The sequence below is a fragment of the Pseudonaja textilis genome, chromosome 3, assembly GCF_049901715.1.
Source record: "Pseudonaja textilis isolate UNSWEBS1 chromosome 3, rPseTex1.2, whole genome shotgun sequence".
In the NCBI taxonomy this organism is placed as follows: Eukaryota; Metazoa; Chordata; class Lepidosauria; order Squamata; family Elapidae; genus Pseudonaja; species Pseudonaja textilis.
Window position 1 is genome coordinate 94,690,998 of NC_141992.1, and position 435,399 is coordinate 95,126,396.

Consider the following 435,399-nt stretch of genomic DNA (forward strand, 5'->3'; position numbering starts at 1 on the left):
GCTGTCCCCATCATGCTTCTGAGTATGTGTTAACTCCTAGTGATTGTGAGGAGACAAGTTACTCCATTTTTCTTGTCAAGATTTCAGAAGTGGTTTGCCATTGCCTCTTTCCTAGTGAGTGGCTGGCTCAAGGTAACCCTGGTGGCTTCATCTCTGAGGCAGGACTAGAATTCACAGGCACTTGCCTTCTAGTGCTTTATAGCCTATGGTTTGCCTTAATCTCTACACCAAACTGACTTTGTACATTATTGCCTAAAATGTGATAAAGTATACAAAAATTGCTAAGAAAACTGTATCATTTTTATTTTGAGGGAACATTTCAAGAAGATTTTGGTTTTTTTCTTTTCTCTCTCTTTTTTGTTCCTTATATTCATTATTTAGAGTGAGTCTCAGGTTGCAGACAGCAAGTAAAATAAATGCTAGAATAATTATTTATTTAGAAACCTGTCTCACTTTTGAAATACTTGAATTTTTTTAAAGTCTAGCATAAGGAAAGAGCTGCCCAGCTCAGACCCAACATTTACTTTGATAAAGGGAGAGGTTCACAGACAGAAACATTGATTCATAACTTTCCTGAAAAAAGAAATATTTACAGTCCTGCATGAAATCAGAATGCATTTGAGTCAAATACCACAGTCAGATGATCAAATGCATTCCATCTAAACCAGATAATAGAAGTCAATTTGAAATTAGGTTTTAGCTTCTAAATCTTTATTGCTTGGAAGCTCCATTTCACATATAATGTAATAATCTGCATCTTTTGTTTAGCTACAACAACCGTATTTCAGTTTTTGAAGATTCTGTGGAGATAAGATTGCTTTTGCTGCTTCATTCAATTCCTTTATTCTAATTAGAGAAAAAAAATGTGAAAGAAAAAGGGAAATACTTATTTGGTCATTAGGGCATTTATATATTTGCTGGACTTTCATGAAATAAGGTTGACTGCTGACTTGCTTAAGAGACATTACCTCATTGTAAATGGATTGGCCCATAATTTATTTCCATCCACTACAACATGAGTACCATACACATCAGAAAACCACCCCAAATCCTGTCATTTCCCAGCTTTCTTCCCAAATTCCACATCAGACAAAAATCAGTTTGGCACTTTGAATGGAGAATCTTAATGATACAACTTCACTATAAAATAAGGAAGCCTCTCTCCTCAAGAATCATTTCTTTGACTCTCATCCCACAATGTTTTCTCTTTCTGTGGCAAAAATACAGAAATACAAGTGTTTGTTTCTTTTTTACACTTTTTAAAATTGTCCAATAGACAAATTTCTCAGTACAGTAAAAACTCTATCAGAAATGATCTTCTGCTACACAAATTTTCATGAATGGAGGCAAATATATGTTTCACATCCTCAGGGAATTTCTCTCTAGCAGAGTATGTCTCCAAGGATGGGCTCCAGCATGAGTCCAAAAGCTCGGAAAACAAAACCTCTGGTCCTGGTGACCAACCCAGATTAGATCAACCCATTTTATTTAAATCAGCCTACACAGGTCTAAACATCTTGGAATAGGCAGAAAAACAGACATATTCATACCCATATATTGAGACAAACTTTTTTTTATGATTGAAACTCATAAGAATATTTTTTTTTTAAAAAAAATCAATGCTTCAATATTACATTCAATTCAAAGCCTAAAATAAGGACTAATTATTGGACATTGTAAAAGTGCCCCTTCTGCATATAATTTTAAGAATGATTACAATATCACCATCACCCCTACCATGACTGTCGCCGTCATTATTATCATCTCTTTCAATCTGAAATAGCTTCACATTGCCACACAGTAAAACATAGCAAGCTTTGATTATATGGGGACACTTATTTTTCATTGTTTATCTGTATACATGAACCTGATTTTTAAAAGATGTATGTAACCTCTAATAGAAACATGTATTCTCAAAAGTACTTGTATACTGCTATCTTTTGAAAAGCATATCTCTTTGTAAATTTCCTGGTATGTACATGTTTAGGATGCCTGTGTAGATATTAATATCAAAACACTGTGCAAGAGTCATTCATTATTCAGGAAATTGTTCAAAATTACTTCTAGAGTGAAAAGAAGTTGAGTGCATTTACAGATGTCCTTGAAAGTCCTCATGACCAATGGTTTTAGGTCCTTTAAAATGGGAATTATATTTTGAGTACTTTAAAAAAAAAACCACCTTCTTATTCAGCACCAATCAGTGAGTGAGCTGCTTAACTAAACACGCCAATTTCATCCACAAAAGTCTTTTTGATGAATGTGTAATCAATTTTTGTGACTAATGAAAAAATATATATGGCAAAGCAAATTTGAAGGGAAGTACATGGATGAATCTCTTCTGAATATAAATACAGAAGGAAGATGGTCATGCATTTTTTTTCCCAAGAGGAGCAGACAGATTTATTTTTTCAGTCCTTCTGATTCTTCCTCAGTTGGTATCCATATGCAGGATGCTGGCATCCACACTTCATAGACTTTCAAATGTCAGAATATATGACATATATGACAGAATATATATGCTTGGAAGCTTCTACCTCCAAAAATGATGCACCATGAAAAGCTATGTTACAGGATCAAAGGAATTCTACTTGGTTAAGGCACCAGGCTAAAAAGCAGGAAACTGTGCGTTTAAGTCCTGTCTTAGCCACGAAAGCCAGCTCTGGGCCAGTCACTCTCTCTCAGACCAAGCCACCTCATAGGGTTGTTGTTGAGGGAAAAATAGGAGGGAGATGTTTTGGCCATATTCACTGCCTTGGATTGTTTGTTTAAAAAAAAGAATAAAGCAGGATATACATACATACATACATACATACATACATACATACATACATACATACATAGATTTAGTCATCTTAAGACATATTACTTCACCAATAAATTGTAGAACCCTCAGGACAAAATGGCTGCCCCTGGACAGTAACCAGATCCTGGAAGGTAGGGAATATGCAGGGGTTGGATGCTACCCAGTTCGGCCTGGTTCTATAGAACCAGTAGCTCTGAAGAGCAGCTGACTCTGAACAGGTTTGCTGTGACGACCTTCTGGTTGACTGTTTGGCTCACCTGCCTGCCTGGGCTCTTGGGTATCCTTTATTACCTGCTTTTTCAACCTCAGCTGCTTTATGCAGCACAGCTGGGGTTGAACAAGCAGGAAAGAAGAGGATTTTCAAATGCTGTGCACCCATGCACAGCTGTCTGGGTGGCACAGCTGATTTTTTTGGGAAGTGTTTTGTGTGTGCGCAAAACGCACTCTCACCGAACCGGTATTAACACTTGTTGAATCCCACCCATGGGGACATGCCTGACAATACAACCAAGCAAAGTTGGAGCTGCCACTAAAACAGGTTGAAGCTCTTGGCAGTGAAGGACTTAGAAATTTGAATCAAAGCTGGAAAATTTGGACACAGGTGCATTTGCAATGAGTTACAAGTTAGAGAAGGATTATGTAATTCATTTTTCCCCTCAGGAAGCAGAAAATGGCCATCCTGGTGATGGACCAAAAGAAAGTGTGGGTCTGTGCTTAGCTGCTCTTTATATCCACAAATAAAGGAAGCATGGTGTCTGTGTGAGTATTACTAAAAATAATTATTATGCTTGGGACTACCTTGGAACTACCTTGGAATTATTCCATAAATTTATGGAGTAATTAACCTTAATGTGTTGCACTTGCAGCTTGAGCACTGATCAACTGAAAGGAATGTTGGGCAATCAGGCATATTGTGATAATGTAATAAGATCTCCAAGAAAACACTTTTGACCACTACGAAAATATTGTGCCAAATTAAAAGTAGCTGGGCAATTTATTGAAGTAAATAAAAGAGTCATTGAAGGAAGTAGAGTTCAACCTGACCTAATGTTTTCATCACAATGTTTTTCTTTTTCATCTAAAGCCAGGATGGTTATTTAAGAATAACCTCACATTTTCCTCTTCAGATTGGGCTATTTACTTATTGCCTACCACCTTCTCAGTCCTAGTGCTTAGAGCACTATATTTTGGCAATAAAATCCATTTTGGACTTACAAAAATGCCCTATGCTAACTTCTATTCAAGACAACAGAGAGCTCTACACTCTACAGTAGCAGAGAGCTCTACAATCTTTCCCATTTAATGTAGACAATATGTTTTAAAATATATACATCAACAGCTGGAGAAACAAAGAAAAATAAAGTAATACACTGTTGTAGGATTTATTCAAAATATATCTTATAAAATTTCCAGGTGGCACTGTGGAATTTTGAGAGAACTTTCACAAAATAGCTATGATGGACCATCAGATCAACCTGAAAATATCAATTTCCCAAAAGACAAACTGAAAAATCATTTCCAATAACTTTTTTTAATTTCTCAGGATGCCCAATTCCAGCCCCTGAAAACATCTACAAGAGAAAAATTAAAAGGTTTAGAGTTTCTGTAATTCAGCCCAAATTCAAGATTTGGAAAAGCAACATATGAGCTTCTCTGGAGACTATTTTGTTACCGATGCCATAGCTGTGCTATAAAAATATGCATGGTTTGATAATAATCTTTTGCTACCATTTAGGAGTAGTATAGATTTTTTCAGCCAAATATGTTACCGAGTGGTGGGATTAATTTTTTTTTACTACTGGTTCTGTGGGCATGGCTTGGTGGGCATGACAGGGGAAGGATACTGTAAAATCTCCAGTCAGAGATGGTATTTGCTGGTTCTCCAAATTACTCAAAATTTCTGCTACCGGTTTTCCAGAACTGCTCAGAACCTGCTGAATCCCACCTCTGATGTTATCTAATATCTAATAAAAGCAATTATTCCTCCTTCCCTCATCCTTAAAAAAGAAAAAGTAGCTATCTATTAGTCCTGGGCATCACAAATGATTTATTGCATGTATACCCCCTGCATTTCAACAGACACCCAATACTTCATAATACACTATTAAAATACAAACTAACACCTGCAGAACAGAAATTAAATAAAAATCTATAAAGCAATCCAACATATGCTACACAATAAATTATGGCATTGTACAATTTGGAAAGTTAAAGAGAATGGATCTTAAAACAAAAAACAGAAGGATTAAAAAAAAATCAATACAGTCAGCAAAGTGTTTTGCCTAATATCTAAACATGAATGCTGTAACAAAGGCCATAAGAAAATATGAGGAACTGAGATTTGTATTCAGTGGTGAAGACAAGGGCTTTTTAGTTCAAAAGTAGGTACCCTCAGCAAGATAAGTTCATCGCATGTTTATTTTGCTGAGTATTTTTCACCAGGAGTACTCAATGACCTAACTGTACCCAATGTATAGATATGGCAGAAGTAGATACTCACACTAGAATCTAACAGAGAAAGATCCAAGAGTGTATGTACTGTGTTGTGTCATAATTCATATGTAGGATTGGAACTGAAGATAACCTTTCAAACGAGAAAATCAACATTCTCTGACAGTCACCATTCCTCCAAAATCTCCCCAACCTCCTCTTTAGTTGGATGAGAAATTTGTCCAGTCACTAATACTGAAGTCAAATGCAATCATGAGTCTGTTTTGTTTCTGTGCATGAAAACCAATGGATGAAGAAAGCATTCTTTTTGTCCAGTGTCTCAGACAAGCTAATATCATTGGTCATGGAAATGTTCATTCTCACCCTCCAAGAAAGGGATGTGATAGAAGGGAAAATAGGAAAGGGAGATGTGGATTGAAAAACCTAGGTGAGCTAACTCAGGTTTCTTAGAAGAAATGTAGGATTTACATACAGTAAATCATGGCTTTCATGGCTGGGTTTTTTTAGCTAAGAGTTTCTTTTCCTGTGACATGCAAACACTTTTCTGATAGCATACTAGCGTGCCCTAGTGCACATTTTGGTAAATGCTATCTGGCAGAAAAGCGAACTCTTAATAGGTACTGACATGTATGCAGGCACACGTATGTGTACAATTCTGAGCTATGAGATGTTTCAAGAGCAGAGTTATAAGTTTTAATTTTAAGCTTTGGGACCTATTTAAAAACTGCTCCACTCTCAAGTATGCTGTAGATCAAGGATGTCAAATTCACATTATCATGGCGGTTTCACTTGATGTATTTGGACTACCCCCCCTTCACTAAACCAGGCATGGGTGTGGCCAGCACATGATGCATCCAGCCTGTGGGCCGGGAGTTTGACAGCCCTGCTGTAGACAGAAACAAGGTTGTTTCAGTTCCAAAGGTCCTATTGCAGTTCACAAGTTGAAATTTTTTCACAAACTCAGAGCATCTAGCTGCCTCTCTGTCCTGAAGATCAGCAACCCATCCACCAATAATGAAATCTATTAACATTATTGTTTCATTGGAGCCCTCATCAGTATCACAGTACAACATTCAGCACAGAAGTCATTTAATGCAGTGGCTCAGTGGCTAAGACGCTGAGCTTGTTGATCAGAAAGGTCAGCAGTTTGACAATTCGAATCCCTAGCACTGCATTATGGAGTGAGCTCCCATTACTTGACCCAGCTTCTGCCAACCTAGTAGTTAGAAAGCATGTAAAAATGAAAGTAGAAAAATAGGGACCACTTTAGTGGGAAAGTAACAGCATTCTGTGAACCTTCGGCATTTAGTCATGCCAGCCACATGACCACAAAGATGTCTTCAGACAGCGCTGGCTCTTCAACTTTGTAACAGAAATGAGCACTGCCCCCTAGAGCCAGAAATGATTAGCAGGTATGTGCGAGGGGAACCTTTATCTTTACCTTAACTATAGTTTAATTATTACAGACAGAACTAGTTTAAGAGTCATCTTAAACTCAAAGCTATTGCTCAGTGAATAAGCAGTTGTGATTAGAAGTTCTTTGCACAGTTCCATCTTGTACACTAGTTACAATCTCTCCTGGAATAGTTCTCATTAGTCATACTCACCTTAGTAAACTAAGTGCAATCCATTCTACATGAGATTGCCAGTGAAGAACATGTGAAAGTTACAGATAACCTAGAATGTAGCAGCTCTGGTAGAAGCAGGCAGTGTTTCACAGTAGATCAACTAACTGTTGATCTAGTTAGAACTGGTAATGTGGTCTTCCTCTATGTCCCTTCAATAAGGGAATGTAAGTGTTTTCCATTGCTATTCTCCTTCTGTAGAAATGCATTCCTTCAAAAATTTAAGTGACTTCGACCTTATTGGTTTTCAGAAAACTTAAATACGGCAATTGCAATAAGCCTTGAGGGTTGGATTGCTCCCTATGGGTGAGTTTGAGTTTGGGTAACTTAATTGATAATCCTGATTCAGAGATATTTTGATCTTTTAGACATTCTGTTTTTAACCTGATTTGCAAATGTAGGTTGCTCAGAGTCATTAGAAACCGGAATAGTGAGTAAACTCAGTAAGTTCAATTCAAGGAACATGAAATATGAGTGTTGTTGCAGAGCACATGCTCCCCAGAGGAGTAGTGGCATTACTCCAAAACCTAATTTTGACTGGATTTTATTTGTATTATATCTTAATTTATAGTTCAATTTTAATTCAATGTAATAATTATAATAACTCAATATTATTACAAATATATAAGTTTATAATGATATCATTAGTGCAATATCTTGCACAAGAAAAAATAATCACAATTTGGTAACCATTTTTTGGTAGCACTAATCTAGAAAATGAAACAGACTCAGGAAACATTGGATAATAAACAATTTATAACAACCTTGCTATATTTAATAGTAAAAAAGAGAAAGTGAAGTTTTGTTTGGTTAGCACCACTGCGTAAACAAAATTCTTTGGTAAAACACTTGTTTTTCTTTTCTTTTTTGAGGAGAAAAAAAGGCCTTTACATTGTATAGAGAACACATACAAGTAAACTTATATACACATATACTTTCATAAAAATAGAATACATCTTTGCAAAAATCACTTCCAGAGTTTATTACCACCTTATACAGTGTTTTGACATCTAAACACTTTTAAACCAAACTTGATATTTGGGGTAAGCAAGTTTTAATATAATTTTAAGTTCTTTAATCAACACTTGAAGAAGAAAATTGAATTCTCTTCTTTGCACACTTCACCAGATTTCCCATTCTAAATAACTACTGCAAAAGCTAGCTGTTGTTCCTAGCTTGTACACCATATAAAGTACCAATAAACTGCAAGGGCAAATATGTTTCCTGAATTAGGGTTTTATTGCAACTTTATTTTTTAATCGTGTGATAGATGTATCACCTCTGGAGGACAAATTGGCTACTATTTGTTTGCACTAAGGAGACTTGCCAGCTTGGGCAATCAACCAGTGGAACGACTTGCCTTCAGAAGTTGTAGGTGCCCCATCACTGGATGGAGGCGTTTAAGAAGAGACTGGATGGCCAATTGTATAGAAATGGTATAGCATGAGCAGGAACTAGAAGACCTTTACGGTCCTTTCCAATTCTGTTATTGCTGCTGTGTATTATGTCCAACCAACTGTCTGGGTTTCTCACAACCTGTCTTGCCTTTCTTAAAACTATATTTCAATTATTACCAATTACTATCTTGTCATTGTGTCATGTTCAGGAAAGTTACTCTTTCCACCAAGTGTTAAATAAAAACTATTGTGATTATGCAAACATTTGTAATTTTGTAAAAACAACAACAACAACTACACCATATTTATTTTCATACTGTATCATGAACATTATTTTGTTTTCATGTTTGGGGAAGAAATAAAAACATCCTTACATGTCATTCTTTTAGCACTAAATTATTGCCTAATTACTATCGCTAACTAGTTCCAAAGAGTCAGCAGAACAATCTTTGGGAGGTGATTGCTCCAGTGTAATAAATAAAGCATGTGTAAAGATTCCAATGATAATCATAGACTACAGGTATTTTTGTCAAGATGGCATTATTGCAACAAGATTGGCAGTCAGAATTAAGAAACGTAGCACCATTTTCTCCTAAGTTGCACAGTCTACAATTTTTTATTCATGAGGCAGTCATTCTGGACACCCAGTGGGATGTATGTAAGTGGTTAACATACTTCGATTATTTTGGGCAATGCTTCTGCTAGTAAGGATAAGCAGACACAGCTATATAGACTATAAAAGTGGTCTGATATTCAATGGCTCCATCACTTCTGTAAGAAAGAGCTCTGACTCTCATCCGATATGTCTCTGGCTCTCGCAGAGGCCTCGTGGTATACACCACCCCTTTCAAGTTCTCATCTCTGAGTGAAAAGGGGATGCTCATGTCCTCATTCACCATAAGGAAACTGGTCCTTGGGTGCATGACTCCCTCTTCAGTGTAGGCAACTAATCGGATTAGATCCTGATTGGCAGCAATCCCAAATGGGAGAGAGACAAGTTTGTATTCCAAGGCATAAGGGCTCAAAGCACATTCCAAGTCATTGGCTGGACAGTTCTTGAGGCACGATCTGAAAAGAAATAGTTGTGTGTATTAGTGTAGAAGTAATCTAATCAATTTCTACTATTCTTTACCTTACTTCATCAAATCTTATCCACGGTTGTAAAATTCAGATCATCCCTGGATTGATTGGACCCATAATATAGTTAGGTGATTCTGTTGATTCTTTATATAGAAATAAATGAACAAAAATGTTGGCAAGTAAGTATCAGCTTTAAACAGTTTTGCCTGTTTCAAAACATGGCTTAAATAAAAATGTATGCAAATATACATGTGGAAAAGCAATGGAGATACATTGCCTCTAGTAAGTCTGATTTGTGATGAAATTGAAGTGAGAACATTTTGGAAGAAGAAGCATTATTGTGTTGTACTCAGTTTACTCTTTCTTATTCCATTTTGCACTACATGTTTATCTGGAAATGGAACAATGTGATAGGAATGTATATGTGTAAATTAAAATAAATGTATATTTTAAGTCATCACATTCAGCTTACCCAAACTGAGAGACTTTTTAAGTAGATTGTTAAATTAACATTAAACAGCACTTAATACAGTTGGCATTTCAAGGTTACCAGTATCCCTTGCTTAGTTGTTACTTCTTTAACCAACCCTTCACAGTAACAACAGTGATTTTTTTTAAAAAAGTAACTTGTAAATCCTTGCATTTGTGATCTTTTCAGGTCTGTAAAGCAATGGCAAGTTGAATATAAGCACTGTTGCAGTATCCCTTATTGACCATTTTGTTTAAAGATCGAGTTGTTGGTTCCAATTGTGCATGATAGATGAGGACAGTGTGTAACTCTGTGTGTGTGTGTGTGTGTGTGTGTGTGTGTGTGTGTGTGTGTGTGTGATGCTCTACTGAATTACCAAATGCAAAGAACACCTGGGAAAAACAGAGAGATGATGATAAAGCATACCCAGAAAGACGATCTCGTTGGTAGTTTGGAGGGCAAGGAGTTTCTGTACACTGATAGCTTCCTTTCATGTTAAAACACATGTGGTTTGGTCCACAGTAGATGTTCTGTTCAAGGCATTCATCTACATCTGATATGATTCAAAAGGGATAGCAATTTCAGATAGACCATTCATTGATTTCAATTTTTTTTTTTTACTTTGCATCCCAGATAAATAGCACCAATAGGGAATAACACAGAACCATCATTGTCATGCATACTAAGGAATATTTTATAAAATATGCATATGAATAAATAAAATAAAATAAATATCTTCTTTCCATTGGAGCGATTTGCTTTCCACCAAATATATTAAAACATAAGATTAAAAGAAGAGAGAGAGAGAGAAAGCTAACTGTTACAAATTTTAATTCCAAGTGGACACTCATTTCCTTTTCCCCTTGTCTTGCTATGATTTTGTGACAGACTCTACTGGAGATCCCAAAGAGTTATACATTTTTAAAAAAATGAAAACACTTTGTCCCAAAATTGCGATTCATTGCAGTCATCTTATTCATGCTCCTATAAGGAGTTGTTCCCTTTCCTTATTAACTATATTCTTAAAGATAAAGATAAAGCTTTCCCTTGCCCAGTTGTGCCCGACACTAGGGAGCAGTGCTCATCTCTTTCTCTTAGCCAGCATTGTCTGAAAACATTTCTATGATCATGTGGCTAGCATGATATACCAATGTGCACAGAAAGTTGTGACCTTCTCACCAAAGTGGTACCTATTTATCTACTAGCATTTGCCTGCTTTCAAATGCTAGGTGGGCAGGAGCTGAGGCAAGTAACAGGAGCTCACTCTGTCATGCAGGGCTCGGGTCTCAGAATTCAGGCTGCCAACTTTAGAGTTGATAAGCTCAGCATCTTTAACTACTGACCCATCGTGCCCCCTACATCTATATTCTTAGTGACTAATTAGCTTAATACTCTTCAGTATGAGCTGATAAGAGCCCTGCCCTACATTAAAGACAACTCTTGGTAAACTCTCACATGAATGAAGGCCATTATTGAAACAATTAATGCATTAAGATATTTGCTATCTATCATAATATCAACTGAAACATATTTCTAAGGCACTGATGAACTATATTGATGAATTTAAATTCTTGTGCTTTAATTCTTCCCCTCTGTCAAAACATTTTCTTACCTTGACATGTTTTTCCATTGGGCATGATTCGGTAACCTGATGGGCAAAAACACTGGTAACTCCCTAAGGTATTCCTGCATTCATGCTGACATACACCTCTGTTCTCACATTCATCAATGTCTGCAAAAATGTTAAAGAAAAAAGCCCAAACATGAAGATGTTATGTAAAGTGACAGGCTAAGAGAGGAAAGCTCACTTAAGGCAGGATTCCAAATGTTAAATTCCAACACACAGACACAGACATATACAACTAGATTATTGCTGTATTTAGACTATTTTTTTCTTAGAAAATGCAGTTTAGCAAGTCTGAAGAATCCTGCCACAATTAAAGTTTCTGAGGTTGACATATAAAGCTATTTTTGAAGTCCTTTCAACTATTAGACAAGGAGCCTCTTGTCCAGTCCTTCAAAACAGAAAGAAAAGAGAATGTAAAGTTGATAACTGCTAGTTGTAAAAATGTCTGTCAGCACCATAGTATGTCTGAAGAAGTGAGAAGACTCAAAGCCTGAGATTCAGTCAACACCGATCTGAAGGCTGGCACAGGAGGACAGAATCATTACCACCCAACTTACTTCTGTCTTTTAGGAGCCAGGAGTGTAAAATATAACTCCCTAGGGGAAATCCCTCACTGAGTAAAAAGGCCTCCTTCACAGTCTCAATAAGCTTAGCATCTTTCACTCAGAAGATCAGACCACACTATTCATCATAGATTTGGGAACTTTGGGGAAGAAACAAAACTGCTATAAAACAGAAGAATATGACCTGAAGCATCAGGGTAATCCAGCTTGCTTTTATTTAGTCTTTCATGAAGGACAGTGGTTCACAACCATTTCTTCAGCAAGGACCTCCTTTAAGAGCCTTTTGTGGCCAAATGGACCATAACCATGGATTCCCCAAGATTTAACTCAAAATTTAAATCATAACATTTCTTCAAGATTGTGACAACATTGCGCCTTCTCCCAGGGATCCGTGGATCACAGGTTAAGATCCAATAGTCCAGGATATGGGTGCTCTGGCACCTACACATTTTAAATATTGGGCAAATGTGCTTTTACTCACATGAAAAAGTACCAATCAGCTCATGCCCTTAGTGTTTTTTAAACTTCTTTTAAGGACTGCATGGGTTCCAATCCAATGAACCAAAAAAAAAATCCTGGCATGTTGAGCGGAAATGGATCCCTTCATCTTCCTTTGAATAAGGGGGAAAAGATGCAACTGCTAGGAATATCTTAAAATATCTTTTAATTTGATCATAAAATGTTACTTTGACATGTTTTAAAAACTCTTAATGAGATGGAAGAAAGAGTTATCAGCCTAATTTTTACATTTGTTTGTGGCAATTGTACCACATGTTAAAATCATTGTTCTTAATGGCTGCATTGAAAATGAACAAATCCCATGTTTGAATCTCTTGGTGCATTTGCTTTTTTTAAGCAACTCCTCCTTCCATTTCCTCCTTCTTTTTTCATTCTCACTATAGTAAAGAGTCTTCAGAATCAGTTATAGATACAAAACTAACAGAGCAAAACCATGCAGATTTCACCTAACAATTGTACTGTTTAGCAGCTGTTCAAAGTTACAACGCACCAGAAAAGTAACTTTGTGAGCAGTCCTCACACTTAACATGGCAACCCTGTGGTCACATGACTGAGATTCAAGTGCTTCACAACTGGCAAGTGTTTACAACCATCTCCATGCCCTGTGGTCATGTGATCATTATTCTCACACACTTTATAGCTGGATTCTAATTAGTAGAATCAAGGGAAAAGCCAAGAATGAAATTGCAAGTCATGGTCATGTGACATTTCACTTAATGACCATGTTTGACTTCTTTAATGACCACAGCAGAAGAAGTGATGTCCTAAGTCATTGTGGTGATATGATGTTTCACTTAGCAACCATGTTGCTTACCTTAAGAGTTTCCAGAACCCAGCTGCAGTTAAGAGATTACTTTTACTTTCTTAAGCTAACATATACATTTTAAAATTCTCCAATAATAGTATTTTGAAAGAAGAAGCTCTTAGTTTTGGGTATAATTTTAAGCAATGAAGATCCTGGATGTATCAACAGCATTGCACAGTTTGGAGAAAATAATCAGCTTCTTGTTGTATTCATTTTTGGCCACTGCATCCAATGAAGAACCTTTGAAAGTATCTTTCTAATTGGGCAGGAATAAATGAAGAAATACATTCATTCATCTAGACAGGCCTTTAAGGCTTTAAAGATGAACTCTAACAATGAAAAAACAACCTGCCTTTGTTGGTGGAATGAGCAGCAAAAAAGAAAGAATATGCATCATATGTACAGACATATACAGTACATACATATACACACATATACAGGTGTGACATTTACCTATACATTTGTTATTTCTTGCCTCATAGCCTTCAGGGCAAGGCACTCTAACATTTCTTCTACTCCTGGCGATGGGAATTCTGCTGTTCCTATACTCTGAGTAGGAGCTGTAGAGATTGGAGGAGTGCCTGATATATTGTTGAGGTCGATAGTTGTCTCTCATGGGGGAGAACTGAACATAATTATAGCTATTGTAATAGGTGCCATAATTTGGGAACCTCTCCAATCCAGCGCAAGATTTGCCATCGCCTAATAAATGTTGTCCAGGAGGACAGATACACTTGAAGCTGCCGGGGATGTTGGCACACTGATACGCACAAGGTTTAGGCACTTGTTCACATTCATTAATGTCTGCTCATGGGACATGATTCCAAAGCAACACACCATGTGACAAGGGGAAGGAGAAAAACACACATAAACAAAAACAAAACATAAAAACTCATCAGTCTGAGGAAAATGCTGAAATTACAACTGTGATTCTAAAACCACTAAACATAGACAGTACATGCATTAATCTTCTTGTGCAACATTTGATGAAAACCATGTGATCACCCTAGCTAAACATGCACACTTTTATGGCAAATTAAGTGATCTCTGCATACAATGAACAAAATAGAGGCCTTGCTTTTTCTTGAACTTGAATTTTTCAGTATTATCTTAATCTTTAAATAGTTGCAAGGCTCCTGCAATGATATTCAAGTGTTCTCTCATGCAAGACAAGGATTATGATCCTGTCTAAATTTACCTGGGCACAACATCAAAGGAAATTTGGACCAATATGCATTCTAAAATATAGAATCTTTTGAATGACAATGAATTGAAATATATAAATGTACCACACTTGAATCTGTAGAGAACTTTAAAGAAAGCATTTCACTTTTCTGTTAAAGATGTCTCATGCTTAAATTATTTTCTGTTTATTTTCTTACTAAGATTGCAATATAGGTCACTGACAATGTTTAAAGCACATGAGCTTTAAAGGGAGTATTAAAGTCAGCTTTTTCCTATACAGACAGGAAATATGAATGCCTGTTAAAAGTAGGGACCATTTATAGGACAGAGAATCCCATTTCTGCTCCATTATGCCCATTTGTGGGGAGGAATATGACCCAGGTAAATGTGAATAGTTACATTTCCTTGGATTTTTCTGCAACCATGCATGAAATTAGAAGTTGATGGGCTTTTTTCCCACAGTAAAAGTCTTAAAAACCCAATCCTCTGGAAACTATGGTATTAATTTCAAGAAGAATAGCACCTTGAGCTTCATAGGCAGCTACCAATAGCAGATGATATGCAAAAGAATATTATTCATATTTATTAGGGTTCTGAAAATAATTCAAATTCAAATAGCATAATTTGAATTTGAATAGGTTATCTGAAGGACCATCTCTTGCCGGTCACATCTACCCGACCCTCAGAGCGGGGCAGCAGAGAATGTTGCAGGTCCCATCCCCGAGGGAGATACACCTGGTGGAACCCAGAAGAAGGGCCTTCTCCATGGAGCAGGATGGAGCCCATTAAATGGCTCATGTGATCTCCTGTCACTGGGGCAGGGGGTGGGAGGTGGGGGGTGATTTTGTTATACTGTACTATATTAATTTATTTGATTATTTTGTTAGTTTTTATTGTTTTAAATGTGGTTTTATAGTCTGCAAGGCACCTTGAGTCGCCATGTGTAAATAGGCGGCAATATAAATTCAATCAATCAGTCAATCAATCAATAAATAATGTAATCTGGAGCACAAGAGGACAACACACATCATATGAACTTATTAAAGGCTTTCCCAGGTTCACATGCTCCAAATCATGATTTGCCATTCAAATTCTTATCTATAGATAGCCTTAAAGTTTATACAATTCCAGATTCTGACTTACCCACACAGGGTCTTCCAACTCCCTGGTATCGGTAGCCTCTTGGGCACACACACCGATAACTTCCTTTTGAGTTTTCACATATCTGGTTGTATCGGCATTGGTGAGTACCATCTCTGCATTCATCAACATCTGATGAGGAAGACAACATCTTGCATTAGGAAAAAGAAAATGTGTCCTTTTCTTGATAAGAATAAATACCTACAGGGTTGTAAACCTTCCTTGACTGCTTTTTTCATCATACTTCAGTTTTGAAATATTTACGTGTTAGTTAAAAATATTTATTTATTAATCACATTTATATGGCTTCCCATTTCATGGAAAAGGACTTTATATGTTAGTCAAATTAGTACCAGATGCCTTCTAAGGAAAGTGTGAATTATCTTGAATCTGCTCGTTTTCTTAAAACTGCTTATATTCTTAAAAAGTAATGTCAGAATATTTTTTACCAGCAGGAAATGAGGAATAACATGGAAGAGAGCCTATGACAGCTAAAAGTCAGAAAACTGATTTTTTTTTCCTGGTTAACACATTTTATTTAAAGGCTTTGATTTTTGTGAGCTGCAGATCACTTCATCAGATATATAGAGAGTGGCTATACTGATATGATGAAGTAAGCTGCAACACATGAAGGCTAAGGTCTTTCAATTAAATGTGTTAGTTGAAAAAGGTATTAGAGAATCTAGATTTTTTTTGTGACCATTACAGGTTCATGTAATATTCATGATTATATTTGGTAATATCAATGATCCATGACTATCATTCACAAATTTGAGAGAAAGAGGGAGAGATAACCGAAATAGCTTGTTCTCTGTTATACCCTAAAAATAATATGATAAATAAATGTACAAACCTATACATGTTCCATTTTCTGCTTTGGTCATTCCACTTGGACACAAATCAATGCATTTATAGCCACCTCGTGTATTCTTGCATAATTGGTCAGGTCTGCATACATTTTGTCTGCATTCATTCACATCTTTTTAAAACAAAAACAGAAAAGCAAGATGAAATCAAATAATTAAATTTCACTGTTGCCTCATTTGTTCAAAGGACAATCTTTCCATCTCCTCCAAAACAGGAGAGAGAGAGATAGCATCTAATCTGCAAGCAGTGGACAATGCTATTGGAACGAGCCACATTAGGAGAATAGAGATTTTTCCCCTTATTGTGGAAAAGGGAATGGAGAATCACATCAGCTGACATTCTCAATATCTGAATGGAGCAGAATAACTGGAAAGTTCAAGGCTGCTAGTAGGACATCTCTCAGGGCTTCTATGTCTAAAATGACCCATTCATCACTGAATCACATCTACTGTTTTATAGGTAAACTGATCTTGAAGAGAAAAGGAAATAGGTATATGTACGTCATGAATTTTCCGAAATACTTATTTTATTTAAGACATGCAGACTGCAAGCTCAGGAATAATGACTACATCAACGCACTGAAAAACTACACTACAAAAAGCATGGAAATAAATTGCTCAGAATCCACTGTATACAAGTATATTTGGTTATGTTGGGTAAAGTATTCACACACAAGTGAAAAGCCATTCCAGTCCCACTTTGGATTATGTAAAATTTGTACCCATGCATTTTCTGCCTTTCAGCTGATAGCCTGGATCACATCCACAGTGGAAGCTTCCAATGGTGTTGAAGCAATGTTGATGACAACGGTGAGACTCTTGGCATTCATTTACATCTGTTGAATAATAATAAAAACATTTTGACCCATTTCTTTGCATCAAACTTTACAATGCTAGAAAACTACTTGGCAGTTTTCCAGTTTTCCAAAACCCAGAAGGAAGGAAAGATGACTTCTACTCTGCCTCTAGGTTTATTACATCATAAAAAGTATATATCTTTGTATTTCTTTGTGGTTGCACAGGTTTGCCATTTTTTTTACTCCTCTATGTATATTGCAGGAAAACTCCTTATCCAAGGAGTCAATGACCCCGTGTCTCTGGACACACAAAAGCAACTGAGCATCTGCTTCTCCAGTGCCTGTATTACAGACAGATATGTATAATCCCCAGCTTATCATTATTGCACAAATATCAGGGCTTCAAAATTCTATGCCTCCCTCCTACTTTCAGATTCCAAACCCCTCTAGAACATGTAATATTTCCAGGCTCTGTGCAACAGCTCTTAAAACCCATCAGAAAATGGACTGGGCCGTAAACAAGAAGTTCATCACACTACAACAGGAGTGTCAAACTGGATCTCTTCAAGGGTTGGATCAGAATTGTAGTTCTCCCCCACGAAGACAGAATGGACACCTCCTACAGCACCCTTCTGGCTAAAACAAGGTATGGGAGAGGACGTGTGCCCCCCTCACCCTATTTTTGGTCTAAGCAGACTCCTGCAACACTTTGCTGGCTTTGTTTTGGCTGGCAAAGAGCTGCAGGAGGCCCTCAAGGCCAAAAACAGGCCATGTGGGGGCCACACACCACCCATATGCCCCATATTGGCTGCGAGAGGCACTGTGGGCCAGTTCTTTGCTATTTCCCAGCTGGCCCCATGGGCCAGATTTAAGCACCCACAGTCCACAACCAGCCCACAGGCCTTGAGTTTGACACCACTGCACTAGAGTGTTCTGTAATTTGATAGATATAATCGGTCACATACAACTTTATACTCTTCTACATCTCTTTAATGCTCCTACTCCTCCTATTAGATTTTTTAGACTTTTGTTATATATCCTTTGTATTTAATTTTTTAGCTTTTTAAAAATTATCATTGTTTTAGATTTTGATATACCTTTTATCTTTTAATTGACTATATCCTACCTTTCTTATAATGGTCTTATAATGGTCAAGCATGGATGAGTTAAAATGTTATTAGTAAAAATGAATATAAAGAATAAGAAAATTATTAAAGTCAACTTTGAATAGTGAAAACACCATCAAAGTCATCAATGCTTGGCCCATACCTGTTATATAATACATTATATGTTAGAAGAAGGCAGGGGGGAACTGATGAATGATCTTTGGTAACCAAAGGAAACCAATTTGAAGGTGGCAAAACTTTCTTTTCAGATTAATTGTCAGGTAAGAAGAATTAGGACCATATGCTAAGTTGCAGTTAATAAGATTTATTCCTTAAAGTTATAGACAAGATCTAGCCAACTGATGATCTGTATTAAATGGGTACTAGATTATAATCAATAAAATTCAAGGGGGAGACTGGACTGGGATCACTTGTAGGAACATAATGACTTCAGTCTGATTCCTCTTTTGACTCCAACCCCAGGCTCTGCTCCTTCTCATAATTAATAGGATTAGCACACTCATGCATTAAATCTGGGGATGGAAGTAGTAATCCACTTCAAACAGTGCTAGTTAGGCCATAGAAGACATTAGATGTCTAGTCTGTCCTCTGGCTGAGGCCAAAATCCATCTCTGAATGGAGGGTAGAGGGCAGACTCACAACAGTCTAAAGCAGCGGTGGGATTCAATTTTTTTTACTACTGGTTCTGTGGGTGTAACTTGGTGGGTGTGGCAGGGGAAGGATACTGTACAATCTCCAGTCAGAGGTGGCATTTGCCGGTTTTCTAAACTACTCAAAATTTCCGCTACCAGTTCTCCAGAACCTGCCTCTCGTCTAAAGTGGCCAACAGAAGCTGTGCAGATCCTGTTCCCTGGCCTCATCAGCAACCACATTATTGTTGGAATATGCTAGATGATGTCCATAGCCAAACTTTTAGTGGAAAAAGAGAAAAAATACTATTTTTCTAAAAACAACCTTAAACCCCCTCAGCTGTGAGTTGGAAATGAGACAATGCTATGAATGGTATAAAATTCAATTACTGAATCATGTTTGTGCCTCAGGGACATAATCATTAGCCTAAAACTTTTCCTAAGTAGTAGCTTATTCATGGATGGCAGCCCCAACAGTAAATGCTTTGAAATTGAAGGCCAGAAATGTCCCATGGGAATGATGCTATGTAATGTAATGATTGCTGAAAGATCAGTTCAATGCAGTTAATAAGGCACAAGTTGAAGACGCGTGATTGAAATCAGAAAGTTACCTGCATATATTATCCCTAGCTCATCTGAATGGAAGACTATTAATAATATTGGTTACTTGGAAATTATAAAAAAATACCTTACTATTCTAGGGAACAATTTATCCCCATGAAAGTATTATTTAATGAAGCATTACACTTTAATGAAAGTGCTTGGTGTATATAGTCATTTCCATACCTTGGCAGTTCAATCCATCTGGTGTTCTTCTAAAACCAATCCCACATTGAACCACACAGTGATATGAGCCAATAATGTTCTCACAATCTTGGCCAGCCAAGCATGAATGCCTCCCTAAGGTACACTCATCAATATCTGCATTAAATAGCAATACAAAAGTATAATATAGTTCAAATGGCAATACAGGCTCGGTTGAAGCATAGACATATTTCAATATATCATCATGGAAGAAGCAGCATTCATTTTCTCAGGAAAAGATAGTATACAGAAGAAGCCCAAAAGGGCATAATCCAAAAAATATATTGCAGCTTATCAGCTATTGTGCTACCCTCTGGGCTTAGAGATAAGCCATTTTATTCTTTTTCAATCTATGGCTCCTTTAATCTTCATTGTTGTTTGAGTCCCCAATTCCCTAATTAAGAAAAACTGCCAGCCACAAATAATTGCTCATGAGGTAGAACTGGACTAGTGAAGTTATGGTCTCACCCTCCTTGGTCTCTCCTAGGGAGAGATTTCAGGGACACTGATTGCCTTCCAAGAGATTTTCAGAAAATGATGCTTACCTTGACATGCTCTTCCATCTGCTGATATAGTAAGACCCTTGGGACAGGAGCAGTAATAGGTTCCTACAACATTGTGACATATATGGGAACATGGTTTCTGAGTTGTACACTCATCTTCATCTAATAGGGAAAAACAGAATAATTAACAGATAGCTAAGTACTTAAGAGTACAATCTGTAGCCCAACAGCTGCATGGAGTCTGCTAAAGGCTTTATCTTTCACATCCCCAGATTCTATTCCCCACAAGAAGAAATCCCCACAATGCTAGCAGCCTTACAATAATAGTAAGGAAAAGAAGCCAGGAACTATTATATGCTGTTTGAATTCACTCATTACCAAGCAGAAAAGACAAAAACCTTAAATTCGGTTTTATTTAAAATAACATGTTATATTCTAAAGCACATCATAAAAGCTAGTTTCAGAATTTCAGGTATACCTGCCAGTTTATTTCCTCAGGCAATTTTGGATTTTTCCACCACTGAAAATAACCCTTAAAAAAAAGTAAATAAACATCTGGAAGGACATTTATACCAACAGTACTTTACTATCTTTTTGTTTTGATAACTGAAAGGGGGAAAAACAGTCCATGAAAGAGGAAGGAGAATATATGGTGTACTGCAATTTTGGCAATGGTCAGATTCGTGGATTCTCTCACCTGAACAGTAAGGACCAGAAGAATCCAAACTAAACCCATTAGGGCACTGGTTGCTGTGATCTCCTGTGGAAGAAGGGAATGGCTAATCAGATTGATACAAGTTATTACTCTTATCTTTCAGAAGACAGCCACTTCAAAGATGGAAGGCACTTTTTTTATTATTCCTGGGGTAAGAAATAGAACTGATGGATGAAATGGCTTGGAAACAGATTTTAACTACTGTAATCATAATGACAAAACAGTTCTTGACAATGGAGCAGATTGCAGTGAAAAATGACAGGTTCTTCTTTACTGGAGGTATTTCATTAGAGGCTAAACTGCTGTCTATCAAGGTTACCAAATTTATGTTGTAAATTCTCTGTTGAGAAGTCAGTTGGGCTAGTGGAATTTCATTTTTTTTCTATTATGGGAGCCCTTAATAGACTTGCTGTGCATCTTAGTTCAAAAAGTTTCTATTCAGAACTAAAATATTTACCCAAAAAGTACATGATGTATCTCTATGAATCACACTTTAAAAAATAAGTCCAAAATAACATTTGTATTCAAGGTGACTATAAGAAAAGAACATCACCCCATCACATCATGTTGGTACTCAATTGCTCAGATGTAACCAAAATTGCCAGGATGGATTAGGTCATAACTTCTCAAAGGATGGTTGTATCTTGAAAAAAAATTATTTACAAAATAAGCAAAAGGTAAGATAATAAAACTTTTATGAGTGCATGATTACTGACAAACATTTCTAAGTCTGTGTGCAACCATTACAAAGGTTTTTTTATTTGACTTGGTCCTTATTTAGATAAATATAATTATATTAAACTTTAGCATATAGATGCCTTCATTTTACTGACTTTTTTACATGTGATCTGACCTAAATTATAAAGAAGGAAAAGGACAAAACATATTTTTTAAAAATAAATATAAAGTGTGTAACTACCTTCCTCAAAATTCATACCTTTTATAATGGAGGCAGCTATTTTAAAAGTCAGAGCTTCTTCATGTGTGTTGTATTCTGTTTTAATAGAAGAGGCTTGAAGTGTTTCAACCAGGAAAGGCATTTTCCCAAGATTTTGATCGTAAGTAATAGTATGGTTCCAAGTGTATGGTAAACTGACGCCATCTACGCTAAAAAGCCGAGTGGAGTAAGCATACAGATGACCAGGGCCTGTTTGAATGTAATCTTCTGTATAATCCTAGAATGAACATCACAGCTTTAAACTGAAGAAACTGCAAACAGAATTCTCCTTATTCAGCATGCAAAAATTCACAATCATTTACAGTTAAAGAAGAATTGCTATCTAAAATTTCAAATGATACTTATGTAGATATATGGTTTAATAAATTGGTGAAATTGGTCTTGATACCAATTACTTGTTTTCCAAAGGAATGACATCAGTGCTTTATGCTTAGTGCAGGAATTAATGGCAAAAGCCAAAGTTCCATGTTTACTTCTGGCTTTTGGAATAAACTAGAAATGAACTTTAAGGCACCAGGCTAAAAATTGGGAGGCTGTGGGTTTTAGCCCTTTCTTACGCACAAAGCCAGCTGGGTGACTTTGGGCCAGCCACATTCTCGCCTTCTGAGGAAGTAGGCAAGGGCAAAACCACTTGTGTGTGTGTGTGGGGCGGGGGATAACTTGCCAAGAAAGCAGGGATTAGTCCAGATAGTCACCAAATTTGTCTTTACATTTGAAAATATCCAGTTTCTTTGCTCTTATTGTCCTGCGATGGAACATTGACAAAAAGATAAACTAAGGAAAAAGAATCAGCACCACCTTGAGGGAAATCAATAAGCAGAAGATGACCTACAATAAGGAACATGTATATTTTCTTTAAAAAGAAGAAAGAACACTATCTGGTGCTTTGACACCCAAGCCCCAAAACAATTCTCGAAGATTTATTTATCGTTTCACAGGAGCCAGTGTTCCAGCAACATAATATGACACCAGTGATTTATTTATTCCCACTGGTTGGTTCTTGTTTGGACAGTAACCAGTTCTTTGTGCTAGACCAGTGGTAGTCAACCTGGTCCCTACCATCCACTAGTGGGCGTTCCAGCTTTCATGGTGGGTGATAGGGGTTTTGTCCCCTACTTTATAAATCACCATTACCGTGGAACCGGTGGGCGGTTAGAGAAAATTTTACTACTAACAGATACAAAAGTGGGCGGTAGGTATAAAAAGCTTGACTACCCCTGTGCTAGACTATTAAACCACATCTCCAGAAGGCAGAAATGTTCTTGGTCACATGAGGAGTCAGATACTTCAGCACCTCCCTCTGCTGGAAATAAAGAAGTATAGGTAATTTTAAAAAATTAAGAACAGAACTTGGAAGAAACCTAAGGAAAGAGAATGGCAAAGGGCTTTTATCATCCACACAACATCCACAAAACTTCTGATTAATGCAGGATCTCTTCAAGGCTAAAAAGAGCCATATAATTGAAGTAGATGAACATTTGATTCAGGAGGTTACTATTTCTATAGAAATAGGCATAAGGTTCAGAGAGAAATATTGTACTAGTGTACTAGATGTACTAGAAATCCATAAGCTTGGAGAATGAACCTTCACCCTAACTAGATTTCATTTCTGATTTTTGAGACTTTAGCACTACACTCTATCTCATGTTCTTATTTATCTGTGCAAATTACAGAAGTGTACTTCAGGCTGTGTTCATGATTTTTAGAATGCATACATCAATGTTTTTCATTACAATTTCTTGAATGTTTTCTTTTTAAATAAGTTATGTGTTGTATCATTGTGATGTACAGAACTAGATAATTTATTTCTTCAACACTCAGTGTTTGGGTTTTAATATTTGAAATTAAAAACAATTCTGAATCCTCAAGCGTAAGAAAGGGCTAAAACCCACAGCCTCCCAATAATGCAATACTGAAGGTGTCACCATGGAAACTAGGTCCAATTTTTCAGTTTTATTTTTTTTAATTGCCAAAAAAGCAGCCCTAGGAATGACTACTGTATCTCTCATACACATCAGAATTAGGGAAGGGATGCCAAGTGAGATGTCCCATTCCCCAAAAGGATTGGTGGTAACAGAAGGAATTATCAAGTTTGCTATTCAAAGGAAAAGGTGGGGCCCAGAGGGGCCCAGTATGAAGGCCCAGGGGGATTCTGGGAGAAGAAGTTTTGAACCCACTACTCTGCAGGTTCAGAGTTTTAATACAGTACCTATTTTAGAATAATATCTAAAATAAAAGTTATGTGCACCAAAATCCATTCATGCATAACCTCTGAAACATCTTTTTCTCTAGAAGTAAACTTCATCAGTAAATAAGAAACAAATAGACTTTATAGGATGAGAGAGACTCAATGGCTGCTAGATAAAGCAACTGATAAAGAGAAGCACCAATGTAGGCATATCTTTAGAATGGAAGCAATCCACCATATAAAAGAATGTTTATTATGCATTATATTCATTAAATAATTTTCATTAAATGCATGATTTGGCATTTCTAAACACAATATTTTGTTGCCTGATCAGTTTTTGGCAGTGATTCTAAGACATTTTAGACAATTATCTGAATGTGTGTGTGTGTGTGGTGTGTGTGTGTGTGTGTGTGATGGTTGAATATGGCTGAATACTATATATAGCAAAGAATCTTAATTTATACTTATGATTGCAGTGATGTCTTGACTTACTTTTACATGAACATCATCTGTTGACTGTAGCTGTGGTATATGGCCACTGATGACAACATCCAAGAGTAAAGAACCATCTGAATCCAAACCACGGGCAACATGATTCATTCGTACTAGCTCCCCTATGAATTTCAACAATAGTACTGATGAGTGAATGATGTGAGCCTGGGGTATATTTTCATAAGACACCTTAAGTGTGAAATGAATTGACATGAACTATTTAGTCTAGAACTAAATATCTGTAAAAATGAATTTCTTTAGATACGTATTTGCTAATGATTACAGAATGGCTTCTACCCAAAACTACCACCATCATATTTATTAAAACATTAAACAAATGAGAGGCAGCTATTAATGTCTTTCTGCCTCTTGACAATTTGCACAAATCTAACAATTTCCACTTTATTGTAATTGTTTCATACTTTTCATACTAGTTTGTGGATTCTTTTTTAAAACCATGAATTAAAAGCTGCACACATTTTATTGTACATTTTAATATGCATATTTTAAAACATAGTTTCTCTTAGTGTACAGATTTTGTATACATTTGTTGTTTGGAAACTACAAAGCCACATTGGGCTATCAAGGTGTTACTGCCATTGGGTTCATTCTGTAAGTTCACTTCTTCATGGACTCATACAAATTAATTACAAACACTTCTAAAAGAAAATGTTTTGGATCTTATGCAAAAGAAATACCTGTATCCTAGTTTTACTAACCAGTCGCAAATTCTACTTGTGTTTCCCGCTTGAAAATTGCACTGGTGAGTGAAAAGCCATTCACAGCTGCTCCAATTTCCTTGGCTGTTATCCAATAAATAGGACTCAGAATAGAAACCAGCACTCTCATTACAGGACCTTTAGGAGGAAAAACATATTTTTAGATGTTTAGAAGCATAGCATCTTTTTGATATTTGTAATTTTTGGGAAACATTTTTCTTAATCACATCCTAGAAGCAATTGCCTCTCACATTTAGCTGACAAAACCTGAAGATCATGGATATTTTTTTCTTTGTTCTTGACAGCCATAAATAATTTATGAAAAAGCATAGAACAAGTCAACATTATAAAGAATATAAGCACAAGGATCTCAATGTGTTTGCCTGCTTTCTGATTTTCCCATACTGCTATCGAATGTCCTGATGGCCTTCTACATAGACAGAATGCCGTTTGAAACCTACATAGGCCCTCAAGGGTCTGAACTAGTCTTGTGCTATGCCATTTTCTTAAATGCTTCTATGCTCCTGGAAAAAATAAGATGTGCTCTGTACTTGTGAAACCTTGATGATATCTAATGTTGTAGCCATGATAAACATAAACCTTTCATGTTGATTTATAATATTACAACTAAAACAAATGGTGTATATCTGATACGTTAAATAAAATAATTAATGCATAAAAGAAACAGCTGTACCAAGATTCCAAGGGATATTTGTAATTTTGGCTTCTAGGCTTGTAATATCCTCATCTGGACCATCTGTTACGGTAGCATTCAGGAAAGCGATTCCGAATTCAACATCATTAATATGTCCAATGACACTTCCTCTTGCATGTGAGGGTCCACCTGTGCGGGAAAGAAAAGGAAAGCAAAGAAAGCAGTTTTCTCTAAAACATATAACTAAATTCTAGAATTCATACTGATGATGGTAAAACAAAACAGCAACTAGACAAATGGAGAGAATTGCTATCATTGGTTAAGAAAATAATGTCAAGAAGCATACGCATCTCAGTGGCTTGATGTTAGTGCAGTGTTTCCCAAACTTGGCAACTTTAAGATATCTGGACTTCAAGTCCCAGAATTCCCCAGCCAGCTTGAGGTTGAGAAACACTGTATTAGTCCATTTATGGATTTCCCATACATATCACAAATGCTGGATAAGAGAACCATTTTTTTAACTGTATGTCTCCTTGTGTTTGATAATATGCCTGTCTGGGAAAACTCTTATACTGAAATAGAATATTTTTAAAAAATAAAATCATATATGGGTTTGGGTGTCAAGTGCTGGTGTGAGCCCACAGTCCTTTCTTTGTTAGAGAACCATAAAATTAAATTGCACATCTATCAGACTTAATCATTCTACCCGATCGGGTGCCCGGAGTGGGATATCATTTTATGAGGTGCAAAGTCCTGTAGGTGAAAAATTATTCTTGTTTAACACTGCTTGTTAGTTCCAACATAACAAAATGTGGCAGGAAGGAAAGTAGAGTAAGCTCCTAAAGGAATTCAGACAGGGTTTATGCCATTATTTGAGTAGGAAATTAGCCAAACCACCAGAGTATATTAATCATTCTGACAAGTGAAACCACTTTGTGTTCTTCTGTTGCATTTGAGGAAAAAACATTCCAAGTATTGGCCACAAAAGAGACATCTCTGTTTTTTCAAACCTCATCAGATTTTTGTAAATTTGTGTTTACAAATTTACAAGTTTCAGGGGGATCAACAAGCAACTTCACTTGGATTACACAGCATTTTAATAACTTTCTAACACTTAAGAAACTTTCTGTATGGCTCTAATAAAAAAGAAATAATAAATAACTTTTAGTTTGCAAAAATTTTCCAGGAACCTTGAATACTTTCCAAATTCTTCTTTGAGTTTAGCTGAACATATTAACCTCAAAAATTGGTTTTTTAGTGAAGCAAAAGATAGCAAATCTGCAGTGAAATAACTAATTCTAAGATTCACTATATCTCTGCTGTCTCTGCTGTAATGCTGCTGCAAATAGTACAAATGGTTATAATACCAGAAAATATCAAGGATTTGCTGCAGTATCAGAAGTCAAGTGCTTTATTGACCTTCTGTTCAGAAGCATAATAAATATCCTGAGTAAATCTATCTGAGTCAGCAATATAACACAGGAAGCCCTCATTTAATAACCACAATCAGGACTAGCAACTTAATTGAAAATCAAAATGAAAAGGTCATGAATATTGGTCACAAAATTACTTTTAAATGGTCGCTAAATGATACAGTAGCTAAATAAGGACTACTTGCATTTGCTGCTGGTTATCAAGTAACCATAGTTAGCCAGATTAAAAGAAAGCCTCAGAATTTGGGCCTCCAACAACCTTGCTTTCCTTGCCTCTTCAGCATGCTTTGGTGCAAGCTGAAAACTGAAGAAAAAAAGAGGAAAGAATTGGAGCCAGTAAAGATGTTAAGAAAGATAGAAGCTATTTGTATGTGGAATTCATTAGGAGAGAGAAAAAGAGCAACCCAGAATGAGATATATTACATAGAGGAGAAATAATCTAAAATAATCTAAAGAAAAATGGACGGCGGATGAGTCAATCATATTTTCTGGAAATGTGTGTGAGAGGGAGGGGATTTACTGATCCTGAACAAGAAAAAACATACACTTGATCCTCATTATTCACAGATTCCATGTTTGTGAATTCACCTCCTCGCTAAAATTTATTTGTAATCCCCAGGAGCAATCACACATGATTTGCTAATTCGATGTTTGTGGCAATTTTGTAGAACATATGTGAGAAGTGAGACTCAAATGTGCACTGAAAGTTTGTGTTTGGGGCATCAGATTTTATATATAAAATACATTATCTGCAAAACTCTTTCCGTTGTTGGCTTTGCCCACTATGGCAGCTTTATATGAATCTTTATTTTTCTATTTATCTTTCTATTTTTCAGAATTCTTAAGGTGTCAATGGTTCAACATTTTGGCAGCTTTGACAAAACTTAATACTTTCTACCCTATTTGTCTTCAGATAAAGGATGCTAGCTGTGTGCTTTTCTTAGCTATAGTCGCTAGCTGTGGACTTTTCTTAGCTATTCTCATTCCCTTTTTATGTTGTCATTTGAACATCAAATTCAAGAAACAGTAAGTATGGCTGATGCTGTATTCTTTCTTCCCTCGGCATCTAAAAGAGGAACACACTAAGTGTTTTCCAATCTGTATTAATGTGCAAGATGATTTTTTGGGGTGGGGTGGGGGGGTGGTTAGAAAATATTACAAGAAAGATAATGGAAATAAACAATGCAGTTGCACCAGCTCTGCATTATTTAGAATCTAGTTCAGCTCTTAAAGACCTAAATAGCAAAGGATTTACATTACAAATGTCAACATGTATCATTATACCATTATAATAGTGTTAAATTCATTCAGTGGATAGACAGGATCAGCATTCATTAGAATAAAAGACAAAAATTGGACAATAGTATCTTGCATCTTAAGTTATTGCCTTAGGAGAAACTTTTACATTTCCTTTTAAAACTGTTGCAATTCCAGTAATCATTAACCTCTCTACCTTATGCTGTTTAAATCCAAGAGTAAAGATTCATTAAAGCAGATTAGGATTCGGAATATGCTTTCTTCCTGTTTGGAAAGTAATACCAATAACGAGTTGTGAGTTGCCCGTAACATAAAATGCTTCTCCTTCCCTCTAGCATTTGAGACATAAACTTGGGTATGCACAGGTACCTGGACAAGCCTGAATGTTACACCTGGATATTTGAGTTTTATCTCCAGGACAAGGACGTCCATTGTTAGAGACAGGTGGATTGCTGCACAATCGTGATCGGATCTTTTCCCCTGCTCCACAAGTTGCTGAGCATGTACTCCAAGGCTGCCATGGACCCCAGTTTCCATCCACTGCAAACCAATACAGAAGTAACATAAAAAAATAACAATGTTTCATTAATGCTTCTCAAGAGTTTGGGAGGGTTTTTTGCGTAATGACAAATGCAACTATTATAATACAATTATTATATAAAAACTGAAAATATTACTGTTACTGCTAATCATGCATAAATGAATGAAAGGTCTATCAATAGTTAAAAGGGAGATGAAGGGAGATCACATAAAATCTGTGATTGAAATAGAGCAGGCTAGAGCAAGAATAGGCAAGGAGAGGAAGTTGGGGAATGGAATAGAGATCCCTCACTTATACTGTATATAGTTCAGGACCTCTACTCACAATCTTTAATATCTATTTCACAACATACTAAAATTGCATGCGCATTCACACATCTATTTTGTGTAGTAAAATAGCAATAAAGAAGATGGATGATGGATGTTTGCAAGTTAAGAAATAGGTACAGCAGGTCAGTCTCTTCAAAAATGTGTTGATCTCATTCATTCCCAAAGTAGATCAACTGAGTGGATTTTATACATCCCTTAATTTTTTTCTTCAATCAGAGTCTGGGATGCAAAATGCCTCCATGCTATATAAAGCAAAATAGTCAATTCAAAGAGGGCTTAGCACCTCAGTCTCTGTTCCTCTTTGCACCATTATTTTGGTTGGGAACAGAGCTACACTGCAGTAATATGTAGATTGGTACAAAAGAAGTAACAACCAATAGCTCATTCACAGATATCCATCATAACTTGTGATGAATTTTTATCCCTATGAATGTGCAGAGTCATTGACCTAGGTCTTCAGTTCCAGTATGTTTCTATTGTTATTGTTAGAAATAACCTCATTGTTTTGCATACATCTAGAATATTATGTTTCCAGTCCAGCTGTCTATCTCAACAAAACTCACCAGGACATAACTCTGCATGACATCTCTGAGTCTGTGTATCAGCCCCTGCACAGGCTCTTCCTCCATTAAGCGGGTGAGGATTGTCACAAGTCCGATATCTTCTCATATGGCCACCATTACATGTTCGACTGCAAATCCCCCAGCTGCTCCATGAGCCCCAGTTTCCATGTCCTTTGGGAACAGGACATTTTTCAAATCAGTATTTTTTCTTTATACCGAAAGGCACAGGAATTAATAACAATAAAAAGAATGTATCAATGGTATGCCTATTGTCAGCCTATTGTTAAAATAAAGACAAGGGAACACTTTGGGAAATAACTATATTGAAATAACTCCTCTGCCCTCCTACCTGGAATGTAATAGGATAGCTCTTCTGGCCAGACTCCGATCTAATGTTTAATCACCCACAAGATGAAATCTTTCTCAGTATATATCAAATTGGTCCAATGCACTTACTGGGGCAGAGGTCAGTGTTGCAAAAGTCAACCTGGAGATCGTTCCCTTCACATCTGAGTCCACCATTCTCTGGGGGTGGGTTTGAGCAATCTCTTGTTCTCTGTTGGGTACCACCTCCACAAGACATAGTGCAGGCACTCCAGCTAGACCAGGAAGTCCATTTTCCATTCACTAGTAAAAGGAAAAGACGTAGCTTTTACATACACACATTCGGATCAGATAATTGCTGTGCAAATTCTGTGTAACTAAATCTGATGTCTAAGAAAGCTACAAATTAGAGCAATTGATTAAGGAGCCAACACAGTATTGCAGACTAACTCATTGCTCACTGCCAGGAGTTCCATTCTCACCAGCTGAAGGTTGACTCAGCCTTCCATCCTTCTGAGGTTGGTAAAATGAGGACCCAACCCAAATTATTGGGGGCAGTATGCTGGCTCTGTAAACCACTTTTGTAAAGCACTATGAAGCAGTATGTAAGTGCTATTGCTATTAAGTTCCAAGCAGTATTTAAGAATATGAATATTCTCTATATGAAGGAAGGCTCACCCTCTTTCATCTTACAAAACCAAACTTTGTATTTGTCATAGACTGCCTGCTACTACTTTGGTTGACTTCATCATCTACAGGAAGAACTGTTAACTGAGAGCCAAGTACTGCTATTAAAGAATAGGGAGGAGAGAGATTAGAACTCTCTTTGTTCAGTAATTTGTTACCCGAGCACATCCCCAGAGGTTTCTTTAAAGAGTTTGCATGCTAAATTTTTCCTTTCCCTTTCCTCGTTCCTTCATCATAAATTCAGTTTAGCCAAACATCTCTTCATTTCTGCCTCACCCTATATTTAAAACTCACCACATTTAAATGAGAACTGGTTCAGTTTAATGTTTAAAGCATCAGGCTAAAAAACGGAAGATCATGAATTCTAGCCCCACCTGTCAGGTTCCAAGTAATGCAATCATCATAAAACAAACTCAGCCTGAATTTAATTTGGTGGTGGGATCATGTAAATTCACTTTGACACCACCTTAAGTACAAAGCCATCTGGGTTACTTTGGTCTAGTAATCTCTTTCCCTCATTTCTAGGAAGGAATCAATGGCAAACCGCTTCCAAAAAGTCCTTGCCAAGAAAACTGCCAGAATCGGATCCAATTGTACAGAATGAAGAAAAAATCAAGTACTTTCTATAAACTCAGATTAAAAGCAAAATATATTTGTAACTTACCCGGACAATTTCTCTCATTGCAAACCTGCATCTGTACGTCAGGCCCATCACAGTTAGAACCATCAAATGATGGAGGAGGATTATTGCATAGCCTTATTCTGTTCTGAGTACCTTTGCCACATGTCTCACTGCAAGGTCCCCATGATAACCAGGAACTCCAGGCACCATTAACTAGAAGCAAACAAAGTTAGTTCAAAAATAAACTGTCAAAACAGAAAACAAAAATACAAATTGGAATGGATCATAGTGGCATATGTGGGAAGGCCATTTGCACAATCAGAGGTGGTATTCAGCTGGTTCGGACAAGTTGTGGCGTATCAGTATCAGAAATTTTGAGTAGTTCAGAGAACTGGCAAATCCCACCTCTGGCTGGCCCCACCCACCCACCTCCGCATTACCTTTCCTATATTACCTTGATTTTTAGCTCAGCTGATTCACGTGGCAGAGTGGATTGCCACGCCCCAGCTGAGCTAAAAAACAGCTCAGCTCACCAGCCTTGTCACAGAGGATGATCCTTGAGCCCTGAGCATGCATGCTCTCATAGAACTGATAGGAAAAAAATTTAGAAACCCACCACTGGGCACAATGGAATTTTGTCCTCTGATTCTCTCCAGAAGCCTAACAGGGGATTCCAAGAATTTTGGAACATACTGTATTAGAAAAGGAAAACTGCCTAAAACTAAACAAGGGCATTTTGAGCTACCACGCCTATTATTGCTTGTACAATTTTAGAGGGAATCAAAGGTCTCATTAAGATGGAAAAGAGAAAAAACTTATAAAGGCAGATGTGTGTTTATTTTTTTAATGATCACAAACTTTGGATCCAACCATTTCACTTTTGGTTTTCTAATAGGAAGTTTTTAATATTATGAATGCATTAACTGCATATAACACTTTTCAGAAAAGAAGTGCTCATGGCAGTTTATAATCTAGTATCTGAAAAATGTAAATTAAGAACAGCAATCCAAAATGAATCAAAAAACAGATTATGGAAACATTGTAGCAGATTAGAGTAAAATCTTCTTAAAACCTTCCTAATTTTCCATTTCCTTAAAACCAATTCCAGGGTTTACTCTGGAACAGACAAGTAGATATTTTTTTACAAATGATTCATTGAGGAAGAAAATGAAATTTTATGTCAAGCATACCACTAAATCAGGGGTGTCAAACTCACGTCTCACGGCATCATCACATGACGTATCGGAACTTTTTTCCCCTTCGCTAAACTGGGCGTGGCCATGGCCAGAGTGTGATGCATCCGGCCCATGGGCTGGGAGTTTGACAGCCCTGCACTAAATCATTTCTCACCTGGGCAGGGTCTTATGTTGCACACCATCAACTCCAGTGCATTGCCTTCACAAGGTCTTCCTCTGTGTTGAGCTGGAGGGTTGCTGCAACTTCTGGTTCTGGTTTTGTTGCCTTGTCCACAGGTTTTAGAGCATTCTTCCCAAGACCCCCATTCTGACCAGCTTCCATCCACTAAACAGCACCCAAAATTTATTTGCAGTTACTCATATGCACTAAAATGATTGATAACTTCATAATTGCAATACTAAAATATTCAATGGATTGGTGGTATAGATTAAATAGCAACACTGGCCATTATTCAGTATTTCTTTAGTACGTCCTCTTGATCAAATCAAAGAAACTAACATAGTTGTGGTTGCTAAGATTGTGAATTTGGAAGAAAGTTCCAAGGACACAAGTGAAATTTCGTTTAAATAACTTCAGCATCAAGAGTGAATACTAGGGGATAACGTAATGTATCAATTATTCATGAGTAATAAAGGAATAATTGCACTGAATCATGGTAGAAGTATCACTTAAGTATTCATGGTGTCAGTTTCAGATTTATAAGATAATCAATGTAAATAAACCAAAGATGAGCATTTACCTGGACACAACCTGCTCTGACAGCTGTGTATTTCATAATCAGGCTCCATACAGCTTCGTCCACCATTAGCAGGAAAGGGATTGTTGCATAGACGAATCCTCCTTTGGACACCTGGGCCACATGTTACACTACACGGTTGCCAGTCAAGCCATTGAGAAAACCCGCCATGAACTGCAATGGAACAAATTGCATTATTTTAGTCAATACTCTTTTTGGTATTCATGCTATTGTCTGCAGTATTTAAAAAATCAAAAGGTTGACCTGCCATTAGTCTACAACAAGGCTCTTCAAATTTGGCAAGTTTAAGACTTGTGGACTTCAATTCCCAGAATTCCTGAGCTAACATGACTGGAGGAAGCATTCTGGGAATTGAAGTCCACAAGTCTTAAAGTTGTCAAGTTTGAAGACCCCTGGTCTACAAGAATGTTGTTGTAAAGTATAACAACTAAATATTGAATAAAGACTTGGCTGGAAGTGATTCAGAAAATATAGAAATTGTTGTTCTTGGCTTTTCTTTTTTAAGAAGAGAAATCAGAAAAAAATCTCCTTTTCATTATCTTATCACAAACTAAAAATGGCCTACAGGCTTGCCTCCAATCTCTGAAGTTATTATTCCAGCTACATAATTAAAGTAGTTGGATAGATCTTTATAGAAATGGCTAGTTTATATTACTATGAAAAAACAAAAAATTGAGGTTTAATGTTAATGCTTTAATTTACTGCAACAGAGGGAGTCGGAAGTCAATGCTTCTTTTTCTCTTTCCCAATCCTTCCCCACTTTTATTCCCTCCTCTTTCCCGCCACTGCTTCCTTATTTACTTTTGTATTTTTTGTCTTATCTTATAACTCAATAAAAGGAAAAAAATTATAATAGTTTGACCTAATGGATGGATTAAAGTATGCCTACTAACTTCTTTTTTATGGATGTTTTGAACAGGCTGATAAGATAGGAAGGAAGATAAAAATGGTCATAAATAATACTGGGGCCTTTACATATCAAGAACAACAAAAACTAAAAGAGAAAATAATGGCATAACTAATTTTTTTGTATTCATTTACTGTACTTATTATGGAATTCATTCCATAGATTCTGACCAGTTCACAATATGACTTCTACTTCTTTACTTCCTCTTTTATCACTTCGAGTGTTAAGGGATAACAATATGATAGAGAAATAATTTAAAATGTCCCCCCAAAACTGGCATTCTAGTTCAACCTTATCTTTAAAAGGCCAGAATATCTGCAAATGTGTTCTACAGCATTGGAGCAACCATACCAAAAGCCTGCCTCCAAGTCCAGGTTTTTCTTACTTCTAGGGAAAGCATTGGGACCTTAAGTATTCCCTGTCTCAATGTCAAGGAAGGATCGTTTTGAAGGATTCAGCCCTTAATCCAACATTATCCTGTTTCCCAAGCCTCTGATAATTGAGGTACATTTAGCCTGAATTAAAATTGGTGGCACTGTTCACTCTTATTCTTCACTCTTCACTCTTACACTTTATTGTCTCTAGAGCATGCACAAGGAAGAATGGCATGTCCTTAGAAACCATACCTTATGAATGACTGAGGGCAGCTTGTAGAACCTCTGCATCTAGCATACATTCAGATATATCAAAAAGCATTTGCCTTCCTGTACTTCCCATGTAAGTTGAATTTAAAGAGTGATGCAGAGATGTAAAATTAATCTTTTCCAGTAAGTACAAATTTAGATCTTATAGGAGACTTTCAGGTTTCAATTAATGTTATTTCTAAAAGCACAGCAACACTTCCCTCTACCGACAAGAGCATGTCTCAGTAGACAACTTTTCTGAGTAAGAGATATAAATATAGTGACATCTTTTTATTGCTTTTTTACTTAAAATGAAGGTTGATTAACTACAAAGAGCTTCTCATTACCCTAATCCAAGCCTCAACACTAACCCTGGACAATGAATGGCACTTTGACAAGGACAGAACCCATAAGGTTCCTAGCGACGCATTCATATTCAGAAGTATCCTCTTTATGAGCAACTGAAATACGCAAGGAGCCATTCGTCAAAACAGTCATTCGGTCTTGATTCAGAAGAGGCCAGCCTTGACGAGACCATTCAATAGTTGGACGAGGTTCTCCTTCTGCTTGGCAGTTCAGCACTGCTGTAGTTCCAGCATCAACGATGATTTCTACTGGTTCGGTTTTAATAACAGGTGCACCTAAGAGAAATAAAATATTCCTGGGTTGGCTGGGATTCTGTGATAAATCGGTAAAAGCAGAGCTCTCTCCTTTTTAACACTTCTCCGTAGTCTGTTCAATACTATAATGCAGCACTATTTCAATTTGTCTTATTTAAATAGTTCCATAGTTTACGCATTTTCATTTACTGTCCTATTTCCATTTTTTTTAATGGTTGTAAGTGGCAGGCATTTTTGCTATTGCACCAAATCCAGCCTGAAGTAAGTAAGGGACTGTGAGTAAGGGGTGGGCAATCCACTGCTGGCATCTGCAACCTTTTTATGCCTCAGGGATAAAAAGCCTCCAGAGGTTACTTTGCAAAATGTTCAGTAGCAAATTTCTGAATGTTGGAATCTATTTTCTGCTTTTACCAATGGGAAACAAATGAAATCTATACTTCAGGCCCATCACAGTAAGAACCATCAAATGATGGAGGAGGATTATTGCATAGCCTTAAATTCTTTTTTTAAATCAATAACTAGGTTGCAGTATTTAGTAAACTGAAAAGTAATAATATTCTGAACCACAGAACTGGGTCACTTCCAATTCCAGATGCCAAAAGGAATGAATTCTTCAAATATGCTAAGTGAAAATTTTCTCATTTGCGAACACTCTACTGTACCCAAATTCAATTTGATGCCATCCATGTATTTGGCTAAGAATTCCAAACCTCCAGACCCATTTGAAGGCCCCGAGGCTATGGAAACCTACTCCTTGACAAGGAAAAGATGAAGGAAGTAAAATCTGAAACCAAATTCATGTTAGAAAATATATTATTTGAGATTAATTTATGAAGTTGACTATGGGTCACTGACATGATACTAGATCATTAATTCATCTCTTGTTCAGATTATAAAACTGAAGGGAAAGGAGTTGAAGAGAGTATGTATTAAATAAAGAATTTAGTTTGTTTGGAAGCTACCAACATTTACAAGCACATACATTTGGGTACACATTTTATAACTCTTAGGAAATTGTAGGAATATGGGTCTCTAACTTACTATGTAATGTAAGAGTGACACGATGTTCAACCACACCAGCATCATTTGTAGCTATACATATATATTCTGCAGCATCTTCATTCTGAAAAAAACAACAACCCACAGGTTCAGTCTGGGACTGACTATATTAAACAATATCTTCTACATTTGCAGATGTACCCTGTTTCCCCCCCAAATTAAGGCCTATATTAAAACATGCGAAATGGGGGGGAATGGTGCAGGGACTTGCTGTTAGGAAGTACTTTTGTTGCACACCCGGATATGGTGCTGCCTGCATTGACCCTGATATGAAGTGCCCCACCAATGCTGAGGTCAACATCCAAGCCATCGCCGCCCGCCCGCTCGCCTGAAGATGCAAGGGGGGAGGGAAATTAAGTCACCCCCGAAAAGACAGCCTAGCCATTTTTTCGAGGCTCAAAAAAAAAATAAGACCCGGCCTTATTATATGAGAAACACGGTAGGATTTAAGTGAAATTATTCATTGTAGGCAAATATTGTTAATTTCATGATGTAACTTATCTAAAAGGAAACTTCATGTTTACATATGATTCAATTTCCACTGGCTATGTTGACTGAAACTTTTAGTAATCTGGAGTTCAGGCAAGATTGTTTTATAGTGTGCCAATATGGAAGGATAGTCTGACAGGTCAGAAATAAAATAAAGATATTTGTAATACTATGCTACTTGGGAATTCTCTCCACATGTGTTGCAAATATGACTCCCATAATTCCCACCCATAATTCCCATCTTATGCCTTGCATTGGCTGTTGTAATTCTGTTGTATCTAGAAAAGTTTAGGAAAATCTGGCATCATACATGAATACATACATGCACAAATATTTTAGAATATATAGAAAAAGAGCAGTAGTTACAAAAAGGAAAAAGTTCGAGTTGGATTTATATCCCTTAACAGTATCCTAAAGATAAGCGGGATAATCATAGCAAGACATCTTGCTAGTAGGAGATGGGTACTATTATGTTTAATTAAATCCAATTGTTGTATTAGTTCAGTGCTAACTCACTACAGTGCCATGGATGGAAAGGGATCCATTGCTAAGTTGCCTGATTCGATTGCTGATCAAAGTGCCAACTCCTTTTCTGCTCCACTGAATAGTTGGAGGAGGGTCTCCTCTGACTTCACAATTGAGAATGGCATTGCCACCCAAAGGTTCGATCCGACTGGAATGATAATCTCCCATGAATACCGGAGGTTCTGAATTTCAAAATAATAAGTATAAGCAACTAAGTAGAAAACCAAAGTCTGAAGAAACTTGAAGCCCTCAATACTGAGGAAATACTATGTGGATCTGAAACATGATCCATACACACATGTAATAACACATGAGATTTAGCAATCATATTTTTCTAGGCATTTCTGCTATTTTTTCATTGAATCATTTGCACTGTAAGACAATTTGTTGGTTACAATATGTACCCGATTTTATTTTAACCCAAATTAGAAACAGGAATTTTCATTCTACCTATCGATCATAATTAAATACTTTATTTTTGCAAGCTGAATATTTTGTATTGCCATTATTCCTCCTTGCCATACATAATATTGTAGTTAGATGCAATATGAAAGCAGAAATCTTTCAAGGCCAAAATTTATCAGTAATACACACCTTTAACATAAACAGATCCAAAAGCCTTGATAGAACCAACCAGATTTTCTGCCATACACACATAGGTTCCTGAATCTTCCTTAGACACTCTTTCAATAACAAGTTTACTCAGTCCATTTACTCCATCATATTGTGCTAGCCGAACAAGAGAAGTTGAAAAAAATAGACCAACATAAATTAAACATATCTGTAAACTTATTTTACTCATTAAAACATGTTTTAAAGACAAATTGGCTATTTTCTGTTATTGACTTTGTTTCACAGCAAAAAAAGCAAAAACGAAATTTGGAGACAAACAGGAAGCCATATTGCCTTTTTGTCTCGTATTGTGCTCACAATGCTGCTAGTCCTCAACTTACAACCACAATGGAGCCCCAAATGTCTGTTGCTAAGCAGGACAGTTTTAAGTGAGTTTTGCCCCATTTTATGACCTTTCTTACCTGTGATGTTAAGGGAATCACTGCAGTTGTTAAGTTAGGAACGTGGTTATTAAGATAATCTGGCTTCCCCACTGACTTTGCTTGTCAGAAGGTGACGAAAGGTAACCACATAACCCTCGGCTATTTGCCGAGCATCTGAATTTTGATCATGTGACTCTGAGAATGTTGCAAGAGTTGTAAGTGTGAAAAATGGTCACAAGTCGCTTTTTTCAGTGATGTCATAATTTCAAACGGTCACTAAACAAATAGTTGTGAGTTGAGGACTACTTTCCAGTGGTGGTATTCAGCAAGTTCTGACCAGTTCTGGAGAACTGGTAGAGGAAAATTTGAATAGTTTGGAGAACTGGCAAATACCACTTCTGACTGGAGATTTTACAATATACATCCCTTGCCACGCCCACAAAGCCATGGCCACAGAACCGGTAGTAAGAAAATTTTAATCCCACCACTGCTACCTTCCTGTAAATGTTTTATTATGGAACTTTCTGCTGATTGTTTTTCAGCTATTGAACTCCTTCGAGATAATTGTGTCTCTAAACAGAACAGATTGAGGAAACTGAGGCATTTGATAGCTAGAATTAAGGTGCTATTAATTTAATGGCTTTAAGAGTTTGGGTATTTGATGTTTTAGTAATACTTTTTTATGGCTGGGGAGTAAAGGAAAAGAAATGTGTTTCTCTAGTCCCAAAGCTACAGGTTAAACCTAAAAAATAATATACACAAATAAGGCATAGGACCCAGTACCAATGCACTGATGATATTAGCAAGTTTGGCAATAAAACTTATGCAACAAAACCACCAAGCTCAGAGACATCAAGGACAAATATTCTCTGTAAATGTTTTTTATGGGCACGAGGGATTCCTCATGGCCTCTCTCCGTAGCTCACCAGGACAACTTATTTGGCAAATCACACTGCTCACCCGATCAAAAAGAAAGAAAGAAGGAAGGAAGGGAGGGAGGGAGGGTCAGAGTAGAAATAAAACTGATTTGCTTCTCACATCCTTTGTACTCTGTTATTGACTGAGCTGAGCTGAGTTGGTTGAATTTAATTAGTTGAATGTGCTCTCATGCAATTACGTGTGCATTCTATACAGTATACTTCAGATTTGCAGATGGAGAAAAGAAAACCAAAGGCTATCTTGACAATGTGTGTGGGAGGGGATGCTTTTCAATCTGAAAGACTATGGCTCTACATCTAATTTTACAGCCTCCCATTTACTATAGTTTCCTGGATGAACTCACCTGGGATAATATTATTGTTAAATGTCCATCTAATGTTGGGTACAGGAACTCCTGTCGCTTTACAAGTTAATTGCAATTGTTCTCCTTTGTTTAAAGCTACATCTCCAGGGAGTTCAGTAAAAGCTGGGAGCATGTAAACCGTTAAACTGACAGTGTGGGTGTCCTCACCAGCCACATTGCTAGCAATACAGGTGTAGCTCCCAGAATCTTCCAGCTAAACAGAGAAGGAAAACAATTCCATATTCATATGAAACAAAAGGCAAAATCCCAAAAACATAATAGCTATTTGTACTAAGGGGAGAACCTCAGAAGATATTTTAATAATATTGGTAGGTGGATTTGAATCAGCCAATTGAACATTAGCAGCAACATGTGTCATTATGATTTTTAGCACTTCCCCATTCCCACCCCCCCACCCCAATAATTGCATCCAAGTAGTAGAGCATTATAAAGAATTTAGGTATTCAACATGGCATATGTTGGGGGGAAATGCAACAGAATATTGTACTCCTTTCTCACCAAATTTCCACTTCTTATCATTATGTAATGATATTATGTAAGTTGTGGTTATTTTCGATAAATACTTTTTATTTAGTTTTTTAAAATTATTTTATTGTGTTAAAATGTTTTTATTATTTTAATTGCAGTATATTGTTTTTCAGTTATAAGTTGCAGGAATCATTGATTGAGATGGGCAGCTGTACAAAATTGAATAAATAAGTATTTGCATAAAATGTTGGATAACAAATATATGGCTGTGGTGTTTGCATGATTACATCACTATAGGTATCATTTGGGCATCACTGTAGATTACTATTCACAGTGGTGCTACTGCAGTGAGTGCATTCCTACTCCCACACCATTCAAAGGGTGTTTGTCCCAAATTGTATAGCTAAAGGACAATTTGGGATGAACACCTTGTGAATGCAGTGGGAGTAGGGATGGATTCCCAGAGAGAGAATTGCAGACTATAGGAACCAGGAGCACTACTCAGGTGACCCCGAGGACACGGATAAATCTCCAAGTGCTTCAACGACCCTCTAAAAGGATGCAAATGTCCAGCTGTCTGCAAGGAATATAAATCCTTCCATTCCCCACTATCTTGTCAGGGCTGAAGAAGCTTCTTGGATAAGAAGTGAAACATATTCAAAGAAAAAGAACAAGAAAGTCCAGTCCAGTTGCCTCCTGAAAAAACACTTTTGGGACAATCATGATCTGGATGACTGAGAATCTCTACAGACTTGCAGGAAGTGCAGTTCTTGCATGAAAAGAAAATTGGATCAGATTATTTTTATACCATAAAGCTGAACAGACTGGAAATGTCAGTTGAAAGGATAATTAGGTGTACATAGATAAATAAACTGTTAACCATTTGCATTCAATTATCTGTTTTTCAGTGCATGTTTATTTCCCCCCTGCTATTTTCCCCCCTGCTTCCCACCTTCTGCCTTATAAAAAGTTATCCATTGGAAAAGGGAAATATATAGTACTGTACATCTTTGATGACCAAGACAATAAAGGCAGTCCTGATGCTCACTCCCATCCTTCCTAAGCATGCTGTTTAACTGAGACTTACCTTAGCATTCTCTATAATGAAGTCTTTGTATGGTTCAGATCTTTGCTCAGCTGAAAGGCTTGCATCATCTTTCCTCCAGATCACTGAGGGTGCTGGCATTCCATCAGCAATACAAGATAGAACTGCTTGTGAATTTTCAACAACCGTATAGTGGTTCTCAGCTGCATGGATCTTTGGTGGGACTGGGAGAAGTATTTTATTTAACAAACAAAATATTTAATTTTGATTAAAATTAGACATTTTGTATATGGATGTGAACATGCATCATCACAAAAGAGTCTTCAATATCTTTTAATAGATATTTGTACAGATGGTGACTGGGAATGATTTGTCTAATTTGAAGAAAGCAAAACTATTGGAAATGCTGTCTAAACATTCTAGGCGTTTTAATCCAACTCATCTGGATGGCTAAAGAAGGCTGAAATATAGCCCAGTATTCTACAGAAATATGAGAGAAGTTATCACAACACTGGAAAAAATGTAATTTGGACAGGGAAATTTGGGAACTAGCAAACATTTGCCAATAAACCCTTAAATTATGTAGGCAATAAGATTAGCTTGAGTTCATCAGTATGCAGTGTTAAGAGATCACACCTAGTATTCTGCCACAAATAAAGAATTCCACGCTTTTATAATATACCAAAATATAGGTTTTAATTTTAACATTATTGTGTTCAGGAGAAATATCCTAGAGTGCTTTATATTAATTATATAAATTTATTTTCTTAAGTTTTCGTGGGTACTTACATGTATGGCATTCAGCTTTGTTCGGGTATTTTCCCACGTCATTGTAGTTGTGCTTTTAAAGTTGTAGCAACGTTTCGGCAGAATCTCATCTGCCATCATCAGGCTTCTGTAGAGGCCTTGATGATGGCAGATGAGATTCTGCCAAAACGTTGCTACAACTTTAAAAGCACAACTACAATGACGTGGGAAAATACCTGAACAAAGCTGAATGCCATATATATAAATTTTAATCTAGTATAATATTATTTTTCTACTGTTCCTACACTTTTTTAGGGGAATGGGGAGAAACGTGCAGATGATCAAGATGGGATGGGATGTTAGCCAACAAAGCAGGCCTAGCCAACCCATAAGATAAAGCATCTTGGCTCTTGTAAGGAGATTGATGGAATCTAAGGACTAATTGATTTGCATAAATATTCAAACTTTTGGTCTAAATATTGCATGTTTTTATTGATGTAGGATCCCAAGGTAGCAGTCTCTTTCTCATCCTTTTCAGAATTAGACTGAAATCTGGATTCAGTGCAGGAAATCAACTAATACATCATTGTGTATTTTCTATCCTACTGGCATAAGATTAGGTATAATGTCTAGAATGAAGCTGCTCTAAGGTGAACATTGGTTTTATTTATTTTTTTAATCTCCAGATAGAAAAATTGAGCAGGATCCATTCCTCTCTTTGTTGCTTCTCCCATGTCTCCACTTTGGGTTTCCTTCTAGTAGGCCTACACCTCAGGTCTGCAATCTTGCAGCTCTATGACTTACAGAATGGTCCACAATGGATGCTGGGCTACATTGTGTACCCGTGAGCATACTGTGCCACTGGTTAAATCATTGAATTCTAATTGAACATCTTCATATTTCACGTGACTGTCACTGCAGGTTCATTAGACATCAGTGGCGTGGATTACTGCCATTGCTCATTGTTGCTGGTGGTTTTAAGGCAGGAATATTCTGATCTTTCTTTTCTTAGCTATGTAAGCACAAAATATGTTAAAGGTTCAGCCAGCTCTAACTGATCCTATCCTCTTTTTTTGTAGATTTTTTTTTTTTTAGGGTGATTTGGTTCCATACAGATCACACTAGAGTTCCACTCGTTATTTTCAGGGTAAGTTTAATACTCTGCAATAATAGCCTGTTCATTAAACTGCTAATTATATGTTTACCTGTGGAATGAAAAATTAAAAGCTGGCCAGTATTTTGGCTTCCTCAAGGTTGAAAAAATAAATTCAAGTTTCCCAGGTTTTAATTTTACTTACCAAGGACAGTGAGTTCTATACTGGAACTGCTGGATCCAGCCACATTAGTAGCATTGCAAATATAATGTCCAGTATCTGTAGGCTGAACAAAGGCAATATGCAAACCTCCTGTGTTGAGAACCCGTCGCCGCACGGACTCTGTGATTATCTGTCCATTTTTTTGCCAGGCAATCACAGGAAACGGGTAGCCTTCGGCTTCACACAACAGGGTGACAGGATTATCCACAACAACCACATATTCTGTGGGGTGTGCTTTGATCACTGGAAGGACTGAAAAGTCATTGCTCAATTGAATTTTTGGCAAAAAAAAGACCCCACCCTAAGTAACTTTACATATATATACTGCATGCACTTTTATGTATACATTTCCCCTCATTATTGACTTATTTGAAATATCATTTTATGAAATATCATTTATCATTTTATTCCTGGCAAACCATTTTAAATATCTGATGTTTTCAAGGAATGAATTAGACATCCTGTAGACCAAAAGATTCCACTTTTAAAGATTTCCTTGGCCTGGTATCCATCTGAGAGTCAATATTGGATTGGTAGCCTATTCTGTGTGATAATTGTTTATTTCCCAGTATGATGAGCTCAGCCATACATTTTCCCCCTTTCCTTCATTAGCTTCTAAAATGATACATCTCTTTGGAACAGTTTCTAACCAAGGTTCAGTGAAAAGCACTTTCACTTCGTGTCTAGTGTTTTCTATAGTGGCATCAAATAACAAAGTTGTGGGCTAGGTATAAAACTTACCTTGAACTTTTAATTTGATCTTCCCAAGAGCAGTGCCTGCTGGATTCTGAGCAACACACATGTAAGTTCCAGCATCTTCAACAGCAGCTTTAGAAATATGAAGGCTGCCATTGGGAAGCATTGTATGCCTATTTCCTAAAATATATATAGGGTGTTTTAGAAAAGTCAGAAAGAAGGAGCAAGTTAAATCCTAAACAAGATATATGAGGAATCAGAAAACGAAATAAAGTTTGAATAAGAAGACATATTGACAATTTTCAGATTTTTTTTTTAAAAAAGACCAAAAATAGGGAAGAGTTTAAACTGCACATCAATATCCTTGGAAAGATTAATAGAGAACATTCTGATGCTTTGTCTGCTATGGCAGCCAGATAGTGAAGGAACTCAAAACATGTCCATAATTTACAGAAATGCCTCTGGCTCATCAAAGTTACCTATCCCATGTTGTAGAATACAGAATGTAACACAGATTCCCTTTCAATTACATGTTGCTCATTGCTCTGAAGGGAATTGAAAATTATGATCAAAACAAAATACCTGTTGTAATAACACTGACCCCTTCCTTCTGCCATGATAGTACAGGATGAGGTGTGCCGAATGCTTCACAGGGCAGGAGAACTGGGTTGTTCAGAATAACATCTAATGCTCCCGTTTGCACTCGTATGGTTGGTGGTTCTAACAGGAGCACACAAAAAAGAGATAGTTAATGACCTAAGAACTCCTTATTGCTTCCTCTATATAAATCATTTTCAGGGTATAATTTTTTTCTGAGTGCTTCTACCAGACTAAAACCATGAAACTATAAATTGCAGAACTTAACTACCCAACATCCCACAACTATCAACATAAAACTTTTTTTATTATTTTCAAGATTTCAAGGATTTAATAATAAATTAAAATTATAAACTAAGAGCAAATCTGAAACATTTAATCACAGGATTTTAGGTGGAAGAATTTTCCTCTGCAATATAGAAAGCTGGAAATCAGGGGACAGGTTTAATTAAGAATTATGTCTTTGATATGTTTATTTATAAATCTTGTTGGGATTTACATGGAAAGAATAAAGAATACCCATGCAGTTTGGTAATACAGATCTGCTAGGGTCATTCAATTTTCTGTTCTGAATGTGTTGAAAGTTATTAGATTTATAGTTGTGTGGGGGAAAAAATCTACAAAGAAGGTAAGAAACATACAAGTTCCCACCTCACCCTGAACATGAAGGGTGATGTGTTTATAAGCAGATCCAGCAGCATTCCATGCAGTGCAAGCATATTTTCCTGCATGGTCTAATTGAGCAGCACTTATATCAATAGCACCTAAAAAGAAGAAATGAGAAACTTCCATTGATTATATTAAACAGTGATTAGTGACCATTGGCAATTCTCAGGCAGTTCTGATACAATTCCAGGAAAAATAAAACCAGTGTAAGCTTTCTAAATCAGTGCTTGGAGCCTGGACTAGAAGATTGATGTTTTTTAATCTTCTCTATTCTGCATTACATCTAAATTGAAAGATTTTATACTATATCACATCTGAATTGGACAGCATAAGTTATCATAATTCCAAGATGAGGATCATCATAGACTGGCAATGATTGAAGGGATATATCAAGAGTTTAGCTATTGCAGCAGAACTTGAGTGAAATATATTTCTGACAAAACATCCTATTTTATGCAGCAGGAAGAGTTGCAAAGCTATAATTCTCCACTTTCTTTGACATTTTTTTTCCCACTGCAACACTTCCACCATCTCAACATATCTCTGTTCTGCTATATACTGTTTTCATGGCATGCACAACCTGAAGACAGAATTCTGAAGCCATTTCCTCGAGAAGGAAGCTTCATTCCATTCTTGGTCCAAAGGATTGAAGGCACTGGAACACCTGATGCTGTGCAGGGGATTATTATGGGGGATGACTTGGTTACTAATAGATCTGTAACTTCATCGGCTATGGATGGTGGCACTAAAGTAAATAAAGACAAATGTCAATATTAATCATCTGTATTGTGATGATGTCTCCTTGGTTGACCTACAATTGCCAGAACACTAAAGAATATACCATATTACAATACTAACATATTTGTGTTTGAATAAATTTATAGTTTAAGAAAAACATACGGATCTCCTTGTTTTTTTTAAAAAAAATGCAAAATGATTAATAACATTTTATGGAATGCATTAATTAGTGACTAAAATATGTGATATGAACAAAGCCAATATTAAAATAATATAAAGATCTACAATACAATACAATACAATGTTCATAATGGAATTATATTGATTGGATGGATTTTTGTAAAAGAAAAGATTTGCAACAGAATGGATTCGCAAATCCCAGAGTCCAGCATCGACAGCTTTCCATTTAGCAATCCATTCAGCTTTCCATATTTTTTATTTTTTTAGATCTGATTTTCTTCATTAAAATAAAGTTCTCCTACTGAAACTTCCTGGTAGATCAGCTTTAAATTTTACAAGAACATTTTCCAACATTAGTATTATACCTTCTACCATGAGGCTAATGGTCCTTTGATCTTTGCCTGCTTCATTGGTTACTACACACTCATAGAGTCCAGTGTCTTCTACAGTAGGAGAAAGGATTACTAGTGAACCTGAAGACAAAAGCCTGGAAGAAAGCACAAAAATAATTATTACACTTCACCACAGTGTTCGTCCCAGGAGATATAATTCAGATATTGAGATTAACAAAAGAGCAGTAGAAACATAGATTTCAGGCATTATCTTCTTATAGATTTTTTTGCTTGAGGGAAACAAAGATTCCCACTAATTTATTTTTGTGTGTGTGAATCAAATTGAGATGATAGGCTTGGATATTTGACTTCCAGAGAGTCTCTTCAGAATACATAGTTAATGAGAGTTTTGTTCTTCTAAGAAAGCATGAAAAACAAGAAGCAAAAAAGGGTTTCTGATCCTAATTCTGTTTTTCAACCTGGTTCCAGCAACTGGCAAAACCCTGCATAGTTTCTTTTGATAAGGTAGAAATAAAAGAATTGTCATCATCACACTGAAGTAGATGAAGGCTTTCCTTCTCTCCTCCCTCAATGGCTGCTACAGGGTTAGAGCCTTTATTGACGATCTGCTGTGTTTGCTGCCAAAGCCAGTTCTTTGGCAGCCCTGGATTTGATGGGGGCAGTTAGGAATGACCGAAGATAACTTTTGGATACTTGTGGACCCACCTGGAAGGGGAAATCTTGAAGACTGCAACTATTTGAGAGGGGGCAGCTGTAAAATCAAGGACCTTTTCTCCTGACTTGCAGATGTCTTGGTAAGCAAGCCCAGGACTTTTAACTTTCACTTTTTGAACTTTTGCTTTCCCTTTTTATTTTTAAAATGTTAATTGGCTGGCTGAATGCTGCTTTATTTCAACCCCCTGCTGGACTCTGTCTGCTCTTTCACAAGGCTTTCCTTTCTGAAGGACATCCTATTCCACCTAAACTATGTCCAACAAATACTTTCTAAATATTTTCTGCAAGAAGAAAGGAAGATTCCATACTCTTCTCAACTACATCAATTTATCCAGACAAGACCTGCTTGCTTGGGATTCAAACAGGGAAACAGAAGCAGGATCTGTTAATTTATAGTATTTGATTTTGGCATCCAAGGAGAGAGATGTTAACACACACATTCATAATCCTTTTTTTAAAGGAGTAAGACTGTTGGCTGTTTAACAAGACAGTTAATGAGAATATTGCTAAAATCTTAGACAGGCCTATGGTAGCAAAGTAATATTTATGAAACGTTCATTGCAATTGCATGACCTAAGTGACAGGTGATTTAATTCCTACATAAAATCTGTGGAAACTATAAGTCTCCATTCTCCAAAAATTAAGGCAATAGGCAATTCTGCCTCTTTTTCCCCTTAAGACACCATTATAGTTCTGATGCTGCCATAAGCAAAGAAAAAAGGAATAGTTCTCTAGTCTCCATGGGAATTTTGCAGCCAGGAAAAATTGATAATCCAGGAAAGAAAGAAAGAAAGAAAGAAAGAAAGAAAGAAAGAAAGAAAGAAAGAAAGAAAGAAAGAAAGAAAGAAAGAAAGGAAAGAAATTTTTATAGTGAGATAGATAGATAGATAGATAGATAGATAGATAGATAGATAGATAGATAGATAGATAGACAGACAGACAGACAGACATATTGCAATACTATGGATGTGATGAACAACAAGGAGAGTATTTTTCAAAGTGGCTAAGAAGAAGCCCCTACTGAGTGAACCAAATAAAAAGTACAGATTTGCCCTCTGTGTCTCTGAAAAATAGGTTCCCCCACAACTTATGGGATGGAAGAGTAGGTTTTTATTCTTTTTAAAGCACAACATGCAATCAGTGCTCTGTATTCATACAAACAAATAAAACCCCCTTTTTTTGTACCTGAATGAGTTCTGATCCAAATTGAGAACATGCCCATTCTTCTTCCAGGTTATGGCTGGCTTAGGAATCCCTGTAGTTTCACAGGCTAGTGTGGTTTGTATATTTACAGATACTGTGACATTGACAGGTCCTGGAGCAATATATGGAGGAACTAGGGGGAGGGGGAAGAAGACCATTGGTCTTTAGCAAACGAGGGATGGAAAATAGAGCACAGTTTCTCATAGCAGATATAGATCAAATAAAACTCCCCCAACTCACTCCTTAGTGATCCAGTGTAAGTTCATGTATCTTCAGGGACAGTGCAGGTTTCATATAGACATCACCCATTCTAATCAATGGTGGGATTCAGCCAGTTCACGCCACTTTGGGAGAATCAGTTGTTAACTCTCTGAGCAGTTTGGTGAACTGGTTGTTGGAAGAAATCCTTAGGGCAGAGAACCGGTTGTTAAATTATTTGAATCCCACCACTGATTCTAATCCAACCCTTACTAATGTCCAATTAATTAACTAACTAGACAAAAGAGGATATTTTATGTATGTGTTTCTTTGTTTACTTATTTAAATTTTATGCCACCCATAAAATAATAAAATAATTTTATAATTTTAATAATTTTATGGCTTATAGGTAATAAAACAAATAGAAAAATAATTAAAATATTAAAACTAATTAAATATTAGTTTTAATAATTAAATATTTAATTAAATATTAATTACATATTTAAATATTAATTAATCAATATTTAATTCAATATTAAAACAGATTAACTTTTTTTAAAAAATAGATAAAAACCAAAACTAAGAGAGGAATGGCATGGGGAGGAGGTTTACTTATCCTTTCAGTAAGTAGTAATTACTGCATTATGGTCCAGCATGGAAGAGAAAATAGGATTATATGGGTCCTGTTTAGCATTCTTAGTTTAAGCCTATTCCATTTCTCCAGTGGTACTTTTTTGTCTGAAAAAAGGCATATTTACCGTGGACCTGAAGATCAATTCGCTTACGCTCAGTGCCAGCCACATTGGTTGCCATACAAAGGTATCTCCCAGTGTCAGTAACTTGGGTTGAATGTATATGAAGGGATCCATTTCCTAATAGGGAATATCTAAAGTAAAACACAAGGAATTTAACACATTCTCAGTGCAGACACAAATATTTTTTTTCTTATTCACACAACCATTTTTCCTCTGTCCTGTGTTTTATTAGAGACTCCATTAAAGAATTAATAGTAAAAACATGTAAATGAAAGAAGCAGAAAACATATATTTGTGGTTGATTCTCTGGTTCACAACAAGACTCTGCTTTTACACTAACCCAAACCTTAATCTACAGAATTTTGAATGTATAAATATAATGACAGGGATAGTTTTTTTATGTGCAGCCATCTCTACAAAGTTGTGCTTAGATGTGAGTTGGCAATATTGTGAATCCACAGAAATGTCTTATTTACTGGTCAAAGCAAATAGAATATCTAAGTCATTTTGCGGGATTTTAGAAAAAGAAGCTAATAGTCAGATCTAAATCAATTATCTCTATATTCTTACTAAGGTACCTGTACATGGACAAATTTATAGTCATTAACAGACACACTTGCCAGGCTGTCGAGTAAAATCCATCAAATCCAATTGTTTTAAAACTCTGTTCTATCCACTTGAACATAGCAAGTTCAGTCAATGAAATCAATTTTCCCAACATAATATATACATTAAAATAAATATGCAGAAGGTACCACACAGAGGTGGTATTCTGCAGGTTCTGACCAGTTCTGGAGAACTGGTAGCAGAAATTTAGAGTAGTTTGAAGAACTGGCAAATACCACTTCTGACTGGAGATTTTACAGTATCCTTCTCCTGCCACGCCCACCAAGCCACGCTTACAGAACCAGTAGTAAAAAAAATTGAATCCCCCCCACTGGTACCACAGAATGACTATTCAGGAAATCAGTGTTTACCTGACATTGTTTCCAGCTAAAAGGACTCCATCTTTTCTCCATGAAAGTCTTGGGGCTGGAACACCTTCCACAACACACTCCAAGATAGCAGACATATTAATATTCACAATCATAGTCTGAGAACCATTTTTGATTGAAGGAGGAACTATGCAAAAGAAGATTCCCAGAAAAAATTAGGATCAGGCAAAAATCAGGAAATTAATTTAAAATTGAATGAACTCTTGCCTTTCACTTGAAGTGAGATTTTGTTTCATCCCAAAATATGGTCCGTAGATTTTAACTGTATAAAATTGACCTTTAGGCTGTAAAAAGCTGGAGAACCACTAAATGCACTAGAGCAATACAGAAACCATAATTCTTGTTGCCAGTGGTAAATATTTGCAATGCAGGTACAGCAATGACAAATATTTCTGTGTTTGTTTTATTTAAAACAAAAATGCATGTCATAAAATGTAAATTCCTGTTTAGCTTTCTTGTGAACAACCTACTGAAAATGTACAATTATGTTTTTACTGTGCTAATTTTAAATCAGTTTTTTATTCAATAAGGCTGATTTCTAGATAAGCCTGTATTGGATAAAAAAAACACAAATCCATATTATTTTAAATTTTTCTAAGTGTTCTCTTACCAAAGGACACACCACTATGTAAAATTTAAAAATGAAAATTGGAGAACATCCTTTTTGAACAGCAAGCATATCTTTACAATTTATAAAAACTGCTTTAACTATCAAAATTAAAATAATGCATTTTTAATCAAAATAGAAAAAAAACTTAGGGAACTTTCTTCCACCAAGAAATAAACAGACGAAAGATCACAAAACTTGTTTCTTTGAGAAGTCTAATATTTTGAACACTCACTCATGGAAATATCCCACAAAGATTATATAGATTTATCTTCTTTTCTTACCATTGACAGCCAACACAAACTTTCTTGTGGTTCGGCCTGCAACATTACTTGCAACACAGGTGTAGCTTGCTGCATCGTTTAAGTCTGCATTGTTGATTTGCAAATATCTTCCACTGGATAAAATGCGAATTCGGGGTGTGGCCTGAGAATAAGATTTTCAAAACTGAATCTCTTTTCAATAACAGACAAAAATATTTTATTTTATTTACACTAGAAAGCAATAGTGTTTAGAAATGGGAGACAATATTGGTAAAGATTACTACTTATTTGTTTGTTGGTTTGCTTAATTTATAATCCATGTTTCTTCTAAAAGCTCAAGATTACTTTCAAAGCAATCTCTATTTTATACTTTATACCCAGTATACAGAGTATATACAATACTGAGTTTACACAACTAAGAGAGGATTTGAACCTGGGTTCTTCTAGTCGTACTTCAGCATCTTAATGGAAGGATAGTAAACCTGAATTCAATGAGTTGAATGTTAGAAACATAGAAACCTGATCACAGAAAAAAATCTAGTAGTCCATCAAATTTGCCCTTTGATTTTATTTGTTGTTTTCTTTTAAATTAATTAATTATTAATTATTATTAATTATTATTTTTATATATTATTTTATTTTAAAATTGTTGTTGGATGAATTTTGAATGTTGACAGTATGCCATCAGCAGCACCACAAATGGCTACAATTAGTGTTGAGAACCTATGCATAAAATGGATATCAAGGTACAAATATCCATTCAATGTTCATGTGAATTTCCCACCATGTTCTTTTGCTGTATTATGCTATTTTTTCCTTGATAGGTGAGCATATTTCCCAGAAAAGAATGGATCCTCCATTAAACTATTTCAATATTCCTGCAAAGAGCACATTATAAACTTATGCACAGGTGCAATGCTAAAGAATACATACTAAGGGGTCAAGTGGCTCCAGCCTACAAACATTGAGCTAGCTGTGTGTACACTCTTATGGAAACATGTCACATGTGCCTTACAAGCTAAATCTTCCACTCTATGTACAATTTCAGTACCTAAACAAAGTCTACTTCACCAATTAAGATAAATCACAGACAAAAGACGTAGAGAATATACCTCCAAAATTTCTCCATCTTTGAGCCATATAAGCACAGGAGGAGGGACTGCATCTGATTTGCACTCCAGTATAACCTGCTGGTTCTGTAGCACACTAAAATTTTGAGAATTGCTTGTGCCAGCAATATTTGGGGGAACTGCCAAAGGAAAATATAAATAGCATAATAAGTGTAAACATTTCCCTTACATAGAGGGGCACTGACATAATTTGATTAGCTCTGGACATAACCATTTGTCAGTCTCAAAACAAATAACATTTCTTAGGCAGTCATTAAAACATAGATGATTTCTGGGAATGAAGTCCACACATCTTAGAGAGATAAATTATCTGAAACCAATCAGTTTGATTCTTATTTGCTGCATACTGTATGCTGAAGCCAGCACTATGGTGATTACTCCCTTTAGTAAAAATTAATCATCCCTATATTTTTAAATATTTTCTACCATATAATCCTTATTAACTTTAAGATAGCTACCTCTCTTGAATTACTATTTCCTTTGTCAGAAAACTGTCTTCCAAAATATTTGTGCTTAATATTTTCTGATTTATAAATTTCCTGTAACATAGGAAAAAGACTGATTAAAAAGTATTTATAATGCTTACTGATTTTGTTACTTTTATTGGTTTATCTACCCACTAACTTTTACTGAAATTATTTTACATTATTCACTATTGCCATATTAGTTCTGTTTCTGTCTTGTTTACAGTTCTACATTAAATTAATACAATATTAAACATTTTTATAACAATCATATAATTCCCAAGTTCAAAAAATTGCTTTACGTGCAACGTCCTCTTCTAGAGATAAATAAATCATTTAAGCAACAAAAGTTGTTTCTATTAGTCCTTCATACAATGCTCTTTAGAAATGTTAAAAATGGTATAAAAATTGTTTCTCTTCCTTGTGGTTGAAACAAAATAAGCTTTCTATGAAACCCCCATGCAATATGTATTCAGTTTTTTCATAGTTCCTCAATTATAGTCTTGAAAGCTTTAGGTGAACTAATGCTGAAAAATATCTTGAACCATACATTCTACATCTTTGTCTGAAAGCTTTAAATCTGGAAAAGTACATCAATAAATTATGATATATGATATCCAATACATCTAATCCTGTAGTCCTCAAATTAGTCTATTCTAGTCTGTAAATATCTGTATATCTTAAAAATTTCTGATATCAAGCTCAATTTTCAGAGCAGGATCATATGCTGCCAGCGATCTGACTGATGTCTGAGACTTAGCACAGATATTAGTCAAATATAAACAAGAAAATTATTGGAAAATTTGGATTTGGAAATAGCCAGTTGTACACTATTTACTGTTAATCTACATTTTGATTTTGCTGCCATTACTGAAACAGATTAACACAGCAGCTTTCACAAACAGGTAAAGCTCTTTCTGACAGTGTCTTCCAGTCTCAAAAGCTGATTGCTACTCCATTATTTTTCTAATTTTTACAAGTTCAAGAGTGTATGTTCTATATAAGTCTTTCTTCTATAACCAATGACAAAATGACACTCTGTGATCATTAACTAGCAAATGCCATATATCCATCAATTTATAATAAAAAACAGGTATACTTTAGTACAAGTAACAATGTACTGCTGAATCAAAAATATACACATGCACGCATACATATACAGAAGCATGAGGCTGGATATAAGTTTGTCTCTGCTCACATTCATTTTCAGTGAGGAATGAAACCATTGGGAAGCTCTCTTTAGTTTCCCTATGTCCCACTTCCATGCTGTCCAAGATATCTTAATCTTCATGGACAATGTGAAAGGAATGGCAGATAGTTCTGAAATCTATGAATCAAGTCCAATTACTTTGACATATGCCTAGTAATATTCAGAACTTCAGTGAGGTGTGGAGGTGAGTCCAGGCTGGCCAAGTCGACCCACAAAACCTCCGCTCACAAGATGTCCTTCTGCAGAACCTTGCAAAGGGCCAGCAGCTTCCTAACATGAACAGGAGTTGCAGTGCATGGGCCAGAAGTACCCCCTGAGAAATGGTCCCTGGGTTTCAACCAACTGGAAGCTGCTGAATAGACCAAGATCTGAAATGGTGTGGACCATCAATACTAGTCCTACTTGTTTTAAATCTGGAGGCGGGGAATCATGGCTGAACCTAAGAAGAAGGTTTGGGACTTAGATATTCAGGAAGACCTGAACTTCCACATCTCTCATACAAAAGTTGTTCTGTCGTCCTGGATACCCAATTATTATATAGCATTTTGTATGTTCCACATAGAAGGCACTTCTCTCTAACATAGATCTAATATAGATCTCTCCCTACTAGCATGCATAGATACTGTCCCTGCTAGGGTGATATCTGATCAATATGCTAATCTCCCATATGAAGATGAATTATGTATTTGTTTAAATATAGAGGTTGTGTTTGTTTCACACATCCTTTGAAAGTGCCCACTGTACTCACACTGGAGATCAGAACTCATACTCTCCTACTTCAGTCTGATATACTCCATTCATGATGAGAAAAGTGAGATGTGACAATATTCAGGAGTTTCAAAGCAGTAACAACATTTTTTAAGAGCTTTAACTTGTAGAAACTGTTTAGTCCCTTCAATAAATGTTAATTTTATAGGGTTTCCTCTTTTTATAAATGGAGGTATTTTTATATATGCTTGTATTAATGGTCTGCTGTAGTTTACATTGTACGACTTGATCTGGGACTGTAAATAAATCAATAATCTAATCCTGTAACATTAGATATTAAGCAGAAAAGGTAATGTCAGCCTACACAGTGAGTGAACTTACAGTTGATGCTGTATAAGTGAAAGTGGTAAATAGTTGTATTTTCTTGAGCCCAAGAATAGATAGAGGTGGGCAGTATGCTAGAGAAACAAAGAGATTAATCATAGAGAGAAAATAGTTACTTAAGAATAAGAATATTGCAATGACAATGAGGACCGCAATAGTTAAAGCATTGTGAAATTTATAGTTGTGAAAGCTTGTCATTAAGAAAAAAACAAAACAAAAACCTTTTGATTATGGATTTTGATTGTGGTTATGAGGAGTTTTTTGGACTGTAAGAGCAGTCAGCCAACCAACCAATCATTCAATCAATCCCACATCAAGTAAAGACTGATTGCTGCCTTGGGATAATAATCAGCAAGCAGAAACTCATATATTGTGCTTGTGCAATGTGGAGGCAAGAAGAAGAAATGGAAGGAAGTGGATAAGATGGATAGATGGGGTCAAGGAGATTATTGGAATGCCTTTGAAAAAGATACTAGCTTGTTGTCAAAGACGTGTTGAGATGGTAAGAATTGAGAATAAGAATGAACCTGATTTGATGAACCTAACTTTGAAAAAAAATGGAGATAAAGCCAAGCATAAAAATCTATGTGAAAGTGAACTTAAACATTTAATTCTCCATGTCTATTTTACAGTGTGCTATATATGAAACAGGTATATAAAGGCAGCATAATTAAAAATATGTGATAGAACAACTTTCCTCAACTTGGGCACAGATCTATAGAATTTTTACCAATGATCATGCTGATTAGGGAATTCTGGGAATTCAGATTCACACATATGGAGCTTCCTTGGGTTAGAAAGCCTGTATAGGAAAATTTGGCAATTCTTCATATTTATCCAAATTAATATTACCATGTACTCTCACTAAATATTCTTTGTCATCATCTCCTGCAGGGCTAGAAGCCAAACATGTATATCTTCCAGTATCTTCTACCTAAAAGATAACCAATCTTAGTTAGAAATAAAACTGAACTAAGTTGAAACAGTTGAAATGGCTGTAAAAAAATTAAATAGCTATCTTTCAGCTACCTGAGCACTGGATATTCTGAAGACCTGTCCTCCCCTTAGGACATGAACAGACTCTGTTTGAGGCAGTGGGCGTCCATCCTTCATCCACGTTAGCTTGGGGATTGGAATCCCATCGGAGATACAGAGGAGCTCAAGAGGATTATTAATCACTGTAGAAATTTCTTCTGGGTTATCTGATTTATTAATATGAGGGGGTTCTGCAAAAAGATACCCATAATGTCATCCTCAAAAAAGAAAACAAAACACCACACCCTGACAATTTACAAGAGAGTTATGAGAGAAAACAGAAAATAAATATCCCTTAGATATTACCTACCTTTTGCATCCAGATGATGGCATTTTAAACAATCAACAAAAAGATAATAATTTAGTACACGATAACCATTCTAAACAGTCATTATGGTAGCTTTAGTTATATAGCAGGCTGACAAACAATAGATTCAAATCAAAGTTTACCAGGACCAAATCACTAATATCGTACAGTTCCTATTCTTGGTTTAGTAAAACATTATGATAGTTTCTGGATGATCTGACCATTAATTAGTTGTAAATAGATAATTCTTACCTAGCACTTTCAGAGTAAAGTGTTGGTTATCTTCCCCAGCTTCATTAGATGCTATACAGGTATATCTACCTGAATCATTAATCTCTGAGTTTAATATACGAAGACCCATTTTTTGATTTTCAAAAGCCACATGAAGGTTTCTGCTTAAAGTCTGACCATCTTTCAGCCATGATATTGTCGGTGTTGGTATTCCATTAGCCAAACACATCAAAGATACGGGATTGCCTTTTAGTACAGTTAGTTCTGTTTCTCCACCATTGTCGATGCTTGGGGGTACTGGAAGGAAGCAAACCCATGGAGGATGTAAAAAATATTTTTAGTTTATGAAACAACAAACTAATTTCATATCAGAAAATGTATTAATATATTTCAATATTATAACTCCAGGTGGTTAAGAATAAAATTGTCAGCTGAGATATAAAAAAAAAACCCAAACACCATAACCATCAGTAGAAACATTCCATAGGCTCTGCTATACTTCTGCTATACTTCTTAAACTCATGTCCAATGAAAGAACTAAGTCTTCAAGGTCTTTCAAAAGTATTGCATTGTGGAGAATCTGGGCAAAGATGTTCCAAAGAACAGGTGCTAAGACAAAATAGGCTTTCTCCTGGATGCTGCAAGCTGCCACTGTTTAATTTTGGACCCATAGCAGGCCTCTCTTGCCAGATCTGATAGGACACAATCAAGGAGAAGCAGTCCTCCAAAGAATCCAGCCCCATGCCATGAAGGGCTTTATAGCATTTAGAATTGAATCTGGAAGCACAGTGGCAACCAATGCATCTAGTAGACCAAACATATAGTAAGCTCTGGGTGCATATAACTCCCCACCCCTCTGCATTTTGAACCAGCTGCAGTTTCCAGATGCTCTTCAATGGAAGCTCCATATAAAGTACACTGCTCAAAAAACTAAAGGGAACACAAAAATAAGACATCCTAGATCTGAATGAATGAAATATTCTTATTAAATACTTTGTTCATTACATAGTTGAATGTGCTGACAACAAAATCACACAAAAATTATCAATGGAAATCAAATTTAAGAACCCATGGAGGTCTGGATTTGGACTTACACTCAAAATTAAAGTGGAAAAAACACTACAGGCTGATCCAACTTTGATGTAATGTTCTTAAAATAAGTCAAAATGAGGCTCAGTAGTGTGTGTGGCCTCCACGTGCTTGTATGACCTCCCTACAACGCCTGGGCATGTTCCTGATGAGGTGGCAGATGGTCTCCCAAGGGATCTCCTCCCACACCTGCACTAAAGCAAGGGGTCTGAGAACCTCATCTCGGTACCTAATGGCAGTCAGGCTACCTCTGGCGAGCACATGGAGAGCTGTGCAGTCCCCTAAAGAAATGCCACCAGTTGCAGTGCTGCAGCGGGGTGGGGAGAGAAGAGCAAGCTCTGCTATCTCATCCCCAATCTGCGTGTTTGGAGGCCCCGGTAGGGGCACGTAGACCCTGGAGGGGAAGACGAAGGTGTGAGGAAGCCCGAGAAGAAGTTTGACAGCGGCGGCTGTTGACAGCTTCGAGGGAGACCTCATTTGCTCCGATGTGTGAGTGATTGGCCATCTCAATGGCAGACTGAAGTTGCAGCACTTTAGCCCAATGAGGAAGATACCAGAGCACGAACAGCGCTTTTGTCATCAATTGATGGATTGAACTTGGAGTGAAGGAGGTGGAAAGTGAAAGTCAAGGAGAGAAATGGCAGAGAGAGACGGCAGAACTGTGAGTCTTAAATAAGAGAACGGAAGTCTGAAGGGAAATGGCGATCCAGCGGTGAAAGCAAGAAACTCTTAAGACAGAGATCAAAGCCGATTTAGTTGATTAAAGATTGACTGGTGTCTTGGACCTGTTCTGAAAAATTCGGAGTTGATTTAGACTGATTATCTAGGAATTTGGAGCTTAATCTGATGGATTTGTGACTTGTAAAAGAACAGTGGGGAAAAAAGTAAGAGACAGGACTAAACCCAAGAACGGAAGTGACACTTTGAGATTATACAGAGAGAAGAGAAGCTGATGTAACAGACTGTGACTAAACAAAACGTGAACAGACAAGGTGATTGAATATTACTGGACTTCTTTTTATAGAGTATAATTAACGAAATAACATTTTGATTAAGGTTTGATTGAATGCATTAAGAATTTAAAAGTTTAAATGATATGAAACTGTGAAAACTGGTGAAATACTATTTTGATGATTATTGATTGATTGATTGATTACTAACAGCTAATTAAATAAGTCAGGTCATATATATAAGAAATGGAATATAGAATTGTTTAAAGGAAACTGAACTTTACAGTTAAAGATAAAGAATATAGTTGATATACCATAATATAGTAATATAAAATAGTTGTATAAGAACAAGTTACAGCAAGTATATTTTAGGATATTATAATATACTCTTTTTCCCTTTTTTCTTTCATTTTGATATTATCCTTCCTGCCATCTCTTTAGCTCTCTCCCTTCTTTATCTTCTTTAATTTTGGTGGTTCAGTTAGTTTCAGATTCTATAAAAGATTGAATCAAAACTGAATAATTTAGAATATAAAGATATTTATATTCTAAGGGAAACTACTGAATAGAACTAATAACAAAAGAAAAATTAAACAGTGAATGGTAAAGTGGGAAGATATCTACAATAAAGTTAGGAATATGACCAGTACTACAACAGTGAACCTGAAAGGGGAAAAAACGATGTCTGGTTCATCAATGTCCATTGCATCTCCAGCGGACCAAAAAACAATAGAAGGAATGTTGAATATGGAAAAGATGAGCAACTCGGCCAACATGCAGACGATGCAAGCAACATTAACAGCTATTCAGGAAACAATGCTTAAAATGCAGGAGAAAATGGTTAATAATGAAACAGATATGAAGACGGAAATGGGAGAAATGAAGGGTAAGATTCAAAATTTAGAGGAGAAGATGGGAACAATCCAACAGACACTGGAGAAGAATGAACAAAGAATAAAGAATATAGAAACTAAAGCTGAACAAACAGATAAGAGATTGAAAGGGATGGATAGGAAAGTAATAGAGATGAACAGAGACTTAGAAGACTCGATTATCCATCTCGAAATGGAACGTGCAGCATTCTATTTGAGGTTCCAAAATGTATTGGAATCCAGAGATGAAGACCTGGGAGACATAATGTCCCACTTAATAGCAGAGGCATTGCAAAGGGACCAGCAGGAAATAGTGAAAGAATTTGATGTGGTCTACTGAATCCATACAAACTATGCCAGATGAAACAAGCTGCCTAGAGAGGTCCACATCAGGTTCGCTAGAAAAAATGTAAGAGACATTGTATATAGAATCACAAAGGATGAGCCGATGGTGTATAAAGAAAAAGAGATTACAACCTTGAAACAAATTCCGAAGCGGGTAAAAGAGTTGAGGAAGGACTACAGAACTCTGGTGATACTACTGAATAAACAAAACTTCTGGTTCTGATGGCTGGTCCCTGAAGGAATGCTGGCGACGTGGCAAGAAAGAAGAGTAAAAATTGATAGTATTGAAAAGGTGCAAGAACTTTATGATCAGTTGATGGAAACAGAGGAAGAGGAGAGCAGTAAAGAAGAGTCAGAAAGCAAGAGTCAGGAGGACCAGCAAGAAGATCAGCAACAGGGAATACACAAAATGGACCAAGAAGAGAGAGGTAAAGAAAAGAGAGAATACCCAAGGAGAGAAGACTAAGAACAAGACTCCAAAGAGAAGCAAGAACAAACAGAAGATTTAGGTAGACTCAGAATAAACAATGGAAGAAGAGATTAAATTACTCTCAATAAACATCAAAGGATTAAACTCCCAGATCAAGAGGAAACAAATATTAACCAAATTAACTAAACAAAACCTTGATATTATATGCCTACAGGAGGTACATATCCAAAAACAGTATAAAAAATATCTAGAATATCCCAAGTTGCGTGTATTATTTACAGCATTGGCAGATCAAAAGAAAAGTGGGCTAGCAATTTACATAAAAAAGGGATAAATGCAAAAAAATCTATGCAGATGAACAAGGCAGAATTTTAATGATACAAATTAATTTACATCAAAAAGAATTACTATTAGTGGGGATATATGCCCCTAATGATAACCAGAAGTTTTATAAGGGACTGTATAATAAAATAATTAGTGTAGGTGAAGAAAATATTTGCTTGATAGGGGACTTTAATGTCATTGTTGATATTAAAAAAGACTATATTAGTATGGAAGGGACTAGGAAGAAAAAAAAGAGAATTTTACTAAAAAAACATTTTTATTTAACACGAGACCAATTTGGAAGATATATGGAGGAAGAGGAATCCAAATGAGAAGAAATATATGTTTTATTCTAGTCCACAGAAATCATGGTCCAGAATCAATATGGTATGGGTTAATGGGGCAATCGAGAATGACATTAGTGAAGTAGAGATAATGCCTAATATATTGGCTGACCATAGCCCAGTTAAAATTACATGGAAAGGACATAGTAAAAGGAAAAGGAGATGGATATTAAATTCACAAGTAATAAAGGAAAAAGAATATATCTCAAGAATGAAAAATGAGTTAGAAACATTATTTAAGGTTAATCTAAAACAACATACTAGTTTACAAAATTTATGGGACACTACAAAGGCCTTCATGAGAGGCATATCAATAGCCTATATAGCTAAGAAATTTTTTTAAAAAATGGAAGAAACAGAACGAATTTCAAGAAAGGATTAAAAAATTTGAATATGAGCTCCAAAAAGACTCAAAGAATATGGAAGTTAAAAAAGAAATAGGGATGATTAGACATGAACTAAATTTGATAGATATTGAGGAAAATGCATGTAACTTAAAAACTCTTAAATATAATTTCTTTGAATCAGCAAATAAACCAGGAAGGTGGTTGTCCCATAAATTAAAAATAGAGAAAGAGAAAGTTTCTCTATTCAGCAACTCAAAAATGAGGAAGGGACAGTGTATTATCAGATGGAGGAGAAAAAGAGAATTGCGCAAAGATATTTTGGCGAGCTTTATAAGCAAGAAGATGTTAGGGAAGAAAACATTAGATACTACTTGGAGGGAAATGGTCTGAGCCCAATTTCAGAAGAAAATAGAGAAGTACTTAATAAAGAAATAACATTAACAGAGTTACAAAAGGCAATACAAAAACAAAAAAATAATAAAACACCAGGCCTGGATGGTCTACCAGGTGAATTATATAAAATTTTATCTGAAATATTTGAACCAATATTACTGGAACTATATAATGAGGCATTAAAACAAGCTAGACTTCCGAGGTCCTGGTCCGAGGCATACATCTCCTTAATTGCAAAAGATGGCACTGATCAACAACTAATTGTGAACTATAGGCCAATCTCATTGCTAAATACGGATTATAAGATATTTATGACAATATTAGCAGAAAGAATGAAACCAATCTTGAGTGAACTTATACACACAGACCAGAATGGTTTCCTGCCGAATAGACAAGTTAAAAACAATATTAGGACAGTACTAAATTCAACTGAATACTATGAAGTTCACCCAGAAAAATGGGAAGCTTTAATTTTTTTTAGATGCACAAAAAGCATTTGACAATCTTAATTGGAAATTCATGCTATATCAAATTAAAAAGCTGAATTTTGGCACTAATATAGAAAAAACACTACAAGAAATATACTCAAATCAAAAAGAAAGTGTATTATTAAATGGATATCGTACTGAAGATTTTGAAATTGCAAAAGGAGTGAGACAAGGGTGTCCATTATTGCCTCTGTTTTTTATCTTGTCTTTAGAAGTGTTACTAGCTGCAACCAGACAAAACCCAGAGATTTATGGAATTAAGATTAGAAATGAGGAATATAAAGTTCAAGCATTTGCTGATGATTTGGTATTTATAGTGGAAGATCCAATGAATTCAGGACCAATATTGTTGCAACAAATAATAAAATTTGGGGAAGCAGCAGGATTTAAAATAAATAAAAATAAAACTAAGATGATAGTCAAAAACTGTACAACAAACAGAAAGTAGAATTAGAAAATACAATAGGACTCCAAATAGTAAAAAAGATGAAATAGCTGGGAATTTGGATATCACCCAGATGTTCATCATTAAAAGAGGACAATTATGTCAAACTGATTAAGCAAATCAGAAAAGAATTGGAATTATGGGCCAAATTGAAACTGTCTATATTAAGAAGAATAGCAACGTTGAAAATGAATACTTTACCAAAACTAATATATCTATTCCAAATGATTCCAATTAAATTAGGGAAATCTTTTTTTATAGAACTAAATAAAATGACATCCAAGTTTGTCTGGTTGGGCAAAATGAAAATATTAAAATGAAACTATTACAAGATAATAGGAGCAGAGGTGGTCTCGGACTACCAGAATGGGAGCTTTATTATCAGGCAGCAGTGTTGAGTTGGATTAAGGATTTGATTAAATTAAAAGACAAGAGAATCTTAACATTAGAAGGACATGACCTCTTGATAGGTTGGCATGCATTTTTGTGGGAAAATAAAAGTAATATACATACCTATTTCAATGAACACCTAATAAGAGATTCATTGATTACAATTTGGAAAAAAATCAAAGGTAAACACTATACAGAAATCCCACGATGGCTGTCAACCATGGAAGCCATAATACATCCAAATAGATTAGACCTACGGAAAACGGTAAGCTACGAAGAACTATTATATAGTCAAGGGAAATTAAAATCAAACCAAGAACTGAAAGAAAATGGAATTATAATCGATTGGTGGCCATATTTGCAAATTCAAAATAAATATAAAAAAGACTCAAAAGACTTTGGATTTGACAAAGGGCAGAACCAACTAGATAAAATATTAATGAGACCAGAACAAAAACTTATAACTAAAATATATAAATATTTATTAGATTTTAAAATGGAAGAGGAAATAGTTAAAAGTACAATGATTGCATGGGCACAGAATAGTTAACACTATAAAATTAGAGGAATGGGAAAAAATATGGAATATAAATTATAAATTAACGGTATCTGCTGCATACAAAGAAAACATATGTAAAATGTTTTATAGATGGTATTTAGCCCCAGTAAGATTGGCAAAAATCTACTCCAATATGGGTCCTAACTGTTGGAAGTGCAAAAAAGTTGATGGTACATTTTATCACATGTGGTGGATGTGCCCCAAGACCAGGACATACTGGATTCAAATTAAAAATTGGTTAAAAGAGATTACTGGCTATTAGATTGAGCTCAGACCGGAATCCTTCCTATTAGGAATCATTAAAGAAAGACTACCGAAAGAAGTAAAATACATAGTGTTACATATTATAACAGCCACCAGAATAGCCTTTGCGCAGGTATGGAAAACACCAAATACCCCTGATGAAGAACTAATAATACACAAAGTAACAGAAAGTACTGAGATGAATAAGCTACCAATGAAATTGAAAGAAAAAGATGACTGAATTCTTTACAATTTGGAACAATTGGTATAAATGGCTAACAAACAGAACCAAGAAGTGAGACAAAAATGTTAATTGAAATAACCCTTAAGAAAGTAAAATAAAATTTTGTAAACTATATAAAGATGTAAGAATAGGAATTATATCTAAAGATATTATTTAATAGTAGATAAACGCAATATAATGCAATATGATATTTAAATCAAAATCTTGTATAGATGCCAAGAACGTTGTTGATACCATGATGTTTTATGATGTAAAAGAAAAGGAAAATTAATAAAAAATATTTTTTAAAAAAGAAAAAATAATAAATGCCACCCCCCTCCATTACTGACCCACTGCCAAACCAGTCATGCTGGAGGATGTTGCAGGTAGCAGAACACTCTCCACAGTGTCTCCAGACCCTGTCACGTCTGTCACAGGTGCTCAGTGTGAAACCTGCTTTCATCTGTGAAGAGCACCGGGCGCCAGTGGTGAATTTGCCAATCTTGGTGTTCTCTGGCAAATGCCAAACGTCCTGCACCTGTGGACGTTGGGCCCTCGTACCACCCTCATGGAGTCTGTTGCTGACCATTTGAGCAGCCACATGCACATTTGTGACCCGCTGGAGGTCATTTTGCAGGGCTCTGGCAGTGCTCCTCCTGTCCCTCCTTGAACAAAGGCAGAGGTAGCGGTCCTGATGCTGGGTTGTTGCCCTCCTATGGCTTCCTTCACATCTCCTGATGTACTGGCCTGTCTCCTGGTAGCGCCTCCATGCTCTGGATACAACACTGACAGACACAGCAAACCTTCTTGCCACAGCTCGCATTGATGTGCCATCCTGGATGAGCTGCACTACCTGAGCCACTTGTGTGGGTTGTAGACTCCGTCTCATGCTACCACTAGAGTGACAGCACCGCCAGCATTCAAAAGTGACCAAACCATCAGCCAGAAAGCATAAGAACTGAGAAGTCATCTGTGGTCACCACCTGCAGAACCACTCCTTTATTGGGGATGTCTTGCTAACTGCCTATGCTTTCCACCTGTTGTCTATTCCATTTGCACAAGAGCATGTGAAATTGATTGTCAATCAGTGTTGCTACCTAAGTGGACAGTTTGATTTCACAGAAGAGTGATTGACTTGGAGTTATATTGTGTTGTTTAAGTGTTCCCTTTATTTTTTTGAGCAGTGTATATTGCAGTAGTCCACAATCAAAATTATGAGACTGTGGGAATGCTGCAATGGTCAAAAGGTTGAGATCCAGTCATAAGTCTCCTTTTTTAGCACAATTGTAATTTTGAACAGTCACTATGTAATAAATAAGCAAGGGCCACCTGTATTTATGAATACACCAGGGGGTTACCATTTCACTCTATATTGCTTTAAAAAGGCTTACCATAAACCTGAAGACTGTAATGTTTATTGTCAACACCAGCTCTGTTGGAGGCTACACATGTGTACATGCCAGTGTCAGCTACCTGTGCTTTAACAATTCTGGAAGGAAGAAAACCAGAAATCATTTTGAAATTTAAAAATTCCTTATTCTGCTTTATACAGAGTAGATAACCGTTTATAAAATGAAAGACCAGGATGCTCTCAAATTAAGTTCAGTTCTTGGTGACTACTGCCATTTGATTGGCACTGTTATGGAAATAATTTGTAACTGCCTTCTTCTGGAATGCTTTTTGATTTCCTAACTAAGTCAACAGATATAAGCACTCCTTCATCCCTATACTAACCAGGAATTTACCATGAAACAAGAAGTTTCTTGTTATCACGGTAACAAGAAGTTGCCATACGTAACTTCAGAGATCTGCCAAGGTGCACCAGATATAGGAATGTTCTGAGGCATTTATAAAATGGGCATGTGCAAATCTTGAATTCAGAGTTGAAGTTCAAGGTTGGCTGGATTAAGTGACATTCTGAAAGTTGAATTGATTTCTCAGATGAAGCTGAATCCTTCGAAGTCGTTCAGATGTTCCTATTCATGCTGATGACTTTCCACATGCAATTAAATCTTTGGATCAGCTAATTTTATTGAGTGATGTCAATGAACCCCTGGGTTCCCTAGACCCTAGGCCTATTAGTAAATAAGGATGCTTCCCTGATATTTCAGGAACCTTTCAAAAACTCAATATAAATCGAACTTTCTCTAATTACTGTGTAATTGCATTGATACTTTTAATAATAAAATTTAGAAATCTTTGCAGAGAAGAACATACGTTCTTGGGATCCCTTGTTTCTAAAGAAAAATCCTTCTAGCGTGTTTTGCAAAAGATATAATCTTTTGGGAAAAAAAGATCAAGTTAGGCTTGTCAGATGGGAACATATAGTGATTATGATGGACTCCTTTTATATAGATGACTAATTCATTGGATCTTTGCTATTAAGAAGCGGATAGCATACAGGTGAAACTCAAAAAATTAGATTATCATGCAAAAGTTCATTTATTTCAGGAATGCAACTTAAAAGGTGAGACTAATACATGGGATAGACTCATTACATGCAAACCAAGATAGTTCAAGCTGCGATGTGTCATAATTACGATGATTATGGCTTACAGCTCATGAAAAGCCCAAATCCACATTCTCATAAAATTAGAATATTACATGCAATCAATAAAACAAGGATTGTACATAGAACAATATCGGATCTCTGAAAAGTATAAGCATGCATATGTACTCAGTACTTGGTTTGGCAGTACTCAGTACTTTTGCAGCAATTACTGCCTCAATGCGGCATGGCATGGAAGCTATCAGCCTGTGGCACTGCTGAGGTGTTAAGACCAGGATGCTTCAATAGCGGCCTTCAGCTCTTCTGCATTGTTCAGTCTCATGTCTCTCATCTTTCTCTTGGCAATGCCTCATAGATTCTCTATGGGGTTCAGGTCAGGCGAGTTTGCTGGCCAATCAAGCACAGTAATCCCACGGTCATTGAACCAGGTTTTGGTCTTTTGGCAGTGTGGGCAGGTGCCAAGTCCTGCTGGAAAATGTAGTCAACATCCCCATAAAGCTTGTCTGCAGGAGACATGCTCTAAAATCTCCTGGTAGACGGCTGCGTTGACCCTGGACTTAATGAAGTACAGTGGACCAACACCAGCAGATGACATGGCTCCCCAAATCAACCCAGACCGTGGAAACTTCACACTGGACTTCAAGCATCTTGCAGTGTGTGCCTCTCCATTCTTCCTCCAGACTCTGGGTCCTTGGTTTCCAAATGAGATGCAAAAGTTGCTCTGATCAGAAAAGAGAACTTTGGGCCACTGAGCAACAAACCAGTTCTGTTTTTCTTTAGCCCAGGTAAGACACTTCTGACATAGTTGTTCAGGAGTGGCTTGATGAGGAATACGACATTTGAAGCCCATGTCCAGGATCCGTCTGTGTGTGGTGGCTCTTGATGCACTGACTCCAGCCTCAGTGCCCTCCTTGTGAAAGTCCCCAACACTTTTGAAGGGCCTTTTCCTGACAATCCTCTCCAGGCTGCGGTCATCCCTGCTGCTTGTACACCTTTTTCTTCCACACTTTTCCCTTCCACATAACTTTCTATTAATGTGCTTTGATACAGCACTTTGAGAACATCCAACTTCTTTTGCAATTACCTTTTGAGGCTTTCCCTCCTTGTGGAGGGCATCAATGATGGTTTTCTGCACAACTGCAGGTCAGCAGTCTTTCCCATGATTGTGATTCCTACTGAACCAGACTGAGAGACCATTTAAAAGCTCGGGAACCCTTAGCAGGTGTTATGGCTTAATTAGCTGATTAGAGTGGGACACTTTGAGCCTAGAATATTGAACCTTTTCGCAATATTCTAATTTTCTGAGATTGTGGATTTAATGTTTTCATGAACTGTAAGCCAGTAATTGCTGCAAAAGTACTGAGTACTGCCAAACCAAGTACTGAGTACATATGCATGCTTATACTTTTCAGAGATCCGATATTGTTCTATGTACAATCCTTGTTTTATTGATTGCATGTAATATTCTAATTTTATGAGAATGTGGATTTGGGCTTTTCATGAGCTGTAAGCCATAATCATCGTAATTATGACACATCGCAGCTTGAACTATCTTGGTTTGCATGTAATGAGTCTATCCCATGTATTAGTTTCACCTTTTAAGTTGCATTCCTGAAATAAATGAACTTTTGCATGATATTCTAATTTTTTGAGTTTCACCTGTATATTATACATTATGTTAAAATTAAGTCTAAAGGAAACTCAGATGACTTAGTGAGAGAGCCAGTTAAAAGTTAAATTCAGATTTTGTCCCTGACCTGAGAATGTGAAATTATTTTCTGAAATAAATGACAATGAGGTCATTTGACACAGGCAAAAAAACCCAGCTTTTTTTAATTAATGTAATGTTAATTGATTTATTTCCAAGCAAATTCTGCAACTTATTTTGGCACTCATAAGAAAAAAGAGACAAGACTAAGAATAGAGACTGAAGGCAAATAAAAGCTCCCTATATAAGAATTTAGAGAGCAAGACCTAATTGTTAGGAAAAAATGGCACTTGTTCTTCAAAATGCTAAAACTGCAGTGAAGTTATAATACTTATTGATAATTAACGCCAATATCAAGTAGTCTTGGGAGTCTCAATATGGTGCTTAGGGAGGCAATGTGCCTGTGGATACTTTCCTTGACATCCTCCAGACTCTATTCTCATCTGATTTTCTACATTGTAAAATGCTTTTTCAATTCAGTAAACTCGAAGCTCATATGCTACAAAGCAAAGTGGCAGCTCCAACATAATCTTGACTTCAAAAAACACCCAAATAGGCCTTGGTACAATCCTACATTTTGTTTGGGAGCCCCATCTGCCCATTCAGAAAGAGGGCAAAGATAATGACAGATAGTAAAGAGACCATAGTAACCAGCTTTCTGATCAATTGATAGTGGGCAGTTTGTAAATGAGCAAGACTTCCTAATGAATACTTTACAAACATGTTCATAGTATGTTCCAGATGTGTTGTGTCTCAAAACAACATAGGGGAGAGGGACCTACTTCTTGAAATTATGAAACCATCATAATTAGCAGTGAACTATTTTCATTTGGTATAACCTAAATTAATGAAACCTTACCTGAGTACTTGTCCAGCTGAAAGTAACCTGATGTGGGAAGATGTAGAGAGGGGAAGACCATTCTTCAGCCAATTTATTTGGGCAGGTGGAGTGCCCATTGCTTGACATTCAATGTTTATTGAAGTGTCTAATATCACAGTTAGGGCCTCAGGTTCCTCTTTATTTTTATTGATAGTGGGTGGCACTAAAATTTGTAACCAAATAAGAAAAAAAAAACAAGTTACATGTATCAGAATTTATACTCCTCTTTTAAAATGAGTTGAAATCATCTCAAAATCAAGGTGGAGAACTTATAGCCATCTAACTAATTTTCAGTTTTGACTACCAATAACCCCAGTCAATATGGCCAGTAAGCATTAGTTCAATGAGAGTACAACCACTCGTCTACTATGTCTATTTAGAATAAGAGCAATTATAAAACACAGTAATCACAAAAATCACAAAAAATCTGAAAAAGATTAAAGTCATGAAATAGAATAGAGTAAAATTTTACTGTCACTTTAAATGTACACTCAACTCTCAAAAGATAACCATTATGCATATATTCCCATACGCACACATATATGACACAGAGAAACCTCACAGTCTAGTTTGAATGTATAATATACATGGGGCGGAGGAAGAATCCTGTGAGTTTACAAGATGGATGGCATAAGGAACAAAGTTGTTACAGAATTTAGTAGGTACCTATAGCAGGACCACTAAACCTCCTCCCGGGGGGGACCACTTCACACACTGTGAAATGGATGTGTGGGGTTTCTAACAATACTTTGAGCTCTAAGCATGTAGTGCTTATAAGCAGTATCCTGAATAACAGGAATTGGGCTTCCTATAATCTTTTCAGCTGTCCTTAGCACTCTTTGTATGGACTTTCTATCTGAGGCACCGCTACCACCATGATGCAGTTTATTAAAATGCTCTCAATCATGTCTCTGTAAAAAGTGATCAGTCAGAAGGAGAAATTTGTGCTCTCCTCATCCAACACAGTAAAGGCTTGCACACTTCACTAAGGATAACGTATGAAGAGACCAAGTCAGATTATTAGTTATCTGCACCCCCAGATACTTAATACTATTGACTCCTCTACAGCTGCAGCCTTGACACAAAGTGGAATATAACTATGCTGGCTCTTTCTAAATCTTCCTAAACTGTCTCTTCAAATTTATGAATTGCATTTTGTCCTTGTATGGCAACATTTTCTGCTTCTCTTTTTTTAAACAGAATTCTTATTAAGTCATTTTCTAATGTAACTCAAAAATATTTTAAAAAATGAGGCGGAGTAGGAGTGGGCTACAAGCAGAAATATAACTGGGGCTGCTCTGCATTTGGAACAGAGCTATAGGATCAATATGCTGTGGCTCCGGGCTTGGATTCAGCTCCTGTGACTGATATGAGTTCAAGTGAGGAGGTCATGGCAGAAAAATATGAGCCGGCCTGGCTTAGTGATTGGACTGATAACCAGGATGAGGAGATGGACGTGACAAAGGACGACAGACCTGATGTATTAGAATTGTCAGAACCTTTGACCACCTCTGGTTCCTTATCTGATCAACAACCGGGAATGGCTGACAGGGAAGTTTTGGGAGAGTCTTCTAGTGGAGATGAGAACTTGGAAAATTTGTGGTTAAATGTAAAAAATAGAAGACGGTTGAGAAGGCAAAATCAGCTGGAGCGAATGAGGAGAGCGAGTCAGTAAATTAGCACGTTGCCTCAATGAGTATAAAAGGACACAGCTGGGCTGGTACAATTTGCCAGGAACAAAGTGATTTATTGAGTGAGGACGTTACAGCAAGAAGCTCTGAGACTGGAGATTTATTGCCAGGACTGGTTTGCCGGACAGAGTAAAGATTTATGCTGTGGTTTCTGCCAGCCGTTATCTTGTAAGACTTCTTTCCTTTTGATTTAATTGTGAAACGGCTGCTTTCTGTTTTGTTCGTTTGAATTTTGAAGGGGAGTCATAACATCAATATATGTACTTATTTACAGGTACAATTATATGCAATGTCCATCATCAAAAAATGATAAAACACATGATTCTAAATACAGTACAAGTCCCAGAATACTGAACATCTGTGACTGGTAGAGGCAACTCAAATTGCTATGTTAATTATATTTCTTGTTCTTCAATAATGTTTTCTGAGAAGCTGTATTCTTATGTGGCTGACTCAGATAATTGAATCAGTCATGCGCTAGAGATTTCTTAAAATTCTCTTAGCCACAGCAAGGGAGGCTTCCTTCCTTCCTTCCTTCCTTCCTTCCTTCCTTCCTTCCTTCCTTCCTTCCTTCCTTCCTTCCTCCCTCCCTCCCTCCCTCCCTCCCTCCCTCCCTCCCTCCCTCCCTTCTTTCTTTCTTTCTTTCTTTCTTTCTTTCTTTCTTTCTTTCTTTCTTTCTTTCTTTCTTGAAAAAAATCCACAGTGCTTTGAGTAGAATTGGGACTATCACAGACAAAGTGGGAAGGGTTACCCATTGCTACAGCTTCCTACTTCCTCTCACCCCATTAGATGGACTAAGAAATTTACAAGTTAAAAAGGCAATGTGAGGTGCCACAAAGCTGTACTTTTTTTAGGACTCTAGGAGACATTCAGACAAAGCTAAATTTAGAAATCCCAAGATTCTTTATTCTGATGCAACCTCTTTAGGGTAAGATGGTTTGATTAGTTGTTTTGACTTTGCATATATTCTAACCAGCTTCCCCATGATCCAGGTAAGACCACCATACCTACAAAATTATAATCAAATCTGGTTAGCTGTCTGAACTACATAGAAAATTAAGAAAAAAAATTAAGAAAAAAAAATTAAGAAAAGTAGTAAACCAATGCCGAAAGGAAAGGAAAGGAAAGGAAAGGAAAGGAAAGGAAAGGAAAGGAAAGGAAAGGAAAGGAAAGGAAAGGAAAGGAAAGGAAAAAGACTGAATATTTGGGGGAAAACTTTTCATAAATACCTTTCCCTGAAAAACATGTAGTTTCAAAGTCAATTAATTTCAGTGCTCAGGACCACATGATTTGGTAGCTCAGAAACAGTTAGACTGGCTAGACAGACAGAATATTACAGAATTATTACAGAAAACTGTATTCACTATGTAGTGTTAGTGACTTTATCTTGTATAACTGGAGTACACCTAAGATCTTAAGGATACATTCAGTCTCACAAAGTATTTTTTTATAAACAAAATTTTATTTTTTAGACAAACATACACAAACACAACATAAAAACATCAAGCCATCTTCCACTTACGTACATATAGCGTGTCAGTTGGTTACAAATTGTTTTGTGCATCCTCTCCATAGTCCTCACTTACAATTACTTGTATATATTCTCATATTATCAATCAAATATTCCTAAATACATTATTACCATTGTTAATCAATCATTTGACTATACTATTATTCATTCATGTTATGCGAGATATTTATCTTATAACAATTCATATTATCATCCTAAGTCCATCCCATAATTATAATATGATAATACATCTTTATATATTCTATATAGTTCTATACTCATTATATTGTAAAGTTCTATGTATTTCATTACCATATTTTATTTTCTTACCATTGATAAAATAAATCCCAAATCTTATAAAATTGTTTATCTTCTTGTTCTCTAATTTCAAATGTCAATTTACTCATTTCAGCACATTCCATTATTTTCTTAATAACTTCCTTCTGCGTTGGTATTTTCTCATTTTTTCAATTTTTAGCAAATACAATCCTAGCCGCTGTTAATACATTTACAATCAAATATTTCAATTCCCTACTGTATATTTCAGGTAAAATTCCCAATAAAAATATCTCTGGTTTCAAGTCTATGTGTTTTTTTGTCATTTTTTCCAACCACGTGTGGATTTTAGTCCAATATCTTTTAGCCTCTGCGCACGTCCACCACATATGGTAATATGAACCAGGTATCTGATGTCATTTCCAACATTTTTCAGATTTGTTCTTGAACATTCTTGCTATTCTTGTTGGGGGTAAGTGCCATCTTAAAACATCTTATACAAGTTTTCTTTATATGCTGTTGACTTTGTCAATTTATAATTTTGAGACCACAATTTTTGCCATTTCTCTAAGTCAATCCCATATCCAAAATTTCCCCCCAAGCAATCATTGTTTCTTTAACTTGTTCTTCTTCTAGCTTAATTTCTAATAAATATCCATATAGTTTTTTAATCACCTTTTCATCAATACCTGTCAAAATCTTATCTAAGTCAGTCAGTTTATCATAAAAACCTGCTGTTTTGGAATCTTTATCATATCTAGAGCATGTATGAAAACCAATTCATCTTTATACCTTGTTCTTCTAGCTTCTGCAAAGATTTAAGTTCACCCTTTTCATTCAATATTTCACCACATCTGTTTGTTCCTTTTTATATGTTATAGGATAAGAAAATGCTTCAATAGTCGATAACCAGACTGGAATTTTCAAATAACATTGCTTTTTAGTCTTCTCCCAGTTTAGTAACAAAGCCTCACATATATAACGTCTTCTAAAATACCCCTGTGTTTTAGTTCCCTTGTACCATAGGAAGGCATGCCATCCCAACAACAAATCATGTCCTTCTAATGTCAACAGTCTAGTATTTCTTAGTGTTATTCATTCCTTAACCCACATCAGGTTTGTAGCTTGATAGTATAACTCCCAATTAGGCAGGCCAAATCCTCCTCTTATTCTAGCTTCTTGCAACAGTTTTAATTTTATTCTCGCTTTCTTTCCCTACCATATATACTTCAACACTATTTTATTTAAATCTTCAAAGTGGTCTTTCCCTAGCCTAATTGGAATTGTTTGAAAGATTGTAGGTAATATATTCATCTTAATTGTTGATATTCTCCCTATTAATGATAATTGTAAATTTTCCCATTTCGCCAGATCTGTCGCAATCTGTTGTTTGAGTTTAATATAGTTATTCTCTTTAAGTGTACTGCATCTTGCTGTCAAATGTATCCCCAAGTACTTAACCTTATTTGTGACCTGGATTTTCAAAACATCTGCCAAATCTTCCTTTTGTCTTAATAACATATTCTTTGTCAAGATCTTCATTTTATCTTTATTTATTTTCAGACCAGATACTTTTCCATATGCCTCTATCTTTTCTATCAGTTTAAATGCTGTTTCTAATGGATCCTCTAAAATGAAAACTTGTCGTTTAAATTCTTCCTTTTTAATTTTCATCCCTTTTATATCTTTTTCTTCTCTAATGTTTCTATTTAACACTTCCAAAGTTAATGCAAACAACAGAGGTGACAGTGGGCAGCCTTGTCTTGTCCCTTTTCATATATCAATGGAATCCATCAATTCTCCCTCTATCATTACCTTTGCTGTTTGTTTATGATATATATGGCTTGAATAAATTTCTTACCCAAACCCATCTGTCCCAGCTGTAATAACATGAATCAACAGTTCACATTGTTGAAGGCTTTCTGTGCATCTAAGAATATCAAAGCCATTTGTTTTTTGGGATATGCCTCATAGTATTCCAAAGTGTCCAAAATTATTCTCATATTATCTTTAATTTGTCTCTTTGGCAGAAACCCATTTTGATCAGGATGAAGAAAATTGTTCAAATATCTTTTAAGTATTTCTGCCGATATTGAAGCTATTGAAGATATTGTAAAATTCTGCTGGAAGTCCATCCAGACCTGGTGCCTTTCCATTATTTTGTTTCTTAAGTGCTTCAGTTAACTCCATCATTGTCATGTTACTTTCTAGCATTATTTCAGTCTCTTTAGGTATTTGGGATAGATTGGCATTCTGCAGGTATTGTTTAACTCTTTCATCGTCTATATTCTCTTGTTCATACAATTTCTCATAGTAGTCTCATATAATTTTTTTTCTTTTCTTTACTTCCATAACAAGCTTGGCCTTGATCATCTATTAATTGTGAGATTTTTCTTGATTCTCTCTCCTTTCTCAATTTATATGCTAACCATCTACCTGGTTTGTTTGCATCTTCAAAATAGTACTGCTTCGCACCCCTAATTTTTTGTGCTAATTCTTTTTCCATTAATCCCATTTTATGTTTAATTGTATCCATTTTTAACTTAATGTCCTTTTTTTGTAGCAGTTTCTGTAACTCTTTTTCAAGTCTTTTATATTTATCCTCTAATGCCTTAGTGGCTTGTCTTTTCATCATATTTCTTTTCCTTGTATAGTCTATTATCAAGCCTCTGGCATAAGCCTTCATTGTGTCCCATAGATTCTGCATTGATGTATCTTCTTTTTTATTTTCTTTAAAAAAAAACCAAATCTTTCTCCATTTTCTGTATAAAGTCTTTTTCTTTTAATATAGTATTATTTAAAGTCCATCTGGATCTTCTTTGTCCTTTCCATTTAATTGTCATTGGATTATGATCTGTCCAGGTACTTGTTTCTATGTCAATTTCTTGTAGGTTAGAAATCAATTCTGTTGACATCCATATTATATCTATTCTAGATCATGATGAGTGTCTGTTTGAGTAAAAAGTGTATTGTTTGGTCTTAGCGTTTCTTTCTCTCCATGCATCTTTTAAGTTTATTTCATCTATCATTTCAAAAAAGGATTTAGGGAGAGTCTTTCTACTTTGCTTTGTTGTTTTCTGTGTTGTATAGTCCAGTTTATCATCTACTATTCCATTGAAATCTCCCATCATACAAATATTAACATAATCCAATTCAATTATTTTCATATGTAATTTTCTAAATAATTCTTCTTGATTATCATTTGGAGCGTAGATTGCTATCAGGAGTGTTTTCATATTATTGTCCATTATTTCCACCATTAAGATTCTTCCATCATCATCTGTATATTAAAGATAGTATCTTTAATATATAAAACCCCTCCTCTTTTCTTACATTGTGTCAAAGCGGTAAATATTTTCCCTAGCTTTGGCTGTGTCAATATTTGTTCATGTTGCTTTTAAATATGTACTTCTTGTAGGCAGATTATATCAAATTTTAATTTCTCTAATTTATGGAAAGTTTTCTTTCTTTTAACAGCTAAGTCCATTTATATTAATCGTAATCAGTTTTTTCTCTTCCATGATTATACTTTATAAGTAGGTTTTGCAGCCCTAGTAGATATTGGTTCTCGTTGTTCTCTAACTTCCACTTTTCCTTCTACTGCACCTTCTTCTTTTTCAATCACTGCTTGACAGTTCTCTTGGAATTCAATTAGTGACACTTCTTTTTCTGTCTCCTTCTCTTTCCCTCCGAAGTATTCTGTATAAAATAATTCTGCTTTCTCAATTGAATCAATTCTGTGTCTTGGTTCCTGTCATGTAAACATTAAGCCTTCTGGTATCAGCCATCTGTAATTCACCTCTTTTTTGAGTAGTATTTTAGTCAAGAATTGATACTCTCTTCTCATCTCTCTCATTCTTCTGGGTACTTGTTTCAGAACTACAATCTCCTTATCTTTGTATTTCAATGTTTTCTCTCTTGCCACATGTAATATTTGCGTTTTAATAACTTTCTTTGTAAATCTAATGTGAACTTCTCTTGGCAATTTATTTCTCATTGCATATCTTGTGAAAACTCAAAAGACCTCATCTATTCAATCCATCATCTTCTCTTGGGTTATTTCCAATGCAAATTTTGTCCCTTTTCTTCCTCTATATTTGGAATCTAAGATAAAATTCTGATCTGTCAATCTCCCATCTTGGCATCCCGCTCTTATCTTGTTTGACCACGCTTAATCTGCCATCAATATCTTCAATCTTCTTATCTCTTTGTTTATCTTCTTTTTCAATTTTTTGGAATCTCTCTTCATACTTCATCATCATTTGTTGAATGTTCTCCACCTTTTCATCTGTTTTTCCTGTTCTTTGTTCAATGTTCTCTGTTCTCTTTCAATATTCTCTGTTCTTGCTTGTATGTTTTGAATTCCTTGCATAATCATCTGCAGCGTCATGTTTTCATGTTCTTTTTCTTGCTGTAACATCGGCTGTATTGATTGTTGTCCTCCAGATGGTGAAGAGGAAGAAGTAGGAATTGAAGAACCAGCCACTGTTAGTTTCCTGCTCATTTCACAAAAAATTATAAGGTTGCAAACAATCCAAAATCTTCAGGTTCAGCCTCACAAAGTTTTATGACTAGTCAAAAAAATTGTCATTAATATGTATTGTGAACTCATGAATTAATTAGGCCCATGAATTAATTAGGGCATCTGTCAGAACCCTGACATGTATGCTTGATGTGATAAAAGAGAAGTTTTTAAATATAAGGTTGTGGTGGTATTGATTGTATTTTACATCCAATTTTATATTTGCATTCCCTTTTCTCCACTTGTGCAGTTCCTATTAATAGCCAAAAATAGTTTGCTGTCCAAAATAAGTGTTTACCTTACTATATGGGTAGACTGTGACCTATGAAGCTTCTTTAGCCACAAGATTGCTGAGCATCTCCCTTCAAGCATATGCTCCATTTGACCCATATTGAAAGCAGTATTTATAAATAGTTTACATAACTTTTTTTTAATTAAAAGGATTGCCCTTTAAAACAAAATCTTGATGTGAAAAACTGAAAGTTGTATTCAATTAGTTTAACTCTAATTTATTACAATTCTACTTGGATGTTTAAAAATTAATGCCTTTATAGTCAGTTCATTTGCAGATTGGGTCAATATATTATTGAAATGTCATCTACACTCTTAACTTCTTACTTTGGTAATAACAGCCAAAATCTATATTTTGTAAAATGCAAACAGAATTTTAATAACTTCTTTTGATAATACAAAAATTAACCAATCTAGTATTTCATAAATAAATCCATAGGATTATTTTATTTTAGGTACTTTGAGCTATACAACATTAAACAGGAACATCTTAATTTAGTAATGATTAAATTCATTAGCATCTTAGCATGAGCTGTGGTGATGCAGTGGTTAGAATGCAGTATTGCACATTAATTCTGTCGACAACCAGGAGTTTGATTCTGACCGGCTCAAGGTTGACTCAGCCTTCCATCCTTTCAAGGTTGGTAAAATGAGGACCAGGATTGTTGGGGGCAATACACTGACTCTGTAAACTGCTTAGAAAGAGCTGTAAAGCACTATGAAGTGATATATAAGTTTAAGTGCTATTGCTACTGCTATCTTTTTGGCCCCTTAAAATTAGGAAAGATTATGAGAAAGATAACTTACATTTTCTAAGGATGAAGAACAACAAACAAAACCAAAGCTCACCATATATATTCACACTGAATATCCGGTCCTCTTCCCCTGCAGGATTGGTAGCAACACAGGTATATTTTCCCCCATCACTTGTAAGAGCTCCAAAAATGTGCAGTAAGCTCCCATTTGGAGCCAGGCTGAAGAAAGAAAGAAAATCAAATACTGAATTTTTGGAAACATGTCTGTAGATCCTTCCTTCCTTCCTTTCCTCCCTCCCTTCTTCCTTCCTTCCTTCCTTCCTTCCTTCCTTCCTTCCTTCCTTCCTTCCTTCCTTCCTTCCTTCCTTTTCTTTCTTTCTAGACTCTGACTTATATGGCCACCTATCTCATATAATTATTCTAGGCAGCTCACAACAATCCATAAAAACAAAAGTGCCATTCTCACAAGAACAAACATCCCCTGATATCAACCCTTTCCTACTTTGGGACAATCTTGACCTGGATGACTGACAATCTCTGTAGACACTTCCCTTTTCTGACTGTTCTTTTGTTTGGGCTCTGCTTCACTACCCAAAAAGAGAGTTCAACACTTAACCTGATCTGCTGAGATTCATCACTGGTGATTAGTTTCCCATCTTTTAGCCACTGAATGGCAGGTGTAGGGGTTCCACTGGCCTCACAGGAAAGCTGGATGTTTTCTCCAAGGATGCCACTAACTTCACTTGGCATTTCAGAACCAACAATATCTGGAGGAACTTTAGAATAAGAATATATCTATCAGTAATGATTGCATAAGGCAGAGAATAAAATACAATAAAAGCACAATTTATTGAAACACTGAGCCTTATTGGAAAAGAAAAGCTCCTGAGCACTTCTACATTTCCATCTCCAATCATACCTAACCCCATACAAATTAACTCAAGGATTTCAGAAATTTAATTTAGGAGATAACAAACATTTAGTAAGAATAGATAGTGGCACATGAAGCTGTTGAATTAACTGTCCTGAAAATATTTGTTGTAATATTTGATACTGATTTGTAAGTAGCTCTGGAACAACAGGAGTTATGTTACATATATTTCTCAGTTTTTAAAAAAACATAAAATCATGCATACATACTTTCAACAGAAAGAACATAAAATTTCTTAGCTTTGCCTTCTACATTTGAAGCAATGCAAGAGTAATTTCCATTATCAGAATAGTGAGGCCTGGCAATTTGCAGCTTGTTTCCTCCTGGCAAAATAAGCAACTCATGGGTGGCAGAATTTTCTAAATATAAACAAATATGAAGAAATCAGAATATTGAAGTCTCAACAGGCTGGTTAATTTTCATTTTAGCTCTATGTCCATGCTTTGAGATCAGTTGCTATCTCTGACAGCTTAAAAAATTGTGCAGTCCTTGGTGCTCCCCGAGCTTACAAACATTTCATTACCCAACTGGATAATATCATCAGCATGAATGTGCTGTGAGCCATGCTGGCACAGTGGTTAGAATGCAGTACTGCAGGCTATTTCTGCTGGCTGCTGGCTGCCAGCAATTCAGTAGTTCGAGTCTCACCGGCTCAAGGTTCACTCAGCCTTCCATCCTTCTGAAATGAGACCCAGGTTGTTGGGGGCAATATGCTGACACTGTAAAGCACTTACAGGGGGCTGTAAAGCACTGTGAAGTGGTATAGACAGTCTAAGTGCTATTGCTATTGCTATCTTCATTGGGTAATGAAACATCTGCAAGAAAACCACCAAGCTCAGAGAGCATCAAGGTCCCCCTCACTTCAGCCCTGAGCTACAAATATTCTATTCTGTCAACTTAAAGCATATGAGAAGGAAGGAATATAAGACATGTCTTGGCTAGGTCCCAGAATTCCAAAATTATAGGAAAAGTGTAAGAGAAGGTACAGGCTGTTCCTTTGAGAAAGGAATGCATTACCATGATTCAAAGCATCCATCAGCGGGATAAATGATGAAAGCTTCATTGCCTGTAAACTCTTTCTTTTTTGTATGGCACTGTGGCATTGTAATGGATATAGAGTATTTATAGTGCAATGTTCCTTTCATCCTTATGATAAAAGCAAACATTTTTGCAGATATCTTTGATCACCACTAACCCTCACCCCAAAGCACTTCTAACTTTGAAAAAATCATTGTGAATCAGAAGAAAAATACCTTAAAAAAATATGTCCAGCAGTTCAAGAAAGGTAGGCTTATCTTACAGAGAATTTATATACCAATTTTGCATTGAACTCCATACTCAATGGGTGTTTTAAAGGCTGTAAAGGTAGTGCTGGGGGCTGCATGCAGCAGTGATATTTCCAGATTTGGCTGAGAGAGAATTCATTTCATACAACTTAAATCCATTTTGTTCAGCTTAGAAGAAATATTCCCTTCCAGAAAGCTGGAAAGGTTTACACATTTTTTCTTCCCACTCAGTACAACATAAACCCTGATCACACATAACAAGCTATTCTTTCACTTCACTGAGTCTTATATTTTAAGCTCCATTTTTCCATCTTCAGTATTACCAACATTAACTTAATACTTGCCTTCTTGGGTATTAGCTGTCTAGATTCTTTGGGGGTGGGAGGGACAGAAATGCCTTTCTGAAAACAGAACTTACAGCAATTTTATCTGAACCTATTCCCCATTTTGGATCTTAGAAAATCCAACAAGTAACCAATGTTACTTGAGCAAACATTACCAAGTGGTTTTCCATTCTTAAGCCAAGTTATTGATGGTGGAGGAATTCCAGTAGCATCACAGGTAAGAGTTATGGGATTTCTGATGGTTTCATTGATCCACTCTTGCTGAGGGCCTTCAATGGTAGGTGGTACTGTGAATGAAGACAGCAGGTTGATACATGCACCAAATTACCAATAATGGATTCTGGAAAAAAACAAATGGTCTTGATAGAGTCTGTACCTCATTCCTTCCGCCTATCTGCCACCACAGCTTCCTGTTGTGCAACAGGAAGTATTAAGAAATCAAGGTTTGAACATACATAACTGTCTATCCTGTCTTATGTTCAATTTGATTCAGTAACTCTAACAAGGATCACTTTAATTGGTCTACCAAAAGCTTACCATGAACATTAAGATGGAAAGTTTTGTCATCACGTCCTACAATATTTATGGCTTTGCATACATACTGGCCTGTATCAGATACCTGTGAATATAAACAAAAGGTGATATGCAATTATCTTTTTACTAATTTTAAAAAGTATCAATGCTAGCAGAGTGCCATTATAATATACAATTCAAGAGAGAATACAATAAAATTAAAATGTCAGTAAATATTGGAGTAGGTTTCTTTGTAGTTCAATTGTTGAAATATTATATGAATAAGAAACCCTTTACAGGTAATCTCTGCTTACCAGCTATTTTGTTTAACCACCATTTGAAGTTACAATGGTTATAAAAAACAGCTTTATGACCAAACCTCACATTTATGGCCATTGCAGAATCCTATAATCACATGATCTCCATTTGTCACAACTGATGTATTTATAACCATTGCAGCATCCTGAGGTCACGTGATTGCAATTTGTGAGCTTTACAACCAGTTTCCAACAAACAGAAGTAATGAAGGATATGAATGTGAAACCTTGTGGTCATGTGATGTCTTGCTTAAGAACCGCAGTGATTTGCTTAACAATGGAAACAGAAGTGACATCCTAAGTCTGACATAGTCACGTGATTTTTCACTTAACCTCAGTGCTTAGCAACAGAGTTGCCAATCCAATTGTGGTTGACAAGTGAGGCTTGCCTGTATAATAATTAGTTTTTTTGAATACAAAGCAGTAATAAACCTAAAATGAACTGTTTACATTTTTCCAGCTTCATCTATCTATCCATGGTGGTTTTATATATGATGTATAACATTTTGAAGACCACAATTATGTGAAGTTTGGGCTAGATTTTTAAAAGTAAAAAACAAGACATATTTGTATACCTCAGACATCTTGATATGGAGTGTCTGACCATCTGCTACTATCTCCACATTGGATGAAACTGAGATCATACGGTTATTTTTGTACCAGGTGATGCTGGGAGGTGGAACAGCATTGGACTCACACTCTAATGTCACTGGCATTCCCACTCTCACATTGATTATTGCAGGAGGTATGCTGCTCTGGCCTTTAATACTTGGAGGAACTTTAAAGTAGGGGAACAAAAGAAAAAATATTTTTCTTTGACTTTTCCCAAAGAAGTGCTATGTTATTACTGACAATGAAAAAAAATTTCTCTTTAAAAGGGTGCAGAAACACACCATGAATAGTAAGGAAAGTTCTCTTAATGCTTTCTCCAGCACTATTTCTGACTATGCAGACATATTCACCACCATCAGATAAACGTGCCTTAGGAATCTGCAGTTTGCGACCACCTAAAATCAAGAAAACAAAACAGTTCAAGTGAACTACTGGACCAACATCACATCATTCACTGAATTTGTATGGGATTCTAACAGAAGCTACAGAAATAAAAATAGGGACATGAATGTTCACTGAATGCTCACTGAATGTTCACTGCTTAGAATGAATTAAGAACACCACTGGAGACAGCTACCAGCCATCAGTCATTTGTATCTTTAAGACTAAATTTAGAATTATATTAGGAGAACAGTCTAAAATTTAATAATAAATCTTAACTAAACAAATCACAGTTAACTATTCTGCTTTAAGTGGCTAAGGAATATATAACTGATCATTCCAAATGATTGCAACATTCTATGAAAAAAACAACTCCATGAAATTCTTTTTATATACACACACACGCGTGCATTTTGCTGTATTTTTTTTCTATCACCCTTGTTGAAATATTGAGAAAAGAAAAGAACTCGATAAAAACAACACACCCAGAGATCGCTCACCAGGAATAATGAGAATATTTGTGTTCAAGCTGAGAGGTTTTCCATCCTTGAGCCAACTGAGTTCAGGAGGTGGGAAGCCAGTGACCTCACATGTCAATGAGATGAAGTTATTCACCACAACAGTTAGGTTCTCAGGATTAATTCCAATAATATTGGGAGGAACTGTTAAAAGATAACCATGTCCACATTTTGCAGTCTCATTTATTAAAGGTTCCTTCAGCTCTAGTTGCAAATTAAAACATTACAGCATCACTTTCCCAAACTTCAGCTGATTCTTCTACTGGGGAGATGAAAAGAGTTAAGGGAGAATACGGAGCAAGATTTCTATCACTGCCACATTTTCTCTCCACACACACCCCCTCTTTCTTTTTTCAAAGATTTTTTTTCTTAATCAATGACCAAAATAAAATGACTATATCTTTCTTTTCAATCTAGGTGGAACAGAATAGGGTGCCAACATATTCAAATACTCTTTTAAGGTAATTAAATTAGTTAGGTTTTGTATCTTTGCCTAGTACTTTTTTAATTTGGAATTGGTGGTTTTCTGAAAAAAAATATTTGTACAATACATTATTTGGATAATTTGTTGTCAATCAAATTCATTTTAGATTTAAAGATCACTGCTACCTATATTCAAAGAAGATATTAACTAAAATTTTGCCCTAATTTATGCTGTGTAACCTGCATCTTTCTTGCCTTTATCCTTAACTATTTTCCTTCTGTCAGCTTAGCAGCTCAAATTCAAGCTTGCTGCTATTTTAACTTCTAAATAAATCACAGGTCCTGGCCTGATGTTTTCAAATAAATCAGGAAACATAAGCCAAAAATTAAGCCATGTTGCAGTTCTGACTTACAAGGAATGCAGCAACTATCAATTTAAACACACTAACACAACACTACAGATGTATTTCTCTGTTCCAAAAAAGGAGCTAACAGGCTTCTTATTGTTTAATGCAAACTAGTCCAATGTTTCTGGCCAAGTGATAAAATTGGACATCACTCAACTGCTTTTAAGCATCTCTTTCTCTCTCAGTGACTAAACCATGAGATGGGAAATGTACTGAATAGAAGAGTAAAAATGCTGTTCATGTTTATGATTCTAATCCAACGAAGATCAGACCAACAAACAAGAACTAAACAATACCTAGTCAAGGAGCTGCCGAATAAGCTAACAGTAAATAGCCCAACCAAAGAACTTCCAAGATCACTTCCACCAACACTGACAAGTCAAACTACTAGTATATAAATTGAAAACAACCCAGCACTGATAATCTTGCCTAGTTTGTGTAATGAAATGTCTGCCAGTAAACGATCAAGCTCAGACAGCACTATTTGAACCCCAAGTTACGAATATTCTCCTTTATTGGTCAATGTAGATCAGAGAAAATTTTTCTTGTTCTTATCACAGAAACAAATTCTAAAAGCCCTCTCAAATGTTGCATTTGACATTATTTTTCAATGCCACCCTTTAGGAATTAATTCCAAATAATAATCCAGAATAATTCTGCATTCTTGGTTTTCATTTCTAGATTTATCTTTCCTAATCTTTTCTATTCAGACTTTATAATTTCTGTATCAAATCATACTGTATTGTTTTCCCTGAAACTTGCTCCAGTGCTTTTTATGTTTACTGTATGATTTTAATTCTCCTAATTTAGTAACATTCTCAGTTTATGTGTTATTTTAATTCCTCTGATGTCTATTTTGAGTTAGCATACTAGTTCTTTTGTAATAAACAAACAGCTCTCTTTCAGAGGTCTGTGGTTTATGCTATCAGATTTTTCTTAAACATATATGTTCAATTTATACATACACACACATACATATAAAATATGGACTCATGTATGCAAATCAGCATAAACAAAAATATAGTCTAAGCCAACAAAAATGAAGATAGTATGTTACTGCTATTGTATTGGCTAGGCTAAAAAGTTTAAAAATAAAATAAACATCATAAACTAGAAAATGAAATCATAGTCTTGAGGCAATACTTGAAAGAACATTGTTTGAAAGAATCAAGATTTGTTGATCTAAATGTGGAATAAGCAGGCTTTCTTCCAAGCTTGAGACAATTGGAACAGAAGCATTTTGTTCTCAATATGGAATACTTGGAACAACCATATCAAGCTATGACCAGGAGCTTTATTGATCATTTATTCCATTGGCCACCTCTCTAAATTAACCAGCATCATCACTTTGGGGAACTACTTTGTGTTCAGACAACAAATTCATTACCATTAAAAGTAGTCTTATATCTCAATAGTCCAGTTTGAGATTCTTCAGCAACAGACCGAAATCTGCGATCATGCGCAGTTTTAATCTGTGCTAGCCGCTGGATAGCCCCGAGCCGGCTGGTTTCAGGGCTAAGCCACCCTGTAGAGGTGGTGAAGAGGGGGAAGACTGCCAGCAGGGTCAAGGAGAGTCGCATCTCTCATCCCCAGCTGGCCATTACTCCCTTTCCTGAAGGCGGTTGCAGCAGTGGTCTGAAATGGCCACCTCAAAGAAGAACTCAATCGTAAAAGAATGTGCAGGAGGAAGATAAGAAGAGAAAGTTTTTGGCTGACCAGGTTGAATTGAAAAAGCAACAATATAAGATATCCTGGAATTTGAATTATAAAGAACAACATTGTTCCCAATGAAGACTTTGAAGTGGCGAATGAGAGAGGGAAGGGAAAGGATTTGGGTTTTTTTCTTTTCTTCCCTATATTGACAATTAAGAGATTTAAGCAAGAAACCGGCAAAAATCCACTTTGACATCAACAGGTATTTAAGCTGAAAATAAAATGTCATATGGGATAATAAAGATTTCTGGATTCTCAAAAACTTTTAAAAGAAGGAAAAAAACAAAAGGGTGGGATCTGGAAAAATGGAGGAGACCACCTGGAAGTGAAAGGAATTAACAATGAAACTTTAACAAGATTCCTAAAAGATACATTATAACTGAAACTTTGTAACAAGATAAGAGAACCCCAGGAAGAGAAAGTGGAAAAAAGAAACAAAAAAGAAACAGCTTTGGATTATTTAGATTACTTGGTGATTTTTGGATTTTTGGCTATTGGATCTAAAGGACTAAAATTAATCGGGTGGTTGTTTAAAAGTTTTTAAAATGGTAATACTCTTGGAAGAATTGAGAATGGAACTTAAAAAACAGAAAGAAGATGCATAAGAAGGAAAAGGTTATTTTGGCTTCGTATTTCAATTTTTAGAAATGGAGATCCTGAACTAAGAGAAACAATAAAAAATGCCTGTAGAACAAGAAGGGCGGGACAAAGAAGCCATTTTCAATGACCAAGTATTCCTATGTGGGAAAAAGAAAGGAAAGGGGGGGGAGTGAAAAATTTAAGATTTGAAAAAACAACCCCCAAAAAGAATAGTTTGAAAAGTAATTACAACATTAGGAAGAAACAGAAGAGAGGATTACAGAAGAGAGAATCAGAATTAGAGAGAGGAGGGGTCAAAAAGGGAAGGGAAAAGAAGAGCGGGAAGAGGGAAAGGAAAAGAAATTATATAGGACAGAAACAGAACATAGAGAAACAGGGAAAACATACAAGGATTAAGCGTGTAACCCTATTTAGAAGACACAAAGATAATGGGTGAAAACTTAATTGAAAGAGGATTCTGCAAGGGTATACAAGATAGTATTGTTATATTAGAAATAGAAATGAACTTTGAAAATATGAAACAAGTGTGATTAAAATGATAGATAAAATACTCATTGTAATGTAATGGAATGTTTAATAAATAAATGAAATAAAGAGAATGAGAGAATGAAATTAGGAAAGGAGGGGAACATTTTAATTATTATAAATGTGTTATAAAAATTTAAATGAAGATGAATATGAAAGAGACATGAAAAAATTATGGAAATATTATAAGTGTTCCTAGAAGTATGATACCCTATTGAAAAGAAATGTTAAAGATGTCAAAGATTATAACTAACATTAATGATAGAGCTGACCTGGAATAGAATAAGTATTTTATTTATTATTGTTATATATATATTTTCTCTTTAAGAACTTAGTGCATATTTTAAGAATGTACCAAGCAGAATTCGACTGGAAGTTATGTGTTATATTGAATGTTATAATTGTAAAGGCATAAATTGAAGTTTAAATAAGAGTTGAATGGATAAAACTTAAAAGATACAAAGGTATCATACTCCAATTAGTAACTACAGGGAAAAAATGTTGTTTAATGAGAAAAGAAAATATGAAATTGAAACAGGGCAGACAAAAGTATAAATATAATGACTAGAAAGGTATTGAAAAATATATATAATTCAATTTAGAAAGGAATAAGATAATTAAAAGTAAGATTGAGAAAACTAAGGGAAGGGAAAAATTATTGAGAAAATGTTAAAATAGTAATAAGATATGGAATAGAACACAAAGATGAATATGAAATTGAATTTGTGTCTGTATGGAGAAGTGGTACCCGGGACCATGCTATTCTCAAAAAAAAGAAATTTTACTTGTATTATGTTTTGTGAAAAACCAGATAAATTTTTTATATATATAAAAAAGTAGTCTTATATCTCTGCAGCATTTGGTGGAGCAACATCTGAGCTAGTAATATCGGAGTAGCCAAAACATCCATATCAGCTACAACATTTTTTCCATATGTCCTGTTCTGTACATTTTTCAATAGCAACAGTAAGGTAGAATTGGTTCACCATGAAATTACTTTTTGTTGTTATGAATAGAGCATGCAGAATCAACTCACATATCTATCTTTTTAGAAATGTTTTCTTAAACATCACAAATCATAAAAACCACAAATAAGACTCTGTTTGCCATTCTTCTGCTTGTAATTTATATTTTCTGACAGTTGTTAGGTTTATGCATTATTTCTCCAATGGAATTTCTCTCTCTCAAGCTTAAATTAGACAACAAATTGGTATAGTTTGTCAAATCACTTCTCGTCACTTGACTCTGGTGAGGATGATAAAGCTCATCCAAATGGCCTAACACCAAAAAAAGCAGCCTTCATGGTAAGAATGAAGATCCATAATTGCAAAATTTCTTATACGTGGAGAACAAGAAAAGTCAAAATGAATACTAACTCTTTAAAAAGATAAACAAGATGAAGAATTTGGGGGGAAATGACTATTTCACTATTAAGGGCACTGATTTGAGATAGTGAGTAGACAATAATCTATCAGAAGTAAAGCAGAAATATAAGGGTAAGTGCAAAAGGGATAGCTAAATTTATTATTTGATTAAAGGTACATTATTTATTTGATTCAGGGGCTTTCACAATGTCATCTAGGATCAGAGGAAAGTGATAGAGCAGTAGAAATAATTTTCTCATTGTTGGTGTTATTTTTTAAGGACAATTGGATATTTTTAAATTAAAAAAAACAAATTGAGCAGAAAAAAATGGCAAGAATGTTTCAGTTTTTTTGGCATTGTAGGGAAATAATTCATATCTGTGAATGATTTTTTTTCCACAGCCACAAGTTGGGTGGTCCTTCCCATGATTTTCTCAATCATTTTTTTCAGAGAAATTCTAACCAAATATTAATTTTCTATAAAAATAATTTTTAAGAGTGAGATGGGGCTCAGCTAAAAATACTGGTAAAAGTACAGATGGTAATCATTACTTTAGAAAATAGCAATCTTACCATGGACGTTAAGATTAAAATATCTTTTGGCACGTCCTGCTATGTTCTCCACAAGACAGACATACCTGCCTGTATTTGCTATTTGGGTATTGTGAACCTATTAAAAAAAGATATACTGTAAGTATCAAATATCTTAGTTTTTAATTGACTTCATATACACATTGTTAAATTTTCACTTGTCAAATAAGTAAATATATTAATTTATAATATGCTTTACTCTGCAATTCATTTGACTATAAGCTCTATTCTGTGTCTTTCGTGGCATAACTCTTCCATATATTTTGGGTGCTCCCAAGATTTTTAAACAGATCACATAGTTGCAGCACAAAGAGTAACAGGAATAATGAAACAGGAGTAATCAATATCCAGATATTGTCTTTTCAGGGAAAAATACTAACAAAAGATACTAGAAAAACTACAGTGAATGGTAAGATAAACTGGCTAGAAAATAACATGTTTAACAATTAAAAACTGTTTTATTATAGACTCACTCAATATTTTGCATGTTGCCTCTTCCCTAGCAAAAAAATAAAAAAAGAAGAAATACACTCTACAAGGGTACGTATTCTTCCATAATTGGAATTGTGGAGGTTTTTATGGCTTCACAATTGTCTCAGCTTCTTTGACAGGATGTGGGAGTGAAACTGAGATATATAGCATCTAATCTGAAAAAGCTAGTGCACTTCACAGACTTACCTGAAGAATTTTTCCATCTAGTAGGAATTTGTGATGAGAATCTTCAACTATTAGCTGTCCATCTTTCTCCCAGATTATGTTTGGAGGAGGACTGCCCTCTGCTGTACATTCCATCATTGCCATCTTGTCCAGAAGTACGGTCAGCTCCTCAGTCACATCACTGCTGGCACCATTAAAGTATGGTGGCACTAGACAGAAAGATTGACAACAGTTTTGTACCCTTTGACTTCTTCATCACATTGCTGAGAAGATGCAAAATGTACATTAGAAAGCTACCGAACAATTTTCATTCATAACATTTTTTCAGGTACTATCAGAGATACATTAGCCATTATCACAAATGACTCTTCAAGGAACAGCACGATAGATTTTTATTACAAGGGGAAAATATTAGATATTGTCTTACTCAGAAGGGAATCTAATACTATATATCACATTAGTAGAATTTTCTACTTGCCATGTCTCTTATTGTAGCTTTAGTATCTTACTATTTATATTTTTATTTATTAGACATTTATACTATTAGCACACAGTGAATTATATAGAATCAAACTAAGTGAGGCCTGCCATTTAAAAGAAGAATATATATTATTTGCAAACTCAAAAAACATCAAGTAAGCTCACAAAGCACGCGGACATCATATTGGATAGAATCTTCTCCGGCTTCATTAATGGCCACACAGGTATATCGTCCAGCATCTTCACTCTGAGCTCTAGGAATCTGCAACACACGACCTCCTAGAGTAAAATAAGAATGAACTTGCCATCCTTCTAAACACAGATCATGGGGTGCTCTAAGATAGATAGATAGATCCACTTGATTCATGATTAGAAAGAAGGACTTTGATAGACCTCATATTTTCAACCTATTTCTGAAGTTTTAGGGTAGGTAAAAAGGTTTAAGGCGTAAATATCAGGAAGATGGTATCTTATCACCATTATGTCAAGAGTCAGAAAGCTTCATCTCAAAGTATTTTATTATATCCATAAATATTAATTTGCTTAATACACACCTGGAAGTATGAGTACTTTATCATTGGAATTCAATGGAAAATCCTCTTTATACCATGTAAGTACTGGAGGAGGCACAGCATTAGTTTCACAATATAAAGACAGAGGATTGTTTACAATCACATCTTTGGCTCTTCCACTTTGACTTCTACTTAGCACATTTCCATCTTCCCAGAATCCAAATGGTTTTTGAAAACTTGGAGGAACTGTAATATATAGGCTTCAGATTAAAAGTGAAGAATAAGTATGAGGCCTTTCCAACCTTCATCACAAGAAGTAGTAACACATTTAGTGAGTCTTCATTCTCTCAAGTTACAAACATTTATCTCTTCATCCTATGTACCATCTCTTATAACAAATCTGTAAAGTTATCATTCTTTCAGTCTTGTTATCTGTAGAAAGTCCATGGCCAAAAGTAATAACATATCTTATCTTAACCTTGTTCAAACCAACCAACTTTGCTTTCCTTGTTTCTACTTCTAACGTTCTTACTCTTTAATTTATTCAAATATTATTGTAGGATTTTATTTCTCTTCATTTTTTCTTTGCCTCATTGCACAGAGCTCTTCAAAGCTTTAGTAGACCTTTTTCATAAATCCAGTAAGAAAAAAAATTATCCAGTGACTATTTTGGTTTGTCTCTTTTAAATTTTAAAACTTCAGCCATTTTTTTTTTTTTTTTGGGTAGATTCAGTGAAACAATATTTTCTCTTGGCCAATTAGTTAGAATCCTTCTAGGATCAAAATCTTATTTTCCTTTTCCTTTTTATTTCAGATTCTTTGCAGTAATCTTTGTAGTAATCTTTGATTACTATTTTCCTTTATTCAGAATTAAAGGCAGACCCACCTGGCATTTTCATTTCATTATGAATGTCTTCAATAGCATAGAAATAGTTAATGAGCGATTTCCAAAAGTGCTTGGAAATTGAGGTTTGCAAACTTTAAAAGTCTACTGCAATTGCAAGCAAAATGGCTAGTCCTGTTGTTACTCAATGATCAATTCCACAAAAACTACTGTCCTATAGTCTCCAGAGAGTGGCTCCTCCAGAGAGTGAAGCCACTCTCCAGAGCATATGTGGATAATCTTCCATCCTCTCCTTATCCAAAAAGTTTGCAAGAAACCAATCTATTCACCAGTTCCTTGGTCTTTGTTAAAGTCATCAGTTCTGCTTTAGCAGAGACATCTTCAATTTGCCATGCCTCTCTCAAAAGCCCAGAATAACTTGGATTCATATTTAGATAGCTGGCCTATTAAAACAGTTGGAAAGTTATTCTTGAACATACTTTTCAAACTCAACTCCCTAAGAAATCATAACTGCATGCGGTTCATACTACCAATATCCCAAGGTAGATTAACAATAGGTTTTACTTGATATTCTCACAAATTTTACTAGGGGTAAATTTGGGGAGACAACAGGCTCAACAAAATGACAATATGTTCATTTGCACTTTAAAAACAATTTTCATAGTGTCTTCTTTTTCTCCCAATGTATCATGTTAGCAATCCATTTTACTAACTAATGGTCTAAGTAACTATTTGTAAATTTATAGTAACTACACAGAAGTTGTGATTATCTAGAGATCACCAGATAGGAGAAGACTGATCTTTATGAATACACCCATAAATAGTCAAAGCAATACCTTGTATACTGACATCAAACTCCAGCTCATCCTCACCAGCTATGTTTGAAGCAACACAACTGTATCGGCCAGTGTCAGATATCTCAGTTGCCTTAATTTGAAGGATGCGTCCACCACCTTGGATTGTTAGATGATCATCTGATGTAAGTGGCTGTGATGGAATTATCCAAAAGGATACATGAGCATTTTCTACAATGTACAAATAAAGTGTACATAGGCATGCATAGTTTATGGCTAATTAAGCCAAAGTCAGCAATGCATTGTGGACTGTCTGCTTTGGCAAGAGATTTGAAGCCCCCCCCCCAAAAAAAAAGTCAAATTATATTTTATATAATTATAAAGCAAGATCAGATATGAAATACTATATCTATTCCTGAATACTTGGAGCCTTTTTCTGAGACATGTTTGAAATAGATCTATTTCCTTTATTTTATTCCAGTATTACAGAAAGAAGGGTTCACCTGACTGGTAAGCTACGCATGGACTAGAAATTATGCAATAAAAATAGATTTAAAGGGTTTTCTTTCCCATTGCTTTCATTCCACAATTGAGAACATTGCTAAGATATACATTTTTGCTAAGTTAAAAGTATTCAAGAATGTAAAATTTAAAGAAAATTGTATTATACTTTCCTTTACTTTGACAAAAGAATTAAGACTAGTATCTCTATTAATGTTCTTGTTATTCATAGTTAGTCTAACAATTAGCAAAGGGCAAGTTTTTGGGAAGAGGAAATTACATTACTTAAAATTTCTTTTAAAAATTACTTTTGTTTATTTATTTAGTGTCTAAACTGCCCGAAGTCACTTGGTCTGAGATGATGAATGAATGAATGAATGAATGAATGAATGAGAGATGTTCTCGTGTTAGTTTGAATAAAATATTGTCAGCCAAAAATAATATTCCACATATGAAAAGATTCAAGGAGAGCAAAAATATGAAAAGTGTATGAAGTATAAGTACTAGGTAATAAATAATATGGAAAATATTTTTCAAGTATTAAAATGCTCATAGGGAAGTGCAAAAAGAAGAAATTAATTCAGAACTGGAAAGAATGAAATCTAGAAAAGCAGTCCAAAATTGCAAGTGACAAAGCAGAATGCAATTGACACATCCTTCAACATTCTCCAATTCTTTTCTTGTGTAACAGATTATTGTGTAACCCCACAACAAGATAGATGGTAAATAAATTTAACAAATAATAATAATAATAATTGCTGAGACAGAACAGGACTTCCTATAGCTTTGGAACATTGTGTTTTGGAAAATTTGATGAAAGGAAGAAGAGACATTGCTATAAAGAAGTTTCCTGGTTTTTCTAAAACAAATATTTGCTGTAAGAAATTATCTTTATGACTGGCCTGTCTATCCTTGTACCATCTGATGGCAGCAGCAGGAATTGCATGGACTTCACATTCCAGGATAAGACTGTTGTTCATTCTGATCTTCACCTCCTTAGGGGACAAGCCCAATCCTGACAAATCCCCTCTGCTTATCATAGGAGGAACTGCCAAATAAAGGTAAATATAAAAATAAAGCCACCAAACTGAAATGAGGTTTCTCATTTTGACACTCACAATGTTGTCAGGGAAAAAAGACATATGTAAGTAGCAGTAATTACATATCTCTCTAGGAATAGATATGTCTCTAGGGGTATTTACCTTTAAAATCTGTGCCAATTAGAATACTTACCTAATGAATAATGCTCCTTGCTAAATGTTGTCAAGGGATGACTCAAAAGAGCTGTAACTCTTTAACAACTAATAATAATGCACTCAACTATACTTGATTTTTCTAATATTATCTTTAATTTAAATGTTATCTAGCTGAACATTACATCCCTGTATTTACTCAATGCAATTAATTAAAATCAGTTAATTAATTACACTTAATATTGGATCCTGTAGTTCAATATTTTATGAACATTAGCTCTAAGATTTAATCTTTTGCACCTTCCTTTAAAGCATAGGTGTCAAACTCGCCGTGTCATGTTGCCATCACATGATGTTTTGTGACTTTTTCCCCCTTCGTGGGGTGGGCATAGCCTGCATATGATGCATCTGGCCAGCAGGCCACCAGTTTGACACCCCCTGCTTTAAAGCGTCAGTTTCAGATATTATTATTGTGGTTCATCGCACAGTTAGTCAGATGTTTAGGTTGGATTGGCATTTTGTCCACCTATCAAGTCCTTCCAAAGGACCTGAGATAGGGCCCTGAGACACGAGGTGTTCCTGCCATTCCAATCAGCCGTCAATGGGCCATTATCCTGTCTACAAATCAGTCAGTGGTTTTTCATGTATGTCTTGATTTAATTCAGCTAGGAAGTCTGTTACTATGGGACGGATTTATAATTTCAGGAGGATAGCCTTTCAAAACTAGCCTCTCTTATACATCTTTTTGTAGCAGGCCCTGGGATTAAAGACAAAAGAAAAAAAGAACACAGCTTCAAAAATGCTTACTCCACATCCTGCTGAAAATCTCGAACAGTAACCCCGATTACTGTGAAGAAATAAATGTTTTTTTTTTTGATGTGTAGCTATGCAGCCACTTTTCTTAAAATTATTCAGAAGACTTTCATATACAGTGAAACATCTAATTTGGCATTACCATCCTGATGTAAATGCAACAAAATGAACAATGGAATGTATATATACTTAAAAATATGCAACTAAGGTAGGAATTGTACAAAATATAAAGAGATGGTAGAGAATCGAACAATACATATGAATTTCAGCAAGAAACAATGCTTTAAAACTTACTATAAACTTTCACCTCATAATGTTTTAATGTTTCCCCCGCTTCATTTGTAGCTATACAAGTATATCTACCAGTATTGTCCTCCTGGGCATTCAGAATCTGTAAAGTTCGACCACCTATTAAAAAGGACAAAAGTCAAATTACATTTTCCCCGTCCCCTTTGTATATTTTCTTCTGAATTGAACAGGAACTGTATGAACTTAGGCATTGTTCCATTGAAGGAAGGAACTACAGATATTCCAATTTCAGAACATGTTAAAACTGGAGTTTAGGGAAGAACTCTAGAAAGAAGCAGAAATGAAATGCCTTTTAACACAGTAGTGCATCAACATTCTAATTATGTCAAACACTGAAAGAAATTGAAAGGCCCTGCCATGTTACATATTCCTTGTTCCCTGCCTGTGATATGCAAGTGAACTCTACCACATCACACAGAAAAGTAAGTTTTTCAAGCCATTGATACTCTGGTTAGTAGGAAGAGACAAAACCTAAGCTTTGGTACATTGTTAAGTTCCACAAGTTGGAAGTCAAAATATGCAAATGTTTCCTAACAATTATTATAATAATTCTAATAGTCAATCTCTATTCAGACATTTTCAGAAAATATACCAAAGTGAATTTATAAATGTAAAAAAATAGGATAGAATTTCATTCATTCATTCATTCATTCAATTTCTATCACAATAGCAGTAGGACTCTTAGACATATACTGCTTCATAGTGTTCTACAGTCCTCTCTAAGCAGTTTACAGAGCCAGCATATTTTACCAAGCTTGGATGGCTGGAAGGCTGAATCAACTTTGAGCTGGTCAGAGTCAAACTCCTGACAGAGAGCAGTGAGCCTGCACGCAATACTGCATTCTAACCACTGCTCCATCACAATGTTATAGCCATCCATCTCAATCCAACTGATTCCAAATTTATTTTAATAATAGAGGCATTCAAATAATTACCTGGCAAAACCCGGATGTTCTTATTTGACTCTATGGGAGCTCCATCTTTTAACCAGGTGATTGTGGCTGATGGATATGAGTAAGCCTCACAAACTAAGGAGGTTGGGTTATTTAAGATAACTGTGGCTTCTTCTGCACCCCCGTCATTATCTGAACCCACAATGGATGGAGACACTGAGCAAGTTCAGAAAAAAAAGAGCATTGTTTTAAAATAATCCTGATAATTGTGAGCATCATTTGTACTTCTGAAGGAACTACTTATGGGGAAAATATTTGGCCACCTGCTATACCTGCAACTTAATCCAAGAGCACAGGTTGAGCAATTTAAGAGCCAAAATACATATGACACTTGTTTCCCAGAGACTGAGCTTCATGCAGAAATATTGCTTTGATTCAAACCACTGAAGCACTGATATTGCACCTGAACTAAAAAGCCAATCTATCTTGAAGCTTCAGATTAAATTTGACCATTAGAAAACTTTTTTTTTCCTTATTTTATTTTTAAAAATGATTTCTTGTGTTTATAATTCTTTTTTTTTCTTTATACATTCATTTTGAAGTTGGTTTTTTTTTTAACACATTCCTTAATAGAACAATTTAACAATGACTTTTTAAAACAAGCTCCCTGATAGAATAATGATAGCATAGTCATGCTCCCTGATTGCATATTTGGTATTGTCTATGCCAAATAAGAGGAAAAATGGGGATTCCTTAGAGTTTTATTCATTTATTTTCTTTTTTTCAGAAGGCCGGGGGTTTAAAAAAGGGGGGAGATTCCACCAATCAAGAAATACTGTATAAGAAATACAATCCAGATAGAATATTAAGTTATCACTATCGCTGAAGTAAAGGAGGGAATTGAAATCTGAAAGAGGACTTCCTAAGCCTGTTTTTTAAAGAACTATTGACAAGCAGCTGAGAATCTTTTGGTGCAGGGCATTTTAGGTGCTTGGAAGGGGTTTAAGTAACCCATTTGTTTCTTCATTTTTGTAGAGGGAGAGAGACAATATCATATGAAATGCTGTATTTCTATGTATACGAAATTTTGGGAAGTTTCTTGGAAGTTGTATATAACCCTTAGGCCTTCAGTGACTTGGAGACAACACTTTTGGTACTTGCCACAATGATATCATTGACACAACTTCCAGTGTCTTAGCACCAACCCTCCAAAGTTTTATCAATAACTTTGCAACTTCAGATATATATGTATACACAGTATATTTACTAAAAAAAAATTTCCAATCCAGATAGATCTATCTTCTTCAAAGGAACCCAAACATGTCTATTACTCAATAAATCTTACCAAGTACATTAACACTGAAGCTTTTTCTTTTATCTCCGGCTGTATTGGAGGCAACACAGGTATATCTCCCTGTGTCAGCAACTTGAGCATTTGTAATTTGAAGAAAACGTCCACTAGACATTAACTGATAGCCATCATCCTGTAGAATAGTTTGCCCATCTTTTAGCCAAGTGATCTCTGGAATAGGGTTCCCTTTTTGAGAACAAATGCAAATATTAATAATTGATTTGTGAAAATTGCCCTTTTAAATTGTGTTCTTTGTTAAGTCTTTAAAAGTAAAATGAAAAATGATATTCTACCTCAGAATACATGATACTCCTTGGTGATTTATTTATTTTATTTATTTGTTAAGCATGTATTAGAAAACAGATATAATTAGAACATGATTATGATTACATGAAATAGGTACGAATAAAAGGCGACATTAGGCCAAGGTAGGCATGTTGGTGCACTTATGTGCGCTCCTTACAGACCTTTTAGGAATGGGGTAAGATCAACAGTAGACAGTCTAAGGTTAAAGTTTTGGAGGTTTGGGGAAGAAACCACAGAGTCAGGTAGTGCATTCCAGGCACTGACAACTCTGTTACTGAAGTCGTATTTTCTGCAATCAAGTTTTGAGCGGTTTTCCTTAAGTTAGTATCTATTGTTTGCTTGTGTATTGTAGTTGAAGTTGAAGTAGTCATTGACAGGTAGAGCATTGTAGCAAATAATTTTATGTACTATATGTATGTGTGTGCGTGCGCACTATATATAAATCATAAATACATGCTTGTTGCCAATCATATGAATTTTGATCATGTGACCACAGGAACAAGGAGATAGTTGTGAGAATTGGTTGTAAATCGCTTTTTCAGTGCTGTCATAACTTTTTATTTCAATGAATGGACATAAATTGAGAACTACCTATAGTAGCATCATCCAGGAAGAGAGAGAGAGAGAGAATGAATGTTTACTTGCTTAATACCATAGCCATTGATTGTTGCAGCCAAACCAGCTCTAACCAAGAATCATCAGAAGCTTACCTGTGACTTCACATGTCAGTGTAATGCCATGCCCTTCTTTTACTTTTACATCTTCCAGTTTATTTTCTCCTACAATGCTTGGGGATACTTTTACATTGTCAAAATAAAGAAAGAAAGAAAATAATTATGTAAGAATACAGGAATACAAAAAGATTGCATTTTTATTTGCATTAGTCATCACAAAATATGTTGTTCCATTTTCAGGAGACATGTCTTCAATATATATTCGTATGGATGTTGTGTTGTGATGGCCCTGTGAAAAATGTCATAACTTTGATAAAAGTATATGAAATCTGAAGCACATTCATTTAAAATATGAAGTTGAATTCAGATAAGACTTTTTCAAGTGGTTTCAGATAAAATGAAGGAACATAATTTACATATGTTTTCCCTTATTGTCTTGGTCCCTAGAATGAATAGTGTTGCTTCTTCTTTTGAAAAAGTCACAAAAGTAATTATTTAAACCAAGGCACTTATATATTCTTAGTTGATCTAAGATATTGCAAGACTATGTCTTTTTCTTTCTTTTTTCTACTAGAATAACATGGCTGCTTCTATGGAAACTAAATTTTACTATTTTCCAAATTTATCCTGGCATACTTGGACTGTATAAGATGCAGTGGAATTACAATATTATGTCCATTATATTATCAAATAACATTGTGTGGAGCACTAGGGTGTTTTCTTTTAAAGAATAGTTATTAAAATTTGAAGAACTTGCAGGGAAGAAGGAAGGAAAAAACACAACTACATTCTCCTGTTTTTGATATTTTACAAGACGCATAAAGCATCTTTCTGTTTTACACTGGAACAACTGCCAACTTATACTAACCAATTAAGAAAGCTACCCATTGCCTATATTATTTTTTCAGTCATCTCTTCAATTTCTAAACACAGGGACTATAAACTAGGAAGAAAAATCTGACACTTTGGCTTTTTAAAGATAGGTTTGATATACTCACCTAAAACTGAAAGTTCAAAGTTTTTCTTGACTTCTCCTGCAATGTTAGTTACTACACAGATATAATGACCAGCATCTTCTATTTTCACCTGCATCAAACGTAACATCCTGCCACCTAAACAGAAAAGCCATAAAGCTTATTATAATAAAACCTAATTCTCAATTTTGAGTTGTTAATATAGAACCAGAACAAAATGAAAGTTCAAAATAACTGGCAGCCTACTGAAATCTCAGTCCTCTGTGGAATATACAGTTGTCTGAGTGACAATGATAATTTTGCTTTGGAAAATTCACTTCACTCTTAGTATTTGCTTCAGCTCAAGGCTATTCAGCAACATCTCTAATACATATGTATGAAAGCTAAAAGTGAATACCAAGACATTACTAGGAATTTACTATTGGAACTTATTATGATGATCGTTCTACTGAGGAAGCATGTTTCTTCATTATCATTATGGGAAATATGTCAAATAACCTTTTTTTTCCCCAAACCCTCTTTAAATTAAAAAAAACTAGCAGTGGTTCAGTGCTACAGTGGTTCGTTGGGCCATCCTTCCATCTTCTGGAAAGTAACTGAACTATGGTAGAAACAAAGTTGGTTTGCAAGGACAGAAATACATGGAAACATGGTAGATTAAATCTAGTCAGGGTTTTTTTTCTTTTTGTCTTCTATTTTTAATTTCTTTGCTAATCTCACTGTTTTGAGGAGTTTTAGGGAAGGGGGTATTTTGGCTAATTTTTGCTTTATATAACACTGCTTACCCAAAAGAGGATTTATGATAATTATATATGTTTTAAAGGAAAATTCCTTTTGTATTAGTGTAGGCTTTTATTTTTTGAGATTTTTTTACTCTACTTGATGTAAATCAATTCATGAAAGTATCCAGAACACTATCTGAATCAACATTATTAAATGAAGTTCTGCTTTGTGAGCAAGACGGTTGCATTAAAGATATCATCACCTTCTTAAGAGAAGGCATGGGACCAGCCTGCTTAAAGAAAAAGTCATGCTTCCAGTCCTCAAGAAACTTCCAAAATCGTAACAATCATAAGCCAATATTTCCTTCCTGAGCATGCTGCTGAAATATGTTGTACCAGGCTAATATGGTTTTGCTGAATGAAAACTATTTTCTGGTTTGGGATCATTTCTGCATTTAAGCCTAGTTCCATCAGATATTTGTCCTGGAATAAATCTGTTCATTCATATAATTTTTGACTGCTTGTGTTTGATTTTCTTAGTCATTTCTATTTAGGGAGGAAGAGCAGGGGTGGGATTCAAAAATTTTAACAACCGGTTCTGTGGGCATGGCTTAGGTGGTGGGCATGGCTTGGTGGTCATGTGACTGGGTGGACATGGCTTGGTGGTCATGTTATTGGCTGGGCATGGCCAACTCAACATCACTCACATCGAGGCATGCATCTCCTCGCCTGGCCTCTCATGACTGTGGGGATGCTGCAACAGTCATAAGTGTGAAAAATGCTCATAAGTAACTTTTTTCAGTGCCATTGTAACTTTGAATGGTCACTCCACACAAGCAAAGTGCCAGCAAAGGACGGGAAAAAACCTCCAGAGTAGTTCCAGAGACAGGAAGTCTAGTCCTGCCAAGAATGTAATAAGGGTTAACGGAGAGGCAGTTTCTGTAAGCATCACCAGAATGTTTCCTTCCTGCCTTTCTTTCAGGATTAGGCCAGTAATTTCTTCTAACAACCGGTCTCCGAACTGCTTAGAATGTTAACAACCGGATCTAGTGAATAGGTGCGAACCTGTAGAATCCGACCCCTGAGGGAGAGTACACATTAACAATGTATAAATGTATTACCTTTATGGGCCATGAAATATTTTGCCTTTTAAGACAAAACTCCAGACCCTATGATGATCAGGTTATGCATTTTGGTAAAAAGACTGCCTTCAGTCCACAAGTATAGTATATGTCAATGAGGATTTCTGGACCAGAGTGATTAGCTATTGCCTTATTCTGGGTTGTTGGTTTATTGTTTTGTGTTGTTTTTCAATCTCCCCAAATCAAATCTGCAACCCTGGTGTGGTATTAACCAAGCCTGATCCAACTTAGCATTTTTCCAAAATCAGGTCATTTAGTACTGGTAATAGGTCACTGAAAATTAAATAAAATTTGCAGTAAATGAGCAAGACAGGCCCATTATCCAAAAATGTTTTTCTTTTAACCTCTCAATAATTTGGAAAACTGTGCAATTGAGATATGACTAAGAGACAATCATTTACAAAATGGTAACCAAGTTAAACTATGATCTAAGATTTAAATAGTTCTCAGCATCATGTTCTAATGCTCTCCACAACAACAGCAAAATAATTCTCTGCAGCAAGAAAATATATAAATCATGCCTGAACAGCTTAAGAGAGTAACATTTTACATGCAGAGTAATTACTTCTTTTAACTAACTGTATCTGATATCACATATGAAATCCTAAATATTTCAGCTTGAGGTGGGTAGAAAAGCCATATGTTAGGTTTAACAGAGACTTTCCATGTGTTTGTTTTAGTCAAGTAAACTATATAACATTTTCTATGTTTAATATTAAAAAATAACATATTTTCATGTTCCCTCTTACCTGATAGGATTCTCACAGAGTTACTTAAAGTGACTGGCTGTCCATTCTTCAACCACATTATTGATGGCTGGGGAATTCCAGAAGATTCACAAATCAGGGTGACAGGGCTTTTCTCCACAGCACTTACATTTTCTGGTTGCACCAGATTACCCATAATTCTTGGGGGGACTACCAAAAAAGAGTAGCAGGACAGATTAAACATCATTCAATGATGAAGGAAGGTCAGCTATATTTATTTAAAAGAATTTAAAAACAATCATATGCAATACTGAGGTTCTTTGCTTCTATTAAAATGTTCTCCCTCCCTCTTTATGATTTAAAAGATAACTATAATTTCTCTTTTTAGTGGTAATGCGGCCTCTTTGACACAAAGAAATTGGAATTTAGTGGACTAAACTCCTTCTAAGCTCTTGCTGTAGAGATCTCTTAAATGTCTTCACAAAGTTGCAATATAAACATCAAGTGTGTTTTTGCTGTTGAAATAATTAAGCATCCCTAAGTCAAACTCTGAATAAATTACTAGTTGGGGTTGAGAAAACCTTTTTTGTGTGTGTTATTTGGAAAAAATACACTTTCTATCTCTTGTGCCACAATAAGTTGAATTATTTAATTAAAGACTCTATTATAATTCTGCACACAGTTGCTTATCTGATTTAAATTGAAACCTATGTGCAGAATTGCAGCTCTTTTCTGTATTAGTATTAATTTTATCTGCTCCTTCAATCATTCTCATAAAGCAAGAGGCAAAATAAATTGTTTTGCAATACTTCAGAATGCCTAGCATAGGTAACAGAACATTATGTTATCTATACACCGTATAAGCTTCTCCAATGTTATGGAATTACTTATTGGGTTGATTCATTGCTTTTGCTTTTGTTTTTAATCAACAAAATGATCCAACTACTTTCTTGGGAGCTGAAAGAGCTTATGAAAATTTACATTCAATATTTCACAAAACCCTGTATCTTTGCTAGGTTTTAGACAAGATCAGAGGCTTTCTGAATTAATTAAAACACTTTCTTTTGAAATGTATCAAGAAAATGATGTGACTCAAGGACAAACACAACGAAAGGAAAAAGTAAAATACACCTTGGGAAGATAGTAAAGTATTTTCTCTTACATTTTGCTTCAGTAACTATGTATTGTAAGCCACCCAGAATTGGGTGTCTTGAACATTGAGATGGGTGGCATAATAAATAAATAAAGTTATACTTTTTTCCTTTCTGTTGTCTCCATAGTACATATATAACTACATATTAATCCCTAGCTTTTGTCCTACTTCAACTAAATCAAATTATACAGCTATTCCATGGCTAGCAGAACAGTCCACTGCTTTCTTACTCTGGGCATGCCCCTTTGTGTATTTTCTCTGACACAGATTTCCTTTACTTACCATGAACACTTAAGTCATATTTCTTGTCGGTCAGTCCTGCCACATTCACAGCAATGCATACATAGCGACCAGTGTCCGACACCTGTGCACTTTTCAGTCGAAGACCATGCCCCTCCTTTAGTATTTCAACTCGTCTTTCATTGGCTAACAGTTGACCATCTTTCATCCAGGTGACAGTTGGCTGTGGAATGCCATCTGCTTGGCATTCAAGTGAAATATCATTCCCTTGAGTTACAATGACATCCGACTGTATATTTCCATTGTCCAGAATAGTTGGATGAACTGTTCAAAGAAACATTTCAGGTTCAACACTTTAGCCCCAAACTCCAATGGACACAGCATTAAGTGAACAGAATTCCTGACTACATATACTTTTGTTCACCAAGAATCTAATAATTCTACTGACAGTCTTGAGGGAGCATATGTGCAGATGGCACCATTGCCTCAGCAGGCCTTCAAGGTCATGGAAAGTTCCTCTAGAAATACCCAAAGTCCCTGAGGTACAACCCAATGTCCTTGGAAAACCTCCAAGAGAGGTAAATAACTACTGTATTTTGTTACCTAGAGTGTGCCAGTCCTTTGGGGTGATGAAGTAGACAATGTAGCAAACATATAAATATGAGTGTCAAAGTATGTTCAGGATTCCTCCTTGCCTTGAGGAGCCTGTCTTTATTCAGCTGAATAAACATGTAAAGCTTATTGAGGCAAATACCTGGATTCTGGAGCCACACCTGAAACCGGCAAAACGCTTTTGAAAAAATCCAGCTCTTTAGAAGTGGGGTAGAGGGTGGATTTATATTTTAACAGTAAGGTTAACTCAAATCAAACTCATGCCCTGGTAACTATCTATAGTTCCTCAGCAATGATATAGTAGTTGCCACAGTCATCTTCCTGTTCTACTTCTGAGACTTTCTTTTTTCAAATTACCAGTCTGGTTTACTCTCCTGAAAGTTAATGGTGGCTGTTCTTCTGAGCTTTAATTGGTTCCTAGCCAGCTTAGCTTTAGAAGGCCAACAGGGTAGTAAGATGCCATCACCAAGAGGGACATCTCTATTGGGGACATAAGCATTACAAGTAGTGCAAATCTACTTTCTATATTTCTGTTAAAAGCAATGCCAAAAATATATGTGTACTTGCACTGTGCCTGCATAGTCCCCTCTCAAAACTAATACTGGGTTCAGAGTATCAAGAAAAGGCTTTTAGAAATCCCTTCAACTGCCATTTGAAGAAAATGAGAGATCCCATTATTGCTTTTCTGTGATTTGTGTTTGTTCCAAAGCTCATTTGTGAAGGTTTTATATAGTATTTGTTTCCAAACTGAGAAACATGGCCCACGACTTACCATACACTAACAACTTATATTCTTTTTTTGTTGTTCCAGCTACATTTGAAGCTATGCATGTATAGGAGGCTGAATCTGAATTTTCAGCAATAGAAATTTGCAGTTGTCTTCCTCCAGATAAGATTCTGACTCTTCCTGAAGGGTCAACTAGCAGTGGAGAACCTACAAAAGAAACACTCTCAGATAAATATATATATATATAAAATATATGTACACATTCTTCAGAGTCTTTGAAACCAGGTTATGCATTATGTGGATAATCAACTTAGTTGAATAACCCAAGGAATGAATTAACTTCAACTTCATACACAAACAGTTATTGTGTTCCTCTCTTTGCACAGTTGAAAGGCAATAAAAGGCACACTTAATCACAGCTTCCTATTATGTCTGAACTGGGAAATTGGATTAATGACAATTATTAGTCTATCTATGAAAATCAGCTGTAACTTCATTGTTTTTATAACATTTATGTACCATTTCCTATTAAAACATCTCAAACCAATGTAAACTAAAGCAAACCATCATTTCCTAGTTTGATACAATGACACACTAAACTATGTTAAAACTAGGTTAAGTTTAGCATCTCACCTGAACCAGTCCAACACTGTACTTAAGGTGCTGTGTCTATTCCACAATCTCAACAGGTTGCTCTAGAAATATTATTTATGTCAGTAAAGGCCATTGTGCCCTCTGAATAAAGAATTAAATAAATTAACTTCTCCCTCTGTTCTATAAACAGAGATAGGTGGTATTTTGGCAAGCAATTATTCTCACAATAGAATCTCTTCATCTTGCCCTGGTTCCCTCATAAGACATCCAGAGGTTTCCTTAAGATAATAAAAAATAACTAAGATAATAATTAGTCTCCTTTCTTTCATACAAATCTACAACTTGTTTTGGGCTGTCATGTGTTTCTATTAAGTTTTTATGTAGGGGAAACTAGTAGCTGCCAAGTCCTACTGGTACAATGGTCAAGGAAGATGGGGCTCAGCAAATAGCAGTTTCTTTGATTACCTCTTACCCATGGCTAAACTTAATAGATAAACCAGTGGACTGTGCATATGCACCATATGATTAATCACAGCTTTGTTGCATATTTACTACATGGGGAAAGGGAAGAACAATTTGGCTGCAGGCAAATGCAAGGGACCCATTCACACTGGAATTTTTTAATGTATTCTTTCTATTCCAGACATATTTCCTGTTGGCTAGGTAAACTAAAATGCAACAAAGTCCCATAAGCATCAAATGTTACTTCCATTACACTTTGGACAATGAGAGATTGGCACAAATTCAAGGTGATACATTCTATAAATTCTGCCTGAATCATGGCATTTTTATTTTTTTTTGCAAGGAACATCTGGTTTCTCTGGTTGTCTCCAGGTACGTGTGCTTGCACAAACAGCATTATTGTCAGCAAAGGGAAACACGTGTGCATGTGTATGTGAAGAGAGCAGCAAAAGCCCTTGTAAAAGATGCAGCTGCTTTAATGCTTCAGAAAAATCATTAATTTACAACTATGTGCAGAAAGCATCTTTTCTCAATGCATTTAATATTCGTAAATATTAGTATGTAACCCCTAATTTCTGTAACCTGGAATTTTCCAGATGTGTTGGGACTGCTAATTCCAGAATGACTAACCACAATGCAAACTGGGAATTCACACAGGCAAGGAAACATTAATTTGCATTCTGGTTAAATCAAATAAGGCATAAGAAGGAGGGGGAAAATTAGATGGAAGCAGAAAGCAATTTTGGGTAAATATGGTTTAAACACTCTATCTCATCATATTCCTTCATCTAAGCCAGTGACACCCTCCATCTAACCTTTTGGGCATCAGGGACCTGTTCTGTGGAGAAAGATTTTTCTGTGGATTGTGTGGTTTTGTAATGTTGCCTGCATCCCATGGAAGGGTTCCACTTGTTTGTGCAGTACGGTTGCTGGCATGCCACAGCCTGGTACCAATCCACAGGGATTGGGGATCCCCGATCTAAGCATTTCAAGCCACTGCCACAGTAAGCTTAAATCAAAGAGAATCTAGAGTATTTGAAAGCCTTTCTACTGAAACAAAAGACAATTTCAGAATAAAATGTTGAAATCAGCAGTAGGTACTGCTGATCAACCCAATTATATTGATTTCTAGAAATCTAGCAGAATGGTTAATTTAGGTTCTGTTCTGTAACCTATTGAGATAAACAGGGCTCAACACAAAACTAACAGGACTAACAGGGATTGTGATTAGTCCTCACAAAGTCCAGCTGCTTACCATTCTTCCTCCAAGCAAGAATGGGTGGTGGAATTCCACTGGATTCACACATCATGCTGATGAGGTTCCCTTCAATCACAGTCAGCTGAGTCACTGTGTCTGAGCTGTAAATACTTGATGGCACTAGAGAAGACAAATATCAGAAACAAATAATCACTTCCTATAGGTTAATACAACCTATAAAGAAATTAAATGTATCAAGATCAGCAGAGAAAGAAGAAAATGTAAGTAAAATTCTCAACGCAAATCTTTGTTTCAAGCATTAATATTCTCATAGGTTAAACAACAGAATGCAAATGCATTTCTTAGTTTATTTAAAATATTTTGACAGTCTGCAAATTAGGTGTTTTAAATACCTAAGAGATCCCTACATTTAACTGTTGAATTTTTTTATAGTGCATGGTATTATTTCCAACCCTTATTTCATATTTTTTTCTCACTGAATTAGTAAGATCACTAGAATTTGCCCAAAAAATAAAGCCCTCAGGATTGCTGAATATTTCCAGTTTTTTTTTAATTCTAGGTACTCTGAGGAACAGAGTGACATTAAATCAGGTAGACAGCTTTTTTAAATGTCCAACACAGCTTCTGATTCCAGGGCCAAAGAAAGAATATATTTCTTAACAATCACTCCCATATGATTTTCACAGGCAAATCAGTAGTGACATGCATTTCTAGGATTACAGATGCTTTAATCTTATACTTACCCCATACATTGACATTGTAGTTTTTTTTCATTTTCCCAGCAATGTTTGTTGCTTCACAAGTATAGCGTCCAGTGTCTTGCACCTGTGCTTGTTCAATCTAGCAAGAAACAAATCGACAAACTTATTTTTGGCAATAGCTTTGGTACTCATCACTGTGTATTATTACTTGTTGATCCAGTACATTATTTTGATTTCGGTAAAGGAAGTCATTCCCTGTGGGAGAAAGATTTATTTCAAGTATGATTTTTCTACTTGACAGGCTCTAAGATATCTTCTTTAATACTGAATGCCTTAGTGCAAGGATGGGAACATTTTTGGGTATTGTATATTCTGGCCCAATTAAAACTTGTAAAGTTACACCAGTCTTGTTATATCTTTTAGAAAATCAAGTACAAAACCACCTTTTCTACCCCAAGAGTTCTTCTCCCACCCCCTCCACTTGGGGAAATACCAACACTAATCAGATTTTGTTCCTGCTCACATTTGTCCAAATTTGTTTCCCAGCAAGATCTATGCCAGAGTTCTTTTTAATCCCTAATCATTAGTACTCATTGCCCACAATATAAACTCTAACTATCCTGCAATGTTCAGGCAGGACCTATTCACCAATTCTGGATATGCTTTTGGATAAGTAACTCAATAGCTTTTGGGAGAATACTTCAAAAGCGGCACAGCTTTTCTTTCCTCCATCAGAAGAAAGAAGTTGTTTCAATGTCATTCAGAAATGCAAGGGGATAGTCTTTAAGCTATTAATGTCAGGAACCCTAAACATGAGGAGGAAATCTGAGTCATTCTAATATTTACCTTCAGTACACTCTGATCTTCAGTAATGGTGAGACCCAGCTTCTTCTGCAGGAGCTGACCATCCTTCAGCCACTGAAGCATAGGTGGAGGGATAGCATCACTTTGGCAGCGGAGTTCCAAATGCTCCCCCATGGCCACAGAGACATTCTGTTCCTCTCCCATAATATTAGGTGGAACTGAAAAAACATCACTTTAGTAATTAGTTTCATCTCTTTTCACTAAGGTATTCTGTATTCAGAAGCCTGATGATGGCAGATGAGATTCTGCTGAAACGTTGCTATAACTTTAAAAGCACAACTACAATGACGTGGGAAAATACCCGAACAAAGCTGAATACCATACATGTAAGTACCCACGAAAACTTAAGAAAACAAATATATATATAGACACACACACATACATACATACATACATACATACATACATAGGGGGCATGCATAAGCACATCAATCATGCCTACCATCCCTGTCCTATTGTTTCTTTTTATTTTTCTTATAAGTATCCATCTCATGTATTCAAAACTATGTTTATTCTTATACCAGTATCTTATAAGTGATTGACAAATCAAATCAAATCAAATAAATAAATAAATATTACTTAATACATTAATTTCATCCTAACAGCATTTTCAAAGGTCAGTTATCATTCCTGTTCTTTAGTTATTGACTTTTTAAAATACTTAGGACTTTTCTGCTTTTTAGTTGTACTGTAACCTGATATTATCAGCCCTAAATTCTTCCATTAAAATTAGTTTAGAGTTATGAAGGGGGCATTCTGTAGATCTTAGAATGTGTTTACAATTATAAGAGTGTAAAATATTTCAAATGCAAAACATTTAGAGTTTTGAGCCCCATTCTGAGCTCTTGTGTGTTGTTTTAAGATGCAATGGCTTGTTCTAAACTTATTGAAAAGATTTTAGCATTGTTCCAATCATTCTGGAAGTATTCCAAAATCGAAATGTCCCTGGTTGTTTGGAATTTGGAACAGTTCCAGAATAGTTGGAGTAGCATTAGAACACTTGTAAAGTTGGAACACTGTCTCAAATTCAAAACAGAGTGTTTCAAATTTCATGTATTGCATGCCACTATTTTTACAACCATGTATGCATTAACAAGATACTGCAGCCAATTAGAGTTCTCTGATTAATCTAGCTATACCATTGTTTGTAAATCTTTATTTTTCATGCATTGTAGTTGTAGTTTCATAGTTTTTTTTTTTGAAGAAATCAGGCATGTATTATAAAGGTTCTGTTAAAATGTCTCAAGACCATATGCGAATCCTCATCATCATTTTAAGCAAACATCTAAAGATTTGTTGCTCTTACATAGTTTTTAAGTGAAATTTTTCAGTAATTGAAGAAAATGATTAACATCTAAATTATTATCTAGTTGTCCCAAAGAAACGTAGTTTTCATTTGAAAATGACTTCCCATGAAAGGGCATGTTAGATTCCTATGAAACCTATAAAGACCATTCTATTAAAATAAACACAGGATATCACTTCCAGATTGAAAGGAAGTGAGAAGATCAATCTATAATCTGTAGTATAATAAAAATGCCATGGGTCATTTTAGAAATCTAATCAAGCATTACAACCAGGGGCCATCAAGATACGTTAGGACAACAGTTCTACAAAATTCCAAGATAGCTTGTTGGGGAAAGCTATTGTAATCCCTCAAGATCTCAAGAATGCTAATGCAGTTCTTATATTCTTACCATAAACTCTGAGATCAATATCCCTTTGTTTTTCTCCTGCTGCATTTACTGCTACACATGTGTACCTTCCAATATCACTAATCTGAGCACTCATCAGTGCCAGGATACGACCTCCAGAACGAATCTAAAAAGAGGGTGGAATTACTTTTTTAAAAAATGGCAGATAGGTTGAATCAGACAGCATTAGAGTATTAACTTTCCTTATTCACATAATACAATTTTTCTGATATGAAATGTTTTTGTATCACCCAAGAAATCTCTAACATTATTTTCACTCCTTACATTTTTCTTGTTTCTGCTCTGTTCCATTATTTTTTTAATGTCTTGCCTAATGAATAATTCTAGAGAATTCTGATTTTAATTCTAGCAATAATTATAATGCTGGTTTTGTTATTGATCCTAATCAAAATATGGATTTTTTTATTTATTTATAACATTTATAGACTGCCCCTATTACAGTACCTCAAGGTAACTCTGGGCTTAGATTTTGTATTTTTATTTATGAATTAACACAGATAAACTTGTTTCCACATTATAGGTGAATTTGAAGCATTAATTAATATAATTTATTATCCAAAATTTAAAGAGACAGATTCCATGGAGAAATCCCATCTCTAAATTGTGGGTCTTTCACACTTTAATGGAGCTAAGAAATTACCTGGAGTCCACTTGAAACACTAGAAACAGGACTTCCATCCTTCAACCAGGTTATAATAGGAGCAGGAATTCCACGAGCTTCACACTCCAATCTCACCTGATCATTAACTACAACAGTTACAATTTCATTATTTCCGGAAATCAAAGGTGGGACTATAAAAAAAGAAAAAAGAGAGAGAAATATTGTTCGAGCAGATGTGCTGATTGATAGTTCTGATCTATAATTTTGCAAATAATATCGCCTGCAAACATACAGTAGATGTATATTTGGATCTTTGCAGCTCTTTGTCTACATCAATTACATTGTAGTGCTAGCAGTAATAAATATTTTTGTACCATAAAGCAATAAACATGAGAGGAATTGAGTTTTGGTCGTAAGAGAAAAAAACAGAAGTTAATTTATAGCTGTCAACCATCCCTTTAGCATGCAAAAGAAACTCTGGGGACATTTTTGTTACCAAGAGTAAAACTTTATTGACAGATCCATGCAGGCAAAGAAGAAGCAAAGCTAGTTCTAAGGTTTTGGTGTGAAGTGCAGCATAGTAAAATGCCCTTTTCCTTCCCCTGGGCCACCTTGTGTTCACTGTCCACTAACCCAGGTCAAACATTTTATTTTGGGAAAACAGCCTGCACTTTCAAAAGTCTTCAGTGTCTGACTTCGGAGATGCAAGATCTTCTCAAGCTGCCAATGGATCACATAAATTTATTTTCTTCCTCCCAGATTGATTCCCACATATTGCAATCATACACATCCCACCTCCTCTAGTTTCTTTGTCAAGTTGCAAGAGGAAAGAAGTGCTTTGCAAGTCAACATTGACAATAACATTATTGTCCCCATTCCAATCATATACAGAGGAATCAGCTTTGGTCAACAAAACTGGGAGGTACAACATAAATTTGAAGAGTTTCTTGTTCTGCCTGACAAAAGATTTGATCTGGTCAAGTCTGTAATTGATAAGCCATATCCAGTCACAGAGCCAAATTTAAAAGAAAATGATTGGAATCTAAAAATGTTGTGGTTTAGATTTACACCATTTTCTTAAAACCTGGCTCTGTGAGTTGGTCTGAAATTATTTTTTTTTTAAAAAACAAACTTTATTAATTTTTTAAAGACAAACAAAACATAGGACATAAAAGCATAAAACCTCCTTTCTAAAAATTACTTATAAGTTTTAACAAGGCAAATAAAACATTATTTTTTAAGGCATAGTTCCACATTATCACATTTCCATTTAAGCACATATATATCTTTTCCAAATTTCTCATTATTTCTCCCTTCACTTTTATTCAATTATATTTCTTTCTATCAAAGTTTTCATTTCTATTTAAAAACCTATATATCTTTTCCAAATTTCTCATTGTTTCTCCCTTCACTTTTATTCAATTATATTTCTTTCTATCAAGGTTTTATTAATTCTCAATCAAACATAAACACACAAAATACAAAACATAAAACAAGACATAAAAAGATAAAACCTCCTTAATTATCATTTGTACATGTCTTTTCCAAATTTCTCTCCCTTTAATTTTATTCCTCCAAGGTTTTATTAATTCTCAGTCAAACATAGCTAACCAAAACACAAAACATAAAGCTTCTTTTGAAAAGTGGCTTAGCCCCGGGTTACATCCTTTTTTACAGACCTAAATCAAATTCATGCTCGCCTTATATACCATTCATATCTTATTAACCATTCTATATTTTCTATATAACTTCTCCCTTCTTTTCACTCTCTTAATTATATTTTGTTTATTTCATCTTATTTTAAAATCATTATACTTGTATCTTTTGTCCATTCTTTTCCAAATGTCTATTTATCTCTTCTCTTTAACCAAAAATTTCCCCTGTAATCACTTTTAAAGTGTGAGGCCTTTCTATCTTTCGCCTAAATTAACACATAAAATAATACACAATTTCCATCCTGATTCTGCTTAGTACATTCTACATGTTGCATTTTAAAATAAAAGAATAATAAATTTATAATATAGTTAAATATATCATTTCCATTCTAATTCTAATTCTAATTAATACATTATTTTAGAATAAGAAAATGAATTTATAATAAGATTAAGACAATAACAAATTAAACTATAACTAAACATTAATCATTTTACACATTCTCTTTAATATTTTATTAAATATTAAGATCTATCATTATTAACCATTTTAATATTTTAATATTCCAATAGACTATTTCAAATGCAAATACTACAATACTATCTTATGTACTCTTGCAGAATCTTTCTTTAATTATACTCTGTCCTTTATCCTTTATCTCTAAAAAAAATCTGCTTTTTGGCATCTTGTTTCAGAATGTGGCTTCCCCCCCCCCTTTTTTTTTCCCCTTTCTTCTCCACTCTGGTCTTTTTGCCCCCCCCCCCCCCAACCTCCACTTTTTTAACCTCCCCTCTCTGTTGTATTTCTCTTTTCAGTTGCTTTCTAACATTGTACCTTTTTTCACCTTATTTTTCTTTTTCTTGGTTGTTTTATTGAATCTTAAATTTTCATTTTTCCTTCCTCTCTTCCTATTTTCTTTCTTAATTGAACTTTTTTGTCCATTAAAGATGGCTGCTTCTTCTTCTTCTTCTTCTTCTTCTTCTTCTTCTTCTTCTTCTTCTTCTTCTTCTTCTTCTTCTTCTTCTTCTTCTTCTTCTTCTTCTTCTTCTTCTCCTTCTTCTTCTCCTTCTCCTTCTCCTTCTCCTTCTCCTTCTCCTTCTCCTTCTCCTTCTCCTTCTTCCTCAAGTATTTTCTGGTATGTGGAAACCGCCATTTCTAAAAAGTGGAAGACAGCTCCCAAAGAATCCTTGCCTTTTTGTTCTTTTTCTTTTGATTTTTCATATTCCACTTTTAATTCATCCACAGATAGTGCCATTGTAAATTTTTAAGAACAACCCAGATGTTTTTAGTCTTAGAGTAATTTCCAAATGTCAAAGTTATCAAACAATCCAAACAGACAGAAATTATTTCCTCTTCTTCTCTTTGCAGTTTTTCCTCCTGGGGCAAAATCCCAAATATATTTTAAAGCCGTATTACAGTTAGTTGCTGGTCTTATAATCTTCCAGGCATCTCCTCCAACATATTTTTAAAGATTTTTTTTAGTCCTCTCCTTCCCACTTATAACAAAGAGCTTATTTTTTACCTTAAAGAAGCAGGTTTTTCTGTGCTCATTTGCTTTCTCTGTAAGGAAGGGGAGTGAACTTTCCTTTTAGCACTTTTGCCGCTATAAACTTCTTTTGGAAACAAATGTATCAATCCAAAAGTCAGGTTTCCAGGGTGTTAAAAGTAACTTAATGTCCCGGTTCAGCCAAGAAAACTTCTCCTTCTGGATCTTCCTCCTGCACAGTCTTATCCGGTTGAAGATTTCTTTGTGGCTGCCATTTCTGACAGCCGCTCCACTGCCTCAGGAAAAAGGAGTCTAGCCGGCTGGGGAAACGGGGTGCGATATCCCCAGATCCCTGCCCGGATCTCCTCTATCTTCCGCTATCTCTTCAGGGTAGCGACAACCCCCAAATCCAGTTGGATCGGGGGTACCTCAGCGGCGAGCGCAGCAGGGACCCGCAGAGAAGCGGATTCCTGCCGCTGCCGAAACCTTGCAACCACCTCTCGAGTTGGTCTGAAATTATTGTGGACTTTGTGATTTCTACAATAGCAACACTTAAATACTTCTGTCAGTTTGCTGAAATAGAGATAGTGAGACCTGCCTTCCAAATCTAATTGCATGAGAGCCCCATCAAGCAAATACTTCAAAATTAAAAGCTTTCCCATTGTTGAATTATTCAAATACTGCAAACAACCACTCTCCACTCAAATCAGTATGGAAACGTGACCTTAAAAAGTACTAAGTACATGTAATAAACCTGAAACATACAGTTGAAAGTCAGATAAATCTTATCTGCCCAAACTGACTTTGTTATGAGAAGCAGGATTTACCATGGACCTGAAGATTGTAGAATAATTCAGCTACTCCTGCTGCATTTGTCACTGCACATTTATAAATCCCAGCATCAGAGATCTGGGCTGCATCTATTTGGACAATTTGCCCTCTGTTCAAGAAAGTGATGCCAGCAATATTGATGAGAGGAAGGTTATCTTTGTACCATGTGACAACTGTGAAATAAAATAAGAGATATTTAGTACTATAAAAGAATTTATTGGAAGGAAACATTCAAGTTACAGTACTTTTTATTCCAAGACCACTTACATTGTTGACAGATGCCCAGATAAAGTACAGAAACTTCATAATTTAGAGCAGGAGGAATATTAGGAAAAGTGAGGGATTAAAAAGTATTTTTTGCTTACTCCACTCCAAATGTGGGGACGGTGAGGAAGACAAAATTAAAGAGGAATTCTTTTTCACTCTCAAGTTGCCAACAGTTTCAGGGTACATACTAATTATCTACAAAATGGCCTATTAAAGCATTGTTCATGGTCCACCTATTCTTGCTCTCTTCTTCAGTACCTTCGTATTTCATTTGGATATTGTGGAGTCATATTTATAGGACTGCCCACATAAGCTGCTACCATAGCACTCAAGGTTGTTTCAAGACACCTAACATCCAAAACATCATCAAAAAAGCACAACAAAGAATGTTCTTTCTGCGCCAACTCAGAAAGCTCAAACTGCCCAAGGAGCTGCTGATCTAGTTCTACAGAGGAATTATTGAGTCTGTCATCTGCACCTCCATAACTGTCTGGTTTGGTTCTGCAACCCAACAGGACAGACAAAGACTTCAGAGGATAATTAGGACTGCAGAAACAACAATTACTACCAACCTGCCTTCCATCAAGGATCTGTATACTGCACAAGTCAAAAAGAGGGCTGTGAAAATATTTATAGACCCCTCACATCCCAGACATAAATTGTTTCAACTCCTACCCTCAAAACGATGCTATAGAGCACTGCACATCAGAACAACTAGACACAAGAACAGTTTTCACTCTGCTAAACAAATAATTCCCTCAACACTGTTCAACTATTTACAAAGTGTACACTACTATTTCTGTTAAACTTCTCATCACTCCTTATCACCCATCCCCTCCCACTTGTGACTGTAACTTTGTTGCTTGTATCCTTATGATTTATATTGACTGTTTCCTAGTATGATTTGATTGTTGATTGTACCCTATATCATTAAGTGTTGTACTTTATGATTCTTGATTCTTAACGAAGGTACCTTTTCTTTATGTATACTGAGAGTATTTACACCAAGACAAATTCCTTGTGTATTCAATCACACTTGGCCAATAAAGTATTCTATTCTATTCTATTCTATTCTAAATTTCAGGTGAAATACAGATTTCCCTCCTCTGTCACAGGAAAGGTGTGGAGTTGAAGACATATTTAAAGGGAGCACACAAGCTTTTTTTAGCATGAAATAATAACTTGCATGTGAAGATGTGTCATTACAGATCAAATCCCACAGACAATAGAATTCTCTAGCTGTATTAATGGATTTAGTTCACAAACTGAAATATTAGATATTCATCTTTGTTACTGCTTTCTCCAAAGCAGTATCAAAATCAATCAGCACAACCAATATCCTTCTTTCAAACTCATTCCTGAACTTCATTAGATTGCACACAATAAAAAAAAAAGATGAGGTCATACCACATACTGAGTAATAATTCTATTTTGAAAGTTTCCTTGCCATAGAATTAAACTAAGTCCCAGGCTTAAGCAATAAATTAAGGTAGTTTCTGCATGAATGCATGAGGCCAACATGCCAGTCGGTAATATATCTCAAGAGAGCCCAGGTGTTAACTCATGATTTAAATGGGGTTAAGTGTCGGAATCCTGACACCAGTTTTTTCTCCTAATCAGCTTCTTTCAGTTAACATGCTCTTTCACATGCTTCAGCTTCCTTTGCAAAAAGGCTTTGTCTATGGATTTTTAAAATCATTGTTAAACCTACAACAAACTATATTCCAAACAAACTTAGCACCTTTACTTAACAAGAAAAACATGCATATTCACAACAGTTCAGTGAAACATCAAACTTAAGATCCTTTGTAAGAAAGAGGTGTGCTATTCTATGTGGAATTCAGTGAAAAGACAATAGGTGGAAAATTTCTGCATAACCGATTTTCATTATGAGAGAAGATAAATTGCTATGAGTATATATATATACCTGGCAAAGGATTTCCAGACACCTTGCATTCTAGTTGAATTGGATTGTTCACAATTACAGTCTCATTTCTTACCATTCCTGCATCCTTCAGACTAGGTGGCTCTGGAAAAAAAAGAGGAGAAAATTATGGTTACTTTTATTTAGATGTATTGTACCCAGACTTTCTCTGTACTTAGTTTACAAGTTTCCAACATAGATGTATGTTCATACAATCTACAGTAAATGATTAGTATGACTCAAAAAATAGCCTAGCTATGCCCTACAGATAAAGCAATATGTTTCTAATTACAGAGTAGCCATAATAATGCAGTGATTTCTCCTATCTTATCCAGGATCTTTCTAAAATTGTGGTACCTTATATCTCCCAATGTACTTCAGAATCAGAACACTCTGATGGATGGCAAAACTCAACTTTGACTTTATTTATTGGATTTGGGAATTACTGAGCTGAGAGACAAGATTCCTGGCATGATTTGTTCAAGTCTAAACAAAAGTAGATATTGCTAAGTAACTGGTGGAACTTACTAAGGCTTAGCTGACAAATGTTTAAAAGTAAAATTGAAAGATATGAGTGATCTAGAAAAATAAAATATAAATAAATAAAATTATCTTCTACTTAAGATTAGCACATTCTACTTCAGTGGATTACCCAATAACAACTGACTTCATGGAATATCAGCAATACTAAAGAATCAAAAACTATATACTAACCAATTTATTTACATCTTATACTTTTAATCATAACTTCTTGAACAATCAATATACTGATTCTTTACATCCTTGGCACTTTAAAAGTTTTCAGGTACCTGTCTTTCCCGAAAAGGTTCCTGAATACCATGATGCAATTTGTTTACTTTCTTATACCAGGTCTCCTAAATTCTAAGATCAAAACCTCAAGCTAGGGTTCTTAACTGGACTTGCTCTTCACAGGGCTTTAACTTCTAATTATCAGGTTTTACAGAAAGGGTGTATACATATAAAATACAGTTTATACAGTTTTGAATGTTAAGATAGGGCTTAAATTATATACATCAATAATAAATGTAATACATCTCAACAAATTTATTGGGTTGTACTTGAAACATTGAAAATACTCTGATCTTTGATGCTCTTGAGACATTTCAAGGCATTGTTTTATAATTGATTAAGGAAAGACCCCAGCTATCAGATAAATTATTCTATGGCATCGGATGTCCAAATAAGTTTCCTGCTCTGGATACTTACAGAATACTAAAATTGAGCATGAAATTGGGCACACAGCATGATGGGTATAACTAGCAATCAATGGGCAATACTAAACTGCTAATGAGAAGTCATTACCATATACATTCAGATAAATGGATTGCTGGGCTTCACCAGCTGCATTTGTTGCTGTACAGGTATATTTGCCGGCATCTTCTTTTAAGGTCTTGGCAATCTGCAAAATGCGCCCTAAAGATTCCAGCTGCTCCAGAACAAAACAAAAAGAAAGATTCCTCTATTATGATGAACAAACCAATGAGATTTCTATCATAATATAAGCAAAAACAATAAACACTGGTATCTCCTTTCAAATTATATGGGCATTCATAGCAATTACATGTACAGTTGTTGGATATACAATCCAGTAGCACTGACTCTACAGCATCTCATGACCTTTTGGCCACAAGGGGCAGTAGGATGTAAATAAAGATTAAGAATTTCCTTTGTGCGCCTTCTTTGTCTATTAATCTGACTGCCAGTCCGAAGTCATTTCCTTCACAAGCATGCATGCATAAAATACTTGCTCTTGGCCTCTCTTCCTGAAAGAATGCCCTCAGCCAATTGACCCATCCCTCCGTCCTTCCAGCCACCCAGTGGGGCCAAAGGCTTGCTGGAATAAAACAGATTTATAATTGATCCTATAAGAGGTGCACATACTGGTCAGGAGAGGGAAAATGTATTAGTCAACTGGGGTCTTGCCACAAAGAATTCTGAAAGGCTGTTTTTCTTTTTATGTTTTTAGAAAAAAGATAGGGAAGAACCCCTACTTCAGAAGAGTTTTGATCATGTCGAATCAAATATCTGCTCAAAAGATGAACACAGGAAATGTTTCCCTTTACAATATTATTTAACACTGAAATGATTTCAGTCTTTTTTACTTACTCCAATGTTGTCTCTAGCAGTATTTACAGGCTGATTATCTTTTAGCCATGTGATAGAAGGGATTGGTATGCCATTAACAATACACTGCAGGGTTACTGGTTTGTGCATCACCACAAATCTTTCAGAAGGACCACTCATTTTGATTGTTGGAGAGACTGTGCAAAAGAATCAAGACAGAATTTTATGCAGAAGATAGTAATGAGGCTTCTCCATATGTTCATAAGTTTGTAAGTCAAGAAGCTTATGCAATACACTTTATTTCTCTGAATGAATTATTACGAATTATCCAACTATCTATACAGGAACCAGTGAAAGCTATCTTTTTCTAATTAGCAAACAATAATGCAAGACAAAATATTCACTAAATATGCAGCAATTACTGAAAAATAGCAACTGGGTATTTATTTTCCTTTGTCACATCCAGAACATATTCTTTCCCTGCCCCATAACAGCATGATACTGATGGGGAAAATGACAGCTATGACAATGGAACATTGTACAGAGTTTCTCAATTTTGGCTACTTTCAGATGTGTGGATTTCAGCTCCCAGAATTCCCCAGTCAGATGACTGGAGAATTCTGGAAATCTCACACCTTAAACTTGCCACAGTTAAGAAACATGGCATATTGGATAAATCCACGGAGCAGCGGCAGAAAGAAATAATAGCAAGAAGGAAAGACTAGAAAGATATCTGAGTTTTGTTCAACATCCAAATACCTAATAAAAGTTTTATGAAAAGATTAATAAAATTAATGCAGGAATGGGTTTAATATTTGTGTACTAAAGTAACCTAGAACAATTAGCATATACTTGAATAACTTGTATTCAATTTTTTTTCATAAATAACACAAAGCTTCTAAGTCCATTTCAAAGCCTGAAATTCTTTTGCTATGTCCTCAGCAAACCATAACATATTTAAACTGTTTCATAGAAAGGTATAACCCGAACATTCCCCCTTTTTTCCTTTCCTACAGAAATAACACACCATGCACAATCACATCAAATTCTTTCTTGCTTTCGCCCGCCTTGTTGGTGGCTATACACTGATAATGGCCTGCATCAGATACTTCAGCCCGAGAGATGAGAAGCCTGCGTCCATTGAGCAAAATTTTATATCCAACTCCTCCTTCAATAGGTTGGCCATTTTTGAACCATCTGATGGGAGAAAAACAGATCTTTAAAATGTTTATTTTGTATAAAGAAGAGATTGTGAGGCATAAATTGGAATGCTTACAGTTCCAGGTGTCAAGATTACAGTTACAGTTCCACGATTAAGAGATTGGACTGTCATCTATTAAATGATACTGATTCATGGGTGCTGCCATATATCCCCTAGGACTATCATTAAAAAAGCATCCTACTATAATTCTACTTTAACCTATTTTTTTTCTGAAAAGATATATGCTGGCAGTGATAATGGGAAAAGACAGAAATCTGAACCAGGCAAAGATATTACAATAAAATCTTATTGGAAAGTACTAGCTCATCTTTTGACCATACAACCTCTTTGTAGTATAGAAGGAAGTGGGGTGGCAGCTGTTTGAACCCCTGAAATGACCAGGTCTATGGAAATTAACTTCCATTCGTCTTTGCTAGTGAGTTGAGCAGTTCATTCTGCATGCTTTACATTGAATCCATTTTACCCAGGGACTCATGTCATTACTTCTCCAAAAATAATCTCTTTCACTTAATGCTTTTCTAGACATTAAAGAAGAGCAGGAAGGAGAAACAGGAAGAATTCATTAGACAGTAAAGGCATAACACCGAAAGTATTTTCATCATCTATAGTAACACTGTATAATTGCGGCAGAGAAACAAAAACTGAACAACTACCAAAAATTGAATATTCAAGATTAACTGGAAGGCTTAAAGGCACTTCTAGATGATAATACTTTCAGTTGCCCAATTTTTTCTTCTTTTTACTTTTGAAACAGAGCAGAATATAGCTGCATTGCTAAGACTACTGAAGTTACCAGGGGACTGCAGACAATTGTGCATTGAGAATCTATAGTATTTGCAGAGAAACAACAGACAATCACAGCATAGCCTTCTTGGGCAATATATAACTGATTGTCTCTCAAGGGATTAGGAGATTAGCATTGTGGGATAAATTGTTCTCCTGTTTCCCAGGTTAAGGAAAACAAATAATAGATTCCTCAGGACTGCTTTGCCCTTCCATGAAATGTCACCAGCCATGAATACTACCCATCAGGAAGTAACTCTACATGTGACAATTAAATCTCCTATAGCAATTTTTTTATTTTAAAAATCTTTTATGAAATATCATGGGGTTTCTTGGTAACTTTACTTTCATCCAAATTTCCGGTGTGAACTTTTTTTTTAATTGAGTTATAATCTCTTACGTGATGATCGGCAGGGGTGTTCCTATTGCTGGACATTCCAACTCTAGGTGGCTGTGGAAAATCACAATGTGGTCTGAAGATTCATTTCCTCCTTCCAAACTTGGTGGAACTGGGAGTAAGAGGGGGGGGGCAGAGAGAGGGAAAGTGAATCCTAGGTAGAAATATTTTCAAAATATATTTACAGGTTTTAAAATAATCTTCAAATATCTCTTCTATTATCCTCGCTCTTTCTGGTGTGTTACAATGTTTCTTTGAACAAATTGTGCATTCAGATTTAGAGCACCTACATCCAATCCTCATTATCTGCAGGGGTCATTTTTTATAAGCATTACAGAATGGCATGGAGGCTTGTTAACATGCCAAACACTGTAAGAACAAGAACACAGTTTCCCTTGTTGTGGCTCACATCAATGTTGATCCCACCCCTCCATCCCTCTGGGAGGTACAGTAGACCAGGCAAGAAATAACAACGGTGGATAAAAACATTACCTTTATTACAAGGTTACAGTAACAAAATTTTGAAAGTCTGAAAGTACTTTTAGTCTCCTAAAAACTAGGGAAGGTCTTTTCTGAGATGCTTTATCCACCTGCATCCCTCCTTCACACTCAGATTTTATTTATCTGACCACTGTCTAGCCTGTGACTCTTCCCCCTGTCACTCAAGGTCATCCCTACATACCATTACACCTTCCCTAATAAAAATGTTCCTGATAATTAAAAAATATTACAAGATTGTAACTGCAGCTGGAGGGAAAAATCCAAAACTCACGTTGCAACTGTGTCAGTCTAACAGTATAATACTATTCTTTTTTTATATAATAATCAACATATTTATAGGTAAAATTTGAATCAATTTCAAGATAATATCAGATCACCACTTAATAATATTTTTTTATTCCTTTTCTAAATTCCAAACAAATTACCCTTTAACTTTTGTTATGTACAGATTTTGCACTAACTTGAACTGAAAATACCAACTGCAATATTTCTACAAAGTTTGCATTCCAGTGGTGCTTTAGATAAATGTAGAGAAGGAACAGAAGTATCAGTCGCTAAGAAATTGTCATCTCAAGTGTCATATGGACTGGAAATGCAGAAATTGTGTACAAAGAGCTATGGTGGTACAGTGGTTAGAATGCAGTATTAAAGGCTAATTCTGCTCACTGCCAGCAGTCTGATTCTCACCGGCTCAAGATTGACCGATCCTTCCATCCTTCCAAGATCAGTAAAATAAGGACCCAGATTGTTGGGAGCAATATGCTGACTCTGTAAACTGCTTATAGGGGTTATAAAGCATTATGAAGCTGTGTATATGTCTAAGTGCTGTTGCTTATATAAATATGTAACTTCCACATTCTTTGAAAACACAAAGAAAACCAAATAGCAATAGTGCTTAGACTTATATGCCACCCCATAGTGCTTTACAACACTCTCTGGGTGGTTATAATGTCAGTCTATTGTTCCCAACAATCTGGGTCCTTGGAAGATGGAAGGCTGAGTCAACTTCAAGCCCTGTCAGGATCAAATTCCTGTTAATGGGCAGAGTAAGCTTGCAATACTGCATTCTAACCACTGCACTACCAGAGCTTCTAAAATAAAATACAATGCTTAATTCCATGGTTTCTACCCACCTAGGATTTCCACATTATATTTGATCTCCTGTTCCCCAGCTATGCTGGTAGCCACACACACGTATTGGCCTTGGTCAGTCACAACAGCATTCAGGATCTCCAGCTTCTTTCCACCAGACACAACATGGAGGTTGTCACTTGCTGTTACAGGAACTCCATCCTTCAGCCAGGTTAAGAGGGGAGGAGGATTGCCAGCTGCATTACATTCCAATATAAGTGAACTTCCAACAACCACTTGCTTGTTTTGGATGGTTTCACTGATACCCTCAATAACTGGGGGTACTGGAAGAAAAAAAAGAGGGTTTTTTTCCCCCACAAGGAAAAAAAATAAGCATTGTTACAATTGATTTTCTTCTTTCCTCAGCTTAAGGTGTTTTCTTTTATGCTAAAAATGATATATGTTCTCCATGGATCCATCCACTGCAGTGTGGGTATCTTCTTTTAGTTAAACTAGTTTACATTGTTTAAAGATAATTTAGATATATAGATAATAGCCATAGAAGAAAAACCAGGCTGACAAAGTCATCAGCATCTTCAATAAATCTTCTGATTCCTTCAAAAAGGATGACACAAGAGCAACGATGTCATTAATATGAAGTATGAAAGTCACAAATTATACGTCACGATGTACATTAAATCAGTTTTCCCCCCTTCACCTCTCATGTGGATGCCTATGATCACCTCTTGAGAAAGAAGGATGGAAAGTATAACATGGATGACCAAGCAAGAGAAAAGATCTCAATGGCACATTTTTACAGGAATGCTCACCAATGATGGAATTCATTCTCCAGGTGAGAAAAAATGATACAGAACTAGTTTCTTTCTCCTCTTTCTCACCCATGTTATGCTGTGACTACTGCTCTCACTTAAATATGGATCAACCCTGCTGATAGCTTAAGGCAAAAAGAAGGTGCAAAATAGTTACCAGCCAAGAGGAGACTAGAACATTTAAAGACCAGAAATCACCAAGTTTCACAAATCAACCTCCAGCACTGCAACAGTACTGGAAAAAGTGGCAAATAGTAAATAGTGATATCACTTCTCACCGTAGACATCCACCTGGAATATTTTTTCAGCCATTCCAGCTTCATTGGTTGCCTGGCAGATATATTGAGCCGAAGCAGAGACTTGAGCATGAGGAATCTGGAGAAATTGTCCATGTTCCAAATAAAGGGCTTGGGGACCAGAAATAATTGGGCTTCCATCTTTATACCATGTTATTGTAGGAACTGGAATTCCTCTTGCTTCACACTCCAGCTTTAAGATGCTATATTGCAATGCTGACACCTCAGTGGTAATATTTTCTCCTTTAATTGTAGGTGGAACTTTGTAGAAAAAGAGTGGAAAAACAAACAGTAAGATGCAAAAAAACCAAATATACAAAATACCCTATTAGCAAAGAAAACAAGCAAATGGAACATTAAACAAATCAGCTCAGAATTCTCACTTGAAACCAGACTTAAATTATCCTACTTCAGACACATTATGAGAAGTCCACATCCTGGAGAGGGCTCCAGTGTTTGGAAAGTTAGTTAGCATGTTAACGGGAGATCTAAGAAAGAAAGAAACTCTCTATAATGTGATAGATAAATAGATAGATGTGGGGGGGAGGGAGGGAAGCAGAGAGGGAGAGACATTTTATTTGACAGTTAGTGCCAATCCTTTGCATTTTAACTTTAGATATTGATTTTCTCTTAAAATACATGGTTACTGTGTTTTATGTAGTTTTAACATTTTGTGAGCTAGACTCACAAAAGACTCTGAGACTCCCTTCTTCAAGGGAAAGTAGGACATCCATTTCCTTAAAAATAATAAAATATTGAAAGCTAAGGACTGAAAAATAACTTTATCCTTGAAACACAATTTAGATTCTAGGTCTCTGCACATTTTCAAATTGAACTGTAAGAAGCACTTCAGTCGTTGTGCCAGCACAACACTTTTCCTGCTAATAATAAGAGCTAATAATGAATTCTCTTTTTGAGAATTCAATTGGAACAGAGATGCTGCAGATGCTACCCTTACATAAGGCCCAAAATGCTTCTTTCCAATCAGTTTCATCCTGCATAGTCCTATAACACATGCAAGTATGGGAATTCCAGAATATTCATATTTATTTATATTTAGAGCTGTCTATATAGATTGCAAAAATCTGGACAACCATTAGATTAAATGGTAATAATAGAAGGTATCCCTATTCACGATGGGTTTTATGTTCAAAATATTTTAGAGTCCATCTAACAAAGGGCAACCAACTTAGCTGCAAAAATCTATAGGGCTACCAGGTCACAGCTAAGAATTAGAATTTGGATTATTGCCATATAGTGGTCATTTAGATTTCTGCAGTCCTAAACTATAACAATTTGTTTACTGGTGGGGCTCGAGCTGCAAAACAAGAACTAGAGGTGCTTATAGTGTATAAGCAATGGCAGTTCGTTCCTCTGTCCAGCTAGATCTTAATGGGGATCCCAGAGTTTTATTCAATTATCTCCAATTCTTAGTAAATCAATTGAAATAAACACAGTTCTTTTAAGATTAAGGCATGATGAATGGAAAGGAAACCATGTTATGGAAAAAAGACACCAGGCATCTTTAAAGATTTTCACTTTCAGCATTCCCATTTGGGGGGTTCCGTTTTGGCCATGCTTGCTTTTAACTTTACCCCATCAACATGAAATGCCCAATTTGGAAGGGTTGCAAATCCATGTCCTCCTTAAACTGTATGTATGTGTAATTGAGTGAGAGCAATGATACAAAAATATGGCACACACAGTCCCAGAGAAGTCATATATCCAAGGGTCTTTATAAAATTTAGGGTACAGATTTGAGATCTTTTGATCTCAGTTGGCCAAGCATGATATCTTTCCAATTATAAGGGCCAGGGACTGTAAAAACATATACACATGTAAAAGCAGTTTAAATTAAAAGAAAGAAGTTGTCTTGATAGTCACTACATTTGCTAGCCAATTCAGTACCTTTAAAACAACAGCTTTACTAAAAACTTTAAATTTCACCCAAGAAACCTCCTATGATTTTAAAAACCAGATGTATCACTTCAGCACCCTGATGATTTCAATATGTTTAGAAACCCAGAACTAGAAACCCTTGTTCTTTAGGCAAATATGTACTCTTCAAGCCTATAATAATGATTGTATACTAATCATTTGCAGATGCTTATAAATGACACAGCACACTCATATGATGTAATAAACAAGTGCTTAAATGTGATTGCTGGTGGTGGAAATGTATTCATGCTAACACAACCTATGCTGCCAGAATGAATAAAAATAAATAAAACCTAACCTGTGATGAGTTTCAAAGATAACATACACTAAAAATATAATTTCAGGCACATTAAATGGCAAAGAAACCATAAATGTACTCAAATGTATGGCATATGTAGGTAAGGGGATACTTTAGCCTACTAATCTAAACAACTTCCATACCCGATTTGAACAGTCATTTATTCCGATGCGGAAAGGAAAAGATTTAAGAAAAATATGAATGAAAAAGAGCTTGAAGTTGAGCACTTTCTGATATCTTTTATTAATTCACATGTATTCAGAATGCTGCATTTTGTAGATATTATTTGGAAGGAAATTAAATGGTTTAAAAGTAGCCCCATCTATTATATTATGTATAAATGTAACAGCAGAGTTACTTGCTATTTAGTATTGAAAATTCTTCTTCTTTTATTTTTCTTGTTTGTATCTGGCCTCAGGGATGTAATAAATACATTTGAATATGAATTTTGAAGGCAGTCAACAAAACAAAGATAACATTTATCTGGGTCTCAGATAATTTCTGAATGACTGTATTTGAAGTTGAAGACACTGGGCAAAGTAATTGGAAATACAACCTCATCCAAGTTTACTTCTATTTTTAAGTGCTATAACATATGATCAGCTTGCATTAGATACACTTTCTCCCCTACAGATTATTTCCCATTTTGTCCTCTGTCTTTCATTTATATCTCCATACTTCCATAAAGCCTTCATGCATAATGTCAGTTATGGCCTATCATTCACTATTCTGGCAGCCCATTACTGGTCTCTTGTTTCAATGACTATACAAGATTCAAATTGTTCTACTTAGGTTATATTATAGCCAAACAACAGGTATGGTGCATTTCTGTTATTCTTTTCTGCCAGCCTTTCTTTCTCAGGTTATTCCTCACGAATCATGTCCTGGGGATCTACCAATCCACTTTAATCCTTCATTAATCATAAAAGGAAGATAAAGTTTTGCTTTCAGTAAAATTCAACATCGAAAAGGACACATGAAGTGGGGATTCAGACTAAGAGAAATAGATTCAGTTAAAAGAATCACCATAATGATTTAGGCATTCTTCATGTGCTTTTACCCAGTTGTTTCTAAACATTGTCTATCCCTACCAAAAATTATCTTCATCAGTGTGAGTGGCATCACTGGAACCAAGTTTTTTTTTTAAATCTGCATGGAAACATTTCAGATTGTAGTGAAGTATTAAATATTCTTCTCAATATCATTGGTTCAATTCATATCCACAGTTCTTATGGCTGCATTGCATGATCAATCAATCAAATGAGATTTTGCCCAAATGATATTAGATTCCATATCTAGTCGCTCTATACGTATGTAATATTTACTGAAGTCTAGGAAAAGTGAGTCTGTTTGACAAAATGGGAAAGTGAAATGTTGCTGGTGATAACTTGTCAAATTTCAACTAAATTCCTCTCTAGCTCCAACATATTTGTGTTTTTTTTAATTTTTCAAAAATATTTGCAAAGGAAATAGCTCTAGTCAAATAAGAAATTAATATTTGGGATTGAAGCTGTGTTTGACACAGTGAGGGCATTATTTCCTAGATTCAAATAAAGAAATATATATCTAAATGTTTAATTTAATTTTATTAATGTCAATAAAATGTCAAAAATGTCAATAAAAAGTAAACAAGAAAATATAAATAAAAAAGAAGACAGATTCTTATTTTAAAATCAACAATAGTCTATGCTATTTCTATAATTCCATATAATCTAATTATTAATCCTTCTTTCTGATATAAAGTCCAAAAGTAGCTTCATTAACAACTCATTACTGTCTCTTAAAATAGGACATTTTCATTTGATACTTTCCCCCATGTTCTCTAAACCCATCTCTAAATCCTCAATTCTCCTTATTAATCAACAAAGATCCAGTAAATTGCAAAAAATACTCATTAACATAAATATATAATTTCCTTTTCCATTAGGTCTACAATATATTAATCCCTATCTTTAAACAGCAAAAAAGAAATTAAAAACGATCAAAAATTACCAAAAATAACCACTCCTTATTTAGATATCCAAAAACTAATCAATTACTCCATGAGACATTTCCAAAAGAAACACTATCCAATCTAGATAACATTCAACATTACCAGAAATAGAAATTTAACCATACTTAGGTATTATTTAACTATACTTAGGTAAATCAATTTTATATTTTTGCTTCTTCCTCCCAACCATCCTTAAGTCCCACAAATAATCCTGTTTTCTTCTAGTGTCTCCCGCTTATCATCTGTTAAATCCACTTGTAGTTTCTGTGAAGTAACTCCAACAAAACTCTTCTATTTCGATTTGAACAGGTAATCTACTTTTTTCAACTTTTGATTTGTTATTGTATTTATAAATTGTATTTATAAATCCAGTGAATCAATCTCAATTGTCTCCACAGGGATTTATTCATCTTCAGAAATAGCTTCTGGTTCCAGTAAAGAGTTAAAAAGTTCAAGCATTTCACAGGTCCATAAATCAAATATTTAACAGATGACAGATAACTTATAATCAGAGTTGGAAGGGACCTTGTAGATCCCCTAGTCCAACCCCCACCCAAGTGGGAGACCCTACACCATTTCTGACAAATGGCAGTCCAATCTCTTCTTGAAAGTCTCAAGTGATGGCGCTCCCACAACTTCCGAGGGCAAGCTGTTCCATTGGTTGATTGTTCTCACTGTCAGAAAGTTTCTCCTTATTTCCAGGTTAAATCTCTCCTTATTCAGTTTCCATCCATTATTCCTTGTCTGGCCTACAGGCGCTTTAGAAAATAGCTTGACCCCTTCCTCCCTGTGACAGCCCCTCAAATATTGGAAGACTGCTATCATGTCTCCCCTGATCCTTCTCTTTACTAGACTAGGCAAGCCCAGTTCCTGCAACCATTCATTATATGTTTTAGCCTCCAGTCCCCTAATAATCCTGGTTGCTCTTCCCTGTACTTTTTCTAGAGTCTCAACATCTTTTTTATAATGTGGTGAACAAAACTGGATGCAGTACTCTAGGTATGGTCTTACTAAAAAAGAGTACTGGGCCTAAGACAGAACCTTGTGGCACCCCACTGCTTACTTCCCTCCATGTAGACTTAGACCCATTAAGGACTACTCGTTGAGTATGGTTTGCCAGCCAGTTGCAAGTCCATCTAGTGGTGGTGCTATCTATTCCACCTTTTTCTAGCTTACTAAGAAGTAGGTTGTGGTCTACTTTGTCGAATGCCTTGCTGAAATCTAAATATATTATGTCCACAGTATTTTGCTGGTCTACTAATTTAGTCACTGTGTTGAAGAATGAAATAAGATTGGTTTGGCATGATCTGTTCTTAACAAACCCATGCTGACTGCTAGTTATTACTTTACTTGTTTCTAGATGTTGGCAGATCTGTTTTTTTATTATCTTTTCCAGTATCTTCCCAGGTATTAATGTTAGGCTGATTGGTCTATATAGTTTCCTGGGTCTGTTTTTTTTTTCCTTTTTTGAAGATGGGAACCACATCAGCTCTTTTCCAATCCCCTGGTAGTTCCCCGGTGCTCCAGGATTTTTGAAAAATATGGTGCAATGCTTCTGAGATGACCTCTGCCAGCTCCTTTAAAACTTTTCTTTTAAAGTATCCCTCTTGTGCTCTGATAATCCACCCTCAAGATTTTGTTTTATAATTATTATGTAAACAGGACAACTTTCCTATACAATGATCTTTCTATTCTCTCTTTCAAAAAGAAAAGCTATTTCTTTCCATTTAAAGATTTTAATCTCTTTAGATTTAAAAACCTTTTGCAAGGTAAACAAAAATCAGTAAAATGCTCAAACGTTTCTAAATATTATAATTCCAGAAATAACTTAAATCACCAAAAAGAAACACTTATCTGTATCTGAAGAAAGTCCCTGTTTAACTGAAGAAGAAATTGTAATCCAAAAAGTGTTTTGGAAGTTAGAAAGAACAGTACTAATGTCCATAAATTTACACTACACACAGTTGCAAATGAAAACACACCCCTTCTGGACACAACTGATCTGAGAAACCTTCATTTCTGCAGCTTGATCATGAAGAGGACTGTCCAGAGGACAAATTGGTTAATTTCAAATTTCCACCTTAAATCCAGAGGAAGAAAAAGGCCACCTTCCAGTAACTGGGAGTGAAACAAATCACCAAAGAACAGATAAAATCAGCTCTGAGAAGTCCATTTTTGAAGTTCCAACTCCAAATTTTCCCAATGAAAAAAATACAATGGATTTTTAGACTAAAGATCTATTATAGCAATAGAACCTCTGGTATAACAATTAGCATTTTTATTGATAACTGTGTTTTTGTTTTAAGCATTATTTCTTATAGTGATCAATTTTATAGTTTATACCAGTGGTTCCCAAAGTGAGTGGTACCACCCCCTGGGGAGCGGTGGGATGACTTAGGGGAGTGCTAAGAGGCAAGGGGGCTGGCAGGAGGGTGCTAAGAGGCATCAGGGAGCCATTCGAGGTGCCAGCCCTGCAGGTTCACTCATTGACTGTAGCACCGCTCCAGAGCCGGTGCCTCTAATATGGAAGCGGTGGCATGTTACGTGTCACTATGGCCGCGTTTGATGCGCTGCCCCACTGCCGCCTCCTAGCACCCCTCTGCTGGCCCCCTTGGGGACACTAAGAGGTGGCAGGGGGGTATTCGAGGCACCGATCCTGTAGGTTCACCCATTGACTGTAGCACTGCTCCGGAGCTGGCGCCTCCAATGCGGAAGCGGTGGCATGTTTTATGTGCCACCGTGGCAGCGTTCAATGCACCGTCCCCCTGCCACCTCTTAGTGTCCCCAAGGGGGGCAGCAGAGGGGTGCTAAGAGGTGGCAGGGGGGCGTTCGAGGCGCCAGCCGGCCCTGCAGGTTCACCCATTGAGGCGCTGGCTCCAGAGAGGTGCTATTAAATGGGTGAACCTTCAGGGCTGGTGCCTCGAATGCCCCCCTGCCACCCCTTAGCATCCTCAAGGGGGCCAGCAGAAGGGCGCTAAGAGGCAGCAGGGAGGCAGCATGTCAAATGCGGCCGTGGCAGCATGTAACGTGCCACCGCTTCCGCATTGGAGGCACTGGCTCCAGAGCGGTGCTAGTCAATGGGTGAAACTGCAGGGCCGGCACCTCGAATGCCCCTCTGCTGCCTCTTAGCCCCCCTCTGCCACCCCCCTTGGGGACACTAAGAGGTGGCAGGAGGGCGTTCGAGGTGCCGGCCCTGCAGGTTCACCCATTGTCTGTAGTAATGCTCCAGAACTGGTGCCTCAAATGTGGCAGCACGTTGGGAAAAGCCGCTGCCACTGCTTTCCCAAAGTGCTGCCTCTGTTGCATTCTTTCTGTCCGTCCATCCATCCATCCATCCATCCATCCATCCATCCATCCATCCAAAAGGTCTGTCTGTTTGCCTGCTTGCCTGCCTGCCTGCCTGCCTGCCTTCCCGCCTACCTACCTACCTGCCTCTCTCTCTCTCTCTCTCTCTCTCTCTCTCTCTCTCTCCATCCATGTTTGAAGCGCCGGCCCCGCAGGCACATCGGGAAAGTAGAGCAAAGCCAGTCTGAGAGGGAGGGAAGGAGGGAGAGAGAGAGAGAGAGATGCATCAGATTGAATGAGGCCTAGTTTAGACTGAGGCCCTTTTGCACATTGAAACATCTTTGCCAGCACATTGAAACCTCTTTGGCTTCTATTAAAGGTTTTATGGTCAGGACTATCAGGAAGCTCTCACATTTTGTTGAGGTTTTAAACAGGATCCGTTGGACCAGATCTCCACCCTAAAAATTATTTTTCCCCAATGTATTACAGTGCCAATTCTGAAGAAGGCAAAACCAAAATGTACTGGTAAATTACAAGGAGAACACACACTCACACTCCCTTCTAACCCTGCTGGAGCAGGTGATTGGACTAGAATAGATATCTCATTATCTCTCTCCTCCCTCCCTCCCTCCTTCTTTATCTCTTTTTCTTTCTGTCCCTTCCTTCCATCCCCCCCCCTCTTTCTTTGTCCCTTTTTCTTTCTTTCACTTTTCTCTTTCTTTTCTCTCTCTCTTTCTCTCTTTCTTTTCTCTCTCTTTTTCCCTCTCTCAGGCTCATCCCTTTGGATCAGGGGTCTCCAAACTTTTGGACCTCAGGGACCAACAAACTCATAATTTTAAATCCCAGAGACCACTAATATGAATTTTGACTGATGGTGGCTTTCTGGCATTGGTGTGTGTGTGTGTGTGTGTGTGTGAGAGAGAGAGAGAGAGAGAGAGAGAGAGAGAGAGAGAGAGAGAGAGAGAGATCTGATCCAACCTCTCTCTCTCCCTCTCTCTCTCACACACAGGCAGGTGTGGGATTTAGACCCCTGATCTAAAGCTGTCAAAACTCCAAAAACTGGTCAAGTAGCTCTGGGGAGGCCAGTCATAAATTAGAACACTTGCTAAACAACCGGTCATTAAGTGAGGACCACTTGTATTTGGTTTGCCAGTCACCTGGCCAAACCCACCCAGTCAAGTGACCAGCAAACCACACCCTCAAATTAGGCCACACCCACAGAAATTTGAATCCCACCCCTGGATGGGGGGCACCGAAGATTAGTTTGTATCACCAAGGGGGCAGTGGACTGAAAAAGTTTGGGAACCACTGGTTTATACAATAAAAAGAATCTAAAGGCACACATGAATGAATAAATAAATGCTGTAAATGGAAGGAACATTTTGATTTATTTTTTATGAGAACACAATAAATTGGGAGACAAGGGCCTCTGTCATATTTATCATCAACACAACCTTAAACAGATATGCAATGTATTTTTGTAATAACTTACTGTGGATTATGAGTTTGAGTTCCTTAAACTGTTTGCCTGCAGAATTGGTTGCGCTGCATTGGTAGTGTCCTTTGTCCACACTTCGAGCACTCTTTATTTGAAGAATCTGCCCTTTGTCCAAAACCTCAATATTAGGGTCACCTAAAAAGAGGGGCCTGGGAGGGGGGGGAACACCTTAAAATGGCATCAATTTAATAAAAGTTTGTAAATAAAGCTTTGGAAATATAGTGTACTGACAGGTACACTACAAAGAAAAATAATATCAAATTTTACATTGTGGGAAATCCTGAGGAATGCATTTTTTGGAACTATAGAACAGGATATACAAGATTCTTTCAATTTCATTAACATTTCATCTAGAAAATGATAATGTGAGGAAAATACCCTATGCATAGAAGCTAACGGGGTTCCAAGACTTGTGATCTTCATATGAATTTTTGGCTTAAATTAATTCTTAAGACAAGAAAAGGACACTGACTTTACTATATTGAGAGGAAGCAAGCTTCTTATTTTTTTTGTCTATAAGTCATGTTAGAAAAGTTTAAGAATTAGCCCTTACTTGCCATCTTTGAACCACTGCACGGTAGGAAAAGGAGACCCACTGACTTTGCATTCTAAAGTTGCCTGTTGGCTGAGGATAACTGAAAATTCATTGGGTCCAGCATCTCTTATAATAGGTGGGACTAGAGGAAATGGACAACAAGAGACAACAACAAGGGATAATAATTAAATAGGAAACCCTATTAAAATACTGCAAAATGCTTTTAGGAAACGAAAAGTAGAAGCTAATCCTGAAAATAAGCTTTCTTTTCACACCCCAAATACATATTAAATACCAGTTTATAGTATCCATATTAGCATTTCACTGTGAGAAGCTATTTTCATTCTCGGTTGACATTTGAATGATGATAATTTTGGGATTAACTGCAACACATGATTTGTACTGGTTGTTATAAGTGAGATATACAGCATCATTAATAAAAGGAATGAATTGGACCAGTGAACCGGAAAAAGTGGTTCATAGAACTGGCTAGTTTTAGAGTTTTAGGAATGATTAATAGAGTATTTAAATAATTTAAAAGCCTAAATAATGCTACTTCAAGGTTCATATCAATTCAAATATTCAGGGTTAAAAACTATACAAAGGAAGTACAATTAATCTGCATTAATTCTCTTAGATTTAAGTGTGCTGTTTCGTTGCTCTCTTGTCCTTTTAACAGGTTCATATCACCTCAAAATAATAATGCAAGATAATAAGATTAGTTGGTTATTTGTAATATATTTTAAAGACTGAGAGTTAATTTACTACTGAGTACTTCATGCTTGTAAGCATATATTTCTGAACAGCCAAGGACACTTCATATTTAATTTCATATCATAATCATATTCAAGAGTACCAACCTTGCACATCTACAGTGAAAAATTTCTCCGAACTCCCAGCTATAGTGGTGGCTTTACATGAATACTGGCCAGCATCATGAGTTGCAACTTTAAGAAGTTTCAACAACTTTCCATTTTCCAGAACTTGCAAACTGCTGCCCTCTAGAACCTGAAAAGGTTCAGTAATAATTGAGGTTATAGCTGCTAAGTATCCCAAATAATTGTGCTTAATTAGACAAGTTTTATAGCATACCTTGCTACCAGGAGTAATAACAGAAGCTAAATAACTTAATTCCTACTTTGGAAAATACCTTAAACTTCTGGCTTTGACAGGATAGATTCTTCCAGGGAAGCAGCAGTGAACAAAGAAGAATGTTGTCTAATTCAGTGTCTCTTGTATTACTCTTTTAATGGGATAAATATGAAGGCAGCAGTCTTGAAGAGACTATTACTCTTTGGAGTTACAACAACCCCTCTAATCCCTTCAACCTATTCTTGAGATACCAAAATGAATTTAGGAAAAAGTCCATTAATATAGGTTAGCAGAAGTTGGAATCAAGATGCACACTTTATGTACTTAAATTTTATCTTGCCTTGATCTATTTTTGGGGGTGGGGTGGGGTGGGGAATCCTTTTTTAGATGGAAAGCCTACAACTCTGACAGGAATGTATTTTTATACTATGTAGAGGTGGTATTCAGCAGGTTCTGACCAGTTCTGGAGAATCAGTAGCAGAAATTTTGAGTAGTTCGGAAAATTGGCAGATACCACCTCTGACTGGAGATTTTACAGTATCCTTCCCCTGCCACGCCCACCAAGCTACGCCCCAGAACTGGTAGTAATAAAAATTGAATCCCACACTGGGTTAAATATTATTTTCAGTATTATTCCTATGTGAGATTGCATCAAAATAATAATCCACTCATGTGAAACTCGGTTTTTGTTCATAAATGTTTGAAATGCAGCCAGCCTCATAACATATCAAAGACTAACAAAATGTTTATCATTTTCATTTTGAAAATCAAGCTTTCAGCTTGATTATATTTTTAATCTAAGAAACAAATGGATAACATCTTAGTGTACCTGCACATCATCTTTATACCAAGTGATGACTGGAAAAGGATCACCAGATACCTCACAGAGCAGACTTATAGGCTTGTTAATGGCCACAGATGTGTTGGTCACTTTGTCCTGATCTTTGATTTCAGGTGGAACTGCAATCAAATAAGTAAATATTTAAACAAAGTCATTGATTTTGTTTCAATATTCTCAGCCCTTGTAGTTATTTGGCTTTTACATGTTCAAGTTCAAATTAGTACATTTCTAACTTTTTATTGTTACACAGCTAATGTCAATATTTTAATTATGCCTCAATTACCCCTTTCTAAAACTTAGAATGAAATAACACTAACTCCTAGCAAAAGGGTTACTTTACCATAAACTTTCAGCTTGTAGTTTATTTCTGTGTTTCCAGCTTCATTGATTGCGGTGCAGATATATTCTCCACTGTTGTACGGTGTGGCAGAGGCAATGACCAGCAAAGTTCCATCTTCCAAAATTGAAAGCCCAGGTTCATTGCCTGTAAGCTCCCTATTGTTATGTAGCCATTTTATCACAGGCTTTGGGGTACCTATATATATTATAAAACAAAGGGTTCTAAATATTCCACTTAATTTGAAGTTCAAAAAAATAGATTGCATTTCAGAACAAAGTATTTGGTAGCTTTTAACAACATGGGCACCCTATTCAAGAGCTTCTGAACTGGCACAGACCTTCCTCCCCCCAAAAACCTCCTCAAAAAAGTAGCAGATACAACTGTCTGCAAATTGTCTCTCTACCTTCTCCATTATATCTGCTTTTAAACAAGTGGCGCTCAACATTAGCAGATGTCTTTCTTTATCCTGCTATCACCACAAAGGGTCCATAGTATCCTAGTGAATGTTTGAATACTCTGCAATAGGCAGTCAAATCAAGACCAGCAGACCTTATAGGTTCACTTATTACCTATGTACGCCTAAACATGAGCATGCATCCAAACAAATTTTCTTCTCTATGTATACCTTCCCACACTCATATATACAACCTTCCCCTTAGTCACAAAGAAAGCTCCAAGAAGCCACAAACTTACATACTAACACACACATGCAGACATACAGATGAGATGTGTTCAAGAGGCTCCAAAGAACTGGCTTTTGACTTTATTTATCCTTATTTAATTGAGACCTGCCATTCTGCTCAGTAAGCAGATTGGCTGGCAAGCCGTATAACTCCCTATCACCTCCCATGAAATATGTTTTTTAAAAAATTCTGAAAATTCTTTTCAGAAAAGGAAACTGTTTAACCCATCTACCTGGAGGCAAAAAGAAAATTCTAAAATGTCATTTTCCCTAAGCAAAGGAAGGCAAAAAATAATAATAATACTTCTTACAGCCTGCTAGCCAAATAAAACAAACAATTCCAACATTATAGGAAGGACTGATATCATTTATACATAAGCTGCTTATTTCAAGTAGCACCATATGGGAAACATTTTCAAGAAGACAATAGCACAGATGCTACATATACTCAAGGGTACATTTTTCCACTATAGCAAACTGGCTATTAATACAGCAAATCAGCATTAAAATACTGGAAAAATACCAAACATTGGTGGTGTGATTCAAAGTTTGACTTCTGCCTGCAGGGTAGTATTAATTTTCTATTTAAATAATAATAATAATAACACCACCATCACAGCCAAGCCTAATTCTCCCATCCCAGAGACTGAAGAATGCTGGTTATTCAATTCAAAGTGCTGGTTATTACCTATCAAACCCTGTATGGCATAGGACCTGAATATCCAAGAGACCATTTATTTCCAACTATTTCTGCCTGTTTGGCCACCTAATGAGAAGGAAGGACTCACTGGAGAAGAGCCTAATGCTGGAAAAGATTGAGAGTAATAGAAGAATGGAACAACAGAGAATGATGTGGCTGCATGGAGTCACTGAAGCAGTAGGCGTGAGCTTAAATGGACTTCAGAAGATGGTAGAGGACAGGAAGGCCTGGAGGAACATTGTCCATGGGATTGCAAAGGATCAGACATGACTTTGCAACTAACAACAACAACAAAGTATGTTACAACAGCATGAGTGCACTCCATTGTCATCGTGTAGGATCTTGGAAGCATGCTTTCTTTATTATGGCCTCACCATCTACAACAGTATGTACCCAGCAATAAGGATGCCCTCTCTGCTGGGGTTCCAGAAAGCTTTGAAAACCTGATTTTAAAGTTTTGAAGTTGACCTTTATATTTGTTCAATAGCCCCTGTTTATTAGTTGTTGTTTATGCTGTCTATTAGATTACTTTTTTCTGGATGATTTTAGTCTGGGCTACCTTTCTATTGCAACCTACTGATTAGCAAATCAGAGAAGCACTGATAGCCCTCTGTTATTCCTATCAATTAGGAATGTTTTCAATTGTTTTTATGTTTCCTTTCTTTGTATGCCATCTATAGTCCATTAAAGTTGGGTAGCTAATAAATTCAATTAAACAAGAAATAATAGAATCATCAGGTTACAAAAGTCAACATCCCCCAAAATGGAAAGCCTCCAGTTCAGCAATTTATGATGCTCTGTACCTTTGATTGGACATGGGAAGGCAATTTGTTCTTTTGCTATTCTTTCTTGAAATGGAGAGTTGTATGGCGGATCAAGTGTTCCAACAGTTGGAGGTTCTAATACAAAATGAACATAATATCAACTTTATTTATACTTATTGGGTAGGTTTCCCAAATTCCTTCAAAATTTTAAAAATCGCATACATTTACACACACACACACACACACACACACACACACACACATTTAATTTTAACTATTAAAATTTCATTTTATATTATATATAATGTATTACATTTTTGGTTTACTTGGTTCAGAGGCTTCAGCCTTCATGGTATGACAAGGAAACTCTGAGAAAAAAACTTTTCTATGTACATCAAGAAAAAACAGAAATAACACCAGGTAAGTCATAATTAAATGTTATATTCCTCCGTATATTTGGAGATAAATTAAGAATTTCCTGACAAACTGGATTTGTACCTTTCTATTGCAACCTACTGATTAGCAAATCAGAGAAGCACTGATAGCCCTCTGTTATTCCTATCAATTAGTCAGATTTAGATACCTGAACTTCCTTTCCTGCTAAAGTGAAAAAAATGTTACACATTTTTAATATCCTTTACACTTACTGACATCAAAAATAAAATATTTTTTTCAATAAAACGTATCTAACTTTATATATGATGATGGCCTTCTCTTCTTTCATAACTATCCACACAATTTGCTTCAGGGTGTAATAAAAACTTCCACTGAAACTTGGGAATTTGGAGAAAGCAACTAAGGATAGATAAAGTCAGCAGTAGTCTAACTGTATGAAATTGTCTGTGACCGATATAATTCCTAATATCAACAGTTCATCTTCCAAGAAAGATACCTCTCATTTACTAGTTCAGTTCTGCTTTAACACAGAACTGTTCTTATATTCTACAAACAATTGCACTGAATTCTAGGAAACATGAACTCCTATTAGTTTTAACTTTATGTTGTCAATTTTTTTTAACTTTATTTATGTTTTATGAATGTTTTTTAGAATACAGAATGGATGAAAAATCAACATAAAAAATTAAATAAAGTTACTTCAGGGGTAGTTGGTGGTTTAAAAATTATAATTCAATTGCCATAACTAAAAAAATCAAATCAGAGTTAACCTATCTAATTTTGCATTTTTGAACCAATGGAAAAAGTGAATTCCATGTCATTTAAAGTTTCCCATGAGATTCACCATAATAAAAAATATATTGGGAAAATATAGTAAAGAAAAGCATTTTTATACACACATATGTATACAAAGACAGAGACAGAGATAGAGATAGAGAGATATCTCTGCTTTATCTGATTGTATATACATGCGCAATAGGATATTCTCCCTTAAGGTTATATGTATGTGTTTGAATATTCTTAGTGAAAACAAAAAACCCTTATAATCCAATTATTTGGTGTAAACATAACCTCTTTTTAAAAATGATAATTCTTCTTATGTACTTTTCACTATAATGTTAACATACCTTGAACTTGGATCATTATCTCAGCTTCATCATGGCCAGCAATATTACTTGCCACACATTTATAGATTCCAGCATCTGAAAGCACAACTTTGATGATACTCAGTTTTCCATCTAGAGATGAAGCGTATTGTTCGTTGTATATCAAAAGGGGTTGTTGATCTTTAAGCCAAGTAATTCTTGGAGATGGGATTCCTTGAGCACTACAATATATATCAACTCTATTACCAGCCTTTGCTTTAATCACTCGAGGTCCATGTTGTATCTTTGGAGGAACTAAGATAATAATAATAATAATAATAATAATAATAATAATAATAATAATAATAATAATAATAATAATAATAATAGCAATAACAACAATAATAAATTACATACAGAAAGATTTTAGAATATCATGCAGTGAAACATGAAGAACACAACATAGCATTTGAGCCCTACATATTTTAAAAATATTTACATACTCAATGCAATCATTCAGAATAACCTACATAATTCTTTTATCAATACAATACAAGCCAGTCAGAGCCATTTGATAGTGAGGTGGGCAGCATATAAATTTAATTAATAAATAATTATCATTTCTAACCACTTCCAGAAATATTTACAAGACATGAACTTATAAGACTTGAGGAATGGTTAAAAATCATTAAAGAAATTACCCACGTCATGTCTGACTCTAGAGCACAGTGTTCATTTCTGTTTCTTGGCCAAGGGAGCCAGTGTTGACCAAATATATTTTCCATGGTCATGTGGCCAGCATGGCTATATGCTAAAAGATAAATTATGTTACCTTCCCATTAAAGTGATACCTATTAACCTATTCACATTTGCATGTTTTCAAACTGCTATGTGGGCAGAAACTGGGACAAGGAATGAGACCTCACCCCATTGTGCAGAGCTCAGGTCTCAAGCCCCGGCTATCATCTTTCCAGCATCTTTAACCATTGAGACATGGCACCCCCATTTTAAATGATTATCTTTTGAAAAATAACATATTATTATAAAGATCCTTTTAATTTAATGAGCATAGATTGTTCCAGTAAATTGTGGCCAAGCAGCAAGTCTTATTTAGGCTGTTGAGATCTATGAGAAGCTATTATGTTACACAAGAAGATGTAGGATGTCAGCAAATAGGAACAATGGGTAGTTTCTGAAGCCTTGTGGAAGGGGAAAATTAAGAAAGGTAATGGTTCCAGGGAATGGATTGCAGGTGTCAATGGTGCAGGCGGCGGGGGGCAGGGTAGTGTATAGCATAGAAAAATGTTTAAAAAATTAACTCTTCACTGCATAATTTTGTGTTGCAAACAGACTCTAAATAGCTTTACTGGGCCAAAAGACAGATTGAAAACATATTTAAAAATAAAGTTCTGATACTATTACTAAACTTCTCCCCCGAGCACATGCATAATATATAAAGTACAGCTTTGGGACTCCCTCATGCCCCAATCCAATTTGAATCTGATGCCAGTAACCTTAGTCATATTTAATTAAGCTAATATTATTTGAGTTACTAATTCACTGAATGCCCATTATTAATTTAATTCAATATTTATTATTGAAAGCAGAGGATTCTTACCGTGTACATTTAGTTTTACTTTTTGGGTTGCATTTCCCGCAATATTTGTAGCCACACAGATGTACAAGCCACTGTCTGATACAAATGTCTCAGCAATCTTCATTGAGCCTGAAGAGAGTAAGGTATGTCTGGGGGTGGGAGAGGTGGAAAAAAAACCCACAGGAAATACAGATGACTATAAATATTTATACGAACACGAAAGTCTCTTATAGGAGCATTAATAATAAGCGTTGCACATCAAAGAGCATCTGTTCAGTATTACTTTTTTATAGACTGATCTTCCATTTTTTCCCTTAATTGCTCTTGCCCTCTGACTTCTTCATTCTGCATAGCTGAGGAATGAAGTAAAAGTCAACAGTCCACAGACTTCCATTTCAAATCCAGTTAACCACCAAGTTGGAGGCATTTTCCATCCTCTTGTACATTTTTTTTTAAATGCATCCCTCAAAGATATCAAAGCAGTATATCTGCTAGGGATTCAAAAGTTGCTCTGATAGTCTCTATCAAAAAGCAGAAATGGTGCCTTTCGGATAGTCTCTGACCTGCAGAATTCACTCCAAAAAATTATTTATTCTATTTTATTTTTATCGTGGTTTTTAATTTTATTTTTGACAATTTTAAAATAGTTTACTGTATCATCTTACTTTTAATCATTGAATGCTGTGGTGATACTCCAAGTGCCCACTCTAGTCTGTGCATATTTCTGCTAACCAATAATAGCAACCCCCCAAAAATCTAATGACAAATAAATTTAATGGATCCTCATGTATTCTCAAATCAATGCCTATTTTATTAAATCTAAAGATAATAAAGGGAAGAACTGGGGCAAAACCTGTGTGGACTCACGTAGAGAATAGAATGGAATGGAATGGAATGGAATGGAATGGAATGGAACGGAACGGAACAGAACAGAACAGAACAGAACAGAACAGAATAGAATTATTTATTGGCCAAGTGTGATTGGACACACAAGGAATTTTCTTGGTGCAAATGCTCTCAGTGTACATAAAAGAAAAGATATATTCATCCTGAGTCAAGAATCATAAGGTACAACGCTTAATAGTCATGGGGTACAGTAAGCAATCAAATCATACTAGGAAATAGTCAATTTAAATCATAAGGATACAAGGTTCAAAGTTACAGTCATACAGTCACAAGTGGGAGGGGATGGGTGATCAGGAGTGATGAGAAGATTAATAGTAATATTAATGCAGACTTTGTAAATAGCTGGACAGTATTCAGGGAATTATTTGTTAAGCAGAGTGATGACATTCGGGAAAAAATGTCCTTGTGTCTAGTTGTTCTGGTGTGCAGTGTTCTATAGCATCATTTTGAGGGTAGGAGTTGAAACACTTTATGTCTGGGATGTGAGGGGTCTGTAAATATTTTCACAGCCCTCTTTTTGACTCATACAGTATACAGGTCCTCGATGGAAGGGAGGTTGGTAGTAATTGTTTTTTTCTGCAGTCCTAATTACTCTCTGAAGTGTGTATCTGTCTTGTTGGGTTGCAGAACCAGACAAATGAAGACTATCATGTTTCTGTCAACTGCAATGCTACTTTTATCATAAAGAGGTGTATAAAAGTGGTGTATAAAAGAGGTGTATAAGTCAATAAATGCAGATTACACTCTCACTGTGGCAAATTTGAGTTGATGAAGAAAGACCAGAAAGCTTTCTAGTTTTGTCAGAAAAGGAGGATTGGCAGAGTCTGGGGCAGAAGTGAAAAGAGGAATCAGTCTAGATTCTCACAAATAATCTAAATCCAATCTCTCTTGAATTTTGTTAACTCTTATCCAGTGCTAAAAAGGAACAGCATGAGACAAAAACTCCCATCTATCCTGTAAAACAGAATATATTGTGATCCAATTCTTTAATCCATTAATTCCTTAATCAAAGACCACACCTGGAATACTGCAACCAATTTTGGTTACCATGCTACAACAAAGATTTTGAGACCTTGGGAAAAGTTCACAGAAGAGCAAATAAGATGATCAAAGGCCTGAAGACTAAAACATAAGAAGAACAGCTGCAGGATTTGGGTTTGGCTAGTCTAGAGAAAAGAAGGACTAGGGAGGACATGACAGCAGTATTCCAGTATTTGAGGGGCTGCTGCAAAGAAGAGATCAAATTATTCTGCAAAGCACCGAAGAGAAGGACAAGAAATAATAGTTGGAAACTAACCAAAGATAGAAGCAACCTGGAATTAAGGATACATTTCTAACAGTGAAGACAATTCCAGTGGAATAGCTTGCTTCAAAAATCATGGATGCTCAATCACTGGAGGTTTATAAGAAGAGATTAGACAGCCACTTATCTGAAATAGTATAACTTCTCTTGCTTGAGCAAGGGGCTGGACTAGAAGACCTCCAAGGTCCCTTCCAGCTCTATTCTATTCTACATTAATTGCCTATCAGTGACTACCACCATTCAAGCTGCCAAACTCAGTCCTCTCTAATTTCCAGACTGAACTCTTTCTTATAGGATTCAAGATAAGAAAGTGGGGGAAGTATGAAATAGCAATGATAGAGGTAACTTCTCATCCCTTCAGTGACCCAGTTCTTACAATGGATGTGTTGTTTAAAGACTCAACAGGCACGATGCCAGCAAGATACATGGCTTCGTTATAGATTTCTGAGATAAGCCAAAGGCCTTTTGATGTTTCCTCACAAAGATATTCTTTACCAGAAAAAAGTATTTTCAAAGGGCAGTGTTTGAGGGAGTCATACAGAGGATTTAGATCTGAAAGCAGCATTCTTGATGAATGTTTCTGGTATCTTTATTTAGTATTCATCTTATAATGTGTTGGACTACAAGGATGATGGAAATTACATGGAAACTACAATCTAGCACACCTGGAGAACATCATGTTGTGAAAAGACTCCAAATGATTGCATAGGATACTGACAATATACTGCACATATCACATTTCCATTATCTTTAAATAGGCAGGGACTGAATCAAAGTATAATATGAATATTCAATTATTGGTGTATATTAATAATCCATACAAATGCCAGAGTTTATCTAGCAGCCTCTGATCACGTCATTGAGACAACTTGTACTGAAATTCAAACAAAGTAAACTAAGAAATGATATAAAAGTTACCTTGGAGAAAATGGAGAGATAAGTTGCATTTCTTTAGCCCATGTGATTATTGGGGGTGGCAAACTTTTCACTTCACAGGGCAGTGTCACTTCTTCCCCAGCTGTCACTGACATCTCAATTGGGTTATCTGGTGAACTTCCTTGCTGATTTCCAGGTCTGGAAACTCTTGGTTTTACTAAAAAAAAATGCACATTATATTATTATCCCGTTCTTGCAATAATATTCCAGGTTAGTGGGTTAACTTCAATTGTTCTGTAAGCAAAACAGCTCACTCTCTCCATTCTTCTGTCCCTTCTTCTACTTATACGAGATAGACTACCTAAAGGGTCAAGGCCTCTTTTAATAGAGGAGGATATGTTGTATACTGTTCCAGTACAAGAGGAGAGGGGATATTTGCCTGAAATCACAGTTCCTATGCCAACAGAACATTCCTGACAAATGTGGACACTATTACAGAAAGCAGTTGCAGTCAGACACAACACATGGGAAGATAAGGTTAAATACTATTTATTGTTCCAAAGTCACCTCAATGAGTCTAATCCCCAACCTCGACTCCAGTCATAACTTCCTGTTAGTATGGACACTTGCTCTCAAAGAGTAGGAAGGAAGGAGGGTAAACCACACAGTTATCCTACAGAATGGTCTTCTGAAAAGGATCCTGTTTATGCAGGGATAACCTATAAAAGGTTTTTATCATAATAAACATTATAGGGAGAGCTGTAATATTCAACAAAAACGTATAGCAGAATAGTAGGGAAAGAGGCCCATGCCAGTGGTGGGATTCAAAGATTTTTTACCACCGGTTCAGTGGACATGGCTTGGTGGGTGCACTTTACATGCGTGCACGCGCCAAATGTGCACTTTGTGCAGGCACAGAGCTAGTCCAACTCACCTCCTGCAATCCTGTACTCTCCCTGTTGCTTTAGTAGCTGCCGCATGGCACTCTGCTGTGCCATGCAAAGCAGCTGCGCTTCAAAAGGTGAGTGTAGGAGCCCGGGTGTGCAGGTGGCCCAACAGCAAAGCGGCAGAGAGAACCGGTTTGGTCTCCGCTGCTCATCACCGTTACCACCACAGGCCCATATCCATTGCAGCTAAATCACATCAACTGGTTGAATGAACAGGAGGCAGAGTTATCATGAAATGGTTCTTGTGACATATTTTACCTCCAAATTAGCAGTTCTGTATAGAATAGGGATGCAGAATCTTTTTAGTCTGAGAGTCATACTTAGCTTTTGCCTGGCATAAATAACAAGTAATGAAGTAATAATTAGAAGGGGCTTAACTTACATTTAAATTTAACAATATAATTTGATTGCAAACTATAATACATTCTGCACTGCCTCATGTTAATTACAGTTGGTTGACAACTTCTACATGGTTCTGGGCACTTCTCTCCAAGTTTCAAAAGGTACTTGCAGACTTGAAATTTTAGACTGAGCCCCACTACTTCATTTTTAGAGAGGTTTACAGTTTCATTTTTATTTACCATAGACTGTCAACTGTACTTTCCGTGTGGCATAACCTGCTGCATTGGTTGCAGTGCAGATGTATTCCCCAGACTCTTCACCTCCCGGAGAAACTACATAAAGACTTCCATCAGATCCAGAAGAAAACATTAAACTACTGGGAGGAATCACTTCTCCTTTCTGTAAAAAGACAGTAAAATAAAGATGAACTTATTCATATGGAACATGAAGTAAAAAGAGCCTACAGAGTATGTTTAATAATGGTCTGTGTAACTCAGCATCTTCACAGCTGGCTTCAAAGTCATAGTGTCATTGCTGTTTTCTTTTAAAATTTACAGAGTTTGCTGTCATTATTGACTCAGTTTACATTAAGTGTTAGTTCCTTTGAGTATTGTCTTTTCCTCTTACATTGTTTTAAATCTATAGATTACAGGAAATACGACTTCAGCAACAGAGTGGTCAATGTCTGGAATACTCTACCTGACTCTGTGGTTTCTTCCCCAAACCCCAAAAACTTTAACCTTAGACTGTGTACTATTGATCTCACTCCTTTCCTAAGAGGTCTGTAAGGGGCGTGCATATGCGCACCAACGTGCCTACCGTCCCTGTCCTATTGTTTCTTTTTATTTTTCTTATATGTATCCATTTCATGTATTCATAAATACGTTTATACTTTTACCTATTATCTTATAATCGCTTGACAAAAATAAATAAAATAAAAAATAAAAAAAATAAAAAATACCTGCTAAACTACATTTAACAATTAGATAAGCTTAATCCGAAAGATTTTCTACTGTAACTATAATAACTTAAGCAGTGAGTAATGCCAGATAATGTGTAGGTCTATTTTGCATAGAAAGTACCTTCTTCTTCTCTTTCTCCCTCATGGCCAGTCAAATATAGACATAATATATATCTGAAAGCTACTTTAAATACATGACAGCTTGCACTGTTGTCCTAACTCGCAGCCTAAGTGGAGGCAGAAAACTTAATGAATGCTTACGATAGCATTCTTGAGCATTATGCCTTCTCAATGTGTTGGAACTATTAAATGGTGGCATATGCTGTCTAGACAAAGTGTAGACTATCAATATTTTAAGTACATAAATATAAATATACCTAACTCATTAAAGTTCCAAATTCAGTTGATCAAAACATTGCAATTACCTTGGACCATACTATGGATGGCCTAGGAGCACCACTGGCTTTGCAAGGTAACGTAACTGGAACATCTTCTATAGTACTAAAGATTTGTTGTCCGTGCTGAATTATGGGTGGAACTGAAAACACAAATATGCAAGTATTTTACCAACTATTTCTTATTACATGTTATGTGTGATGTTGCTGTTTATTATGAGGCATAAGCTATTAACACAGATATTCCATCATAGTTTTTAAGTTTCAGTCTAATTTAGATGTAATGGCAGGTATAGGCAATATAGGGTACACAGTTAACAATGTGATGAAAAATATTCCTTTGGTACCCATCAGATTCTCTGTCCCACTTGACTTTTTAAAAAGATTATTTTAATTAAAAATATTAAATAAGAAGCTGGCATGCTGCTAAGTAGAAACTTCTTGCACCATATTTTTATATCAATGCAAAATTGATTTCCACAGAGACAATGTGAGTAGATCTGATAGTTACCCTTCTGATAAAGGGTTTTTGTGAGTGGCTGTGTCCACTATGGCAATCATTTCACAGCCAAACATATCTCCCATGTGGCCACTTCATAAGTGTACTTGTAACACCTTCTCAAATATGTCCTCAGGCTCCAAAGATGGCCATTCCTGCATTATGCCTTATATTTAGATTAGGTAACAAGGAATGTCTTCCTTTGTCTTGCACACAAAACATAACACATTTATTGGTTTAGGTTTCCTGATTCCCTAAGCCAGGGGTCCCCAATCCGAGGACTGGCATTGGTCAGTGGCATGTGACCAGGCCACACAAATCAGTGAACCCCCATCCATGAGATGCAGGCAGCACACAAAACCACACCCACTCCAGTCTGTGGAAAACCCTCTCCTTGAAACTAGTCCCTGGTGCCCAAAAGGTTGGGGCCCATTGCCCTAAGCCATAACCAATAAAATGAACAAGCAGATGGTATTATGTTACAAAATTGGCATTCCTATACAACATCTGCATTCTTTGGACTTAATCCATGACTAGCTTCTCATGGATCTTGCCTATCTCCCACATGATTATTCTCTTTCATCTCTACATCTTGTGAAAACCCTCACACTTTCAAAGGAAAGTATCATGCCCAAAATAGATTTGGAAGATTCTGATGCTGAAAAACCTGCTTTAGGTACGTCAGACAAATGTTAGCCCCAGGAATTAGCAAACAATTGAGCACCTGAGAAGGCAACCTGGAATCATTCAGAGTAGCTTGCTGGTGGTGGAACAAGGAGGGTCCAAATACAATCATTCAGTGCCTGCATGTACCACACAGACACAAACCGCAAAACAGAAGTGTTCCACACACCTCCTTATCAGGCAAGAGAGGCACCAATCTTAAGTGAACCCCGTCCCCAGTAGTAGTCTATATCAAGGCTCCTAGTAACCAGTAACCAGACTCTTTGCATTCAAGCTTTGAAATCTAAGTATTCAGAAATTCTGTCACTTTGACCTTCATTGACCAACATTCCTGTGAAGACCCTGAGCCTTCACCAGGCTTCTTATTTACTGATCTGGACTTATTGCAAGCAAACTCTTTTCTTGCAAAGTGTGTATACAACTGTGCACATGCTGGTGCTGCTGATCACTGCTTATAACTCAATGCAATATGCAGTAAACTTCTGAAAGCTCATTAATATCACTCAATCCAGAGGGTCATAAAGAACATGAAGGTTGTAGGGAGAACAAAGGACAAATAAAGACTAGACTGGGAATGAGTGTGGGAGCGTTGCAACTCTACCATCAATCATCAACAATCATTGTTGATCATCAACCCATCGTCAACAAATCATCAACAATTTGAATTGGGATTTGTAATCTTCAAAGGAGGCTTTAAATTAGAAGCACCAAAATGTGTGTATGTGTAATAAAATACTAATAAGTATAATAATAAATAAATAAAATAAAATCTTCAATAAGACTTATAGCATGAATTCTTTATAGATATGATTTTCATATCTATACAAATGTATTCACAATTGTAAGATTTCTGTGGCAAGTTTTCTCATGAAGAAGCATGACATACATAACTTCCAAAGCATGACAAGTATTTGAGGAAAAATACAAACATCTAGAGTGTTTCCAAATGGCTATGTTAATCAGTTCACTGTGCTGACACCAAAACCATTTCAGATCAGTCTATCTTGATATGTTCCCAGCCTTCCCTTGTCTGATTCCCTGCTGAATAAAAGTCTGCTTTTCCCTTGAGCACTGTAAGATCACCAACATTGTTCTAACACTGAGAACTTTTGCAAAAAATTTATGCAATCCGAGAGGACCATCTGTCTCTCATTGAAAGGTTCTTGTCTTCTCTTCCCAGGGACCTGCATTCAGCTTCAGCCTTACCTTTACATCTGAAACCAAGTGATACAGCATTTGAAACTAATCTTCTCTTCATCTTCCATTAGATGTTTAGCATCTTTCTGGTTCATAAAGTTGCCCTAGGCTGGTTTGTACATGTATTATTTCATCCTCGCCACACTATTCAGATGGTTTTTTTTGTGGACACCTTGTGCCATTGATATCATTAAGCTTATAACTACCAGAAATCCTTTTCTTTGCATGTTTGCCCCATATGATTTGCATACAAGCATCAAAAAGAATTCTACATGCAGATTTATTTATATACTACCTTAATCATCAGCCTACTGTATGTTTACAGCAATCTTCCTTCACCATTGATCTACATACAAAATATGTATACTAGTTGTTTCTTTAAGCCACACACCCCATTCACTGGCTTCTTTTTAATCCTCTATCAAACCTTTTAAACCGCATTTGGAGAATTCTTTCATTTGCCTCTGTTTTATTAAAAAAGAAATATGTCTGCAGAAACCATTATTATTTCAAAACATTCATACAGAGAGACCTATTTCTGGATGGGATTTTATTCACATGTTCTGTTTATCCAGATGATCAGAACATCTTACATACTGGGTGAGACATAGATGTCTTCTTCCATTTTGAAGCAATTCATGCTTTGAAGCAATTTCAATGGGAAAAATCAAAATTGGGTTCAGAAGACCTTTTCTGGATACAAAGAACTTTTCTTTTACATAGCTGTTTAGCACATTCTGCATGCATTAGAACACATACACATCTCATCTGCCTTTCATGAGCAGCTGGAACCAATTTATTACCTTCAACATTCCAACAAAACTCCTTAGCTATGCTTACCCTATGAAATAAGAAATTTACGTAATATATGTTGTGTTGTATCTATTTGTAATTGAAAACACAAGACGTATTGAAGATTTTATTTCTTTACTTCACAAACTACCCTTTACTGATCAGATTAAATCGTTTTTATAGTCAAAGACCAGCAGAACACTACTTATTATGATGATGAATATGAGAAAAAGACATGATCATAGACTGTAGTTCTCATGAATGATGTTTAATGTTCAGGGGTGGGCTTCAAACATTTTAGCAATGGGTTCTCTGCCCAGTTGCTAGGTGGGTGTGGCCATAGTGAGATTGGCCTGGTCAGGCTCCTGCACTATGGGGGGGGGGGTATTTTTTTCTTCCCCAGGTTCTGGAGGCTTTCCTTGAGCCTCTGGGAGGGCAAAAACTGTCTCCCCAGGCTCCTGAGGCTCTCTGGAGTCCAGGAACAGATCCATTTCCAGCCCATTTTTCACCCTCCCTGAGCCTCCACGCGTGCCCTGCACTTACCTGCATACAAACAGGCCGTGTGGGGACTCCTGGGAGGGGAGGGGTGGGTGGGGCCAGCCAGGAATGGAATTTGGGGGTTCCCTGAACTGCACAGATTCTTAGCTAGGGGCTCTCCTGAACCCCTGGGAACTCCCAGCAGCCTAGCCCTGTTAATGTATTTCTTTTGCTCTTTGAGGGCAAAAGAATAAAGTGGAAAGATAGCAAACAGGGAACCAGCTGAAGGAGACAAAATTGCAGAATGCAGGAGCGGAAATTTTGCTTTCCATTTCAACTGATTGTTTATCTCTTTTGTTATCTTATGAACTCTGTAGGAAGCATCAAGAAGAGGATGGTTTGAGTAAAAACACGCACTTCAATGCACTGCATGATGGCAATTCCATTCTTTTCTGCGTTCACTTGAAAGCAATCTCTCAAGAATTAAACTAGCAGGATACTGGGAACTGGCAGATGATGGGAACAGGCCATTGCTCGGTCATCTGAACTGATCATTTGCAGAGTTTTTAAACTTAGTGTGCGATTTCAGTGATAATCTACCAATCATCATGGGATGAATACTGGTGAATTCTTAACACTGAAAAGTAATGAAAACACTAAATGATTCACTCACCAAAAACATTGACAGTGGTTGTTTTGTTGTCTGTCCCAGCAACATTGCTGGCCATGCAAGTGTAGCCTCCAGCATCCTGTAGTCGAACCCTTTCAAGGTGAAGACTTCCATCACTCCGGAGGCTGATATAGGGAGTCTGAACCACCTGGAGTTGAAATGGGGAAGGCAGATAAGACCATTCTTCATTTAGTCTGGTCATTTACACCAGGAATATTCTGAGTTTTTTAAAAAATTAACCAATGTTTTCCAGCAAGGCAACTTAAATGAGAGCATTCTTGCAGATTTTGATTTTGCTTGGGTATTTTTTGCCATTTTTAAAGACAAAGAAGCCCATATGACTACCTCTTTCTTGCATCTAGACCTATTTTGCATCATTTAGGTACAGGAACATCCAGAGTTCATGAAGTGCTTTTTACTTCAGAGTTCCTCTTTCTCCTTTAAATTAAAGACATGAGGGCTTGGGAAAGTGAAGGAAGCAATACCTGGCTTCAAATCATATGCAAAGCTTGATTTTTTTCAAAGCGAATATAGCAAAAATTCTACGCTTTTCATGGCTTCCATAATAGAATACAAAAGGACATCAAAACAGTGATTCAATCTAAGGGCTACTTATGGAATTATCTCCCTTTGAAGTCTGTAGACTTTCCTGGAGCATATGGTTCAGATTTTCTTGTTTCTGGTTATAGCAGAGTTTCACTGAATTAATTATCAGTACATATTTAAAATGAGTTTTCCTCTCTTTGTCAGGGCAATTGGAATGTGTAGCTTCTTTTCTCCACAACTTTCCATTCTTTATGCTATAAATTATATACATAACTACGCTTTGCAATGTTCGTGCATTGTAATAAAACCTCTGGTTATCTGCACAAGCCTATAACAAACCATTCTATCGGAGATAAAATTAAGTTATATTTTGACACAAATCTATCTACACAAATGACTCTCCTGAAAGGAAAACATGATTATTGTGTACAGATTAAGTCAAACTACCTCTATATGAAATTTAACATTGATCAGAAATCCCCCATTACAACTGCAGCTGAAAGGAAGCTTAATGAAACAATATATTTCTGTTTATCTTTACCTCCAACTGGTGAAGTTACTCACTTGGAGACAAATTTAAACCAAAGCCTAGTTCAGTTATTTATAATGTCTTCACTGCAGCATTAAAAAACAATGATACAGAGAGAGAGAGGTATGGTAAAGGTAAAAGTTTCCCCTGTTCAGTTGTGTCTGCCTCTAGGGAGCAGTGCTCATTTCTGTTACTTAGCCAAGGGAGTCAGTGTTGTCAGAAGATGCTTACGCAGTCATGTGGTTAGCATGGCATCACACTGCAGCACAGAGTGTGCTGTGAAACACAAAACGTTGTTACCTTCCCACTGAAGTGGGACCTATTTATCTACTTGCATTTTCATGCTTTTGAATTGCTAAGTGATCAGGAGCTGGGAGAAGAACGGGAGGTTGCCCCATCATGCCGTGCTTGGGTCTCAAACTGGAGGTGTCAGCTTTCCAGCTGACAAGCTCAACTTCTTAACTGCTGAGTCATTACACCTCCATATATAAATGAGAAATCACAACTCCTTCTCCTGAAACAGAATTTTGTACAATTCAAATGAAATAATTTCCAGATGGAGTTAATTTATGGGTGTCAAATAGCAAATTAGCAAACACAAAAATGCAGGTATCACATTACAATTACAGGAAACCAATGGATCTCATGATCATTTATTATATAAGATTTTTCCAAATTTGCAATTGAGGAGTCCCTTAAGACTTATTACTTTCCTGCTTCCCAAGACATCTGCCCTTGCCAAATGTACTTGGACAAATATCTAGTGCTTAGCCTAAACTGACTTTCCCAAGTCACCTAGCATAACTTACAGTATTGGACCAAGACTGTTTTCTGACTCAGTGAAGTCACCTAGCAGGTAATTTCACTGAGTCAGAAAACAGTCTTGGTGCAATACTATAAGTTATGCTCCATCTGCATACGAAACAAAATGAAATGAAATGCTGTAAATCATAAGACTTCATGTTTCTGGTACTGTTTCACCATCAGGCAGTGGTGGTATTTAAACTTAAGTAAGTTTAAGTAGAAAACTTTAAAGGATATTCAAAATTATCTTACCACCATGCTACTTTTAATCCATTTTCGCTCTGGGATTGGGTTCCCTGCCAGCAGTACACATGACAGAGTCAGTTGCTGTCCTTCAATGACATTAGCTGTTGCAGGACTCATTGCAATTAGAGGTGCAACTATATCAAAGAGAAACAGGAAAAGAAAAAAAATTATAATACAAGGATGGTTTATGTTCCTATAAAACCGCACAAAAAAATCCATCTTCTCAAGGAACTTAAGAAAAATCCTAGACTGCGAAACTTTTCTCAAAAGTGGTTTACTTTAACCTTGAATTATAAATAAATCTACTGAACCACTGATTATGTTCATACTGTATGGAGACCATGAATCCCAGAATAATCTGTTATCTATTACAGCGCGCTACTTCCATTTTTAATTTGGGTTGTTTATTATGATTGGTCACACAGTCAGCCAGATGTTTTGATTGGATTTGGCATTTACCCATCTATCAAGTCCTTCCCAAGGATCTGGTTCATTATTATTAAATCCACACAACGTGAAATTACAGCTGCCAGTTCTTCAGCTGATGTTGGCCTTCATAGACATTGAATTCTTCCCGAGAACCTAGATATTGTAATGTATTAGCACAGTGCATGTGCAGATCCAAACAGAGTAGAAAGATGGAAATGTTGCCAATGTACAGATTTTCTAAGTACAGTCCAAGACTTTTGGTATGGCACCCAGTGTACTGATAAGTGCTGAGACCACAATGACTGATTTATGCCATAATCTTTCAATTTTGATTTTCATAATTTGATACTTTATCATTTTCTCCAATGCTTTAGTTTTCAATTCTATTATATCTAGGTATTGCCACATCAATTATCCACACTTCCTTCTTTTCAACTACACACTTTATTATTTTTGATAAAATTATTAACCAACTTTTCATACAGGAAGGAAGGGAGGGAGGAAGGAAGGAAGGAAGGAAGGGCAATTGCTCTGTATTCATGAAAAGGTTACAAGTTCATATACGTTATATTTAAAATTAAATATATAAGTATTCCAATGCTCAGCAAAAAGAAATCTAATGTGGATTTATTTATTATTTATTTGTTCAATTATTGCTCTGATTTGTCAAAGAAATAAAATTCTGTTTGGATTTAACATAAATGTGATTTTAAACATAATATCACAGCGTGCTGTTGTTTCACACACTATAAGCTCTAAAGCCAGTGGAGAACACTTTATTTCTATGCTAAATATTGTCAAAAATCTCATATTATCAATTTATTACCAAGTCCCGTCACAGTAACTGTAGCTGGGCTTGAGATAATCTTTCCAAACTGGTTTTCAGCTTCACAGACATATGTTCCTTCATCGTTAACCCATAAATCTAAAATTGTATCGAAGTTTTAAAAGGAAAAAAAACAAGCAATAAGCATTTTGTATTAAAACATTATCCTTAAAAAAATAGATCTGCAAATATACATTCCCTTTGAATATTATTTTTCCAGCTATGTTAAGCTAAACCTAAACATAGGTCACATCATTTTTAACAGCCTGAAAGCAATTACAAAGTTGTTCCAGAGTTGTGTCCTAGTTGCTGGGCTATGAAGATGTGGCTTTAACCATCTACTAAGGACAAGCCCTTGCATTATTAGTTGATTGTCAGGCAGATGCTAAGTCAGGCTGTGGCTGATTTAACGTGTTTCATTCTTAAAGTAGCTTTTTTCCTGCTAATTCAGCAGGTGACTTCCAGTGGAGAATTCTGAGGAGAAGTCTTTGGAGATTAGCAATTTGCTAAGTTCCAATTGTTTAGTGCAAATCTATTTCTAGCTGGAAGATTTTACATCTCCATGGCCATTTTTGCTGTTGCTGCTACAATTGGAACAACAGTCTGTTGTTGTTTTTCATGTATTGGAAGGGTTTCGACATAAGAATATCTGTCTTATGAACATCAATCACAGGAGATCAACTTGCCTATCAATAAGCACAACTAAAAAGGCAGATTTTAATAGCAATAGCACTTAGACTGATATACCGCTTCATAGTCCTTTACAGCACTCTCTAAATGGTTTACAAAGTCAGCATATTGCCCCTAACAATCTGGGTTCCTCATTTTACCGACCATAGAAGGATGGAAGGCTGAGTCAACCTTGAACTGGCCTGAACTGAACTCCTGGCTATGGGCAGAGTTAACCCTCAATACTACCTTTTAACCACTGTGCGGTGCCATCACAGCTTCTTAATCTTTTCCCCCTTTTTGAATAAAAAGAGAACATAGACAGATGTAGACAAACTATCTTTATCATTTTTGGCCCAGATTTCAGAGTAAGTCAAGGTGAATTCAAGGAAGTTTAGTTTGGGAATATATGCATATTGAAATGAGGCTTGTGCAATTTCCTGACCTCAGAGATTTAGCAGGTAATTCTATGTGGAAGTATAAAATATTCTTCCTCTCTCCACCTGATTAACACAAACTGAATCGTTCTATTATTCCACCAGTTGTATTTCTTGAGATTTAAATGGCCCCTCAATAGAGAAGCAGCACAGATATGGACATATCTAGTCTAAAGTAAATGCTATATATTTAGTAGCACCATAGGATAAACAGCAAGAATAAGAAGGAACAGGCTCAAGCAGTATTCACAAGAAGACTAATTTCAATTGGAGGGAGAGGAATCATGGGACTCCACCCTATCCCAGGGGAGCCATTGATGATTTAGTTTTTCCTCAGTAATTAGTACTTGATTGAAGGGAAAAGGCTAGGTATGGATTCGACCAATTACTGCCCTGCATCTGCACCATATTGTAGGCAGCAACAGTAACTAGCAGAGGTAGGCTTTGGAGGGAGTGCTTTCCACACCAATAAGCTTTCCTCTACACTCAGGGATGGGAGGAAAGTACACTATCACAGATGTCTGAATGAGCCCACAAATAGTCTTATGCATTTCTTAATACCTAAGATGGTGTCTACATACTGTGAATGGAAAGAGCTCCTGTTCTGAGTTGACTGACAGAGCTAACTGCAAAATGTCTTGAGAAAAGTGGGGTGCCGTCCAACCGCTGCCACTTCATCTTCGGTTCTGGATAACCCTGAACATAGCAAGCCAATGTTATGTTTGAACCAATATCCATAGATACATCACTAGGTTCTTGTGTGAAAACTGGAGGAGCTATAAAAGGAATACAGAGGAAGACAAAAATCGTAGAATTGTCAATACAATTTTAATGTATTTTTAATTAAAATCAGATAACGGAACCAAATCTTCAAGACTGACTCAGAGCCCATTCATATAAATTATTTGCCTTTGTCTAGATTTATTGGCACAATATTACCATGTTCTCGTGATATGATAGATTGTTTGTCTGTAGCTGATTACTTCTAACTTAATTTGAGGGCTGGCTAAAATGCTTTGAGAATAGATCTGCAGCATTACTGCTAGAGTTGTGAGATGGGTAGTTTCCCATTTGCATGAACTCTGGCCTCATCCTATCTCTCCACCATTACCCCTGACCGTGTTGAAGATACTATTGGTTCCAGAATTATTCTGAAGGAACATTTGAGAATTCATTGCACTTTCAAACATGCTGATAAACAATGTGTACTCCTCCAATATACACTGCATTTGGAGAAAGTGGGGTACCATACAGACATACATGTTGTATGGTCATACACATTGTTTCTGAACATTATCTGCTTTACTTTGTAGAATGCACTTCCTTTCTCAAAGATGACCATGTAAGTTAGCAAATCCTCTGAAGCAGCACAGAAGGATGCAAGAAAACCAGAAATCATTCCCTCCCAGCAGTGGGGAATCACTTTCCATCTACACAAAGTAAATTAATATAATATCAAATAATATTAATACAATAATTAGTAATATCTAATAATATAAAATTGATACCAAGGACTATCAATTAATATAATAATAATAGCAAATAATATTCACGTAACGTTATCCTTCACTGAATAAGTTACACTAATAGAATGGGTGGATCACATCTGTACAAAATATCTAATCTGCATGCTTTGTTCTAGTATCATACTTACAACCAACATCCAGTGTTATTTTACCAGATGCAGATCCTGCAACATTTGTGGCAACACACATATAATCACCAGCATCCAGATCTTGTGTTTCCTGAATTCTCAGGGTGCCCCGAGAGAAGTCAATAATAAGAAATTCTGTTGCCCTCAGCTCTAAATCCCCTAGACCCAGGGAAAGAATAATGAAATTTTTGTTTAAATCATAATAATAAACACCTACTCAGGAAATTAAATAGCTTCCTTAGAGGCAGCATAATGGTTCTATTGTTTTATAAATGTTCAGGAGACTTTACTATCTGCCAATCTGTTGAAAACAAGCACTCATAAAGTACAGTGATATTATCTCTGTAAAGTTTACAATGGAGTTTATATCAAACTTCGCCTGAGAAAAAAAAATTGAACATTAGCCAATGCATAGTCTGTAGAAGTGGTGGCTTATAAAGCTTTTCTTCCCAGCATATATGCTCATTTCCTCTTCCCTAGATATTTAAGAAGGCCTCTCCCGTGTTAGCTAATTTATGATGTCCATTTCAAGCTGTCCATAGGTATTGTAATTTTAATTTATGGGAAATAGGTAAATGCATTTAAACAACAAAACAAGATATGGAGTCATCACATTGACGATAGATACATTTTCAAATTAGTTCAGTTTCATTTAGGTACCTTTAAACCATCTAATCAATGGAGGTGGGACTCCAGTGCTTTTGCATTCCATTATAGAGGTGTCTCCAAGGGCAATCAAAAGTTCATTTTGTACTACAGTCACCCTAGGGACTTCTGCAAGGAAGAAAAGAAGCATTAGAAATGTGGATGCATGACTCATTTTTTTCCAATTTTTTAAAATTGTACAATCTATATTCTCATTTGATGCTCTTTTGGTGCTCATTTGGTGCTCTTTGAGCTTTTTTGTGACACCGATGATGTTACCTAGTTAGGCTGATGAAAAATCTGCAAGAAAACAAGCAAGCTCAGGAAGCACCAGGGACCCTTCATTTAAACCCCAAAACTGCAAATATTCTCCTTTATTGATATTCTAATTTAGCTTTGCTGGTTCAGGATATAATAATTAAAATCTACCTATGTAGATCTACCTGAGATAGCTAAATTAATGGATATCCACTCTTTTTTATGAACAGTTTGAAGCTATCCTATGCACAGTATATTCTACTTTACTTCCAGGAAGCTGGAAGCAAGATATAAATAAATTGATATTTTATAATACTCCTAAGAAGCAGGTTTGGCTGACAGTGGCTGACCAAAGGTTAACTAATGGAGGATGAAACCAACTCTCTTGAGTCAAAACTTTTTTCATCTAAACTTTCTCATTCATACATTGTATGTATGAATTGCCATCACCTGGCAACAGTGATTCCAGATCAGATTTCCAGTTTTCTTAGAATTAAAAAAGTTTAACCAGGAAGTAAAGTAATGCAACATATTTTTAAAATGTCCTATGGCCTATTCTTACACTTAGTCCCTTGTGGAATAATTTCAGAATACCTAGGTAGATAGTTGCCAGTGCTCCCTTGAAAATAAACAAATCTTGAATCCAATTTTTTAATGTAATATTTTCATCTTTTAGTCTTTCAGGCTGATAAAAAAAAACCCCACTCAATAACAGAGCTGCTGTTTTGTAGACCTTCGTGAATATTCCTGCCTTAGTGTTCAAATAATCATACATTGATCACCAGCATCCACAAACATTCTGATCCGTTGAAATTTGCAATAAATAAAGGAAGTAATCAACTACACTCTGTGATTTATTTATTTATTTTGTTCCTTATACTTACCAATGTATGTGAGGCCAGCTGTTCCTTTGACTGTTCCAGCTGCATTGCTAGCCAAACAACCATAGACCCCTTCATCCTTGGGTACTGTGTTTTTTATAATTAAAGTACCTCCAGGAGTTAATCTGTACCTGTTAATAAGAAATCAGTAGGTCAGTCTGATACTCTTATTATTATTTTTTTAAAAGAAAGAATAATACTACCATAACAGTTTGAAACAGTGCAATTTTCATTGCTGCAAACCCCATTCTGAGTGTGCCTATTTCATACTATATGAAATAATTTACAGAGCAATTTTTAGAAAGTGACTATTGCTTATGTTTGAAAAAGTCTCAAGACTTCTTACTGTTTAGATTGCCAATCATCACAGCAAAAGAAAAAGGTAAATGTGTAACTCCAATTACATAGCCTATACTAGGGGTGTCAAATTGGATCTCTTTGAGGGCTGGAGCATTGTACTTGTCCTCTGCAGGCCAGCCAGGGGGACAGATAGGATGGATGGCCTCTTGCAGCACTTTGCTGTCTAGGCCAAAAATGCAGAGTGTGTCCCCCTACCCCACCCCCATTTTTGGCTACCAGAAGCACCGGTCCTTTGCTATTTCCAGGCTAGCCCCATGGGCCAGATTTAAGCACTGCACAGGCCGGATCTGGCCTGCAGGCCTTGAGTTTGACACCCCTGGCCTAGACCTTTGAAATATTTCAGACATAATTCCCTATGGCCTTATCAGAGGTGGTATTCAGCAGGTTCTGACCAGTTCTGGAGAACGGGTAGCAGAAATGTTGAGTAGTTCAGAGAACTGGCAAATACCACCTCTGACCGGAGATTTTACAGTATCCTTCCCCTGCCACGCCCACCAAGCCACGCCCACAGAACCAGTAGTAAAATAAAATTGAATCCCACCACTGGCCCTTATCACTGGCTATGCTGATTAAGGCTGAAGAGAAAAAAGATAAAAGAATACTTAGGACATCAGACTGTCTACTCTGCTCTCATGCTTTGCCCCTGTTTTAACATTGCCACTTGTTAGTGTTCATTCTGGTTCATTGTAACACCATCCTATTCCCTTATTGTCTACTGTTTTAGCCATACAACTTGAGAGCCATTTACATGACATTCCTGCTTAGGGGTCCTTCCCATGTTTGCTTAGATAGGCTTTGCAGGTGTGAAAGACATATGAATTCGGACAATGCAAATTATCAGGTAGCACCTTCCACGATCTTAAAAAAAATCACATACTTAGAAGTGCTTATGTATTTTCTGGCAGGCCAGCAAAGTTTTGAAATTGTGCAATAAAGGCACAAGATTTGAGTCATCTCGGAGGGCAGAGCTGGCGTCGCGATGATACGGCATGCAATCTTGGAGGTCTGAAATCGCTGCCAATATCTTTGCTCCTGGACGGTCCTATTGGATCTAAACTGTCCCGAAGAGATGGTGAAAGTGAAGAGCGCATCCTGTCGATCCCAGGGATACCACAAAGTCCCTGGTAGATCCAGGAGAAGCTCTTCTTGCCAGCGGCAAAGAGGCAGCCATTAGAGCTGCTGAAGTTGGGACAGCTCCGAAATGGAAGAGAATAGAAAGAGAAAGTGTGTCAGTTTGGTGAGAACTTTTTTTTTCTAAGATCTGAAAAAACACCCTAAGGAAAAGAAAGAATCTGTAAAAGTTTTGACAGAAGTGATTAAGTGGCGATTTTAAACAGGAATGTCAAAGTAATGTTTTGTTTTTCTTTCTCATTGCTGGATTTTATATATATGATCTTGTATTTTGAAATTGGACTTTTTTTTTTGTTTATATCTATTTTTTTCTTCTCCTTTTTGATTTTGTAATATTTTAGGCTAGAGGCTCCCTTTAGTTATTTCATTTTTAAAAAAATATCTTTTTTTTAATTAACTCTTATTATATCCTACTTGGAAAAGGAGGCAGAAAGTGAGAGCAAATAAACTTTGTAACACTGCCAACTAGAGGCTTGAAAATATTCTATTTCCCTGTAACCAGACAAAGCTGAGAAAGAAAGAACTGAGACTCTTTTTCAAGGACATTGCTATTTGATAAGATAGAGGGAAGAGCATGGGAGAGTATTATTGCAGGTGCTCTTCTGGGTTTCTATCAACAGCTGGAGTCTGGTGTTGAAATGTAGGGGGGGAAAGGTGATAAGTTTTTGGAGAAGAGAGTTATAATAAGAGCCTTGGATAATTAAACAAAGTGCAGTGTGCCCTTTTTACTTTTCCTAAGTTGTGCTATCCCTCCACCAGCTTTACTGTATTTTTTTAAATCTTTTTTTTTGTAATAACTATTTGTATTTTTGGCTTTGTTGGAGCTTGTCTTTGTTTTTCTTTCTTTCTTTCTTTTTTGGAAGTCCAATCTCTATGTTTGCTTTTATTTTAAAGGGAAAGCCTTAAAGGCCTTTTTTTTTCCTTTCCTGGTATTTTTGTTTTTTCATCTACCTTTCTGGTTTATTCTTATGCACTTTTTTCTATTTGAGACCTTTCAATTGGATTAAGGTGTTGGAGAACCTGAAGAATTTTTCCTTTTCCTTTTTTTCCTTTTTTTTGCTTAACTCTTTTTTAAATCTAACTATTGATTGGATTAAGGTATACAAGAACCTGAAGAAATTTTGTCCTCCCCCTTCCCCCCCCTTTTTTATTATTATTATTGGGCTTCTTTTTTCTACTATTTTTATTTTTGAATTATAATTGGTTACTTCACAATTGGATTAAGGTTTAGAAGAACCTGAAGATTTTGAATTGCTTAAAATGAGTAGAAAATTTACAGCTCCTGGTTCTTCAACTTCTACTTCTTCCTCTCCACCATCTGGAGGACAACACTCAATACAGACAATGTTAAAGCAAGAAAAAGAACAAGAAAAAGTGACTCTGCATATGATTATGCAAGGAATTCAAAATATTCAAGCAAGATCAGAGAATATTGAAAAGAGAATAGAGAACATTGAACAAAGAACAGAGAATATTGAACAAAGAAAAGGGAAAACCGATGAAAAAGTGGAGAACATCCCAAAAATGATGTTGAAGTATGATGAGAGATTCCAAAAAATTGAAGAAGAAGATAAACAAAGAGACAAGAAGATTGGAGATATTAATAATAGATTAACGGTGGTTGAACAAGTTAAAAGTGATATGTTGAGATGGGAGATGGATAGATCAGAATTCTATCTTAGATTCCAAAATGTAGAGGAAGAAAAAGGACAAAACCTAGCTGAGATAATGATAGAAATACTGGCTGAAGCTTTGGAAATAACTCAAGAAAAGATGATGGATGGAATAGATGAGGCTTATCGAGTTTTCACAAGATATGCAATGAGAAATAGCTTACCAAGAGAAGTTCACATTAGATTTACAAAGAAAACCATTAAAATGCAAATATTGCAAGTGGCAAAAGAGAAAACATTGAAATACAAAGACAAGGAGATTGTGGTCTTGAAACAAATACCCAGAAGAGTGAGAGTGATGAGAAGAGAATACCGATTCCTGACTAAAATGCTACTTTAAAAAGAGGTGAATTATAGATGGCTGATTCCAGAAGGTTTAATGTTCACATGGCAAGAACAGAGACATAGAATTGACTCAATTGAGAAGCGGAATTATTTTATACAGATTTTTTTGGAAGGAAAGAGGAAGAGGCAGAAAAAGAGATCTCACTAATTGAATTCCAAGAGGACTGCCTAATGGTGACTGAGAAAGAAGAAGGCGCAGTAGGTGGAAAGGTGGAAGCCAAAGAACAATGTGAACTAAGATTTACGAGAGCTGCTAAACCTAACTACAAAATATAACCATGGAAGGGAAAAAATTGATTACAATTAATATAAATGGACTTAACTCAGCCATTAAAAGAAGGAAAACCTTTCATAAATTAGAGAAATTAAAATTTGATATAATTTGTCTACAAGAAGTACATATTAAAAAACAATATGAACAATTGTTGGTACAGCCAAAATTAGGGAAAATATTTACTTCTTTGACCCAATGTAAGAAAAGAGGAGTGGTTTTATATATTAAAGAGACCACCCCAGCAAAATTGATCTATACCGATGATGTTGGAAGAATACTAATGGTGGAAATAATGGACAATAATATGAAAACACTCCTGATTGCAATTTATGCTCCGAATGACAAACAAAAAGAATTCTACAAAAAATTATATATGAAAATAATTGAACTGGACTATGCTAATATAGTTATGATGGTAGATTTTAATGGAATTGTAGACAATAAATTGGGCTATACAGCACAGAAAACAATAAAGCAAAACAGAAAGACTCTCACTAAATCTTTTTTTTAAATGGTAGATGAAATAAACTTAAACGATACATGGAGGGAAAGAAATGCTAAAACTAAACAATACACCTTCTATTCAAATAGACACTTATCATGGTCCAGAATAGATATGATATGGATGTCAACAGAATTAATATCTAACATTCAAGAAATAAATATTGAAACAAGTACTTGGGCAGATCACAATCCAGTGACAATTAAATGGAAAGGACAAAAAAGAAGATCTAGATGGACGTTAAATAATACTATTTTAAAGGAAAAAGACTTCACACAGTGGATGGAGAAAGAATTGGCTTTTTTCTTTAGAGAAAACAAAAAAGAAGATACATCAATTCAGAATGTATGGGATACAATGAAGGCATATGTTAGAGGCTTGATAATAGACTATACAAGGAAAAGGAATACTATGAAAAGGCTAGCCTCTAAGGCCTTAGAGGATGAGCATAAAAGACTTGAAAAAGAGCTACAGAAAATGCTACAGAAAAAGGACATCAAGCTTAAAATGGATATAATTAAACACAAAATGGGTCAAATAGAAAAAGAAGAATTAGCACAGAAAATTAGAGGTGCTAAACAGAACTGCTTTGAAGATGCAAACAAACCAGGTAGATGGTTAGCATACAAATTGAGAAAGGAGAAAGAATCAAGGAAAATATTGCAATTAATAGACGACCAAGGCCAAGTCTGCCATGGTAGCAAAGAGAAAAAGGAAATCATTCGAAACTTCTATGGGAAATTATATATGCAAGAGAATATTGATGAACAAAGAGTTAAGCAGTACTTACAGAATGCTAATTTACCTCAGATACCTAAAGAGACTGAAACAATGTTAAAAAGCAATATAACAATGATGGAGTTAACTAAAGCACTCAAGAAGCAAAATAATGGAAAGGCACCAGGCCCAGATGGACTTCTGGAAGAATTTTACAAAACATTACAAGGATCGTTGAATCTTCCATTGCTAGAAGTTATGAATGAAGTTATGTTAAAGAAGAAGATACCTAAATCATGGTCAGAAGCCTATATTACACTTATTCCAAAAGCGGAGGCCGATCCATTACAAATTAAGAACTATAGACCCATTTCTCTACTAAATGCAGATTATAAAATCTTTGCTTCAATATTGGCAGAAAGACTTAAAAAATATTTAAATAATTTTATTCATCCTGATCAAAATGGATTTCTGCCAAAGAGGCAAATTAAAGACAATATGAGAGTAATCTTGGACACCTTGGAATATTACGAGGCACATCCTGAAAAACAAATGGCTCTGATATTTCTAGAGGCACAGAAGGCATTTGATAATGTGAATTGTGAAATAATGTGAAATGTTATTACTGTTGGAACAGATGAGTTTTGCTAGAAAATTTATTCAAGCAATAGAAGCTATATACTATAAGCAAATGGCAAAAGTAATGATAGAGGGAGAACTGACAGACTCTATCAATATAAGAAAAGGAACAAGACAAGGGTGCCCACTATCACCTTTGTTGTTTGTGTTAACAACACAAAGTGCTAAACAGAAATATTAGAGATGAAAAGAATATAAAAGGAATGAAAATCAAAAAGGAAGAATTTAAGCTGCAAGCATTTGCAGATGATCTGGTTTTCATCTTAGAAGACCCTTTAGAAACAGCATCAAAACTGATAGAAAAGATAGAGACATATGGAAAGGTGGCTGGTTTGAAAATAAATAAAGATAAGACAAAGTTCTTGACAAAGAATATGCTATTAAGACAAAAGGAAGAACTGGCAGATCTATTGAAAATTCAGGTCACAAATAAGATCAAGTACTTCGGGATATATTTGGCAGCAAGATGTAGTACATTAAAAGAGAATAATTATATCAAACTTAAACAGCAGATAGCGCTAGATCTGGCGAAATGGGAAAATGTACAACTGACACTAATAGGGAGAATTTCAACAATCAAGATGAATATATTACCCAGAATTTTATATTTGTTTCAAACAATTCCAATTAGGCTTGGAAAAGATTAGTTTGAAGATTTAAATAAAATTGTGTTGAAATATGTATGGCAAGGTAAGAAAGCGAGAATAAAGTTAAAACTTTTGCAAGATGCTAGAATTAGAGGAAGATTTGGTGTGCCTAATTGGGAGTTGTACTATCAAGCTACAAATCTGATGTGGGTTAAGGAATGGATAACACTAAGAAATACTGGATTGTTGGCATTAGAAGGACATGATTTGTTGTTGGGGTGGCATGCTTTTTATGGTATAAAGGAACTAAAACACAGGGGTATTTTAGAAGACATTATATACGGGAGTCTCTGTGGTTAAACTGGGAGAAGATTAAAAGACAATGTTGTTTGAAAATTCCAGTCTGGTTATTGACTATTGAAGCATTTTCTTATCCTATAATATACAAAAAGGAACAAACAAATATGGTGAAATATTGAATGAAAAGGGTGAACTCAAATCTATACAAAAACTAGAGGAACAAGGTATAAAGATGAATTGGTTTTCATATGTCGCAAATACATTCAACGTATGATAAAGATTCTAAAACGGAAGATTTCTATGATAAATTGACTGACTTAGATATGATTTTGACAGGTACTGATGAAAAGGTGATTTAAAAAATTATATGGGTATCTATTAGAAATTAAACTAGAAGAAGAACAAGTTAAAGAAACTATGATAGCTTGGGGGAAGAATTTTGGATATGGGATTGATTTAGAGAAATGGCAAAAATTGTGGTCTCAAAATTCTAAAATGACAATGTCAACAGCGTATAAAGAAAATTTGTATAAGATGTTTTACAGGTGGCATTTTCCCCTGACAAGAATAGCAAGAATGTTCAAGAATAAATCAGAAAAATGTTGAAAATTTCATCAGACACCTGGCTCATATTACTATATGTGGTGGACTTGTGCGGATGCTAAAAAATACTGGACTAAAATTCACATGTGATTGGAAAAAAATGACAAAAAATCATATAGACTTGAAACCAGAGATATTTTTATTGGGAATTTTACCTGAAATATATAGTAAACACTTGAAATACCTGATTGTAAATGTATTAACAACGGCTAGGATTGTATTTGCTAAAAACTGGAAAAATGAGAAAATACTATCACAAGAGGAAATCATTAAGAAAATATTGGAATGTGCTGAAATGAGTAGATTGACATTTGAAATTAGAGAACAAGAGGATAAACAATTTTATAAAATTTGGGATCTTTTCTATCAATGGTTAGACAATAAAGTACAGTAATGAAATATGTAGACTTTTAGAAAATAATAAAGATGTAAAGATGTACTTCTTTCTTATTATATCTACAAAATGATTTTAGGATAGATTTGGGATAGATTTGGGATGATAATATGAACTGTTATAAAATAAACTAAATAAATTATGGTTATCTTGTAAAACATGAATGAATAAAAGCGTAATCAAATGGTTGATTAATAATGATACTAAGGTACTAAGTACTAAGTACTTTAGTACTAAGATACTAAATTTTTGATTGACAATATGAGATTATATGTAATGTAATTGTAATTGAAGACTACAAAATGGAAGCACAAAACAATTTGTAAAGCAACCGGCACACTGTATGTACACTTATGGAAGATAGCTTGATGTTTTTATGTTTTGTTTGTTTATATTTGTTTTTAAAAACCAATAAAATTTATTTTTTTAAAAAAATGTGCAATAAGGACCTCTCCTTATTAAATTTCATAATAGACATAAATTGTTGATAAAACAGAGGAAAATAATTCATTTTTTCTCTCAGTGAAGGCAACATTTTTGGTGGGTAGGGGAAGAAAGCCCCTGAACATACCTGTTGGATACCATAAGGAACATATCGTTATGTGTCCACGCCACAGTTGGCTTTGGATAACCTGTTGCAGAGCAACTGATAGATACTTCAGACCCTTCAGTAAATGACTGGTTCTTGGGTGACACAATAACTTTGGGGGGTTCTGTTAAATAAAATAGAACAAAGATTGATGATTGATGATTTTTAAGCCATTCTGCCTTGCATCCATTGTTCTGCATACATGAAAATTTTATTTAATTCTCATAATACACCTGAAATCCAGAAACAATTTTATCACATTAATGTATCTGTATAAGACCGGTAATCCCTACCACCTACTCTATTTTTTTTAAGACTCACCTGTGCCATCAGAAGGAATTGAACCCTATATCTTAGACAGTCTAAAAGGAACCTATAGCTCTTTTGGAAGGCACCAAGACAACTGTTTTAAATTCATCCTATATTAATCTAACACAGTAAGAATATTCTATTTCATATCTCAAAGCATTTTTTTCATCTTGAGATTCACTTAAGAGTTCCATCTGCACTCATTTGTGCCAGTGCCAAAAGAAAATAAGTTACAGGAAGAATTTTTTTCACTAAGTTCCTAATGGCTTTTCTTTAAGGACTTTCACTAAAGTTCTGGGAGTATTAATTTCCTACCGTTCATCTTCACATTTCCAGAAATGTGTCTTTTTTTTTTTTTTTTTGCTAACAGGGCCATTGGAATGGTGAACAATGGTAAAAAGTTTGATTCTAGTATATTTTATGTAATAGTAGATTCAATTCATTGTTCAGCACATCTTAATCCATGAACTAACTTGGAAATAATAATGATTTCCTGAGAAAACATCACTAATCTCCCCATTTCACAGACAGAGAATGAGTAAATAAATCTACAAATTGATGGTTTATATTAAAAATTAGCAGTCAATCTGTGTTGTTCCATTGTTAACATATGGTACACAAATGAGTTATTAATCTAGAATACTTCAGTGTCCAGAGACCCAACTCTTTGGTTTACATTTTGTTTAAAAAGGATTAAAAAACAATGAAGTTTCATAGGGACTGAATTTATTTATCATAAGCCATAACATGATTTGTTCAATTTTGGCATAGCTGCTGTGGTATATTCACCATGCTTTATGAATTAGGACTGTTCCCTAAGCCCACTACACCAGCATTGTTTGTTCCTCAAAGCATGCTTAAAGCAAACAATGGCTTAGTATGACGTGTGATTTCATGTGGCAATTATATTTGCAATGGATTAATAGGGCGTTTTTATGTGACAAAACGAAGGAAAAACAAGCATATGAGCATAATAAGCCCAGAATTCTGCTATCAGTTTACATATATCCAGTGTTCTCCATACTTTACTATTTTACTTCAGGAAATATTAATGAAACCTGAAGGTGACTTGCACTGCTTTAAAAGCATGGGCAGACAGATATATCTGATAGGCTAAGCAGTTCTAGAATGAAAGACTGGGACCAAATCCAAATAGATCTATATATTTTTTCATTGTATCTGACAGAATTGTTCCGAAGTGATCTGCCATGTGGAATGTTGCCTGAGCTATTTTAATTCCTTTTTAAACATTGCCAGAAACAGACTACGAGATGCTTTAAATGCTTTGTGGGTTGAAGGAAGATCAACTCTTTTACTGACATTTGGAAACAAATTAGTTCATGTGAAAGTACACACTGTGCTTTAACATCACCTCTTCTGACAATATAGTGTTATTTTATTACACAATACATGAAATATTCAGAAATAGGGTTCTTTGATTAAGAAATAGGTTTGTATATTATTTTGGTTTGGCTTGCAAAAAGTCGACAAAATATACTGCAACTCCAGCACATCAACATCTGGAGCAATTCCTGGCTTTGTTTTTTTATCCCAGCAGTAGCCAAATGACAAGGATAGGGAAAAAAAACACAAATATACCATTATTCTCCCATGTGGCTTGTTTCCTTTTTAATGGTGAAAGAGAAAAAAAATTATGTACAATGTTACAACACTGTGATCTTTCCCAGATCATTCTTTTGTCTCCTACTTTGATTTAAGACATTTTCTCAAGCATTTTCTCTTCCTTGGATTGGAATTTCCTGCTCAGAGTCACTCACACCTTGATCACTGCTGGTCTGGATGATTGCAATGCATTGTATATAGGGCTGTCTTCAAAAACTATTCAGAATTTGCAATTGGTCCAGAGTGCAGAGATGCAAATATGCCTGTATTTCAATATGGACGTGTAACACCAGTGACACAACATGAGATACAGTGGCTCCCTATAAGCTTCTGGGTACAATCCAATGTAATTATAATCTATAATACCATTCAAGGAACAAGGATGAGTTATTGAATGCAGCTCAGTTCATATCTTGTTCTCTACTTCTCTTAGGATTGTGTGTGTGTGTGTTTAAAAAGAATTTTTTCAAGAATTCACAAGTTGAACTGCAATAAATTCCAAGATCTTGATTTTGCTGATTGAAAAGAACTTTTATTTCTTTGCCTGATGAATATATTTTCAGCTTGATTTTGATGTTGTCCATATGGTTTTATTCAAGTATTCAAATAAGGGATTTACAATATATACTGTATTTAAATTTTATTAGCAAAATTCTATTGCTCTTTCTCCTGATTTGTTTTGTACACTGATTTTCCCATTATTCTAGTTTTGTATACCAATTTTCTCATTTTTCCAGCTGCTATTATAATTTTACTACACAAACACACATATATACACATACAATGTAGTCACAAGTTGAGGACTACCTGTATCAAGTTAATATGGTCCTGGTGATCCATATGGGATCGAAGTTATATTTGTAGCTTGATTTTTTTTTAATATATTCAAGTTTAAATTGTAGCAAGGAACTACATTTACCATCAATGTTAATGCTAATGTTATTCTTTCACAGTTCCAAACAAAAATAATGTTCTGTTCTGAATTTTTTTTATTTATTCTTATTATTAAACTTAAAATATATTTGTTATAAAAACAGAATTGATAAAGATTAAAGTGGCATTAACAGAAAAAGAACAATGTTGCATTATTATTATTTTTTTTAAAAAACTATCCTTTTTTATGTTACCTTGCACTGTAAGGAATACAGAAGCCCTGGTGAAACCACCTTCATTAGAAGCCACACAGTTGTACTCTCCGGCATCTGAGGTTTTGACTGTTTTGATTTCAAGTGAGAGATTACTCATCATTCGCATCCTCAAGGGTTCCAGGAGTTTCACATTCCTGTTATCTCTGTGCCAGGTGAGATTGTAACGCACTGTACTCATAGTTAAGCATGTAAGAATGGCTCTGTCACCAGGAGGGACAGTAACATTGTTAGGAACCTGTACGACTGGTGGGGGTTCTGTGCAGAAAAACAAGAAAAACAATATTCGTTTGATCAAAAAATCAATGAAAGAGAAGATGAAGTCTCAATTAATCAAGCAAGAGTTCCTTCTTGTTTGAGTCCCAAATGTGCTTTTTTCAAGAGGCAACTGGACTTTCTGGTTTTTCTCTGAAGACATTTCGCTTCTCATCCAAGAAGCTTCTTCAGCTCTGACTCCAGTTGCCTCTGGAAAAAAAAGCACCTTTGGGACCACCATGACCTGGATGACTGATAACAGATAACAGATAATCAGAGTTGGAAGGGACCTTGTAGGTCATCTAGTCCAACCCCCCCCCCCCCAAGCGGGAGACCCTACACCATTTCTGACAAATGGCAGTCCAATTTCTTCTTGAACTGAGAATCTCCATAGACATTCTTGTTTGAGTGTCTCACCATTTGTTTACTCATTGCTACTTCTTCTTCTCACTTGCTTCCTTGCTATGAGTCTAATGTCATCTCATCTGCTGTTACTTAGCTACAGAAGCATGTCTACCTCTTCCGCTGCTGGATCCTCTTTCTTGCTTCAAAGCTCTTCTCATCCAGTCACCTGATAGCCTACCAGTAGTTATATCATTTCTAACATGGAAGAATGCATCTCCTCTTCCTCCACCATTAAGAGTTTCACATTAGGTGTTTTATTAAAGGAACTCTTTCCTTTTAAAAAAAACACCTAATGTGAAACTTTAATGGTGGAAGAAGAGGAAAAGAGGAGATGGCTCCTTCCATGCAGCTGAACCAATCAAATGATGCCTTGGGAAACATATCACTATTAAGAGCACCAGAGAAGCAAGAATATGTTCTAGTGGCCACAAGAATGCACAAAAGCAGTTTCTGATGGGTTAAGCTCCTCCAATTTATATTCCTAGAAGGCTTTTTTTCTCTTTTAAAAATAACATTAAAAAATACCTTCTCTTGAGCAATAAAATCTATTACTAGTCTTTCAATATCAAAGTTTTTATAGTCTCCCCAACCTATGGAGACTGTCGGAAAATACGCTCTGTTAACAAAATAGCACCATAAAATATTCAATTCAATCATTTGTCTGAATTATTATAAACACTCTGTTATTGGCATTCATTCATTCTCCCTTACTAATTGTTTTTAGGAAGATTTACAGTTCAAAACTAAACAAACTCTATACTTTGCCTACTTTTATTTAAAAGTTTCCATTTATCTTCCTTAATAGATGTCTATGGAGATTCTCAATCATCCAGCTTATGATTGTCCTAAAGGTGGTTTTTCCAAAGGACAGCTGGACTTTCTTGGGAACTGAAGAAGCTTCTTGGATACAAAGCAAAATATTTTCAAAGCAAAAACCAGGAAATTCTAGTTGCTTTTGCGAAAAAGCACCTTTGGGACTACCTTAATAGGATTTATTTTATTTTTGAAGGCATGTTAATATAATGTGTGTGTATGTTAAACTCTTGCTGTTGTGATGACTGTCTCTTTCTTAAACTGTGTAATTTTTAAATATTTAGAGATTAATTTGTGTTAGCTGAGTTATCATATCATATGATACAGATTATAAAATACGATAAATATAGTAATATTTGTCATATTTTATAATCTGTATCATATGATATGAAATTTTCAGTTTTACTTGGGTTTTTTTTCATTAGGGAAAATAGGTGGGTAATCTTTCCTGCATCCCCCTGAAGGAAATTTATTGGTTACTATACATTAATGATGCCTATAGTATAAGTAAACATATATGAAATAGATTGAACATGCTAAACATAGGAACTAATTGATTGCAGGCTATTTCTGAAATTTGTTGATTTTTTACGGAAGAGTAATCTAAGAGCTATGTATAGCTTTAGGATTATAGATTACTCACCTCTGAGGACAATTTATTTATGGTTATATTATGAGAAATGATCACTCCAAATGAGACAAAGAAAAATTATAGAAACCCCAGATACTTTAAAAATTTGTTCTTTGAAAATGTCAAAATAAACTAATTTGATCCATACCTCCTATCCTCCCTACACTGAACTAAGAAATGGTTTCTTAATCTGTCATCACATTATAAATAGTCATAGTAGTACTGTTACTATTACCATTAAATTTATTACAACTACCCACTTAGGTGGACTCTAGATGCTTACAAAATATAGTTTAATTAAACCACTTAAAATATAGAATAGTCACTGATTAAGCCCCTTTCCTGCATAAATATCTTAATTTACATGGAAAACATCGAAGACATATTTATAGTAGGCCTCAGAAATTCAAGTAAAAAACGCATTATAATCTGACTTGTTTTATAACATTGCACCACAATAAATATGTGTGAGAAGCAATAGTAAATGGCGCTAACCTGATACATCCAAAAATGTCTCTGCTTGTCCTGTACCCGCAGTACTGCTAGCAATACATTCATAATAGCCCTCATCCAAAAGAGATACTTTGGCAATCTCCCAATTTACAGTAGCAGATTCTCTGCAACACAATAACAGCAAGAAAATATTCAGAAATACAGAAAAATTCTATAACCTTGGCTACAGAATCCCATGTGCAAAATCTGCATTGCTTCCCTGCATTGCATCTCCATAATTCATACCAAAAACAAGAAAGTGGAACTGGAACAGAAGATCGAGTGAAGGATACTTGTTGTTGAACCAAGTTTAAGCAAAAGGAATTTCTACTATTTCTATGTAGCTTGGACTACTCAGCAATCTCATGTGTTACTTAGCCCTATCTTCTTTCACACTTAAACTAGCTCTTGTGGACTGACCATTCACAGACCTATTCTAATTAAAGATTAAAAACAAATTCCAACACAGCCGAGTTATGTCACTGAAAATACAGAACATTATGAATGCAACGTAGCTTCGTGTTTTTAAAAGCATACAATACATGCTCTAATTATTATTTTAATGAATTGTACTATCTTTCCCATATGAAAATGTTTCCCCAAAATTTAGTTTGATGGGTGCTAAAAAAAAACAACTGCTTCAAAATGCATTCCTCATAAATGTTGAATGAGTCAATATATCAGATTTGTAGACTGAAGAAATAAATCTGATGAAGTGTTTTCCAGGTCTCACACCACTTTTTTCTCCAATTTGATATTTGCCAGATATGTCTAACTTCAATTCCCATAATCCAAAATGTCATGGCAGTTGAAGAACTGAAGTCCAGTATATCTGGAAACTACCAGATTGGAAAAGACTGTCCTATATAACACTGATGTAAAACTTGCTGCATCACATTGCCACATTGTAATGTTTCATGATGTTTTTCCCATTTGTGGAGCTGGGGTGGGCGTGGCCTGTGCATGATGCATCCAGCCCACGGGCTGTCAGTTTGACACCTCTGCTATATAATGTTCTATTATTGGGCCTGAATCACTGAAAATAATAATTTTTGTGAAGGAACTATTATGATCAGACTATTAAAATATTATCTCTGCTTTCATTTGATCAGGAAAAACTGGCATAATATAGAACTTGAACTGTTTTAAAAATTATTTATTGATTTATTTTTTAAGAAATTTTAAATACTTTTTTTAGTTTAACATGTATTCAATTAAGTAAATATTTTTAATTCATTCAAAGTACAGGCTTTTGAGACAACAACTTTTGGAACAACCATGTAAATCTCATTACTTCAGATTGAACTCTCAGTCAGGCAATCTTATTATTTAAAGTAATCATGTAACAAGACATTTTAAAAAATCAAAAGTAAAAAATCCAAGCAATTGAATCACTGGAGTTTTAAAGCATCATTCCACACCCAAGGAAGTATGTCTCTAAAATGACTTAATGCAGTTTCATAAAAAGATTATGTAATACATTGGCAGCAATTTATATAGTTGGATTACAACATCCATATTGTTAATTGATTAATTAAACAAATAGATATAATAGAAATTAATCACACTATTGCTTATTTTGGAAGTACATAGGAAATCCTTCAAACTGTTTCTGCTTCCTTTTTGTGTTTGAGTATCATGAAATGCAGTTAAAAGATTCTTTGCATAGGGTTTTAAAGAATAATTATTGCTATTGTTTTGAAATATGTAACATCTACAAAAAAAATGTAAACTGAATCCAGACTGAAATCTGTGGGTCAAATTAGTTATGACTTAATCCCATTAAGCATGATTGACTTAATACAGTTTGGAACATAATATAATTAGGTCACTGTTTTCAAAATACCTAAGAAATCTTTTCCATACTTATTTTTGGAGTATCCTGTTTATTGAGGATTGAGAATACCTGTGGTGGCTCGAGTACTCTGCCAGCGAAAATGGGCTCCAGGGCTCCATTTTCGACTGCTACAGCTTCCTGAAACCCTCTGCCAGTGAAAACAGAGATCAGTAGGGCCACACATGGCTCTCCCAATGTCCATTTTCCCTGGCAGAGGCACTGCAGGCTGGTCCTTCACTATTTCCAGAGTGGCCCCGCGGGCCAGATCTAAGCACCTGCGGCCCAGATCTAAGCACCCCACAGGCCGGATCTGGCCCACAGGCCTTAAGTTTGACACCTCTGTGTTATTAACTATCCACACAATCTGTATGCATTCCAGTGCAAAACCTAACTTCTGTGCTGTTATATTCTAAGGAGAGAGAGGAAGCAATGGTTAATGGTTGTTTCAGGACATCCCATTATTAGCCGAGTCTGATGGCTATCACAGAGAGCAGAATTCAGATATTGTGAATAAACAGCAAACTGAATAATTTGCCAATATTTAATTTTTACTGCGTGGAAAAGAAAGAGTGGGCTCTGGGATTTTATTCATCCTGAATTAAACCACACAGATCATTACTTCATATCTTTGTTTTGATGGATAGTAGGGCTTTTGATAGTCTACCTGATAAACAAAATGATTTCAGCCGGCCTTAGGTTGCAAACAAAGCAGATCCAACCTTATTCTTTTCAATGATCCTCCCGAAAAACTTGAGTTTTTTCCCAAAACTAATATGAAAATAACAGCATTAATTTCAAGATTCCTACTCTGATTATTTTCAACAAAGAGCAGACTACAAAATTCTACAAAATTCCCAGAAGTACATAGAATACTGAAAAAGCCCCTCCTTTTGCTGATATATAGCAATATATAAGAACTTATACATTTAAGTCATGTTTTACATATTTTTCTAATTACATCAATCTTACTGTATTAATTAGGCTAATAATATATGACAAAATTATTTATTCAATATATCTTTACTATATTACTCTGAGAATAATTCTCATTCTCTAATGCCTTAAATTTCTCTAATGCCTTAGAAATATATTTTCTTCCTGCATGCCTTTCACTTCATATTATTCCTACTCCAATCATTCTTCACAATAAGAGCACCAAAGTTTCACCATAATTTTACCCTTGCAGAATGAAGGCAACTGTGTCTTCTATTCAATTTAGGAAAAATTACTTACTTGGAAAACTGATCCATTCCCAGTTTAATTCCATTTCTTCTAAAGTGAACAGCAAAAGGTATGAGGCTGGTTATGTGACAAGAAATATGACCTGGCTGCAAATAATATCCTGGTGTTTTCTTGGGCATGCTGACTTTTGGAGCATCTAGTGAAAAAAAATGTCAAAGTGCTTATTTTTATAAAGGCTTGCCTTGTATGTATATATTTAACATGCATACAGTATACATACATATTCTGTATCTATATTTCTGTCTGCCTTTCTGTTTTCTGTCATCTATAATCCATTCATCTATGTCTGTCGATCTGGCTATTATCTATCCATTTATCCATTTATCTATCTATCTATCTATCTATCTATCTATCTATCTATCTATCTATCTATCTATCTACCATCTATCTATTCACCTATCTATCTCTCTATCTCTATCTTTCTATAAAGATATTTATTTTCTGTCATCTATAATCCATCCATCTATGTCTGTCAATCTGGCTATTATCTATCCATTTATCTATCTATCTATCTATCTATCTATCTATCTATCTATCTATCTATCTATCTATCTATCATTATCATCTATCTATATCTATCAGTCTATTTATCATTATAGATTTATCATCTATATATATCATCTATCATCTATCTACCATCTATCTATCTACCTACCTATCTCTCTAACTCTATCTTCCTATAAAGATATTTATTTTCTGTCATCTATAATCCATCGATCTATGTCTGTCAATCTGGCTATTATCTATCTATCTATCTATCTATCTATCTATCTATCTATCTATCTATCTATCTATCATTATCATCTATCTATATCTATCAATCTAGTTATCATTATCGATTTATCATCTATATCTATCATCTATCTACCATCTAGCTATATCCATCATCTATCTATCGATCTCTATCTTCCTATAAAGTTAAAGATTAAGATAAATGCAAACAGGACTAAAGAACCCCAAATCATATACAGAAATAACTTAAAATAGTTACCAGGAATAATATTAGAAAATGAAACACTTGAAACTCTCTGAAAGAGGTAATCGTCTTTGTCATAGCCAGTTATTTTAAGGAAGAAGGCTTCATTTGGTGGAATAAATTCAGAGATATTCCAGATTCCATAAGGATTCCTTTCAGGAAAGGGTTTTATAGGAATAGTCTTGAGAGGGTCTCCAGCAATGCTTAGCAGTTCTAAACGATCTAGTCTAGCTTGAAGATGGATTCCTGTAGTATTGAGTAGAATGTAGGTAGGTATCCCTGTGGACCAAATGCAAATTAAAAATTACCCCAATCATTCCTTTTCCATTTTTCTTAGGCAGCTTAATCGTCTATTTTGTCCCTGGAAGAACCTGGTATATTTTAGTTTCTCTAAAACAGTGTGGGAAATCTGGAACGTCTGTCCTAAATTTCTATTTTGCCTCACAAAACCTATTCTGACTATATTGCTGAATGTTAGTGGCAGGTCTGCTAAAAAGCAACCACAATACATTCTGGGTTGTTGTTGTTGTTGTTGTTGTTGTTGTTTTGAGACAGGAATAACACAAAAAACTGAATAGACTTAAATTCAGTTAAACAAAAGAATATTCTTAACCACCCTTCTAAAATTTAAATGGGTAAGTACAAGCTCATCAAGCTGCATTTAATAATATTGTCCATTTTGTGTTACAAGCCTATCCTTTTAGTCCTTATTCCCCCAACACAAAAACATAGACTTTCAGCCATTTAGTAAAGGAAATAAGATAAATAAAAAGACAGCCATATGGCAAAACATAGCTCTCTTGATTTGGGAGGAAACGTGTCCATGCAGTCAACAAAAGTTGATCTTAACTCAAATGAGACTTTACTTTTATATTTCATGAAATCCCTTAACCTTCATTCCTATAGTTTAGGAAACTTTCAAAAGGCTCAGTAGTACTATTTAAGCTGATTTCTCTAGGAAAAGTCTGTCTGTCTATCTATTATCTATATATCATTTCTGGCTATCCTTTACGTTTGTATTTATTTATTATAAAAAAAAGTATCTAACTTTCTATTTGTTTGGCTAATTTTTATAGCATTAAACCATGCTGGGAAATATGATTCCATTATCAGAAGAACACAATTCAATGTAACTTCAAGGTCTTAGAAAAGACATAATGAAGTCAACATTTGAACTCTAAAGCCACAATATTCAACTGGACTGAGTTCTAATAAGCATTATTAGAACTATTCACCATTAGTTACAACCAAATGAAATAGGTAATAGTCATAGACATTTTAAAGCAGAAAAATTATCGATAGCCATTTATGAGATCAAGTCAAGATTGTTCTCAAAATTGAACCTATTTCATTGCAGAAAATAAAACAAAGCATTTATTTGTATGGTCTACTGAATAAGAAAATTAGGCCTTTCAGTAATAAACAACAAGCAACAGTTCTGTAAGGTAAATACTACTCAAATGCAAGCTAAAATAGCAACTAACCTTGTACTGGTCTGGTAGAAGTCATTTTGAAGTCTAGTGTAGGCTTCCTGGAAAATCCAGCTCTGAAGTCAATATTGCTAAGTCCAGTGATACGAACAGAGTGTCGTCCACTACTTGATGTCTACAAAATATTGATGAAGCTATTCCAGTGTCATAGTATGAAGGTTTGTGTTCTACAAAATCTTATTTATAAATTTAGTTTATAGTTCTAGCATATACGGAAATTCCACTAAAATAATGGACTTTCTTTTTCCTGCACATCCCATATTCACTTATTTATAAGCCATTCATTGCCAACACATACCATATTTAAATCTTAGGATAACTGGAAGCTGTTAAGGGAGCATTGGGTGAGCTTCTATATGTTGATTGAATTGAATTGGATTGGATTGTGTTTAGATGCTTATTTTTCTTTAGTTAATGTAGTCATTTTTCATTAATCTTTTCATTCACTTTATTTTTGGTGCTCTTACTTGGCTCTTTTGTTATACTGTTTTACTAATGTTAATCTTCTTTCCAAAAGTTCAGAATTCCTTGAGACTGGAATAGTACATATACCCCAATAAGTAAATAGATAGCCAGATGCATATCGATATATGTATTGGATTTATGACATTTCCTGGTTCATTAAGCAATATAACTAGTCAATAAAGTTTTTGGATGAGGCCATATATCACTCAAATAAATAGAAAACCTGCAGAAACCATTTATGAAGAATTTTAATTGCAAGCCACCAACCCATAAAGTTCTAAAAGCTCAACATCATTGAAATAAAAGCAAACAAGACAGAAGCCACCACATAGTCAAAATAAATCCCACAATGATCATATGAATCATAGTTTCTGAGAGTTAGCAAATTGCTACGTGACCCCACCCCTACTTTAAGAAACTAACTTTTTGAAAGAGCCCCAGTTTTGCTTACTTATTCCAGATTTGCAGAATTTGCATCAACTTTAGTGCTACATCAAGAAGATGCAATATAAGACACATAACCCCACCACCACCAAAAAAGAAAAATTGCTTCCTTTAGCCATCATTATATTAAAAACAAAGAAACTGAAAGCAGTTAAAATTAATAAAATGAATGGAGAATCTACAAACCCCTCTATAGTCTTCATAAGCAGAGGAAAAAATTAAATCATATCAAATTTGAAAGTATACATGGATTCACAGCTGCCAAATCTATTTTGTCTAACAAAGTGGTACGTAGCAAAAATATTGAAAGAAATAGTTATTTTCTGTAAAGTTAATCTTTAGACAATCCAGTCAGACAAATCTGTCTCTTTATTGGAAAGGCTGCTATTTAATTCTGTTACTTAACTTTTCACCTCTGTGAAATCATTACACCAACAGTTTTTTTGGCAAAGGCAAATCCCTGTCAAGATCAATGGATTAGCAAAAATGATTTCTTTCTTTTTTGACTGCCAAAATAACTCCTGCTATCAAGTGATAATTAGCTGCTAAGAGTCAGCTGGGCAAATATGCAACAACTGATCTCTTTTACAGGTTGACACAATATATGCACGGGCAATTTATAACAGGATTAAAGTACTCAAACAACGTTCTTTTTTAAATCAGGGCATGCCATTTAATTACCAGCAAACCAAAAGGAAAATAAAGTTGTATTTAGTAGTGAAAACAGTTCAAGGTAAAGAAATTGAATGCTTGTTTCTTCTTGGCCAAGGGAGCTTTTGAAATTGTCATTCTCAAATTCTAAGCCAGCTGCCGGTTTTGAGAAGGGACATCATTCTGGCAACTGCAAATTGCAAATTGTTCACCGAGGCCAGCCAGAATCTTTGGGCTAGTAATCCTGGCAAACAGATCATGCAAAACCATACTGGGCAGATTTGTGTAACAGATTAAGCCAAAACTAAACAAACCACAGTATGGCTTTGTAATATTTGTGAATCAGTCCACAGACAGACACAGCTCAATTATTTTGGAAAATCTGATTTACTACCCTAAATTTTAGTTGTCAACCTTGTAACAGGAAAACCAAATCAATAGTTTTGGTAATCTGATTCAGAGAGATGAAGGCTAATCCTTTCATAAATGTTTTCCTCTCTCTGTAACACAACAGCTTGTAAACATAGAATACCAATTCTCTTCACAGGCATACCCACAATTATTTTTAGGATATTCCTTTCCTGTGCTAATGCTGGCTTGATTCTGTCAGTACTGAGATATTTCATCAATAATTTGCAAAGTATACAGTCCAAACAGAAGATTACTATACCCTTCCCTTAGACAATTCCATTCTCTCCCACTTTTTGGTCCCAAGAAAGTAACTGTCAATCATTTCCTTCTTGTAGGGTGAGATGCCTTGGAAATAGAAATATATATAACAGAATAACCAAGTTGAAAGGGACCTTGGAGGTCTTCTATTCCAACCCCCTGCTCAAGCAGAAACCCCCTACCAGGGGTGGGATTCTACCAGTTCGCACCTATTTTCTAGAACCGTTGTTAACATTCTAAACAGTTTGGAGAACCAGTTGTTAGAAGAAATTACTGGCCTAATCCTGTAAGGAAGGCAGGAAGGAAACATTCTGGTGTTGCTTACAGAAACTGCCTCTCCAGTAACCCTTATTACGTTCTTGGCAGGACTAGACTTCCTGTCTCAGGAACTTCTCTGGAGTTTTTTCCCCTCCTTTGCTGGTACTTTTGCTTGTGTTGTGATCATTCAAAGTTACAATGGCACTGAAAAAAGTGATATGACCATTTTTCACACTTACGACTGTTGCAGCATCCCCACAGTCATGAGAGGCCAGGCGAGGAGATGTGTGCCTCGATGTGAGTGATAATGAGTTGGCCATGCCCAGCCAATAACATGGCCACCAAGCCATGTCCATCAGCTAAGCCATGCCCACAGAACCGGTTGTTAAAAAATTTGAATCCCACCCGTGGCCTCTACCATTTCAGACAAATGGTTGTCCAATCTCTTTTTAAAAACCTCCAGTATTGGAGGGCCCACAATTTCTAAAGGCAAGTCATTCCACTGATTAATTGTTCTAACTGCCAGTAAATTTCTCCTTAGTTCTAGGTTGGTTCTCTCCTTGATTAATTTCTATCCATTAGTCTTGTACTGCCTTCAGGTGCTTTGGAAAATAGTTGACCCCCCCTCTTCTCTATAACAGTCCCTCAAATATCAGAACACTGCTATCACTCCTAGTCCTTCTTTTCATACATAGAGAGAAAATTAAATAATTTATATAAACAAAATACACATACATGCAACACAATAAGTAGTTTTAAAAATGTTTTCTTGATGCCCTGTTTTATTTTTGTGTCTTTTGTAGTTATCCTTACCCTGACTGTTGCAGAAGTACAGTGGTTATAACTCTTGCCATGTTTGCTGGCTTAAAACATAGCAGAAAAGAATATTTTATGGGTGTTTCTCATTTTGGGAGCAATGCAATGTACAGGCAGAGAGGCATAGCTCAGCAACATTACCATTTATATATACGGTAATTACAGTGTACAGACATTGGCTTAGAAAGCCAAATGTTTCAACAGGAACAGACAGCAGTGAAGTGTGGAATAAGTTTATCATGCCTGCACTACACTTTTGGATTATCAACACCAACTACAATTATCCTCTGGAGGGGCCTGTGCACTGCAGCAGTGCAAAGCTGAGAATATCTCATTTGCAAAACATACATTAGTGGTATGTTCAATGCACATATTTTGGACATTTATTTCACTTCATTGGTTGGTGACAGACCACATGTATGTTTTACTTTGTCCAAAAAACCCAAAGAGGCTTGGAATCAAGAAGGAATATAAAAAGCATGGAATCAAAAAAAAATTGTTTGCTTAAGATGAATATCTTAATCTTCTTACCAAACACATAAATTTGACAATTAACTTGATTGTTTATTGTTTATGCCCTTGGCATACCAAAAGCATCTAAACTGTGAAGCCACCACTTTTCAGAACCATGATATCTTGCTTTTAACTCTATTGGGCCATGAAAATCAAGATTTAAAAAATGGAGTTTACTGAAGACATTTGTCAAGATAGTCATTTGCACCAGAGCAATGGATAGATTCAAATATCAATTCATAAAACCAACTATGTTTAGCACTAAGCCTGAAAAAAAATCCTTTAGCTTCAGTAACAAGAAACATGGGAAATGAATAAACAATTGACATACATTTTCTATAAAACTTCAGGTAGTGGAAAGTAAACTGCAGCATTATTTCATTAGGGTTACCTGAATAGTCCATGTTCCTGGTACTGGATCTTTTATGTTCACTACTTTAGCAGAATTTTCAATATTTAGTAATTCATTCAAGCCAAATCCATTTTTTACAAGTTTACCTACAGCACAGGCAAAGAATGAGTATTTTTATTAGTTATTTCAATAATTCTTCACATCTGGACTATGTTCTATACAACAAAAAATAATTTTGTCTTTCGGCAACTTTACCACAAACTGTGTTATGTTACAAACATATATATTCCATTTGAATTGTGCATTCATTCATATATGGAGTGCATTTAACTTGCATTAAGTTAAATTGCTGTAATAAGTGTGTTCTCAGAAAACCATGGATTTGTAGAGATTTGTCTAAGGCTCTGTCTGTATTTTAATCAAGTGAGCCAGTGTCATTGAAGTCTGCAAGCAGAAACAATAGATTTAAATTTAATCATGATAAATTAGAGGTATAATTAATGGGCTAATCCCAGGATAAGCAATTAGGAAAACAGTGGTCCCAACTTTTTGGGAACCAAGGACCAGTTTCATGGAAGACAATTTTTCCATAGACTGAGAGGAGAAATGTTTCAGTTTTGCTCACTCACCCACCCTTCATATCCAGTTATGAGGCCTGGTTCCTAACACACCGGGGATTAGGAATCATTGTAGGAAAACTAACTATGTTAGATAGATTTCTGATCCTTTGAAAAGGGAAATTTGTAAATTGAGGATAGTTTAGATCCAATTTCTCACTGGACAATACTTCTACTTTCAGCTCTGGCTGGTTTGTCTTCTGTCCCAAATTTACCATAGTGATTCATTTCTTAGTAAATTCATATCTAATAAGATCTTCATTGGCCTATCTTTGGAGATTTCAGAAAGGCTTCAACTGCTACAGAATGCTGCTACTCTGTTTCTGAGCAATATGTTTGATTGCTGAATCATTACTGTTCTGTTTCTTCATTAGCTACCTATTTCCCTATTTTGAGATATACTTGATAACATGTAAGATCTTCAATGGCTTGAAGTGCAGATACTTTTTGGAATATCTGTTCCACCATGTAAGATCTCAGATATATCTGTGTTTTACTGAAGGCTAACCTCTTTTTTTTTTCATCCTTTAGACTACTAGCAGTCATTCCTCAGTTATCCAAATATTTATAGGTAATGCAATTTGCTGACTTTATTATTTGCCAGTAGATTGTCAAATGCAGGAAATGTGTACTCTATATGGGCAATGAGAAGAAAACTCAATGGATACATAGTGTGGTATACTTTTACTGGTGTTGGGTTTGTTCATGGGTTGCAGCAGAAGTGAATTTATTGTTGTTGTTTTCCTGCTAACCTAAATTCTGGAACTAAATTCAAATATAAAAATCATTCCCTTGGTCAATATTTATATAAATTGGATAGACAGTAACACTAAATACCACTAAAATCAATTTTGTGATCTTCAGATGAAAAATAAGATAGCAAGTCACCAATCTTCTTCTGTGGTTCCAATGCTACCTATCGTAGAAAACTCAAAATGCCTAAAATATGTCTTGTCATCTTTAAACTATTGGGAATGTTTACCCACCTTTTTGTCATTTCTACTTTTGAATATTCTTGATTTCCCATCTAATTTTCTAATCTTTATTAATGTTGGATTTGCCATTCTGGTCTCCTGTGCTTTAATCTCAATGACTTTTTTTTAAAGTAGGAGAGGCATAATTAGAAAAAAGGTAGCACTCCTCAACTGCCATCCCATAAAATACTTCAAGAAGTTAGAGTTATCCAATGGTCGAGGGTAATCATATGTCCTCCATAAACTTGTACTACTTGCATAATAAACACAGGAAGGTACTGAAAATAAGGCATACCTGGCTTTGTTCATAAAAATAGAGTAATATCTCACCCAAAGGGTTATGAATTTCAATTTCTGGAGAAGGACCACTTAGTGACACTGTAACTTCTTTCAGGCTAGGATCAAAAGGGATCTGCCAAAAGCTTCTTCCTGAAGTTAAATGGTCTGTAGACAAGAGGTGAACTTTGGAAGCTTGCACTGCTTCTTCTACCCATTTCAGTACCTGGAAAAGGAAATAGATCCATAACTTATTCCATAATAAAAATATATTAGATGCATGACAAATAATGGTTCTTTTGAATCATGAATGCACTCTTTAACAATCATCCAACAGCTAGCTTCAACATACATGCCCACATGTCAAAAAAGAGCCAGTTTAGTGTAATAAAATAAGACCAGGGAGACCCAGATTTAAGTCCATCAAAGCTCACTGACTTTTTCCAAGAGATGGTGCTCAAAAAAAGGATTGAGAAAGAAATATTATATGTGCTGACTTATGATGATGGATATAAAGCAGAATATAAATCCAAATGAATGAATACTTAATAAAATGTCATTATAAGGGGGTGATTTAAATACCTTAAATTAATGAAAGTAACATAAATATTAATTTAATATTTACGTCCCACCTTTGTTGCTAAGATTTTAATAGAGTGGGTGTGCTGTCCCAGCCAGTCTATGGGAATTGGATAGTTACTCAGGAATTATGAGCTGTCCCCTTAAGGGAATGCATCATGGTAAATGTAGTTAAAGGTATCCTGGGAAATGTAGTTCATGTCACATGGCCACATCTGTAATCCTGATTGGTCACTACATTGACCCTCGAGGGGATGGGGAAGGTTTCCCTCCATTCTTTGTCTGAACTCTCTAACTCATGGCACCTTCTTTCTATCACTATGAGATGAGTTAGAAGATAACCATCTTTTACTTTTCTGTATCTTGTACAGAGATGGATTCATAAACTATACAGATGCAGATAGATAACTCAACAAGACGTCCATAACAAAGAACATTTATTGGTTCATCAGGTATCCTCATAACTCACCTTTGTGACAAAGTTCTTCTTTAATGACCAATCCTTTGTATATCAGTCTTGCAGGTAAAAGATGGTTATCTCCTAACCCATCTCGTAGCAATAGAAAAAGCTACTATCAGTACATGAATCCAGGCAAGAATGGAGGGAAACCTCCCCCAACCCATTGAGTGTCAATTTAGTGACCAATCAGGATTACGGATGTGGCCACATGACATGAACTACATTTCTCAAGATACCTTTAACTACATTTACCATGATGCATTCCCTTAAGGGGACAGCTCATAATTCCTAAGTGACTATCCAATTCCCATAGACTGGCTGGCACAGTGGGCTTCATCTTCTCTTCAAAGATGGTGACAACCCTTAAGCCAACAAAAAAGGTACATGTTCTTTTTTTAGTTTACAACTCTCAGAATCTGTTGAATTTTACTGTCAGCATCCCAAATTAAATTGAAGACAGGTCTAAGCTTGGTACAAGAGACCAATATTTTTGTAGATCCAGCTATAGATTTCCTGCATCTGTCTACTCTCATTACTCAACATCTGTAGGGGAGCTAGCAGATCCTAGTCTGAATATGTTTATGGAAATTAGAGACTTTTTGGAAGGAAGTGTTGGTTTAATTTTGGTTCATAGCTAAAGATTTATCATTGAGATAAACCAGACCAGGCCAGAGCATGAAAGCTAAAGTCATTCTCAAATACTGACAAACTTATGCAAATAAACTGGAATTTAAATTCATAAACATGGATATATAGTTATACCATATATTTTTCAGTTTTTATTTATTGCACACTTGTTTTGGTGACAGCACAGCACAAATAGTGGAAAACAAAGAGGACAACTTTCTGATTTCTTACCACAGTTTGTGAGGGAGCCTTACATGCAAAGTGGAAAATAGTCACACCTTGAAGTAATTACTTTTCTATCCTCAGTCAACATCTTTCATTGATATTTGAATCAATATCTTATCAACAAGTTCTTCCCATGTGCAGTGTTATGAATGAGAGAATCCTCATTTGCAAATATACTCTGATTTTCTCTTACTAATAGACTGCTGAAGGATAATTCGAAGCAATATTAAAGAATATGTTTATTTTTCTTAGGACATTTCATACTCAGCATTTTCCTCAAGATTTTATAAAATATATTTCAACTTTTTAAAACAAAGTGATTTTTCTGAGTTTTTAACATTCAAGTTAACACAGTTTTCTTGCATAAAGTCTGAATAAAGTGTAAAGTATGAAATAATAGAGAAACACCATCTTTGGATTTTGTTTCCAAAACGTGTTTTGCAGTTCTGAAAAATGGCAGGGCTACTTTAAAACCTTGCATATATGTTGTTACATTGGCACTCTTTTGTTTGCAGTGTATGCTGCAGGAGTGTTCATAGAGTATGATTTTATAAAAAGTTGAAACAGTGGTTGCCATGATGCGATCAAAATTCTGCCTGTTTTTTTTTTAAATACTCTATGGCTACCCCAGCACTCTGCATTGTTTTATTAGATATATATTGCTAAAAGTAGGGTGGTTACTAGAAACAGAATTACACAAGATAACCCATTATTTGTTATGCCCATGAAATAATACAGTGTTTCTATTTTCCATAGTGTACATTCCATGTGTGTGTGTGTGTGTGTGTGTGTGTGTGTGTGTGAGAGAGAGAGAGAGACAGAGATAGAGAGAAATTCACTATAGTAATAATGCAATTTACTAAAAACTAAGGTGAGCTTCTGTGTGTCCCATAAACAGCAGAATGTAGAGGTGAATTGCAACTTCCAATAATGACATTACATATTTGAAGAAAACCAAAAAAATATTAATGCATTCATTCATTCACTCACTTACTCACTAAATTTGCTTTATATACTCTCTCCAACATGGAGACCAAGTCTTTTTTTTTTTCAATTAGCCATGCAACAAGAGTAAATTTACATTTCTAAAACCTTTGTGTAAACTTATTTTTACCCTTCTTCAACATAAAAACCTGAGGTTTCAAGCAGAAACCACAGACATATAAACAGTGGTGGGATTCAAATAATTTAACAACCGGTTCTCTGCCCTAACAACCAGCTCAACAAACTGCTCAGAAATTTAACAACCGGTTCTCCCAAACTGGTGCGAACTGGCTGAATCCCACCACTGCATACAAAATATATGGGATGGCGATGGTTTACACCTGAAAGTAATTTCAAGAACTTTTTGTGTGTATATCTGAAACTAAAATAATCTGTCCAGGAAAACTCAATACTTCCAAAGCTGCTAGAAACTATTGGAAGAGGAAACATATTATGTACAATTGTACCATCCGTCCAAGTTTACTTTGCTACTTTAAGATCCAAAGCAAAGGAAGTGCAACCAGAGTCAATACTAGTGCTACTCATTTTGATTCAAGCTAATATATCAGGCAATGTGAAACATGGATTCATGTATAAGTTACATTAACTGATCAGAATCCAGAAATGTGATGCCATTGCTAGTGAACAGCAAATTCCTTCCATCAGCAGTTGCTGCTCTTAAAAATGACAAATAAGTTGGTCAAAAAAAGAGTTTTCTCATTAAGCTTCTATCACTTTTTTTTTTTTTTTTACAAAAAAGGCATTAGGAAAAGCATAATAGGCTGGGGGAAGTGTGGAAGGAGCAATTCTTCACTCTTGGAAATGCAGGAAGCATTTGTATGATGTTCAATCTGCAGCAAGACAGGGAATGAGGTAATAAGGAGCTGGAGAAGGGAATTTTAATGAAAAACAAGACAGAAAGCCTAAAATCTAAGTGGTCTGTGATCAATTATTGCTTTAGACAAATCTGCAATACAAAATTATGACATTTGAATATAATTTGACATATGCTTTCAATTTAAAACTCTGTGGCAAGTTTTGCAGATTTCCCCCCACTCTCATATTTAGACTACATTTACAGTGTATTTAATATACAGAGTGCAGGGCAGAAATAAGAATGCATTGTATTAGTAATACAAGAGAACACATTTCATCAAATTTAATCAAATGACAAATTTAAGGCTGTTTATACCTAATTGGTAAATCAGCTAAACAGCAATGAGTCAAGAAACAACCCTAACTGCTGCTTGCTTTTTCAATTTTCTATTTTAATGGAAAAGATTTAACTTTTATTCCTAAATCTAAAGGACCAGGACACACAGCAAAATTATGTGTTTCAAATTTAGAACCCTTCGTGATGGTCTAACCTGCTTTTGAATCCTTGCATAGTATAAATACTTTAATTATTCAAATGGATGTCATGAGCACATCTTTCTTAGGTTATTCTCTTCCTCTTGATTGACAATAATACTTACACAACAAGGCAAATGAACACAGTTGGAATATGTTTTTGAAGAAAAAAAGAAACCATTTTAATAGTAATAATAATGATACTGACACTTAAAATGATCCAAATAAATATATGTAATAATGTCTAAAGCACAGTATAAAAATATCTTAGCAATAAGCACAATTTTTAACAATATTTTAATGTCAGTTTGTTTTAATCTTTTAACTATTTTTCATTTGTTTCTATAATTTATAAGCTGCCCACAGTCACCTTATAGGGGAGATGGGTGGCATAAATGTTTACTAAATAAATAAATAAATAAGTGGTTGGACAGAGAGCTGAAGAGACATGTAAAGAAAGGGGATTACCATTTTTATATTTTTAAAAAATTTCTTTTATTGTTTTGCTTTTCAAACTTTGCTTTTATTTAACTCATTCAAAAAGACCTAAATTTTTCATTAGATTTTAAATCACATTCTTTTCAACTATTATTTTAGAAAAGACTTTACAGTATTGCATTTAATGTTGTTGGAGATGCATCAAACATGTTTTATTTAAATATATTGTTTTATTTTGATAGGAAGCCACCCTAAACTTGCATTCAGCTTTGGCACATTTAATTAAGTCATCAGAAACAAATGTTGGAAGAAAATCCTGGGTTCGAATCTAGATGTTTCCCCATAGAACATACAAGACAAGTTGCTTGAAGCAGAGACAGAGTTTATTTCAATAGCGTAACATGTAATCAAAAGGTAGGTTACAAGCTAAGAACACTGACAGTAGTAATATTTATAGTAAAAATGGGCTTTGATTGTGAGATATGTTAGAGGTGTAAATTGAGGTGTGTGAAATCTGGAAATTTGTTTCTCACCCTATAGGGTCTGTTGATCTTAGATATGTAAATCTCTTCTTTGATGTGGAATTTTATGAAAGATCTGGTGTTGGGATTTTAGATGAGACATCTGGTGTAAGAAAGCAAGATTTAGGAGATTTCCACATCTTTCAGAGCATCTTGCTTCCTGATTGATATGCCAGTAACACCCGGATGCAGTTTGTTCAATTTCAGCTTACTGTGCATAGGATGAAAAGGTTAAGCACTTTTTTAATAACCTTGAAAGCAGATTTGGGGAGCTTTTTATTTATTTATTGATTTGATTTGATTTGATTTGTCAATTGCTTACAAGATAATAAGTATAAGTATATACATAATTATGAATACATGAAATGAGTACATATAAGAAAAATAAAAGAAAGGAGACTTCCGGTTTGCCAGGCTTCGGTGACAGCAGGGATTCACGTTTCTCCACGATCCCTGCTGTGCTAGCCGTCCTGATGCCTCCGATCCTGACGGATCTGGAGGATAAGACTGCCCTGTTGGGGTAGCTGAAGATAGGGGGGATCCGGACAGGGGTTGAGGGGTACCGCAGACCCCATCCCCAGCCGGCAATAACCCCCTTTTCTCAAGGCGGTGGAGCGGCAGTCTTAATGGCCGCCACGAAGAAGCCGGCAACTGGATTAAGAATGTGCAGGAGGAAGAAGAAGGAAGTTTTAAAATGAAAGTTTTTCTTGGCTGAACCGGGACTTTAAGGACATATCTAATACCTGGAAAATTACTATTCTTTTTGGACGCTACAATGTTCCCAATGGAGGTTTTTAGCGGCGAAGGAAAGTGTTAAAAGGGAAAGTTACTCTCCCTCCCTTATGGAATTAACAAATGGACATGGAAAATCTGCTCTCTAACAGAAGGTAAAAACTTAAAGCCCTTTGTTACAAGTGGGAAGGGAAAGGCTTGGGGGAAAAAATTATTTTAAGACTTTGTTGGAGATGCTTTGAAGATAAAGAGATTAGAAGCTAACTGCAAAAAAAGATTTAAAATACAGATTGGGTTTTTTTTCCCTAACTGACTTTACCCCAGGAAGAGAAACTGTAAAAGGAAGAAGTTTGTGCTTTGCCTGGACTGTTTGATGACTTTGGGACTTTGGGACTTTGGGGAATTGTTTTAAATTTGGAAATATTTGATTGGCTTAATAACAAGAAGAGGATACAGAAAAAGAAGAAGAAAAAGTTTATAATGGCTCTATCTCTCGATGAACTAAAAAAACAATATCTAAAAATAAGGAAAGAAGGCAAGGACGCTATGGGAGAAGCCCTTTGTTTTCTAGATATGGCGCTTGCTATGTGTCAGCAAATTAAACAACAGTTGGAAGAAGCGGAAGAAGAAGAAGCCATTTTTAATGAATTAAATAGTGTGATTAAGAAAGAAAGGAGAAAGAGAGGAGGGAAAAGGAAGGACTTAAGACATAAAAAAATATCCATGAAAGAGAAAAATAAGATGCAAAAACAATATAATGACAGAAAGCAAAAGGAAAGAAGAATGCAACAGAAAGGGGAAGCCAAGAAGGCAGAGGTTTGGAGAGGAGTGGGTAAAAAGTCTAGGTGGGCCAAGAAAGAAAGGGAAAAGGGGGAAAAAAGTTATAAAGGTATAAAACAAGATGGGAAAAAGAAAAAAAATTTTAGGGACAAAGGGTAATGTATGTGTTTTTTTTTAAAAAAAGGGATTCTGCAAAGTACACATGATAGTATGGTAGCACTTGTATTTGTATTAAAAATAGAAAATTAGAATTCTATAAGATTTAATAAAAGATTAAAATATTAAGGTACAATGTTAAAATGTTTAATAATTAATGATTTTAAATTTTAATAAAATATTAAAGGAAATGTTTAAAATATTAGTTTAATTATAGAGTTTAATGGGCTAATGTGTTGATTATTATAGATTTATTATTGTAGTATTTGTTTTTGAAATAGTAGAATGTACTAAGCAGAATCAGATTGGGACTTAGGTGTTATTTCAAACTTCATTTTAGGGGAATGATAGAAAAGCATCATACTCTGATTAGTGATTTCAGGAGAAATTATCCTTTTTTTATATTGGGAATGAGATAGATGTAAATGGAAAAGTGGACAAAAGATATAAAAATATTGTCTTAAAGCAAGATGAAATATATAAACTAGAATTAAGAAGAGGGAAAAGTGGGGAGGAGTTATATAGAAGATATAGAATGGTAAACAAGATAGGTAATGGTATATAAGAAGAGCATGAATTTAATTGAAGTCCATACAAAAAGAGGTAATCTGGGGCCAAGTTACTTTCTAAAAGGAAGTTTTATGTTTTTGTGATTTATGTGTGTGTGTTTAATTGAGAATTAATAAAATCTCAGAGGAAGGCCAGATGAGAACAATTGTAAACAAGCCAGAGGAAAATATAAATGTGATGATTGAATAGCAGATAAATTAGAAAAGAAATGTGATTGAATAAGAGTAAAGAGAAATAATGTGAAATTTGTTAAAGGGAATTTACGTGTCTACATGGAAATGGGATAAATTAGAAATATGTGATATAAAATAATGTGTTACCCACCTTGTAAAGATTTATAATGGAAAGAGGTTTTATGTTTTTAATGTCTAATGATGTTTTGTTTTGTCTGTTTGTTTTTAAAATCAATAAAATTTGCTTAAAAAAAAGAAAAATAAAAGAAACAATAGGACAGGGACGGTAGGCACATTGGTGCGTTTATGCACGCCCCCCACAGACCTCTTAGGAAAGGGGTGAGGTCAATAGTAGACAGTCTAAGGTTAAAGTTTTTGGGGTTTGGGAAAGAAACTACAGAGTCAGGTAGAGTATTCCAGACATTGACCACTCTGTTGCTGAAGTCGTATTTCCTGCGATCAAGTTTGGTGCGATTAACCTTGAGTTTGTATCTATTGTGTGCTCTTGTATTGTTATGGTTGAAGCTAAAGTATTCATTGACAGGTAGGACATTGCAATGTATGATTTTATATACCATACTTAGATCAGACCGAAGACGGTGTAATTCAAGGTTTTCTAGGTCTAGAATTTCAAGTCTGGTGGCATAAGGTATTCTACAACGAGTAGAGGAGTGGAGAACTCTTCTTGTGAAATATTTCTGGACTTTCTCAACTGTGCTAATATCAGATATGTAATGTGGGTTCCAGACTGATGAACTGTATTCAAGTAATGGTCTAGCAAATGTTTTGTATGCTCTAGTTAGTAGTGTGCTATTACTAGAGAAAAAGCTACATAGGATTTGGTTAACAACTCTTAATGCCTTTTTGGCTATGTAGTTACAGTGGACTCTAGCACTTAGATCATTAGAGATGAGTATTCCAAGGTCCTTTACAGAGCTTGGATCATCAACAAGATCTTGACGTTGCTTTGAAGTTGCCATTTGTTTGACCATTCTGATACCTAGTCAAGATCTTTTTGAAGAGTAGCAATATTGTCTGTGGTATTGAACAGCTTTACATCCTCAGCGAAAAGAACGCAGTTGCTCTTAATATGATCACAGAGGTCATTTATGTAGAGTATGAAGAGAGTTGGTCCTAGAACACTGCCTTGCGGGACACCACTGTTGATAGGTACAGAATTTGATAGGACACTCCCAATTTTGACCATTTGTTGTCTTTTTGACAGGAATGCTTCTATCCAGTTATGCAGTTGTCCAGAGATACCATAAGATTTTATTTTTAGGAATAGTTTGTCATGTACCACTGAATCAAAGGCTTTACAGAAGTCTATGTAGATTGCGTCTATTGCTTTGCCCTGATCGAGTTGTGTAGTCCATATGTTTTTGCAGTGTAAGAGTTGCAGAGTACAGGATAGTTTTTTCCTGAAACCATATTGTTTATTGGAGAGTAGGCTGTTTGTCTCTAAGTGGAGGATAATGGATTGGTTAATAATTGATTATGATCCATTGCTGTTTACAAATACTGAGCCGAAGAATTTGTTAAAGATGTTGGCTTTGATGGTGTTGTCGTTGCAGTCTTTACCATTAGGTCCTATCAGGAGTGGGATGGACCTTGAGTCTTTTAGTTTGTTGTTTACAAAATTGTAAAAAGTGTGGGTGGAATTGGTGCATAGAAGGTTTCCCTCTTGTTTAATGTGATAATTGGTGCATTCAGTCTTTATCTGGTGGCATAAATTTTTGTATCGGCTTTTGAAATTGGCAACGTGACCAGATTTGTTTTTCCGCCAGAGTGATCTCTTTTTGGATTATAGTTTCCTTATTGTTATGGGTAATCTGGGGTTTTTTTTGGTTTGGGAGTTGTTGTTCGTACATATAGTTTGATGACCCTTTTGACTTCAAGTAAAAATATGTTGTAATGGTCTTCAACAGTATTGCATCCAGTGAATAGAGATTACCAATCAAGGGATGAGAGATCGTTGTCTATAAGATCATACTTGCCTTTTTTAAAGTTATAATTGGGGATTAAGTCATTGTGATGATTTTTATGTGGGCGTATGTTGAGACAAAAGTCAATCATATTATGGTCACTGCTGGAAAAGGGTTCTTTAGTTTGTATTCCCTAAATTAAATTCAAACTATTGCAGAAGATGAGATTGAGGCAGTTGTTTAGTCTAGTGTTGTTGGTTACTAGTTGTTCCAGACTCAGATTTGTAACAGCATTGTAGAAGGTTGCGTGTATGGGTTCAGTTGTACATTCATTTAGGGACCAGTCAATATGAGGTAGATTGAAGTCACCAAGAAAGATAAAAGCATGTGGGCAGGATGCTGCCCGTGTTAGTAGTGTATTTAGCTTGTTTACATGTTGATGTCATAATCAGGGGCTCTGTTACATGGTAAGAATTGAAATGTGATATTTAAGGATAGTTCACAGATGATGGTCTCAGGAAGAGCAAGCTCCTGGGTAACTTGGATGTTTTTTAGATGTAAGGACTTTTTATATAAGATAGCAACACCACCTCCTCTACGGATTTCATGATCTGATCGGTAAACATGATAGTCTCTTATTGTGGTAATAGAGTCAGGGAAAGATGTGTTGAGCCATGTTTCACAGACAAATATGATGTCGAATTTAGCCATATTTAGTAAGAGGAGAAATTCAGGTATTTTATATTCCCCACAGTAATATTAGTTGATTTCATTGGTCAGAATACAACAACCTTGATGCAACAACCTGCATAAACCAATTATCTGGATCAGGATTGATCCAAAAAAGCTTTGAATTTGATTGAGTAATGTAGTATCTTCTAATGCAAGGGAGAATATTTTTATACTTATGTTTTTCACTGTCTTCTGTATCATTCACATAGCTGCAGCAAATTCCGTTTCTTCCCCACAGAACTCTAACTTGAGAAGGAGTGCTGTACTGAATCTTCCTGTTTCCTAGTGATACTACTGTTGATGTCTAACAGGCAGAGGGTGATTTTCCTCCTTGTCTTTGTGAATCCTCCACAAAGTAATGTTGTCTATAACCAGGTGAAATTTTGCTTCAACTTGTTGAATCTGATAAGCATTTCTCCAATCTGCATCCCATTCTGTGAAAGATAGTGTGGGAGCTAGTGTGATAGCCCACAGTGACCCAGAGGTTTCCCAAGAAAAAGGTGGATGAGACAAGAGGCAGCATAGCCTGAACCGGGATAGGAGACTGAAGAAGAGAATTAGAATAGCCACAAAAATATCCCTATCCATTATGGTGAATATTTAATCTAGCAAGATTCTGTCTACTGTGTGCAACCAAATAAATACCTGAACTCTGCTTAAATTGTTCTATGTCCTTTTTAGGCTAAGCCTAACACTATTTCAAATACCAGAAAGCTACAGAGCAGAAAAAAAATGTCCTAACAAAAGTGAAGCATTTCCAAGTAAATAATCAACAATATTTACATTTAATCTAAATCTAAGATTGGAGATAAGACTATATGTTTTACAATTCCTCACACTGGCAGAATAACCCATAGAGGACAGGAAAAAAACATTATCCTTAACTGACATATTTTGAGAAAAGTTTTTCCGTGTTCAAGTATCATTGATTTCATCACTGCTAAGAATCTTCTCCCTGGGCTTCTGGTTTGAGATTCTTCGGCGACAGACCAAAATCTGCGATAGTGCACAGTTTCGATCTATATTCACTGCTGAAGTGCCCAGAGCTGGCTGGTTTCAGGGCTAAGCCACCCTGTAGAGGTGGTGAAGAGGGGGGAGACTGCCAGCAGGGTTGAGGAGAATCGCATCTTTCCTCCCCAGCTGGCTATTACTCCCTTTCCCAAAGGCAGTTGCAGCAGTGGTCAGAAATGGCCACCTCAAAGAAGAACTTAACTGGAAAAGAATGTGTAGGAGGAAGATAAGAAGAGAAAGTTTTGGCTGACCAGGTCAGACTGAAAAAGCAACAATACTAGGTACCCTAGAATTTGAATTATAAAGAACAACATTGTTCCCAAAGAAGACTTTGAAGCAGTGAATGAGAGAGGGAAGGGAAAGGATTTGGTTTTTTTTTCTTTTCTTCCCTATATTGACAACTAAGAGATTTAAGCAAGAAACCGGCAAAAATCCACTTTGACAACAACAAATATTTAAGCTGAAAATAAAATGTCAAAGAGATAATAAAGATTTCTGGATTCTCAAAAACTTTTAAAAGAAGGAAAAAAAACAAAAGGGTGGGATCTGGAAAAATGAAGGAGACCACCTCGAAGTGAAAGGAATTAACAGTGCAACTTTAACAAGATTCTTAAAAGATACATTTTAACTGAAACTTTGTAACAAGATAAGAGAACCCCAGGAAGAGAAAGTGGAAAAAAGAAGCAAGAAGAAACAGCTTTGGATTATTTGGATTACTTGGTGATTGTGGGATTTTTGGCTATTGGATCTAAAGGACTAAAATTAATCAGGTGGTTGTTTAAAAGTTTTTAAAATGGTATCACTCCTGGAAGAATTGAGAATGGAACTTAAAAAACAGAAAGAAGATGCACAAGAAGGAAGAGGTTCTTTTGGCTTCATATTTCAATTTTTAGAAATGGAGTTCCTGAACTATGAGAAACAACAAGAAATGCCTGTAGAACAAGAAGGGCAGGACAAAGAATAAGCCATCTTCAATGACCAAGTATTTCTATATGGGGAAAAGAAAGAAAAGGGGGGAAAGAGAGTGGAAAATTTAAGATCTGAAAAAACAACCCCAAAAAAGAATAGTTTGAAAAGTAATTACAACATTAGGAAGAAACAGAAGAGAGGATTACAGAAGAGAGAATCAGAATTAGAGAGAGAAGGGATCAAAAAGAGAAGGGAAAAGAAGAGGGGGAAGAGGGAAAGGAAAAGAAATTATAAAGGACAGAAACAGGACATAGAGAAACACAGAAAACGTACAAGGATTAAGAGCCTATTTAGAAGACACAGAAATAATTGGTGAAAACTTAATTGAAAGGGGGATTCTGCAGGGGTACATAAGATAGTATTGTTATATTAGATATAGAAATGAACTTTGAAAATATGAAACAAGTGTGATTAAAATGATAGATAAAATACTCATTGTAATGGAATGGAATGTTTAATAAATAAATGAAATAAAGAGAATGAGAGAATGAAATTAGGAAAGAAGGGGAACATTTTAATTAGTATAAATGTGTTATAAAAATTTAAGTGAAGAGGAATATGAAAGAAACATGAAAAAATTATGGAAATATTATAAGTGTTCCTAGAAGTATGATACCCTATTGAAAAGAAATGTTAAAGATGTCAAAGATTATAACTAGCATTAATGATAGAGCTGAATTGGAATAGAATAAGTATTTTATTTATTATTGTTGTTGGGTATATGAATACTCCAACTGGTTTGGGTGAATAAATATATGAACCTAGGATTAAGTGCTATGTAGCTTTAAGCACAAGAAACTGCAATGTCATTGTGGGTGCGGTTGTAGGCAGCCATATAGGTAGGAGGGAAACGTAATAGCCCCGGCTTCTGGATGCAACTGTCTGAGTCCGGCTTCTGGATGCACCTGGTTACTGTTCCTGGTCTGCTGTCTGCTGTGTATTGGAACGTCTATCTGCTTACCTTGGAGGCTACTGTGCCAGATACCAAATTCAACTGAACACAAGGACTGTTTACTGGTGAGCTGAGGATTCAGCATAGTACTTGAGAGAAAGGTATCTTAAGAAGAAGATTAACAAGCAGATAAAGACATTGTATTTACTGTTTAATGGACTTGATAACTGGATAGATAAACTGGATACTGACATATGGACTGAATGACTATTCTTAATCTCTGTGTGAATTAAATATCTATTTACAACCACAAACAGTGTTTTTGTCTCAAGTGTGTGTATACTCTAGGGCCCAGCCTCTCTCTCATTTGGCTGCCTGGCTTGACTGCTGCTGCACACTCTGCTTGGGGGTTTATCCCCAAACACTAACATTGGTTATGGGCCCAGCAGTGTGCACAGTCTAGCTAACCAGGATATACCAGTGAGAGTTTGGTCAAGAGTTACACATTACTGTAAAGACAAACTGTTTGTTGAATAGTTATTTTTCTGCAGAGCAATGGCACAAGTAAATTTGCCAAGTCTGTCCATGATATCCAGACTAGATGGAACAAACTATGTTTCATGGTCAATGAACTGTAGTTTACTGCTACGAAGAGAAGGTTTGTGGGACATAATTACAAACCCACCAGATGTATCTAACTTAAATCCCAACGATGAAGAGGATTATAAACTGATACAGGACTATGAAAGAAAAAATGAGCAGGCTTTGTGCATCATAGGTCTCACCCTGTCTGACCAGCAACTCATTCATATCCGTGGAGTGGAAAATGCTGCAGACTGCTGGGATAGTCTTAAAAGGATTTATGTTCGAGACAGTGTAGGAGCTCATATTAATCTTACACGGAAGCTGTTTAGAACACATCTTGAGATAAATGGAGACATGTTGACTCATTTAAACTGTATGAAAAGCATTTTTCAAGAACTGCAAGAAAAAGAGCTTGTATTTAATGAGTTGCAACAAGTATACATCATATTGTCTTCTCTGGATCGAAGCTATGATGATTTTGTGACTGCATTAGAGGTATTGCCAAAAGACAGTTTATCAGTAACTGAGATAACTGGCAGGCTATTAGAGGAAGCCAGGAGAAGGAGCGAACGTGAACAGCTGAGGGAAGATAAGAATAAGGAAGAGAAATTATCTTCAAAGCCTGAGAGAAACCAGCTGTGTAAAGGAAAGCACCCGGAAGAAGAGAAGTTATCTTCAACGGCATACACAATTAAAAAGTGTTTTAATTGTGGAGGCAGAGGACATTTGGCAAGATTCTGCAGAAAAGGAAAAAGCCAGAATGTAAAGAAGCCAAAGAAATCCTTTGAACTGGCCATGTTTGGCAATTGTGATATGAAAAATAATAAGTGCATACTGGAAAGAGATGGCAAAAAGGTAACTGCAGCTTTAAATGGAGCATTATGTGTCTTACATGATGGTAAGAAAGGGGAGGCACAGACTGTATTTAATAATGACAAGCCTCATGATGAATGTATCCATTTATTGCATAGGCGTTTGGGGCATGTAAATTTTAAAATGCTAAAACGCACAGTAGAGTTATCTGAAGGGATAAGGTTAAAGCCCTGTGATAAGTATTTGCGTTGTAATGTCTGTTGTGAAGATAAGAGTAAAATATTGCCTGCAAATAGGCTAAATGGTTTTAAAACTAAAGAACCTTTAGAAGTTGTATTTGCAGACATTATAGGTCCAAAGAAACCCAGTATGGGGGGTGCTCGATATATACTGAGCATTATGGACCATTACTCTAGATATGGGTTTTGCTACCTAATGAAAAGCAAAACTGAAACATATCAACATTTCTTCAACTGGTTAAAGTTTGCAGAAAGAAAAAGCAAACGGCAACTGATAACCTTGGTGACAGATAATGGCACGGAATTTGTTAATAGCAAATTCCAGAATAGGTTAAAGGCAGCTGGAATAGCTCATAAGACATCTGCACCATACAGACCTCAGCACAATGCATTTATTGAAAGGCGAGGCCAAACACTGCAGGCGATGACCTGTACTATGTTAACTGATTCTGGGTTACCTGATTCTTTGTGGGGGGAGGCCACAATGTGTGCTAATCATTTATTAAATAATGTGGTTAACTCAACCACTGGTGAAATACCATTCACCATGTGGCATGGCAGGAAGCCTGATTTGAGTTACCTGCACACATTTGGTGCACCAGCATGGGTGCATATCCCTACACAACTCAGGCGTAAGGGGCAACATAGAGCTAAACAATTATTCTTCGTTGGTTATCAAGCTAACCATAGGGCATATAGATTTTGGGAAAAAGGCACATCTAAGGTGTTATGTAGTGCCAATGCCCAATTTCTAGAGCACGTAGGATGGGATAAGTTAGAGCAGGATAGCAATAACGAGGTGATTATTGAATCATACAGAAATCCCATTGAGTATCCCTGTAACTTTAAAAATAAAGTAAAGAGAGAAGTACAGGAAGAGATTGTGCCCATAGAAGAAGAAAAGGAAGAAATAACTGAGCAAGATGAGGAAAAGGACCAGGTAGTAACTCAACCAAGCCCTGTAATTCCCAGAAGGACTACACGTATTTCTAGACCGCCTGATAGATACCAGGCTAACACAGTGTGCCAGGTAAATAGAGTGCCATCTACTGTGGATGAGATAAAAAGATATCCTTCTAAAGAGAAAGAAAATTGGTATGCAGCAATGAATAAGGAATTGAAATCCTTGAAGGATATGAAGGTATATGAAAATGTGAGATTACCTGTAGATATAAAACCCATTGGCTGCAAATGGATTTTTAAAATAAAAACAGATAAGGATGGAAACACAATCCATAAGGCAAGGTTAGTAGCCCAAGGCTTTAGACAAAGTGCAAAAGACTATGATGAAGTATTTGCACCTAGTCTGAAAGCAGCAACTTTAAGGGCAACATTAGTGTGGGCAGCAAGCAAGCAATATATAGTTAACCATTTAGATGTGGAAACTGCTTATTTGCATGCTCCACTAAGACATACTGTGTATATGAAAAGGCCTAATGGAGTTAAAGGAGACAATAATAATGATAATGATTGTTGGTTATTAAAGAAGAGCCTCTATGGTCTTAAACAATCGGGCTATGAATGGAACCAGTATATTGTGAAGGAACTGTGCAATATAGGATTTAAAGCTGGTTTGGCTGACCCATGTCTATTTAAGAGAGAAAAGAATGGGAAGATATCATTATTATTGTTGTTTACTGATGATATTGCTCTGATAACTAAGACTAATGATGAAGCAAATGAAATAATTGCATCATTAGCCAAGAAAGTAAAAATCAAGCAATTAGGAGAGATAAAGAGATATCTAGGATTGAATATACTGAGAACACAGAAAGGTTTTAAGATATCTCAAGAAGATAAGATATCTAAATTGCTATTGGATTATAAGATGGAACTTTGTAAGCCTGCAAAGACTCCATTGAGTCAGGATATTTGCAAAATGGATACACAAAGTCCCAAATGTGATAAGGAACTGTGTCAATCCTTGATTGGTAGCTTATCATATATTAGCAATTGGTCAAGGCCAGATATTGCTTTTAGTATTAATCAGCTGGCTCGGTACAATAATGACCCGCTTCAATGTCACTGGATAGCATTGAAAAGAATCTTAAGGTATCTTAAAGGTACATTACACCATGCACTGTATTTAGAACCAGAAGGTGATCTCATATTGAGTGCTTATGCAGATGCTAGTTTTGCATCAGAAAGAAACACAAGAAAGTCGACTTCAGGAACAGCCATAATGCTGGGTAAGACATTAATTGGCTGGAAGTCAATTAGACAACAGCATATAAGTTTGTCTACTATGGAGGCAGAATTCTCCTGTTTATCTTTATTGTGTACTGAGTTAATTATGTACATACAAATGTTGAAGGATATGGGTATAACTGTACATTACCCTATAGTAGTACATGAAGATAATCAGGCAGCAATTAAAATGGCCACAAGTAATATTGCAGTTAAAACAAGAAGTAAACATACAGATTTGAGGTATCTTAATGTAAGAGAGTCTGTACAGAGTAAATTGATACAGCTGGAATACTGTATGTCGGAGGACAATGTAGCTGATCATTTTACTAAAGCCCAAGGTGCCATTAAGCATCTACAGAGTTGTCAAAAATATGGGTTTAGAATGTAAAGGTTATATATTTATGTCACCCAAAAGGGGAGAATGTTGGGTATATGAATACTCCAACTGGTTTGGGTGAATAAATATATGAACCTAGGATTAAGTGCTATGTAGCTTTAAGCACAAGAAACTGCAATGTCATTGTGGGTGCGGTTGCAGGCAGCCATATAGGTAGGAGGGAAACGTAATAGCCCCGGCTTCTGGATGCAACTGTCTGAGTCCGGCTTCTGGATGCACCTGGTTACTGTTCCTGGTCTGCTGTCTGCTGTGTATTGGAACGTCTATCTGCTTACCTTGGAGGCTACTGTGCCAGATACCAAATTCAACTGAACACAAGGACTGTTTACTGGTGAGCTGAGGATTCAGCATAGTACTTGAGAGAAAGGTATCTTAAGAAGAAGATTAACAAGCAGATAAAGACATTGTATTTACTGTTTAATGGACTTGATAACTGGATAGATAAACTGGATACTGACATATGGACTGAATGACTATTCTTAATCTCTGTGTGAATTAAATATCTATTTACAACCACAGTGTTTTTGTCTCAAGTGTGTGTATACTCTAGGGCCCAGCCTCTCTCTCATTTGGCTGCCTGGCTTGACTGCTGCTGCACACTCTGCTAGGGGGTTTATCCCCAAACACTAACAATTGTGTGTGTGTATATATATACATCAGAACCAGGAAACGTTAATCTGAAGGGCAAGCCAGTTAATTAGCACGTTGCCTTAATGGGTATAAAAGGACACAGCTGAGCTGGTGCATTTCGCCAGGAACAAAATGACTATTTTGAATGAGGACGTTACAGCAAAGAGCTCTCTGTTTGTTTGAATTTCGAAGGGGAGTCCTAACAGTTTCTGCCAGTCGTTATCTTGTTATTTCCTTCAGTTTGATTTGATTGTGAAACGGCTGCTTTATGTTTGTTTGTTTGAATTTCCAAGAGGAGACATAACACATATACATATACATATACATGTATGGCATTCAGCTTTGTTTGGGTATTTTCCCACGTCATTGTAGTTGTGCTTTTAAAGTTGTAGCAACGTTTTGGCAGAGTCTCATCTGCCATCATCAGGCTTCTGTATAGATGGCAGATGAGACTCTGCCGAAACGTTGCTACAACTTTAAAAGCACAACTACAATGACGTGGGAAAATACCCAAACAAAGCTGAATGCCATACATGTAAGTACCCGCGAAAACTTAAGAAAACAAATACATATACATATACATACATACATACATTCTCTTTAAGAACTTAGTGCGTATTTTAAGAATGTACCAAGCAGAATTCTGGAGTTATGTGTTATATTGAATGTTATAATTGTAAAGGCATAAATTGAAGTTTAAATAAGAGTTGAATGGATAAAACTTAAAAGATACAAAGGTGTCATACTCCAATTAGTAACTACAGGGAAAAATTTTGTTTAAAGAGAAAAGAAAATATGAAAATGAAACAGGACAGACAAAAGTATAAATATAATGACTAGAAAGGTATTGAAAAATATATATAATTGAATTTAGAAAGGAATGAGACAATTAAAAGTAAGATTGAGAAAACTAAGGGAAGGGAAAAATTATTGAGAAAATGTTAAAATAGTAATAAGATATGGAATAGAACAAAAGATGAATATGAAATTGAATTTGTGTCTGTATGGAGAAGTGATAACCTGGGACCATGCTATTTTCAGAAAAAGAAATTTTACTTGTATTATGTTTTGTGAAAACCCAAATAAAATTTTTATTAAAAAAAAAAGAGAGAATCTTCTCCACTCACTCTGTAAACAAAAAGCATTTAGAAGTGCTTGGAGTAAACCTAACATTCACTTTTTAGCAAAGTTAAGAGATTAAATATCCCATTTTGATATGATTCTTCTCCGTCGTACTTCTTCCCTCCCATTCGAATACTCCTATCTCTCAGCAACAGAATAAGACAAAGCCTGTCATCTGAAATCATTGCTTTGGTGTGCTTGTGAATATTTATGTAGTATAACCAATATATGCTACATTTTTAAAATAGTAAACCAGATTCAGGAATTCTTTTGCACTCTTTTGTGTTGAGTTAAAAAAAAAACCCCTATCTCACAACTTTCTGCTTTTGACTGACAATAGTCTCCAAAGTTCCAGGCTTTAGAACTTCAAGATATAAAATATAACTAAATAAATACCAATCTATATAATTATATTTTTTCTTTTATATCCAAGCCTAATTAATTCACAAATTCTCATTTTCTCTTTCTCTCCCTCCCTCCCCCCCACACTCTCTCTCTCACACACACACACTCAATAGGACATTCCTTTCATAGATATCTGTCACATATAGTTTAAGTAGAAACCACCTGGTATTTTGCAAACATAGTGTTTTGGTTTTTTTTTTTTAAAAAAATAGCAATCTAAGAATTGAATTGGGACTTTTCATATCAAGACATGCTCCCTGCCACTGAGTTACACTATACACAATATCCCTGAGGTTCCTCTGCTATTTATTTTCACAGTTCCTGAACTTTGCCAGATTAAACAGCCTTTCAAAATCTAGCACCACTACAAATCCAAAATCAACAAAATCAAGCATAGCCTTAAACCCTAATGCATTTGGAGGATAAGATGTCCGAAAGAAAACCAGAAGGCTAATATATTTTCCAAATTGTCAAAATGAGGTAAGGGGGGAAGTATATGAAATTGGGTTTAAGAAATTGATCTGGCTACATCTGAAAGATGGGAATATTTTTACATGAGTGAATACAGTTTGTTTTTTCTGGAGGAAAGAGTTTGACAGAATCAGCTGCCTTATATTCAAATCTCAGCTGAGAAAGATTAATTGCAGGACCTAAACAAAACTCCCATCTATTCTTGACTAATCTAAAAAGATCCAGGTTTGAGATTATTACTCTATTACAGGGATCAGTAACATGGAGCTTAATGAATTTTTTGGAATAGAGATAAGCCAGGTTTGTTGTACAATTTTTGTGGTCAGGTATTCCAAGCTTCATGGGATTAAAACTGAGGTATTTTTCAGGTTTTCCGTGGACATTTCACCCCATGTCTTTGCAAGGCTTCTTAAGTATAACAGCTCAGAAGGGAGGGCTCCCTTGTGATATTTCTGATCTGCATCTGGTTTGAATTCAGGTAGGGTTGGTTATGATTGGATGTTTCCTTTGAAGTGATTGATAAAATGGTTCTTCAGTATGCTTTTAGCTCCATTTTTATTGGTTCTCTTTGTGTATTTTTTTTGGACTGGGTACTAGATTGACTGGGTAATAGATGGTATCTATTTCAATGGATCTCTCAATGGCATTTTATTTAAAGGTCTGGCTTCTTATCTACAGTAACCCAAATATTAGATTCAATTGCATTAAAATTAAAATTATCAATATTAGCATATCTCAAATGAGAGTGTATGCTTAGGATACAGATAGCATCCTCATCCACCATTAAAAACCTTCCAGAAATGTATCATCTTGATATACTTCTAGAGAGCAATACCAATAATCTAATTTCCAACAAGAGGCTATATCAGGGCCATAAACATTACCTCTTAACTTCCTTTCCCTAAGCTTTTCTACCAGTTGCAGGAGTTAGACTCTACATTCCTCAAGACCCTGAAGCAGATTCATGAACATATACTTAGTGCTGAGAGCTAGGAAAACAGAAAACAGATGTATATAAGACGTTTTGTGCTAACAAAACTCAGGACTCTCTACATGTGTTATTTCCAAAATTTAAATCATGATTCTCTTTTTTCCCACCTTTGAAGGAATTGCCACATGGCTGCTCCTTGCCTGGTCTTGGAGATTTCTGCTATCTATCCCTTCTTTACAAAATGTCTTTTTGAGGAATCAGAAATTCCTACCTCACTAATTCAATTTTTATAGTGGTAATGAGTGCTACTTGTAAGGTAAGAAATAAGCCACAGATCCTGATTTATACTTAACATTAGAAATTCAGATTTCTTTAATTTCTCAAACTTGCAGAAGAAACCAAATACACTCAATCAAGCAGCTTCCAGATAATATGAGGTGTCCTTGGTGCTCTCTGAGCTTCCTTGTTTTCTTGTAAACTAAATAATATGAGTGCTAGGTAGTAAGGAGTGTGGTTTGCTCTCAGTTTATTCTAGTGGCTTGCCCTGTCGTTGTTGATAGGGCAGGATCTTGGACATTCTTTGATTGGGTTGTTTTACTGTCAGCTTGTTTGGCAGTTCCTTGATTAGGGTATTGTTTACTTCTTGATTGTTAGCCTGATGTTAATCTTGGAGGTAATCTATGCTCATCTGGGTGCTGATTGCTGATGGGGGTGTGTGGGATGTGTGTGTGTGTGTGTGTGTGTGCTTTGGTCTTTTTGTTCCCCTTTTGGCTCATTGATGATCTCTTTTGCATAGTATATAGATATTGTTTGTGTCTATGGGTCTACTGATGGCTAATTTGTCAGAGTGCCAGGCTTCTAGAAATTCTCTAGTGATTTTGGATTTGGCTTAGTCTAGGATGGTCACAGTTTCCCAGTTGAAATTATGGTTAAGTCTGTCCATATGTTGTGAAATTACAGAGTGCTCATTATGTCTTTTGATAATATTCCAAATATATTTATAATTCCCCACTTATGCATATTGATATGCTTCCTTTTAAAAGGAAAGCTATGTACATTCCTGGTTGAAATTTATTTAACAACAATTTGTTGTTAGAGACATTACACTTTCAAATATACTGATACAGAATACTGTATATATGGTGATATATACTGCTCTATAACCAGAAAAGCCAATGGGTATGCACAATGTCCCAATCAACCTGTCCTAGAATGCATGCATGGAACAATAACACTGTCAAAGCTCTGACTACACAGACTAAGATTCCAAACACTTTGGAAAAAATATATTTACATATTTTTTGAAGAATACCACTGATGGAACATTGTATACACAGGAGAATGTTTACAGTTATGGCAGATGATTCAAATTATCCAAATTAAAAACATGTGCCTTTTTGATTCTGCAAATTCAATCATGAGTGCTTGCAAAATGGCTGTCTATACCAATGTGGAACCTGAAAGTCCTCGAAAGAGATACAAAATTATTGTATCTTTTAACACATTTTTACTATGTTTTGGTAAATATTTGACCATACGAAATCCAAATCTGTAGTGAAACTTTGCTTAGTTGCAAATGCAATTGTTCAGAATAAGCAAATCCATAGAACTCATTCAATCATTTCCAAATTAGACTCCTAAAAATTATGCTGTGCTTTAAAAGAAATATTTGTACACATCAACTTTAATCTAAAAATACAACATAACTTTAATCTAAAAATACTCCCAAGATTCTTCAATATGCATCCATTGAGAAGGTTCATCTCTGAATCTTTGGTCTGATCTTGCCACATTCTGATCAATCTCTTTTTTTTTCTTTATTTCTCGTTTTATTTTTCATTCCTTCCTTGAGATTGAACATAACTGGGTTGCTCAATTATTCATAATGAATAGACACAACAGAATTATCCACCTTGGAATTATCTTAATTGTTAGAAAATCAGAATCCAAAATTATCAGCTCACACATACCATTGTTTCATATGTTATCACACTACATCGTTAGGAAAGATTGAGAATGCAGAGGAAATAGGCTATTGCCTATTAAACTTATGGATAGCCAAATCATTGTTATTCTGCTACCTACAGTTTTAAAGGGAAGCTCCACATGAAACAATCTAATAAAAATTAATAAAAAGTTTGAGACTTTTGTGTGCTCAAGGCTAAAATATTTAAAAATGGTTTTCTATATATCTGAGAATATGCTTCACTAGGCAAGTATACGTGAATTGCCTGAGGCATAGTCTTTATTTGAGAGTAAATAAGGACATTGGTTTTGATTCTACTTAAGAGAATATTTTTAACAACTATAGACTGATTAATACCATTCACCATTGTTGAACAAAGTCACTTCTGTATATCTGCATATTTTAAAACTTTAAAGATTTGCTGCTTTTCAAAATATTTAATTCTCATCTGTTTCCAGTGCTTCTGTGCTCCCTACACTACCTATACTATTTCTGACTTTATCTGTATTTCTTCTCATTGGATAATTCTGAAAAAAAATACTCTATTCCAGGAAAATATATACCATAAAATGTTTATTCTTCAAAAAATGCCATTTCTAATTTTGCATTAGGTTTGGCTTCTTTCCACGCAGGAAGTCAGGGCCTTAGGCTAAATAGCTTTGTCATGGACTACACGGGGTGCAGTGACTAATGGTTGACAGCCTCAGGGTCTCGAGTGGAAACTGGCATAAATTAAAATAAAATTAACTCCCAAGATGAATCCAGATGTTGTCAATATTTTCTTTTGTGACCTGCTTTTGGGGCTGGAAAAAGTCAACTATATCAAAGCCAAAGAGTTGGGCTAACTCAAATCCATGTACTGAAAGCATGTGAAAAAAACTGTTCCTGTATAATCATAACATGAAACTTGCATGCCAGAATAAAATAAGCCAAGCCTGGGATGTAAGCAAAAAATACTGTTCTGTTATAATGGAAAAACAATGCCATTCCAATATTACCCTGTTGGGTTGTTGTTGTGTCTCTGCTTATGAGTTGGCTCTCTACCAATATAAGAGACTGCCAATATTATTACTTGTGCTCAGGGCTAAAACGTTTAAAAATGGTTTTCTATATATCTGAGAATATACAGTACTTCACTTGGCAACTATAAGTGAATTGCCTGAGGCATAGTCTTATGTGGTTATCTGGATTGAGTTCAATTTTATGATGCCCAAAGAAGTGGACAAGGTCATCCAATCTGTTAGTTTGTCCACCTATCTATTAGATCATGGTCCTTCTTGGATTGTTAAGGAAGCCCAAGAGATGATCAAGAGATACTGTAGGTTCATGCATTGGTATTGTATTATCTTCTTTGAAAGAAGGGTTAGTCCCACTGGCCTTGAAGAAAGTGGTGGTCAGCCTATTCAAAAGTGGTGACACCCATTCTCCTGGGATTCTGGAAAGCTCTTCAGATCTGGCTCTTGTATAGTCAACCAAGTATTTCGATGAGATTTTTGGCATTTTTGTCCACGTACTGAGTCCTTTTAAGGTCTTGAAGTCAGTAGATGCTGCTCTTTGATAGCATTAAGGTATTGTCACTGGATGTGAGCTGTTCCAAATAAAACTTCCTTTTACAAATGACTGGCGGTGATTTTGTCAGTGCTGATGGTGTTCAAGTGATGATCCAGATGTTTCGGGATTGTGGCCAAGAAACCTATCACTAATGTACTGTTTCATTTTGCCAAAATCATTCTATTTGCAAGTCTTTGTATTTTGTTATGCTGCCCCATTTCTGTTCTGTTCTGCTGTCTCCAGAAACTACCACGTCCACTATCATGTTATTGTTGTTGTTGTTATTCACCTTGTTGTATACTTTTTTCTCCTTATTTTTTATATTAAAGCCAATATAAATTATTTTAAAAATCAGCTCTATAGATGGAGAGAGCAAGCAAACTGACTTTTGTTGAAAATAAGAAAAGTGAGATACAAGAACGGGAAATAGAACTGTTTTTATTCATCTGCTATAAACAAAGAACATGCTATTATGAGTTTCCATTAAGAATTTATTAGTGTAATCATATATTCTATTTCTCTTTTTCCAAAATATTATATACTTAATAATGTTGTTTTTATAAGACTATTAAACAAAAGACTTCTCCTTATAAATAAGTCTAAATATATCTTCTTGAAAAAGATTGCTGTTCTGAAAAAGAATCTGGCATTCTGAATAAAATAAAGTCAAGACACAATCACAATATTGTTGGTATATATTTTTTATTAAAATGTTTAAACAAGAACATAAAAACTGATACAAATGAATATAAAAGAAAAGAAAAAGACAGATATCAAAGAAAAGGTAAAAAAAACCACAAAAACAAAAAGTAGAATTTGTTAATTGCTGCACCGATAGTTAAATTTATTTATGTATTTATTCAATTTATATCCCACTTTGTATTCAAAAACTCAAAGTGGCACATACAGCATACCTTTCTGTTTTCTCCCATAATAACCTTGAAGGTAAATAAATTAGGTCAAGAAAGTGTCATTGGCCCAAAGTCACCCAATTAGTTGTCATGGCTATAGCTGGACTTGAACCTAGATCTCCCTTTGTATAGTCCTATATCTAACCACTACCTACCCAGAAGTGGTATTCCACAGGTTCTGACCAATTCTGGAGAACCGGAAGCAGAATTTTTGAGTAGTTCAGAGAACCAGCAAATACCACCTCTGACAGGCACCACCCCCATCTATTCTCTGCCTCCTGAGTCCCAGCTGATTGGCTGGGTCTTGTTTTGTTGCCCTGCACAAGAGAACGGAGCTGGAAAGCAGGTTAGTGGGTTGGGGAGGGAATGGAGATTTTACAGTATCCTTCCCCTGCCACGCCCACCAAGCCACGCCCACAGAACTGGTAGTAAAAGAATTTGAATCCCATCACTGAACCTACCCCATACAGAAATGTATGTAAGTACTGTTTGCATCTGCCATGTTCCTGCCACAGAAGCAAGCTTTACCCTCTCATGGAAAAAAAATGTATTCTCCAGCAATTAGGGTTTTTTAAAAAGACAGAAACACTTAAATTCAAATTTATTTTCCATTATGAAGAGGCCTTGAGTAATTCTCTAAAAAGAACTCGATGATTTAATTTTGGTGAATTCTACAGCAAGCTGTTTTGATTTGCACCTCCCAAATCCATATGCAAATGAAAAGGGAATTATTCTCTTGAATTTGCACAGCTTTGAACATTTTGAAAGAACACTCAAACATATCAAGTATGCTTTTAAAATATACATTTTAAAAAGTGTATTTAAAATTGTTATTTCTATTTTAAAAAGTGTATTTAAAATTGTTATTTGCCCTTCCAGATTTTCATATACATGCAGAAACAGAATAGAACAGATTTACAGTTAAATAAATAAATATAACATCCTGGGTTTATTTAGTTTTATATTCAAGCCTAATTAATTCACAAATTCTCTCTCTCTCTCTCTCTCTCTCTCTCTCTCTCCCCCTCCCTCCCTCCCTCCCTCCCTCCCTCCCTTTTCTCTGTCTCTTACCTATAGACACAAAATTCAGGAAACAAATATTTACCCCATATTCCATTTTTAAAAACACAATTAGATTATCATCAAGACATGCTCCCATCATACCTCATTAACTTGCTTTTTATCCAGGTGAAAAACTTGACCGGAACTTGTTGAAGCAATCTCTTCATAGACTTTGTAACCAATATGTGCTCTGTCATCACAGTCTCCAGTTAGAACAAATACAACCTGAACAGGTTTAAAGAAAAAAAAAGATTGTTATTTAAATAGTCTTCATATGAAAATTGATGAGAAAATCAGATCATCAGAAATCATTTGGCAGAATGTTATCCACTATAACCTTAAATAAAAAGTATAAATACCTTCAATTTCAAAACAATTAATCATACATTTCATAACAATGAAAAATGGCAGGCCACATTAATTCAAAATGTCAAATGTTAAATATTAATGTTAAATATTATGTAATTATACATTTTAATTAGATGTATTTATTTATTTATTAAACTTATATGCCACTTATACATAGACAAATTTTTGCTTTTATTTTACTAAGTTTAACTAAATAACTGTTAGGATTGAGTGACTAAAGGTCTATTTGATAAAGAGGTAAAAAGTCACAGCTAGGTTGTCTTGCTTTCTAGTGCTTTTTTTCCTCTCTAGCTGCATGATCCAGGTTATGTTTTGCAATCTGAATTGCAGCTGGACTTCCAACTCTGACCAATAACACCAGGACAGCTCAAAAGATTTAGTTTTTTGGTTCATCATTCCAGAAAGTCCAAGAAATTACTGCACACACACACATATACACAAACATGCATACAAAAATCACTTGCAAGAAAACAGTAGAATGTGGAATGTCCCAATCCACCCACGTCTTTCCCAAGGATATTCCATTAAACTCTGTGCCATACCAAATTTTCCATCCTCTCCTATGCCCCATGGTTGAGCATGCTTAGTCTTCATTGGATTGTTTTGAAGTTGCCCCATCCAATTTTTATTTTAACTTCTTCCTGTCTTATGATTTTCCAAGCTGTGGCTACTTTCCCTCTTGACACAGATAAAGTTATTTTCATTACATAAATTTGATAAATAAAGTAGAAGTAATAAATCAATAGCTTTACAGCGGGAAAGAAAATATTTTCCTTAATCTCATGAATGGAACCATAGAAAGATGTATCAGTTGTGGTAGAAAGCCATCAATTAATATTGTTTGAGCCTCATTATTATTCATTAGAATTAGCTATACCATTGATTTACCTCACAATTGAGGATAGATATATTAGACAGAAATCACCACTGAATGGATGGATGGATGGGTGGATGGATGGATGGATGGATGGATGGATGGATGGATGGATTTATGCCGCTTCAATCATTCTGCCTTTAAACAGTTTGCAATAAAGATATAATAAACAGACATAATATTCATACAATATTCATGCAAGTTAAAAAATCATCCTCATATACTAAAATTCTTTTCTGAATGGAATAGCACTGTCTACCTTTTGCATAGAACACACATTTTATAGAGCAGTTGCAATGTGATTTGGAACAGGCAGTATTATAAGAGGATTTGTACCTGGGACTGCTTCTGCTGAATCAGCTGCAAGACCTCATGAGTCAGTTTATAATCTTTGGACCGTGCATCAGTAAATACATAGATGAATGAACCAGGAAGAGAAATTTCTAGAGCAATTTTGATGGCTCCAATGCTCATCTCTGGACAGTCACCACCTCCCTATGGCAAACAGAGAAATGAACAAAATCAGACCTAAATAAAAATGAGTCTGAAATATTAAAAAGAAGTTACAAAAATTCCATATTCACCAAGCCTACTCCATATCATGGGTGTAGGATTTTAAGTGGGAAAACCCTAATTGTTTAAGGCAGATTTTCTAGGTTCCCGCTTCACATCAAATCGGCACCAATAACAAAGGTGCTGGCATAGAACAATGTATGTCTGAGACAGAAAGTTTTTTTTTTAATTTTTTTTTTTAATAACAAAATAAACATAAACATACATAACAAAATAAACATAAACATACCACAAAAAACATAAAAAGATCCTTCTTCATAAATTTACATACAGTGCATCGATTGGTTTACCACTTTTTTTTGTGCATCCATTTCCTAGTCACCAGTATAATTATATTACATAATAGCTCATATTATCAATCAATAATTGTATAACCTAATATCATCACTAAAAAAAAAAAAAATCATTTATAATTTTGTTAATTCATATTTTAACGAGATAACTATAGTTTGCTTAATTTATTTTGCAATAAATCATAAGATCATACCAAATCTACCTTAATAATGTTTTATAAAGATAATATTAAGAAAAAAAAATTTTTTTTTATGCTAAATCTGAATATTCTATCATTATGTTTTATTATCTAACCATTGATAAAAAAAGATCCCAAACTTCATAAAATTGTTTATCTTCTTGTTCTCTGATTTCAAATGTCAATTTGCTCATTTCAGCACAATCCAATATTTTCTTAATAATTTCTTCTTCTGATGGAATTTTCTCACTCTTCCAGTTCTTAGCAAATACAATCCTAGCCGCTGTTAATATATTTACAATCAGATACTTCAAATTTTTATTATATATATCCGGTAAGATTCCCAATAAAAAAATCTCTGGTTTCAAGTCTATATGTGTCTTTGTCATTTTTCCAACCATATGCGAATTTTAGTCCAATATTTTCTAGCGTCCTCACAAGTCCACCACATATGGTAGTATGAGCCAGGTATCTGATGACATTTCCAACATTTTTCAGATTTGTTCTTAAACATTCTTGCAATTCTTGTCGGGGGAAAATGCCACCTGTAAAACATCTTATACAAGTTTTCTTTATAAGCTGTTGACATTGTCATTTTATAATTTTGAGACCACAATTTTTCCCAATTCTCCAAATCAATCCCATATCCAAAATTCTTCCCCCAAACAATCATCGTTTCTTTAACTTGTTCCTCCTCTAATAAAATTTCCAACAAATAAGTGTATAATTTTTTAATCATTTTTTCATCAGTACCTGTCAAGATCCTGTCTAGATCAGTCAATTTATCATAAAATCCCTCCGCTTTAGAATCTATAAGATACCTTGAATGTATTTGCGCATATGAAAACCAATTCATCTTTATGCCTTGTTCTTCTAGTTTTTGCATTGTTTTAAGTTCACTCTTTTCATCCAATATTTCCCCATATCTAACTGTTTGTTCCTTCTCATATATTATAGGATAAGAAAAAGCTTCAATAGTTGATAACCAGACTGGGATTTTCAAATAACATTTTCTCTTAATTTTCTCCAATTCAACCATAAAGACTCCCTTATATAATGCCTTCTAAAATAGCCCTGTGATTTGGTTCCCTTATACCACAGAAAAGCATGCCATCCCAGTAACAAATCATGCCCCTCTAGAGTCAACAATCTAGTCTTTCTTAATGTTATCCAATCCTTAACCCACATTAAATTTGCAGCTTGGTAATACAACTCCCAATTCAGGAGGCCAAAACCTCCTCTAATTCTAGCATCTTGCAGGAGTTTTAATTTTATTCTGGCTTTCTTACCTTGCCATATGAACTTCAACACAATTTTATTTAATTCTTCAAAGTAATCTTTACCAAGCCTGATTGGTATGGTTTGGAATAAATATAAAATTCTGGGTAAAATATTCATCTTGATTGTTGATATTCTACCTATCAATGACAATTGTAGATTTTCCCATTTTTTCAAATCAGATGCTATCTGTTGTTTATCTGGGGATATATTTGACGTCAAGATGTACTACATTGAAAGAGAATAACTATATCAGACAGAAAGTTTTATTTGTCCATTTTACATTATCTTAAAGTAAATTAACTGACCAAAACTAGTGCTAAACTTTCTCACCCACTTGTCCTAAAAAATATCTCTAGAAGTCAATCTGTCTTCCAAAAAAATGTCAGATGAAGCATAGGGAGAAGCTGTTGGAGAATTGCCCTTATATTACATAGAGGGGTTCTCCCAGTTTGATTTAATTTTTCTTTCCGTCAGTGTACCCAATGCTTTTCCAATAGGACTAGCAAGAAAATAAATGGGGAGGGCCACTGTTTTCTAACAAAGGGGGAAGAAGGAATGATAGCCTTCTTTATCTGAACCTGTGTAATTATAACTATGGAAACAAGTCTGGAATTACTTTCTAATGTTTTCAATCCTGATAAAATGGTATCCATAATTCTGTTTAAACCCATACATTGTTAATTCCCAGTTACCCAACATTTCAACACAGATGCTGCACATACAGTTTTTAAGATATTGCAGTCTAGTTTGAAATATTTCCCCTATCTTCAGATTTGAGTTGCTGCTACCAGGGATACAGTATAAACAATATATTCATCAAGTTCCTATTTTATTTATTAATACATTTCCTATTGTGCTATAGTTTACACAACAAGATTTTTCCCCCTGTTCTTCTAAAGCTGCCAATGTAACAATATTTTTGCGAGTTACTACTACATTTTATTTTCTAGTTTTAATTGCTTTCAAAACTAGGCTATCTGGAAGATCAACCAAAGAGAACACAACTAAGAAATCAATAAAAACTTCTCATTAGCTAAATTTAATATATTACAACCTGATTCATTACTCTGGAAGCACCAATACTTCAAGATATAGCTTCTGATTTTCCAATGGAAAAACAAGACAAGCCTCCCCAAAAAACCAACTAGCAGCTAGAATGAATATGGTGGAAGAATATTTCAAAAAGAAATGTTTTTGATTCATGTGAACTGGCAATGGTTTTCTGTCTTTGGGGAAAAATTAATATAAGCCCAATTATTTTTTTCTTGCTGCTATAAGAAAACATTGCTTTGATAAATTACCATATTATCTTGACTCTCAATGTTGTATATGTTATATTTTATTCCTAAAAAGCCTCATCTTCTTAAGCCTTTTTTTTGTTTGTCCTGTGAGTCCCATTTTAAAAACAAAATGATTAACAATAACAATCGATTTTTCATGTACATCACTTAAACACAGGACTCAAAAAAATCTCCTAGGTTAAAATTTGGCAACCTAAATATTCAAGCTGATATTTACCAGATGTTCTGTCTTCAGTTCCAATTAGTCACATCCAACAAGGCCAACAGCAAAGTATAAAAGATTGCTTTACTGCTGGATCTCCCAGACTCAACCTGGATAACCTGGGTTGATACACAGTCATTGCTTAGAACTGAGATTTGCTGCCACCATTTTTTTAAAATTTCTGCCCTTAAATATCTTTACAGAAATAAGGACAAAAGAAGGAAAACATCTTCTTCTTTCATTACCTGGGTAATTCAAGGACATCTTCAGCCTGAATCTGGTTATAATTCTGGAGATGTTGGGGCCTTCTAAGGCATGCTACCAGATTACAATCCCCAATTTCAGCTCACAACCAATTTTCCAAAAGTTGAAAATTAAGCTTTACCCTTAGGCCTTGGAGCAGAGTAGTTGCCTCATCCCCTGTAGGCTGTTTTTTGTTTTTTTCTGATCTGCCTCTCTGGATGTCTATTGTCCATTTCCTAATATTTTTATTGTTCCATTTCTTTTTAATGTCAAGTGCCCAAAATCAATTGCACTCAGGCAGCCTCTGCATTAATTAAATAAATAGAACATAACCTAACACAGATATGAAAAAGTACATTTTTCAAAACAGCATTTAAAATACAGAAAGAAATATCACAGCAAAGATAAAGATTAAGCTTAAAGAAAACTGGGATTCAGGAGAGGAAGTGTGAAAAGGAGAGCCATAAATAGGCTCATCCAATATCATACGAACCCAGAGAAATGATAGCTTGAAGGAAACCAAAGTAATTTGAGCAAATACAAAATTAAAAGCCTACATCTATTCTGCCTAGAGCATGAGTGAGCATGGGTGAGCTATTCATTTTCCCAAGAGGTCACATGACAAACTGGGACTGTTGTGGAGAACCAAACCAATAGAACTGTGAAGATGTGTAGGCATGCGCGCGCACACACACACACACACACACACACACATTGGGGGAAAATAGCAGTCACTTTCAAAATAAAAGCAACCCATGTGGGCCAAATGCAGTGGTGGGATTCAGATTTTTTTACTACCGGTTCTGTGAGCATGGCTTGGTGGGCATGGCGTGGCTTGGTGGGTGTGGCAGGGGAAGGATACTGTAAAATCCCATTCCCTCCCCACCCCACTAACCTGCTTTCCAGCTCCGTTCTCCTGTACAGGGCAACAAAAGAAGACCCAGCTAAACAGCTGGGACTCAGGAGGCAGAGAATAGATGGGGGTGGGGGCCAGTCAGAGGTGGTATTTGCTGGTTCTCTGAACTACTCAAAATTTCCGCTACTGGTTCTCCAGAACTGGTTAGAACCTGCTGAATACCACCTCTGGCTAAATGGTGACAAGCAATGGACTGTATGTGATCCAGGGGCCATAAAATGCCCAGGTCTGGTTTAAATACTCATTACTATTAGGAGTCCATTACAAGTTAGGTTTCTTCCCATATCCTGAATTATGTGACTTCATTTGAAGGAGAAGAAGGAGTTTAGCTCTTCTTTTTCTCCTCAGACAGAGAAAATGAAAAAGAGACAATTTTTCCTGGAAAGCTCACTGATTATAATGTCTTGATAAGATCACACTTGGAATATTGCATCCAGTTTTGGTTGACACAATATAAAAAGCTGTTGAGACTCTAAAAAGAGTGGAGAGAAGAGCAACAAGGATGATTGGGGGACCAGAAGCAGGAATTGGGGATGCCTAGTTTAATGAAAAGAACTAGGAGTGATATGATAGCCGTGTTCCAATAGCTTAGGGACTACCAGAAAGAAGAGGGAGTCAACAAAAACACATAGATTAGGTCCTAGGGATCTACAAAGTAGCAGCGTAAGGATTCGGACAAAGGCAGCCAGCCGATCCGGAGTGAGGGGCTCCTGTCAGGGTCCAGGAATCCTGTCTCGAGCAGCTTCCCTTTCAGCTGCCTGGAGAGGAAAAAGCTGCCTAGTGAAAAGAAACTACATGGTCTAAAGAATCTGCCTGATCTTGGGAGAGGGAAGCTGACACGGGGAACAAACAAGCTGTGGGTTTACGGCAACTGCCAACTGCAAGCTTAGAAGCTACCCAAATGTGGGTGAGTGTCTCCCCCAGCTCCTTATAGATTGGGGGTGCATTTTTCAGTGGGAGGAAGGAACGGGTAAACTGCTCAAAGCTTTACTGTGGACCTGAGTCAGAAACAACTTAAAAAGCAAAGACTCCAGAGCGGAAAGGGTGAGTGTGGAGATTAAGTGGCAGCGGCTTAATTTATGTTTTTACCCTCTAACTCTGGAAGTTAAATGGCAGCTTGAGAAAAGAGTGATCAAAGGAGAAGCGGGGGGGCTAGACCAGAAGAAGAGGTGTGAAGAAGGTTTTTATTCAGGAAAACCGCCTTTTGAAACTGAGATTGATTGTGAATTCCGATGATGGAAGAACTGGAATGATGTCTACAGTCTCCATTTAAATCAAATCACCAAAAATAATTCTAAACAGCCACCAACTGGGGAGAACAAAGGAGACTCACAGAGAATTTATAGTCTCCATATAAATCACCCGGCTCCATTTAAACAACCTGGTTGATTAGTCAGCCTGAATTAAAATTCCCACTCAGCCGATTGGACAACCTCCACTAAATCCCCACCCAAATCTCATCCTTTCCAAACTCCAAAGTAGATGATTGGTGAGCTCATTCAAATCTTCTCCATTCAAATCTATCAAACAGCAATGCTTCCTCTTTAAAACAAAACCAAAACAAAACAAAACCAAAAAGCGTGGCTTTAAGGAAAAACAAAGAAACTTTATACTACAAGCCTCCAATACTATACTGTCTCCACTATTTCAGTACCTCAGGACCAAATATTTATAGATAATTCTTTGTCTATAATAATTGATTTATCATATAATTAATTGTTAAATGACCACCAATTTACTGATTCATTGAACTGAGAGATTTAATACTGTATCATTTATTATCTAGTCTATTGATTGATTGATTGATTCTTAGTAATAAGTTGATTGATTGATTTTTAGTAATAAGTAACCTTACTTTTGATTTGTTCTCTAACTTATCAATCAACATTTATTAATTACCAACATTCATTAAGTACCTTTCTATTTATCACATTAATTAGTTATTGTAATTGTTTAGTGTACTATTGTCATTGACCATGCCAGCCAGAAACTCCAGAAACTCCAAATCCTCCACTACCAAACAACAACAAAGAAATAATATCTCTACCAATGACCTCCCAGACTCCTGTACATGCTTCAGATGTCTTAAAAACATCAATTAAACCGAAAATAACATCAAATGCTACCTGTGTGACAATCAAGCCCACCTTGCCCACTTAAACAAAGACCTAGCTGATCTCCTAAAAGCATCACTTTCCCTTGTCTATGTCCATCATATTTTCCTAAGCTAAACAAACCAAGTACCCTGCCTGACAGAGTTGAGAGCATAGAATCACTCATGCACTTAGCAACACATTTTGAAACAATTATACAAGAAAGCCTAATTTCTCTTGGAAAAAAAATACAGCACTGATAAGTGACTACCTATCAGCTCAAAATCAAATCTCAACCCAACAACCACTACCACAACTACTACCTCAACTACAATCACAACTACAACCAAAAATAACCACCAAACCACAACCACAAATAATTACTATCCCATCAAATAATTCCACAAATGATTCTACAAATGATATCTCCTTACTAATCAGAGACACCATTGAACGTGATCAGAAACGTCCAAATGCTGTCTTATTTGGTCTTGAAGACACCAATGAATCAGATGACATAACCAAAGTTTGTAATATCATAAGCAACTCAAATACAACAAACATCTCTCCTGAAGATATCATTGAAGTAATCAGAGATGGCCCTGAGTCCAAATACAATGATGGCTCAGTGGCCCCAAAATTTTCTAGAGTTGTTTGCAAAAATGAGTCCAGCAAACGCATATTCATTCATACAATAAGCACCATTGCAAAAACCAATCCCAACCACAAAAATCTTTCCTCAAGACCAGACTTATCCATACTGCAAAGAATCCGTTCCCGTGAACTCTGCAAGGAACTCAAAAGATGTCTATACAATGGAGAGAAGGATCTCTACATTGACTACCATGCTAATTGTATCAAAAGTAAGTCACACAACCCACAACTCCACATCCAATCCTACCTCATCCAACCCACCATCACTCAAAACTAGGTACGCATGCCCCTAACTACCTTAATTCCAACTACAACTGGCCTTAAATGCAAGCTACTCAATGCAAGAAGCCTTGTGAATAAAACACCTGAATTTCTCCTCTAACTAAATATGGCTAAATTCGACATCATATTTGTCTGTGAAACATGGCTCAACACATCTCTCCCTGACTCCATTACCACAATAAGAGACTATCAGGTTTACCGATCAGATCGTGAAATCCGTAGAGGAGGTGGTGTTGCTATCTTATATAAAAAGTCCTTACATCTAAAAAACATCCAAGCTACCCAAGAGCTTGCTCTTCCTGAGACCACCACCTGTGAACTGTCCTTAAATATCACATTTCGATTCTAACTATGTTACAGAGCCCCTGATTATGACATCAACATGTAAACAAGCTGAATACACTACTAACACGGGCAGCATCCTGCCCACATGCTTTTATCTTTCTTGGTGACTTCAATCTACCTAACATTAACTGGACCATAAACGAATGTAAAACTGAACCCATACATGCAACCTTCTATAATGCTGTAAGAAACCTGGGACTGGAACAACTAGTAACCAACAATACTAGACTTAGCAACTGCCTCAATCTCATCTTCTGCAATAGTTTAAATTCAATTTACAGAATACAAATTAAAGAACACTTTTCCAACAGTGATTGACTTTCGTCTCAACATACGCCCACACAAAAATCAACAAAAAGATGTGATCCCCAATTATAATTTCAAAAAAGCCAACTATGAACTTATAGATAATGATCTGTCATCCCTTGATTGACAATTTCTATTCACTGGATGCAATACTGTTGAAGACCATTACAACATATTTTTACTTGAAGTCAAAAGAGTCATCAAACTATATGTACCAACAACAACTCCAAAAACCAGAAAAAACAGATTACCCATAAAAATAAGGAAGCTTCAATCCAAAAAAAAGATCACTTTGGCGGAAAAACAAATCTGGTCACATTGTCAACTTCAAAAACTGATACAAAATTTATGCCACCAGATAAAGACTGAATGCACCAATTATCACATTAAATGAGAAGAAAACCTACACACCAATTCCACCCGCACTTTTTACAATTTTGTAAACAACAAACTTAAAGACTCAAGGTCCATCCCACTCCTGATAGGACCTAATGGTAAAGACTTCAACGATGACACTATTAAAGCCAACCTCTTTAACACATTTTTTGGCTCAGTATTTGTAAACAGCAATGGATCATGCCCAGTATTTCCTAGTCAAACCACAGACAACTACAATGATCTAATACATATCGATTTTACAGAAAACAATGTTGAAAAAGCATTATGCAATCTAAAACCATCTCTATCTATTGGACCAGATGGAATATGTGCCTACTGCTTAAAAAAGCTATCCACTGCCATAGCTGAAACTCTAAGCATAATCTTTGAAAAATCTTTCAGGACCAGCTCCTTGCCAAAACTATGATCACAAGCCACGATCATCCCCATATTCAAAAAGGGAGACCCCAGCTTTTGTTTATTTGTGTAAAAAGAAGTTTTATGTATTTATGTTTTGTGGTTTGTTTGTCTATGTCTAAATTAATCCAATTTTAGAAGAATGTAAGAAGAACATTGGAAGAGAATAATGAAACTGTAAATAAGGCAGATGGATATAAAGAATATATATAATCTAAGGCAAAAGAAATATAATTGAATAGTAGAACGAAAGGGAGAAATAAAGAGAAGTTGGGATAAGATATGAAGTTGAATAGATAAGATAAATATATAATATTAAATTGTGTTTGTATGGAAATGTGATTACTTGGAATTATTCTGTCTTTAAATAAGATGTTTTATTGGTTTTTTTCAGAAAAGATGCTTTATGTTATTACATTCTACGTTTAGTTTGTTTATGTATTGTTTTTTTTAAAAAGTTAATAAAATTTGTTTTGTTTTTTAAAAGGGAGACCCCAGCCTAGTTGAAAATTGCAGACCAATCTCCTTATGCTGCATCACCTGTAAAGTCATGGAATCAATTATTAACTAATCCATTATCCTCCACTTAGAGACAAACAGCCTACTCTCCAATAAACAATTTGGTTTCAGGAAAAAACTATCATGTAATCTGCAACTCTTACACTGCAAAAACATATGGAATACACAACTTGATCAGGGCAAAGCAATAGTCGCAATCTACATAACTTCTGTAAAGCCTTTGATTCAGGGGTACATGACAAACTACTCCTAAAACTAAAATCTTATGGTATCTCTGGACAACTGCATAACTGGATAGAAGCATTCCTGTCAAATGGACAACAAATGGTCAAAATTGGGAGTGTCCTATCAAATTCTGTACCTATCAACAGTGGTGTCCCGCAAGGCAGTGTTCTAGAACCAACTCTCTTCATACTCTACATAAATGACCTCTGTGATCATATTAAGAGCAACTGTGTTCTCTTCACTGATGATGTAAAGCTATTCAACACCATAGACAATACTACTACCCTCCGAAAAGACCTCGATTACATATCAGAATGGTCAAACAAATGGCAACTTCAAATCTCAATGAATAAATGCTCTGTCTTACATACTGGCAAAAAAAATCAGAAAATAAAATACAGGCTGAATAGTCAAGACCTCGTTGATGATTCAAACTCTGTCAAGGATCTTGGAGTACTCATCTCTAATGATCTAAGTGCTAGAGCCCACATATCCAAAAAGGAATTAAGAGTTGTTAACCTAATCCTACGTAGCCTTTTCTATGGTAATATCACACTACTAACTAGAGCATACAAAAAATTTGCTAGACCAATACTCAAATACAGCTTATCACTCAGGAACCCACATTACGTATCTGATATTAACACAGTTGAGAAAGTCCAGAAATATTTCACAAGAAGAGTTCTCCCCTCCTCTACTTATTGTAGAATACCTTATGCCACCAGACTTGAAATTCTAGACCTAGAAAACCTTAAATTACGCCGTCTTCGGTCTGATCTAAGTATGGTATATAAAATCATACATTGCAATGTCCTACCTGTCAATGAATACTTCAGCTTCAACCATAACAACACAAGAGCACACAATAGATACAAACTCAAGGTTAACCGCACCAAATTTGACTGCAGAAAATACGACTTCAGCAACAGAGTGGTCAATGTTTGGAATACTCTACCTAACTCTGTAGTTTCTTCCCCAAACCCCCAAAACTTTAACCTTAGACTGTCTACTATTGACCTCACCCCTTTCCTAAGAGGTCTGTGGGGGGCGTGTATAAGCACACCAACGTGCCTACCATCCCTGTCCTATTGTTTCTTTTATTTTTCTTATATGTAACCATTTCATGTATTCATAACTATGTATATACTTATACCTATTATCTTGTAAGCAATTGACAAATCAAATAAATAAATAAATCTAAGGCATGCCAAAGTTTCTCTCTAGGGTGAGATGGATTTGGACAAAAAGTTTGTAAAACGAGCCCTATGAAAACGGGAATTGACTTTTGGTATAAAGTTTGGATCCTATCATAAAACAACTCGATTGGTGTGAAAAATACAGATATCAGGTCTTATTGACAGCTGCAAGCTCAGATATCCTTCTGGCAGACATAATTGCCACTAGAAAAATTACTTTATACGATAAGTGCTGTAGGCTGACAGTTCTCCAAGGCTCAAAAGGTGAAAGTGTAAGGGCTTGCAGTACCTTGGTAAGGTCCCATGATGGCAATCTATGAATGTCCCCTGGCCTTAAATATGCTGCCCCTTTTAAGAAAACGCTGAATTAAAGGCTTTTGTGACAATAAATTTGAACTTGTACTTGAAGGTACCAGTGAGAGTGCTGCAACCTATCTACGGAGAGTAGCTGGGGCAAGACCCTTGTCCAATCCTTACTGTAAAAATTCTAAAACCTGGGAGATCAAAGCCTCTCCAGGATCTGAACCCTTATCCTTGAACCTATTACAGAAAACTCTCCAAGTAATCTCAAAATCCTAATAGTGGATTGTCTTCTATCTGCCTGTATAGCGTTAATAACCTGTGTGGAAAGATCCACCTTTTTTAACAGTCTCCTCTCAAGTGCCAGGCAGCCAAGTGAAGCCATTGAGGCTCTGGATGTTGAATTGACCCCTGGCTGAGAGACACCCTTTCGGGAAGAATCCTCCATGGACATGATACTGACAAACTGACCAAGTCTGCAAACAAGGCCTCCTGGGCCAAGATGGTGCCACAAGGAGAATCTCCGCTTTCTGCTGAAAGGTCTTCCTGATGACTGCTGAGATGAGGGGTAATATAAGGAAGGCATAAGGGAGTCCCTTTGATCACTGACAGTGAAGGGCATTGACTCCCTCCGCTCCCCTGGAGAAGAAAACAAGCCAGTTGATGATTCGACTCAGATGCTAACAGATCCAATATTGGGGTGACCAAATCTGTTGGAAATTTCTTGAAAAAGAAGCGCAAAGTCCACTCTGTCTGATCTATTGTAGATCTGCTTAGCCAATCTACCCTGACATTTTGTGTCCCTGAAATATGTTCAATTTTGATTGAGAGCAAATTTTTCTCTGCCCACCTGCAGAGACAGGAAGCTTATTTTGGAATGACTTTGACTGTGTTCCTCCCTGATGATTAATGTGTGCCTTAGTGGCCACATTGCCTGTTAGGATTAACACTTCTTGTCCCCTGTTTCTTGCCTCAAATTCCTTGAGAGCTAGGTGGACTACTCTTAATTTTAACCAACTGATATTATGCTTGATGTCATTAGAATTCCAAATGCCCTGTGCTACCTTGTCTCGACCCTGGGCCCCCCCTCCAAAGAGACCAGCATCGGTAGTTATTGTTGTAAACTCCCTGTCTTTAAAGGAGCATCCTTTATCTAATGCTGAAGAGGTCCACCAAAGCAAAGATGTTAACACCTTGGTTGACAATCTGACTCGGATGGGAGAGATACCTTTCATGGATCTCTGAAAAGGTAATAAGAACCACTACAATTCACAAGAATGCATTCGTGCCCATGGCACTATATCAACAAAAGATATCATTTTGCCTAGTAATTTTGACATTTGTGCTGGGGATGCCCTTCTTATGCAAAAGAAATGGGTTGCTACCGCTTTAATGTCCTTTCTTCTTTTTTGAGAGAGGAAAACTAAATCTAATTCAGTATCTATTATTGCCCCCCAATGTAAACATTTGGTAGATGGTTCAAACTGACTCTTTTCCTGATTAACCAAAAATCCATGAGATTGTAAGGTTTGTAGGGTGATGGTTAAGTCTCTAATAACTAACTCATGGGGGACTGATTGTATTAAGATATCGTCCAAGTAGGCCAGTATCCTAATTGGAACATTTCTAAGATGGGCTGTTACAGCCACCAGGATTTTGGTAAATGCCCTGGGTGCAGATGCCAACCCAAAGGGGAGTTGCTCTATACTGAAAATGTCGACCTGTGTAACAAATTCTTAAATACTTGCGGTGGTCAGATAAGATTGGAATATGCAAATACTCTTTGGTAAGGCCAATTGAAACTAAATAGACCCCATGTCTCACTTTCTTCAAAATAGATTGAAGCATGTGCATCTTGAACCTACGATAAATAATAAAAGAGTTTAGTCTTTTCAGGTTTAAAATAGCCCTTCATCTCCCTGATGATTTTGGAACAAGAAATAACATAGAGTAGAAGCCTTGGCCCTGTTGCTTCTCTGGGACTGCTTCCACAGCTTGGATTGTTAGGAGGTGCTGAATTGCCTCCTCCATCTATCTCCTTTTGTGTATGTTTGAAGATACCGGACACCTGATAAAAACTCTCAGGGGCCTGGCTCAAAATTCAAGTGCCAGACCTTTCCTTGTTGTCTGTCTAAGCCAAAGATCTGAGGTTGGTCTGCAAAATGTTGTAATCTTCCACCAACAGGAGTTTTCAAGTGCCTATTTGTATTTTCAGAACCGTCTGTTTGATGAACCACGGAATGACTGTTTGGTCTGTGGTTGAGATCTTGTTGTAGTTGTTCCCTTGAGCCTGTTGAAAATGTAACCTCTGGCCAAAGTTTGCTTGATTTCTTTGGCTGGTAGACGTTTATCCTGTGATTCGATAAGAACAGGATCTAAGGGTGCCCCAAATAGCTTTCCACCTTTGTATGGTGCGGATGCCAGCTTCCATTTCTTCTTGGTGTCAGCCTGCCAATACCTGAGCCAGATTAACCTGCGTGAAGCAACCGCCGAAAAACATGGCCCATGAGGTAAATTTGACAGAGTTCAAAGCTTCATCTGCCATATATTCTGATGCAGCTATAACTTTGTTAAAGTCTAAGTGGGCTCTTATATTATCTGTTGGAACCTGCTGCTGCATTTGTCTTAGCCATATCACAGCTTTTTGTTGCGATCAGATGTGAAGACATTGTGTTGGAAGATTCCTCCATAATGTCTATAACTGACTGTAACATTACTTTGACCATATCAAATAAAAATAGAAACAACAATTAATTGTAATACATCTTATTAAATTATTTAAGAAAATCTTTTTCTGAGACTTTGACCCTCAGGACAGGGTTTCACCAATTTCAAGACAATTAAATAGCTCAAAAACCAGAATCTTTCAAGGTTAACTGTCTATAAGCAGTATAGCTCTAGTCATGAGGCACTCAGCATACAAGGATAGAAAAGCTAAGGAAAAATATCTCTTGTTTATTGCCTTTTTTCTGAGGCTTTGCCTCTCAGGACAGAATTCCGCCAATTTGATGACAATTAAATAGCCCAATAACCAGAATCTTTCAAGGTTAACTGTCTATGAGAGGTATAGATTGGGTCCTGAGGCATACTAGAGCTGGCTAGAAAATGGCTGCTTCTACAAAATGGCACTGCCGCCAATTTAATCTGTCACCACATTGATTTTACCTTTGCTGGAACTTGGTTGCGGCTAACACAGCAGCTCTGCTTAGACTTGGGCCCCCTTATTTGGGCAGGCTGTCTGACAGGCTTTTCGAATAAAGGTGCCATCTGTGCTCGGACTGCTTAGCCCTCCCTTATACGGGCAGGCTGCTCAACCAGCAAAAGGTGCCTCTTCAATGCCCCCAAAACCCTATTCCAGGTTTTTGGGAGCAATCTCTGCAAACTCTGGACTGTGGAAGTCTATTTGCTTGAAAAAGCCTATGGAATAGAGACTTGTGATCATAATAAGCATCAAGGCTTTTGAAAAGCCTAAGGTGCTATTAGTCCCTTAAGGACTGTTATGTGGTTAGTCCACAATAACAAATCTAAATTAAAAATACTACAAACACCCCTCTATGGATAAAGTATAGAGGAGCAAGATTAAAAATGTCTATCTCTGCCAAGACTGAATAGAAGAACTGGAGATGGTGGTGCGGAAGAGGTGTGTGTTCAGTTTTTCCATTCAGTCTATAGCCGAACAGAGCTGAATACATCCCATGCATGGATCCTGTCGAAATCGTTCTAGAGAAGCTTGCTTCTTTACAAATGCAATACACCAATTAAATACACGACTCATGTATTCAATCCCATGATGGGCTTATGAACTGGACAGACAAAAAATGTGTTACAAAGAGAAGAGGCAGGAATACAAAATAACTTCAAGATATGTTTGGCAACGACAATCAGCTGTGATTCTTAAATGAATCTTCCATTTAATGTTTCTGTAGTTGAATGCTCCCCCGAAAAAAATGCCTATAGTACATATATTCTCATCATGTGCTTTCAGAAGCTGTGGTTAGAATAATACTTTTTTCATCTAAATCCAACGAAGTAATTCCAGTGGTCCCCCTTCCTTTCTTAACGGAATGATTTCTTAGTCCTCAGCAAAGGAATTGAATTTAGAAGTACATTCCAGAAATTTAACACAATGATTTACCTTGACTGATTTTGTTTAACTTTTCCCTTTCTTGTTTAGTGTTCCAAAATACAGAATTTTCATATTAGAATGTCAGAATGCACAAAAATGAATACTATATTTCTATCTTACATGATATAGTGTATCTCAGTACATTAACAGCTTCAAAGCAGATTCTCTGCCTGACTTCCTTTGATTATGGGAGAAGAACTCCAATACATCAAGAAAGGACCAGATTGTAATTGTATAAAATAGATTTAACTCAGAGATGGAGTGTTGAGATACCAGACTTCTCTGGTCTTGATTCTACATTTGCAATTCGGTCAACATATTCAATGCTCTCAAATGACTCAAAGGTGCCAGACTGGAGGATAGGATTATTAATGTGCCCACTGTGAATATACTTTAAAATAGCTTCCTTGTGTTTAACAATTTTCTACCACAACATAATTATATTGTTTCTGCCTCTTTTATTTTTATTTTTGCCAGGAATATATAGGACATATCCCGAAATAACCCCACTCAATTGGGCTGCAGTGAACTTTATTTGAAAACCTCCTTTGGAAAAAAAATGTTCCACTACTTCAGTACATTATTCATTTGATATTAAATTATGACACTAATTCTTTGCTCTCCTAACTAATGAAAAACATACATTTTTCCTTTCCCTGCAACATAAATATGTCTCATTGCTGTAAAGCTATAATTATACCTTTTTCTTTTATTAAGTCACATTTTTCTTTTGTTCTCCTTCCCATTCCGTAGTATGCATGTATCTTGGACACATAAGATGTCCTTCCAGAGCCACACAAACAACTATTTTAGCAAACAATTTCCTATGTTTAATCTTTCATTTTAAAAATTATGATATTTTAAGCGATGGATCAGTTGGGACAATCCAGAAGATTCTGAAGAAAGAAGATGCAAAATCATTTGCATTATCTGTGGAACCTTCAACCTTTGGATACTGCCCTACATCTGAGTCCTTCATTGTAGCAACTCATATTAAAACAATCAAAGAGCTTGAGGGCTGAAACCACTGTTTATAATAGGGTTCTCCAAACATGGAAACTTTAAGATTTATGGACTTCAATTCCCAGACTGATGAACTCTGGGAGTAGAAGTCCACAAGTTTTAAAACTGCCAAGTTTGGAGACCCCTAATTTAGAATGCCCTTTCCTAATCACTAGTGTGGTGGAGATTATAAAACCTGTAGAATTCTAAAGGTTGGGGAAGGCAACTTCAGAGATCAGCTGGTGGATGGAAATAAACTTTTTTTTTCTTTTGTCTCTCATCAAGTTAATGAAAGCCATGTAGAAATTAATAGGTACCTAAGACTTGTTTCCTACCCATTACTTTGTTAGGAGGAAATTTGATTAAGTTCAGCTTCCCCTTTTACCACACAAAAAAACCCATCTATTAATTGATTTATTCTGTGGGTAGTTCTCCCATCCAATAATGCCTTTTCACAATGCTATTTATTCCAACTGTTAAGAGGATGCTTTAAGCATTTAAAACTCATCGTTTCAGTAATGGTTACAACTCTGAAGATACTATTCTCTTTGGATTGTATGACATGAAATTTAAACCAACTCTTCTCAACTCAAATCTTCCCTCAGATCATGTATCATACTCTAGACACGTTGGACTTCAATCCCCATCAACTGTAGTCAGCATCCAGAGAGATCAAGTTGAATGAGGTTATCTTTATGTTCATTATGCAGATTTATCTAGTTCAATTGATGTTTTGTTTTAGAATCAAATCTCAAAATTGAGGTGCATGGAACTTTCTAACCAGCCACAATATATGAATTAACCCAGATAATTAAGTAACTTCCTATGTTATGCTAGAAAAAATAATAAAATGGAGAGTGTTACTGCAAGCAGCTTTACATTTAAAAATTAATTGTACTAATTTGGAATGTAGATGTAGATAGTAAGTCACCTTTTAGATAGCTGTGGCACAGAACACTCCTGCATGTATTCCCTGAAGTTTAGCTTGATACATGCATGAGTTTTTCTTCTAATACAATTAAGCTTATACAGTTACCCTCCCATGCAGGCTGATAGAGGACAATCTGATATTTCACTCCCTCTGTGAAACTGTGAAATTAAAGGAATAGTCCACTCACCTGAACATATAGTTCTCTGAGTTCATATTGAAATTTCTTAGGATCTGTGGTAATGGTTACAGGACCAATTTCTGAAAGGAAAACAAGGAATTCGAGGGAAAGTTAAAAGAGGTTTAATAGCTGCAAAAGCTGATACACACAAACATACCCCCCCCACACACACACACATATACACACACAGACAAAATGCATACTCTTTATTATGATAAGTGAACAGTGCAAAACTTTATATTTTATATGTATATATGTAAGATAAAAAGTTATAGTCTCCAAATTATAAAACCTATTGAGCTGATCTAGTGAACTAATCCTATGATACCTATTATCTGTAAAATGTATCTACTTTACTGTCTGTTAATTCTTGCTTAGGTGCATGAGTCTTTCAGTAAGAAAAAAGTAAAATGAAAAGTAATTTTATAACATACAATAATGAATTGGGATAAAATCCAGAATTTTGCCTACTAACCCTGCTGAATCACTTAAATGCTATAATTGCAGATTGCTTCTTCATGAAATTTGGTCTTGATTGGTCAATTCCATTTATTTTATTTTTTATTTATTTTTATTTGTCAATTGCTTACAAGATAATAGGTATAAGTAAAAACATCGTTATGAATACATGGATACATATAAGAAAAATTTAAAAATACATCAAAGAAAAAATAGGACAGGGACAGTAGACACGTTGGTGCGCTTATGCATGCCCCCTACAGACCTCTTAGGAAAGGGGTGAGGTCAATAGTAGACAGTCTAAGGTTAAAGTTTTTGAGATTTGGGGGAAAAAAACCATAGAGTCAGGTAGAGTATTCCAGACATTGACCACTCTGTTGCTGAAGTCATATTTCCTGCAATTAAGTTTGGTGCGATTAACCTTGAGTTTGTATCTATTGTTTGCTCTTGTGCTGTTATGGTTGAAGCCGAAGTATTCATTGACAGGTAGGACATTACAATGTATGATTTTATATACTATACTTAGATAGGACCGAAGGCGGCATAGTTCTAGGTTTTCTAGGTCTAGAATTTCAAATTCAACAACGAGTAGAGGAGTGGAGAACTCTTCTTGTGAAATATTTCTGGACTTTCTCAATTGTGTTAATATCAGATACGTAATGTGGGTTCCAGACTGATGAGTTGTATTCAAGTATTGGTCTAGCAAATGTTTTGTATGCTCTAGTTAGTAGTGTAATATTACCATAGAAAAAGCTACGTAAGATTAGGTTAACAACTCTTAACACCTTTTTGGCTATGTAGTTACAGTGGGCTCTAGCACTCAGGTCATTTGCGATGAGTACTCCAAGATCCTTGACAGAGTTTGGATCATCAACAAGGTCTTGACTATTCAGCCTGTATTTTATTTTCTGATTTTACAATTCTACATAATCCCACAACAGTGAGAAAATATGTACAAGGAGTACAATAGTGTTTTTTTAATATTCTTTTATTTTACAATGCCAAATTCTCAAACAGCAAAATGCCATTCACTAAAAATCACTTATTTTATTTATAAGTATTTATCAGATCATGATGATCTAATAAAGAATGGGCAAAGATCTCATCAGGTCATGTGTTCTGAAAAAGTGTGCAGCTAAATAAGGATCAGTAGGACATCTGCTAACTCAGACAAACAAATATTGATAGTAATTAAATTTGGATAAAAGGAATCTAATTATTTTGAAAGAAGTATTCTATGTGTATTTTGTTGTTTTTGAAAGCTCTCTAGATACTGTGAAACACCATTAGCCTTAGTCATCATGGCCAGGAAAGAAGAATGATGGAAAATGAAGTTCAACAACAACATCTGGAGAAACACAACATTGTCTTCCTTGTGTTAGAGTACAGTGTAAAGTAAAGGACTTCTCTTACTATTCTATAGCAACATAATTTAAGGATATCCTAAGAATCTATGGCGTTTCTCCCATGATTGCAATATCTATTTTGAATTATTAAATAAAATCAGCCAGAGGATTCAATAAAATAGAAATAATAATGCAGCTTTACCTACATTTTTATGTTCTAATGCCAATAAAAATTTAAACAAGTTTTGGGAAGTATGGGGATAAATACAAAATACAAAGACAAAAAAAAACCTAACAAAAGTTTTACAAACTCAGAGGTCTTTTACTACAGACAATAAACAGCTCATATTTATATAGAAGATCTACCTCCTGCAGATCCTAAATCTCCATATCAGTGGTGGGATTAAACAAAAATTACTAACCGTTCTGTGGGCTGGCAAGGGAAGAATACTAAAATCTCCAGTCAGTGGTGGTATTTGCTGGTTCTCCGAACTACTCAAAATTTCCACTACCAGTTCTCCAGAACTGATCAGAACCTGCTGAATACCATCTCTGCTCCATATCCATACATCAGCACCAGAGTTTAAATAATGATCTATTTTCTCTAATCCTTTCAAATCAACAGATTTTGGGCCATCTTGAGATGGGAATTCTCTGTTCACTCTTTAGATAACTTTTTAGCCTGGTTCAAGCATTCTGAACACCTTGCAGATACAACTTTTTATATTATGTTTCATTTCCATTTTTTGAGGGCTCCAAAAAGTAAGCTATCCTATTAATGCTTTATACATCATCTTAAATATGTATTTCAGACAAAATAGGGGATTTCCTCCTTTGAAATATATCCATGTTTAACTTTTTTTTTAATTGGCACCAGATCTTCTGTTCTTGGAGTTGATGTCCCTCACAATTAGGTTGATTGTTCTTTCTCATCATGTTTTCTCTTCTTATTGCGTACAAACAATGACTGATAGCTCTTAAGAGAGCAGGTTTAGTAATGAAGAATGAAGTGTGTCTCATGAATTACAAATCCTAGTTTAATTACTAAAGCAACACGTTTTTGTTAAAAAGAAGCCCCTGGGCCAGAAACTTACTGTACAGAATATGTGTTCTTCTGTTACAACACTGCTGTTTTGTTTGGCTCCAGGAAATCTCACCAGTTTTGGACATATAGTGCAATAGATTTTTATAAACATTCGTAAGAACAACATACAATCTAGCCTTATTTCTTGTTCATCATAACATGGTTGAGCCTGGGGCTGAGACAATCTAGATTTCTGAGTCCTGGGAAAATAGCCACACACACCCCAACACACCACTCATTCTTGGACCTAGATATAGAATCAGATAATTCAATTACTAAATTCCTACAAAGAATGGTGGGGGAGGGAAGACAATGAGAAAGAAAGAATGAGAGAGTGTTTGCAATTGAAACTACTTTGACCTGCTCTGTTTAATCATCTTATGCTTACTGTCATATACATTTTTTAAAATGCCAGTGAAAAACCAAAGAGTAGCTTGTACTAAAACATAGAACATAGCCCCCTTCATGTCTGCAATGATATTGTCCCCTGGGACAGTACCCTAACAGTGCTATTGAGCTAAGCAAGAAGCTAGATCTAGAATGGGCTTGCTTTTTAATGTGAAACACTTTACAAAATTAACAGTGCAGACTGATTGATTGAATGTATGGAGTGAGTAGTTAGTTATGAAGAAAATAATGTTGGTCAACATATCAATGTATATTTAGGCTAAAGTCACTTATCCCAGATAAAAGTTTTATTGTGCTTCCTCCTTGCCTCAAAGAAGAAGAGAGATTCAAACATAATGTTTCTTTATTTTCCCCATCTTTTCATACATTTTTGTCTTAACTCAACAAACATGTGCAAAGGAGAGGAAAAAAGGTACACAATGCTTGCTGTCTATAAGCACTGGGGCTGTTGGACCTAAAAGCAATATACATCTCTAGCTCAAAACTTTCATTCTGTACCAGGTCCAGTATACTGCCTATACAGGATGCCTCATTTTACTACTGCCTGCACAATAGAAAATAATTAAAAACAACAGTAATAACAAATCAATTCTGCTATAGTTTGAAGTCAAAAACTTCATACCAATTTATCCAGCAACTCTGTGATTCGATTGCTATGCAAAATAAATAAATATCAAATGATCCCAATTAATTTTGAGACTTTTAAAACTTTTTAAATGCTAAAGGCATTATACATTCAATATTTTTTCTGTTATAATGTATTATTGAATATGACCTAGTTGCCCTAAACTGGAAAACCACAAAACTTGAACTTAACACAACCAAGATGTTGTTTAGACTGATCTCTAAGCAACTGACCAAACACTACTACATTTCTACATAAAACTGACTGCTAAGAGATTTGACAGGCCATAAGAATATTTCTACTTCCTACTTCAAAAATAAACTGGAAATCAACCCCTTTCTCTGAGAAATAAACAGGAAATTGACTCAATAAATAAATCTTGATGTTAGTAGACATCAAGTATCTCAAAACATTTTGAAAACAATGTATCTCATTTGGACAAAGAGTTTAAAGCAATTATCCTGATCTTTTTTTAAAAAAATCTATTGGTATACAGTATGCACGTGTTCAATTCACAAATATTGATGAGACAAATATACACAAAAGATGGTTAATGACAATTACAAAGCACGGCATCAGATAATATCCATATTAAGTGGATGGACTCTAAGAAAATAATAGTGGAACTCTTTAGAACCCATTTATGCAAGGAAATATTGAGTCAATTGAACAATTAAAAAGGAAAGCTACAGCAAACTCTAGACAATTACATTACCAATTCCTCATATCAAATTCACACAGAAGACAAAAGTAAAAAGTGGGAAAGAAAACACCAATCTGCTGATTAATAATTTATTAAATTTTCATGCTTTCTGACTCTCAACAACTCTGTAGAGCTTACGAATCTTGTGATTTTGTTATACAAAACTCCAGTTGTTGAGAGCAGTAAAGTAGGATTCCAGATTCAGATAGCAAGGCCGCTGATTCCAATTTATCTAGCTAATCTCCCAAATGGGAGAAGTTAAGGCAGCAGATCATATCTTGCTCATAGAGTAACTACATTTACTCAGTTTTGTTGAATTTTTTTACTGCTGTGTGACCAAGATGTGAAGTATAAAACTGCATATAAATCTCCATCTGATGAATAGATTCATCACAAACTGCATCCATCGACAGTATATAATATTTCAAAATGGAAATTTTCTAGTGAAATATCCTGCACATCCAACAAGCAGGCAAAAGATCTAACTATTTAGGTCAATTAACAACAAATATTAACATTTAATATGGTATGATGGCATGGTATGATGTGGGTCCATTGGAAAAAAAATGAAAACTGCTGACTGCAGTCTTGTGGTTCATGAGATGATTTATTTCCAAGAGATTGTTCCTATTTTTTTCCTCCAGGGTTACAGCTCTTCTGTCCTCAAATGAGGAAATCTGATGTCAGAAACCCTCTTTTGAGGCTACCCATGCCAAGAATCAAGTAGAGGAAAAAGGAGAGGGAGGGAAGGAGGGAGGGAGTTGTGCCAGAGGAACAATGATTCTGATAGATTCTAAATTCTCTTGACTCACTAACATGCCCACAAACTAGTCTGGAATCTACATCAATTTTGGAAGTTTTTCCTCCTGTTAGTTTCCAGGGAGCATAGCACAGTAGACATGGTGACTCCTTCATTTACCCCAAGAGTGCTGGGTATCCAAAGTTTTGAAACACTTTGGATCAAAAGGTAAAAATGTGTTGCCCAAGAGAGAAAGAAAGGTCTGCTTGATAGACGGCAGCCTGGCTGAGACTTACTTTGAAGGAATGGACATATAATGAAACATTTGGGTGTACCAATAGAAAACAATATTTGTAGCTCAGGGTTGAGCTGTGGGGTTCTTGGCACTCTCTGAGCTTGATGATATTTCACTACCAAAATAGGTAACACCATCAACCACCAAGCTCAGAGAGCACCAAGAACCCCGTATTTTGTTATGGTAGGTACTTTCATTTCTCAATGACATCAAAAATAAAGTCTATATTAATTTTCATATTTATTACTCATTTGCACCAAATGTAAACATTTACTGATAATTCCAGCTGTGTTCCATAACAGATCCTTTCAAGAAAACTTGATTATACATATATAACAAATTACATCCATCTTACTTTGAGCAAAAATCATTAAAATCCAGGATACTCCAAAAGATTGTATCCCAACAATGAGATATAGCCATTTTTCTGATTCAAGAGAATAAATCCTAATTGCAAATGTTAATATTAACAATAAAAGGTCAACAAATCTGGGTCAAGGACCTCCCATTAAAAAATACAAAACAACTACACCGTACTTCTTTGCCAGAGCTCTAAAAATAAAAACCTGAGAAGAGAGTTTTTCATGGCTTTCTGAAAGGCCATGAAGGTTGGGGGTTGACTATAACTTTGGGAGGAAGACTCATAGGGCAGGCACCATGACAGGTCCTTTGAAGTTGCAGACCTACCACTTCTGGGAAGGGAAAAAATGAAAAATGAAAATGAAAATTCTCCAGTATTAGTCAATCCAGTGATGGCATTCTTCAAGGCAGCTACAATATCACTACCTGGTATTTACTACTACTTGAACCCAATCACATATCAGTTCCCAGAAGACAAATGATAGGGGTCAGCATCCCAAAGACCCTATCCATTTCCTTGGAATAACCATATTGAATATGAGCCAGAAAATTGGCAAAACTATGCCCCAATTCTCTCTACAAGGCCAGCATGAATAGAGTCCAACTCCAAGCAGATCCAAGCCACTTTATCTGTCAGATGCTGAATATAATCCTTGTAGTGACCCTGCAGAGGATCCTTGGCCCTCCTCACCAAAAGAGCAGGGGTGGGATTCTACCGGTTTGGACTGGTTTGATAGAACCAGTTATGATTCTGTGCAGTTTGGAGAAGTGGCAAATCACACCTCTGATTATCCCTGCCCCTCCCCTCCGCACCCCTCCCACTCACTCCTTTTCACAGTTTCCTGCACTCCTGCACACACATGCTGGGGAGCTGATCTTCTGGTTTCTAGTGGTCCCCCACATGCACACACACACTCGGCACTTGGTGCCAAAAAGGTTCACCAACACTGCTTATAATAGGTGTATCACAAAAGCAGCCTTCTTCAGCCTTGTTAGTCTTGTTGAAAAGAGAGCAGCAATGTGAAAAATGCAGTTTATGCTGGCCTATTTTTCTACTGGCTCAAAGCTTGATAGGTAACACTTTGCTATGGCTGTCTGGAAGAGCACTTTCAGTGAATGGCCTTTCCGAGAGACAATATGCAATTATCAATCTCCCAGCAGTTGCCTGTCCTCTGCACAAAGGGCACACAGCTGCTACAATCTCTTTCTTTATTCCAGTATTATAATAATCCAATACTTGTTATTGAGGAATGTTACCAATTAGTCACATTAATCCCTAAATAAACTAACATGAGAATGTGAGAAGAATTCTCTACTCCAGCGCTGTTTTCCCACAGTAGCAATCAGATGCCAATGGAAAGTTCACAAGCAGGACAGGAAAGCAATAGCACGTAATCCTTGCAGAACATCCTATTATGTCTACTCTTGCTTGGTTTTTTTTTCTAAATAAGGCCCACGCATTGCAATGTTAACTGTAATGGAATATTTTTATCTTCCTAGTGATTTTGATTGATGCTCTTTTTGAGAAGCAGAGCTCTTTTCTAGAACTTAACAATGAAATCCGCAGTGTTGGCATCAATTCTTCAGATTCCTTCCTTGAAAAATATCCATTCACTGATATGTGCCTATCTTTTGCATCTAAAACATATGCAAATGCAGGCATGCACACCAGTGGTGGGATTCAAAAAAATTTTTTACTACCAGTTCTGTGGGCATGCCTTGGTGGACTTGGCTTGGTAGGCATGGAAGGGGAGAGATACTGTAAAATCTCCTTTCCCTCCCCACTCCTGGAGGAAAGTTACTTCAAAATCCCATTCCCTCCCCAACCCACTAACCTGCTTTCCAGCTCTGTTCTCCTGTGCAGGGCAACAAAAGAAGACTCAGCTGATCAGCTGGAACTCAGGAAGCAGAGAATAGATGGGGGTGGGGCCTGTCAGAGGTGGGATTTGCCAGTTCTCTGAACTACTCAAAATTTCCACTACCAGTTCTCCAGAACTGGTCAGAGCCTGCTGAATACTACCTCTAGTGCACGCCTGAACTTCATTCACTGATCTTTTCTGGCTTTTGATTATTTAATTTTATGCTGGTTGTTAATCTTAATGTTATTAGTAACATATTCCAAAAATGGAAAATTTAGTGAAATGTCTTCTACCTTTTTGTTCTCTATATTTGAATATTTGTCCTTTTTGTTCATTATCTTGAGAACCCCTTTAATTTGGTGATACTGTTTTGAATCTACTTCTATTGGTGTAACTTTAATATATACCAAGCATTCTAATATGATGTTCTGAGTTCTTCTATATTTCTATTAATCTCACAATTTTTTCTAACATTTGCTTTCTGGAAATTATATGTGACAATATTTGCCACTTTTGCTTGCATATAAATTAAACCTGAGAGTTCTGTGCTCATTGTTCCCAATCGCGTCAACATCTTGTATAAAGTTCTAAGAATCATTAAGTTCCCTTTATGTGCCTTCCAGATTTAACCATCACAACTTGCTATAAATGTGCTACAAATAAACAATTGAACAATAGCATTTTATTCCTACTGCAATAATAGAAAAAATATAACAGTACAGCTCTTCTTATGAAAAGTTCTCTCTGTGAAGTCTGCTCAAAGCGCATTTATGGTTAAACATCTTGTATAAAGTTCTAAGGCAGTGATGGCTAACCTTTTCATTGTCGTGTGCTGAAAGTGCATCATGTGCATGTGCCTGAACCCATAATGTAATGCACGCACGACTTCCCCTGCCCCTTGTGCATGCATGCATGAACCCCCATACACTACTCACCTCTGCGCATGCATGCGCATCTCCCACATGCACCCCGCTCCCCATGCATGCGCAGCAGTTACCCAACAATCAACTGGCTGGTGGGAGGTGTGCACGCATGCGCAGTGGACCTGATCTGGGGTGACGGCTCATGTGCCAGCAGAAATGGCTCTGCATTCCACTTCCAGCATGTGTGCCATAGGTTTGCCATCATGGTTCTAAGGGATTAAACCTTTTATAATCAGTGGCTTTCCAATTTTCTTCCAGTTGAACCATGAGAATAATTACAGCAGGTAAACTTCCTCAGGGACAATTGAGATTCATCCTTATAAATGGATTGTATGTATTTGCAGTCATATTCCTTTTGTCATGGTTAACTGTGAGACCTATTAGATCTCCCAGCTTCTACTCATAGCAAGTATGTCATATTAGAAGAAGATCAAAAATCTTCTTCCAGATCTGAATACTGCACAAACCAAAAAGAGGGCTTTTGTGATAACCCGGGGCGTGGCACAAAGTCAACACAGTCACATAAGTAAGAAAAGTTCCTTTAATACCTCCAAATTTTTCCCCGATATCCAGTTACCTTTGGCTGGAGAAAAAAACTTTCCCAAGAATAGTCTTTAAGTGGAAGAAATTCAGTCCAAAAACAAAGTACATATAAACTGTAAATAAAAATCCACACAAACCATGGTGCAGCAATTAACTTGACAGGGCAGGATAAGGAATTGCAGACTTTGAAGGCCAACAAAACACACACAATTGGGAAGATGCCAGGAACACAGATAAGCCTCCACGATACCAGACAATTCATGATATTTGCTCCCAACAAGTTGCTGTGCGCAAACTCCCTTTTTAAACACTGCGTTCCCAGCTGCAGCTAATGAAGGGAATCAGGACCCTTTCCTCCCCCGTAAGCCACACAACTCATGTTGCTCCCTTCTTGGTTCCTCCCTGTGTACCCTGGATGAAGAGGGGGTGGGCCTGGATCTTCCTCTGAATTCCCTCTGCCTTGCTCTACCTCTCCCCTGCTCTGCCCAGCTGGACTGTGCCTTTCCCCAGTTTCTTCCACAGCCAACAGAGCCACACTCCCATTCCCTATCAGGTGCTTGGCCTCTTCCTCAGAATCAGATTCGGACAAAGGCATGACAGTTTTTGAAGAGTGAAATATGGGAATTATGAATAAAACTTAAGCATTAATTGGAAAATTAGAGATTGAATGATGACTATTAAATATGCATAAAATATGATTAGCAATAAAATGATAAAATTAAACAATGAGTGATTAGATTAATGAAAGAATATATTATAATGTATATATGTGTATTAACAGTAGAAACATATGGATTGGATGATTGGTAAGAACATTAATAGATGTATTTTAAATGTTTAAATGATTGTGATTGGTACTAGAAATGTACATTGAGATATTGATTAATGAAAGAAAGATGAAATTTTAACACATATAGATGGAAGACATAAATAAGGAAAATATGATTTAAAAGACATGTATTTGAATATTAGAATGATATGGGGGAATTAAAATTAAAAGAGATAGAAATAAGAGGGGAACAATAGTACATATATATTAATATATCAAGATATATGAAAGAACAAGAGAGAGGTTTAGAAAATGAAGGGCGGAAGTATAAGATATGTGTAAGTAATAGGAAATAATGAAAATGAAATGTAATAATTGGGAGCAATAATATTATACTTATTTGTATCAAAATGTATGATACTCAGGTATCACACCATTCACATATTGATATGTATAAAGAATATAAAATAAAAAACTTAACAAAAATGAGGGCTGAGAAAATATCTACAGACCCCTCACATCCTGGACATAATGTATTTCAACTTCTTCCCTCAGGAGCTATAGAGCATTACATGCCAAAACAATCAGACATAAAGATGTTTTTTTTCCCTATGCCGTCCCTCTGCTGAACACTTATAATAACTACAGCACTGTCTCATCTTTCCTACTATCTTCTCTTTTTGGTTTTTTATGATTTATCAATTGTTGTTTGTAATTTACAATTAATGATTGAAACTATTATTATGATCTATGACCTATTACTGGCTTTTATATGTACACTGTGAGCTTATGCACTGGAGACAAATTTCTTGTGCATCCGATCACACTTCACCAATAAAGAATTTTATACTAGTCTATATTCTTGCACAAGTAACCTCAGGTATTGTTCTTCTGTAATCTTGATATTTATTCAGGGCTCCAGTAAAATCAGTAAGACTTGGTTTTCAAATAGAAACAAATTAGCTTTGCTGAGCTGAACTGGGTTATAAAACTCTCTATTATCCAGATAATAAATTGGATAATTACTATATATAAGTAATCCTTCCTATACCTCATTACAGAACATATGGGATACAATGAAGGCATACTTAAGGGGAATATCAATAGCTTATATAGCAAATAGAAACAAAGAAAGAGAGGGAAAGCAGAAAGGCCTAACAAAAATAATAGAGAAATTGGAAAATAAGAAACAAAGCAAATGGAAACCCCGGGAGATGAGCATATTAGAAATGAACTAGCATTAGTTAAACATGAGATGAATATTTTAGATCAAGAGGAACTAATTAAAAAAATATTATACACAAAACAAAATTATTTCAAACATGCAAATAAACCCAGAAGGTGGCTGGCATATAAATTAAGAAAAGAAAATCAGAAAAGAATGATATATCAATTACAGGATAAAAATGGAGTAATAGAGACAGATCAGGAGGAAAAAAAAGGAAATTGTACGAGAGTACTTTGAAGATCTTTACAAACAAAAAATAGTTGATTTAAATAAAATAGTAGAATATTTGAAAGAAGGAACTCTCTATCTAATATCAGAGGATAAAAAAGAGACGCTGAATAAAGAAATAACTTTAGACGAGCTAAAGGCGGCAATTTCAAAACAAAAAATAAACAAAACGCCAGGCCCAGATGGGCTACCAAATGAGCTATATAAAGAGATAGGTGATATACTAGAGATAATGCTATTAGAGGTTTGCAATGGGGTATTACTGGAAGCCAAAATACCAGAATCTTGGAAGAAAGCATACATAACATTGATTCCGAAAGAGGGTGCAGATGCCAATCAAATAAAGAATTACAGACCAATATCCCTTTTTAAATTCAGATTTTTTTTTGGCAGTAATGGCGGAAAGATTAAAGAAAATGCTCAGTAATAAAATTCACCCGGATCAAAATGGATTCCTTCCCACGAGGCAGATCAGATATAACACAAGAACAATAATAGACATATTGGAATATTATGAAAAGCATCCAGGAAGCTAAGTGCCCTTGGTCTTCCTGGATGCACAAAAGGCCTTTGATAACTTAAATTGGGACTTTATGAAAAAGCAGATTAATCTGATGGATTTCAGAGATAATTTTGTAAAAATGTTGAATGCAATCTATGCCACACAAATTATTAAATGAAGAAATTACCAAATCGTTAAACATAAGGAAGGGGGTCGGACAGGGATTTCCGCTTTCACCTCTGCTTTTTATAACTATTTTGGAAACTTTGCTGGACAGAATTAGATTAAATAAAAAAATTAAAGGAATTAAAATTAAAAATCAAGAATATAAATTACAAGCCTTCGCAGATGATATGGTTTTTGTTATAGAAGATCCAATAGACTCAGGACCAGCTCTACTAAATGAAATAGATAGATTCAATAAATTAGCAGGATTAAAAATCAATAAGGAAAAAACCAAAATGCTAGTTAAAAACGTAACAAATAGTAAACCAAAAAAATTGGAAGAAAAGACGAGATTACAAATTGTAAATAAAATTAAATATTTAGAAATCTGGCTAAGAGCTAGAATATGAAATCTGCGATAGGATAATTATACCAAATTACTGAAACAGATTGAAAGGGACTTGGAAAATTGGAATAAGATGCAAATTTCATTATTAGGTAGAATAGCAACAATCAAAATGAATGTTCTATCTAAAATACTATATTTGTTTCAGACAATTCTGATATTACTAGATAATATTTTTTTAAAGATTTAGATAAAATTATGATGAAATTTATCTGGGCAAAGAAAAAAACAAGGATAAAAAAACTTATTTACAAGATAATAAAAGCAAGGGTGGATTCGGACTACTTGTCTGGGAGATATATTATAGAGCGGTGGCATTAGTGTGGATAAAAGATTGGATTGATTTAAGGAATAATAGGATTTTACAATTGGAGGGACATGATTTACAGCTAGGTTGGCATGCATTTTTATGGAACCCGAATAGAAAAAATAATCTATATTTTACTAGACATGTATTCCAAAAGTCTTTAATTAAAATTTGGACTGATATAAGAAGGAATCATTATACTAAAATCCCGAGGTGGTTTTCAATGATGGAGGCGATGTTTCACTTAAATACGATGGACATCAGTAAAAAACTTAAATATTACCAAATATTAGATAGTGAGGGAAGAATTAAAATGAAACAGGAACTAGAATCACAAGAGATAGTTATTGATAATTGGTCATATTTTCAAATAAAACTGAGATATAACAAAGACATAAAGGAATAAGGAATTGAGGTAAAAGACACATATTTAGATAAAATACTTTTAAACCCTGAGAAAAGTTTGATTTCCAAAAATAAATAATTATTTATTAGAATATGAAATGACCGAGAAAATTGTGAAAGGCCCTATGTTAGCTTGGGAGAAAAAAAAGTTGGTTATAGTATTGATCTGGATGCCTGGGAAGAAATCTGGCAGAAAAACCTGACACTAACCAAATCAGTAGCACACAAGGAGAATCTATACAAAATGATGTACAGATGGCATCTGGCACCCTCTAGATTGGCCAAAATATTTCCGACAGCCAATCCTTGCTATTGGAAATGTAAAGAGAAATTTGGTACATATTTTCATTGTCCTGAGATAAAGAAATATTGGTTAAAAATAAAAACGTGGATAGAAGAAATTATAGAATGTGGGCTGGAGTGGAAACTGGAATTATTTTGGGGGGGAATGATCAAAGAGAATTATTTTAGGGGGGAATGATCAAACCGGAATTATTTGGGGGGGGAATGATCAAATATCTGACCATCCATTTATTAAATGCGGCACGTATTTTACTAGCACAATATTGGAAGAACCCAAATGTACCACTGATACAGGTTGCTATTCAGAAAACGTATGAGTGTGCCCAATTGGAGAGGCTTACACTTAAAATAATATTTCTTTGTTTACTAGTTAAAAAACATGAATGTATTTGTAATAGAAGAGTAGTTATAAACCAATGTGAAAATAAATAGAGTATATTGTGAATTATTTAGTGCTTAGGATGTGATAACAAATGAAGATGTGACTAGTACTAGCCAATACTGATTTTCAGGACTACCAAATTTGATAACAAATGTAAAGAATTATGTGTTATTCACATTTTATTGTTTCTGTATTTTTGAATTTGTATGTTTTTAAATTTGTAAATAAAATTGTTTTTAAATTTTTTAAATTAGTAATCCTTCCTGTTGCTCTCTCTACATAATATATATTTCTATATAACATATAATTCTATATATTTGGGGTTTCCATTCCTGTAATTCCTACATTGCAAGGACAGTAACAAAATAACTTGAACAATCCCAAAATAAATGGATATAATGTCAAATCCTTATTTAGGTGCTATTCCCAATAAAATTTGGAAACAGATTGTCCTAGAAAATGCATGTGAAACTGAGGGATTGGTTACATGCCACCATTACAATCTGAAAAGTGTATGAAGATTTGACCCATCTAGATGCAGATTTTGGTTTCTAATTGCCTGTGACCATGGTGCCTTCCAATTTGCTTATGCTCACTGGAAAGAATTTATTTTAGTGATAGCCCATATAAATTACGATGAAATCTTTCATTTGCAATGTTCTAACCATTAAAACATTGCAAATGGAATGCTTTAATGTAAGCAATCTGGAATATCACTAGATTAAATCCTTTCCAGTGAGAAATAAAGAACTGGAATGTACAACATTAATATTGTTCATTCAACCAGAGAATCCATGCATTCCATAAGAATATAACTTGTGGTATGTAAAATATATTTTTCAATCATTCTAACCTTGAAAAATTAGCATTCATTTTCTTAATGCAGGCTGGCCATTATATTGTGAAAAAGATTAATCACTTTGTATGGAACCACATCAAAGAAGCTGGTGCACATTTTAAGTTACAGGACTTTATGTGTTCCTTTATCAAGTCCTAAATTATGCAGCTGTGACATACTAATTTTTTTATCTCAAAGGAAAAGAAGAAATAAATTAAGGTGTCCTGGATTCCTGGACATTTTTCATTCCTACTTTGACAAGAATAGGAAAGGCAAGAGATTCTGCTCAGATCAACTTCAATATTACCCCAGATATGTACCGTGATATTTAATGCTACACATTTAGTGCTACCGAATGAAGCATTCTGCATAGTGTGAGGTGCCAACAATGTTGTAGTTCAGAGGATGGTAAAAATTTTAGGGATTGACTAAAGTGCATAATATGCAATCACAATGGTATCAAAGTCCTTTTTAAATAAAAAAAGAGGCTTGATTCATTCTTTGCTCTTACCCCCAAGGTTTCATCTGACAGTTTCAAAATCTGTTATATTCTAACTCATAATTTCACCATATTTCAATAGTAAAATCTTAAGTCAGAATAAAACCTTGCTAGTTTTTATTGTAAATGTTACTAAATTGGGGAGGAGGGATATTAGATAGATGCTACCTAGACACAATACAGGCACCAGATTGCCAATTCTTCTACTTGTATTAATATGGAATATTATCACATTGTATTGTATATGAAAGTTATGGCCCTGTTCTGACCCAGCTGGGTTCCCAAAGAGCAAACACAGACAAAGGCAGCAGCCCCCACCTTTTAAGGTTTAATAATAAATTGTGTTCTTTTATAGATAAAAGGCTGCTTTCCACTAATTAGCTCCGACAAGAAAGAGCCTTGCCAAGTTGTTTGTCAATGAAGCCAAAAACCCAGAGATAAGAACTAATTTACAAGATTCTCCAAACATGAACTAAGATGTCCATAAGTTGAGCTTCAGAGCTTCTTTGCTATCTGCAAAGAATGGTTTTCCAAACCTGGCTTTTATCCTTTTGAGGGAGGGGCCATTACCTTGCAGCCTTACTCCTGAGTCGCCTGCTGCTATAATTGTTCTTTCCTCCAAGCAATCTTTCATCCACATGCACTTGGCACAGGCTCCTCGGGAACCTCCTCATCACTGCCGCCAGCCCCCACAATCTCTGAAAGCAGCAGTCCAATCTCTGAAGGCAGCAGTCGTGATGGTCCTGGCCCCTCATCAGAGTCTTTGCTTTCCTCATCCATCTGCACCTGCTGCCGGCTAACCACAACAGGCCCTGGGTCTCTCCACTGTATTATTAAATGGCTTCTAATTCCTCTTTATCCAAAGGTTTAATGATACTTTCCTCACCTCGTGATAGCAAAGCTTTAAGTTTCTAATCAGAGGTCTCCAAACTTGGCAACTTTAAGACTTGTGGGCTTCAACTCCTAGAACAAGTCTTAAAGTTGCCAAGTTTGAGGACCCCTGTTCTACATTATGAATCTGCTCTATTTCACCTGAAAACAACTTCTGAGCAAAGTACAATGAAACAGACCTGTTATCAGTTGGGAAAGTCTGAGTGAAATATCTCCTCATTTCATAAGCCAGTATCATAGTCTATTTCTGTCACAACTTTTATGGAGGAAAAGGCACAAGCCTTATAAGTTAGACAACCACAATTTTAGAGATGCTTTTTCCATCGTTCAGTTCCATATTATTACCTGCAGAATGAACATCTACATGATTGAACATCTACATGGTGCAAACATCTGCATTGGGATGATTTGAAAGTCTGAGTCAGTTATGGCAGCTATGGTGGTTGGGATGAGCAGAACCGATCAGAAACTACCAATTTTGCAGAAAGGCAAGCCAAACAGGTAAGAGACAAATAACATCAAGAATCCCAACACAAGAGAAAAGGAATTTGACTCCAAAAGTAGATACTCACTAAAACTCTTCTTTAATGGAGAAGGAATCTTATATAAGATTATTTTGTGTACTTTTTCCATTTAATATACTGTTACATCCAATCTGGTTTTTTAAGAACTTCCTTTTCCAAATATATGCACTTGCCTGCTAATCTTTCAAGGGGAACGGAATTGCCTCATCACTGTGTGTATATATGGTACCCCAAAGAAAAGAAAATACTTTAATTGTGAATGCTGCCTCCACACACAAAATCAGTGCCAAAACTAATATTACTAATAGACCGACTGTGGCTAAAAAAACATGCATGGGTGAGATTCCAGATGTTCCCTGCACATGTTAAGTGAACACATCCTGCTATGCAAGCTAATTCTGCAAACCTAAGATATATTAGAAAAAATACTCAAACCCCTTGAATCCCCTGGAGATCGCCAGTTCCTTAAAAAAATATTTTCAAAGAAATATTTCACTTTTATGCCTGAAAGGTGTGATTCCCTTTGATATTTTTGTTCCTAGCTAAACTAGACAGTTACTTTAAAACATGACTAATGGAACTTCTATTTGGCTCATAAACAATCTATATTTTAAATGCACACACTTTTTCCCATAGACAAAGGCTGTAAGTGTAACAAAATTCAACCTATATCTACAGTTAAACTTTTAAAATAGGTTTGAAAATAAGAGCTGGATTAGAGCAGGACTCTGTTCCCTAGCGCCTCTATAGTATAACACTTACAAAATCAGGGGTTTGTTAAATAAAGTAGCAATAGCACTTAGACTAATATACCACTTTATAGTGCTTTACAGCTCTATAGTGCTCTAAGCGGTTTACAGAGTCAGCCTATTGCCCCCAACAATTTGGGTCCTCATTTTACCCATCTCGGAAGGATGGAAGTCTGCGTAAACCTTGAGCCTGGTAGGATTTGAACTGCCAAATTGTAGGCAGCAGGCTACAGAAATAGCTTGCAGTACTGCACTCTAACCACTGCACCACAGAGGCTCAAAATACTAGAAAAGGAAAAAAGAGAAAAACTTGGAAAACCAGCTTCTATCAGATTAGCCAGATTATAATTTTTAGACGACAAAAAGACAGTTTTGTGACACCCTAAAATATTATAAAATTTAGTTATGACATATAAATATTCATAAAATCCATTCTAATTCATGGAAGCGTGAAACATTAAAGTGCCAGAAGATTTTGTAAAGTTGATATGTTGTGTAACTGCTGTCTCAGCTGAAAAATCCCCACATTTATTCCAGTGATGTGCTCACAAAATGCAGCAAAGATATAATGAATACCAATTATCCATTTCTTACATTAATTTTTCAGAAAACAATGTTACTCAGCAAACTGGCATTGCCAGAGGATTATCTGATGGGAAGGAAAATGCTTGGTAAAAGGGGAACTCTTACTTCTCAAATTCTCCATTATCCAAAATGGACTCCTAGAAAATCATGTTAACAAAATAGCTGTGTTCCACGCTGAACTTTCTCTGAGGATTAACACTTGCATTGCAATTAAAGAGTGGTGGTGAATCCAGACTTGTCATCTACCACTTTGCATACAAACAGCTCCCCCACAAAAGTCAACCGAGAATTTCTCCTATTCTTTGTAATCGTTTTATTTGATTCTAAGATCTGATATGGATAGCCTCAACCTGTAATGCACTTATTTAAATACTCCATGCCACTGAACAACTTTGTGGAACAGATGATAACAATTAAATATTATTTTTTGCTTTTTTTTGCAGGAAAAATATCTTAATACAGATAGGAGACTGTTTTTACTGACCAGAGAAGGGTAGTTTTTTCCTTTTCCATTTTTTATCTTAGTTGGTGATGATTGCATTTAATCTCATAAAATAGAGTTGTGAATATTTTGAATTGTTGACTGATGCCTGAAAGTACCAATATATTCATTTTTGCAGTCATTAGATAAAAATTTCTGCTTTCCATAGTAAGAAAAATTTAGGAAATATTGGCAATGAATGCCAAGATTCCATCAACCAAGTAAAACCCAAGGATGGAATTACAAATTAGACTGCATACAGGATTCCCATCCAGATAGTAATCTTGTGTCATATTCACTTTTCTTCTCCCTGTAACTTTTAGACACATTTTACTTATCACATGCCATTGTTAACACATTCTATACATTTTCCTATTCTTCATAGTCGTAAATAAAAAAAGAAATATACTATAAGTACGAGGACTTTGAAAAAATTAATAATCTGATTATCTTAAACTTTATATTTCATCTAGAATTTATTTGGCATCGTTGATTGTCTATGGATTTCAAAATTTTTGTTGCAATGGGCATCATTTTTATTTCTGAATCTAAAGTTCTTGCAGATAAATCAGTTAGCATTTGCCATTCTTGGCCATTAGCTTCAGCACAAAGTATTGTGATTCGTTACTCACCGGTTGCCCTTTGGCCCAGGAGGCAACAAAATGTAGCCATTTCTATGATGATATTAGAATGAAGTATCCTTCTCGGAGGATGGAGTTAGACTCTTAAATTAATATACTAGGAATAACTAACACAGCAAGCATCATTATCATCAGTTAGGCAATGGCTTGATTTTAATCCATTATACTGTATATTGATGTACTCTGCTTAATTGTGACGAATATTATGTGGTTGAAGGAGAGCCATTTCCCAACTCTGGAAATGAAAAAGTTGGTGAGGCTCAAAAAAAGAAGAAAAAAAGTGTATATGTTGTGGTTTTTTGTAAAACTAGGGAAATGTGTATTACATCTAAATGAATATATTTAATTATATGGAGCAGAGTTGATGAGTAGAGGCAGAGAAGTGAAGGTGTCACTTTATGCATGAATTAAATTGGTGGGCGGGAAAAATATATAACATTCCGAAAGGGACCTGAGAATGCAAAAAATGTAAAGCAAGCTGAGGTAATAATAAAATATTATTTAAAGTATTTAAGATTATTAAAATGTTGCGACATAATTAAAATAATTATATAACAGAGTGCACATAGAAGACTATGGCATTGTGCTAATGGGAAGCATGAAAAAAATGCATGTTGGAGCAAGGAACAAAAGGGATTGTAGATTTTTTTAAAAGCATATAAGCAGATGATTGCTGAAAAACCAATACACAAGATATTGTATAATGTATTTGTAGGAAAAAGGAAGTTTAAAGAACACAGAGCAAGAAAGGGTTAAGATTAAAAGAAGCTGAAAAAATGCAAAGCACTTTTATATAAACAAAATATTGTTTTTAAGTAGAAATTTGGGAAGCCAGAGAAGCAAGAGCAGGGGAATTTTCAAGTTTTAAATGGGGGAAGAAAGGAGATGGTGAGATGGATAGTATAAAAGCATCCAAGAAAAAAAAAATTGGCAAGAAAATCATTAACACCTGGAAGTATGTTGAAAAACAGGGAAATAATATAATATAACAGGAGAAATATTGAAGTATTAATGCAGCTGCTTTACAAAGTAAAGTTGAATTCTGGAATGTTTGCATGAATACAAAGTTGGAAGTTGGTTACTGAATGCAATAAGAGTAATATATACTGGAAATTAAGCATTAGTGGAAGTCAAGAATAAGTGAAATGATTAGCAAACAGTTTGGTACCGAGCCAAGTATGATATCTCCTTGACTATTTAATGATTCATGGATAAATGTATATAGAATGTTTGTGATGATACTAGAAGGGTGTTAGTCAGAGACATGAATGACTGGCTTTGAAAGGATCCACCCATCATTATCTCTCTTGGGTTCTCTGACTAGCAGAAGGAATGTAATATTTTTTTTTCCTTTATCTTCTAATATTCTTTAGTATTTTGAATATCTTAAATATCTTCTGTTAATATTCTTTGATTATTCTCTTGGGTTATATTATATTTTCAGTATGCCTGCATATTGTTTGATATTGCTGTCTCATATTATGCTATTGTGCTATTTTCTATTTTGCCTTGGAATAAGTTTTCATATTGTGTGGTTATTGCTTCCAAATCCAGAAAAACTGTGATCCCACTCTCCTGGCCTGAGGATAAAGCAACATAAACATTTCTTGTTTTAGTACATAAAATGAGTGATAAGAGGTCATTAAAATCATATGTAACACATGGACAATTATAATTCAAACTTTAATGCTTTAATTCTACTACCGGAGGAACAAAAGCAAACAATATGGTGTCACTTCTGTCAGGCAATGTTAGAGGCAAAAGCAAAGGAAATTAAATATGATTGAATCTACAATCAAAGAACTTGGTAAGTGTGAACAAAGGCAAGAGAATCCACTGGATAAAAATATAAAGCAAATAATTCAAGAGGTATTCACAGCTTTGCTTTCTTTTGATAACCAAGGACTTACTTTAGCATTTAATTTAATTGGATCCTAAGTATACCACTTAAATTTAACTGGATCCTAACCATACCATTTCATTTCACTAACTGAAAGCACTGCAATAATTTCAACCAAGCTATTTAGCATAATGTCTTCATAATCATTAACAAACTGCAAGATGAATCACAAAGATTCATTAATGGGTGATTATTGCAATATCAAATGTGCAGTGGAATTATGCAAATTCTTCAAAAGTGGTGTTTTGCTCCATAGACCACCTATGTATAATTAAAATCTTTAAAATAGTTTACTTCACTATGAACTGTACATCCACACTTGTATGGAGGCAGCTAGGAGCAGTTCATGAAGCAGCTACAAAGTTCATGAAGCAGCTACCTGGGAAAAGACATGGTTGCTTTAATGACTTGGAAGAAAGGTATTTTTTTTATGCACTCCCCTATAGAGAAACACTGCTTTTGAAACAGTATTTGTAAATTACTATAGCTAGGAACATTCTGATTCTTTTCAAAACCAACATCTTTTAGGAGTATTCCAATCAACTGGAGTCATCAAGAATCAGCTAAGCAAGTGAGGCAAATTGAGCTGTCAACATGCAAAACGTTGGTTTGGGTTTTTTTAAGGCATGATCTGCTTGCAAATGAAATGACTTTTTACCTTTCTTCATTTGAAATTGCAAAAAAAAAAAAATCTCATTTCTCCCCAAATGACTTATTTCTTTCTTCTTTTCCAAAAACAATTGTTAGTAAAAACAATCAGGCCAATCCAGCTAAACTTGACTGTTTTTTAAAAAAGAATTCTTTTGCCAAACCAATTTTCAGCATTCCATTGTGCAGCTTAAGGGAATGCAGGAAACGTTTCAATAATATTCAGCTTCCCTTGAGATATTGCAGCTCATGAAAACTAACCAGTGGCCTAGGCCTTAAAAATTACAATGGGCTTCCTGCTTACATTTAACTCTCTCTGTGCTGCCACACTAAGCCCTTTCTATGCCCAACACTAATTTAAACAATATGATCGCATTCTAGTTGCAGATCTTCTTCTCCCTGAAACAGAAGTGAGAACTGAAGATGGGGAGAGAAAAAGGTTAAGTCCAGGCAGTTTTTCATCCTAGAATCAGTGGTGGGCTACAACCAGTTTAACAAATAGTTCTGTGAGTGCACACTTTGTGTGCATGCCAGACATGCACTTCGCGCATGCATACAGTATTCAATAAACACCCATTTGAACCTCTCCAGCTGACCTTCTAGCCTTCCCCAGTAAGTAGAACAGCTGGGGTGCAGTAATCCACTTTGCCGCGCAAATCAGCTGAGCTGCAAAAGAAGGAAATGGAAGACAGGATAGGGCGGGGGCAGGTGGGTGAGGCCAACTAATCGTCGTTCATACCGGTATCAGCCCACCACTGCCTAGAATCTAAGGCTCCACATTATTCTAACATGTGGTCTTTACTTTTCTTGCAACTGGGTCTACCATACTGGATTTTAAAAATCCATATGATGTCAGCAAAGAAAATTAAAGAAAAAAACCCTCTTAACTCTTTCCAGTGGTCATCTGGATTTTTGCAGCCCAAATGAGTCATCTTTTACACATAGACCCAAGGCCACACAAATCATTAAAATCATTCAGATCTCTTCCATATAAAGGCTACTTCTACTATTTGTTAAGTTACATTGTTTAGCGAATTACATTATTAAAGTGTACACCGTGCAGTGTATCTAACTTTTTGTTCTCTTTGTTCAGAATGTTTAGGTGCTTAAAATACTGGCTTGTTCTCTGTGCACAGGTTTAAATAATCTAAAATAAAAATAATCATTTTAAAACAAATCCATTCCGTAGCTAAAATTATTATAGATACTTTCTTTCTGTACAGAGGAGTATATTCTGAGTTAATGCCCACCTTTGCAATCAATGCAGCTCTAATAAGAAATTATGAAAATGTGACAAAGTTTAGCTTGCATAGATTGACTCATTTTGTATTTTGAAACTCTGGAATTTGGAGAGATGCTGAGTCAAAACAGATGGAAAGTAAGAATGTAAGTATAGCTGTGGAGAGTATTTTAACGAGCTGCTGTTACAGCTTTTGTTGACCAAATAGCAGAATATAGTTTTTAAATAAATAAAATAAAATAATAAAATAAAATAATGTAACATAACATAACATAACATAACATAACATAACATAACATAACATAACACAACATAGCATAACAGGAAGGAAACTGGAATGGAGGCTAAGGAAGACATACCAGTTCCATTTTTTAAAGCACAGAGGCAATTGCAAATGTTGCCTGGGTAAGATGCTTTAAAATGTGGTTTTAAATGTGGCGTCTTCTTAAATAAGAAGAAACTTCATTTTTTCTTGCTGTCTCCCATATTTTTAAAACTCTGTGTGAAACTAGAATACAAATCAGTCATAATTTCTATAGGCCATCTCCCTTGAGCAGTGTATGGTTGAGAAATAACTTTGTGCAACTATTAAGCTAGCTTTCAAAACTATTAAGCTAGCTTTCAAAATGAATTCCAATTATCAAATTCATTCCTGTAAGAATCCTCACGGGCTTCCTTTGAAGACCGTATGGAAAGTGCAGCTTATTCAAAATGCAGTGGTCTCAACAATATTGGGCACTTCTCACTGTGTCCAGTTGTCACCACAGCTACATGAGCTGTACTGATTGTCAGTTGGATTCCAGATGCAATTCAAGGTGCTGGTTGTTACCTTTAAAGCCCTTCATGGCATAGGGCCTGTTTATCTGAGGGACCATCTCTCTTCCATTGTTTTTGGCCATCTGGTATGTTCAGGCACCTCTAATATGTTCAGACACAGTGAGTGCATTCTAGTTCCCTTTTACTAAGAGTTGGCATTTTGTGAGACTGAGTGTGTTTTTGTGTTATGCTTCTCACCCTCTAGAACAGCATCTTCTATAGATACAGACACCTACTCTCATTGGGTTCTGAAAAATCCCTTAAAATATGGCTTTGATCAGAGAACTGAAGTTAATATGTTTGTGGGGGGAGCTGTTTGATTTGCTGTTTTGGGTCTGGTCTGTTTTATTTTAAACTGATTTATCTTAGTGTTAGATTTTGAAAGCCACCTATGAATTTATTGGAGTGGGTAGTTATAATCAATTTAATGAAATCCCAAAGATTTGGGACAACATGACCTGGATGACTGAGAATCTGCACAGAAATTTAATGAAATCATCAACATCATTATCCTCGTATGTCCAGGATATATACAGAATCAAGTTAAACCAATCGGTTAAAGTTGTATTAGTGCTGGCTTGAGCAAAAACCAGTATCTCAAAGCCTTGGGAGAGCTCATGAAAGGTGATATATCCAGGGGTGGGATTCTACCAGTTCACACCTATTCAGTAGAACCGGTTGTTAACATTCTAAGCAGTTTGGAGAACCAGTTTTTAGAAGAAATTACTGGACTAATCCTGTAAGGAAGGCAGGAAGGAAACATTCTGGCATTGCTTACAGAAACTGCCTCTCTGTTAACCCTTATTACATTCTTGGGCAGGACTAGACTTCCTGTCTCAGGAACTTCTCTGGAGTTTTTTTCCCCTTCCTTTGCTGGTACTTTGCTTGTATGGAGTGACCATTTAAAGTTACAGTGGCACTGAAAAAAGTGATTTATGACCATTTTTCACACTTACGACTGTTGCAGCACCCCCACAGTCATGAGAGGCCAGGTGAGGAGATGCATGTCTTGATGTGAGTGATATTGAGTTGGCCACGCCCAGCCAATAACATGACCATCAAGCCACGTCCACCCAGTCACATGACCACCAAGCCATGCCCACCAACTAAGCCATGCCTACAGAACTGGTTGTTAAAAATTTTGAATCCCACCTCTGGATATATCACCTCCAGCAAGTACTGAATTACACTGAACAAGTGGGAGGAATGATGGAAACAATGGTAGTTGAGAAGAAGCACTATTACTTGCACTATTCAGAGTTTCCTGATTACTCTTCCCTCTCTTCCTTTCCTAGCGCAAGGTGGAGTGTCAGGAAGAGATGATACAGGTCAAGTAACAAAGAAGAAGCAATGCATCCCTCATCTTTCCAAAACAGCAAATTCAGTGTCTGATATAGGAATTATACATAAACATTGGCATATGCATACTTTACACAATTCTCTGCCTTCTTCTGTCTTTTTTTGCTTAAGCTTTATCTAATATTGAGGAAATAGACACAAACTACATTTCTTCATTTCATTTCAGCTTTCCAAAGATTTCCAGAAAGACTGCCAGCACTAAATTACAGAGACAGTCACTCTGAGATGCTCTTAAATAGGCAATTGGTTTAAAAAATTATTTAGCACACCAACCAATATTTAAGCCATTAATCAAAAGAGAAATGAAAAATGCCACTCTGTGACGATTGCATTCTTATATTAAATTATATTCTCCCATTTGTACAAAACAATATTTCTCCAAACTTTTAATCAGTTTGGCTTTTGGAATTTATACAAGATATGTGGAAGGTATATTACAAGAAGATATAATAAGGACTCGGTGTTGCTTACTCATTAGATTGGGGTTTTTTCCTACCTCCTTATTTCTCCAATAACTGGAAAATAGCTATACAATGTGCATCTGTCTTAAGAACCTCCCAGTTCACACAAGGGCTTAACTGTATCTGTGCAAAGGCCTTCTTGGCCACAGCCATGAGTTGTGAATCCGAGATCCCCCAATTGTGCAACCCTCTCAAAGGGATCAATGCGGTCACCATTCAAAACTAAAGATGGAGTGCTTCCAGATGTTGGTAGCCCAGTGACCACTCTATCCTATGGGAGTTGAGCTTCAATTTACTCCTTCCCATCCAAAAACCTACAGTTTCCAAATACTGAGACAAGACCTAGAAGGCATTACCTGATTGGCCTGGGGTTAAAATGTACAGCTGGGTATCATCAGCATGCCAAAGATGTTTGACCCCAATGACCTCATCCAGTGGCCTCATATAAACAGGAAATGTGAGTGCATTGAGCCCTGATGTATCCCACATGTCATTTGTCTTCCTCCCACCCTTCTTCCTCCCCTTCTAACACTGTGTAAACCCAGAAACAGAGACAGGAGAATCACCAGAACCTCTTTTTTTAAAGAAACAGAGCACTAGAGGTTTTCTCCAGTTACAAAATCTAGATCCTGAGCATATAATGAACCAATTATAATCAACCTGATTAAACAATAATTCCAAACAGGAAATTCCAACCACTGCCACCAGCTGTCAATTAACTTTACATTGGCTTGGAAACTCAGGAGTAAGATGCAACTTTGTCCAAGACCAAATCTATAGAGGAGTCAACCCAAATTAAAATGAGAATGTGCAGAACCTCAGCTTACACAGGATGTCCTAACAAATATTGCCAATATCAGAACATACTGAGGAGGCTCAAGTAACACCAAAGCCTTCTTTCAACAATCAGCCTTTCAGCATTTGAGCTCAATCAACATGTGTTCCCAATATTTTCCCTCATGAATATGTCTCCTTCAAACCCAAAAGACTGGCTCCTTGCCACTTTCAAAGCCTTGATTGAAAAGGGCTTAGGAACTGATCTCCAAGCCAGTAGGTGGGGAATTCTAGAACTTGAAGTCCACACATCTGAAAGTTGCCAAAGTTGAGAAACACCCTAGCTGGGGAATTCTGAGAGTTGAAGACCACATATCTTAAAGTTGCCAAAGCTAAGAAACCATTGCTCTAGGGTCTTTCTCCAACTATCTCTGTCTTGATTCCAACAAATTCCTCAGTTTACATTTTTGCATCAGTTACATACTTCTTCTCTCAGCTAATTTTTCTAGTCTTGCATCTTCTGTTTCTGAAGGGCTTGAAGAAAGGACTAGCAGATAGATCTGGATGCTTCTCTAAGATTTTCTGTTCCAAGAAGAGCCAAATTGCATGAAATTCCAAAGCTATACAAAATTCAACTATCTTGTATAATTATCTCAGTGAGATTATCCAAATCACATTTAAAATGTATTTTAACTGTATTTTTTAATTTCTGGCACATGAGATATTTTATGAGGGGAGTATTATAACACCTGATGTCAAAAATTCCTCATTGCTAGAATTCAGATCAGGACATGTCAAATTTTCCCCCTCCAAGATCAGCTGTTTCTAAATTCAGGAATTCTGATATTTTGTAGTCACCACAGAATGGTTTTGTGTTAGCAGTCTGAGTAAAATATTGCTATTTGCAAAAAATCTACCACTAACAATCAGTCTCAGTTTTTGAAGCAGTCGTGCAAGCCCACCAAAGGGCATCGTTATTTAATGCTCAGAAAAATAGGCCTTCATGTCTGCTAACACATCTTGGAAAGTATCTTTTTTTTATGTTCTCCATAATACCTATAATGTGGGTCTATAAAGATTCCCTTTCCCTTTATTGTCTAGTTCCTAATCCCAGGAATCCAGCTATTATTTATTTCCAAGACACCATTAACAAAAAAAAAGAAACCTCAGTACATATTGTGAGTGGCATTCAACAGTTTTTCTTTGACTATTTTTAAGGAAAAGTTGGAGGAAGAAGAGCTATTGTTGCTCTTTAAGTTTTGCTCATGATGAAAATATTCCCTTTGCTGGCACATTTTAACAACTTGAACATCTTACAAGAAATGTCTTTGTCCTTAGATAGCAGCTAGTGACTTACCAGGCCCCTCTTTAAAATAATATTAAAAGCTCTTCTCTTTGTAATGACAGTTATGTTTATACATAAAGAAACATGTGGCTTCTTGACAAAGTAGTAATTTTAAAAAATCCAATGTGTTTAACAAGACGGAGCAAGAGTTATTATTTAGGAGCACAATAAATAAAAGTAGGGCTCACATTTCTGACTAAAGCTTTTTAGTAATTCCTTCCATATTTAAAACTGGAAAAATTGGTCAAGTCATTATCCTGTAACATAGTTGTTTTTCTCCCAACAACCATTGCTTGGAAAAACAACACCACAACCAGCTTATAGTTAATGTGTCTTAAATTCTGTTTGTGTTTCAGCACCTAGGATCTGAGGATCTGGCAATGTCAACTAAATACTGTCAGTTGCTCAAATGGAAATCAGTTTAACCCCATCCAATTCCCTAGCAATCTGGAAGAAAGTTGGATAAAAAAATGTTATCTAAAAATACCACTATGGGACTCCAATGTTAGACCTTTGGGCCCTCTGCTGGTATGCATTGCACTGCAGTGGCAGTTTCTCTCAAATATGTTGGTACCTCATATGAACAAAAAGGAAAACAAAAGAAAGAAAATGAATTCTTATTCTGAGGGAAAAACTCTAGGCCATCTAGTGAAAAATAGCTTTAAGCATGCATCCCTATTATCTTATGAATAATACTAAGAATTTCACCATTCAATAACTACGTTTTCCTTAAAGAGCAAATAGAGTCACAGCTGAAAAGCAGTATCTTTTATCATTCCCACAACTCAAACAAATTCCAGATGACTTCATTCCAGAATAATTTAGGAGAAAGAAGTAGCTGGAAATTCAGATTTTTAAACATACATTTTTTTTGGTGTTTGTAGTGGGTTGTGTACTTTTATTGCCCTATGCCCCAGCCTAGGACAGTCTGCATTCTCTTTCTTTGAAGGATCATGCAAAGACGTTTGTCAAAAGAAGAGAAAATCTAAAGAAAAGAATAAAAAACAGATGCTATGGAGTGGGAGAGAAAGCAGGAAGAATGCATGAATAGCAGTATGTAGAAGGAAGGCAGGGAGGACAATGAAGAGACAGCTGAGGCACCAGCCATAAAATTTGATTGTGTCCCAAGAACTTTTTATGGGAAATACAATGAGTTTCAGCATGGGAGTGTTAAAGGTCATGCTTTTGGAAAATATATAAAACATATCCTGCCTTTTCCAACCTGGAGCCTTCCAGAGGACTACAGTTCCCATGGGCATTATTAGTTGTCTGGCTGAGGGTGAAGGGAGTTATACTGTAAATCCCCAGTCCGGGAAAAACCAGGCGAGCGAAGGCTTCTGTATGTGATTCATGGTTATTATTCTGATGGAAGGGCTTCTTTAAAAAAGGTATTTCATGTACAATAAAAAATTGTAAAACATTGATTGAAAACATGCCATAACATGTTGGTATACTGAATATAAACTGATGTTTAGGATTATTTTCTCCAAAGATTCCATTTACAGTTAATAAAACCATGTTCTGGAGTCATAAACTGTTTTCAATTCATAATTCAATTCCCAAACAGTGCACCTATTTTGGCACATTAATATGTCACAGAAGCTACATTCATTTAATTAAGGAAGTCTCTTGAAGTTTCTTCTAGGGAGTTTCTTTCCAATCACTATTTTATTAATAGAAATAATTCTGTACTGTCTCTATTTTTATAATGTTTATAATGTCTTTTATAATCTAACACTATTTGAAGACAACCTGTCCTCATACATCCCTGGTCCTTTTATTTGTTACATCAGAGAGAGGGGGAGGGAGGGAAGGAGGGAGGGGGAGAGGGAGAGGGAGAGAGAGAGAGAGAGAGAGAGGGAGGGAGAGGGAGAGGGAGAGAGGGAGAGAGAGAGAGAGAGAGAGAATCTAATTTTAATAACACTTTAAAAAATAAACCTGAAAAAAAATCTCCAACTATTACTTTCTAAATAATAACCAATTTTAGAGCCCTTGAAAATGCTGCCTTACCTGGATCATGGAATGGAACCAGTGCAAAGTTGTAAAGTGGCCTCTTGGGTCTCTTCAAGGAGGTTTCCAAAATTTTGGAAGCACCTTCAATGACCTGAACTAAGTCATCGTACATTGATCCAGTCACATCAAAGACAAAAGCCAAGGTGGATGCTCCTTGTGGGATTTCTTCCACAGCGGGCTCAGGTTCTATCACTCCATCTTGGGCACAGGTAGGCAAAACAAGGAAGACCCAAAAGAGGAATGCACGGAATCCTACAGCTCGCAGGGAGGCACTGTCGTGGAAATCCATGACTTTATCTCCTTTTCTCTGGTACCTTAGCAACATGCTCAGCTTCCCACCTCAAGCATCACAAAGGATCCAGTCCAGTTGTGAAGAATGCATTAGATCAATCTTTTTTTCAAAGCCCCTTATTCCCCCAACCCCCAAGAACTTTACTTTCCACAGATTCAGGAGAGACAGAGAAATACGACTACTTTTGCCTGTGCAAGTTGCCGGTCCTTCTTCCCTTCCCCAGCCTCAGTTTGTAAAGAGTTTGGCAGCCTCTCCCTGAGCCAAGAGAGAAGGAGTCCCATTCATATCCCCCACGCAGCTGCTTCTACTTCTGTTGCCACCTCTGGATTCTTTGGCAAGAGGCACAGACTCTCCAAAATTTGGCTGCTAGTGGAAGCCTGTGGCTGCAGCGGCTGCTGCTGCAGAGACAATGAGGAGTGGATGCTCAGAACAAACTCGCCTTCTCATTGGCCAAACCCGTTTCCCCACCTTTGCCTTTGAGGCGCTCTTTTTGGGTGATCTCTTTAAAAAGGTATTTAAGGTCCCTGGAGTGCCACAAAAACCACTCAAGGCAAAGCCTCTTTTGTAAGCAGTCATAAAACATGGCACACACTTGTCAGTCGGTTTTGGAGGAAGTATCAGTAAGAGGAAGGAGGTACAGCTGTTTCTTTATGAAGAAGGTTTAAATATACTTCCAGCCAGGGGGGTCTCTCCTTAGCCATATGCTAGCTCCCTCTGCTCCAAGTAATTTGAGCTCTGCCAGGCAGAGCAGCCTCTTCAGAGAATTCACTCTCAATAGGCATAGGCTTTCCTTTGCAGAACCCACTGTGATGTCCCTGAGGAAAAGTAATTGCAAGGATGTTCCTGAGGAAAAGTAATTGCATCTGTTGCCAAAAGTCCACATTTTGATCACATGGCCAATGATCGTAAGTGTAAAAAACAGTCATGGGTCACCTTTTCTGGGCTGTTATAAGTTGAGCGATCCCTAAATGAATGGTTTTAAGTCAAGGAATACTTACATAAGTTATATTAATTAACATTGATCATATACCTAATCAAATTATCCTGGATATCCTTTGTTTTATCAGTCAGTGTGTCTTAAATATTTTTCTCTCAGGACCCCTACTTATGTTTAAAAATTATGGAAGATCTGCAATAGAGGTGAATATCTGTAGTTTGGTTGTAAGATGAAGGGTGAAGGTTCATTCTCCAAGCTCGTGGGTTGGTTACTGAACATAACCTCCCTCTCTTTCTCCCTCCCTCCCTCTCCCTCTCTCTTTCTCTCTCTTCCTGTGAAGCTGCCCTGGCAAGCCTCTCTGATTCCAATATGATCCATTCTCCTTGCTTTTGGCCTTCTACAGCAAGAAGATTCCAGTTCATACAAGCTGCTTTCAGAAGAGTGCCTCTGTTTTAGATGCTCACACACACCCTGATTCATGCAGAATGTCAAATGGTATGTTTGAAGAAGGCAAACTTTGACAGCATGTTCCACTCTCCTTCACTTGGTTAATCATACACTGCTTGTTTCATGCTGTCAAGTGGTAAGCAGATGTGCAGCAGAATGTGCGGTGATGTAGACGAATGATGAATCTGGATGAATCCTTATAGAGCACAATTGACATGATGACTGATGACTAACCTCCTCAGTTAGATGTGTGCTTAAATTTCCCATTCAGATGCAAAGGGTTTAACTTTGTGTAATATTACCTACATGTCTATCTGGGGGTTTTAGGCTCTAAAGCAGCATTTCAGAAGGAGGGATATCCAGGAGGCAGGCTATTATCTCTTCCATTCTGGCTTTCTAGACTAGCTTTTTGCATGCTGTTTTCCATTATTCCAAGTAGGGTTGGTCCAAAACATTTTATCAGAAGAGGCCAAGGAGATTGACACCTTTTCCTATTTATATTCTGAAACAAGCTAAACTGGCAGTTGACTTTTTGCATTTATTGTGGTTTTGAATACAGCCCTCAATGAAATCAAGTTTGACTCCCCTGTGCCAGTATAAGATAAAGTTTCTTGCTTTAAGAACAATATACTGTTAATGTTTTTATGATTTAAAGCTAAATTCAGAAGTCAGACTATTATTTCTCATCAAATAATGGATGTGACCAAGAGCTGTATTAATGGCTCGTGTGTTCGGCTGTATTTATGACTTGTGACAACTTTATGGATATGACAGCAGAGCTGTATTTATGTTGTGTTTTGCTGATAGAACAAACTTGCATTATTTGTTGACACGCACACACAGGGAGAGAGGGAAGGGGGAGAGAGAGAGAGGGAGGAAAAAAGGGAGAAAGAGAAGTGTAATTAGCCACAGCAATCCAGGCTTCATCACATTGTGACTAGAAAATTATTCATGATTGTTAAGATCAAGTTATGAAGGATTGGACTGGCTTATAAAAAGCAGATGTTTGCATTCTCTTTTCCTCCCTTTTCACCAAGGACATCAGGAGAAGCAAGGATTTAGCTAAAGCAATACAAAATGGATACAGTAAAATCCCAGCCATAAAACAACTAGCTTCCTCTGTCACTCTGTGATGTTCATTTAAATGCTCAAAAATCTGTGGAATGAAGGGTATTGATTCAGGGTATTGGTCACTTTCCTCCTAAGTTTAGCAAATATGCATATATCAGGCATTCAGTAAAACAGTATTTCTAAATGGATAGTTCTTCATTCTGCGATAACAGAACATAACTAATAGAACATAAAGTTCCAGGTGCTCTTTGGCCAATGTTGATGTTATGTCCTGAGGACTCAAGGAGTTCTCACTCAGGTCCACTTACTTGTGTGGGCGTTATTCCCCCATTCCCATTGGTCAGTTCTCCCCAGCAGCCAGCTATAAAAGCAGGCTGCGGGGTCCAACTGGCTGCTGATTGTTGCGAGCCAGTTCCAGGCTTGGCAAGCACGGTCAGCCCTTTATTTGTAAAATAAAGTACTGTTGCACTCATGCTCTGGTTCAGCCTCTCATTGCTCAAACTTAACACTGGCGACGAGGATGGGATGGCTACCAGAAGCACCTTGCAGCAACCGCTGAGTCACTAGCCACCGATCTACAGCCCAGAGAGAGCGAAACGAGCGATCAAAAAGAGCAAACGCAGATCCGCAGCCAGAGAAAGCGGTCTGAGTCAAATAGTTAGAAGCGTCTGTAGCCGCTTGTTAGCCTCGCTACGGGGAAAGTGAAGCGCTGCGAGCCGCAGCCGCTCTGCATTTGGCGCAAATTCAAACGGGTGTCATTTGAATTTCGAGCCAGTAGGAATCACAGCACAGCGCTGTAGAGAGTCACTAACGCCCACTTTTTGGCGCGAATCAAGACACCTCCAACGGCTAGCAGCCAACGTGGTAACCCAGAGAGAGAGAAAGAGAGGGTAGCAAAAAAACCTCTCCAGAGCTGATATCACTAATAACTCACGAGCGTTCGTAGTCCCAGAGATTTCTCCATGGGTAGCCCAGCCGTTCCAGCACCATGAGTTCCAATCCAGTATTCCCGGCGTTTAAACCAGACGAAGAGAAGTGGAAATCGTATAAGAACCGTTTCAATCATTACATCGATGCGGTCGGCCTGTCGGATGCGGGAGAGCATCGGAAAAAATCCTATTTCCTAATCTACTGCGGAGCCACCGTTCTGATACCGCTGCAGCACTCGTGGCACCGAGAGAATTAAAAACGCGTTCCGTGGTCCGAGTTGCTTGAGATCCTCACAAACCACTACGCTCCCAGGCCTTCACAAATCGCCAGGAGGTTCACGTTCCGAATGAGGAAGCAATCAAGTAAGGAGACCATCAACCAATATATGGCCGCCCTCAGAACAGCAGCCCTGCACTGCGGGTTTGGAACATACCTGGAGGACATGCTCCTCGATCAATTGGTTTGTGGGGTCAAGGATCTCAACCTACAGAGGCGACTGCTAGCTAAAAAGACCTCAACCTCGCGCAGCGGTAGAGGAGAGCCCTAGCAGCCGAGCTAGCTACGAACTCAGCCACCGAAATTCAGGGCCCAAGCGCCAAGCTAGGCAGCGTTCCCAGTCCATTCCGAAGAGGTGGAAGCGGAGGAAGGCCACAACGATGAGAACGATGTCCATCGCCTCACCAATGACAGACGGTCGCAGGTAGGGGCCAAACAAGAATACACCGGTCCACCCAAGCACATCACCCTGTGCCTAGCCTGTGGGGGATCACATCAAAGGCCACCTGCAAGTTTAAAGGAGCCGTTTGCAACAACTGCCATAAGAGGGGGCACATTGCGAGAGTCTGCCAAGCCCCCAAAGTGCGGCACAAAGACCCCGTCCTCGCACCCGGGACCACAGAGGCAAGTATTAAACTGTCGCACGCACCGCCTTGCCAGGCGTACTTGCCACTCTGTTAGTAAAATTTCTCTCTCCATTTCCCTAGAAGGTAAACCGTGCCACATGGAGGTTGACACAGGGTCAGCGCTCTCAATAATCTCGTGGAACACCCTCAAGAGACTCCACCCCAGCCTATCTACTACCCGGCTTCAGAGATGCCAGTTCGGCCTGAAGGACTACCAGGGAAGGCCATTCCCGTGATCGGCAGAGGCAAGTTCTTTGTCAGTTTTAGAGCTTTTAAAGGCCACCTACCTCTAGTGGTAGTTAACGGCAATCTACCCACCTTATTGGGGCTCGATTGGTTTCCCCACCTCGGCCTAGGGTTAACAGGAGTCCATGCTGTCTCAACCTCGGACACTGACTCCTTATTCGCTGACTACGCAGATGTGTTCAGCGAGGAGCTGGGGTGTTATAATGGAACCCCCATCTCGTTCACCGTTGACCCCAGGCAGTCCCAATCAGATTAAAACCACGTAGAGTTCCATTTGCTATTCGACCAAAACTAGACGCTGAATTGGATAAACTACTAAAACAAGGGGTCATTGAGCCAACAGATTTCGCCAAGTGGAGACGCCCATTGTCACACCCTCAAAAAGATGGTAGCCTGAGAATTTGCTCGGACTACAAGACAACAATCAATAAATATTTACAAGTTAGCGCCTATCCCGTGCCCGTCATTCAGCACTTATTGCACACATTCGAACCGGGCAGTATTTTTGCTAAATTGGACATGTCTCAAGCATATCAACAGTTCCCTGTTGATAACCAAACAGCGGAACTTCAGACCATCGTCACTCACAGGGGTGCCTTCCGATGCAAGCGTCTCCAATTTGGCGTAAGTGTTGCCCGGGTATTTTTCAATCCCTCATGGGCGGATTTTACAGGGCCTCCCTGGTGTAGTACCCTACTTCGGCGACATCTTGGTCTCGGCCAGGGACAGACCCCAACTCTTCCAGAGAGTGCGAGCAGTGTTAGAGGTTCAGACAGCATGGCCTCAAGTTAAAAAAGAAAAATGCGCCATTGCCACTAGACAGGTGGACTTTCTGGGTTATAAAATTGACGCCTCCGGCATTCACCCCCTGGAGTCCAAGGTCAGGGCGATCCACGAAGCTCCACACCGACCTCCAAAACGGAGCTACAAGCTTTCTTGGGACTCCTAAACTTTTATGCATCCTTTTTGCCCCATAAAGCCTCAGTAGCCGAACCCCTACACAGATTACTAGACAAAAAGTCACCGTGGCACTGGGGGCACAAAGAAGACCAGGCGTTTAACGCCGTCAAATCACTACTTACGTCAGAGGCAGTGCTCATCCAATTCGACCCCAACCTTCCTTTAGTACTGGCAGCAGACGCATCCCCTTTTGGAATTGGGCGGTCCTTAGTCACCGACTCGCCAATGGCGCCGAGGCCCCCATCGCCTTTTTCTCCAGGGACGCTCTCGGCCACGGAGGCGAAATTACAGCCAAATAGACAAGGAAGCCCTAGCAGCTGTTGCAGCCGTGAAAAAGTTTCACGAATTCCTTTTGGCCACTTCTTGAACTGGTCACCGACCATAAGCCCCTCCTGGGCCTACTGGCCGGCGACAAACAGACACCTCAAGTCCTCTCCCCTCGGATGACAAGGTGGACGCTTTTCCTAGCGGCCTACTCATACAAACTTATCCACCGCCCGGGCAAAACTCTATCCCACGCTGGCGCACTCAGTCGCTGCCCCTTACCCGCTCCGGCTGAAGACCCAGCTCCTGTCAATGCCATTTTTGAAATCACCCAGTTGGACCTGCCCATCACCGCCCTTGACATCGCCGCCAAAACCAAGGCAGACCAAGCGCTCGCCCAGGTGCTCGACTGGGTGAGGAGAGGGTGGCCGGGAGGCAATGTTGATAACAAATTCGCACCCTTTAAGACTCGCATGCAGGAGCTGTCCAGTTTGCAGGGTTGTCTACTGTGGGGCACTCGGTGATCATCCCGACCTCGCTGCGTGCCGAGTCCTGGAGCGTTGCAGGGACACCCCGGCATTGTGAGAATGAGCGTTGGCACGCAGCTACGTGTGGTGGCGGGTCTAGAGCGAGGACATTGTCAATTGGGTAAGTTCCTGCAGCATTTGCCAGGAATCCCGTCCTGCTCCCCCCATCGCCACCCCTACCAGATGGGAGAGCGCCAGCGCCCTTGGTCTAGAATCCATATCGATCTGGCCGGCCCGTGCATGGAAAGATGTTCCTAGTGGTCGTGGACGCTTATTCCAAGTGGATAGATGTGGCACAGCTATCCACGACCACCACACTAGCAATCACCAACGTGTTAACGCCTGTTCGATTACCCATGGACTACCCGACTCCTTGGTCTCCGATAATGGCCCACAGTTCGCATCAGTAGAATTCAGCCGTTTTGCAGCCAACCTAGGCATTCGCCACATTTTAACAGCCCCATTCCACCCTGCGGTAATGGGTTGGCTGAAAGGGCCGTCAGGACCACCAAAGAGGCCCTCGCTAGGTTTGGCAGAGATGACTGGCACCACAAACTCTCACGGTTCCTGATGAGCCAGCACTCAACCCCTGTGCAGTCACCAATAAGTCCCCAGCGGAACTTCTGATGGGCCGGCGCCTGAGGACTGTATTAGATAGACTGCACCCACAATACTGCCCTGACTCTCCCTCGCTTCCACTTGGAGGTTAGACATTTTATGTTACAGGAGCCGATATTCGCTAGAAATTTCGCTGGGGACCCACTTTGGATTCCGGGCGAGGTCATCGCCGTCACCGGGCCGAGATCCTATAGAGTCAGGCTGGAGGATGGTCGCGTCTGGAGGAGACACATGAACCAACTCAGAAGGCGCCTCAGCAACCTCGCAAACAAGAATCCAGAGTCTCCAGTCGAAGGGGAACCGTCCCATCCGCCACCCAGCCACATCGCACCCAGTGACCAGTCTGCGCCAGCGTCGTTCGGTCAGCCCAAACCCGGACAACAGCGCCCAGAGAGTTGATCAACCGGATCCAACCCACGAGAGTTTGACTCCAGAAACCAACCGGTGGTTTCCGAGGATGCCAGTCCAGAGAGAGTGTTGGCGACACTATGCCAGCTCAACCGTCACAGACTGATACCGAACAGTCAGACAATGTTCCCGAGTTGCGCCGCTCCGGCGCCAACACAAAACCCCATCTACCTCAAGGACTATGCGTGTTCGCATCTGGGGGAAGGGTGTTATGTCCTGAGGACTCAAGGAGTTCTCACTCAGGTCCACTTACTTGTGTGGGCGTTATTCCCCCATTCCCATTGGTCAGTTCTCCCCAGCAGCCAGCTATAAAAGCAGGCTGCGGGTCCAACTGGCTGCTGATTGTTATGAGCCAGTTCCAGGCTTGGCAAGCACGGTCAGCCCTTTATTTGTAAAATAAAGTACTGTTGCACTCATGCTCTGGTTCAGCCTCTCATTGCTCAAACTTAACAGTTGAGACCATTTCCATTAAGAAATAATTGTGCCAAGTCCAAGTCTCTCTTTGCTGGATTACATTTTATCAAAGAGCCCAAAATTATTTCATCATACAGGCGATCAATGGAAGCTAAAACGTCTGTACAAAATGACAAAACAAATGCAAAAAAACACACAAAAGGCTGGAAGCAACTCCAGGTAAAATAATGATAATCTATACAGAAATAAGTACTTCTTTAACCAGCTCCACAAGCCTAGGGAGTAGGGATGCTATGTTTCCTTCAATGACGTGAACTACACAGCAGGATTTATCCAAGAGTGTGTCTTTCTCACAAAACCTCTGTGCTGGTAAAGCCATCTCAGCACCTATTCCTGAATATTTGCAACCACAGAAATTCAAGCCACTTCCCATCCCATAAACAATTGAGTTTTCTCTCATACCTTCTTTAATGATCAAGCTCTTTTGCATCCATCTGGTTTTATATGTGTGTTTTGAAGTATTTGTTTGATGGTAGCATTAGCATGCTGACATTCTCAGGTAAGGTGAGAAATAAAGAGAACAATAGTCTCATTAAAGCAACCTGTCTTTTCTCTCTCCTCTTCTAGTTGAACAGTTGAATCTCATCCAGATACAATATCATAAAAAACAGGCCATTCTTTCATCACAAACTAAAAAGGGCATAACAGCACTGATACACCTTCCTCCCACATTCCTGACAATTCTGTTATCATTGACCAATAATGGAGCTCCCTGATAGAGTTGACCCCAGACATTTTTTTCACCTGAGGCAGAGTAGTCCATGGCATACATCCGCCTATTCAAAGCTTATCAATAATTCCAGTACTGAAGGAAGTAAACTGCATAATGTGTACCATCCATCACTGGCCTTAAACATCACGAATCCAGCTAAGATGTCTCCTTTTATGACATCACTAATTTTCATCCATCTCACTCTCCTTAATGATGGGCCTGGTCCTGGCATTCTATTCTGTTCTATTTCCAGGAGATGCTGCAACTCATTATTAACAACCAACTGATTAGTCAGTTTCAGTTCCCATATGTTAAGTAAAAGAGGGAATGTGCTATTCCTCTGTGGCACAGTGGTTAGAGTGCTGTACTGCAGGCCACTTCTGCTGACTATCAGCTGTTCAAATCCCACCAGGCTCAAGGTTGACTCAGCCCTCCATCCTTCTGAGGTGGGTAAAATGAGGACCCAGATTGTTGGGGGCAATATGCTGACTCTGTAAAAACTGCTTAGAGAGGACTGTAAAGCACTATAAAGCAGTATATAAGTCTACGTGCTATTGTTATTGCTATTGCTATTCCAAATGTTCTTTTCCCAAGAACTATAATCGTATCTGAATGGCAATATCTTCATCTCCTCCTCCTCCTCTCTGTATGCATCATATAAATTTAGACCAAACATTAAAACATCTACCACAAGAATACTGAAGAAATCAGAGGCAGGAAGGGTAGACACATAAGAAAATCAGGAAAATTCCAGCAATGTTTCAGGGATTTGATAAACATCTGTTGGGATGGTTTAGGTGTAGTACATTTTCTTTCAATACAAGGAAGTTGAAATATTAGACTCTTGGGGGAACTTTTCAATGCTGTGTTCTTAGATCTTGAATCATTCCTTCCTGCAGTGTGGACGAACAGCAATTCCCTTCTAATGTTTCCACAAGCAAGGGGCTCAGAATGCCAAAGGCTGTTTTGGCAGCAGGAATATTGCAATGTTAGAATTGTAGCAAAACAGTATTACACTGGAGTTGATGAATCTCCATTAAAACAAGCTCATTTAATATTTATATACAGTATTTATATATGCAAGTCTTGGCATGTTCGGGTCTTTTCCCGTGTAAGATTGAGAAGATCTTAGCAACGTTTTGATGAGGTCCCATTCACCATCTTCAGGATGGTGCTTTCGGCTTCGTGCTGTGCGAACAAAGCAAAGCCGAAAGCACCAGCCTGAAGATGGTGAGTGGGACCTCGTCGAAACGTTGCCAAGATGCTCTCAATCTTACACAGGAAAAGACCTGAACACACCAAGACCTGCATATCTGTACCCGTGAAAATTGGCAAAGTATTCCATTTTGCATGGTCCCTACCCAAGGATTTATTTTTACAGTTTTCCATTCCCCCTTCTCTTTGACACATACGTTTTATATTAATGTCACTGCAATTTACATCTAAAATGCTTGGGGAAATATTGCCCTGTGTACAGTAAAAGAAGCACCTATATTAGCCCAAATGCAATTGTTCTAATTTTGAAAATGGTTTGCATTTTAATATTACATTTTACAAAATGCATGTGATTCTTTGACAGCCCATTTGATGTTATCAATGGGATATAGCCAGTTTGATCTACAGGTTAAGGAACCAAGCTAGAAACTGGGAGTCTATGAATTCTAATCTTGCCTTAGGCATGAAAGCCAGCTGTGTTACTTAGGGCCAGTCACCCGCTGTCAACCCAACACATTTCACAGAGGTTTTATTGTGGGGAAAATAGGAGGAAGAAAGATGTTTAGGTATATTTGCATTTTAAAAAATAATAAAGATGGGAGATAAATAAATAAAATATTTACATAGTTATGCAGCAGTTCATCCTTTGATAAATGACCAGTAGATTCTTGTGGTTAGCCGGCACCAGGTGCAGACGGCTGAGGAGAGCGAGGACTCAGATGAGGGGCCAGGACCATTAGGGAGTGGATTGCTGCCTTCAGAGATTGTGGGGGCTGGCAGCAGCGATGAGGAAGTTCCCAAGGAGCCTGTGCCAAGTGCTCATGCGTGCAGGGCTGCTCACAGGAAAGAGCAGCTGCTACAGCACAGGCAACTCGGGAGAAAGGCTGCAAGGTAATAGCCCCTCCTTCAAGGAGATAAAAGGCAGCTATGAAGCTAATGTTCTTTGCAGGAAGCAAAGACGTTTTGAAACTCCAGCCACAGTATTTTAAGTTGGTATTTGAAGACTCTTGTGTTGTGAAATATTTCTTATCTGTGATTCTCATACAGTTTTGGCAAGGTTGTGCTTATCAAATTAATTAGTTTGCAGCAGCCTTTTAACCAGGGACTCATAAGACTCATTAAAAGGTTTTTGTTCCCTTTGGTTATTTTTTGTCTTATTGGAAAACGGTTTGGGTCAAAACATAGATTCAGGTAGAAGCTTTAATGATAACATAATTATATTGTTTCAAATGTTATACCTTTATGAAAGAACTCAAACATTCCCAATATATATTCTGTCAAACAGACTATAGATAGTGTCAATATCTTTAGGAAGGAGTGATTTGGTTTGTCAACCAAGGACTGTCAAGATTGTCAAGAAAAGATTGAACAATCATTTGTCTGGGTTGATATATAGACCTTATTTATTCCTTTTAAAATGATGTAGGAGTCTCTGAATATAGACTGAAAAACAAATAGAATGCACCATTTCCAGGAATCTGTGAAAAAGAACAAGTGAATTGAAAATAAAGGAAACATTGGTTGAAGGACTATTTATACAGTAGTAGATAACAAATAGTTTGGATTATAACCTTTGCAAAATCAAAGATTTTTTAATTCTCTGTATAATTTAGGAAATTGAGTTGTTAATGCCAACAATGAGTTCAGGCATGTTCCCAAGGATCTAATCTTTGTTTTCTCTAATATTTTCTGGTGATAATTATTCTCTCTTCTCTTTACTTGGACTTTGGGATGGATGGAGAGATCCTATTTTTAGCAGACCACTGCCATCCTGTGGTTTATTCAGAGCATAACATTGTTGCATTATATGTATTTTTTAAAAATAAGTATTGTTCTCTAATAATCTGAATAGCTCTGCAATTTGATTTTTTCCATTGCTGAATATTTGCATATCAATATTTAAAATTAAACATGTTTACAATTGTTTTGAAAATGAATTTATATCCTTTAAGATTTGCTTAACTTCTAAATTGATAAGAAGTTTTTATTCCATTCATCTCATGTCTCTCCTATAGGAAATATTCAATATTTAATTTTTTCATTACCAGAAAAGCAGGAGAAGTGTCTTACGTTTCACACACTGTAGAGTTGCAAGAAAGATGTCCAGTGAATTATTCCCTGAAAAACAGAAGGTGGAAACAAGTATTACTAAGTTACTACCTCTAGATGAAAATAAAGCCTTGGAGCTGTTGCGCTTTGCTATTTAACTCTGGTGGCATTTTGTCCAAATACAGGCAACAATTGTATGTTCTTGGCAGGGCCATCTTTTCTGGAGGCTTAAAAGGCAGCTATTTGGAGGTTTTTTTTCACAAACCTGTCTCTTTTTCATCTACAGGTGTGCTGGACTCTATATTCTGGCATAGGTAATTGGTACCATTTACTTCCTGATCTTAGTGCTTTCTATTGTTTTAATATTTTTTTATTATTTTATTATTATATTAAATAATTTGCTCTTTTCATGTTAAGTGCTTTATAAGCTAAATGCTTCATCACAAATATATGTCATTCTTTTGGAGATAAGTGGTAGGAAGAATTATCTATATTTACTATGAAAAGGACTTTACCCATTAAAACTTTGGTTTCAGAAGGGAAAACCCACACAGTTTAAACACTTTCTGCATTTAATCTACAGAAGTTCAGATTATTTGTGTCTGTGAAGAATAAACATATGTTCAAAATATGGTACAGCATTAATTCAACTGTTCAATTAAATGGGATCGATCATCATGATAGCCATAAATGCATTGGGAAGGAAGGTAACTTACAACTCCATTCAAACTCCATTCCTCCCCCTCCTCAACAATGTAAAATGCCCACCTTTAAAACAATCATTATTATATTAGTAATTTAAGATAGGAAAAATTTATTAAGTTTGTGTTCTATATTTGTCTGACTAAATTACCTTTCCCCCCACAAAACAAATCTGAATAGATACTAAAAATATTTGTAAGCTGTAACTATTTCACCATGATTCCAGTAGGAGTAACTTGTTCCACTAATTTCAAAGGCTCTAACTGCAATTCCTTCATGATCCCTTTGAAATCAGTGAAACAAGTTACTCCTACAGATTTGAAAAGAAATAAATATCAATTATATGGACCCAAGTTCCCTTTTTTCACCCCCTACAATTCATTATTCTTATGTTAAATGCAGTTTGAAATTTTCTGGAGTAATTAATACTACAGATATAACAACAAAGTGCTATTATTATATCAGTAATTGTTCTTTACATTTTTGCTCACCTCTTGATACCTATTTATTAAGAATAGTCACAATTTTGCAAGACCACACAATATGCGCAACTAGTTTAATGTGAAAATACCAATACTGGTGCAGTCAAGGTATCTTTCTCCACATTGGTTTGTTTCCAATTATACTAAGATGATTTTTATCTTCTTCCTTTGAACATAAGTTAATCAGGAATGTATTTATTTTCTTTGGTCTAAAATTTTAGTCAACTGTTTTCAACAGCCCAGGATATTACAGTTGAGATTCTTGGTGATTAACAAGATTATGTTTACCTTTAAAAGAGAATAATTCTTTGAGTATGGGCCTTTTCATTCAACAACACTGTGGATAATTATGGTTGGCCACTTAAAAAGAAAAATGTCACTTTCCTACTGCTACATCTGAAATGAAATCACAGCACGCAAGGAAGATGTCTTTCACCCTTTCATAAATTCGTCCCAGATCTTGCAGGGAATTATTATTGCCTGCTGCTTCCCTCACTTCCATTTCCTCCACACCAAAATAGTCTAGCCTTAATTTGGGAAAGAATACTAAGCCTGATATTTCTTCTTCTTGTAAGATGATTCATCAAAGTCTCTGCAAGGCATACACACACAGGGCTCCCAAATCCTTATTATACAGAGCCATTTCCTGCAGCTTCAGCTGAAAGTCTTGAATGGAACATCTTGCTCAAATATTTGGCCTTATTGTCTCTGATCTCAAATAGGACACAGCAGCAGGCTTATGTTCCATCAGTCACTACAGAATTGACTGATTTTATTATTTTAATTCACTCTTCTAATGCGATTTAAACCCATTCATCAGCAGTGCAGTGCTCGGTGGCTTACATTAAGAGATCTCATGGGTTTATCAAGAAATTCTCTTCAAAAATTTATATGAGATGTTTTACAGGTGGCATCTACCCCCAGCGAGAATCGCGAGAAAGTTTAAGGACAAATCAGATAAATGTTGGAAATGTCATCAGATACCTGGTTCATATTACCATATGTGGTGGACATGCTCAGATGCAAAAAGATATTGAACTAAAATCCATACATGGTTGGAAAAAATGATAAAACAACACATAGACTTTAAAACCAGATATTTTTTTATTGGGAATTATACCAGAAATATACAATAAAGAACTGAAATATATGATTGTAAATGTTTTAACAGGAAGTTATTAAGAAAATTATGGACTGTGCTGAAATGAGTAAATTGACATTTGAAATCAGAGAACAAGAAGATAAACAATTTTATATGATATGGGATTTGTTTTATCAATGATTGGACAAAAAGACATGGTAATCTAATAGACTAGGTAATTTTGTAATAGAAGTTAATAGATTTATATAAAATATAATATAGACATATATAACCATTGGATGAAAGTATATAAATTTCAAAATAAAATTTGGAATATCTTGTATAAAATGATGGAATAAATAGTTTAGACATGGATGATTTATAACTGATAAATATATAAACATATGTTAGTTTGACAATGTGAAAATTTATATAAACTGAGTAATGACTATGAAAGGATAGCACAAAAGATTTGTAACCAACTGACACACTGTATGTATATAAAATGGAAGATGGTTTTATGTTTTTATGTTTTGTTTGTATATGTTTGTCTTAAAAAATAAAAACTTTTTTTTAAAAAAAGAGATCTCATGGGTTTATCAAGAAATCCTCTTCAAAGTTTTATGTTAAGGGTTGCTTGAAAAGGGTGCCTTTCAAATGTCCTTTTTCATTAAGCTTGGCTGTCAGTTTTGATGTTCTGCAAGGCTATAATATACGTTGTGTTTCATTGTAATTTTCAAAAACACACACCACAAGTAGAAAAAAATCAATTACATTACAAAAGCTCCCCTACTACACAATCTTTCATAAAATGAAGGGGTACCAATAATAGAAAGCCATGCTCTATAAGGATGGGATGGATGGGATGGGATGGGATGGGATAGGATAGGATAGGATAGGATAGGATAGGATAGGATAGGATAGGATGGGATGGGATGGGATGGGATGGGATGGGATGGGATGGGATGGGATGGGATGGGATGGGATGGGATGGGATGGGATGGGATGGGATGGGATGGGATAGGATAGGATAGGATCATAAGACTAGAAGAGATGTTGGAGCTTCTAATCCAACCTCCTGCCTCTGGCAGGAGACCTTATATCAACCCAGACAAATGATTGTCCAATCTTTTCTTGGAAAAAAAATCCAGTGATGGAGCATCCACATTCCAGGAGACAAGCTGTTCCATTGGTTAATTATTCTGTCAGGCAATTTCTTCTTAGTTCCAGATTAGATCTCTCTCTTTGATAAAGTTCTACCCATTCCTTCTTGTCCTACCTTCAGGAGCTTGGGAGAATAAGTTGACCTTCTCTTGTCTATGGCAGCTCCTCATGCACAAAAAAAACCAGCTATCGTATCTCCCCTAATTCTTCTCTTTGTTAGCCTAGACATTACCTTAACTGTTCCTTTTATGATTTATCCTTCACACCCTTTATCATCTTAGTTGTTCATCTCTGCATTCTTTCTAGGGTCTCAACATCTTTTCTTTCTGAGGAATAGCTCTGATATTTATGGCTTTTCCCACCCTACAGATTTCAACAAAGCTCCCTTTGATTTGACCAGGAAGGTGGTTTGATGGTTTGTCTGAAGTACACTTACCACAGCCTCTTTTTGATGGCTTCCCTGTTTTTTTTTTTACACATGCACACAATAGTCTTACTCTTCTTCCTATTGTTTGGACTAGAAAGGGAAAGGAATATATTTCTTATCAATTTCAACTGGAGAAAACTACACAATTCCATCAATCAACTTGTAAAACAAAAGGCCTTTCACTATTCCACTGATGAACATGGAAAAAACTAATGACAGTGCAAGACCAGAGATCAGGGACTCCAGCATGCAAAATGAAAAGCACTACTTTTGATGTAACACGGGCAGAGATTGCATTAGCTGCTGGCCAGAGTGTGGTGGTGGATGATGAAATCTTCCCAAAATTATAAGTGCCATGGGCTCACACTGGGGCAAGATGGAAGTACAGATCTGGTCTTAGTCTGATTCTGGAATAGGGCACTTAAAATACAACACAGATTAAGAAAGTAGGTCTTTAGTTTATCTTAAAGACTGAAGTACATCTCTCTTTTTTTCTGAAACAATATCTTAAAACAAGCCTATAAGTGGCCACTTGTTCTTATAAGAGTCATTTCCAAAACTCAAGAGGAGAAACCTTTATAAATGCAGTAGAAATCAGGTCTCATGCCACCTCCATTCTGAGGTGAGATATTCCAGAAAAGTAAGTATGGAGACAGTGAAATAGATTGAGAAGTTTCAAAAAGTTCTGGAAGAAAGTAATGGCAAATTACTTCTAGACTTTTGTCCCTCATTGATAGATAGCTATAGTCTTAACATCGGGTGGGATTCTACCAGTTCTGACCAGTTCTATAGAACCCCTTATTAACTTTCTAAGTAGTTTGGAGAACCGGTAGTTAGAAGCAAGTCTCCTTGAGACTTCCAGTTGGGTGCTGTGTCGGTGCGGAGCTGAGGAGTGGATCATCGCTCTGAAAGATTCTGATTTTCACTAGTTGGTGGCTTTTTGGAGCATATCAGATCCCGGAGGGGTAGGCAAAAGAAAAGGGAAGACACAGAGGTCTTGGGGAGGAGCCACGATCCCGGAAACTGGAAGAAGAACCCCCTGAAAACCAATGGCAGAAGAGGGAGATCATGACAATTGTGACGATCGGAACCAGAGATGCAGCAACCCAGCTGATTAAAAGAAGTGAAAAGAGGGAAACAGCAGGCTTAGCACTGGAAAGGTATATTTAAAGAAGATTTTCAGAATATTGGTGTATTTGTAAAGGAAGCTCCAAATTGAGTGGTGTGGTGAAGCAGCCAAGCTATTGTCAGGATCACTGACTGAAACAATGGCAGAGATTTATGCTGACTAATGGAATCATGAAACCTGATGAGATGAAGGGTGAGATAATAACATTTGCTTTGCGAGTGGAGGAGTGAACTATAGAACCTTATTGTCCGTTTATTTGAGAAGTGGGGAAAGAAAGAAAAAGAAGTGAAAGTGATTAAGTGGTATAGGAAAACAAAAGGACAATTAAGGGTGTAAATCTTGGAAAAGAACTTTTGAGGCATTGAAAGATCGGAAGAAAGGACTGGGAAAAAGAAACTTTAATTTGATAAATATTAATAGACAACTCTGACAACAAAATAAGAAAGATCTATTTAAGGTTTATAAGTGGAACTGTGACTGTGTGGGAGTAAAAGAACAAAGGAATAAGAAGAAAATACACAAATAGAAAGAAGAAATGAAACGGAGAAAGTGGCTGTGCAACTTGGAATTAGGACATTTTGAATTAAGAGTTGTTGTAAGACAGTTAATAAAAAAACTCTGGATCTGATTTAGTAGATATTGGTAAGATACAAACCTATTTAAGTGATGTTGGTAGAAAACTAATTTGATAGAGGTAAATATATTAGAAATTTGTATACAGAATATTGCTTAATACTGATTGAATTTTTTGGATTAATTGAATAATTGTTGGAAAGTGATTCTATAAGCATATGAATTAGATGGTCAAAGAATAATTATATAATATTATTATTATTATCTTATCATTCTACTGATAAATTATACCAATCAATTTTTGTTTAAAAATACTATATAAGAAATCTAGGGAGAAAAAAAGAAATTAGACTTGCTTACTTTGATTAAATATATAATCTTAAGGAAATAGATAAATTCATATATTCAAATATAGTAATGAGCTGGGTGCTTTAACTATTTACATTGATTAATTATATAGGTTAATTAATTAGGTTATTAATTACATTAATTGATTATATAGGTCTGGTGATTTCTGGTTAAGCATACTGGTATCTATTTAATTGTATTTATAGTGGATTAATTATATATATATATTGGATTAATATTTAACTCTCTAAACCTTAGAATATTTGACCACTTAAGAAATAGAAATAAGATCTCTCTGGGACTATCTATAATAGAAAACTCTTATTTAACAATATATGTATTAATATGTATACTGTATTTAAAGGAGAAGACAATATAACTTTACTAGGGATAGTTGATGGTGAATTGGAGAGAGCTTCCACAAATAGTTAAAATGGCAACAATAACTGCAAATGTAAAATCAGGGAAGAAACCTACAACAGTGACATCTTCACCTCTGGGACAGAGATCGATTGACACAATGTTACTGGCAGAAAAGAAACTTCCACCCAAAGTTTGCAGGCAGTAGAGTCAACACTTGCTATGATGCAGGAAATGATGGTAAAAACCCATGAACTGAAAGGGAGGAATCACGAAGACATGAAATTAGAAATGAGAATGGAAATAGGAGAAGTGAAGAACGAGATACAAAATTTGGATAGTAAAATCGGAAAGATGCAGGAGACAATGACAAAAAATGAACAAAAATTAAACACAGTAGAGGCAAGAATTGAGATGGTGGAAAAGAGATTAGAGGAATCGGTACAAAATTGGAAAGTCTTATATTGTGAACTTCGGGATTCCATGGTGCATATAGAACTAGAAAAAGCATCATTTTATTTGAGATTCCAGAATGTTGTTGAAGATAAAAAGGAAGATCTATGTGAAATAATGGCGAATTTGATAGCAACAGCCTTACAGAAAGACAAACAGGAAATTGAAAAAGACATCAATGAGGTCTACAAAGTATCACACCCTCACACCCGAAGACACAGACTATCCCGAGAAATCCACATCAGATTTGCGAGAAAGACGATATGAGACATGTTATACTGCAAGACCAGAGACGAGCCACTGATATATAAAGATCATGAAGTGGTAACGTTGAAGCAAATACCTAGGAGAGTTAGGGAGCAAAGAAGGGGCTACCAGTTTTTGTCATCTCAGTTAATTAAGAATGGTATATCGTTCAGATGGCTCACCTGGAAGGGCTCCTCGTAACAAGGCAGGATAAAAAATATAAAATCGATACAATAGAGAAAGTGCATCAATTTCGTGAACAATATTTGGGATCTGAGAAAGAACATGTGGAGAAGTGGAGAAGATTTAAATACAAGAAGTCAGGAAGAACAACTCTCTGAAGAGAAAGAACTTGCACCACAGTCAAAATCTCAGAAATTTAGAGAAAATGAGGACAACAGACCAAGTACAAGAGAACCCAAAACAAGGAAAGAAACAAAAAACGCTCTACACAGACAGTAACATGAACAGAGAAATCACCCTATTTTCAGTTAATATCAATGTTTTAAACTCAACATTAAAAAGAAAACAGTCATTTGAAAAACTTAAAAAACAAAATGCAGACATAACTTGTATACAAGAAGTACACATCGTAGATAAACAGGCAGACCTCCTAAAGGATACCAATTTGGGAAAAATGTATTGGGCTCTTTCAAATCAAAGAAAAGGGGGTATCGTACTTATAGAAGATTGGCTGCAACACAAACAAGTATACAAGGATGATGAATGGTATTTATAGAAACAATATTAAACCAGAAAAAGATTTTGTTAGTTACAGTATATGCCCCGAATGTAAATCAAAAAGAATTCTATAATAAACTCCATCACAAGATAGTAGAAACTGAATATACAAGTGTATGTATTGTAGGAGATTTAAATGCTGCTTCAGACAAGGATAAAGACTATAAAAGCTCCCCCCCCCCCAAAAAAAGGAGACTATTCCCATCTTCTTTTAATAACATAGTGAGGGGATTAAATTTGAAGGATGTGTGGAGAGAACTATATCCAACTAAATATACTTGCAATATACTTTCTTTTCCAATCCCCATCACTCTTGGTCTAGAATAGATCAGATATAGATGGACCCAGGCTTAATGGAAAACATTGAAAATATAGAGATCTTGCCAAATGTATGAGCTGATCATAACCCTATTCAAATTAAATGGAAAGGAAAGAGAATGATTGGGAGATGGACATTTAATAATAATATACTAAAAGATAATTAATATATTGAAATGGTGAGAAAAGAATTGAAAATATTTCTTGAAATAAATAAGAGAGGGCATACGTCCCTTCAAAATCTTTGGAATATAACAAAAGCTTATGTGAGAGGTTTAACTATTGGCTATATATTAAAAAGAATAAAGAAAAAAGGCAACAACAAAATGTGTGGAGAGAGAAACTAAATCTAAATTCAAGAGTTATTGGAGGAGTTAATGACAGACTTATATAATGAAGCCTTGAATAGTGCTAATATACCAAAGTCATGGACCGAAGCATATATAACCCTTATTCACAAAGAGCAATCAGACCCACAAAAAATTCAAAATTACAGGCCAATATAACTTTTAAACGTAGATTACAAGATTTTGGCCACAATATTGGTGGAAAGATTAAAGAAAATATTAAGTAGGATTATTCATACTGACCAGAATGGGTTTCTGCCATATAGACAAACGAAGACAAATACAAGAATAATTATGGATGTTTTAGAATTCTACGAAGTGCACACAACTAAAATAATGGCACTGATGTTTTTAGACGCTCAGAAGGCTTTTGACAATTTGAATTGGAATTTTTTTATTAAAAAATTGACAGGCATGAAATTTGGTGAATTTTTTTTAGGATTCATTAAAACAATATATATATAAACAATATATATATATATATATATATATATATATATATATATATATATATATATATATATATATATATATATATATATATATATATATATATGTAGATCTTTGGTTGTTGGGTTTTCTCCGCGTAAGATTGAAGTATCTAGGCAACGTTTCGATGAAGTCTCATTCATCATCTTCAGGCTTCTGTCTCAGCTCTGTGCTTCTCAGAGTAATGGAGATTGCAGCTGCTTCCTCCTTTAACTGCCAGTGGGGTGGAACTTGATTGGGTGGGGGCTTGGCTGTGTTCTGATTGGGTGGGGGTGTTCTCATTGGTAGGGGTTTGGCTGTGTTCTGATTGGTTGGGGTTAGCCGTGTTCTGATTGGTTGGGCGTGTTCTGTTCAGGAGGGGCTTGGTTGTGCTCAGGTTAGTTTTAGTTGCTGGGATTTGAGCTGGAGAGTTGTGATCTTGCTGTTTGGCTTCTAGTTCGTGGTCCTGCTGCATCTTCATAGTGGGTGTCAGTTTGCTTCATGTATGGCTCAGAGGGGTTTGAAGTGGGTAGTGATGCAGCTGCAGTGCAGCTTCTGGTCCATGGTCGTTTCTCATTTTCTGAATGGGTGGGAGTGAAATTTTCTCAGAAAATGAGAAACGACCATGGACCAGAAGCTGCACTGCAGCTGCATCACTACCCACTTCAAACCCTCTGAGCCATACATGAAGCAAACTGACACCCACTATGAAGATGCAGCAGGACCACGAACTAGAAGCCAAACAGCAAGATCACAACTCTCAGCTCAAATCCCAGCAACTAAAACTAACCTGAGCACAACCAAGCCCCCTGAACAGAACACGCCTCCAACCAATCAGAACACGGCTAACCCCCAACCAATCAGAACACAGCCAAGCCCCCACCCAATCAAGTTCCACCCCCACTGGCAGTTAAAGGAGGAAGCAGCTGCAATCTCCATTACTCTGAGAAGTCAAGAGCTGGAGACAGAAGCCTGAAGATGATGAATGAGACTTCATCGAAGCGTTTAGATACTCAATCTTACGCGGGAGAAACCGAACAACCAAAGATCTACATATAAATACCCGAGAACCTCAGAAAACATATATATATATATATATATATATATATATATATATATATATATATATATATATATATAAAATATATATATGGATCTTTGGTTGTTCGGGTTTCTCGCGTAAGATTGAAGTCAGGCACGTTTGATGAAGTCTCATTCATCATCTTCAGGCTTCTGTCTCCGCTCTGTGCTTCTCAGAGTCTGAGAAGCACAGAGCCGGAGACAGAAGCCTGAAGATGATGAATGAGACTTCATCGAAACGTTGCCTAGATACTTCAATCTACGTGGGAGAAAACCCGAACAACCAAAGATCCACATATAAATACCAGCGAGAACCTCAGAAATATATATATATATATATATATATATATATATATATATATATATATATATATATATATATAAAATATTATATAATATATATATAAAAATATATAAATACCCAAACTGCAAAAATATTAATAAATGGGAAAATACAGATAATATAAGGATAAATAAGGGTGTAAGACAAGGATGACCCTTGGCTCCCCTACTTTATATATTAGCAGAAGAGACATTATTGGTACAAATCTGACAAAATCAAGAGATCAGGGGGTTAAAAGTTAAAAAAGAGGAGTACAAACTTCAAGCATTTGCTGACAATATGGCATTTATAGTGGAAGATCCCCTGGAAATGACACCCATTTTGATGAAAAAATAGAACAATATGGAAAGGTGGCAGGGTTAAAAAATAATAAAGAAAAAACAAAAGTGATAACAAAAAACTGTACAAATGAACAAAAGGAAGAACTAACAAAGAGATTAAGGATACAGGTGGTAAACAAAGTAAAATATCTGGGATATGGCTGACAGCTAGGTGCTCATCAATTAAAAAAGATAATTACAATAAATTAACAATTCAAATATTTAAAGACTTAGATAATTGGGCTAAATTACAAATATCTCTGTTAGGCCGTATTGCAATAGTAAAAATGAATATTTTGCCAAAATTGTTGTTCTTATTTTAGATGGTGCCAGTCAAGTTGGAAAAAAGCTTTTTTGAAGAACTAAATAAACATATATCCAAATTTATATGGCGGGGAAAAAACCTAGAATAAAATATAAATTATTACAGGACGATAGAAAGAAAGGAGGCTTTGGTCTTCCAGCTTTCGAAACATACTATTAGGCTGCAATAGCAACCTGGCTCAAAGACTGGGTTAATTTGATATTTAAATAAAAGGATCTTAACATTAGAGGGCTTTGATCTCCAACTTGGACGGCACACATTTATGTGGGATGGAAAGAGTAAACACCACTTGTACTTTCAAAGGCATTATATAAGGAGTGTGTTGTTAACTATTTGGGAAAAGATAAAAAAAGTACATTACTGTAAGGTCCCACTGTGGTTATCTACAATGGAGGCAGTTACACACCCAAACATTTTAGATTTTGATAATATTGTAAAATATAAAGATCTATTACATCAAACCGGAGAGTTAAAGGGTTAGAATCAAATACAAATTCAAGGAAAAGAGATAGCATGGCGGCCCTATGCGCAGATACAAACGCATTAAAAAAAGATAAAGAACAATTTGGTTTTAACATGGCCTACCAAGAATTAGATAAAATTTGGCATGGAGAGGAAAGGAAATTGATTAGTAAAATATATAAATATCTATTGAATTATAAATTAAAAGAAGAAACAGTCAAGCAGTGTATGATAATTTGGGCAAAAAATGTGGGCCACAGTATTGAATTAGACAAATGGGAACATATTTGGGAAATAAATTACAAACTAACTATGTCAGCCTTGTACAAAGAGAATCTCTATAAAATTGTGTATCAATGGCACTTGCCACCCGCATGACTGGTTAAGATGTTCCCAAACCTCCCCCCAAACTGTTGGAAGTGTAACTGTGTCCAGGGAACATACTTTCATATGTGGTGGACCTGTCCATATGCTCAGAAGTTCTGGAAAAATATCAAAAATTGGATTCTAAATATAACTAAACAAGAAGTAAAACTTGAACCCAAAACCTTTTTGCTGGGTATGATAGACTCAAAAATAGAAAAAAAGCAATATTTAATCTTGCACATTATAACGGCAGCCAGAATAAGTTATGCTCAAAATTGGAAACTGTCTATTGTTTCTTCAGAGGAGATGGTCATTAAAAAAATTCACAAGTGTGCAGAGATGGACAGCCTAACCAAATTACTAAAAAACAACAAAGATAGTGAATACTACAAAGTTTGGAACTGTTGGTACGAATGGTTAAAGAAAAAGCAACATTTGACAACTGAATAAGTTATGAAGCTATGAAGGATGTGCATTTAATCATAAAGTATTCTGTGAAATTAAAACATTAAAAGAACGAGGAGGGTATTGTAACAAGGTAGATCACATCAATGTTATGGAGTAAAAGAAAAAAAGAAAAGAAAAATGTAACCAATGCTCAATACCTGCTGCAAAATGTATATATGCATATATATATTTGTTTATATGTTTGTTTGTTTCTTCTTAAATACTTTAAATATATGAAACTTAAATAAACTTTATTTTAAAATGAAAAAAAAAAGAAGCAATCTCCTTTTGTTTTTTTCCACTCTTATTACATTCTTGCCAGTATGCCTGTCTCCGGAGCTTCTGGGGCTTGACTTTCTTAAAGGGGAAGGGTTGTTTAAAGATTTTTACACTGCTGTTGGGAGGAAATACTTCCCTGGACAAACAGCACTTTGAAGAAATAATTGAATAATGAAGCAGAACTGTCAGAAAGAAGCTTTTAATGACAGGGAACCAAGATGAGTGACATTCAGCAAGGCTTCTTGGCTAGCTAGAAAGATTGACATTCAAACGTGAGTTTACATACCCTTTCTGAGTTTTGATCTAAAACTGCTTTTTGGTGAAAGTTAATTCTGTGCTTGCTGATGTTTAATCCTGTGTTTGTTGATGGGATAATTTTCTCTATTCAGCTTCAACAAGCAACAGCTACTGTTGTGATTTAATTATTTGTATTGTGTTTGAATTTTTTCCTGCCTCATGGTTTCTTTTTCTATCTGGGGAGAGGGTCTTCCTTCAGTGTTATCAGGCACTGTCCTTTTGGGGTGTACTTCCAAGAGGCAGGATGCAAGCTTGGCACTGATTTTTTACTGCCTTTCTGGGGGGCATATGACCTTTCCTTAAATCTGAATGATTTCCTTAGGATATCTTGTGAGGTGAGTGAGATCAGCTGATATCTTCAAATGGATCTAAGGATTGCTTCTCCTGGGTGTGCTCTTTCTGGAGAGTTTAAATAACCTCTCTACTAAAGGGTTTCACTTTATGAGCAAGAGTTGTTTGCTGATAGTTATCACTACATTTTAAATATTTTAAATCCTCAAGGTGCTCTGACACCCTACCTGATTTGTAACTCCAGCTTGCAGGTATTTTTAATCTAATGATTAGTATTTAGGGTAGCTTTTTGCAAGCAAAGAAGCTTTTTGTATTTTTGTACAGGTAATCTTTGACGTACAACAGTTCATTTAGTGACCATTCAAAGTTACAATGGCACTGAAAAAAGTGACTTATGACCATTTTTCACACTTATGGCTGTTGCAGCATCTCCACTGTCATGAGAGGCCAGGCAAGCAGAAGCACCCCTTGACCTGAGTGATGTCGAGTTGGCCATGCCCACCCAAACACATGCCCACCAAACCACACCCACCAACTAAGCCACACCCACAGGACCAGTTGTTAAAAAATTTGAATCCCACCCCTGCTTAAGATCATGTTACTACACCACTTAGTGATGAAAATTCCAGCAGTTTCAGTTGCCATTATTAAGCAACTGGGTCATTAAGCAAGGACATTACATGGTTGCCATTTGCAATATTCTACCAGTTTCCCTATTAACTTTGCTTTACGAAGCCTGCAAAGAAAGTTGGAAATAGCAATCACATGACTGCAGGATGGTATGACATTGTTATTGTGAGCCAGGTACCCAGCAGCCAGATCTTGATCTCATCAGTTATAACTATTACTCATTCATCATCCCTGTAAGTTTGAACAGTTAAAGAATTCTTATCTATTCTATTAAGTGAGAATCACTTGTATCCTGCTGTCAGTCTGGACTCAAAAAGAAGCCGTCCGGAATAATTCATTCTTTTCCTTGTTCTGTCTTCACACAGTTTATGGTTATGAGCATAGATGTCAGGACTGGAGTCTAGACTGGTAACCTGAGTCACACCAAGGATAAATATAGTAAATCACTACCAATGACAGCCTTATCAACACAGGAACTTTCTTTACACAAATAGGACCAGAGCAGATCATATCAGATCACACTTAATGACCCCACAAAAGCTTACTGGATCTAACTGCTTCCTTCATCTACACAAATGAAAGCTTTTTCTCCCTCTCATTGAGAGAATAGTCTTCCTCCTGTAAGTCTCAACTACAGGAAAGGACACTGTCTCTCAACTCATATTTTTAGTCAATCAAAATGAAATTATTTTGACCTTTAAGTAATCTGAGTGACAAACCCAAGTTGTGATGCTGTGTAATATAAGCAAAGCAAGGGGTTGGGAATTGTTACTGCAAATTATTGTTCTGCCCTTTGAAAGGAGAGAAGATCAAGCACCTGCAAATGTCACTAGTGTATAGATGTGACAGGCAATTACCTTAATCCTTACAGATGGACTTCAGTATCTTTCTGGGCAAGTATTTCTTGCAAATCAGTGTCATTATTTGTACTGGAAAAGGCACCGCAGCTTCATCACTGATGGATGATAAAGCATTTCTACGCTGCCTGTCATTCATAATGGTAAATGCAATCTACTGTTGACCCAACAGTTTCGAGTAGCAATTTTGCTTTAAAAAAAATGCTGATACAATTACATGTTAGACGATAAACAAAGGATTCTTGATTTCAAATTTTCATAATTGAATACTGCTAATTTTGGGACATGCAGGATGCATTAAAAATGCTTCTTCACACAATGTATAATTAAACTGTGGAATTGGCCATCATATGGCATAGTGAGAGTCACAAAAGTTGCATAAGCAGAAATTATCCAAAAGGCTATAAACAGTTACTAGTCATACTAGCTATATATAATTTTTAATGGGCTTCTTAATATTGGTAGCTGGGGAAAGCAATAAGAAACAGATGCTTATCCTCAAGCACATAAAATGGGATTCTTTTCCTTGTGGCATAAATCTGCTTTAAATCTGCATATAGTATTATATCTGTGAATAAATGTCTGATTGGGTGTTGTCCCATCTCCCACAAACATTCCTTATGCTGCTTCAAAATCCACCATGGGCCTGCTCTTATCAGGGGCCTAGGCTTGCATTTTTACACATTTTTACATTTTTACAGCCAGTTTATACTAGTTTATTTAAAACTGAAGCAAAGCTAGTCTTCTTTATTTATTTACAGTGCACACTGATAATATGTCTATTTCTCTGTTTGTACTTAACTTTTTCCTCAAAAATGATCTAATTAGATTCTACTCAATTTTACAGTCAGTGTTTCTCTAGGACAATGTTTCTTAATTTTTTCTTCTTCTTGGGGCCTTTTCCACTTAAAATTATGGAGGAGCCCAAAAGGTTTTTCATTTGCATGGTTTATATCTATTGATATTTACCACATTAATAATAAAAATTGATGTATTCACTGCTGCTACCGCTTCTTGCTATTGTCTGGTGGGATTTCAATATAGTAATATTTTTTAATATAAGCTGGCAAATATAAATGACAAACCAAGAGAATGAAAGGATTTTTTTTTCTTACTGGATTTACAGAAGGTGCTTATTAAAGCTTTGAAAAGTCTGTGCAATGGGACTAAAAAGAAATGAAGAGCAATTAAATCCTACAATAATATGTGAATGTGCAGTGGGACAAAAAAGAAATGAAGAGCAATTAAATCCTACAATAATATTTGAATGAACCAAATATTAAGGCTATTAGAAGTAAAAGAAATAAAGTTGGCTTATTTGATCAAAATTAAAACAAAATATGTTGTTTATTCTGGCTATCTTTTTTGGATGTACTGCTGATTCCAGGAATGAATCGAATAGTTTTATGGATTTGTTATAGATAAGAGAAGGCATATGAGGTGAAAACATAAATGCTTATAATTTTTAGAGTTACTAAATGTGATGAAGATTCAAAAATAATTTTTAATATATTATTCTATTTCTTTATTATAGCCTCACTTTTCTCTTTCTTCTCTTTTCTCTTTTCTTTCTTTTCCTTGCAGTTTTTTCTCCCCTCTATTATTTTTTATTATTTTTAAGTTTATAACAGTAAAATGTAATACAAACTAATTAAAATTATTAATAAAAATTACACACACACACACAGAGAGAGAGAGAGAGAGAGAGAGAGAGAGAGAGTCTGTACAACCTTTGGGAATAACCAGCTGATTGCAAAACTGCTGTTCACACCATCCTTCCCCATCTAGCAGAAGTGTTAAGAAGGAAAACTGCTTTCAAGGATACACTGCTCTGTTTGGTTTGTTTTTGCAGGCAAATAAACAAGAGAGGAATATAGCAACTCATGTTTCTTTCAAATGGAAGGATTGGAATATTTGTTAATCTTTTGTTAATCAACTTTTACAGAGCAGTATATATCCCATGTTTTGACCTCTCTTGTTGATCAGCCAAAAAGAGAACCATCAGTTCTTGACATTGGCTGCAAGAATGAAGATGATTGAAAGTTGGCTTTGTATGTGATATGGTATGAAAACAATGCTATGCATGCTCCCTACATTGCAACTTTCATTAAAAGGCTTGATTTAAATTTCACAAAGATAAAGCTGGCTATTCAAATCAAATTATACCAGGTCATTTCATTTCCTGATAGGTTTTATGTTTTTATTTTTCATGAGCTGTTTCCAACCAGGTATAAAACATTCGCATTAAAAATAGATTTTTAAAGAGATAGATTGCTACCTGTTTTGAAGCTGTATAGGAAATTACATTTTTCAAAAAAACATACTAAAATGGAATGTCAACATACATTCATATTATTAATTCAAATGCAAATTAGAAGAGAATCAGATAGTCACCTCCAATTAATATCTCAATTCTCACCCGTATCCTACTCCTAAACATTGATTCTCCTTCAGTTAATTAATTCCATTCCTCAATCCTCATTTCTTAGCTACATAAAATCCAAAATAAAGTACTCAACTCAAATGCATACTGTAACTTAGGAGAACATGTCAAAATATTAGAGAGAGAGGGAGATGGTAGAACAGAGAAGACAAAGTATGATTAGAAAGGAAAGATGGGGTAAAAAGAATGAATAGGCAGTGTTGAGGAAAGATACACTAAGTATTTCACAGTATGAGGAAACAGAATGAACCTTGAAAGAAAATGGATACCAGGAGAATGAGAAAAAAGGTGTTTTGTACTTCTGAGATATATGTTTCTGCATATTATTCACATTGATGCGGCTGAAGCAGAGCGGGTTAAGTAACTCATAGTAGGACCTTTACACTGTATGTCACTGTCAGAGGAACACACAAAGATAATGAAGAGCCAACTGCATCCCTATTGTACCTGTAAAAGTTGATCTTACCCAAATTATTTAATCTTTTAGGAAAGCATGTGTTTCCCCCCCACATTCTTCCTCCATGAATGAAAATGTTTAAGCTTTACCTGTTTTGTCACGGAAAGGAGTTTTTATTTTCCAAGCTGGCTTGCAGCCCTCAGAATCTGCCAATTTCATTTCTACTGAAATCAATAGACTCCCAGGACTCTAGGAAATACCAGTAGATCCTAAACTCTAGGAAATAGTTTTGGGCCCAGATCTAGGGGGAAAGCTTCTCTGCCCTAGAAATCAGGAATGGCACATCACTTTTGAAATCTTGCCAAGAAAATGGTAAGGACTTGTCCAGGCAGATGTCAGAAGTCAACACTGATTCCAAGGAACAAAAGGAAAAAAAAACATTGTATAAAAATGTCAGCCACAAGATGGCACCATAGACCTAGAGGAATTGTCTAAATAACATCTCCCATGACATTAACCAATGTCCTAGGAGGTGAAATTTGGACATTTTCAAAACACAGGTGAAAGAATTGTAATTAAAAGTCAATGCCACTACCACCTAGGAAGAATGACCCAGGATTTGAAATCCTTTCTCTCCAAGCAACAAACTACTGTGGTCAAAGGACATGTGTGCTATGCAGGAGCAAAAATACAAAGAGATAGAATACACATTTTCAAAAATGGAAATATTTGTTAGGTATAACCCAAATGATTCTCTCTCTTCTATTTCATCTTAGAACTTTGATTATGTAGATTTCATGCTGTTTGATACAGGTTTTTTTCTTCTTATCTTTGTTTTTTGTGGTGTTGTGGATGAAGGCAAAAGATTCCTACAATTTGATGCATCTTTTTAGGAGAATAACAAATACTGAATCTGGTGTATCTGCTTCAGATAAACCCCAGACTTCAAAACTGAAATATTTTCCCCAATATCTTTTATGAAACTAGGGAAAGGAATAAGGCTTGGTAATAAAAGGAGAAAGGAATAAGAGTAAAGGCTGTATAAAAATAACCATGAGAGGGATCTGGGACTCCTAGTAGACAACCACTTAAGTATGAACCAGCAGTATACTGCAGCTGCCAAAAAGGCCAGTGATCAACAGAGGTGTAGTATTAAGATCACATGAAGTTTTGGTATTGCTTTATACTGCACTGATAAGACCATACTTGGAATACTGCATCCAGTTTTGATCACCAGAATACAAAAAAGATGTTAAGACTCTAACAAAAGTGAAGAGAAGAGCAACAAAGGTGATTAGGGCACTGGAAGCAATACTGTGTGGTGAACACTTGTAGGAAGTGGGAATGTCTAGTCTAACAAAGACTAGGAGTGGCATGATAGTAGCCTTCTACTATTTGTGGGGCTGTCACAAAGGACAGTTGACCTATTCCCCAAAGCACCTGAGGGAGAAGTAATGAATGGAAGCTTAACAAAGAGAGATCTAATGTAGAACTAAGGAGAAATTTCCTGTCAGTAAGAACAATTGATCACTGCTTCCAGTAGTTGTGGGTGCTCCATCATTAGAGGTTTTTAAGATAATTAGACAGACATTTGTCCAGGACTGTATAGGATCTCCTGCTTGAACAGGGAGTTAGACCAGGAGACCTCCAAGATCCCTTCCTACTCTTATTCTATTTTCCAAGTGGGATTTATTTTATGACTTGACTGTGGTAACTCAAAAGCTCAAAAAGACCTCAGGTTCTCAGAGTATTCCGATTCCATAACTTTGGGAGAGAGATACTGAATTAATTTAGTATAGAACTGTGGTTTATGGTTTGCTAACCTAAACTCCCAGAAATGAAAACAATTAAAAGAGGTCTAATGAAGTCAGTGAGACCTAAGAGTATTTGATGTTGGCTTCTAAAATATTTCTTGTTTCCTTCATGTCTGTTCCTTAACTTCAACCTATTTTAGTTTTTTTGTGATTTCAGTGCCAATAGACTATACATCCCAACACATCTGTTCTTCATTCCTTATAACCAGGCCTTTTCTTCCCTTTTGAGGAAAAAAAAATCATTTACATTTCAAAGTTATATCTATGACTTGCAACAATTTCGCAGTAACTTATCTCCACACATATAAGTTTGGAGAAAATCCATTACTTTTGCCTCACTTAAATATGAAGCTTCACCTCCCACAAATAAACTTCAAACTCCAACTAAATATTGCAATTTTCCTGTACTAAATAGGTTTCTGGTTTTGCTCCATCCCAGTGCTATACATAGTTTTCATAACTTTTCTGTATCCTGTACAGAGGTGGATTTATAAACTGTACAGATGCAGAGAGGTAACTCAACAAGATGTCCATAACAAAGAACATTTATTGGTCCATCAGGTATCCTCATAACTCACGTATGTGATGAAGTTCTTTTATGACCAATCCTTTGTATATCTGCTTTGTAGAAAAGATGGTTATCTCCTAACCCATCTCGTAGAGAAAGAAAGAAAGCTGCTATCAGTTCATGAGTCCAGGCAAGAATGGAGGGAAACCTCCCCCAACCCCTTGAGGGTCAATTTAGTGACCAATCAGGATTACAGATGTGGCCATCGTGACATGAATTACATTTCCCAGGATACCTTTAACGACATTTACCATGATGCATTCCCTTAAGGGGACAGCTCACAATTCCGAAGTGACTATCCAATTCCCATAGACTGGCTGAGACAGCACAATAACAACAGACAACAAACAAAATCAAAGAACAAAAAACTTGTCTTCTCGTTTTTTCTCTCGAACTCTGAACTGAAAAGATTGCTTTTATACAAAGCCATTTATTCATATGCAATGTACCAGAAAGATCAACTTCATGTGCAGGTTTTATCCAGCTAATGGAAATGTTCATTCAACCGTTTTACAGAGATCAATTGTGGAGTGAACATAACCCACAATCTAAATTGTTTCTAATCTGACCTACCTCTTAAGGCTGGTGTACTGTACATCTGGAAAAGGGATGGAAAAGTTTAACAATATGACCAGCAGTATTTTTGTTTTTAAAATGAAATATGAAACCCAAATTGTAATTGTAATAGAATGGCACTTGCAATCACTCTCAGTGCAAATGTCAAATTTTATTTTAAAAGATCATATTGTACCAGGGTGACTGATAACACGTTGACACGGGACAAATATTCTTCACTTGAACTGCTGCCCTGAAACATACTTTTCCCACTTGGCTGAAGCACAGTAATTTATTTTTAGTCCTTCTGCTGAAAAAGTTTCCATTCTGCATTGTCCTATTCCATGGAGTCACCTACTATGATAAACAAAAATATGGTGTAATACGTCATGGATCTTCCATCTTGTACATAGCGTGATCTTGGGTATCGGCTTTCTGTGAAGGACACTATCCACTAGGAACTTTATTCTAGACTGTAAGAGTTTCCCAGTATTTGTAGCAACTTTCATATAAGCCTTTTAATCTGCAAAAGCAATAATTAATTATCCAGTCTTGTAGGGTAACCCTATAATATCACAATCCTTCTTGCTTTACCTCCCTTTTATTTCCTCCTTCCCCCACTCCTGTTGCTTTGAAACAGAGATAAAACGTTTCACAGAGAGAGAGAGAGAGAGAGAGACAGACACAGACAGAGACAGAGAGACAGAGAAACAGAGAGGCAGATAAATTTTATTTTTGCAAAGTATGGCTCTTCAAGTAGGACTTAATTTCCTTAGGATCTGTGGAGGATAAATATCCATGTTTAGGATTTTGCCTGCAATAATCCTCATCATCCTTTGCTGGGGTCCCTGATGCACACAAAACTGTTCTGAAAGAGAAATTTAAATCGGCACCTTCTAGCTTTTCTATTATTATATATTAGAATTGACTTGATTAAAAAAATAAGCAGCCTAGAGCCCTCCATATATTTTGACTACAACTTTCCCTATCCCTTGTTATTAGATTAGCTGATCAAAAGTAATGAGAATGGACATTCAAATCATTGGAAGATTATCACCTTGCCCACTCCTAATTGGAAAATTCTATCCTGGAGGCATTTTAAATTAGGGAAGGCATGTGGGCTTGTTGGTTTTAGGTGAGTTATACAATTAGTATGTGTGATTTGCATATGGTGGGGTTTTCTTCAGGATTCATTATTTCCTTTCTCTGATATGGCTCTGATATGCATATCATTCAACCTTTCTATAATCTCAATAAATATATGTTAAGGATCATAAATATGAAATTGTTAACCTTTTTTTGACTTTTACAAAAGCATTTAAACTCACAATTAATTCAAGAATGTTTAATTGATTAAAGATCATCTTATAGCCATATATTTCCATGAGGCGACATATTATGTAAAATTACAGGCCAACCCAATGCAAGAGATAGTAGCAGGAATCAAGATTGAAAAGAGGGCACCTACCCCTGGCTCCTGCTTCACCATGATTTAACAATCTTCTGCTTGGTTCTTTATATGCCTCATTCCGGTGTTTGTGGTCTGACTTTAAGCTATTTATTCTGAGATGTTCTGAGTCTCGGGTGTTTAGGTTTCTCAACCTCCCCTCAATGTTTTGGGACTGACTTCAGCTTTTAGATGGATTCTGACTTGATAAAAATAATTTTTACATTTTGCACAATTTTTCCACAACCCTTTCATCCTGGAATATGGTCACCATTCATAAAATACCAAGGTTTTCACAATCATGCAGAAAAATTCATCAGTAGACACAACTAACTTCTTGACTAAGAAGAACAAATGTGAGTCAAGTACCGTGTCAGGTTGTCAGTACCGTACTGTGAAGCTTTTGAGAAAAAAAGATTAAAATATTTACGATCATGAACTCTTGTGTTCCAATCTAGAGTACAACTGGAAACATACAGCATAAAGTCTATTTTGCTTTCACACTTGTATCAAACCAAGAAAAGGAGAGAGCATAGCAATGAATTGGCAAAAGGTGCTCGTTGCATACAATGTGCCCCAAATGACTCTATTATTGTATGTCCAACAACCTCTAAATTGTTTTTAATCATTTAAACATATTACTCATTATATCTTTGGATAAAAAATGTCAGGATGAATCAGGTAATCTCCTTCAACCAAGTTTCCTCTTCTGCCTTATAATTTAACTTATTCAGCTATATTACTGTAGAATCAGTGATACAAGCTCTATAGGCTATTCACTAAGCTATTTGATCATATACAGTATTTTGTTGACAGAGAGAAAAATTACAGAATTTCAAGAGAACTGTTTCTGAAGTTCAGAATTAAAAAACAATCTAGATATCGACATATGAATTCCCAGTGCAGTGCACCATGATGAAATATCATTCAGCTGTGGAAGAGTACTTCAGTCTATAAATCTACGCACCATAGCAAGACTCAGCAAACTTTTTTGCTACAAAAAAAAGTAAAATATGGGTCTCTTCCACTTCATCCAATAGAGATGGTCAAAAATTGATGAAAATTATTTAAAACCTGAAGTGGGAAAAATGTATGCAATCTGTGAAATTTAGAAGCAATTGACAAACCAAATAAAATAAATAAAAATAAATAAAAAATAAATATAGCCAGCCCATCTAGCAGTCACAATGTTTAGGAAGGCTATTTGAAATTCACATTATCAATGATCATTCCATCTATTAATATACTCGTAGGTCTTCTGATCCCAGTGGTGGGGATTTGCTATTTATGCTATAACTACAACCATAACCAGGATCTAATACAATTCCTTAGACCCATATCTAACCTAAAAGGCAACTACTTAATAGGTATCATCATGATCGTGCTTTTCTACATTTTCCTTGATACATTTTATTCAGTTAGACTTCTACTTTGGTTTACATACATTATTATTCTTTCATTGTGTCAAAATCAATCAGACTACAACATACTAGAGAGAAAATAAACTAACTAAATGAAGACTCCAAGCACTTAGCTGGTTGATTCCCTATTTTCAAATTTACATTCTGTAAATCTGAATGGATGTCACAGGTCTTCAATGTGAGTTTTATATATGGTACACAAGAATAATGGCTATCAAAGACATGATAGTTTTCCGTCTTGACAGTCTAGGAAGCTGATAGACTATCATACTTCCTTTCAATATTTAGTGATTGGTACACAAAGAATTGCTTAAATGAGGACACATTCCCACCAATATGAAATCCAGGAAAAGTGCTTTGCTACAATAAATCGTACTTCTAGATACAATTGCCTTGAACAAACAATTGGAATGGAATTCTGTTTGTGCAAGAAGAGAGTACAAACAACTGTAGTTAACATGTCTGCTAATGTTTCTTGTGTATGCCTGTATGCACGTGCATGTGGTGTGTGTGTGTGTGTGTGTGTGTGTGTACACATACACATATACATTCATGCAATATAGGCCTTCAGGCTAACTTTGAGGGTATGGTTGAAAGGAGAAAGAACAACCAGTCTAGCTTGCTTATAATTTCTCAGGCAGCAAATCTTGTGGATATGCCTGTTTTTACACACCAGTACTTACACAATACTGGTGAGATCTGAAAGCACATATTCTGCAATGCTAAAATTCTGATATGCAAGCATATGTTAGATTTGACATATGGAGGAATTAGCAACTTCTGAACACAGATAAGCCAAGCCATAGATGCAATGGATTTGTGTGTGTGTGTGTGTGATTTACTAGTAGAATCATCATCAGACTTTGTGTTAAAGAGTTGCATAAATGTAAACAACTTTTAGGAAAGTCTTAAGGACATGACTATTGTGTAGACCTAGGTCAGGATGACTTGTGACCCTGGACTGATATTGAAGATTATACCCTTGGTATTTATGATGTTTTCCTTCCACCAAATGTTTAAGATTAGTTTAAAATTGGCTTTGTTATTAGTTTATTGATTGTTTTGCCTTCTTTTAATGTCATTTAAATGAGCCTTTGTTATTAGTTTATTGATTGTTTTGCCTTCTCTTAATGTCATTTAAATGAGCCTTTGGAACATGACCCTATTCGTAGGCTTTTAAGGCCTGGGGATAAAGCAGCTTGTAAAAGCTCACTTGAAGAAAAACATTGGATGATGAACTACTTGTCTGGAGTTGTTCCCCCACCTCCACCTCCTGGACTTCTGATGAATGTTGTATTTTTATACTATTTTTATTGAGTTGTAATCAATTGGGGGAATCTATAAATAAATATAGTATTGTATATTAGCTAGATGTGATTAACGCATCTTATAAATACAGGTAGTCCTCAATTTACAACAGTTCATTTAGTGACCGTTCAAAGTTACAACAGCACTAAAAATGTGACTTATGAACATTATGAACTTATGAGCATCCCCATGATCATGTGATCAAAATCAAATGCTTGGCAACTGGTTCATATTTATGACCATTGCTGTGTCCTAAGGTCATGTGATCACCTTTTGCGACCTTCCCACAAACAAAGTCAATGGGGAAGTCAGGCTCATTTAACAACCAGGTTACTAACTTATCAGTTGTAGTGATTCACTTAACAACTGTGGCAAGAAAGTCATAAAATGTGGCAAAACTCACTTAACAAATGCATTATTTAACAACAGAAATTTGGGGCTCAGTTGAGGTTGTAAATTGAGGACTACCTGTCTCAAAGTAAAATTTAATTTTTTAAAAAATTTAAAAATAAATTATGCTTTTGCATAAAAACAAGGGGAAAGAGTGTAACTGCATCAATGTAATGTACCATTTGTGTTAAGGTATTAAAATTTAAGAACTGACCAGCAGTGAATAGCTGCCAGATGTAGGCTGATGCAACAAGAGTTATTCAGCATAGAATGGGTATTTCCCTTTAAGACTGGAGAGTAAAGATCCCGTTAAGAGGTGTGTATATAAAAGGCAACCATTAGAGGGTATGGTTCTCTTTCCTTGTGGCCAGTATTCAGTGCAGAAGTTCTCTGTGTGTTAGGAAGAAGAAAACTTGCTTGTAAAGGTATTTTGTCTACCACATGTATATTATCTTTATATACCTGTTGCATATTAAACCACTGTTAATGTCTAAGTCTCTGTGTGACATTTGTTGCTCCTAGGTTATCTTATAAAGGCAGTCACACTGCCAAATGCCCTGACAATTTGATAATGGTGTGGTGGCTGGTTTAAGAAGATTTCCACTCACAAAGGCATTCCATGATGGTCTCATTTGCTTATTCAGTCATTAGTCTATAAATTGAATCAAAAGTTAGATAGTTGCTGTAATATGAATCAGGGTTTGTGGTTTGGCATTAGACTGGTCTTTATATCCTGCACACATGAAAGCCACAACTGTCACATTGCAATAATCAAGTGAGGAACATGTGATAAGTCAAGACAGCTGCCAATTGCATTCCAAACTGCACTCTGCCTTTTTTTCCTATTTATCCCTAAAATTAACTGGAACAGGAAATCAGTCCAGGCTTAACTTAAAGAGTTTGTCAAACTACATTCCAAGGAATCCAGGGCTTTTGTGAAAATCTGATGGCATTCTATAAGAAACCAAGGGGAAATAAATCAATGAAGGTTGATCAATAAAGGTTATGGGAAAAATAGGAGGAAGAACAAGCATTAAAGTAATAAAGGTTGGATTAAAATGTCTAATAAATAAAATAAACTCAAATAGCCAATTTCTATCATCAAGCTTTATCTCTTAATTGGAGGGCGGGGGGTGGGTTCCAGAGTTTGTTTGGTTTATAACTAAAAGTTTCTGAAAGAAAAAAGAAGGAAAACTCTGCTGCTATTCATATTTGTTCCTGTTCCTAACTGGGCTCCCACAATGGCTTTATCTTCAAACTAATTTTAAATTATCTTCAGACTAATTCCAAAAGTCTGAACAATTAGCTATTTGTCTCCTTGTGATCACCACATCTCTTTATTAGATGTAAACATGTCCCGTTAAATGTTTTCCTTAGAACAGTGGTCGCCAACCAGTGGGCCGGGGACCACTGGTGGTCTGCGAGAAAATTTTGGTGGTCCGCAGAGAAATGTCACCCCCAAAGCACCCCTCAAATGAATTAATCCAGGCTGTGGATTAACACAAAGACTGTGCCGCCCACATGGCCGGCGGGAACAGAAGGCTTACATCACTTGCATTGTGAACAACACGAGGTAGTGAGGGGAGGGGGGAAAGGGCAGAGGGAGGGAACTTGCCCCACTCACCCCACCATCTCACCTTGCCACCGGGCTGCTTCTTTCTGCTGCTTTCTTCTGCTTTTGGCTGCACACAAGGAAAGAAGCAAAAGTCTTTCTATCCCTTAAACTCCTCCAGAAATGAGTCTTTGGGACCCTGCAAGGCCTCCTGCTGTGGCAGTGTGACAAGTTCCACAAAGACTCATTTCTGGTGGAGTTTGGGGGGAGAGAAAGACTTCTGCTGCTTCTGCTGCTTTCCTTGCATGAAACCAAAAGTCTCTCCTCCCCGCCCCACCTGAGAACAGAGTTGGAGAGGGTATCTTGCGATCCCAAATAAAGAATGATAGATCAGTAGAAAAACGGGGTGGGGAATTTTCCTGCAGACTTTTTTTGGCATTTTCCCAGGGTCTCTGATCCTCGGGATTTAAAATTATGAGTTTGGTGGTCCCTGAGGTCCAAAAGGTTGGCGACCCCTGCCTTAGAAAGTTCTCACTGTTAGTTCAGAAACCTACTTGCTAGAATGGATACAAGGGCACGTACACACATTAATGAAACAATTCCTGCAGAATTCCATTAGAAGAATGATGGCCTTGAAGAAATAAAAAATTAAGTTCAGTTTACAAATGTCAGTTTTAGCTGAACATGATGCAGGCATGAAAGTTAACAGATTAAAAACAATTGCTTCAGGGCTAAGGTCTGGGATCAGGAAATGATCAGTACATTTATTGTACATATTGTATTGATAAATTGGAAAGATGGTTTAATGGTGGACAGTAGGATCACATGATTTGAGGTCCTGGGCAAAAAAAAGCACATTGGTGAGAGAGGGAGAGAGATTTATAACCTCTGTTGGGCTTTGAACTTGCTTCCTGTTCCTGTGGCAAGAAATGCATCCTGATTGGTTGTCGGACTCCCATGGGGCCATGTAGGGGTTGAATCTTGGTTGAATCTTGCTGGGTGATGTAATCTTCTCAGGTGCCATGTGGTGAGATGGGTAGAGGGCTAATCCTATCATGTCCTGAGGGCCATGTCTTAATCCCATCACCCTGGAGCTGAAGATGTTTTGCATTGTAGATAAGATGTATTTTGTCTTTCTGGGGCTATTAACAAAGGTGGGGGGGCGGGAACTTTCCAAGACCATATTTCTCCTTTACTCATCCAGGAAGGTATAATATTCTGCCTTTTTAATATTTCCTAGAATATTTCATTTAGAATAGAATAGAATACTTTACTGGTCAAGTGTGATTGGACACACAAGGAATTTGTCTTGGTGTAAATACTCCCAGTATACATAAAGAAAAGATACATTCACTAAGAATCAAGAATCATAAAGTACAACACTTAATGATAGTCATAGGGTACAATCAACAATCAAATCATACTAGGAAACTGTCAAGTGGGAGGGGAGGGTTATAAGGAGTGATGAGAAGATTGACAGTAATAGTAGTGTACACTTTGTAAATAGTTGAACAGTGTTGAGGGAATTATTTGTTTAGCAGAGTGATGTCTTTTGGGGAAAAAACTGTTCTTGTGTCTAGTTGTTCTGGTGTGCAGTGCTTGCACTATAGCATCGTTTTGAGGGAAGGAGTTGAAACAGTTTATGTCCGGGATGTGAGGGGTCCGTAAATATTTTCACAGCCCTCTTTTTGACTAGTGCAGTATACAGGTACTCAGTTGAAGGCAGGTGGGTAGTAATTGTTTTTTCTGCAGTCCTAATTATCCCCTGATAATTATCCCCTGATAATTCCCTGTGTCTGTCCTGTTGGGTTGCAGAACCAAACCAGACAGTTATAGAAGTGCAGATGACAGACTCAATAATTCCTCTGTAGAACTGGATCAGCAGCTCCTTGGGCAGTTTGAGCTTTCTGAGTTGGCGCAGAAAGAACATTCTTTGTTGTGCTTTTTTTATGATGTTTTTGAAGTTAGGTGCCCATTTTAGGTCATGTGATATAGTAGAACCTGGGAAATTTGAAGGTCTCTACTGTTGATACTGTGTTGTCTAGTATTTTAAGAGGTGGTAATATAAGAGGGTTTCTTCTAAAGTCTACCACCATTTCTACGGTTTTGAGTATGTTCAGTTCCGGATTGTTCCGGTTACACCACGAGGCAAGTTGTATAACCTCCTGTCTGTATGCAGATTCATCGTTGTCTCGAATGAGACCAATTTTTCTAGGAGAGGGGTGGGTGCTAACTTCCTACATTCTCTCTCAGCCCTAGGAAGGAAATAATGGGAAGCTACTTCCCAAAAACATTGACAAGAAAACTAAAAGGACTAGCCAGAAGTCAAGATTGGCTTGAACTTGAAGGCACCAAAAGAGAGGGCAGAAAGAGGAAATTGGGTTGCACCATTTCAGATGCAAATGTCTGATCACTTCTTTGAATGATCAGTCCCTTAAGTAAAATGTCCTTGAAAATTTAAAAACAGAAACAAAGAGCAGGCAGGATCACCTTGAACCTCTTGCCTTTCCTCTTCGCAAGGACTTTGTAAATGGAAAAAACACTTCATGAAAATTAATAATTTATCCCTTAAATTCTGAAGTAGCATAGTGCATTTTTACCACTTCCCTCTGTGGTATAAAAAACAAATTAAGGAAATTGAGACTCAAGAAATGTTAATTTCTGACATCCTGGTTTTATTTGCAGATTATCCTATGTATTTTATATCAAAACTGTCATTATGTATCCTCAGAAATTCCAGAATACAGAGGATGTAAAGTTAGTATTTCACAGTTATGAATGAATCACATTTAGACAACTGCTTTCTAAAGACAACAGAAGGGTATTTTTCCAGTTAAAATAATTTTATACTGTTAATTTCTATTGCTCCTAACATATCCTCCTTATTACTATTTTTTAGAAGCAGAAGCAGAAGAGAAACAAACAGCAGGAAATAACTTGTGTAGTTGTCTATCATGTAATCTGCACTTTGATGATAGCAAACATGAGAAATTGGGTGTGCTTTGTAAAACTGCCTTGAAGCAGTTGTAACTGACATGTCCGGAACCTGCCCCAAACAAACCACAAGAGTTAGCTAACCTCACAAAAAGAAAAATTAAACATCATTATTTTCTGTGCAAGTTATTTTGCATACAAAATTCTTTCTTTCTAATACATCTGAGGCTACTACCGGAAGAGCTTAGCTGCAGAAATCAAGCTGGGAATTAGGAGAGCAGCAAACAGACCTGAAAATCTCAAATTCTTTGATGCCACCTAGTAACTGGCTAAAGTTTTGCAATTTAGATTTAATTGCCTAAATCTCATACACTGTGTAGCCTTACCAAGGAATGAAAGAGACAAAATAAGAGCAAAAATAAGCATGCCAAAGCCCATTCATATAAGGGGTGTGATGGAGATTGACTAGTTTCCCTTGGTAGCTCCTCTTCAGGGACTTTCCATATTTATACATGGTGTTGCTGCTGCTTGTTTCTTTTTCTTTACCCTTGTTTACAACAACCCACAAACATCACCATCTCTTGCCATTGCTTTGATATTGCCCACATGCCTGAAAAAAATTAAACAGGCTGCAGTAGTGAGGAGGAGGAAGAAAGCCAGGAATTCCAGAGGACAATAGGTTAAACAATGAATATCTCTGCTGCCAGTCCTGCTCATTAATTTCAAGAAATTAGGTACTTGCCAACTATGAATTACAATACATGCCAACACAGATCTTATATTCCAATTTTATATGCATAGACATGCATATCCTGATTAGATCTTGGACCTGTTCAGAGAAAGGGATGCATGTATGTCTAAACATTTGTTTACTTCTCCTTAGTAGTGAGACATTCCAGTGGAAGCAGTGTTGGTTTATGTAGATTTCAATGAGAAAATCCTGGAAAACCATGGGGTTTTTGTACTATTTGCTTTACTTTATCCATCCACATTTTAGGAAAGGGCAAAAGATACCCCCTCAAAGTTGTTTCAGTTAACTCCAGTCTGGACAACATTCGCCAACCAAAAGTGTTTGATTCTCATTGTCACAGTCAAGACATCTATTGGTTTTTCTTCTAAATGAAAAACATACTCTAACACAGTGGCCCCCAACCTTTTTTGGACTATGGCCCGGTATCGGCATCACAAAATGATCCATGGACCGGTACCGGCATCAGTACGCTCAACCAAGGCAAGGCGAGCCGAGCGACCGGCCAGCCGTCCCCCGCTTCTCCCTGCCACCTTCAACTCCTTCTTTGTACCTTCTCGCAGTCGATGGGCTTTTCGGGCTCTTTCTTAATCTCCTCCTGAGTAACGCGAGACTCCACCACCAACGGGATGGCTCTTCATTCGAAGCCGCCCCCCCCCCTTCGATGAAACTAAGGCGCGAGGATTCCTTCAGCACCCAAACGCCCCTTTCCATCCAACCGACGACTGACAAGCTCACCTGGAAGCACTTTCTCAAGCGCCATCGAAACAAGATGGCAGCGCCCAAGCAAAGTAGGAGGCCCGGTACAAAATGATCCACGGCCCGGTACCGGTCCGGGGCCCGGTGGTTGGGGACCCCTGCTCTAACAAATTATCCTCTGGTTCTTCCAATATGCTGAGGTGGATTAAGCTAAATCTATAACCGTGTAGATACATAATACATAACAGTAAATATTGTGTTAATGTTCTAAACAATGGAGACTATAGAATGATCAGGCAAGTGAATGAACTTCTGTGCAACCTGTTGTGTGGCACATATTTCAACATTATTTGAGAAATTGGGACGTGGAGGAAACTATATGCAAATCCTACATGTACCAATCAGTTGAAATGAATTTCATCTGTCAAAGTAAAACTTAGTGTGGTTTGTTGTAGGGGCATGCATAAGTGCACCATCGTGTCTACTGTCCCTGTCCTATTGTCCCCATTTATTCGTACCTATTTCCAGTATTCTTACTCATGTTTATACTTATACCCAGAGGTGGGTTTCTAGCGGTTCTGTCCACCTCTGTAGAACTGGTAGCTCTGAAGAGCAACAAACACAGAACCGGTTCTATGTCTGCTGATGTTTTTGCCCACCCACCCACCTGGGCTCTTACCTGATCTTTATTTCCTGATTTTTCAACTTCAGTGGCCGAACAAGGCACAGCTGCAGTTAAAAAAACAAGAAAAGAGGGCTGTTTCAAAGGCTACTTCTCTGCAGCAGTGTGCTAATGAGTGAGCTGCTGTGAGCTGAGCAGGCGCCCAGCTCACAGCAGGCAGGGAAGCTCGTAAATTCTGAACCAGTAGTTAACCCTGTAGTATCCTACCCCTGCTTATACCTACTATCTTTTAAGCAATTGACAAATCAAATAAATAAAAATAAAATATAGTTTGAACCCTGCTATTGTGCTTCACTCAGCAAACTACATTTATAAGAAACGATGGCTTAGCAGGACATGCAGCATGAACCCAATTAATGTCTAATAGCCGTGCATATTAACCAGATGTCCTTTTGGTATACGTCATGAACTCCATAATCTGTAACTTGATTTAAAAGTAAAAGATTCAGTTCGGGGCTTATTTGCCTGGCTACAAGCATTAAAGCTAAGCAATCCCACAAATCAGTGTGGCTGCAATTCTTGATCTTTGTAGGACCAAAAGTAATGCACAAATGACAATGTGCTAATGCAACTCCTCTCCGCACATTTTCATTCCTTTTGGAGCACGAAGTCTGAAAATGCTTGAATATGAAGCCGTATCAACTCTACAGACTGGCAGAATCAATGTCACCCAATTCTGCTGCACAAATTTTAATCATTTCCTTCCAATCTGTTTTGCATCTCCTGCTTTGCAATTTGACCCACCTCAATGCACACAGAAGGTAAATAATCCATAAAGCACCTGGATTTCATTGAATCCCTTTTAGTTTAAAAAAAAATGATTATGCGACCCCTCCGTCCTTTGCATAATGTACATTGATTAGGGACTTGTACACTGCTGTTCCTGTTTAAAATAATTCAGACTGTGCTCAAAGCCAGAATTAGCAAGCTGGCAGTAGTTAGTGCCACATAAAACAATGGATGCTCATAATTCTTCCTCTCCATCTCAAATATTCTGATATACATAAAACCTATATATTGCACACACACAAAAAGGAGGGGGGCTGAGTTCTTTCCTATACACCATGAGATCATTGTGGGATAGAGGGAAGGAATCCTTGCAATTGCTCAACAGGCAGCATCCTTTGAAAATTGGTCATTGCACCAGTTTCATTGGGCTGGTTTCGTTTGGCAGGATTAAAATAATCCAATCAATCTACAGAGAGTAAATATTCCATAACTGAGCTGCAAATATTTGTGATGTCTGGAGGGCAGCAACAAGGCACAGACAACTCTTAACTCTTTGCTTCCATCTAGTGGCTATCCCAGGCTTTGGAACCCAGGTATGGTCTGTCTAGCTAGCAGAGAGAAGTGGAAAGGAAATTAAAAAATAATGCAGAGAACTTGGAACAACTGCCTCAAGGGATGAGTTATTATGGAATATTAGCAACAAAGTAACTACCTACATTTTAATGTAAAATGTACAGACTCAACTGATAAACTTAATATACGCTTTGGTGGTTTAAATCTAGAAAATGTAGTTAATTAATTGAACTCACCATTAACTATTAGATTTAAGTCACCCCTTTCATTTGTCATACCATTCATCAATGCTGATACTTGTCACTATCTTTGACCTCAATTTTGCTTGTCTATGTGCCTCTTTTTTCCCTACCTGCCACCACCCCGACCCTCCAGCTCAAGTTCCAGATATTTGATGAAGCAGATTATTAGCTTATATGATTATGCAACAGTACTACTATATACATGTGCTAGGATTTCAATTGAGAGTCTCTTGTTTTCTTACAGAGCCAGATAAAATAAATATATAAAGTTCCCAGTGAAAATCACTCAAATGTAACATTCATGATCTATGCTGCTCCTTGGACAATATCTACTACTTCCTATTGAACAGGAAAGATGAATAGTCATGATCCATCCTAAAACAGTTGTTTATAAGCAATAATAAACCCAGAAATCAAGAGAATACCAGATAGTCAAACATCAGAGAAGGCAGCTATCTGTCTGTCTGTCTCTTTGTCTTCCTAATTTCAAGGTTGCCATTTTGGAGCAAAGGATTTCAAAAACTAATCTCATGGTGATCCTAAATCAGATTTAGTGAAAATATGTAATATTATTTCTACTGGATAAAAGATATCAAGTCCTCTGATCATGTCATATATGTTAATATTGTCATATATATTAATGATCTCCTAATGGCAAAAATGTCTGGTTCATATTTCTGATGTTAAATTTGTGTCCTGAAAAATGTTCTGCAAAGTTATATTGTACGGCATAGATATTAGCCAGTATAGTTTGCTGTAGCCAGAATACTGGGGTATCGCTTCTGCATTGGAAGATGGTCTGACAGATGAACTTTTGGTTATGTAATAATCTTATTCACTTGTTTGCCTATTATGTAAGGATGGGGAAAATGTGTCATAGATCTCAGCATCCCCTATACTGATCAGACTAGATGGGGGGGCGGGGTTAGACATTATAGTTCAAGATCTAGAGGGCTACAAGTTTCCTATTCTGCAGAGTTTATAATTTGCCTGTGAAGATTCTCAACCATTCAGGTCATGGATTTTCCAAAAGGCAACTGGACTTTGTTTTGTTTTGTTTTTTTCTTTCAAAATATTTCACTTCTCCATTGAACTGAAGAAACTACTTGAATGAGAAATGAAATGTTTTTAAAGAAAAAGCCACGAAAGTCCAACTGCCTTTGGGAAAATCACCTTTGTTTATAATCTGACATCTTCAAAGTCGAATAGCATGTTAGAGAAAAATATGCTAAAAGTTTATTTTATGCTATCTTCAGTTACTGGAAGAAGACTCCTTTATGCACATTTTTAAAAATATTTTAGGATTCCTCAATGATAAGGGTCAGTTTGTGTATTAATTAAGGCACCGAGAAAGAAACTGGGTGACTGTGAGTTTAATCCCACTTGAGGCACAAAGCCAGCTGGGTGACCTTGGATCCATCACTTTTTCTCAGCCCTAGGAAGCAGGCAGCATCAAACCACTTCTGAAATCTTGCCAAGAAAACTGCAGGAGTCAACAATGACTCAAAGACACACGCACGCATAGATACAAGTCATTTACTCTTGCAATTGGAGAGCTGATGGTAGTGACACAATGATATGCATACCGTGAAGAAATCATTTCATTCCCAGGCTGAGAAAGATTTCTCAAGGAAGCATCCCCTTCCTGGACTCAGGAAAGCAAAGCTGGGGGAGGAAACTTACGTTGCTGGCTTGAATAAATAAGACACAGATTGATGTATCTTTGTCTTCCTCTTGGCATTTGATGTCTTAAATAGGTGCCAAAGAAATACATAAACAGGTCTGAGAAGGAAATTCAGCTTCCTGTAAACGTTGGGTCTTCTCACAGATGCATGTACAAATATTTTGCTATGGGCAAGGGGAAATGGGTGGATGCAAGCTCATTATCTAGAGCTAGAAAGTGGGGCTGTGAAAAGCTTTGAAGGTAGGCTTCACTTTGGTGTCACCTTGAGCAAACCCTCTCTCTTTCTCTCTCTCTCTCAGATGCAGTTTTGCAAAGCAATTCACCCAACCACATGAAATTAATTTGCCTTATGGCTTCTCAGGGACAACAAACTCCAGAGTTTGAAGAGGCTTCTGTGCATGTACAGAAGCCTCTTCCAGATCATAGACATGCCAGAGGAGGCCCTGAAAGTAGCAAAAAAAAAAGAGGCAAATCTTGTCATGTCTTAGTGAAATAGATTGCATTGCCTCCAAGCCAGTGCAAGGCAAAGTCCTGCCTCACTTCACAGGAGTATTGAAAAGTTACACAGGATTAAAAATTTCTGCTCTAGCTATAACTCGATTTATGACTGGTTGCTTAGTGACCATTTGGACAAACACACCTGTTATGTCTTTGGGACTGGTTGGAGTCCCCAACCAGGTCCGCTGTTTGAGCGGGAGCACCAGCCACTCCCATTGGCTGGCACCGTTTGACAGCCGGCTATAAAAGGTGGCTGTCGAGCAGTGCCAGCCCCGTTGCCGCCAGCTAACCTGCCTAGTTAGGAGGCAGACGCGGCAACCCTTTATTCATTGCAATAAAGCCTTTTACATTTCACTCTGGCTCAGCCTCGTTCCTCCGCCGCTCTACAACACTGGCGACGAGGGCGGGATGCAATCGAAGGCTGCCAGACGTGCAATTCAGAGGAGCTGTGGTCACTGAGAGCAAAGCCACGGGCGCTGAAGCCGCAGCCGCCGATGCTCACAAAGAGCGCGAAATTCAAAGAAGCCTCCATAGCTTTTGAGCTGTAGTCACTAGAGCGAAGTCACGGGCGCTGAAGCCGCAGCCGCCGGCGTTCACAAAGGGCGCAAAACTCAAAAAGCCTCCGTAGCCGGAGAGACAGACACCACCTGATAAGCGCAGCCGAAAGCGCTCTTCTAAGAGCGCAAATTTTGAATCACGACTGAAGGGGACGAACCCTGCCGCTTCAAAAAAATGAACGCCAATCCGACATTCCCACCATTCAAGCCAGCCGAGGAAACGTGGGACTCATACAAAAACCGTTTCAGCTACTTCCTCGATGCCATCGGTTTAGCAGATGCTGCAGAACACAGGAAAAAATCCTACTTCCTCAGCTACTGTGGGGCTGCGGTTTTTGACACCGCTACAGCACTAGTCGCCCCTCGCTCTATCAGGAGCATACCTTGGGATGAACTCCAAGAGATCCTCTCCAACCACTACTCTCCTAAACCATCCCAGATAGCCAGGAGATATGCTTTCAGAACTAGAAGGCAGGCTGAGGGAGAGTCAATTAATGAGTATATGGCAGCTCTGAGGACAGCTGCCTTACAGTGTGGTTTCAGAGACTACCTAGAAGACATGTTATTAGACCAGATCGTCTGTGGGGTTAGAGACCTTAGGCTTCAAAGACGTTTGCTAGCAAAAAAGGACTTAAACCTAGCTTTAGCCGTGGAGGAAGCCCAAGCTGCTGAGCTCTCTGCCCAATCAGCAGCTGAAATTCAAGGAACTCCTTTAAAACCCAGCAGTTCCACTATTCATTCAGAGGAAGTTTCCCTTGAAGAAGACCCCATAGACTCAACAGACATTAACCGCCTTAAGCAACAAAAGCCTTCACAGGTAGGAGCAGGGCAGAGAAACAACTTCGCCCCCAAGCAACCTCCCATTTGCCTAGCTTGTGGGGGCTCCCACTCTAGGGCATCCTGCAGGTTTAAGAACGCCATCTGCCTGAATTGTCAAAAGAAAGGCCACCTCGCTAGAATCTGCCAAGCAGGGCGAACCTTTCCTCAAAGACCTCCACCACCTACTAATTTCCAAAGGCAAGTGGAGGACTGCTATACCTGCTACCACGCTAACCAAACTTCCCAGACTCCTAATAAAATCAGTATTTCTGTTTCTTTAGAAGGTAAGCCCTGCAGGATGGAGGTAGACATGGGATCTGCACTTTCAATCATCTCCTGGGAAACCCTAAAGAAGATTCATCCCAGATTTGCGAAGAAGAAGCTGCAGAGATGCCACCTGACACTGCAGGACTACCAGGGCAAGAACATCCCTGTCCTCGGGAAAGGCAAGTTTTTAGTTCAATTCCAAGCCTTTAAAGGCCATTTGCCTTTGGTGGTTGTTAATGGTGCCCTCCCCAGTCTGTTGGGGCTAGATTGGTTCCCCTCCCTCGGCCTTAGTGTAACTGGGATCCATGCTGTCTCAACTTCTGACGTAGATGCCCTATTCTCAGATTACTCTGATGTTTTTAGCAGTGAGCTGGGTTGTTATTCTGGCACCCCCATCTCCTTCTCTGTGGACCCCAGGCAATTCCTCTTCGCCTTAAGCCACGCAGAGTGCCTTTTGCCATCCGTCCCAAGTTAGATTTAGAATTAGATAAGTTACTAAAGCAAGGGGTGTTAGAACCCACTGACTTTGCCAAATGGGAGACCCCCATAGTCACCCCACTCAAGAAAGATGGCAGTTTAAGAATCTGTGCAGACTATAAGACCACCCTCAATCGTTATCTACAGGTCAGCGTCTACCCTGTCCCTGTTATTCAACACCTGTTACACACCTTCGAACCCGGCACCATCTTTGCCAAATTAGATATGTCCCAGGCATACCAACAGTTCCCTGTGGATGATAAGACAGCTGAGTTACAAACCATAGTCACACATAGAGGGGCATTCAAGTGCAAATGCCTCCAATTCGGCGTAAGTGTAGCCCCGGGTATATTCCAATCCCTCATGGAAAGGATTCTCCAAGGTCTCCCAGGGGTTGTCCCTTACTTCGATGACATTTTAGTCTCAGCAATTGACAGACCTCAGCTCATACAGAGGGTCAGAGCAGTCCTAGAGAAGTTTAGGCAGCATGGCCTCAAACTTAAAAGGGAGAAGTGCGCCATCGCCACTAGGCAAGTGGACTTTCTGGGGTATAGGATAGATGCCTCTGGCATTCACCCAGTCGAATCTAAAGTAAAGGCTATCCATGAGGCACCCACTCCAACTAACAAGACGGAACTCCAAGCCTTTCTGGGGCTACTAAACTTTTACGCCTCATTTCTCCCACACAAAGCATCTATTGCTGAACCCTTACACAGACTGTTAGACAAAGAATCCCCCTGGCATTGGGGACCCAAAGAAGCCCATGCCTTCAAGTCAGTCAAGTCCTTACTCACATCTGATGCAGTTTTAATCCAATATGATCAACGACTTCCCCTGGTCCTAGCTGCTGATGCATCCCCCTTTGGGATTGGGGCTGTTCTGAGCCACAGGCTTCCCAACGGTTCCGAGGCACCAATTGCTTTCTTCTCTAGGACCTTCTCTACTGCAGAAAGGAACTACAGCCAAATAGATAAGGAGGCCTTGGCTGCAGTGGCTGCAGTAAAAAAGTTTCATGAATTTTTGTTTGGGCACCATTTTGAACTTATAACTGACCATAAACCACTCCTGGGGCTGTTATCAGGGGATAAGCAAACCCCACAGGTACTGTCACCTAGAATGACCAGGTGGACTTTGTTCCTGGCCGCTTATTCATTCAAGTTGGTGCATCGCCCTGGAAAAAACTTGAGTCACGCCGATGCCCTTAGTCGATGCCCCCTACCAGTCCCAGTCGAAGACCCAGCACCCGTTCATGCCATTTTTGAAGTTAATGAACTTAAATTGCCGGTTACAGCCGAGGACATTGCTGCGCACTCAAAAAAAGACAGAATAATTGCCCAAGTTATGGACTGGGTGGGAAGGGGGTGGCCAGAAACGCAATACACTGCTGACTTTGCTCCTTTCAAAACCCGTAAGCAGGAATTGTCGAAACTACAAGGATGTCTGTTGTGGGGGACAAGGGTAGTCATCCCAGCCACTCTTCGTGTACCCATCCTGAAGGTACTTCACGAGGGCCACCCGGGCATCGTAAGGATGAAGGCTCTGGCCCGCAGCTACGTTTGGTGGCCCGGCATGGATGCCCAAATCGCCAACTGGGTAAGCTCATGCCAACCTTGCCAAGAAACCAGGGCTGCCCCACCAGCAGCTACGCCTACCAAGTGGGAGAGTGCTAGTGGTCCGTGGTCTCGCCTGCACATCAACCTGGCTGGACCAGTACATGGCAGGACCTTCTTGGTTGTAGTAGACTCTTATTCCAAATGGATAGACTTGGCCCTACTACCCTCGACAACCACCCAAGCAATTGTTAAGGCTCTGACCCGCTTCTTCGTTACCCATGGGCTCCCTGACACGCTGGTGTCTGACAATGCCCCCCAGTTCACGTCGTGTGAGTTTAGCATGTACGTTGCCAACTTGGGCATCAGACACATCCTTACAGCCCCCTTTCACCCCGCTAGCAACGGGATGGCTGAGAGGGCAGTCAGGTCAGCAAAAGAGGCACTTGCCAGGTTTGGCCAGGAAAACTGGCACTCCAAACTGTCACGTTACCTCCTGAGCCAACATACGACGCCATGCACCGCTACAAATAAATCCCCTGCCGAGCTCTTGATGGGGAGATGCCTTAGGACCACCCTGGACAGGTTGCACCCCCACTACTGCCCAGACACCCCTTTAGGATCTGACAGTTTGGTCAGGGACTTTGCCCTGCATGACCTGGTGTACGCCAGGAATTATGCAGGGGATCCTCTGTGGGTACCAGGTCAAGTTGTGTCAGTCACAGGTCCTAGATCCTACAGGGTCCTCCTGGAAGATGGATGCCTGTGGCGTAGACACGTGGACCAGCTCAGAAGGCGATGGAGAAGCACAACTGATACCAACCCAACCCAACCTCCTAGCACCGAGGACTCACTGCCGGTACCAGCCTACCCAGACGGAAGCTCCCTGCAGGACCCGATCAACCCCATCGACCGAGAGAGTTTGCTGGAGGGCCCAAGCTACCAACAAGGGACACCAAACCAGCCGCCAAGCGAACCTGTCTGCCGGCCGGACCAAGCGACTCGCCAAGGTCAGCCCGAACAGTGGGACTTACCTGATTCACAGAGCACCACACCGGACCGAGCCCACTCCCCAACAACCTCTGAGACGATCCCTGGGGGCAAGGACTTGACACCAGCCAGCAGCATGCCCGGGTTGCGACGTTCGAGCCGCCAGTGCAGACAACCAGCTTACCTGAAGGACTACGCATGCTCCCAGCTGGGGGAAAGGAGTGTTATGTCTTTGGGACTGGTTGGAGTCCCCAACCAGGTCCGCTGTTTGACCGGGAGCACCAGCCACTCCCATTGGCTGGCACCGTTTGACAGCCGGCTATAAAAGGCGGCTGTCGAGCAGTGCCAGCCCCGTTGCCGCCAGCTAACCTGCCTAGTTAGGAGGCAGACGCGGCAACCCTTTATTCATTGCAATAAAGCCTTTTACGTTTCACTCTGGCTCAGCCTTGTTCCTCCGCCGCTCTACAACAACACCCCCCAAAAAAGATTGGTAATTGTTATTTCTATACCACAAGGTGGGATTTACATTACCAATACACACAGGGACTTGTTAAAGCCTGAACCCATTTGTAATATACTTTTAATCTGATATAACTAATTCAGATAAATACAAATGCATCCCTAGGGTCTGTTTTATGTATAATTTAATTTGGGGATCAGAAAAGAATTACATTATTTGAGGTGCCTAGTGTGATATTAATCTCAGATTATCTGTTTGAGATCAGTAAAACTTAAACTCAGTGGTGGTAGATTGTCATAGAAAGTAAGAGTTGTAGAATTACTTGATTTGGAATCCTGTAGTAACATGAGTTGGAAATAAAGCTATGTATTCATTTAAATTTCTTGATTGGAGATCAATGTCTATTTTCCTTCTTTGTTATATCTCCTTGCTAGGTCAATCAAATATTATCTGTATAGCCATCAAATGCATTTCATAAGATCTTTGGAATATATCCCTTCAAACAACCAATTATGGGGAACAATACTGTTTGGTAGCATCTGTTCCCCATGCGGTAGGAAGTATATTGAATTGTCTATTTACAAATAACTCTATTTAGTTCCTATGGTGCAAAGATATGAATTTCAGCCAGTTTCATGCCTCCTATTCATGCTAGATCTATCTTTTCTTCCAAGGTCAGTCTTTGTAAATCCACAGTATGTGTTGTTGAGAAAATGGCACTGCTTTTACATCTTACTTGTGGGCTTACCATTATCTTCTAACTGATCACTATGGAAGCAGGATATTAAGTAGTTTTATGGCAATTACAGAGCCTTATAAAAATTGTACCTGTCTCTGCTATTAATGCTCTTTTCTATAGTTGTAGGAAGGGTTGCAACATTTTACAGTCTTAATATTATTTTATGCTAGTCAGTCCCTGAAATAAATCTATGAAAGATAATGAATGTGTTCTTTGGTCTGATCTATTAGGGCTTTTCTTATGGTCAGCAAAGATCATTAAGCAGAACATTTATTTTCAGTTTATAATTCTATTAGTTTATCAAAATATAAAATACAAAGAAAAAAGAAAATTGGAAAGTAGGGGATCAAGTGCCTAGAAATAACAGGAATCATAAGGTTTGTGCAACTATCAATAGTATAACATTGGAAGATATAGTTGCTGATCAATGGTGATAGGCCAGGAGAGGCAAACATTAGGAGAAGAATTTTCAAGAAGATTCACTTTCACCACTACTATTGTAAATGCTTCAGTGGTGAGATTCAGATAATTTAACAACCGGTTCACCCAGGGTCAGGCTGGCTGTCGTGGGAGGCATGGCCCATCCCCATACTCCAGCTCCACTGCACATGTGGGACCTCCTGTGATGACCAACCTCACTCTGGGTGAACCAGTTGTTAAAGTACCCCTCCCCACTATCAACGTGGACCCTGGGCTGAAGTGGAGAAACAGGAAATGGAGCACCTGGCATGAGGAAAGGAGGAGGAGCAGGGAGAAGAAAGAGAGAAAGCGGCCTTCTCCTTCCCTTGCGCTGGCTGCTCCGTTGCCCATTTCTCCATTGCAGTGCAGCACAGTGCTCAGAATCCACTTTGATAGCATGGGATAGCATGTAATTTAACAACTGGTGCAAACCGGCTGAATCACATCACTGAACTGCATTGCTTTCTCTATCAAAAAGCCAGCTTTTAGGGGCCAATCATTCACTCAGCCCAACTCACCTCACAAGGGTGTTGTATGGAAAATAAGAGGAGGAAGGAGTACTGGGTATTTTCACTTTCTTGGGTTATTTATAAAATTAATAAAAATGGGATAAAAATAAATAAATATGTTAGCCTCGTAGGACAATCAGTACTTCAGCTGATTCCTAAACTTTTGGCAGCTACATAACATGCTGTTGTAATGAAAAAAAGATTGATGCAACAATTAATTATGGGATTGCTCGCACAGTACATTTCTCCATGAAAGGGTTTAGCTAGGGACAGCTTAGTATACATAAATTTTGTCCTTTGTGATGAATCTCTGAATCTACAAACAAGCACATACAGTGACAAACAACAGGCCAGGTCTTCAGCAAAGTATCAGCAACTTTGCTGTCTCTGTTTTTTAATGGCCCTGGGAGTTAACAAATCCCCAAACACATTGCAGTCAATGCTTAGAACTGAATAAACATTCAGTTACCGCAGGCTAGGACTGTTTTACAAATGCAGACTGAATGCAGCACTTATACTATTTAGGAAACCTCAAACACGGTGAGCAAAAAGACAAAGACAAAAGGATGCCCCCAAGGATATCAACAAACTGTGATTTCACAAAAGCAAAACCGTCTAGGTTGCCACAGGCTTTTCAATCAGAAGTGGTAAGGCTTTGGTGTTCAACATTGCTCACTCTGTATTGCAGATCAAAAGAGATTTTGGTTGCACAATTCAGTTTTATGACACCTGAATTCCTTCTTTATCTTTATAAGACTGCTGGATGGTTGCAAGGTACATGGCCTACTTTGCAGAGGACAACCCTCTATTTTAAAGACTCCTATTTGAAAGCATCCTTACTCTGAAAGTCTGTGAGTCCAGCTTCTTTTGAACTTCAGTCTAATTCTGCAAGTCTAACAAAGTGCCTTAATTAGAACTATCAAATTAGGGCTTCAGTATAGAAAAGGGTACTGACTAACGTAGCCATATGTCCTTAAAGAATCATTCAAAGGGAAAGCAGAACCTTAATTTTAAGAAACTGGCATTTTGAATGGGAGTCACAATTTCCCCCAGAGCATTCAATGCTCTGTATTTCTGCATAGTTTGCTAATTATTTGCAGGGTGAGTCTTCAAATTCTTTTCCCATACTATTGCTTCAAAGAACGTTGAGAGCCAGAAAAGTAGGCACTCCCCAGACTAAATCTTTTCAGATGAGTAGGCAATACAAAATACTTTAAAAATCTTAAATCAATCGAGCAATTTCACCTTGGACTGTAAGGTGACCTCTTAGAACCGCAAATCTGAGATGTGTCATCTTTTTTATCGTTGTAAATACACCCTCCTTCTTCAACTTTCATATGCAGGGTAACATATGCAAAGACGGTCTCTATTTAGTCTTCATAAAGGCTGGAGCATCTTTTACTAACCATTAGTTCTATTCCAGGGACTTCTTCTCTTGGTCCTAAATATACAGGTAGTCCTCAACTTACAATCACAATTGAGTCCAAAATTTATGTTGCTAAATGAGACAGTTGTTAAGTTAGTTTTGTCCCATTTTATGACCTTTCTTGCCAACAGCTGTTAAGAGAATCACCACAGTTGTTAAATTAATATCACAGTTGTGAAGTGGATCTGGCTTCCCCATTTATTTTGCTTGCCAGAAATTCGCAAAATGTGATCACAGGACTGCAACCATCATAAACATGAACCAGTTGCCAAGCATCCAAATTTTGATCATGTGACCACAGGGATGCTGCAATAATCATAAGTGTGAAAAATGGTCATAAGCGGGGGTGGGATTCTACTGGTTCTGTCCACTTGTGTAGAACCGGTTGCTCTGAAAAGCAGAAAACAGAAAGCATACATAGAACCAGTTCCACCCACCCACCCAGGCTCTTACCTGCGTTTTCCTGCATTTTCAACCACAGCTGCTTTGCCCGACACAGCTGTGGTTGAAAAAGCAGGAAAAAGGTGCTTTTTCAACCACTGCGCACCCGTGCACAGCGCTGCTCAGCTGTCCAGGCAGCTAGATGACGATGATATTCATGCACATGCAGCAAAATGTAAAATCACCGAACCAGTAGCTACACCAGTCGGTGCCCACCCCTGATCATAAGTCATTTTTTTCCCAGAGCTGTTGTAACTTTGAGCAGTCACTAAACCAGCAGTTATAAGCAGTGGGGGTATTCAATTTTTTTATTACCAGTCCTATGGGCGTGGATTGGAGGGTGTGATGTGGTTTAGTGGGTGTGGCAGGGGAAGGATACTGTAAAATCCCATTCCCTCCCCACCCCACTAACCTGCTTTCCAGCTCTGTTCTCCTGTGCAGGACAACAAAAGAAGACCCAGTTGATCAACTGGAACTCAGGAGGCAGAGAATAGATTGGGGCAGGGCCAGTCAGAGGTGGTATTTACCGCTTCTCTGAACTACGCAAAATTTCCGCTACTGGTTCTCCAGAACTGGTCAGAACCTGCTGAATACCATTGGTTATAAGTCAAGGACTATTTGTAAATCTTGATTTATTGAACCAAACCTTGGTTCTCTAGCCTCACTTTCTGAGATCACTTTTCACAAGAAGTCACCATGAATTTCAGTCTGGTCCACTGTCATTTTTCTTTGAGCTAAACTTGGCTGGCTTGATAAATACTTCCTTGCCATTCTTACAAAAGGGGAAAAAAACAGTAACTTCCTGTTCCTCGCGGATGGCAAAGAACAACCAGCAAACTTTCCTTGTAAATTATTTCCTGCATCCAAGTAAACAAAGGTTTGTTTGGAAAGGTGCTTTCGGTTTCCGGCTTTGCCTTGCTGGATTTTTCCACTTTTCCCATGATCTGTATAAAAAGACACAAAGTGATCTCTTTGTGATTGACATTGGCCACAAAGAGGGATAACTTTTTTTCTAGACTTCTCTCTTTTTTAATAAATTTGGGGTGGGATGGCAAGGGGTATGGGTTAGGGAACCACAGTGGGTTTGAAAGGGGCTGTTCTTAAATTTATTAAAAAAGAGGGATAACTTTTTGATGGCCAGAGGCCACAGTTAGCATAGAAGGGGTGGCTATTTTTTGTAAGTGGATGAAGCCAGCTCACAAGTGAATGTAAAGGTCAGATTTTGCTTCTCCCCCCGCCCCACCCCCATTCCCAACCAGTACCACCACTACCATTCCAGTATTTTTCAAAGTTTTGTTGGGAGCAAAGTATCGAATCTAAGATTTAAATGACTGTTTTTCATTGCTTCCTGTTTCTGAGCAATCATGATTGGAAAGCCACAAAAATGAGTGTGATAGATTCATATTCCCCTGGATTTCCAGTGAAACATCCTTCTGTTGTGGAAGAAGCAAATGAAATTGGTATGAAGCAAGGAAGATCATCAGAGAATCCTTCACTTTTTCCATGTGTGCCAGCATAACTTGCTAAAGCTCACTTTTTATCTGTCGGCAATACAATGTAGCCCATCTTGGGAACAGCATCCAGCTAGTACTTAGAGGAGGGAGACCATAGGAAATATCTAGCTTGGAAAGAAAAAAAGGCTCAGAAGAATGCAGTGAGTGACCAGTTCTGTAAAATGTGCATAAGCATTTTATAGTGATTAAATTAGGGGGTTTTCAGGCAGTGGTGGGATTAAAATAATTTAACCACCGGCTCTCTGCCCTAATGAGTTCTTCCAACAACCAGTTCACCAAACTGCTCAAAAAGTTAACAACCAGTTCTCCCAAACTGGTGAAAACTGGCTGAATCCCACCACTGATTTCAGGCATTCTCCCATAGGTTGGAAGAATGCTGGAGAATATGTAATTTTATCTCGTTTCATGAGGTTTAGGGATAATGTGAGGGGATCATTTACACTGCAGTCATGCTTGGCAGCCAGAAAGTATTCAGAAGGGACAACCCCGCCACCCCTTATCTTTTGCTGGAGGAACTGACTGCGTGGCAGCAGGTTGCATAGCACTTAAGAGAGGCAAAGGGGCAGTTCTGCTTCCCCAGGAGGATTCTGCAATTTCTCTGTGCCCAAGTGGATGAGAAGAACAGAACTCCCCTGCTTTCTGCAACAGTGGGAGTAGCATTGTAGAGTTGGCAGCATTACTTTTACGGTTCTGTCCCAGTCTTTGGCCAAACTGGTTTAGCTGGCTAATGAATTCTTTCTTCAGGCACTTCAAAGGGAAAAGCCAATTCAAAGAACTGTCCCGAGTGTTCCCTATTGCATCAGAAATGCTTCAGCATTATGCACCCAGCAAGTCTGCAGACTGGTTTTTAAGCCTTGCATTGCCACGTCTAAGAATCCCTTTCCACACTGATATTTTCTTTGGACTTTACAAAAAGACAGGGAAAAGAATCAATATTGTTTATTTACCATGATCCCAGGAGTGATTTTACCTCAGGATGTTTTTATTATTATTTAAGATTTAATCTTCAATTCAATTCACAGCCTGGGACTGATAAAAACTTAACAATTCAAGTCCTAACCAAGGATCTAAGTGCTGTTTTTATTCTTTATTTATTTTAGATGTATGAGATGAATGGGTACATTTGGACTACTGCTGTGGTTCGTGTGTATCCTTGTTGTCCCTTCTTGTATTGTCTTCTCCACTGTTAAATACATGTAGATTTCTTTTATCTTTTGGAGGAGGGCGGGGCTTAATTTTTGAACAACAAGACACTATAAATGTGAACATCATAAACTGAAATTGTTCAGGGTTTAGGGAAAGATTGGTTCATAGTGTAAATAAACCAAATTATAAAATGAGCAGGAAAAGGATACATACCATGCCTTTACTAGCTTTGGCCACAGGAGGCATTTCTATTTACTTCTGTGAAATGTAACAAAGGGTTGCATCTATGTTATCTGCATATTTTCTCCCAAGGACTAAGCATTTGCGATTTTGCAGTGCTATCATAATGCATCTATGTGTCTTTTGGAATCATGAGGCAGGCTGAGTATGCTCCACCCCACATAAGTTAGTATAAAGAAGGGCATAAATCTCAAATGGTACCCTTAGTGACATTCAAAGCCACTGGCCAACAGTCCACCCTAGAGTAAGGTATCAAGGGATTGGTGGTGTGATTCTGTTTTGTTAATGGGAAATTATTTCTTTGCAGAGAACCAAGTCTGTCAGTTTGGAAAGAATAAAAAGACATTCTACCAGGCCTCAATAACCGGTATTTTATCACTGACAACAACCAGCTATCTTTAGAAAGGTACACTGTTCCATTGATAGCATGTATCAGACATTCCTATTTCTGCCCCAAGTTGCTTTCAGCAGGGACAACAAAATAAACACTACCCAAAACTAAGAGGGATGATTTAATTTGCTAGTTTCAAGGATAAAGATATGTGTAACTGTGAAATATTTACTTAGACATTCTTGCCAACATTGTTTTAGTCTTCATTCCATATTCTATAGATCTGTTTCTTATGTTTCTAAATTGCACATCTTTTTCCACCAATTGTCAGTAATTTAGACAGATAGGCAAATAGACAAAAGTTCCCACAAATGGGTCACTTACTAGTTTTTACATATGGGAAATGACTCCATCACTGAAACTGAAGTTGCATAAAAGCATTGGTTATTTCCTCTACCCATCCTGTTTTTCATTCGTAAAGAGATATGAATTGAATACTGTGAAACCAATAAAGAAAAGAACAACATTTAAAAGAATGGGTTAGAGAAAGTCACCATATGCTGTAAGCGTTGAGGAAAAAAAAAACCAGTGGAATTATATAGCAGAGAAGAATTCTCTAACCTAAAACTCCCAACCCAGTATTTTTCAGGGATGCCCTTCACACACAAGAAGTGACTGATGAAAAACTGGGTGAACTTTCAAGGAAGCAGGCCATTGCAAATGAAAAACTGCTGGGTTAATCTGCTGATTAACTGGGAAGAGAGCCAAAACTTTCAATCTAGTTTTTGGGATTGGTGGGTAGAAAATAAATCTTAGTGGAAAACCTTATCCAATCTTCCACAAGAATCTGACATTCTCCAAGCAAAGTCCAAAGCATGGAGAACAATAGATGTAGGCATTTTAGAAAACAAGATATAGGGCTTGTAATCATAAATTCCCTGAAAAGAAGTCATGCCTATGAAGAAAAGTACTGAATTCTTAGGCAAATTCTGCAAGCACTGAATGCTGGATGAAATTGTTCTGATAATAAGAGATAAAGCATCTCGATACTATTCAAATTTTGACCATTCTCTCATTTTATCCATCAAAGGCAAGATGAAGATGATAAATGAATCTGAATAGCTGGAAGAGGACCAACCAAAATTTGGCTGCACTAAGCCTTGGTAAAGCTGTATAAAAATGAGCTGAGGCTTTAATCACCTAGTGATGATGAGCAATTTTATCATTTTTACCTCCTTGTAGATGACTTTGATTCAAATAGTCAAGTGGTTTGTTTTACAGTATTCTTTCAATTTGACCCTGCCTATTGTGGTTAGCCGGCAGCAAGTGCAGATGGCTGAGGAGAGTGAGGACTCAGATGAGGGGCCAGGACCATTAGGAAGTGGACTGCCTTCAGAGATTGTGGGGGCTGGCAGCTGTGATGTGGAGGTTCCCAATGAATCTGTGCCAAGTGCACATGCACACAGGATTGCTCGCAGGAAAGAGCAGCTACAATAGCATGGTCAACTCAGGAGTAAGGCTGCAAGGTAATGGCCCCTCCTTCAAGAAGATAAAAGCCAGCTGTGAAGCCAACATTCTTTGCAGGAAGCAAAGACGTTTGAAACTCAGCTTTGTGGACATTACAGTATTTTAAGTTGGTATTTGAAGACTCTTGTGTTGTGAAATATTTCTTATCTGTGATTCTTGGCAGTCTCATACAGTTTTGGCAAGGTTTGTGCTTATCAAAATTAATTAGTTTGCAGCAGCTTTTTAACCGGGGATTCATAAGACTCATTAAAAGGTTTCTGTTCCCTTTGGTTATTATTTGTCTTATTGGAAAAGGGTTTGGGTCAGAACACTGCCAAAGAGAAATCCCCAATGCCTTGATAAGAGAATCCTTTAAAATGGTTTCCTGTATGAACACAGAACAGTTGGCAAGAAAAATAAATAATGGACAAGAAGAAAGATTGTTCATTTAAAACCATTGGTTATTTCTCTCTTGAAGCAGGTCCAATATTTTCTAGATTTATTTACACAATTTGTAATTGCTTCAATCAGCTCACATTTTGTTGAACAGGGACGGAGTTTAACTTCTCTCCTTATCATCAGCATTATCTACAGTGATCTGAGCACAGTAATGTTGAAACCTAAGCCTAAAGATGTTGGCTTAGGTTAAAATAATTGCCTTGTTACCTCTATTGTCCAGAGAAGAATTCATCAGTTATGCTATGGTAAGAAAGTGATAGAAATGAAATTCCAAGAAATAGTGCATGACTCATGAGAGACTAAATCAACTGCTATAAATATCCGGCAATCACACTCTGAAAAAGAAGAGAATTAACATTGAAAAGCCTTTGATTTCTTTTCCCCATCAGGATTATCAATATCCTTTAAAACGACAGTAGTCTCATAAACATAAAATCGGTCTGGAACCCGCATTACTTATCTGATACTAATACAATCGAGAAAGTCCAGAAATATTTCACAAGAAGAGTTCTACACTCCTCTACTCGTTGCAGAATACCTTATGCCACCAGTCTTGAAATTCTAGACCTAGAAAATCTAGAACTACGCCGCCTTCGGTCCGATCTAAGTATAGTACATAAAATTAGATATTGCAATGTCCTACCTATCAGCTTCAACCGTAACAATACAAGAGCACACAATAGATACAAACTCAAGGTAAACTGCACCAAACTTGATTGCAGGAAATACGACTTCAGCAACAGAGTGGTCAATGTCTGGAATACTCTACCTGACTCTGTGGTTTCTTTCCCAAACCCCAAAAACTTGAACCTTAGACTGTCTACTATTGACCTCATCCCTTTCCTAAGAGGTCTGTAGGGGGCGTGCATAAGCGCACCAAAGTGCCTACTGTGCCTGTCCTATGGTTTCTTTTGTTTTTCTTATATGTATCCATTTCATGTATTCATAACTATGTTTATACTTATATCTGTTATCTTATAATCGCTTGACAAAATAAATAAATAAATAAATAAAACATAAAAACACACAAAAGAGAAACTGTCAGGATTTTTTGCACTGTGCATGTCTTTGGGAAAGATCGTCTTTACCAATTTGGTGTCTCTAGATATATAAGATGGCTACTTCCATCATAGCTAATAAGGCTAATTTAAAGTTTAAATATACACGATGTTGTAACATACATAATTAAAGATAGATGTGAGACCAAACCACACCTCCACCTCCACAAGTGATGGGTGACAATCCTTCAGGAAGGCTGCAATATTAGCACCAAGAAACCAACCTTGCTCTCTCAAAGGAATTGAGATCACCAAGCACCAAGGGGCCATGTCCTTAAGACTGTCCTATCCTGGTCTCATCTTTTTTATTATTCCTGTTCACCGCTAAGATGGGAGGGGAATAAAATATACTCCTGGCATCATTTTTGTGCTATTTATTATTTAGAGATAATAAAGACGTTGTTTTTAAAAAGACCATAAGACTAGCAGTTGGGGTTATTGTAAACAGATTATTATATAGATTAATATTAATCTATTACTTCTTCTGAAAGCTAAACTTTGTTTATATATGTACAAACATGACTGATAGGGATTTTCCCAAGTCGCATACTTTTTGCATTGCTTTTTTTTTCATTTCAGATTATACAACTGTTATACAATAAACATCTGCCATCCAATTTTAAATGTATATGATTTTGTTATCTCATACTGAACCACCCTTGTGATACATCTAATTTCACACACATTGACAACATTGACAAAAAAAAATGATAATTCATTGATAACCAATAATTCCTTGACATTATTTGTGACAACTTCCATAACATGTTTAGGGATATCATGTGACCCTAATTCACATTTAATATAATTAGAATTACCACAAGGTGGTTCAGATTATAGGCTTAATGGATAGCTTTTGGTTAAATAAATGCTTGTAGATTAACATAAGTCTGAATGAGAAATAGAAGGGCAAAATTGAAAAAGGACAGACTATTCAGCTGCTAATCTTATTGTGCTATGGTGTCTTTCTATCCAAAATGTCATGTAGGTAAATTAAATTGGTCAGAACACAAAGTAAAAGAGTAAAGATGATCATCCTTTGAGTGAAAGTGGCAATAGATGATGGTATCTGTTTTTAGAAGATCTAACTTAAGCTTTTGGCTCAGTGCCAAAAGAGAAGTTGGTTCCATTGGCCTCCTAAGAGAGTCTGAAAAATCTTTTCTCAGACAGAATTTCCCATATGTTTTACAATCATTCCTGCTGCCGTATCTACACATGTCCACACTCTATTTTCTGGGTTTTGAAGAAAATCACTCTCTCTCTCTTGCTACATTAATCCTACTTTTGGAGGAACCATATCCAAATTGGCATGTTGGCTGGGGAATTCTGAGAGTTGAAGTCCATACCTCTTAAAGTTGCTTAGGTTGAGAAACACTCTCTGTATGTGTTACACATTTGTAATTCAGTCAGATAACCCACTCAAATTCCAACTTGAACTATTTCTCAGATTAAAACTTAGGCAGAAAAAAAATATGGCATTTTAAAGAAAGGAATGTAGGGGAAAATGTAAATATATACTGAAAAGGGGCATTGGTACTTACTTACCTGATATGCCTGTTCTCAGTGAGCTGCGATGAGCATCCAGAGAGAGAGGTGCTTAGTCTCTGCTCGGATAGGCTGGGCTTAACTGAATAGGATGCTGTTACTCCTCCCTGGCTCCTCCCTAGAGTCCCCCAGTTTTGGCAAAGACAAGGTGATACAACCCTCTCTATTGTCATGGGTTTTTTTTATGTATATCCAGATTAATTGTTGGCCAGAACAGGACACCACCAGATGGATACTGGGTGCGGCTGGATGCTCATCGCAGCTCACTGAGAGCAGGTAAGTACCAACGCACTTTCTCCATTGAGCTGCTCCGAGCATCCAGAGAGTGGGACATACCAAAGCTTGGCTTGTCCTACGGGAGGGTCTCTGCCTGGATTGGAGCTCCCGCACTGTCCGAGTGGATTCGTTGCAACACCCTCCTACCAAAAGAGGCCTCAGCAGAAGCAAGTCTCAGCAGTCTGAACGAAGAATCACTCTGTCAGTATGGAATATACCGAGGTCCTTTCAGGCCGATAAAGCTGCTATTTCTGAGATACGTCGTGCTGATGTTATAGCTACGAGGAACATTAACTTGTATGTGAGAAAATGGAGGCTAATAGTTTTCAGAGGTTCAAATGGACTCTTAGTGAGTGCTGTGAGTACCTTGTTAAGGTCCCAGTTCAGGTAACAATGTATCACTGGCGGACATAAATTTGTGGCACCTCTAAGAAAACTTTTTATCCATGGGTGGTGGGAGATGGATGTTAGACTTTCCCAGATCACCACCGAGGCAATAGCCGCCACCTGTCATCTTAAAGTGTTTGGAGAGAGACCCCTGTCAAGACCATCTTGAAGAAATTCTAAAACTTGTGCCACTGACAATGAAAATGGGTCCACCTTGGATTTGGTTCACCATTTATAAAAGATAGTCTATGTGGCATTATATATACAGCTCGTAGAAGGACGCCGAGCTGCTTGAATGGTGTTGATCACCCTGGTCGAGAAATTCGCCTTTCTTTTTTTTTTTAATAAATTTTATTTGAGTTTTCACAAAGACAAAAAAATACAAATAAAACATCTTTTTTGAAAGTAGCATTCACTATCGTGAAGTGAGACTGCGTCTACTTGCTCCATTTGATCCTCTCCTCCCTCCTCCTGTACATCTTGTGAATGTATATGGGAAATCATAGAAAGCTCCCCTTGGGGAGGTACCTGAGGATAATGCAGGTCAGTTCTGCATAGAGATCTTACTGACTGTGTCGCATTCCGACACTGGGATTTGCCTGGCCATGATGGATTGTTGCACCCCCACTGTGATTCCTCTGCGGATCGCCAACTCCATCCATGCCTTCATTGTTTCTGGGGCCTCATCCAGAAGGAACTTCTCTTGGTGTAGGCCGGCCACTGTTGGCGTAAAGTTTGCTTCAGGGGCTCATCTCAAGGCCTGTACACCTGATGTTATGGTGCCAGGTGGTCGAGATGGCATGCACAAGTCTAAGGCCCTTGAAGGACCCTTAGTTTTTTTAGATTTGTCTTGGGTCCATGCCTTGCTCCACCTCTACATGCCATTGCAATTCTTTAAAGTACCTCAGACCTATGAGGTAACTGTATAGATATAAATATGTAGATAGAGATCTATCTGTCTGTCTGTCTATCTATCTATCTATCTATCTATCTATCTATCTATCTATCTATATACATGGATGGTTGGCGCGTCCGGGGTCCTGTACCACAACAGGGACAGGAAACCCAATCAACTCTCACTCCCCTTTTTTGATATGAAATATCTGAAATTGAGGTGTTGTTATTATTATTATTATTATCATCAATGTGTTAATAAACTTATGTATTATCTTATCATATATATATATATATATATATATATATATATATATATATATGTGATATATTGAATTGATATATGAATGATATATTGAATATATACACACTTATGTAAACTGTGAGGGCAGCCAATAAGTACAAATGATTTAATCTCCCAAACCAGAGCTAAAGGGAGTAGAATTTTTCGTTCCCCTGGGCTCTGTGTCTAGAGTTTGGAGGGGATTAAAGCCTCTCAACAGTAGGCTGGAAAAACCCAGCAAAGACCACACGATGCAATGTGCTAATGGCCCTTGTGGCCTTGGGGATGTGTGCTAAAATGGCGGACAGTCCCTGGTTCAAAATGGCGCAATTGTATTTTAGGCGCCAAACACAGCAGTATCTTCACTGCCAAATCAATTCAATAAATGGCTATTCCACGATTGAGCGGTGGGGAGGGGAGAATCAGGGCTCCAATGCCCTCACCCCTGCGTTCTCTGTGGGAAGGAATCACAGCTGGCAACGTATTAGAGAAAACATGCTCATTTTCATCAGCGCGAAAATGTTCAGAAATGCAATGGATGCAACTCATCCTTTAAACTAGTGCAATTGCCTAATTAGAATGGCAGGATACTAAGCCTCTACTTAAGGGGTGCGAGTGCAGCCGGAACACTGATGGCTATCCAGGATCATTCCAACTGCTTCTCTCTCTAATTGCAGTCGGATCTTGCTGAGGAAATTTAGAGAAAATCAGTATCTGACAAACTAATCAAACCTCAAAGTTGTCCCTGCTCCGGCCAAGGAAAGCTGCCTAATCGAACCAAAGGCTGAGCTAAAAACTGGGGGACGCTGGGGAGGAGCCAGGGAGGAGTAACAGCATCCTAGTAATTAAGCCCAGCCTATCTGAGCAGAGACTAAGCACCACCCACTCTCTGGATGCTCGGAGCTGCTCAATGGAGAATGTTGCATATATCAGGGAAATTAACTCTCACACACATATCCATAAAATGTGAGTATGTATGTATGTATGTATGTATGTATGTATGTATGTACACATCACACAAATACTCACACAGACACACACACACACTAATTTCCAGAAAAGTTGATTAAAATTACATGCCACCTCTGCTGCCAACTTAACTTGGATGGATGTTCTAACCGTATAGCATAAACAAGTTTTTGTCTAATAAAAATTGAGCATCATAAAGAAGCACCATTAAACATCTACAATAACAAAGTGGGGCATTGCATACAGCTTTAAATGCCTGGGTTAATAACCATGGCTTAAGATGGTCTCCAAATATTTGTAAAGTAGCCCTCAGGCACACTTCTTTAGAAAGTTGAGCTCCCCTGCTGACATAGCAGACTATCAATGAGAAATATATGCTTGTTCAGGCTATGATCTGGGTAGACTGACTCAGCATTGAACACATGAGCAGGCCAATGTGAATATGCAGATTCTGCCTTTCAGATCTATTACCAGGCATTGGGAATCATAACAAGTGCAAAGACCATGAGATGGTTACGTTGATGCTTGTTTGTGGCCCTGCCTCAACTGCTGATTCTGTATTTATTGTGTTGTTGTTGTTATTATGCTGTTTTGGTTGAACTTTCGTTAGTCCCTCAGACTCATGATGATGAGATAGGCAATGATATAAATTTAAATAAATAAAATTCATCGCAAACCATTGGAGACTTTAAAGATAAGCATCTGGTCCTTAAATTCAGACCCAAAATAAAAAGAGAAAACTGGAGTAGATCTGTTCAAATAAATGAAATGGATATCCAGATCTCCCCCTGTGGTCATGTGATTACATTCTGCGTTGCTTGGCAACCCATCCACTATTTATAGTCATTGCAACATCCCATGGTCATGGGACCATGATTTGGGTTTTGGGGGTTTTTGGCCAGAAACTAATGCTTACTTCTGGTTTCTGGGAGTGGGGGGGAGGAAATCTATGAACAATGAGCTCACTTAATGACCATAACATTTGCTTTATGACTGCAGTGTTCACTTTACAACCACAGTATTTGCTTAACAACCATCAACCATCCCAAAAAATGACATAAAATTGGCTTGATCAGATGATGCTCCTTAACAACTGATGTGTTTATAACTGTAAGTTTAGACTCAATTATGGCTGAAAGTTGACTACCTGTATTGTATGATAATTGACTACCTACATTGTATGATGAATAACTTCTTCACTAATTGAAATTCCCAAGTCATATACCAGAGTAGCATTGCATATACTGGGTTATAGTAAACCACTAAGGAGATTCTCATGAGTCACAGTAGCTACATGATTCATGATGAGAAGGTATTCATGCAGAGGAAACTCTACTGCAGTTAAAAGATTGCTGCTGGTAAAAAGCATTTGATACAACCAAGGTTTTTAAAGCTTCTTGTGATTTAAAAAAAAATGCATTTCCAAGTTATAAAAGCAATGTGGTCCAGAACAGTTTCAGGAAGATCAATGTCCTAAGCCAGGGCCCCCCAACCCCCAAGCCACAGATTGGTCCCAGATCATCGCATTGTAAGGAACTGGGCCACACAGCTGGAAGAGAACGAAGCTTCATCTGTATTTACAGCTTCTCCCCAGTGCTAGCATCACTGCCTAGCTCCACCCCAGATCATCAGGCATTAGATTCTCATAGGAGTGCAAACCCTACTGTAAACTGCATATACAAGGGATCTGGGTTGCATGCTCCTTCTCTCCCCGCCCCCCACTCTGTACAAAAATTGTCTTCCATGAAACTGTCTAAAAGTTTGGAGACCGCTGTTGTAAGCAACAAGCTATCCTCAGTACTTCCATCATGACATGATGCCAATGAGTTTAATGGAACAGTTTTCGATCTTTTCCAAGTGGCTATCAGCAACTGTCTAGACCTGTTGTAATTCAGGTAACAAGAGAAATATGTTTCCAAATCTTGTGAATTATGATATGGATGCTAGATTCATTTCTTAGATTGGTCTACCTGACCTGTCCAGCACTCACTCAGGTCTTCTTGAATGAGAAGGTGTCTTCTTGCGCAAGACAACTGAAATGAATTTGGTTCAAAATCAACCATCTTGTGATTTTGTACACTTCTGTATTCAAGATTTAGGTCACATAGTGGATATTACTATTTCTCCTCAAAATGTACAGAGAAATTGAGGAATGAAAGGGACAGAGATGTAGGTGTGGATTCAAGGGTAACCTACCTTTAATCAGGGCCAAGAAAAAACCTGAATTAGGCTGCCCTGCTCTTAATGAAGTTCAGACTAGAAGGCATACAGTACAGATTATCATGAACACTAGGGATCACCTTAAGGCCACAGTGAACCAATCCAGAAATATAGATCAAACAATTCAGAATTCTATTCAACAAGAGAGAACAGAACTGTGTCAATTAGAGGGTCAGGTTTAAGAAGGTCAAGAAGCAGAGTTGAGGCATAGAAAAATAAACAGGGCAGAAGTTGAGCAACCAAGGAAAGGTTCACTACTGGTGAAAAAGGTGACTATGGCAATGCTTCCTTAATTGAATTTGAGTTTAGCAATTTTGGAACTCTGCTTTCTTTGCCAAATTCCTCCAGAAGGCTTGGGACAATGGTTATCAAGTTTATTATTATTTGAAACTTGATGTTAATATAAGTTGCTACCAGTGTTGTTTGGATCTGATGATAATGCAAATTGTTTCCCGGAAAATTTGTTCAGGACCATCAGTTCTAGTTAAATTCTTGCCATTGGCTGGTATGAGCAACTGAGTCTATCCAATTTCTGTGTCTGAATTAGTTTATTTGAAGCCACAGCAAAGTTGGTTTTCTCTCTAAATTGCTGAAGCTCAATAGAAGTTCTTTTTCTATTGACTAAGCTAAGGCTGAAGCAGCCATACTTTATTTCCATCCCATATGATTTCAGCTTCCAGATTCTAGTAAACATTTCTAGAACGTTTTCCTCTCTAACCTCTACAGCAACATGCAACTATGATTATTCTTCAGTGGGAGAGTGTAAAAATTGCCTAAATATTAAACATTCATCCTCACTACTTAAAAGTACGTTCACATACTGATGGCCTTGCAGACAAGAAGCTTTCCCTCATAGTAACACTCAAGATGGGTTTTAAAAAATAGATCAGATAAATTCACATTAAATGTACCAAAATTATTAATGGGAAGGGAGTATATATAAGTGAATAAATAAACAAATCTTGATGTACAAAGTAAGAGCAAAGGATTTAGGGGTGAGGTACTTTACAGCAACTGTTCACTTGGGGCAGGACTTCATTAAATGTTTTCTTTGCATTCTTTGCTGGAAAGATTATAGGTAGTCCTCAGCTTAGAACCACAATTGAACCCCAAATTTCTGTGGCTAAGTAAGACAGTTGTAAAGTGACTTTTGCCCCAAGTTAAGACCTTTCTTGCCATAGTTGCCATTAGTGACACAGGTGTTAAGTTAATCTGGCTTCCCCCTTGCCTTTCCTTATCTAGCAGATTGCAAAAGGCGATCACATGGCACCAGGTGTGATGACCCAGGACATGGCACAAAGGCAACACAGTCAAATAAGTAAGAAGAGTCCTTTTATTATCTCCAACTTTGCCCCCAATGACCAGGTTACCTTCGGGTGGAGAAAAGCTCTCCCAGGAATAGCCTTTAAGTGGAGGAAATTCAGTCTGAAAACAAAGTATATACAAACTGTAAATAAAACTCCAAACAAACCACACTGCAGTAATTAACTTGACAGGGCAGGAGAAGGAATTGCAGACTTGAAAGCACAGCAAAACATACACAGTTGGGAAGATGCCAGGAACACAGATAAGCCTCCATGATACCAGATAATTCACAATTTGCTCCCAACAAGTTGCTGTGCGCAGCTTCCCTTTTTAAACACTGTGTTTCCAGCTGCAGCTAATGAAGGGAATCAGGGCCCTTTCCTCCCCCATAAGCCATGCAACTCACATTACTCCCTTCTCTATTCCTCCCTGCATGCCCTACAATGAAGAGGGGGTGGGCCTGGGTCTTCCTCCAAATTCCCTCTCCCTTGCTCTACCTCTTCCCTGCTCTGCCCAGCCGGACTGTGCTCTTCCCCAGCTTCTTCCACAGGTGATGGAGCCACACTCCCACTCCTTGTCAGCTGCTTGGCCTCCCCCTCCAAATCAGATTCCGACAGGGGCATGACATTAGAATCAGTCAGTTTCCAAGCATCTGAATTTTGTTCACATGACCATGGAGATGCTACAATAATCATAAGCATGAAAAACAATTATGTCACTTTTTTCAGTGCTGCTGTAACTTTGAGCAGTCACTAACAAACCGTTGTAAGCCAAGGACCACTTGCACTGAACATCTCATGGTATTTTGCCTGTTTTCAGGTATTTCAAGGTCAATAGACATGTAGATAACCACAAATCATCTTAAAACTGTGAGGGATTAGAAAATGGAAACTGGTGGTTTTGACGTGCCCTTGGAGTGGTTTCCTTATCCTTGTAAAAAAACTCACCATTAAGGAGAGATTAAAAAAATACATCCTTTCCATCTCAATGTCAAGGTTCTGACTAATGAAACCAAGCAGATCAGAACTCTGAGGCTTTTGCTTTCCTCAAATAATTCCTTTATTGGGCACATCATTTCGGCATGCTTAGTGTAAAACCAACTCTGAAACTTTCCTGTGGTCTCAACATAGTTCAAAGAAGCAACAATGTCCTGTTGGCCAATTAGGATAATTGGCGGGCTTCTCAGGAGCTCCTGTCCTCCTTCCTGCATCACCTGGGAGATGACCTTGGTTCTATATTGTGTCTAGTAGGGCATTCCTTTCTTCTCCCCCCACCCCCCAGTGTGTGGCAACAACAAACAGGGAAAAAAAATAACTTCTGCCACGTTCGGTTCGACACTCAAACATTGAACAAGATTTTGCTAGCCGTTATGACTGAATCTTCTATAGCAGTTTTCTTTTTTCTTTTTGTATTGTCATTTATGCAGCTGACTTAAATCTCAGATTATTAGTACAGAACTTGCCCCTGGTAAACAGCAACACATCTAACAATTCTTTTTTTAAAAAAAATCAGTGGACCACATAGGTGTGTGTGTGTGTGTGTGTGTGTGTATGAAAAAATGGACAACACAGCTGAGTGTACTGTTCTATTTTAACAGAAGAGCTCTTTTGAACATTGTACAATGGCTAAATCCACTGAATAGATGGAAGATAATTGAAGTGCTAAGCAATAACAGAGCAAATGTCTGATTTGGGATTTATAGGATTATGATCTAGCACTTCAATTACATCACATAACAAATGTGATGATCACATGCTTCTTTTTTTCAGCCCATCAGTAATTCAAATTCTATCTCTCCTCCCTCCCTCCCCGTCTCTCTGATTTGTTGAAATATAAAAGAAAGTATATTGTCAGACATTCTGCTTAGGTTAACACATACCAAAATGTATGGGTTGATTTCTGAATTCTGCTGGAATCTAGCTCATGAATTCCACAGCAGGATGGACCTCCCGTCTTCCCACATAATGCCATTCTTTTAATCATATGACTAAAAGAAAAACTTGCATGTTGTGAGGCATAGACTGTTTCAATGCATTTCTAAGGGACGGAGAGATATTGGGTTCCAATCTGCTTAGGAAGATCCCTCAATAGACATCTTACTCTTACTGACATATTCCTTTACGTGGCACACTAAATCAAAATGAAACAAACAATATCTTGACTTAGTTAATCACAGCTTTCACATCTCAGGAAGTTTCTGAACCCCAAAAGTCAGCTAAATCAAGAATAGGATACCTCCAAGAATGGGACACCTATTATCTTGCTTCATTCTGAACATATTGTTTCGTACTTTTCAGTAACATCTTTCGTGATTTTTATATCTGATATGCATGCATGATTAATCTTTCTCATGTAAACAAATACTAATGCTAGGATTTGTAAATACTATTTATTCATGTCTTAGGAACTACTGGTACTGTTGCTGAAGCCATAGCCTGAGACAACCATGCCATGAGTTCAATAACATATAGAAAGTGGGGTACAGTCTATTAAGCAGCATAGATGATACATTGGTGATACATAGATATAGATACAGATGTGTGTGTGTATGTAGAGGTAGTTAGTATGGAAAATACTATAGTTAGAAAGTAGAATATTATAACAAATTAGAGAGCACTCTAACATGGCAAATTAGATGTTCCTTAAATTTAGTTTATGGCACAGGTCATTTTTCCACCAAAGGCCAAATCATGGACAAAGAATTGCTGGAGAACAAAGGAACCTACATCCCAATAAACACCAAGATACCAACACATACTAAAACATTAATAGGAACCACAACAGCAAGGGCCTGATTTGTAATATATGTAACATATGCCTGTGTTCTCCAGTATTTCTTGCATATTTCAGATTCAGTATCTAAAGATCCAGGGAATGCAGTTAAAATCAAAGGAATGGCATCTCTTTGCAAAATATAGTTAAAACGTTTTCAGTGCAATCTCTAAAATATGGATGGTGACTTACCAGGAAAGACTCCAAATAAACAAAGCAGAATGGGATTTAATGCAAGCCACATTAGAATCTCTGCCTGAGGGTTGTTAACCTAACAATATGCAGAGATCTGGAATGCAGGTCCTTGGTGCTTTCTGAGCTTGGTTGTTTTCTGGCAGATGTTTCAATATCAAACTAGGTAACATCACCAGAGATCTGGAGGCTTTTCAGGGGAAGCCAGTAAGAGCAATTGGGAAGAAATAGGGACAGGTGATGCGTACTGACCTGGTCTGATTATCCAAATCATTGTGAGTCACTATTTGTTGCTGAGAAAAGGAAGGGGACATAGAACTCTTGTTTTCAACAGCAGCCACATCTTTTTCACTTTTTTACATCAAGGATAAGCAACTTCCAGATATTTTCAACCACACATGCATAAATATTAAATTAACATGGCTGATTATCAGAGATTATGAGAACTGTAGTTCAAGACCTCTTGAAGACACCAGGTTTCCTTCTCCTGCCTGATACGATTATTATCACTTAGTCTACATCAGGGGTCTTCAAACCTGACAGCTTTAAGACTTGTGGACTTCAACTCCCAGAATTCCTCCTCCAGTCATGTTAGCTCAGAAATTCTGGGAGTTGAAGTCCACAAGTCTTAAACTTGCCAAGTTTGAAGACCCTTGGTCTACATTTAGCTGTATTTCAAATTGGAAGATGTACATAAAATATATTCCAATACCATGGGTTATGCATATAATCTGTTTTGTTGTTTTGGCTCAAAGTATCATGTAAGTCCAGTATTTCTGGGTTTTTTTTAATGTGGCTTAATATGCTGTGGAAATGTGATCCATAAGTAAACAATCAATGGTTTAAAGTTTAATATGACAAAGAAACCTAGTCAGGGTTTTCCTTTGGTTTAGGGGGGAAATGGTTCCGTCTTTAAGTGCTAAATTTAGTATCATGGGGCTATATATATTCTTTTTCATGACCAGAATAGCTGATGTTTGAGCCAAGTCTTCTATAACAGAGCACAGAAATACACAACAATGGACATACAGGTCTGTCTGCCACAACAGGCTTTCATGTGTAGGTTTGGAAGGGCCACAAAAGAAGGCCTTATTCTTTTCCTCTTCCCCTTGTGAGCTTCAGCTGAAAGCATTCATCTCATTTCCAAGCCTTCCAAAAGTCTGCAGCCAAATAATCACAAAGCAGATTTTTACTTATGAGCAATAGTTTTTGTTGCAAAGTGGTATGATCTGCCCTACTTAGATTAACATGAGGGTTTAAACGTGAATATCTTTTGGATGTCATTATGTCTCATATTTCTGCAAAGCAGCTCTTGGATCATTTTTCCCTAAAAATGTTTTTAAAAGGATGCTTTTAGATGAAGCATGGCTCAAAGTACATGCCTTTTTTTTGAGAGGGAGAGAGAATGTTCTTTTCAACGTGTATTTTGATGTAGACTGGAAGTATTTTGTCTCCCACTCTTTATGACTAGCCATTTCTATCTTGCCATTCATGTGGCAATGCTCCATTTGTCAAAGGAGACATATAGGGAAGAGGTGGAAGTTTAAGCCAAGGAATCCTAGTGCTGAAAAGGGACCTTTGTGCATTGTGCTCTCTCCATATCATCAAGTTGACTCAAAGCAATTGATTACTCGTGTGCCATCAAGTCATTTTTGACTAGTGACAACATAGATAGCTGCCCCTAGCCTGATCTTTCAGGTCTCCCAACAGTTTCTCAATGCCACTGTAACTGAGTCCATCCTTCTTGCTTTTGGTCAACCTCTTCTATTTCCTTCCACCTTTCCCAGCGTTAAAGTCTTTTCCAGAGAGCTAGGTTTTCACATAATGAACACTTGCTGTCTCTTATGCCAATTTCTATTCTATCTTTACTATGCCTATTCTAAGCATCTATACCCAATGGTGTAGTTCTAATTTATGGATATGTCACATTACCAACAGAATATCAGCGTTGGAAGGGATCTTGGAGGTAGGGAAATCCCAACAAGCAGGACACTGCAGCAAGAATGGGGATAGTTTGAAGTCAGGATTGCATTTGGTTTCTCTGGGTGGGTGGGTCTTCTCATGTCCATTTGGGCACCTTTCATTTTAAAGAATTTTGCAATAAGGAAATAAAGGGAAGACTGAAACAGCCCCAGAGAAAAGGAAGGCAGACTCTACCCCCATTCTGCAACTAACTAGATCCAATAAAACCGGGGAATGGTTTCAGGGAATTGAAACTGACAAGCTGCTGGGCAACCACTCTCTTATTGAGGGTAGGAGGAAGGCAAAGTGATTAAAACTGTCAAACACAGATAAATGAACAACAAAAAGTTCTCTCTTTTTTTAAAGCATTGCAAGAGGAACAAGTGGGATTGGGACAGCTTCCATGAAAATACATTTCAGGACTTCCAGTTTACAGGGCTTTGGCAACAGGCAGGAATCCGTGATCGTGCGCGGTTTCTGCCTGGGCTCACCGCTGGAGTGTCCCGAGCCAGTCTGGCTTCGGGGCTAAGCCACCCTGTAGAGGTGGCAAAGAGGGGGGAGATCCCAGCAGGGTCAAGGGAAGTCACATCTTTCCTCCCCAGCTGGCTAAACTCCCTTTCTCGAAGGCGAACGAGCGGCAGTCAGAAATGGCTGCCTCAAAGAAGCACCCATCCGGAAAAGAAAGTGCAGGAGGAAGTTAAGAAGTGAAAGTTTTGGCTGACCGGGATAAGAAGCAACAATCAAGGTATCCTGGAATTTAAATTTTAAAAAGATACATCGCTCCCAAAGAAGATTCAGAAGCAGCGAATGAAAATGAAAAGGGAAAGTTTTTTTTCTTTCACTCTCCTTCCTTACGTTGACAGTGAACATAGATGAATGAGAAATCCGAAAAACCCGCTTTGGCATCAAGAGGTAATTAAACTGGATAATTAAATGTCAAAAGGACAATAAGGATTTCTGAACATTAAAAAAAATATTTTTTTGCTGTAAGTGGGAAGAGAGAGGAAAAGAATAAGAGTAGGATTTGGAAAGAGGAGACTGCCTGGAATTTAAAAGAATCTGATTAAATTCTAACAAGACTTCTAAAAGATACATCTTAACTGGAACTTTGTAACTAAATAGTAACCCCAGGAAGGGAAAGTGAAAAAAGAAGAAAGTGTTAAAAGAAACAGTCTGTGTGTATTTGGATTGCTTGGTGACTTTGGGACTTTTGGAAACTATATTTGAATGACTAAAAACACTTGGGTGGTTGTTTGAAAAAATTTTTACAATGTCATTCCTTGTGGATGAACTGAAAATGGAATTTAAAAAATATAAAGAAGAGGAACAAGAAGGGAAGGGCTCTCTTGGCTCTGTTTTTCAATTCTTAGAAATGGCGATTTGTACCTATGAGAAACTGCAAGAAAAGACTACGCAACAAGAGAATTGGGACAAAGAAGAAGCCATCTTTGATGAACAAGTAACTTTACCTAGGGAAGAAGGGGGAAAGCGGGGAAAGAGAATGGAGAATTTAAGACCTACAAAAAAACCAAAAAAGGGAAAAATAAGGTGAAAAGTGGATATAATGTCAGAAAGCAACAGAAAAAGGGAACACAGAAGAGGGAAATGGAGGTGGAGAGACAAGGGGGTAAAAAGGACAGAGAGAAGAAGCAAGGGAGGAAGGAAGGGAAGAGAAGCTACAAAGGTGTGGAGCAAGATGTAAAGAAACAGGACTTATTTAGAGATAATGGGTAAAAATTTAACTGAAAAAGTGATTCTGCAAAGGCACATAAGGCTGTATTGTTATATTTGTATTAGAAATTATGTTAGAAAATTGGAAATAACATATGATTAAAAAGTGGGATAAAATACTCAGTGTAACTCAGCGAAACTTTTGTGAACAAAATAAATGAAAAGAAATAAATGAAAGAATTGAACTAGGAAGGAATGGGAACATTTTAATGGTATAATGTTTTAAAATATGAGTGAAGTGGGGGGAAACAACTATGGAAAATTTATAAGGGTTCCCATATAAGTATGATACTTATTTGAAAAGTAATGTGTAAAATGTTTAAGATTTAAATGAATACTAATATTAACAATAGATTTGAATTGGCATGGATTTGTTTTTTTAATTATATTATATATTTATAATTTTTTCTCCTTTTAAAATATAGTGTGTAACTTTAGAATGTACTAAGCAGAATCCGAATGGAAGTTATGTATTATATTAAGTGTTATAAATTTAGGGGAAAGATATAAAGGCGTCATACTCTAATCAGTGATTACAGGAGAAATTTTGTTTAATGAGAAAAGATAATAGACAGCTGGAAACAGGACAGACAAAGAATATAAGTATAATGATCTGAATTGAGATGAAATAAATAAAATAAAATTAAGAAAGTTAAAAGAGGGGAGAAGCTATATAGAAAATGTAGAATGGTAATAAGATATGGAATGGTATATAAAATGAACATGAATTTGAATTTGTGTCTGTACGAAGAGATGTAACCCGGGATCAAGCTGCTTTCAAAAAAATATGTTTTATGTTTTTATGTTTTACGTTTTGTTTGTTTATGTTTGTTTTTAAAAATCAATTTAAAAAATTCAAAAAAAAAATACATTTCAGAATGGTTTCTCTTTCCCATTTGCATTGTGGACAGCTGTTCTCTGTTTTGTTGGAGAAAAACTGCTGTGAAAAAAAGAGAGAACTGGAGATTGCAGGTATGACAGGAACTCAGAAAAGAAAGGACTAATGGAAAAGGCAGACACTGGGAGAGAAACTACTGCATGGAATTAAGACACTAACTGGAATGGAGGGAATATGCCCAAATTTCCCAACATTTCCAACACATGTTTCTAATGAGAAACCCATCAGTAGTCATTTGACTCTACCTCCAAATAAGTTGGTAACATTTTATAATTTATTTTATTCATTTATTTTTAGACAGGGTCAGAATAATAGAAAAATACTATACTATTTTAATACCAGTGCAAATTATAATGGTTAAAGAGGATTTTGCTTCATGGCAGTTCGAATCCCTAGCACCACATAAAAGAGTGAGCTCCCGTTACTTGTCCCAGCTTCTGACAACCTAGCAGTTCGAAAGCATGTAAAAATGCAAGTAGAAAAATAGGGACCACTTTGGTGGGAAGATAACAGCATTCCATGTGCCTTCAGCATTTAGTCATGCCGGCCACATGACCATGGAGACGTCTTCCGACAGTGCTGGCTCTTCGACTTTGTAACGGAGATGAGCACACACACACCCCCAGAGCCAGAAACAACTATGTGCATGTGTTTACCTTTAGTTTCATGGACTGGGGACAAAGTAAGAGCAGTGTTGTAGAGCCAAGGCATGTGTTATGGTTTATGTGTTATGTGTTTGTGTTATGGTTAAGTGCATGTAAGGACAGAGCCAAATCCTTGCTTTGCCACTGCTAACTGGAGATATCTGTTGCTTTACACAAATTAGAAAACTATCATACTTCACCCTGAGTTTTATCATCTTGAGCCAGCTTAATAAAACTGAAATAGAGTATTCCCTATTTTCATTTTTCATTTTTATCAGTAAATATGGGTATATTTCTGCTCTACATTCATTAAAGGGATAAATTCTATCTTCTGTACTCTTGAATATGCTACCAAACATCAAACCCACTGGTTAGAAAGCACCACTCCACATTCAGAAACTAGATAACAGATTACAACAACAATTACGATAACAAACTAGATTGTGGCAAGAGAGGCAAGATTGATTGACAATATACAGTGTTCTCTATCTATATTGACTCAAGGATTGGTAGATAGCATTTCAATTCTAAGCAGCGGGAAACTTCCAAAGACATGTATAGGGCTGAGCCAGACTTCTAAGGGACCCTAGTTTGCTTCTATAACTGGATCAATCCAGCTATCTCCATGGTTTGAACAAAGCAGCAATTTTTGATTAGGTAAACCAACCTCAAATAAAGAAAAGAAGTCTTTTAACAATAAGCAGTCTAGAAAAGTGGTGGGATTCAAAAAAATTTACTTCCAGTTCTGTGGCCGTAGCTTGGTGGGCGTGGCATGGCTTGATGGGCATGGCAGGAGAAGGATACTGTAAAATCCCATTCCCTCCCCACCCCACTAACCTCCTTCCCAGCTCCATTCTTCTGTGCAGAGTAACAAAAGAAGACCCAGCCAATCAGCTGGGACGTGGGAGACAGAGGACAGATGAGGGTGGGGCCAGTCAGAGGTGGTATTTGCTGGTTCTCCAAACTACTCAAAATTTCCGCTACCGGTTCTCCAGAACAGGTCAGAACCTGATGAATACCACCTCTCGTCCAGAGAGAAGGAGAATAGTAGATTTTAGAAGTTCAAAGGGTAGCAAAGTTGACTGTTTTGCAGGTTCATACTGCTAGACATCAAGGTTAAAAGACAAGATGGGATGAAGAAGAGACAGATTTATTGTCTTTATGCCTTGCTTGTGGATTTTCTAAAGACAGGTCTTTTACTATTTCTAGATTATTCCAGAAAAACATGATGAACCTAAGAAGGCAGAGTGCAACGAGCATGGGACAAATGTTCAGGATTGAAAGGGACAGAAACTCATATCAGGATGAATGTTCTCAATAATGGACATCACTACATCCAGGGCCCAGCACAATTTCAACAAGACAGAATTTCAAGGCATGCAAGTAAGAACATGGGTGGAAACTCTTGCTAATAGTATAGGATAAGGGCCTTCAAACTTAACAGCTTTAAGACTTGTGAACTTTAACTCCCAGAGCTAACATGACTGGAGAAAGAATTCTTGGAGTTGAAGTCCACAAGTCTTAAAGCTGTCAAGTTTGAAGGCCCCTGGTATAGGACATGACCCAGGGCATCAGAATCCCTGGGATTGTTGCAAGGGAGCCAAGCAAACTGTGGCTCTTTCTGAGAAATATTTTTCAAGTAGCAACAAGTGCAGTAAGAGCCTTGGTAAACAAACAGAAAAGCACAAAATGAACCATCTGCAACAATCAGTAAATGCTATTCAGCAGTACTTACAAAAGACTTAATAATGTAAATCACACATTGTTTAGTCTTGATTTAGAAAAATATATAATACATTTTCTGCACAGAACAATATATGCATTTCATAATTTATATATGGGTGACTTTGCTGCGATTTTGCTGGCTTTTAAGGGCCCCTTTATAGGGCTACTAAAACCACGCTTTAAAAATCCAAATGGGCACTAGAAAGTAGAAAAGACTTAGCAATTCTTTGCTCCCAAGTTAGTAGATATCTGAATATTTTCATCACAGATACAGGAAGCTCTAACCTTTAATGTGACCCTAAATGTTGGGAATGACCAAAGGCAAAAGGAGAACAGGATGAAAGAGAATGAGATGGTTCTCATAATGTCAGCCTTTCCCTGGAATCAGACGAGGAAGAATGCTTTGTTGTCTTTTTAAATATATCTGCTACAGCAAGCTCTATATAAAACCCAGAGTCTTTCTTAACCTACTGTTCTTCCTCCTCCTTCCCATCCTATCCCCCACACACACAGCACCGAGCAGCAACTCAGTCTTTTTAAGGTGGAAGAGCAAACAGTAACTATGGGGCAAAACAACTTAAAAAATGGCTATTGGAGTAGAAGAGAAATGAAAAGGTTTGTGCTATTGGATTCAAAACCTGGCTTACAGAATGATAAAAAAATAAAAATAAACCAGGGGTGGATAAATTCTACTACATGATTAATGGATGGAAGGTCCACATTCAAGTAAATTAAGGGCTAACACATGTTTTTCAAATATTTTTCATTCATTAGTACTCTGCTATGACTGTTTGTGCCAAGAATTCTGAAAATGTTTTCTTTAAAAAGAGTGAAATCTTTCTTTGTCAGGAAGTAATTACAGGGGAAGCTTATGCACTTCACAAGATCCATTATACCCACCTGGCAAAGCTGAAATCCTAGGTAAATCCCAGCTATTCCTCCATCCTCAGTCATCTACCAGTATTTGAGAATGATAAGGTGTGTAATGTTGAAAGCTTTCTCAGAACAATAAACAAGCTTTCCTGCTGAATGACGCTTTCCATTGAAGTGCCTGTAGAAAATATATTTAGGCTTAGAGTCTGCAATTATTTCCCACCTCAACCTAACTGAGTCCAATTTATTCATGATGATAAATAAGTTTACTATTATTACTTATTATTTATTTATTATAAATAATAATTGCTGTTATTCTGTTAGTAGGAGAAAAGAATGCCTGAATGCATTATAACCGAAACAATTGAAGACTTCCTAAAGTCTTCTCCAGCAACAAAAAATAAACTAAGTTTCCAAGTCTGTGTTTTGGAAAAGACTAGAGGAAGTTTAGAAGATGGCAGAGATTGAGGAGTTGATGGGTCTCAGAGGATGATATCTGTATTGGAGATACGTTGTTTGAGAGAAACAAATGGTTCTTCAGAAAAATGACAATTTTGCAGGACTATATTGTACCCCAAGCAATACAGAGCAGAATACTAGCCATATGTGCAATTTGAACTATATGGGAAGGGTATAATTCATTTTTAGCCCTTACCCTCTCCCTCTGGAAAAAGGTTGTAATGCTGGGAAAAATGGAAGGAAAGAAGAAAACAACCAGCAACGAAGCAAATGAACTCAGTGAATGCACCTTTGGAAGACCTGAAAGTTCTGGTTAGGGACAAATTGTTATGGAGAAAATCTAGCTATGCGGTTATGACTAGTGAGAAATATCTTGATGGCACATAATCAATCTTACTCCCTCTTGGAGTTAAATTGGTACCAATCTAACCTAACAGCTCTTCCATTTACATAATGCTGGCTTTATCCAGTCCAGGATTTCATAAGCTTCTACTTTGTCACTTTATGTTTTAAGCTAAAAGCAGTTTTGTTTTATTTGTTACCTGCAAGTCAGAAGGGTTGGCAGCAGGGGTGGGATTCAAAAATTTTAACAACCAGTTCTGTGGGCATGGCTTAGGTGGTAGGCATGGCTGTGTGGTCATGTGACTGGGTGGACATGGCTTGGTGGTCATGTTACTGGCTGGGTGTGGCCAACTCAATATCACTCACATCGAGGCATGCATCTCCTCGCCTGGCCTCTCATGCTGCAATAGTCGTAAGTGTGAAAAATGGTCATAAGTCACTTTTTTCAGTGCCATTGTAACTTTGAATGGTCACTCCACACAAGCAAAGTACCAGCAAAGGAGGGGAAAAAAACTCCAGAGACGTTCCTGAGATAGGAAGTCTAGTTCTGCCAAGAATGTAATAAGGGTTAATGGAGAGGCAGTTTCTGTAAGCAACACCAGAATGTTTCCTTCCTGTCTTCCTTACAGGTTTAGGCCAGAAATTTCTTCTAACTACCAGTTCTCCAAACTGCTTAGAATGTTAACAACTGGTTCTAGCGAATAGGTGTGAACTGGTAGAATCCCACCCCTGGTTGGCAGGTTCTGGCACACTACACCGTCTATAAAATTTCTGCTACTTTTCGGTCTTGTTTAGGACAGTTAGATCAACTGGCCTGTTTCTGACTGTTGCCATAAGTATGGGCACATTCATGAGAACGGGGCTGCCCCCTTTTCTCCTCACAGACTGACATCTGTAGATGTTTCTCTTCTGGCACTCAGATGAAATTCCCTGCTTTGTTGTCTTGTTAAATATAGCTGTTACAGAAAGCTCTATATAAAACCCAGAGCTTCTCTCAACCTACTTTTATTCCTCCTCCTTCCCAACCTATCACCCACAAACACAGCACCTAATAGCAACTCAAAACAGCAAACTGTAGAGTTGAGGAACCCAGAAAGGGAGCAATATTTCCAAACAGCCCCAAATGTGTGGTCTATTTCAAAAGTGCAATCAAGCCTTTCAGCCCAAGGTTCGAGCCTTTTATTTCTATCTAAAGTACCTGGACTCTTTAAAAACAAGAAATAAGAGAAGAAAATAGAGTCACAAGCACTGATCTGTGCAAAAGTGTGAACTGGTACAAATAAAAGAGAGAGATACTTCTTCTCTCTTGTTACGGCACCAACCTTTGTGCATGTTTCTGGCACTGCAGTTGACAAAGAAGGGTGACAATCCCAGAAGGCAGGGTGTGAGGATTGAAGTGCATTGAGCACATTCAGGAGCAATGACTGCACAATTTAGCACCAAACATCAACAAGCACTATAGAGGGAGGGAGGAACTGATGATTTGGGCAAATTTATAATGACAGTGCTTTTTCTGACAGGAGAAGTGGTGCTTTGTAAACCAGTAGCCGGGAAATGATCTTAGTCTGCCAACTCATGTCCATTGTCCTATGTGCCCTTCCTAAACCACTCCTGATTTGCCCAAAGCTTTCTCTACTGTCTGTTCTTGCTTCTGTCTTCACTTCTCAGGAAAACAAATCTAGAACCATCTGTGGTTTGACTTAGGTTTGCTTTCCTATTGATAAAGAGGGGAAGTCATTGGCTAACAATACAGTGGCAGCTGTGAAAAGGCACAGAGGACAAACAGGGAGAATCAGTGCCAATGGTCATGATTGAAGGCACTCAAAACTATAAGCTGTAGGGTTTGTGTTGTCTGATTGATATCACGCATACTTATCCGACATATATTTAGTAAACACCATTGTTTTTATTCCACTTACAGAGTGAGGGACTTAAGAATGGGCCATTAAATGCAATTTCCAACAAAGTTTTTACGGTCCCTTCTGGAAAGACAACTCAGAACCTTACAAATCTAGAAAGATTACCCAACTGTCCTTAGATTTTTATTTTTGTTGTTGTTAAAGGAATGATTATTTGGGAGTGAGAATGGAAGGCAGACATTTGGACCAAATATCCCATTAATGTAGCAGCTACAAAATATATTGCCTGAATATGGACAGTTCTGCAAAGTAGGGTGTTTTAAGGGCTACATTTTTTATTATATTACTATCTATAGATTATTAGTTTTCTCTGCTGATATCCTGTGTGTTTGTTTGTTTTGTGTTTTTGTAATTTGTTTTTATTTGTTTATGATTGTCTGCTGCCCAAAGTCCCTGGCAGCCATACAAAACAAACAAACAAATTTATTTAAATGATCCTAAACCTTAAAGAGGGAAAGATTGGTTAGAGATAGCTGAACTGATGTAACAAATTAAAGAGAAAATATAAACTTTATATCATGCAAGTTATTCTCCAAATTTGCAAGCAGTTCCATTGACATCATCGGTATGACTAATGCAAGTAAGAATTGTTCATGGAGCAAAATCCTTTAATGAGATTAACCTACTTCAGAATGTCTTCAAATACACCCACTCTTTCTCTAATTGGTCAGAAGTTTCTACATTATGCATTAATTAAATGAATTAAAAACTAGCCTTGCCTGAGTAACATCTCCTCCAAAGGGATTTTGTTTCCTTCTTTTCAGAATTCTTAAAAATGTAAATGTTGAGTAAGATATTGTTTGTTGGTTGGTTGGTTTGTTGGTTTGTTTATTCTGTCTATAACACTAACAGTGTTGCAATCTTTGGAGGAGGTGACAGTGTCAACATGAGACTTATCATGCCAAAGTGCAATTGTCTTTCTCTTCATCTCCTTTAAACCCTTTGTTGTAATAAATATTATATTACTATGTTTAAAAATCTGGCTTGAAGAAAGATATTTGATGACACACTTTATATATTTCAAAGGAAGTAAGATTTTTCCATTAACATTTTAGCCCTGTGGATAGATGCGGATTATAGAAATGCACTGCTCCAGAAAACTGCTAAAGTGATACAAAACATTTTATTCTGTTCCAATTAAATCTATGTCCAACTTTAACTGGGCGAAATGGTGCATTTAAAGGGTGATTTTATTCAATCAAGCTACCTCAAATACTTCATGACTCCTGAGGGAATAAAATATGGGAAAGTTGTGGCTGCTTCAGCACAGGTGCTGGTATACTACCATGGCCAACCATAGTTATGTGACTGATTACCACAAGTACATCAGAGTACTATTCCCTCTGCACCAACCACACTCCTGACACCCTCCTCCACCTGGCAGGAACTACTTACTTACCTGCTAGAAAGGGAGAGGAAGGGGAAGGGGGGAACAGGAAGGTAGGGAGGAAAAAAGACAGGAGGGAGGGAGGGAGGGAGGGAGGGAGGGAGGGAGGAAGGAAGGAAGGAAGGAAGGAAGGAAGGAAGGAAGGAAGGAAGGAAGGAAGGAAGGAAGGAAGGAAGGAAGGAAGGAAGGAAGGAAGGAAGGAAGGAAACTCAGTGGAAAAGCTGACAAGATGTTGGAAGTTGCTCCTGTTCCTGCTGAAATTTTGTCCACTTGTGGCATTCTATTTAGATAAGGAAATATTTCTGAAATGATGATCCAACATACTAGACTACCCCTGTTCAACATACTAGACATGGGTAGTCTAGTATGTTACTAAAATGTTATGTTAATAGTTAAATAACTGTTTATTATTGCTATAAAATAAAGTCTCCTTTAAGTCAAATTCAACTCCCAATGACTTAATGGATACATCATGTGGTTTTTCTGTCAACAATATGCAATTTGTCACTGATGCTTCATGAATGTTCTTTTAAAACATTGCAAAGCTAGCCAACAGTTCTTTTGTTTATTACTTCATTCTTTAAAACCATTGTGCATTGCCTAAAACAATATTTAACTATATATAAAGGATATAAATATATTTCTTTATATAGATAGGAGGATGGAAATATTTTTAACTCATTCATTCATTAATCAATCAATCAATCAATAACAAACTTGAGAAGGGAAGCTTTAAGATATATTGATGTGGCAATTACGGTACTAAGCACTACATTTGAACCAAGATATATTATTCCTTATTTCATCCATTGGAAATTACTATCTATCGTTAAAGATAAAACACTTGATATGATATACTTGAAATGTGGAGCCATTTGAGAATTAATGTATTGCCCTTTGCATGCAGAGATCCTAGCTTCAATTTCTAGGCAAATCAAGTTACTTAAAACATCCATCAACTTACCTTAGACACATAACTGAATAAAATCTTCCCACAAAATTCTGGAGAGATTCACAGGTCCAGCACAGATCTGTATACTAAAATAAAGAGCTGAACAGTCATCCTGGTCTCGCATCCCCTTTTCCTGTGATCTAACAACTTTGCTTCTCCACAAGATCATCTCTGGCTTGTTTGATATGAAAAGCAACTTATATCTTGATGGGGCATGTGAATTATTTGATCCAGTATTCCAAACAAAAATGTAAAGTGTAGACTTTGGGATTTATATTTCACATCAGTTTGTGAAATAGCTTAACTGATCTGGAGTCTAAATCAAAAGGGAGAAATACTGACAAGTCACCCAATTCCAATCATTGCTGGAAATCTGATGACTATGAACAATAAAAGCTCAAATGATACCTCTACAGTAGTGTTCATTTGGAATGCTCCCCATCACTTACATTAAAAACTATACATTATGTTAGTGTGAAAGGAAAGACTCCACTATAGAAAATTTGATTGTTAGCTTGTTGTCAAATCTACAATGATCTCCCCATTTTTGTGCCATACTCTGAAAGAAAATATATATGGGAGTTAAATTTTTAAGATTTATAAAAATCATATGAAATTATACCCAAACAAGTTTTAAAAGTTTCATTGCAACAATTTAATCTTTAGGGCAGTTATTACAATATAATAATTATTATATGCTTTCTTTTTCTTTCATGCAAGGATTGTGTTGATATTGAATTGTGATACTAAATAGAATCACCAATGTTAATTGTATTTCAGTGTTTCAAAAAAATATGTAGTATATTTTGTAATTTTCTTTCAAAAGCGGTGTGCATAAGGCATCAAGATGGAAACTGCCCTTGTGTTATACACATACTCCAAAAGTAAATATGTTAAATATAGTTTGCTGCCTTGAAAAGATTTTGGCTCAAAAGGCAACCTACAGTATATAAATAGTTTAAATAACTAGGCATGCCAAATTTCACTCCGATATCAGTGTTCAGAAATTTCAAGTGCTACCAGTAAATAGAATGCTCCATTAAACCCGACACAGTGCTTTGTTCAACCAGCAAACATGGCTGCGAAGCATTTGAAAACAGGAATAGGTTTTAAAGAGATCTGCTTGGAGGAAAGTCAGATTAACCACCTCCTCATGTTACTAAATAAAGTGGAGGGAAATGGAAGCTTTGTTGGTTGACTTGTGAGGTTTAGTCTTGTGTGGCGTACTGTGATAAACAACGTAGGATGCTGTTGATGTCTCTTTCAACAAAAATATTTTTGTGGTGTGGGGGGGCTACTGGCTGTTCTTGGACCATGCACACTGTGGGTAGTTATTTGACCTTCAGAACTGTCTGGTTTGGATCTGAATAGAAAATACTGAAGAAATTGATTTAAGTACTGTGGAAAAAAGGGAGGGAAAAGCATTAGCCCATTGCTAATTGGGTTTACTGACCTTATGGAAACTTTTTGACTCCAATTGTCAGCAGTTTATTTCTCCCCTGCTGCTGAGAGGTTTAATGCAAGGAATATTTATTTTGGAAACACCTCTCAGCTATACTTAGAGGCCAAGTGGCAAAAATAGTTTACTGTAGTGGGTCAAGGAGTTGCACAAGGGATCAGTCAAGAGCAGCCATATTCATTATCCCTGGATCAATTCCACTCAAATAATCCTGTCCATGTATGACAAGACTCACATTCTGCACCAAACCACAATTTGTTTGGCTTTGTCTATATGTACTCCAGGATCTACCAAGACATTAAATTCAGCTTGTTGTGACTTAGTCACCAATTCATTCATTCACGCATTTGTTCTTCTATTCATTCATATATTTATATAGTTACTCATCTCACAAAATGTGATTCTGGGTGGTGTGTAATAAAGAAAATTTAAAAACTATAATATAAAAACAACCATTAAAATTAATATTATAATTAATACAGGCAGGGAGAAATCAACAGGTCTTTAATAACAGTGCAGCCACCTTTACAATTCACCGTTCCCTTGGAATCCATGTCCAGTAATACACATCTCTGTCGGGACCCCAGGACAAGTAGAAGAGCCAGGTTTTCCGGTCCTTTCAGAAGGTTAAAAGGGTGGGTGCATATTTCACCATGATGGGTATGATGTTCCAAAGAATGGGAGCAGCAGAAAAGGCTCTTCATCTGGACCCCTTCAGCAGGAATTCTGGAGCAATATGGTCCACAGCAGGGGTCTCCAACCTTGGCAACTTTAAGCCTGGAGGACTTCAACTTTGCTGGCTGGGGAATTCTGGCAGTTGAAGTCCTCCAGGCTTAAAGTTGCCAAGGTTGGAGACCCCTGGTCCACAGTATGCTCCTTCTGCTGCTGGACCAACTGGGGCAGGCCAATCCCATTGGGGTGAGATGGTTCCTCAAGTAACCTGGACCCATACCATTAAGGGCTTTAAATGCAGTGACATTACACAAATGCTGTCATTACATACTGCACATTGATATATGATACCTCTGTCATATATCAATGTACAGTATGTAATGACAGCATTTGTATGTAAGTAATGTCATGTGTGTAACGACATTGTCAGATGCATCATCATTTTTCCTCTTGCCCCCTCAAAATGCCCTAAGTGGTACATTATAATTATAGAGCTTATCATACACAGCAACCAATAACTATGAATGATTATTTTTCTGAACCTTTAATCTAAAGTTTGAATAAATCTATTTGAATATAAGGGGAGGGTTACATTTACTGCTTCATGTTCTTATTCTCATTATCCAGAAATGTAGGAGTTGAATCACTGGAATGCTAGACATATGTTTGGTTAAATGAAAGCTGATTTTGCAAGACCCAGCTTTCCATGAATTATTACAACAAATATTGAACATCAATACATCAAGATTTCAAGGAATCTGCTTGATTTTATTAATTTAAGCATGTCGCACAAAATGTAGGCTTTCGAAATTGGTTGGTTGAGAATGGTTTAAAAATATTAAATGTGTATTACATTTAAGGTTAAAGAAACAAAACACGAATACTTGCTTAGCTTTATTCAACACAGGTCAACAGGTTTGTAATGTAGTCACCTTCCCACAGAGCTGCTTTTCAATAGAATGCATTCTAATAAATTGTTCAAGTTATTTTTAAAGGAATAAGGAAAAATATAAAATGGCATGTAAAAAATGTATTATCAGAATTGAATATCAGTGATTATGGTGAGAATGCAAAATTTCAAGTGTTGATAATCTAAATCATGATAAGTAGTTCTGCATTGTTTTGAAGTCAAATGTTATATTAGAGTTGAATTGAAAAGACAATTAAGGCAGCTACAACTGGTACTATGTACACATATTCAAAGAATTTGGATTATTAATCTAGAACAGTGTCATTAGAGGTACAGAATTACCGATTTAAAAAATCACAGTCCTTGCTGATCAAACCAGATTACTGGTTTAAAATGATCAGCATTTAAATGTCAAAGCAATTCGATGACTAGTCTAAATGAGTACTAGTTATGCTTTGGCCAAGGACCAATGCTTGGGGCTTCAAAAAAACCAATATTATTTCAGAGTTATCCTTTCTTTAAGAACTTGTTATTTTCAGTTGGACTTTAGTTGGCATTTGGTTGTCAACTCTGGCTGTTAGCTGCGACCAATGTTTACAAGGTGAGCTGCACCAAATATTAATTTTATCACAGGTTAACAAACTATACAGTTAACCTTTAACCAGTGTTCTTCAAACTTGGGAACTTTAAGATTGATGGATTTCAACTCCTAGAATCCCCTAGCTATATTGGCTGGGGAATTCTGGGAGCTGAAGTCTACACATCTTAAAGTTGCCAAATTTGAAAAGTACTGATTTAAACCATCCTATTGATTTCAGAAAGGATGAATGGTGGCAGAATTAATGATTTACCCCATCTCCATAGACCAACACACTTTCACATGGTATGAAATCAGGAGCCCACAATGCGGATATATTAGAGAAATAAAAACTGCATTATGTTCTCACAAGGCACTGGCTCACAAGATTCTGTAAAGAATGCAAGCAAATCCAATAAATTCAAGAAAAAAACATTTACTTGTAGAGAAGCTTTTACTATTATGAAAATGGTTTTTTTTTTCCTTCCCCAGCCAAACCTATTTCCTAAATATCACAATCATCTCATTCAACTTCTGTGTGAATATAGACTGTTTGTTCCATCCTGAAGGACAGCAGCAGAAGTGAAACAAAATGTAACATAATAAAGAGCTCTTGCAACATAATTATCGGTAATATTCTCATTATGAGTGGGATGAAAACGAAGCCTATTCTGTGGCATTGTCCACTAGAGTCATAGCTTACTTACTTAAAGTAGCTGGCCAATCCAGGAAATAGGCTGACACTCTCGTGACATTTAAATATTGAAGTTCTGTTTTGATAGAAGACATGTCAGAAATAAAAGTATAAATCTTGATTTGTGAAAAAAACAGAAGTGACGAAACGGGGCTAGATTTCAGCCTACAAAGCTTGTAGAAGCCTGCAGAAGCCTTCCTCAAGCCTTTGGGAGGCTGAAAAAGGCCTCAAATTGGCAGAAAATCCGTGAGGTGCAGTGCAGGTAAGGGGGTGGCAGGGTTGCATGTGCATGCATAGGGGACATGGGGGACATGCACTGCCTTCTGGATGCTGGCACATGAGTGCAAGCATGTAAGTGCATGCACAATTTTTGGCACAGAAGCCCAAAAAGGTTAGCCACCACTGGACTAGATGACCTACAAGGTCCCTTCCAACCCTGATTATCAGTTTATCTGTTTAGTGATTCATTAATAAAGATGATTTAAAAGATGAATGGCAATTCACATAGGTCAGTGGTGAAAATGGCACAATAGACGTGATCCTTGATATGATGAAAATCCTTGAGGGTGCAGAAACTTAAACAACCTACTAATATCAAAACTAACATTAAAGAGCTGGCTCAGGGCCCTAAGATATAACAATTTCCTTTAATCTATCCCTACAACTACTATATACAGATATCATAAATATACCTATGTGTGAAAATAAAGTTCCTTTGTTGGAAGCACCACAATGAATATTCTATTTTATATTTTCTGTTTATTTTAATTTTGTTTGAAGCGTAGACATTAGAAGATATGTAGTCATTTGAATTACTCAACTTACCCAAAATTTCTGATACTAACTATGACAATTTTTAATTCAGTTTTGCTCCATTTTACAATCTTTCTTGTCATAGTTGTTAAGTGGATTACTGCAGTTGTTCATTTAGTAACATGGTTATTAAGTGAATCTGGTTTCCAAGTTGACTTTTCTTCTCAGAAGATTGCAAAGATGATGACATGACACCAGGATATTGCAAGCATCTGAATTTTGATCACATGACTATGGGAATGCTGCAATGGTCATAAGTGTGAAAAACAATCATAAGTCACTTTTTTTCAGTGCTATTATAACTTTGAATAGTGATTAAATGAACTGCTGTAAGTTGAGGACTACCTATATGAATTTGGAAGGCAACAGCATATTACAATTTAAAAAGAGAATTTATGATATATTGAATATTGATAGCTGCTGAATATTTTTAAAGGAAATACTAATCTTAATAAAATCCAAACTAGTTCTGAGCTGCAGGACAGCCATTTTTTTTTAAGAAAGAGGTTAATTATTTCAAAACAGAGACTTCAATGAACATAGAGCTCTTTACCAATACATTTCAATTAATCTGTCAACGGATGCTGCTCACTAGTTCTAGCCACCATATTTTTAGAATTTGGCATTCAGCCAAATTAGAACAATTCAGAGAATTTATTATGATGAGATTATGACAGAAGAGAAATAATCATATATAAACAGTCCACTTAATTATAAATAAAACTTCTTTGGGGGTATGGCAATGGCCTCATAACTGGATGTCCAATTGCCTCTGGCATTGCTGCATGCAGATCTTCCAGGGAACCAGAAAACACACTTTGTGGAGAATCTTGCACTATATGATTAATATTTGCATATTAGCACCACAATCTCAACAAAGGGAATCTTTCCAGCCCCTTTGATACAGGGCAGAGGCACTTCTTCCAGTATAGTAGCCCACATCCATGGCATTCCTTAAACTACACATGCTGGACAGTACCAAATGGGTGACAACAACCAGATGCAGCCGTACTGCCCTTTGGGGCCTCACGTCCATGACAAACAGAAGTGCATAAAATCAAATGCGGAGAATAGCAATAATGTTGAAGAGACTAGAAACTAAATCTTGTAAAGGACTGATTGAATGAGGGATGTATAACCTCCAGAAAAAAAAGCTTAAGTGGGAATATTTCATCCCCGAATTATCTGTCACATTGAAGGATAATTTCCTCAGTATCATTCCAAAGTGCAAGACAGGGAATCATGGGTTTAAGTTACAGAAGGCACATTTTGAATTTCATGAAAAAAATGTTCTAACAATAACAGCAGTTAGACAGTGGAAGCAATTTGCAGAGGTGATAGAGATGTTCAGGCACAGCTCAGATAGTCATCTACCAAGGAATGCTTTATTTAGATTCCTGCACTGAGCAGGAGTTTGGACCCAATGTCTACAAGGACTCCTTTCAAGTCTAGGATTCTAGGATTTATCTATATCATAAAGCAAAGCAATCTGGGATAAATGCAGCATTCAGTCAATACCACTAGCATTTATCTAGAAATCACCTCCCCTCCCTACTCTTAGTAGGTTGGTAACAATAATGTCAAAGCATTTTAAAGCCACCAATAAGAAAATCAAAAGAAAAACAATGCTGGTGAAATAGTAAGAGCTTTTTTCAAATCAATTAATTAATTAAAGATTTCAGAATTAGGATTATCCAAAATAAAATGATATATATCATTTTCCTGATATATTAAAGAGAGACACCTTGACACAGAGTTTGTCATGGATGCCCTGTGTCTAAGTAGGGAGACAGGCATTGTATGTAGAATCTTGGACTACTTTCTAGATCTATTGGCTGATCATCTACATCTCGGCTTTTGGTATCGGTTACAGATATCAAACTACTGATTGGTCACTTAAATGGAGGCAAAGATCCTTAAAATGACCTTATCCCAACAGACCTAACAAAGACTGATTTGGTATCATTATCTTCTTAGATAATATAGCATCTCAGACAAGCTCAGAATTCCTGAAACTGTTATTCGACATGTTGACAAAACTTTATTGTTATTAATATGTAAGAATTAGACTAAAATATAACTCTGCTAGATAGCACTCCAATACCATCACAATTGTCAAGAAGGTAAAACAATGCTGCATCTTAGCTATGTTCTTCTTAAATATTTGCTTGCTTTTGCTTATCAAACATTTACAAAACTTAGTTTCACACGCCTCCAATGTTGGACAAATGACTATGTATTCTGTTTTATGCAGTTAATGTTATTTTGTTGCTAAACTAGGTGAGTCTCAGGAGTGCTTTCAAGACTCTTTACTCAACTCTGCAAAGTTATCAACCATCAGCAAACCAGTCACAGTATTCTCCAATATCATCACATTCCACAGATGGTATGTAAATAATCAAATTATTGATTGAATGGTTGTTTATGTGTCATCAGATTGACTCTTAGCAACCATGTAACCAGCTCTTCTTCAGGATGATCTGTTCCCAGTTTAGACTGCAGTATAAGTCAAATGTTTTAAATATTTGGTAATTGTTTTTCAATATTCTAGAACATCAGCCCCAGTTAATGCTTCTTCTTTCTTAGCCCAAAAGAGTACAACAGCAGTCCCAAAATTTCATGATAGACAGAAAGGGAACTTTATGTGGACAACATCAAATTATTTTCTGTGAAAACAGTTGTGCACTCTTTATAATCTCCTATTCTACTTTTTTTTAAAAAACTACAATCAGGATAATTAAGATCCTTAATAATACACCCCAATACAGCTTTATGATTGGAGATAATCTCCACAAAATTGAAGGCAAATTATGACAAGCAAACTTATTTGTAAGGTCAAATTAGGTTCAGTTGGGTTGTTTCTGTTAATAAAATCCAATGACTCTAAGGCAAAATGATGGGGGAAATGTCATATGAAAATTACTGGCCTATGGCCTGTCATGAAGTATCTGTTACAATTTGGTTTTGAAAAGGTTTAGGAATTTATATCCTAAATTAGAGAATCCTAGATTTGAGAATATTGCATTTTAAAGTGGTATAATGCTATGGTGGCGCAATGGTTAGAATGCTGTACTGCAGACAACTTCTGCTGCCTGAAATTTGGCAGTTCAATTCCCACTGGCTCAAAGTCAATCTTCCATCCTTCCAAGGTCGGTAAAATGAGGACCCAAATTGTTGGGGGGCAATATGCTGACTCTTTAAACCACTTGAGAGGGCTGTAAAGCACTGTGAAACAGTATATAAGTCTATTGCAGGGGTGGGATTCTACCAGTTTGCACCTATTCGCTAGAACCAGTTGTTAACATTCTAAGCAGTTTGGAGAACTGGTAGTTAGAAGAAATTACTGGCCTAATCCTGTAAGGAAGGCAGGAAGGAAACATTCTGGTGTTGCTTACAGAAACTGCCTACACAGATCAAGTTCAAAGAGCCAATAATGAAGCAAAAACCAAAAACAAACTGCACTGAATAAAGTTCCACAACAGACCAGGATAGATAATTGCCAACTTCAGGAAGATAACCAGGTACAGTCCTCTGGAAGAACACCAACCAAGATAAACCTTCTTTAGGAATAAAACACTAATTTGTCTCCAGGGTCTGTTAGCACGCAGGTCCAAACTCTTATCAATTCTCACACCTGTAACCCATGAAGAGGATCATGGCCCTCTCCTCCCAAGTAGACCATGTTTTACCCTGATCCTCTCCTCCCTGTGTGCCCTAGGATGGATAGGGGATGGACCTGCCTGTTCCTCTGACTGCTCAGCTGGCCCCTCCCCTTCCCCAGCCTCCTCCACCACTTCTGGAGCTACACTTCCACTCCCTGTTGGCTGTTCCTCTTCTTCCTCGGAGTCAGTCTCCACCAGGGGCATGACACCTTGGCAGCTATAGAGTATAATGATATTCCAGTCTTCTAGTGACTATGTCCTTATGAATGTCCTTTATTGAATTAAACTGAACTGAACTGAACACAGCAATACATAATTAACCTGATTCCAGGTTCCTTAATTTTTTTTTTTTTTTTAAAGGCTACCTTGATGGATTCTAGATCAGGCTCATAAAGACCAAAGAATGACATATATTGTTTCAAAATTGTTTATTAGCAACATGAACATTGTTTATTTATTATTTATTTATTATTATAAATGTATATGCTTCCCAATTCACTATTACGGAAATTCTGAGTGGGTATGCTGGACTATGAGATCCTAAGAGGATCAGGTTGAAGAAAATTACAGCACAGAGTTTTAAGTTTGTGTTAAAATGTTATTACCTTTGCTTTTTAGAATTTATGTACTTATTTGTACTCTGGTCTAAGGTCATAATAAATACTATTACTAATGAAGGAGGCAAGTAATTGCCTATCTGCTTGCTGTTACACTACCTCAGCTTATTTTATATTCCATCCCTAAGTTTCAGATCAATTTCACCCTCCCTAAATTCTCTCTACCTACTCTGATATGGTTTCTAAATCTGTCTTATATAATTAGTTTCCATATCTTATCTGGTCCAAAGCATGTGAACTATAAAACATACTGGGCAGCATGACAAAAGCATTTTATCAACTATTATTGTTGATTTCCTTTGGCATGTTTAAAGTCCAGTCACACTTGGTTTATTTATTAATAGACTCCCTTCAGCATAAAATAAGAAATATTCTGTTTAAACCTTTCAGTGTAAATTCCAAGACTGTTCCCAACATCTGATTAAGAATTCAAATATATTAAGAAAGTTAACCAAAGATTTCCCAATGTGAAGCATTGCAAAATGCTGTGGTTAACTGAACATGCCAAGTTACTTTCAAGCATATTTATCAACTCACTCTCCAGTCTTTTTTATTTATTTTATTTTGTTCTATTTTATTTTATTTTCATGCTACTCTTTTTTTCCCTCTTTTATTTAAGAATCGGCGGCTGTAGACTATGGATATTGAGGTGCTATGGAAAATAGCATCTCTCAACTACAATGAATTTCTCTCATTTCTTTGTGGTAAGACCCAGTCCGGAAATAGACACCACAAGAAATACTAGAAATCTGCTGGTCTTGACTGTAATATCATCATCTTGAATGTCTGGTATTGTTTTTTATTCACCCCTTTTCATATTAAAGAGAGTTAAGGCAGAACTCCCCTTAAGTTTCATCCTCATCTCTATTTGTCTTGCCAGGCTAAGCTCATACTTTCCCAATGGTTGTCATATACCTTCTTCAAGACATTTGCAGTTTTCTACCATCTCACCATAGAAGGCACTGAGTTCAGTGTTCATCCAGCAAGCAACTCTAGTACATTGTCACAGAGGCTAGATGTCCTTTTAAATATATTTTACCAGCAAGTTGAGAGAGATTGTTTCTGATCTTCCTCACTAAACTTGGGGAAGATTTATTCTATCATCACATATTTCTGATGCTAGCAATTAAGAACTGTCATATTCAAGCCTCCAACTGTTCTTCTGTATCTGAGAAGTTCTAGAGACATCAGATTGGCTGCTGTTAGAAAACCAAGCGCTGGGCTAAATGTATCCTGGGTCAAAGCAATTAGATTATTCTCTTGCAAATATCATTGCAAATCAACATTCCCCAACCCAGTATCCTTGACTAGTTTTTCAGCCATTTTCCCCATAATTCTCAGGCAGGAGTTATAGTCAAGCACATCTAGAAAGCAAGTAATTGGAAAAGGCTTCTCTGAATGCCATAATTTTCCTAGCTTTCCACTGACTCATATGTTCTAGGCTTACTTCAGATCCCATGGTTGTTGTGGCAGGTTTTTTCCACATAAGAATAGTTGCTGTCCTTTCTACCAATAGTGCTGCTCTTCTATTTCCAAATGCATCATTTTCTCTCTAGTTTTAAGATCAAAATCACCACGTTTCCTGCCTGCCATCTGAACAGTTGAAATCTTACGCGTTCTGGTTTCTTGCTCTTTTTCTTCAATACATTCACAGTTTGTACACTTATAAAGTTGAGGTTTTTGCATCTCCACCAAACTTTATGATCCACCAAAAAAAAAAAAAAGATTCATAACAGGAAAGGTAACCTGAGATTCTCAAATAGTGTAGTTTTATTTTCCAAAAGACTGTTCTCCCTTATGATGAGAGGTCATGAGAGAATATGCTTTTGAGATTGAGGTGTAGGAAACCTTTGACCTTCCAGATGTTGCTGGATTACATCTCATAAGAGTCCTGTCCTCTGTATGGCTAATGCTGAAAAACAGTGAGAGTTGCAATTCATTTTTCACACTCCTGTCGTTCAGCTGCTATGGTTGTCATCCTCCAGCCCTTTTGTAAAGCTAGATGTGAGTCATCAAGCAGCCACAAAAGGGAAGTCATTCTGCTCAACTTCATGCAAGCTTTTCCAGCTGAACTGCAAGGAAATGCAAACTATACAATTGCCTCGAAGCTTTGTGAAATTTGAAGTCTGGCCTCTGCATGACCTTCCAACCTACTGGCACTGGGAATGATCAGAATTTAAGATCTTTTAAAGATTTACCCAGTTTAGATTAAAAATAATTCTCTGGGTACCCATAGCAAGAGGCAATTTGCAAACATCAGTTGCCATCCCCTGCTAAAGCAGAGCTAAGCACATTTCCCCATTACAGTGAATGGAAAAATACAAAGAACAATTTATTGCCAGTATGGCCTTGCATTCACTGTGGCACTTAGAGCATAACTGCTCCTGCTCCCATAGCAACTCCTTGAAACTGTAATATTTCTCCCCTGGGTGCAAAAACACAGTGGTGGTAATTAGGCTTTTGTTCAGCTTACTGTAAAGTCCAACTGAGTCCATCCAACTTAAATGCAGGTTTTTTTAACATCTCATTACACATGCAAAGCAGTGCAAACAGCTCATAAATAAGGTGAGGACAATTCTTTTGATACTTGCATTCCTTTATTTCCAGTCCTTTCCTTTTTATTGGCCACTCAGTGCTGCCAACCAACTGTTGAATTTAATGGTTTTTTTTTTCAAAGCGGTTGAGGTACATAACCCAATCCCATGATCAAATTGTTTTGCGTCTAGTGTAAAGATGGAACCAATTCTTGGAACAACTTAGAAGTCCCACCTGCTTGTTTCGATAGCAGAAATGTCTAAAAGCTGAGTTTTATATATAACAAAGTTGCCCATTGTGAGTCCAGTGTAGCCTTCTGTAGGAGGCTACACTGAATTGTTGGACTAAATTGGCCACCTATTTCTCCAAGAATTCTCCATTTAATAGAGGTGTTACCTGTTGACTTGCTTTATACATAATTACATATAATTAAAAATTATAATTAAACATTCATAACAGTGGTGGGGTTCAAAAAATTTTACTACTGGTTCTGTGGGCATGGCTTGGTGGGCATGGCATGGCTTGGTGGGTGTGACAGGGGAAGCATACTGTAAAATCTCCATTTCCACCCCACTCCAGGGGAAGGATACTGCAAAATCTCCATTCCCACCCCACTAACCTGCTTTCCAGCTCCGTTCTCCTGTGCAGGGCAACAAAAGAAGACCTAGCTGATTAGCTGGGACTCGGGAGGCAGATAATAGAAGGGGGCAGGGCCACTCATTTATTTATTTATTTATTTATTTATTTATTTATTTATTTATTATTTTGTCAAAAGCTTACAATACAATAGAAATAAGCATATACATAAGTTTAAATATAAGAAATAGGAACTAATAATTGGGGACAATAGGATAGGGACAGTAGGCACAATTGTGTGCTTATGCACGCCCCTTACAGACCTCTTAGGAATGGGGTGAGGTCAACTCAGAGGTGGTATTTGCCAGTTCTCCAAACTACTCAAAATTTCCGCTACCAGTTCTCCAGAAGTGGTCAAAACCTGCTGAACACCACCTCTGATTCATAATTGTAATGTGATGTGTTTGGTTCTGGCTTTGTTATATTGTATGACTTCACCAACTGTAGCTTTTTCAATAAGCCATGAACAAATGACAGCAGCAAGAATACTTTATGCACAAAAATGGAAGGAAACTTTGATTCCCACAAAGGATGAATGGCTGCAAAAGTTGATGGAGTTAGCGAAGAAATGGCTACTATATTTTATTATATAAATGTAAGAAGTTGAGATTTCATGTTACTACCTTATCGTACTGCACCAAAAAAGTTGGAAGTCAGTGCCTTCTTTTTCTTTTTCCCTCTGTCTTGCACTTTTTTTCCTCTTCCCCTCTTCCTTCCTTATCTTTCTCTCATCTTTATTTTTCTTCATAATTTTTTGTATTTTATATTTTGATAACTAGTACGCATAACCAGGAACAAGCCATAAACAAATTATTGATGTAGTACAATGCATCCTCTGTTATAGCTCAATGTAGTGTTGTTTGCCAACTTTTGATTTTAAAAATACCTCTTTTCTGGCTAAATGAGTTGATGAACACATGATGAACCAGCACATGATGAACAGGGAACTTAAATGAAATATTATTGCAGAAAGATATAGTCATTGAAGATTTCAAAAAGAACAATATCAATAAAGACACAGATCTAATAATGGTTTGGTATGCAAGAAAAGCTTTTATGAGGTAATATTTTATACAATATAATGGCAGGCTCAAAAAAAAGGAAACAAGAAATAACACAGACAATTTTTGACAAGATAAAAATGAAATAAAAATTAAAGAAATCTCCAGAAAAGAAAACTAATTCACAATAAATTAAATGTTTACAAAGGCACTGGCAGTAAACATGAATTGTGAAAAACCAAAATCTGAATTTGCAAATAAGCCAGGGAAATGGTTTGAATATAAATTGAGGAGGGGAGAAAAGAATGATAGTAAAATTACAACAGACAATTCAAAGATGTAAAAAATATTTCATCAACATTATTTTTTTTTAAAACAATTTTATTGGTTTTTTAACAAACAAACAAACAAACAAAAACATAAAAACATCTGCTCTCTTCGAAACTTATATACAAACAGTGTGTCGGTTGGTTCATCAGTTTTGTGCATTCATTTCGTAATCACAATTACAATTACATTACATAATAACTCTTATTATCAATTCAAACTTATATATCCACATATCATTATTGAAAAAAAAAAAAAGATTTGACTATACTTTTATTCAATCATGCCTTATGAGATAACTATGATTTAAGTAATTTATTCTATAACAAATCATATAATCATACCTATTCTATCTTAAGAAAAAAGAAAAAAAACATTTTATAAATGTAATGTCAAGTAGCAAAAGAAAAGGGAGAAGAAAAGTCAATAATATTCCTTATTACCTAACATTCTAAATATTCTATTTTTGTATTTCATCATCCAGCCATTGATAGAAAAGGTCCCAAATTGTATAATATTGTTTATCTTCTTGCTCTCTAATTTCAAATGTCAATTTACTCATCTCAGCACATTCCAGTATTTTCTTAATAACTTCCTCCTGCAATGGAATTTTCTCATTTTTCCAATTTTTTGCAAATACAATTCTAGCCGCAGTTAATACATTTACAATCAAGTATTTCAAATCTTTACTATAAACATCTGGTAAGATTCCCAATAAGAAAAGCTCTGGTTTCAAATCTATATGTCTCTTTGTCATTTTTTCCAACCACATGCGGATTTTAGTCCAGTATTTTCTAGCATCCTCACAAGTCCACCACATGGTAATATGAACCAGGTATCTGATGACACTTCCAACATTTTTCCGATTTGTTCTTAAACATTCTTGCTATCCTTGTCGGGGGGAAATGCCACCTGTAAAACATCTTATACAAATTTTCTTTATAAGCTGTAGACATTGTCATTTTATAATTTTGCGACCATAATTTCTGCCATTTCTCTAAATCAATCCCATATCCAAAATTTCTCCCCCAAGCAATCATAGTTTCTTTAACTTGTTCTTCCTCTAGCTTAATTCCCAATAAGTAACCATATAGTTTTTTAATCATCTTTTCATCAGTACCTGTCAAAATCTTATCTAAATCAGTCTGTTTATCGTAAAATCCCTCTGTTTTGGAATCCTCATCATACCTTGAGTGTATTTGCGCATATGAAAACCAATTCATCTGTATACCTTGTTCCTCTAATTTTTGTATCGATTTAAGTTCACCCTTTTCATCTAGTAATTCCCCATATCTAACTGTTTGTTCCTTTTTATAGATTATAGGATAAGAAAAAGCTTCTATCATCGATAACCAAACTGGAATTTTCAAATAACATTGTTTTTTTATCTTCTCCCAGTTTAACCACAAAGACTCCCGTATATAATGTCTTCTAAAATAGCCCTGTGTTTTAGTTCCCTTGTACCATAGAAAAGCATGCCAGCCCAACAGCAAGTCATGACCTTCTAATGTCAACAATCTAGTCTTCCTTAATGTTATCCATTCTTTAACCCACATCAAATTTGCAGCTTGATAGTACAACTCCCAATTAGGCAGGCCAAACCCTCCTCTAGTTCTAGCATCTTGCAAAAGCTTTAGCTTTATCCTCGCTTTCTTACCTTGCCATATATACTTCAACACAATTTTATTTAAGTCCTCAAAATAGTCTTTTCCAAGCCTAATTGGTATTGTTTGAAACAAAAATAAGATTCTGGGTAAAATATTCATCTTGATTGTTGAAATCCTCCCTATTAATGACAATTGTAAGTTTTCCCATTTCTTCAAATCTAGGGCTATCTGTTGTTTAAGTTTAATATAATTATTCTCTTTTAATGTACTACATCTTGATGTCAAATATATCCCCAAGTACGTAACCTTGTTTGTAACTTGGATTTTCAGCAAATCTGCCAATTCTTCTCTTTGTCTTAGTAACATATTCTTTGACAAAATCTTTGTTTTATCTTTATTTATTTTCAGACCAGCCACCTCACCATATGTCTCTATCTTTTCCAGCAGCTTCAAGGCTGTTTCTATAGGATCTTCTAAAATAAAGACTAAGTCATCTGCAAAGGCTTGTAATTTAAATTCTTCCTTTTTGATTTTCATTCCTTTTATAGTTTTATCTTCTCTAATATTTCTATTCAACACTTCCAAAGTCAATACAAATAGCAAGGGAGAAAGGGGACATCCTTGTCTTGTGCCTTTTCTTATATTAATAGAATCAGTAAATTCTCCCTCTATCATAACCGTAGTACGTGGACAGGTGGACAGGTGGATATCAAAGACCAACGTGAACCAAGATGTATGAGACCCGCCAAGTCTAAATATAAAATATCATCATGGAAGAGAAAAAATTGATAACAATGAACATAAACAGACTGAATTCAGCTGCCAAGAGAAGGAAGACTTTTCATAAACTAGGGAAATTAAAGTTTGACATAATTTGTTTACAAGAAGTACACATTAAAAAACAACATGAACAATTGTTAGTGCAGCCAAAATTAGGGAAATTATTTACTTCTTTGACTCAATGTAAGAAAAGAGGAGTGGTCTTATATATTAAAGAGGCTATCCCCGCAAAACTGATCTACACTGATGAAGATGGAAGAATATTAATGGTGGAAATGATGGACAACAATATAAAAACACTTTTGATTGCAATTTACGCCCCAAATGATAAACAAGAAGAATTTTATTAAAAATTACATATGAAAATAACTGGATTGGACTATGCCAATATAATTATGTTGGGAGATTTTAATGGAATTGTGGACAATAAATTAGACTATATAGCAACAACAGCAAAACATAATAGAAAGGTACTTCCTAAATCCTTTTTTTAAAATGACAGACGAATTAATTTTAAAAGATATATGGAGAGAAAGAAACGCCAAAACCAAACAATATACTTTTTATTCAAATAGACACCTATCATGGTCCAGATTAGATATGATCTGGATTTCAACGGAATTAATATCTAGTATTCAAGAAATAAATATTGAAGCAAGTACTTGGGCAGATCACAACCCATTGACAATTAAATGGAAGGGCCAAAAAAAAGATCGAGATGGACGTTAAATAATACTATCCTAAAGGAGAAGGAATTTATACAATGGCTCGAGAAAGAACTTGCCTTTTTCTTTAAAGAAAATAGAAAAGAAGATACTTCAGCGCAGAATGTTTGGGACACAATGAAGGCATATGTGAGAGGTTTGATAATAGATTATACAAGAAAAAAGAATGCTAGGAAAAGGCAAGCCATTAAAGCCCTGGAAGATGAGCACAAAAGACTTGAAAAAGAGTTACAGAAAATGCCACAGAAAAAAGACATTAAATTGAAACTGGATATAACTAAACATAAAATGGACTTAATAGAGAAAGAAGAACTGGCACAGAAGATTAGGAATGCTAAACAGAACTATTTTGAAGATGCAAATAAGCCAGGTAGATGGCTAGCATATAAGCTGAGAAAGGAGAAAGAGTCGAGGAAAATATCCCAGTTAATAGATGACCAAGGTCAAGTCTGTTATGGTAATAAAGAAAAAAAGGAAATTATTCGAGATTTTTATGGACAACTTTATAAGAAAGAGAATATTGATGAGGGAAAAATTAAACAGTACTTACAGAATGCAAACTTACCTAAAATATCTAAAGAGACTGAAGAAATGTTAGAAAGTAATATAACAATGATGGAATTAAGTCAAGCACTAAAGAAACAAAATAACGGGAAAGCACCAGGTCCAGATGGGCTGCCTGCAGAATTCTATAGAACATTACAAGAATCATTGAGCATTCCACTTTTAGATGTTATGAATGAAGCTATGTCAAAGAAGATGATACCTAAAACATGGTCTGAAGCCTATATTACACTTATTCCAAAAGATGAGGCTGATCCACTGCAAATTAAGAACTATAGACTGATCTCTTTATTAAATGCAGACTATAAAATTTTTGCTTCGATATTAGCAGAAAGACTTAAAAATATTTGAATAGTTTTATTCATCCAGATCAAAATGGATTTCTGCCAAAGAGACAAATTAAAGATAATATGAGAGTAATTCTGGACACTTTGGAATACTATGAGGCACATCCTGAAAAGCAATTGGCTTTGATATTTTTAGATGCCCAAAAGGCATTTGACAATGTGAATTGGAGATTTATGTTACTTTTATTGGAACAGATGGGCTTTGCTAGAAGATTTATCCAAGCAATAGAAGCAATTTATCATGAGCAAAAATATTTCATCAACATTATTATTGAGAGAGCTGTAAAGCACTATAAATCTAAGTGCTATTATTCCAAATGAGACAAAGGAGGAAAAAAATTCCCCGGCAAACTTACTCAATTTAATGTATGCTTTGTTAAACTGAATATCCTGTTTGGGTAAATGCATTCAGGCATACCCAGTTTTCTTTGGAAGCAAACTAATAGTCATTGATGCATTCTAACTTTTGCACAATATTTACAAATTACCCTATTTCTGGTATGTTTTTACTCCAGGGTGAAAAGTTACCTTTGCTCCATCACCATCCTATCATTACTGCAGATCCAGGCAAAATTTGAGTGACCGGCAGACAAGGTTGGGTTTTTTTAAATAGCAACAAAAGGCAAAGAATGGGAAATTCAAGAAAAGGTATGTTTTCTCATTCAGACTCAAAGCTTCTGTGAAAACCAGGACTAGTAATATGAGGTCCTTTACATGCTATTTCCTCAAGTTTCAGGGAGTTTTATATCTGTGGGGATCATTGGTGCTTGGTTGTTTTCTTACAGATATTTCATCACCAAACTATGTAACATCATCAGAACAGTTTTATATATGCTCCAAATCAGAGTTTCCTTGACTTGGTTTGCTTAGATGGTGTGCAGGTGACTCAGTGGTGGGATTTAATTTTTTTTACTACCGGTTCTGTGGGCATGGCTTGGTGGGTGTGGCAGGGGAAAGATACTGTAAAATCTCCAGTCAGAGGTGATATATGTAGTGGTAATATTCTACCAGTTCGGCCTGGTTCTGGCGTACGGGTAGCACCAAAGGTCAGTTGGCAGAGAACTGGTTCACTCCGATGCTCTGCAGTTGGGCTCCCCTGCCCATCCCTGCTCCTAGTTATGGTTCAGTTATTAAGCTAAGATGTAGTCACAGGGCATTCCAGTACAGAAGGCACCCTTAGTTTGATACTAAGGATGTACAGGGAAATAATACCACTTGGCCCAGAAAAAAAAAAAAATCAAGGCTTCTCATTGTAAGGCAAGACTCTGAGGGCATTACAGTTTTTTTTAAATGGAAGTCCTTCTCAATCTCAAGAAACAGTTGCTGTGTTAAGATCTAGATCCCCAGACTTGAGATTGCTCCATGCTTCTATTGGCCTCTGATCTTTCCACTATCTTGAATAAAGAGTGATACATGCTATTCACCAGTGGTGGGATTCAATTTTTTTTACCACCGGTTCTGTGGGCGTGGCTTGGTGGGCGTGGCAGGTGAAGGATACTGTAAAATCTCCAATCATAGCTGGTATTTGCTGGTTCTCTGAACTACTCAAAATTTCTGCTACCGGTTCTCCAGAACTGGTCAGAACCTGCTGAATACCACCTCTGAGGTGACTCAGTGCTAGCTATGCTAGGCAGATGTCAGCCTTACATAATTAGCAGCAGGTATAACTATTCTTTCAAATCCTCACTTTATTGCTTTTATTAATGTCAAAACCTTGTTCTTTTGTTGACTTTTGGGTTGGGTTTGTATTCCAGCACCATGTCTTTCAAAACGTCTTGGTTACAGGATATCTGGTAAAAAGGTGAGAACTGGAGACATTTCCTCAAAAGCTTAATCACTGGGACAAGTTCTTATCCTATCCAGATTCCAGGTGAGAGTGGCCATGAAAAAGTGAGTTGGTTACAATTAAGGGAGTCCTGCCATTTGGAATGAGATCCTTGTTGAAGTCTATATGGCCCTCACTGTTCTATAAAGCTTTGAAGATTTGGTTCTGGTTCTGAAGACCTTGTTCTCCCAGAGCCTTGGGTTGAGCTTGTTGAATGTGTCTTCTGTATACCATGTTTCCCTGAAAATAAGACCTAACTGGAAAATAAGCCCTAGCATGATTCTACAGGATGCTCATAATATAAGCATCAAAAATAAGCCCCAGTTAAGATTATCAGCCAGATGGATGCATTTAGTACCATATTTCCCCGAAAATAAGACCTAACCAGAAATAAATCCTCATGTGTCCTTTGGAGGAAAAATTAATATAAGACCCAATCTTATTTTCAGAAAAACACGGTATTATACCCATACCCATACCTTTTTAGTTTTTATTGGTTATTTTCTTGTGTCATGAACTACCCCAAGTCAGCTGCAGACAATCAATCTCTAAATTGAATTAAATAAATTCAGGAGACAGGTGAGGTAGAAACACATTTCCCTGCTTGAATGGAACTTTCACTTGGTGGAATAACACACCCAGCCACCTCAGAACTCAGTTAGGGAAAGGGAAACAACTGAGTTTCCAGGAAGGAATCTGACAGGCTTATATGATGTCATGGACAGGCATCCCCACTTCTTCTTTGTTACCTGTGCAAGAAAAATTCCATTTCACTCTTCCATACCACACACCACATGGTTGACTCTGCCCTTTGCAAGTAAATATAACCTTGTTAGCCTCACCCTGCTTGATAGGAGAAAAACCAACAAGAACACTGTTGCTAGGTATATTTATATATCATTAAGTTGATTCCAGTGCTAAAAGTCCCATTCCCCACCCATTACTTCTTTCAGTCAATTTCTGGGTACCTGCATTTCAAAGTATGCAGACTTTGGTAGGAAGATATAATGGAAAGGGAACCTCCTGGCTCTTGATTCCTCTGCCAAGGGAACATGCTAATCCCATGCTAGTGCTAAAGTACTCCCCAAGAAGACTCATCATTTGACAAACTAAGCTCAAGGTAATCAGTATGCCAGAAAGTAAGTGAAATGCTGTTGCTGACTGAAAAACCAGAGAGAGTGCCACATAACACAAATGGAATGGTATTTTAAGACTTTACATAAATGTTTGAATTTCTCCCATGCCCAGCAACATGAAGGTGATCTTGGTAATAAATTGGGCAAACCATACCAGTTTACATAATTTAAAGAGACCAGAGAATAAAAGTTCGTCTTGGTAAAAGTTCTGATTTGTTTTTAAAGTACACGCTGTTCTGGTTTGAGTTCAACACAAAGCCAGAGACTAATTATCTCAAATATAAAAGGCTGCAGTTATTTATGAAATAAGTGTTCCAGTTCCAGCAATCCCAAATACTGACATTTGCTGCCTTCTCCTTTTCCACATCCAAGTGTTGGCAGAGATTATTTTCACCCAGTGCCAACTTGGACAATCCGGGAAAGGAAAAATAAATTAATATTCAACCATTCCTTCCTATATAGCTCATTCAAAGCCATTCTGTTTGTTGCATGCAGGACTCAAATAATACAAATAAGGCTGGCTATCTAAACTAAGATTCAGTTAAGCTATTTCACTTATAGTCTTTTTCAGAGAAGCTGACATTTAGTCACTGGATGACTAGTTTGCTCCCTGACATACTGGCGTATTCCCAACTCAATATGGGAACCAACAATACACTATTTAACCTCAACCCTAAAATAACATTTCTTTTGAATATTGTTTCTTGGTGAAATCATAGACATATCCATGTAGTTTCTTGGAAGCTATATGGGAGTCATATCTGTCCAACTTCCCAAGATAGGCCAGCCCTATTTACTTACCAACCCAACCTGTAACAAATAGTAATTGACCTCTAGATATAGAGAGAGCCATGGAGAAAGCATTGATGGAAATATTTAGAAACTGTTATAAATCCAAACAGGTTAGAAGCATTCCTTCAATTTTGGGAAAGAGGACAACATTAAGAAGAGATTTAAGCTTGATTCCTTGGAATCAAGAGAAGAAAAGAAGAAAAATACACTCAGACTTGCAAAACTATAACTCATTACAATAAAGCTTAAGTTTCCAGACTTCTTGTGGTGTTTCTTTCCTGGTCTGAGCAACCTTGAAGGATCAATAGAACATAAGATTCCAAGGAAAATGACCACAAGGTTTTTGTCCCAGAGATAGGGGTCTTTTATATGGACGTGTTGTTAATTTTTGTTTTATTTATAAATAATACAATCAGAGTTATAGACAAATAGAAAAATTGCTGGCAGTATATTCCTAATCTGACATCAGATTCCCAAATACCAGACATAAACTGCTCTTTCTCCTACATATTTACATGCAACTAACAAAAAATAAGTGTAATTTCTCGCATCTATCAATGTGGCAAAATGACAAAATATAGATGCATGAAAAACTAAACCATGGTAGTACCTTAAAGGAAGCATACATTTCTCAAGTCACTGCCAATGGTTTACTTTACTGTGTGGTCCAAACCCTATTGCTAGCATAATGCCCAAACAAAATTTGCTATTTTGTTTCATATCTCACTTTGAAGTCATAAAAACAATGATTACTGGTACTTTAGAACAAGATGAATTCTAGTGATAAAGACTTATTCAGGATAAAATTACAATGATAGTACATATAGTGTATCTTCTTTACTAAAGAAGATTCTGTTAAATATTACTAAACCATTCTGTTTAGTATTAGGTCTATGCTTAATTTATTTATTTATTTTAAAGGTTCACAATGCAAAAATACATGTGACGACCTTCTTTTTTAAATGTTAAAGATGCAGGATTATTTTCAAGGCTTATGTACTTCCTTCAAAAACAACTATTTCCATTTGTGTGGGCATGCTCAGATGAATTCATTTTGCTGTGAAGAAAACAGAGATCAGGGTCTTTCAGAAAGTTGAGCCAGCCCCCAGTTTACCTTGGTATCTACTTTACTCCCAGTGTCACTGCCAAGGAGTGCTGCCACACTATGGCCAGCCACCCCAACACCAAGAGCAAAACCCCAACCACCTCTGCTGCCCCACATTCCACTGGCCCTGTCACTCTGCCAGTATTGTGGCTTGGTATTCTGAGCACCTATCCACCTGATTTCTGAAGCATCGTGAGAGCAGCCTACATGATTTTGAAAAGGGTGCATACCCCCTCAGAAAGAAGGTTTGGCATAATCAACAGCTGCCCTGCATAGGACCAGGCTGGGTGTGCCTCATCCTCAGTGGGTGGAAGACAAATGTCAGCTAGGGATGGCAGAGGCAGCAGGTCCAGTGAGCACTGGGTGCAGGGCTAACAAAGTGGCAGGACCAGTGAGCAGAAGACACGACAGCAGGGTGACTTAAACTCAAAGCAGCAAAAGCGGCATGGCCAGCAGAGCACAGGTGTCAACTCATAAAATATTTCTCTGGTGTTTTTAGAGTTGCCAACAGAAAGGGAAGGGGAAAGCAGTGCAGCAGCTTGCAAAACCAAAACTGCATTCCATAAATGGTTTCAAAGATAGTAACTAGGTGACTGAAGTTTCTGCCGCACAAAATTCTAACTGGAGAACATGATTGATGACTCTTGGCTATGGATGTGTCCTATTGGAGAATATGAATTATGATATACCCAGGGGGTGGGGCAAAACCAGAGTCAAGGGTGACATTGAATTAGGTGTCTCAGAGTTGGCTGCACCCAGGCAGTGCTGGCATGTTAACTCCCAATAAATCCTTTTTTAAGGTTTGCAAGTTTGGCTCGAGACTTATGATTTAAATGGGGGTAACTGTCAGAAGACTGACAGCAGGGTGATAAGCCTGCAGAGCATATAGCAGCAACACCAGCAGAGTGCAAAGTGGTAAGGCTGGCATGGTCAGTAGAATGCAGAGTGGCAAGGCCAGTAGGGTGAGTGGAGACGCGGGACAGTAAGGCCAGCCAGGATGACAAAGTTGCAAGCCAGTGAACTGCCAGAAGCAGGGCAAGCAAGGTACAAGATGGCCAGGTTAACATGATGAAGGGCTAGCAGAGGGCAGGGTGGCAAGGCTGGCAGGGTGGCAAGGGGAGTGAGCACAGGGCAACAGGCCTGGCAGAGTACAAGGTACCCCAAAAGGGAGAGATGAGAGAGAAATTAGTAGTGGGAGAAGGGAGACTCTTACTTTACTGAGGTTCAGGGCTGGAGGGACCAAAGCGGAGTAGCTTGAATCAGATGGGCCATAGCTTAACAACCAGTGGGATTTGATTAATGATAGCAATGGGGTTGCCAAGATTGCCATTGCTGAGCAATGTGATCAGGAGACATCACACATTATGAGTATATCGCTTAGCAATGGAAATTCCAGTGGTTTTTACCATCACAACTCAAGGACTACCTATAATAATTAATTTTTACACTTGTACAACAAAAGAAATGATAGACAAGTAGTGTTCGCAACAGAAGTCTCTGAAATAAACTCTTAGGGCTACCAGATCTGGATGATCCAAGAGGTGGCATGAGATGGCAACAAAGAACCAGGATACCACGTATCTTTTTGCTGCCTTCTAGGATTTTTCAGAGAATCGTTTTGGTGTAATGTTTAAGGCAACAAATTAGAAACCAGGAGATGGTAAGTCTTGGGCACCAAGACAGCTGGGCGACCTTGAACCAGTCACTCTCTCCCAGCCCTAGGAAGTAGGCAATGGCAAGCCACTTCTGAACTCTTGCTGTGAAATCTGCAGTCACCAAGAGTCAAAAACTGACTCAAAGGCCATGGCGAGAGGGGGACAGATTTAGTCAGTTTTTTCCAGCCCAAGTTGTTTTAATATGTGATGTAATAACTGAGAGTCTTAACTATTGTTTAGATCTCACCTTGACATGGCATTGAGTAAGAACTATGTTTCAGTAGCAAACAACCACAAAAGATCAAATCAGGACTAAAGATATATGATTTAGAAAAATTAGAACAACTTGCTTGGAAAAACATGGACACTGAATTCTACCTCTGTTGGTAATGAGCCATTATGCTTGTTCCCATCTCATTCAGAAATAGCAGTGAAAAAGTCTCAATGCTCCTAGGAATGTATCATAGAAAGTTCTTTCAATACTCTAACAAGATAAAAATCATTCATTAAGGCCTTATTTTTTTATTACCACAGATCAATATTATAGTCACACACACTCATATGCCCAAAAGGAAGATTAGCTTGTTTTCTATCAGTCACCGTTATTTATGCTCCGGGCTTATTTCCTGCAGGCTTTTCCCATTGTTTGTGATATCTTAGGTACAGTCTATGTGAGCAAAAACATGCCTGCATAGAAATCAGCTATTTCAGAGCTATGGCTATGGGTTGCCTAGGGCTGAGAAGAGATGACCAAGAAGAGGAATGAAAGACAAAGGGTCATGCTGTATGCTACTCTAAGCACATTCTTAGCAAATAAAAAACAGGAGAGAGTATGACCCGACACATTGTATTGAACTTTTAGAAACGGGATTGTTGTTTGAAGTTTGTTAGTCTTTCCCTGGCCCACTGTAGCTTAAGGGGCTTTGATATTTATCTCACCCAGCTGTGAAAAACATTGCCTGCTGATTTCTTTATATTGGTTGGGGCAGAGCAAGAGTGGGAGGAGGAGCGATCATATCATCAGTAAGAAAGGGTCAACCCTTTGCTTCTATGAGCAAGGGTTACTCATAATTATATATCCACTGTAATTCTGTCACATGGTTTTATTTACTTGAGGAATGAAGGAGGTGAAAAATTATGCCATCAAATTTTGGTGTTTGCGGCAAGATGTTGGTGACATCATCTGGACATGTTCCAAAGAAGGGAGGGAGGGAGGGAGGGAGGGAGGGAGGGAGGGAGAGAGAGAGAGAGAGAGAGAGAGAGAAAAGATAGATGATAGATAGATAGATAGATAGATAGATAGATAGATAGATAGATAGATAGATAGATGGATAGAGGGATGGAGGGATGGAGGGAGGGAGGGAGGGAGGGATAGATAGATATAGATATAGATATAGATATAGATATAGATAGATATAGATATAGATATAGATATAGATATAGATATAGATATAGATATAGATATAGATATCTTGGAAGCCACTCATGACTCCAATACCTCTATTTGTTTATACCTGTCATATACCTGTACAAAGTTGCTGTTAATGGCTAGATTTCTAGATCAAAGTTCCACCATATGCCTACATTTGCAGGTTGTGCGAGTGCATGTTTACTTCGTGTTAAGTCCTTCTGTAAATTCCTTTATAAAAAATTATTCCCGTTGTATCCAACTTCTCCTTCAAAGAACTTAAGAAAGTACATATGACTCTACCGCAGGGCTGTCAAACTCCCGACCCACAGGCCGGATGCATCACATGCTGGCCACACCCATGTCCGGTTTAACAAAGGGAGGGGGAAAGTCCAAATACGTCACGTGATGCCACCATGATGATGTGAATTTGACACCCCCGTTCTACTGCAACTGTCACAAAAATGTTATAGTCAGTTTGAAAGAATGCCTGGTTTCATAATCAACTATGATTATAACAGGTCAGGAGGGGAAGGAATCATTTAGTAGTCAAAGGCTGCTATTGTTTTAGGGGATCCAAGGTCACCTTGCACATGTGAGACAAAGTGAGTTTCTGGGGGAAAAAATTGGAGGTTCTCTGGTCTTTTTCACCATGATATATCCATTTTAGAGATTATGCTATGGTTTTCTAAAACTCTGTTGTGTAGTTTAATTCTCCTTCCATTTTCAGGTACTTTGAAATGTAGTTTTACCTTTTGAAAAACGTTGGATAATATTCTAATTGAATGAATGGCAAATAGCAATCCGTTCATTTTCTTCTTTCAAAGGATCAGTAATGGGGCTGCCCCGTGATTAAAAAGTATGCTTCAAGCATGACTGCTACTCATACAATTCAAGGGTAATGAAAAGCCAGTGGGCAGATCAGTGATGTGTGTGATATGAAGCCCATGTTTATGTTGCATTATGAGCTTTCTACTTAGCCAAGCGATTAGAGAAGTCACCTTTGTGGCTCAGAGAGCAAATGCTGCAATAAAACTCAGCAGATGTAAGTTGATATTGTAATGAAGCAAAACATTGTAACTCACCATGAGTTAGTTTCATACAGTGCTCCAACTGGTAGAAATACACAGTAATTTCCCAGAATTAAGCTTGATCAGCCAGCTGTATAAAATATAGAGACAAAATCCTAGGAACTAAAAGCAACCCCTGACAGAACTAACAATAACATTCTGAACGTGCATGGAGTTTTAAGGGAGATTTCATTTGTATGAACTTTGTACTTCCTGTCTTTTTTCTTCCCAAAACCAGGTGTGGGGACTGAGCTGGTATTTGAATTGTAAATATGGAAGTATTAAATTTCATTAGAGTAGATCCACAAAACATAATGTATTCTAAACAAATGTTTAACTGGCAATTACTTTGCCTTGCCAACTTTATATACAGTATAAGTCTACAGAAGCATTTTGCCATCTCTTTCATGCAACTTTGTTCTTCTGGTTAAATAGGAAGGGAACTTGCAGCCTTCACTAAATTGTTTAAGATTTTATAGTTGTCAGATTTTTTAAAAAATCACCCTTTTTATGACCCTGAAATACCTTAATTGGGGTTCAGAATCAATTGTTTAAAATATTAAGGTATTTTACTGACTTTGCAATCTAGGTCACTTGCAGAAAACCAGTTCTTATCTTTCAATCCTCTTGCTTCTCCTCTCCTTCATTTTGAGGGGGAAATTTTTTTGTGTGAAATTAATACACACAAGGTGTTCATGTTCCCAGGATGGTGACAAACCATTTGACTTGCTTGTGCTGCTGTATTTATTATCCTTTGGCAAGATTATAGATGGTAGGAGATAGAACACACCGTTCCACACACAACTTTCAGTGTCTTTCTCATCTACCATTTCTATCTTAGCTTTGTGATGACTTGCTAATCAGTACTTCCTTTTCTTCTGCCTGCACTTTTTAAATTAGAAAAAAAAATAGCAAACTGGTGTAGCTATCAAACATGAAAGAAAGGAAGATTTTTTAAAATTTGGTTTAAAACAACTCAGTATGCCATTACATTGGGAATGTAAGCCATACAAAAATTGCTATAGGCATAACTCTGGATTGTGGCCATTCGGGGATTTTCATGTAATTTCCCTGGAAGACAGTTGCTTAATCACAAAGTAAACATCTAAAGCAGATTGATCGGCAGAACCATGATTAAAATAAGACACATTACTCACCCAAGAGAAACTTTCTTAATCATACTTTGAGTAATAGTCAATGTTTGCAGTTCATAATAAGCCAAACCACAGTATGCGTTAATGTGTTGTGTGAATTCATCCTGCTACTATTAAATCTTGTTTATTCTGTTGTACCATTAAAAGGAACAACTTGTTCCACATTTATATATAAATCTGCTATGTGATGGTAATTAATGTATAACTGGATTGAAGTATTAAATTAGGGCTGCAAAGACCCAGATAATTAGTAGATAACTGCCAAGAGGTACAAGCCTCCTTTTGCTGCTACTTGCATTCAACTAGATTCCTAAAGTACTGAAATGATAATAGTTATGTTTTGGTACTGATTTTGAACTCATATAAGTTACTCAGGTGCTGTAGTTTGTAAACCATGGTTTATAGATACTACATAGATGAACGTCACTAATTAAAGCTGGTTTTACACATCACATTAAACCACGCCCTAGTGTGGTTCCTTGAATAAACTACAAGCCATGTAATGTGATATCTGATAGGTAACTGTGAGGGGAAGCTTTCATAGAAGGGTTGGGGAAATGCAAGGGATTTTTTCTCTACGAATGGTACTAGAAAAAACAAAACAAAAAAATCTTCATTCTGCTCTTCTGGAATAGAAATTACAGAAGAACTTCTGGAAAATCCCTTAAAATATGTTTTTTTTCCCCAACAGACTGGGAATTTCCCCATCAAAAAGGAACTCATTTGTTGTTGACTGAATCAGGTATAATATTCTGATGCACTTCCTCTCACCACCTTTTTTTAAAAATTCACATTTCATTGTTTTAAGTGATTTTTGTACAATGTTTTATTTGTGGCTTTACATCACTCAGAGTTACTTTTTATGAGATGGGTGACCATACAAAGAAAGGGAAACAGATAGAGTTAGAGAGACACACAGAATGCAAGTTCTTCTTTGTCAGATAGGTTCCCAATAGTTTTAGAAATAAGAAAAATCTCTACACATCTCTATACATGCACCAGCTCTAGCAACAACTATAATTTCAGAAAGCCAAAAGCAACACTCTGCTTCTGTCAGTGATTTCTTCATAAGGTATGGCTGGTGGCATCTGTGAGAGAGACACAAATGCCACCAGCCAACTACCTGATTAAAAGACCACTGAGAGAAGCAGAGTGATGCTTTTGGGTGTGGGTGGGTATTATACCATTTGGAAACTACAGCCGTAGCTGAAATTTTGCGGGATCAAGAAGAATGCAAGCAAAAGCTGAGGGCACATTACAGAAAAGAGGAAAAATACACAACAAAGGAATCAACAAATTCCAAAGTCTGTCTCTCTCTCTCTCTCTCTCTCTCTCTCCCTCCCTCTCCCTCTCCCTCTCCCTCTCCCCCCCTCTCTCTGTGTATGTGTGTGTGTAAAGCTTGTTATCAAGTGACTCACAATCTGGAAAGAAATTGGAACAGAGTATCTGCAGGGAGTCTGCTGGAGGCAGACTAGGTAAAAACTAGGAGTGAAGTTTAGAGTGACTGAAATGGTTCAGCCCTTAAAAAAATCCCAAATATTAATAGCAATGATGTAATAGTTTGATTCAGTACATGGAGCTACAAGGCACTTACTTAAGGACTCTGTAAATAATGCAGCTGGCTTAGCAGGAAAAGCTTGCTTGCATGTCATAAAATAATTAGTTTTTGGACTTTTTGTTAGTAAAACTAAAGCTCTTCTTATGTACTGTACTTGTTGAACAATAAACAAAGCCTGTGAATATGAAACATGTTCCTTCTTGTATGTTTACCAGCCAAAATAAGCTGGTGACAAGCTGAATTGACCTTATGGCCTTGCTGAACTATGAGCTACTCAATCACATCATAGTCTAGTGTGATTGGCAAATGTAACCACTAAACTAAGACCAAGAAAAACATATTATGGCTTCTAGCAAAGTGTAAATTCAGTCCAGTAATCCATAGAAGGGCTCTTACAGCTTACAATCCGTTTCTTCAAGAGCAATCAGTTGGATCGATTATAACGAACTAACCAAACATATGGTTCACACTAGTTTTGGCTGTTGCCATACCATTCCAGGCATTGTGATTCATTAAGTTTTGTGTAATGGTATATTGAGTAAACTCAATTGATTGTGTATTATTGGATTAAGTTATGTTTTGTTTCACAGTTATGTGAAGTATAAAACTATTATTATGGCTTAATACAATATAAGAGCCCAACTGCATTACACAGTCAGTTCCAATATTCTTCACAAGTGACCATTCAGTATTGATGGTGGCTGATGGGAAATCCAGTTCAGCAATTTCTTATTTTTGTCCCTGCTACAGAGAACAATTTGCATTGATTGCCTGCAGAGGGGTCTCAGGTTTTTTGTTTAATTGCTATTTTTAAACTGCTAATAAATTTGAATAAGGCAAATATCTATAATAGAAAGACGAAGAATGAACTATAAGAATCCTCCAAAAGGTGAGAAATCTAAGAAGAAAAGGCAACTTATGTAACGTGCAAATAAGAATGATTTGTAAAGTTGTAAAACTATAGAAGGGTGCAGTGTACCTTAGAGATTGATGGAAAATAGATTTAGTTAGGCTATTTTTCTTGTTTCCTGATTTTAATTTCATTTTCCAGCTATATCTTACTTAGTTTTTGGCCTTTCAAAATATGGCTCACCCGAAATGAAATAATGTAAAGGGTATGTATCTATGAGAGACCCAGTTTGGTCTAGTGACTAAGACATGAGGCTTGAAACCAGGGGGACATGGATTCTAGTCCCACCACAGGAACAAAATTAGCTTGGTGACCTTGGGCCAGTCACCCTCCATCAGCCCTGGGAAACCAGCAACAATTAACTAGCTCCAAAATCTTGCCAAGAAAACTTCTCCAGGCCCCAGGAGTCAAAAACTGACTCAAAGACACATTCACAAAAAAGTATTTATGAAGGTAAAAGAAATAATATGAATAATGAAAATCACAGGCAGTTTGTTAATTACATAATTGTCCGTGAACATAACACACTATATTTCACTATGTGTGAAAAGAAAAAAAAATGTGGTAATTATGCTTAGGATGTGATGCCCCAGAATAGTGCTTCCCAGTTTTTGTAGTGTTCAGAATGTCTATACATGAATTCTCAGAATTCTTCAGCCAACACTGACATTGCTTAGGAGACTGGAAATTCAAGGCCACACATGTGGAGGTTACCAAGCATCAGTGGTGAGATTCAAAACGTTTTACCACTGGTTCAGTGGTAGTGGCTTGGTGGGCTGGGGCATGCCAAATGCACACTTTGCACAGGCGCAGAGCCATTCCAACTCACCTCCTGCAAGCTTGCACTCTACGGGTCAGTGCAGCAGCTGCCGCACAGCACTCTGCTGTGCCACACAAAGCAGCTGCGCTTCAAAAACAGAGAATAATGGTGAGTATGGGAGCCTGGATGGGTGGGTGGGCCCAACAGCAGAGTGGCGGAGATAACCGTTTTGGTCTCAGCTGCTCATTGTCGCTACCGGCTCGGCAGAACCGGGCTGAACCAGTAAAATATCACCACTGCCAAGCATGATTCATATAAAATATGGTCCTGCCCAGTGGTGGGATTCAGCCAGTTCACACCGCTTTGGGAGAACCTGTTGTTAAGTTGTTTTTTAAAAAAAAATTTTTTAAAAAAAACAAACATACACATACAAAACATAAAAACATCAAAATATCTTCCATTTTATATACATACAGTGTGTCAGTTGGTTACATATCTTTTGTGCTATCCTTTTGTAGTCATTTACTCACAATTTATATCAGTGTTCACATTGTCGAACTAACATATGCTTATATATTTATCAGTTATTAATCATCCATGACTAAACTATTGTATTTATTCCATCATTTTATACGAGATGTTCCAAGTTTTATCTTAAAATTTGTGTTATACTTTCAATCAGTGGTTATATATATCTATATTATGTTTTATATCAGTCTATTAAATTTCTATCACAAAATCATCTAGTCTATTACATTATCATGCCTTTTTATCCAACCATTGATAAAACAAATCCCATATCATATAAAATTGCTTGTCTTCTTGTTCTCTAATTTCAAATGTCAGTTTACTCATTTCAGCACAGTCCATAATATTTTGATAACTTTCTCTGCATAGGTATTTTGTCATTTTTCCAGTTCTTCACAAATACAATTCTAGCCGCTGTTAAAACATTTACAATCAAATATTTCAGTTCTTTATTGTCTATGTCCAGTATGACTCCCAATAAAAAGATCTCTGGTTTAAAGTCTCTATGTTGTTTTATCATTTTTTCCAACCATCTGTGGATTTTAGTCCAATATTTCTTCGCGTCCGAACATGTCCACCACATATGGTAATATGAACCAGGTATCTGATGACATTTCCAGCATTTATCCGATTTATTCTTAAACATTCTTGCAAGTCTCAACTGGGGTAAGTGCCACCTGTAAAACATCTTATACAAATTTTCTTTATATGCAGTTGACATTGTCATTTTATAATTTTGTGACCACAATATTTGCCATTTTTCTAAATCAATCCCATATCCAAAATTTTTCCCCCAAGCAATAATTGTTTCTTTGACTTGTTCCTCCTCCAATTTAAATTCTAATAGATGTTCATAAAGTTTTTTAATTACCGTTTCATCAGTACCCATCAAAATTTTAACTAAATCAGTCAACTTGTCGTAAATACCTTCTGCCTTAGAGTCTTTATCCAACCTAGATTGTATTTGCAAAAATGAAAACCAATTCATTTTTATACCTTGTTCTTCCAACGCTTGCATAAATTTAAGTTCACCCTTTTCATTCAATATCTCACCATATCTGTTTGTTCCTTTTTATATATTATTGGATAAGAAAAAGCTTCAATAGTTGATATCCATGTTGGAATTTTTAAGTAATATTGTCTTTTTATCTTCTCCCAGTTCAAAAACAATGCCTCATGAATATAAAGACTTCTGAAATACCCCTGTGTTTTTGTTCCCTTATACCAGAGAAAGGCATGCCATCCCAGCAGCAAGTCATGGCCTTCTAAAGTCAATAATCTACTGTTCTTTAGTGTTATCCATTCCTTTACCCACATCAAACTTGTCACTTGGTACTATAGCTCCCAATTGGGCAAGGCAAACCCTCCTCTTATTCTTGCATCTTGTAAGTTTTAATTTTATTCTTGCTTTTTTACTTTGCCAAATATATTTCAACACAATTCTATTTAAATCTTCAAAAAAAACCTCTTTCCCTCATCGAATAGGAATTGTCTGGAATAAATATAAAGCTCTAGGCAATATATTCATCTTAATTGTGGATATTCTCCCAATCAATGATAGTTGCAATTTTTCCCATTTCATCAAATCTGTCGTAATCTGCTGTTTGAGTTTAACATAGTTATCTTCCTTCAGTGAACTACATCTTGGTGTAATATGAATCCCTAAATATTTAACCTTGTTTGTGACCTGTATTTTTAAATTTTCCTCCAACTCTTTCTTTCGTCTTGCTACCATATTCTTTGTTAATATCTTTGTTTTGTCTTTGTTTATTCTCAAATCTGCTACTTTTCTGTATTCTTCTATTTTTTCTATTAATTTGGGTGCTGTTTCCAATGGGTCTTCTAATATAAATACCAGGTCATCTGCAAAAGCTTGCAATTTATACTCCTCCTTATTAATTTTCATTCCTCTTATTTCTTTTTCTTCTCTGATATTCCTATTCAAGACTTGCAATGTCAACACAAACAGCAGAGGCGACAATGGACAGCCTTGCCTTGTCTCTTTTCTTATATCTATGGATTCTGTTAATTCTCCATTCACCATCACCTTTGCAGTTTGTTCATGGTATATTGTTTCAATGGCTTGGATAAATTTCTTACCAAATCCCATTTGTATCAATTGCAGTAAAATAAATCACCAACTCACATTATCAAAGGCTTTTTGAGCATCTAGAAACATCAAGGCTATTTGCTTCTCAGGGTGTGCTTCATAATATTCCAGAGTATCCAAAATGATTCTCACATTGTCTTTGATTTGTCTCTTTGGCAAAAATCCATTTTGATCAGTAGGAATAAAATCATTTAAGTATCTTTTTAGTCTTTCGGCCGAAATTGAAGCAAAGATTTTATCGTCTGAGTTCAATAAAGATATAGGTCTATAATTTTTAACTTGCTGTAGCTCTGTACCTTCCTTCAGTATAAGTGTAATGTATGCTTCTGACCATGTTTTTGGTATTCTTTTCTTTAACATAACTTCATTCAAACTTCTAAAAGATGAAAATTCAATATTTCCTGAAAAGTCTTGTAAAATTCCACTGGCAAATCATCTGGACCTGGTGTTTTCCAAGCATTCTGTTTTTTTAAGGGTTCTGTTAATTCCATCACTGAAACATTGTTTCAATGTTTTGGGGTATCTTAGGTAGGTTCGCTTTCTGAAGATGTTGTTTAACTTTTTCTTCTTGAATATTCTCTTGAAAGTACAGTTTTCCGTAGTAGTCTTGTATAATTTTTTTTCTTCTCCTCATTTCCATAGCAAACCTGTCCTTTATTTATCAATTGACTAATTCTTCTTGCTTCTCTTTCCTTTGTCAGTTTATAAGCTAGCCATCTGCCTGGTTTATTTACATCTTTACAGTAATTCTGTTTAGCATTTTTAATTTTTTGTGCTAATTCCTCTTTTTCCATTATTCCCATTTTATATTTAATTATATCCATTTTATTTTTAATGTCTTTTTTATGGGAACATCTGTAAATCTTTTTCCAGTCTTTTATAGTCATCCTCTAATGTCTTAAATGTCTTTTTTTGTTTTATGTTTCTTCTCCTAGTATAATCTATTATCAAGCCTCTTGTGTAGGCCTTCATTGTTTCCCAGAGATTCTGTAAAGATGTATCCTCTTTTCTATTTTCTTTGAAGAAGAAAACAAGTTCTTTCTCTATTTTCTTTTAATATCATATTATTTAAAGTCCATCTAGATCTCCTCTTGTGTCCTTTCCAAATAACTGACACTGGATTATGATCTGCCCAAGTGCTTGTTTCTATTTCAATCTGTCATACATTAGTCAATAATTCTGCTGACATCCATATCATATCTATTCTAGACGAGGATGTGTGCCTGTTTGAATAAAAAGTATATTGCTTACTTTCCACATTTCTGTCTCCATGCATCTTTTAAATTAAATTCTTCTGTTATTCAAAGGAAGGATTTTGGTAGTATCTTTCTAACTTTCTTTGTTGTTTTCTGTGTTTTATCGTCCAACGATTTCTTTATCTTTATATTTTAGTGTTTTCTCTCTCACCACCTGGAGTATCTGTGTCTTAATAATCTTCTTAGTAAAGCTAATGTGAACTTATCTTGGTAATCTATTCCTCACTGCATATCTTGTGTAGACACAAAACACTTCATCCATCCCATCCATCATCTTTTCTTTGGTTATTTCCAGTGCTTCTGCCAATATTTCTGCCATTATTTCAGCAAGATTTTCACCTTTTCCTTCTTCTATATTTTGAAATCTTAGATAAAATTCTGATTTGTCTATTTTCCATCCTAATGGTTCACATCTCCCCTTTTCGACATCGCTCAAATGAATATCAATATCTCCAATTTTCTTATCTCCTTGTATATCTTCTTCAATTTTTTTGAATTTGTCTTCATATTTCATCATCATCTGTTGAATATTTTCCACTTTTTCATCTGTGTTTTCCATTTTTTGCTCAATTTTCTGAATTACTTGCATAATCATCTGTAATGTCACTTCCTTCTCTTTCTCTTTTTCCTGTTGTAATATTGTTTGTATAGATCATTGTCCTCCAGATGGTGAGGAAATTGGTATCAAAAAAGCTGGGGCTATTGTCTTTCTACTCATCTTGTAATGCTTATCTGTAAAAAAAGAGAGAGAGAAAAGAGAAAAAAAGAGGAAAAAAGAAAAAAAAGTTGTGTGATCCCATTCCTGCAGCCACGTCCACCAAGCCATACCCACAGAACCAGTGGTGGGAATGCCCACCAGTGATCAAGAGTATTACTGATAGCCTATCACTACTTAATATATTACAAATATTGTTGGATTCACATTTTACACAAAACATGGTTTACTAAACAAACTAAAGCAAAGATTTCCAAAAATCGTAATGACTGTATTTTTTTCATCCTGGCAAATTAAAATCAGAGCAACTACATTCATTGGGGAGCACAAGACGATGAGGAAACATGATACTATCATACAAATGATGAGAATTATCATGACTACATTATTTTCATGTGGTTGTGACTTGTTATAGATGCCTATGACTGCATTATAGTCCACTGTCTGAATACAGCTTCTGAAATTGAGTATTTTGTTTTGTACTCCCTGCTTGTTTGTAGCAGATAGTCAACTTCTTAGGAGTTTTCAAAGTTCATCCTGCTGACATGAAAATTTGACACATTTTTTGGCTAAACAGCACATGGCTGGGCTACATCTTGATAACATATAAATCATGGTTTATACATCATAGTAGTTCTATTCACATAACCTGGTAAACGAAAAGTATATAAACAATATTATAGTTTAGCACAACTCTTGAACCCAGTCAGAAACGTGCAGCTTCCAGACCTTGTGTGACTCAGAGGTGGTATTCAGCAGGTTCTGAACAGTTCTGGAGAACCAGTAGTGGAAATTTTGAGTAGTTTGGAGAACCAGAAATACTATCTCTGACTGGCCCTGCCCCCATCTATTCTCTGCCTCCTGAGTCCTAGCTAATCGGCTGGGTCTTCTTTTGTTACCCTGCACAGGAGAATGGAGCTGGAAAGCGGGTTAGTGGGGTGGGGAGGGAATGGAGATTTTGCAGTATCCTCCCCCTGCCACGCCCACCAAGCCACACCCATAGGTTCGATAGTAAAAAAAAATTGAATCCCACCACTGGTGTGACTGTGTAGGGTTTGAAGAAGATGCACTGACAGCAATTGATAAACAGCTAGTAGGACTCTTTCCTTCCATTCTGAGGCAAGAAACACAGGAGGTAAACAGGCTTTGAAAACAAATGAACATCACAACATCTCCCAACCCAGTTTGCACTCAAAAGAATCACATTCCTGTCTGTCCATTTCTCTGCCTATCAGGAAATTTTCCAGGTACTTTCCCCTAAACTGCTGAAAAGTGCTCTGGTAGAGTTTGTTTCTTTTCACAGGAATGGAGATGCTTTGGTATTTATTTAAATCATCTGAGGACAATCTGCATCCCTAATAAGCTGTGCTCAGCCTCATGTATCTTAGATGTCAGGGCCCAAACTAATGGCCCAAACTTACTAAGGGCCCAAACTTACTAAGGGCCCAAACTTACCTAAGTACTAGAATTAATAGGCAGAAAATTATGCTGAGGCAGATGACAACCATCAACAATGAGACTGATGGATCTATTGGTCCCCTCTGTACAACTATCATAGGTACAACAAAAGAGTATGGCTGGGGGCTGGAAAACCTCTTTCAGGTTTTTTTTATACTTACAATATTTATATTTCTGATACCTATAACATGAAAAACAAGGTTATGGACAGATCATCAAGGAGAAAATCTATCTATGTGCTCATTAAGAGTCGCAATGACTTAATGTCACATAATCAATAAATATTGATGATGATAACAATCTATAAGGCTCCATAAATACTATTTTACAAAATAAGAAAAAGACATTCAGGACACAAGAATGCAAAACAGCAATACCTGTAGTTACTATGATCCTTTGTATTGACCTGAAAAAAATCACATGTAATTAAGGTAATTTTATAGAAGATACATTGAACATGCATGCTAAATCACATTTAGCACTGATAATGTATAAACTATGTTCCCACTGGTGAGTACATAGCTAGCCATGGTTTGCTGATTGACCTCCATATTTGTATTCTTGACTCATTTATGTGTCTGATCAATGATTCTTGATTTTGTCTAGTGTTAAGAAAACGGCAATTTGTGTGTCCAATATAGACTGCAGATCATATTTTGTTCCAAATAATTCACACATTCAAACAGACAAAGGTCAAGGATTTATAAGAACAGTTATGGTTCAGTTATTAAGCTAAGATGTAGTCACAGGACATTCCAGAACAGAAGGCACCCTTAGTTTGATATTAAGGATGTACAGGGAAATAATACCACTTGGCCCAGGAAAAAAAGATCAAGGCTTCTCGTTGTAAGGCAAGACTCTGAGGGCATTACAGTTTTTTTAAAATGGAAGTTCTTCTTAATCTCTAGAAACAGTTGCTGTGTTAAGATCTAGATCCCCAGACCTGAGATTGCTCCATGCTTCTGTTGGCCTCTGATCTTTCCACTATCTTGGATAAAGAGTGATACATGCTATTCACCAGTGATGGGATTCAATTTCTTTTACTACCAGTTCTGTGGGCATGGCTTGGTGGGCGTGGCAGGGGAAGGATACTGTAAAACCTCCAATCATAGCTGGTATTTGCCGGTTCTCTGAACTACTCAAAATTTCTGCTATCGGTTCTCCAGAACTGGTCAGAACTTGCTAAATACCACCTCTGATATTCACCAAACAAGACCAGCCAAGATGGATATGGAAATATATTTTAAAGAATTGCCCAGAAGAACAGAGAGCAGTCGGGCCACCATATCTCAGCTGAAGAAAATCCAAGGGCCCACCAAGTGAAGCAAAGTCTCTTTACCTGGTATCTAGAGATAATTCAGGTGGTTGCAGTTCAAACCTGGTAGCCCTGGTATCTATGAAGTCAAAAGCATTCTTTTTCAAACTTTGTGCAGTAATTCGGATCAGTAAATTTCTGATACTCTGAGGTAGAACAGAGCTTTCATTTTCAAAATATGATTGTTGCACTCTGCATAAGCAGAAGTCCAAGGAAAAACATTGCAAAACATTCAGTTCCTTATATTCTTCAAAGGACACAGGGGACATAAAGACACATCCCTTTTGTGAAATATATGGCTGTGATTTCTTAACATCCCATGTTGGAAAGTGCTGATATAAAAGGGCATGCCAGTACACTCCAGTTTGCTATGTGAATACACTTCTCATTTGGAGTTTAGGAGAATCTAGTTCCCACAGTGGCAACAGCTGTTTCAAACCCAGTTACTGATGTCTTTTTCTAAAGAGATTGGTTGTTTTAGGAACTGAGAGGCAGAATGCATCCTAGATGAAGATGTGGAAAAACACACTTTTTTAAAAAAAAAATTAAATTATATTAGTTTCTCCTGATATGTTGGCATATATGGTTAAATATGCTGATAGTTTGTATAGGTTAATACACTTATAAAGGACAGAGTATGGACTATAATAACAGGATTGTTCAAAGGTAATAAGTTTTGGGAGAGAAGACAGAACTCAAGAGTGGAATTTTATAAGCATTTTAGGTTCCAGAAAAGGAACCATTTCATTCCAACAGAAAACTACTTTTGTTCCTTCTGTGCCCATATTTTCTCTAAACACAAACAATGGTTCTGTACTTCTCCCTTGAGTTTCAAGAAATCTGTGAAAGAGGAAGCCTCTTGAGAAGAGAGACAACAACTAAAGACTTATTGTCAGATTTGTTTAAAAGCATCATGTGCACTCCAGCCTTACACGCATCTCCAAGGAGAAACTCCAGAGACACCCAGTACTGCAAACCCCCATGAGAATGCCAGTTCTTTTGCTAAGTTTCTGATTCTTACATTCGACTTTTAGCTCTGTCTCACAAATAGTGCTGTACTCAAAAAACATTGTGTCCTCCACCTGCCCTCCTTGTCCTTCCTGTGGATCCGACTTTCTACATATTACAGAGAAATCCCTGCAAGAAGTCTACATTCTGACAGCTCCCACCAGGAGACACTCCTCTCCTGATCATTCTGGACCAGGGGTCTCCAACCTTGGCAACTTTAAGACTTGTGGACTTCAATTCCCAGAATTCCTCAGCCAGCTTTGCTGGCTGGGAATTCTGGGAATTGAAGTCCACAAGTCTTAAAGTTGCCAAGGTTGGAGACCCCTGTTCTGGACAATTCACCAGCAATTACCTGATAAACAAAGGAAAATTGCCCCATCACTCAGAGGAGGAGGAGGAGGAAGGGTAGGAGGAGCAGGAAGATTGGGGGAGGAGGAGGAGGAGGAGGAGGAGGAGGAGGAGGAGGAGGAGGAGGAGGAGGAGGAAGAAGAGATATCAATAATTTTGACTTGCTCAAAAATTGTAGGTCTAAATCTAAAATAAAATATTATTACCCCATCGCTCATGCTAAGAGGAAATGCAATGCATAACGAAATGCTTCCTTCCTTTTGTGGTCAGCACTCCCAGCAAGGCAGAACCTAGCCTGCCGGGTGATCTCAGAAGCTGCCATTTGAACTCCACAACTGTTGGAAAAATGGGAAGTTGGAAAAACATGTTAGTGGAAGGAATGGCAAACCTCCATACTGCCACATAGATATCAGTATGGATACAGTCAGCAAAGACTCGGTTCCATTCCTGGGCATCTTTATCATATTTTTATCCCACTGAGAAGTTCATCTGTGTGTTTTGGCAGGAGTCCCAGGATTCCTTGCCAAGGAAAGGCGGCAATGACCAGCGACAGCAGAAGATAAAACCATTGCATCATACTGCATAAAGACTTGGGACAATCCCCATTTGAATTTCCAGTCTGAAATTAATGTAAAATCTGCAACCCTATAATCATTGATCAGGAATAGGTCTTAATTCTGAATGAACATATGTAAGGAAGCATGGAAGTGACCAAAAAGATAGTGCTTTCTCCTGACTAGTTCCATAGTTGAAAAAAGTTAAGTAATGGATTATATGCACTATTATCGTATAATAGTGTATCAGTTTTTACTATGCCTTAATTTTCCATTGCCGTTTGTTTTTATTGAAAGCCTACAGTAGAATTGAAAGTCATGAGTCACTGGTATTACTCATTCTGCCAACCAGACATCAGCTGCTCTTTCTCAGATAATTCTTTATGCAAGACATGTCCTCAGATTGGCAACTCATGATCTTCTCTGGAATTCAGACTGGGGAATAAAAAAGAAAGAAAACAGTTAGGTTTCAGACCAGAGATGGTATTCAGCAGGTTCTGACCAGTTCTGGAGAACCGGTAGTGGAAAATTTGAGTAGTTCGGAGAACCAGCAAATACCACCTCTGACTGGTCCCGGCCCCATCTATTCTCTGCCTCCCGAATCCCAGTTGATCGGCTGGGTCTTCTTTTGTTGCCCTGCACAGGAGAATGGAGCTGGAAAGCAGGTTAGTGGGTTGGGGAGGGAGTGGGGATTTTGCAGTAACCTTCCCCTGCCACGCCCATTAAGCCATGCCCACCAACCCATGCACACATAACCGGTAGTAAAAAAATTTTGAATCCCACCACTGTTTCAGGGGTTGTTCCTAGCTACCTTGTTCTTTTGTATCAAAACAGCATAGAAAATTAGATGGCTAGAACTAAAGATAGAAATGAGTGACTGAAACAAACAACAGAACAGAATAACAGAGCTGAAAGGGTCTTTGGAGGTTTTCTAGTCCAATCCACTGCTCAAGTAGAAACACCTATATCATTTCAGAGAAATGGTTGTCCAATCTCTTCTTAAAAACCTCTAGCATTGGAACGCCCACAATTTCTGGAGGAAAACCATTCCGCTGATTAATTGTTCTGTTAAGAAATTTCTCCTTTATTCTAAGTTGGTTCTTTCCTTGATTAGTATCCATCCATTGGTCTTATCCTGCCTTTGGGGGCGTTGAAGAATAATTTACCCCCTTTTCTTTGTGACAGTTATACTATAGATATTGGAACACTGCTAGTCCTTTGGATCTAAATTAGAACTTATTTTCTCAGATGATATCTAATGTGTCCTTCTACAACCTGAAATGATTGAAATATTCTGAATGGATTCAGCAGCATGCTGAAATATATACATGTGTTTGGGGTTGCAACTCATACAACTCATGACTAGCAAAATACCATTTGGTCCAGCCAATTGCTGGCAGACAATTATGGGTGATGCACTCCTAACCCTTCTAGATTTAATTCTACAAAGCACACAACCTACAATTACAATAGAGTGGATTCTGCCTGTTATCACACATTTTGCACAACTTTGTTTTGCTGGAGAAGAGAAAGATTTGAATTTCACAGTTTTGCAACTATGTGTAATTAGGTGAAGAGATTGTGGCACATCAAGAACTGTGACTATACTTTTCAATAAAAAGAGTGGGATACAGGGCAGGTACTTTGTAGTAAAGCATCATTTGACAGGTTTTCAAAGGAAGTTGGGAAAATGTACCTTATCTACTGTTTATGCCATCCATAGATTGAACTGTGCTTGTTTTGAAAAACCTAGCAATTCAGGAAACAAATACATGATACAGAGATTGTAATGTGTCACCTAAACATGAATTTAGGGCAAAAGATGGTTCACTGTTGGGAATGTTGACAGGATATAATTCTGGTCCAACCAGCTCAGCGGTGAGATGAAACCAAAGATGGCCAGGATTAATTTTGGTTCTGATCATAGACAAATAGATCGTTCCAGTTTCACCTGGGAATTTGCCAAAAGACACATGGCATGGAATGTTGCAAAGAAACCTTCCAGTGAGTTGAGATACAGATGAAGTTGTCTTTTCAGATACTGTTTTCTTTCATTGTCCTGAAATCATATCTAGCATAATCACTGGTGGAGAATGTTAGGAACTGCAGTTCCAGCAACTTCTGAAAGACCACAGTTGCTCAACCACTCAACCCTGTTCTAGAGAGAAAGCAAAAAAGAAAGAGATAAAATTAGGGCACATAAGAAACACATCCATTAGCTGGCTCTTCTCTGCCGGACTTAGGTGCCATTTTCTATATTATGGGCAGGATGGATCTAATTCAGCAATAATCTTTTTTTTTCTACAAAAGACCCAGTCACATTTTGTTTCTTGAAGCAGAATCATTGTGCCTCTGCACTGTTATCCTTAACATCTATTTCTCTCCCACATTCCTCACTCTATTCCCAGCAGTGAAGCTCTTCATCTTCCAGCAGACAGTAATTGTCACATAGGAATTGCCTTTCTATTTTTTTTAACAAGCATTGGAAGTGCTGTATAATGTACCACTGAAAAAAACAATTTGTCTTTATATCACTGGGTTTCCAAATATTTTTGCTTTTGAATTTGCAGCAGCAGCTGGCTTCCATAATTATTACAGGATAATCAAGATCTTTGAAGAAAGATATGCTGTGGACTCCTCCTTTTCTGTGTCTTCTCTCTCTCTCTTCTTATCAGAGCAAATATCCTATGGTGATAACTCAAGGGAGAGCTTTCTGAACTGGAAGTCCTCAAATTTACATAGTTAGTAGTCCCTAATGCTCTTTTATTAAGCAATGAATCAGAGATTAGCAGTTGTTCTACATTAATCAACATAGAATATGGATTTGTAATCATGGGTATATCTAAGACTGCCTTTGGCACTAGGCAGGAGATAGCTCTGCTAATGAGAGGGAGCATAAACAAGTCTTCTGAAGGCTAGAATTGTGCTGGCTACATATATAACTCCCATTCCTTAAACCAGCTTGCTTTCCTCTCATCAATGCTCACTTAAAATCTTACTGCCAATCTATACATGGTATGAAAGGAAGGACTGAGATATCAGCCCAAGGTGAGATCATGTCTCGCACTTGCTTACTTATCAGTTGGCTTATTTACCAACTGAATCTGATTTTTAATCAACCTACCTTGGTGATAAACTGAGGATATTATGCATCCTCTGCGTGATGTAAAACAATTGCTAAGGTATGTAAATGCCTGTGATAAATTTCTTTATCATTAAACTAAGTGGTTCTCTGGGGGACAGATTATCTGCAAAATTACACCAATTGATTGATTGATTACTGTGGACTCTTAGAGATCACATACTGTGTATAAATATTCTTCATGATGCTGCACCAAATGAGCTTCCATTATTCATTAAGACCTTGCCAGGTGGACAAGCTTTAACTTAATAATGCACCTTGTGCCAAGGAGACACTGCTGTTCACCTTGACAAGGGACACCGATGGCATGTTTGCTGATGACAAAGTGACTTTTGTCAATTCTGAGATCTCCTCCAGCATGACCAGTTGTTGGAGGTTCTCCTGTCCCTCTTCCAGCAGCTTCACTTCACTGTGAGGAACAGTGAGGGCTGTGTAACCTGTGTTATATCACAAAGTAGTTCCAAGGTGGTGCTTTACTTGACACATTGTTGAAGTGAAACTTGTGTGTCCCCCTTCCAGCAGCTTCACTTCACTGTGAGGAACAGGAAGGGCTGTGTAACCTGTGTTATATCACAAAGTAGTTCCAAGGTGATGCTTTACTTGACACATTGTTGAAGTGAAACTTGTGCAGCCCCATTACACAGTACTTGCTGATGAATATATGAACTAGTTCCATAGTTCATGGTGGGGGAAGGTCTTCAGGTAATAGTGGTCCTTCTAAACCTGCAGGTGATAGACATATTATGAGATTGGCCTTAACTAACTCATGGATTGTATATATATTTTTTAAAAACATCTAGAAACCTAGAACCAAAGGATGTTATTTCTCCATGATTCTGTTCCATTCTATTGCTGTGTTGCTACTGTTGCTACTGCAAAACAGGAATTCAAATTAAAGAAATTAGGTCTACTTTTGCCACTTTGCTACTCTACAGAACTTCATCTCGCTGGTAGCCCATTTCCCTTTCTGCCAGGTGGCTTAGTCTAACTGAGGAAGGCTTAAACAGATTGACTCAAATTCCTGTAATTGTCATTAGCTAAGTGATAATAGCCTGGCATTGCTGAAATCTTTCCCAGTTCAAATCCTCTCCTTATGTTTCTCAGAGAGGGAAAAGTCATTCTGCCCTGGATGATATTCAAGGCCCATGTATGTAACCTGAGAGTGAAGAAGTGCTCAATGTACCTCAACACATCTGGAGACAGGTGTCACTTCTCCCACTAGAAGCAGCTTGCTGTAAAGGATTATCTTGCTTCACTCTGAAGCTGTTATGGCTCTCATAACCAAGAGTGTGTTTGCCTTCTGTGGCTTGTTCCATCCTGCTCTTATATTTGCATGAAGGCTTTTTTTAAATTTTCCATTACATCTGTGTGTGCCAGTTTATGCCATGTGATAAGAACCAGTGCCAAAGGGTTGGTCAGTGACATCTCAGCCCTAAGCACATAGAAACAAGAGAGGCTGTTAAAAGGATACTAAACACCTCTCTGCCTTGCTCCAAGAAATAAGGGGAGTATCCAAAGAGTCCAAAGGAAAGAATTGATTGGTTAAAAGGAGAAGGTACCATTTTCTCTTACTGTTGCAATTTTAAGAGACACTGAAATGTGTATGTGGATATAAATTTCTTAATTCTGATGCACCAGCCTATCGACAAAACATTGGTCAACTTTTTCTTTTCTATCCTATCCAACTCATGATCATTTTTCTCCCCCTAGAAAGATGCTATGAGGGAGAGAAGATTTGCTTAAAATTTTACAGTAAGCAGGAGATACCATGAAAGGGTTACATGGAAGATGGCTTGCCTTGGTCTTGCTTTTGAATTCCTGATGATCAAGGCTACAGTTTGCATAGCTACTTGAGAGAATAACATTCTTTGACCTCATCAGAATTCACATTCATAGGTAAGGACCCATTGTTAAGTTCAAATTTGAAATCCTGAGGTAGATGTTCACTTCTGGCAGAAGGAGATAAATCGTAAGAAAGAGGAATAGTTGTATCTATTAGGATCACATTCTTATTTTTTAAAAAGAAAGAAAGAAAGAAAGAAAGAAAGAAAGAAAGAAAGAAAGAAAGAAAGGAAGGAAGGAAGGAAGGAAGGAAGGAAGGAAGGAAGGAAGGAAGGAAGGAAGGAAGGAAAGAAAGAAAGAAAGAAAGAAAGAAAGAAAGAAAGAAAGAAAGAAAGAAAGAAAGAAAGAAAGAAAGAAAGAAAGAAAGCTTCATAAGAAAGAGAGGGGAGGGTTTTTCCAAGATGCATTATTTTTTAGATTACAGTCCATTTTACCACTTCAGGGTTTTAACACTTTATTCTTCTTAACGTGCATACCAGCCCCATATTAAATTACCACGGGGTCCATTTTGCCAAATTCAATTGGACTGTGCATTGGCTCATAATGTGCATCATGGCTAGGTTATTGATTTGTGTTCAAACTCTCACAACTTATCTTTCACTTATATGGTGTCCCATCTACAAATAATAGCCTGATGTCTTCTAGAATTCAGAATTCACAAACCTCCATCTTTCTAGATAATTCAACATGGAACCAAATGGATCTGCCAGGGAAGAGGCATTTCATCATGTTGAAACTGTACAAATATGTGTAACCCTTTTTTTTCTGAATATGTTTTCACTCAAAATGCAACCCAAAGCCATATACCTATTTGCTTATATAAATGTCCCATTTGGTTATGACTTAATTCCCAATGACCATACTATCTAAAAATGATGGGACCTGGAGTCCAACACGTTTAAAGGGCACCCAGTTTAAGGAAAGTCATAATACTCAGAACATTCATCCAAGCCTACACTAACCCAGATATGTAATAAGATCTCTGCAGTCCTTAACCTGCATTATAAATAATAAGTGGGAACTACGGTCACAAAAGTTTTTCCAAGACCAGTATAAATTAAATGGTATTTTCTACATTAGTCATGATCATAACCCCTACATGTTTTCAAAGTTAAAAATAAAGAGTTAGGAACATTTTCTGTACCAAAGGATGAGACATTCATGTGACTATGTAAACAGTAGAAATTCCCTTGGATAAATATTTTGCTACTCAGTGGTTTACTATTTCGGAAATTATGCAGGTCTTTTTTTCCTATTTCTCCTGTATCCACCTCTGTAATATCTACTCCCAGCTTGTTAAAATGTTGTTCATTTGTGAGGCTTGTTTGTTCTCTAACATTAAAAAAGGGTTGTGATTTGGTTGGAGATCAAACATATTGAGATTCTCAATCAATCAAACCATTGCAATCGCTTCCTCTGAATTTAATGTAAACATTACTTTAAATAAAACTCCCACATCTGGGGTAAAAATCCAGACAACCATTAAATAACAGCAAAGATGAGCAGAAAATGAAGAAAGTTTGCTGCTATCTAGCTGAAATCTGGTAGGATTCATTCTCGACGAAATTACTGTTGATGAATTCACAGAAGGATTGATCAAAAACAAATATTTCCTGCTTTGTGCGCTAAGTTTCACCAAAGCGGCACCCTCATGATTCTGGGAATTGTATTCCATTATGTCTTCCAGAATTCTTAACCAACATAACCAAAAACTTGGCTGGGTAATATATGAATTGTCTCAACATGTCCGAAATGTTCTAGATAACGAAGGCGGTTGAATTACTGGTTCCAGTATAAGCTGTTAATATTCTTGGCAATATTTGGTAAATATTCTTCTCAAACAGGTGGGTAAAATGAGGACTCAGATTGTTGGGGGCAATATAATGACTCTGTAAACCAATCAGAGGGCTGTAAAACATTTTGAAGCAGTATATAAGTCCAAGTGCTATTGCTTTTACTATTAACATTTTCTGTGAAATGAATGAGATTTAAATATGAGTAATTTTAACTAAATCATAATGTCAGATGAAACCCCACCCCCAGTTGGAAAACATTGTTTAGCTATGGTACTCACCACAAATGTTACCCAGACAAGAAAAAATGCATGTAAAGATTTGTTAACACAGTGCTCTGAACAACTAACTGGCAACTATATTTTATTCCAGCAAGTTATGTTATACTCAGTCAACTGTAATTCCACAACCCCTTGTAAATTGATGCCAGTGGTATTCTACATCAAAACTTACTAGGAGATACCAAGGTCCATTGTCACTAAGTTAGCTGGTGTTTCAATGTATTGTATAAATGAGAAAACTACACTGAACACATTGGCAGGTTACTCAACTAATCCCTAGCAAACTGAACTATGGTTTAGCTAATATGTATCCATACCTTGATTGGATGACCAGAAGGAGAGCTTTAGCATTGTCAATCAGTCTTATACTTTTTATATATGCTGAAAAGTTTGTAAACAAGATGGAAAATAAATTTTATTTCACGTGAGAAAGGTATTTTTATAAAATGACTTTTATAAAACATTTTATAAAATATGAGAAATCTTATTCTAGAATGTTTCAGTAGATACATGCAGTCCTTCGTGAAAAAAGTACCGTAGAGAGTATTTGTTAAAATTTTGTCTCAATATATCAATAAAAGAAGGCTGTTTCATTTGTCAATCATGGCAATTTCCCATTTATATTTTTGTTTTGTTTTGTTATATTTTGATATATTAATATATTTTGCTGTATTTATGTTTTGTTGTAGTGTGGTGTTGTTATATTATGTTATATTGTTATGTTGTGTTACATGTTATGTTGTTGTGCTACGCTGCGCTGTGCTGTGCAATTTAGATTCCTCCCCCCCCGCCTTTATTGTGTTTTGCAAGCTACCCAGAGTTACTCTGTGGAAAGATGGATGGCCAATAAATTTAATAAATAAATAAATAAATAAATATTGCAGTTTTGTTTAAAAAACTCAATTGTTACAAATGGAAGACTGTTGAAAGAATGGACATTTTCCTGCATTGTATTCCTTCCCAGAAACTAACCAACTTCAATAAGAAAGTAGCAGATCACATCCTCTTTAAAGTAACAAAATAAAGTAAATGTTGGTCTTACAAAGCTTAGAACTTGCAACCGAAGCATATTCTTGTACATCAAATCATCACTGTCATCATTGCTAAATTAATCCTTTGGCCTCCTACAATAACTTGACTCAACTTTTACACTGTATGTCCACAAAGAAAAAGGGATACATTATGGCTGATTAATTACAGCATTTTTCTTGAATGCACATCCTGAGGGTTTAGCAAAATATATGTGGTAAATGTTTTACCCATCCCAAGAAAATAATATAGCTATAGTGGTATGTATCACTGCTGTGAATCAGCATGCCAGGTAACGTATCATCCTATCACCTTCTTTTGATCCACTTTGAGGTTGAACAACTATTTGAGAACATTCTTGTTCACACAAGTGTCTAGTTTAACACAGTACTTTATGAATCATGTAACTGAACGAACATAGGAGTGACTTCTTGATTAAAATTATTGTCTGCTAATCTGGAACAATTATAACAAGCAGCTTTTGATGACCTAAGAGTAATAGTTCAGGGTGTGGTGGAACATTAAAAATTTCTTTTTAGCAATATTATCAGACGTTAATATTAGACATTAATTAGCAAAGGTCTCTTTTTTTGTCCATAAGATGTTGAATTATATAATATTTTCTATTAACATAAAACAACTCTGTGGGTCTTATATTTGTTTGTAAACAGAAATGGAAAAGAAATATTTTATGCTGTATTTCAGGAAAACCCAAATTCCTCTGATTCCTCAAATCCCAGCCATATACAGTACTAATCATGTCTGACCAAGTTTTTTTTTAATCATTCAAAATTGGCTTGATGGTACAATCTATCTGAGTTCTGCATGGACATGGACATGCTTTCTTGGCATCAGTCTGGAAATGGTTTATCATTGCATTTTTCTAGCACAGGCTATTGCTTTATTTTTCCTTGTGATCACCTATTCAAGTTTTAACTTTGGTTCAACCTGTTTTGAATTTGACAAAATTAGCCAGATACTAAAACAATCAACTTTGTTTTAAACCAGCAGGAAAAAATAGTTTCCCAAATCATCAAGTGAAGTCTGCAATCTTCAAAGAGTTGCTTTTTAGCTGCAGTAAAAGAACGAAGAGTCTTATGGTTATACATTTTATTTTAAGAAAATCTTTAGAATTGAAAGGAAGAAAAAATTCCCTTTCTTATTTGCTGGTGCTGACACAATTATCTTAAGCACTGCTAAGTAAATTCACACTCAGAGAAGAATTGGAAAACATTGCCTCTACACAGAGTGAAATAAACAAATAAACAAAATAAACAAAAACATTTATAAACAAATAAACAAAATGATTGCATTGTCAATAATTGCTTCTGCTATGAAATGTAATTTGCTTTTATATATGAAAGATTTGACTGAATTATTATAAGTTCCATGAAAAGATGCTTGATGAAGAAAATCTATAAATACATACTTATGAAACTAGTCATCAGGACAGACAGTACACCCTGTATGAATTTTCCAAATGAAGGAGCCAAGTTGAAACATCTAATTTAAGGAGGAGATGGTGGTAAAATCAAAAAGCCAAGTCAAGGTCAGTTCCAAGAAACCAACTTGAGAAGGCTGGCTATAATGGAGTAGAAAAACAAGACTGACCCAACAAAGCAAAAACAGAAGACAATTCAAAATATATCTGAGCAGGACTTAAAATCCACCAATTTTAAGAAAATATCTGTTGAAAATATAATCATCCAATTTGAAATTAGTTGCAGAATTGAATTCTGCATCAAATTTGCAGAATTCAATTTTAATAAAGGGTCAAGATGTGGCTCTTCTAAATAATTATTTTTTAAAAAATCATTTAATTAATTTGTAAAATCTATTGGCATGCTGATATATCTGTACATCTCATTAAACAAAGGGTCCCAATCACCACCAAATCTTATTGTGCTGCCTCATTGTGACAAGGTGTGTTCCTAGAAGAGATATGGACATAAATGCCAAAAGTATATATTCCCAGCAGACTCACCATGGCAGTCAGCATAGCTGCCCAGCCAAAGCAAGCAGACACTTATATCAAGCAGTGACATTATAAGAAGGGTCTACTCCAACAGCCAACGTTCATAATCATCAATGTTCTTTCTATCCTGTGCCTTCAAAGTCCAGCTTTTGCTGCCAGAGAGCAATTGCTTGCCCAGTTCTGATCTTTTATGATTTACTCACTTTATTTATTTCTTAAAATTATATTCATGATGAGGAATATGGGACATTAATGATTTAAAGTTTTAGCTGGTCCTCTACTTACATTGTTCTTTTTTATTCATCTTCTTCCATTCAATTGTGTCTGATTTTGACAGAGTACATGGACAAGTCCCTGCACTTTTCTTGGCAAGGTTTTTCAGAAGTGGTTTGCCACACTCTTAGGGCAGAAAGAAAGTGACTAGCTGTCAGCTGGTGCTCCATTCAAAATCCAAGAAAGAAATACTTGGACTCCTTTAATCAGAGAAAAGATATCTTTTACTGGAAGTCAAGTGGTAGCAACAAAAGAATTCTGAATCTGAGAAAATGGGCGCATAAATCACCTATACAAAGCAATGGCAACGTTCCCACCCCCAATAGTTCAACTGGCTCATCCAATTGAAAGTTGTGTATATCATCATGTGGGCATCTCCAGGTGGTGATGAAGCTTCTGTCTGTTGACCTTGACATAGTTTGATAAAGAGTTGCAGCTGCGCATAGCATAGGATAGAAACCTAAACAAGAATGTACCCCCTCCCCCAGCTTATACAGTTCTGGTTTGTAACACCTCCAGCTCACTTCCCATAACCATTTCCCCCTCCTCCCCCCGGTTTTTTGACAGCAGAAGATGCAAAGCAAAGGGAGAAAATCTTGAAGGTTGACCCTAGCCCAAGATCACCCGAGTGGCTTTGTGCCTAAAGCAGAACTACAACTTGTGGTTTCCTCAGTTTTCTAGCCTGATGCCTTAACCACCATACCAAGCTGGATTTATTTAACTGTTGATAGTCAGTCCTAAATAACAAAAGCTGCCCATCACTTCAATATCTTCATTGTCAATTCTAAGATTGGTTGGTCATTACCTTGCTCTTCTGCATATTTCTGGTACTATTTCCTTTAGGACCAAAATAAAGAATTAATTAATTAATTGGTTAATTAATTAATTAGATTTTTATAGCAGCCCATCTCATGAAAAACAACTCTGGATGATGCACAATGATCAGATAAAAACCACAGATATAAAAGCAAATTAGAATTATATAAAAATCTACATTAAGAAATTAAGATCATAAAAACAAATATACAAAACCTAGACAAGAAAAGACAAGAATAGCCACTTCAACAATAGTGTATCAGCAGTTCCCTGAGAGCTCCAGGCTTGATAATATAGTCAGGTCTCCAGTGAGTTCCAGAATACCCTATCAAAAGGAATGGAACTTATTTAGTTTCCAGGGGAAGAATGTTTCATTAGGTGGACACCATGGAATAGAAAGTATGTCTCCTGGGGTCCATCAAAATAGGTCACTAGCTAATGTGGTATTTGCAGCATGCCTTCCTGACAGATTTAATGAGGGAGGCTAATGTGTCCCTCAGATAGCCCAGCCCCTTGCATGCCTGAATGTTTCCATATAGGGAAAATGTTCATGTTTGGGGAAAAAAGCCTCTTAACATGTCAGAAAGAAACATCAGCTAAGTCTTCTTTGGTATGTTTTTAACCTTTATTTTAAGGGTTAACAATATATGACTTTCTCTATCTTTATCAATACTAACTATGGAAGATTTCTGCCTAAATTTGTCATTCATAGAATTAACTTGACCATGAGTGTTCTGGGGGAAGTTCCTGTTCTAATAAAATCTTCAGAACAAATTCCGTATATCTGTGTTAATAGGTAAAGTTCCAACTGTCCACATAATTTATCATTTCCATTCAGACCTTGCCTCAAACTGAAGTCTGGTCATCCACAAAAGTCCAGAATGTTCTCTTCTTTGCAAAATGTGTTTGTAGAATAAACATCTTTCAATTTCTGTACAGTATTTATTATGGTTTGTGGCTGTAATGCGTGTTGTGTGAACAGACAGAATATAGAATTGTGAAATTCTATAAAGACAATGGGGATTTTAAAATGAGCAAATATGACCAGAGGCTTCAATAACAAGAGACTTAGCATATTTAACAGGATGAATGGATCAATATGCTGTCTTTTATACTTATGTGAGTAAGATAGTAGTGATGATATTAACATTTAAAAAGTTAGAAGTCCAACAGATGTCCATATCACTAGATGTTTTGGTTTCTTTAAAATAACTCTTTAAAAAGGGTCATTTTGCTTCAAAGTTATATAATAGGGATTACCAGCTGGTAACTGATAAGCTGGATAAGCTAGCCCATTTTAATCAAGCTGTAATTTAAAAATCACCCCTAGTTATACCACTAAGATTTCATTATTTTATTTTTGTGCCTTCAAGTCATTGTTCACTCCTGACAACTATCTGGTCAAATCCTAGTTTTATTGGCAAAATGTCAAAAGTGGTTTGCCATTGTCTGTCTCCTAGAACTCAGATACAGTGACTGGCTCAAGGTTGCCTGGAGTTCTTTCTGCACATATACTTATATACATACACACATATAAGCAGACACATGCACACACACATATGTTATGTATGTAAGTATGTATGTATGTATGTATTATTTCACTGATGATGTTACCAAGTTTGGTAATGAAATGTCTACAAGAAAATCACCAAGCTCAGAGGCTACAAAGGACCACCGTTCAAGCCGAGCTACAAATATTCCCTTTTGTCAGCTTTTAAACTATTCGGTAGAATCTCAAATTATTTTGCTTACGCATTTCTTTCTCTTGAAAAATAATGTAATCAACATGGTGGTGTTGGTCTCAGGTTTTCCATTCTATCTTTATCTACACACATTACTAGCTTATTAAAGAAGAGTGGCTTAAGTGCAGTAGCATGAATGGATTTAGGATAATTACCTTAATGTCAAAAAAGTACTGTCTGTTGTGCAATGTAGATAAGAAACAATAAAACTAAGGAATGCTTCATTAATAGTAAATGGATACATATTATTTCTGAAATTAGTCAAATAAATAGGAAGAGACCATAGATGAGACGAAACCACAGGTTCTACGCATGCATGCAGCTAAACTCGCGAAATTATGATTTGAAAGGTTGCCAAAATGATATAGGGACAAAGGGATAAGTCAGTATTCAACATTAGAAAGGCTATACATAATTCTGGTATTATACTGTCAATCTGATAATTGTATCTGATAAGTAACATCCCATGTCAAGCAAACCCACAAACACAAATATGAACTTTGTTCTTATACAGGGAAAGTTGAAGAGAGATGGTATCTTGAAAAGTATCCAATAAATGGCCCGTTCCCAAATATTATATATTTAGTTTATTTCGTGTAATGATTTCCATTCCAACATTGAAATATACTGGTAAATTTGGTTTACATGAGATGGACTGCAAAAATTCTTTATTCTCCCCTATAAAGTATTTCTGAAGTAGTACAGGTTTTTAAAATCATATTGCATGGTGGAAGCATTTTAACAGATCACCAAACTCATTTGCTCATTGTTAATAAGAGTTTTATGTTAACCAACCAGACAGCAGAGTAGGTTCAAACTATTAAACAAATATTAAAAGTTATTATTTGATTATCCTTCATTTCTTTAAGTTGGGAAGTTCCCAAAAGGGAAACCAAGTAGATGTAGACTTACCAAATATTGCATTTACAAGTCAAAACTATAATGTGATTTATATGATATATATAATGGTTTAATATGATGCATGAGCTCACCATCTGCATTTTAAAACCAAGCTTTATGTCTTAGCATATCAGAAACTGACCACTAAAATAGAACATGTCTGAAACAAAAGATAGCTTGGAGAAATGTGTGAATTTAATAAATTAGGGCATATAAGAAACAGCAATGCTACTTTAAACAAGAGCAACATTTGTTCACTCAAATACTTTTCTTTTTTATTGTCAAGACTACATTCAACATAATCATTGATGAATCATTTATTCCATAAATAAATTTTGCAATGGTACTTTTGCAAAAAGCTTGATATTGTCTCTAGATCTTTCCTTCCAGAGTATGTCATTTCATTGGGTAGTAAGGACAAATACCCAATTTCCTAATTATTTAAAAAATACATTTTTATGCAGTTCTTATTGCTAAACATTGCTGTTAAAAAAGTTTATGATATAGTGGCAAATTCATGCTAATTTATTTATGAAAGCAGTTCTTTCCTCTCAAACAATGCATGTACCCTTGCCTGCAGCAGAAATATACAGTCCAAGAGAAATGTTAATAAAGTAATTGTCTAAATTGTTCCTCTCTCTCATTGGAATCAAAAGAACTTACTCATATGTGGATTGCCTTAAAGTACAGTATGTAATTACTGAGTCATAGGAAGAATAATGTTCTGCTGCCCTATTTGTCCTAGACATTTGTGCATATTTACCAAAAAAAACCAAACACACAGCTAACAAAAATTATTTACTTGCATCAGTTTAACAAAGAGGAACAAAAGTGAGAGCTTGTACTGTACATTCAGAAATGTATGAACCATTTTTGAGATAGCAACATAGAGCATGTAGGATTCTATAACATTAAAGAACTGAGAACCTACCTACACACAGTAGTTTGTCATTTTGACCTAGACACTTCAATATAATCCTATTCAAGTCATCAAGAAATTGTTCAACTAAGCTTAAGATGACTTCGTCACACCAAATTGATGCTGCCTTAAAGTCTCTATAATGCACCCTTCAGCACTGCCCAAGAATGTATGTGCTACTCAACTTGCTAATATGTTAGCTTTTTAATTCCAAAATTCTCTAATGAAAGCATCAATCTTGTTGCCTTACTATGTGAAAGCCCAACATATTTTTAGACAGCTGACTGCTGAGCTCTAAAGAAATTACTATGCAAGCTGTCTACTTCATATGGCATTTATAATCCAACGTATTTCTGTCATTATTGTAATCATAACCTTCAGCTGCTGTCTCTTTTTAGGTGCTCCCAGTTAGCCTTAACTGCTTAAATAATTTCCCTAAATCAAATATTATAGGCCACGAGTCTGATGTTGCATATATATATGAGCCAAACATTCCCTATAAAGTAGGAAGTGGTGTATTGAAAGGGCAAGTCCTTGTGTTTTTCCATATCAAATAATTCATTAAAAGCTTTCTTCCTCTTCTCTTGGTGGTTACCACAGTAAGAAAAACAGTTTAAACATCACTGTGATGAGGGATCATGGAATATTAAAGATTTAACTGACTTCCGCTATGCTGTTCTTTTTGTCTCACCCCACCCCACCCCATTCAGTCATATCTGGTTTTGGACAAGTCCCATTGTAATTTTCTTGCAAAGGTTTGTCCTTTACTCCTTCCCAGGGCTGAGAGAGAGTGACTGGCCCAAGGTCACCTGGCTGGCTTTGTGCCTGAGGGCAAGACTAGAACTTACAATCTTTTGGTTTCCAGCCCAATGCCTTATCTCAATACACCAAACTGGCTCTTGTTCTTTAAATAATCCCCCATTATAAATTGGATTTGATAATGGATTCTGCTTATGTTTCATCACATTAATTCTTGTTTATCATTGTTTCATCCTTGCTGTCCCATTGTCTTCCTGTAATCGATAGTTCAGCCTTCTCCAACCTTTTGCCCTTTAAAAATGCTGAACAATATATTTCAGCATCCCACAGCCAGCATTACAGAAGTTACAATCCATCACATTTAAAGGGTATTAAAATCAGAGGTGGTATTCAGCATGTTCTGGAGAACTGATAGTGGAAATTTTGAATGGGTTCAGAGAACCAGCTGGAGATTTTACAGTATTTTCCCCCTGTCACACCCACCAAGCCATGCCCACAGAACAGGTAGTAAAAAAAAAAAAGAATCCTACCACTGATTAGAATGGTCTGGATCATGAGCTTTTTACAATAGGAACCTGATTCTTTAATGTTGCAAAATGAAAATAAACGTGTATATTAATGACACAGTAAGTTGTGAAAGCAGTGTTGATTATGATGATGCAGAATCAAATACTTAGTCTAAAATATATGTACATATCCATCATGCTGTTTTCTTTTGAAGTATGCAATGCCTTACAAAGCACTAAAAAGAATAAGAAATAATAAGCAAAAGTAAATTGAAAGGCCAAAAATAAGAGAGATAAAGAAATCTAAATGTAATATATACAGTACATACCAACAGTATTTATTTACTTTTCTGTATTTTTCTTTCCAACATACCACCGTTTGTTTCATTATATCCATACATGACTTTTGTTCCTTTTTCTCTCTGAGGATTTCATCAGTGCCATTCAACCATGACTTTCTCTGTCGTTCTTTTGATCCATTTATTCTTCTTTCATTCATTTCCTTAAAATTTGCTCATTTGGAATCTCTTCAAATCAGACCAATTACATATTTGCCTTGACAAAGAACCAATCAGAAATTGGCTTTCCAGAATTCTAGAGATGTAGTCCAATTAGAGATTAGTTCTGCCACAAATAAAGCACATGGATTCAGGCATTTCCTGCCCAATTCCTTCTGAGCTGCCAAGAAGTACGCGATTACTTTCAGAATGCCAGCCACAATTGTTTGCAAAATGTCAAGACATTAGATAATTAGATTGTACCAGCTCATCGCCATTGAAACAAACTGTATGTTCTTAATTTTATAGAGGGCAGAGGTTGTAAACCTATAAACCTTCAGATATTACTGTTCTGCAGTACCCACAGAATGTATCATTGAGCAGGCTGACTGGAGTGCTGGGAGTTGCAACATCTATTCTAGATCTAGACAGCCATAATACCTACTCTTAATTTAGATGATATCCTTCCTGTTTGTAAAGTCTTTGTAGCCAAGTTCATCTCCCAACGTATCTACATTATGCTAGATTGAACTTTTAGAAATCTTGAATCCTTGAACCTATTCAGTCTAAGTTTATTAGAGATATCCATGTGGAACCAAAACACATTAAGAATGCCGTATTTAATAGAGATTTGGTTTGATCTCTGGGGATGCTAGAGCTTGGTATCATCTTTTAAACATTTGCTAAGTTAAGTGGATCTGGCCCCACTGTGTCTTAGAGATCACTTTAACCCAACCTGGTTAAGAAATAATAATTAAAAATAATAAATAAAAAAGAAAAGAAAATTCTCAAAGGGCAGCCTCTATGGACTATTAGGTCTTTGTCATCAGTTTTCTATGTTTAAAAAAATAGCTTTCAACAAAAAAAAGCTTTTTCTGTGGACTTTATTGGACTTTTGGTCACAATAAACATTTGATTTAATACAATATGTTTTCTTTTTTAAAAAAAGAATTCATTAAAATACACAATATGATAGCATAAAAGGAAATCTGAAGGAAATATTATGTGGCTCTCACAAATTCATTTATATAGAGTACATAATTAAATTATCTTTGTAATAATATTAATTCTACTCCAAGATAACGGATCAATGTTTTCCATGTTATAGGTAGGGATACAAATAAGAGAAAATCTTCTGCAGAAATACATAGGCATTCAAAGAGTGTAAAATACCCCAAATCCATACAATGTGTATGTAGATTCACCCCAACATCTCATGCATGCCATCTTTACACTATCTTTTCCTGATCCTTGTGCATTTACATGTGAAGAAGGATTTCTAGTGGCATTCAATGAAATGTACTTTTGTCTTCATTTTGTAAGATTCCAAAGCAGGGAGAGACTAATAACAAATCATTATTCTTCCTGCATAAGTGAAGGAATGAGGAAGCCGACAGAGGTATTACCAGAGGAGGGGTGATATATGGTCATATGGCCTGATACTGTTTTTATTCTTATCTATTTTTGAACACTTTCATAGGACTCTAATTGCTATTAGAAGATTGAATGTTTATATGCACCTTTCTTTAGTTCCTTCTCTCTTTTTTGTTAGGAATTCCTCCTGCTTTCTCCAAAGTCTTCCTGCTTTCTTACCTAATAGTTATTCATACGGGCATTTCCTTTTAATCAGCCCAAATTCAAATCTAGATAAAAATATAAATTTCATTTAGAATAAGTATGGCTACAATCTGATAATATGTTAGTGTTTTTTAACCAGAAATAGTTATTAAAAACAGCAAGGAAAAAGGGAGCACTGGCTCTGTATCAAGTATGAACAGTAGCTTACCTAAGAAATTTGTGATAAACGAATTGGGACTTGCCATTCTTATGTGATGTTCTTTGGTTATGTTCATACTATGCTTCACCTGATGATTGAATTAGTCCACTTTCTTAACTCACGTAATGCCCTGAGCCACGAACTAACCAAACAGATCTGGGTTCATATATGATAACCCACAAAAATGTAAAGTTAACATTAACTATGTTTAGCACATATGCACCTGCTATTTTTTATCTGCTTAAGCATGTTGCATGAACAAGGCCATTTTTACATTGTCAGCATTAAGTAATACCCTGAAGAAAATATCTTGCAGAACACAAGATAAACAGATTTTTTTAAAATAATATTTTCTGCACTTCGGTCACATTCTATGAATTATACAAGGGTTTATCAAGGAACACCAACTGTCAGATGTACATCAATGGGTGGGAGAAACTCTGGTTCATGTGTTTATTAGGTAGAAATGTTCAGAACCGATAATGTGCTAATTTGAGAGGCAAGAGGCAAAGAGGATTCACCAATGAAGGGAAAAAAATTCTTAAGCCTTCCAGTTATACAGTATAAATTACTATTTTGCCCTTTCATTTTCAACTAGGATTGTGTCTGTGAGACTATTTCCTTTAATCCTTATAGTACTACAATACAATTCACTAGAATGGGAGAGAGCAATTTGCCAAAAATCATTTAGTAAACTTCACAGATGAGCAAATATTCATTACAGGTTTGGAAAAGTTAAATAAATATGATTCAAATATCATATAACCTTGGCCTATTGAGTGAAGATAATGCAAACTGGATTGTCTTCTCCACTCTTATGCCCATCTCAGGAAAACTATTTTAATTCCTGGTGTCATATTATGATTTGGACGAAGTGCCAAGAAACTGTAATTTAAGAAGAAGTGTTTAAACATATCTGCACAAGAAGAAAGAGAATGAATAATTAAATCACTTGTTCCTGCTCTGATTAATTTATTTATTGGATCAGTATTTTTTACATTTGAATTAGAACTAACTTGTAACCTCCCGTGTGAATCTCATTCTTCTTATCAGTGGCACCAACTACCATAATAGATTCTATCTACTACTTAGTGCTACTAGGAATCAATTAACTAGTTATATGTTCCTTTTAATTTCTTATGTGTGATTTGCTGTACAACGCCTGGATCATGGCATACTGTTATTTGTCATTATATCCAGAACTATGTACTATTTATTTCCTATTTGTCAGAAAACCAGAATTAAACTCTAATTTTCAAAGCAAGAGTATATCAGTTTAGCTATATCTAGTAGATAACTCTGGCTTGCATATACCAAAACAACTCCTTTAGTAAGCAAATAAATGGTAAAGACAAAAATATTTCATTTAGTAATCTAATCCCAATCCATGGTTCCCATGGTACATTTCAGACAACTCTTCTATTATTACATTTGGTCTGGCCCTTTAATTCAAATGAATATGGAACAATGTGTTGTTATATTGAACAACTTATTGTAACAACTAATATTAACATATATTTAATTCTTGCAATGTGCAAGTTTAACATAAGGCTAGATAGGAATGGTAATTGTTTTGTGGCTATTACAAATAGACATTATATCTGATAGTATAATTTTATAATTTATTTTGCAAGGCTCTCCAAATAATTTATAACAATGGTGTCAAACTCAGGGCCCGTGGACCATATGCGTCACATTCTGGGCCTGCCACAGCCTGGTTTAGTGAAGGGGGAAAAAGTCCCAATATATCACGTGACGATGTGAGTTTGACACTCCTGATTTACAACATATACAATGTTATTAAAGATAATAAAATTTACATATAGTTCACTGTCATATTTATTTTTAAAACTATAGCCAGCAGCAATTAAAAGAGATGTAAAACAAAAGCAGAGCTGATTTTGTGTGCTTTTAAAGATTGCGGTTGTGGGATTCTCACCCAAATGATCTGTAGGAAAACAAAATCCCCCCCAGAAACCAATGTTTTATTTAAACATATTTTGCTTTTTAAGTCAACCATTTAGAGGTACCTTTCACTTTACTAGAACCTCATTATACTGTACATAAATAAAAATACCAGACACAAAAACAAATTTTTAAAAAAGATATACATGTAGTTCTTGACTTACAACAGTTCATTTAGTGACCATTCAAAGTTACAACAGTCCCAAAAAGTGATGTAGGACCAATTTTTGCATTTACGACCATTGTAGCATCCTCTTGGTCATGTGATCAAAATTCAGACATTTAACAAGTGACTCATATTTATGATGGTTGCAGTGTCACGTAATTTCCTTTTGTGACCTTCTGACAAGCAACGTCACTGGGGATGTCACTTAACAGAAACCTGAGTAATTTAACAACTATAGTGATTCACTTAACAACTGTGGCAAGAAAGGTTGTAAAAGAAAGGTTGTAAAATGGGGCAAACTCACTTAACAAATGTCTCACTTAGCAACAGCTATTTTGTCAGCCACCCCAGAAACATGATGCTGTCACTGAAGTTTCTGAAAACCAAATAAACAGAGATCTTCTTTCCTTGTAGGCAGCCTTCATTGATTTCTTTTTTTAATTTCTCCTGGCTTCGAACCAGAATGGATTTTTCTTCCAAGATTTAATAATTTGATATCCATTTGCCATTCTTAGCCACCAGCCATTCCTATTTATATATTTCTCTTTTCTTTTAAGTACCTTTGTTTAGCCAAATTGGTTTTCCAGCTTCATCCCATCCCTGAGCAAAGCTCACTCTCTACACAATTTGCTCACAACTTTTTCCTAAATCTCCTAGAGGAGTTCCTGTCACTACCCTCAAGCTACAGCTTCCCATGTTCCCCTTTCGGTGTGGGGTTCACTTTGGCTTAGCCAGTTTTTGGACCAAAAAGCATCTGGGAGAACTTTGGTTCCCTCACAAGTATGGTCTACCTTCTTTAAAGGGAACACAGCTTATCAGTTTTCAGACCAAAAAAGAAAAAAAATGGCCTGGGTGGACCTGCTGCCCCCTAAGCAGACAAGTACAGACACCTCCTAAAACACAGCCTATCAGTTTTCAGACCCTCGGAGGTCTGAGGGGACCTGCTGCTTTTCCTATGTAGACGAGTACAGGCACCTCTTAACACAAGGCTTTGTTCAATAACTTCCCAGCTGGTTACATTCTCTCATTCACTTTTCCATTCCATTTTCACACATTCTCCTTTCCCTAACAGAAGGTCCTATGCTCTGGCCTGACCTATACCTTTCAGGCTCTATTGGTAGACCAGGACCTTTTTGTGGTTAGGAAAGGCACAGATTGAGCAAGATCCAGGTGTGATTAGGAAAAGGGCCCTTTCACTCACACATACAGACATACAAATAACCTTCCTTCCAAGCAGCCCTTGAGCTCAACACTCAAAACCCCTTTAAAACCTTTGTTCTAGGTGGTCCAGGAAAACTCACCCACAGACTCAATGGGTCTGCTGCCGGCAAGGGAGGTTTACCTGGGCCAGGTCCATTGGTCAGGTTAGCTTGGAGTCCTATCTGGGGTGCCAAATTGTTGAAATAAATGTCCATCTGGATTCGGTTCCAAGTGGGAAGAAAGACACTGGAAACATGGAGACTTGCTTCGAAGGATGGTTTAATGATGGACAGGACCATGTGGAGTTTGAAATCCTGGGCAAAATGGAGCACATGGGTGAGAGAGAGAGAGAGAAAGATTTATACCCTCTGTTGGGCTTTGAACTTGCTTCCTGTTCCTGTGGCAAGAATGTATCCTGATTGGTTGTCAGATTCCCATGGGGCAACTTTGCAGGGGTAACTTTGTAGGTTGTCTTGAGTCCCAGGCTTGGTTGAATCTTGCTGGGTGATGTAATGAAGAGGCTTTGGGCAATTCCTATTATGGCTTAATAGATTTGTCTTAGTTTGGATTTGAGCGAGGGCTAATCCTATCATGTCCTGAGGGTGAAGGTCTTTTGTGTTGTAGATAAGCTGACTCAGCCTTTTTGTCCTGTAGATGAGCTGGCATCAAAATATCTGCTGGGGCTGAGTTTCTGTGTTCTTTATGATTTTAGGGTTTTTAGGTTTTTGGATTTTCTTTTAGGGGAAATATTTTGCCTTTTTAGTATTTCCTATGATATTTCATTCTTCTAGGAGAGGGGTGGGTACTAACTTTCTACAGTACTTAATATTGTTATTCTAATATTGTTAACAGAGAGAGTACATCCATGCAAGGACTGTGGGCCAGTCAAAATCGGTTCTGAATCTATATTATTCAACAACATTAGCAAAGTTCAAGAACTGAGATGATTTATTTCTAATTCAGTTGCACTGTATTTGAAAGTGCAGTAGAGCTACATAGTGTTTTCATTTGAAAGACTTCAAAATGCTGAGTATGTGAGCAGTAGTGTCATTGCTGGTAGGAATTCTTACTTCAACCTAACTCCTCACTTCTGAATTCAAGGCAACCATTATCCTGCCTTGCACCTACCCCATGACCAGAACTTCAGTACAAAATATACCTCCAGAGAGTTTCTATTTCAAGGTAGTTACTTGGGGTGGGGAACGAACAGGTGTTTTGTGCGTTGTCAAAGATGAGATGAAAACAAACAGTACTTCCTGCTTGCTATGTCTGGACTATTGTGCACCCAAGAAAATGTGAAAGCCATCTGTCTATAACATTTGTCACCCCCAATGATCATCTTTGGATGAACTGACTTGTTAAGCAGATGTCTCCTTTCTCCCTCAATATCCCATATGGTTCCTTTCCAAAGCTGCATGAGTTTAAATAGGGGGCCATTCTTCAATTTATGTAACAGATACAATCCCTGGACATGCAAATCGAGTACTATCACAAACAAAAGTTGAATTCTACTAAGGTTCCTTCCAAAGTATTCTGGAAGATAGAAAGGAATAGCTCTTCTCACCACCCCCTTTTCAGAAAATATCTCTTTCCAAGATTAATACTGTAGGAAAAATTGGAATGAGAAAAATATTAGGATACTATCAGTTAAATATATACCAGTAGTACCTACTGCAGTTACCAATTTCAAACATTAAAAAATCAAACCACAGCTCAGCAAACAAAAGCCTGCCATAGATTTTCTATTCCTGTTTAGAACTAAATTTATTCAGTTAAGGTGTTCAATAAAATACATTTGCACTAATTTACAGATACTATTTAAGGACATGTTTTTTCATGCCTAATTAATACAAAATTACATACCATAAGACTGGGTTCACATATTACACAATACTGTGTCTTATTAAACCCACAGATTACTAAATAAACTATAACTAGTTTGGTTCTTATAACTTTCTCTAGCTTAAAACCAAAATGTCCAAAGTCTAAACAGCCATTCCCTTTTCTATTCAATATAAGACAAAAACTAAACAAACTGCATCAATTGACCTCACTTAAAACTCCATTTTGTAAACTAGGCATGTGTGTGATTATCAACATGGCAAGAATGGAATGTTTATTTATTAATTAAATTTATATGCAGCCCATCTTGCTATCAAATGACTGGATAGCTGGAATAATAGTATGAACCAGATACAATTTTTAAGTGTTGTCCCTGCCTACTTATTTACAAACTTACTTGTATTGCAACAGTTGTATTTGAATGAGCCCATGAAAAGTTCTTTAAAAATTGTGTTTCTCCTACAAAAACATGGAAATGACTGGTTTTTTAATGCTTTTACTCAGACATTGGAAGTCAAGATACACATACCCTGCCATTATTCATGATCTGAGAGATCAGAACTACTGGTTTCCTCAAGAAGAAATCTGAAGGGAAAGTACTGTGGCTCTATCTATTAATCAGGACTACAATGATTTTTTTTCTTTGTTGAAGGTCAGAAAGAATGCCCCAATCATCCCAATTGCCCAGCAGCACCAAAAATATATTCCAGGTCTATCCATTACCCAGTTATATGGAACTGCCAGATTTTTGCCCTGAACACTCATATCATCTCTGTATTATGTTAACTCAATAGAAGAGCCACGGTGGTGCAGTGGTTAGAATGCAGTACTGTAAAATATTTCTGTTGACTGCCAGCTGCCTGCAATTTGGCAGATCAAATCTCACCAGGCTCAAGGTTGACTCAGCCTTCCATCCTTCTGAGGTTGGTAAAATGAGGACCCATATTGTTTGGGGCAATATGCTGACTCTGTAAACTGCTTAGAGAGGACTTCAAAAGCACTGTGAAGTGGTATATAAGTCTAAGTGCTATTGCTATTACATTAACTTATGTACTAAATACTGTATATGTACTTCATTATGTTCAGCTATCAAATATAAAATGCAATAAAATTAACCATAGAAATTATGTGGTCTTATTTCTTCTCACAAGTTTTCTCCAAACAGTTAAACAGCAGAGTACTGGAGAATTAATGCTGTTTATGATTACAAAGATACTCAATGACTTAGAATCACTATTCTAAGAATATTATACAGCAAAGAATGAATGTTCTGTAGCTTCCCTGATAGTTACAATTGAACTAGGTTGTTGTTTTGTTTTGCCTGTGACAATCTGGCTTCCTTTAGTGACTACCATCAATAAATCTGTCATACTCCAATGATAAATAAATATTCATTATTTGTAGGATGTAGTCTGGAAATTGCTTCAAGGTAAAAATATCATGTGATCATTGTTTTAAAAAAGCATACTACCTTTGTAGCCTACTTCTCTTCATGTTTTCACTTGGAAGCTAATGCAAATGAATTCAATGTGCCTTACTTCTAAGTGACTATACATCCATAGTCAGTAAGTCTGAAACTTGAATAATACCTTCTGAAATAAAACAATGAGTGCTTTACATTACCATGTGGCCACTTGTCTTCTCAACATTGTTGAAAAAGAAAGAAGCATGCCATGACTAGAATATATTTCCCCTTGATGTGTTTTATACTAGTTTCAGAGTATGCATTTCATTTCAAAAGGAACAAGAACTAAAATGCAGCTACAGATTTAAAAAAAAATATTAGCATAAGTTAATGAAAACCTTAAGAGTATGTGTGTATGTGTGTCTGAACTTAATACTGTGAAATATCATATGTTATTGTAAGAACAATAATGTAGGTGCCAAAGAATGGGAGAGAGACACTACTGTAGTTTCTGAAAGACAAAAGAATCTTTATATAATTTATCAACCTTGCATTACAGGTTGTCCTCAGTTGACAGTGGCAATTGGGACTGGAATTATCATCGGTAAGCAATATCGTTCTAGAAGTGCAATGTCACATGACTGCAAAACCTAATGACAACAATTCCTGCAGTCCCAGTAGCTGTCAAGCAAGAACAATACACTATTGACCTCCTGCCAGTTTTCCCATTGACTTCACATTTTAGAAGCCACAAGTCGCAAATGGTGACCACATATATGTGGCGATGCTGTAAAGGCTAGAACTCTGAGGACTGGTCATAACAGAGATGGTATTCAGCAGGTTCTGACCAGTTCTAGAGAACCGGTAGCAGAAATTTTGAGTAGTTCGGAGAAACGGCAAATCCCACCTCTGACTGGAGATTTTACAGTATCCTTCCCCTGCCATGCCCACCAAGCCATGCCCACAGAACCGGTAGTAAAAAAATTTGAATCCCACCACTGGGTCATAAGTACCGCTTATTCAGCACAGTCACAAGTTTGACGAGTTGCTGAGAAAGTGGTCATAAAATGAGGGCTGCCTGTAATTATTTCTTTGCACATGGGAGCCAGTGTATAAAACAGTCAGATAATCACTCCCTGATGGTATTAATCCAATTATAAAACAACTAAGGCTACCATATATGGGCTGTAAAAATCCAACCACTAGATAATTGAGAAAGCCAAAGAACACCAAAAAGGAGTCAGTATGCGTTTTATTAATTATAGAAATTCAATTGTGCTGATGATATCAAATCATGGAATCAATCCTCTTTGCTGTTACTTACCTGCCATCCCAATGTTTGCAGCCCAGATAGTCTCATCTTGAAAAAAATTCCAATTAGAAATAACTTACGGATTTTGAAAAAAATCCAATCTCCAACATTTTAGCTTTATTTACATAACTCACTGTGTCAGAAAAAAGTAGTCTAATCAATGAGGTTCCATGGTGCCATTTCACCCAATGTATTTCTGAGAATTAGAATTTAAACATAAATTAAACCTGGATTTAAAAGTTATGGCAACTCCCAAGTACAGATGTCAGTTAAGATTAAGTCTTGGTTGTAATTTAACAAGTTGTACAAACACAGTAAATGATGGCAGCTAAGTAGCCTTCCAGTAAACTTGAAATTGGGTTTAATTCAAGGGAACCTTTATCTTTATTAACATGGGTTAACTAACCAATGCTTCCTTCATAGATGAGAAAGTAATTATACCATATTAATCAAAGTCTTTAAAAGACCAAGGCTGGTTCTATAAGTAGCATTTCAATTGAAGCAATTAAAAACAATAGCAAATATTCATATTTACTTATTCATCTTATTCATGTAATCTGCCCATTGGATAAACAACTGATTCCAAATGGCATACAATAAAGCTATGAAAACAACTTTGGGCCAGTCCTCTCTCTCAGCCCAACTCACCTCACAGGATTGTCTGTTGTGAGGAAAACAGGAGGAGGAAGAAGTGTTAGATATGTTTGGTATTATTTATAAAAATCATAAAGGTGGGGGCTATAAAAATAAAAAATAAAAATGAATGTTATTAAAAGATCTAAAATTATTAAAAGCATTATGCTAAAAAGGAAAAATAAACACAGATGAAGAGCAGATAATAAAAACAGTGGAGCCACCTCAATATTTCACCAGTCCCCTGCGGTCCCCAGGCCTGATGAAACAACCCGGTCTTCAGGGACTTTCAGAAAGTCAAAAGGTATGAAATCTTTTGGGGATGAATGCAAAATACGCAGGACATGTACAATTAGCACTGGTATCTCATGGTTTAGAATGTTAAATCATGGTTTAATTATTATGACTGATAAAAGTTCATACAATAAATTAAACAATATACTAAAGTGTGCAAAATACAGCAACTGGGCTTACTCATGCTAACAACAAATCATACTGTGCCATAGCTAGACACAGTATGTGAGTATAATTGCTCATTTAATACTATGCTGCATTAAAAGTGAGCTGTTCAACATTCTCTCCAATTGCAAACTCAATGTTTTCTTTATTCTCTTGTTCTTGCTTGTAGTTTATATTTAATGATTCCCTTCCGAATTTGAGAATTTAGAAGAAATATGGAGAAGAAAGAAAATAGCTACTGAGGAATAGTCAGTAAAATCTCAGGTTAGGTTGTCACATTGCCCCGGGATGTATGAATTAATCCAATTGCCAGAGTCTGCTCAATACAAGCAATCCTTGACTTACGACCACAATTGAGCCCAACATTTCTGTTGCTAAGTGAAACAGTTGTTAAACAAATTTTGCCCATTTTACAACCTTTCTTGTCACAATTGTTAAGTGAATGATTGCAGTGGGTTAAGTTAGTAACGTGGTTGTTAAATGAATCCAGCTTTCTTATTAACTTTGTCAGAAGGTTGCAAAAAGTGATCCTATGAGCCTGGGATGCTGCAACTGTCACGAGTCAATTGCCAAAAGCTAAATTTTGATCACGTGACCACAAGGATGCTGAAATCGTTGTAAGAGTAAAAAATTGTTATAATTCATTATTCCAGTGCCATTGTAACTTTGAACAGCCTATAGAAAGAAAAATCCCACATCCAAGCCAGGAATAAAATGGAGGCTGATTGGAAAGAAAGTTGATTTACTAATGAAGCAGAACACTAGCAGCATGTGGTTCTGGGACAGCTGAACAAATGGCTGAATGAGTGGATGGATCTTTATAGTTTCTGTAACACAATAAGAATTACCCAACAACCTTTCAGAACACAAATCTGAAAGGGCTTTGTGTTCTGAAAGGTTGTTGGGTAATTCTTATTGTGGCTGATGGCTATATCCTGTGTTGGATTTGTGTGTGAGGGGCTGCTTGCTCTATCCTATCACTCTGCTTTTGTTAACTGTTGAAATTATTGTAAGGCAGGGGTGTCAAACTCAAGGCCTAGGGGCCAGATCTGGCTCACAGGGCCACCCTGGAAACAGCAAAGGATTGGCCCGTGGTGCTTCTGCCAGCAAAAACGGAGCTGAGGAGCCCATTTTCGCTGAGAGCTCAGGCTACCACAGGTGCCCCTTGACATGAGTGATGTCATGCTGGCCACCCCAGCCCTCCCAGGTCAAGCACAACCCTGAAGGAGCCCTCTATGAAATGGAGTTTGATACCCCTGCTGTAAGGGGTTTCAAAATATCCTGTTTTGAATGGTCTCCTGCCAACAGGATTTGTTTTGCTTATGAATGCAGCCATCTAGATAGTTGGCTTCCTCTTTCAATAAGCTTGCTATCTCCTTAAATGGATCTGTAATTAGCTTGTTATAATTTTTATTTTAGGCATCTGACTGGAATGTGGAATGGACTTCAGGCAGTTTTTTATTAGCATCCTGGTCTTTTGACTTTTCTAAGGTTTTTCCTTATGGCTAACATTTTATTGGGGATAAGGAAGGGTTGAGTTTGATTTCTTCTTAGAAGTTATTAAGTGAACTGTTGTTTAAGTCAAGGACTACCTATAAACCCTGAACCCCAAGAACCGAATGTAAAAGCCATATTAAGTCACAAATCAGTCAGCCCCATTTTAAGACCAGAGAACACTCAAAACAATGAACATCTAAGGGATTCTTTTGTTCCTTGTGCAGGAGACAGAACAAATCATCTTAATATGGCTGCAGTCCCACAAATGTTCATTATTCAAATTTAATCCGTCCGGTTCAACTGGTCTTTCTTCCCAGATTGCCGGTTCAAGGAGGCATCCGCAAAGCTGCAAGGAAGATCTTTTTGAAGCCCTTCGCACAGCTGCCAGCACAACCAGAAAGGGCATCTACCGATCTTTCTTACAGGAAGTTTACCGGGTCTTCGTTTTTTTTAAGCCAGAGAGCCAAAAGAAAAAAAGCAGTCTGGCCTGGAAGTTAAGGGAGACAGTGTAAATCGTTAAGCATTGAAGATCAAATTTGGGTCGGCCAAATTTATGAATTAGTCGCGTTAGAATTCAGTTCGGATATATATATCATAAAGGATCGGGGCTGCTGGACATTTTCAGAAGCCAACAACATAAACATAGCCTCAGCTTGGGAGCGTCGAGGAAAAAAAACGTCGAGTAGGCAATTGCCATTCCAGGTGGCCTTTGATACAAATAGTAAATAACCGGAGGAAGCAAAATCGCTTCATTTTTCCCTTCGAAGGGACGGAAAGAGGAAGAACAAGCCGCTTCCTCTTTTCTCCGAGGAGAATTACCCCCCGTCCTTCTACTGACCCAATTTACCGCCAGCGGGATGGAGGTGGGGAGGGGGAGGAAGAGAGGAGGCGGCAGAAGAAGAGGAGGAGCTCCAAGCCGGATCTGTTGCGAGGCGGAACTCTTTTTTTTTTTTATTGCCTCTCTAAAAGTCTCGCCTGAGAGCCGCGGAGTAATCCGAGCCTGTAACTTGATTCACCACACCGCGAGTTCTTAACCTATCGTCTCTGTTTCTTGGCGGAGGGTTACCGTTAAAAAAAAAAAAAAAGTACCCTGCGAAGAGGCGGAGCGCTGACGGCGACGTCTTTTAGTCAATCTCGCCGGAGTAGCCGCAGAAGGCGGATAGCCGGAGCGTGAGGAGGTTGGGTTGCGGTGTTTCTCAATCTCTCTCTCTCTCTCTCTCTCTCTCTCTTCGGAGGAAGAGGAAAGAGGGGGGGAAAAAAAGCGCGTGCTGCCTCGTCACAACTGACGCCGGATTTGCTCGTCCTTCCTTCCCGCCTTTCGGCCGTTCCCTTTTCCTGCGCGCGATCCTCTACCCTGCCACGCGGAGTCGGTTGGCTAAGGGGAGGCGGAACGAGTTGCGCGCTTCTCTCCTCTCGCCGCTGCCCGTTCCCGGGTTTTTTTTTCCCCTTTCCCTTCCCTCCACGGTCTCCTTTCCAATACTTCTCGCCCCGCTTCTGGTAGTTCCCCTGGAGTGCCACGGCGCGCCCCACGTCTTGGAAGCAGAAGCCGCCTTTCCTTCTCTACAGACTGGACGTTCTCAATATGAACGGTTTCGTCTACCCTGTGCAACTGCAGGTAAGCCAAAGCCCTTGCGAGCCCAAGGGCGTCTTTCCAGGCTTCACCCGTTTTAGCGCTTCGCCGAAGTCCGCGCTTGGGCTTTTGTCTCCGAGGGGAGGCGGGTGGGGGGTGGAGGGAAAAAAGAAAAATGTCCGTAGGTTGTGGGGTCCTGTGCAGTACAAGACCGTTGACCTCGAAGGAGGGACTCCGGAGCCCGCTTGGCCCCGCGGGGTAAGCTTCGAGAGGAGGTGGGGGCGGGGGGAGGAAAGGCGAAGGGCAGCTGCTCGAGCTTTTTGTAGAGTGCGGTACTCAGGTAGCGCACGTGGATTGCCTTGATCCATAAAATGCGCAGTGGAAAGGGAAAGGGGATTCAGCTATAAAAGGGGGGAGGTTTTTGCATTAAAATATTTCATTATGCGTGGATTCCGAGTAAGGAATATTTATTCCTTTTTGTGTGTATGTCTGGGGGAGGTGTTTCCACCTCGATTTTATTAGCCTGATGACCCCTCCCCTTCGCTCCAATGGGGGAAAATGTTCTTTAACACGGTGCCGTTTTCTTCTGCCAAGGAAGTGGAAGGAGCTGTGTCAGTATGTCCTTAATTTCAACGTGGATGGTTGCAGTAGTGGGCGTTCCCCTAAATCGATGGCTGACTGTATATGTATATGTGTATATATATGTGTGTGTGTATATATATATATATATATATATATATATATATATATATATATATATATATATATATATATATATATATATTATATATAGATATATATATATATATATATATTTATATGTGTGTGTGTGTGGATATATATATATATGGCATTCAGCTATCATATATATATATATATATATATATATGTGGCATTCAGCTTTGTTCGGGTATTTTCCACGTCATTGTGGTTGTGCTTTTAAAGTTGTAGCAACGTTTGGGCAGAATCTCATCTGCCATCATCAGGCTTCTGTATTGTGTTCCTCTGAAGCCTGATGATGGCAGATGAGATTCTGCTGAAACGTTGCTACAACTTTAAAAGCACAACTACAATGATGTGGGAAAATACCCGAACAAAGCTGAATAGCATACATGTACATGTATGATCATGGTGTCATAAACCCTCACAGTAAGAAGTATTTCTACTTGGGTCTGGTTAAAAAAAAAAAAAACCTCTCTGAAACCAAAAATCGCTCCAATTTTGCAGCATTGGGTTGAAAGGTTTCATTAAGGTTCAATACTGTTGATTTAAATGAGATGGGATTATTATCACCCATTGCTTACATTTCTTCTTCAAATCCTCAAAAGACGGCAAGGGGAAGAGGGTATTCTTCTTTGCGGTCAAATAATGTAGGGGATTTAAGATGAGAAGACTGATTTGAAAAAAAGTGTGCTAAATTCTGATGTTTTCAGCAAATCTGACTTGTCATCCCCCCCAAACAATCTTGAAATAAGGGCAAGGAGCCCTGACCTTTCCCAGAATGATGCACTTCATCATACAGAATAATTTGTTTCTCACGATTGGCCTTGTCTGAAAGCATTGGCATATGGCAAGCTAAGACATGTTTTTTTCGGCTTGTTTTGTCTGGGGTAGGGAGTAGCCTTGTTTGAAAGAAAGCAAGGATTGGTGAGGATTTTTGAGTTACAGTATTAGAATTGCTAAGAAGTGGGGAAATCGGCAATGAGGTAAAAATCATTATTTGGAAATTGGGTATTTTTTTTTTCTTCTTCTGCTTTTCCTTTGTTCGGTCTCCACGGTCTCCACGTTGCTGCATCCTGTTGCCAAGCTCATAGGATTGAAAAGCCTCTGCTCCAATATGCTGCTTCTTGGTAGAAATATGATTGGCTAGTGTGCTTTCTTTTTCAGCCAATTGAAAGATGAAAGCTGTATGATCGAATGTGTATGTTGCACAGCTACGAAGGAGGAGAGAGACAGCTTTTATTAGTCTTCCATATCTTAAAATTGTTTAGTATTACTTTAGAATAAGAAAATCACATTTATAAAATAATTAACTGTAACTCTCTTTATGAAGAATGGTCCTGAAATATTGTATATGGATATTTGTCGGATTTTAAGTAAGGAAAGTAGTAAATGCTCCTCTGTGGTCAAAATGTAAACCTCCCACAAATATTGGCATGGCATTGGCAGTATTCAAGTCATTTGCTTGTCCCTGAATAGTACATCTTAATAGCTGTATTCTGTATTAAAAAAAAAAAAATCCTCTAGGATTCAAAATGTAGGAAGGTTTTTCTCCTTTAAAATAGTTGGGAAGCGTTCTGCATTTAATGAGTTTGTAACTTTCCCTTCATCCTATCAATTTCTCAGTCAAATATTGTGCTTTTTAAAAGTACAGCTTACATACCTGTACCATGACCCCTCTTCCATGTTTAATAGCTATTTCTGCGAGATAGAATTAATAAGGTGAAATATTTCTGTCAGCTGAACCAGAGGATATGAGATGGAACGAATACATTGTGAAAAAGATAAACCAGCCTTAGTGCTGCTGCTTTGATTAGCATAAACCTAGAAAAGGTTCAGTCATAATTATATTATGCTTATTTTGCTTACTTGAGCTATACTTCACACATGTTGTATAGTTGAAGGGGTTCCAGGAAAGGTATGGTGTACCAATATTGAAAGGCATAGTACATGAATGTCAAGAAGCTGTTTTTCTAACTTCCATTACTTTTTATTTCTGTCCTCTTTAGAACAGGATTAATGTGCTGTACTGTTCTATCCTAGGATTGTTAATGCTTTGCTATTTTATACAATACTCAATTCTCATCAAGGCTTTTCTTAACAGCATTTTCTTAACATTCTGGCATTGAGAAATTATTCTGTTTAGAAATATAATTAGTGATAGGAGTGGGTAAAAAAAACTTGTCCAACTTTTTCCGACTCTTCTTTGATCTTAGTTGTTAGTTTACCTCCTTTCCCCTGAAGTACATTTTCAGCATAAAACCTCCAAAAATTTGCACATCTGTAAATAATCACATTATCAATTATTTTTGAACTTCGATTACAACATAGCTGCATAGGCAAGCATAAAGTTAACAATTGTTTTTTTTATTTGAAGAGTGATTTTTTTTCATTTCACCTACTGTTACAACTATTAATAGTTGGGGTGGATGTTTATATGAGATGCATAAATTATGAAATATGGATGGCTTTTCAAGAGTCATAATTTGTTCCTATAACTGTTTATTTAAATATTTTCATGAATTGGTATGTCTCCTTCAAGATAATTCTCTAGTAAATCTCATACTTCTTTAAACATTCACAATTTTACATGAAAGTTTCTTATGTCATGTAACTTTCTTATGTCATCCAACTCAAATCAAAGTACTTGTATTAACTGTTCCCTTAAACCTCAAATATTCTGAAAATTGTACTAAATAATCTGGATGACAATAATTAATTTATGGGTTTGAATGTTTAATTTCTTGAAACTATGCCAGTAATACATGAGGGAATGTATATACATGGTTGAAGTCTTAAGTTATTGAACAATGGTATAGAAATGGGGGGGGGGGATTACATCATTACAATTTGGTACATTGAAGAGGCTTGAAAATTATTATTTTTGTAGATATTTATTTATTTAACCGTCATTCCACAACAAAGTAACTCTAAGCAACCATATAAATGCAATAAACTTTAGGAAAATATAATTTTCAATTCTCAATATATTGAATTGCAACGATAGATTTTTCCCAATTTCCCAATAATGTTTAAATAGTAAGTGCTGTGCTGTTTAATCTGACTTCTGCTCAACTTATATTACATTCTAAAATAGTATTTAGTGATTATAACACAGATATAAAGATTCAGTTTTCAAATAGAGTAGGCTGTATTTTCAGCCTACTGAATAGAATATATATTTAGTATAAAATTGTCCCTGGATTTCTGTTCATAAGCAGGAAAAGCAATTCTCATAGATCTGTTCTTCAAATAACATCTAGAGAATCTAAATAACAATATATGGAAATTCCAAATTCATTTAATATTTGTTTTTTGTTTCAGAGTATGATGCATGACTATCACAGAAGAAATTCATGTCTATAGCTTTTAAGGACTTGATTACATCGTTTTAAAGCCTGATAGTTTTGGAGTCAACAGTTTAGAAATTACAGCTGCATGCATTTTTTCCAAACCAGTGTTTACCTAAGAAGGAATATAAATTGACATACCCTGTAATAGCACACAGTGGATTATTGAAAGTCTCCTTACTGTGAAATCACAGCATAAATCTAACTGGTGAGTTTATTCATGTATATGTGATTGTAAATAATATTTCATGTGACGTATTGTAGATATAAATCAGTATATATTTAAGTAGATATACCATAAAGCCAGAGTAAAAAAGGAAATAAATGACTACACCAGAAAAATGTAAACACAAAACAGAATTTTAGTTCCACTTTTAAACAGCTGCATAAAGAAGTCTTACTAGACAGATTCATTGGAGAATGGTTGTCCATATCTGTCCCCATCTATGCAAAGAAGATAATTCTTACTCTTTTTTCTGACCTTGAAAGCAAAGAGAGCAGCTACTGTAGCCATATGTTACACTGTATTGTCCGTATTGCTAAGGTGGTTACTTTTTCTTAAAAAAATAGTCATTGAGAGAAAAAGAAGATAACAGTGCCAGTTTTTGTAATATTGTCATTTGTAAAGCACAAAAAATAGTTGCAAAGCCGAACAGCTCTCATTTTTAAAATTAAAAGGCAAAAGCAAGTCTCTTCAAAGCTTATTACTTTTACTTGGGAGAGAGACATAAAAGCTTTTATTTCCCTCAATATTGATTTCCCAGCTTGCGTTAAGGCAAATTTTATTTTCCTGAAATGAATTTTCAGTTATAATCCCACTTATTTCTGAAGTTTGGATAAGTCTCAGGTTGTTTTTTTTTTTAGCTAGATGTGCCTCCTAACACATAGAGGGAGAAAGGAGAAAACATTCTGGCCAATGGGCAGAAGGAAGAGCCACAGCAGCAACAAAATATTTGTCCTCCAAATTAGTCTATTTACAGTCGAGGGGAAATAGGGATCCGGTTTATCTTTGTACATGGACAGAGATTATTTCTGATATTGATACTATGTTTGGTTGTGAGTTGTTCAGAGAGACAGTTTTCCTCAGTAACTAAAAACTTTGAGTCATTTTTTAATAACTGGCATTTATTAGCACCCTTAAAATTGTAACTACTCTCTGTCAACAATTATGTAAAAACATGCTTTTGTATTGTCAATGTGCTTATGCCTAAAGAATGCCATAAATTCTCAAACTAAGTATTTAATCCCATGGTACAGATTCCGTATAATATAGGAGACACCTGAAATTACAATGGGAAAGAATGGAAAAATAACTTATCTTTGGATACATCATATTTTTGCTACTTATTGGGTCTATTCAAGGGGGAGAGAATCTACTCCATAATTCATTGCAATGCTTGCCCAGACCTGAATTTTGTTATTTTCTCTATAGTTTTGCACCATGCATAATTTTAAGATAGCCTTGTGTAAAAGAACTGTGATTAGAGTAGTTTATATCAAATCTTATAAGCTCTTTGTTTCAGCCACAGAAACAGCAAAATGATTCCTAATGGGTATTTGATGTTTGAAGATGAAAACTTCATCGAATCATCTGTTGCCAAGTTAAATGCTTTGCGCAAAAGTGGTCAATTTTGTGATGTTAAGCTTCAGGTAATGTAAAAGTGTTGTATCTTCTGCCTGGTGATGCTGAATATTCATAAATACTTTAAAGAGAGAATATCTATTTTGGCAATTTATTTCAAATATAGATACAGGTTTTCAACTTACAGCTGATTGCTTAGCAACCTGTTGAAGTTATGATGGATCTACCTGGGAAGGTAGGGTAGGGGGTAATTATGACCTGGATTTGAAGCTCAGATGGTGAGGCCCATGGTCATATGACCACATTTCAGGCACTTGCCAACTGTTTTTAAAAAAATTGGGTCAGTCATGTGGTTGGCCCGATTTATGATAGTGAATGGGCAGGCTCCATTATAGTCATGACTCAAGGACTATAAGACATTAATAAAGTGGCCTTTTATTGCATATTGTGAGATCCGTTCACACTACTTTGAGATTTCTTTTTAAGCCTCTTTTTCAGTTTTCTAATTATGATCATGATTGGTCCAAAATTAATCCTAATTAAATATTTGCATTTATAGAAATGTTTTAATATTTTTAAATCAACAAGAGGTAAAAGTGCTTTGCCAAAGGTTTTGGTACATCATGAGTCACTCAAACTACAGGTTTATAATTTGGTGAATAGTTTCTATTTCCAATTTAATAAATAATGCAGGGTTTTATTTTAATGAAGGTCTGTGGACATGAGATGCTGGCACATAGAGCAGTACTAGCCTGCTGCAGTCCTTATCTTTTTGAAATCTTCAATAACGACAGTGATTCTCATGGCGTTTCTCATGTGAAATTTGATGATCTTAATCCAGAGGCTGTTGAAGTCTTGTTAAATTATGCTTACACTGCTCAGTAAGTGATCTTTTTGTATATTACAAACATTTTTACTTTATACTCTGTCCAGAATAAATCTAAATAATAATTATGTCATTTTAACAGATTAAAGGCTGATAAAGAACTGGTCAAAGATGTATACTCTGCAGCTAAGAGGCTGAAGATGGAGAGAGTCAAGCAGGTATAATGCGGTTTTGGCAGGTAGCAAAACTTGAATGACTTGCCTGAGTTCAGAGGCTGAGCACGTTTAGGCTTAGTTAGCACTCACCATAGGAAACTTACGGAATGCTACAGCTAGGACATATACTTGGAACTTAGTTAAGCCACTTGGTGCTGCCAAGATACACAAATATATCCATGAATGCACAAAGAATTGAGCTCAGTCATACTTTAAAATATAAAAACTGAAGACTTTTTCAAACACATGTCAAGTTAAAGTATATTCAAAGTCAATTAGTTTGAATAGTTGCTGGCACCCTGTTTACATTTCAGTTCTGGGGCCAGTTTTATATATTCTTGTTAACCCATTTAAGAAGTTATATTCTTGTACTCAAAAGATATACCTGATAGATGAACTGGAGACTGTAATCATAATTACACATAGCAACAAAACTAAAATAGAAGTCTTTAGAGCACATCGTTAAAACTTAGACAAGAAGTCTTTTAATCATAGTAAAACCATTTAAATCATTTAGAGACAAGGTGGCCAAAATAATTTGAAATTTATTACTTTGTAGCACTCAAGTCAGTGAATTAAAGTATCTGGATTTTTATAGTAAAATAGCAGTTGTGTATATTTTAATTATTAAATATATTCAAAATGAAAACCAAGTGGGCAAGAGACTAAGACACAAGGAGGAGACAATATCCCTTGAGGGTGGGGTTTTTTTTGTATATTGATTGCAGATAAGTGAATATATTATGTCATTTTAAAAATCAAACTACAGAATACAGAGTCGGGATCTGTGGTGAGAAAATCTAGAACAAAATGAAGTTGAAAAGTTACAATATACCATAATTGTAAACTTTTTTTAAAAAAAAAGGTTTGTGGAGATTACTTGCTGTCCAGGATGAATGTTGAAAGTTGCATCTCTTATCGGAACTTTGCAAGCAACATGAGTGATTTGCGATTACTGAACAAGATTGATGGTTACATTCAAGAGCATTTGTTGCAGATCTCTGACCAAGAAGAATTTCTCAAACTGCCACGTTTGAAGGTACTTATCCCATTTTCCTCCTTCCCCATCCATCACCTTGATACTGTTTTTCACATAAATATTAATTGCTTCAGTTAAGTGTTCCATGAAACAACCTTTTGACAAAAAAACCCTAACAAACTGGTATCAGGAACATGTATAAGCATTTAAATTCTTGTTTAATTATGATACCATTTGGAAGTAAACATATACTTTTAGCAGTATTCTCTCTAATTGAAAAATAGTTGCATGAAAGTCACCATACCTTTACTTAGTACAGTTGGGAATATTGATTGCACAAACTTGTAATCTTAAAAAGTTTACAGATAGGCAGTTTTGTAACAATGCCACCTCAGCAAGAAAAGATACCGGGCGTGTTTAGTATAGATTTTTCCAAGCCATTTACTGTTGCTCACTGTGACATACAGCCCAGAATTCAGGTCATTTGCACAATTGTAATAATGAAATTCACCAATAACATATAACTTGAACATATCTTTTATTAGGCAATTTAATTACAATAATCAAAACTGATACAAACAAATTTTAGGCCAAAGAAGAAAATGGGAATAAATAGTGAATAAATAGAATAAATTTAGGAAAAGAGAAAAGACATATATAAAAAAAGCGAATATATCATCTGATATCCCATCGCTTGTCTATAAGCAGTTCCATAAAACATCAGCTTCAATTACAGTATCAGCAAAAAGCTCACAATAAGTTATAAAATTTTCAAAATAATCTTAATCAAATATACCAGCTCTATTCCTTCCATTTACTTCTAATCTTAACCTTTAATTCAAAATAATATTGTCATATGATTTCCTGTTCAATTTTTCTTCATCCCACTGCATAAGTTTCTTCAAGGTTTAAAAAGCCCCTTTTGTAGATCCAATAAGAACATTTTCCAGGTCGTTCTGTTGGTTTATCATTTGTATTTATTGGTGACGCAGTGGTTAAAGTGCAGTATTGCAGCCAAACTGTATGCACAGCCTGAAGTTTGATCCTGATGGGGTGGGCGCAAGGTTGTCTCAATCTTCCATCTTTCCAAGGTTGATAAAATGAGGACTCATATTGTTGAGGGCAATATACAAACAATACTTCTTCAGTGTATACCACGCAAATAATGCTGTAAAGCATTATAGAGAGAGATAAAAGCCTAAACGCTATTTCTGTTTAATTTTAAAAATTTAGTCAATTTCTTTTTTTATATCCAGTAACGTAAATGTAACCCTTTCCAAACCTTCTCAATTATTTGTAGTATTTTCAATACTTTCTATGTCTTGGCAGATCTAATTTGTTCCACATTTGTCTTTCCTTCCTTGGACACATGCTAGGCCTTCCAGGACCATCTCCACACCACTGAGACACCCCACACTCTGCTTAATGACTTGTATAAAGGCTTGATGACCATACATGCAAGCGCTAGAATTGCAGTCATTGAGTGAAGCAGTCACATAGTATCTCACTTAAATGCAACAACTTACAACTTAAATTCCGGGGTCACTTTTCCTAAGTGAAGGACTATCTGTAACTAGAAGTGGATTTAGATTAAAACACCAAATAGGAATTCATACCACATCACAGTTGTAAACCACCAGGGTTGGGGAAGACTAACACAATTTTTATTTATTATTTTACTTTGTTCACTGAAGGCTAAAATATATTGTTCAAAATGTTAAACATAGCTTGTTCTGAATGGTTCAGTATAGTAGCCATAGAGCACTAAGTATCATTACTGCTTTTTATTTTGAGATACCTTCCAGGTTGTATGTTTTGAGATAGCAAATATATGCTGTCATTTGTTCACCATACTTCTAGCTTGTTCAGGGAAAATCCAAATTTGGCCAGAAATGTCATTATATACTGCCTGTGTTCAATGGAGCAAAACGCCCACAATCAATTGCTAATTGCTGTTTAGATTACAATTTATAACTTTCTTCCTTGTGGAAAGTGTAACCTCTACTTAGATTCTGTATTATATGAAAATGTATGTAAAAATATAGCCCATCAAAACTGAATAAATCTTTATCCTCTTTACAATGTTTGTTTGGGGTTGCAGGCTCTCTTAACTAGGGTGAACTTAGGGTTGTGCTTTGTGGCCTCAGTGTGCTTTTCTTTTTTATTTCAGCTGGAGGTTATGCTGGAAGATAATGTTAGTTTGCCCAGCAATGGCAAGCTGTACACAAAGGTAATCAACTGGGTACAGCGCAGCATTTGGGAGAACGGAGACAGCCTTGAAGATCTGATGGAAGAGGTCAGTTTTCAGAAAAATGAGATTGGGCCATCTTTAACTGCTACATTTTTCTGAAATTAAGGATGATCCCTTCTCCTTTTTTTGTTCCCTTTAAAACAAAACTATGAAGAATTTAAATTTTACTGTAGGTATCCCTAAGATGAGAAACTAGGGGGGTTTCAGGTGAGCTGCTTAAACTACTGTTCGAGCTGGTCTTCTGTTTTTGTCTCTGTTTTCTTTAGGAAACTTCAAATATAGCAATTGTCTTCACTTTAAATTTGGGGAGGTGGTTTGAAACTTATTTTGTTCTTAATGTATTCTTTTTACAGGCTTTACTTAAAGAGAGAAAGTAGGACAAAGGTTCTAATGGTTGTTCCTCCCCATTGATTTATCTCCCCATAGGTTTATTAACAAAACTAGGATACTCATCGCTGAAGGACCATAGAAGAAACTTCAAGTGTAATGACACGTAAAGAAGCAGCAGTTCTGCCCCAGTTCTCCTATGAAAATTCGCTGTGGGCAGAGAACGATGATGTTTAATGGTGTTTACTTCTTTACAGGATATTTTAACAATTGAAAAGTTTTGTATAATTAACTAGCCTAATTCATGAACATAACTTCAACCCTCTCGTTTAAAAATGAGATGCACTGGAGATTCACATTTCAGATTGTTTCAAAAAATTTATTTAGTTACTATCAAAGGGAAGCCTTAATTTCCAGAGCAATTGTTTGCTGTTTTTCTTTTATACCTGAGAATCTCAGTTACGTAATCAAATACTAATACATTTAATCTGAGATGTAGTAAGCAACCGAAGTTCCTGAAATGAAAAGTAGTTCCATTCTTTCATGCAATCCCTTTTATAAAACATAAGTGTTTGATTTACCTATTTCAAAACTGTGATTTGCAAAAAGAAATTTGTACAATTTATTTTGAAAGATAATGTACATTATACTTGTTGTACATTTGGATGTTTCTGGCACAAGGAGTACAGAAGTCAAGAAGATTTCTTTTGGGCTGTGAAAACAAGGAGCCTTTATCCAGTGTTTGAAGATCTGTCATCGTGAGAGAAACCTCCCTTTCTTTTTTTAAAAAAATGCCATTCTGCTAGATGGAGAGAAGATCGGGCTGCACTCCTGGAATCCTTATGAAGTTTCTATACAATGTACCATTAGTTAAGCAGCAATGGAGACTATAGCCAGATTGCTGTTCTGTTGTTTTGCAGGTTCAAACGTTGTACTACTCAGCTGATCACAAGCTGCTTGATGGAAATCCACTAGATGGACAGGCTGAGGTGTATGGCAGTGATGATGACCACATTCAGTTTGTGCAGGTACAAAATGCACATGGTCTGAGGTAACCTTAGTAAAGTTGGGTAGAGTAGTACGACACAACTAAAATGTTGTGTAGTATAATGAAAATCAGACATTTCCAGTTTAGAAGACTAGGGAAATACAAACTTAAAATAATTTTAACTTCTGGCTCATCTAGTTTTGAGCTGTGTCTTAATGTATACATGCTAAATACTGTGAAACCAAGAATAGAATTAGATACTCAACTTGAGCTTCCATGAGCTTAAATGTGCGGAGAAGATGAATGTGGTAGAACAAGTCTCCCCTTTCCTTGAGTTCTAGAGAAAAGAATTGGGGCAATTCAGGAGTATTGGAGAAAACAGAACGTGTTTCTGTCACAAGTGGCGGCTAGGTATCAAATCATATAATTTTGAAATCCTGGTGTAAACAATGGGCTCACTTGAGCAAAAAGGTTTGTTGTTGCAGGAATAAATGTGTTCTGGATAAATATGGCAGAAAGTAGTGGGAAAGTTTGTTTCATTTAATAAGATTCCTATTTGTTTTCTGGACTTAGTGATAAGTTATGTTTTTACACTTCAGTTTATTAACTTTTGAGACAAAATTCATATTTTAATTGTAATTTAATTCCCATTTAGTAAGTTTTTCAGTAGTATTTAGTATTTGAAGAAAGTATAAATGGTGTTAACATTGATTTAGAGATGAAGGCCACTGAATTCAGTGGAGAAGAGTAAAAAGGAGGAGACAAGGTTAGGATATTTGAACAAGCAGTGAAATGAAAAATATGGATAAATAGAAAAAATAATGAAATACAGGCGAAAGGGAAATAGGAAGCTGTATTGAAGAATAATTTTATTCTAAAAAAATAGATCCTCTAATCTTAGTTGAGAAATCCTATAGTCAATAAGGTGAAATTTTTATGTTAGCAAGAAAATGGTGCAGTGGTTACCATAGGTTTAAGCCACTGAAAAGTAATACAAATAATACAGAATAGATTTAAAGTAGGTAAATAGTGTTAAAATATGTAATTTAGTTAGATAGGATTTATGTTTTGTGCTAAGCATTCATCTTAGTGCAGTGTGTGAACCCAGTTTTGTGAGTGGTAAACCAATACCTTGTATGATGTGTAAATACAGTTTGTAATACCTTGAATTTGGTAAATGTTGACTTAATGTAAGGAATAAACTATTTCATTTGTATACATTTGAATTGTATTTTAAAATGGAATGTAGATATGTGAAGTTGAGGATAGTAAGTTATTAAACGGAATAGAATATTATTTTGTGGATAAACAAAGCATTAACTGTTTCATCTTGTTGCTAAAGCATCCAGCAAGTTACCTGTGTAGCTGTCCTATTGGATGAGGTTCTACAGCAATAAAAATAGTTCTGAAGACAAAGGCAGAGCAATTTTTGCTCCCTGGCTAGGTTTCTGTAGCTGCCTTTTGATTTTGCAGAAAAGGCCACTCCGCGAGAATGATCTCAAGCAGATAAGTAGCAGTTCTTCTGGAAGTCTTTCACCAAATGCAGCAGTGCAGAATCTTAAACACGAGTGGAAAATTGTTGCTTCAGAGAAGACCTCAAGTAAGCCAAAGTTGTTTGTTACTGGTTTTACTTTAGATTATTTAATTCATGTTAAATGCAGAACTAGTGGGAGGAACCAAACAACTGCTCATGTACATAATAGATATTCTTTTTCTTTGAGTGATTTATAGGTTTTTAGAATTACAACACATTTAGAGGGAAGGGTGTAAAAACCTTGGTATACTGGAATTGAAATGTATGTTTTGTTTTTCAGATAACACCTATCTGTGTCTTGCTGTTCTGGATGGTGTCTTTTGCGTTATTTTCCTTCATGGTCGTAGCAGTCCACAGAGTTCCCCAACTAGTACTCCACGACTGATGAAAAGTTTGAGTTTTGAGGTTCAACCAGATGATCTTATAGAAAAGGTGATGTCTCCTATGCAGTATGCTCGATCTGGATTGGGAACAGCAGAACTTAACAGCAAGCTGGTTGCTGCAGGTAACACCATGATTTTTATACCTTGGTTTGAGCAATAAGTTGTCCTTTAAATCTTTTGGACCTGGAGATATACTAATTACCAGTGGCAAAAGTTCATAAAAATTTCATAAAATTTTAAAAGTTCATAAAAATTTTGGAGGATCACAAATCATCTAAGCTTTTTTAAGATAATATTTCTCTAACCCAATAATACATCTTCTGTATGCTCTTTTTACAACAAGGTGGCTATAACAGACAAGAATGTTTGCGCACTGTGGAATGCTATGACCCACAGACAGATTGCTGGACTTTCATTGCACCAATGAGGACTCCAAGAGCTCGATTCCAGATGGCAGTTCTGATGGTACGTTTACAGTAAACAGCCATCACAAGTTCATTTCCCTGCTAAAACCTGTTTAACAATTGTAGCGTGTTAGATTAGGTGGAGGTAGGAGAGTAGGATTCTCTGGAGTAGGAGGGGATCAATATTGCGGGCGAGTATTTTATCTTGAGATAAGCCTTTAATACTAGGCCATTATGCCATCTTAATGGTTTTCATTATACTGATTTAAAAGTCTCTTCTCTATTAAAGCACAGATTTAGAGATAATATAATACAAAAGATCATTTCAACAACATGTATTTCCACTACTCAGGGACAGCTGTATGTTGTTGGTGGATCAAATGGACACTCCGATGACTTGAGTTGTGGGGAGATGTATGATTCCGAAATAGATGATTGGACTCCAGTTCCAGAATTGAGAACTAACCGTTGCAATGCAGGTTAATATTTATAATGCTCTATAAAGTTACTAACTTTAAAACTTGCAAATTATAACTTCTTTTTCCCCCCTTTTGCATGAACAGGAGTATGTGCACTGAATGGAAAACTGTATATTGTTGGTGGGTCAGATCCTTATGGACAGAAGGGATTAAAAAACTGTGATGTCTTTGATCCTATAACCAAATCTTGGACAAGCTGTGCTTCATTAAATATCCGTAAGTTCATAATCTCTTTAAATTTTGGAGTGATTTATTTTCTCTTCTTGCAGATTTTACTTGTTTTGCCTGTAGATGATGTCAGAATTTACAAATGGCATGTTTATGCACCTGAAAATGTAACCCAGGAAGAATTATATGCTGCAAGTAAAGTAAAGCAGAATTTTCCAGAATGCCTAAGTGAAACAATCTTAGACATAGAATCTTGATGCTAAAATAGCTTTTTTCTTCTTCTTTTGTCTTTATAGGTAGACACCAATCTGCTGTATGTGAACTTGGTGGTTATTTGTATATCATTGGAGGAGCCGAGTCTTGGAATTGCCTTAACAGTGTAGAACGTTACAATCCGGAAAACAATACTTGGACCCTAATTGCATCTATGAACGTGGCTAGGCGTGGAGCTGGTGTTGCTGTTCTTGATGGTAAGCACATGGGATTGAAGAAATATTCCATTTTTTTTAACTTTAACAGTTGTTTAATGCCTTGAATTTGTGAGCATACAGCTTCACTTCCATATTATTTTAATCCGCCTCTATATTACAACATCAAGTTGAGTATAGATACTTCCGATAACACTGGCTTGTTACACAGATAGGAAGCGTAGAGTGCACATGTATACGTGCATGTACATGATTGAAAGATGTGAAATTCAAGCTACTTGAAAACTGTCTTTCCTACTTATTGCCATTCAGAGATCTATACTTGTCACATTAATGGGATACACCCGAGTAGGCTTCTGTTTTCCATGTAGCAATGGAATAAATTACAGCATAAACTATTATGTGCGTAACTGTTGCATGGAACAGAACATTTGCATTTAAGTAATCCCTGTCGTAAGTCAAATGCTTTTATTTGGGGGTGACTTGTTCCATGCACTGGTGAAATATGCTGCTTTGCTCTTGGCAGAAGTGGTTTTGTAGGAAATAACAGTAACAGTGAGAAGACAGTACAAATTCGCCTTACCCATTAATATGGTGCTTAGCCCAAACCCAGAACAGCTAAAGTATTCTAAACTGACTCATCTAAAACAATTTGGCAAAACTGACAATTTGTCCTAGGTTTAAACAAAACTAATTAGTTCACTATAAAATTAGTCTTTAGATATTAAGCACATATATTGGGGGGGTGGGGGGGTAGACAATTGAAATTTTGCATTTTGGGCAGTTTATTGGGACACATCTTCAAGCTTTTGCTCTCATTTGCTCCCTAGGAAAACTCTTTGTTGGTGGTGGCTTTGATGGCTCACATGCAGTCAGCTGTGTGGAAATGTATGACCCTGCTAAGAATGAGTGGAAGATGTTGGGTAGCATGACCACACCAAGAAGCAATGCTGGCTTTGCAACAGTGAACAACACTATCTATGCAGTAGGAGGATTTGATGGCAATGAGTTTCTGAATACAGTTGAAGTCTACAATTCAGAATCCAATGAATGGAGCCCCTACATAAAAATCTACAAGTTCTAATTTCCTTAAAACTAACAGGCTTAGTGATGTAATTGTTTTAGTAGAGGTACACATGTGAATAAGGTGGGAGGGAAGGGTTAAAAGTTGCCATCAGCAACAAGGCTTTTGCATATTGCATACTATTAATATGCTGTACATATTTTTTTAGAATAAATGAAGGGTGTTGTATGCATTGGAATTTAATTTAGACTTAATATTAGATTCTTCTGAGATAAGAATGTAAGTTGATGGCATATCATTTCATGAGCATCCTCCAATGTTACATTTTGCTGATTTGCACAAGCAAATATTTTTATTTTGGAATTGTTTCTACTGCAGGAAAGAAACAGCAGTCTTCATTATCAGCAATTACTTTATAGGCCTTTTTTCTTAAATAACTGGAATAATCTCATAAGCCTTATTTAAATAGCTAAATGGCTTTATTTAAAAAAAGTTGACACACTTGCCATTTTGACTGCCTTTTATAACTTTTTATATATTAATAGAGCCAGGACTCTTATAACCTTGAAGTGACAATGAGCAAACAAATGTATGATGCAAAGAGACAATCTCAAAATTCATAGACTGGAGTAAGACATTTAATTTGCTACCATGAGAGCTATTACTTTTTTCCCTCTGCTTTGATATTATATGATCTTTTTAATACATAATTATTTTCCATTACATCTGAATGGACTTTCTGAATTTGAGTGTTAATATGAGTGAAGAAGCATAACTCTGAAATTCCGCCAAGATAGAGGGTGTTTTCTGTATGGTTCTTAAAGCAGTTGTAACAAACATGCAGAGTTATAAGATGCAAAACAAAAAAGTCTGTGCTGTCTTAGAAAGGTTACCTATCTCAAAAATTATTGTATAAGTTTGTATCTTTCTACTGCAAGCTCAAAACATGCTGTAATACAAATTGTGTTTCATTTCTTTAATAATTGTTGTTTGATTCTGATGCTGGAGGGTTGGAGATGCTTGAGGTATAATATTTTGTTCCTAATATCTTACTAAGTACTTCAGCATTTTAAGAACACAACAGAGCTCTGCTAAATCTTAAGTACAACACTTTATCACAGCAGCCAATTAGTGTGCTTGAAGCAGGAGGTGATCTACCCTTGTCCTACTATTTCCCCAACCCCTTGCAAGGAAAGCTTGTTGTCCTAACTCAGAAGTGCCTCAAGATCAATAGCCATTGATTTTTTTTTCTTTTATAAAGTTGTCTAAACTACATTTATGAAGCCATCCAATATAGCAGCCCCCCATTTGATTTTGAAATAGTACCTTCCACAAGTTAATTATATGCTGTGTGAAGTGACTAAATAGTACAGGTAGTCCTTGACTTGAGAATATTATCCCAGCCATAAATCATAGTTATCATGCAGGTCACTCTGACTACACTCAAGTTTTGCAATTTTTTTTTTGCTGTGGTTGGTAAATAAATGCCATGGCATTAAGCAGAGCCATTGTACCCAATGGCTGTTTTTTGCCAGAAACATAAGCAAATACAACTTGCTGGCTAACAAAAGACACAAATCACAGCAGAATCCTACAAACAACTGTAAATGCAAGCTGGTTGCCAAGGACCCAGAATGCTACCATCTGATTGCAGGGGAAATTCACCATAAGGTTGCAAGTCACTCCGGGGAGGTCTATTGTAACTCCAGTCATTAAACAAGTGATCATAAATTGAAGACCACCTGTACTGAAGATACTGGGTTTGTTTAACATCACAGTGTGGACCTTTTATTACTTTCAATTCCTTTAATAATCCTTTAGTATGGGATTTGTCTTTCACAACTGCCACGCAAGAGAGTAAGCCTTCATTGTGCTATCCATTATGACTCAAAAATCTATTGAATTGTCAAATTCATTCAATGTCTCTAAAGGGTGTTCTGGTGTGTATTACTTTGCAGCTCCTTGAACTGAATGGTATTTGCCATTCATGGAAAAAAAATTCCACTCTGAATAGTACTAGCCATAAACATAACCCACTTGTTTGCCCCAAATTCACATATTAATGCTCCCAACACAAAAACATAATCTACTTGTTCTCATTTGAGAAAGTTATTCCTTTTGTTAGCAGTCTACAAAAAGGTAAATCCTTTCACCCCTTTGGTTACTAAGTTTATAGGAACAGTTGGAGAGGAATTTTGGCAAAGGCTTTTTGAGAATCAAATGCACTACAGATGGTAACCAAAACCTAAAGGTTGATGAGGCACACTGAATTTTTGAAAAGCCTTATGTTTTCAGCAAGACATGGTCATCCATGTCCAGTAACAGATGTTAGTTGACTGGCCTATAATTTCCCAGATCTCTCCTGGGCTTCTTTCTAAAATTGGTCTGTTGGCTACCTCCCAATCCCCTGGCAGTGAACCTGATTTGGCTGTTTTATTTTTTGCTAGAGCAATTTCCTGTCTTCCCATAAATCCCAACATTTTTTTTAGAAAGTCCCCCATTTGAAATCGAATGTTGCTGTTTCAGATCCTGCTAGCAATTACCTACTGTCATGC

At 36.6% G+C, this 435,399-nt stretch overlaps 2 protein-coding genes and 2 long non-coding RNA genes across 8 annotated transcripts; 3 read left to right on the forward strand and 1 right to left on the reverse strand.

Moving 5' to 3' along the window:
• Positions 1-7,836: 7,836 nt before the first annotated feature.
• Positions 7,837-261,169, reverse strand: HMCN1 (hemicentin 1). 2 transcript variants are annotated; one of them, XM_026703203.2, is made up of 107 exons: positions 260,338-261,169; positions 230,547-230,617; positions 212,934-213,092; positions 211,457-211,579; positions 185,012-185,183; positions 183,130-183,236; positions 178,917-179,037; positions 177,448-177,711; positions 176,448-176,592; positions 173,381-173,502; positions 170,764-171,039; positions 167,687-167,828; positions 159,594-159,721; positions 158,467-158,580; positions 157,807-157,965; positions 156,734-156,928; positions 155,047-155,145; positions 153,798-153,925; positions 151,670-151,814; positions 147,378-147,490; positions 146,231-146,390; positions 144,745-144,919; positions 141,639-141,766; positions 140,063-140,335; positions 138,579-138,674; positions 136,394-136,588; positions 136,042-136,172; positions 134,981-135,128; positions 134,139-134,262; positions 133,580-133,734; positions 124,556-124,834; positions 123,510-123,791; positions 121,879-121,987; positions 120,501-120,670; positions 119,516-119,670; positions 118,712-118,835; positions 117,392-117,493; positions 115,194-115,370; positions 111,267-111,418; positions 110,609-110,732; positions 108,894-109,069; positions 108,090-108,186; positions 107,383-107,505; positions 105,117-105,278; positions 103,775-104,056; positions 102,382-102,549; positions 99,793-99,906; positions 98,831-98,917; positions 97,809-98,000; positions 96,506-96,679; positions 95,556-95,669; positions 94,158-94,303; positions 92,797-92,947; positions 91,159-91,362; positions 90,770-90,883; positions 90,146-90,333; positions 89,450-89,546; positions 83,827-83,988; positions 83,227-83,340; positions 82,909-83,111; positions 82,041-82,122; positions 81,659-81,790; positions 80,083-80,232; positions 79,559-79,718; positions 79,037-79,161; positions 69,877-70,060; positions 66,192-66,289; positions 57,380-57,655; positions 56,815-57,011; positions 56,638-56,719; positions 53,002-53,138; positions 51,911-52,052; positions 51,002-51,146; positions 50,028-50,155; positions 49,054-49,204; positions 47,167-47,288; positions 46,464-46,628; positions 45,874-45,981; positions 45,203-45,340; positions 44,666-44,800; positions 43,907-44,176; positions 41,904-42,085; positions 40,328-40,541; positions 38,645-38,779; positions 38,042-38,232; positions 37,019-37,100; positions 35,729-35,998; positions 33,810-33,980; positions 33,224-33,394; positions 31,916-32,086; positions 30,697-30,867; positions 30,241-30,411; positions 29,177-29,347; positions 26,157-26,306; positions 25,463-25,600; positions 24,744-24,865; positions 22,043-22,280; positions 21,088-21,150; positions 20,433-20,552; positions 19,870-20,004; positions 17,253-17,366; positions 16,518-16,643; positions 15,668-15,796; positions 13,793-14,143; positions 11,438-11,557; positions 10,252-10,378; positions 7,837-9,344 (listed from the first exon to the last, which is right to left on the reverse strand). In XM_026703203.2, exons 1-107 carry the CDS (start codon positions 260,663-260,665, stop codon positions 8,978-8,980), a joined length of 16,965 nt encoding a protein of 5,654 aa, XP_026558988.2. In that variant the 5' UTR covers positions 260,666-261,169; the 3' UTR covers positions 7,837-8,977. The 2 variants fall into 2 exon arrangements, with proteins under 2 accessions (XP_026558988.2, XP_087786550.1); XM_087930424.1 differs by lacking the exon at positions 13,793-14,143.
• Positions 218,411-255,705, forward strand: LOC148126217 (uncharacterized). Its single transcript, XR_015742995.1, has 3 exons — positions 218,411-218,492; positions 232,259-232,386; positions 255,684-255,705. It is a non-coding gene; the product is annotated as an uncharacterized LOC148126217 (long non-coding RNA).
• Positions 261,170-387,290: 126,121 nt separating the features above from the next.
• On the forward strand, positions 387,291-396,711 carry LOC148126218 (uncharacterized). Of its 3 annotated transcripts, XR_015742588.1 has the most exons (4): positions 387,291-387,551; positions 391,739-391,924; positions 393,558-393,714; positions 395,982-396,711. It is a non-coding gene; the product is annotated as an uncharacterized LOC148126218 (long non-coding RNA). The 3 variants fall into 3 exon arrangements; XR_015742587.1 differs by lacking the exon at positions 395,982-396,711 and having other exon boundaries at positions 393,558-393,715; XR_015742589.1 differs by lacking the exons at positions 391,739-391,924; positions 395,982-396,711 and having other exon boundaries at positions 393,558-393,715.
• Positions 396,712-416,766: 20,055 nt separating this feature from the next.
• IVNS1ABP (influenza virus NS1A binding protein) lies at positions 416,767-433,805 on the forward strand. Of its 2 annotated transcripts, none has more exons than XM_087930425.1 (15): positions 416,767-417,231; positions 421,231-421,464; positions 422,780-422,906; positions 423,550-423,719; positions 423,807-423,882; positions 424,745-424,918; positions 427,029-427,154; positions 428,357-428,464; positions 429,898-430,024; positions 430,239-430,463; positions 430,685-430,806; positions 431,098-431,224; positions 431,309-431,440; positions 431,689-431,862; positions 432,651-433,805. In XM_087930425.1, exons 3-15 carry the CDS (start codon positions 422,796-422,798, stop codon positions 432,902-432,904), a joined length of 1,926 nt encoding a protein of 641 aa, XP_087786551.1. In that variant the 5' UTR covers positions 416,767-417,231; positions 421,231-421,464; positions 422,780-422,795; the 3' UTR covers positions 432,905-433,805. The 2 variants fall into 2 exon arrangements, with proteins under 2 accessions (XP_087786551.1, XP_087786553.1); XM_087930427.1 differs by lacking the exon at positions 416,767-417,231 and adding an exon at positions 418,415-418,892.
• The last annotated feature ends 1,594 nt before the right edge of the window (positions 433,806-435,399 follow it).

What these genes read in the sequence shown, in the direction of transcription:
- HMCN1 (XM_026703203.2), bottom strand. Translation starts at nt 260,665, where the DNA reads ATGTTGCTAAGGTACCAGAGAAAAGGAGATAAAGTCATGGATTTCCAC. An exon ending in TTCTACCAGACCAGTACAAG is followed by an intron (nt 177,712 to 178,916) that starts GTTAGTTGCTAT and finishes TTTGGTCCACAG; the next exon opens with GGATACCTACCTACATTCTA. An exon ending in GATGGTACAAGGATAGACAG is followed by an intron (nt 92,948 to 94,157) that starts GCCAGTCATAAA and finishes ATTCCATCACAG; the next exon opens with CCACTTACATCAGATGATCA.
- IVNS1ABP (XM_087930425.1), top strand. Translation starts at nt 422,796, where the DNA reads ATGATTCCTAATGGGTATTTGATGTTTGAAGATGAAAACTTCATCGAA. An exon ending in TTTGTGATGTTAAGCTTCAG is followed by an intron (nt 422,907 to 423,549) that starts GTAATGTAAAAG and finishes ATTTTAATGAAG; the next exon opens with GTCTGTGGACATGAGATGCT. An exon ending in TCAAACTGCCACGTTTGAAG is followed by an intron (nt 424,919 to 427,028) that starts GTACTTATCCCA and finishes TTTTTATTTCAG; the next exon opens with CTGGAGGTTATGCTGGAAGA.